The sequence below is a fragment of the Xiphophorus hellerii genome, chromosome 5, assembly GCF_003331165.1.
Source record: "Xiphophorus hellerii strain 12219 chromosome 5, Xiphophorus_hellerii-4.1, whole genome shotgun sequence".
Lineage (NCBI taxonomy): Eukaryota > Metazoa > Chordata > Actinopteri > Cyprinodontiformes > Poeciliidae > Xiphophorus > Xiphophorus hellerii.
This window is the reverse complement of record NC_045676.1, coordinates 11,855,602-12,285,907: the sequence shown is the minus strand read 5'-3', so window position 1 is coordinate 12,285,907 and position 430,306 is coordinate 11,855,602. Positions and strand designations below refer to the sequence as shown.

The 430,306-nt window shown below is 38.0% G+C and overlaps 9 protein-coding genes and 5 long non-coding RNA genes across 48 annotated transcripts in view; 6 read left to right on the top strand and 8 right to left on the bottom strand.

Moving 5' to 3' along the window:
• The first annotated feature begins 5,143 nt into the window (after nt 1-5,143).
• LOC116720168 (multiple PDZ domain protein) lies at nt 5,144-68,846 on the top strand. The gene is made up of 43 exons (XM_032563298.1): nt 5,144-5,361; nt 6,095-6,182; nt 8,285-8,451; nt 12,983-13,195; nt 13,449-13,517; nt 13,622-13,744; nt 13,942-14,025; nt 15,177-15,284; nt 15,389-15,491; nt 15,575-15,666; nt 16,757-16,970; nt 17,248-17,322; nt 17,908-17,987; nt 18,175-18,321; nt 19,566-19,751; nt 19,890-20,051; nt 20,350-20,559; nt 21,642-21,812; nt 27,222-27,345; nt 35,432-35,630; nt 39,438-39,737; nt 42,941-43,135; nt 43,676-43,853; nt 45,497-45,607; nt 45,891-45,956; nt 46,686-46,754; nt 47,225-47,324; nt 49,680-49,888; nt 50,367-50,458; nt 50,558-50,675; nt 53,649-53,723; nt 53,825-54,169; nt 54,402-54,485; nt 55,244-55,437; nt 57,440-57,587; nt 57,695-57,766; nt 58,424-58,520; nt 58,671-58,702; nt 58,893-59,015; nt 60,686-60,790; nt 63,394-63,491; nt 63,640-63,763; nt 64,586-68,846. The coding sequence occupies exons 2-43, from the start codon at nt 6,170-6,172 to the stop codon at nt 64,730-64,732; spliced, it is 5,622 nt and encodes a 1,873-aa protein (XP_032419189.1). The 5' UTR covers nt 5,144-5,361; nt 6,095-6,169; the 3' UTR covers nt 64,733-68,846.
• A 1,895-nt stretch (nt 68,847-70,741) lies between these two features.
• tyrp1b (tyrosinase-related protein 1b) lies at nt 70,742-81,019 on the bottom strand. The gene is made up of 9 exons (XM_032563299.1): nt 80,888-81,019; nt 79,861-80,219; nt 79,536-79,644; nt 78,625-78,838; nt 74,831-75,035; nt 72,562-72,729; nt 72,108-72,287; nt 71,118-71,264; nt 70,742-71,033 (listed from the first exon to the last, which is right to left on the bottom strand). The coding sequence occupies exons 1-9, from the start codon at nt 80,899-80,901 to the stop codon at nt 70,828-70,830; spliced, it is 1,602 nt and encodes a 533-aa protein (XP_032419190.1). The 5' UTR covers nt 80,902-81,019; the 3' UTR covers nt 70,742-70,827.
• A 407-nt stretch (nt 81,020-81,426) lies between these two features.
• LOC116720170 (uncharacterized) lies at nt 81,427-89,266 on the bottom strand. Of its 2 annotated transcripts, none has more exons than XR_004339337.1 (4): nt 87,423-89,266; nt 86,961-87,078; nt 85,095-85,205; nt 81,427-82,009 (listed from the first exon to the last, which is right to left on the bottom strand). XR_004339337.1 is itself a non-coding variant. In XM_032563300.1 (4 exons), the coding sequence occupies exons 1-4, from the start codon at nt 87,793-87,795 to the stop codon at nt 81,838-81,840; spliced, it is 774 nt and encodes a 257-aa protein (XP_032419191.1). In that variant the 5' UTR covers nt 87,796-89,260; the 3' UTR covers nt 81,427-81,837. The 2 variants fall into 2 exon arrangements, 1 of the variants encoding a protein (XP_032419191.1); XM_032563300.1 differs by having other exon boundaries at nt 87,423-89,260.
• On the top strand, nt 82,062-331,176 carry ptprdb (protein tyrosine phosphatase receptor type Db). 21 transcript variants are annotated; one of them, XM_032563278.1, is made up of 46 exons: nt 82,062-82,078; nt 133,408-133,524; nt 173,143-173,168; nt 200,365-200,441; nt 202,929-202,973; nt 255,332-255,481; nt 266,460-266,605; nt 269,167-269,308; nt 279,415-279,603; nt 282,184-282,192; nt 284,432-284,449; nt 287,125-287,235; nt 288,993-289,004; nt 289,420-289,689; nt 290,303-290,412; nt 291,749-291,946; nt 292,515-292,640; nt 292,740-292,887; nt 293,007-293,155; nt 293,327-293,471; nt 294,879-295,181; nt 296,262-296,455; nt 296,822-296,848; nt 297,357-297,474; nt 297,756-298,343; nt 298,744-298,838; nt 299,892-300,148; nt 301,360-301,453; nt 302,875-303,099; nt 303,184-303,344; nt 304,044-304,055; nt 305,305-305,417; nt 306,593-306,634; nt 307,050-307,147; nt 310,208-310,331; nt 315,364-315,539; nt 317,318-317,341; nt 318,767-318,886; nt 319,712-319,866; nt 321,299-321,584; nt 323,872-324,050; nt 324,137-324,263; nt 325,372-325,497; nt 325,599-325,753; nt 326,587-326,722; nt 326,829-331,176. In XM_032563278.1, the coding sequence occupies exons 6-46, from the start codon at nt 255,397-255,399 to the stop codon at nt 326,895-326,897; spliced, it is 5,862 nt and encodes a 1,953-aa protein (XP_032419169.1). In that variant the 5' UTR covers nt 82,062-82,078; nt 133,408-133,524; nt 173,143-173,168; nt 200,365-200,441; nt 202,929-202,973; nt 255,332-255,396; the 3' UTR covers nt 326,898-331,176. The 21 variants fall into 21 exon arrangements, with proteins under 21 accessions (XP_032419169.1, XP_032419170.1, XP_032419171.1 ...); XM_032563279.1 differs by lacking the exon at nt 82,062-82,078 and adding an exon at nt 137,345-137,361 and having other exon boundaries at nt 133,415-133,524; XM_032563280.1 differs by lacking the exons at nt 82,062-82,078; nt 282,184-282,192 and having other exon boundaries at nt 133,427-133,524.
• On the bottom strand, nt 100,996-107,759 carry LOC116720171 (uncharacterized). The gene is made up of 2 exons (XR_004339338.1): nt 107,260-107,759; nt 100,996-106,805 (listed from the first exon to the last, which is right to left on the bottom strand). It is a non-coding gene; the product is annotated as an uncharacterized LOC116720171 (long non-coding RNA).
• LOC116720173 (uncharacterized) lies at nt 127,991-133,971 on the bottom strand. The gene is made up of 3 exons (XR_004339340.1): nt 133,391-133,971; nt 132,097-132,194; nt 127,991-130,186 (listed from the first exon to the last, which is right to left on the bottom strand). It is a non-coding gene; the product is annotated as an uncharacterized LOC116720173 (long non-coding RNA).
• Nucleotides 279,610-281,893, top strand: LOC116720172 (uncharacterized). Its single transcript, XR_004339339.1, has 2 exons — nt 279,610-281,162; nt 281,759-281,893. It is a non-coding gene; the product is annotated as an uncharacterized LOC116720172 (long non-coding RNA).
• A 550-nt stretch (nt 331,177-331,726) lies between the features above and the next one.
• On the bottom strand, nt 331,727-334,448 carry LOC116719550 (uncharacterized). The gene is made up of 2 exons (XR_004339215.1): nt 333,504-334,448; nt 331,727-332,569 (listed from the first exon to the last, which is right to left on the bottom strand). It is a non-coding gene; the product is annotated as an uncharacterized LOC116719550 (long non-coding RNA).
• Nucleotides 334,449-335,646: 1,198 nt separating this feature from the next.
• LOC116719793 (lysine-specific demethylase 4C-like) lies at nt 335,647-369,936 on the bottom strand. 6 transcript variants are annotated; one of them, XM_032562483.1, is made up of 22 exons: nt 369,808-369,936; nt 367,799-367,965; nt 367,383-367,558; nt 366,839-366,953; nt 366,300-366,493; nt 363,016-363,065; nt 361,855-361,958; nt 361,556-361,693; nt 361,112-361,305; nt 360,792-361,018; nt 358,253-360,114; nt 358,011-358,122; nt 353,532-353,728; nt 352,464-352,710; nt 349,842-349,918; nt 348,748-348,803; nt 348,498-348,606; nt 342,541-342,735; nt 340,463-340,633; nt 338,506-338,625; nt 336,998-337,090; nt 335,647-336,896 (listed from the first exon to the last, which is right to left on the bottom strand). In XM_032562483.1, the coding sequence occupies exons 2-22, from the start codon at nt 367,940-367,942 to the stop codon at nt 336,729-336,731; spliced, it is 4,749 nt and encodes a 1,582-aa protein (XP_032418374.1). In that variant the 5' UTR covers nt 367,943-367,965; nt 369,808-369,936; the 3' UTR covers nt 335,647-336,728. The 6 variants fall into 6 exon arrangements, with proteins under 6 accessions (XP_032418374.1, XP_032418375.1, XP_032418378.1 ...); XM_032562484.1 differs by lacking the exon at nt 369,808-369,936 and having other exon boundaries at nt 337,013-337,090; nt 367,799-367,942; XM_032562487.1 differs by lacking the exons at nt 358,011-358,122; nt 358,253-360,114; nt 369,808-369,936 and having other exon boundaries at nt 367,799-367,942.
• Nucleotides 369,937-372,234: 2,298 nt separating this feature from the next.
• ecpas (Ecm29 proteasome adaptor and scaffold) lies at nt 372,235-390,992 on the top strand. The gene is made up of 49 exons (XM_032562482.1): nt 372,235-372,256; nt 372,921-373,051; nt 374,538-374,654; nt 374,939-375,057; nt 376,139-376,288; nt 376,385-376,562; nt 376,908-377,047; nt 377,200-377,278; nt 377,368-377,487; nt 377,612-377,697; nt 377,789-377,864; nt 378,787-378,836; nt 378,920-378,986; nt 379,067-379,189; nt 379,923-380,026; nt 380,203-380,326; nt 380,421-380,501; nt 380,601-380,805; nt 381,039-381,130; nt 381,240-381,374; nt 381,451-381,622; nt 381,791-381,963; nt 382,038-382,139; nt 382,268-382,391; nt 383,129-383,274; nt 383,370-383,424; nt 383,515-383,629; nt 383,695-383,763; nt 383,846-383,963; nt 384,057-384,224; nt 384,331-384,410; nt 384,499-384,604; nt 384,692-384,739; nt 384,824-384,942; nt 385,735-385,885; nt 386,502-386,567; nt 386,729-386,818; nt 386,911-386,977; nt 387,049-387,140; nt 387,243-387,309; nt 387,940-388,137; nt 388,242-388,453; nt 388,537-388,580; nt 388,935-389,127; nt 389,216-389,375; nt 389,497-389,602; nt 389,702-389,790; nt 389,868-389,939; nt 390,310-390,992. The coding sequence occupies exons 1-49, from the start codon at nt 372,235-372,237 to the stop codon at nt 390,447-390,449; spliced, it is 5,541 nt and encodes a 1,846-aa protein (XP_032418373.1). The 3' UTR covers nt 390,450-390,992.
• A 526-nt stretch (nt 390,993-391,518) lies between these two features.
• smc2 (structural maintenance of chromosomes 2) lies at nt 391,519-403,662 on the bottom strand. The gene is made up of 25 exons (XM_032562489.1): nt 403,352-403,662; nt 403,112-403,261; nt 402,262-402,384; nt 402,128-402,166; nt 401,938-402,048; nt 401,802-401,846; nt 401,454-401,687; nt 401,169-401,318; nt 400,156-400,389; nt 399,867-400,026; nt 399,671-399,788; nt 398,680-398,818; nt 398,464-398,583; nt 398,167-398,371; nt 397,463-397,598; nt 396,926-397,050; nt 396,637-396,830; nt 395,915-396,058; nt 394,825-394,899; nt 394,555-394,674; nt 394,265-394,465; nt 393,384-393,500; nt 393,045-393,205; nt 392,816-392,963; nt 391,519-391,906 (listed from the first exon to the last, which is right to left on the bottom strand). Exons 1-25 carry the CDS (start codon nt 403,517-403,519, stop codon nt 391,721-391,723), a joined length of 3,603 nt encoding a protein of 1,200 aa, XP_032418380.1. The 5' UTR covers nt 403,520-403,662; the 3' UTR covers nt 391,519-391,720.
• LOC116719799 (uncharacterized) lies at nt 391,917-408,036 on the top strand. The gene is made up of 3 exons (XR_004339266.1): nt 391,917-392,706; nt 402,862-402,865; nt 408,022-408,036. It is a non-coding gene; the product is annotated as an uncharacterized LOC116719799 (long non-coding RNA).
• On the bottom strand, nt 404,804-416,517 carry exoc1l (exocyst complex component 1 like). Of its 2 annotated transcripts, XM_032562502.1 has the most exons (4): nt 416,417-416,517; nt 407,306-407,409; nt 407,020-407,198; nt 404,804-405,903 (listed from the first exon to the last, which is right to left on the bottom strand). In XM_032562502.1, coding segments are annotated over exons 1-4 (555 nt in total). In that variant the 5' UTR covers nt 416,419-416,517; the 3' UTR covers nt 404,804-405,633. The 2 variants fall into 2 exon arrangements, with proteins under 2 accessions (XP_032418393.1, XP_032418392.1); XM_032562501.1 differs by lacking the exon at nt 416,417-416,517 and having other exon boundaries at nt 407,306-410,232.
• Nucleotides 415,962-430,306, top strand: part of clockb (clock circadian regulator b) — a 27,414-nt gene continuing 13,069 nt past the window's right edge. For 2 of the 8 annotated variants that reach the window (XM_032562500.1, XM_032562493.1), the window contains exons 1-12: nt 415,962-416,099; nt 419,954-420,045; nt 420,942-421,102; nt 423,072-423,160; nt 423,539-423,598; nt 423,678-423,826; nt 425,843-425,934; nt 428,698-428,787; nt 428,985-429,105; nt 429,387-429,500; nt 429,954-430,072; nt 430,166-430,248. In XM_032562500.1, the coding sequence (XP_032418391.1) occupies nt 423,144-423,160; nt 423,539-423,598; nt 423,678-423,826; nt 425,843-425,934; nt 428,698-428,787; nt 428,985-429,105; nt 429,387-429,500; nt 429,954-430,072; nt 430,166-430,248 (845 nt within the window). In that variant the 5' untranslated portion in view covers nt 415,962-416,099; nt 419,954-420,045; nt 420,942-421,102; nt 423,072-423,143. Of the gene's footprint in view, nt 416,100-416,435; nt 416,860-419,953; nt 420,046-420,941; nt 421,103-421,236; nt 421,341-423,071; nt 423,161-423,538; nt 423,599-423,677; nt 423,827-425,842; nt 425,935-428,697; nt 428,788-428,984; nt 429,106-429,386; nt 429,501-429,953; nt 430,073-430,165; nt 430,249-430,306 lie in introns of those variants that run through there. The other 6 variants (XM_032562495.1, XM_032562496.1, XM_032562497.1 and 3 more) reach the window with 6 other exon arrangements.

The window sequence follows — 430,306 nt, the reverse complement described above, 5'->3', positions numbered from 1 at the left end:
CATTTTATTTTATTTATATTTTTTTACAAATGAAAATCAGATATGCCCTGGTTTCGTGTCCCTGCTGAAGAAACTCATCACCACAGCATGATGCTGCCACCACCACAAACATTGTTTTGCATGTATGCCAAAAAAGTTGAAACAGCCTTGATCAATTTTTGTATCCATTAGGTAGGATGTTATAATCACACAGCACTGAGATCCAGCAAAATGAGGACAAAGGTTCTTTATACAGCCCTAATAAGACATGAATAACTGAAAAATATACCAATGCTGTTTCAGTGTTGTGGTCACAGATACTTTTAGAAAGGAAAACTGTTGAAAAAACTTGAAAGAACCTTATCAAGGCCCTAAAGTATTCTATGATGTCACCAGTTTCAGTGAGAAATATGCAATTCAATTAATTAAAAAATTCTAGAAGCTCTCATGCTTCTGAAGGCTCAAGAGATATAAACAATTTAGCAGTGGTAGAACAATCCATACTCAGAATTTTTTCATTGGGGAACTCTCCAAAGTCATTACAATACTGTGAGTTTGGGGGCTAGGGGAGTAAAGCCTGGTGGCCCGCCAGGCTTATAATACACTGAGGAAAACTCTGGGAGTCGAGTAGTGAGGGACTGGACATTCTGATGATCACAATAGCAAATATGGTCCAATAAGGTTTTGAAACTCAAGATTTGAGGCAACAACTTTCTTTACAAATGTGAAAATGAACCTGGAGATTTGCTCCATAAATCCAGTTTAGGAATTAAAATGGCGTGAGAGTCATGCCTCAAAACCCACGAGGAAATATGCAACGAGGTGGAAAAGTTGGGTGAAGAGAACACAATCAAGATTAACTCTGGAAATGAAAATTTATTTATAAATTCACGTTTAAGGCAGGCCTAATTGAATAAACAAAAGGAAGCTCTGCCTGGAAAGGTCAAAAGCATGAAAAAGTGCAGACTATAAATAACCTACAGCCTTTCCATGATTATTGACCTATAAAGAATGAATGAATAAATAAATAAATATATAAGACGCATTTATCATCTATGCATGTTCGTTTGTGTCAATAGCCTAAACACAAACTCTAAAATAGAACAGGCTAAAATATAAATATATTTCATTGTCCAGTGGGAACAATAAATGAGTATGTGTAACAGCAGCATCAAGGTATGTAGATTCACACAAAAGGTCCAAAACAGTTAAACATCCATAAAAATCAATATTTACAAGAATAACAATATACTGTACAAGATTAAAACAAAAAAAAAATAACAGAAATAGAAAAAGCATACTTAGATCCAAGGGGTGTGCAACTGACTGGATGAGTGGTGTATGGTTATTATTTTTAATGCCTAAATGTTAGTTGCTGTTTGTAAAAGAGTTGGGTAGCTTTAATCAAACACTGGGTCAGAAACTGTGACTCAGTTTGCTGACATCGTGAAAAGAGCAGCTTTGCCATTGACTTCATGGATCCAGGCGTCGAACTCAACAGCAATCTGATGAGACTACACCAAACCTCTTCCAAAGGCCAAAATAAGACATTGTAAGATGGTAAATTTATTTGTGGATGTGTTTGAGTTTTGATTTTTCCAACTCAGAATTAAATTGTCAAATGTCTTATTAAACAAAATGAGCCTTTAGTCTATTGGTTTTAATCTGTTAATTTTCACTGCAGACTAAAACTAAAAATCATTCATGCTATTACTTGTCATTGATTCAGGTCCAGGGTTATTCTTATCAAGGTTCTCTACATCTCAACCCTGCTTTCTTAAATTAGTGCTGGCCCAAGAGAACAAGACAGTAAGCTGCTGTCCATGACATGCCCTGAAGAGAACTTGACCTCTCACCCAGAATACAAGTCCTAAACCTTGAATCTTGTGACTTGGTTAATAATAACAATTAAAAAATAAAATTAAAAAAAATTAATAACAATTTTAAAGATATTTTAAGTCATTCAAATTGTGAAAAAAAACTGATGAATGTGCTAGCAACAACTAAAATGACTAAAATATAAATAGACCTGATAGTTAACAGTCATTTTCTTTAGTTTATCAGTTTCTGCTGCTTTTGTCTGGGGTGGTATCACACTTCATGTCTGCTGCTGCTGCTGTAAATGAATTAATACATGACAATTTTCTGTGTGTGCTTGAAAGCAAAACCAATTTAAATGGTTATGTCTTCCCAACTTTACAGTCTGCATTGAAATGTTGTTCTGCAGACACAACTGCCAGGCCAAATGAATAAGCCATTGAAAAACATTGTCTCCACAATTTATTGACTGCTATTTGGAGTGTTTACAAAGTAATGTGATCTGAGTCATAAGGGTCAAGTAAATGATTTAGTCAATTTTACTACTGTGTAACAAGAAAATCCTGAATCGATAGGGGAATTAAATGAAACACATAAAAATTGTTGAGCTTTGCCCATTTAAAAGGTATTACAGGTGTATTTCAATAAATATGAATATATTCAAAAATTGTATTTATTTCTGTACTTCAGTTCAAATACTGAATATCTTATGTACTTACAGTGACCAATAAAGATTTTTAATATAAAAATGTGGACCTACTGAGAGGATGCCAGGTAGAAATATTTATCCTCTCATCACTTGGTCTGGGCTCATTTTCCATGAATTACTGCAACAATACAGCTTGATATAGAGACGCTCAAACTATGGCTGTACTGTTGAAAGGATCCACACGCAATTACAAAAATGTTACATATTTTGTTATACTTTTCAAACAAAGAGGCCACGCCATCAACCCAGCAATGCATGCTGGGTCTTGCTGGACTGGAATCAACAGAGTAAACACAGGAAGGCTAACATTATTACCAAAGTTTCTTTTTTCTTTCTATCATATTGTGTTTGACTGGTGCAAATTTAGATAATGTCATACTGTGTTGTTATTGGCTATACCTTCAGAAACCTAAACAAAACAAACAAAAAAAGAGGCAAGTCTTCATCCCTTCCCACATGAAAAAAAATAAGATTGCAATTGGCAGGAGCCGTTTGGAAAACAACTTCTGAAGGACCCACATTTGTGCTCTAAATACCTCTCTCAAGAAGACTGAGTCAGGTGGTTGTTATCCTTTCAAGCTAGCCTGGCCATTGCCTTCCTGTTAAGGTTGTAACTTTCAGCTTAATCAACAGCTGCTGTTAAAAAAAAAACATAACAAAACTCATAAATAAATAAACCTGGTCTTGTGTGATGTTCTGCTTACACAGTTTGGTGGTGTTGGTTTTATTTTTTATTGCCAAGAGAATCAGTGCTTTTCTAACTTGTCATGTTCACTTTAGCTTGAGGCACAAAAAACAGGTGCTACAATCATAGTAGCCACACAGGCACAACCACTGGAAGGAAACAAACGCACCATGGAGGAGGTTCCCATTGCCCATTATAACACTTTCATTCTATTGGCTGGAAAGTTGCCAGGCGAAGGTACTTTTCTGTTTTGAGAGAGAGCAGAAAAGAATTGCAAGAGCAGAGAGGTTTGCCAGCAGAGAGTTAATCCGTGTAGAGAGTAGTTTTGAGTGCAAGCATTACAAGTTTTGAGAACGAATACATAAAATTCTGCTTTCAAGCTGAAAATGTGTATTCTCTACTTATGGCAGTAAAATTCACCCATAAACGCGCACTTGAAGGAGACAAGAGCTGAACAAGGGTGGGAGATTACGGTAAGCTTCATAGCCTTAAACTGTCACAGACAAACATTAGCAATGTAAAATTTAAAATCTCTACACAGTCCACGCCTCCAGGAAGCAATTGTTTCTCAACAGCCGAGAGCCCGTACCCTCTGTATGAAGCAAAGTGTAGAGGTTTTTACCAGGCTACTGGCAAGTTAAAACCAAATGCCATATTGACCATTTCTATCCACAAAACGCTACCTAGCGAACAAAATAAGCTGGGAGAAACAACAGAGGCAGGTAACGCTGGAAAATCTTTTAAATGATAAAGCTATTGCCACCAGTATGGAAAGTGACCTGACGCAGGGCACGTCAACTACTTACCCGGATCACACTTTCTGACCAGCAGCGTCATTCATCGTTTCATTTACGAAGCTGAAGTTGGCAGCATCAGCACAAACACCAGCTTCTTCGGCAAACTCTTTTCTCTTCCTCTCTTTGCTCCTCCACATCCTCTTAACTCCTTGTGATTTCTACATTGCCACTTTTCAGTTGAGATTGAAAAGTCTGTTACTCAGTGCTATTTTAGCTAGACGGAGTTAGCTACATTTACCCAGGATGCATTGCAGCTTAAACAACATGGGGGCGTCCGTAGGGCAGTAGTTTTATAAAGATTTTAAAAGAACAGCCTACAGTATTTAGCCTGAAATATTTCTCAAATAATAAAGTATTGTTGCAACTAATCGTGGATCACTTTAAGGACGTGTGGAGGCCAAATAACAATTATTTAACTCTAGAATTACACAGCGGACCCATAGATAACACATTATCACTGAAAACTTCACTTGGACTTCACACAGCTTGAATTCTGCGCCTCTTCACTTCTCTGCCCTACATTTAGAACGTACTGTATATCCCAATAGCAATTAACCAGAAATAATTTTCAACTCTCCTAGCAAAAATATTCCAGACATTCTTAGATCATCTGCTGAATGTTTGGAATTCTGATCTGAAGCTGCAAGTGGTTCTTTTCTTTCTCTACAGTGCCTCCTGAAGCTTTGGCTCTCATTGTTGAGCAGTTTTTAGTTTAGAGTTACAGTACAAAAGGGGATTGGAAAGTCATACATGTAATATCTGTAAATCTCTACAACGCAATTATGGCACTATTTATTTTTGGGATGTGTGTGTGCATATGTGAAAAGAAAGTTTAGTTAAAATTATTTTAAATCAGTTTATGTTTTAACCCCCTGACAAAAACAAGAAATCAAAGCAATACTATGCTGGATCCAAGGCCTGGTTTAACAAACATTATACTTTCGGGTTGTTTTGAATCGAGGAGCGTTTTTATTGTGTTTTCTGGGCTTCAAAATCTATCTGTGAGGAACGCAGATTATCTAAGATGAAAACAGAAAGAAAAAAAGTAGAATATAATTTTTAATGATTTTTGTCACATCGTTCTCTTCAGCCTGCAGGGGATGAGCTCTTTGTGCTTGCAGATCAAAGGGGGTGTGCATGCGCACTGCACGACGCGCTCTCTTGACGCTCTGATTGGACTCAACGCGGGGAAATAAAGTGCTCATATGTTTTTATTGGCAGCTGTGGCGCGTCTCAGACCGCCGCTGTAACTCGACCCACCGGCAAAAGTGGTTCGGTTTTCTGTAAAAGTCCATCTGTACCATCAGACAGACTGACTGCTGAAGGTGGAAGGGATTCTCTCAAGGACCTGTTGATCGTCTGCTGCAATGGAGGTGAGACGGAGCACTGCGCTGCTTCAGATGTCCGTCTGGTTGTCATAGTAATGGAGCTAAATTGGCTTTGTTTACAGAAGTAGCTTCGCAGATTGACTAGCAAATTAGCAGAAATTGGCTCGCTGAAATTTTACCGTAAGCTATACCGTTATTTTTATTTATTTTTTCTTAGAACCCATTTAGAAGCACGGCTTTAATAAGAACTTTTAGATGTGCAATAAGAGCCATATAAACATTCTATCCCGATGCCCATCATTGGCTCCTAATTAGATTTCAGATGAGATCTCGTCATTTCCATTCCGTCGTTTTGCAAATCAAATCATGTCACTTGTGTCAGGCTTTGAAGCCATACTCTCCACCCCTCCACCCCTACTTAAGTCAGAAGGGTCGGGAGGCCGTGTGTCGCAGTTAATTATCATCAGTGGCGGATAAAGCCTTTTGGAGCAGATTTAAATCCTGCTAAAGAGCATTAGGTGACAAGCAAGGCGCTTGGAAACAAACATGGAACAAGTCCTGGAGGGAGAAGATATATGGAGGAAATGATACAAGCTGATGAACAGATGTAAAATAATTGCTTATAAACTAGTTATTTTCTTTAAAGTGGAAGGAGGTTATTAAAGATCTGCAATATTCTCAACAAATTCTATCTTAGAGAAGGAATATATTTCCACAGATGGAATCAAAACCTTTAGAAATCTGCAAAGCTTCTCTAAACTTATTTTCTATGTTACAGGAGCCAAGTGGACAAGCATGATATCAACTTGAGACGTAGAGGAAAATTTGGACTCAAGAACTCCCTCCGACAATAATGGAGATCATGGGTGAGTGTATTTGGTGACCTTTTAGATGTAGGAGTGAATTTGATTCCTCTCCTCCCCCTCCAAAAAAAAAAAAAAAGCATCACAATAACATCTGTACACTCATGGCTTAAAATTAGGGTGTGAGACATGGCTGCTGCAGTCAGCCAGCCAGACAGGCGCGAGTAGTTACATGAGCAGGTGGCGCTGGCCTCACACCCCTGTCAAAAGTTTGCAGGGAGGACTTTACTGGGTTTTAGCTTCTGTCACAAACAATTACCTCAGTTGTGGCTTGCACTCATTAGTCCCAACTCGGCTAAATGAGCAAGGACAACATGACCTGATACAATTGGCAGTCTACTGCTTTTGTTCTGCGGCGCACCAGACAACCTAATGTTTCCTCATTAAGTTCACTGGGGCCAAACTTTAACTTAAACTTTATTGAAAATGTTGGAAGAACTCACACTGGCGCTTCTCTGGGTCACTGATGTCACTTTATTGCAGATATACAAGTTTCTTTGCTTGGACCATCCATCGTCTTTACATCGTCTTTAACATTTACTGCTTTTCCCTCTCACAACAACACTCCCTGACTTTCTGCCAATGTCAAAATTAGAGTAAAGCCATTGGAATCAGAATATGCATCCAAACACATATGATACAGTTCCAGCAATTATTTATAGGTTTTGTCTGTCATGAAAAACATGTGACTATACAAACTTAAATTAACAGCAAATATATAAAACCAGCATAGCAAAACAAGCAAACTGTTTAATTAAAATCACCAAGGATACTCAGGGAAATGTGTGAAAAATACACTGGTAGTACTTCCGTTGGGATTAAAAGCTAAATCCAACCTCACAGTTTCTGTTGTAATTAGGAGGTAAAAGGCAGCCAGGTCCAGCTTACCAAATTAATTTAATTAATTGAGTGTCAGCAGTGGTCGGTAACTCTTTCAGCTGTTTGATGAAACAATGCCAGGCTGGAAAGAGATCAGCACTATAAAAAGAGAGTCAATTATTGGTGCTCAACAATCTGAGAAGAGTTTGAAAAAAAAATTTTCCCAAAACAATTTCAAGTCAATTGTTACTCAGTTAACAATAGTACAAAATATTCAAATCATGCAAATTCTCATTGAAAATGAACAAGAGAAGAGTGTTCAAGCCGTAGTCAGCAGATTAACTTGGAAAATGCCAAATATAGTTTTATTTGTGTTGATCTATATTGAGTCTTCAAATAAAATTAAAATTCTAATAATAATTGTAAGCTTAAATGATTCTACAAAGGTCTTTTTGTCCCTGCAGCGTGTCTTTTGGAACTCAATTGGTTTGGAAAGTGTTGTTAAGGGAAATTTTTGCTAAAAATGTTCATTTTCAGAGTGGCATTAGTGTCAGCTTCCACGCCACAAGCCAGTATTGACAAAATTATCAGAGTGAGACATTATCGCTTGCAAGAGCTTTGTGTTGCAGAAATGGTCTCTAAATTCACACATGCACACCAAGAAACCTTTGTTGTCCGCTGAGATGCATCAGGGATGGATCAATTCTAACCTACTAGACCAGAAACAGCTAACAGTATTAAGGTGGAAAAGGTTTCGAAAACTTAGAGTTTGAAAATCACTTATTTTCCTACAGTTTAAGGCTATTTTTAATGAGATGCAATAGAAACCCTGGTTTGAGCATGAGGCTTGTGTTGCTGTCTTTATGCTCCATTTAAGAGCTGAAGCTTAGCTGAACTTTTATCATGTAACCATGACAATAAAAACGAAGAGGAAAAATAGCGTTGCCATAGTCTAGTTAAAGTAGAGAATTTAATCTTAGTGAAAAACTGTGGCAACTGAGTAAGCAGTGTGAAGTGTACAAGGCAAATAGGTCAAAATTTCAACAAATGTGAAACTTATCTTTTATGCATAACTTTTGCTTTATATTTTAAACTCTTTTTACATAATTACTAAAAAAATAAACATCTTAAAATATATGGAAAAATGAATCTTTAAGTTATTGCTTAGTTATTTGGAATGATTGAATTGTTGTTTAATGTTAAATAATAATTATGTTCCTAATGTTACCTTTTTGTAACCCAGAAAGGCCGAACTTTCTAGTCTTTAAAATCTATTTTCTCTGCAGATGCTCAGTGCGCCTTAGAAGCTGTGGAAAGACTGCAAGCCAAACTGAGGGAGCGAGGGGAGGCTCCCACTCAGGAAAAACTCTCTGTGCTGAAGACTGTCCTGCAGAGCCCTCTTTTCCTGCACATCCTCAGCTTGCAGCAGGCTCAGCCAAAGCCTCCGGTGAAGGTAGCACAAGCCTCTTGTGTGGGTGTTTGGTTTGTATTGAATGATAAGGGGAAAGAGGTGGGATTCTCAAAATACTGAATGCAGGGACCAAACTAGATGAGTAATCAGCTTACCTAAGCTTACCCCTTAAGCTACGATAGAGTGTGGGAGGGATGGATGGTGCTTATCATGACCACAAATTGGGCGGAAATGTCTGTGTTACTGTTTGGAGTTATGGTCTAATGTCACATATGTTTGTACAGCCTGATATACAGTAAAATGATCAGCTATAGAATTTGGCAAATTATATCACCTAATGATTTTGGTTTCCATCATGCCTCCAAAGCAGCTTTGTTCCATAGTCATCCTAACACCCCTGGGAGACTTCCTTTAAGGCTTTTCATTAAAAATGTTTACTGCTGTTTCTAAAACTTTGGGGTTTTGTCTGATCACATGTTTGACATTAAAGAGTATAGAAATTTGGGGTCATTCCTTCAATTCCTGTGAAGCAGTTTTTACAAAGGGAATGGTGGGACTGTAGCGTATTCGACAGTATGTCTGCAGTTATATATAAATGACACATATACGAAGCAGACATGTTAGTCCACAGTGTCCACAGTCCACAGCAAAAATCCCCCACAACAATGTTGAAAAAAATCATTGCCAGTTATCACAAACGCTTGATGACGGTTGGGATCAAGCATGGTCCAACTAGTTCTTAGATCAGGGAGCAATGACCTTTTCTCATAGGGTCAGTCAAGTATTGTGCCTGTAACCTACACACACAAACAACGTTTTAAATTACTTTATGTGTCCACTAAAGCTTTTTTATTGGACTAAAAAGCAAGAACAAAAGAAACATGTAAGGGGCCAAATACTTTCAACAGCTCTGTACATATGTTGACAGAGCATGAAAATGACTTTAAAGAAGGATGAACTACAATCTTTTAGCAGAAGTAATGGCAAGACTCATCATCATTCAGTCTGTTCAGTAACTAAGCATTTATAGAATTTGTGGCTTTAATTAGTCAACAAGTTTATAATTTGGGGAACCCACTATGTTGCAGCGGAGCTGATTAGATAAAATGAAAGTGTTTAATGTTGCTAATTGCAACAGATGGATGTTTTAATATTGTATATTTCATGAAACGCAGAACATACTTCATAAATAAGCTATGCAAAAATCCTCATCATACTGGAAGGCTCCCAAACCTTTTCTTTAATCTGAATCGGTTGGACATTTATGACACCATTTAGACATTTAGCTCACTCGTTAGTGGTAAGTACCAAAGCTCGCTAACTGCCTGATGGGGTGTACTCTAATAGGATACCCAATGGCCTTCACACACAAGCGTCATTAAATTAGCAATCTTGCATATGCCTGAAGCCATTTAGTATATTTGCATCCGAAGAAACATGGCACTGGAGCATAGAAAAGGTTTGAATTTGTACCAGGAAAATTATTTGTAACATTAGCAATATATCCTCATGGTGAAGTTGTGCAAATCTGCTTAGAAGCGGTTTACTTCTTTTTATTAATTCTGAAAATTGGACTTCAGATTGTTGTATGTCATGAACCCAAAAGAAGAGGAAACAAATAGGGTACGTATCAGAAAATTATGCCTCTATGATTACAGTGGACAACATATTGAGTTCTACCAAACAACAAGCAGATGTGAGATGAGAAGGAGACCAAACAGATTAAATGATAAATTAAAAGGATGAAAATTTTCAGTCTGTAAAACAAAGTTAAAACATAATGCAATTTTATTATTCTGACAGTGAAACTGCTGAAAGCAAATTAAATCTATTTCAATGTAGGCAATTTGAACCAGATAAATTAATTCATGGCAACAGGTTCTCCTACTTAAAATATTTGAAATTTGAATAATTTCTTCAAAGCCTACTTCATATCCTAACTAAAATATGCACACTTAACATCAAAATCAATTTCAGTATAATAAAGTAATTTGTCCTATACAGGAAATTTTCCAGAGGCATTTTTTGGGAAGTAATTTGTCAGACACCCACCAGCAATGGATACTTTTTTTTTTCTTTTTGGAATTATCTCAACAGCACAGGGTGCCACTCATTGTACAGCATTTTGTCCTGGTCCTATCAGCCAGCATTGCATTGTGATTCTCAATTTCAGCATGCTGTAAAAAAGAATCAGCCCCTTGGTGCTTACTTCTGTGTGTGCTAAAAATATCAAGAAAAGTGTTTTCGGATTGTTATTGTCCATGCTTACCACTGCTAGTGTAGAATTAGCCTCCAGAAGAGTTTTAGAGAGCGTCCCTAATTTAGACTAATTTTAAAAGAAGTTTGCCTTCTCTGGAAGAGTAAGTTCTTTGAGAATTTTTTATTTTGTTTATTTGATTCTCTAGAGGTGCCAAATATGCCCTGTGTTTTTGTTGTTGTTTTTTTGTTTTTTTTTTAACACAAGAATGTCACACTGACCGAGTACAGGTGAGATACACTCACAGCTGTGCATTCTTGTATTTGGGAAAATGCCTGCTGAATGTGAAAAGCACTATGTAAAACTTACATGTCATGATTTATGATGATGATGATGGGACCCAAAATGCAAAATAGACAAAGGCAGACAGTAGATAATGAATATTTAATTTTAAAAATTACTAAACAAATATTAACAAAAAAGAAAAACAAGGAGAAAACAAGGAACCAGGGCAAGATCAAAACCGGAACCATGTACCATTAAGGTGACATGAAAATCTAGCATAGGGTGAATGAAATCAATATGGAAATATGGTTTTTGGAGCTATGGATCAGGGCTAATTGCTAACTGAATGCATTTCTGAGGGGAGAGCAGAAGGCAGGCTGAGGGGGTGGGATAGAGGTGGCAGAGAGGAGGAAGAATGAGCAAATACTAACAGGGAAGCTGGGAAAACATATATGTAATCATGATAAAGAATAACAAAGCACAAGAAGTAAATAAGAAATACGATCTAACTAGAAGACCTGAGAACTGATCTAAGGAAAAGGAGAAACAAGACTGATCTAATCAGAACAAAGAACAGATGACCAAAACTATAATCCCAGAAAAAAAAACAACAACCCAAAATCATGACAACATAAGTTACTGTAACAGGTGTAAGATCATCCGATCAAAACCATGTCTCAGATATTTTCTGATCTACCTTGAAGACACTGCTTGATTGTGAAATTGTGTTTCAGAGTAAATTCCAGCCAAAGCTGAATGATACCCCTGAGCTGCAGTTTCTTTTTAATACCAGTAAATCAAATACAAAAACTATGGCTTTATTGGAGTAATGCTGTGTAGAGAAGCTTAGGAGTTTGTCCCCCAGTGCTCACATCTCTTTATAGCTCTGGAAGAGGATGCCCCTAAACTACTATCAGTTTCTTAGATAGCACCATAAGGGAATGTGCAAAACAAGAGCATGATGTAGGGGTTGAACCTGTTGAACCTTTTGGCAAAAACAGGGGTTGCCACAGCAGACTGCCATGCCCACCCTATATATTTATATGTGAGTGATTCATGGGACATTTATGCTCTGTTCATATTCAGATAGATTTGTGGTCAGATGGGTGCATAGTTAGAGGTTCATCTTACCAATATGGAAATATACATGTGTCTTGTGTAGAGGTCTTTGATAGTCCTCCTTCAAATATAAGAGCTCAAAACGTTTGCCATCGAAGCAGAACCAGATGTCCGGGTGCTTCCAGCTCTTTGGTTGGAAGTAATGTCCATCCATCAGTGTGCAGTCAACTCAACTTTAAGATGTATCAAAGCAAACTCATCTCTTAGCAGATAGCAGAGTAGAAAAGTTAAAAAACAAAAACATGCACATCTTCCTCGTGGGTGTACAGTCATGCTGAAAGTTTATTTCAATCTTTAAATAATTCAACCTGTTATCCAAGGGATAAACAGTGGATGGAGAGGTGTAGTTGTTCCCTTACTTTAGCTCTGTCTCCAACAACACCTTGCGTTCTCATCCCACCTGCAGTCAACAATCTGCGTACCATTCTCCATAAATCATCAACGTTTTACTTATCTGCTTAGAAATAAGAAAAATAAACATTGTAGCACATAGAACAAAAATAGAAGATTTTCCTGGACCAAGCCACTTGAATATTTGTGCATGAGAATTTAAAGTAAAAGAAAAGCAGGGGAATTAAAAAGAAAACAACAGATAGTGACCATTTTAACAGACCCATACATATCAGAAATAAGCCTTCACTGACGCGCTCTTTAATACTTTGTAACAGAAGATCTAAGACAAAAGGAACAGTTTGAGAGAAGTGAAAATAAGTTGTCATCTCACATGCCTTTGCTCCCACTTATCTTTTTCTTTCTTCTCATTTTGTATATTTCTGCTTTTGTTTAGCATTCATTTTTTTCTTCTCCCTCTCCTTTCTCATTTCCTAATCCTTTCAGCTTCCCTTCATTTTTAACCTCATGTAATGTTTCTGACTTCAATATCCATTCTCCTCTTGCATCTGTTCCTTTCCTACAACTATTTTGTTCCAAATTTGTCTTGCATTCATTTTAAATCTCTTGTTGTCTAACTAGGGGAAAGGCGTTTCCAAATCTGTGTCCCTGAACTGTGGCCCATGCCTGGACTTACCTGTTGGCCTAAAGGCACTGAGCCACAGCGACTCGTACACTTGGGCTGTGGAGAACCGAAAGTCTTTTCAGAAGGATGGCAGCAACTCCTCCCTCGGTTCACATGAATTGTCCTTCTCAGATATCTACCCAGACAACTTTTCTCACAAGGAATCTCAGGTATGTAAAACTACCCATAATAAAGAAGAAAGGCACATTTCTTTGACAGGGACCAATTTGTTTTTAACACCTTCTGACTCAAAGCTACCAAATAATTTCTTTTTTAAGCACACTATCCTATGAAATGTCACATTTTACATTCTAGCATTATTCCTTTGATAATTAAAGTCATGTGTGGTTGTCTTATCATCAAACACTGGTATCATTAGGTCCTATGAAGCTGTCATTCACATATGGGGCTCATTGTTTTCAGTATTGCACTCCTCCTCGTATTTCCCGCACCATGTCGATGGGTAGGAACCTTTCTGCTATTGCACATGAGGTAGAGTAACATTATATGCAAGGTTTTACTGTAAATCTGCTGAGATCTTAATGAGGATCGTCTTCCTAATTTGTTTTGGTTTCTTCTTCCTTCTGACTGGTCAGAGGCGTCACATTGAGATAATAGAGCTGATCAATGATGGAAAAGGACTTGGTTTTGGCATCGTAGGAGGACGCAGCACAGGTGTCATGGTCAAGACAATATTACCTGGAGGAGCAGCAGGAAGGGTAAATCCTTTAGTCAATTGTAAAACCACTTAAATGGGACAACCAAGGCTAACTTAAGGGAGAAAACCAAAAGAGAGTGGCTTTCTTCATGCAACAACAAAAAAAACTGTGCACATTCTAAAGTTCTAAAAACTGATGTGCTTTGTGTATAATCTGGGTAACAATGTGTGTTTATTTGTTCAAATGATGTTTCGCAGGACACTCGCCTGCGCAGCGGAGATCAGATTCTGCATATTGGAGATACAGACTTGGCAGGCATGAGCAGTGAACAAGTTGCACAGGTACTCAATCTTCAGGACCAGATAAGTTATATTTACCATGCCTTACAAAAGTATTCATACATACCACTGATTTTTTTTCATTGTATGTCAAAACTATGTATATTGCTGGAATTTTATGTGAATGCTAAATGCCCCCTCATACTCTGATGTACTTTACTCATGGAGGTCCATCTATACAGCACAACTGCAGAACCTACAGTAACAGGTCATTAGTCAGAGAAGTTAGAAAGAGAGAAAGGCACTCTTTTAAGAAAGCCATAATCATTCCAGCTTAAAGTGGCACAAATTATTTGCGGGACAAAGAAAACATGTGGAAAAAGGTGGTTTGCTAAAATGAGAACAAAATTGTAACTTTTTGGTCTAGCACTGCATATCACCCTAAATGCACTCTGGTGGCAGAGACTGGTGTCGACATTGACTTTCCAGCAACACAATGGCCCCAAACAGTCAGGGCTATAAAGAAATGGTTCTAATGCCAATTGAGAATCTGTGTTAAGACTAGACAGCAGCTGTTCACAGATACTACAGACACTAACTGAGTTTAAATTGCTTTGCAAAAAAAAAAAAAAAAAAGGGCAAAGACTAAAGACTCTATATGACTAAAGCTGGAGAGATATTGGAGTCACTTCTGGGATTGCAATCAAAGGTGGTCCCACAAAGTTCCATGATGGTGTACTTAGTAGCGCTGTTAACTTTTCAACAAGGAGGTCTTTCTGTATAGAATTTGCATGATCTTGAAGTGCTTGCATGAATTCTCTCCAGGTACTCTGGCTTCTACCCACTCTCCAGAAACTTTATCGATAGGTTGATTTGTCTCACTATATTGGCCTTAGGAGTAAAACCTTATGACAGTTATTTCTGTAACATATCAACATGTTAAAAATCATTCAAGTGGTAAGAAGACTTTTGTAAGGCACTGCAGTTCTTTATTTCCACTGAACCAAATGTTTGTCTTCAAATTTCCTGTCTAGTAAGATACCACCTTGTTTTTGCATGCTAGTTTAACCCAGCTACATTCTTTCTCTTTGTTTCTTTAAAACTGTTAACTATTCAGGAAAATCGGGCTTTTAACAGAATCCTTCTCTGTTTTATGTAAACATGCTTACTCATATGTCCATTTTCATATGTTCACAAATTACCACTTTGCCCAGGTGCTGCGAAATGCTGGCAGCAGGGTGAAACTTCTCATTGCCAGGGATGTTACCAAACCCAATTACCTCTCCTCCCCTGCTCTGAATCAGGATACTTTGGACGACAAGGTTTGTGTGTTTGCCGTGTACCTTTGTTCATCTTTGTAAGTGATGTAATTTTGGTGAGTAATATTAAATTCTTATCATTTTTCTCCTTTCTGTCCTGTTTCCAGCCCAGTGACTTGAATGATGACTATGAGTTCAGTATCCAGTTCACTAAAAATAGCCGGGGCCTGGGATTTTCCATCTCAAGCTATGTAGGAGACCTGAACTCAGGTATTTTAGGTGAAGTGTACCAGAATTTAATAATGTCTTTTGTATTAGTTTAATCAGTAAACCTTTGGCTGTGTTTCACTCAGTCTACAGTGCCGGTGTGATGGTGAAGAGTATAGTAAAGGGCAGTTCTGCAGATCAAGATGGGCAGATGCGGGTTGGAGACATTATCCTTTCTGTAAGTTTTCTAAAAACATAATAGATGGTTTTTCTTGTAACATTACATTTAAAAAAACCACTTGTTTATGTGACTTAAGTCCTATTTCCACCTTTAGTTGTTTTTTTTCTCTTGCAGTTTATGTCAGACAGTTTTCCAGTGTAGAATGATTGTACAACAATTAACTTCCATTTTATTCCCCCTCTACTATTTAGATAATGTCTCTTAGCATGTGAAGAGAAACCACCAACAATTATTGTAGCCACCAACAAACAAGGCCTACCACAACTGTGGCTGGATATTTAACTACTCCTTTAAAACACAAATGCTGGCATTCCTTTTGGTTTCTAAATCAGTTTGATGCTGGTTGAAACCAGTTTGAACACTCAAATGTGCCCAAATTGCAACCATATGACTAAAACTGCACCGCTCAGAAGAAAGGAATCCGGTTAGTATGCTAAGAATAATCTAACATAAGAGAATAAAGTACAGCAGCTTTACAGGAACATTGATGCAGACATATTAAAGAATGACAGAAATTTGCAACTGGTTATATTGGAAGCCATATGTCTTATTGAGCAATGTTTTATTCTGAAGTGAGATAGATTTAGCTTTTTACCAACAATGGTAGGAGTCAATTTGAGTTTCCCAAGTCTTAAAACATTAAACCAACTAGCATAGTGCTTGTAACATCATGCTTAGGGTCTCTTCCATTCCCTGTGGCACTGATGTATTGCAGAAATTGAACAATATAACGAAGAATAAAGACCACATTTAAATCCTTCAACATGATCTCAACATTCACAACTACACAGTTGAAACTTGGACATAGTTTGATGTTCCAATTCATCAACACCTCCAAAAAACATTTTAAAATTCTATTAAAAAATGTAATGTTAAAACTGTGCTTAAATCTAGGGTTTATGTCTAGAAACCAACCAATTTCAATTAAGTCTTAACAATTCAGATTATAAAATAGTCAAATATATGGCCAGATTAATGCACAGACTTTGTTGACAGCAATATTTATGACTCTGCAGATGATGAGTGTGTGACCACCATTCACTTCTGTTAATAATTGTATATTTAATTTCCTCATTTCATCCCTCAGGTGGATGGTGTGAGCCTTCAGGGCTGCAGTGAACAGCGAGCCATGGAGGTGCTCAGGAGGACTGGTCCTGTTGTCAGGCTGAGGTTGCTGAGAAAGGCCATCTGCCTTCGTCACATCTTGCCCCCAGTTCCTCCTCTGCAGCCCCTCAGACACTCCCACAGCCTCCATGAAGGCAGCCCTTACAAATCAGGCCTGAACAAGATTCAGGAGACAGGTGCTTTGCACTGATAAAAACAGACAGTATATCTATTCCTGAGCTAACAAAAATGCAGAGGCTTTTATAGATATCAACCAGTGCTGTTTCCTCTGCCGAGGAATGCTGTGATTGAGATTTTCTGGTATCAATTTTGACTCAGACTGAAGTCTAATTTTGGTGCTTCTTTGAGCAACTGATGAACTTTTGTACTCTGTGCATGAAAAGAAAAAGAAAAAGATATTTTCTAATACAAGTGTGCTTGTTGTGTGCTCAAACGTGTTCCTCCGTCTCCCAGGAATCAGCTCTCTGCGTGAAATCTCCCGGCGAGCGGCATATGCCAGCAGACGACCCCGACACGATCCCAGAGATGGTAAGTTCCCATTTCCGTAGCGCACAGCAATTCGGAAACCACTTCACAGGACTCGGTCTGCTGCTCTGCCTTGGATCACGAAACAGCAATGCGCCATGAACCATGCTCTTTGATGGGACTCTATTTATAGTTTTGTGCAATCATGTGTTTATCCAACTCATTCAGCTCATTCCAGATGATTTCTCTCACTCTGCCTGCATACATTGCTTTATTTAGACAGAAGAAATTTGGGGCCTGATTAGAGACTGCAGACAAATAGGCCATGATTGCTGTTAGGCTTTAATAGATGAATCAGAAAGCAAAACTTTGTCAGGAAATCACAAGATGTTAGATGTGAATATGCATGCCTTCTTGCCTCCGTTGTGAGTGTGTATATCCCTGTCTAAGCAGTTGTGTATTCACACTTTCCTTTGCCTCAAGGAGAATTATGTTGTCTTCTCTCTATAATAGATCCAAGGTGATTTTTATATAGGACCTCATTCTTTATTGATTCGACTGTGTGGGACTTCAAACAATGGGTGTATATATAGGAGACTTTATGGATTTGTGTGTATCACGAAGATGTGTTTTGTTCTCATTTCAAAGGTGTGAAACTCACTCCAGAGGAAGAGGAAAACCTGAGGAAGAGGTGGCAGGATGCCGTTGGACACCGATTTGAAGTGACTGTATGTCTCTTCATATTAAAGATAAATCTTAATTCCAACATGCATTAAAAATAGACTTGTATAGTAGTATTACCTGCATGTAACTGCTTAATCTTTTATCACCTTCCACATCCCAATGCACCTTTTACCACCTAAGATTTCCTTTTCGCCTCAGTTTCCTAACGTTTTTCTTTCACTCTCTTTGCAGGTCTGTCAGCTAGAGAGGTTCAGTGAAACAAGTGGTCTAGGTATCAGTCTGGAGGCTCGGGCTGGACATCACTACCTGTGCTCCATCTTACCAGAGGGGCCTGTAGGTCAAAGTGGCAAAATCTTTACTGGAGACGAGATAATGGAAGTAAGTCTGATACTGTTACCCGTTTCAGTCTCGGTCCAATTGTTTGTCATCTACTCTTCTGATGAAAGCGCAACATCAGATAGACAAGAGAAACATATTCATCACTTTGTAAAACTCCTATTGCCCTTTGAACTTTTCCTACAACCACAAAATCGAATGATCATGAATTGTGGTTGTGAAGGACCCAAATGCAAGCATGAGATGGGCAAGACCATGTTGAAGCAGTGATTTGTTGAAGTAAAAGATGAAATTACACACAGCCGTAACCACTGGAGCAGAGAGCAAGGCTCAGAACATCAAAGGCAGGAACTAACAGACCATGTTGGGTATTTAAACTGGGGTGGTGATTATTAAACAAGTAGCATGTGGTTGATTGGAAACAACGAGCGACTGAGGGGGAAACAAGACAGCCTAAACTGAAGAGATTATTTGGAGAATGACACTCAGTGATTACACAGGGAATCAGGAAGCTAATTAAACAGTAAAAACTATAAACATAACATAAGCATCAGGATAACAATGAGAGAACACCAGACAATGAGGAACGAAGGAGATTGGAGGAAAAAAATGTGACAGGCAAAACTAGACAGTTCTGGACATTTTAATAAGCAGTATAAAGAGTCCACCTGGATGTAATTTAATCTCAGCATAAATCCAGCTGTTTAGTGAAGGCTGTAGAGGTTTGTTACAGCACATTATTGAACAAAGACACCAGACAGGAATGAAGTCGTGGAGACGTTTAAGGCAGGATTAGAACATAAAAGAAGTTATAAAAATTACAGCACAACTGCAAACCTACCAAGACGTCATGGTCCACCGAAATAGGCATTAATCAGAGGAGCAGCCAACGGACCCATGAAAACTGGGGGAGCTGCAGAGACCCACAACCCAGATGGGAAACTCTTTTGCCACCTCAACTGTTACTCCTGCTCTCCACAAATTTGATCTACATGAAAGAGTGTCAAGGTTATTGCTGGAAGAAAGCCACAATAAGTTGTATTTGCAATTTACCACAAGCCATTTACAGGCAAACATCTGGAAGGAGATGCTCTAGTTAGATGAGACCAAAATGGAGATTTTTAGCTCTCATGTACTGGCAGCTGTAGTAAAAGTGAATGGTGTTGTACAAAGTTTTCACAAGGGGGTTGAATACAAAGATATTCCACACTTTGTTTTTGTTATTAGTAATAATAATAATAATAATAATAATTAATAAATCATGAATCATTTCCTTGCAATTCTAGGTAAATGGAATCCCCCTCATTGGACAGACACACAAAGAGGTGGTCAATGTTCTGAAAGAACTTCCAGTGCAAGTATACCTTGTGTGCTGTCGCATTGTCCCCCCTTCAGTTCATGACAGTGATGAAGAAGCAAACGATGATGTCTGTCTGAGTCTCAAAGAGCTGCTGGCTGAGTTCAATGACAAGGTGAGAGGGTAATCCAGTGAAACATGTCACTTTTTAAAGAAAATATATACAGTATATGTGTTTTACTTTAGTTTAAAACATTTGCATTAATCTCTTCTTCTGTCTCCATTCTCCCTCTCTCTTGTCTCATTGTCTCAGCTGGATCACGGCTGTGTCATACCCTGTCCTACAGCTGAGGACATTACAAAGCGTGGCGTGCCCCCCATGTCACCTCCTCTGGCCATGTGGGAGAAAGAGGCTCAAATTGTTGAGCTGGAAAAAGGCGAGTCAGGACTTGGCTTCAGCATCCTGGACTACCAGGTTAGGAATTACAAATAGAGCCAATTAAAATTGGAGATGAAGAAAGGGAGGACATGTGCACTCTTGTACTTCATAGAATGAAGTTATTATTGTCTTGTCTTTACTGCTTCTGATTAGCATTTTTTCTTATTTGGAAATGTTTGATACCTGAGTTGTCTTATTGGCTTTTGTTGTTATAATAAACCTTCAGATTGCACTATTTTCCTAAACTTGTCCCTTTAAAAATAAAATGAGGGACAAAATTGATAATGTGTTATTTCAGGCAAAATTTTCTATTCAATCTTCTGCTTAACTTTAGGATCCAGAGGATGCCTCCAAAACAGTTCTGATAATCCGGTCACTGGTTCCTGGAGGTGTAGCAGATCAAGATGGCCGCCTGCTACCTGGTGACCGACTAATGTTTGTTAATGAAACTGACTTGGAGGGTTCCAGCCTGGATTATGCTGTTCATGTCCTGAAGTCTACTGAATATGGGCTTGTTCAAATTGGCGTTTCTAAACCACTGCCGGTGAGTGAGGTTGAAAAAAAATGTATATTTTTATTTTACTTTATTTTTTATACATTGCAGGATTCCACCTAGAACACATACGTGAATTGGAAGATTATTTTATATTTATCTAATTAATAATTTAAAAATTTATAAAGCATGACTCAATATTTAGTAGACACATTAGGACATTTTATAGCTAATTTGGAGTAAATGCCTTTAACAACTGGAAGTTTTAAACTTTTTCGGTGTTCTGCTCTTTATTTAAGCAGCAAAATTATAGCAAACTGAGATTACGTAATTGACTTTTTGGCAACTGTTTAATTTCTGCACTTTGGCTCATTGATTTTCCTCACACAAAGTAAAATGTATCTTTCTCATAAAGAAGACAATAGCAAGCAGTCTGATCACTATGGCCCTCTTCCTGGCATCTTCTTAAAACGTTTTTAAGTCATAAGAATGTTGAGGTAGAAACTTTAATGCCTTCCATGCTTGTCAGTATTAGAATGAAGCTAAGGCAAAGCCATGTTATTTTTTGCCTTAAGAAGAGGAGCTGCAATTTAAAATACTGTAATGATATATTATCACCCTTTGACATAATATGTATATGTAGCTAACAAATAGAAATAATTCAAGATTTTTTCTCTTCTTCAAGACTTTTTTCATATCCATATCCATAATAAACGCATATATACACAAGCATGTTAAGGAATAAAAGAATAGATTACTTAGATGAATGATTCCCCAAAAAAGTATTGTATTTCTTCTTCTTTTTGTTTTGTACTGTGGCTTAGTAACAAGGAACAGAATCCAGTTACAGGCCTTTTGAATTTTTTATGTGGTTGGAAGATGAACACGGCCACACTACAGATGGAGAGAGTAGGGGAGAGTAGGGGAGAGCAGGCCAGACCGTCTAATTTACAGTCACCTTTTCTAGCCTGTTTGCTTTACTGGGAATCTACAATTCACTCACTTCTGGCATAGAGACGTTTTTTCCCAGTCTCCCCTTTTTCAATCTTTCGTTTGTGTATGTGTGCATGTGAGTTGTTTGTTTTTTTTTCCCGAATGGGCTAAACCTAAAAGTTGGATTATTTTATTCTCAGCTGGAACTGTGTGGTGGCTTGACACCCATAGCGGAGCGAAGCGCGCGGCCTTCGACCGATGACACTGACAGCCACACTCAGGTCAGCCTGCTAGCTGAGACAGCTGAGGCCAATTTCAACGGCACAACTTGGAACGCCGAGGATCACAGCTTGAGCCAGCCGTGTTACACGGTATGTCACGCAAAGCCATTTATCTGTCTATCTGTTTTCTGAATACTAGTTGCAGTTTGTTTGCAAAAATGTCTAAAAATGCCTATTCTAAAATTTATACTGCATAATTTGTTTTCTAAGCTTCAGCAACCACAATCGTTTGTTCATTGTTCATGCACAATAACTTTTTTAGAATTCAATAAATTGGATTTTACCGCAGGCTTTACACTTAGTTAGAAACATATTTTGCAGTTTTTCTCAGGCGCTTTGGTACATTTCTCAAATGTTGAGACTGATGTGTCTCAAATGCGCATCTCTCAAAACAATTAGGACAAACTGCAAAACCTGATGGATAACCTGCTCAAAATGGATAACATTTTTCTCTAAAGCAAGACAGCGTTAGTGAAATGAAAAGTCTTGATACCATGTTTAGATAGTCATGGCTTGAAGATGTTTTCATAATGACAGTTGGCTCTGTGTTTTCCAGAGCATCTGATCTTGGTGATGCTGCCTGAAAATGCTCAAAACAGCGCTATACACTAGTTGCACAACCATTTGAAATCCACACTTAGTTGTGTGGAAAAGACACACAATGACTGCAGTGCAGTGTAGATTGTTTAGTGTAAATTATTTTCCAATATACACACCTGTTTGAATAATTGAATTTAGAGTGATTTTCCCAACATTTGGCTGCACCCTTTGACCAGCGATTTCAGCCCTAATTTCATCATGAAATTAGGAGAACCTCCAGGTTCCCCATCAAACAAAAACTGACATTGAAGCTGCAGTGGGTAACTTTTGTTAAAAAAAATACTGCTCTATGTACATAGGCGACATAGACACTTATGCATTTGGTCTCTATGTCGCCTTCCTCTGTTTTGTCTCTGTCGCCTTCCCTATAATCCCAGCATTCTCACCTCTCCTTCGAGTTGCTTGCCTTCCATTTCTGTGTCACAGCATTGCTAAAATGCTGCAATGTCCTGTTCTTATGTGCTTGCCAGTTGAGGGTTCATGGGATTCAGCTCTGAGTGACTGTGGGGAAATGACTTATCAGAGGTTGCAACGAATGCGTCACACACTTCTCCTTGTCAGTGGGAGCTGAGATTCAGTGGAGAGAAATTGTTCAGTTTGGGAGACATTTTCAGGAAAGAACGAGAAAAAAATGCACAGAATTAACTTGACAGATTTTGACAAACGTTTCAACATTTTTGTTTGTAATGACTGAAACAATAAAATGAGGACAATATGTTTTATGGGGAATGAGAATTCAGGATTCATAAGAATAATTGATTTTGACAGACAAGACATAAGTAAATGAGGATGTCCAGAAGCAGCTGAGAATTGTATGGAAAGAACTGATTAAAAGTGCAGAAGCATTTGCAGTTATTTAGAATGAACAAGAAACGGCTCCTGTGTTGTGCATACATTACTACAGGGAGGTTGAATTAAAAGTTATGAGAATTATACTAATGATCAGACACATGTACCGTAGTGTCTGAATAGAACTGCAAGTAACACCACGGAATCATTCATTATCATGCAAACCTGAGATACCGTGGGTAGCCATTTTAGCTCTTCTAAAGGTTACCATGTCTGTCTCTGTTCTCTTCACTCCTTTTTTTTACCATGTGGAGATCACTGACTGCTGTATCGGTGTCACAGCGTCAGGTATAGAGAAAGTGCTCGGTGTCAAAGGCTTTAATTGTGGCCTTGGCTTGATCCTACTCAGCCAAGCTTTTGTAGTTGCTGTTGCTTAATTGCCAACAATTTCCTGTCTGTGAAAAGGGCTTACTGCTCTTCCGCAAGGTCATGAAGGTCTAGCTCAATGCCTCTGACACAGTGTTCTCATCAAAGTCAGCCTAGCTACAAAACAAGATTGTAAACTTTTTTGCTTTTTCTTACTATAAGACTTAAAAGATCTGTGCTTGCCCTTTTTTTCTTTTTGAAGTGCGCGCAGAGATGTGACAAGGCTACTTTTGTCAATGTTTTTCATTTTTGTCTTTACTCCAACAGCCTTCACTGTAGTAATGCTTGTCAACCTTCGGAGAGAAAGTATTCTTGAGGGGGCATAGAGCAAACGCAGAATAAAAAGAGTTTGGAAAAAATGTTCATAGAAGTTTATATTTTTGAAGGAGCATGTTTTTTTGAAAAGCCAAGGGACAGATTTGGAAACTTCAGTTAAAACCTGTAACAAGCAGTAGGGCTGTGCAAACAACACGTATGTTTAAAATGAAAAGGATTTGCTCAGTTTTGTGCCCAGTGACCGGGCTAACAACGGTTCACACTGACTGCAGTATATTTCTCAGCATTTCATATGATCACACTCTGTTGCCACATGTTTACAGATAGACGGGGGTGTAACTTCATTCAACTCATGACATAATATCGTGTTCAGGAGAGGTGATTTTAGAACTTGGGAAACAAAATGGAAAATCCCCCTTTTTAATGAACTGTTTTACAAATACTGTAAAGATTTCACAAATGATGAAGCATGTTTTAATGAATCTATTCTAAATGATACAAGGGTTGAATATTTTATATTTGATTATCCAAGTGTTAAATAATCTTTGTTTGGTGGAAAATCTTCAGTTTTCATCAGCTTAACTATTTTAGATTTTGAACTACAGGTTACCCAATTTTAGCTAATTGACTAATAAAAATATTAGTCAATTAGCTTTCTAGTTTACAACCTAATGCTTGGGTTACCTGATGGGATATTTTTATGTTAGAGAAAAAGCTTGATTGCTCATTACTTTCTGACCTCTGCTGGGCCGGTCATGTATACTGTCGTCTTTGCAACCTAATGCAAAGGGAGATGAAAAACAAAAGCAGATGCACAGAGCGGACATCTCTCTACAATCAGTCTAACACAATCCCTATTTGCATCCAGCTCCATCAAATTTGAAGGTGCATAATCTAAAATCACATCCATGTGTTGATTTTTTTCTTTTTTTTTTGCTGACAAAGAAGTTCATTTTTCCCTGTACAGAAAATATGCAATGCTTACTCTGTAGCTCCGTAAGATCAGTTTTAGGTTTCCAAGAGGATGTGCAATGTACCTTAGCCATAATAGTCATCGTGATAATTCGTGGAAAATTGATGTAAGTGAATTTACTTAATAACAGCACTCTAGAAATACAGTACAGGGAATATGCAGAACATTGAACTCTCCTTCATGTTGCATAAAAAAGTGTTGAGGAACAAGTTTCCTCAGGGTGTCTGCTTTTCTCCTGAAGTTTTGCTCTAAAATTATATAGGAGATTGATTGATAGGTGCCTTTTTAAAACTCACATATCCTCAAAATATTATGTGGTGTTTTTTTTTTCAGCACAACCCACAAGTACCACTTAAAAAGTTCTCAAGCATTATTTTGTATTATTCAGGAATAATGGCAGTAATTATACAGTAGTTTCAGCCATCATAGCTGGGTTATCTTTGCTTCCCAGTTTCAGTGTGCCGAGAAACATGAACCACTTTTCTTTTGTTCACTCCCTGTGCCTCATTCCAGTATGGTCTCTTGTTTGCTGAGCCCACCACAGTTAAGACTAAAATAGTAACATAATCTTTTGTTGGGTTCCCTTTATAGCCCAAAAACAGATAATCTTGTTGATTTTAGTTGTATTTTCTCTTCAGGCTCGTGAGGTTTTGGCATTTTATGCAATTCTTACTAGTTGTTGCTGAATCACTTAACATAAAAGTCATTAGAGATTATATTTGTTTCAATATACACTTCACATGCACTATTAAAAAGCTGTTTATTTTTCCCTTTATTTCATCTTTCATCTTGAAAAATCATTCATACACTTTTTCATATTTTGTCACATTACAACTATTTATTTATACGATACACCAACATACAGTAATATGTAAGTGTGAAGTGGAAAGTAAATGATGCACAGTAATTATGTATTCAGCCTCTTACTTAACCTATTGCTACAATTACAGCTGAAAGTCATATGTTTCTGTTGGTTTTTCACCACAAAAGACTAATGTTTTATTCAATTCTTCCTTGTAAAATTGCTCAGGCTCAGTCACCTTGGATTAAGAGCATATGTAAAATGAAGAGTATATACATTTTTGGTCTATTCTATTTTTATCTCTGGCTGCATGTTTGTAGTTTTGTCCCAGGGGAAATTGAATTGCTGCCACACTGTTCATGGTTTTGCAGCCTCTAATAGGGATTATGACATGGTTTTTTACAGGGCTGGCCTTATCTTCAACTATGACCAGCTTTACAGTTCCTGTTGAAGTATCGCAACTATATATCATAATACTGTCAGGTCTGTGGAACCTTATAAAGACAGGTGTGTCTTTATAAGTCCAATCAACTTCAATTACCACAGGTGGACTTCACTTAAGTTGTAGGATCTCAAGGATGATCAGTGGAAACAGCCCAACATTGAACTTTATGACAAAGGCTGTGAATACATATGTACATGTAATTTCTTGGTTTTCTGCTTCAGTAAATTTCCAAAAATCTCTAAAACTTTTTTTTTGCACCGTCGTATTTGTGTGTAGAATTTTGAGGAAAGAGATTAATTTAATACAATTTGTAATAAACTGTAACATAGCAAAATGTGGAAAAAGTGAAGCACTGAATGTTTTTCTGAGGCACCAAAAGTTTTCAATTTCAGACTGTGGCTTGAACAGTGCTCCATGTTTTGTCCGAGGTTTAGAAAGTTGTTTTGTCCATTTTAAACCTCTCGGCCACTGTCTTTCTGCCCTATCTGTGTTTCTTGGTCTTCATGTTTTTTTCTTTAATGTTCTCTAAAACCCACTAATCAAATTACATGCAGCTTGACTCTGTTTCTTTGTTAGGTTCACTCTGATATGGACTGCTTGCACTGGATTTTATTTTGCAGTATCACTGTTAAGGAGGAAAAATTCAAATGTGTGCCCTCCTGCTGAGACTTTTGTGTGGAGAAATAATGAAAATATTTTTTCTTCCATTTCACCATTATTCCTAATAATGGGTGAAATGGAAGAAAAAATATTTTTAGGCGTGCCCCCCATGTCAATTATTAGGAATAAATTATTATAGATTTAATTTTTTTTATTGAAATCTATAATTTCAATAAAATATACATTTGTGATTGAAACCTGACAAAATATGAAAAGGTTCAAGAGAAACGAATTCAGGCTTCAGAGGAGCCTGAATTCATATGTAAAATTAAAAGCATATAATTTTATTCTTTGTACAAAAGGACTTTTGTACAAAGAACAAAATAACACTGGTTATTTTGGACTTTGGCTATTGTCTTTGTATTTTGCTTCTTGTTAAATTAAATAAGTCTGGTTCCTTGGAAGAAAAATACAAAGACAGTAGCATATCTATGCTCTAAGTGAATGTCAGTATCACATTTCATAAAACACTCACCCCACTGTAATGTTCTCACTCCCTCTTTTACACCCTTCTTGTCTTTCTCTTAGGAAAATCAGCTGCGTTATCGCTGCTGCACAATGGAAGATGACAGTGGGCAGCAAGCTCCACCTCTGCCCCCTCGCACAAGCTTTGAGAGGACAATCACTGTTGTCCGGGGCAACCGTAGCCTTGGTATGTTCTCTGTCTTTCTCCTGGTGATGGTGTCCTGGTGTGTATACGTTGCAGGCATGGCCTTGATGACACTAATTGGAGATGGTGATGACGACTGCCCTGAAGAGGATTGGTGACGTGATGTGTTCGTCAAACCTGAGAAAGGACATTATTTCTGTGTGGGGGCAGTATGTGTGTGTTTTGAATGAGATATACAAAAATGGTAACTAATAGTAAAGGTAATGAGAAGGTGAAATGGCTCTCAGTACACACCTCCGTAAAATACTACATTTTTATTATGTAAGAAATGAGACCATGTTTGCTTTTAAAGCTTTTATCTACCTAAATGGTAACATTTATTCTGCACAAGGTGCAATAACCTACTTGCATATGGCAACAACCTTAAGGTAAACATACTAAACCATCTTCTGATTTAATTTAAAAAATTCTGATTTAAAGTACAAAAAGTTTCACTTTTATATACCTCTACTTGTGGGCATTTGCATCAAGGCACAAGGAACACAGTCATCAACAAATAGAGAAAGCATGCGACAATAGCAACATTAGAAAGTTCAGACATTTCTCAAAAAATTGAAAAGACAAAACAAAACCTAGTGAATCTGCCAAGAGACAAGCAACAAGAAGCTTATGGTCAGATGAAGCAAAATTTGAAAATTTTGTCACAATTCTAAAAGGTTCACAACATTGACCATCTAACTATCGCCATGCTCACAGTCACAGTGAAACATTGTATCGGCAGGATAAAGGTTGAGGACTTCAGGGGGATCTAAGATTTTTGTCAAGATAATTGGATGAGATCTTGAACAGTTTTGACCACAACCCTGAGGTGCCTGCTGGAAAACCGATGGATTTTACTTTTCAGCATTGCTAAGGCTTCTTCAAAATCTCTGCGAAAATTAGAAATGTGGAATGCCCGACCTTAATTTAAAAGAAAATATGTGGGATGTCATGAATAGGGCTGTGGACAAGAAATGTCATTAAAATCTGAGAGATTTTGAGAACTTTTGCAGAGTAGAGTGGTACAATGTTGGAAGGTCAATATGTGGGATGATGACAGACACCATCAAAAGCTGATTGAATCAAGGTCCTAGATTAAGGGTGTGCACATTATTGCATTCAGATAATTTCACTCTTTACTATTTTTTATAACAGTTTTGTTTATTTTTCCACTAAATTATATGGAATAAACCTCAGGTTACATGTGGAAAAACTTTTGCATCACAAAAACCTTGCCTATTAACAGGAGTGTGTACTTTCTTGAGAGACAATGTATATCTCAATATCCGAATTAAACCCATACATTTTACATGAAGGTGTTGATCAATTTAGACTTTTTGTTATCTACAAATAAGAGATTTTTGTCTTAACTCCAGTTCCAGTGTTTGGCTGTCTTAACATGACAGGGTACCAGCAGAGTCGAAGCCAATCCTCCACTTTTGTCTAAAGACACTATGCAAAGTATAAGGAAACCAAGTCATTTATATTCAGAATGCATGTCTTGATGAGGCTTTCGACTACCTACGTCTGTGTGTGCTTGAGAGAGAGAAAGAGAGAAAGAGAAAGAAAGAAAGAAAGAAAGAAAGAGTTTGAAATTATGTAAATGTTTGTGGTAGAGAAAATCAAGGTCACAGTATCAGTGCACCCTTCTCATCTGTTATGATTGGATCCCCTTGCTGATTTATTTAATGACACAAACTCTACTGGAAATTCAAACACACAAATCATATATATATACATATCTTATATGCTTATATATGCAATGTACACATATACATTGCATATGTGGATCAGGAGTTTATGAGTGGTGATGAGCAAAAGTTTGGGCATCCTTTAATATCCTTTGATGTTCTTTGGGATTTTTGCTACTTTTTATTACAGAAATGCTACAAGACTTTGCGTACCAAGCTAAAATGATTATTTTTACGAGAATCTTCTGCTACCGTGAGTGTACTGTATGTAAGTTGAGTTTATACATTTTGGCTAAGGATTGGTGGTCTGCTCAGTAGAACTTTATGTTTCCCTGAGGTGTCTAATAGTCCAAGAAAATATGAGACTGTCAGGTCTTTTCCCCCCCTCAGATATGACTATTTTTGCCCAACTAGGTTTTTGTTTGTTTGTTTGTTTCTTGTAGTCCTCAGTGCAGTCAGGCATGGGCAAGTTTCTGAAACTCACAGTTTGGTAATCTTGAAAGCATATTTGACAGTGATGCACTATCATGGTATTAAGATAGACAATTAATACAAAAATTTAACAAATGACCTCACTGCTTTTCTTTTAAACAGAAAGATTAGATATTGATGAATAAGTTGCAAACTGTTGAGTTCATGACAACAAAACAAGACAAGATTTTAGGAGTATATCTGAGAAAACTAAAAATCCACCCATTAATCAATTACCTTATACCAGGCATGTCCAAAGTCCGGCCCGGGGGCCAATCACGGCCCGCGGTCAGATTTCATACGGCCCGCAGCTTCAGTCTTATAATGTATTATTTATGGCCCGCCTGCACTGTCAAACAGAATAAATAAATCATAAAACTTGAAACTGTAATTCCTCCTTTCACCAAATGGTGGCAGTACCACTTTAATACTATCAGTCTGCCTTCGTGCAGCGAACCCCTCTCCACTCATTTCTGCCATGGCCACTGCAAAGAAAACAAGTTAACAGTGAGGGCCGCCGCTTTCAAGAGAGATGGGAATTACAATACTTCTTCACTGAAAATCAAGGCAATTGTGCTTGTCTAATTTGTGAGACGGTTGCCTTGTTTAAGGATTTCAACGTAAAGAGACACTACCAGACTAAACATGCTAACGCATACAACAAGCTAACAGGGAGTGACCGTGCTGAAAAAGTGAAGCAGCTCCAAGCTGCACTGGCATCACAACAGCAATTCTTCACGCAGGCCTGAGTCAAAAGAAAATACCACCAAAGCAAGCTACGATGTTAATGTTAATAGCTAAACATGGCAAACCTTTTACTGAAGATACTTTTATCAAAGACTGTGTTATGAAAATGGTGGAGAACATTTGCCCTGAGAAGAAGCAAGAATTTGTGAATGTTTGCCTGGCACTTAACAGTGTGGCACGGAGAGTTGAGGACATGAAATTGAGTATTTTGAACGATAACATCTGTCACTATCAACAGTGAAGAGCCAAAAGAACATTTATGCACTTGGATTTATGGCACTTATTTTTATTAAACTCTTGAGTAAGATTTGGTTATTACTGTTGATGTTATGAACCTGTAGATGTGACACAAACTATTACTTTCTGAAAGATATTGTAAATGACAAGAGCAAAATTAACTTGTTTTAAGATTTAATAATAACAGACAACTTTGCATTACTTATAACTCCTGTTTAAAATGTTCTTGAGGCAAAGATATTTTTAAACTCCTGTAAATTTAAGGTATTTCATACAGTTTGTTCAATGTTATCTGACTCTCCAGATATGAAAGAATTGCAGAATTTGTGTTTTTAGAGTTGTTCTCATCTGCCTGAGTGGCTTATATTTGGTTTTTTTGTCATTTGAAAGATAAAGATAATTGTGACAATGAAAATAGTTTTATAACAGAGTGTATTTGCATGAAACTTTTATAGTTAAAAAATGTCCGAACAAACTATTGGCCCCCGGGCATCTTCACTTGATCAAATCTGGCCCTCTTTGCAAAAAGTTTGGACACCCCTGCCTTATACACTTATCCCTGAGGGGATCGCCAGAGGTGCTGGTACTTAGCTTCAGTGGTCAGCGGGCGAGAGGCCGGGTTCACCCTGGACAAGTCGCCCATCCATTGCAAACTAAAAATCCCTACTTGTTTTTCTTTTGAAAAATTAAGATTTCACAGATTGCAGTCTGTGTTTTACAGAATTTTACCTTAGTGTGGAGTATTACAGTGAAAATTTGACTAGTTTATATAATTTGGTTTTTAAGGTTGTCTAAATAGTAGCCTAAATATTGAAAGACATTTAGAAAATGCTTTCTTTTTGTTAATTTCACAAATTTTGTATATCTCAGCCTTTGCTTTAAATAATCTCTTCCTAGTGAAGTATTATCCAGTTGTCCAATATTGAATTAGAAATTATAAAATGCAGTCCAGATGTTCAAATAAAAACCTGTGTAATTGAGTGTACAGATGGGGAGCTCCAAAGCAGATGTTATCTTTAACATTGTTACAAGATAAAAAAAAAAGATTGCCAGTATTTTTTTATACTTCTTACAAATCAAATTTGGTCTGTTACTCCGTCACTCCCTCAAAAGACGGCCGCAAACAATTGAAAAACAATGGCGGCTTTCTTCAAAGCTTTATTACAGCGTGTTGTCAGCTAGCGCGCAACCAGTCTTTATTAGCTAACTGTCGGTACAACAAGACAGTTCAAGAACTACTTACTCTCTCTTCAAAATAAGAGTCTAACACAAATGCAGCACGGTGTCAAACTTAAAGCACCTGCGTGTGCAGCATTCCTAATAACAGCTTAGAATTACTTCACCAGACAAGGTCACATGCTAGCACCAGCTGAAATTTACTTTACAAGACAGTATTCACTTCAAAAGAATGATTGCTTTTTTTATTGAGATCACATCCCACTACAGCATGTTCTCATTAGAAGGGGCTGTTCACCATAGAACCCATTTGTATCTTGGTAGACCTTGACACTGGGAACTGGCTAATGCCTACCTGCTGTGATCCTTTTGTCCCACACAGAGCTTTAATCATTACAACCTAAATGTTATTTTATAATTTTCTAAATATGTAGGACTTCTTTCTAGTCTGACTCTTGCTCAGACTTTGGTGATTAAGATGCAAGAAAGGTTTTCTTTAAATGAATGATGAAGGTCAATGCCTGATTATTTAAGTCTTTTGAATACTCCTACAGTTTAATGTTGATTGTCCTTCCAGTCCCATGAGGTGTTATTTGAGCAAGCTTGAGAAGATTGGTCTTTAGCTAGAAAAATAGCTTTTGGACATAATAAACACTCTTCCATACCTTCCTGATTATTGCGATAAGGTCTTGTAAGCTAGCATTTATGTACTTTTTCTTTAAAATGCTATATTTGTTTCTACAAGCATTTCTTTGTTATGAATCCTGGTGGCTCATTAGTCCAAAACCTCAAATTTTCTGGTGTTTTGTCTTAAGGAATGCATGCATCATGATATTATGTTAATATTTAGGTCTTTATGATAGAAGATATAGTTTTAAAGAGTTGTCTTTACATTTAATTAGTTGCAATTTGCAGGTTACACTTTCTTGCAAAAGTATTCCTATAACTTTTTTACAGTTTGGAAAAAGTTATATTGTTACATTAAAGCCAGAAATATCAATGTACTTTGTACTAATTATGTGTGATAAAGTGCTTTGAACTGCCCAAAGGACTTTGAAGACCTTTGTTGCTGAAGCGCGCTGTAGAAATAAACTTGACATGATTTGACAACACATTGGCCTTTAGTTTTGGACAGAAAAGAGTTGTCTGCATGGTTTTTACAACTAACGAAAAAATAATAATTTTGTGTGGATAGGTGTTAAAATTGCCCTGTATTTAGTTCCATCAGTTTCCCCATTACTTCTGACCAGAAAGGCATCCCCACACCATGTTTCATAGTTGTGTTTTTTTTCCACCACACGTAGCTTTTTCATTTTGGCGATATGCAAAATTTTGGTCTCATTTGACCAAAGCACTTTCTTCCATGTGTGCTGTGTCCTCTACATGGATTGTGTCATACTGGAATCAGGGCCTAATGTGGCTTTTTTAAAGAATTGTTTCAGTTTTGCCACTCTTTTACCATAATTACTTCACAACTAATACTGTGAATTCTTTTTCATGGTGAAGGTAAACACTTTACGGTATCTCATTCTACATCTTGGATATTTAAGTTCTTAGATTTAAAAACTAACCTGAGAGCTCAAATCTTTTATGATGCCTTTAAGCTTTTTAATGGTGCTTTTGTTCTTGTTTTGTCATTTAAATGTTGCTTTAAAAAGCCCATAATGTCTGTTATAATATACATAGCACATATTGTATAATTGTACATTTCATTGTACTACTTTTTTAGGATAAGTTCACTTTCTCAATTAACAGAAATCAGCGGTCACAGAAATGCCCAAACCTTTGCTGGTCCACATAGACAGGAAGAGATTTTATAGTCATTGTATTTCAACAAAACCTGATACCATATTATTGTTTTTACTTGATCTGGTTGCCATGTGTAACTCTCTCCATAACTATATTAATGTCCAGCTTTGGGAATTTAAAACAAATTATATTGCTTGTAGCAAAGAATGAACATACAGGTGCATAACAGCAAATTTTAAGGAAAAAATGTTTGAAAAACTAAGACTTGTTCTTGCCTTGTTTATTTGACTAATCACTAATCATTACATGTTTTTAAATTTTCTAAGCAATTGCTGTAACACTTTTCCACTTGAGTCTTTTGAACTGTTAATATGTGCTGTTGAGCTTAAATCAAATGCTTTTGCATGTGAAATATGAATTTACTTATAATTATTAGAAATGCACCAATGAGAATTTTGCGACCTATTTCTGATTTGTGTAAAGTTTTGAAATACAGATTTCCCAAATTCTGTATTTGATAAGTATAGAAACACTTTGTTCTATCCTTCCTTCAGAAAGCAATCTTTATTCATATTAGTATCATAGGCAGCTGCCGCTAAAAAGCAATTCTTTTATATTTTAAAATAACAAAATCTTTACATAATTTTGCCGCTAATGTTAGCAGTTAGCATTATTAGCATCGCAGTCTGTATTTAGTCAAAAAAATGAAGGTCTTTACCTCAACTCTGGTATTTCCAGAACACAAACTATATTTAAAGGTCCACTGTGTTACATAACAGTTTTAAACTGAGAAGAATAAAACAGAGCAACCTTGCTGTAATAGTTTCAGCCTTCCTGTCATCTGCTGAAAGTGTTGCTCTTTCTCAATCTTTTGCAGCCTCAATAAACTGCAGATGTCTTGACATGTCATAATAAAAATATTTAGTTTTAAATGGCGTTTTGCATTTTCTTAAATCTGTCTGCAGTTTTAAACACCCCGTTGACACTGAAAATAGCCAACATTGAGATTTCTTTCCTCAGCAACAACAGCCAAGTCAAAAAGTGTTGCTTCTGAGGTGGTAGCTTTTAAGAATGACATGTTCAAGAAAGGATTTTTAGATTCTGACAGACCTATAAAAGAGCATCCAAATTTCGATACCTGCTACTTTTTTTGGTGCATCTCTATTAATTATAAATATAAGCACTTTTAGAGTTTGTAATATTAGATGTATTTTGATGCAGTGTTGTACTTCAGCACCTCTAGAGTTGAAAACATTAACTGTTATTTCTTTAGACTTGAATCTTTGAAATATGTATCTTTGGTTTGTCCTGTAAGTGGCAGTTGCTGTGTTCCCAAATTATTGTACTCCATGCACTATGATTGTATTGCAATTTGAATGTAATACCAAAAAAAAGCAATAAACTATTTATTTAAGTAACATTAAGCACAAAGTCATTTCTTTGACCAAGTTCAAATTTTGTACAACCATAGTGTTGTGGATGTGCTTCATTAGTAGCTAGCAGTGTTGTACGCCAGCATCTTAAACCAGCCTATCTAATCTGGCAAAGCCTTCCCTCTCTACACCATGTTTAGGTGTGTGCATGAGGTGTGTGCCTCTATGTGTGTGATACCTGATTTACCTACTTCTGCCTGTTTGCATTAATGACTCGTTAGTGTAATCCACCTAGTGTCCAAACTGCTAATACTAAGGACGGGTGTTTGTGCGAATGGCATGTGTCACTCCTCCAGTCACCTGTGCCCTCTGCTCTCTGGGTCCACGAGTGTGTGTGATTGCATTAATGCAACTTATGTGAGTGTGAATGTGAGGGATGCTGCCGTGCAAATGTCAAGCATATGTGGCCATGTCTGTGTGCTAATCTGCCTCGTGTCTGTCTTGATTATACTGATTATTGCAGCCGTCAGGTGTTTGTTTGGGCAAATGTCTGTTTGGCATGCAGTCAAAGCAGTCTTAGCCTATCCTCTATTCACCCATGCTTCTGTGTGCTTCTGTGTGATGTGTTTGTGCGCCTGTTGGCAGGGATGTCGGTGAGTGCTATCAAGGACGGCACAGGCATTCTGGTCCGGAGCGTGGTCCAGGGGGGCTCTGTTTGCCAGGATGGCAGACTGGGGGTGGGGGATGTCATCTTGGCCATAAATGGAGAACTTGCCTCAAATCTGAGCAGCGCCCAGGCCAGGTCCATGCTCCGCAGGCACTCTGTCATAGGGCCAGAGATGAGGTGAGAAGTGTCTCTTGCCCACAACACTATTAAACGGTTATTTGCTAATTAAAAAAACAACTTGGACATTGTATACTTGTATAAAAAAACAAATAATCTTTTATTTAAACTTACTTGATACTTTAGATAAATGTACTGACAATCTCTTTTTTAATTTAGGAAATAAAATGTATGCCTTCACGGAGCATGCCTTTGTATATCTGACAATATAGTCATGCTCTATTGTTTTTGAGTTAATTCGTTATTTGATTAAATTTAATGTAGTACAATTATAAATTAATAAATAAAAGCCCTGAAGGTTTTAAAAGTTTGAAAACCTTATTCATACAATTCAATGTATTTCCTTGTTCAAGGTAATTAGAATTGCACAATCACATCATATATAGTTCTGAATAAAAATGTTGTTTGGTTTACAAAATGCTTAACAGATAAACAATGATCTGATGTAGAGCTATAAGGTAAAATGCTTCACATTGAGTTTAGTCTGCGAGTTCTTTGTGTTTGGGTTGTTTTAGATGGTGATCTCAGTAGGAGTTATTCTGATTCCTGAGAACTTTTCTCAGATTCTCTGAACTTAGACCCATTTAACTGCTTCATACTGCAAGTAAAACATTGACTTTTCAGAACACCACACAACCCTAAAAAATTATAAAAATGAATTATCCCTTTAAGCTATCACAAATTAATACTAATAAATCATAAATCATGTGTAAATCATTTAAATGTGCTTATTGCTCAGAGCCTTGGGTACAAATGAAAGGCGATAACTCATTACTTTTCCAGTTATTTGCACCTCTAAAAGATTTTAGAGGGTTCCAGTTTGAGAAACATGCATTGGTATGCAGTCAATTATTCCCATGAAGTCAGCATATTGGCTTGACAATTTCCAGGATTTGAATGACAGCATTACACTATTTCTATAGTTAATCTAAGTGTGCACTGTACAGTGCACAACAATTTTCATTGCATTATTATAGACAAATAATGTTTCACTTTGGGTCTCTGCAGTCAAATCTGACTGAGGCGCTACAGTCATGTTCAGTTTAGATGAAGAAATTCTTAAAGACTGCCTGAGGAAAAACTGGCTACATTATCACTTGTTCCAGCATCAGCAATTATGGCTCCACATTGAAAAAGCTTGTTTGGCTGATTGGGGATGTGCTCCACCTCCACTATCCCTCTGCCCTGCTAAACACCTACTCACATTCTCTCTCTGCGTCTCTCTCCCCTGCTTTTAAAGGCATCACACACACACACGCGCGCGCGCACACACACAAAAGCATTCAGTGGCCTAACCTCCAAAAACACCCTCTTCCTGCTATGGGAAATATTTCTGAATAATTCATCTCTCATCTCACCTTGAACAGTATACCTCTGAATAAAGGAACGTTTTAAAGACTCTCTCATGCACACACTACACACAGAATACACACACTGATGAACACATGCATGTTCTTTCTTTCTTTCTTTTTTTCTATCTTTCTTTCTTTCTTTCTCTCTCCACATACACACAGAAACACTCAACTCCACACACACATGCTCTCTTTGCCTCCTTCTGACATCACTTCAGACAATCTAAAAGCAAGTGGAGGCAGCTGAGTTGCTTTGGCAGCGAGAGATTGAGGCATGCAGAAGGATGAGGGCTTGTCACTATCAAACTGCGTCTTTTGAGACAAGACAAGCTGTCCACATGGTTCAGTCACAACAGCTTAGCACAGAAAACTTAAAGATTCAGGTATTTCATGAAGGTATTCATGAAATACCTTCATGAATTAAGGAAGACTTGAACAACTATTTTCTATTACTTTTACAGTAATGTATAATAGAGTAATAACAAGAAGATACATGCAAAAGTGTTTGGTAATATCATTCATAAGTGCAATGAGGTATTACTGAATTAATAAGTTTATTGTCATAAAAAGAAAAAGAGCTTAGCTCTGTTGAATTAGAAGGGGATTTTTTTTTCTTTTTTTCCCTTTGGGAACATTGGAAAATTAACATTTTTGATTTCATTGACCAGGAAAATGACAGTTGAACATTATAACATTCTTTACTACAGTGCTTTGTATAAGTATATAAACTTCAGGTTTTGTAATTTTATGACTTTAATCTACCCTATGTACAGTGAAACTAAAATGATACTTAGTTTTCAAAAAATTTCTTGACAAATAAAATCTGAAAAGTGTGGTAAGAATTTGTAATCAGTTCCCTTAATTCTGATAGGATGAAAAATAACCAACCACATGCTTTCAACAATTGCATAATTAGTGCAGTCAATAGAATCCACCTTTGTATGATCTGATTTCAGTTCAAAACCAGCTACTCTTTACAAGTCTCAGAGGTTTGTTAGAGAAGATCTGTGAGCAAACAACATCACAAAAACTAAAGAACACCAGAGAGAATGTTGTGCAGAAGCTCAAAGCAGTTTTAAGTCTTCTGATAATATGGCTAACCACAACAAGAGGTGAATCTTGCCCAAATTAGGGATATCAGTGCACCATCATGGAGCCAGGTCTGTGGGAGAGCTCGCGGATGAGTGCCTGGTTATTGAACTTTGACTCCAGGGACATGACAAGACTTAGTTCAAAGAAGCTACAGGAAGCCCCCTCTGCCTGGGCCCACCACCTGCAGATAGGAATATCAGGATCAGGTGCCGTGCAAAGTGGGAGGAAGGCGAGGGCGGAACCCTTGGTTTGATCATTTCCTGTTGGTATAATCTGGCTTTAGGGACATGGAACGTCACCTCACTGACAAATACGGAGCCAGAGCCATTGTGTGAGGTTGAGTGGCACACGCTAGAAACAGTCGAACTCATAAGACAAGTCAAAGTGAGGCTCAGTAGTGTTTATTTCATGTGCCTGTTTGACCTCTCTACAATGCCTGAACATTGTGATGAGGCGATGGATGTTCTCCTGAGGAATCTAATCTCAGATCTGGATTTTTTTTTAAAAAAAGGAGTACTGTGTCTGGAGACAATAATGCCTTGTGCCATCTTTGAACCTGTTCAAAGGGAAACATGAGAATGTTGCTCAATTAACAGAACATGACGTATGTGTCGCAAGAGCTTGAATGCCAATCAGGCCACATCAGACTCAGCATGCCATACAGCTTTCAGTACAGACCTATAATTATCTCAAGTTGACAAGTGAAATGCTGTTGCTAGTGGTTCTCTCAGTTTACACAATAAAACCCCTGTGGATGGTCCAGAATGTGTCATTTTATCAAACAGCATGGGATATATATCAATCATGTGCTCATTGAACTCTAATGGCTTCTCAAATATCTATAGAGCATTGTGTGGTTGCAAAAATATTCTTAGTGCTTGAACCTTTTCAACCTTCAGTTTATTTTTGTGGGATTCTATTTCTAATTATTAAGAGAAGAAACAATGCTACATAGTTCTCAAATGTTTTCACAGATAAAAAGCTTAAAAGATGTGCATTTGTGTTTATCCCCCCAAAGTAAGGTAACCTACTTACAAATTCGATTCATTTACTCATAGAATTACCAGATTATTTACCAAAGGATTATTGTGGTGGCAAACCATAAGGTTTTCTGGAAGTCAACAAAATGCCACATTGTCCATGAAATAAAACATGTAAATTATACATTGAGTCTTAGAAATAAAAATGTATTTAAATTATGTTCATCAAGGCCAAATGTCTACTTACTGATCTTTTCAACTATTTTTGTTCTCACTAAAGAAAAATAACTTTTCCTGAATTAATGGTGATTAATACTGTACACAAGCTTCCTTGTCAGTTTTACTTACCTATATATATTTTTTCTATCTAACCCTGCTTTCAGGATAACCTATGTTCCAGCTCATCAGGTGGATGAGCACCGAACCCGTCTGTGTTTGCCTCCTCTGGCATCCATCTCGACAGACAGTCCATCTTCTTCGCCCATCCTACCTACCCCTGAGCCTGAATCAGTCTCAGCCAGATCCTCCTGTCCTCCGGCTTCATCAGCGCTCAGATTGTCTGCTTCAGTCAAATACAAAACAACAACAGCTCCAGAGCCACCCATAGTCAGGGCCACTGTTTCATTCAAAGCCGTTAAAGGGCCAGCCATAGTCCCCACCATCACCCTAGCCTCAGACACAAGGTAATGTAAGACAGAGAGAGAGCTCAGCCTTTTATTTATGGTCATACGATTCTTACCAAAGCTCCAGAGCTGCAGAACTCTGCAGCAGAGTCAGCAGAGTTTCATATTATGATAATTACCTGTACCGGTATTTAGTTGTACCAGCTGCTTAGCTGGCTAATGGCTTTATTTTATTTTTTTAACCCACATACAACTTTTCATTCATGAAACTGTAACTGAATTTGTGCAAATTAGGCTCGCAGGAGTTCAATAATATTAGTTTTACTTTTTAGTTCATACAATCAAGTATTAGGGATGTCTAGTAAATCTGCTTTGAGTCACGATAAAAGGCATTTTTCAATCATTTTGAGTTTCTAACTTAACCAAACTCCCAATATCTGTGGTAGCATGGCCAGGTTTCGCAACAAATGTGTTACAAAATTACAGCTGAAGACTTAGCATCATAATCAATTGCTTAATACATGTTTTGTATATCACTAACCATCACAGGGGAAAGAAGGTGACAAAGCCAACAAAAGAGTTGCACAGGGTTTTCATTGAGATCAATTTACAATTTTTATCTAACACTTGCTGATTAATGTCAGTCACTGGGGCATGATACAGGTACCTGGAAAACTAAAAAACTTATTTCAGAGACAAATTGACGCAAGGCGTTGGTGTTGACCAAAGCATCCAGTTCCATTCTTTATCAGAACAATTTGACATAAATAAAATAAAATTAAATAAACGTGACATTATAAGTTATTTAATTTAACAACCTAACACACTTAAGGTGGAGTACAACATCAGACATCTCGTTTGCACCTTGGTTCTAATTAACATTTATGAAAACCGAACGACTCCATAATTAAGTCAATACTAATTCTGCACCAAAGTTATGGAACTACAAATATGGCATATCTAATATTTGAAAAGATCCAACATCTGTCACTTTAATTAACCATATAGGTGAGAAAACACTGCCACAGGATGTAGCCAGCTTATTGTTCCAGTTGATATTTCTTCCTCTCCATTCTTCTCTGTGTTGAATCCCTGAGTTATATTTAGCTGTTCGTGTATGGATCTCAGAGCTGAGTGTCAGCAAGAATGAATTGTTTCGCTTCTGTTTGTTCCTGTTTTCACTTTTCTTCTCCCTGCCATCATCCGTTACTCTCTGCAATCCTTTCTTCATTTTTATCTTTCAATCATGTCTGTCTGTTCTTCTGTTATGTGTCTGCATCTGTCTTTCATCCCACCCTCACTCTTCTGTGTTTTCTTCCTCATTGTGTCTCTTCTCCCAGTCTGGTTCCTGCCGTCTTCTCCCAGTCGCCCTCTCAGTCCTGCTGGAATCATTTGTTCTGCTTTCTTCTGAGCATTAACTGGCTACAGGCTTGTGTGATAGCACATCCTCGGTTCTTATTACAGCCGTGCACCGTTAAACATATTCATGAAAAAATCTGCCTTTCTTTTACTCTTTCTCCCACACGCACACAAACTCGGTGCACACGCTGTCAACAGAGATACTGTATGCATTAACACACACCCACACACACCTCAAGACACAACCTTGTTGTGACTTCACTGGGAGAAAATAAATATTTTCAGGGCTATTTGCACTTTAATCAGTGTATTTTCTCAAGGCTTAACAATATAATTCAGTATCAACCTTTGTGACTTGTAAAGTAGTAAATAGGTAACTGCTTGAAAATGTTGTTTTACAATCACTGTGTGCAAATTTATCTGCTATCACTATCATTGTTTTATATATATATACAGTATATATATATATTAAACCGCAAATTGCTATTACAATAATAATCATGAGGCCTGTTTTATTCAGCAAAAATGATATTACTTTTATGATGAGGTAATGATTTATTATTATTATTATTATTATTATTATTATTATTATTATTATTATTACAGTGCTACTAAATCTGCAAGTAGGTTTGGAGGATGAGACCCTTAGAGAGAGACAGAGAGATGTAAAAGTAAGGAAAATTGCTTGACTGCTTATTTCTTTGTCACATCAGTAATTTGGCAGTAATTGCTTTGTTGTTGGAAAGCCTGTTTTTTTTTATGCCTTTCAAAGGTACGACATTTGATTCGGAAATTATTTGCATTTGTGGGTTGAGCAGTACAGTTGAGCATTTGGGTTACCCATGGTGATTGACCTCACATTTTTGAAAACTTTGAGCTGAACAACTTTGTTTTTTACTTGACAAACTCACCCTTATGCTGTTTATTGGTTCTCTACATCAGTGGTCCCCAACCTTTTTAGTCGCGCGGACCGGTCAGCCATTCGCATGCTGGAGGGGGCGCGTCGTAAGTATCGAGTCCGATGCTGTTGTTCGGGGGGGAGGGGAGACCGGTACCGGTCCGCGGACCGGTGGTTGGGGACCACTGCTCTACATCACGTTTTAAAGAGCCAATCTTGTGATATTCATCATCTACTGGTACTAGAGCTTATTCCAAATAACTGCCGAAACTTTGTTTTGCTAAACACAGCTTGTGGACTTTGTGTAGATCAGTCAAACCAACTGAATGTTGTAAGCTCCATACTCACAGATTCTACTAATCAGGTATCTGATTGTCAGCATGTGAGGGACCAGAAGCTCATAACAGGAGTCAAAAGCAAACTGGGTGATTTGATATTTGAAGAGAAGATTTAACCAGTTTTTTTGTTATACAATACAGTTACATTTAAGATGCGGTGCTATTTATTGATTGCTGAAATATCTAAAAAAAAGAATTCATTGCCTTAAGCTCTTGTTTGGAGTAAAGTGGATTAATTAATGCTGTTTTAAAATGCTGAAAATGTAAGATTTTAACCACTAACTGATGGCAGTTTCATAACTTGACATTGAAATTGCTTGTTTGCACCTCCTAATATTTGGGGCTTTTTGTAGTATTGCCCAAAGCTGCTCAGCTCACAAAATTGGGGAGACAGCTAATAATTATAGAATTGACAGAGGTAATGGTTGTTGGACATCACATTGTCTGCAAATTCTGAAAATTACTGTTTGAAACCTATTTACATATAATTTGGAGTTTAATATTTAATAAATATCAATTAAATATTAAATTGATATTTAATTCGGATGACACATAACATGCTTCAGAGCATCATTTTTAAAATGCAATTTTTTTTTCAAAGCATTTAAATGATTTGCAATCAGTTTCATTCTGTTTTCTCCTCTGGGTGTCTTTTCTCCTACCACCAGCTGGCAGGTTCCAAAATCCCTCCAAAAATCTCCAAATAGCAAAGTGGAGGATGAAGATGTAAAGGAGAGAGCAGACGAAACAAATGAAGGTGTAAAAGTAAAAAACCCACAGGTGAAAATAAAGGTTGATGGCAAAGAAGAGGACAATGAAGAGGTCTGCTCACATGCAGCCTGGTCTTGGGATCAGCCTAAAAGGTCAGTAATTCCCTGTGTTCAGTTTCACTTGTTTGATGCTCTTAAACTCATTCCCATGATGCTTTTCATGGTGTTCTGTGTTAGAGAAGGTTTACAGAATCCAAGAGGGCTCCAATTATGTTCACAGTGGCCTTAGAACAGCATAGCAGATTTTCCATGCTACATCTTTTTTGAGATTTGGAGAAAGTAACTGCTTTACCGTCTTGTGTTTATTGTGTTTGTGCCACTTGGATAAATCACATAATATACACAGCACACACACAACAAAAATCATCATTCATGTGGCTTCTTGTGAGAAACAATATGTTTTTGTTTTGACTTAATCATTGGAATATAATCCTCAGTGTAAGCAGCGAGTACAGGGAAACAAAATTTTTGCAAAAATAAAAAAATAAAATAGAAATAAGGCTATACAAATCGGATTAATTCTATATTTGCATTTTTTTTTTTTTTTTTTTTGCAGCGGTGTATTGAGCACACCTCTAGTTTTTAGGGGGATAATGACCTGTTCAGTATCTGTCTCCTTTCTCTGTGTAACAGTGTGCAGCTGACTCGAGCACCGAGCCAATCGCTAGGTATCAGCATTATGGGAGGCAGAGGCATGGGCCGCAGACTGAACAGTGGAGAGATGATGAGGGGTGTCTTCATCAAGCACATCAGCCCCGACAGCCCTGCAGCACTTAATGGCACCCTTAGGGTTGGGGACAGGATACTGGAGGTTTGTGTGTGTGTGTGAGTGTCCTTGAAGGTTACACATTTAGAAGTCAGGAAGTGGTTGTAATAAAGTAACTACATAGCACAATATTTTAAAAAATGAAACAATTGGAAGTGAGACTAAATGGATGGAGGAAGGCACCGAAGGTAAAATTGGGGGGAAGGGGAACAAAAAAAACAAAGTCAAACATCTGACTGAAGTGCGATAATTAAAATCATTCTAGATCTATAACTTATATATCAACCATCACTGTGGGAATAAAATATGACCTCTTTAAATGAGTCAAGGTGCGAAGCTGTTTTAGAAATGTCCTTGTTGACGAGTATGATTAAAGAACGGCAATGCGTGTCTGAGGTGACAGAATGGCTACAGTAACTTGGATAACATTTTTTCTTTATATACAACTGTGATAAGCAGAATGGCTGCAGAATGCACAACATGTTGAGCCTTGAGGCAAAGAGGTGACAACAGCAGACCATGTCAGGTCCCACTCGCTTCAGCTGAATAAAGCAGATACAAACATCTGAGGCAGCTCTGAGCACGGACTCAACAACACTTTGCATATAGGAAGGCAAAAACATTTATTTTTCTTGTTGAGTATTTTAAAGTAAAACAAAAGCCTTTTACATTTAGGACTAGAGTACACACCACTCATCCCAGAATATGGATGTGAATTCTCATGGTTACCCAAAGCTCTATGGCTGGTTGTTCAACTCCCACCTGAAGAAACCACTTTGGAAGTGAAATCCTCTTCTGAGCTTGAGTCAGTGGATTTAACTCAAAACTTGTCAGAACATTTTCTTACCAGTCCCAGGAGAAGAGTTTATCCATTTCCACAAACATGGTTGTGTCAAATGTTCATTTTCTCTACATCGACCACTTGTCTTTTTCTGATGTGGAAAAGACTAGATATTTACCTGTTTGTAAATTAAAATCTAGTCTGCACCATCACCAATACCTTCCCCACAAGGAGGAGGGGGCCGTAGAAGTAGAGGTGATGCCTCAGAAAAAGTTGGACCACTACGTCAGTCTGGTTTATGACTGCTGTTTCTTACCAGCATCCTCTGATAGAAAGCACCACTGCACACCCTGTGAAGTGCGGGCTTATTCTATCATTTCCACCAGCCATTCACATCCCTGTTTTATAACTTCGCACATAAAACATAAGTGACTTTCACAAACAGGAGGCACAGTCCATTTTTACAGGCATGTCCAGAATGTTGGGTACATGTAAAAAAAAAAAAAAAAACACGCCCACACAAAAGCAACACTTATTAGGCCAAACTCTGTAGTTGGGCTTGTATATTAGAAATGGTAGGTTACTGGGAATGATGGGCCAATAAAAACATTCTGGTATTGACAAAACTATATTTAAGATGTCTGGAGATGACAAGATCTACAGAAGGAGTGGAACATGCGGTCAACTGATGAAGAGCAAATTCTTTGTGTAGCTGAACTATGGAAGTCAAATTGATGATTTTGAACTCTTTGGAGTGACTTTATTGTACCTGTGTGTTCACAGATCCAGTTAACAGGTGAACTTATTCAGCAAATCAGGAATTTCTTTAGCAACATGCATAGTATTTCTGGTTTTTTCTAACCAAATGATAATGATAATCTAGCTTGTATGTTTTTTCTTGACCAAGGTGAGTGGCGTGGACCTGAGAGATGCCAGCCATGAGCAGGCAGTAGAAGCCATCCGCAGGGCAGGTGACACTGTTCACCTTCTGGTTCAGTCCGGTCTGGACAGAACTCAGGTACAGCTGCTCTGAAACATTCAGAAAACACATATATGTCAATACGTAGGTATTTCATTTAACCTTGACACAAGCACTACACACATGCTTCAATATATGTTACACTGGTATGCTCCAGCAAATATGCATCAATATTTGAAACCTGAAATCATGATGGCTGCTTGACAGATAACATATTAAATACAGGTATCTTTTACTGATAATGTAATCAAAATTGTATTCATGTCTTGTAGTCATATAGGTTTTCATCTGCCTACTCTGCATCTTGTATTTCCTCTTACAGTCTCCCAATCCCATCAATCATGAAAGACTATCTCCTATACCGCTGTCTGACTCACACAACAACAAGGTAAGGTAGATTCATTGCCTATGTGGACTGTCACACTGTAATTTTTGGCTTTGAATGTATACTTAGCCGAAAAGTTTGATTCCTTTTTCAGGGATGTCGATCAGGTTTATTTGCTTCCGGGTACGAATCCGAGTTCTTTGATTTTGAGTATCGGTCGACGTTAAGGCCCAATCCGATACTTCAAAAGTGCATTGAAAAAAATGAGGAAGAGCGAAGAAGCAGAACCAGCATTCCCCATCATTTTTATTTTGTCCACCTTATTTATCATTTAAGAGAACACTTTATAGTATTTTAATAGTAATAATAATAACATTAACTTCTGGGATGTTTCCAAAGATTTTCCAAGCCAAGAAATATGACAAGAGCTGTAGGTATTAGGGAATGTCATACCTTTACAATCATGCTTTGATATAAAGTGTCATCAACAGCTGATTAAATTATGCTTCTAAACATAAACCAAACACTGCCCTGCAGAGGTAAAGAGCAGGTACTGCAGTACATATTGAAACTCGGAACAAAACTCACCTGCTCAAACCGAATGTCAGCCCCCACACAGTAACAGAGGTTTGGCTGTGTGTTTCAGCAGTTTATTGAGTGATATGCATTACATTTTATATAAAGAGTGATGAGTCATTAACACCTACGCAGAATTAAAAATTTTTTTCTTTTAGTGTGCGATTTGCGCAGCAATGCGTAGAGCTACATCTGTGTTTCCTTACATGATCTTAGGAGGCAGAGACTCTCAGCAGTCTGTTCCGTCTTTCCCCTGCGAACCCTTTCACCCCCACCCCCTTTAAGGTTTGTGCATTGTTTAGTGTGAGTGTGCATGTGTGACTTTTACTGCAACATCTTAAAAGAAGCCTTGCATTTGCATCAAACTAACTTGCAAGAAAGTAATTAATGTGCACATTTGTAAATAGAACCCCTATAGTTCAAAGTCCCTTGCAGCTACCTTGTTTGCTAAAAAGTCTTTATTTTTGCTTTGATGCAGATGCATAACTCTAAATAGACAGCACACTCTTTTGAAGTTATCTTCCCATGTACTTGTGCATCTGCTACAAATAATGCATGATTCTTCTGGCCATCTTTCATGTTATTTATAGCTGGCATTAAAAACTTTGTTCATTAATTCATCTTGTTCACCAGCATTTCCCTCTGCTTCATCAAGCACATGGAACAAGCCTCAGGGGTCATTCAGCTTATGCCTGAAGGGCCCCTGAGGCATCTCAAACTCTGCCTTTTCAATAATGCAAAAACTTTTCCCCAAGGCCCCATCGCCAACATCCGATAGAATGGATCGCAGAAGCCCCGTAAATGTCACAACAGCAGCCGATGCGGCAGCTGAGGACGGAGACGACACCGGCAGGAGTAAGTGTGCATCATAAAGACGTCATGCAGACATAAATAGACCCGCTGCCCAAAGCCTTGGGGAGTACCGCCACCCTCTCAAAGCTCGAGAGAGAACGAGCACATGCTGATACTGAACCTCGAAAACTATTCCCATTCCTCAAACTTTTTATTGTGTGGCCACACTTGGGATTTGATACAGCAATACAAAGTCCGGCATACTGAAGTGACAAGAAAATTATAAATAGCTCAAATTTCTTTTTTTAAATTCTTTTTTATTTTTACTAATTTAAATCTGACAGATGTAGTGTACATTTGTATTCATCCCTAAATAAAGTGGCTTCTCCAAACTCCTAAATATTAAATATAGTATACTAGTGAGTGATTTCTTTTCTTTTTTTTCTTTTTGTTTGCCAATAGTGACATTTTTGACTAATATTGATGTATTAGCCAAAAATGGGCAGAGAGAGAAAGGGAAGTGACATGAAGCTACAATCCAGGGTCAGGAATCGAACTCCAAAGACTGCATCAAGGACTAACAGCTTCTGTATACAGGATGCTCTCTCAACCTCTTCTCAACTAGTGCATAATTTAATCTTAACAAAAACCCATTTCCAGATGTTCTCTGAAAGCCTTGGAGGTTTATTAGAAAACATCATCATGAAGACCAAAGGGCTGTGGAGGACCAAAACTGACATAATTAAAAATAAAAGCAGAAATCTACTGTATATTTTTTGTTTTTCCTTTTCCTTACATAAGGAAGACAAGTCAGAGGTTAAGTTGCAAAGTCAATTGAAGTAGGTTTATTTGCAAAACAGAATCTCACAAAACAATAGCCTATCACTGTCGTATTATCATTCAACAAATAATTATAGTCATTAGAATTGTGGTTTAATGTGAAAATGATGAAATTCAATTCATAATGTGAGCAAGCTCCAAAAAGTGACATGTTTGGGAATGTTACTTTGTTGGTTTGACTAGTGTTTCCTGTCAGTTCTCTAAAAGCATCAATTAATATTAATATATTTGATAATATGATTGGGTGGAAATATTTTGCCTTTTTTAGGTCCTTGTTACATAAACCTGTGGACTGAAGTAGCCTCTCCTATTGAGATAAGTTATATTTTTAGACCAGTGTTTATGGTGCTCTGACAGATTTCAGTAATAGATGCATTTCCAGATGGATTGTAATGGCCTTGAAACATAATGTTTTTGTCACTTTCTTCTTATTATAATACAGCATATATACCCAAACTGTCTTGGTATGATTTTGACTCCATTTCATCTAACCCAACTGCAAACCCACTAAGACACAAATAACGCTGAAGGAGACTGTACTTATAATGCTCACAAACAATGAATTTACACCATTTGAAAAAGACATGGACATATTTTTCTGACATTTACACGGGAGACCAACTGGCTAGAGCAATGAACTGGCTGATTACTCTTTTGTTCCTTTGGTGGAAATGAATGTTATGACCTGGAACTATCTTAGTGGCCACCTTGATCCTTTCCTTAAATAAAGGTTATAATTCTGGCTACAAGCAGCATTCAGAAGGTGCATAATTCATGGAGCTGTCTTTAGTTATGGAATATGACACAGTTTTGTTTTCTCTATCCTCTTTTGCACCTGCTTTAAAAACAAAAATAACAGGAAGGCATTCTCACGTACAAACCTCAGTGCCAGTCATATTTTTTGGCACCTCTTGGAAAATGTGTAAGAAGTCATAAAATAACACCGACATATTTAGAAAAATCCTACCTTTAATTTCAAGCACATTTATTCGCTGAAGAAGTAATTATTTTTCCTATTTTTATAAAATTGCTGATACCACACACTATGGAACCCTGGCAGTCAATACTTTTAACAACCCTCTTTTTGTCAGTAACACAAGAGCTAGTTTTTTCCCATAACATTTCAAAAAGCTGGATTAGGTAATGGTAAGGTAACTTAAACTATTCATTCGAACATGTGTTTATAAGTGAGGGGGTGTACATGCATTAAAATGTTCGCTAACAGCCACAGATTTCAACTCATGCACATATAAACATATATCCACTGGTATATCACCACAGAAGTTCATATTCACACACACACCCATGCACACACAGCACAATTATATTATATATGTGCAGTGAACAGAAACCCAGACATTGTCCTGGGTCCACAACAAGAAATATCCCTTCTAGGCAAACTACAGCAACATATACACACACACACACGTACGCCCACACACTGTCCTCAAGTCTGGATTGCTTCTCCACATGTCTCCAAGTGTCAGTCATTAGATGTAGTCGGCCACACTTTTTGGCTGAGCCATTATATTCTCCTCCTAACAACCCTCCTGTTTGTTAACACTCCCTCTCTGCTAGAGAAGATGCTCCAGCGCTATGGCAGCCTGTCAGGAAAGCTCCACATGATTGAGCTGGAGAAGGACCCTGCAGCTCACGGTTTGGGAATTAGACTCGCAGGCAACGAGGAGGGCTCCAGGGCACGAATGAGTGTCTATGTGGAAGGAATAGACCCGAATGGGCCTGCTGGTTTGGATGGGAGAATACATGTTGGGGACGAGCTACTGGAGGTAAGGTCAATAGAAATGGGGAACAAATTTAACTGAGATGAACAAATGGTCTGAATCTTAGAAAGGGTACTCTTATCACAAAAAAGAACTGTAGCAGGAGCACAAGAAACATAATTTGAGTTTGATATATGAATTTGATAACTTTCCTGTAAGTGGTGGATGAATACAAAAACCATCCATTTCAGACTTTTATCTGGAAAAAAATTGGAAAACCTTTTCCATTCAAATAAAGTAAACACTATTTTGAGCTGGTCTGTCATATGAAATCCCAATAAGCTAAGCTTAAGATTTTGTTTGCAGAATGACATTAAATGTTCAGGGGGTATGGAAAGTTTTTCTAGACAATTTCAATACTTTTATCCTTACAATAATTATTGTTGCACATAAAATCAAAGGGCATTTTGAAAAGGCATATGCAGAGTTAGTCAAAGAAAAAACAGAAACAAACTCAAGGGTTGTTTCTTTTCTTTTTTTTCAGATAAATGGCCAGATCTTGTATGGTCGGAGTCATCAAAATGCCACCACCATTATCAACAACGCCCCGTCTAAAGTCAAGATCATTCTCATCCGGTAAATAACCTGTTATGTGCATTTACACACCCGCTATTTCTGTCAACAAAAAAAATCACGTTTTGATGAGTTACTCTTAAACAACTTTCATTTTAATAGAAACAAATCGGGCCAAATGCTGAAGAGAATCAGGAGAGAGGATGAGGACACAGTGGACTCTAAGACGGACGCTGCAGAGGGTGAATCACATGGCATTGACCATGTCATCCTACACCAGGTACAATACCTTTCCCCCTCATAGATGCATCTGTTATCCAAGACAGCCACATCTCTCAAATAAGGCAGTAGTTTCACAAGAAAGTAGCCTGATACCCGAAGGCTCTACTTCCCATTCTACTCAGTCACTCCAGGATTCAGAAATAAACCTGCTGTCTGAGAGTGAAACACTCTGCTGGATGTTGGTCAGAAAAGAGCTTTACCTATAAGGCAAAGGATTTTAAATACCATTCTGGACTTTCAGGGAGTTACTGAGTAGAAAACTACTCTTATGCATTAGAAAACTGTCTGTTCACAACAGTAATATATTTATAAAAACAGACTGGTTTCTTAATATACAGAAAAGCATATTGCCTCAGTTTTTTCATTTCTTTCTTTCTTTCTTTTCTTTTACAATTACACCCCTAATTATACACAGCTGAAAAACAATGTAATTTCCTGTTTTTCACCTTGTCATGCAGATTGCTTCACAAGGATTTGTGAATGAATGTGTCCATCTCTCTTTAAAAAAGTGGAAGTGAATGGAAATGACAGCAACTCTCCCACAAGGTGGCAAAGCCATGTAAAATCACACAGCAGATTTTCCTAATGTGTGTTGCCTTCAGAGTAACTCAAGAACAGTCTGTAAGGAGGCCTATAGAATGGGTTTCTCCTGCTTCCAAGCCTTCCATTACAAAGTACAATGTGTCCGATTCACTGGTGAAAAGCTCTGGAGTCTGGAGCTTTGGGCATGTGATCTCAAGTCGTGCCTCTCTTTCTGGTAATCCAGTGGACAAGGCTGGATTTGACAGATTAGTGAATACACACATCATGAAGCAAGAAGAGAGCTCTCCCTTGTTTGACAGATACCATGTAGAAGACACATCGAACATATAGAAGAAGCTCTGCAAGTCACAAGTGTGCCTGATTATGCCATTAAATGTAAGAGTAAATTTAGACAAATACAGAAATTTGACCTAACACCCGCCAGCATGCAATTTGCCTGCAAGAATAGAAAATGTAATTCACTGATGTCCGTATACTGCGAATGTGACCCTTTAACCTAATAGCTCATGTGTTCAGCCAGGTTTGTGGTACTAACTATTAATAAACCCTACATTGGCAATCAGTTGCTTGGAACCCAATCAGTCAATCCCTGGTGAAAATGTTGTGGTCTTTTTGTCTGTTTCTGCAGTCTCAGCTATATGCTGATTTAATTACCCTAATAAAGGTTTACGGTACAGTTTGGTTGAAAAATACTCACTGCCTTGCTATTTCAATTAATTGTGGGGACCTTTTACTGAAATGAAATGTGGCATGCAAACCTACATATGTTTGCACTGCTGTCTGAGCAGCCTCTCCCTGAATAGTGCAATGTTACTCAACATTATGCAAAGTTATGCGCTTCATTTTATTTGACACTAAGCAAATTATTTTTAAAAACCCAGTTAAATCCCTTCAAAATCAGATTCAGATTTGGTTCCTCTACCTTTTTTCTTGTTGGCAATGTTTTGTCTACCTGAAAAGATCTTATGGAGATGAAAGCAACATTTACATATAGTAAGTCAAAGTGACACAGTCGGATTTGTAAGACTTACAAATCAGACTGCGACACATTTTTGTCCCAGTGGAAGTTGTTACAAAAACCTTTGCAATTATTCATATAAATTATTTTTGGCTAGCTTTTCCTACTTTAAAAATGTGTAGAGTTTCAAGCTCTTTATACATTTGGTAGAGATACCCCAAAAGACTTGCAGCTGCAACTGCAGCAATAGGGACACAAAATAGAAAGTATTGACTAAGGGGAGCTAAGTACAAATCAATGTCAGGTTTTACAAATTTGCATTTTAAAAACATCTTTAGTGTCCATGTCTCTCTGGTTCACAAATGTGTACTTTTTGTTGTTCTATCACATAAAGCACATTTCATTGTGTGTGGTTGCAAATAACCACAAGTGGAAATATATATATATATATATATATATATATATATATATATATATATATATATATATATATATATATATATATACACAGTACAGACCAAAAGTTTGGACACAACTGTGTGTCCAAACTTTTGGTCTGTACTGTATATGAAAAAAAAAGAACTAAAATAAGCACTGCAATGCTTATATGTATATACTGTATATATACTGTATATATGTATATATATATACAGAATATACTGTATATACAGTATATAAGTACATATATTTACACGTACTGTATATATATATATATATATATATATATATATCTTATGTATATATATAAAAATATATATTTATATATTTTATAAATATATAGAAATTTATATATATAAATAAGCATTGCAGTGCTTATTTTAGTTCTTTTTTTTTCTCCGAAGAGTTTTTGCGGCGCTAGTGGCTCGTATTTTTTCTACAGTAGGCAGACAGGAAGGAGGGTGAAGAGAGGGGGGAAGACATGCGGCAAAGGTCGTCGGGACTGGGAGTTGAACCCGCGACGTCCGCGTCAAGGACTAAGGCCTCCAAACGTGGGGCGTGCTAACCCCCTGCACCACCACAGCACGCCCTGCTTATTTTAGTTCTTACCTTGTTCATTGCTTTATGAGTTCCCAGAGTTCTTTCAACACATAGGTTGCCCATTATTTCATCATGCTTTATAATTTATCATGCCGCTCTAATTTGACGTGGAATTACTCATTAATCAAAATAAAGAGCTGCTGATAAGCAGCTCATTAAAGTATAATACACATAATTGCAGCTTCTGATTTAATTTTTGTGGTCTGTCTGTATTTGTGGAAATATTTGCTTCCGATTAAACTCCAAATGGTCGTTGCAGTTTTTTAATGACATGTCATCATATGTTTAAAAGCTTTCATGTATTGCCCCAGGCAATTATGCTGATACTTGTCCACAGGGCGTGTTTGATTTTTAATCACTTTAATATCTATTGCACACATCCTCACTTACATTTTGCCTATCTTACATTTTCTTCCATGCTGCCATATGCAGGAAGGCAGGATAAAGGTTGGAGACCGAGTCGTAGCAGTGGGTGATGAACCTATAGCCGGACTGTCAGTAGAAAAGGTTCAGAAACACACACTCTCATACAGATTCTGCCACGTACGCACTCTTCAAGGTCAAGTTGATTTAATGATTTATGACTTGCCTGTCCTCTTTGTATTCAGGTGTCCAGTTTGATTCTCAAAGATCCGGTCACTGTCAAGCGCTCCATCAGCCAATCCAAGACTATCCCTTTCTTATCTTCTCAGTCTTTCCCTTCATCACTTTCCCATCACCCCCACCTTCCTGCTGTTTCATCTGAACCTCGTCCCATCTCTCAGTCTTCTTCTACGTCCCTCGGTACAGAGCAGACCTCTCCAGAAGAGTGCTCTCATTGGCCAGCTTCAAGTCCTTCAACCTCTGACCCCCGGAGCTGCCCAGTTTTACCTGGGAGGGAAACTACCATAGAAATTTGCAAAGAAAACTTAGGCCTGGGCCTCAGCATCGTAGGAGGATGTGACACCCTTCTGGTGAGAAAAGCCAGGCAGTGTCTAAAATATACATTTCAGTAATCAGCTTTTGCTGTTAAGGTTTTATAATTATGTTACAAAATTTAGAAGGAAGTGTTGTGTAATCAAATTTCTATCCATTCTTGATTACACACAGTAATAAAGTCTTGCAGCAGCCAATTAGACTGTCTGATTGTCCACATATTTTGGTCTTTTCTGTAATAATGAGGGAAGTTTTTTATTTTTGCACCAGGGGGCAGTAATAATCCATGAAGTGAATGATGGCGGCGCAGCACAGAGAGATGGAAGGCTGCAGGCTGGAGATCAAATATTAGAGGTATAACAGAACCATGTGTGCAAATACACAAGACTCCACTGGCTTCTGTTGCACTTTCACAATCTATATCATTAAAGTGATAGACCAATACACAGTAATGCCCAATATAGAAGGATAATACACAGTAATGCCCAATATAGAAGGATAATTCACTGTTTTCAAATATTTTTTAACAAAAAAAGATCTGAAATGTGTGACATACATATGAATTCAGCCCCTGAACAAAGTGCAGCCAGTTCCCCTCAGGAATGACCAAATTAGAAAACAGAGACAATTCAGTTTGAATCCAGATCTAATGCCATTCATGCCCTAGAGTGGCCCAGTCAAAGTCCAGGCCTACATGCAATTGAGAATTTCTGGCAAGACCGGAAAATGCATATATACAGATACTCTCCATTTGAACTGAGATTTAGATATTTTGCACAAAAGAATGTCCTAAAGTTTCAGTGTCTGGATGTAGATGTTTAGAAGAGTCATTCCCTCAAAAGATTTGCAACTGCAATTGTAGCAAAAACTGGTTCCTCAATTATTGACTCAGGGAACTCAGTAATAAATACATTGAACAATTCATGGATTTTTATGTATGAAAACATTCAAAGTCATATTTATAATTTCCCGTCCAACACAAGGTTATGCACTACTTTGTGTTGGTCTGTCACTTAAAATCCCAATTTACCTTTGTGGTTGCAACATAATAAAATGTAAAATAAATAAATGGATTGTGCATTAATGCCTTTTCATTGGTTTTACCTCTTCAGGTGAATAACATAGACCTGCGGCAGGCCACACATGACGAGGCGATTGCAGTCCTGCGGCTCACCACCCAACAAGTTCGGCTGTGTGTCTTCAGGCACCAGGAGGCCTACCGGGAGGAAGACCTGTGGGACATCTTTAGTCTGGAACTCACGCCTCGTCCAGAGGAAGGCCTGGGATTCACCACCATGGGGAAGAGGTAAAGAATTAAGGTGTTGCTCCACCAGTGGCATGGATAAGCGATAAGTTTGGACTAAACCTTTGGCCATTTGGTGTGACCTATGAATGGTTTGTTAAATAAAATTGCAAATGTGACTGCGTCAGACGCCATATTTTGTACCTTGTAATAGTTATTTACAGAGAAGCAGATTTCTGAATTTAGTGCAGAGTGTGTATTTATTTATTTGAGTTTCACTCATGTAATATCTTTAATTAGATCTTGGTAGTGTGCAGGGACAGTGACAAAACAAATGTGTTCAAAAAAGATTGGGTTAACATCAAGCAACGTCAATGTCATTCTTACAGTGATAAACAAAAAATCCAGATGTAATACTTTCCTAAGCCTTACTTGGAGCTAGCCTCTTTTGCAGCCAATCTAATCAAGGAAAAGCATCAGTCATACTCTTCCACAGCTGATACATAGAACTGATAAAGTTTTATTTTTGATTATTAAAGAAAGCTCTGAATTCAGTTGGCTGTTTTTCAGGCTAAAAGTTTAGCGACAGATTGGAAAGTGAGACTGGATGCTGAATTGTCTCTTATTGGATTTATTCCAAGTAATGCATATGAGTAAAGAACATACGAAACATCATGAGCACCCTCAGGTAGGCGATGCACTCTATCACCTATCAGGTATGCAAATAATAACCCTCTCAGTATGAATTCACTGTGTCCTGCAAACGGAGGCTAGTAATGACTTTAGCATCCAATGTATCTATTAATCAGTTTTACACATAGCATTGGTGCTAAAACCTCTTGACAAAAATAAAAGTGGAAGAAAAATAATAAATGCACTGCTGTGATTTTGTGAAAGTTTTTTTTCTTCAGTTGAAGTAGAAATTATTATAATTTTTTTGTTGCAAGAGGAAATGTTGTGGTGGAACCAGGATGCCAGAGTTGCTGCAAGGTGACTTTGTTTTGGCTGGAAAGTGCTGAAAATGCATGATAAGTTTGCAAAAACTTATAAAGCGAAAGACTTGCCAATAATCTGTCAGCGGGTCAGAGTGAAGGTTAATCAAATATTCCCCAAAGCAATTTCTTTCATCACTTTCTTGTGAGGGACACATCATCTGCAAAGCAAACCTCACAGTTTCAATAAAATAGGAACTGCTTTAGTTGTTGTCAAATATTTAAAAATTGTTTTCAAAAGTGATTACAAATTTGTATTACTTTATAAGATTTTTTTTTTTTACCCAAAAAACAGTTCTCAACAATTTACTTGGCTGAACAACTTTTATAAGGTGTGTTTCATCACACATCCACAACTTATAAAGTCTCTGTTATCTGTTTAACACCATTCAGGATTAATAGGAGATTAAACTGACGTAAATATTAGATGACTTAAACCAAGACTTAAATCTTAAATGTTTTTTGCACATAAAGTCAAAGCGGCAAATGTATTTATAACAGCAATAAGAGTTTGACATGTTTTAATTTCTCCCAAAATTTAGGTTTATAGCCACACTGGTGCTGCTTCTGAGCAGAGTGTTTACACTTCCTATTAAGCAGCTTTAGACCCTTATATCTAAAATCAAGGCTAAAAACTAACTTTAGAGTTGCCTTTGACTGTTCTACTTATGATACTAACAGAAACATAACTGACTTTAGTCTAATAATTGAACTTTTCTTTTCTTTCCTTATTTATGTCATTGCAATACTCTTTAATGTTTTTATTATGTAAAGTACTTTGAATTGTTTTGTGGATGAAATATGACAAACAAATACATACATACTGTATATACGTATATATACAAAGAAACTTGCCTTGCTTTGCTTTATGTTTCTCAGCCTTGTGCTATTTAAATGTTAAAACTTTTTTATAACTTGTCAGATTTGGAGTTCTTACTTCCTTAATTCTCCTTGTCTTGTTACAGTGAGATAATCCAGCAGAGGACACAGTGTAATAAAAAAGTTCATGTGTTCTAAAATCTTTCATAAGGTGGAATTTATTAACCTTTTTGACCTCTGTTTCCTTCATATAGCGATGACACAGGCATCTTTGTGTCAGAAATCATCAGAGGAAGCGTTGCAGAATCAGACGGCAGCTTGCTGCACGGCGACCAGATTCTGTCGATTAATGGGGAAGATGTTCGCGCCGCATCACAGGACCATGCACAGAGACTTCTACAGGTCTCGCTCATTAACCTGTGACAAAAAACACAACTACTGTTTTTCGGTTTATTGTATGACTAAGTTTTCACGTTATCTAAATTAAAAGTCATTTTACCTTTTTTTAGGAGTGCACTGGAGCAGTCCACCTAGAGGTAGCTCGTTTTAAAGCTGGGCTCCAGTATTCCCAGAGGAGTAAGGTAAACTGTTCCTCTTTTGACTTGTATGGAGGAACAAACCTGCCATAATTCGGAACAAATATTTAAAGAAAGAAATGACTTGATTGTCAAAAAGAACAAAAATATTAAAAATAATTTTAAATAGTTTTAGATGTACAAAATATGGCACAAATAATATGATATTAATGTTGTTTGATGTACCTAAGTGTTAATATTCCTACTTAATTGTTCTTAAATTTAGTGTAATTACTATTGGCATTTTTTTCTTTCTTGTTTCTGTTTCAGTCTTTGTCATTTTGTCTTTCCTGTTTTTATTTATTTTTTGTTATAGTCTTTACATCTTAATATCATTAATTTATGTAATATATAATCACAATGTAAATATCTTTAATATATCTTCTAAAGGAAAAAAATAAGAAGGAAAAATAACAAAGAACAAAGTAGATGAGCGAAAAAAATAATGTAATGAATAAATATGAATCAAAATGACAGAGGAAAAAAACCATTCATATCACCACAAAAACGTAATTGTAACAGCTGATAATAAAAAAATGTAATGTACTAATCCAGACTTCTTTTGCCCAGAATAATTTTTTGTAGCATTGTTATAGTATACTGCATTATTTTAACAATATTATTTTGTGAATCTAGGAATATTTTCAGTTGTGTTTTATCCAGAGCGAAGCCTCTGACTGCTCCACTCTGACCAGCAAAAGTGGATGTGATTCATCTTTTTGCCACCAGAGGGAGACGGACAACAAAACACGGAGCTGGAGTAAGCATTTTATTTATTCAGGTCAAAAAAAAAAAAAAAAAGTGCATACACACTTTACAGTTTTCAGTTCAAAATCATTAAGTTACACAGTTTGCTCTAAACCTTTACATTTTGAAATGTTTTTTTTTTTATTCTCTTAACTGCTTCAAGAAGCTGAGCTCAGAAAAGTAACAATACAGAAGGTAAGGGGCTTCAAAATAAAAAAAAGGAATACATTTTTTTTTCAGTTTTTTTTTTTTCAGATGAAAATCAAATTTCATCTGTTTCAAAAAGGTCCAGTTTAAAAGGAACTATTATTTATATCACAAGACTTTGAGTTTACTCATGTTTTAAAGCAACAATATCTTGTCTTTATGTTTGATATCACCACAGGGTCCATGTGACACCCTGGGAATCAGTCTAGCCGGAGGACGGAGTAGTCCCCATGGCAACGTACCTCTTTTCATTGCTTCTATGGATACCAATGGACTGGCTGCCAAAACATGGAAATTAGAGGTGAGCAATGCCTGTGTGTTTTTATTTTTCTTATCACATGCTGACAAAGTGACTGATTATTGGACTCTCCTGAATGTATCTTATCAATCATTTTGACCTAAAATTTTTGTGCACAGACAGAAGAGGATATGTAGAATATAATTATATTAATAGTTAAAAATTATGTTGTTTGGTTGGTTCGCACTAAGATATGTTTTAACCTAAAAGAAATGTACTGTGTCAAATGGACTGGGTCAATCTGACCTAGGAGTCAGGAAGGAATTCAGATTTGGAGAGATGTGAAATAACAATCACTAAAGAGAGGAAAGATGTTAGTTTTACGCTGTTGTGCAAGAAAGTTCTGGCACCCGACCTTTCCCCTGCTCACCTGCAAAAGAACCGGGCCATGACTTGGGAAAGAATCTCTGTTTGGACAGAAAAGGAACAAACAACTTGACTAATAGTTCTTCTGATGGAGCAGATTTGATTCCAGGAAGTAATCTCTTAATTCTCGGAACTTCTAAATACACATCCAGTGTAAAATGGAGCCAGAATTGCTGCACAAATGGAGGGGAGTAACGCCATTGGTCGAAGCTTCCCTATACACACACCAGTAGAGCTTGGACTCTATAAAAAACTGATGTCAGAAGTAGAAGTCAAGCGATTTTGGATTTCTGTAACGATGTAAATGTGATGTTTTGGTTCCCCAGATGTGCATTAAATCTCTTCCTGTTTAAGCTATGAGCAGAGAAAATTTGTATTGTTTCTTTACTTGTATATTCAATAAATTTAATCACCTTTAAATTCCTCCATAGATACACATAGCTACTAGTTTAGCTCTGATTCAAAAGATAAGGATGAAACTACCAAAACTAAGTCTAAATACAATCTATAAATAGAAAAAATGGCAAAGAACAGCAATCGGTTTAAAAAAAAAAACTAAGGAAAATTGTGGAATTCATACAAACTATTTTGTATGTCCAAATAAATATACGAGACAGAAAATAGGCTATTAAAAAATATACTACCATTTTGGGATGTTTTTCCCTCTCTTGATATCTAGAAACAAAATACTTTTATCTATCTATCCATTCATCCATCCATCTGTCTATCAATAAATGTGTTATCAATGACCATAAACCAGTTCTTATCCTTTCTCTCCACCTACTTTCTGCTCCATCCACCCGTCAGTCCATCTGTTTATCATCCACCATTTCATCCATCACTTCAAGTCCTTCTATTCATCTTACCCATCCATCAATACATTACCTCTTTCCATCAAATTGTCCGACCGTCCGTCCGTCCATCCATCCATCCATCCATCCATCCATCCATCCATCCATCCATCCATCCATCCATCCATGCATCCATCCATCCATCCATCCATCCATCCATCCCATCCATTCATCCATCCACTATAGAGAAAAATTACCAGTGACAAAACTGTAGTGAACTTTTGTTTACATTTTAAAAATGGGAAAAATTTGACCGAATAATGTGGAAATGTGAGTGTGGAGAAATATGGAATTTTGAAAGGTGAAATGTGAAAGAACCCTGAGACCATTAAAACCTTAAAGCAAAAAAAAAAGTTTCAGCTAAGTTGCTTTAGTTTAGATTTAAATATCTCAGCAAATTGAAAAGTTGTAGCATGTGTGTGTGGGCGTGTGTGTGTGCGTGTGTGTGTAACCCAGACAGGAGACAGGATCCTCAGCATCAACGATGTGTCCACGGAGGGAATGACTCATGACCACGCTGAAGCCCTGCTCAAAAACGCCACCGGAACCATCAGTCTGCAGGTACTGTCACACTTAGACATACAGTAGTCAATGGATAATGACCAGATGAATAATGGCAGAATCCCTCCATGTGATAACGTCAGCAAGATTTTTCCTCTGCGCTGTCAGAGACAGGCAGAAATACCTCACACTTTAGGTCATTTTTATTTTTAGAAAAGTCAACCAAGACATTACTGTGCCTCTCTGAAAAGTATTTAATCAAAGAGAGAGCTCATAGTTTGTAATAGGTCTTTGAATAGAGTTATGACATCAGTAGCACCATCAAATTGTTGTCATGCATCAGTTTTTGATGGGAGTTTTTTGACTGTAAAGGAATCAAACTGAGGACAACAACATAATATTCCTGAGTTGGGTTAATTATTGTTATCCAGATTTAATCAGATGGAAATCCTGAATAATGATTAAAAAAAAGTACCAACTGAGATATTCAGGATAATATACTAAACTGTGCCTCGTAATTTTTCACTTGAGATCAAATTAACCAATCGAATGGCAGTGAATACTTTGTAGAGTCCACTTTTGCAGGAAATACAATTCTTTTTGGGTATGTCTTTATGAGATCAAAATGTCTGTCAGTCAGAGAACATCTGTGAGCAGCCATGTTTTGGGTCATGTGATAGATTATATGCTAAACTTAACTCCATGTTTGGGCTGGTAATAAGCATTATAGCCCATGAATATTCTTGGATTTCTTTTAAGTTTAGTCACTTATTGAAGCATTAATTACTGACATAACAATCAGAGCAATCAGTAAAAAAAAGTATGCTTTTTCATGCAAAACATTAAATAGTGCAACTACTGAGAAGGATTTTTAAAACTAAATTTGTGTAGCTCTAGCTGAGAATCATCTTACCAAAAACTAGATCCGTCAAACCGCTTTAGAAAGAATTCGTCTTCCGTAGCCGTTTTTGTCTCCCAAACTAAGCAAAGGAAAACATACCTCAACCTCAAGTTCAGCCTTGGGATTAATACTAACATAAGAAACCTGAATTTGCTGGAATTAATGAGTGAAATGTGCATGTTTTTTACTTCTGTTAGGAGCCTCAGAGTCTGGACTTATAGTTGACAAAGCAACTCTGAGGTTCAGCTTGATGTTCAGTCTGTGCCGATGTTTTGTTCTTAGCTGAACCAGAGCTGAGAAGCCACACTCAGAGACAGGTGCTGAATAGTAGGAGGATTTTTACTGCTCTAATGGCAAGGGAAGGATACTCACTCATCACTGTAGCTTCAGAACCTCTGCAAAGTTCAGTGTGCGGTCACATGACATTCCCACTACCCGAGTCTTTCTTTTGCTTGGCAAAGAGACAATTTCCTTGTAGATTCCAGACAAGAACAAATAGTACTCCATATAGCCTAATACATGTAAGAAAATGTGTGTTTTCTTTTTTGATTTGATACAATATGTGTACTATGACATATTACATGATATTATTGCCTCCTACAATAAGGAGTATGCATAGATGAGAACTCCATGGATTTTTTTAGGCCCCAAAGCCTAAGTGGGTTGGGAGCCATCATCTCAGAAAGTTTTATCAAAACCTTCAGCTTGTTTTTTTGGCTGCATGTTTCTTCTAGTTCTCCAGATGAAAAGTGAATTTCCTCCCCAGTCTCAAGACTTCTTCAACCTCTGTCAGGTTTCTGCCAGGACTGCCCTGTTTTTAGCTTAATCCATCTTAACCTCCTATTCTGAACAACTGAAGAAAAGTGTCCATCATAATGCTGCCAACACCATGTTTCACAGTGGAGATGGTGTGTTCAGGGTGAACAAGATTAATTTTCCACTACTATTAGTGTTTTGCATGTCATTCAAATACTTCAACTTTGGTTTCATGTAACCACAAGGCCTTCTTTCCTCATGTCTGTTGTATTCTGAACACAACTTTTTGAAAAGTAAACAGGACTGTTATTTTTTCATTCCACTTTTTAAAAAAGGGCAGATGTTAAGAGTGCACAATAATTGTTCTGTCAACATACAGTTAAGGTATTCTCTATACCTGAACTGTAGATCACCTCCAGAGTTAACCTGTTGCTTCTTATCTGATTAATGCCATCCATGTCCCGCCTGACACTTTGGAAGGATGTCCATATCTTGACTCCATGAAATACTCAAAGCTTGGGATATTGTTTTACGACCTTAATCATCTGTTGTTCTCTGTGACCTGTCTGCTGTGCTGCTTGGTCTTCAAGATACTGTTTGTTCCCTAATGTTCTCCAACAAACCGCTTAAGCCTTCACAGAACAGTTTGATTTAAATGGTTCAAATTACACACAGATGGGTTGAATTTAGTAATTAAGTCGCACTGAATTTTTTTTAGTCATTGCTTTATCAGGACTCTAAACTAATACTAATTTATGACAATTTTCTTTTTTTAATTACTACAATGCTTTAAACTATGGACACCTTTACTTACATTGCACAATTATAAACTACTTTCAGTTGATCTCTCACATATAACTCCAGTTTGGGTTTTTCACAAACCAAACTCTGAAGTTTGGGTTTGTAATAAGAAAAAACAAAAAAAGTAAAGGGGGTGGGAGTGTCTTTACAAGGCTTTAAATATGACATTAGAACCTGCTGTGTGTGTTTGTGTTTCTGTATTTAGGTGGCAGCTGCTTTCGAAGGGTGCAGTTCACAGGATCCAAGTGAGACTCATGTCAGCTCATCAGATCCAACCAGCAGCTGCTCTCAGAATAACTTCTGGTAAGACTCTATGTCAGCAAGTTTTCACTAGTATTTTTTATTTTTTTTATTCTTGGTTTCACCACTGAGTAAAGTCAAAGATAAAATCCCAGTGTTGATGCAACCTGGGCCTGAACGAATACTCATGAGTGCTCCCTGATCCTTACAGTCCACGTGTTTATAAGACCATCAGTCTGGAGAGAGGTTTGTCAGGCCTGGGCTTCAGCATTGTGGGGGGGTTTGGCAGCCCTCATGGAGACCTGCCGATCTACGTGAAAACTATTTTCAGCAAGGTGAGAAACCAACTTGTGAAAGTGCGAATTTCAACACTGTGTCTTTGCATTGTTTATCTAGTCTGTTTATTTTAATGTGTGCCTTTGTAAGATATGGAAAACAGAAATTCCCATTGTCCTGCTCTGCTTTGTTACCAACCTATAGACAGAAATCACAGGTAAACCGTTTGTTTGGATGAGTCCTGATGTTAGATTTTCAATTTTAACAGGAGTATCTTCTCACAAACTTCCTTTCCAGAAAAGTTAAAAGTTTCCTAAAACTGAAACAAAAACATTAATGTATACAAGGATGGCCCAAGGCTGTAGAGGGGCTTGAGCAGAATATGATTTAGGAGCCTCACTGATAATTGCTTATTATCTGCTGAGATGTATTTTTGAACAAATCAAATCCAAACTCAAAGCATCAATTTGTAGCTGCTTAATAATCAAACTGTGAAGATCATTCTTTGCATGTTTAAAAAGTGAACTTTCCAATTTCCTTAAATTTTAACATAAGGCAATTTGTAATCTTTGAGTTTATCTACAGTACAGACCAAAAGTTTGGACACAAAAGTTTGGACACACCTTGTGTCTCTGCATTTAAACATCAATTCAAGTTTGGACACCAGGTGTGTCCAAACTTTTGGTCTGTACTGTATGTTGAAACCATTACATGAAATTAAATTTTATTCTCATTTCAATAAACAAGTTATAAAAGGATTACTTTTTATAATCCCACTGTTTTGTGGAAGTGGACTTTGTTCTCTACAACAAATACATAATAAGATAAATACTCAGTAGTTTGTAGTCTGTGATTGGCCGTGGACTCTTCTATCTCTGCAGGGGGCAGCCATTGAGGACGGCAGGCTGAAACGAGGTGATCAGATCATTGCTGTGAATGGACACTGCCTGGAAGGTGTGACTCATGCAGAAGCTGTGGAAATCTTAAAAAAGACCAAAGGAACTGTAGTCTTAACTGTTCTCTCCTGAATAAAACTTCACTGTGTCCCAGCTTAAACACATACATGACAGATATACAGTAACTCCCTCTGCTGCTTTACTAGACAAGAAAACATATACAGTAGGTGTAACTGTCTCCTCTAAAACTGCTCAAAGGTGAGGACACAAATGTGGACGGTAAAGGGAATTTCAAGAAGACCAAATGCACCTTCAATGCCTTAGAAAAATAGACATACCTCATAAACTTCTTCACATTTCACAAATTTATAAAAAATCTTACTAGAAATGGCCCAAAAATAATTTTGAAATGAAAGGAAAAGAACACGATTTATTTTCATAGAATAATCTGAAATGTGTGGCAAGATTTGTTTTTAACTTTTCTGTCCCAGCGTAATAAAATCACCCAGCAGCATAATGCTGCCATCGCCATTTAAAAACTTTGAAAAACTGTTGATCCTTTTTCTCGTGTCCAGTTGTGTTGATCTGTTTTACAGCCCCATACAATACAGCCACATTAAAATACATCAACGTTCTTTTGTTGTAATTTGACAAAATGTGAAAAAGTTTTAAAGCCATGAATACTTTTGCAAGGTAGCATTTACATCATTTCTCTAAATACATAACACTGTTGAGGAAATCATCACAGCACAGTCAGAAACTGTTGTGTCAAAAGTTTCTGGCGATTTATGTAACCATCTTGTCTTTATGTGCAGCACTCTTCATGGAAACATAACGGGCAACTTATAACCTTTGCATTTTAATAATATGAGGTTCTGGCATTATTAAGCAATAAAAAAACAAAAATATCTGTCAGGGAACTACAACAAAAAAACACACATGCAGTATTCACACTGTTAACTGACCTCTGTTAAGTCAAAGGGAACCTCCCAATATGCACAACATGCCAAGTGCTTCTGCCAATATTTTGTAAGGCAATAAGGTTATAGGAGACTGTCTTTGAAGGCCTGATATTCATTTTCTCTGTATTTCTGTACCACATTCATTTAAAATGTGTCATGGTTTCTCATATTCTGAATGTTGTACATGACTTGTGGATAGCTTTAATAACCATGTTACATCTGGCAGTTAGAGAATCAACATGGTAAACTTCGTTTCTGCTTTTTAGCCCTTGTTGAATGTGTTTTTAGTGCAAAGTGCAGTCTATATTTAGTATTTGTTTTTTATGATTTAATTCACACTTTATTTTAATTGAAAACTGTCTGTTTTAATCGTCTTTAAAGCCACAGCACTTACACTTGTGTGCATTATGTAGCTCTGTGTAACCGATTGTATTAAAAGTTTATTTATTAGTTTTTTAAAAGAATCTAAGAGTTTTTTTTTACTTTGCTGTGTAAAACACCTATAACCATTTTTTCCCCTGCCTAACAATTGACCAGACTAAGTCTTTCCTGTTTTATTAAGTTAGGATTACAATGCTTCTTTTTCCAAGATGCCAAAATATTGAGGATTTTTTTTCTTCAAACTCAAAGATTTACATAAAAAATTTTTTTGTATTTGTTAGACATGCCTTTAATTTGTATGATTTGGGTCAATGGTTTTTCAATATTCTTCCACAGGCTTCTGACAATAGTCTGCTGGAGCTTTGACCCATTTATCCTGACAGAACTGATGTAATTGAGACAGCTTTATATCTAACAATATGCTTAGAGTGATGGTCATTTGGAGGACCCACTTGTGTCCAACCTTTAACTTCCTGTTCTGACCTGTGAGGGTTTGTGTTTTAATTTTTTTTGTGTGTGTGTGTGTGTGTGTGTGTTCATTATTTGCTATGCCTTTCCATATCTAGGTCATTCCTGTGTTTTGTTTCTGTACAGGCTATTCTCTTATTTTTACGTAAGCCTTGAAGTTCCATTGTTTCCTGTTTTGTTTCCCACTGTTTTCATTAATTTTCTCCTCTTAGTTCCCCAGTTAGTACTCCCACTCAGCTGTTTAGCATTTCCTGATTAAACCCATCAGGTTTCTATGAAACCTCCAAACTTTGCTCCTTCTGCGTTTCTTCCATTCTGCTGCCCTGGTTCAAAGTCCTGCTCTTCTTGCGTCCTCCCTGTGAGTTTGTTCAGCTTGGTTGTTCAGCTGTTTCATTGCATCATGTGGCTTTTGCATTTTTAGTCTGAAATTTAGTCCTTCTTTAACCAAGCTTTCTTGCAGATGTTTTGAGATGTTGTTTCAACATTTCCACATAATGCTCTTTTAGCATGATGCCATTTATTTTGTGAAGTGCACTAGTCCCTTCTGCAGCCACATACTTCACTGTTGGGATGGTGTTCTCGAGCTTGTAATGTTTCTGCCTTTTTCCTCCGTATGAAGCAGTGCTCATTATGGTCAAACATTCAAATTCTTTGGCCCTGAGTTTTGTGCTACTTTTGCAAGCTGGATATGCATTGTATTTTCGTTGCCTTAAAATATATCCAGGTGGGCCTCCATTTAACTTATGAATCGGCCAGTCGGAAGTTTACAAACAATGATGTCGTCATCATCTGAACTTTTCTAAATTGATTAGATTTAAGGTTTTCTTTAAGGGTGAATTTCTGAATTTTTAACAAAGTTTTCAGATGTTCCCTAAGAACATATCACTTATTCTAGCAGTTTTTACTAATATTAACTTTGGTAATTTTAACCTAAAATAGGAAGAGTTTTGCTATTTCACCTGAGTGAGGGGGGGGGGGGGGGGGTTTGCATGTCTTTTATTGCAGGTGTACCAGTGAAACAAACATCTTAAATATGATGGTTTTAATATGAAAGAACACAGGAATGTGCCTTTGTAAAACGACAACCAGAAAAAAATAGAACTCTCATTCAAACAGCAGATGAAATTGGTGACAACTTAACAAACAATACAATTGCACACAAATGTCTCATTTAGGAAAGTGGAGGCATCTCAGGAGAGCCTGTCTGCTGCCTTCGAATTAATCAAAGCCATCTGTTCACATTGCGAGCTTTACTGAAAACCAGCCATCACAGTCTGCTTTATCCTGGTCCAGATGAAGAATTGCTCTCCTCTTGGATGAGGCTTTTAAGATGGAGATCTGGCAAAAGGCTTGTTCATTTCAGATTTTTCCCTTCAAAAACTTTTTTTTCCCCCCCTGAATTTTGGCCCTTTGTTGCCTATCTTTGCCGCTGAGATTGCAAAGCTCACCAGTGAGTTTTGTGCTGCATCTTAAATTAAGATAACTCTCATGAGAATACACTTGAAAGGTACTAATGATCCTCCTCTCTCTGGAGGGTAGCAATGGCCGGGAAACTGTTCTGTGCATGACTGTCACATCTATTCATATTCATACATCCAGAGCAATGTGTCTTTTTTCCCCCCCGCCACTGTCACCTAGTGCTGTCCAAATGTCGATGGATCCAAATAAGAAAATCTTCACCATTCAGTTTGAGTCTCTTTTTCAGAGTACCATCCTACTCTGCAAAAATGCCAATCCAAGGTAATTCAATCCACTGCTGAGTCCTTAAAATCCGATTCCCCTCAAATTAATATAAAAATACCCCAAAGGGAATTCTGGCTGGAACTGGTGTACGCTCTGAAGGCTTAGGTTTAATTGCAGTGTACGTTTAGGCGCCACCACCTTCGTGTCATCCCTCAACTCCGACTCTGGGTTGTCACGGGCAAATGAGCTGAACTGATTGGAACCTCAGTACACAGAAGCATGTATGCCCATGTCACTCATTTTAGCTCTGTGTCATAGCCTAAAGCTAGAAGTAATTATGCTCAGTCATGCAGTTATAGAAGAGAAGCAGAGTACATCCAGGAGGTTGGGAGTTATAAAGATTCAGCTGTTTTACCAAACAAGATAGGACAGGTAGAATATGGATTTTGGAGATGTAATCCTGAGCTGTTGCTTCTTATGCTGAACTTTTATTAAATGGAAACTCTGTATATTAGACCTATTTTGGTTTAAAACTTTCATTTTTCCCTAATCAATAAATGAAGAACATTGTCTTGCAAAAAAAAAGTTTTAGTTTGCCGCAATCACAAACTATCAATGTATTTTGCGGGGGGGTGGGGGGGTTATGTGGTACATACACCAACACAAGGTAGAACATAACAGAGTTGGAAGGGAAATGAAACATGAAGAAGCAAGCATGCATTTGTACTCACCTGCCTCTACTTAAATTTCTCTATAAAGAATTCTGAACCAACTGTGACTAAACTTCAGTCTAAAAGCTTAAAGTTTGTTAAACAAGTTTCACACAGAGATATTTTATAAAACAATGTACCAAGCTTTAAACAAACAAAGGGCCACTGTTTAATCTTCCAAAAACGAAATATTTGTCTTGCTATTTTGATATCTAGAAAAGAACCAACTATTACAAAATCTAATCTAACTGGCTGTGGAAGAGCAGCAGAGATCCTCTACCCAGAGGAAGAGTCTGCTGACAGGACAGTACTCCATAAATTTGGCATTTCTTATGTAGTAGCAAGAATAAAGAATCCCTTAAAAAGTCCCAGTTCCTGATGGCTCAACCCGTTAAAGGGCCACTGCAAACATGTACAAGAAGACTTTGACCTTTATGCAACACATTGTCTATTGCAAAAAAACTAACACTGTACTACACCCTGAATAAACCATTCCCACAGGGAAACATGGTGTAGGCAACATCATGCTGTGGGGAAAGAAGAAGAGGGATGTCTTAGAGATGGATGCAGCTAAATATAGGGCAATCCCAGAAGAACACCTGTGAAAGGGGCAAACTGAACTGGGGTGAAAGTTCAGATTCCATTCAGACAAAAGTCCCTGAACATAGCCAGCCTGGATCAAAGCATTTTCATGTGGTAGACTGGTCCTGTGAGAAGCCAGGTCCAAATCCAGTTGAGAATCTGTGGCATGACTTGAAAATAGATGTTCACAGATGCTTTTCATCCAACTTGACAATGCTTTATCTATCTTGCATGACTTAAACTTCTGCGAGGCAAAGAAGTGCTGAAAAATCCTTTTGCAGTTTTACTTTACTCCAATTATTTTATGTTCTCCTGTCTGTTAAATGCAACAATATAAAGCATGTTATGAAAAATGCCTCTTCACCACGGTTACACTGCGAGACATCTCTTAAGGGGTTCATAAAGTCTGTGCTCAGGCTTTTAGGCTCCTAAAAAAAGCCACATGGGAATAGAAATTCTGTGGGCTGCATACATTTGTTTGGAGCTGCTCAATGTCTTGCGAGGCTATTGTATTTTCAGATAAACTGACGTAACACTTGGCTTTTACTGGCAAATAGAGAGGTCACAACACGAGAGAAGGAGGCTGCTCATTTAGTTGAATCTAGTGCCTGCAATATATTGCAGAATTCTTTTACAATGAACTGAAATGTTCATTGTAAACATTACTTACCAAAAAGTTGAAATGTAACACTCTTAAATATGAGGTTTTATTATTATTTTTCTTTTCCATGTACTGTGCAATTTGGGTGATTCAAATATAAAAGGTAGTTTGGTTTAATTATGTTCAAAAGTTTTCTCTCGCTGTAGAAAAAGAATGCACAAGATCTTCTCCTACAAATTCATTTGCCCTAATTTAGCCTTCACACCTTGAAAATCTAGACAAATGTGAGCTATTGCAGTAACACTTCATATCCACATGAGGGCGATGTGTGTTCTGTTATCAAGACATTCCATATCTCTCTGAATTAACCATTCTTTAGGTGGACGATTAACATTAAGTGGTGCGATTTGCCAGATGGCCCCAGGCTTTAGACAAATAAATTTGCACGTGCAGCAAAAGGGCTGTCTTAAGATCAGTCTGCGGTCTGTTCACACAGCCCTGCCTGTTTACTTAATGACAAGAATGGGTAAACAACAGAATGACAGAAATGGGGACACAAACATCAGAGCAGCCTTTATGGTGTGATCCATTAAACTTTAAGATAAACGGGCATAGTGTGAGCCGAATATGAGATTAAGATTGAGTAAAAGGATGCAAAGGTGTGAAACTGTGATATTGTTTGTAAATTATCAGATGTGCATCAGTAATGTAGCTATGTTCTATTTAGTAGTAGATCACAGACAGAAAGCACAGGTTCTGGGTATAAAACCACCTCCGCTTTATTAGAAGAGATTGGTAAATGAAAACACGTCAGAAGGCCCTCTTCAGACAGAAGTGGACTCAGACAACAGACTGAGGCTTGTCCAGCCTCCTGTCCTCCTCTGAGTAACGCCTGTAGGTCTCTGCCAGCAGTGGCTCCAGGACTTCGGCCGAGCTGTGGGAGCGAGCACGCACAGCACAGGCGACAACCCCGCCCACAGCAGCGACAACCACCACTGCCACAACAATGGCCACCGTGATGATCTCAGACAGGGTGAGGGGACGAGCTGTGTAGGAAAGGAATGCAGGTGAGGTGAAACTGGGTCATTGGGCACAATGATTTAATTTATGAGTGTGTATGTGCTATTCACCTGGCCACTGGACCTCATACGAGTATCCCAGGTTTTCAGGGGCAGGGACAAACATCTCAGCATTGGTGACAGGAGGCCAAAAAGGAACCATGTTGAACCTGCGGTTGTGTCCAATTGGGGCGTTTTCTTCTGGATAAACTATTTCACCTACCGGCAGATGGTCACTGCTGTTACACGTCTTTCTTTTGTCACAGCTGAATTTACTGTGCTTTGCAAATGTACACATATAGTTTGAACTTCAGCACATTTGTCACATTACAGCAATAATGTATATCCTGGACAACCAGTCCAACCAGCCAGTTCATCCCAGAACAACACAGAGACACACTTTCAGCTGAAGTGAGTTCACATAATTTTCTTCTTGCTACTCTTTCCAAAAAGGTCGGATTTGTGGAGTGAATTACTAAGAGTTTTCCTGTCACCAAATTTCAGTGCATGAGATGTGAATCTCTGCAGCTCATCCAGAGTTACCATTGTTATCAAATCTACTTCTTTAATTATTTCTCTGCTTGACCAGCTTGTCAGATTAGGTGGACAGCCATGATTTTGTAGGTTTCCAGTTGTACAAGACTTTTGATTTTCTGATGATGCTCGGTGAGATGCCTAAAGCTTTTAATATTTTATGTAACAAACCTCTAACACATTCACAGAGCATCTGCATTTGTGCTCAGATTAAAATACAAAGGTGAACTCAATTTATCAAGTAGGTGACTTCTGTAGGCACTTACAGTAAATGCACTGGATATCAGAATAGAGTGCTAAATATAAACATGCACCATTTTTTTTTTTATCATTGTGAACAATTTTGAAACCCAGAGATATTTTTTTTTCTTTCACTTGATAATTATTCTCTGCTTTGTGTTAGAATACCACATAACAACCCAGGAATATAGATTGAACATCATATTTGTGAGAAGGGAAATATAATTTAGAGGTCTGAATACTTTTCCAAGAAATTGCAAGCGTATGAGCCTGGACTCTTGAGTGTACCTGGCTGATGCCTGCGGAGCCACTCGTCGAACACTGCATCGGTGAAAGTGTGCAGCAAGACAAAGATGGGATCATTAGGAGATAGGTGAGTCTGTCCACCTGTCCCGTTGAGAAAGAGGTGAGCTAGATTGTGGAGGCTGCGGATGACGGGGTCGTACATCCCCTGGGGGGCACTGTAGCCTAGTTAAAAACAGAACAACAAAAGAGAGAAAAGAAATGAAATCACTGATTTACCAAAATTAGGAACAGCAAATGCTGTCTTGGAGCTAACCATATGTGCATGTGGGTGGAGGATTGAAGGAGAGAGAGTTTCTGGCTTGAGTTTTCATCTCGATAGTTTCACACGTAAACTTCAGCTTTATTTCCTGTGCAACTGAACTGCAGTTTTCTCTTTCTGTTGATGAGGTAATGTCAATGCTGCTTTAGTTGTAAATAATAGCTGATGGCTGGGTACCTTCAATGCTGTTCCTGAAGCTCTCAGAAGAGGTGGAGTAGTAAGGTGGAGTGTCGAAAGTATTAAGCTCCAGACAGTCCAGCACATCCTGGGGCTCCGGCAACCTCTGCACCATGGGTCGTGCCACGTTGCCTGCTGGGTTCCTCCTGATTGGACTGCTCTCAGTACCTTCAGGATAAAGATAACGCACAAGGACAGAGACAAGGTTGCTTGAATCAAGCAAAAATAAATTCCAGTTATACAGTTATGTCTTTAAATTTTTATACTCTGACAGAATTTCTGCTTTTGTGGATATTTTTGGGCTAGTTCACGAATTATCATACAAGAATATTTCTTTCAATGAAGGTCAGTGGCTGGGGGGATATTTATCGTCAAGTTATTCTGTTTGCTGTTTTTTATTCATAAGAACAGAAACTACCAAAGTCACCTGCATCTAAGGGACATAGATGGACAGCATCACTGATGTAGCTGTGGATAAAGCACTTTATTTTCTCAGAGGGCACACCTTCCCAATGTTCTTGGCAAAAGCCCCAAGTTCTTGCAAATTCTTTGGCTGTCTTTTGAAATCTCAAAGTAGTTCAATGATTGCAATGTTAGCAGATTGAGATGGCCATTCCTCCAACTTTTTTTGATCAGACATTGTGCTTTTGCATTATTGCCAGGTTGAAAACTTCCAGATTTGATAAAAGTTCCCTTTGTTTCACATTCCTGAAACATTAGAGATTCACCTCTGTTTCACAGTAGATGTGGTGATCAGTGAACGCTTCATTGGCCATAAAGATTTTTGTTTTCATAACCCAAAATTACTTTACACCACAGGTTGTGAAGCTTATTGGTCTTTTCGTCACAGTGAAGGCTTTCTTCTGGAAAGGCATTCGGCATTCAAAAAAACCCTCTTTTTTTCCTATTTACTTAATAGCCGCTTTACTTTTCCCATTACTTGAAATCAACAATATCAATACAACACCAGGTGATCTATAGACAACCCAAAAACTCACTGACTTTTTTTAGTCCTGCACCAATCTAATCAAACAAAACAGGTGAGGGGTGTATTTAAACTTGTGTGTGTTAACTTGTAAGTAGATCGTAATGGAACAAATTCAAGGTTATGATCTAGATCACTTGGGCAGTTGTACTCGACATTTTAGGAAGACCAAATACAACTGTTTAACACTGAATAGTTTCACCTGAATGCTTAATGTGAGAAGTCAAAAAGTTTTTGTATGAACTCTGAAAAATGGCAAAACAAATCTAGTATTCTACCAGGGTGTGTAAACTTAGGAGCACAGCTGGATATCATTTACTGTCTACTTCTATGTGGTACATTGCAGCAGTAAGATCAGTCTTAGGCATGACAGGATGGCAGATAAATTTATTTGAATCGAACTCAACAGTGGTGTGTGGGGGCTTTAGAACCGAAGTTTTCTTCTTTCTTCTCTCTCCTGCACTCGTGATCTGCGTCTTTCTTTTCTCTCCTACATGCGAGCAGGGGGGCTACATAAATGGGTTATGTGTGTTTGAAGATTATTCCCTGAGATCAAAAGAACTGTAGACTTGCTAGATTCCTATCTTCGACAAGCAGATGCACAAATGAGGCAACCCCATTGCCGCCACCCCCCCCAACCCCCCCCCCCCCCAACCCATTTAAGGAGCAGTTGCTTGTTAGTGCGGGAATTACCAGACCTGTCAAGACTCTCCATGGAAAAGAATGAACACTCATATGTCGATCACTTGTATTTTTAACTACTTCAGTCACCCCCACCCCCTTATGTGTTTTGACAAAATGAGATGTGACTCAATTCCATACAAAAAGAAAACTTTTTAAAAAAGCAAAGAAAGTGACTAATCTCCTGGAATGAGAGCTGATCCCAATACATTCAATCACTTTTAGCAGCTCATGCAGCTTTAACATATCAAGTCACAAAAGTCTTTTATTCTATTCCAAAGTCGTGTGACCTATTGTGAAAACAAGAAAATTACAGGAAGCGCCATTGTCCTCTAGTGGGGAAATATTCCATACTCTGTGTGCTCTAGTGCAGCCCAGAAGGCAAACTCTGACAACCAGAGTAGTTTCAAACAAACTGTTAATAGCCAGCAGTACTGAATTTAGCACAACAGCTGTGAGGTATTATTTATAGCAGCTTATGTTCTACATGTTCTCTTTACAAGCTTTTTGCCCTCTTTTTTGGATGCAGCTGAGACGATGTTGTACATCAGCAGCACTGCTCGCCTGAAGGCGAGTGTTTGTGCGGTGTAACTGGCTTTTTACTGTTGCAGACGGTGCCCAGCGCGTCGTAGTCCTCCACGCTCTCGCAGATGACTCTCCACTGAGAAAACACGGAGTTGGGGCTGATGGAGTTCATGTCGAAGGCACTCCTCGCTCCCAGCAGGTCGTCAGTGCAGATGTCACATTCGCTGCCGCCGATAGCAAAGTTCCAGTATGGCAGAGCAAAGGTGGGATCACCCAGCATATCCTGCTCAGTTGACATGAGGGCAAAATTATGGATGGATGGATTAAATGATTAATACTAATACGTATAATAAATTTTTTGTTGAATATATCGTATTGCATTATATTTAAGGATAGTAATGAGAAGTTGTTTGATGTTTATGGCCTTCACTAATGACCAACCAGTCAGAAAAAAAATCCAAACTGGTTAGTGCACCATCATAGCACTACTACATTATGATGAGAACAACACTCTTTACTAACATGTTGTTAAGTGGAAAACAAGGTATTTAAAAATTATATAATTAAATAGAGATGTTGAAACTATTAGATAGGAAACTATTTTTTACAACAAACCAAGAACTCTCAAGTTTTGTAACAATACAAAGATGGGGAAAATTTAAGCTAATATCAGAAGAATTTTTGCTTTGTTTGGTCTTTTTTGACCTTTCAGCCTTTGTCACCGAATGTATTGGATTCAAAAATGTTGGCTAATACCAAGTTAAAGGTCTCCCTTCTTTTGGTATACAAAAACACCAGGGAAGCAGGTGTTTTTGTAACACTAGCCAGGATTAGCATGACTGTCAGAAAGCTAAACAAATAACCCGAAAAATAATTCAAGTCGAAGAGCTGGCGGTGTAAGACGCTGGTTCTGCTGTCGCTTTTTCACAAACGGAGCGCCACTCAATCTCCACCAGACCGTGAATTCTCACACCGAATGTCAGCTTAAAGCTGCAGCATGCAACTTAAAAAAAAAAAAGATTTTAGATATGTATTAAAATATATCTATTATGTCTAAATAATAGATTATAAATGAGGTGAATTTATTGACAGATAATTTTCCATTTTTCCAGATAACATAGTATTATTTATACCTAAACCGAAAAATTAACAGCCATTACAGGCGATCGGCAAAGATCGGGGATCGGCAGAGATCGGCCTCATGGATGATCGGAATCGGCAGCAAAAAACTTGATCGGAGCATCCCTAGTAAGGGTGAGTGTTGGTAGTTGAGCGCTTCTTTACCTGTTATCTGGCCGTTGCGGATGTCGTTTTTTGACGGCAGTGGGCCTCAATATAGCCAAACTCCGTCAAGTGCTTGTTTTATAAATGCCATATTAGATTCGTTGTGTTGATGCATTTTGACGTGCTTCATCCCCGCCTCGAGGTAATTTTCGAGAAGGACATCACTGCAGCAACCAGAAAGGGGCGGGGACGGACCGCTGTCAGTCTCATACCTTATTTGGAAATGGGACCATTGCACTCCGGAAGTTAAGGGGGCGCTATTGCCTATATTATACGCGGTCTCCCGTTTTTATTTTCTTTTGAAATCTTTGATATATCTTCACCTTTAGGAAAGAGTTCCACTCTTAGTATGTATTTGAACTTCTCTCTTTTATTTACTTCAGCGCAGCTCACAGTTCTTAACAAATTCTATAGCTTTCTGTGTACTTCTAAATCTGCTCCTTAGTTGCATCTATTCGGGCCTGCTACTGCCTCTAGTGGCGTGGGGGTGGTAACACAACTAATATAATTGCATTACTAAATCAGAATACCACAAAGTCTTTATTATTTATTATTAAATCTGGCATTACTGGAACCGTAAAAGATAAAGTCCCTCACAAAACACCATACATTTTCATTTCCTTTAGGAAGTAGAGCTAATTAAATGACATAAACAAGACCTGAAAGTGATTCCAGTTTCACTTGATGGCCAACCTGTTGAAATTGTGGTAAATTTTAAATACCTTGGGTCATTCCTGGACAGTCAGCTCAATTTTGCTGAAAACACTGTCTATATTTTTAAGAAATGTTTTCAGGGACTCTATCTTTTAAAAAGACCCAGTGATCTTGGGGTTACCGAACTAGAGTTTGTGTACAACCTCTAGATAGGTAGAGGTTGTTGAGTTAAAATGTTAAAACTTGACATTTTAACTTGACTTTTAACTCATCTCAAGTTTTAACTGTTCAGTGTTTTAACTTTTCATCTTTTCAACTGGTTTGGTCACATGAGCTGCAGACTAACAGACAATCTTTTAAGAATACTTTCAATGGCAGGTAAAATAGTAGGTAATAGTTTGAGCTCATGAAGGCGTTATTGTGTTCTATAGAACATCTATTAGAAGTGATTTATTGACAGTGCAATAATTATTCTTAGCCAAACTAAATGATAACATTTACCTATAGCATGCTAAGTGTTTTACTCGATGCACAAATTATTGATATTGTGATTCTATGAATGAGTTTTATTTTATCGTTTTAGAGTCGAAGAAAAAAATTCACCTTGACTCACCTTGATTGAAGAAAGACTCATTAGTTTAACCATAATGTTTCCTTTATATAAGACTCTACCAACAAAAAGTATCAGAATAATATACATGGCACAGTAAAAATAAAAATGTGAATTATTCCTTGTTTCTGTTTAACAACCCTGGTTATCCGTCTGTGAACCGAATTAATTTGTTCGTTACTGACTTTTGCTCAATTAAATTTCTTATGTAGTTATACATGGTAAATGGTATTTTTATTATAGTTGATCATGTTGTTTTTCATGTCTTATTTCTTTTGTTCCTCCTATAATTGATGGAGATATGTAGATATTATTTATAATGTATGAAGGTACTGTTTATGTTACCTAATTAGTTCTAGATCCTGAAGAAAATGGAAAAATATGGTGTTTTAGAAGATCATTTATCTTTTAAGTTGCCAGTAATGGCGAAGTTATTAGTAAATAATAAAGACCGTGAATTCTCGTTTAGTGACGTAATTATATTAGTTTACCACCCCCACGCCACTAGAGGCAGTAGCAGGCCCAAAAAGATGAGACTAAGAAGCAGATTTAGAAGTACTCAGAAAGCTATAGAATTTAAGAACTGTGAGCTGCGCTGAAGTAAATAAAAGAGAGAAGTTCAAATACATGCTAAGAGTGAAACTCCTTCCTAAAGATGAAGCTATATCACAGATTTAAAAAGAAAATAAAAACGGGAGGCCGCGGATAATATAGGAAATGGCGTCCCCTTCACTTCCGGAGTGCAATGGTCCCATTTCCAAATAAGGTATGAGACTGACAGCGGTCCGTCCTCGCCCCTTTCTGTTTGCTTCCTCAACAGTCAAACGTCCCCGTTCACTGAGAAAGCGTTCAAGTTCCACACGACAGGATTTGTTCCCGCGCGCTTGGCCGTGTGAAGGAAAGAGGAAATAAGCTGCATACAGGGTGCGAAGTGAGATAAACGTGATCGGCAACAAGAGACAGTGATCGGCGATCACCTATCATACATGTTTTCAAGGAAATCGGTGGCCAATCGATCGGCACACCTCTAAGCTATACCATTATACCAGCTAGCATGGTAGGACATGCTAACTGCTGTACAAGCTACACCAGCTAGCATGTTATACCATGCTAGCTGGTATACCACTTATATCGTAATCTAATCTTTAGATTGAATCTGCTGGTGGTGGGAAGCCTAGAAAGACTTCTTCTGAATAATGTTCTGAGATCTTATGTTATCATTTACAATTGGCTAAAATCAGCCATTTGTAAAATCAGTGTGTCAAGCCACACTGCAATATCAACCTCTGCACACACCCTAACATCCCCACTTTCTCCTTCTTACCTGCATGTCTCTCTCCAGTTGCAGCAGATGAAATCGATGCCAGGTGACAAAACCTGGACCTTCATGTGAGAAATCCACACCTCCAAAACTAGCCTGGCCCGGTCCAAGGTATGTCTTACTGACGGAGTAGTAGTGGCTCCAAACAAAATAGTTGTAAATGGTGATATTCTGAAACTGCGTGCTGTTGCCATCGGGTCCAAAGACTTCCTGGTACCTGAGATACGTGAAGAACACAGTTCATTAAAGTTCATGAAGCATCAGATGATTATTTCTACCTTTATAGCCATGTCTGAACTTTTTCACAGGAAGTACACTTTGGTACCCACAAGTAATTTAAAAAGCTTTTTGCTTTCATTTTTACTTTTATTGCCGTTTTCTCAGCCAAACAATAACTTAATCTATGCTAGCTAAAGCTGTCGACTGTATTACCTTGAACTCATCAGGTAATAACAGTTATTCCTCACATTCCTCCTCACTAGAGTCGGTGTGCTAGGACTTGAACAAACTTTTCGATTTAGTGAGAAGCAGTCCTTCTACAAAATAAAACACAATACATTCCTGAGATTTTAAAGGTTATGTGTGGCTGTTTGGGAATTTTCCATACAGATGATCTGCTCATCAGGCTAATTGATACAGCTGGCGGCATTCTAATAATTTCACTTGAACCAGAACTTGGTTAGGATTACAGAGTCACATTCACACAATGGCCTCTTGTAAAAGTGCAGACATTTAATATCTGCTAATGTATAGTTGTAGAGCTAATCTGGGGGTTCGGCTATTTAATTGTTTGCCTTCCAGCAACATTTGAATTTCTTCCCTTTTCTGTTCTTTTATAGTAATCCAAATATTTTTTCTCCTTTGAAATCTTGTACGTGTGACTAAACTCATAATGTCATAAAACTATGACTTACCTTCTTGTGCAGATGACCAGGTCAGGATGAACTGTCTTTTTAGCTTGGTCTAAGGCATTTACAAAAGCCTGCTTCTCAGCTGTGCTCATCTGCATGACATTCCTCCTCACTAGAGTCAGGTTGGCAGAACAGAGAGAGAAGGAGATGGGGAGAGAGAAAAGTAAATGTTAATAACATTTACCATTTGTATTCTTTATCTCCAGATGATAAAATGCTCTCTTAATCTCAGAAGCTGATGTGATTGACTTGTGAAGTTCTAAAGGGCGTACCAGGACACACTGCATTGTCTTGAATTTTAAAGACTAGACAGAATCGATTTTCTTACCTACAGAGAGCCTCTGATCACAGTTTGGCCCAGTCAAACCATGCTTGCAGCGTCCACAGTTGTAGCCGCTGAAGTTGCCATTACACTGGCAGGTGCGGTTGAAGAATCTCAGAGGCCACCTCTCCCTGTCATCACGACCTGCATACGGGTACTGTGGCCCATGGCGACGACTATCAGCAGCAATTGTCACACATTGCCCTCTTCCTGTGCTGGAGCCACACTCATCCCCTGCTACGCCTGTAGGGGATGGACAACACTGGCCGCTCCGAAGCCCCTCGGGAGTGATGCACTCTCGAGGGAACTGGGCCCAAGCGAGGCTGGCACACAAGGTCACCACGAGTGGACCCACAATCCACACGCTAACACATTCCAGTTCAATTTGCGACAGATTAGAAAGAAAAGACAAAGTTAGTTCAGACATTTTAAATACTAAGATTATGATGCTTTATACCTTTTAAAAATCTTCGTCACAGATCTGAAGCAATACTATCTGAAGCAAAAAAGCTATTCAACACTAAACTGACACACACTCCACATAAGCTCCACAATAACACAGTGGGTATGCATTCTTTTGTTGAAGCCAGTTGTCTCAACATAATCATTAAACCTTAACTTCATAGACGCCCCAGCAGGCAGTGAAAGTCATTATTCATAATTCACAATCCCATTAGCCTTCCAACGTAACAAGCTCAAACGCTTTCAACAGTAGCTCGTGAGAGATGATTTCCTCCCTTTCTTTTTGTAGTTGGATTTGCTTGTCTTTTGAAGCTTATAGATTAGGAATGAATGGAGTGACTAATGACTTTGGAGCAGAAAATGGAGATAATAAGATCTCAAGGAAATTACCAATGAAAACAAAATGGTGATGGTTTACATCTTTATATCTTGATAGTCTCTAATCTCCATACAGCATAGTCTCATAATGATTGCCAAGGTGTTGAAGCGGTCATTCTTTTATTAAAAGGTAAGATCTTTAGTTGATTATAGTACTTTACAAAAAAGCAGATAACATAACATGGACCCCTACCTCTGATGATGCATGCTGCTCCTCTGTTTGCAAAATTGTGACCCTTTGCCCAAAGAATCAGCCCATTTCTCTGATTCATCTTAAATAGCTTTGGACACATGACCGGACTTTTGTAGAGCTGGAGCAAGCCTGCTCACACACATCCACGAGTGCAGTGTTTTACAAGGCAGGTCGCACACAACACTTGAGGATATCTAAACAGTAGAGATACTTTTTTTTTTCCCCCAACGTTTATTCGCACGCCTTGTGATCATAGCTCCAAAGATCGCACTTTGTGTGATCACTCGCAGAAAAATGCAGTGAGACAGAATTCCTAGTGAAGCTGTGCACACAACAATCCTTTGTTTTCTTTTTCTATCAGAAAAGCAAAAACAATGACTTCTTATGAGTTGAGTTAGACAGATGATTGGGAGTAAATTCTTGGTAGTACATGTGTACAAAATCCCCTCTAAGGGAAAGCCTGAAGGGCTGGACTCAATAAAATCTATCATCTCAATAATACCGTGTAGAATATGAATTCAACAAAGTATCAAAATATGTGAAGATGTTATTTTTTTTAATCTTAGTGAGATACCATTTATGTTTTGGTAGCATCATTTAACATTACAGTATTAAAAACATTTATTTGTAATTCAAAGCAAAACATTATAGATATCAACCTATTTTCTGGATATTTTGTCAGTCACCGTTCTTTTGCATGTACAAACTTCCATGTACATACTTAGATTGTGGCACATAAAAGCATCGTTTTTCTGTTCACCCAAATTTGTTACAATGTCTTTAGTTTCCATGCACACAGATATATTACAGTTATCAACATCAGGAATCAATATAATGATGGATTATTTGTTGAACCCAAATGATGGATTTACGCTGTTTGGAAAGCAGTTGGGTAGAAAATGGCTCTTTGGTTTTTATTCAGTTAGAGCAAAAGAAAAGAGATGGGTGTCTTATATGGAAGTCCTGATGTCTTGTAAAGAGTCTGATCCTGGTCCTGGATTGGGCAGCATCTCTGTGGAGCTTGGTGAGCGGTTTGACATGGCTACTACATCTTCATCTTTTTGCTTTTCCCTTTCTATGGCCAAGGCTGAAGCCGCATCAGATGGGTCGAGTCTGATTATCCTGGCAAAAAGGAGAGTTGGGAGAGATTGAACATGTGCATGGAAATACTTTTCTTTAAAAAGTAAAAAGGTAAGGAAATTTTCAGGTAAAAACAGCTGAATGTGAGTGCATTATGTGTCTTTTAGAAGACAAAATTGTTTTATAAGATATAGATCAGGATTTTTTTAAAGATAAAAACAAAGACTTTTTTGAACAAATGTTGGGGTGACAGAAACAACTAATGGAGACAAATTAGTATTTTCTCCCCTTTTTTATGAAGGCTTTTGGACTGCTGTTTAATATCCTGCTGAGAGGAAATGCTAATATTGTCATAGGAAGGGCTGTTGATTTAATGGCTTGCACAGCAGATGGAGACACACAGCTCAAATGAGACACACTGGGAGATAATGGTATCCAGATATAAATAAATAACTTGACATTATAATTGCAGGTGAGGCTGTCCTAGGCAAAATAGTTTCAGAATTGGATGAATGTATTTTGAACACGCACCTCTTAACTACTTAACATCATCAGGTCTAGTGCAATTTCAGGAAGGTTCAGCATGTTTGCAGAAATTCTGCACAAGTCGTATGTAAAAGAAAAAAAAAAGAATAATCAAAGTAAAACAGAAATTGACCGAATGTTGCCAGTTAAACCACTTCAACTGGTTTAACAGTAATTACAAAAATTACTGTCTTTTGTAATTTTTCAGTAATAAGCCTGATCTTATGCTTCATTTGTATTAGATGAAGCAATGTTTTGAGGTTTAGATACAATAAGTGAGTTGATATTTTCTTACCACTTGGACAGCTACTTTGCATGTATTTACATGTGCCACGCTTACTGCTACAGCCTGCCTATTCTGGAGCAATGAGATTGTAAATTCAGCTGTGCTGCCTGAGGGATATGCATCAGTCAACGTCGGAGAAGGTTGTTCCAGGTAAACCCACCTTTGACTGCCAAGTCTATGCTAAATACAAAATGCAGAGTAATAGCGGAATACAGGAAGAAGCGACTATGGAAATATTGATACATTTAGCATTCTTTGACAATTAATATTTTACTGGATGGATTGTAATTTATGATGTCTCATAAATAGTTGTCAAAAAGTATAATGTCGAGATTTTCTGTTGCCTTTTTTGCTCTTTTTATAATTCGATCCATACTGACACCTTAAAAGCCACATCAAATACTCCAATAGATCAGCAGCAATGTCAATAATTATCTTAAATCATTTTGGTTTTTAAACATCAACTGAAGACCCATCGGACTCTAATTGTGATCTCTTTGGTTGAGCAGCACTGCTGCCTCTAACATTTAGGTTAAGACGTAAATGTTTACATTATGCAGTGCCCATTATATTAAAATAAATCATTGTGCACAGTGTTAACATTAATACCACAAATTTGTTTTATTGCCTTTTACTGAGTTTCCCTTACTGCAGAGAGAAAGCATTTCTGTGCTTTCACATACATTTTCTACCCTCCACATTGAGCATTTAGAGTAGAAAAATATGAATCTTATTTTTTTTTTCTGGAAAACCTGCTTCTCTTGTCACAGTTCTTACTGTTTCTGTATTACAGCTTAATTTGCATCATACTACCTTGCATCATAGCATGTATAAACAGCATTTTTTTTTCATGCTGAGATCATTCCCTTACCCAAAATAGAACTTGTACGACGCTTTTTAAGGTAACACTTTATTTGACAGGGTGCATAAGACTGACATGACACTGTCATAAAAATGACATAACATCTGTCATGAACATGAAGGAGTCTATGACCATTGTCATGAAGTGTCATTTGGTAAGTAATGGAACTTTTAATGCAAAGTTGCTCTAAAAGTTGAATTGAAAGTCCATTAAAAGAACCAACTTTACATTAAATTGTCATTATTTACAAAATCATGCAAAGTTGGCACTTTTAATGTACTTTTAAAGCAACTTTTAAAGCAAGTTTCCATTAAAAGTTGCATTCCTTACCGAATGACGCTTCATGACAACTGTCATAGACATTCATAAAGACTCCTTCATGTTCTTGACAGACGTGATGTCATTTTTATGACAGTGTCATGTCAGTCTTATGCACACCCCGTCAAATAACGTGTTGCCCTTTTGCAGTTTGTTGACACTAATTATAGTAAAGTAATTTTATAATAACTTTACTGTAAATGTTCAGATTACGTCACTTCACAAGAACCTGTTTTGTGATAGCTGTTGTTCAATATTCATTTAAATTCAAGATTGCCATTTTCTTTTACATGTTGCTAACCAAACATTTCACCTTTTCAACTTTCTTTCTTTCAACATCTTTAGTCTGTTACTGATCCAAAACTGCTTCCTTCATTACGCAGCAAAGCTCTTGTTTCGTCTTTTATGTGATCCTCAGAGCAGAATCCTGAGCATGTCAGCCACAAAATTCCCTAGAGGTAATCAGCTGAGAAGCACACAGCTGGTTGTGTCTTGGAGCCACAGGTTCATAGGTCAAAGCGTGATATTTGGTCAGCTGACGGTTTGAAAAGCTGACATTTGGCTGGTTTAGTTGATAATGAATGAATTTATTTTTTTTATAATGCAATGAATCTTAAAAGAATACAAAGCTAGTGAAAAATACTTCCAAAATCATTTTTTAAACTTCTAAATGACACACGTCCTATAACAATTTGTTTGAGGGACATTTGAAAACAAAAAAAGATGCAATAACCTGATTTCACATACGTGCACAATATTAAAGTAGCACTTGTTTTTATGCACGTTTTGATCCATTTTCCGGGGTATATCACTAACCGTGTTCGAGCAAATCTGATTAATCTCTATATAAACTTGTGGCTATAACGTAAAAATACAGTAACACGTCTCCTGAAAACCTAATAAATTGAATCTATTTTTCATTCATAGCATTCATCTTGATAAGTTTAATAGCAATCCAAGGATCAACTGAGAAAAATTAATTATCTGTTCACATTAATGAATTCAAAACACTCCAGACGTCCTTTTCCAAACATTTTCTGACGAAGGAAAGAAAATCTAAACTGTTCTTTCATTATAAGTATATGCACTTTACGTATCTTTTCCACCAGTCCAAACATCTTCATGAGGAAACATACTCTTGAGAGTTTTCGTTGTCTTCTGTCAGAGTGTCGTCACTGCAGTCGCCTCCCATCTCTGTCTCTGGTTCAACACACGCTTCCTCACAAGCCCGCTGCACGGCTGGTGTGCTGCTCACACAGAAGCACATGAACAATGTCTCTTTATCACTGTCATATTCTCTTCCTGTTGCCCTTTTGCAAATGAACAAGGCATTGCTCTGAAGCATTTGGACAAGTGCTGGAAACCTATAAAACATCCTAATAAAGATAAAAAAGAAATCATTTTGTGAACATAAGAGGAGATACAGAGCCAATACAAAGCACATTCTCCTCATTTCGTCATCCGTCAGTGTTGAAATGTTAACTGCAGCTTGGGCAACATCAGAAGCAATCCTGTACCAGCACTGCTGTGAGTCCCATCTGTGATTGTGGGCCTGTTGGTTCTACAGCTAACTATCAGACTGCTAGTTTCAGTTTTAAGAAAATGAGTGCTTAGATGTATTTAGTAGAAGAGTTAATGTAGAATTATAATTTCCACTTATTTATACAAAAAATAAACATAAGTGCTTTGCAAAAATTAATGTAAAGTTGTCACATGTACATCCTTAAAGTAATCACAATCATAGGGGGATTTGCGCTTTTGTTGTTGTTGTTGTTGTTGGATGTACTATCTGGCTGTTCCAAATTATTATACTAGGCTTCAAGAAATATTTTGGCTAGAGATTGGGGTTATTGTGTCAAAAGTTGTCTTCGTTTCCGGAAATGTCACTTATTCATGCTGATTTCACTTTACCCTGGTCAGACTTTCATGACAACTTGAGTAGATCTCGACAGCAATCAGGCGAGGCCAGCCTTGCATCCTTAAGCTCCTTGCAAAGCTAATTAACAAAGAATGCACCTTGCATCTAATTGTAAATGTTGAATCATGAAGTGCTTATTAAGAAATTTAGTGTAGAATGCCACCTTGACCAAGCATGAAAACCTTGAGACAAAATCAGACCATCTACCACATCATGCTACAAATTACTTTAATTAAATCTTTTTTTTTCACATTTAAGTTATTTTGTCAAGTGCAGCTCTAGTAATCAAGCCACAGAAGATTAAATGAAATTGATTTTGAATAGGAATCATATTAAATGCACTAAAAAGTAACTGATTTTTAAACACTTGCATATTAATGCCCTTCAGATTAATGGTGGCCTTTTGGTTCTAAGACACAATCCAGGTAATTTTTTTTGTTGTTTTGTTTTTGTAAATCATATTATTTAGTAAATTAATTAGATTTTCTTTTGTTTTCAGGTATGGCACGGTTGGGTCAAAATGAGAGTTGTGTTTTTACTGTATTTTCATTTGTATTTCAAAGTTTATATAATGTTTATGTAACCAAAAGCCCAATTAGGGAAAATCACAGCACATTAGTTTGGACTGTAAATTCAGATTTTTTTTTATATGTGTATAGGGACTGAGGACTCGGCAGACACTGAACACTGGTTCTAACAATATTAACTAATAAAATAAAATAGAAAATTGGCACACACAACCCTGCCTTTCATCCTCAGTTCAGTCTATTTATTCCATGACAAGGCACATTTCACATGCATTTTTTACACGATACCTTTACATCACAAAGGATTAGAAGAAGTTATTTTAAAATTTTACATAAGTGTTTCATGAGAAGGTTTAAGACTTCTCATGTCTTAAACATGTTTAAAACTTCTCCTGTGCATTGAACCCAGAAGTCTTTTGGAGTTGTTATCTGAAGTGACAGTCAGAGGTCACTCACTCTGAGGCAATTCTTGTTTCACAATATTGATTTTTTTTTCTTCTTCTGGCTTTTATTAAGCTTTTTTGCAGTCCTTAATGCACAGAAACTACACCACTTACCTTTTCTTATTCCGACATTTGAGGACGTAGATAATGATGACGACAGTCTCCAAAACCAAGAAGACTGCAGTAAAAATAGCCCCAGTCTCCCATGCCTCAAGGCCTTGCTCAATCTTGTCTAAACAAATATATTACCAACAAAAGACAAGGAAAGAGAAACAGAAGGAGGAACCAAATTAAATAAATCAATAAACATACCTCATTAAACAAAAAGATAAACTGGAATTCTGAAATGTTTTTTAAAATATTGATATTTTTTCAAAAAATTACCTTGTTTTATGAAAAAGGTCATTTTTTTCACTATTAGCTTATGTTAAGCTAGTCTACTTGGAGGTGATGAAAAAGTATATGTATTAAATAGATGTTTTTTTTTTATTTTTATGATGGGAGCCATATTGTGAATGGGCCTCAAATTTCTTCTTATTTAGTGTAGTATGCTTGCACTTTTTTTCGCCATATTACCTGTTTTTCCAGGTGTAACTTCCACTGCGTCCCTGATTCCACTTTTTTTCTCTCCTTTTTCCTGATGATATTCAGCAAAAACATTGTTCTCAAACTTATCTAGTGTGGGTTGGATCCCGCCATGGTTGTGTGGCAAAAATCCAGGATTTGAGGTGATTGTCCTGCTCTGATGGTTAGATTTCACTTCAATGAGAGTATTATCTTCAGTTGTACCAGCACCAAATGATGGGTTTGGGGTAGAGGGCTGGTTTTCAGGTCTCTTTTCTGTGAAGTCTTTATTACTCTCTTCAGATTGTGGACCAGGGATCACCAGTGCTGCTAAACGAGAGATGTGTAATATGACACACAAAACATTACGCCAAAAGGCAAACATTTTGCTAATAGGATGGAACTACAGTGTCTTGTAAAAGTGGTCATACCCAAGCTTTTATGTGATGGTGTAAAAAAAGTAGCTCATAATTACAAAGTGGAAGGAAAAATGAAAAATGGCTTTCATGTTTACATTATGAATATACTAGATATCAATGCAAAAATGCAATACAAATTAAAGTAAACACCTTTGGTCAGTTTTAAACATGTCTAAAGATTTTAGATTTCTTGTTGGACTTTGATTCCACTTTTACAAATTTCTTCATGGCAGCTACACATATCTCACCTTGATCCTCTGAATCCTCCAAAGCAATTTGCTCCTCCTCTCCAGCATTGTCACCTCCGTCAACCACCAGTGCCACTGATCCTTCCTTGATTATAACCTCACTATATTTTGCCTCTATTGTTACTGTCCTTACATCTGTAGCTTCTGCTTCTGCCTTTTCTGTCTTCTCTATCTCCACTAAGCCATTGTCATCAGGTTTTTCTAGTCCATCCATGTTCTCCTCTCTCCTGGCCGCTCTCTCCTCTTTTATCGGTTCTCCAAAGACGGGTTTTATTTGTATTACATGATCATTAGGATGAGGTAATGCTTTCTCTCCATCTGTGTGGTCTGTTTGACTTATCACAAGCAGAGCTGCTTCCTTTCTCCTGCTATTCTCTATCTGTTCTTCATCAGCCACTCCAAGGCCAGCTTTAGATTCTTCCTCTTTTTCCTGCTCTGGCTGTACGCCCACTGCCACCTCCACAGTAGCTGGTGTTTCCTCTCCATCCTGTGTTTCTCTTTCAGTGGCATTCTTTAGAACTATCAACACAACCTGCTCCTTGCTGTCCTTCTTCCCTGCCTCTAAATCCCCTTCTGTCTCCTCTCCATCCACATCCTCTTGAGTTAATATAGTTTCCAATAATGACTCACCAGTAACCTCCAAACTCACTGCTGCTCTGTCTGTCGTCTCTTCAACAGATCCAGCTACTTTTTCCCCTTCTTCCTTGACAACTTCTTTACCCCCTCCAGCTACATTTATAAATGTATCCACCCTTGCTTCTACCTCACTCTTCTCAAAACCATTATCTCCTATCTCAAGAGTCATATTTGTCCCCTCTTGGAATGGTTTCAATGTTTCAGATTCTTCCTCAGCTTCACTCTCTCCCTGAGCATCTTCTTCTACCCCTTCCTTTTCCACAGTTATATCTTTTGCTTGAATAGCTGCTTCCACCTGACCCAGAGCTGCCTCTACCACCCTCTCAAGAAGTTCTTTTAACACTTCTTCTGCTCCACGGCCCTCCACTTGTTCTGAGACTTCTTGCATTGTCTGCTGAACGTCCTTCAAGCTGGGAGCGGACACTAAAGGCACAATTTCTGCAATGGGCAGTTCTGGTTCCTGGGGAAAGGTCTGACCATCTTGGTAGGCAGCCTCAGTTCGGAACTGAATGGGGGCAGACATGCCTGAAAATATATAGCCAAGCATTTTATGTATTTTGGATAAGTAAAATCCATAGTTTGTGGTGCTCTGTATTTATGAAGTTATGATAAACAAATTTATGCTTTGGTGGAACTGCAGTTTTACCATTTGCATCTTCTGAGAGATTGTTTCAGATCAAACAAATTTTTATCTTAGACAAATGTAACTTGAGAAAATCTAAAATACGTTTTTAAAATTATTTCAGAAAGCGCTCATTGTTCTGATGCAGCAATGCTGCCTCAGAAAATCACACTACTTTTGCCATGTGTCTCACTGTATGAAGTTCCTTGAAAGTGTTGGTTTTATAGCAGACTTAAAGGAACCAACACCTTCCAAAAGGTGACATTTTGTCTCACAAGTCCACAGAATACTTTCCAATACTGTGAGGTGGAACTTTGTGTTCTTTTTGCACAGCAGTGGTTTTGGCCTTAAGATTTTTCATATTAGCTCAGTCTCTTTCTTATTGTTGAAGCTTAAGCCATAACCTAAACTGAGGCAAGGGAGGCCTGCAGTTCTTTAGGTGTTCTCTTTAATTGAGAAAAAAATTGTATTTCCTCCTTTCAAAAGACATAATCTCACTTATCCTTTCCCTCATTTAGACTACAAATCCCTGTGCAGTCACCACAGATTACAATTACATGGTCATTGTATCAGAGCATGTTTTATATCAGCCTACCTTCAGATGTGCTGTGTTGTGTTAGCAAAACCACCAGGAATCCCTTCAGTATGGAGTACCTCATGTTGTCCAAAAAACATACACTACTAAACATCCAAGTCTTTCCAAAGAAAAGTTAACTTCCTCCTGTTGTTGAAAGGAATAACCAAATGTTAGGTGTTAGCCTGTTCACCAGTAGAAACCACACAAAGTATGGGTGGACTACAACATTCACAGGTTACAAAGATATGAGGGAGGGTGAAAAAACAAACATTTCCATGTTAAATATTGCCACAGTGAGTTCTGTCGTAACACCAAGTGTCTCTACATGAAGTAGCACTGAACTGTCAAATGCCTTTGAGACTCCTACAAGGGCCGCAGCGAAGTATCGGCAACATGTCACACACGCAACACACTTATGAGGAGCAATTATAGTAGAGCTGTGAAATGAAGGGTTAAGCAGCTACTGAGGCCTGAGATAGAAGTAGAGAGTGCAAACGACAAAAAACTGCTATACATCTGGAAACTCAGAAGAAAGGAGGTGACCCACATGTATGGATAGGAGTCACATCTGTTTTTAGGTTAATTTCTTACACTAAAATCACATCTGTGTCCAAAGTATTGTCTCTGAAACAGCAATTAGAACTCCTTAGTGATACTCTATAGACTTGTAAATGGGTCGCATTATCTGCAGTACAAAGAAAACTAACATTAAATGTATACAATGTGTTCCTGTGCGAGCTCCTGTTGCTTGTGATAGGCTGTATCATAATGAGAAGCATGTATTGGATAAATTGTGATCTCTGTGCGAAAAGTATGCACTGTCAGAAATGTTGCATAGTTGGGGGCAATGGAAAATCACTTGGTAACATTTTGTACAGCAGTTACTTTATATTATTTAAAATGAGACCAATCCGAATGCAAGGGCTATGTGTAGATTTGGCCTTATTTCTAACAATATTAACATTTCCCAACAAAGCTGAAGGTTTTTTTTAATTATTTTAAATGATTTGAACTAAAATATTGCATTCTCTTTGAAATAAATCTCTTAAAATTAAACCTCCTTGCTGTTTTGAAATTTTCTTGGGCAAAACCACCATCATATTCTACCTTTAAATGTCTGACTCACTGGATTCTGTTAAAACAGTTATTGTTGCACTAAATCCCAAAAGTCATCAGCAGCGATAAAGTGAATAGAGCGTTTTGTACTGAACACAATTAGATCTGTTCATTCGGGGAAATGATGAAGACTTAATAGCCTTAGAAGGTAGGCTTCTATGAATTGTGTTGTCACAATGGATTAAATGTTGCAGATATGACAGTATAATGAAATTTTTTACTTTTTTACTCCAGGTGCAGACATGAGGTGAAATGGAGATATTTTTTTTCTGTTTGCTTCATCAAATCAGTCTACCCTTGGAGTCAACATGTACTATAGCTGCTTTGTAATCTACTTAATAATTCCACCCTTTGTGAGGGTTATTTATTCTATTGTGTTTCCCCTGAAATCAGCTGATCCTGACCAGAGGCACCATTTATTCTTCTGCCAAAAATGTGCCTTACACAACTATAAACCCAAATCAGATTTATCAACCCACCAGTTTATGATTTTTATTTTTTTTTCCAGGCATCTCTGCACGCACACTCAATGTTTTGAATTTAGAAAAATAATAAAGACCCATCCTCGGTGTTTGTAGAGGAATATGTCAGTATGAGTCTCTCTGGTCTTTGTGTAGGTTTTTAAGTCACATGGGGTGCCGCTCTGTGATCTCTGCTTCAGTGTGAATCACTTGACAGTACACTGCCAAATCCGTACTCCTGCTCATGAAAAGTCTCTGTTCTCTGTGACAAAACAAAATCATACAAGAACTGAAACTTTGGAGTTTCAGAGGGGCAGCAAATTATATGAGAAATGGAGGAATTTCTTTCCTGAGTTTTTATTTTGTCAAAAAGCTTTTGAAGCTGTCTCCAACTTTTGATCTCTAATCTTTTCGTCTTTTTCTCCTCAGTGCCTGCCACAGAGTAGCTCAGAAAGGTTAATACAGTCACATGTGCTTCACATTGGGCTTTGTACTACGAGGCAATGGAACTTGAGACTCCGCATGTGACTGGGCTGGAGAAAGAGATTAACACAGTTGCATACCTTATATTGACTAATTGCAGATGTGTGGGTTCTATAATTAGTAGTAATCATAAAAATGATTACTGAAAAAAGTAAATTAAAACATAATTGAGTAATTATCCTAAGAAAATTACATATTTTCTGAAGAACTGCTGAGACTACGTTGTGCGAAAGGGGAGAGCGGAGCAGGACCTTGTGTTCTGCTGTGAAGCCGTACACAAGGCTTCACAGCAGCCTTGTGTATTTCACACATACATGCTGGAATTCCCGATGCCTCTTTCCATGAGAAGAAGCTGCTGTGAAATAAACATTAACCTCCACCCTGACCCACTGAGTTTAACTATCAACACCATTGCATGCTCAGGCCAACATTTGTAGTGTGGCAGTTCTAGTTTGAGTTGTGCTACTTTTAGGAAGGAGGAACCAGGAGAAGCCTTGCAAAGAGGTGTGATTGCAGACTTGTCTTGTTGATGTGCTCCACCTACAGGCAGGAAGAGTCAGTACTTGTTTGTCAATGTTTTAGATTTAAAAAAAAAAGTAAAAGAATTTTTAAAACCTTTTTTCAGCTGGTATGTAAAATTTATGGAAAGACTCAGTGGTAATCAATTCTGTTTACTCTGACGGTCAGTATTTCAACTTTTGAGATAATAATTGGAGTTTAAAGTTTGCTGTTCAAAAATGTAAATGCACTGATGGTTGTGCAATCTCCTTATCATTCATGCTGGATATATCATCAATAAATTATACCTGAATTGTTAGAATAATTTTTTTAGAGGACATTTGGATTCCAATCCAATTCATGGGAGTGATTAAAGATTGGCTGAACTGGTATTAGGCCCACCGCCTTTGATGAGAATAGACATGGAATATAACAAGTTGTGTGATTGTAGGTACTACAAATTATCCTCCAGATCTGCCCAATAATCAGAACAAGGATTCATCAGAGAAATATTTCATACCACCTGTTATTTTTCATAAGATGTTTTTCTTGGTAAAAAGTGGTTTCTTTTTGTTATTACAAGTTACAAAATTCCACATACCCTCTATGCAGATGCACTCACTCACACTGGTTGTGCTGGTTGTACTGAGCGTTAGTGATATCACAACTGCTTAGTATGGATGGGCAATATGGCACCAAAATTGTCACTTAAACATGATTTCCCTTATAAGAAAGCATAGCTATTAAAATGTTTGGAACACTTAGGCCAAAATGCACTTCTAAACAAATTTTAATCAGAAAAGATTGTATCAAAATTATTGTGAAAATCATCAGCAAACAAGCTGAAACTACTGTTGCTGCTTTGGCTGAGTATATACACACCCCAGGTACAATATTGATCTTTAGCTAAATCAGTCAAGTTGGTAACAAGCTAAGCATACAAACTAGACTATTCTGAAAGAAGTAAACATTCATCAAAGTGTTCACTCATTTTTGCATCAGCAGCTAAGTGTCTTTATTAGCACTTCTGAAAAGATGAGTCCAATGGATAATAAAAATATTAATAAAATACCAAAAGTGCAGTAAGCAGTTACATCTGCTTTAAAACGTATCTGTATTTAGTTTTAGTTGAAGGAAAGGGGAAGAAATAAAAACTTATGAGTCTTATTAAGACCACAGAATCAATCTCACACTCTCTGCTTTGACAGATCATCAACACATTCTAATCCTTTATTATCCAATATTGTGAGATCACCTCTATTCTGTAATTGAGAGGAGAGTGTCACAGGAGAGAGGTGGAACGTTTTAGAAAGCCTGAAGCCTTTTCAAAACAACTCTCACAAATTGGCAGCCTGTTCTTTCTTATGAAATTGCCCTAGCAGCAATTTTCTGAGGTCATTTTGATGTAAAGCAAAGCTAATTGTTTTTGGAGGTAGGTGTTCTAGCTGGATTCTTTGTATAATGTTTTTTCTAATTCTTCCTGAAGTTGTGGTCAAGTCTCATTGAGCTCATTTTCTCAGGATTCATTTAATCAGCGAACAGAAGAAAGAGTTGTGAACAATGATGCTGAGTTTCTGCGCTGTTTTTCAATTGTAGTCTTCCATGGTTGTGGCAGCGGAGGAAGTGAGTGAAGCCATTCTGTCTGTGTTGGTCACATTTCCAAATATTGAGCAATTAAAGTCGGCGCAAGACGAATGTTTGAAGACATTTTATAGCTGAAAAAGATGTCATTCAGCTCAGCACTTATGTTCATTTAAAACTTAAAGAGTACATACCTCTACCAAGCAATTGCTTCTAAGAAATTGTCCAAACCCTCTGTAGAAAGTAAAGTATAGAGATGCTTTTTTCCAGCCTGCCTGCTGTGCAGAGTCTCAGATTGCTAAGAAACTAAAAGACTGCTTAATAAAGATTTGGGGCACAACATTTGGTTCTAAAAATCTAAAATTTCACGGCAGCAGGCACCTAAAATCCTAATTTAAAAAATTTGAAAATCACAAAATACATATTTATTACATATCAAAATTTCAATTAAACTGGAGATGCATGTGACACAAATCTGTCTGTATCTTAAGAACTAATATGAAATCATTATTTTTAATTTAACATTAGTAGTTTTTCTTGATTATTGTAATAGTCATGTGCAGCAGCACATCATGAATTTATTTGATCTCTTAGCGTAACACATGAAAATCTCTCAGAATACTGAGATGTAGAAAAGGTGATTGGGGTGCTGCTGAGTTTCTGCTCAGGTTAAACAATCAGATATTAGGGCTTGATTCACTGAAGCGAAAGCAGTTTGAATTATGTCATGGTGTACAGTTGTAGAAGAAATAAAAAGTAACTGTATAAAACGTTAGTATTTATATAGATTTAATCATATTATTGATTTATATTTCCATTGACTTTCTCAGTTTAAAACCATAATTGAGTGATAAACTGAGACCTTTAAAATATATTGATGCTATTGATTTTTTTACATGATGGATACATTTTTGATTTTTGACTTTTAGCCTTCTAAAGCACCGATATCTAGAATCTGATTAAGGAGGAGAGCAACTCAGGCATCTATAAAGATATTGAGAAGACAGGAGGGAGAAGTAGTAAAGAGGACAAGAGGAAAGGAGAAATGTTTGAAAATGTTCTACTAGTTACAGAGGGCCTTAGGTAGGGGCCCATCTAAGATGATTCTGTCCCAGGTCTGTAAAGTTGTAGAAGACGGTCACCCAGGAATCTGGATTTTATCAAGAGTCAATCTGTATCTTCTAACACATTTTTTGTGCCTCTTTATTTTGAACTTCCCTATATTTTTGTTCAGTAGCATTAGATTTGCCTGAAAGGATTTCAAGTGTATACATTTTATCTGTCTTCTGCATATGTGTCAGATCTTTTGTTGTTTACTTTACTTGGTGCGAGGAGGAAGCCCCCCATCAGCACAAGACTGAGACACGTTGCAGTCACAGAAGAATTTTCCCTCTGAAATTCATTACTTTGAAAGGCATGCTGCGAAAAGAAAACAAATATTTCTGTGCTTCAGAACTAATATGGGGATTTCTGTTTTGTGGCTGCTTGATGTTTTGCTACAAGGGGTTGCTCTACCTTAAACTTGGTAAAAAAAAGTTTAGATCATTGGAGTTTGTAGAAAGGTAAAAGAGCAGAGAACAATATTAGTGCATATAAGTAAATAATGTACAAATTATATGTTTGAAAGTAAAAGTGTTTGATAGAATTGCAAACCAAATATACTATTATACTACTTATTATTATATTTCATATTATTAGGAAATAGGGTTAGGGTTAACTGGCTGCAGTCAGTGCTTAAGGAGATACCAAAATTATTGAAGACTTTGGAAAGACCAAAGCAAGAGGTAACCCTACTCTTACTGTGCTTATCATCCATAGCACATGAGCAAACTTTATACCATGCTAGTATTTCCAATTCCTAAAATTCTTTTTTTTATTCTTATTTAATATTCAAATTTTCTGGAAAAATAAAAATTTGATTTTCTCTATCTGAAAGTCATAATCAAAATTACCCAAAATACATGTTTCAAATGTATGTCACTTTTTGAATTTAATTAACAAAACAAATTACTTTCCGATAACATTTACAATTCAGCACAAAATTACTCACAGTCGTGACAGATTATAATTTATTATCATTCAACAAAAAGTTTGTTTTTGATACGGAATGAAACAGGCGTCTCTCGAAAGATATGAAAATATCTATTTTATTGTCTCTTAGATATTAAATGGAAATTTCTTTATTGGCATTATAACAATCAAAACCTTCTTATAATATAAACCAACTGTTTGTATCTTTCCACTGTTCTTTTATATTTGGTGTTGAGCCCCAAGTCCTTGAGGTTGGAAGGACTCTTTGCCATCACCCTAATCTTTAACTGAATTCCATCAGAAGTCTGGAGCTTTGCTGGGCTCCTCCAAAACATTAGGATTACCTCCAGTCATAACAAATGTGTTGGTAAAATGTAAATAAATAAATACAGAGGTTAGAAAATGTAGAGTAGGTTGTTGTAAACCAACTTTGTGGCACATTCTCAGTATACATTCTCTGATCCCCTCTGTTTTGTTACTATAATTGACCAATTACAGTCCTTACTATAATTGGACTGTACAGCCTACAATAATAAAATAATCAATGTGTCACATCTGTAACAGCAGTGATTAATGGTCTAGTGGTATGGCCAATGTGTTGGGATTGAAACCTCAGCCACCTAAGAGACCAGCTGAGTGTGTAGACAGAAGCACATCAAAAATGGCTTCAGGGATTTCCCTGATGGAAAGTGCCAGTGGGAAGGTAACAGGGAGATGATGAACCATAAAATGGTTTGGGAGCAGGATATATCCTTTAAATAATATTAATAATGAGTTTATTTGCACACTCCTCCATATGATCCACCCCTCACTCTTCAAAGTGCCAAACGTCATGAATGGTGAAACATTTGGGAATAAAGGCAGGTTTTGTTTGGTGAAATGAGAGATATTAGTCATTCATAACACAGAAGTGGTGTTTCATCTAATCATTCCCTCTCCTGGTTTCCCACTTCTCTCATTTTCTCTCTCCCTCCGCTCACTCTGCTTCTCTGTCTGTAGCTTCAAGAATTTTTCAAAAGGATGTTCCCTAAATATCTAGGACGTCTTTTTGGGTCACCATTAACATCACCCAAACTTATAAAACATGCAGAGAAGTTACCTTTTTTTTTTTCTCCTTGCGTATAAGGAGATCTAAGCCTTCTTGCTGACACAAACAACAACATCAACCAGTACCAACAACAGAAATAATGTATGCTCTCATTATTATTCCTATTTGGAGCTATAATTTATTCTACATTAGTTAGAAACAGCAGTTTCAAAGGAAAAGCCATGAAGAGTGGCTTGTTGATAAGGCACGAAAGTTAAGTCAATGTATTCAGTCTTTCCCTGTTTTCCCCCTCATTTTCCCTCACACATGAAAACACATGCAGGCTCTACATGCCCACATCTCTCAGAATACTCACTTCAAGTGGAGAAAATGTACAATTAATTAGAGAGAATCCACATTTCCTTGCTTGTTTGTGCCTTTGCACTGAGTCTGTGATCTGCAGCTCAAAGCAGAGCCATGAAGACAGAAGCCCAAACCACTCCCACCCCCAATAAGCTCCATATGCTTGGAACAGGCTCCATCGCCGAACGATGACAGGCGCGTATGAACTGGCAAATAAAACACCCCGGTCGCTCGCCATCATAAATGTCTGTCTAATGCCAGAGCAGAGCTTCACTTCTGGTTAAGTCATCACTCACTTTGCCTTTATTTCCACTGGTCTGAGTGTTTCATTTAATATGAGGCAGAAAAGACATAGAGTCTCATTTGATCAAACACTTTAAGGCACTCTGCTCTCAGATGCTACTGCCATAGTCTGCCAACAGAGTTTCCTTTTTTCTGTGATGTTAAAAAACAGGAGGAAAAAAAAAACAATACCTCCCTGAACATTTCTGCTCCTCCTTGTAAATGGAACACTTATATAAGGCACCATTGTGGATTACATAAATATCTCAAAGTTATCAATATTTCATCCTTGGTTCTTTTGATGTGTTTGGTAATTGGATATTTATGTTGTGGGCTTCCTCCCTCAAAATCCCACTGCACTTGAGTGTTGGTATGTGCGTTTGAGTGTTTGTTTGAGTAGAATGTATGCATGTAGGTGTGTGTGTGTGCATGTATGTAGGGGTGTATATATATATGTATATATATGTGTATGTGTGCATGTAACATGTGTGTGTATTAGACTAATTGTTGTTTTGATTGGTGCAAAAAAGGATGATGGGGTGAGTCAACCTGGAGACGATTTTATCTAGTAATCCATGACTTCCTGTTTTTCTAGGGCATAAATATGGAGTAATATTTTTCCTACGTCTTAAAATGGGAAAAGTGATAAACTTTGGCATTTAACTAAAGTATGTGTGTGTTGATGTTCATTAGTCAGAAAATTGCCACTCTCCTAAATTTTTCCATATCCACAGTCAGCAGAAGAAAACAAATTTAAAGCAACTTTAATGCGACAAACAAGGACAAGAACACATATTTATCTTGTCACCACATTGTAAACACTAGCATAGCATAGGGGGGTAAATATATCCCCAAAGTTCACTGTTGGAGACTTGCAGCAAAGAGTGGCATTTTGGGGTCAAGTCTCGATAACATTAGATCCTATCTACTTCCCAACCAGTTGTTTGGGATGGATGTCAAAAAAAAGTTTTTCTGACCTGCCATTGCACACCTAAAAGTGTGGTTTAGCTAACTGCACTGAGACTTTAAAAAGAGCTGTGTGCTTAGGTAAAGTAAGATTGGGCTTCTTGGCAACCAAGGTCTCAGTTGCACATCAATGTGTCACTAATTCACGCGTGTCAGCTGCGACCTTTAACACACTGGATGCATATTGATGACGTGTTCAGAGACAAGAGAAGCTTTTGGACTTCAGCCATGGATGCTTTCATTTCAAACACTGATTCTTCTGACTATAACAGTTTTAAAATGGATTGCTAGCTGTCATTTCTTAGAGAGCATATGTTAAACTCCTGGTCCGGGGGCCAAATCTGGCCCACCATAATTTTTTATGTGGCCCACTATACCCTAGAGCAGGGGTGTCAAACTCCAGTCCTCAAGGGCCGGTGTCCTGCAACTTTTAGATGTGCCTCTGCTGCACCACACCTGAATAGAATAATTAGGTCATTAGCAAGGCTCTGGAGAACTGATCTACACAAGGAGGAGGTAATGTAGCCATTTCATTCCAGCGTTTTGTACCTGTGGCACATCTAAAAACTGTAGTACTGCGGCCCTCGAGGACTGGAGTTTGACACCTGTGCCCTAGAGAGACACATAAACAAAACTTTCTTAATAGTTGTGTGCTTAAATATTTTTTATCAGTCAAACCAAGCAGATTTTTTTTGCATAGTGCCAAATTAAATCAATGTTCAATATTATTTAATCTTAAGAAGTTTGCAGAGGGAGCAATTTATTTAATATTTTAACTATTTGTTTATGGGTTCATTACATTTTGCCACAATCAACCCTTAGAGGAAATTCATGGTCTTGATATGACCCAAAGCAAAAAATAAGTTCTGACCCATGGAGAAATGAAAAGAAGGTTTGCACAACACATTCAGGGTTCTAATTATTTTGCTATAAGTATTTTTTTTTTCTTTGAAAAAAAAGATTTATTTCTTAATCCAGGATAATTCCCCAACTGAATAAATTTACTCAAACAAGACAAGGTTTGCCTACAATTTGCAGTAATAAATTGCAGTCCTTGATTCAGTCTTCCTTTCTTGTTCAAAATTTTAAAAAGGAAAGTTGCTAATCAATTGTGTGAGCATTTACATGGTAATGAACTGTTTGAAGAGTTTTGGTCAAGTTTCAGAGCTCATCATAGCACTGAAGCAACTCTCCTGAAAGTCACTAATGATATCCTCACAGCCGGAGATAATAGACCTGTACCTGTGTTTGTTCCATTACATCTCAGTACTTCATTGGATTCAGTCGATCACAGAATTGTCTTGGAAAGCTGTAGGGTTAAGGAGAACTGCAATAGTTTGGTATATCTAAGAGGTTCCAGTTTGTCCCTAGTAATCATTAATCTTATTGATGGATCAGAGTTAATTGTTGTGGTCACAGATACACTCCAAAGCCTCCATAACTCTTCAACACATTTTCAGTTCCCAGATAGAAAAATGCATTAAGTACATTGTTTATGTCAAAAATGATGCTCTCATGGGAATCCTTTGTTTGATTGATATAGTTACTTGGATTCTATGTGGTAAGTTGAAAGTGTCTGCTCATCTGCATCAAGTAAGTTTCCTCACAGCCGGAGATATTAGACCTGTAATCTGTCAAAATAACATGACATTCAGATTTCTCTGTCACCATTTTTAAAAACCAGTCAAAACAAGGAAAAGATTTGGTTAACTTGACCCTGTCTTTCTGTGCGTAACCCCAGATTTCTTCTAGACAATGCTTTTGAAAGAGCTATTGCTGCAACTAACCAAATGCACTATTATATATGTTTTATTCTCTACTGGTTTAGAGCCTATTTAGTTGTTTCTCTTTCCTATTTAGATGTAGCCAATAAAAGAGCTTTTAAGCTTTACTTTTACTTGAATATACATTGGTTGAAACTTGGTTATTCTGGACATTTTTTCCTGTTAAAAAAGGCTTGTCTATTCCACTGTTGCAAATTTTATGACTTCATGCAATCAACTGTTCCCTGTCAGTCTGTCCGCATTGAGGAGGAAGCACCGTTGCAAAGTCAGTGACTTGATGCAATTGGCTAGGCTTCGATATGCGGAAAAACGTTTTACCAACTGGCACAATACGCTGAACCTAATTGCATTGTTTTAGTAATAGAGTCAAACTGGAGCGTGTGATTGACTCCCGAGTCCGTCTGCATGAGCATACTACAGCAGTAAAAATTTATTTATTTTAAGACACTGTACTTCTTTGCCAGGGAAAAAATAGCGCAAACAGCACTGTGTGAATGTTTTAAAGTTTTATATACAGTATATATAAGACAGAAAGTCACAAAAGTCATTGAGGAAAAAAAGCTCTGTCTTTATGTCCCCGCCATGAAACATCAGAGCTGTTAGAGAACTTTAATGTTTTCTTCTCAGTTGCATCTTCAGAGAAGGCTGGGACAGAAAGTGTGTCTCGATGTGGGGTCTCCCAGAGGCAAAGAGAGCTGGTGACTCCTCGCTTTGATGAAGACGGAGAACAAGGACGGAAGACAAGAAGAGGAGGGGAGGTGAAGGAGAAGCATTAGCGTTGGATTCCTTAGTGGGGACTTGAGTCCAATAAATGTTTCACGCTTTTGGCAGTTACAATGACAGAGGAGCTGCCTGTGTCTAGAAAATAACAATTCATTGAAGGACCAATCTGGCATCCTGAATGGAATATTACACAATGAAATGAAATGGCGAGGAGAAATGTGCAGCAGTATACTTGTGGACAGATGGAAGGTATGTGCACATGAAGACAGAGAGTACACAAGCAGCAGCTGACACTTGGCGTAGTTTCGTGTTTCCACCAAGCGAGGGAGCTGTTGGGTTTGGTTTCAGGGATCCCGGAGGGGTAAAAGCAGGAGAGGCTGCCAAGACAAAAAATAGAAAGAGCGAGAGAAAACAAAAAACAAAGAGAAGAACAGAAATGAAGAGGAGGGAGGGAGAAAAAGAGACATAGAGGAGGAGGGAGGAAGGAAAAAGAAGACTGACTAGTACCTTCATATTCCATTACATCACTGCTTTCTTTGAGAACGCTCCTCTCAGGCTTACGTCAGTGGGAAAGACTCCAATCACACTTTTTGGTACGAGAGAAACACCTTCATCATGGTTTATCGCAACAACAAATCCAGTCCTCGACAGCCGAGGATGCTCTCCAAACGCAGCAGGAGATGTACGACGGCTGCCTCGACTTGTGAGAGTTGAGCTTCACCCCACATCATATTTCACTCTTTAAAGTTTAGAATGTGGCTTGTAAAGGTTCTGTAGCATTTGGCACAACATGGTGTATATTAGGCAGACTGGATTTTAGCTTGGTAAACATAAGAGCAAATGCATCTCCTCCCAGCTATTCTGGTGTTGACAGCTTTACTGCTCATCAGACTAACAGCACCTCTGCCCCGCTGCTGACGTGCCTGCTTACCTGCCTGCCACCTCAGCACTTCAGCAAAAAGTTGTCTCAAAGTACCTGCAAAAGAAGCAGAGGGAGAAAGAGGCAGGAGCATTAACATGCAAGGTTAGGGATAGGCAACGCTTGGCTTAGAGTCACCCCCTCGAGCCATTTTGTAAAAAGCAGTTTATATTATGTAACTTATATTAGAAATTAAATGTTTTTTTGTATTATTTAACCATTAAATTAAAAAAAATACATAGACAGAAACTGTTGGGGTTTTTTTTTGTTGTTGTTATAGCCAGGTTAGAAATATATAGAATTTAGGCTAATTCCAGTCCAGCTTTTAGACAAGTTATAAATTTTAAAATTAAAAGCTCATCATCAGAAGCTCCATGTTCATAAGCTAAGACATTATTTTCAAGTTTAAGTTTTAAAAAGAGATGCCCAGATCAAGTCTATAAATCGATATTAAGCTTGGTTAGACCTAGATTTAGTTAGCCACTGTCCTGGTGATGATGTGTTGGGGTCACAACAAACAATTCTTTTTTGAGTAGTAGTAGTGCCTCCCATGCCAGGCCATGCTATATGGTGACCTGTATCAAAACTGCCACAATCTGTGCCCACATTGGATGATGCGTGCAGGACTTTGGTTTTGTCTGTAACATTTCAAAGCGCTGGTCCTCTGCTATGCTAAAGCAGCTCAGGGCCTCAAGGTCCCAGATAACCTGTTTGTGTGATTTTGCTGTGGCTGCGGTTATTCCACTCTCATCATCAATCATTAGGCTTTCTGGCTAGCTGTTTGAATCAGGTTTACCCTGCTGCGAACACATTTAATGCTCCAAGATACGTGTGGGTGTGTGCGCGCTAGCTGGGCTCGTGTGAGGGAGCACGTGCGTGGATGGTCCCGCTGCGAACGCATATACAGCTACACTCAACACTGGACATCACAGCAGGCAGCACCTGCGAGATTGAAAGAGGCGAGAGCCGTGGATGCGTTTGTGTGTGTGCATAGGTCCAGGTGTGTGTGAGAGAGTGGAAAGTGCTGCCTTAGGAAAAAGCTGGAGAGTGAGGAAAGGAGACAGGAGGAGGGAATGAGCGTATTCTCACATCAGTGAGCAACAAAGCGATGTACAGCAATACCTGACTTACATGTGTGTTCACGCCTGCACACAGTCACACACACACACACAGAGTCACAGTCCAGGTGCTGCTGCTGGTGACTGTCTGTGATGAAGCAGCTAGTCTCAGGCAGAAATAGGTCAGCAAGCCTCTGGGCCTCTGGAGTCAGGAAGGCTGCCCTCTCGGTGTCTGTCTGTGTCACACACATCCTCAGCACACTCACCACACAAACCTTCCAGTCAGAAGGTTACACTTGTGCACGCCATTCAAGTATTTAGGCTTAGTCTCAATGTAATTAAGGCAAAATCCTCTACCAAAATGTCGTTTTAACTGGTAAAATAATACATAAGAGAACCAGACCCAAACTTGATGGATTAGGTAATATTCCTTTATAGTTCATTTCCAAAAGTATGCAACTTGACATTTTTGCCATTTTGTCACGACAACCACAATCCTCAAAGTATTTTTATTTAGGTGTTTATTGAACAGCCCAACACAACATAAAATGTTTTTATAAGACGGAAATCTCTGAAGTGTTGAATTTGTACTGACTCCTTTTTACTTTGATGCCACAAAATACAGGTCAACTCTGAAGAAAACCTATTACAGGCTGAGGTGAAGGTTCACCTTGCAGCAGGACAACAACCTGAAGCATAAAGCCAAAACTACAATGGAGCTCTTTTAGATAACTGTCCTTAACTTGAATTGGCTCTTCTGGCTGCACAGACCGCTCAACGCACTTCACACTAAAGCTACAGTCACTCAGTCGTAGTTACAATGTAGACACATATTTTGAATATGAATACCAGTAAGCAACTGAGGGTTGTGCTCGACTTGCCTTGGGGAGGAACCTTGAATTGTTAGAATAACCTGGTGACAGTTCATATCTAAATTCAAACTATGTTGTGTGGAGTCTGTCTTATTTTACAGAGTTTGAGTCATTTTGCAAATGTTTTCATCCCTTGGATGCAAATGTTTTGCATTTTTATATGCAAAACAGTGTCAAACCTTTCCCTTTTAATTATAAAACAGTTCACTAGTTTGTTTGGTCTATCATATATGTTCCTATTGAAATATATGCAATCATAATGTAGCAATGACACTGTATATTGATACAAAATTTTACTTTACAAATAAACCGACAGTAACATGTCTAAAGATTTGACATTTTGACCTGTTTAAAAACATAAATCACTGACATTTAAAACTCATCAAAGTCTGCTTTTCTGTTGTCGTCTGCTTTCCAGTCACGCATCCAAACTGACGCAAACACATGTCAACATTAAAATCCCCTCTCTGTTTCTCCAGTTTGTCTCATCCATATCTGGAACTAGGATTAGCAGCTATGGCCGGCACTTGGGAACGAGGCTTACCTGCAAGTGGGCGTCTCGTCCTCAGTCCCCCAGCAGAGGAAATGAAGATTAGCCCGGTGCATAAACATTGCAAGATTACTTGCCAGAAAGGATTAATAAATGCATGCATACAGTATTTGGAGTTTTGTGTTGTGCATCTTTAAGTTCCGAAGCCAGGACTTTCCCCCTCCGTGTTCGTGCATCTTTAAGATTACTTAGTGAGATTAGCTCCTCTGAGAACTGGGGTATGTTGAGCCTTATGAGAAGGTAAAGGGATGGGGCGCAGGGATTTACTCAGCAAATCTAAAGTGACACATAACAAACAGTCCCAACAGTGCTCCTTCATTTTATATTTGAATCAGAGCATTTTATTTACTTACCAGTTGTGTCCACGTCAGTGTGGTAGTGGCTGTTTGCTACAATCAATGCTGCTATTTTTATTCTGTTTACGTTTAAAGTTCTGCCTAGTCAGGCAGTCAGCAGCTACTTGTTTGTCCTGAATCAATATTTTTGTTTCATTCTCACCTGCCAACTAATGCAGCTGGCTTTGCAAAAAGAAGAAAGGAAAAAAAGAACTGGAGTAAGTTATAGAGCTACCAAAATGAACAGATGAGTTACAATGCTTTGCAAGATTAAATTTACACGCCTAGAGCTTTTTCACATTTTGCCATGTATTTTTCATGTATTTTATTGGGATTTTAGATAGACCAACATGAAGAAGTGGATAGCTGTGAAGTGAAAGGGAAATGATACATGGCTTTTACGGAAAAAAAAGTGTGACATGCATCTGTACTCGTACCCTAACAGTTTCTACCAGCTATGTAGAAAGTGTAATTTCTACACTTTTCTTTGACTCCAAAGATCTCAGGCTCATTCACATTGAAAGGAGAACAGCAATGATAAAGTGTGGATGATGTTCAATTTTAGGTCTGTTCTTCTATTGGGCTAAGACATTAACATGCTTTAATCTAACCTTTTTCATTGTAGCTCTGGCTGTTTGTTTAAGGTAATGTCCTGCTGGAAAGTGAACCAGCCCTAGTCTTAAGTCATTTGCAGCCTCTGTCAGAAATGTAGGTTAAAATGAGGACCCGAGTGCACAGATAGGTATACAAAAACAGCAGGTAGACAGTAAAGTGCAGTGGAAACATTAATGAAAGCCTGTCATAATTCATTATGAACAGCTTCTTGACAGCAGCTGTTTAATGTTCTTTTATTAGGTTATATGATGGTCAATGATGTGATTTATGTTTCATTGCATTTTTGTAGTATTACTTGGATTTACAGTTAGGGAAATATATATTGAAGAGAAGTACTTAGCCCTGAAAAAGGGGGTCAACTCAAGACAGCTTGGGATTTAGAGTAACTAAGTCCCAAATCAACATTTTGCAGATAAATTGCATAAGTCCTGAAGGGTGCTATTTTATGGTTTCTGATCAAATTGCAACATTTTCTTGTAAATTTGTCTAATGCTGCAATATTTGGCCTAAAACCAGCTTAAGGCTGCCCTCCTTGAGTTGAACAGTGGCTACTGCAGTCGAATTTCCATTTGGTACAGCTTGGTCACATTTGGGTATAAAATCATCTCACTCACAACTCCTTGTTGTGAATCAGGAGTGGGTATTGTGAGCGTGGAAAGCATTGATCAATAGCGTTTTACAGCTTTGCAAATGTGTGATGCATTTGCACTATGGACACAGAGTGCAATGGCTCTGCTATGACTGCTGGCGGTTTGCTGCAGGACGGCTGTGTGAGTCTGACTCCAGCGGTTAGGAAGCGAGGACTGGCTTTGATTGGCTGTGCCTTGTTTAAAGTAAAGGACAGCTCAGAAAAGAACGTGAGAAATCAGTTTAGATCATTTTATATTGGTGGTCCGTATAAAGAAACTCAATAAAATCCTACAATAAAATATAATATGAGCGAATCTTGACTGTAAACCTGGTTTTGGTCCCTGGATACAAATCTCTTGACGATCTGTCAAATATTAGGTCAGGCATTTCAGAGGAACCTTCTTGTTGTTCGTTATTCTCCTGCTTACTGAGGGAGACATGAAGGAGCATCTTTTCCCTGCTTCAGGTTTCAAAGCCGTGTTACAGCTACGCACTGAAAACAAAGCAAATGTTTTCATCTTGACTTTTAAGAGAACCTACTTGCTATATATATCCCGTTGGCAGAGGAAAGATGACAGCTCTCTCTTCTGTGTTTCTTTCTGATTGAAAAAAAAAAAATTAGGCAATCAGTCACTTTCTCACTGTCTCCGAGCATTCATTGGGGTGTAGCATCGGCAATGTTTATGTGTATGTGGGATATCTGTGCATGTGTGTTTCAGTAGTCTGCTTTAATGACAGCTTCAACAAATCAAAGCAATATATAATAAAACATACACAATTGACATTTCATTTTAAGTAACGTATCAAAGCTTGATTGATACATTTGCTTAACCGTTTTGCTGAAGAAAAAGGGGATAGTTTGAACTTTGTTTAAAGTGGGGTTCTGTGTAGCTGTTATCAGCAGACAGTAATTTATCTGCAGCAGACAGCTGGAGAGCTCTTTTAATGACTGGCCAGACCTGGGATCTGGCAAAATAAGATTTTCCTTACTTAAAGGGATAGTTCTCGATTTTTGACGTTTGGCTCTGAAATGTCACACATAGTTTATCTGACCCAGAGTAGATAACTCTTTTGGCATCTTCATTTATTGTGAATCCAGATTAGTTGGTTCTGGAGTCCGAAGCTAACTGTTCAGCTGACTGGAAAAACATTGACTTCTTCTGCGAATGTTTTAGAAAAAAAACAGTGTAAAACTAAATAAAAATAGTAATTTTTTTATTTTGCATTGCTTTACTTTTATTTTTAAAAGGGATTCTCCAAGCAGAGTATGAGCAGAAATGCTTACATGTTTCATTCTCTGTTTCAAACACAAAGACCATTATTGGAGCATTACCTCCTGTCTCAATTTAAGTAAATAATCACTTGCTTCTGTGTAAACAACCACCCAACAGAAACATGACAATGGTTTAAAGGCTGGCAAAATAGAAATGTTTAAATGAATGTGACCACCATTAAGGGTTCCGATTTTTCATTGATGACACATTGGTTAGGATCTATGCTTAAAGTTTACAGATACCCAAAAGTAAAAAATGGCATATGCCAAAAAATATGGATTTAAAAACCATGCACACACACACACACACACACACACACACACAAAAGCAATTTTCTCTTTATTAATCATGGCTCTACAGACTGTAGCGCCTATCTACAGTTCCTGCTTTGCAGCTTGATAAGAGTCATGGATTGAACCAGGCCAGTGTGCTATTATGTCAGCTGCCTGTTGGAGTCACATATGACTTGCACATTGATAGAACGCACATGCTTTCTATTATTATACACTACTTAATTATCATATGGAGCCCTTACAGTAATATGAATCCAGTTAAGCCAATCATGCTTGGAAAACCGGACAATATTGTTGCAAACTGGCTTATAATGTTAGCCTGTTCTCCCACAGTGTATCAACTGGTCTTGTTAATAGTGCCATTCAGGATGAAAGGCAATATTGTACTTAATGCTGGCTGTGATCCCAGACCTCTGGATAACTTCACTGTACTGCGGTGTTTCTTAAAGTGGCTACAGCAAGTTAATTAATTGTTGATTAAGTCAAACATATTGTTGTCTGATAATGACAGGGATGGTGTGGATCCGGTGGGTCAGTCTCTCCGATGCTGGACCCAGTTCAACAGATAGATCTAGGGATAAGCCCTTCATGACCATGGGTCAGAAGATGTAGGTGATATATCATTTTCTTTCCATGACACAATTTAGCAATATTTCAGTGATGGTCTACCATAAAGTCCTTATCAAATATACTAAAATGTGAAGTTGTAAAAAGACAAAATGTGAAAGGCTTGAGTCACTATGTTTGTCCCTTTTCAATAGTTTTTCAGAAGTTGAAGTTCACTCCCAAATGTGGAAATTTCATCTTTGAAATGATTTCTTCCTGTAATTAATTCTGATTCCCAGCTTTAAGATGTTGCACATCCTAATCTAATGCGAACCCTGTAATTACACTGGCTTCTGTTGTGTCTTGCCTCTGGGATCTCTGAATATCGAGTTCTCTTTACACTATGTTGGCCCGAGGAGCTCTGCAAACTTCAAGATCACAGAACCTGAGGTAGATTTATAATGGTTGCTAAAAGGAGCATCTCTCTGGGCAACAACTCAACTGTCTCCCACTCAGTAGCTTTCCTCAAGCAATACAGTGGACCCACCAAATTTCCTTTATTGTTGCCTACTCACTTTGCTTCTTGTGGAGTCCTCCCACCAGTTCCAGTAAAGGCTTCTTAGGTGTTTTGTACTGTTCATGAAGACTTCACAGTTTAGGCTCCGCAGCAGTAGTGTTTTGACATAGCTTTAGCTGGTTCCAAACAAACAGGCACACTCAAGTGAATAGAACCTGAATTACCTGAAGTTAACAAGAACAGAGCAACCAGAAGAGATATGTGCTTTGACTGTGCTTTTAAGTACACAAATGTTTTACACTGGCTAGGAACAAGTAAATATGCAAGTATAAAAACGGGGATTCTTTCCAACTTGCAACTTAATAATATATACCTCTGAGCTCAGAAAGAACCCATTTTACAACATCCCAGGTGTTTTTGTGTGTCAAACTGTTCACATCACCTGCATCCAGTCAATATCTGAGTTGTACTTAGGGTTGAAAACAGGAGACAACCTTGTAAATCAAAATTTTTATGATGTTTTCTTTTCGGTTTAATTAAATAAGTTTATTAGTGTTTTTGTGTGCATAATCTGGAACCTGGGAATTAATTAAGCATTATTTTTAATAGCACCTGTAAAGCACTCTCAATCAAGTGACTAAGTCATTTTCAGTAACTAGTGCTGTGTTAATTACAGAGTCTAAATTCATCCTAAAATTCTGGAGTAAACTCAGATGTCCCTTTTATCCTTGAAAATTCTCAAAATAGTGAACAGTTTATACAAACAGTCAGCTGTCAGTTGCTGCCATTTGCCAGCTCTAGGCTGAGCAGTTGTTTAGAATGACAAATTAATTTTGGCTGTTTGCTTTGAAAAAATATTTATACACAAATGTAGATTAGACATATTGAGGTCACTGGAATATTGTCATTTGATAAGCGAGCATGTATTATGAAATATAGATGTGTTCCTTTGTCTCTGTTTTCTCCCTTTAGTAACGCTGATCCAAATATTAAACAAAAGGCTTCCTACGAGAATATTAGTATGTTTGTTTAGTTCCTCAGGCTCTTGGAGATTTGTGCAAACTTTTGATGGTCTGTCAAATGAAAAAAACAACCCTCTAAAATGTGTCATTATGTAGCCTTTTGTAGCAATTAAGTTTAATTTAACTTCCTATTCTCTTAAAATGAAAGGTGAAAGACATCAGCCTCCACCTATTATTGTATTAATGATGGTTGCAGAAAAAGAAGGTTACATGATGAGAGAGAGACTGAGGACTACAACAAATACCTCATAGACAAAATAGTAGCAAAAAACTAGTTCTGCATCCACCCTTTATACATCACCCTCTATTTACAATAAGGTGGTGGTGGTATTATGCTGTGGGGAAACTTTTTATCTGCAGGTCAGAGCTGATTTGTAGATGGATGGGGAAATAAACATAGTAACCCAGGCAGAAAACAAGAGGCTATAAAAGACTTGAGGCTACAGCTACAGTTCACCTGCTGGTGAGAAAACAAGCTAGCCATAAAACTTGCAGCCAGAGGTGGTTCTACATGTTCAGGGTTCAGTTGTCCAGCAAATGAACTGTTTTGTTGTAAATGATTCCATGATTGTAAACTGCTTTAATTATCAGTTGCATTCTGCTAAACTTCAACATGTTGCTTTTACTGCAAAACTATTTTTGAATTTCTTTGTTTCTCCCTTTTTTCTTTATTTTCATTTATTTTTTTTACCTTTGTTTTTCTTCATGCAAAACCAGATTTTTTTAAAGGCAATTTATCAGTTGTATAGTTTTTATGTTCATGATGATATGACTTTTAAAAAATTAAGCTGCAGATTTTATTATCAGCACAAAATAATGAAATGCAGCAAAATATTTAAAAACAACAACAGTCTAAAAGCTTTCCGCCGATTTGTTCTGACATCTAACCTTTAGCCCACCACTCCCTTTTGTTTACTTTGATACATAGTCCTTGCATTGCTTTGATCAAATTGCCAGTTTGTGGCTTTTTGGCATGTTGCTCCACCACTCTTGGAACGGATTTCAGGAAAAGCAACGCAGTGCCAAATGAGTTGATCCATAATACTTCAAAGGTGGCACATAGATAAAATACCCTGTGAACATGCTGCCAGATTACTGATTGATGGACTCCCAAACAAAGTCAGAGACACTGATGACCACACCCTTATCTTTTCAGCCTGACAGGCTTGTAAGTCAGGGCTTGTATTTTCACCTGATGAGGTAAAGCAGTGGGAGTTCTTGCATGAATGATGCCAGTGAAGAGGAATGGACCTGAACACCATTTTCCAAAAACATATCTCTGTTATGTAACATCTTAGGAACATTCAGAACTGAAAAAAAGTATTAAACTGTTTTGTATTAGTCTTGATCTTTCTAAAAAGGAATTGCATGATTCGAACAAACATAGTCACATTTAATAAATTAGAACATGCCTTCCGATGAGACTTGTCAGATTAGAAGCACCTTTTGAAAATACAGGTGTAAATCATTCAAACATACATGAATGCTTTTTTTATTTGTCTGATGTGATATTCTAATCTTAAATATTGTGTTTTATTTAATTGTAAACAACAGTTGTATTCTGTGTAGAAGAAAATTAAATTGCAATTTAACATTCTCATCAACAATTATTTTTCTAAAGAAAACAAAAATGTAATTTCCTATGTTAATGAAATGTTTAAGCTAAATGTTGTATTTTGGGACATATTTTTACAGTGAAATTTTGTTACTGCCATAAAATGTTCATTTATTTTAAGGCATTTGGCACATCCTTGCCAGCAGAGGTAGTAAAGGAAAACAGTTCTGCACAAAATATACATTTTTCATATTTTAAGAATGATTAAAATGACACAGCTGTCCCCTGTCATGTATTTGCAGTCTAATTCTCTTTGGTCCAAGGGCGTCTCCACACCTTTGCTTATTCTTGTAGGATGCACTTTTGTTCATTGCTATGATATTCAAGGTCTCTTTAATGTTACCAGGAATATGGAAGAACTAGAGGGAGGTTGGATGACTGCCTGGACGGTCTTCATAATTTGCAAATAGTCTGTTAACTGCCTTCGACTTCTTAACAAATTGCTTTATTCACTGGTTGAAAACTTGAGGAGACAGAACATTTGCAGCCAAAGCCCTGAAGCTGTACTGAGCATTTTGACAAAATTAGGTCACTAAAGTCAGTAGATGTGTTTTCAGTCAGTTAAGAGAAGCCTTTTAAAATGTTGCCTCATAGAAAATGCGCATTTGGCCATTTTCCATTAACTACCAGGGGGTAAGGTGTCTAAGCAATGTAGTGTTGCCTGATTGCAACAGCATAGACTACAATGTGCATAAGTGTAAAAACATGGTCAGAGTTAGGGAACACAAAACTTTGAGTGCTATAAATAAATAAAATCATACTTTCAATTATAACTTGAAATAAAACTACAGTACAGTGCTTGAAAGTAAGAAAATATTCACAAATATAGATATTACTTGCATAAATAGCATTCTTGCTTTCTACATTCCCGTCAATTTCAACACGCCCCAGTTCAAATTGAAACTGCTTAACGTTTCCTATTTTGACTGAATCAGACCAACCATACATCATTTACTCAGAATGCATTGCCTTGTATGCATGTGATATTTTATTTAAATGTATAAAAACCAAACAGCCTAAAGTATTTTTGCTGTATTGTTTTTATACCTAAAATAAATGTTTCTCAATTAAAGTCTAAAGTTACAACTAGTCATGAATCCCTTTGAAACTTTGGTCAAACACTATTAAATGGGTAGAGTGAGAGATGTGACTTTTTCTACTCAGTTAATACATCATTTATTGGCAGCTGAATTTTGCAACAACTTTACGCAGCATGTTAGCTGGCAGCCCATGTGTGGGCTAACTGACCTAAAACAGGAAGAGGTTAGTTACCTTTTAGTTATAGTATGTGTACACATCTGGTTTCATCACTATATGTTCAAAGACACAATTTAAATGATTTGAGTATGAAGTATTGATGGGCAAAGTGCCGCAATCTAATGAATAAATAATGTCAAATGAATAATTCTGTTTAATAGAGTGATTAGAAAAACTGTGATAAATACATTAACTGAATAAAATGGCTCAACATTTATATAAATCTGTCAATAATTTATTAAGCATGTAGTTAACTGAATAAAGTGTGTCATTTCAACTTGAATTAATTATGTGTGGGAAACCATATGAAATTATTTACATATTTAATTAATCACTTATATTTCAGATGCCACAGGAAATAATTTAAGCTGTTTCTTGCTTTGTCAAATACACCCTAACTTCTGATTGGTCCGCCAGCCCAGCAGATTAACCACCAACCAACTGCATTGTTTATGTCAGATTTACCGCCTCGGACGTCATGCTGCATCACAGTGAAATAATTCAACAGATCCTGAAATAATCATATATGCTTCTAACAAATAATACATTTAAATGATGGTAGTTTTGTAAATACTTTATAAAGTATTGTAATTTTTAAATAATTAGCTTATGGATAAATGTGTTTGTTTATTGTATGTATTTTTAAAAAAATTCAAATAACAAGTATTTATTACAACTTACTCTGGCAGTTTTTGCCATTGATATAAATATGGCTGTCTGGCTGTGAGGAACCAAGCCGGTTAACTCATTGTTTGTTTTTTTTGTTTGTTTTTTGTTTTGTTTTGTTTTTTATTAACTTAAGAATTGGCTCTATAAGCTTAAAGTCTGGTTCATTCAATTCAAAGTTTAGAGCTTCAAGTTGAGAATCAGATGAGTGTCACATCCCCTAGGGTTGAATATATCAAATTTATGTCTTAACCTTTACAGAGATGCCATAATGTTGCTTTAAAATATTTGTATACAGTCACAAAGGGCTATGAATTGCTAAGAGCAACATTTAATTGTAAACTGTAATATTTCTAGATAGCCCTGCTCGTGTTATTTTCATAATTCTCTTATTAGAAAATTAGCTGATGGTTTGGTCTTTCAGTTGCTTTTAAAGTTGTCCGCTCTGGCATTGAGGGTACTGGAATGATTAACAGTAGTTTCATCACTTTCATTATTTCAATTACCCGTGTTACACTGATTAATTTCACTCCTCAAATTATGATCCTTCATTCACAGGCTTATGGGGACATTAATCTTAAGAGACTTTGCCTCAGCATTTGTAATGCAGCGTTTTGCTCTTTGTCTCAGAATGGTTGGAAAACTAGTCTCTATCAACGCAATCAGTGAAGCATAAAACAAAAAAGTTGTCTTCTTCAAAGTCCCGAAAGGTTTACTTCATCTATTACACCAAACAAATAAGTGCAAGTAAATGTTAGCCAGTGCTGTGCTACCAATCTAAAGTTTTCTCTCTCAGACTCGGCTCACCTTTCTTTGCACAAACTTTATCTTAGAGCTGTAATCTTTACATACAAAAATGAAATGCTGTGTAAATGTTTCAAAAGCCAGAGACAGTTAGGCACAAAACACATTTCAAAATCTGATTTATAAATAGGGGTGTCTTGTTTTGTGAATATGTATTTATTTGGGTTATTTGTTCTAAGAATTGACACAAAGTCACTGAAATGCTTAAATCCTCGATGAACGTAATAAAAAATAAATAAGACTCGAAAAATGATTCAAGTAATTCTCTGTAGAAAATCCATGCAGTGAAACAGAACAACACAAGCCCATATAAGCTACACATTCTCTCCAAACTCAAAAGATAAAAGTAATAATTCTCAAACCACCTACGTGGAAGTAATGTAGGTTAATGGCATCTGTCCTTTGTTTTAAATTACCTTAACTTTAAAACAAATGACAAAAAAATATGTGCAACCCTAGGACTGGCTTACAAGATTACACACAGCTTTTTCTTGTAGTTTGGTACAATTCAAGCTCAAGACTTAAAGTAAATAAATTAAATACATTTATTTTTAAAACATAAAGCATATGTTTTACATCCAGGTCTAGTTCTTGGACCTGGATTTAGGTCCAGGAACTAGAAGGACCATTGAATAAGGCTCATTTTGTGACTGGTCAACCATTTCTGTGTTGATTTGGCCAAATATTTTGGATAATTATCTTGATAAACGACCCAGTGATGACTCATTTTCAGTTTACCGATAGTGTGTACAGGATTTTTATGTTGGTAGTTTCCAAGTTATCTAACAAGGTTCGCAGTGCCTTTGGAGGAGAAACAGGCCCACTTTAATACAAATTCTGCTCTGGACTAAACAGTGGGCATAATTGGCTTTTCCAAATACATCTTTTGCTTCAAACCAAACTAATCCGGAGTGTTAGTTGCTGTAAAGCTCAGTCTCTGCATCATCTGACCAAAGCACACATGGCCAAATAAGGCTCTAAATGGAGTTCATAAAATGTTTGTTAACACAGAACAGAAAAAACTTTTTCCTGTTGCTCCCTCCAAACAATTGGCTTGGTATGTAGCTAATATTTATGGTTACTATGGAGACTTATTGAGTCTAACATGCCAGTCTTCACTGCAGTTCCCTTACTGTTAGATTGTCTTTGCCTCTCTTACCATCCTGGTCACTGTACATAAAGGCAGGATAAATATAGATCCTCATCCAACAATGTTGCACAACAACAAGTTAATGTGGAACAATTTCTATCCCAAAAAGACAAAGTCATGGTTGAATAAGTACAGTGTCTTCAATTTCTGATCAAGTTGTATAATAAACAAAAATTTTAAAATGCTTACGGTAATTTAAATTTCTGTTAAACAGAATGCTAGGGGAACCAATAATTAGATCGCTAGTGATTTTGTTACATAGATTTCTTTTTGCCTTTGATTAAATTTACTAAATTTAAATGTAGCATTTTTCTGAATTTTCAGTTGCAGATCATGTGGTTGGAATACAGGAATAATTTCGCTGAACGTTTTTTAACCGTCTTCTCCACGAGCATGAATAAATGTGGCCAGTAATGTATTCTCCGTGGAGTCATGCATATTTGAAAGTGTTCATTTTTTGTTGCATAAATAAAATATCTGTCGAGTTTTAAAGCCACTTATCTCTTAATGCTGAGCCTTATCTTCCTCTGTCTCTCCAGCTCAGCTGAGAGCAGTTTCTGATGACTAAGACTGAGAGAGCCTGTTCGCTGGAGACCAACGCTCACTCCCCTCCACCACAATCACCACGGCCACCTGCTTGTCATGAACGAAGTCTTTGTGATTGACACAACTGTCTCATTTGCCTTCCTCTCACGTCTAGTAAATAACAGGGCTGAAAAGCGGTGACCTAGTCGGTTACATGGAAGCAGACGATTAGCTTCCTGGACAGGGTGTTTCAATTCTCATTAGGAAATTCCCTCAATTAAAATTGTTCCAGACGGTAAATTACAGCTCCAGTCACAGATTCACAGCTCTTCCTCAAAATTGGACAGATCTCCCTGTTCTGTAACAAATTAAGAAGATAATCTATAATTTGAGCTTATTTTTTTATTCTGTTGGTATTTGTGGGGTTGCCAAAGACATGCACATAATATTTGTGATTTTTTGAAACATGAAGATTACAATACCTTGTAGACACAGAGAATATTGCAAAAAAAAAAAAAAAACTTTCTGAAGAGTACCAAAATATATTTCTGAAGTGTTTAATGTGCTAGATTTTACTTATGTAAAAAAATGTGGTTTCTTATTTTGTTTTATGCTTACAGTTCCACTCAGAAGTATTTATGCAACTTTTTGACACAACATCATTGCACAAACAAAAAATTTCAGCTCCCACTAAAGCTTCCTACATTCACTGTTAAAGAAAAGTATCCCCACAACATGATGCTGCCACCACCATGTTTCACAGAGGGGTGTAGTGTTCAGCGTTATATTCATGCACACATATTTGCATGAAGTTTTCAGTTTTGATCTTATCAGACCACAGCACTTTCTCAGGTTTGCTGTGTCCTTTGCATGGCTTTACTTTGAAAGTTGCTTTCCTTTTGGCCCCTATTCAAGAAAGTTAGTTGTTAGCGCAAGCTGGCAAGTTGTTGCAAGTGTGTGCTACACTTCTCCGATATTTATTTTTTTTATTTTTTTTGCAAATCATTTACTATTTTTCTTCCATTTCAGGGACACACTACTTTATATGGGTCTTTCATGTAAATATGAAACACACATAGTTATGGCCACTATGCTGCAGAGAAAATACTAAATAAACTGTCACTAGTTGGCTCCTTGGAGCAAGTTCAGTTTTACCTTCACAGTTTTACTTTAACAATAAGCAAAAAATTAAGGTCTTCAGCTTTTGACTTCAGCTGGGGGGGGAGGGCTGTAGGCAAACTTAAAGCTTTGAGTGCCACCGCAGGGTAGTTTTTCATGCTAATAGTTGCTTTGTTTGTGCCTTTATATTCTTTTCTTTTTTTGTAATTAGCCAGAGGCCTTACAATTTCTCATTCATGGCTCACATTGGGGAAGGAAGCAAAAATGTCATGTTACTGTGTGCTACCAGAATTAGTTGTTATCTGTTGTGCTCTAAGAGGTGGCCAGTTAGAAGCTAGTTGCTAATAGCTTCTCCTTTGTGGTAATAATTTGTTGGAAGCAGTTCGCATTTTTTTAGTGATTACAACAAAACTATATGACCGTATTGTTGTAAACAATCATCTTCAATGAGAGAAAAAAAGAATATGGCCTTCTATTTTCTGTTGATCTTCCATAAAGTCAGTATTTCTTCAACTGAAGCTCTAAGTAGTTCAGTGATGCTTTAGCTTTAACTTCTCCTTTTGAATATTTTTAGTGTGTTATTTTGGCTTCCCCTCTCACAAAACCCAGTTCCTGTCATATATTCTGCCATCTCCTTCTACCTTTCTTTTCTTTCTATCTTTCACGCAGTTCTCCCTCTTTTCCTTGCTATGTAGGCTGCATGATATGTAAATTGCGCAGACAGCTGCTCCCGTTCTCTGAGTTTTCATTCCATCACTGGTGTAATTAACATCTCTGTGAACTGTGACTCATCTCAAACTATGTGAGAGAACCATCTCTTAAGTGCAATGTTTTTACTCCATGGCGTTCTTCAATTACATCCGCTTTTGGATGTTTTCTGATACAAATGGTCAGATTTTCTGTCTCATTATACAAAGTATGGAGTAAACTCCATACTTTGGAGTTCCTGGGTCTTTTCCCTGACCCATCTTTTTATTCCTCAATCCTTCCACTCTCTTCTTCGATTTCTTTTTTTAACTACACCTTCCAGTAACTTCTTGCCTCCCAGAGCGTGCTTATCTCATTAATGGAGATATCAATTAACATGGAAACAGGGACCTTAAGGCTCCTTAGAGACTAAATGCACAACATTTTATGCCACAGAGGGAGCACCAAGGCACTCATCTCCTTTCTATCTTGCAACTTGCTTTCTTCTTCTTGATCTTTTTGATCTGGGTGCTTTTGCTTTGTAGAGAAAAAATGATTCATTTTGTGAGAACCTTTTCTTGAGCTTTAATCTTGGGCTGTTTATACTTTAGGAGTATGCTTTAAATTTTACATTTTTGTAATTCACCGAAAGCTGGTAAGTCACATATGCATGCTGCAACTCAATATTAGAAACTTACATGCCAGTTGTGTGCAGTCTATTGTTGTAAAGGCTTAGCTAAAACAGAAAGTGACAGGGAGCTACATGGCTCAGTGGTAGATCAGGCACTATACACAGAGGCTACAGTCCTCTGTGAACTTGTTCCTGGTTCAAGATTGTCCCTGCTCCCATCTCACCACTAAGTCTGACCAGCTTTCCTGTACCTGTGGAAGCATCCTAAAGCATCATGCTTTCACCATCATGCTTCCTCATTAGTTATTAGGTTGAATCATTGCATGCAGGTCAAAAATCTTGATTTGGGCTCATCTGGCTGAGGATCTTCTTCCACATATTTGCTGTAGTTTTGAATAAAAACCCTCTCAGAACTCGGATCCAGAGCTGCACTGCATTCTGAAAGATGTAGTCAGATGAAAGGGTTTGGCCACTCAAGCTCTCCTCACCAGCTAAGCGTAGCGTGCGATATCAACCAACTCACTTACTCTTTGATTAAATTGGAACAACCTGTTGAGTAACTTGCACAGCAGCAGTTTCAAGTTTTGCCACCATGCCTCACTGCTGCTTAAAATTAAAAAACAACAATGTGAAGTGAAAGGAGAAAATACATACGACTCAAAGTTCTTTGATAAAAACATTTTTACACTAATTTTGAAATTAGTGTATTTCACAAAAGTGCAATGGAAACACTTTTTGCATCACACAAGTCGTGATCAACAATTGGATGTTACTACAGCCTGAGATGAAATTGTGGTTAAAACAGGAAAGGCCAAGTCACCAGTTTGGCTGGTAGATATGGACTGATATGAAATTCTTATATTGTGATACATTTTTAAGCTGTATCGCTGAGCCCTACAGAAAGTAGATCTTTTCCTGCAAAAGCAATGAAGAAAACTTTTCAGATTTTGGACCTTTAATTTTCAAGGTTAAACATAAATTCAATACTCAAGATTCTGATGTGAAAACTGGCTTTCCTTAATTGGCAACCTTTCTGAGTTTCACTGAGTCTCATTGTGTTTTACAACATAATTATATTCACTGCAGTTAGAGGATAAGTTATCTGAATAAAACATCATTCACTCAAAATGTACCTTGATATAGAGTTTCTTCTTTAAGTGAAAACAATATTGACTTAATGAGACGTCAATGTTGTGGAGAGTAGGCCTGATATTTAATAGGTTACTGAACTGTGTTACAGTCTTTATATCTCTGTTTTTAATATCAGTCATTTTGATGTTCCTTTGCAAAACCATAGGATTTGAAATCATGGTTGCATTCATGAAAGAGGCTACAGTTCCACATGCTGTTTTCCTGCAATGCAGTCCTGGGACAACTGTTAGTCACCGTTTGATTTAAGACATGGATGTGCAAGCACTGTGGGGTGTTGGGGCCATAAAGCATTGAAACAGTGAATGCACTGGTAATAAATTCACTTGCAGTGACTGTGTTTTTACTCATCTCCAAGTCAAAGCTTGGCTTCTAAACAGCAAAAATGACTAAAGATGAAATATTTTTGATAAACAATGTTTGTGTGGGCAACTGGCATCTGTTAAGCCTGTAGAAGTGGTCTTATTATTTGTGTCTCTGGGTGTTTGGATGCAGAGGATGTCCTCCTCTTTACCAAAGTTTAATTGGCCTAATAATACATCATCAAGCAGACAGGTGGTGAAGATCTCTACACGTTTGGAGGAACTCAGGCAAACCGAGTTGCTAAACAAATGTGATTAGACCTGAGCCCACACAAAGCTGTTCAAGTTTAGTTGATCATTTAGATGGGCTCAGTAGTTAAATTATCCTAGCAGAAAATCAAACGTCTGATTTTACAGCAAACATTAATTCTAAAAACATTTTTTTTATTTTTGTATAAAACACCATGCACCATTCCAGCTGCAGCCTTTGACACAGGTAGTCACAAGATTCTTTTCTTAAGACCTGAACATGTTTTGGTCTAAAAGACACAATTCCGTTATGATTTAAGTCTTATTTGTCTGAAAAGTATTTCTCTGTACTCTTGGGAGATTCTCTGATGGCTCCTATTTGTCTGGTGTATCTCAAGGACACATTGTGGGACCAATTTTGTTCTCATACTACGTGACGCATTTAGGATAATTTTTTGGGAAGTGTGACATTTCCTTTCATTTTGACAGTTATCACATACAAATTTTAGTACCCTTATCAAACCGAATGTCATTGCCCTACTGACACAGACACTCTGGAATAATATTTTTTTTATTTATTTAAGAAATACAATATTTAATTTGAGAACATTTATGAATTTGGAGACATAAAAAATTAGTTGCTTTATCAAAATGATCATTGCCAAACTTTTTGTCCCTTCTCTCTTGTCAATAGAGAAAAATAAATCTTTGACCATTACAAAAAATTCAATAGATTCTCCCAAATTCTGGGTACTCTTAATGCTCTCTTCTCCTCAGTTCAGTAGGATTGCATAGCTCTGAGAACAGATTGCCATTAAGAATGCTGACTGTGTCTGGCAAACCATTTCTGTGTGAATTTGTCCATATGGTTTGAATCATTATCCTGTTAGAAGACCCAGTGATGACCCACTTTCAGTTCTCTTGCAGAGGTCACACAATTAAAAAAAAAAAGCTACTTTTAGAGTCCAAGAGGGCCCCTTCACTCTGTCATGGTTTGCAGAACTTTTCAAAGAGAAACAAGCCCACATCTTCACAGATCCTACACCATGCATAGTAGTGAGTATGAGGAGCAAGAAGTGATGTATCTAGGCTCATCTGACCAAAAGCATGTGTTTCCTTTTAATGTGCCAGAAAAGGAAAGCCTTTTTCCTAGCATATTTCCCAAGCACGTAGCATTTAAGGGCTAAAGACATAGGAGACTTGGTGATCCCACAATGCCATTATTTGGCACTGTAGCAGTGAGTGTGGACTTTCTTAGAGTCCTTGTCCTGGGAGTATTTATCAGCGATGCCCAGGAACATGGATAGTGCTGGATGTAAACACCTTCAAATATGTAAGTCTTCTTAAGTCTTACAATTTTTGTATACTTTCTTTTATCTTCCAAAGTATTTGTACAGCAAACGTATTTCAGCATAAGTTTGCTGTAGCTGAGTTCATTGTGCTTAATCGTATACTTTCTGCACTGCACAGAATCAGATCAATATTTGGTGTAGCCACTTCAGGAGCATAGATCGATCAGCTGATGACTGAAATCAGTTTGTTTCCAGCTAGACTGGCCATGAAATGGCAAATCAGTCAGTCAGATAAATCTGGTTCTGTGACTGGTAGAGTTAAACATTTGCACTGTGGGCTTGCTCTGTAATGTGGTTCATGTCCTGAGCATACCTCAGCAACATAGATTTATGGAAGCTGCAGCACTGGAGCAGTTTCCCACTGGCTGGAAGGTTTGTGGTCCCTCCCTCACATACCCTCACAGGCTAAAACATACTTTCAATCAGCACACAAGAGTTTGCTCTGTACAAAAAAAACCCAACCTTCTGCATTTGCTGTTATCTGGACAAAAATAGTTGTTTGTGGTTCAAATGCTACCACTCCCCTAGATTGCAATGTGTTGAATTGGAAAATATCCAGTCATCTTTTATCTTTATTTGCAAGGTTGTTCCCCAGGTTTTGCATGCAGGCCAATTCTGTTCACCATTAATATCAACAGTTAAGTCAAGTTCAAGTCTAGTACATTTCAGCAAAAAGACAGTTCAAAGTGCTTTATACTATAAAAACATAAGACAGTAAACAATTATGAAACAAGCAATAAACTTTACATTTTGTCATATGGCCTTATCAAAATCATCACGCAAATATACATAAAATATATTGATCAATGTTCCAGTTATGTTTAATCAAAGTAAACTCTAAACAGGTGGGGACTTAACCTTGATTTGAAGGAACTCATTGTTTCATCTGTATTGCAGTTTTCTGGAAGTTTGTTCCAGATCAGAGGACCACAGTGCTTCTCCACGGTCCTCCTCTAAAACAAAAATGTTTTATTTCTGGTTCTGGGGAAGCACAGTAGACTTGAGCCAGAACACCAGAGTGGTCTGGAAGGTTGATACAACAACAATAATGTATTTCGGTGCCTTTCAGTGATTTATAGACTACAAATGTATTTTGAAGTCTATTCTCTGAGCTGCAGGGAGTCAGTGTAAGGACTTTAGAGCTGGAGTGATGTGCTCTACTTTCCTAGTTCAGTGGGAATGCAAGCAGCAGTATTCTGAGTCAATTGCAGCTGTATGATTGACATTTTAGTTAAACCTGTAAAGTCACTGTTGTGGTAACCAATGCAACTAAAGATGAACACACAGATGAGTTTCTCTCTTCCTGGGACATTTGTTGTTTAATCCTAGAAATGTTCTTCAGGTAACAGAAGGCCAACTTTTTGATTGTCTTTATATGTCTTTGAAGGTTCAGGTCTGAGTCCATCACTACAGCTACATTTTGGATCCAATCACTAGTTCCTAGCTATAATAACTGAAGCTGTGTGCACACATCTTCAGTTAAGCATCTGTTCAGCGGTTGGATGGGTTCAGAGTCAATTGTTGACATTATAATGTAGAGCTGTGTATCATCTGCATAGTTATGGTAGCCAATCTTATTACTTGTTATGACCTAACCTTGCGGGACCATATCGATGTCAAATAGGAGGAATCCCAGGATGGAACCTTGGGGTACCTCGCGCTTGACTTCTGTCCACTCTGAAAATAAGTTACCGATTGGCACAAAGAAGTTCCTGTTCTTTAGGTAAGACTCAAATCAGTCTGATACTGTAGCAGAGTCCAACCCAGCTGTCCAGTCCCTTTAATAATATGTCACGGTCAACAGTGTCAAATGCTGTGCTGAGGTCCAAAAGAACAAAAACTGGTTCTTCCATAGTCTGATTTTATGTGGAGGTCATTGAACACTTTGAGGACGGCAGTCTGAGTATTATTGCATCTTGTATACAATTGTGAATTCCATAATTGTTGTGATTATGCAGTTTTCTATTTGAGTAAAACCAATTTCCATAATGTAGTTTTGTATTCTTATATAAAAAAATTCTTTTTTCTTTTAAAACTGTACAACTATCCTTTTGAAATAGTTACAAACGCACTTTATTTTAAACTGCTTTTGAATAAATTTAGATAATCTTCCAGTTTAATTTTATACTTGCCTCTAACATAAAACTATGTTCAGCTGTTTGCAGTAATTTAATGTTATGTGACAGTTATGTGAAAGAGACAAAGAGGTATTTTAACTGCTTCAGTTTTTTCATTTTTGATTCATAATATGATATGATAATTTGATCCAAGAAAACATTATTGCATGGAATTACAATAAAATCTAGCAGCACTATTATGTGTTAGCATAGTGAACAGTAAGAAAAAGGAGCAGGCCATTCTGTGCAAATTTGTCAGTTGCCTGGATTTTCTCCAAATGCTCCATTTGTTTTGATGCATGCATGTTAGGGTATACACTGACTTTAACTTCACTGGGTGATTGTGACTGGTTGGTATGTCAGGATTTCCTTTGTGCTAACCCTTGAAAGTAATTGCAACATGTCCATTGTTTACCCTCTTGTTTCACATGAAAGGAGGTTAAGCAAACAGGATTAGTTAGGTTGACAAAAGGAAAACTGCCCAGGATATTCTCTGCTTTTTGCCCTGTTACTGCCAGTATACGGGACAGCTCCCTGTGACCATGAACAGGATTATAGGGTGATAAAAAATGGACAGAAGGAATTATTACTTACTGCCCTTTGAAAGGGACATAACAATGCAAACTAGAAAATTCCTGAAGAAATTTAACCCGGGCCTGCCAAAGTGTGCCCGTCAATTTGGACCCAGCGTTCTGATGCTAGAAATTAGCATCAATGCTAAAGAAAGTTGCAATCATATGAGAAGAATGACAAGAATGTTTACTAACATGGACTTGCACCAGTCAGTATGATAAAGTAAGTATATCAGCTAAAATCAGCAAAAATGCTAATGTTAGCATGATTGCTATCAGTAGCATGTGGGACATCACTAGGATGTTTTCTATAATTGACTTACTCAATGCAGTATACTAAACATTGCTAAGAATTCAAATAAATAGCTAATAGCTTATTAAAGCTAAAATGCTAATGCTAATGAATTGCCTTGCTGCGCAAGGCAGTTCCCTAACCTGAGAGAAAAAGATAATGCAGAATAATATTATTGCACCGCCTGCGGCGGTGCACTAACCTGAGGTGCATATTGAGGCTTTTATTTTGAAATTTGCAGTAAGCTTCATATTAAATGCCCACAGTATTCCATTGTGTAACAGTGCTTTGGATAAAAAAGTCACATAAAGCCAAAAAGAGCAGTTACATGATGTAAAAATTGTCAAGACTTTTATTTTGAAATTTTTGTTAAGCTTCATTTCAAAGGGCCAAACTAATCCCATGTATAACAGTGATTGGATAAAATCAATTATATAATGCTCAAAAGAGCAATTACATGCAATTACATGTAGTTTTTTCATACAAACTAAGCTAAAACAAGAAAAGTTTACTCTGGTTTAACTTAAGACAGTGAGATAAAAAATATATCTTTTTTCAGTTTATGTAAATATCTGATGTCAACTGTATTTCATATTAGGGGTTCTGTGTTCACTGTAATGTGGAGTGGAATTGGTTTTCAGCCAAAACGCAATGTGAATGAAGTTCAGAACAGTCTCATTTGACCGTAACCCCTTTCTACATGTTTCCTGTGTCCTTTATGTGTATTGGCAAACTGGAAAAAAATATTTCTCATGGCTGTCTCTCTTCTTGTCACATTTCAGTAAGGTGCATTTCTGAGTACAGAGTATGATAATTTTCCATGGCCCACCACCCCTAAAAACAGAGGTTTTTAAGAAGCTGTACTTTATTTTAAAATTGATTTAAAACATGCAGCTAAATCTTTCCACTTAAAGCACTGATGAGGTCAGAGTTTGAGTTTAAGTGCCCAGCTGATCCCGTTGATATCTATTATACTGTGACTGAATCAATAGTCCAGCAGCTCATTTCTCAGGAGCTGTCAATAATAGAGGGCCTGATCTGCAGGAAAGTGGCTGGCCACTGTTACAAGCTGGAGGAGGATCTTTTAAATAAAGTATGGATGTTTATTAAGGAAGATGAAGTTGGCTTAGATATGTGTATGATTTGGATGTTTGATGTTACTCTTTGAACATAACAGGAATTAAGAGTGTCTCGGATGGTAGGGGGTGTCTGTCTTTCAGTACGTGTGTGCACGTGTTGTGTTTTTTTTCCTCCCCTTTTATGGTGTTTGAAATGTTTTTTTTTTTTCTTATTTAAACCATGTTGCTTCGGTACCCCTTGAGCTTTCAAACCCCTGGGTGGTCGATATGGCCTAGTTTATGAATTTCCTGCTGCACACAGAAAGGCACACACAAACAACTTGCACGCACACAACTCACCGTCAGCCCTACTTACATAGCGCACAAATACGGATCCCGTGAGCAAATCGATGGAACATGTATGACAACACAACATTGTTTCATTCTGATTCCTGGGAGCAGGGAAAGAAGTCAAGTATCTGTGAGGGGAAAAGGTAGATTGAGAAATAAATGTGGCTTTATTAAGAAGAAAAGGGTGTGGGGAGAGGATAGGCGTAGAGAGAGGAAGGGTGGTGGAGAGGGGGTGTATAATAATGTGTCACAGCATGTGGAGCTGTGCCAAGACACACTGTGAATAATCTGTGGTGGTTTTTTGCTGAGCCGGTTATTGTTGCATTAAAAATATAATGCCAAATATGTCCCAGTGTCTGGCTTGCCTTAATGATGACAGCCCGGGGGGATGAATAATTAAGACACAGGGAGGAGGAGTCTGTCTCTGTGCTGTGTTAATAATTTTCCACTGAATACTACTCCAAATGAAATTGATACCATGACCATTAAAAAAAATACCTTCACCTTTACATTGAGAGTTCATGGAAGAGAAGTTTATAAATTAAATGTTGAAATGAAGCAGATGCTCCATATCCATAAAGTGTAACATTAAGCTTTCTGGTTAATACAGTCTGTACTGTTAGTTTTCTGTTTTCTGCTGACTACTACTAAGTATACACATATTACAGTAGAATCATGCCCATGTAAGGGGATAGTGTAATTCTGCCCCAGGAGACCTGCTTCACCTGGGGCAAACACCTTTTAGATGTACATGGACTCATACAATCAAGCTTAATAACAAAACATGTGGGTCAAAAGGTTTTGCATTATACATGATCTCTGCTCTGACATCTGTCCCAGTAGAAAATAACAATTAATCTGGTTTTAGAAATTGAAAAATTTCTGCAATTTCTTTTGGGGTTCCTTGTAGAAGCATGGATAATGTAGACACCATGTATGGAAGCTAACAATTCTCAGTGCAGTTGTTCAGAATGCTTAGAATTAAATTAAATACATAAGGATCATGAAATACTGTATTATCTACATAAATCAATAATAGCTCAATATATATATACAGTAACTAAATGCAATTATTGAACAGGCATATAAATACTATAACATACTATAAATTTCTAACTGGTATATTTCATTAAATTGACATAAGAGGTAGAATTAAACAAGTGTTCATGTCTTGCTACTCCTTTTCAAACAGAAAAGTAGTGATAAGCTAACTGCTTTGTACTTGGTTGAGTTTGCAGATGTTTTCTCTTCTACTGGTTTTCTTTGTTTTTAAGAACCTTTTTGAAATAAATAAATAAATAAAATGAAATTCTAAGCTCATATATATTGAAATAGTTTTCATTCTCCTTAAACAAATAGCTGTTATGCCCTGGTGTTGTTTTGAGTTATTTTTGAGGTTTGATTATTCTGTGTTCCTTAGACTCTTTCTTTGATTAGATCAATCTTGTTTCTGTTTTAGTTTAGTTTAGTCCTTCCCAATGTTTCTAGCTATCTTTATTTCTTGAGTAAAGCAGCTAAGAATTATATTCCTTAGCTCTTGTTCTTATTTAGTGTTAGATTTATTTCCTTGTCTATTGTGTACTCTTCCTTGCCATTTTCTCTCTCTCTACCTCTCTCTCTTCCTCTCTCTCCTCACACCTGCAACTCCTCAGCTCATCAGCCCAGGTTTTTGCTCCAGCATTCACCCTCACGGTATTTAAGCTCCTCTCCTGGTCACTCTCCTTTCTGGTTCCTGCTGTTATATCCTCATGTCTCCTTTCTGGGTTTTTTTCCCATTGGCTTTATGGTTTGTGTTCTGCCCGGGATCCTTGTGATTTTTGTAAGTTCATTATTCTTATTAAATATTCCTAATTTACAAGCTGTTGCTACCTCTCTGCATTTGGGTCCACCAACAACCACTACATACGGTACCATGACAATAGCTTAATAATATGAATCATTATTTTGTTGAGGTATTTTTAATTAATCCCAGCATTTTTTTTTATCCCAAAAAATCTTTCCAATAAAGTCATATTTTCAGGGGTGTTTATAAGTAGGGAGACCAAACTGTTGATACCTTGCATATTACATTACAAAAGAGATATAATGTGATATATGTAGTTTAAAATAAATAAATAAAACTCAAATTATCAGTAAAAAATGTCTTTTTAACTTTCACAAAGTCATTTAGTTGGATTCTGCAAGTTTTTTACACTGTGTGCAGTGTTAAAATTATCTGAATGCCTCCATTTTTTTAACCAGCACAATCTGACCTTCTGAGTGAAGGGCTTGTGGTTCCATGCCTGCAATATACTGTATATCTAAGCCAAACCTGTTGTGCTAAATCAAATCAGGCTTTAGCTGGCCCATATCTGATTCTCTGCTCAGTTTGGAAAACCAAATTGGGTTGTTTTTACCCAAAATGTTTTTACAGTGTAAAACTAGAAAATAGGCTTGCTAATGCAGCCAAATTCAAATTAATAGTTTGTTCTATACAGGCTTGATTAAGGCTAGACTTACTTTCTTGTTCCTTGCTTTTAGATTTATTTTTTTTCCATTTCTTCAGGTTGTAGCTATGCACCGTTGTTTACAGAGTATTTTTCTGATGGCTACATTCACTTTGTCGACCAATCACTATTCCTGGCTGCCACTTGTTTGAGCATAGACTGTAATTTTGTCAAAAAATGATTCCATGTGGTTGTTTATTCTGCTCCCTCTTCCTCTGGCAAGCTTAGCTGCAAAAGGGTGATTCATGAAAGAGAACTAAGACTGGCAGATGGATACAGATATGACAGAGGCTGTGTAGCAATAAGATTCATCACCTCTAAATCCAGGTTTAGACCTAAATCTACTCAAGGCTTCATTCCCAGAGTGTCTTAAATAAACGGCTCTGGAGCCTACGCAGCTTTCATGAGGAAAAAAGTGGGCTCTGCTCTTTAAATCAGGGGGTAAAAGCTTTATAATATGCTCTTCTGCCCTCCTATCTGATTCATCCCTTCTGTCCTTTCAAGGTGAAATGAAAATGACCTGATTGATTTATTATCAGAATGACTAGCTGACATACTGCTACTGTTTTCTCCTTTACTTCAACCAGTTTCACATGTTTAACAATAGATTTTGAAAGGCCCAAAATTAGAAACACGGATCAATATTTCAATGCACAGATCACAAAAAGACACTTAGAAACAAAGCCAATCCACAAACATAGGGAGATACACAAAGTTGCACAAGTGCAAATCTGACACACACACACGCACATTTCATCCCACATGCTCTGTAAATAGAGAGCAGGATGTTGCAGACATTTGGGTGCATGGACAAACAAGCAGTGTTCCTTGTGAGAGAATGGGAGAGAGAAAAAGCAAGCACGGAAAGACGAATGAGAGGTAGCGGCACAGAGAGACACACGGGAGAAGAGAACTGGGGGTAGGTGGACAGATGAAGTGGTGACTCAGGAATGTGATATGAAAAGAAAAGATTCAGCACTTGGAATGATTCTCCTCTTCCTCTTCCCATCTCAGGCAGAAAAGGAGTGGTGGGTTTCTGCTATATTTTTTTTACCTACTGTGTCCTTCTAATCTTATCTCCTGCACATCCTACAACACTTTTCCATTCCCCCACATCTGTCACTTTTGCCTTGTGAATAGCAGCCATCACAATTAAAAAGGAGACTGGAGTTAATAAAAGAGTATTTAGAGGCTTCCAGGCAAACTCTCTACACAAAATATATCTTTTAAAGGGAGAAAAGTTGGTCAAATGAACCGATCCCTTTGTATAAATGTATGTAATTGCTTATTTTGAATTAACCGTGCTTAACCAAAGGGGTTGTAAAGCTGATTATAATTTCACTCGCCACTCCCAGATGGTATGACTGCAAGACCTGTACAAACAAGAAATCACTTAAATGAAACCTGTCTGACTAAATGAAAAACACTAAAATATTCTAAAATGCAAAACATGATTCCCAGATCAAAAGTAAGTAAAAAACATTTTAAACAAAGTTGTTGACATCAATCCGTCTGTGTCTTATAAATACATTTCTAAGACTCGGAGGCTCCAGCAAATCACATTGAGAGTCAATGTCCACAGATGGAGAAAACATGGAGCATTGGTGAACCTTCCCAGAGTTTGTGGATCATCCTGGGCCCCCTACCAGATATCACAATCCCCTTCCTTGGCTGGTGCCTGTGCCCAGCTGAGCGTTGATGATTCTGTGTCTGGGTGCTCGGGTATGTATCGGCTTACCCTGTCAGACTCCGGGCGCCCTGATTCTGTCGGCCTCTGCTGTGGGGTGGTGTACCCTCAGAGCTCGGGACTTTGTGTCCATGACTGGATCATAGTGAGTTGGGTTATGGGCTTATCGCTTCAGTCCCCTGGGGCTTCTGCATTGTGGCTACTGGGGGTCACCTCCTCTGCTTCTCTCTAGGAAAGGGCTGGGAAGGGAACGGGGGTTCTAAGGAGACAGAAATGGAATTTTTTGGAAAATGTGCATCCCTTACATCTGGGACAGCATTTGCAGCATTTCAGAAAAGGAATGTTATATCTACTTTCCATTGGTGTGGTGGAGGAAGTGTGTTGGTCTCAAGTTGCTTTTCCGTTTTAGACCAGTACAGCTTGTTAGAATTAACTAAACCATAAATTCGACTGTCTACTAGAAAACCCTGAAGCATTTTATCCACCAATCAGTTTGTAACCTGAAGCTCAGCAGGACAATAGTCCAAAGCACACCAGCTAGTGTGTGTTTGAATGGGGAAAAAAGCAAAATGGAAGTTTTGCAGTGGCCTATTCAAAGCCACAAAGATAAAATCTGATTAGAATTTTGTTGTAAGACCTCAACAGGCTATATGGCTGAATAAAAATGACTGCGGAATAATGCAAAAAATCCTCTACAAAAATGTATTGCATTGGAAATGCTTGATGGCAATTGTTGCTATGAAAAGTTTTACAACCAGTATTTAGGTTTAGGGGCTATTACTTTTTTGCCATTTGGTCCAAACATTTTGCATCCCTAAAGAAGACTATTTCATACTAGTGTTCTTAAACAACAGCCAAATAGTTTATTTTTATTGTTAATTAAGTGGAAGAAAATTGACACTAGGTTTTAAAAGATGTTTACATAGAAGTCTGCCGAGGTTGGAAAGCAACGCCACCCAGCATTTTTATTACGAGACCACTAAATAAATGTGCAGCCAAATGCCTTCAGATGAACCCTAATCAGTTGGTTTACTTTAATCTCTGAATGAATTCAGCTGTTCTGTAAAAGCCTCAGTGGTCTGTTAGAAATCATTACTGAACAAATGTCATGATGATCAAGGAATATAGCAGACAGGTCAGCATGAGTTTTAAAAATGACGAGTTAAAAAAGGAAAGAATATCATAAGCTTTAAACATCTTTCAGGACACTGCTATATCATTTGAAAATGGATGGCACGTGGCACCAGTTTGCACCTACCATCACTTGGATGTTGCACTAAACTGACAGGTAAGATAAGGTAGACATCAGACAGAAAAGCATCCAAGATGCCCATAGTAATTGTGAAGAATCTCCAGGGATCCAAAGCACATATGAAAAAAAATGTATGTCTAGACGAAAAGTATGAATCATTCACTCCAGAAATGTGGCCTTTTTGGAGGAGTGGCAAAATGAAAGCCACTGCTGAAAGAAGCATCATGAAGATGGGATGCTTCTGATAGCACAAAGAAAGGTTAGTCAGAGGCAATGGATTAAGATTGCAGGTTTAAGGTGTTAGGACAGGGGTGGGCACTCCTGGTCCTCGAGGGCCGGTGTCCTGCAACTTTTAGATGCATCTCTACTTCAACACACCTGAGTCAAATAATGAGGTCGTTAGCAGGACTCTGGAGAACTTGACTGCACTTAGGAGGTGATTCAGCTGTTGGATTCAGGTGTGTTGGACCAGGGAGACATCTAAGAGTTGCAGGACACCGGCCCTCGAGGACCAGGATTTCCCACCCCTGTGTTAGGATGATTGATCATTTGGGTTTGTAGTTTAGTTTATCTGTTTTCCTTAGTTATTCTTATTAAATCATATTTTGCTTACTTTAGGTCAGTTCTTCCTTAGTTATTCTAGTTATGCATTTTAGTTATTCTTTGTTAAAGCTAGATTAGTTTTCATAGTTCTCCTGTTTATTTACCCTCCCTTGCCTCCTTGTGCCATTCTCTTTTTCCTCAGTTTGTCTTCTGCTGTCTCCTCTCACACCTGTAACTTGCTAGCCAATCAGCATTCACTCTTCCAGTATTTAACCACCTCTCTTTCACTCACTTCTCTGGTACCTCTTGTACTTCTCCACTCCTCCATGTACCCTGTTCCTGTTTGTTCCCTGCTCTTGCTCAATGTCACCTACCTGTTTGCAAGTTCTTCTTCTTTATTTATTTACTTTCTTCATCAAATTCTCACCACCAACTCGTCGCCTCGGTCTCCTCTGCATTAGTCTTACTCCATCTACATGACAAATGTGCATTTATTTCCGTTACAGATTTCCCACATACATTGAATAAAAACATAAAACATTTAAGACATTTAGGGGCAATCACTGTATTAAGTTCTTACTGTAAATGTATATACCCAAAAATACTAAGCCCAGCAGAGGTGTACTGCTTTAAAAATGCCAGAGTACATTTCAAAGTAGGCTCATTCTTGATTAACTGATTGCATAGACGAAGCTTTGAAGTATACTTTCTTGCCCTGAGCATCTTTAAACAAAGTGATAAATTAGACAGTCGTTGAAAAAACTCAAACTTTTCAGCACTCATGGCACTTTCCTGCTGCTGGTGGTCGAATGGATTGTGAAATACCTTGCTGGCTCCAATATCACATAATTCCGTTTCATATCACTTCAAATTAACAAAATTATTTTAAAAAGTGACCTTAAAATGCTCTCAACTTTTTAAATTAAGTGCTTTAAAATATAAGTTTAAGTTTTACTTATTTTGATTAAAGTCAATATCGTAACTTCACAATACACCTAACAGTTAAATAGACTTACTTTATTTGAGTGTTTGCAAAACCTTGATCAAAGTCAACTTATTGTCACTTATCAAATAAATGCAAAGTTACAGTTTACAGGTGATGTTCTTCTGTTCGGTTCTGAATATCCTGCTGCCTTTTGAGTGCTTCGTTTTCATGTGAAGTTGACTGTAAGCTGCAGACTATTCGTTTTACAAGTCAGTGTAAGTAGATTCAGAGTCATACTGTGTTCGGCCATTTGGGGGGTTCATACGATGCCCTGTGTTCGCATTCTGACCCACTTGTGCAACTTTTAAAATGTTGGTCGTTAAAATCAGCGGGTCGTCTCCCTCTTCTGCCCCTCTACTTCAGTGTAGCTCCTGCATCTCTCACTTCCTCTCTCTCTCTAGCTGTATCTCCCTCTTTCTCTCTCTCCTCCGTCGCTTATCTCTGCGCGCATCGTCAGCACTAGTTTGGAGTCAAATCTGACAACCGCTGCCTTTGCCCGCTCCTTCCTCCGGCTCTCCTATTACTCTCCGGCGGCTGTCCCTGCTCCTTTAAAGGGGTAAATCAACTGTTCATTTAGCTAAAAACACGTGTTAACATTGATATTATTATTATTTTTTAAAATAGAGTCTGGCTGACCTCGTTTACCTACTCTGTGCCGTGCTTTCTCTCAGATGATGTCTTACCTTGGTTCTCCTCCTAGCTCTCACAGTCGGGACCGTGGGACCGCATCCGACCGCTGTGTTCAACTTGAGGCGAAGAAAGACACGGGAAACTCCTCGGGATTCTCCGTACATCGAGCGCTCATTTGGATTTTGTGGTGAGCTCACTTAGTCACATTAAAATCATTGCATTATTTTTTTTTAAAATAGTGAATATTATCCAAAGCGCTGCATCTGTTGTGCTGATCAGATAAGACCCCAGCGTGTGCAAGCCAAATTATTCAAGTGCATTTTTTAATTAATTTTTTTATTTGGCCAACTCTTCTTTGTTGTTTTTGCACGCACAAAAGCAGAAACGCCGCAGCACTGCTTACTCGCTTCTTTCGGAAACCCCCTTTTTTGTAACGTATCCCACTTAGTCTCAGCTTATTGTGCATGTGAATTAAACGTGGCCACTTGTGACAATTTAGTTGTCAGTATTCCTATCACGGAGCGCGCTGAGAGTCAAATAATACCGTCCGGAGTGTGGGAGAACAGGAGAGAGATTAGGGTGAGAGGAAAGAAGACTGTGAGAAGAAACATTTGCGGGATCCCTCAGGGAAGCGCTGCTTCTTTCTTCCCTTTATTGGGAGGGTTTTTATTAGTCTTTAATGCCTCTACAATGATCATATTATCTAATACTGTTTTACAGGCTCTTTTTAAGATGTGCTTATTGTCAGTGCCATTACTGCTCATTATATGTGGTGACACACTCCCGGCTGTGCTGTAAGAAGGCATCTACTGGGCCATTTGCTGCTTTTTATTGTCCTGTTTATCAATTAAACTTGTCTCTAATGGAGATCTCACACTTCCTCCAACATAAAACATTACTCTCCCACACACCATCCGTTAGCATCTCACCTCCCACATAGCCACACTTGCTGTCCACAGCCGATTATCTGGTTACATGCCACCATTTGAGCTAATAGAGTCCTTACTTAATGTGATGACTTCTCAATCAGAGGCGGTCGAGCACAGCTGAGGGCCGCTTAAAGGTTCATAAGCGGTGTCATCAAGGGCAGATCAAGAGGCCAGTGAAGACCAGACAAAGTGCCCCATGGAGGTTGTCTGAGTAATTTGCTGATTCGTTTTATTGTTTAATTACAGTATAGGGCTGTCATTGTATATGGGGATGTGTGTGTCTTTTTAGTGTGGCTGTGTGAGACGGCTTTGCTCGCTCATGTGTGTGCAAGTAAAGAATGAGAGAGCAAAAAGAGGAAAAGAACAGAGAGAGATTATGCAAACTCAAAGTTTTGGAAGAAAAGGATGGGGGGGGGGTTACTTTAGTAAGCAGTTTTTCAGTCACATTCTGTCACAGTCTGCAGGAACACAAACATTTCTGTAGACTTTAAAATACTAAAGAGAAGAGGATTAAAACTTCCAGTGTCAGTTTTGAAAAGTTACATTTTCAAAACTGCTAAAATTATCCTTCGTGCTGGTCCTGCGCTCTAATGAGATCCAGAAAAAGTTCTGGCTGGATGAAGCTTAGCTTGGCACAGCGATGCCCCTCCCTGACTTGTTTCTGTGCACTGCCCACAATTCTCTACAACCATGCATGCTGTAGTAGTAGGTGGTTATAGCAGTGACATCATTTATAAAACTTGGAATGAGCATATCATTTGTGATGGATAAGGCAGGCAAAACAGTCTCCATTTTCCCAGCAACAGTAAGGGAATGCGGTCTCCTTATGGACTACAAATGCATAAAAGCAATATAGAACTGTCTTTTTTACATTGTATGTTATGATCTGTAAACACACCCCTTTTATAACGCTGCTGTGGACAATATCAAAATCCACCACTGAGTTCATTCAATAGGCTGAATACCAAGGCTACACTTACATAGGACTGCTGCCCAGATGCTACTGGTATTTTTGGATGTAGATTGGGGAATCGTTCCATGTTTAAATGAGATTGCATAGACACCTTACCTGTGCTATAGGTGTCATGCCAGGACACTATGTGGCGCTGTAGTTTTAGAATGTTGTTGAAACATATTATGTGCTTTTTTGACCCTTAGCTTCCACCTTACTAGCTTCTACCTCATTTAGAAAACAGTAACCTATCTCAGATAAACTAAGTGCTCATGTAACACACATATTTACTCTGTTTCAGGAATTGTACTATACTGAACAGGTTAAGAAGCACACAGTGCAATGCTATCCAGCATTGTTTTGGTTATCTGCTCATGCATGTGGAGAATAGTCCCTGCAGCCTTGTGTTCTGCACATGCGCACTTTCACACCTATGGAGAACTTCACACACTCCACAGAGAGTGTTCTTGAAAAGTTCCACTCTGACACCTGTTTTCAATAACTGCTGTCAGAAATTGATCTTTGGAGAACAACAATAGTATGGTTTCACTGTGTAAACTGGTCCTAAATGACACTCGAAATACAGCTATTGCTTTTCATTGAGGTAATATTTTTCACACTGAATTTGTGATGACTAAACCTCACTACTGCGTGAATTTCATAGCAGTTTTGTAAAAAAAAAAATCTATTTGAGTTTGTTGTTGCTGTCCACGAAAAACTAAGCGAAACATGGACTGTTAATTTCAATATGTTAGGTAATTAGTACATTAATTAGCACTTTATGCATCAATGGGCATAATTCCACCAGCTAGATGGCAACAAAGTGCTTCCAATCTTATGCTTAGTAAATGTAGAAGATGCATCAACAGACATTAGTTGAATATAAACATCACCCTGACTTTATTAAGACCAGAAGCAAGTTGAGGCAAATCCGCTACATTACATGGGAATGTCATTTATTTACATTGTGTTAACCTATCAACATTAATGACAGATTAAAACACAAAAGATATTAATGCTTTTTGGGTGTTTAAAATAATTTCATCATATTTCAGCCTGTTTGAAATTTATGGCAGCACTTAGGCTAAAGTAAGACAGATGTAGAAATATGTAAAAATATCTCTGTTGATGTGTTTTCCAGGATAGATAACAGAACAGTGGGCTAATAAGAGGTTGTGAAAACATTTTTCAAAAATCCTCTCAATAAAAGTACACCAAAATCATACACTTGTGTAGCCAAGTACAATTTTTAAAACAAAAGATTGTTGTCATGCCATTCATATGGTTGAAATGCCATTAATGAAATGGCAGAGAAAGCGTGAAGCCAGAATTTTCTCCAGCTGTATCAGTATGGAGTAATTGCATTATTACCACTTCACCTGTTGTTGCACACTGCTGATCAGATCATTGATGAAGTCTCCTGTGTTTTTCTTACCTATATAAAAAGACCAGTTAAATTCCTTGAAAATATTTTTCAACTGAATACAGTCAGGTTATGAAAACTAAACCCTCTATGACATTATTGCAAATCTGCCTTGCCTGCAGTAGGCAAGGCATGCAGCTTTCGTTGAATAATGCCACAGTATCACTTTACTACTCATCTGTTTCTGTAATGCACACAATTTGACGTCAGACTAAGCGAAGTTGCCAGTTTTATGCATGTTAAAATGCCTTGCATTTAAACCTTAAAATGCTCCACTACTAGATTTCTGTAAGTTCCATTGATGCAAATTCCACATCAATACGCCAATAATATAATCATTTAATCCCAAGGTACACTATACTAACACTATGCCTGCGCCGATGAAGATCAGTTCACTTCCATATGCAAGCTGCATATGGAACATCAACAGCAACACACGTCATATACATGACTGAACTTATTGTTCCACAAAATGCTCCTCATTTCCTTAAGCTTAGCATACATTTATTCATACGCATGAATACATGACAGGATAGTTTGATTACAACTTACAGGGGAACCACTCGTCATTCTAACAGGAAACACTCTTGAAAATAATACTGACAAGCAATCACACAATTCTTGTTTTAAATTTTTGTGTTAAAACTGTAATATTGTAAACCCATAGTGTCTTTATTGATTTCTTCATGCCGGCCCATGCCAGGTAACAAGACTGCTCAAGTAAGACTCAAATTTTGGCAATTCTCTGCTAAGGTGACATGTCTGAAAAATGTTGGACAACAGTTGAGTTTCTGCTGTTTTGTGTCTTTGTTAAGCTTGTGGGGGAAAAAAATGAAATGAAATATGTGAAGAGATGATATGTCTCAAGCAGGCATCGTAATGAATGAAAGAAAACTCATTTTATTGGAAAGTGTCCGGCCTCTTCACTCCTCAATTTACCTCCAGCACTCTGTTTAGATGAATTTCAGCCAGGGAATCCGCACAGATGTTTCACCAGAGAATTTGAGCCTCGTCGTGTAGACTTGGCCGTGCAATCATGCTATGAACCAATCAGTTAGTTTCGGTACACCCCATCGGTTTTTCTTGTCAGGTGAAAAATGAGATGTATCTTCCGACGATGAGCTGATGTGGTGTCACTGATGGCTGTGCAGGTGATTATGATGACAGGTTTGGTATTGGTCCCCATAATGACAGCTGCAAAACTGATTATCTGAATAGTACCCATGCTGATATGTTTAATTATCTGGCAGATTAAAGGATGAACTTCCACACATAGGAAAGCTGTTGTCTCTGTTGAGGTGTGATTAGCATTTCAGGGCCACTGTTTCAGACCACTTGTGAAAAACCCCCACCTCAGGTCAACAACGTTGATTTTGAGTCCCTTAAGGAGCTTGTCCCTTTGAGTAACACCATGAACCCGTCTCCAAGATATCAAGGATCACTAAATGTTTTGATCAATGTAAAAATAATCTAGACAACTATAACCTCCAAACTCCAAACATCTTTGGGCGAGGAGTTTAAAACTTTAAAGCGCGAGGTGTCCCAAAACATCTCCATATTAGACGTTCTCTGCTTTCCATCTAAACATAAAAAAGACTTAGTTACTAGGAATGTAATAATACAACAACACCACAATATTTTTCAACAAAGTGAAATCAGTGTTTCTGACTATTATCCACTTGCTGTTTGCATAATGAGCTGTTATGAATTAGACTGCTGTATTAGCTTAGGTTGCCCTGTTGTGTTGATGTTTTCAGCTAATACAGACTTCTCATCCGACTGGAGAACAACACCTTAGGACACAACTACTGAAAAGGGCCTCTCAAATTGCTTGTTTCTCCCCAGTGGCTAAAAAAAAAACAAGTTGGTGCCTTGTTGTCAGACAAGAACTGAACAATTTCTTGTGAGAAAAGCTGGGCGGGCTAATTGTTTGCCTCTAACTCTGCTGATGTTGGCATCTGCTTTGCAATTTCCTGTCAATGCTAAAATGAAGAGCTTTTTCATGAGTAGCATAAGATCATCTCTTGTTTAAAATCTGAAATACCTAGATTAATTCTATGAACATATTCCTCGAACACAAATTATTGAAAGCTTTGTTTTGGTTGTGAAAATATAAAATTGAGAATTTTCTTATCCTTTTTGGATTCAGGTGTGATAAACACCTTAGAAAGAGAAATTCATAGTTTTCCCAAATGTATTGCTAAAATCATCTTGTCTCATTCTTATGAATTTAACATGTGTGTACTTATTTCATGAGGAAGGTTTTTTATTGGTTTCTTCATTTTCACAATTTCTCACTTTTAATGTCTCTAGTCCAATTAATATATCTAAATGCATATTTGTAAATTTCACACATTAATTTCTTTCCAGGAATCAATGACATCACATTGTTAATGTGAAAAAGAAACTGCTCTGACGTTCAACTATCCTATATCAAACACAATTGTACTATAAAATCTACCATAGTTCCACACTCCTTAAGGTAAATATAGTGGGGGGAAAAAAATCTGCTGAAACTGCTGAAGCTCTTGAACACTTGGGTCCGAGTGCTGCAGCTGCAGCTTTATCCCTCCATCTGACATAAGACATAGATAACGTACTAGCTAAGCAGAGAGGTAGCACTGAAACAGCAGAGCCAGTTTTTCTCTGGAGATAACTATAGGCGCAAATTAGTGAAGGCAAATAAACAAGAAGGGAAGAAAAGCCTGTCAGATTCCCTGGCACCATCCATGGGTAGCATTCATTTCCATGTCAAAATGCAATTTAAACCAATGTCAATTATTCTGGTAATTTTTACCTTTTATTTGACATGTTGTCTAAACTGAAGCAAATGACTAACATGATTTTTTTAAAGGTTTTTGTGGCTCCAGCATCCTTTATTTATTAGTGGCTGGACAAGCAGAAGGGCAGCGAGACAAGGGAAAGACGAGCAGTAAATGATTTGCTGATGTGTTTTGTGTTGTTGTCCTGCTGCATTAGTGAGCTTGGGCTTAATGTTACAAACTGATGGTGAGAGAATTTTCTAAAGGATTTTCTGGGAGAGAGCAGAATTCAGCGGTCCGGACTCTGAAGCACCAAATAAGCCCTAAACCTTCCCTCTACCTCCACCGTCTTTGACTTTCTAAAAGTCCGTCCACATGATATTTTCCCAAATGTCATTGAGCTTTTGAAGTAATAATGGTAGACCAACTACTCCTGGGAGGGAAAGTCTTCTTCATTTGTGGACAATGGCTGTTTCTGTGGTCTGCAGGATTCTTAAAAGCTTTAGAAATTACATTATTGTCCTTTACAGACTGAATGCTGCCCATAACTTTCTTTGATCCAGTCTGCATTTTTTTTCTTTAAATCAGGGCTTGATGTGTTGATCTAATCAGGCCTTGATGTACATAGTAAACGTATACAAATAAATGTGGTTGATCAAAGCTGATGTATTGGGGGTACTTACTTTTTTTGCATCTACGGGTTGTTTGATATGGATAGCTTTTCTGTTTCATAAACTGAAACCATAATTTTAAAAAGGCATTCTGATTTATTTTTCTTATTTTTGTCTGATATAAAATTTTGTTTAATTTGAAACTATCCATCCATGCATTTATGTACATATTTCTGTACACCCTTATCCCTAGAGGGGTCGGGAGGGGTGCTGCTGCCTATCTCCAGCGAACGTTTCGGGCGAGAGGCGGAGTACACCCTGGACAGGTCGCCAGTCTGTCACATGATTTGAAACTAATTTTACAAAAAAATATTTAAAACAAATTTGTAAAGGGCAAATACTTTAGAGCCCAGTGTAATGTAAAAAGTGACAAATCTTACTGCCTAAATTCTATAGCTTTAACATATCATTATATAAAACCATAAATGATGTGTATCTCAAGCCTGGATGGCCTTAAGACACTTTGTATTTATTTTTCTCTCTGGCAAGTGCATGACGTCATTGTGATAATGGTGTTACACTGCTGCAGTCAGGAATAGGGTGCTGCTACATCTTACATCAGAATAAGATTAAAAGCTCTTTCTTTTCGTGAGTGCTCCTCATTCTGTCAGCTTTGTTGCTAGAACAGACGCAAACACCTGCTTAAAGAGCTTCTGCGAGATGTAGACAAGTTGAGTGTCTTTTACTTGATGGAAGAGCTGTAATTGTATTAAGTGTTTTTGTTAAGATGGTGGGTTGGTACGGGCATAGTCATAAGAACCTGACAATCCATGCAAAATGGTCGTGACATTACAAACAATTGCAGTTTTTTTTTTTTATATGCCAAATTGTGATGTTTTTTTTTCTTTTCCCCCAGTTTGTTCTCAAAGATGCACATAAGATAAAATATTAAACACGTTTACATGTACTCTCTCACATAGCACAGGCAGATGAGACAAATAAAGCATCTCAAAGACACAGAGGTAAAGTCCTGGCTGCTAACACAATTAGTCAAAAACCTTATTGCGTCTTGCAGCTATCCTCCCATTCTGTCAAACAGTACATGGCCTCGGGTTTAAAAATAGCTGAGCACAAACACAGTTTTAGCAGGGACAGCCCCGGTGTGCTGGCACCAAACCAAAGAGGTGGTGATAACAAGGTTGAAGTTAGTTGGAATTTTTGCTGCACCTCAAACCTCCTCACACCCTTTTTCTAAATCTGATTCATCCTCAAATGAAATGTTTTTTCCAAGAGTGTGTTTAAAAAACACACACACACACACACACTTTTCTCTGTTTTCTTCTTCTCCTGCCAGATACAGTTGAGCTATCCCCTTCTGAGAACACGCACACACACACGCACACCCACCCACCCTTCTAATACTCTCATACGCTCACACACTTTCTGCTTCACACCCCTCGTTCTCTCACATCTCTCTCCTCCCTTGGCACCTCGATGTGTTTCTCTTTAATTGAGATGCATTTCAATGTGGTGCAAATTAGCTTTCTACAGCTCAAGTCCAAACTTGCAGCGTATATATATAAGTGTGTTCGCCCATGCATATGGGAGTGCACATGTGTGTGAGAGGAGAATTCCCACAGATAAAAAAGAAGGCGCTACCTTCCTGTTCGTTCCACTGTCGTGTCCTCTGATGCCTCATCTCTCCCACAAACTTATATTTTTAGCATGGTATTAATAAAAATTGGCTGCTTTGGACTCCTTTAGTGTGTGTCCTTTGGCTGGATAAATTCACTTGGCTTGCCTTGTGTGGATTTGAATTCCGATCTGAGTCTCGGAGAGATGACAATATGCTGCAGCTCATTAGGGAGAGGAATGGAAGTGAGGAGGGTCAGGAAGGTCACGAAGACATCCGTTATGCAATGCTCTCCTGACTCGTTTCTGATCCGATCTGGTGCTGTCTTTCTAACGGTTAAAGCTCACAGCTTTTATGGTATTCTTCCGCCCAGAGCAGGTAAAGATGCTTGGCATGAAATAACAGTTACTAATCTTTACCCTTTTGTCATAATAGGTTGCAACCTCTACCTAAACCACAGATGCAACCTGTGACACAGGAAAAATGTGAAAATGTAATTCACCTGCTCGTAAAAGTTGACACTTGTCGTGCCACCATCTCATTTCAACTGGCATTTACACTTGAAAATTCGGTGACTTCTAGCAGGTAGTTAAATATGTGCATGTAAGATTTCCTTTGGGCTTGACTTCCAGGTAAAGACAACTTTGAAACATGTCAAATATAAAACCTGACTTTTTACAATGCAACTATATATGGATCCAGGATTTAATGTGGCTTTCAGACAGATTCAAAATAAAATGAACACATTATGTTTGCTTTCATCAAAGTCATCTTATGAGCCAGCTAATAATGTTTTTAAAACATGTTACCTCGGAACGAGTGGTGGCGGAGCTCCTTTAGCTTTCACACCATGATCAGAACTTTTCAAGACAGGATTTTTTATAAGAATTAAAAATAGCAATAGTTTACTTTTAGTCATAACTTTAGAAAACAAAGGATTTTGTCACATGTTATGGTTTTTACGATTGTCTCATTTTATAATGCTGAAAATTTTTTTGAAAATGCTCTATCCTACTCTGTGTTTATGGATTTGAGTGTTAGCTTTACCAACAAGCAGTCTTTGTTAGTTTAATACATCAACACAAGAAAAGCTACTTCCCTTCTGACTTCAGAACAAGACTTTCAAACAAGACAAACAGCATTTGTATGCATGTCTGGGGATTATGATAATAAAACAGTAAGTTGGACAAATCTAAACTATACGCCAATACTGTAGATGGTGCTTTTGTGAGACGGAAACTATGAAACTAGTTTTCGAGATCTGGTTTGGCTACTAGTAATATATATAGTTACTCCGAAGTGGCTTCATTCACACTTTAGTTGGTCCTCTGGTTTCAGGTGTAGCTGATTTTTGAAGTGAGTGAGTTATATTATACCTCCTAATATAATAACCCACCTACGTTTTGAATGCAGAATTGAAATACTTATGTGTGGTGGTTCAAAAATGCATCCATGGGGTTTTATTTGGTAAAACTGAGAAAATCAATGTGGGCTTCTCAATTGGCAAATCGTTTGGTGTTGTGGGGCTCTTCGTGCCACTTTTTCTGTGAGAACACACATGGATGTGTGAGAGAAAGAGAGCACAAGGAGTCATTTGGGAGAGTGATGCTGACAGTAGGGTGACCTTGGGGCTCCCAGTCTTCCTCCTGTCGATGAAAGAAATGACTTAGTGCCTCTCTTCCCGCCCATGATGGCTCATTTATTATCATTAGGCACATAGTCAAAAGATGCTGTGCAGGCCCTCAAGACGGAGCGCAGTGTGTGTTGCTGTGTATGGCTGTTTCTGATAGTGGAGCAGAGAGTGACAGACAGCAGGAAAGAAATGGAGAAGGAAGCCTTATCTCTTATGATAAGTGCTTCATGTCTGAGCATATGTGTTTGTCAGCCAGTGTTTGTCACAGGTGCACTCGGCTTCGCATTGGCTTGTGTTCGGAGTGTTTATCTGTATTTTGACAGCCGACATGCTGCCTGTCTGCCTGCATCTGCCTGTGAGCCGCACCTCTCTGCCTGCTCTCCGTGCCTCCAGCCTAACCCTGCGTCACCTCGGCCAGCCAACTGAGCGACATCGGTGGTATATGGCTACTTCAGGGGTGGCCTCCGCGCTATCGTTTCTCAGCATGATGGATGGAGACTTCTGCAGGCCAGTCAATACCCAATCTGAGCCCCACTGTCCTGATTTAAGATACAGCAGAACCCAGGTGACACAGTCAGAAGCATGCCACTTTAATCACTGAGCATCAACTCCGTGCCTCTAAGATTGGTGTGTGGATGGGACTGCGTGTGCGTGCCTGTGTGTGTGCTGTTATATTATTATCTCACTCAGTCAAGCAGTGCTGTAATCACACAGCGATCGGCAAGTGCTTGCACTTCTGACAGAGTTAACATTTCTTTATAATGTAGAGGTGCTGACATAAATAACGTACGGGAGGGAAGATTTATGTTATGAGTCGCTGCAATTGTACCAGAAAACATACATTATCTAAAGGGTAATAAAATTTGCACTGAGCCGAGTGTGAGCAGAATGTTCCCATGCAGTAAATGCCTCCGACAAAACTTGTTCATGCACTTGAAATTACCTCAAAATTGGCAAAAGGTAATTCTTGTAAAGTTGGAATCATGACAGCATTGAAGGTTGATGTCTTTATAGGACTAAAGCTGTTTTCACAATGTCTTTAGCTGATGCAGAGAAAAAAATCCTTCACTTCCAGGGCTCATTTGAACGATACTATCATTTGAACGATGTATCACTTTTGGCATTTAATATGTCTGCCAGCTTATTCCAATATGTTTACCAACAGGAGAATTTAATTAATTTTGTTATTTAATTATTATCAACTTTAAGCAAAACTATGAATTTAGTAAAATACAATATCTTGTGGTTTTTCCAGCAGGTCCTCTCTGTCTGCGCCCATATTGATCACAAAACTGATGGAGCTGTGTAGCATGTGCATCACTGCTCAGCACATCTGGACAGGTGGTTCCACAGAATCTAAAGAGTCTGCAATTAAAGTAATATTCAAAATCTTAGTGATAGTATCCATCCCGATCATATAACACAAGTAGGGTAAAATTCTTGCAACCTTGTTTTTCCTTAAGATTACATTTAAATTGTTATATACTGTAAGTGTGCACTTGCATTGCAGAATGCACAGCGGCAAAAATATATACAGTATATACACTTATATATAAATCAAAACGGGTAATATCACCAGATAGCAGGCAAAGGTTCTTAACAGGTTTTCATCATTTGCACAATTTTGCCAACATGTTATAAGCGTTGTTAACTTCAACTAATTTTGGCAACATAGTGTCAACTTCCAAAAGTCTTTTTTTTTTTTGCCAAAAGTGATTTATTTAATTTTTTTTGCCTACATCATCTTTTGGCAAAAACCCTACATTCAAGAATTTAATACATCTAGTAAAAAAGCTACAGAAAAAGCAGAAAATAAAACGGACAGATCTGCACAGGAAAAGAGCACCGCAAGGGTCACTTTCTGACCCTTGCGGTGAAACATTAAGTGAAAATAATGTTTCTCCTTTTGTAGATTGCTAAAATGATTGCATCGTGTGTGTTTTAATAAGCTTGGCTTTAATGGGCTTAGCTCAATGAAACTGTTTTAAGGCGACAATGGGAATGGTTATGCTTCTAAATGAAGCTTTATGAAAGAAAACTGTGAAATCAGGCAACTTTGTTTGCTAAAGAGAATAAATAATGTAGATTGGCAGAACAGTTTGCTGGAAAGATATTTATATGGAAACAAATTAATGTAAAACCGTGAGTCTTGGCCTCCCAACCAATCTCCCCTGCATGTATTTGCTGCAAATGAAAATAAATGCACATGCTTACCTAATTTATATTAAAGTTGTGGAATTATTAACTAACTGGTCTCTGATCTTCTTTTTCCTTTCATTGTAATGACTTTCGTCAGGCGGCATTCATCTTGTTTTGACTTTTGTCTCTCAGATGGCGTTACTTTCTTGTGTTTCTGCTCTCTTGATATACTGTATATGCTGTTTACATATTTCCATTTCTATAAAACTCTTTCACTCCTAATCTGTCATTGGGTGGAAAATATTTTCAGAGTGATAACCATAAAGATGCACAAATCCTCCAGATTTTGCACTGCCATTTCAAGTTGAGACTCGAGCTGGATGCTAAACCAGCGGTTAATTCTTTGAGATGGTTTAACACCACATTTTCTGCTTCCCATGTTAGAAGTTTGAACACTAGTGTGGTATGTAATGTTTTCACTACAAATCAATAGAAATAGAAGAACTAGATAAATCAGGACCCTCTGTCCCATCCTCCATCATGACGCCATTCCTCCACGCACATCCAGCCGGTACGCACTGGAAATCGCTGTTCAAGAACATGCTCGGCATTTTTGCATAATGTAGTGGCCTTTTATGGAGTTGGCATATTGCACATGGTGCCATGTTTTCACAGTAGTCCACAGTTTTCAAACCAAACTCTTGTTGTTTTGGCTCATTCTTGAACCAGGATAAGCCAGAATGAGCATGGAGACGCCTGGAGATTATATGTGTGAGCAGTCTGGAAATACAAGCAGCAGCAGAAGGCAAGGCAGGATGCAGGAAGCACACTGGAGGGAAAATATTATTGGTGTTTTCAGATAGCACATCAAGGTTTCTAATAACCCATTTTCATAGGAAGGGTTGAGTGTCAAAATTCAGCAGTTGTGTTTCAGTAAAACTGTAATGAACAGAGCATTTTTAGAGGTTATTTCAAGTGTTTGCGGATTGTCAATTTTCGTGGATGGTTGTGGTCCCTAAGTTTCACGAAAGGCCCACGCTTTAAAACTGATTCTCACAGGTCCTCTTTGTTCAGTCAGACACAGCTTGAGCTATTTTACATACAAAAATGGGCAAAGATTTTAGTCTCTTGATGTGTAAAGGAAGACACAACTTGAAAGATTGACAGATCTAATTGCTCTGGTGCTACACTTTTTTAGATTTGTACTCTCTCAATTTTGGTCTATCACACAGAATCCCTGCTTGTAATTTGACAAATGTGAAAAGTACAAGGATTATGAAAGCCTCTGCAAGGTGAAGGAGCTGTACATTAAACAGCAACCAGACATTACTTAAGGTATACTCATACACCGTGCAGGTCCATTTACGTTAATCCTGTTTCAGAGAAAGAAGATGCAGGTGTGTTGTTTCAGATCATGAGTGCAGGAGAGAGCACTTTGGCGTCCGGGATAATCCAGAGGAGATTGTGTCGGTATGAGTGAGCGGTTGGATATCACGACTTCATCAGACAGTGATCTGTTTGCACTGGTTCAAATTGTTCCCCCTTGATGTGTCATAACTCTCAGCAACGTGTGCCTGCTCTCTTGTGTACGCACCCCGACACACTTGTACACACTTGCACTCACTCACATCCCCTCCCCTCCCAGACTGGCTGGTTCGGCTGTTAGTCTAATTTATGAGGTGCCGTTAATTTGGCCTAAACGCTCATAGCAAGACCTCCCTCCTCCTCTTCCTCATCTCTGTGTCCCCCCCCCTCCCTTCTCCTGCTCCTTCTCATCTGTCACTCGGCAGAGTAAATCAGAGGGGTGGTATTGCACAGCAGGCAATACATAGACTGGACACCTTGACTAATATACCACTGTCCTTCTACCCTCCCTCTCTGTCTTCTGGTCTGTCTATCTCTTTCCAGCTCTTCCTTACCACAGTTTCTGTTGCCTGCTGTCTAAATCCAAGTTGGCTCCGCTCCTTTTCATTTCGCTCTTTTTAGATTTGTTTAATCCTAATATCTGTCTAAACTTCTTCCACCACTTATGTGCACTTCTCCTCCACCATCCACCATCCTGTCCTCCTCCACTTTTCCTCCGCTCTCCATCTTCGCTCAGTTCGCCTCCTCCCCCATTTTCCTGTTCTCCTGTTAGGTGTAAATTTAGAACACAAGGCAAGAGGGGATGCTTTGCGTACGTGTGCTTCTCGGTGTGTCTGTGTGTGTGTGTATATGTGCGAAGAGAAAACTACACATGAAAGCTTCTCAGAGTCCCCATTCAGTGCTGATGGGGCTGATTAAAAAGCCAAAGCCTTGGTTTTCATCCACTTTTTGGATTCACATTAAGTCAGATGCACACATACATAAATACACACACACACACACACAAGTTTCATAGCTCATTATCTCTCCTTTATTACTCTCCTTTGCTTCTTTCTTGTCAGTTTTTGTTTGTTGATCGCTCTCAAACAGAAGAACGGCATTTTGATTAGTAAGAGGTATTTCCTCCTGATACAGCGGAAGTAAAAAAAAAAAAAAAAAAAACACGGTCAGGCCTCTGAGGCTCCCTCGTCACTTCACATTGTTCCCCCTAATTCCTCACACAGCGCACACCTGGGAGCGCTGCAGCGGACTGCCCAGCAATGCACCTATACATCACTGTCTGTCTTTCTTCACCTTTGCTTATTTTCTATCTTTCACCACCTCTCTTTTTTCATCTCCGCCCCATCTCTCACCTATGCGTTGGTTCCATCTTTGTTCTTACCTTCTCAGATTTCCCCGAGCACAGAAGGTTTAGCCGCTTCTCAATAATGTAGCAGCAGCAAGCCTCCTTTTCTCCTGCGCAGCCCCTACCCCATTTACACCATCGCCTCCTCCTCCCTCCTTTCTCTTGCTGTCACTTCTCTCTTGGCGGGTTCCTAATAGTGTGCGCTTTGAGTCACAAGATAAAGCATCCTACCTATGCTTTATCCCTCTGTGTATTATATAAATCCACCATGGTTATCATTAAGCAAGAGTATCATAAAACATTGCCTCATTCTTTGCAAAGGTCAGACTCTTTATAGCAAAGGACCGACAGTAGAGTAGATTAGAACAGAAATGTGCCAATTTGTGCTCTTTCAGATGAAACAAAAATCCTTTTTATATTCCATCTTTATTAATCTAAAATATTTATCCAGTAACCTGTGTGTAATAAAACCTTTTACCATAAAACAAAGCAACTCCTCTGCTCTGCCCTCAATGTTGAAGCACCTGTGAAGGAAAAAGACAAACATCTTTGACCAAAATGCATGAAACATAAAGGCTAACAAGAGTTCCTTTTGGTACACCTAACTAGATATGAGTATAATAAACTAACATTTGAAATAATTAAAACGCAGTAAAAACTGTCAAGTACACCAGGTAAAAATATATTCTAAATGCACTGAGAGGGAGTCATAATAAGCTTAAAACTAATTATTAATAACAAAATTAGCAGCTGGACACTGTCCTAGAAGACAGTGAGCAAGAAGCTATGTACACTGTACACAGGTCACTCATCCATCACAGAGAAACACAACACAACAAGTCACCCTTGAGAACTGATGTCACTGATCAAATAAAACTAAATATTTATGGATTTTGGTAGAAACTTTATGGTGGCCCTGAAGTAAAAACCACATCCACAAATCATTGAACACAACTATAAACTTAGAAACACAACAACATATTCAAAAATACAACTATGTCTAAATAAACACAACATCCACTAAGCATAATTATAAATTTAAAAAACACAACTAAAAATTAAGAAAACACAACATTAAGCACAACTGCAAAATATGAAAATACAATATCATTAACAAAACTGAAGAGGTACATCTCAGTGGAAACCTAAGACAGCCCTGATTGGATGACAACACTTTTGACTCTATAACTGGAAATCATTCTGGCATTCTCGCTCTCTTTGTTTAGATAAGCAGTCACAGCGCTTTGTATTGCCCAAGGTTGAAGCTGGGCTTTGTAGAATGTCCCAACTCAAAATAATTTTGGATAGTGTTAGCTATGTTCTTCTTCTTTTCTATAATGGCAGATCAGAAACAGCTTCAAGATGCGTACGTCTAACTACTGTACACAAGTGTGTAACAGCATTAACTCATATCCATTGAATTCTGTTTTTTAATTTTATATCACAGACAAATTAATTGCAAGCTAATTTTACACTCTTTCTTGGTGCGTGTTACCAAACATCAAGCACTGTACTTAAATGGAAATTTTGGTAAGGTTCATGTATCCCATGCATATTGGGAGATATGTGGAAATTTACAATGTTTTACAGCATGTGTCATGTTGCCATGTCGTCTCGATCTCCAAGTTTTCATTCGTTTATCGTTTTTGTACTTGTGTTATTGCTGATATCATATCTGTGGCATTTACTGCTGTGTACAAAGGGGAGGATCAGTACTGTGTTTGTGATTCATTCTTGACATTATCTCAAAACAAGCAACAGTTGTGCATTGCCCACTAGAAACAAACAAAATTCAAATCAAGATTTAAAAAAAGACAAGGGCAGAGGCAAGTTCAAGGCACCGGCAGCAGCATTTAAGGCACCGTCAGAGTTTGGAACGCAACCAGAACATGTGCCAGAAGCAACGGAGCCAGAGAAAGGGTGCCAAGTCTCCTGCCGTGTCATTCACCTCAAGCATTCTGCAGACCACTGGGACTGAATCCTTATTCTCCACATCATCACAAATACAGCAGAGCATTCACATAGAATTGCATGAGGCTGTGTGGCATCCCTGATGGTTATTGCCGAGTTGCTTCTATGCAGCATTTATGAAGAATACATATATTTTAGGTATATGTAATGTTACTGTGTTGTTGGTGTCATGAACTTGGAAAGTTAACTAATAAATCCAAATAGGTTTAGCATTACAGGAGTTTGTATTTCCAGTGTCGGCCATCACTACGGCGAGTGAAGAGTGCCAAATTACAATAAATGGTTATATCACAAAATAATTATTTAAATGTCATTACTTATTAAAACTGAAATTACAGAAATAATTTTATAAATATAGAATTAGTCAATTTAAACCGCCAAATTCACCCATCAAATCCTATGAGTGGGTTTAGGGCAGCTACTATGGACACCCTGACGTCTGATTGGGTGCTTCAAATGGCAACTCAAAACAAATTATTTCAAGTGTGCTATGGTTACAAGGTCAATATTGCAGGTGAAAAGTCCAGAATTAACTCCAAAAACATAATTAAATTGTTGCCATTTATTTACCACAGACTCTGAGTGAGCTACTCCAGTCTTTATGTCTGCACTTCGGTCTAATATTTCTCTGATAGGTTTACAGGAGTTAGTCAGTGGGCGCGACTTACATTGATCCTGTCTGAAGTCTCTGGCGGCCGCCTCCACGCAGGACCAGTGAACTCTCACGTGGACTTAATAGAAATATTTTAGGCCAAACTAGAGAGACTGGAGTTGACCTCATTCACAGTGTGTAGGAAATAAATTTTGATATTGAAGTTATATTCACACGTCCAGTGAAAATATTCACCTGAGAGTAACATCAAACTTCGTAAGAAGTTGTTTTGCCTTTCAGTGTTTAGCAGCCAATCAGATGTTCAGGGTCTCCACAGAAGCTGCCCTAACCCCACCCACTGAGTTTAAAGCTTCAATTAATTCATGATGTGCTTCATCACAGATATATAAAATAATTTATTAAATCATAAAATAATTATACCTAGTTTTTAAAATGAAATCAATATGTTTAATAATTTGAAAAACGTATCCCATATTTATTAAATTATTTCTGTATTTATTATCTGTATTTGTAATAAATTAATGACACATTTAAATGATTATTACTTTTATTAATTGTAATTTGGCACTTTGTGCTTTCCATGCGCCACATACTTACAGTGGAAAACTATTCATAGCATTTAAATAGTTCTGATCTTGTCACATCACAATTACAGGGGAATCTGCTCAGAGTTAAGATGGTAAATGTTCTGGTAAATCCAGAAAGAAATCTTGTTTATAAGGCTGCAGGTGGCTTGAGACAATGACCCCAAACATGCAGCCAGAGCTGAAATTGATTAGAACGATTCAATCACAATACAGACTAAAATATAATGGAGAATCTGCTGCAAGACTTACTTACATTCTCTCAGCAAGCTAGATCTATTTTGCAAAGACATTTCAGTCGCTAGATATAGAGGTCTGATAAAGACATGTCCTGTTAAAGTTGCAGATTTAGATTTAATCCTGTAAAATGAAGTTCCACCAAGTTTTGACTCAGAGAGACTTGAATAAAATGAACTATATGCTATTTTAGATTTTAATTTAAAAGAATTCTGGAAACCATGTATCATTTTCCTTTCACTTCACGATTATACCGTACTATTGCACAAAATCCCTGTGAAGTTTGTTGTTACAACATACAATTTTTGCAAAAGAAAATTATGTGGAAGGAAAATATTTGGCCATTGTTAACAAGTGACATTGAATTGGCACAATGTAACCCTACTGCATTCAGATGTGCAGATGTACTCTGAGGTAAGAGTGTGAAAGGCAGCTACTTTCATTTATGCACATTACAAATGGTTAAAGAGAGGCAAAAAGTGAACAATGAGCAGAAAAACAATGCTAGGGGTTGCATAAAATCTAAAAAATCATTATTTTCTTTAAAACTAGACATCAGCTTAATCTTTATTGCCACATCACTTATATATATTTAAACCTGAGTAGATTACAGAGAATAATTTAACAGTTTGTTTTTAAGCCTTACTACCTTATATGAAACAAAAAAGACAACAAGGTGAGAAGTTTGTATGTCAGCATTCAGGGAATATACATCTCATGTAGAGTACAGATTAAAAGCATGTCATTTGGCTCATTATACCGTTGTCCACCAGGCTGTCGCACTTTCATTTTGAATCATAATCATATTCATTAAGAGACACAGAACACGCAAATCAAGTATGAATCAGATGTGTATTCTTGTGCAAATCCATAATGTAGCTGTATCTGTGTGAGATCTTGGGGAGGCAAGCCATGTGTCTCTGGTTGAGTCGTTTCTATTTGGTGAGTGTGCGTGGGGGTGTGTGTGTGTGTGTTTCTGTGCAGTCAGCCACACAGAAGACAGATAGAAGCACCAGTCTGCTCACCCCTCCAGTCACACCAATGTAATCAGACCTCAGCAGCCATAAACCACCGGCTATGGACACTCTAGCCAGCCCTGCTGTCACACACACTCATACAGACGCACAAATGCACGCCCACACACGGAAGTACGATTGTGAGGACATGGCCACAGGAAGGCAAAAAAAAGACTCCAGACTCATTTACAGACAAAAATGCATGTGTAAGCTTAAAATACTACTTAGAAAAAGGAAAAGAAATGCAGTTCAGTCACCTGCATGCGTTCTTTTACACTTCTTGTGGACAGTCTTTAACTGAGGCATCAAGAAGTGAGTCATGGTCCTCCTTGAGTTGAAAGAACTTAGTTCAACATGTTCCTCTCTGTGCCAGTGGAGGAAGGATGTCTTCCAGCCTAAGGGGAATTTTAATCACGCTACTCATCCTGACACTAAAATGAGAATGTGAGTGTGTGTGAATGAGTGGAGACTTTGTGAGTAATGTGAAAGCTTACGTCTTTCAGTTTCTCTCATTGTCTCCTCTTACATCACCTCTAACGGTGTCTGTACCCTCGAACCGAACACAAACCGTCCCACTACCTCTTGCGTCTTCCACCATCTTTTTGTTCTGTTTGTCTTTCTTATCTTGTGTCTTTGTTCTTCCTCTTGACAAACTAACATTTAGTGTTTCCCCGCTGTCTTTCTTCGCTCTCTCGCCAGCTTTGCGGCTCGAGCGGCGGTGGATGAGCATGCTTTAGGAGACTTACCACTTGATCCCGTCTCTGTCAGGTGTAAGAGACAAAAAGAAAAAGCGATAACAGGCTGAGGCGGAAAGAGGGCAGATTGGGAGACAGAAGGCTGTGCATGAGCATAGGAAGAAGGGTGAGAGGAGAGGGAAATTAAACTAGGGGATGATGGGATGAAACAGAAAAGATTATGCCGGAATATACTATAGGTTGTGATAAAACAAGATGAATGGGATCAGTGTGCAGAATTCAACTAAAGATGGCATTATTATTGTGAAACCCTCTCCAAATGTAGTTTGAGAAAATAACCAAACTTTTTTTTATTTCTCAGGTTCTCACCAAAACAGTAACAGAAACAGGGAAAGTAGTGATGCAGGTTTGAGATATAACTTGGATTCCATTTTAAGTTTCTTGTAAAACAAAATGATTTGCTGATCTCACCTTGTATGAAAGGTTATAAAAAGTTAAGCACTCCTTGTCCCTAAAACAGTTATATGTTGCAGCTGAGAAGCCACTGAGTGTATTTAACCCATAAATGGTTTAAACTTTTATTAGGACCTGTTCAGTGCTGTGGAGACATATTTAGCCCCTTACAGATGTCTTCTGTGGTTCTCTTTTTGTCACACTTAAATGTTTCAGATTATAAAACATATTTTAAAATCAAAGATAAAAAGTATTTACAGGGAGCAGATTTCAAATTATGATTTCATTTATGGTGGGAAGAAGCTATCCAAACTCCAAATTAACGTGGTTTTGGTGAAATTACAGTCAGTCGCCTTGTTAAATCATGATGTAACTGTGAAGTACCACACAGAAAAGGGTCTAAGTTACATCATATTTATGTTCCAAAGAAACAAAAAGTAGGCCTGGGCGATAATACAAAAATTAACAGACACCAAAATTTATGACGATGACTGACATAATTTTGACCATGTTGGTATTTGGTGGCGGGGGACGTTGGAAAGGTAGTGTTACTGTCCATTTATCGTTATCGAGGTAAACTGCTCAATATATCATGATATTGATTTTAGACCAAATAGTCCAGCCCTAACAAAAAGTAACTGATTCTACTTCAAGGTTTCTTGACTGTCACAGTCTATCACAATAAAAAAAAAACAAGGTAGGAATTACATAAATATTTCATTTGCATTTATTGTATAACAATGTTGATGGTTCACACCAATTGGCAATTGTTTTTTGATTTGGGATTTGCCCTTCTCACTAAAGACTACCCAAGCATTTTTACTAGTTTCAGCATGATAATTTGTTGTGCTCCTAAAGATAGACTTATTTGAAGTGACATCTTTACCAGTAATGCTAATATTTGGACTCTTTACAGGGATTTCGAGACTGAAAACAGCATTCAAAGAGCTTGTTGTATGAGTCTATGGTAAAACCTAGAATACTAATGTGTTCATCCACAGCAGAGTGCAGCACAAAAGAGGAAGAAATTTTAAATTAAGAAGTAGTTGAGGGATGCATTTATCTGAAAAATTGCATATTGCATTTTGTTTTATGCTAAAACCACATGTGGAGCTTGTGAAGGAACTGTGTTTCTACATTGACTAGCAATTTTTTTTCTCATTTGGCAACACTTTGATAGACATCCTGCATCTTTTGGCTGCACAAGTGTGCGTCACAGCACACCACAATCAAAGTTCAACAAATCACTTAGCTGATTGCAACTCTACAACAATCGGGGAGCTTCACTCCACTTGAACTCTACTCAGCGCAGCGCAAAACCAAGCATTCAAGCATCCATTAATTAATTAATTTGTTTTGTCCATGCAAAACAAATTAATGGATCTAAGATACAGCGTTAGTGCCTCATTCTACTTGGAACCCATGTAACAAGGCTACCCAATTTCACAGTTTGAACAATGTAACAAAGTAGATCAAAAATCTGAATAACTAAGTAATTTGATTGTAAAATATAAATTACTAATCGTCATAGTATGCCAACTTTAACATTTGGGTAATATAAACTACACCACCTTTCAGAAGTATACATTTTGTCAAGTTCGAAACACAAATCTTGGCGTATTTTATTCTAGCTGTAAGTTGTAGACCAACACAATGTAGTACATAAATGTAAAGTGAACACAGTTCCTTTAACTGGATTTTATTTAGGGATATCAGATTAAAGAAGGTTTAGCACATAAACAATTTTCTGAATTAATTTTAATAAAAATCTAGTAAAACGGATTTTACTGTTTAGTATATATATACATTGTCATTTAAGTACAGATATCTAACAATATATTTTAATGCACCACAGAATTTGAGAACTCTTTCAAATTTCCAAATTGAAAGAAGTGCCTTTGTTAAATTTTCTTGCTTTAGGGTTTCACTGGTTTTGCGGAAGCCTTTCAGGTTGTCTAACTTGTTGTTAAATTTAACACGGTTTCCTGTTTGGGATTTAAAAAAACTACCAAGATGCCAATGGTAAGAGAAAATTGTGAGTTTTCTCATGGTTGCTCAGTAACACCAGAAAAGTGGCAGCATGGCTGATTTTCTAAGGTGGCATCAGAATAATTGGATTAAAATGGTCTTGGTGTTGTCCAAGATGAAAATGTGTTTTGTTTTAATATCTTCAAACATGCAAGTACCATGTTGGCTTAGCAGTAATGTCTAAACTGGTAACTAGCTGGTTTCTTCAGTATTTTTGACTTAACTTTTGAATAATTGAGTTTTACTCATTTCTAAAATCCCCATTTGATAAATAAATGTTAAGCTTGTGTTTCCCATGTGAAATTAATCAACCTTACAAAACGTCACTACCCAGACAGATGTTGAATGACACACATACATGGTAGCTGTGTGCATGCATGAACGACCATCACCATGCTCCGAAGAAAGCAAAGAAGCAAAAAAAGTAGAGCGAAACCGAAACAGAAGTGGATTTAGGCACCCATCTGTCAGGAAAAACAGCGGAGAGAAGCTGAAAGACAGATAGTGGCAGTGAACGGGGTGGGCAGGGTGGGCGGTTGACAAACCGAAAACAGCATGTGACTGTACAAACACGGACACGCAGAAGATATCAGCGAAAACAGAGAAATGGATGGACAGAGTGCAGAGACAAAGAGGAAGCAGTGAAGGAGACAGAGACAGGAAGGGAGAGTGAAAGACAGTCAGCTTGAGAGAGTGACAGAACACAGTCCTGAGAGGGATAGTGTGTGGGTGAATGTGAGAGCAGCACCAGCTAACTCGTCTGTCAATCTGAATATGTGATTGACACCCCAGGGTCCAGAACTCCTCTCTTAGCCCGCTGGCTCTTCCTGTCAGGATTTAGGGCACAGGGTCACAAACACACACACACCCTATCTGCCTTCTACACGAACACTTACAAACAGGCTATGCTTTAAAGACAATGTGCAGAAGCCCATGTGTTCTTTTATGCCTGTATGCCTACTCACACAAAAATAGCAAACGTACACACAGCTGGGGGCTAGCAGAGGTCAAGGGGGGGTCAAGTCTTGCTGACAGAATCTTTACCTTTGACATATGACCAATGACCTATAGACACTCAGCAGTTCTGCTCCTCACTTTGATATTTTACACGAGACTGTCTTTGCTGGGTAGGTGTCATATAAATGTGTCCTACAGCATGTGAAAGTCTGGATTCAGATTTGTACATCACAGATCCCTGAAAAGATGCTAATAAGCCAATTTCCACTGGAATCTCATTTATGAAAAAACTTTTGGGTGCAGAGTTTTAGAAACTATATAAATTCTTGATGGGGCTGTCCAAATCCATGATTACAGTGCTCTTTGCAGAAGTATTAATTTCCTCAAAACTGAGACCAAAATGTTATTTGTTTGGGGTCATGCAAAGCACAATGTATGAAAAGAAACTAAACCTACCCATCATCTTGAACACACCACTCTGGAGCTCAGCTAATGGGAAAATGGGTGGAGAGGCAGCAAAGTACTTGAGACTGGGTTGGAGGTTTAACTCAAAGCAAGACAATGATCTTCAACATTCATCCAGAGCTACAATCAGAACAAAACAGATGTATGTTCAAATGGACTGGTCAAAGTGGAGGACTAAATTAAGTTGCAAATCTGTGGTAAGACTCAGAAAAAATGCTGACTACAGGTGCTGTCCAACCAGTCTGAGTAATGAGCAAGAGTTTGAGTCTCTAGAAGTGCAAAGCTGTTAGAGACAAACCCCAAAAGACTTGTGCCTGTATTTACAGTAAAATGTTATTCTTCAAAATATTGTATCCCACACCTTACATATTTTTATTTGTAAAATTAATGCTATGTATGTTTTACATTGCAGTTAATAAACTGCAAAGCTTGCCGGTGTAAATGGCAGCTCCACGATGTTGACGTCACCGCTCCCTTAAGCCAGGACCGATGCTCCAGCATAATCTCAGCTTTATGGTTCCCAGATTTCGCTCTCCTCCCGGGGCACGAAAGCCGTTCTCCTTCTGTCACACTATTGGACTTTCTGTTTTTTTGTTTTTTTTTAAATACATACTGAGGAACAAGGCGAGATTAATGTTTTTTTCTAAGGAGCCTAAAGTGAGCCAACACAGGTGCATTCTCTGTGGAAGTCTTTAATCAAACGTAGTGCTATGAGTCCTGTGGCTTTACACGCAGTTCAGATTTTGAGGTCACTTTAAACTCCTGCAGGACATGAAGTATTTTGTTTTATATATGCATGGTTTTCACCAAATGTAGTTTGCACTGCAGATTTTAGCAGATGATTAATGTCTTTCACATCTTCAGTACGAGAAGTTCCACACTTTACTGAGCTTGAGTAACTATTAGTCAGAGCTTGTGTTTCGGGGGGGGTTGAGCAAGAAAATGTGGTAGCATGTTAAAAATCAACTTTTGTGTGTTATTTTTGTGGTTTTTAAATAAAATCACCTTTTAGTAACCAGCACATCATCATGTTGCGTAACCCATGGGTGTCGCTGTTGTTTTGAAGATGATCACACTGATTGCCCAAGTATTTTATTTAAAATTCAACATTTGAAACCTGAACAAATTGTCTGCCATATCTGATCTTGACCTGACTTTTGTTTAGCTTACATTGAAGAAAAGAGCATTAGTTCTGAATGGTACTGTTTTACAAAATCTGTTGTAGCGCTGTAATGTGGTGAAGATTTTTCAGGTTACTATGGTGACTAGAGTGTGAGCATGGAAGCCAGAACAGACAGTTTATTTCACAACCAAGTGGTTTTGTACATAAAGTACTGAAAAAGATAAACTTGCACCTGTAGATTAGGGGTGTAACAATACATGTATTCCTCCAAAATTTGCTTAGATGTGCCTTTTTGGTTGTGCAAGTAATTACGAGCGCAGGATTGTTTTAATCATGCAGAACTTTTGTGTTAAAACCAAAATGTGGAATTTCCGCTATAGAACTTTTAAAACCATAAAAAAGCAGGGAAGGCTTGATGTGATGACTTCATTTCATGGAATCAGGAGTTGAGGCAAGCCGGCAGTGTGTAAACTACAGACTGCGACTCTGATAGATGATGCACTGCCTGTGCATATTCTCCTGTTAAATACTGCACTTGATTTATTAGCTAATGATATTTCTAGACTATGAGATATTGATGGTTTGTAACAACATATTCATATTGCCCATTGCTACTAAATTATGACCACAGTGATGTCTCCCCAATGGAAAGTTGTGGTATAGGACCCCATTTCTGGAAAAATACACTTTTATTATCTCTCATCTTGTTCACTATTAAGCTATCTGTATCATTACAAAGACAATTCCCTCTAATCAAAATAAAAGCACTTCCTGATCTGTCAGAAATTCGATCCTCTCTTTTGTTATCTACATTGGGCCTTGCTCATTATTTCAAACATTCTTAGTGTGGGCCTTTTCTTCTTTTCAAAATCTACAGGAATAGTTATAGATTTAGATTTAATTCATGGTTTCTTAACAGCATTTGAAAATCATTGGACTCCGAGTGAGAGGAAAAGAGACCTAACCTTATGAAGATGACTTTATAATGTAGGTGAGGAAAATATGAACAGAGATTAGCAGATGTTAGGAACATCCATACAAATACAAAATAAAAACCTTTTCATTAAATCAGAGATTAAACATTGTGGGTGTAACTACTCATTAAATGTTCTTTGAACATAAGTGCATATTTACATTTCTCATGAGGTAAATATTACATTTTATCTATTTCCAAAATATTTTAAAGAAGCAATTTTAAAGACTGAAATGTGAAAGAGAATTGTTAGGTATGTATGTGTTAAAGTAACCCTAAGGACAGAAAGTGCAGGATTTGAACTTCTAACCTCCAAAAAATAGGGATGTATGAGCCTGTTTATTTTCAGAGAGAGCAAATGTCAAAAGTGGCAAGCTGCAACTTTATATACAAGCTATGTACCAAACAGTGATTCTTGCTGTATCGTTAGATCATTAGTACATGAAATATGCACAGCTGCTTCCCAGCTTCCTATCAGATAATAGTTTCCAACAAAGTATTGCTAAAATCTCTGTAATCTTAAGTAATACACAAAATATAATTTATTTCTGGGTTTGAATGTTTTCATAAAGATGTGACTCACAGCCACAAGTGCAAATTGCACTTCAGATTTTAAGATAGAGTGGCTAATGATGCCTCTCTCATTTCATTTCTTTAATATGGCCTGGGTTTTTTGTATGGGCTGTGAGATGCACCTCTTTCACGCCTCATTTTCTGTGTGAAAGTGTGCTTGTAAATAAAGCACCAGAACCTTTTCAGTCATTAATGTTGAAGGCTTTAAAACGCCATCTCTGTCAAAATAGATGGAGCACACTTCCATGCCAGAGTTTCAAGTGATATCTCCAAGCAATGCAACCTTAAACAAGGACAACATGAAGTAAAGCCATGAATTTAATTGTGATGCTATATTTAAATGCGATACTGCAAGTCCTTGTCGGTATAATGTTGTTGTTCTTTTCTTCTGTATTCCTGTAGAAGTCTTTTTTTTCAGTTTGAAAGTCAAATAAGAACTAGCTTGAATGAATGAATGTTATGAAAATTTTCAATGAAAGACATGATGAAAGCAAAGGGCAAAATTGTGCATGTTTAATGAGAGGTGAACTTTAAGAGCCCTGCTATATGAAAAAGGACAATCATTTATATTCATGACTATTTAAAAAAGGTTTAACTTTAAATTAGAATAGAATAAAAGATAGTTATTTATATTATTATCTTGGCTAAATCTTCCTGAAAGGGACTTTTATACATTTGCCATTTAAAAAAAACTTCATACAATTATATATATATATGTGTATATATATATATATATATATATATATATATATATATATATATATATATATATATATATATATATATATATATATATATATATATATATATATATATTTCAATATATACATGTATAAAACAACAAAATACACACTCCTGTGCCTCTGAAGCTAAAACTTCAGCTAGATGACTGGACTAAGGTTAAATCCTATTTTTACCATTTGCATATCTGTTGACGCTACATCGCTTGTCCAAAACTCAACAAGGAAACTAAATTTTCTAATAAACAAGGGGCAGTTTGAGATTATTATAGTAAAAATGTAAGAATGAATTAATGAAAATGTGTAATGTTTGGAAATGTTTTATTTTGATAGGCTATGATTTATTGTAAAAAAAATTATATTCGTCTTTGAGAAAGACCTCATTCATGTCTGTGGATAATTCTGCAAAAAAAGAATCACAGTATCTGGAAACCCACGGGTCTTACACCGATGGCGGTGAAGAGTTTGAGACTCTTCTCACTGTTTGATGTTTTATTGCTTCATTGTAATTGATTTATGTTCCTGTCATATTTTTCTTGATATATCTAAAACATGAAGGACAATATTTATCACACTAGGTGTTAGGAAAACTTGTGGTAGTTTGAAACATATATTGACATATGAAGTTTTATCTTCATGTATGCTATTAAAGCACAAGTGTGATTAATTAAATTACTATATATAACTGCAGAGTCTGGTGTTTGGTGTGTGTCACCAAAAACAGGTTACCAGGCCAACACCTTTACGCAGACACTCAGACCTTATAATCTCTAATTAATCTGATATGCCTGCTGTTCACATGAGAATAGAAACCAGAGTACCCAGAGAAAACCCACAGGTTTACAGCAAAATCAGAAAGTCCAGGATTTGAAGGCAAGTATTCATGATTTATATGGAACAATAAAATATATTTATTGGACATATACAAACTTTTACAGTTCATAAACTTTTGTTTGAGAATAACCTCAGTTTGCATAAACAAATGGCAATGCTCATTCACCATTCCTCCAAAGATCACAGTTTCAAAAACGTTTCTGCTTCCAATTCACAAAATTACAAATGCATCGGAGTTTTGACCCTGACTTTCAGTTGCGTGTGCTACTAGGTCAACAACAGATACTAGGATCCAGACTTTTGCACCCTGAAATGTTATCTTTGTGCCATTCACTTTAAACTGTAAGTCAAAGAAATTTTGTTCTCTTATTTTCAGAATATTGGCACTTTGTCTCAATACCATTCCACTTTTGCCACATGCTAGCTAAAGATGAGAAACTGCTGCAAAGTCAAATGCTCCAGGCAACTGGCTTTCTTTTTTTTTAAGATTGACAACTTTACACAATTTCACATCATAAACTGAATTTGGCTGCATTGTATTATGTCTGGATTAAATTAAATTATGTAATTGGATTTAAATTAGTTGAAATGATTAAATTGATTTGAAAATATTTCTGTGTATAAATGTCACATGTTTGTCTTGTAAATTCCATTGGGAAGACATTTGTTGGAAATTGACAGTAAATAAAATAACTAGATTGAAGAGAGGTGAATTACTGATAATCAATGGAGTACAAATTGCATCTAACTTTGTTACATCTGCTTCATCCTGACAGTAAATCAAATGATTTTTATGTTTTTGCTTTTAATTTTCCCCACAGTTGCAGTTGTATTCTTATTTTCTTTTCTTCTAGAGATAATTGGAAAATTGAACTGTTAATGGAATGTCTTAATAATTTAGATCCAACTGACTGCTTTGTAGCATAATAACCCTTATTTAATTATCTGCATGAATTTTGGGCAAGGTTTGAACATGACATAAGTTGCTTGGAATTTTTGTCAGAAGTGAGTTGCACTACGTGTCCATATGTGACATGTGCATGCAGTTTTAATGTAAAGCATTCCATAAAGATGTACATGCACATACACGCTAATTAGAGGAAGTGTCCATCTGGCAACGTGAGTGTGTGTAGGGGTGGGTGTGTTTGTGTTGTGTGTGTATCAGTAGGGGTTTGTGACTAATGGGGTCATTATTGATGCTGAGTCAGGATTACCGCTGATTGCAAAGGTTGGAGACCAAACTAACGAGTGTGAAAATACACAAATGTAGCACACATACATGAATGTTTGGCCTCTCCTGTCTCATTGTTGCTCACACACTCACACACGCACACTCGCATTTTCATTTCTTTCAGGTCCTCTCAGGCACACTTATGCACATAAACCTCCAAACTCAGCAAATAAACTTACCCAACCAGACATCCCTCTCTGAGCCTCCCTAGACTGCATCTGCACACGCAATAACACACAAATGCATACACACACTTACAAAGCAAACACAGTATTCTCTGTATAACCAGGCAGACACATCTTACGTAAAAGAATGATCCGCATGTTTATTTGCCAATTTATTTTATTTCATTAAGAATCGAAGCAAGTGTGCTCACTGATATATCCTGTGACTGATACACAGTTGAGACATTTACAATTTAAAACCAGATATTTATATAAAAACACTTGACCTGTTTTCTCACTGCCTGATGTTAATTATTAATATATATATTTAATAAATACATTTAATATTTGAACAGACTGCTCTTTTCTTCATGATGCTTTTTTGTGTAAAATGCCAGCCACTAGAGCAGCAGAACACCCCCACACTATGAGGTTTTCATCGTTTTTAAAGTTGTGATTGTGCTCTCAGGCTTTCAGCATCCCCATTATCCCTCCAATTGTAACAGCGCTCATTATGGCCCAACATTTTAGTTTTAACTTATTCAAAACACAGGATGCATCTCTAACAATTAAGATTTTGTCCCCTCAGTTAATTTGCAAACTGTAATTTGACTTATTTTGTTCTTGGTATATTGTATTCTTTCCCTCTTGGTGGTCTTTCAGTTTATGTTGGTACAGGAATTGTTTCACTGTGGATAATAAAACTCTCACAAACACACGCACGTACACCCCCACACGCAAACAATAGCCTTGGGCTATAACTTCACAAGGTATTTTGCTCTTCATACAAGCATTTCATACCATGTTCATCTCGGGACACAGAAGCCATATCCTTTCTGAAGAAAACAAAGCTGGACATTCCCATGATGTCTATTCTTGAACACAATTCTTTTCTTGATATTTTGCTTGATATCTTTCGGGGTTTTCATGATGTCACAAAAGGAAGCAGTGTGTTTGTGGTGTGTCTTAAAATACCTTCACGGGTGTGCCTCTATTTAACTCGACTGCTGTGAATTAATCAGAAGTGTTGTAATCTTAAAATTTTGAATTTGCAGAACATAATTGTCTAAACTCTTCTTTCTCTTATTATCCTGGTATTTGACAAAAAATATATTATTTTGGTAATTCTTATTGACCCAAAACAGGAAATATTTAGTCTGATTTTATGTCAGTTTGGTATCAAAGACCGAACTCCTGGTCAGGATGTCATTACTTACTGATAAGGACCAGGAACTGAAAATATTCTCTTTGTAAAATAATGAGTATATTTTTCACACAATGAGCACATTTCAGTCTTTCTAGATCAATGAAACCTTTTTAGGTTTCCATTCTTGCATAATGGATCAAAAATAACTGTTAGATTAAAAGAGTTAAATATATTTTTCTTATCTGCACCATAATTTAATTTCTTGGTCCAACAGAGCCATTTTCTATGCATTTATGCTTAAAAACTACATTAATTCCCCCCAAATATTCCATCATTGCAGTGTCTAATTTCACCTTCTGCCTGGAACACTCAGCTTGATCTCCAATCTCTTTAAAGTACCTGAGAGTCCTTTAAGTATAGTGACATGTCTATGAAGAGCCTCGTAGAGCAGTAAGGGTGACTGGAGGCTCAGGGACTTTTCTGAGAATCCAAGGTTTATTCTAGAGTTTGTGTGTAAGCCTGTGTGTGTTTCAAAGTCAGGCTAACACTGCATGTGAAATACACACTTGTAGGATTGTTTTTATTTCCTGTGCATGTTTATTTGATTACCAGAACAAGCTCTATGAAATGTGATCATCTTGTTCTGGCTTGGGGAAAATGAATGTTGTGTTTCTAAATTACAAAGCTTTGCAGGCGTATTGTCACAGGGTGATATTTTTCACATTTTATCAGAAACAACCCCCAAGGCCTATGGATGTTATGTAACAAACAAAAAATAGCATGCAACAAAGGTGAAAGGAAAGCGATCTGTAATTATAAATGACCCTTTACTATCACACTTGTAAGTAAATAAAACAGTGCAACTAATTTTCTTAAGAAATCCTCAAATTTCTAAGCAGCATCTTTGTTAATTTCAGTAAAAATGCAAGTGCTCTATGAATTTTCCATCTACGTTCACTGGGCCTATTGTTGACCCATAGGTCAACAATGAGGGTGTATGTGTCAATCAGGCGGTTGGCCTGGAGCACTGTCGCTGTGCCTGGTCATACTCCTCCCAATTTTTGTAACTCGGTGAGGATGGCTGGCGTCAGCTTTCACTCTAACTGGGCTATTTCAGAGCAGGTTGGCCTCTACTGGCATTTATATAATCCCTCTATTACAACTTTTTTGTGGAGGATATTGCAGAATCACTACCTTCCTTCTTTTTTTCTTTTACTTGACTGTTTTCCATATTTGATTTGTGCTCTGATATTGATTGTTCAATATTACTATTGGTAGGTATGGAATGAACAGGGTTGTTATACTACTATTTGTTTCTTTATTAGATTATTTTGGTCCTTTACCTGAAAACATGATGCTTGAACAAGATGTTCTGTAAAGCATGTCTTAAAACTGCAGTTAAAAATATGATAAATATTTATACATCTGAAATATAGTTGAGATTGTTGGAACTCACTGCAAATGTCAGTTTATAAAAAGAACTTCAATACATTTGCATTGATTTTGTATTTATTATTACAGGTAGCAGCTTGTGTGTCTTATTTCATTATGTCAAAGAAAATAAAAAAATATTGCAGCAAATGCATATTTCAGTATTTTCTGGCAACACGCAGCTTCCAGGAGTGATATCCTGCTGCATGTGAGCTACACTTTTGAAGAATGTTTACTCTCCATATCATCCAACCCAAGCAGCATAGCCTCAAGTCTTAATCAAAACACAAGTTGTATGTCACGTGTGTGCGTGCGTGTGTGAGTGTGTGTATGAAATTATGTGCATCAGCATTCGTTTTCAACTGTGTGATGTGACAGCGCTGGTTCTTCCTGAAAGCCACTATGGTTTCTAAATCAAGACTTTTATGAAGTTTTGCTGCTCTGGGCAGACCATTAACATTTCATGTCACTCTGGCTTACTGTCTGTCATACTCCAATGGGCATGAAGCAGAAATTTCCAATCTGTGCCACAGCCAGCCAAAACAGTCCTTGTTGGCTGTGCTTTTTATTAGGTTAATAAATGTTTTAGCTTTTTATTCATTAAACTTATTTTCTAATATCTGTGAGGTATTGAACATTCTTGGTGGCTTTTTTAGTCTTTTGTTTTATGGCATTATCGACACTCAGTTTAAGATGAAATCCCTTGATGGCGCTTTTGATGAGTGATTTGCTGATTTTTAATTAATTTATTTCAAGTGTAGTCCTTTTACCATGTTCAATCAACTGTTTTTAAAATGAGTGTTTTTGAGATATGTAATATCTTTCTTAAACTTTTTAGGGCATTTTTAATATTTGAAGTTGCTTGAGATCCCAGGTCCAACACAGCTATAGTTGCAGCATATTTTGGCACTACGGTTTCTTTAAAACTGACATGAGAAGAGTCCACGTTTTTGAAATGTCCCCGGTTTTAATAAATCAGTGCAAAGCGTGTGCCCACATCAACAATTTATAGAAGACATGTAGGGAGGTTGAGCCCATGGATCGAAAGTGAAAAGTGTAGGAGAATAAAACTTGCCCTTTTTTACCATCCTTAAAACTAAAACAATATAAACAAGAACACAGCTCAGCACACTATTGATCTGCACAGTAGTTAGAATATGCAGTGCAAAACAAAAGAAAAAAAAAAAAAGGTTAGTCAATAACAATGCTATTTAATAATAATGCAACAGTAGAGTTTGTGAAGTAGACATAAGGAATTCACATACTTAAAAATTGTCTTTTTGTGGGCTATGTGTATGTCCAATTTTAGAGGTCTGTATTTAGTTTTAGTTTCATATCCTTGTTCCAGGGATAACAGAGGTAGAAAGAAGTATTTTGTCAGAATCTTTAGTCATCTGTTCAAACATTTTTTGGCTCATGAGCCAAATTGTACTTCTAAGAATGTATTTTATCAGAAACATCTTCTTCAAAAGTTTGCCTCAATTAACACAAAGAGTAACTAGGTCTGAAAACTTCACTGATAATTGTTTTTCCACAACAGTACATGCTCCACCTCTACACCACACAACAACCCTAAAGTTGTTTTTGTTTTTATTTTTGAAACTTGTCATCAGCAGTGACTTTGAGATCAACTTTTTTTTCTCGTTCTTTTCAAAATCCTGTTTGACAATCTGACTTTTTAATGCATGTGGGAAAAGTTTTCTATCTTTTTTTTTTATTTCTAAATCATTATTGAGCTGTTGGGGGAAATGTTTTCTCCCAAGTTTCATCACCAGACTTTAGATTCTCTTTTTCTCACTGTGTTCTCACTTTCTTGAAATTCACCACTCACTTGTCAGTTCTGAAGCGCAGCTTGCCTTAAGTATTGGGATTCGGCGCGTAAGCTCATCTCATTATCCTCAATTTCGTGTGTGTGTGCGTGTGTTTGCGTGTGTGGGTCTGCAGCTCATGTATAAGTGCATAACTGACTATGAGAGTGTGAGTGAGTGATGGGTGCGTAAGCCTCCCACTCCTGCACTCTGTTTGAAATAAAGCGACAGATAATCGCAGGGCTCTGGTGAAGCGAGCTCATCTGAGCACCGATCGATACGGATGCCATAGCTTCAAAGCAACGCTTCAAAGAGGGGCGAAATAGCCATATGCTCTACGTTCTAAGTGTGTGTGTGCGTGTGTGATGTGAGAGAGAAGGAGAACCAGAGCCCCTGACAGTGAGACAAAAGCCAGAAAGAGGGAGAGTTAGTCTTGTAGTGGAGAAGAAACTGTTTTCATTTGACAGCAAACATCTCATCGCAGCTGACTTGGAACGCTCGGATATAACTGCTGTCCCTATTTGAGTTGGACAAAATCATTGTTTCCTTCACTGGCAATCACCCTGATATTATTGCTCTGTCATCTTTTATTCAGCATGCCAGCAGCGACTGTGGCCTTTTATGAGGAAATGGGCGAGGAGGATACACAAACACACACCTAGCGAAATGGTATAAATACAGGAAGATAGAAAATCTAAGAGACTTCTTAGTAGACAATTGCTAGTTAGTATGAAGGCTTTATTTTCCTCCAAATATTTCTACACTTTAGAATTCTTTTAATAAAGCACCAACGTGACCTTGTTTTTTTCTGGCTGTTTAAATCTCTGAAACTTTTCCAGTGTTTTGCTTTGCCAATGTAAAATTATTTTAAAGACCACCAAAAACAATGCCAGAGTGACCACAGATTCCACTGACTGTACAGAGCAGTGATTCACAGCCCTAACCCCTCCCCCACCTATTTCTGTGCCATGTCGATCACTCCTTGCTTGCAAGAATGTAAGTAGCACTATACCCATCAGTTTCATTAAAGTAACAATGTGTTAACTAAATTCTGTAAAACCAGCGGACACTGACTCATATTTCAAACCCCTCACCTATTTTTGTGTTATTTACTCCTATTTTTTGTCTATTAAAATAAAAACAAGTGTTTCTTTTGACATTATTATAACTCTAACAATGAATACACTTTATTATCCCAGGACCTGTATGAATATGTTTTCCTTTTAGTTTTAAATATAAGAAATTAGATGATGATACATTTTTTAAATAAGGCTGGCCGATATGAAAATTACAAAGGATTAGAAAATCTTAATGAGCTGCCAATGCAGATTGTGAGATTGTCTATGTATGAAGCACATTCTATGCAATGCATTTCTTTGTTCTTGCTTAGATATCCTTTTAATTCATCTTAAAAATATAGGATGAAAGGATTACTGTTTTAATGTTTACCATGGTAAATGTTTATTATTATCATTATATATTATTAGTTTTGTTCATTTAAAACAATCCATCCATAAAACACAGAAGACACTGAAAGTAAGTCACTGATATTCAAACCACCAATGAGCAGAAAGTTTTACACATAGCTGAACTTTGGACTTTACAGTAGCACACCAAATATTTTTTGAAAATATTTTGTCCTCACTACATGCAGACAGAAACTACAGGCTGAACCCTGTCTTACAGCTGCTACTGTTACATAATATTTTTATACCCACCCACTTTTGGAAAATATGTGTTAATACTGTGGAACTGCTGTGTTGTTACTCAACATTATACAATTAGAATCTCATACTGGCCCATCTCCACTGCACTGTAGAATTGAAACCCATAAGGACTGGAGTACAGCAGGGAAGAGTCTAAGAGGGCTGCTGTGTTTAGCTGTGCCATCTCACCTTCTTCAAAGTGAAAATGAGAAAGTATTTTTGTCTTGTCTATGTAAAAAAAAAGTGTCTAGAAGTTTGGGAACGAATCTAAGTGTGATAAAACACGTGTTTACGTTGTGTGCGTGTCACAAAAGAAGATGGGTGTGTGTTTGTGTGTCAGCATATCTAATTAGCTGAGACAAGCAGGTGTAAAACAGTAATTAATGGCACAACTGACTGACTTCATTATCTCCACGTGAGCTTCTCATGCTGCCTGAACACACATATGCACACGCACACAAACCAACACCGAGAGAATTCAAGGAAACATTACAACGAACCCCTGTTCACTGTGTGTGCAATCGTACGTGTGTTTAATGGTATAATAGCAAAGCGGTGCAGATAAGTGGAGACGATCACTGCGCAGGTCGCCGCTTGGCCACTCAAAAACGCTCATTTAGCTTTCAAATGGACTCATTACTAATGAATCGCAAGCTGCTTTAGAGCAGGCTGAGCACACAGTAATGGTTTGGCCATCTTCCACAATTCAGGCCCAACACGCTCTTACACGCACGCTCGCATTGACAGAGATTGAGAGCGAGTGTCCAAAAGCTCCAATTACCTTCACGTCCAATGTAAGAGAACAAGCTAGAAAGCTAATTACATATAACTCACATGCAAGACGAAAAACAATCAAGCACCCACACTTTCCTGGCAGGGTAATTTGTTGCCAGAAATAAAGCATTCTCATGTTTTTGCGATGGTTAATGTTTACAACAAGCTCGTTCTAGAAAATGCGCCTGTGTCATTGTATTATTACCATAAGTCATTATTACACCCCCCTGAGCCCAATAAGCTTTATTAAATCATCAATAAGACTGTATAATTTAATGATCCCGGTTTTAGCCAGATTGATTTACACTTCAGTGCTCTGCCAGGCCTGAGCGAGATCAAATGAAACTCAATGCCTCCAAATGTAGCATGTTGTCATCCACTAATTGGAATAAATATGCTTTTTTAACTATCGTTAAAGCACATTCCCCTCATAGTGGTTTGCCAGGACAAACATATCACTGCTGCTCTTTCCTGCTCTGGTGGGTGACTGAGTGAGTGAGATGGCAGTGATCGGGCAGAGTAATTTGACCTAATGAATATGTCGACAGCCTGTTTCTTTCTCTCCCCATTAAACACTGCTGGATTAGATTTACTGTGCTTACTCTAACAACTTAAAGACTCCATCAGTACGGCACTTTCCACTCTCACAAACACACCCCCATACACGCACACACACACTGATTGGCCTAGCTCAGTGGATCAATGGCCTCTTGGTCAATGTCTCCTTTGGGAGGGTTATCCATCAGCTCCTCACTAATGAAACAATCTGATCACCGTGTCTGTGTGTGCGTGCTTTATGAGAGTGTGTGTGTGTTTGTGTGCGTGCTCTCATGGGTGTCAGATTGGTTTTAAAGCACATGGATGTAGTGTCATGTTGTTGCTTTGTAGGTTAATTACAGTTTGTACTATTTTAAATACTTTAAGCCACTTGTGCACTATACTCATTACAAATATATTTTACCAGTCTTCCTATGAAGGTTGTGGGAGAGAATTATTTGTAACCAACATCACAGTTGTTGTTATTCCCAGATTTCAGAGCCACTTTGCTGTAGATATTAATGAGGGATGCTATACTTTGTGGCTCTGTGGACTTTCACGGTAAGAATATTTCTCAGGTCAACGAGATCCAGCCAGCGCTGAATCTGTTTACTGTTCTTCAACACTGCCAACTAGTGTATTGAGTGCACTGGTCTTTTCATAGATTAGATTTAAAGAGATCTGTGGTTCCTGTGGTTTGTCAGATTTGCCACAAAAATGAGTGGATCAAAGCTACTAATACCGCCATTCAGAAAAATCAAACACATTGAACACAACATCTTATTTGGTGAATGTCAGCATGACCTGCAAGTGCACTGTGGAAGCTGACTATGCCCAAAGCTTTTTATCTTCCTCCAGTGGAAGCATCATTGTTTTTTCCTTATGATACACTTTATTTGTACTCAGTCAGGTTTTCCAAGTTTCCAGCTGGAAATAAATTAATGACCCCCTGAAGTTGAAACTCCACCAAATTAAAGGTCTTTAAGCAGCTGCGAGTTTATTATTCAACATGGCTTCCATATATCTGAAAAATGAAGGTACATTTATCTGCACTTTTGACCATTTGTATTTCCTCAAGTTATTTGCACAAATATTCATACTTATACAATCTCATTTTATGATCATGTGCTTTTACTGTTTGATTTCATAGCATAGGAAGAAATGCATTGTTTCCTGTCTTTATGACTAACCAGTGTTATAATTTGCAAATTGCTGTAATTTTACAGGTTACAACTGTGATCAGATTGAATGTGATATTATTCCAATATATGAGCCCAGGTTTTTGGGATAAATTGAAACACAGCACTGGTCCTCCATGTTCTTTAAACACTTGTTACTTCACTTCTGATGTAATCTTTGTTAATATGCTGACATTAGAACTCCTTTGTTATGGTTTGGAAAACATTTGATGGTCCACTATCTTCATAAAAAAGCAAAAGCTGTTTTGTATTTTTTGCTGTGTGAAGGTGATCAGACCTTCTAGTCTGTTGGTGGCATTAATTTTGTATTATACACCTGCCCACTAAAGTTCATCGAGGCTGTCTATGAGTCTTCCCATGCAGTCTAGATTGTTTTGACTGTACAGGCTTTTAATAAAGTCTATAAACCTCCCATTTAATGGGTGGCACCAAATACACCCCAAATACACAAAACAGTGAGTAAGTTCAAGACCAGAAAAATATTTTTTTAAACAGTTACATTTGTTCTTAGAAACTATTGTGTGTGGAGATTTGTATTTTTTCTTTTAAGAATCATCTTAGACAGTAAGGACACTGTCACAGATGTCCAGTTCTAATGTATATAAAACCATTAGAAAGGTTTCTAATGTTTCTACAGTGCTTTTTAATGTATATAAAAAGCATTTGCTAAATAAAATACCTACTCTATGTGCTTTTAAGTTCTCCTCAGGCTCGTGTTAGAAAGTGGTACATTCAGTTTGTTTTGTGACCTTTTCAGAAGCTAAGTGGCAAAGTACATCTAATTTGTTTGAGAAGGCAGCAATATATTTCAAGTAGGGTCTGCAGCATTTCAATGGGAACTTTTTAAAATTAGGAAACACTTTCCCTGTTTCCATGATTCAGAGAATATATGAAGGTCACTGTAGATTTCTGTGTATTTGTTTATTTTAAATTGTTACTGAGTAATTGAGTCATGTCTTTTTCTAAACGTTCTGTTTATTGTAGCCATGAAAATGGTAATGGAGAGAAACGGTTAAGGTTTTCAGTTGCTCTGAAATGACCAAAAGTGGACGGCAGAGCAACAGTACCACTCTGGTCACAAATGAATTTCCACCCATCATTGACTTCAATTTCATTTTGGGCTGTGATGATCTCTTTGACTCAAACTGAGGCTTCGAGAAGCATAATGGTCCAAACACATCACAAGGTGTTTCTGAAATACATAAAAATGGCTATCATCAAGCTTCTTGAAAACATTAAATGTACTGAAAATTGACAGATTTTGCTTTAAAAATGCTTCCATGCCAGGACGTCAATCTTAAATGATCTCGACCACCTCTGATAAGAAGTGTGGTCAAATATCCATTAGATTTTTTCAAAAATCATTAAAGTTGTATGTTGTACAGTTTAGCTGTTGGAATAAATTAAGCAGAGCCTCTAATAACAGGAAGGACAGGAATGAAGTGAAGATATTGTCCATTTATTATTGTTTTTGTGCAACCAATTAAAAAACATTGGAAAAAAGTGCAACAATTTTATTTTTTTAAATGCATTTGATTATTTAATGCTTTCTGTCTGAATAAAGGCTTAACTGTCGATTATGAAATCATGGTTTATGGAAATGCTCTAAAATTTAACAAAAGCATAGATAAACTCACCCTACTTTGTGAACTTTCTTTATAACTTTTTGTTATGTAGCCTCCACTGAACTAATTACAATATTTTCCCCTCCCATTCTCTTTTGTCTCTCCCCGTTTTGCTCCCTCTCTTTGCAGTTTGACGTGCTGAAGTGCTTCTTAAGGTAAGATTCCCATTTTTCGTGTTTTGCTTCTGTTCTTCGTACCCTGACATTTTACCCACAGCACACCGCATGCCATCAACAGTCAGTACAGTGTGTGTATCAGTGTAGTATTTGGGACCTCGGAACATATTCTGCTCACTAAAACACAATAACACCGTGTTAAGATAACAAAGACACTGAGTGGCAGGGAGCTCCACCACTGCATCTGATGTGTGCCGAACTGAATCAGAAGTAAAACACTTTTTACTGAAATACTTGCAACTCGTTTGCAATACTTTTCACCGCATTTTATTCAATAGTTTTAAATCAACACAATGGATCATGATTTTGTGATGTAAATCTGAACAATGTTTGAGAGTACTGCGTTAAAGCTCATAAATTCCCCCTGCTTGGGGGTGTTAAAACCGTCAGAATCTGTTATTCTTAATAAGGTCCAGCAGGGAAAAACAAGAGCAAAAAAACTTTTTTCAGAACACAATGACAATGGTAATGTTTATGGAGTGCAGTTTCCAGCTGTACTATATCTCACACTTATTGCTTTCAGGCTGGAATGCTCTGTAATAATGCCAGCAGACTCACAACAGTTTCAAAAGAAAATTAAATCCACCACCGTGCTATAGACTGGCTCCGACCTTGTGTTTGGGTACACAGGGTTCCTTTGTAATATCTGACTGAAGCATAACTGTGAGCCTGGGCAAACTGCGGTGTACATGTTGTGCCTTTTTCTTACTTTCGTTCTACAACCAAATGATTTTAGACCGTAGATGACCATTTATTTTAACTCCATTGTCTGTTTAACCTGCTGTGAAGCATGTTTTCAAAAACAATAATTACAATTAGAGAACATTGTGATCAATAACATTATAAAAACCCACATATTCTTCTAAAAAACATTTGAATATTGTTGAAAAGTTCATTTCAAAAATTCAGTTTATTCCACAGTTTGTTTTTCACGTGTTTTTCTGTTCATTTAGATTATATGGACTTTGCAGCTAATAAAAACAAAACAAAATCAATTTCTCAGAAAATTTGAATACTGTAAAAATGTTGGCATTCTGAAAAGTAGCTTCTCTGTACACTGAACTGTGTTTGCACCAGTGCTTGGTCCGGTCTCACTTTGGATTAATTACTGCATCTATGCGGTGTGGTATGGATCTACTGAGATGTTGGAGAAATTGCTTTTACACCAAACTTCAGCTTTCTACTTCTTGGATATACTTCTTACAGTTATCTCCTGCCAGTGACTCCACAGTCATTAAAGAAGGTTTTGGTACTTTTGGCAGCATTTACATAAAACATGTAAGCAAAGTTTAGAATGGAGTTCTACACAGAGTGTCCTGGTGGATGGTTGTGTTTGCTTTGGACTTGATAAAACTCTAATAACCTCTGTCCCCAATGACTGTGAAAACTTCACACTAGATGTGATGCGAATTGAATTCTGTTTTTACTCTTTCTACAATTCATGAGAACTTGATTTCCTGATGAAATGAAATCCAGAATTAAGTTTTATCTGAGAAGGAGATTTGAACCGTAAGCAAAGGTCTAGTCCTTTTTCTCCTTATCCCAAACAGGAGACATCTCACATTTTCTCTGGCTTAACACAGATCCAACAATTTTAGTGTATTACTGAATACATCTGTATGTGGTGCCTCTTGAAGCTCTGACTCTGCCCGCCTTATGAATTTCCCCAAGACTTGGCTTCAATGCCGGATTCTGCCAAGGCTTCTTGTTGACATTTTATCTACTGGACAATTGTCAAGTCACCAGCCATCTTCATGATTGTGTTAGCTAAAACAAAACATTTCCATAATAAAGTCCCTCAGTAAGATTCAATTTCTTTTTGAGAAAACTGAGTTTTGGGTCCCTCCATAATTATTAAAATAAACAATGACCATGTTTATTTTAACTTGATTATTAAAATAATGTTCATGTTGCAGAAACTAATTGTCCTCAAGGCAGACATTTGGGGTTTAGATCCTGACCTTTTGAGCTTTACTGCTACTTTGTCTTCCCCCTCTTTTCTCTCTGCCCAATTTAGTGTCTGAATAATGTGACTAAAACCTACAGAAAAGTCTTTAAAGAAATAGAGCACTCTAATGACTATGATAAATTGGTCAATTGAATCACTGAAAAGAAAATGCATTTTTTATGATTTACTAAGATGCACTTGTGCATTGGAACAGTGGAAAAATAAATCCACTGCACTGAACAAAAAGCTACCAATGAGAAATAGAATTGCTGAAAAAAGCATTGTATTGGTAAAAATAAATCATATGTCTCTGCTTTTCATGCTTTCTTTTGGCATCAATGGTTTAAATTTGTGCTACAGCTTTTTTTGTATCTCAGCAAACCTGCTTATCTATGGACCTCAATCATTTTACAAGGCAACTCGTAAAATGATTGAGCTCCAAGGACCTGGATGATGCGATGGTTATTTTTTAAAAATCTTGGTTTTGTTACTGGTGCAGCATCTGCATGCAGTAGAGAAAATGCAAGGAACCAAAGAAAAATGCTGAAAAAGAATATGTATGAGCAAAATGAAACTCCAGGGACAAGTGAAAAGGAAAGGTGAGCATATTTATTCTTACAAGCAACGACTAAGTTTTCTGTTCGATCAGTCTAATTTCTGTCAGAGAGAAACAAATGATCACCTGGTCTCCTTACAGCCCATCTGCTGGGCTAACCCCACAGGAGGAGGAACTGGGCAGGTGCACTCATCATCTCTAAATGAGCCAGTCCTACCGCATCGGTCAAGTTTGTTTAACTTTGCTTTAGGATAACATTTTATGTTAAAGGCTTTATGTTAGCTTGTTTGTCCTGAAGAGCTTCAGTTTCCAGGATTTAAATGACAATATTTTCCTGAGCTGAGGGATTAGGATTCTCTGGTGAGGTGATTAGTGATTGTTGTGTAATGAAATAACTTCAGTACCCTTAAAGCTTCCTCTTGTGAAGTATTAGTACAAAAATAAAAACTTCATATCAATATTTGATAGAAATCGATTCAGCCGTTTAAAATACTGTTAACTTTTAATATTGATCATAATTTTTCTGTGTACGGTTGCGTGAGCAAGTACTTTATAACCACTGTTATTGTTTTATTTGTTGCAAAAGGTGGCAAAGAATAGAAGTTGACAATTCTAGCTATACATGTTTACTTCTGGGTTTTTTGCAATAATATTTTGGAGAAAAGCTTTAGTTCTTTGAGGTCAGAAAAGTATTGTGTTGCAAAATAGTTTCCAGGTTCTTGTTAAATTGTTAAATGTCTTCTTGTTTCAGATTAGGTTCATTGTTCTGGGGAGCTTTCTGTGGCTACACGTCCAAATGTAATGGAGGAACCCTATTGGTTGATGTGGGGAATGAAAGGAAACTGGGGAAACGAAAACCAAGTGGTAGTTTTTGTGGAGAATGATGGTCTAGGTTGGAGCGAAGGTAGAGATGGAAGTGTTGGAAGGGAACAGATTGCATAAATAATGAGCCTTAAAAGTTGCCTGGAGATCCAAAGTATCCAAAAAATTTAGATGCTTTGTAAAGACTTTTTCTTGGACTGGCTGACAACATTCAAAAGCGTTGAAGACACTTCCAACATTTTAAATGTTATTTGTTTCACAGCTATGATGGGGGGGAAAAAAGCAGGGGGGATGTTGGCAGCATGCAGACAAAGTGCAAATGTCTTTAAACATGGTAAAGGCCCCTACATACTCAGGCGTACCACACTGCATGGGGGTCTGTGGTACTCTGGGCGGACTCATTGCAGACTCAAAGCATAGTCCACGCTGCTCACAGAGTTGGCGCAGTATGGCAAAATGTGTTTAAGTCTTAAGCATACAAGAACTGGCTTCTGGTTAACTGCTAGTCTTGCATCAAGTATGATCTTTCTGAAGTAATGCAACAATAATGTGGTTGCTTTTATGGAATGTAGATAAAAGGTGTTATGTTTTATTTGGTTTTCTATTTGGATTTTAAATTGTGTTTGATATTATTTGTTTTATGTAACCAAAGGCCTTGCTACTGATAATGCAAATGAGCTTAGTCCAAAAATGTCAAAGGTATACAATCATCTTAGAAGACAAATGTTTACAAATAAAATGTTATATTATTTGTAATATTTATATTTAATATTTGGACTTTTCAAACTTGGGCTCCATTTAAATGAAAACCAGCTTATTCTGAAACACTCCGATGCTGAACAATCAAAGCGGCACAAGACTTGAGCTCAAAAAAACACAAGGCATATTTCCTCAAGAAAATATGAGTAGATTCAAGCAAATCAGTTCAAATGATTTCCAGCAGCTTTAGTTGTTCTCAGTTTCATAAAGTCTGAAAACATCTGTAGATGGGCAAAATTTTGTTGCACTGAAAGGAATACATAACTAAAGTAATGCTACATTAAAACAGAATAACAAAGTTGAAGCTCATTCTTTGACTTCACAGATCTTTGTTGCTCTGTCCAAATATGACCATTAAATAAATAGTCTATTCATGAGAATTTTACTAAATTTTAGTTTACTGCAGTACTGTTGTATATTTGACATAAATGGAAAAATATGCATTCTGTTACTCTGCATCTTTATTTAAATACTTAATGCTCTTTCACTTGAAGGAATTCCCCTTCACGTTGTATGGCTTTGGGGCAGCTTTGTGTATAATTTATTATACTTTCTGTTGCTCCAGTTATATTTTTTCCCTGCTTTATTCAAAATTAATGTTTTACCATTCAAAATTTCCTTGTGGTAATTTTTACAGATATGTCTGAAAAGATTTAAAAGAATAAAAGCTGCTTTGTTTAATTTTACACTGCTCCCCCCTGCTGAGGCTTAGAAATAGTTTGTAAGATTTTCTCACTTTTGAAGTGTTATTAGCTTCAATGAATTACAAGTATCTAATTTGACTATTCTTTCTAATGTTTGTACCAGCATGGTTCTCAGTAATATTAATTACTCATAAGTACGGTTGCATCAGAAACACTCATGTAAGAGTGTTAAGTCAATTTGTTCTTTGTGTTCATATAGATTTAAGCTCTGCTGTTGCAAAAAATGGAAAAAACACTTTTTCCGTAAGAGAAATATCTTTATCATTATTGACAATCCATGTTATAGCTGTCATGTATATGAAATGCCAACAAAATCCTGTCCTAAAAACGAGAGGAGAACACAAGAGGGGTGATTTTTTTGTCTGGCAAACATTTTAGTAATTTATTTTAAAATATATACATATTAAAACATCTGCTAAGCAACATAAAATCACAACTCCTAGAGAAAGTTAATCCAATCATTCTTGTTTAGCAGGTATTTGCTAAGAAACTGTTTACTTCTTTAGATTGCGGACCAATCCTCACTGACATGAACTTCAATAATAAAAATAAAGTTCTGTATTAGAGTCAGTTAAGACTCTACTACTGTAGAGAGATAATGAAAATGTGAAGTTTGGCCAAAGATGCCAATTGTTTTCAGTCAGCAGTGGCTTCATATTTTCATTCAGTCAAATTAAAGGTGTGTTTTTGAAAAGGAAACTGCTCTTTCTTAAATCAGCTATAGTACGTAATCAACACAGAATTTTTTTTTTTTTTTTTTTTGCTTGAAATGCTTATTTTTGTTGCATTTTGGGCAAAGGATAGTAATAGTTTTTTGTGTTGTATTTATTGCTTCGTCTTGGCCAGGACTCCCTTGAAAAGAGGATTTTGATGTCAATGTTTGTTTTTTTATCCTGGTAATATAAAAGGACAATAAACCCATTAGGAAAATTAGTAAGTTCAGTATTTCTTAGGTGAACTGCATTGAATTAAATTTGATTTTCTTATGTTTTTTGTTGTTTTGTTTTATCCATGAATTTCAGATGTAGGGTTGGGCATCTCTATTTTGTATCCTGCTATTTGTGTGACACACTCTTTCAGTAATCCAATTATTACAGAATTTCAATTAAACAAAAATATAAAGCATGACAATGTCTCTCTTTGCCTGAAGGAAAATATTTATGAAAGCAGTAAAATCAAAATTTTCTTGCATAAGAACAAATGTCTCAATTTTAGCATGTTAACCTTCCAATGACAAGTATTTACTTCTCACAAATGTGAAAATGTAAATGCACTGACATTCAAAGAACAGTGAGTCTTAAAAAAACATATAATAGTCTAAAAATAATGGTAGAACCACCTTGTGGGCAATCAGAATTCCATTGTGCATGAATATTAGTTGATCCACATGACCAGGGTGAATTAAACTCTGCTGGACTGAAATCTCTGTGTTTCCTGCGACAAAGTCACTGCAGTTCTTTTTCCGAACAGCAGGAGTCAGTACTGTGAAAATAACACCTCAACACAGGAGGAATTGCAGCAGAATAAAAATCTGCAGTTTAATCTAAAATAAATTACTTTAATCGTTCAGAAAACAATGTATGTAGAGCTCCCCTTAAAGCTTAATCTTTTCATCACTAAACTACTAATGCACTTATGTCATACATGTTCTTATACATTGCGGAACTTCATATTTTTTGTTGAGACAATTTTTGGAAGTTGCCATATTTTTAATAATGCACTGGCGAACCATCAGGGCCTTAAAGTTATTGAGAGAAGGTCCTGAGGGTCCCTACGGTAAGCAAAAAAAAAAATTATTTACCTAATTATTTAAAATAGAAGAAATCTTTTGTTATTAAAGGATGCAGAAGAGGTTTAATTCACAGTTTTCTGTGATGTCCCTTACTTTTTGTTTTTTGCATAAATAAAAATAAACCTACCAGAAATTAATTTTTGCCGTCACCAGGCAGAATTGTTTTGACTGATAATTGATAGTGACCAAACCAACTAGTTGATATTTTGATCAAAGAAACCTTGTTTTAATGCCATATTAAAAAATATACAAACAATCTTCTAAAAGAATATAACAAATATGCACTTCCTTGCTTACTTCTTTATTTTATATATATATATATATATATAAAGTATGAAGCTGTATATGTGTGTGTGGGGGAGTGTACGTGTGTGTAATATGTATATGTGCTCAAAAACTGTTAAATATGTACTGTATAAATAAACAGTTCATTTATTTAAATTCAAATGAATTGTTTTTCTAGATCTATGGAGATAAGCAGAGGACATCACTTCACTAAAGAAGCTACAAAGGATTTAATCAAAACACAGATGTCTTATTGTTGTGCCTCTTATTCAGTTTTAGATTTGTTATCCAATGTTATCTAAAGCCATTTGTGCATATGTATATCTGAGAAAACATGCCTACATCCAACGCTTTTGTCCATTTTCTTGTGGGGGTGTGTATGTAGGTGTGTGTGGTTAAGTGTTTGAAGTGGACTCAGTAAGGACTGTGTCTAGAGTCTCATTAGTGGCTAAGGTTTGGCCAGCATGCCACTACTGGAGATGCTCAGGGTACAAAGTCATATGCTATTGTACTGCTGGCCCATCTGCTTTTTTGGCCCTCACTTTAGGTTTTGTTCTCTCTCTCTATCGGTGTCCATGTTTGTTAGAAAAAGATACCTAGGTTTGTTTACTCAGCATTGTTTTCATTTTATATATTACTTTGCTATTCTATGATGGCACCATCGTTATGCCATAGTAGAACACAAAGAACATAATAGAACATAATTGATTGTTTTAAAGAAATCAACAAAATAATTGATCCCAATCAATCCAGAACTAAATTCGACTGAATATCTCTGACAAGAGTTGAAAACTTTTCTCAACAGTTTTCATTGTGACCTAGCTTGAGCCATTTTGCTAAATAGAAAAGAGCAACAATTTAATTTTCTAGCTGAAAAAAGCTGATTGAGATATAGCAAAGCATCCCCACTTTGGGACTAATTCAGGTTGGCTTTACTACGTAATTCTTAGTGGTTTTCTATTGTATAAACTCTAGATTGTTATATAAACTCCAATTAAAATACTTTGAGATTTTAGGTTGTAATTTGACAAAATCTAAAAAGTATGAAGACTTTCGCAAGGCACTGAATGAAACCCTAAACAGCCACCAGTATTAAGAGTGTTTTTTGTAGTAATGTGACACCCAGATATTTATGTATGCATAACATAATATACACCTTTGCAGATCTATTCAACTTTAGGACTATATGTGATATATACTCATCGCATATCTTTTGGTGACAATAACGACCTTTGTAGTGAGACTTGGTTCTCGTCAAATTAGGTATTTTGTTTGATTTTATGTCAGTTATTTGACAGAATGATGTTTATTTACCATCATCAAGCTCTTTTAAATAAGCTACAATGTCAGACATCAACATTCATTAGTTCTGCCTGATGACTTACAAATATCGCTGCAGCTGGATATAAATTGATGAAAAAAAGATTGTGTGGCATGTTTTTCTAAGACATTCATATGCAGCACTGAAAATAAACAGCTTCCGAAAAGCTAATTAGAGCTAGTTAAATAATCTTGCAAATCTCTATTTCTTTTTGACATTATCAGACTAGCTTTCCCTTTTGAGACAGAAAATGCAAAGTTGAAACGCTGCAAACCTTTTTTTGTTTCACATTCTACTGATCTTGTCGCTTCAAAGTCCAGATCATCAGTTCTCTAAAACCATGCTTGAATAGTGAGTATGTGATCACTATTATATCGCAGGAGTTGACTGGTCAAAAAGTAAACTCAAAATGTTGTGCAGCTTTAAAATATGAAGAGATTGTTGTGATTTAAGCACAACTGCTTGTAAGTGTCCCTCTATCTACTTCCATGTAGGCTCAAAAGTAACATATTTGTAGAGCAAATAAAAAAAGCAAAATGAAAAAGAGCAGTGTTGCTTCAAGTAGGCCAACCTTTCAATATTGCCTTTTACTTAATAGTTATTCAAACTTAAATCACAATTTTTAATTTTCAAGAGGTGCATTGCATCCTTGATTATTCAACAGTCAGAGCAGCACGGACACACAGGGCAAACAATGAAACAAACATTTGTTTACATCATTGGGTAATTCAGCATTGATTCGATAACATATTAGGAAAAAACATTTTTAATCAAAGAATAACTTTTTCTAAATGCTCATTCTAATGTTACATAAGTCCAGACAGAAATGTACAGGATTTTGAGGAGGCGAAATGTTTAGTTCTAACATACTAAGTGTTAGGTGTTACTGAATTGTTCAGGTATTTAACTAACAGTCGGCGTTCTTTTGTGACATTGTCCAGACCTCACCACAGGTCTGTTGTCAGCAGTCCCTTGATCAGGACACATTGCTTTGCAATTAGCCTTATTTATGTGTGATGTAACATCTTTTTACATTGATTTTATTTTATACAGTTGCTATGGTTTCAATTAGTTGATGGGGGGAGATTTTGACACATTCAAAAAAAGAATATAATTAAGTAAGAAAGACTTCATAGGCTAATGCAGAAATCAACATAAGAATGTTAAGTTTCCAGTCCATCTATCCAAACCAACCTGACTTTGTATGAAAAAGTAATGTCTTCACACACCTAAGATTAGATTTTGCCATTTGTCAAAAAAATGTGGAAGATTTTCAGCCAATTTTTCTTGCTCTTTCTTAGTATGAACAATTTGCTAAGGGTCAGGCCACACCTTCAACCATATGCTTCTCCAAACCCTCCACTTAGACTTATTTTCTTTTAGCTATGTGGACTTGTTGGTGAATTTCATAATTATTGTCTTGATTCATAACAAAAGAACATGTAAACTTAAAGTCACAATCCAAATGCCAGACATTCTCATCAAGGACATTCTGCTAGAAAACAGAACTGGACATTCCATCAATTATGGCAAGTCATCCTGATGTAGCAAAGCATCCCCAAACCATCACACCACCACCACCATCTTTGACTGTAGGTGTGATCTTCTCTTTTCTGGAATGGAACCAAAAATGTGATCTTACATCTAGTATTTTCATCATCACAATTTACTACAGTATGCCAGTGTCTGTGTTGTGTTGCAAAGTTGGAGCAACTTTTTTGTTAGTGCCTTAGCATCTCCTTGTTATAGTAATATTATGTAGTACCCTTACTATTTTGACTGAAATTATTAGTTGCCTTTATGTGAAAAATTCAGAGTTAGAGCCACAGATAAAAAAGATGCCTGGAATCTGCCTACAACAGCAGTTTTATCCAGGTGCACTGCTCGGCAGAATCCAGCTCTGCTTTCAGACCATTTTTAAACCAGTTCTCTGCTGAAATGTTGTAGCTGTTCTGACAAGAGCTTTAAGATATCTTAATAATCAGATTGAGAAGATGATATTTTTCTTTAGAGCAGGAAACATATAAGGTCACCAAACCTTTCGAAGACTGATGTAGAAGGGGCACAACACACAGCACACTTAAACAGTGTGTTGTGTGTGCTTCTGTTATCAGCTTCAAGTTGCTTGTTCAGCTTAATCTATGTACATCTGACTGACCTTTCTCATCAAAGTTGTCATAATTCAAGATATCTTTTTTTAACATTGTCACAATTTCTCTCACACCTACCGAGTCACTGTTCTACTTAAACAATGCTGGTGGACAGAAACAAACAAACAAAAACATTGACATACTTTTGTAATTATTCAAGCGAAGTAGTATGCAGCTGCATCTTAAATACTTAATAAAACAGTAATTCATTATGTAACAATCAGGAATTTCTGTCCCTGATGTTGATAAATATACCCAAAGGATTGTCTTTGGGTTCTGAAAACTCAGTAGGTTAAAGGTTTCTTCAGTATTACATGGTCTGGATCAGCATTGTGATTTTGTTCCACTGAATTCATTCACCAATGAATGCTTAAATTTCATGAAAAAGACCAATCTTCTCTACTCTTTGCAACTCTTGTGATTCCAATGTTTCTTTCAGTACTGCACCATGTTCACAAATCAGTTTACACTAAATACATGGACGTGTATTTAGTAAGTGTAATATCACCCATCAAGTATAGCAACTGGGAGCATTTTCATAGATTTTTGTCTAGTGGCCATCTTTGTTTGTTCTGCAAATAAAAGAATAGAGGCAGACTTGATGGAGAAACTCGTACTTTGATGCACAGCCTTTTGCTTTGATTCGTTGATTTGCTGCGACATTATTTATCTCAAGATGTATCCAGTGTTGCATTAAGTTTTCACCAAGATCTTTTATTGATCAGAGAGTTTGATCACAGTGCCATGCCTTCTCCAGCACATCCCTTAGATTCTCAATGTAGTTAATGTCTGGACTCTGTGGTCACCAATCCATGTGAAAAAATAATGTCTGACGATCCCTGTACCACTCTCTCACAGCTTGGGTCTAATGAATGCTGGCATTGCTATCTTTGAATATATGACCATTGCATCAGGGAAGAAATATATTCATTGATGGAATGGAATAACCTCGTCATTCAGTTTATTCAGACAGTCTTTGGATTTCAATTTTGGGCTCACAATATTGCTGAACCTGTACCCATCTACAGCAACCCCAAGTCATAACACTATTCCCACAGGCTTGTACAGTAGATACTAGGCATGATGGGTGCATTACTATTTTCCAGCCACATTTCTTCCTTGAAGAAGATAGTTCCCCACTTTTCCTTCAGATTTGAGTAACTCCATGGACAGTTCATAACCCATTTATAGGAGTTTTTAGATTGTATGTTGGTGTTTCCGTTGCCTGGTACCAAATTTGACCCTTCTTAAAAGGACTTAATAGATGTAATGCAATTTAATAACTTGTTGCCAACTGAAAAATAATCACTTTTGTAGCAATTATCCAATGGGAGTCTTAACCTGTTTGCTTGGTAAAGTCCAGGTTGAAACACTTTTTTTGGTCAGGCACTGTTATTTTCCAGTGATATGACTCTTCCAAGGTTACATTCTCGCAGTTTTAATGATCAAAATTCTAGTAAATTGCAAAAGTTTAGTTTTGAATGGATTAGGTGGACAAGTGATTACTTCCCTTTATGGTAAGTGGTGCTTTCACAAGTAAGCAACCTGGTCATCTCAGATGAAACTGTAGCTGCTAGTCAATCTTGTGGCTTTATTCACTTATGATGGTTGGTAAAAGGCACAGAAAAAAGATGCATTCATTACCAGATCATATGTTGACCGATGCTTGAATAATGGATTAGACGGTTAGGGTTCAGTCTAGTTAAAATGGCGCTGATGAAGGCAGATAAACACTGTTCTTATAACAGGTAAGTTGTTTCTCTACCATTAGCAAATTTAGCAGAGAATGCGAGTTTGATTGACAACACTAAGGCCCGTCTCCTGGATCTGATTGGTTGTTTTGGTCAGGAGCAGTGCATTTCTTCAGATAACAATAGCAGCACAGGGAGGAGGTGGAGGAGATTGATCTTTACACCGATTATCTCTCTCAAACTATACTGTCACAACATGGTGACAGTTTTAATATGAAGCAAATATATTCTTTATGAAAGTTATATACAGTACAGACCAAAAGTTTGGACACACCTTCTAATTCAATGGGTTTTTATGACTATTTATAAGGCAAGAAATCCCACTTATTAACCTGACAGGGCACACCTATGAAGTGAAAACCATTTCAGGTGACTACCTCTTGAAGCTCATCAAGAAAATGCAGAGTGTGTGCAAAGCAGTAATCACAGCAAAAGGTTGCTACTTTGAAGAAACTAGAATATAAGGGGTATTTTCAGTTGTGTTACACTTTTTTGTTTAGTGCATATTTCCACATGTGTTATTCATAGTTTTGATGCCTTCAGTGTGAATCTACAATGTCAATAGTCATGAAAATAAAGGAAACTCATTGAATTAAAAGGTGTGTCCAAACTTTTGGTCTGTACTGTATATTGCAGCATTAAAGCTGTAGCTTAATCTTTCACTGCATAAAAAAACATTACAAACCATGTATCCTTATTCTTCCATTTCACAATTATGCATTACTTTGTATCGGCCCACATAAAATCCCTAAAATGCACAAAAGGACGTTTTGGTTAGAATGGTACAAAAGATCCAGACACTTAAAAACGTGTAAATACTTTTGCAAGGCACTACATCCAATAAATGAAATGACTAACACGAATCAGAAAACTGCTGCCTGCGTGAACAGGGCCAACAATTGCTTTTTCACTGTAGAGCACCTCAAAACAACTTAAACTGTGTAATGTGACGTGTTCTTTATAAAAACCGCTTACAGTCTGGCTTTAATAGCATCGCTCAGCAGGAGAAAGGTTAATTATCACATCCTGCTACAGACAGACAGGACACCTCCTCCTGTCAAACACGCACACAGACACGCGGCGTCAAGCAAACCTGTGTGTGTAAGTGCCACATAAAGATGTAATCTAGCATCTGCTCGTCCTCGCTTCCCTCATCACACAGTTGAAGCATTTGTTTCTCCTCTCTTCTGCTGTCCTTTCTCTTCTACTGCCGTCATTATTCACAACATGACAGCGCCGATTGTGCTAATTTCGTTTATGTTAGGAAGAACTTGAGAGAGTCCCTTCAGATCATGGCCCATGGCTTTGATCCAGTTTGTGACGAGGGTAGGTTTGTTGGATCTTGTGGAGAAATGAAAAACAGATTTGTGGAGGGAGGTATTTTGCGAATGTGAAGCTGGGATCCTTAGAAAATGATTACTGCTGTTTTCTGTGGAAGAAGGCCAGCAATTTAGAGCTAAAAAAAAAACAGAATAGTGACAACTCAAGAAGAAACAAAATGAAGGTTTTTTTCATCTAAACATTGTCAGCTCTGTTTTCATATCATGAACCCTCTTAAAACTGCAGCTCTTGTGGTGTCCTACTCACTTCTCCGTGTCACTTTATCTTTTGTATGAAGGATCTCTCTTTATCAGAGTGCATGTCTTTTTATTCCCCCATGTTTCTGTGCCTGGTTATTTGTGTTGTCTCCCATCCGCCTCCTCCCTTTCACCATCCTCGTTTCCTTGCCAGTCTAGACAACGTCACCAGCAGGTGCCAAGTGTTGGGAGAGGTGGAGAAAATGGGGTGAGAAAGAATGAGGGAGGGTAAAAGGAAAGGAGCCAAGGGAGAAGGGGGGAGAGTATGTGAGAATAGAGATTAATAGATCAAGCAAGAGTGTGGTATGATGAAAGTTTCGAGGCATATGGAGAGAAAGGAGAGCGATGGGTTAGGTTAGAGTGGATTGGGACAGAAAGTAGGAAGAACGGTAGGGGGGATATACGAGATCAGAGCAAGCGCAATAGGTGCAGTTGGGGAAAAGAGATGTGAGAGATGTTTTTGTAATGTTCGGGTTGGATGTGTCAGCTGCTTCAAGGAGGTGGGGAGAGAACATTGTGTCAAACGAGGGAGAAGATAATATAATGAGAGGTGAGGAAGAAAGGAGTGAAGTAGGAGGAGAAAAGAAGTGTGATAAAATTGCAAGGTGGAATACACTTTAAAAAAGAAATTTGTGAGAAGATAAAATTTTAGCCAATAAAAAGATTTAGATTTTAATTAGAAAGGTGTAATTGTAGTATTAAATACTGATTAAATTCTAACAACATTATTGGCAATTTTTTATCACAAATCCTATCAAAACAGTCAGTCGTTGTATATACTCACTGTGCTAAGCTAAACAGTTGTAGCTCTGGTTGACTTTGGTATGAAATAGACAGTGTGCATTATCCAGCAGAAAACAATAAATTATGTGCATGATTGAAATTACTTACTATTGTAAGTGGGTTGAGATGTTATGAGTGACCCTGCCTTTTATTCTTTGACCGCTGGAGATGAGGACAAGCCCTTTTTGCACAAAGATAAGCATGTTAGTTAATGAATGGATGGATGTTTACAAGTGCTGAAGATGTACTAAAAACAATTATAATTTCTAACATGAATTAAGAGAGTATCATAGCAGATTAAGTTTTGAAGTGGTGCCCTTGTCATCACTTGTTTCAGCCGTATTCTCACCCGACATACCAGAGTGAACTCTTCGAACGTGATACTTTGCCTCCGTCTGAGTTGTATTTCTCAGGGAAAAAAAAAAGTCTGGCTTGAGGAATAGGCTTGTCCAGCATAAAGTTCACTAAACCCATCACATCTTTGTGAACCCCATCATTGTTTATAATTCTTCTAGCCATCTACTCTCATCTTTATTCTGTCATATACATCAGTGATTCAGACGTTCACTCGTATAAACGTAAGGGTTATTTGAGCTTGCAATTTAAAAACTTTATATGATATATCAATTTACTATTGATTTTTAGAATAATTACACACTTGTTAAAAAGTTTAATACTTTTTAACAAGTGTGTGATAGTGTGATAGTAATTATAGTGTTTTGCTATTTTGTATTTTTAATCCCAAATCAATTATTTTTGAGTCTCTCGGTCCCACTGCTAAAGTTACCCTCTTGACAAATAGAGATGACAAACCCATCATAGTGATCTTAATGCTTAGAATTTTATTAATTTAGCTGAGAAAGAGGGTTTTAAAACTTTGTTGGAATTTAACTTATTTACTAAAGTGAATGTTGGCCAGTGAACATGTTTTAATTATTATTATTAAAATGCTAAATTCTAACAGATTTAATTGGTAGTGTGTAAAACAGCGATGGATGGATGGAGTGTAAAAGAAGTTACAGCATAGGAACAACGTTGTGGTTTTATGGGAGGACCCGAGCTAGAAAAAAAGAAAGGTAGGTAATAAGGCCATAGCTCACTCCTGTAGGTGTGTGTGCAAGTATGTGTTTTATGTGCATGTGTTTCTGACAGCCTATGTGTGCACAAGTTGTGTGTCTGTCAGTTCTTCGGTATCGGAGAGGGAGCAGCCTCTATCCTATTAGTGACTGCCTCTCACTGGATGACTTATATGCACCTCGTTTTTCACCAGCAGGATGACAGCAGATACCGAGCAGAAACAAACACACGTGTGTGCACACACACATGCACAGTCGTGCATCTACAGGAGCTGTGACAGGAGTAATCTGCTCGTCCTTCCTGATGTGAAAAGAGAGAATTCCATCAGAGGAGGAAAAATCTCACAGCTTACCAGCAAAGTGTGAAATTGTAGAAAAACCTTTAGAAACCAATGTATCAACATACAAAGGTATTTGTCATTGAGGCTGGGAGTGAATAATAGCTTTAGGCAAGGTGGTTGAAAGTGAACCTAATTTCTTGTACTTATCAAAAAGTAATTACCATTTTGGTAGTGACTTATTGTAATTAATCACCACATAATCTGTAATGTTATTCATTACTTGTTGTCAAGGATGCATTCAGTTAATTAAAAAAATCAAGCGCAAACTGCCACAAGTTGTGTATTTTATATCCACAACAAGAGCCTTGGAAGAGCTGTTGCCTTAGACCCTCTGCAGCATCGCGCTGCCGCCCTCATGTTCTTCAGATTGCATGATGTTCCCACGTTGGCACGCTTCTTCTTTTGTCCCTCAAATTGTACAAATGGTCATTATAACAAAATACTCCAGGTTTAGTACCATCAGTATCAAAATGTATCTTTTATAAATTAATTTGCAAAATGTAATTTGACTTTTTAAATTGCTTTTGCAGTGATGATTTCTTCATTTCTTTGTGGCTTTTCAATTCGTGATTGTGAAGGACTTGTTACACTGTGGAGAATGACACTCTTATCAGCTTCAACCAATATATTCACAAGGACACTGACTTTTAATCACTGGTCAGTGCACACATTTTGTACCAAAATGCATTCACCTCTAGGACACTCAAACCTATCTCTATTCAGATTGGCAGTATGAATGAATATTTTCATGCTGCTTTGATAACATTCGTACAATTTTTTTTACATTTTAATACCGTAAATTTAAATACAGTCATGTTAAATAAATAATAATGGTTTTCTTTATTGATCTTATATGATATTTTAGTTTTCCAAGACACTGAGTTATTTAACTCTATTAAATAAGTTATTTAATTCAAAAATACAAAAATACTCAACCACCTATTAATAATATACTTCAACTAAATGCACAATAGGTTTACCTTTTAAATATTATATATGATTTTGCTTTATGAACATCTAAATTTTTTAATAAATCTTGGAAAAGCCTATAAAAAACCCTGAAGGAAATTTTAAACCAGGAGAAAACTGCACATTAATACGCACGCAGAGTTAAAACATCTTTTTAATCCAGTCTTGTCCTTTAAAGTGAAAGTTCATTGGTGTTATTGTAATTTAGCATTTTCATTGTGACATTTTCTCCCTGGAATGAAGATTGACCCCATCAGACTTTGCAATCACAGCGTTCCAAGCCAGCCTGAAAACTAATGGTTCGGTCTGGAAACGGGTGGATTTCAGCATCTATGCTGTTGCTTTTACTCATTTTAATTAAATTTATGCATATCCCCCCTACCCCCCCCATTGAGAATTTAGGGCATCTGTTTTAGTTAGAGGGGGGAAGAAAGAGAGAGAGAAGAGAAAAGAGAAGTGGGTCACTTTAGCGGTGGGACTGAGGGACTTCATTAGGACGCCTGTTGCAGTCTTTGTGCGGCCGTTCTTGCTCTTCCCCAGCATTCCCATTCAGCGCTCGTGGGAATCCAATATCAGCCTAACATTTGTGACCTCGTCAAAAGCAAGAAATAAGCAGGTGTCAGGTCATCTTGGTCTCTCTTCTGTTTCCACAGTGGTGACTTTCTACCACCTTTCTTTATTTATTCAGTCTATATTAAAGCTCTGTCTCAGTTACCTCTAAAAGAAAAATGTCAGGTGTTACTTATTCAAAATGTTTCCGTTTCCTAATGAGAAAACCTCCAGGCTTTGTGTTTGCAGTGTAAGCAGTGGAATGTAATCATTCAGAGAATTTTATGTTAACGATGAAAGGAGATTAGATGTTCTGTTTATTAATGATTAATTGGAATAAAGCTAAAGTTTCTCTTCTTTAGAAGTTCTTCTTTCCTCTTACATCTCATCTGCCCTCATTCACATCCCATAATTCTCCACATCTGCCTCTCTTTCCTCTTCGTACTCTCTCATCCTTTTGTATTTTTCACCTCACCTCTGTGTTGAAGACACTTCTATTCCACTTGCTTCATCTCCTCAGTCAGTCGCTCTCTTGGCCCCCAGCACAGCAGAGTCCAATATGTCTTTAAAAGTAGGACATCACTGAGTAATTTGTTGCACCTATGAAGTGATACTTCACAATTGTCACCATATTTCCATGTCTGCAGGCCCGCTCCAAGCACACAATAGCAGCTTCTTCTCAGGAGAGCAGGCGTCATTGCTTTTTCTTGTCACTGTGGTGTTAAGCAGAACTTAACTTGTTTCACTAAGACATGGCACCTCTTCATGATGTAAGCTTTGTCATTTCACTGCACATAATTTGTTGCCATGTAAACCCTTCTGTTGTAGCTGTTCTCCAATTGGTCCCCATTTAACTTGGGCAGGGCGGTGAACACAGATTTGAACTGCTTTGGGTAGTAAATGTAATTTTTTTGAATAAGTATAAACTTTTAATAGATTTAATGTGTTATAATTATTGACATCCCTTTAATTAAGTGTAAAGACAGACAATATTAGCAATATTTTCTTGATACAAAGAATCCACTTTTGTTGATCACAAAGGTTTCATACATTACATCAAAAATGTGTTTTAAAAAATCTCTATCCTGTGAGGAATTATCCAGTTCAGTCCTAATCATTTACCTAATCACATAAAACACTCACTTCTAAGCTTCATGTCATATATACTAGCTGTTGTCGGGTCTTGACATTAACTGGATATCACTTGCAAGACAGGCTTCTCTTGATGAGAAATACAGCAGTATGTTAAAATCACATGGTCTCATGAGATTTTTTTAGCTCCTTGTAAAAAGACTTGGATTATTGGTATTGAAGTTTGATGACCATTAAATGCCCATCTTGTTTACCTTGGTTCATTTTAAACTATGTGTTTTATTGCTTTCATTATAAATATGTAAGGATAACTGTTTTGTATATCATTTCCTGACTTGTAAAACATTGCCTTAATAATTACATGTTCTCTTGTCTTTCCCATTTTGAAAAATATCTGGAGAAACTTGGCCTCTGCGTGAGTTTGTATTTATTTCACCCTCTAAAGGGAATTACTCAACGATTAGATTCAATTAAATTACATTAGATCACATTAAAATGTATACACACTTAAAAAGCAGTGTGTGAATGATAAAAAGGGACATCGATGGGGAATTGTTATGGAGAAATTGGCTCAAGTGATTTTATAGAACAAACAACAAGAGAATTTGTTGTTTATAAACGGATAAATATCTTTTATCCACTGAATAAATGAACAATGAATGAATTAAACGAGTTTTATTATTTTTTGCGTGATTAATTGAAGAGAGGGTTTCATATAAATGCAACTGGGATCATTTTACCCTTTTTCATTGTTGTGCAGCCTCCATTGGCTATTTAGGTTCAAGTATGTGAAATTTTAAACAAAAACACTATTCAGATGAATCCAGAGCAGCACCAGAAAGCATCTCCTTCACAGATGTGTGAATTCAGATTTTCTATTTGTTTCCTGTCGGCCTTCCAAACCCACAGATGTGTGAAGATGGGCTGATTTTGCTGTTACAACCACTGAAACATGGGATTGCACTTAAGCCTGCATTAATACATTTTTCAAAGGGCAGCACAGCAAGCTCTTAATTCAAGAGTGACACATCATGTGCCGTGTGGTGCTTGCACACTTCACTGTCTTCACCAGCTATTTGCAAAACCCTCAGTTTCTGTAAAAAATCTAATCAAGTGTGACTTTGAAATTGTCATTGGTCTCTGGTTTGTGTGTTGGGGGATGAAAATAAATGTCAGCCTGCAAAGTATTTTTGTTCTTTTTCCCCCCCCCATTTATTAGCCTCTATTCCAGCTCCATCAGATGGACTATTAGTGTCGAGAAGATTATAATTATTATATTGCTGCTCTTTTCCACCTGCTGCTGTTAGTTAGGTGACCTTTTGGAACAGGTCTAATTAGCTGTGGATCTATTCAGGCTGGGCAGGTCTCCATTTGAGTCATCATCAGATCAGCTACTTTCTAAACTTGTCATTCATTTCTGAGCAATTAGTTGACCCGCAGAGTGGTTATTACAGACTGTAAAGGGGAATTTTCAATAGTGGGTGTAAACCCTAAACTGTATAGTCCTTGCAGGAAATAGTTTGGTATTCTGAAATTCTATCTCAAATGTAGTTTTGGTTGAGATAATTTAGCTGTTTTCACAGGCGTCAGATGGACTCTGCTGTGGCTGCAGAATTTTTTTGGCTCTCGCTCTAATTGGCATTTATGCAAACACCCTTCTTGTCGACTCCAATTTTCAATGGGTTTTTATTTGCTAGAAGTTCAAAAGACTGTCCACATGTTCACTTTTTACATAAAGGCTAAAATCAGAGGCTATGAAAGAAATAAGCTATTCCAATAATCTGAGATGCTTCTCAGAAACTGTGATCTGATGCTGCATGCAGAATGATCAGACATTACTCCAGTTCTTTGCTATTTTTACAGGGCAGTGTTAACATTCTAATCCTAGAAATGATCTAATCAGTTGGTCTCATCCATTGTTAAAGCATTTAATAAAAGATGCAACAAAATGAAATAATAATTGTTCCCCTTTTATTACTAAAGTAAATATTTATGTAACTTCGTAAAGGAATATTGAAGTGAAACTGTGATCAGATTATATCCAGCTAAAATCCAACGTATGGCAGACATTTCTCCATTAGGTGTAAATCCAGATTAGCTGGTTTGACTGGTTTGGTTTATTCCATGAACCTTCATAAATCATTCACATTTGTCTTCAGTGGTTATTTACAGAGAGGTTGAGAATTATGTACACAAGAAGTGAAGTTTGGAGGTGGTGAGCCAATACGACACAGCAAATAAAAAAGCAAATAAGATGGAAGTAACAGTAATATAAAAGTAAAGCAATGGAAAAAAGCTACAATAAAGCAATTCTAGGTGAATTCTATTTAGCTGATTTTTAGACTGTTTTACTTTTCTGTTCAGAAAAAGGTTTACATGCTCTGTTTTCAGTATTTGGCGTACAGAAGAAGATCGGTGGTGTCTTGTCTCGATAGCTAAAAGACATCTATGTACATAACCAACAAATGCCAGCGTGGCTGAAGTCTAAAGACTTATGAAAATATGTGTTTTCATAAATCTCTGTGATGTTTTTGAGACTGGCATTTTTTTCAAAGATGGTTGATGTCTACTTTGGTCCATGCTTCTCTTAAAGTAGCCATTAGAGTCAGCCTCCAACTAATCTGGATTTATGCTAAATGAAGAGGCCAAGAAAGCTATCTGCCTTTATAATCCCCTCGCTGAAATAATTATTTAAATAATAATACTACTAAGGCAAATGTTGCATTGGTAAATTATAGTTTTTTATATTTATTTTATTTAGCAGAAAGTAAACTTATCCGAGATGTGTGAATGCTGTTAAAAATTGTGACTTAAACAAAATACTAAAGGGACAACATTGATTGCCAAACAAAAAGAAAATTGCTCAGCTACACGACCCTAAACTTATGGTTGTGTAGCCATCTAGACATCTGTCTAGAAACCAGATGTGAAGAAATGTCGGGAATTCTCCATTTTAGTGCCAGAAAGACAGAGCAACTTTACACAAGAAACAGAAAAGAACATCATATTTTAAACATGAAGTTCTTTAAATAAAATGTGTTAGTTCTTGCAAAACATTTTTATGGAGAAAGAAATAGAAATGATTCAAGCTGAAAATTAATTTGCACCTGGCGTGACAACTCATGTACAAGCTAGCGTTAGCACAGCAGTAGAGTTAGTTGATGTAAGAAGTTTGAAAAATAGCAGTTTAAGAGTTCAAGGCCAGTTTTAAGTTGTTTGCATTGAGTAACCAGCTACACAGATTAATGTTGTAATTTTAAGTAATGATGGTGTGGAGAACAAAAATTCTCCCTGATAAAAGTTCCTCCACCCCAGAATCTTTATTGGAGTGCATGATGGTTTGTATCTAAGCAGCTCCCGGCTTGTGACGAAAATGCTTTGTCAAAAAGAAAATAAAGCAATAATATAATTTTGATTGAGTAAACATTATTTACTCAATTAGAGTGTTCAGGGGTTCCAGTGTTTAACAATAACACTAACACTAGCACTAACTAACACTAACAATAACACAAGCTTATTATCTTGCATCTTCAAGGTCTCCCAGACATTTAGTAGCATCTCTGTCTTCCCAAATGTGCTGTCTCTGTAAGGTTGTAAGTTATTTCTGAGGAAATAACTTTCTCAGAAATAACAAGTGTGTAGCGGTAGAGCGGCCGCCTCATGTACAGAGGCTATATCGTCCTCAATTCGGCTGTCCTCTGCTCAATTCCCAATCTTGAGACCTTTGCTACATGTCTATCTCCCTTTGCTCTCAGCCCATTTCCTGTCTAGAAACCAGTCAATAAAGGTTATATTAGTGCCAAAAGATCGTAAAATAAAAACTGAAAAATAAATGATACCTTGTGTTACAATGAGCTTTGAACTAGCAGAAATAAGTCAAACTAGGGTATACATTAATCATGACTGGTGTGGATTACAATGAGAGTCCCATTTTAAGTGAAAGGAATGGCACTCATCAGTCCTAGTTGTATCTGATCAAGTCCAAATTGATTATACAGCATTGGATGACTGCTTCCCCAAACACATTTAACAGATAAGGTGTTCATATGAAAAGTAGTTTGGCCTCTACATAACTTGAACGTATTGTTGAGTCAGCCTAAAACTTCAGAAATTAGCTGAGACTAACCAAACTCAGAACTGTGACAACTTATCCTGGATGCTCATTTTATAAGATTGCACTCAGTGAAAATAGTTTATGCTGGCTTAATTTCAGAAAGGGAAAGCTATGCTCTATATTTTTAACTTAAAAAATGTTTCCAATAATTATATTGATATAATTCTAAGGTATTTTTCTATGTTCCAAATGCAAACATAAGTATTCAGTTTTGCACATCAAGAATGTTCACCGTCTTTTTTGCAAAATATTTGAAATTCATTTTCAAGTTATAAACTGGATTTTGTTTTGGACTTTGAGTAGGCCATTCTAAAATGTGAGTATGCTTTGTATATCTGACTGCATGTTTGAAGTCGTTGTCCTGTGGGGGTCGGGGTCGGGGTCGGGGTCGGGGGTCAACCTCTGCACCAGTCTCAACTCTTTTGAAAATTCAGTTTTTCTTCTGGGTCTGCCCTGAATTCAACTTCACAATTACGCACCACTATTTGTTTGTCACTTAGGAAGCCCCCAGAGAACACTTTGAAATTTGTGTTTGTAACATGAAAGATCAGGATTCAATGTATACTTTTTCATGTTAGATATCACAACTGCACACTATTAGGAAAACATTCAATATTGATATTATTGGTAAATATTGTGATGAAGAGATCAGTTGCCATAAATCTGCATTTCATCCTTTTTAAGAGTCCCATCTTCTCCATCCTCTGGTTCTCATCTGTGAACCCTCTGTGACCTTTAGCATGTTGGCTAATATGTATCAGGTGTAGGTATCCACAAAATTGGGTCTCCATCCAACTCACTGATTATTGCATGGACAAACAGTGCCAGCTTATGAAACTTGGAAAATAATTATTGCAATCCAAATAGGCCTTCAAGATAACATTGTACTGTCTTACAGCATATTGGTGGAGGGGGTGGAGGATGTATTCACTCTCTTTATTTTTAAGGAGAGGTCATATCAAAGCCCAGAGGAAGATGCTCTTGTACTAAAACCAGATCATGCAGTCTCAATATTCTGAGATTTCTTTATATTCTAAAAGTATCTTCATTATCCTGTCTATAATTTTACTTCACAATAAGATTAAAGTGAGAACAGACTTATGTTAATGTTTGTTTCTTTTGTGATTTTTGATGGATTTTTGTATAATTACTTTATAAGTATAGTTGTGGAAAGGGATACACTAGTTGAATAAGTCTTATTCCATCAGGGACCCTTCCAGTCTTAAGTGTGGGGGCAAAAGTTCACATCTCTGAGCTCAGTTTTATATTGCAGCCATTTTGTGTATCTATCATGTATCCCCCTAAAATGCTTAATCATCCCTATTACTTTGTGTTGCTATCTAGATATTAGGCATGCGTAACTCCCACAAGTTGTAAACAAGTACGAGTTGTTTATTCAGAACAGTGTTGTGCTGTTGTGATCCCCTGCTGCTGGCTTGACCCGCAAAATAACTTCCCTAAAAATCTGGAAAAAAGTTGGATCAGAGGCTGCAAATAGATTTCCGAAGAGTAAACATGTTTACAAACTTATTTTAGCTGTTGAAATGTTTTCTCTAGAAAATTACACTGCGGGTGAGCATATGATCGTCAGACACTTCACACTTAAGTGACGGTGTAAGAAGAGATGGTGCTGCTCGAGGAAATTTGTGTGAGGAGATTATATTTGTGGGCCATCATGTCAGTGTTATGGATGGCCCTTAGTGTGCTATTCCACTTTAACTGGGCTTAAAGATGTATGTCTGCAGCCCATTCTGCTGCCCTGCTCACCCACTTGCCTTGATGTTGAGTTCAGTTGACAGAAGCCCTAAGAAGAGTGTTTCACACATGCTGAGTGAAGCCAAACCAAAGTAAACCTCGTTCCACTGGGCTGCCGTGGTTAGGGGTTAGACATCACAAATTATCTGGGCCATCGGCGTGCAATTCAGTGCAGAAATAGTTTGCCTCATGGTGTGAAAATGGTACGAGAAAGCACTTCGCTGACCTAAATAATCTGCAGCTTTGCCCTGAATCACATCCGCCACCAGCTGAAACCTGCAAGAGGATGTCCAGACACAACACACGGATATGAATTTCCTTCTAATTGACTCTCGCAGAACAGTCAGTTCAGCCATTTAACATAAAAAGCCTTCAAAGGCTGCTGTGAAGGGTTCCCATGGGACTTCTCTGAGAGTTTCAAAGTAGGGAAAAAAAGGGCTTCATAGTGGGTGCCACTTTATTACACAAAAATCAGGGAGGAATTTACAGTATATCTGCTCACACCATTTCTGCATAAACATACAGGATCTTCTATTAAATCTGCGTTAGCTTTCGAGTTTTCACACTTTCTTTCAGACACAAATCTGTTGGGTCTTTAATTACTTCTACTGGGCAGATACAGGTGAGCAAAACAGGTCACCAAGATTGGAAAAATATATATACCCCTTAAATCTTTTCGCATTTTTTCTTGTTACAACCACAAATGTCATTGTGTTCTGGTGGGATTGTTTGTGATATGCCAACAAAAAGTAGCACAGAATTTATATGAGCTTCAAGTTTAAAAAAATAAATAAATAACTGCAGCATGCATTTGTGCTCAATCCCTTCTTCCCTGAAGCCCCCAAATAAAACCCATTGTATTCACGTGCCCCCCTAAGAAGCATGTTTATGTGTTAGAATGACGTAGTCAAATACTGAATTTCTGTTGAGTCTTGATGTTTACAGACTCCCTGCATCCAATCTGCTATTTTGCAAAGAAGAATTGGTGAAAGTTTTTGGGCAAGTAATGCTCATCAGAGATTGCTGTGTAACATTAAATCATGGCTTAAAACTAGAGGAGAACATTTTAATCCAGACAAAAAATGCTGAATAGATAAAAATCACTTATTTTTATTTTTACTAGAAAAATACCCAATAGTTGCCTTAAACATATTTGGATCGTTTGTCTTATGTTTCACAGTTATGTAGAATTTTATGTTGGTCCATCTAATAAAAATCCCAGTAAATAAAGTCTGAGATTTTAACTGGACAAAATGTGTAAAAGTTCAAGGGGTGAGAATAAATTTGGAAGGCAGAGGAAGACTACATGGTTAAGTCAAAATCTCAGATAGATATAGAGGATAACTAAATTGCACTGTAGTTCTTTCAGAAGCAGATTTTTACAGCTCTTGTATTATTAGGGAAGAAACATGATGCAACTAGAGAAAGAATCCAGCGACGAATGTGTCATCAACTGAAAATAAAGTGTGAACTAGTTTTCACACACTGTGTGCAACAAGCATTTGCCACAGTGCACATAGTATGCACAAGCTGGGGCAGCAGAGAAATCTATCACATCTTTCACAGATCATGAAAGCCAGGCACAGGCATGGACTCATCAAACGGCTTTTCGATTACATTACGTAAGACGCTTCTACTGCTGCTGCGACCTGAAAACGGCTGGTGTTTGTGGGTCAAAGAAAGCAACAGTAATGACACATGGCCTAGTTATCATTCACTGTTAAATCACTCATCATGAAATCCCTGCATTTTAGTGTATGCTGCCGTCATTGACTGGCCCGGTTTGTTAAGTCGGTCAGCGGCACAAATGCAGGAGTGGTGTAACAGCACAGACTGGTGGCAGCTGCTTGCTATGGCATGTTATATCTCTGTTAGCTGGAGGCAAATTCCGACCAATCAGTGGTGAAAAGAACCATCACCTTTTGTTCTAGTTTAAAATTATATGTGTGTTGTGGGTGAAATGTGTCAAACTTTTACATGGTAGCTACTAACTTTGAAAAAATTCTTCAAAGGTTTAATTTTTACATGTTTTATTTGCTTTCAAGTGTGTAGTTTTGCCACGATGTCATGACAAGAATAACTGGACCTGTTTCTAATCCTCTGAGACCGTCTCCACATCTGAAGTGATTTCGCTTTTTTTTTGCTATGACTCAGTGCACTCTGCCGTACCACGAATATTGAATAAGAGTCTTGGGTCAATGCAGTGACCAAACAGTGGAAAACACTGAAGAGTGATGTCTGGATGTTGTGTGTATATGTCAGCGTGTTTTTGTATTCACATTTCACACACCTCTGTGCTCGAGCACCCACCTGTGTATTAATACAACCCCCCCACCCACTCTCCTCACCCATCAGTGTGTGCTTCCTGTACTCAAGTGCAGTATGCTTTTCACACCTTGTCTTGTTTTGTTTTGTTACCCTTTTTATTCGGCCCCTTCTCCCCCTCGCAGTCTGCAAGATTTGCACACTGCTGCTGTGGAAGGCCCTAAAAGCCTTAAAAGCTCCCACTGTAGGAGTTGAGCCAGGGCTGTTCATTTGACCCAGACTGCTTTTGGAACAACTCAGTCGTTGAACTCTGGCTTTGCTGTGGAAAAAAAGCCTTGGCTTGAATGCTGTAAACATGAACGCGCCCACAGTTTTATACACGCACACACACACACAGTCAGAAACACAGGGAACTTTTAGAAAGTGAGACTTGGCTTTAAAAGCTCTGAGTTCTGAAAGACTGAGGCACTGTTCCTAATCCCTTTCCCACTTTTTTTTTCTTTTCTTCTCGTTTCTCTCCCCCACCACCCCCTCTTTCTGTCTCTACTTCTTCTTGTGTCTTGCAGGAGAATTCTGGGGAGATTTCGTGCTCTTTTATTCCTCAAGGATGAAGCAGCACAGTGAATCTGTGTACTGAAGCAAGGTAAGCACTGATCATGGTGTTGCTAAAACAGAAACTTGAACATATTCTTCAACTTTCACTCTCCAAAGCAGATTTGTTTCCTTACTGATTTGCACACAGTACTCATCAGCATGAATAGCAATTTTCAGTATAAAAGTATATACACTGAAACTGTAAAGAAAAATAGTAAAGATGATCAAATTGTTTTTTCAACTACTGCATGAGAAATAATTTTACATAGTTACTAACAATATTAATGTTATCAGTATCTTTATATATTAAAACAATCATATAGAGTGAAGCTTTAAATATCAGGACAAACAAAACATAGACATTTTCAAATTGCATGAAACAGCACTATACAGTTTTTCCATTTACAGAGCATCAACGTGTAATAAGTGATGGTCTGCTTGCAGCTTCTAAAATGAGTTTTATAATGGCAGTAACCTAGTAGGAGCAATATACTGCTCAGATGAACTTCTTAAAATGTTGGATTTGGAGTTACTTTTATCAAGAATTAACCCAATTTTATTTTGTATTAAATGGTCTCTGAATATCAAAATTCAAAGAATGCAATGCTTTTTATTTTAAATTTAAAGTATTTATGATTTAAAGAAATATCTTTATAATTTGATATTTATGTCAAGAGTCAATATCGTTAGTAAGTAAATTCTGCTGCTTGTGTCTATACTGAAGTTTCATTTAATGCACACTATTACTGCAAGTGAATATCTGTAAAAACAAAAATATAAGCCCAAATAATTAACTTGTTCTTTCCTTCTACTCAAGTGGGCCTGTATTAAAAAAAACTATGCAGAAATGACTAATAAGTATTTAAAAGTGGCATGATATGAAGGTCACATACAAAAAGATAAAGAAATAAATTTAAATTATATTTGATCCCAAGTTGTAAAGGCCAATATACCTATAACAGAGGTGATTTAACTGGAAGTGGGTCCCCAAATCAAATTCTGCCCAGGGCCTCATAAAATGTTTTTCCAACTCCGGGAGTATAAAGTGACCAATTGATTTTGTGATCAGTCAATTTAATTGTTTTCTCCCCAGTGTAGTATGAAAGATCTGTAATCGTTGTATCAACCCTCCAAACCACTTGGGTCTTCTGGTTCAAGTCTACTCTGCATCCTTAAAATCAGAACCAAAGATAGAGAAGCAGCATTCAGGTTTTATGTTCCTCTATTTTTAAACAAACTCCCAGAAAATCACAAAGATGCAGAAACAGAGTTCCTTTAAATAAAAGTCCACTTATTTGCAGTTGCCTTTGATTAAAAATAACTGAAACATCACTAATTTCAGTCTGTTGTTTTCATCATGTGCTATACAAAAAACTTGCCTTGCTATGCTTAAATGCACAAAAAAACAATACTTAACCTTGTGTCAGCTCTAGAAATACAAAAACAAAGATATATAGGACATGTTTGTTCTGAGACACTGACTGAAGAAAGGGAACACAGAGGAAGACTTGATTCTCGGGAACAGAAAGTGAGTGAAGACACTGTCGACAGGATTAAAGTTTAACCAAACATCACCAGGCCCCAGGAGAGGCAAATCTGCTGCCATCCGCAGTGGACAGTAGGCAGGAAAAGACATGCAAAGAGACAAGACAAGACAGAGCGGCGATCCCCAGCTGTCTTTAAAAACTGCTGCCTCTGATACATTATTGAATATGCGGTTCTCCAACGCATCGCTGAGCCTTCTTCTCGTGTTAGTGTTCAAGTTTGCATAGCGTCACTGCTCTAAAAATAAAGCATTCGCTCATTCTTTCCCAGTTTGTTTAAAGATGCAGAAGCTGCATAAAGCTGGTGCGTGTTGCTCTGAGTGCCACTTTCTCCGTTCAGAGGCTGGCTGGAATTTGAGTTTGCGTTTGACTCATTTTTGCTATCAAGCCTCTGAAGTACAAAGAAAAAAGAAAGCAGATTCAGAGATTTCATCAAACTCTTTGAAAGTATTCTTGGATGATGTGCTGAGGATTTTGAGGCGAGCTGATTGCTTCAGTGGTACTTCTCTTTACTGTACGCAGAAGGCAGAGAGATAGTATCGTGGGGATTATTTTGGAATCAAACAGCATGTTAAACATCAAATCTTTGTCTAGTGCACAACTCATCTACTCCTCCTTTTTTATCTTCAGTAAGTTACATTTGAGCCTTTGTTGTAGAAGTTCACATTCTTAAGACTTTCTGCAAGTGGAGTACCGGGTGCCCCACCACCCTGCAAGGATAAGATAAAGGATGGATGGATGGAGGAAGTACCGGGTGTAATCTACAGGTGGCAGCAGAGTAACGTACCTAACAGGAGCACACTTGAATGGCCCCTTTTGAATAGATAGCACCTTCATAGGCCCCCTATCTGGTTCTCTGTCTGCCTCATCATCACTACATGTTTTGAAGCAAATATTTTTTGTAGGACAGGAAGGAAAGAGGACACACCAATAAATATGATTTTTTGATGAGTATTCAATTGTCCAAACATGTCTTCTCTGTTCTCTTTCAGCTCCCACATTCAAACTTCAACAGCGAGGATGAAACATGAGCAAAGGTATGGTATGTTTTATTTTGTTGGTTTCCGTGCACAGAGGGAGGGAGTCACTGTATGCAGTCAGTTGATTTGGAGGCGTGCGTCTCCGTCCCCTGACTGATGTTGCAGTGACATGATCGGCTTGACTGCTAGTAGCTCTTTGTGAGGTTGCTATAGTGACTGTGGATTGAGTGTTGGGGAGACCAGAGAGGAATACGAGGGAGCAGAGGGGGCGGAATGGGAAATGAAGTGCCTGGTGCCTCTGGCCTGTGAGGCTCATTTGTGTGTCTGTGTTTGTACTTTGTAAGAGAGTGGATGTGATATATAAGTGTTTATCTGTATGGGGAATCCAACGTTAAAGAGCCACTCATCTGTGTAATTGGGAATCTGATCAAGATAACTCACAAATGCACTCAGGCAGACAGGCAAACATCAACTCTCTGTCGGTGTAGGAGTCACTAAGACGTAGAAACTGTGACAGCTAACGTGTGGGCTGAGGGTATCCTGCTTTGCATCAAACACACACACACAAATCAGTGGTTGCCCTTCATTTTGCTTTTCAGTTAATTGCTCCATCAAAGAAATGATATGTGAGCTCACTCCAGCAGACAAAATACCTCCATGAGCACATACAGTAACTTAAACACACATTGCAAAGTTAAGATATAGATCAGAATAGAATATCATATTAATTTTGATGATACAGTTTGACTAGCTTCAGTGTAGAACCCTGCTATTTTGCTAAGCAAAGAGTTTATTGCTTTTCCATTTGTCAATAGTTGGGCTTTTTACATAATCAACAAAATATTGAAACAACCAACTAGCTAGTATTATATTATTCTGGAGATCAAAATACATGTACTATGTCAGTATAACAAATTTGGAGTAGCAAACACGCTAAGAGAATTAACACTTAGTTTGCAAATAAATCTTTTACTGTCTTTATTAATACTTAAAAAAATAGTTTTTGACTTAACTAGACCATTCCAATATGCCAAATAGCAAATGAGTTTGAATTATAAATGTTTAGGCTGCTGAACATTTCATAAATTCATATGAATGAGCACTTTTTTCTCTTAATTAATAAATGCGACTGAACTCAAGTTTTATTTTGAAAAGCTACAAACTCAATTTGACCTTACACCAGGAATCTTCAGCTTCAGGCCTTGTGGGCTGGTGTCTTGCAGCTTTTAGATGTGTCTTGGCTTTAATACACCTGAGTTAAATAATGGGGTCATTAGCAGGACACTGGAGAACTTCATTGCAAACTGAGAAGATAATTCAACCACTGATTCAGCTGTGCTGGACCAGGTACAGATCTAAACAATGCAGGACACCAGCCCTGGAAGACTTTAGTCAAAGTCCCCAGTCTTACATCACAGAAAGTGTAAGTTCATCCTGTGCCCAGCTGCCCTAAAATGATAAAACAGACAGGACAGTCTAGATTTTTTGTTTGTTTTCCAAATTTATGTGCAGAGGCTTAAATTTTTTTTAAAGCTTCTTAAGTTGAGAAAATTGATCTCCTGAACACATTTTGATTTATTAGCACACTTAGATATAGACCAGGGTCTGACAACTCAAGTCCTAGAGGGCCAATGTCCTGCAACCTTTAGATGTCTCTCCGCTTCAACACATCTGAGTCAGATAAGCCGGTCATTGGCAGGTCTCTGGAGAATTTGACTACACACTGAGAAGGTAATTCAATCAAAAAAAAAATCTAAAGGTTGCAAGACACCGACCCCAGAGGACTGGAGTTGCTTACTGCTGACGTAGATCTGTTCCATCCACCAGCCTTTGTAATGTCCTAAAAACCATAAACCACCCTTCCTTCAGGAGGATGACAGAGACTTCCCTGTTATAAAATTATGATAATATTATAATAACAGGACATCATGTTGTGTTGAATCCTCTAAATCATCCTGTACATCCCATGCTATTTTGAAGGAGAGTATTATGTACTTTCCTGGCACATAGTGCCATAGCACAATCAATTAACTATGTTCCTTTAAATTGTTCTAAAAATATACAACGTACATATAAAAAACACATTGCTTAATAGAAATTTAACTTCACATCATAGTCTGATGCCTTGAAATTGGCTTCTGTTTCCTTTAAGAAGCTCCTACCCTTTCCAGAACTTTCCCTTCTGCATGTCATAACAACAATTTTCCTCCATGATTCCATTTGCAACCATTCTTAGGAGAGTTGGACTGAGAAGTAGTTTGAATGATAATCAGCAGATTCCCATTTCCACCAGTTGTTTGCTAATTGCTGCTGCCACTAGTCTAATGGGGCTTATTGGGGAAGACACGGTGAGGGGCGCTCTGCAGGGAGGCAGCTCTGCTGGAGACTGCAGCTCCAAGGAGGAGCTTTGGGTAAGATGGTGCATTGTATGAGCAGGAGTTAGGACACCTCCGAGTGGCTGCTCTGTAAGATTCAAGGATTTCTCAGACATGGAGGAATAAATCACAGCAACACTCCAGGTATGTGTCTGATGAGGAAATAACATTATAACATTCTATGAAGCTCAAAAAAGTCACTCTAGTACCAGTGTATGGTTAGGACTTCTAGAGCAGTGAACAGGAAGTTATCTGACATTCTACAGTATTCCATATTGAATCTTGAACTCTGGGTTGCTCAAATAGCTCCAACTTTCTAAAGAATGCAACTAACATCAGAAACGCATTAAGATATACTCTTCAATGTATTTTCTTTACGGGTAGATAAATCTGTGACCTAATCAACCATAAACATATTATTCACAGTACAAATTACACATTTGATGTTTTACAAACCTATTTCAAGAAAACATACTCCGTCCTTGTTCTAACACGAGTCCAATTGATTTCTTTTGTGAGTGTAGTTTTTCATCTTAGAAAAAAGTTCAGGAATGTTAATAAATCTTTCACAGATGTATGTGAACAGGCCAAGGTAGGAGCGAGAACATGCCCACACACAGGTCACCTGAATCATCCTCTTGATTCCTCCTGACAATAAAAGCAAAGCCGTGGACCTTGAATGATGCCTCTCTCCTTTGTATTTAGACTCTTGCCAAAGCCTTGGGAATAGAGCATTGGGAATTAGGCAGCTTTGATGCAGCTTCCCACTCATCAAATATAAATTAAATTCCACTTAGCCCAGATACCTTAGTGGTATCACAGGTGGTTTCCAAGGTCTTTCTTATACCCATTCAAGCAGCTTGATCTTATGTTCCCTCATCCCACGCTGTTTCTTTGTGAATAGAAGACATTAGGGATGAGTCAGTCACAAACCTACATTTAGTTAATCTGATATCATATTTCTGACTTTGGAAATAATGAAAGAGCAAGGAACTAAAATTAGGTGTGTGATTTTTTTTTTTTTTAAGTCAGCAAGGATGTCTGCTAATCTGTCACATAGAGCATATGGTACTGTTCTTGCTACACGTCAATAAACCCAAACATTACATACAGCAATATAGACTTATCTGTTTCAGAACATAAATATAACCATTTTAAGAGGCAAAGTTACCAGAAATGGCTATGGTCTGAACAGCTATTACAACTGTAAACACTCTAGAGCAGGGGTGTCAAACTCCAGTCCTCAAGAGCCGCTATCCTGCAACTTTTAGATGTGCCTCTGCTGCACCACACCTGAATAGAATAATTAGGTCATTAGCAAGGCTCTGGAGAACATATCCACACAAGAAGGCGGTAATTAAGTCATTTCATTCCAGTGTTTTGTACCTGTGGCACATCTAAAAACTTGAGGACTGGAGTTTGACACCCCTGCTCTAGAGCCTTTCAAACCGATGTTTAAACCTGTAGAAGCAACCAGATGTTATGAAGCGTCTGGCTGCTATGAAAGGTTGCCATTGAGTTTTGTTTTAAAATCCGAACTTAACTCTACTGATGTAACATAGTAATCTTAAACAGGCGATTCTTTATTCAAAAGTGAAGCAATAATCTTCCACAGCAATGTAAACAACTCGTCACAAAAAAAAAAGAAAAACAGAATAGTCTTTATGGGCATTTTTATGGCCCTGTTATCCAGTCATGATTGTTTTTAACACAAATTCGATAGATAACAGACGTTAAAACAGAAAACGCGTAAAATAAAAGCCTCAGTAAAAGTGATTCTGGACTGCTAAATAAGAGTGTTACTGAAAGTTAAACAAATGACTGCTGAAGAATATGGCTAGGTTTAGTTAATGTGTTCCCATATGAGCTGCCTCAAGTGACCCAATCTTTGTTGGGTAACAAATTAAAGAAACCCTCAGGCTCCAATGCCAATACACAGCAAAACCATTCTTGTACATGTCCGCATGTATCTCCAGAGCGTGCAGTCTGGTGTGTATAATAGTCATTGTGAAAGAAATAATATGCTGTACTATACAGGGATGGCTTCACACAGGGATTACACTTAGATGATTCCTCAATAGAGAACTTAGTCTCGGGTAGCCGAGCTTAATCCGCGGCTGTGGGAGCAGACCAAAGTAGTGTAGAGCTGTGGCCAGATATGACAAAGAACAGAGTGCTGCCAGATTAGCTCATACAGGAACAAGGCCGAGGGTCTCTTGACAGCTTTTCCTAAATCTCACTGCTCTCGCTAATGCAGTCTGAAGGAAACGTTTGTCCTCTTTCTGTCCTCTTGCCTGTCTTACTGACTCGTGATTTGGTCCCTATGTCTCAGTTAGATGTGAGAACAGAATGTGTGCCTGCATGGACTCTGTGAGTGCTATCGCTTCATTAGTGTTGAAGATTTTTGGGTCAGCTGTAGCCTTGTTCCCACTGTTCCATGTGCTGTAATTACCCTCACGTGAGTCACGTCTGATAATTAGGATAGCCTCAGCAGGACTCGGCAGTACTCACACGCACATACTGGGTACATGCACACATGGGACACACATACACACTCATCACTCATTAGTGGAGAGCTTACCATCCAGTACAGCACTAATGGGATTACCGTTGCTGAGGGCTTCACTCATCAACCTCTTACTCCTCTCTCTGCTCGTTATCAAGAGCAGTTCTTAAATGCTGAAAAGGCTGAGTCGCTGCATGAAGTGCCCCGGTGTCCGTTTGGGCTAAAGACTTTAAGAACATAAAAGCACAACATGACTGGTTTTACTATGACCACACCCCTCTCTCATTTCTCATTTACTGTAACTTAAAAGACAACCAAAAAAGAAGAAAAAAAACTCGTAAAAAAAAATACATTTTCAATTTTTCCATGTTGTATTGTCCATCATTTGTTTTGTAACTTGGGCTCACATGATTCACATACATCCTTAAAACTTAGCTGCACAAAGCAGCATTCCCTACTACAGCTTCAGTCAGTTTTTCAGACTAGACTAGACTAACAACATTTGTTTGAATTGTATTTTATAAACAGAAGTATACATCTTTGCAACATCACTTGGCTGGAAACTGGACTTACGGAAATATGATGTTTTTAAAAAGGTTTCAACTACTATTCTGTCCCATATTGGTACTCTGTCATGCAAGAGCAGGGTAACTCCAATATGGAAAGGGACTGTGACTTGTATTTGGTATATCTAGAGTTGTATCAATACATCCAGCTCACAAGACTAGGCGATGCACCATATTGAACTGTAATGCAAGGATTTTTTGTCTTCATGTATAGGTTACAAGTTACAAACTGGGTTTAAAAAAAAAAGTCTGGAATCTGTAGAATAACCTACAATAATTTCTGTCTAAGTCTTTGATTGTCCAATTCCAAAAAAAAACTTATTTGTGTTTTCACAAATGAGCTGCAAGCTAATTCGGGCAGTCAACTTAACCTGTGTTGCTGCTTCACACTTGATTTCTCCCACTCACTGCAGAATATATCAAGCATACCCTAACATTTTGGCCGTTCTACTCAAGCTGCAAAAGATCCATTACACTCTGCTTGAATGCTCTGTTGCCTGGCTGCTGCTGCCAGTTTCTGCTTGGTTTTCTTCAGCTCCTCCACTAACACAGTGCTCTGCTAGGGCTCCAAGGTTAGACATCTTCTCCTCACCTTCTGACACAATGTATACAAGCTGTACTTCTTCTCAGCTCCTAACTTAATGTTCCATAGTAAGAAGGTTAACTTTTATTTCCTTCTACTGATGTGCAGAGTCAGTAAAAAAAGGGAAAAAAATCCCTTGTTGAAAAGAATACCAACATTTTACAACAAGATATTTAACAGGTCCACCTGTTAAAAAGGTGACCGAATCCTTTAGCCCAGCCAGAAGCAATGGGTTACCCTCATTCTGTTGGTGCTGATAAGTCAATTATCTCTCTCAAGGAGACCCCTGCAGACTATTACAAGAGTGAATTGAGTTTAATCATTGTATGCACTGTGGAGGACCACAGTTTCTGATCAAAACAATGGTCAGTGAAAAATAGTTTATTGTTTCTCACTGAACCCTGTTCCAACCTCATTTAAGAGAATTGAGAATGCTATGTTTTTAAGGTATTATTATTTACCTTATTCCTTGATGCTGTGAAACACTTGATAAAGTAGGTTGAAGAGTAAATACATAAAAAAATACACAAAAAAAGTATGAAGGTCAACTTTTACATCCTAAATGGGAATTTATCATCATGCCGGTTCTTTTATTTTTCAAAGTCTGTGGGGAGAATATCAGAAATGGACTCTAATTTTATACCAGCCTATTTGCCAGCTTTGCCTTTCCCATACTCCGTTCACCCTTTCTGTTATCTACTGAATGTCTTGTTCTCTCTTGCACTAACAAAACTATAGACATTCAGAAAATATAGTTCTGAAACACAGTTTAATATTAACTACCCCACACTGCAAAAGAAAATTACAAAGTTTGAGTCTTCCTCCCCCAAGACAGCATCCACAGCAAACAGTGTCGTAGTCAGTCAAACCTTGTAGATCTAAACATGGTGTATTTACTGACTGAAAATAGGTCAAACTTTTGAGTTTTCGAATAACTCGTCTTTTCTCTGTGCTTCTCTTGTACTGTGGCTGTGAAAGGCTGCAGCCGCAACAGACATCCAGTTCACAGTCCACAATAACATATCGATCTGTAAAGTTAACTTGAAAAACTGAGGAATTATGAACTCTGCGGATTAGGGAATACAATGAGTTAAAATTATTTTTTTATGGGGTTTTTTCTGTTACTGTGCACTTGGGCAAAGTCTGAATGTGTGGGTTGCTCCCCATTTTCAGCACACTCAGTGAAAATCCTCATGTCCTCTCAGGTGTTATGTTTACAGCTGTGCCGGAACTGATAAATACCCCTGACTACTGCAGAATCATTTGACGCCGGATTGAATGCCTAGCCAGCAACCGCAGGCCAAAAAACATGCTGTTCTGGAGCCAGAAATATCTTCAGGGACAGAAAGACATATGCAGCAGTAATCACCAGTTCCTCACCAGCATTAGCCTTTTTCTTCCTATGTCACTGCACCCATTTCAACAGATCATTTAGAAGCAATATTACCCTCAGCTATCCAGTTGTCACCGTGTGTTTTCTGTGGATGGAAAATAGTAATGGAGATATTGGCTGTAGAATCGTTGAGCCCAGGCCATCGTGCTGAGTGGTTCGATGGTGAGGAGAGCTTAGATTGAGGGCCACAGCTCCTATCTGCAGTACTGCACATCAAGTGGGGGGACCTAGCAAAAAGAGGTGTTGCTGAAAGCTGTAATTTTTAAACACTATGTGTCACAAGCAGAAACATAAACTGATACACAAATACAGACGCGCACACAGATGCACACACAGGCAGTGGATTAGGATGGGGATTATGGAAGCATAGCTGTAAAACAGGCAGGGACAGATCAGTGTCATACTTCACAAACACTTACACACACACGCACACCCCCACCAGATGTGTGTTATGAGTGTACAGTAAGATGGATTTATTTTGAGACGGATGGTATGATGACTTTCATGTCATGATTGAGCATTGTTCAAGTTTGAATAGGAAGACAGTTCAATAGAGCAGCAAAGAAGCTTTGGCAATCAATTATTGATCTAGAACATTATGAACTGAAGGTCATAGAGATTTTATGGGGGGGTCATGTAATTTTTTTCTGACTTCTGATCTCATGGTCCACAATGTATATCCAGTTTGAAATCGCATGTTCTTATATGCAGAATGTAAAAGACACACTTCATACTTTCTCTTGTCAAAGAGTTCTCAACACCATTACAAAGACAGAAACTTGTCTAGATTACGGTTCTGGCACCAATTCTTAAGCACTCCAAGGGGCAGAACGAAAAGTACTTAATAACTGAATTGATGGCCTTCACTGTCCTCTCCTCATTACATTAGAGTTGTTAAGGCTTACTGCCATGACTGGGCTCAGATTAGCATCCATAATGCCTGAAGGACTTTACTCTCCCTAACCGGTGTTGAAATGTTTCATGTGCCAAACACATACATTCACATTGTATGTAGAAGGGAAGAAAAAATGCAAAGGTTCAGGTTAAAAAGAGAAAACAGGATAACATTCAGGTTATGTAGATTGGGTTGTAAGTTCCTACGTACATTTGACTTGTTTTTACAAATCCTGGTAAATCCTTAACTGGGTTAGGATATTGGAAGTTTGACAATTAGGTCAATGCCTTGAGGATTCTTGAGGAGACTTTTTTTTTTTATGCACTGTCCTGTTGCTGAATAAGCTAGTGAATGCTTACATGTAAGTGTTTGGGCTGTGGGAGGAATACCCAAATTGAAGTCAAAGAGTCCCATAGGAAAAAACAAACTTCACACAGATAGACTGGTACGGAGACTTACTGTGATGCAGGAATACTAACTAACTACCACTTTACCTCGACACATTTTTGGATTCATGCTTTCTTAATTCCTTCACATACCTGGTCTGTGAATTCTAGAATTTACTACCAGTCCACTTCTTCATACTCCCATCACACTATTTATCTTTCCTTTCTATTCAATTGGGGAAAAATGCTGCCAAAGCTAAGTAAAGCTCAATCATTGCCTTCTTGTGCATCTGATACTCAAGGACGTGCCATGTGATCACCAGCTCTATTTTGAACATGCCATGTAGCTAACATAATACACAAACATCACTGCTTCAGAACTGATGCAAATGCTACTCAAATCTAGCAGCAAGGATGTTATTAACTTTTAATGAACACATGCAGTGCAGGAACGGATGGTGAGGTGATCATCAAATACCAAACCATAAGAAAATCAGATGTTGGATGGCAAAAGTGTCCAACCCCTTATTGACACAGTAGTACAATAGACACATTACACCCTTCAGTTAGGGTTTGAACGACTTCATATTTTTTAAGGTCGGCTACATCATGATAATAGTTGAGTCGATGTCGACTAGTCGCGGTGACGTCATAGAGACGTAAGCGCGTCTTCCCCCCCTTCGCCCGCTTTTACTAAGTCTATTATGCAGAATTAAAAGAGCAAACATATCATTCTTCGGGAGAAAAGTCCGTTGCACAAAGTCGGGTCTGACTTTTTTCTTTCTTTTTTTCAAACACCGACTGATACTGATGATCTCTGGATAGCTGCACGTATAGGAGGCAAATTATTACACTGACCACAATGGTACTCTTGGAACATCAGAAACCAATCTTATTATGAACGGATCCTGTTTGTTTACGTTTGAATTCAACAAAGCCACCTGCTGCTCCTCTGCCTGATGCGCTGATGACTCAGCAGCGGCTCTCTGAGGGATGAACCGGCATGCAGACGGTGGCAGAGATCGCCTCTATCAGATCTTCAGGATGAAGCTTGGACTTAGTTTCCAGATGTTGTCAAACAGTATTTTTATAAGAGCGTAAAGCTACCAGGTTAGAAGCTTCAATACGCAGGGTGACATTGATCAGTTGGATGGATAAAAAAGCCCGACATCATACCGCATTGTCGCACATTACTCCGGTAGTCCTTTTTATAAGGATTTCTTCAACCCTAGTTTATTTGACAGCAATCTGACTGTAAGGGGGCAGAGAGAGCTGAGTGGGGGAGAGAGGCATGGGCCAAGCGAACCCAGGATCGGACTCTAGGCTACAGTCTACAGTCTCTATATGCGGGGCGCCGCGCTAACCACTGCACCACGCAACACCCCTATTGCGGTAGCCTATGCTGAAATTTTCAATTTCTCTTTGGTAAATTATTTACATTTTTATACAATTTGAGCTTTCTGACAAATTCATCTAGTTCACCTTCTTTCATTTCCTTGGAAAAGTCAGTTTTGTCACGTGATTGCGACTAGTCGACTGGCCCAGAAAAAAGTCATTGCAGAGAAAAGAATCGACTAGTCGACTAATTGGTGCAACCCCTACCTTCAATCCCAGTATACATAGTGTACAAAATGCATCCGATGTGAGATGTTGTAGAATATACAGCAATATAAGTAACTGCTGTAGAGCTGCTTTAAAAGCTTGAACTTTATGTGAGATTTTTAAAACATGAAGAGGAAAGGATGTAGGTTTGTAGAATACTACCAGAGCAAAGCAAAAGAAACATTTTATTTGGATTTGGACTACCAAGATAAAATAAATGATGATGGGCTGATAAATGTGGGGATATCTAAGCAGTTTGGGATCAATAAGTAGGTGGATTTAAAGTTCTGAAGACAGGATTTATTTTTTTCTTTGAACTCAAACCAGAGTAGCTCACTGAAAAAAAACTCAGACCTAAGGGACATAGGACACAGGAAGCATTTTAACTTGAAATCAAGCATGATATCTTAATGACAGATTGTGTCTATGAGCAACAGCAGGCATATTGGCCTTTGTTCTGTGAGCTCTTTGAGATGAATTCCAAGGTAATTCTCAGATTCTCTTCATGCTGGTCTGACAGCTCAGTCACATGCTGTTCATACATGATGGAATCAGTCATACGCTGACAGAGTTCTTCAGTCTGTGGCCTTCAACACTCTTGGCCGCACTGCAACAGGCACGTCCTGGTCACCAAACATCTGTCATCGGCATGCAGCTCCGCGGAGGTCTCCGGCTCCCTGTGATCCCATCTCCTCTACAGCTGTCAAAAATAATAATCAATCTTTCTTTGCCTCCTTTTATATTCGCTCTGCATATTTCGACTTGTCCTGCTCCTCCTCCTCAGCATCTCCCCTCTCGTCTTTTAGCATGCTGAAATATATAACTAGCAATTTGCCAATCTCTCCCCTGTTGACACACACACACGCATACATGCACAGAGAAATACGGCTTCCAGACCGCAGGAGCTGCCGTGGTGTATAATGACAGATAATTGGGTATTGTGGGTTTGCCCTCTGCAGCAGGAACCAATCACAGTGACAACCACTTCTCCATGACCCGTTTGCACGCGTGTAGATGTGTACGTTGTGTGTGCTCACGCAGGCATGAGTTTTGGCGTGATTGTGAGCTGACTGTGTACAGCCTGTACCTGAAAGCTTTCTGTATAATTTTATAGTTGCTGCTGTATTTATGTAAACAAAGATAAGCTGTAAAATTATAGTTTGTATTTTTCTCTGTATGCGTGCATGTTTGCATCTGTGCAGTGCTATCCACAGAAACTCAGGGACTGTTGGTGGAACTCCATCCATCTTCAGAATGCACAGTTGATGCTTGTGCCCATGACTGAATCTTCTGTTTGTTTGTCACTCATTTTACAATCATCATCCATGATTAATGATCTGTCTGTTTGCCGTTTGAAAAGGGCCCATTGGCTCTAAACAGCGGAAAAGATGTTTTCTGTTTTGTTTTACACACTGATTGCCTTATCAAAGACAACTGTAGCAGTGCCAGGAGAAGAGAAAGCCTCGCTCTGATATTCTCTCTTTTTTATTCACTCCTTTTTGCTCCTTTATTGCATCTTTGTTTTCTTGTCACTTCCTGCTCTATTGCTATCCCTCCCACCCCCTTGTTTTCTGTTACCCTCTCTGTTTGCTCCGACTCTCATTTCCTCTCTTTCAATAGTGGGGAGTCCTTGGAAAAATCAAAATGAGCTTCTTCATGCACGTGTGGTTGTGTTTGTGTGCGTGGGGGGGTGTGCGTGAGGGTGTGTAGCTCTGTAAATATGATCTTTTTTGTATTGCCAATACATGCTACAATAAAATGTGAGCACTTGGGTGTGCATGTGTGTGTGTTCACCCAGAGGGAGGGGCTGTGTACTTCATCATAACAGCTTGCTCGATATTCCAAAATGCAATTTCCTCGGAGTGAAAAGAGCAGGCTGGGTGTTCATCATCTGCCCTCCATTCTTAGCGTTCGATAAAAACCTTCTTTAAGACCGCTCAGCTGCTTTCTCATTTGTTGTTTAGTCTTTTTTTTTTCTCTTTTGTCCCGCTTTTGTTTTCATTCTTTGTGATGCTTGGATGCAGAATTGCACCTTCCTGCCAGGCAGCAGATATGTCTCCAGTGCATTACTCAAGTCCACTTTTCAACATGTTATTTTATTGTTTCTGCTATGCTAATAAACATAACAAGCTGAAGAAGCAAAATTCAGTCCAGCTAAATCAAATTTTCTCAGAAGTACAAAAAGAGATTTACAGAGACACACATGCTTCAATACAGTCAGAGTTGTCAAGTCCCATAAACTTTTCCACATTTTCTCATTCTTCATCCAACAATGTATTTTATTGGTATAATGTAAAATACCAACAAGATTATTAAGTGTGGTTTGCCTATGACCCCCCTACACACACCTCGTCCCCACACACGCATGCATACGTTTTCACTTTTGCTCAATAATCTTAAATCTCAATAAGTCACACTTAATCTGTGGTTGTAAATTGACAGTATCGAGAAAAAAAAATCAGTGTGAATGTATACTTTTGCAAGGCACTGGCACTTTCAGCTGAATATTGTTTGTGAAGATTAACCACAACACAAGAGGATGTTTTGAAGCTTCTCAGGTAAATTGGTCATTTCAAAATGTAAAAGCTCTTAATTATCTTTTCTAACAGTCAATAAGAGGAAGGTTGATATTGTTAGAGCTAATTCAAAACATCTACAAGAATTAATCAGTCAGAAGAGGGAGAGAGAGAGAAAAGTAAGTAGGAGCAAAAAAAGTTATCCTTGTTTAGCCTTTTAGTCAGCAGCCTTTCCCATAACATTCCTCTGACTGTTTTTGCAGTCCTTGTTAGCTGCATTAGGGTCTCCATCTATGAAATTATGCTTGTAATTGTCCAGGTGCAACCAGGGAAGTTGCCATCCCGCTAACAAGCAGCCAAGTCGCCAATGGTTAGCAGCCAACTGCGTAAAACTAATGACTGGAGCACTGACAAGTGCCAGGACAGCGCCTAAAGGAAGAAAGGGATAATGATGCAGTTTGAGCATGAAACACATCTGTGTGTATGCTGCAGTCAAAAATGAACCGATTTACACAAGTAAAATGCGGTTTTAGACTAAAATAGTTATCAGAATTATATCAATTCTCAGTGTTTAGAGGGATCTGTCAGTGTGTTGAGGTAATGTTCTGCTTGCCTCCTGCCTGCAGTTATGGCCTTCAACAACAACAAAACCTGACAAAGATGTTGTGACGTGTTTGAAAGAGAGGACCTACTTTAAGACAGAGAAGTCCACTTTGTCTTAGCCTCTGTTGGATCAGACATTAGCTTTAGCCTCCAATACCAACTAATCTGGATTTTTATTAAATGAAGACATCGAGACAGTACTGCAGGTAAAGATTAAATGTTTATAACCGTATATATTAATCTCCCTTTAAAAATTCCAAACTATGTCTTTAAAACTACAAATTCTCAGCTTAAAGGGGAAAGAGTTTTTCTCTTATTAATGCTTAGATTCTACTTCGTCTGGCCGTACCATTAGGGAGGCATATGATCTGCGGCTTGTTCTGCAGCGTGCGTTGATGACTCAAACATGCAGCCATAAAAAAGTTATCATCAGCAGTAAGACAGAAAAGTACAGCAATAGACAGTCTGCCTCGCACAGAGCTTCGGTCTCAACATTAAGTCAGTGTGGGATTGCATGACAAAGCAGAAGAAAAACAGCCTGAATTCGCAGAAGAGCTGAAGCCAACTTTCACACAAGCACCAATGAGATTTAATGTTTTTCTGCTTTTAAAGTCACTTCAAATATTCATGAAAACATATGAAAACATTTTTACTTTGGGCCTAAAATATTATCGCATCATTTGTGCACTGAACTGTACGGGCTGATAAGAATGTGCTGGTTACGTTTATGTACATGGTATAAACCATTAAGGTTCAGAGATTAACACATTGTGTCTGTGTGTGTGCATATGTGTGTGTTGTTATTAGTGAGTTGCACTTTGATTATCTGTGATGCTGAGATTAAAGGCAATTATTGAAATGTCACGGCTTTAATGGGCCACTCCTCTGTAGCTCGCTCACAAGTCAGGAGTTTAACCTTCACAGCAATGAAACGTGAGCCTGCTCTCTGGGAAAGTCTGCCTTGTATTTTTATATCATCTTTTTTTAGTCATTGCATCTGATTATTTTCTACTTTTCCCACTTTGCAAGTTTCCAAACACATATACACTTAATTGTAGAACTCTTGGCATATTTCTAAATAAAATACTTGCAGTATAATTTCAGTGTGTGTTCCAGTTTTGCTTCTCGGTGTTATTATTGTTACTGGCATAATAGAAGGGAGTAGAAATCAAACTCCATTTTATATTTATGTGGTCGCCTCTAGATGTTCCTGTAATTGCATAACATTTCATAATTTGCTGAGTAAATATTTAATGGTTTACATAACTAGTTAAAGTTTTGTTTGTGAGGCTTTAGTGTTGATTTGAGTTGATTTTCCTTGATTCTTGTTCTTTAACCCTCCTTCAGTCTGAAAAGACAGCTTTATTTGAACCCCATGAGCTTTTTACTCTGTTACTCTGTGTGGGGCCTGGCAGGGTCAGACTGACCCCACGTGCGCTTTCACATGGTTTTTTTGTGTGTGTGGTTTCGGAAACTGACGGTCTGATGGGACAACTTCCCCATTATTCGACCATGACATTTTCGGTGTTTCTCCTGAGTGTCGTGCTAAGAGCATTGGAGGATTAAATGGCAAAATAACTTTTCTTCTCTTGTAATTACCAAAGGACATGAATACTATTTTGCAGGAGACATCCAACTAATAAAACTAAAGAGGCTGAGTTTTATTAAACCCACATGGAGACTTCAACAAGAAGAATTGAAATACATAAATAAATCATCATCAGCAATGCATTTAGTCCAGATGATATTATGTGAAGCATATATTTCTAGGAGAACCAGTTTTAGTTCTCTGTTTGTGCCTTTCCAACACTGAACATTAGTAGCATTGAGGTTGCTTAACAGCCAACTAACATGCTGATTACATTTCCTTCTGACATTTACTAAAAAAGCAGTGTAGGCTACACTTAGAGGTGCATGTTTGCTGATTACAGCATTTTAAAGGCTACGTGAGGTTTTAAAGGATGAGCTGGGACAAGGAATGCTAAGAAGCTCAAACTCCCATGTCAGAATGTACTTTATCCCACATTAAAGGTCATATATTAACATTTATAATTTTCAGTTGTGTTCATGCTTTTAACTGACAGTAGAAAGTCAGTTAAACAGACAAAAAATCTGTCTAAAAAATGTGAAGGAAAAAAAAAAAACAAGCACAAAGCAAATGAATGTTTAGAACTTCAAACACTTTAATCCATAAAATCATTTCCACTAAAGATAAATCCAGTGATAGCAAGGTGTCAAGATCAGATTTCTGTATTTGAAGTAAAGATGTGGATTTGAGGAGAATGCAGTCAGCAGAAATGTTATCTGAGTGCAGAACAGGGTTTTTTGAGTCTCTGAGCTAAAGAAAAAAAAACAAACAGCACCCCATGGTGGATTTTAAAAGCTTTCTTTTGTGAGCCTTGTCTGCCTCTATCTGATCACAGTTGCAAATAAAAGTTTGTGATGAAAACTGTGTTTATAAATGCTAACATTCTTACAGGATTATAGGCCTAATTTCTGCTCAGGATATGAACAGTTTTGTTACTCTGATGTACACAAGCCTCTGTGTTATCCCCCAAACAGCTATTTCTATAACAAGTTTATTTACATTAGTGATCTATACAGTAGTTTTAGAAATCTCTCATTCCTCTCCACATAATTAGTTTTTGTTGCACCTATTAAGGTTTAGGTGCACAACAGTGATGTAACTGTTAAAATGTTGGGGTTTTTTCAGACATTTATTTTCTTATTTCATCCAAACTCTATAAGTCTGCTTGCAATTAGTTAACTCACACCAAGTTTTTGCACCTAAATGTCACTTGAAGTTATCGTCAGACATACAGTATGTTGAATGTGAAGAAAGTTAAAATGCTGATAAGCATTCTGGCTGCTGCTAAAGTAAAACACTCTTCATTTGGATCCAAAACTGTGAAAGAAAACTTCCAACTGAAGCAAACTGATGTGGTTACACATCCAGGAATATTATTTTGAGAGAATGGGATGTTAATTTAAAGTGATTTACAGACCTCAGCAAACATGCTGTAATGGCAGAAAACATAAAAATAAAAAATAAGAACACTTTTAAGAAACACTTTTTTTTAACCGATAAACTATATAATCATTAAATATTCCAATGACAATACAACTTAAAATGCACCCATGTTTTACTCACTCTTTTCTTTGCAATTATCATAATGTGTCCACACAGTAGCACCTCAGCCACTCAAAATATGCATTTGCTTTGGCCATCAGGGGCAATAATAATCCATACACTAACAATATATTGCTAATATATAATGTGAATACGAGACATTTTAATTGGATTGCTGCATAAAAGCAGTCCTTACCAATATTGTAAGAACATCTGTAATTTAAATTTTTTACAGCTTTACTCTGACACAACAGCTGAACAAACTCTATAAAAGCAGCTATAAAAATTACAAATGGCATCAGTTTCCCCTGTGCAAAAACAAACAAGAATCTGAATAGAGTTAAGCAGATATAAGTGAACCTGCCCCCTCAGTCCGAAAATAGACAAAGAATGGAAATTACTAAGAAATGTTTGTATGGGTGGGTGACTACTTTGCTGGATACAAATAGCTAATAATCAACTGATTTATACATAAAAGTTAAGTGAAGGTCAAGTAAAGGACAACAAAGGAATCAAACTCATGAACGATGTAGGAAACATGGACAAAAGCAGATTAACTGAAGCAGCAAAGCTATAAAACAAATCAAGCAGAAACAATCAAAACTCAGACTAAAACCCTGCAGATCAAAGCTATGTCAACGGTTTCTGTTCATCAGTGACCTGCGTAGGTCAAATTCACAAAATATCATATATCCATCTGTATTTCCACGTATGCACAAATATCTGTATTTTTATGCCATCAACTAGTTATCTGTCTGTACTGTGTTTTTAGGATTATTTTTATCAACAAATTTTGTTATGAAAATTGTTAGAAACTCTTCAGTGCTTGGATACAGTTTAGTTCAATACCAAAGCAATTTCTGTATTAATTTGTCACTTGTTAACGATTTTTTAACAAATGTCAGTCTTTTAAAACATCAATGCATCTATGAAGTGCTAGCTAATAGTCACTTAACTCTTTGGTTCTACAAACTGTTTTTTAACAGCTAGGTCACAGCCATCCCATGAAACATGTTTTAAAAGTTTCCCCATTTTAATCCAGCATTCCTTTTTATGTATGTGCAGCGACGACCTGCTGAGATTCTTGCCTTGCAGCTATTAGCAGGATTTTATAACCTTCATCTCCGGTTATAAGCTAGACTTAAGATTATAATTAAAGATGACCTCATGCTATGTTAACATCAGAAGATTGCATGCAAAAATTAATTGAAATGTTTCTTTTAAAATGCATATATTCTGAATGAAATATCTAAAGCTATAAGATAACAAACATCCCATGCTATTTGACCCAGTTTTAGAGCTTTTTCAATATCCTCTCATATAGTAGAGATCCACTTCCATCTGTGTTTCAGTGCAAGCTTTGGGGATATTGTGTTGGGTTAGTGACTGGATAAAAGTGTTTATAAAGGAAAGTTCATGCATGACTTAAAAAATCATTGAAAACAGATAACTGAATGGTATGTGCTCTTCATCCGCAGGCAGCTTTTGAACCAGAAGGGCCATGCATGGTGAACATCATGGATTTTTACAGTCAAAAAGCAGGGCAGACATGCAAGAAACGTCGAACAGTAGATCCCATACACTTTCTTCCAAAAACTACAATATTTATAACCCTTGAGCTTTTTCACATTTTGCCCCATTATGACCTCAAACTTCAATGAACACAAAGTAGTCTATACATAACTGTGAATATGGAAAGAGCTTGTCTTACAATTGTCAAATCAAGAATGTATGGTTTCTGTACTCAGCCCACCAGGAAAATATCATCAGGAGATGCAACCAAAACTCTTGTAACTCTGGAAGAACTGTAGAGTTATACAGAACTAACTCTATGCAGAGCGCACTATTTCCCCTGTATAACACTGTGGTTCCAGAAACTTTGGGAACGCTAGTCAAAATTGTTTGGGAGATAGATGAACCTAAATAAGTAATCCTGAAAGAATAACTAAATAGTTTGTGAAAACTTGAGACCAGTATGTAGAGTCCAGTGAGGCACGGACTCTAAACATACACCTAGCGGTACCATAGTATATTTTATCAAAACATATTACTTAGATTGGCCTTTCAAAGCCCACATCTGAGAATCTGTTGCAAAGTTTCACTATTGATGATCAGACACTTCAGCCAATCTGATTGAGTTTAAACTGTTTTGACAAAGAAGAATTGTGAAAAGTTTCCGATTCTAGATGTGCAAAGGTGGGCAAGTCCACAGTAGAAGATAAGTGAGAGGACTAATAAGAGAGCACAGGTTGCTGGAAAGGGTCCCTATGCCATGGTCTGAAAGAAGACTATTCACCTTCACCTTCAGTGGAGAGGAAATTAGATCAGAATAACAACCAAGAAACAGGAACACAAAGGCCTTAGGAACACTGTTGCTGTCTGATGACATATATGTTGTTTGCTGGAGGTGTTTTGCTGCTGGTGATATTGTCTTTGGTGTAATTCAGTTTTTTTTTCTTTGTTGCAAAAACATAAAAGGATAGCACCTGGTCTGATTTGTTGATTGAGTTCCTTTATTTAGTTTCCTTTGTCCTTCTCATATTGTACTCTCTTTTTGATACCACTGTTTCTTCATCAAGTTGTCTTTTAAACTCTTTAGTTTCTTACCTCTGGCCCATAGGTTTCTTAAAGCTGATGTTCTTTCTTAATTTTATCCCTTCCTACATGACTGGAATGCATTTGAATTTGCTAAACAATGCTCTGTAACTGCTGGTGCAACAGAGAGCTTACCAAAAACTTTATTAAAACTTTATTACTTAATCAGAAGATAATCCACCGTTTTAATTTATTTAGCATTCTCTGACTATCTCGTATTTAAATTAAACCTCTGTGCTTATATGCTGATGTTGCTGTATCAGTTTGGACTGGCTCCTAGATTTGTTAAAGCTCCTTTCTCGTGATATTTGAGTAAAAGACACACAAAAGTTATTTGGTGTGACTTTGTCAGAATGTTACATTTTACAACAAAGCGCCAGGATGTTCAATTTGTCCTAACACCAACGTGTTTAAGTGCTGTCAGACTATTCAAAAGAAGTAAATAACATTTAAGAAATATTTGATAAACCAAAATTGTACCCACTTGCTTTGTTGTGGTTTAAAAACTGCAAAGATTTACTAGCGTTTCCTCTTCCTGTATAAAGCATCGAGCAATACACTACTCCCTCTCTGAAACATGTGGGTGCGCACTGCCAGTCAGCTGGCAGAAAGACGTTTCCCACACTTTTTCATCACTTGGAATAGGACCTGAATACTCTCTTTTAGCCTTCATACTTAGCTTTTCTTTTCTTTTACAACTTTTTGTTTTTTCTTCTGTCTCTGTGTCCAGACTGTTTCCATTAAACTCTAATGGCTTTATGGAAGTTGCAAACTGTGCCAGAGAAAAGACAAAGACAGCATGATGCTTGTTTCGCCTCACCACCATGTTAGCCACACTAATCATGTACTTCCTTGAACTAACTGTGTCATTACTGCTGACATTATCACTGGTGCAAGGATATTTTCAGCATTTGGAGACACAATTTTCATCTAAAAATGTCAGGTTAGAAAAATCTGGTACAGTGTAATTAATTTTTGAGTTTGTCTCACTTTAGTATTCTATTCATTCTGCTTTTCTGAAATATGCAGCATGGCTCATTACACAGTTTGTTAGACTGTTATGACCACAAAATTATCCTTAAAAATGTTTTTAACAGCAAGACACAATTCTCACATCCAAAGCATGACTATTTCTTTCTTGTGGAGCCCTGAAATCCCCTCCCCAACGAACTCTTTATAATGTCCGTAAATCTCAATCTGAAAAGCATTGGCCTTAATAACAAGAAGCATTCAGGCAATATTCCCAGCTTATCAAGGAGCTGCTGCTTACTGGAGATAAGATCAGCTCCACTCGTCTCCGGAGATAAATTGTGTCTGTGATTGCCGCTTCTTATAATCTTCAAACCCTCCCGGCATTATCCCAGATAGCCTGTTGCCAAAATTCAGCAGAGATTTAATTTCAAACTGAGTTTAATTTCACAAAATAATCTAGACAAAAAAGAATAATAATAAAAAAAGAAGTTTGCAATGGAGTGATACGGGTTAGGTCAGATTTGAGTTGCACAGTTGTTTGTGATTGTTTTTATTTGACTAGTACAGAATTATGACAAATGAAATTCAGTAATATCTGACCCCTAACATTTCCCTTATTCTCATGCATATTTTACCTCTCAAGTGATGATTGCACATAAAGTTAAAGTTATCTTTTTTGACTGCTTCCTATGCAGATCGGACTGCCACCCTTCTTTGCTCCCCCCCAAATCACTTCGCAGGCATTTCGTTTGTCTTCTGTATCTTTAAATCAGCACCAGCTTCCCTTGATCCACCACACCGGAGGACTCAGCAGTTACCTTACCGAGTCATAGACACGCTCACACCGACACGCACACCCCTTTACACACATACCGGGCTGGAAATTACTGGAGCGAGAGAGCAAAAGAGAGAGAGGGAGAGAGCAGTTGATAGGGAGAGAGAGGGAAGCAGGGAGGGAGAGAGGTTGAAACAGACGCACGGTGGATTATTTTGGCTGCTGCCACGGTGGATGTTGTGCAGGCAGACGGTGGACGGAGAGAGCGTGAATCTGTCCACACTGAGAGCTTTATTTTATTCTCTTTGTTTCCAGCGACGGTTCCCTGCATGGTGTTGATATGGTGAGTGTCTTGAGATTTTGTCTGCAGCTTCTGTTATTGTCTTGCATGCACAGCAGCCCTTAACTTCTTCTTATAATGCATTCCCATGCTGAGAAGTGATCTGCAGTTATGGAGTCAGTGCGCGTGCTTGTAAGTAAGTGACACTTAATATGTGTCCTGTCGCTGATTAGTTGTATTATGAGTGTTTCAAGTGGCCACTGTGGGATTTAATGAGAAATCAGTTTTGCACCTTGGTGTGGTAGTCGTGAGTTCATACAGATGTCAGTTTAAGCCTGATCCATTGTATGTATTACAATCTGACACCATTTTCTCCTATAATTTTCTTAATTTAAAACTTTAGATCAGAATAAAATGTTTACCAATATCTATAAAAGTGTCCTTCTATACAAAAGTGTTACCCGGATAGTTTCTCTACATTTCTGTTTAATGCAATGCAAGATTATTACAGCACTTCCCATAGCTTCAAGACAATTCCTTAAATGAGATTTTTAATGCTGATGAGAGATTAAGGAGGCTCCAAACAGCTTGTATTCCACTGGGGTTGCTGCTCCCCACTCGAAACCTGCTCAGAGGTAATATCTCACGACTGGATCCATGCTCCTGGCACATTACCTAAAACCCTTTAGTGGTGCATTCAGACACTGGGGAGCCAGTTGGTCTGTTTTTGGTGGGCACCGTGAATTGAATTGTGGGGGATTCTAATTTATTTAAACATGTATCTGGTTTTTTTTAAAACGGGTTTTTGATTATAGCCGTAACAGGATCTCCATAGGACTCTATGATCATCTTTCTTTCTGCAGGATGCAATGATAGCTTTCTGTTCTGCTGCAGTTCCCGCGTCTCTTTTTGCCACCTCTGTAACTCAGTGACTGTAATGTGCTGTAACGTGCTGATAACTGTGGATTTGACAGCAGTCAGCAGTCTTGCTCAATTGCTGTCTGTATAGCACCCGCTACAGACCTCGGCTCGCGTACAGATCAATCACGCAAGTCTTCTTGTAGCAGTTAGGTGTGAGCCTATAAGATTGAGACATGTGCATGGAGAAAACATGATAATGAGACGTGGCTCACATACCAGCTCCACATGTGGAGGGTGTCCCGTTCCAGAAAAAATGTTACCTGCTCTGGTGGGCTTTGTGAAGTTTTAAAAATGAAGGTTCCTAATGAATGACAAAATATTAGCATGGTCGCTAAAAAGCCACTGAAAGTTTGAATTATTTAGATCTAATCAATGGAAAACTGATTCTAATTTCTGGAGAATTTAATTGATGCATCTATAGATTGTAGGCATATTTTTTTAAAAGCTAAAAATTACCTCTTTCTTTTAAATGATTCTGTAAGCATTGTAGAATAATCTTGCCCAAGTTTGAAAAGTTCAAACATTTCACTTTTTTGTGCTTGTTTAACATTAAGGGAGACCAAATGCAATGTTATTGCAGACATGATGAATGATTCATGAATCTTAATCTGTGTTTAAAATCATCTCTGTTCAGGTCTGATCTGTTCAAGTGTTTCAGATTTTTGATCTGGGGGCAGACATGGGGACTCACACCGCATTTAAGTTGCAAACATTTCAACCTATGCTGTGTAGTCAGAGGTGAAAAAAAAGCCCATCATAAAAATGTTTATAACAAGGGTAAAAAGCAACCCTCAAGTCTGACAGATACATGTATGCTGTCCTTTTAAAGAATGAGTTTAAGTCATTAACCAAATTAATAATGGTTACACAATCTGTTTATGTTTTACTGTTAATTCAGTGTCAGCACAAAGACATTTCTAGTTTTTCAAAATAAAAGTAAAAGTAGAAAGTCTTCCTTTATGATTCATTCAAAAATTCAACATTACCTGCTGGATTTTTATATGCTTTATATTGTACTGAAACACAAACATTGTAAAGACACTAAAGTGAGATACTTCATGCTTTACTTCAAAATAAGAAGAATTTTTGTTATCTAAATTATAATAGACTTACAGTATATATGTGTGTTTCATATATGTAGCACATACAGTATGTACCACATCTGTATATCTGATGTATGGAGTTAGAGAACTACTTTACTGCTCTCTGTATATACTATTGGTCACATTAGGGAGGTGGGTCTTAAGCTGTTATGTCTGACCTCAGCTTGCTGCACTCAGGTCAGAGGTGCCTCCCCACATGCCATGTTTGAGAATGGGCAAGTCCTACCCTGACCAATATTTCAGTGCGTTCCTGTGCAGCGTGTTTCTGTGTGCATGTACTTGCGTGCCACTGCAGCTGTTTCACCTCTCTGAGAGATTAAGTTTCACAAGATGTGATGGATGCCACTGTCTGCAGTGCCAGCTGTAAGTGAGAGGATTTCTGCGCTCCGCATGTTTGTCAGTGCAAACAGAGTCGGGACTGGGATTCATGTGTGCTTCAAATGGGCCAAGTCATCGCTCTGAGGGCTGGGTCAGGCGATGAATCGGAGAGAGGTGACGCTAAGGTCAGGGTTGTTTGGACTTGGGTTGGTAATTATAGTGGCAGAGCGTTTGGTTCCCACAGACCAGCTCAGTAGAAAGCAGAAAGACTGGAACAGGCCAGCAGGGTCAATAACAACAACCTTACTGAGATTAAAAAAAAAAAGTTTTTTGATGCCTTTTTGAAAACCTTTTTTGTTGCCTGAGTATGCATGCAAGCTGGAGACTAAAGTAGGACTTCTTCACGAGTCAAACTGTATGCTACATGTAACCACTCTCAAAAAGCATTTTTTGAGAGAGAGCCTCGTGGTGAAAAACGGTTCTTACAGTCAGAGAAAGAGGCTCATGCCTCAACCGCAGTTAGCCAGCACCCAGCTGTGTCGATGTTAGCACAGATGATGGGACAAAGGCTCTTGAGGAGTGAAAAGAGAGAAAGAAACGCTGAGAAGCAGCAATGGTATTGATTCACCTAGCAGTTGGAGGGGACAGCTTCCAATCCGTCTTGACCATCCTCATCACTGGCTTGTTGGGTCGCCCCAAGACTCAGCCTCCCCGTCTCTTTCTCCCTCTGATATCTAGATTGCTCCCTGATCTCACTTTCCCTTTACTTCTCCAGCATCTTAGCCTAATCGATGAGATTTGTTTCTGTCATCTTTTTGTCCCATTTGCTTGTTCTTCACTTAATCTATCAGCTCATATTACGGCTATTTTTTTTTGCCTGTCGCTGCTTTTCTTTCTTCCCTCATTTCCCAGAAGCTGTTTCTTTGTCTTTTTTCATCTGTCTACCTATCACACAATCATTCCCACAAACAGCCTGTAATTTATAGCAAAGAAATCTTCACCTGTGGAGATGAGCATATGGTAAGATATTAAAAATTTAACTCAAGCCTTCCCCCACTTCAACTGTTCTCCGCTCTGCCAGGTTTGTTATCCCTGTTTGTGTCATTTTTTCCCTCTACTCTCCCATTGGGATTTTATTGGAGCTTCTTTTTTTGCGTGAGCAAAATCTTTTAGTTATATGTTCTTTAAACAAGGGTTTTATTGAGGAAACCCTATACAGAAGCAGCGTGGGAGAGGACAAATATATATTGTTATCTTAGGGATACTTAGCAGAGTTCTGCCTATTATTCCAGACACAAACCATTTTCATTAGGCATGAGCCAGTTGCTGGTCTCAAAGAATGCCAAGATTTTTTAAAAAGTACAGCTTTTAAAATCACAAAAAAATATCTGTCACATTATCTGAACTCCTTTTTAGGGAATGTTAAAGAAACCACTGGAGTTCACAAAGATTTTTACTTTTTATCGCCTATTGAAACATGGAGTAACTCAGATCGACCTCAACTATTGGTGCCAGCTGCCATGTTTTCCTCGGTTGCAAGAAAGACAAATTTTGGTTTGAAAAGATTTCAAGTGATAAAAAACACACGGAAATTTAAAAAAGTGGCAACTATAACTCTTGTAAATAAAATGCTTTTCTACCATTGGCAAGGAAGAGTTGGTTTGTTAAATAGTGGTAAAGAGTAGAATAACAGACCTATTAATTAATAGGGATGGGCAAAATTAAAATTTAATTTGAATTTGATTTGGAGTTATCCAGTTGTGTTAAGTCACAAAGATGGATGTAAATACGGAAATCATTTAAAATGTGCCACAGTCTATTGCTGTTTTATTTTCTCCACACTTGACTACTGTAATGCCGTCTGCATTGAGATCCCAACTGAGTGCATGGAAACATGAACGCGTAACACCCATTATATAGTCGCTCCAGTGAATCCCCTTCACTACAAGAATTGAAGAAAACATCTCTCTTCAACCACCAGTGCATCCATGGAAACACTCCATCCTATCTAAAAGAACTTCTCACTCCACATACTTCAACACACTCCCTGTTTACCACACACTCAAACTGACTTATTCTCCCCAAGACAGAACTACACACCATGATTGCTGCTCCCACCAAACTGTGGAACCGACATGCTGAGAATGTAATAACCTACACACAGTTCTTAACATTATCTTAAGACATTTAATTTTTAGCTGGAACCATGTCTTAATTTAAATTGCTAATGTTTCTGTGCTTTTGTAGAAATTTGAGATTTACTGTAAACGTGTAGTGTGTAATAAATAAATGCATTATTATAAATATGATTAATGTTAAAACTGTATATTGTCAGAGCCCCACAAACACAAATACTATTCTAAAAAATAAACTTAACCATCATTAAAAAGGATGCCTCAGTACATATGAAACTGAGTTTGACACAAGCTGAACAATGCCCAACCATGCTTTTCAGGGCACATGTTGATTATATATTTTTGCTTCAGCTTACAAATAAAAAAATTAATAAAAATGTAAATGGTGATAACATTTTCATGGTTAATATATGTCAGTAATGAGTGCCTAATTTTCTGTATTGTTACATGACCTTTTGGTCTTTGTTCAGTAAGGAGCTGATAGAAACAGAGGAATGAGAGACAGAGGAACAGACGGGTTTTGTGGTTCGGAGGTTCCCCTTTTTGAACCCCCAACCACCCACCAACCCCCTGCTTCATGATGGAGCCAAGCGCAACCACAACAATTTCATTTTCCAGCCACACTTACACACACAAAACTCCCAGAAACAACCAGAGCCAATCTTCCAAAGTCACAGCCGAAGTGTTTCCCTCCTTTTTCTTCTCCTCTCAGTTTAACATTTTATTATCTTGGTCTTCTTTTCCTTTGCGCTCCTCTCATATTATTACTTTCTCATCGATGCTGCACTCCAGCTCCCTCGTCTCCGATCCCCGCAGCATGCATGATGGCTTTACATAGCAAACTAGCGCCAGACCACAAAGCCCATATTTTCCCTTTACAGCTCTTTCTCCTACTCTTTCAGACTTTCTCTGTCTCTCCTGCTTTTCCATCCCTCCTCTCTACCATACAGTTTAATCTGCAGCAGAAGCTTAAGAGCAAGCCTGCAGGACTTCCACATCACTTTTTCTTTTCTCTCTCTCTCTGCCAGAGAATTCAGTTCTGTTTGTGGCCATATGGCCCTTTCTGTCGACTCTATTCCACCGCTGTTTGTTTTATCATTTATTCATTTTGGCTTTTTTTTTGTTTTGTTTTTTGCCTGCTACTCTTTACTCTCCTTTATTGTTTCCTCCTCCTTCTCCTTACAAGTGGTGGCTGAGTGACATGTGTTTGCATTACATCTCATTATTCCCTCCTTTAATCACTGTCACAGAGAAACAGCGGTAAAACTCAGTTGATATCTGTGAAATCGCTCTCAAAGAATTTCCCTTGTTCCTCAGTGCACAGATGCACGGATACAGCAGTCAGCCAGGGTTCGCTCCAGTTTCAGAAACTGCGGGATATTAAACTTTACTCGATAAAACTGGCAGCCGTCCAATTGTTTGTTCCTTCCATTTTTCTTTGCTTTTAGTAACGTCTTTGACACCCTGCTGTCATCACTGTCATATTTTCTGGGACAGCAATTGTCAAGTGTGGACAGTTGAACGATTTGAGTTTTCTGCTAATGTCTGGAACTTTGCAGCAGCTACTCATAGGAATAGGCTGTCTGGTTGATTAATTAATGTGGTTTTCATTTAAAGTGCGTGAATATTAAACTACTTTCCATGTATTTTTTGTAGAGTCTGCTGCTACGTCTGCAATTGATGGTACCCCTGGTAAAAATGTGTAAAAGAAATTTGAAAAGAGAAACAACTAAAAAAAGCGAAACTTTTATTGCAAAAGAGATATTTGGACTTAATCAACTTCCCTACTGACTGCGGAATCGAGGCGAACTAAGCTTTGTTTGTCACAGTTTCATGGCTTAATTATTTTTGAATATAAATATGGGCAAAACTAGGCAAGTGACTTTGTCCTTGTAACTATTACTTTAAGATCAACACAGAATTGTACGTTTTCTTGTCTTAAAACGTGATAGGTTTATTTTAATTCCTATCTAGCAAAGATTCAGACCCAGGCCATTGTCTTTTCTGCAGAAACGAGGGAAGATCCAAGACGCGACGAATCGCTGTAAAACACTGTCTGGGATCAACTCTGCCAGATCTTTCTCTGCATTTGGCTTTATTAGAAAATACAAGGAAGGAGGTTGGGCCTTCTCACATAGTCACACAAAGAATTTGACCAATGGTCTTTGTGTTATATTTAAAACCAAGAGAAACAGAAAGTTGTAGTTCAGTCTTTCAAAGTTTTTGTACATTCCAATCTCCTAAAATGTTACATTATTTCCTAAACTACAGCAGAAACACCTTTTTGGGGAGAGGGGTTTGTTTAAAAATTTTTTTTATTTCTTGCTTTTCTGTTGGTCTGTTGACTGTTCTTTTTTGTCTTTCATCTCACTTGCTACTATCCAGATGTTACAGACATGTTATGTCTTCTAATTGGGTGATTGCTGAAGGCAATTGGTTTTCATTGTTTTGAAGCACAGTATGCTTTTCAGAGACTCACATACTTGAACATTTTGAAAAGCCATGCCTTATTTTTCTCACACTTCACAATGTACAGTATGTTGACCTATGAAAAAAAAATGCACTGATGTTTGTGGTTGTGGCTCCTTATCTTTTATATCATTCTGTTTGCCCTCTGCTTTCTCCCGTCTGCTACTGCTTCCAAAATGCAGACTGGAAACAACCTCAAGAAGCAACATAAACCCTAAACATTTCAGGCAATTAGGCAAGCCTACCTGCTGTTTCCATGATTTGTTGGATTAAAAAAAAATAAATCTCCTGAGAATATTTTTACTAGATTTTTAGACAACCAATTGCCACCGGTCGTAACACAGCAAGTTCCCTTGTGGCAGAGCTCTCCAAGACCACTGTGAATCTTTTACACACAGGAACCCAATGGGTTTTTTCTCCCAGTTTGATCAAAATGGTGCATCCATTTTTTCATCTGCTTCTTCCTTTGTTTATTTTCTTCTTTCTTTTTTGGAAACAGACCCCCACGAGGTGTTACAATCATGCATGTTTATTATGTGCATGCAGTAAAAACTGTTATCTTCTGTCAGCCAGTCCCTTAGCAGACACTTTAGAGAGCACAGAAAGCTGAAGCAGAGAATGAGTAAGGATATAAATAAGCACTGAGGGTGTCATGTGGACACCTAAAATAATCACTCATCAGTCACCTCCAACAAATTATTGTTTTAAATCATCCCCTGTGTGTCCAAGATTAAGTCTTTCCTAGGTTTAATAAATGTCTATCAAAAAACTCTGTAACTGTCAAATGAATCATGGACAAGGATGCAAATTTGAGCCTTTTCCTTTGTCCTTTTGTTTCTCTTCTATCCTGATGCCATTCATTTCCCCATCTCTTCGTCTCTAGGGGACTGAAAGTCCAACACAAATCCCATTTCTTGTTATTCATGTTCAGGAGTTATGTTCAGCCTCCCTATTTTCCTTAGACTCCCCAAGGCACCTGGGATTAAATGATGCGTAATGTGTGTGCGTGCATGTGTGTGTTGATGCTGTTTTTCTCAGCCAACTCTGTTAGTCTTCGTTCTGTGAGGGCTTACTGCATGTCAAAGTTTCAGTAAAGACCTTAGACGGTCTAACGCTACATGATAAAAGTGTGCTGAAATCTTGAAGTGTGCGTGTGTTTGCATGTAGATAAATAATCGCTTTGCATGCAACAAACATTTGGAATTACAACCCTAACGCTGTCCTAAGATGACAGGATGCCACAGGCAGCAAGTATTACAAACCTGAACTTTAGTGTCATGCTGATTCTTGTGGATTGGATGTCTGTTAAAGTGCTTTGGAAAAGTATTCGTAAACCCTAAACTTTTCAAAAAATATATTTATTTAATAAATGCTCTCCTTGCCTTGTCTATCAGCCAAAATAAATGGCCATGACTGGGTAGGACTTGGTTTAGAGTTGCACCACACTCCATTTTCGGATGATGGATTGAACTGTATGTATGTTGCATCTAAGTTTGGAACATTGTTTTATAACCTGACTTCAAAAAGTTTTAACTCACCACTCTGTTTGACATGTAACAAAATATGACAAAGTTTAAGAAGTAAACATACTTTTGAAAAACACTGTATGTTAGCATGAATTGAAGTCTGTTTTTGTGAATGGCCTGGTTTATGTATCATTGTAAATGTACTCGTCTCCCGTAAGTTGTCGTAAATTGGAAACATTTATGATTAGGGCATGCCAGTGCATTAGATAAAAATAAAACAGCAGCAGCAGACCAGCTTCGCATAATCACACCGTGCCCATCGCTCAACTTGTAAATATGTACCATGAAATCATTTCCCTTCCTCGCTAATGTATCCCAAACAACCTACTCAGCAAGCACCAGCTCCATTCCTGAACGGCCCTCAGACACAGGAAGTGCCTTAGCAGGTTTCTCAATGTCTCAATATTAAATTAGAGCCGTCATTTAATACATCCCCCCGGTGTAGAGATTGGCATCATTTTTCCCCGTGCATCCTCTGAATCTCCCGGCCAAAGCAAAGAGACACCTCAGAAACTGCCGGCCTCCCCCGGTCCCTCTCAACAAGAAGCTCCTGTAATAGCTTTATTGAAAATAACAAGGTTGTCTTCTAAAGTTACAGATACAGCTCCTCTTCTGTCTCGGTCTGAACATCAATAAGCTGTTACTTGAGTGCTTTTCAATTGAAAATTTTCCTGCAAGGATTTTATTTATTTATTTTCTCTAACCGCTTGCCAAGATATGCATCTTAATACTGAGTATAGTAAGGCAGTTTTCAGAGCCTTACATATATTTTATTCATATGAATTATAAACATTCTGGATGAAAGAAGATCGGTTACCACATAACAAACCCAGAAGAATGCATTGGTTTGAAGATGAATGGACTGAGCTGTGGAGATAAAAACAAAATTATTCAATATGAATTCCTCGGCACCCACTCTAAGTCTTGAATTTATATAATAAACCAAGTTTCTAACTGTGCTGGAATTCTGGAGAGCCAGCTTTTCAAGCAGCTATTAGTAATACAATAAGCCAGCTACATATTTACTATGGGTAACTAACAAAACTATCAGTACTCTAATTTAGTACTGATCTGTATTGGTACAAATGTCACAAATTGTTGTAGTGACCAGTTCATTTGCCTCGGGCAGTCTCTGCTCACAGATGCATTTAGAGCAACAGCAGAAAATGGGTAGATAATGATACTTTCTTAAGCTGTCAAAATGCAGGATAGGTTGGTAATGAAGTAATGCAGGCGCTTTAAGACCCACCTGCTTGTTTTTTTATTAGCAGTGCACCAGAGGTTTCCAGCTAAATGCAGTTAAAACCCTAGGGATTTATTTATCATAAAGCACACTAAATAAATGGCACAAGGCATTTAATTAAGTGCCTCCTGGTAACATTTGATTTATTTGCAGAGAAGTTCAGTTATGTGTTACATAAGTATAAGGTCAGATGAGCAAGAAAACATTTTGAGTAATCAATTTTTTTTGTCCTAATGCCTCTAGGAAACAGTTTAGTTCAATTTGGATGAAATGTTTTAGTTCAGGTAATTTTGATAAAGTCAATTTACGGCAAATATCATCTGTCCAGAAAAGTTTGGAATTTGCTTTTTACATTTACCATGTCTGGAGGAGTATGGAAAAAAAAAAAAAAAAGATTAAAGGAAAGATGTTTGGTTTTCTACACTTTTTTTCTTCAACTATTTTCTACAAGATAAAAATCTAATCCTGCAAAAATAAATCCTGTATTGTTTTATGTATATTTAAATTATATGCTACAAACATTCACCATCAACCTTGCTACAGTTTTTTTTAAATCTTTAGAAAGCAACAAATATTTTATATAAAAATAAAGCCACAGTCTTTATTACACTCACATTACATTACACTTACATTACACTTCAGCAATCGAGCAGTTTGCCAAGATGCTAGGCTAATGTTAGCATGTTTCCTTTGATCTGACTCATTATTCATTCAGCTCCTAACATATTTCAGTGATGTTCTAGGGAAGTTCATGCAAACATAACCATCAGAAAAAAATCAATTTCCTGCTTCACAGATTTAGCACTTGACTATGAACATCATAAAATTTAAAGACTGGCATTTCAGCTGCTCACATCACAGCTTTTCTCTGCATTGTCAGCTACCTTATCTGGAAATCCCAGAGAAATAAATGAAAAAATAACAATCAATGTGGCTGTCCTTTTTTACAGTATGTAAAGCTCCAAACACAAAAAAGAGGTTGTGATTTTTTTAAACCGCTTTTTAAAGCTCACTAGGGGTTGTCTGAAAGCACATAACCTCACAGACATGGAGAATTTATGATTTGTCAGTGACTGTGATACTAGTTACTTATTAATAAATGTTTTTTTGTTAAATTTGGCATTTGTTTCTTTGTCATGTAGTACTGAATCACCTTTTTAAAATGCCCTTTCTCACATAAGTGCCACGGACACCTGAGCCAGGTTCAGTAATCAGTCAGGGCACAGATTGATCCCCTTTCCTCCTGCAGAGCTGTGTCACCTCCTGAGTCTGGGACTGTTTCTGCTCCCATCCAGGTGCACAGGGGTGTTTGTGTGAGTGTTTTTGTGCCGGCTTTTTGTGTCTTAAAACATTTGCAACATGTGCACAGAAAGAAATGCTAGATTAGAATATTGTCTGACGTTTCTTGGCTGAAGTTCAGATTGACTGATTAGAAACCGGCCTGGAATGCCAGCCCCGACTTAGTGTGTGAAGCCAAGAGAGACAGATGTGTTTGTGTGTGTTAGGGGTGGAGCTTCACATATGCATTTCACTAGATCAGTTGAATGAGAAGATTCATCTGTATGATGATTGCAAAGCCACATTTATCTGATTTGCATTCACCAAACAGATCAGACATTGTGATCACCTCACAGATGCTATCACTCTGTCACAACCAGCAATGAGTAAGACTGTGTGTGACAAGTCATCCTCCAACAACCAGAACCTACACAAGTAGCATACATTAAGCCCTCCCTCAACAAATTGATCGGCCAGCACACGTTCGCGTTCTGCAGCCCTGTGATATTTCCTCCTGTTGTGACGCTTTGCTCATTGCACGCAGCCTCACAGATGATTTAGCTGCCTCTTGGCTGCGCTGGGTGGCAGCCAGTGAAATGGTGGGGCTCATTGTGGATGGCTGCTGGCTGCCATTGATTTGGCACAGCGTGTCTCTGAGGATACACACTGTTGCCCTGACGGCTTGGCCCAGAGAAGAGGGCTGTATTTTGTGTGCGTGTGTGCGTCAGATGTGCCTGATATAAAGGGAAGGGGATTGTGAAAGAGCATTTATTGGAGTGTGGAGGGACATGCTATGTGAGAACAGCTCTCTTAAATCCCATTCTGCAGGCTGCTTGTGCTAACTGTATTCTCCAAACTAACTCCCCTTTAGGAGAACCTAAAGTGTAGAGCACTAAGCAATGTTCAGAGTGCATAAGTTTACTGTAATGATCTTATATATATATATATATATATATATACTGTGTATATATATATACTGCCTTGTCTACCAGGCAGTATATATATATATATATATATATATATAAAGAAGAGAGAGAGAGACAAAAAGGTGAGTTGACATAGTCTTATTTGTATTCATGTTGTTTTATATATATATATATATATATATATATAAAGAAGAGAGAGAGAGACAAAAAGGTGAGTTGACATAGTCTTATTTGTATTCATGTTGTTTTCCATCTCCTCTCACACCCCCACACACGTCCTCTTCTCAGACAAGCATTTAAATAAAAACAAAGGTTGGCCAGCATTGGACTATAAATAATGCAGGAACACAGATTGGGGTCAAATGATTTGAATTCTCCGACACATGAGCTGTCTGTGTCAGCTCTTGTACATGTGCTCAGATTTACAGTAGGATCTTGTAAAAGTATTCACACCCATTGAGCTTTCTGATATTTTCTCCAGTTACAAACCAGATTTCAACACTATTTATTGGGATTTTATGAAACGGTATAAAATTGCATTCATAAACAGAAGAAAATTTAAGATATTTTTAAAGGTCATTACAAATGGCACACGTTTGCATTCAATCCACTCCAATCAATATTTTCTTGACCATCTTTTAGTACAAGTGTTTAGGTGATGTCTTGACCAACATTGCACATCTGCAGAATTAAATCTCTGGTTATCTTCCTTGCAAAATATCTCCAGCTTCCTTGTACCTTTAGAACTGCCACGTTGCTTCACCATGAGGTTGGTGTATTCAAGGTGATGTTGGTTTTTCACCTCACACAGCAATTTTGCATGTAGTCCAGAAAAATTACAGCACACTGTGTAAGCCTTTTGTTTCCCTTTCAGGTTATTCTTTGTGTGTTAGTCACACAAAATCCAAATTAGACACATGTGACAAAATGTGGAAAACCTCAAAGGGTATGAAAACTTCTGCAAGCCACCATAAATTGTCTTTTTGATCTCATTTCAAAATGAAGTGAGCAGTCCTTGTGATCATTTAGTGCACATGCACACTTATTACACATCGTCAGATATGGAGCCACGCTCTATGTGACGCTCTCTCTCAGTCATGCACACAGCTGCCACTGTATCCACACACACATGGGCTTTTTACAGACTGGTTCTTTCCTGATGACAAACCGTGACAAACAAGTCTGTTCAGAACACATTTAGGTCTCGTTGCATCCACACCCTCTCCCCTCTCTTCCTTCCTGTTCCACCCCCACCTACCCATTCTTCTCCTTTTCATAACTTCGACAAGGGCAACTCACCCATCGTTTCCATACACAGCCTCGATCCATCAGCTCACTGCCATAACCTGCCGCTGCTCCATGACAAATTACTTTTCGTGTGCTGATGCATTGGCCTATCAGACTTTAAAGAAGTGACAGATTAGATCATTATGCTCTTTTATACTTGTATGAGCACTATTTTGTTTTCTCTTAGGTTTTTTTTTTATCCGTTTTTATCAAACACTTGTTTGTGTTGTTCTATGAAAGAAACATATTTCCTTTTAAACTCTCTTGTCAAGGAAGTTGAAAAGGAGAACAGATGATTGTTCAGAGCAAAACACTTTAAAGTGGAAGCTTTTCTTGTTGAAGAAAAGTAAAGCCTCTTCAGGAAAACACCTGAATAAATTGGCACGCCATTCCTTTTATGCATAAAGTACTCACTGTATGAAAAGCTTGACATAAAAACAACTGTTCTTAGCTAAATTTCTGAAGTGTATTAGTCATGGCAAGGTTTGATTCTTAGAAAAAACTTAGATTTTACAATGAAAAGAAGAAGTTCTGCGAACAGTGAATGGGATTATGGCAAACCCTCTAACCCTCAAGATAAAAATTACTCAGTCTTGCACCTAAAACAGTTGCATGTAGGCTGGGGCCAGTATGACATAATCAGTGAGAAAATCTTGATTGATAATCCATGCCATAGTATCAGGGTGTTACCACATAGTTATAAAAAGGTGTAATTTCATTGAATTATTCGCACTTAGGAATGTAACTGTAATATTAATAGAAAAATGTCTACTAGAAAAATGAACTGCACACTATTTTAATTCACTGTCATTATCACAGTATGTGTGTAATATTTCAAAGCACTGTTTATTTTTTAAGTACCATCATATTTAGTGCATACCAGTAATATATTTGGCCAATTGGATGGATTTCCAGTTGGACAAATAAAAAATGCCCTATTTTAGTATCTCAGGTATTAAAGTTGACAAAAAGTAGTGTATCATTAAAAATAAATAAAAGAAAGATAAATGTCGGACAATTATTTTAATATCATCATTGCAACCTTTAGTAGTAGTATCCTAACAACATGTTGCTCTTTTATTGTACTGTTATTTGAATTTTGATACATAATTAGTAACCCATTTTTAGGTAAAAATGTAGCAATTGTTATTATGCTCTCTATGAGGTAATACTTTGAGTAAAACAAACAAATATGAGGTTTTTAAGTTGAGTTATGTGTGAAGGGTTGTACTGATCATCAGGTGGTAGCATAAAATAGCGCAGTGTGTGTCCAACAAGCTACAGACGCTGTTGTCTGTATCAAAGTCAGAAATGTACCTTTGAATCGGTACATGAAGAGAATAGCAGTTTGTTTTCATCATTTCCTTGATTGTTAAGTGAGCATGACATGTAGGATAAGCCCACTGGAACAGAGAAATGTTTTGATGAATCCAATGCACCGATGAAGCTGTGAAGCTAATCCCGTGAAGAGAAACCAATGTCACACTTATCATAGATTTTAGCATTGCAGGGAAGTTAAATATCTTTAATGTACAGTGTACTTTTAAAGAGACATTTAAAATGTTAGTACTAAAAGGGATATACTGACTTTGTGCAGTAATTTCCACCATCTCTGACTCAAAACAATTCTAAATCTTATTGATTGTTCCTGTCTGAAAAACAGACAATGGCACTGAATAAATTGCTCCCTCTCTGACTATTATGTTTTACCTTTTGACTTCTTTGTCAGTGTAATATCAGTGCATATCCAAAGTCATCTTTTAAAGCCAAGTTCCACAAGTGCTTCACATCTCCAGGCAGTCATCAAAGCAATGAAGTTCCTGTTTGACCTTCTGGTAGGTTCGTTTATGAAGAGGAAAGTACGTCCTGTGCTTGTAAAGCGCTGTTGAGCTGTTTTTAGCCAGTTTCCTTTACTGACTCCCTGCCTGAACCCTTCTGAATCTCTCATTATCGATGCGATGTTATGATTGACGACATCGTCAGTGAGGACATGCATTGACAGATGGCAGCCTCTACATGACAGTCTGTGACATCAGTGGCTTCATTTGGTCAGCATAAATATGCAATGATTCATTTATTTTCTATCCAGTTGCTATAGTACCCACGAACTGATCAATGTATTTTGTTTTGCATGGCAGAATGTGTGTATCTGTGTGAGAGAGTCCTCTGGAACTTTTTTCCTCAGTATTCTCCTAATGGCTTCAAGTCTCTTATTTTATTACCACAATGCTTCCCATCTCAAATGAAGACAAGTTAAACATAAATTGGCTCATAATTTCAATGACCTATGCACACAAAATGTAAGATTATTTTCCACCCCAGTCATCTTGTAATGTTTTACTGTGGGATTTTATTAACAGTAGAAGATAACAGATTTTTTTTCTATGGTCCTGACTTCACAGGTTCAAGTTTTTTTTAAATATGTAAAGCTCTGCCCTCTAAAGCTTAGTTGCTTGGTCATTCTTTATAAGACTTTTTAAAAGATTGTTCGATCCTGATACAATCAAATGCATAAAATATACTGCACCACATTACAAGGTCAAAACTTATGTGAAAGGGATTTGTCGGTATGGTAACTTCTGTTTCCCTATATGTTCTTTCTTCCAAAGGCCCAGAATTAGTTTCATTATGATTATCAATTTTACTGATACAGAAATGTTGTAACTAGTTTAACAATGGTTATGCCAAGGAAACAATACTTTTTATAATACTTGTAGGTCCTCTCTGACTTGTATCCAGGGTAAACTGGGGAGAAATATAGGCATATATGTGTGTGTATAAATAAACAATAAAAAAATTTTCAGTATTGAAATTTAGGTTTTAATTGGTTTATTTTGTAAGCTTTCAACTGAAACTCTGTTCTTCGTGGTGGTGTTCTCAGGAAGAGGGGCCACTAAATTATATTATTCTTAAGGTCCCATTACATCTTTAACCAGTCCTGGATGATGAGCTTGAGTCTGCACTGCACATCTCTCTGCTGAATGTGAGACAAACAGGGAGATATAATTTATGTGGCAGTAGGGACAAAGCCTTTCCGTTTCATGACTGTTGAGTTTTTAATAAGCGCCACAGAGGCTATTTGTTGTTGTTGGTCGGGCTTTATAGGACAGATTTTTCTGATCACACTTTTCATTGTCAGCTGTCTGGCCTGGCAGCACTTGTTCATGTGTTCACAGGCCCACACAGTCCTGCACTGAGATGTGGATGACTGGAGCGGAGGGGAAGTAGAGAATACATTTGTACAGTATAATTCGAGGTATTAGTGGCGCTGCAAAACAACAGCATGCCGCTTGACTATGATGCGAGTGCAAGAGCTTCTTTACGGTCTAAACCACCGGCCCACTAATGCACCTGCACATAAGGGGAATCCCCAGTAGTCCTGCATGCCAGTCTGCCACTGTTTGCATCTCTTCTTATGAAATTTTTTTGAAGCAGTTCAGATGAGAAAAGTCTGAATAAGCTGACTTTGAAATATATGGCTCACAGAAATCTAATCTTCTGAAAAATGCTGTGTTGTGCTCAAGCAACTTTCCATTTAAAACCCCATTCTGTTGTACAAGCATTGGAAACAGCAGCTAAAGATGAAGCACTGATGGCACCCACCAGAACATCTTTAAAGACTCTTTGAGAAGTCATGCCAATGTCTCCATCTTGTGTCTCTTTCTTCTTCAGCCAACGCACCAACTGGAGGTCTGATCTTCCTTCCTCATTGACATTGTTGGGTTTTTGATGCCCCCAATGACCGGGGGTTTGGAATTTATGTATGACTTCAGATGTATGACTTGATTCACACTGACAACCAAAGACCATTTGGGACCCATGTAACCATGGCAACTCCCATCACAGCACTCTTGGTGGTTGGTCGACAGGGCCTGTCAGTGCCGGTGTTCCTAGCATCTATTTTTAATGGCCAGTGTACTTAGTAGCTCTTCCTGGGCCTGTCTCCCTAAGGTCCCATCTCCAAGAAGAAGAGATGTACATGGTGGAAAAAGCCCCCATTATATATTTATTGTACCCAGTCTTAATTATTGAGCCAAAGGAGATAGGGATTCTCGCTGTATCTCCTAACTCAAAGTTACCTGTAAAAATTTACCTACTTGCTTACAATTCTTTCTGTTTTTGCTATATTGTCACAGAATTTATGGAAATCGTTATCCACACCCAGAACTGATTACTGACATAATAATAATAATAATAATAATAATAATAATAATAATACGTTAAACTCATGTAGCATTTTAAAAATGCTTAGACATGATATCACAAAAATATGTGAAAAATATATGAAAAGGGAAAATATTACAGAGTGAAATAGTTATAGTAGTTTGCACAACTGGCAGGATACCTCCATTTGCCATTATGCACAACAAAGTAAACCTCCAAACATGCATAGTGTTTGCATCCTGGCTTTTCCCTGCATGTTATTTTGAGTCATAACCATATACTCACACTACTACTGTGTTGCCCAAAATCAATTGGAGGAGAAAGGTTCTGTAACCTCATCCTTTATGTTCAGCCGTTGCAAGAAGACATTGGAGAAGATTGATCAAAAATGTATTTCTGGGCCCTATTGGCCAATCGAGTACTCCGTGACCTTCAAAAGAGTTCTGTTTTATGATGCATTTGACTTGTCAAAGGTTTTAGGTCTCCCACTTAGTGTGGCTTCAATTTTTGAAGTCCCAGTTGATTACAAACTTTCTTCACCTTGGTCTAGCTTTGCATCTGAAGAGACTGATTGAAGATTTAATAATGAGGCTTTAATTTGTATTTGCCACATAAAATCACCCTGAAAGAAGAATATATAGTTTTTTATATCTTGTTAGTAGTCATTTTTGTGCTCAGGAATTAGGAGAGGCTTTTTTTAGTCTTACAATAAGGATGGCCATCTCTTGAGTTGTGGTTGACTGTGGAATTCAGTGCAACGAATGAAGTCAGGTTCATGAACTACTGAACGGTTTATCTGCCACCTTCTGCTCATCCTCCTCCTCTGAGATAAAAGAATGCAGGAGGCTCTCTCTGTTGTTGTGGGCTGTTAAGTATCTGAGTGCCTGTTTTCTGCAATTGTTACATGTTTGCCTAAGGGCTTTGGAGTTGGTGCACTCTTAAAAGGCTGAAAGGTAAAAGATTGTACTGTGTGTTTAAGGCTTCTGCTGAATGCCCAGTTTGAGATGGTATATAGTATATAACAGAAGCGCCTCTGAGAGATGGGTTATAGCTGGAGTGAATAAAAGGCAAAGTTATTGAAGGGTTGGACCTTTCCTGGCCCAGAGGAAATCTATATTTTATTTGACATTAGAGCTGCTCAGGAGTTGTAAATTATTACTGCTGTACTCCTCCTTCTTGCAGAGGTCACCTAGGCTGAAAGATCGCTAGAAGTGTGTGTTTGTGGATCTGTCAACGGATATGTTCTTCCTGATGTGTATTCAAGCACTGTTGTCTTAACATAGAATGCAACGGGAAGACAGTAGGACTTCACACCGTGATGTTTATGGTATGATGTCACACCGTAAACATACTGGAGACTCATCCGTCTATAGGTCTGTGCTCCCCTCCATCCATCCATGTACTAAAACACATTTCAAAGTTGACTGCTTCCAGTGTGCCAGGTTATAAACGACACCAAAGCCCATTTGTTGTTTGGCAGTGGAGGAGGTTAGGATCACATGATTGCAAAAAAGTGTTCTCAAATTAAATATTCAATACTTCCAAACTTAATATAGCAACAAACAGCTATTCAACATGCAAAATAATGCAAGTTCTACCCATACAGCCAGAAAACAGCAATTTACTGGCTAATGTGTTCCTCGAACAGAAAGGGATAGTACAGTCAATAAGGTTCCTCGTTTTTCAAAACAGGAAAGCCCCAAGGAAGTTTTGTAAGTTAGGTGTAAGTTAGAGAGCAGCTTGCTTATAAAATTAGACCAAAAAAAATTATTTAAAGAAACTTTCATACGTATTGTATCATAGATATGCATTCCCTTACAAAATCATTCCTACAACTTGAACACATTTGCTCATGTTACAACCACAAACTCAATAAATTTGTGAATATCCATTGTATTACATTTAGCTTGACCTTGATCATTCTAGTGTCACTCTGGCTGCATGTTTGGGTTGTTGTGATCAAAGGTAAACCTGCGCCTGGTTTCGTCTTTTGTGGACTATAAGAGGTTGTCTTTCAATTTTGCTCTGTATTTAGCTCTATAAACTCTAAGAAGCTTCCCTGAAATGAGGATGCTGTATCCAGGGTGACATGCACAGTTTTTCATGAACTAACAGAAATTAGGCTAAACATCTAATTTTTGGTTTTATTTTTTCTGGGCACCTTTTTTCTAGTCCCTTGCATGGCTAGTGCCAAACTGCAATTGGAACTCCTTATGTCTTGTTTCATGCTTCTCTTTCACAATTAAATTACACACAACTGGACTCTATTTACTAAATAAGGGACTTCTGAAGGCAATTGGTTTGAGTGGCTTTTAGTTTGTGGTTCCAGAAAAAAGAGGGTGAACACAGTCATGAAACTGAGTCAGCTGAATGACTGAGCGAAATTGCAAGAAGGTAAAAATTGTAACTGTAACTGTACCCCTATTTATCTTCATTAAGTAAGAATTCAGTTTAAAGTCAAAATTGAATATTAAAGGTTGGAAACAAAAATGTATAAAATAAACAACTGTTTGCTATTTGAATAATAGTTGTGTGATTGTGTTTTTACTAGGAAAATAATTAACCTATCTTCTTATTGTGTTTCAGTTTGAGCAATTTTATTTAGTACTATGTTGATGGCATAACATGCACATGAAAATGCTTGCAGATCAGTGGCTAAAATTCCAAATATCCCTAAGTTGAACAAACTATACTTTCGTCCTTTAAAAAGCTCCCAAAAAGGATATGTATGTGCCCAAAGTTAACTTTGTTAAATTTGTTTCTGTCCTTGGCTATCTTTACCTGAAGGTTAATTAGCCACCTGGCATAGCTATTTCAGTAACCTTGTTATCTACTCACATGATTTCTTGTGACTGACCCTCTCATGGATATCTTTCTGTGCATAGTGGCTTCCTTGCGTGCCAGGGGCTATGGATTGCTTTCTACTAAATTGTGTAGCAAACCAAGTAAAGTGGTTTGTTTGCAGTTTGCAGAAATGAGATGACAAGATATCATGGAGAGACAAGCAGTGGCTACATATGGGACTGGTCTGCTGTTCCTGGTAATTTCAAGGGGATGAAGAGGCTATCTCCAGGAAGACAATTTTCTCTAAAACCACAAATTCTATTATTCTATTTGCTTTGGGTTTTTTTATCTGTAACCTCCAGCTGGAGTTTATGCTGTTTACTATGGGACTGAAAGGCCGCACGATTGGCCTCATTACAGCCCACAGGGTAATCCGCTGTGAATGGAAGTGCTGGGTTTCCAGAGAGCCAACCAATCTCAGATTGTAAAAAATAATCTGGTCTTCCTAAATGAATATAAAAGATAAACCACTGTTTAGATGAGAGGATACTTCGGTTTAGATGGGCATTATTACATCTTTCATCCATTCTGCTTTTTATATTGTGATTACCTCATGGCAATCTGAGCTTTTTGTTGGAAAAAACAAACACGTTATGTTTGGTTCTCTCGTGGTTAACAGTTGAATGTCCTCGTTTATGACTGGATAAAATGTTTTTGTTACTGGGCACAAAATAAAGCTGCTCAACCAGCAGCATAATGTAGTTAAATAAATGAGTAAAAGTCTCTCTCAAATAAATAGAGGTTTTTGTCACACAAAAAACGCCTAAGGAATAAAATGCAATCAAATAATCAAAAGCAATTAATCAAATATCTTTCAAACTAATTAAGATTGAAAAACTAAGGAATTGAAACCAAAACAAGAAAAACAACTTACTTAATATGTTTTATGTCCTTCCCTCCGAACATACATCCAGCCATCTTGTCCTTACAGGATTTTGGGGGCATTTCTACAGATTGCTATTCTTACCATTACAAATCACTCCGTCATTGTGAATTCTCTCTCGTAGTTATTTAAATTTTGGTGCACAGATGGTAGTAAAATGTCGCTAGTGGCATTAGAACACTGATTATTAATTGATTGTTTCCCTAGTTACCCGTTTTAATTAAGCAACCAACTAGTCATTACCATTTCTGTTCTCCTCTTCCCATTTGGAATAACCTATTCTAAAATCTCCCTTTATTTAAGACATGTAAGTTTAAGAGTGATTCTGCTTTTTAAAATAGTTTCACCAGATTCACCGATCCAGCAAACTGCTTCACTTAAGTTACCACATGACCACTCTTTATGTCCTCCTGTTGTTTTCTTATATCTGCCTCCACAGCCTTTCCCTCCTTACAAAGCGATTCAGATCCCTCTCCTTAACCTTTTTGCCCCTCAGCTGAAGCTCATCTCTCATATTTCTCTCACATCCTCCATCCATCCATCTCCCACTGCAGTCCTGCTGCCAGCTTTATGACCCTCTCACTAATGCACCTCTCAATTAGCCTTCAATGAGATTTACACTAACAGCAGTGCAAATAGGTAATTACATGTTGTCAACCAACCAGCCCCATACCCCAACACACACACATGCAGAGACATCTCTTGACGATCCACTCAGCTGCACTCATCTCTTTCCACGCCTCTTCCTCTCTGGATTTTTCAGTATCATGCATGGCTGCATGCCAGAGTTGGTCCAACAGAGCTTAAGAATGGGTCTGTTAGTCACAGCTGTCCTAATGCTGCCATTGCCCATGATGCATGGTGCACAGTGAAGGGACTGCCTAAAATTTTTGCATTCAATGCAACCCCTATTAAATTGGGTCCTAAACTTGAATTTGTTGATCATTTAGGGTCCATCAAAAAGAAGGAATTTAGAATAGTTAAACATGTCCAAATGACTTTCTTAAAAGGAGATGTATTAGAAATTCCCCAAGTACAGAGTGAATTTTTTTTCAGCACAATCAAGTAACTATGCTATCTTCAGTTGTTATAAAAATGTTGTGTATAGCAAACATAACTTAAAAGAGATTTGACTTTGCAATTAGACACCTTAAAATTGACCTCTGATTGTTCCATCACTTCACTTTCAACACATCATCACAACAATTCTTCCCTGTTTTATAGTTTACAAATATTCTTAGGAGCTTTGGACTTAGCTCTGTATGAGGCATGCAGCTGAAAAAACAATATCCTTTTTATCTTGGCAACCCTCAGGCATCTCAGTAAAAGCACTTTACGCTTAGAAATCAGTCAAATTATTATTAGAGGCATTATTAAACTCACAGTAGTAGAAAGTAGGTGAAAGAGTTTGGAGATTAAACTTTAGAACTGAAAGCAAAAGAAGTTGAGATTTTGGTTGCATTAGTTATTAGGTTTGTTCTTTGCTTCACTGTATAAAATCCTTTGTGTACACTTGGGATAAGTACAAGAAGTACCAGACTTTGATCTGAGCAATGCCTGTGAAGCATTCTAGTAGTTCTCCTTTTCATGGTTTGAGTTATTTACCTGATGGCAACAGTTAAAACATTTAGGGAGAGGCAGTGAGGAGTTTCTCACAATATTCACCACCATGTTCCTGCAGTGGGCCTGGAACAGATTGTCGACCAGTGATAGGAACACATTTTGATCCTTTCAACTCTTGTACTATTGTCTCCTGGGCAACAGTAGTACTTATCAGTACCATTATGGTTTTAGCCTAACCCCTTTCATTATACTTTTTATTTATGACTTAAGTTTATTAGTTGTACATTAAATCAGATGACAGTAATTGTTGCAGTATGATTTTGTTCATTATTGGAGTCAGGATTATGACAATGCAGTAATTTGTTGACTTGTGTATTTATGAATTCCTTCTACTGTGCTTAGAAAGCTGATGGCATTCGCTGTAACGTCCCGTGAAGCACACAGCTCACAGAATTTAGTGACTAAGATGCTTATGCTCTTTGAAAATGATGGGGACATTTCATTGATGGGAGGAAAGAGAAGAGCAAATAAAATGAGAAGAAAATTACTATAGATTTTTTTGTACCCAGATTACATTTGACACGTCCATTTAAGGCCAGGCTGTTCCTCTTTTTTTGGTTTGACAATGAGTGTAAAAAGTTCAAACTGCAGTTGCTAACCTCAAATGTTTCGTTTTCATCTATCTTCCCTGTCTGTTAAAAGCATTAATCAAAGACAAGCAGCATGGTATTAATTACTTCAAATGGAGTTATTTTCATGATTGTGTTACCTTATTATTAAGCGTTTCTATCACAATACATTATGATTTTTATGTTTAATGTTAAGCCCCTTTGCTAAAATCAAAGCATTTGATATGATTTATCTCTCTGCAGTGTAAAACATTTTGTTAGTTTTTTTGCACTATAAGCTAAGAAAGCTTTAATTGACAGTATTGATTATAAAGGAGCCTACTTGTGATGATGCTGCTTGAATCTATATTTGGAATTGAGGAAAAATATGAGATTGGCTGCATTTCAATTTAGAAATTCTTATATGTCCAAACATCTTACAAACATTTTTCATATTGTAGTGGTTCAACTATGAGGTTTCCACTTGCACAGATGTTTATATCTTGTTCACTGCAGCAGAAAACTACTTCAGCTTCTCTCATGACCTTTTGATCTTGTTCTGTAGATTCACACAGATTTCTGCATTTGTCTCTCCAGAATAAAGAAAATAATCATTTCAACTCAAACTTACCATCTTGAACCTGTCATGTGCAGAAGTTGTGGATATTTTGTAGCACTGAATAGGATCTCATCCACGATTCAGTAAAGGAACACTTACAACATTGCTAAAATAATACAAAAGCAATGTTGCCTTTATATGATGAATATCCCTTCAAACATATGATGTCTGTCTAAACCTCATTTGCTCAGGTTCAAGTATTGATTTAAAGTGATGGCGTTGTTAATGTCCCTTATCTTCTAACTCCCACACTTGCAAACAAACACACTGCTTTACATAGAGGATAGATTTTGTACATAGACACATACAGTAGTTTCTCTTGGGTGGCTGAGTGAGTCACTCCAAGAAGAAAGGCAATTAAAATCTGTCACAGTGTCATCCCCACAGACGCTGCCGCTGAGACTTGTGGCCTTTAAACACCAACATTTCTTTTGGAAACAGGCTCAGGGCTTACTTATGGAGTCTGTTTGTGTCTGTTTGTGTACCGTGGGGGAGATGACAGATAACTGGTAATCAGCTTGTGGATGAGTTGATGTGTGCATACATGCTTGCTAGTCAAACACATCAAACGGCTCTCCCTTCAAGCTTTCTCCCTCGACTTTTTCTTTGTTGCCCTGCGAGGGAACAGTTTGTTGTTATTTATTTATTTATTTATTGAAGAAGGAGAAAAAGTTTGCTTCTTTACATATATAAATACTAGTTTTAAGGATCTTTAAAGATTGTAACGAAGGACTATAGAAGGCTTGAGCTCTTTGTAGGACGTATTTAGACGTATTCATATTTCTATAAGCAGATGTGGTAACCAAAGAATTTAGATACAAGATATTCACATTATTCACAACATGACTTTCATCCCACAACTGAATCATGTAAGTGAAACAAGCTTAACGGTCTAAATTACAATTACAGCTTCATGTGTTTTGTTGCTGAAGAAAAGCATACCCACAGAATTATGCTGCCACAACATGTTTTACCAAAGCTTACAATTTACGTCTCATAACTTGCTTACAACCATAACCTTTTTCTGGCTATTCGTTCTTAATGGCCTATTGAACAATTCTCACAAGTGAGCTGTATTTTTGCAGCTGTTGCAGAATTATCAGGCAATTTTCACTTACTTTAGGTGGACAGACATATTTTCGACGTGTTTATTTACAAATAAAAACTTTTCCCAAAATTTTTCACCAACCTGTCTGTTGTTTTCATTAGTCGTCATGAAGTTTTTGACTGTTCTCTCTAAAAAAAAAAAAACCTTTGAAGCCTTCACAGAACAGTTCTATATATACTAAACTTTAGCTACACACAGGTGGACTCTGTTTATTTTGGAGTGTATGGAACCTGAATACCTGAAAAGCAGGTAATTCTGTGATTTTTTATTTGTAAAAAAAAAAAAATTAAATCCATATCTCTTTCCACCACATTCCGCTTTACATTGATGCACTACTTTGTGTCTCATTACTGTCCCAAAAATATACACGGAAGTTTTTGATTGGGACTTGGAAAAGATGTAAGGACATTTAAGCGTAGTGAAAAAATGTGGAATGCAATGCAAAATGAAAACCTGACTTGGATTTACCGCTAATCTGTAATGAAGACTTGTTTGTCCCACTTAGCTTTTCTTGTTCTTTGTCCAGCTTATATGATGCAACAATCACAAATTGGCTTCTTTGGTGACGCATCTGCCAGTCTGCCACCGTTTCAACAGGGCAAACAGAATAAGTTAATTAGCATGTCTAATTGCATTTGGTGGCTCAGCTTTTGGAATATGGAATCAAATTAGGTTTCCCACTGTTCTTTTCCACAGCACACGGTGAGCCTTGAGCTACGCTTTTTAGGATCTGTCTTTTGTCTTTGTCTCTATCTTTCTCAACATCCCTTCCAGCTGTACTATGCCGTCGCTTTGTAGTCTGCCCTCTTCTCTCTCATCATCCACCCACGCTGTCTTTTTATTTCCATTCCATTTTTGGATCACAGGCTCCCTTCTAAATTGCCTTTCCTCACTTTTGCCTCCTCATCTGTTAACTTTGCTGCCCCATCTCTCAGTAGATTGACTTCTCATTTAGTCCGAAGTTTTTACATAAAGAAATGAGTTCATACCTTCCATGTCCTAAAATCCAAGTTAATGCGTGAATAATTTGTATTAGAACATAACTTTCATTGTGAGTAAAATAAAACGGCCAAAATAGATTTTCCTAACCTTCTCACTTTTCCATGCTGCGCAGAAATGTTAGCCTCAGTCTCTGAGACAGCCGTTGTTCTGTCAGAAGCTATCTAAGAGATAAGTGTAACAGATATCAGCAGGCCTGGGCAGACAGACGGAGTATAATTGAGTGATAGGACCTAATATAAGTGAATGGCTTAGTACCGACTGTGATCCACAGTAGCAGCAGAAGCTCCCACACCGGAAAAAGGGCTTTCTGTTCACTCTCTCAGTAATACCTGCAACAGCAGACACCCAGACTACAATCTGGTGACTACCTGGCGGCAGATTCTCTGTGTGGGTTTGTGTCTGAGCGTGCATGCCCAGCTTTGACTGTCGTCTCTTTGTGCATTTTTTGTTCTCGCTTTTTTGCCTTCTTCTGGTCTCCCTTTGTTCCTTTTTATCAAGCCTCCGTCACCGCCGTCCCCTCAACACGGCCATCGAGTTATCTTAGCCGTTTAGTTAACATGACTTGTTGTGAAGTGAGATACTAAATAATGCAGGCTTTTCCAGTGACACCGAATCAGCTGGACTGATTATTGGACACACAAACTCACACACGTTTATGCACACCCCCACCAAAGTGGTATCAGTTTCCTATTACGCCATTAGGAATTTGAAAGGGGTTTAGGTCAATGTTGCCATGATAAAGCACTGTAAGTAAGTGCATTTCTTAATAAGGGCAAAATGTGAAAATGGACAAAAGGCATAATAAAAAAAAAAGAGGAAATTCATTATTTTATTGTCTTCCGCTTATCTGTAATGTGGTTAGAAGGGAAAGAAGTTTTGGAGAGTAACCCAGAATTCCTTTCCTTAACAACCCTCTTGGGCTGCACAGTGACGCAGTTGGTGGCACTTGCAGCAAGAAGGTCCGATTCCCGGCCCGGGGTCTGTCTGCACGGAGTTTGTATGTTCTCCCTGTGGATGCTTGGGTCCACAGTCCAAAAACATGACTGTCAGGTTAATTGGTCTTTCTAAATTCTCCCTAGGTATGAGTGTGTGTGTGTGTGCATGATTGTTTGTCCTGTCTGTCTCTGTGTTGCCCTGCGACAGACTGGAGACCTGTTCAGGGTGTGACCCCGCGTCTCTCCTGGAACGTTGGATGGAGATAGGCACCAGCACCCCTCCCGACCCCACTAGGGACAAGGGTGTTAGAAAATGGATGGATGGATGGATGGATGGATGGATGGATGGATGGATGGATGGATGGATGGATGGATGGATGGATGGATGGATGGATGGATGGAACAACCCTCTTCCCCTCGTTTTGAAGGATGGTTGGTTCCAGTGTGTTTCCAAGTCATTAGAAATAGATTGTTCTTGATCTTGACTGAAGACCCTTCAAAGGCTTCATGATCAAATTGCTTCAATGACTTCTTTCGTGGAGAAGCAGCAGCTCTACTTTGAGCTCCCCCTACGCCAGTGATGGCTGTCTTCTCTCTTTCTATAGAGTTTCATCCAGCTAACCCTACTGAGGAACCACCTGTATCAAGAATTTGGTTATTTTTCTTATGATCAATATCCCATGACTAAACAAAATATTAACTGGCAGCAGAGTCAGACCTTACACCTGACTCCAGTTCATCTATCCGACTCCTACTCCATCCCACTGAACTCTGCTGCTTGAGGTGGAGACTGACCCTTTGACTGGAAAGCACGGTAGACCATTTTCCAGCAAAGAAGACAATGTCAGCCAAAAAATTCTAACTTTTTGGCTTTGGTGTGCAGGTTCTCTTTGCTTTGTAGAGACATGTTTAAAGCTTTTTTTGAGACTTTTACTTGTTAATTCAAAACTGTGTATAATTTTATATTTGTGCTGCCAGGTGTGTCTGCTTCAAGTCTGACTTTAGCTGGATGTTTTTCTGGTGTAGTTCAAATCATATGTTCAGATTTTCTTTGGCACTCAGTAGTATAAAAATGTTGTCTGATAAAAAGGTCACACCCTGAATATGAAACCTGTTTGATCTATGCCTATATAACAGCAATCAGACTTCCAGAGGGGGTTCTTAATGTTGTATTTTTTGCACTGTGGTTGGAAGTTAAACAGTACTAACCTCTCCACACCTAAAAATAGACACATAATCTTCTGATTTTATGGTTTTTATGCACACAGTATCCTATGTTAATATCATTAAAGTAGTTCTGCACATTTTTGGTGCAGAACATTTGACCAAATTTCTGAAGAACTCTACTCACTTCACTTGATTGTATAAGGTTTTTATTCAATTTGAATATTTGTTACAAGAAAATATTATGTGGTGATTCATCAAGCAGGCTCTTACTGAATGATTCCATATGTCAGTTTTCAGTCTTTAGACTATATCACATTCAAACTCACTAATGGAAACATTGCTTTATGTAAACAATTATGTAGAGCATGTAAAACAAACATTATGCAGTTTTTGAAACAGAAGTAGAAGAAGTTTTGAATGAATGTCTCTTACTTTAGAATTTTTAAAATTATACTCTAAAAGAACATCAAAAAACATGTTGTTTGTTAATGCATCTAAAGGTTAGATTGGTGTCAGTTTTCTGTGTTGATGCATATACTGAATATAATGAAAAATAAGATATTTTATGCCAATTTTTGATCAGATCTTGTGAGGGGAAAATGAGCGATTTCAATTCCTTTTTGACTTATGTGATTGGTGCATCACTGGTATTATGATTATGAAAAACAACTTTAAAATAAGTCATTTTTGGATTTTAGCTCTAAAAATATTTCCATTTCATACAGTAAAGTATGAGTTCCCCTCTCTGCTGCTGTAGTGTAAATCAGGGAACTTAATTTGTACAGGGAGAAATCTAAGCTATCCCAAAGCAATTGTTTTGGACTAAACCAAGTGGAAAATCCAGTGTGGGTTGATTTGTTTGCTGCCTTCATTACAGGCAGGCTAAGAGCTCTGGGGCCCCGGCCCCTTCCTCTTTTTTTTAATCAGATGGCTTGTTCAGGAGCAGAGAGGATTAAGACTGTTGCTGCTGCTGATGAATCTGTTCAGTTCTGGAGATCATGCAAACACACACACATGCCCTATCACATGGGCACTGCATGACCCAGCCACATGCACAAGATGCAAATATGAAAACAATTGAGTTTAAAAATGCATATACCATAGCTCTACTACATGCTAGAATATGTCTTTAGTTTCTGGGCAGCAGCAGCATTCTGTCAGCTCTCTTTGTGTGATGTGATTTAAGACACTTCAGACAAATTTACATGATAAGTGTTGTCACAGATAAATGTTTCAGATCAACTTTAACATCAAAGAGTGATCTGAGTGAATACAAACTCCAGTATTCAAATGATGACTTCTATTCTCAAGTGGTGTGTGAAAGTATTTTTACCCATCTTGTTAAATCATTAATTAACTGTCTAGGTTTTTGTTTTAAACTGTGTTCAATTTAGCTAGCATTCCCCAATGACTGAAAAACCTGAGGGATATGAAGGTCTCAAGAACAATGTATCATGCTACAATCTGAAGAAATTCAAGAACAAACAAGAAACCGAAAGTCACTGACAAAATTAAGAAATACATTACATCAGAACATGTCACAAATGAACTCACTGATGTTTCTGAACAACCTCTAAGCACTGTTGGCCTCATTCGCCTCATTTACATATAATGTTTAAGAATCAACAGTAAGAAAGAGAATAGGCAAAATTGGCATTTCAAAGTAAATCCTCTGCTGACCAGAAAGCACAATAAGGTTTGCCCCACTTTTTCATATAATTCTGGTAACCAGGACTTTTGGAAAGGTGTTACACGGACTGACAAGACAAAATTGAAGGTGTGCCTTACATCTGGTATAAAAATATTCAGCAGGACATTGATCCAAAGCACATCAACAAATTCACTTCTAAAAAGAAAAAAAAAAGTCAACATGGAGTCAATATTTAAGTGGCCTTGTCAAATTTTTGAATTTAGTCTATTAGAGATGGAGTAGCATGATCATAAACAGTTTGTTCATTCTGAAAATATGCAAATTTTAGTGGATCAAGACCATTGCATAAAGAACATGGGGTCAAAATTACTGTACAAAGATGAAATAAATACAATTGTTGGGGGGCTAAGGGATTGTCAGAATGTTAGTTAACACAAATAATAATAAAATCTGCATTTGAAAACTGCCTTTTATATTAATTCAGGTTATCTTTGTCTATTAAAATTCGTGTGATGGTCTAAAACATTAAATCATGAGGAAAAAGTAAAATCTGAAGAAACTGGCAAGGGTCAATTATTTTTCACAGCACTACATCTCCACTAAAGCCAAAATCCCCCACTATGTCTTCCAGTGACAGACAAACAAGGTACGTTTAGAAAGATAAAAACTTCCCAATTGCTGTGATACAGAAGCATATTGCGGCAGAAACTGTAGAAATTTTTATAAAAAATAAATTTAAAGTATAAAAAGAATTGAGGAAGAAAATGTATCATAAAAAGAGTCACTTTAAGGCAGGAAGTGAGCTAAGGATGAAAGGATAAAAACACTGAGCTGCATGTTGATCCAACACTCTGTGCAACATAGCCAGGAGATAACATCAGCCAGTCTCCTCCCACTTTAATCTCCCCATCATCCATCAATCTCTTGGTCTGTCCTTCCACCCCTCCACCTTAGAGCCATCCACTCCTTTTCATCAATCTGAAATCTCGTTGTTCTGATGCACATTTGGGAAAAATCTAACATGGAAGTACAGCCTGCTCTGGGATTGTGTAACAAGCAGGGATACAAAAAAAATAAAATAAAAATGAGGCCATTGCTCACTTGGGAGCATAAAAACTCAACTTCAGAGGAGATGTGATGTTTTATTGCTAAATGTTTGCCATAAATTGAGATTCATCAGTTACTTTTATTAACTACCACACAAATACATAAAGGCACACGAAACACACCTCCGGTGATAAGTGTATGGTCCTGATGAAGCAGGAATAGAGGGGAGGTGGTTGCAGACGAGGAGTGTGAAGCCTAGAGGGAACTAAAGCACTCTAAGTCTGTGTTGGGCCGTGTGTGGGTGTGGTTATAAATTATGCATATATATATATATATATATATATATGTATATATACAGTATATAAACACACATACATATAAACACATTTGTGACTAATTTGGACTTTCTCTAATGGTATTTTCCCTGTCTTGTCTCCTCAGGTTGTGAAGGCTTGTTTCTATCATCCTGTTGTTCAGTGAGGCTCTGAGCTCACGGTGAATACAGCATGCATGTGTCGAACTATCCCGCGATGCTCCCTGTCAGTCCAGGCCTGCTTCTCCTCAGCTTCCTCTTCCTCGCTGATGCTGACTGTGAGTCCTGTTACAAAGTCATTTGCTCATTTTCTTTCTCCAAAGCATGCAGACACACAGATCTTCTGAGTATGTGTGTGCATATAGCACACATACTGGAATATCCCAAATTCATGCAGTTCTCTACTGCAGATAGTGCACATGTTGGGTTTCTGTGTCAGTCTGAGTGTGTGTTAGGCTGCAGTTCTGATTTGAGGCCAGCTGTTTTTGTTCTTCTTAGCAGTGCTTGGCACAGGCAGACAGGTCACATATGGCAAATCAGATAATTTCCCTACTGCTTGTGTGATTCTGTTAATACCATGTTTGCGTCTCATCCCTGCCATTTGGTCCTCATCCAAAGCTTTTCTCAAGAAAGTTTTTGGGCACATCAGGATGTTTGTGTGGTTTTGTGTATGACTACAAGTAATTGATTTTAAATGACTGGTGGATTTTATTCATTTTGTGTAAATTCTCAAGTGGTCTGTCTTCAAAACCGTTTAAGTTACAGTTTTCTGTTGCTTGCAATAAAAGCAATCTATTTGAAACCAGTTAAACAGTCACTGATGCATCAAAATAGTCAACAATAAAGTGAAGAAGGAGAATGTTTTGCAATAATGTGAAGGTCTACGCAATCAAGAAACCACAAAGCTGCAAAATCTGCTTGATAGTTCAGCTAAGCTGTGATACGGTGACGTGTACTAACCAAAACCACTGGTCACTAAAGCAAGAAGTGTATTTAAGTTTTAAGAAATTGAAATGTACTGTACAAGCTAAAAGCAACACAGTTACTTTAGGCGGAACAGGAATGAGAGCTGCTGATTGTGAACTGAGATTACTGATATTACTTTACCATTATTGACAACGGTTTGGAGCCCTATTTTAAAACTAATCAACTGATATCAACTTATTATTTTACAGCTGTTCTCTATAATTCTACAAAGACAGCAATTTAACAAGAGCCAATGAAAACATGATTGTGTGCAAAGGGAGGGCTAATTGAACAGCTGCACACAGCAGAGCACTATTAGAAGGTACAGATAGAAAGAACAAAATACTTCAAAATATCTTTTACTTCATATTTTCTAGACAGTGTATGTATCCTCTGTGTTTAGCATTGTTATATACTCAATAGATATGATCTGGTTGTTATTTAAAATAATTCTGTACGTGTAGGAGTCCCTAAGATTTTGTTGGATGGATGATTAACCATAAAAATCAGGATGTTTTGTGTCTGGAGTTAAAATTCTTGGACATGTGGGGAGGCTGAGGTGGACAGAAATAAACAAAAAGAGGGGTCACTAAAGATTGGATAGAACATAAAACAGAAAGAGTAATCGTAAAATCAGCTGATTGAACATGTACAGGATGATCTGTTTGCCCAAAAGAGAGTGCAGTGTGGCTCCAAGCTTGCAGTTGTGCGATTCTGATAACATATCATCACCACCCTGTAAAAGCACCCAAACTGACACACAAGTATAGGCTTCAGGCAGTAATTTCTGTGCTGGAATGTTTTAAAGCCTCATAGAGCCCGAGTGAAAGCACACTTTCAAGCCTGTCTTGTTTTGCTTTCAACCTCCTTCCCTCTTGTCCTACGTGGAAGTTCCAGGGTCAGACGGCAAAGGCTTGGTCATCCATCAAAACAACGATGCTCTCAGGCTTTGAGATTTAGAAGAGTACCACAAGTCCAGAAAAGGTTGTAAGGGATTCATAGTCTGTTTTTTCTAAGTATACATTATCTTCTTTCCCACCCTCTACTTCTCTGTTAGTCTTTTCTTGTTAACTTTCAGCATTCTCTCTTCCTACCATTGCACTCTGCTGAGATAGAAGGAAATGCAGAGCTTGAGAATCTGTTCTCTTTTTTTTACCCTTTTATCTCCACGTATACAGCGTTCTGCATCCCTTTTAATATCAACAGGGGATAATCAGAGATTTGAATGTCAAGAATTGAAACAGAGGCTGTCTGGACACTGATATCTTCGTTTCTCATCATAAGACACCATGTTTTGAAATGGTAAACACATTCAGAAATTGCTTTCAGTTGTCCTTATTATGTTTATTGTAAAGCTTAATGAAATGAACAAAATAAAAAGAAATGCTTGAAACTGAGAGAGAAACTCAGATCATCCTGTTTTCTAATTAATTTTACTAATAATTATGTGACCGACAGGCGCTCTTTGCGATGCAGCAAGGAGAAGCAGGTTTAAATAATGGACGGATGAATAACCATTTGGAGGCACACATAGATCATTGATAATTCATTTTTTAGATGGAACACCTTGCATACACCTTGAATACTGCTCAGTGCAATAAAATAGGTGCAGGTGCATTTTAAATAGCACAGCAATAACATAAAAAAACATGACTTATTTCTGGCTGCTAAGGAGCACTCAGAGCATTGCCAATTTTTTTACCTTGATATTTAATTTATTCTGAATAATGACGAGATTAAATAAAAGAATATATAAAAGGAACATACATTGCCCTGACACAATAGAATGCTGTAAATTTCATATTCTTGAACACAATAAACATTTATAACAAATTTTACAATATGCCAACAGATATAGCAAGATAGGAAATAGTGTGACAGCAGCTGGAATTTTAATACATTCAATAAACAGGATGAATAAAAAAGATTTTGTACTTGAATTGTCACTCACATACTAGAGCCATTTAGGGGAGAATTGGTCAATTCCAGTTTCTGGCCTATTATTTGATGTATCTCTAATGACAGTTTATGCAACAACAGAAGCTGCAGTTTAAGAAATGAAAACGCATGCTTGGAACAGATTTATTACACAATTCTTACCGAGGGATTTGAGGTACAGTCAGGTGAACCAGTATCCAATGTTCAGGCATCAACAATATTATAACAAAAGAAAGCAAAGCTCAATACCCTGCTTGTTTTTTTTCTCTCAAATTCTCCTTCTGATTCTGCTACCTTCTCTCCCACCACCTTTTATTTTGTTTCTCAGCATGGCTATCTGCGCGTGCGTGCTTATGTCATATATCTGGGGGATTAAGAGTAATGCCCTGATCCGGTTGCAAACTAGGCCACTGCTCCATGTACGCCGTGAAATACCCGGTGCAAGAAACAGCATCTCTATCTCACTTCGTTCTGTTGAATGGGAACGAAGTGAGGGGCGATTGCAATAAGATGGTGGTTTTTCACTGACCCTTGTTTGCCCTGAAATCAGCTAGTCCTTCTGCACGTGCAGCTTGGATGTAACAGTAATTCCAGGTGAAATACAAGCCCCTTTGTAAGTACAGTGCAAACAACAAAAAGAAACGATTTCCAAAGGATGACACATGGCCAGATTGCATCCCCGTGCTTCAGGAAGCACATTCTACGCTTTGAATGTAGACAAGAGTGGTTTAGGATTCAGCTTGAGGAAGGATTGTGAAACTGTTTACCTTCAGCTTGCATCGCATCATTACTGTTCTGTAAAGGCTCTGTATTGAATTTAGAGGGGGGGAAAAACAAAAATGCAGAAGCATTTTTTTTTCTGTGTTGCTGAAATAAAATGACCTTTTTATATGTGACCTATGAGGTGTGACTTGAAACATGAAACCTGCTCACTTGGTGACTGATTGACCTGTCAGATTATGGCATTTTGCCAGCTTTTGCATCAACTTCAGGTTTACTGGAATCTGATATAGCTTGGCCTCATACAGTTCTTTGCAAAATCCGTGAAGGATTGTCTTGTTGACAGATTCTCACACCTAAACTGTGGATCTCTGGAGCTCATCCAGTGTTATCATGGGGCTTTGTGTTTAGTAATCTGTGCCTGTGTGAAACCATTTATACTTGTCTTTTTTATATGTTCATGCAGGAAAGCATGTTTAATGCTTAGTTTAGATGAGATTAGACCCAGATAAGCATCTAGAGTTATGTAAGGTCTATGGTCGTCTCTTGACGCTGATGGATGGGGTAAAGTGAGGATTCAGAGACATGGGCTTAAGTATGAGGGCCTCTCGGATTAGAGGTTTCTGATCTGGGAATCCGTTAGGGGCACGAAAAAGAATCAGGTCAGTTTCTTGGATAGATTGCATCTTCTGTATGATTGATTGATGTAGCTTAACTCGCAGATAAAAGTAAAGTCAAAGTTGGAACTTCACCACAAAATATGAAAAGCAACTTGGCTTATCTCATGATACACCACCTTGATGATTTCTCTTAATGATCAAGAGTCTAGATGATTCTCGTGCTACACTGGTAATGTTCTTGTCAAGATTGTCCTTTTTTGATTTATGTATATGAGTGTAAAGATATGATTTGCTTAAATACAGAGATCTTCTGTGGTAGAAGCATCTTAGGCAACAGATTTTGTTGTTTAGATTAGCATATCACCAGCAGAGTTTTAATAAGTGTGAATATGATTTGATTTAATGTAGAACAAGCACTAGTGGTAGCATAATGAATAAAAGGATGTGCTACCCAATCTTTACATTGCGTTTTTACATTGCTGATGCCTCTACGGGCAGTGAAATAGCTCTGATTTGTTATAGATGGATGAAACACAAGCAATTGTAGAAAAAAATAGTCCAAAGGTATGCAGACATTTTTTATATATATAATTGATGCAATTAGTTTATCCAGCTGAAAACACGGCAAATCAGTATTTAATTTGCTGTTCTGCAAAATATAGCTGACATAATAAAAACACTCTTAACTTGATTAGTTTCAAATGGCAAATCAGAGGCAATTCCTAGATTGAAACAAGTTGCTAAATATATAATAAAAGCTGAATATGCTCCACAGCAGAGTTACTTTGTGACTGAAGACCTCATACAAAAAGGGTCTTAATGTGGTTTTACATAAGATTCAGAGCTTAGTTGCTTTTTGATTTCAAATGAGGAACATAGAAAAGTCCTTTGGAAGAAAGCGAGGACATGAAGGAAGGAAAGCCACAAAGAAAGACAGACAGAAATACTCATATACTCAAATGTTTAAATCAAATCACAGGCTTTTAAAGACTATATAGGAACCTCCGAAGGTCCTCCGAAGGGGTTTGAATGACAGCAGGTTGTTATATTGTGTAAATGCATTGAAAGTCCAAACAATCTTCATATGTTTCCACTGAAGATGACATAACTAGGCCACATCTAAAACAGTCAGATAAGTATCAGATGCCATAACTCTTTAACACACTCTACTTAAAGTATTTATCAGGTACTCTTCATGTTTTTATAGCCATATGTGTTTCAAAGTGTGGATGCACTTCACTCTATTTCAATTAGTCTGGAAACTAAGTGTTGGTGCTGCCCAAGTTTCTTAGACTCTTCATTGAGGGTGCAATTACATATTTTATCCGCAGCTATAGCATAGCTGTTCACCCATCTGTGAGAAACAGAATGTGATCACCTTAACTTAGCATTCGCTAAGCAGGTGCACTCGTCTGTGAAGAGGCCTGCATAGCGTAAGCTTAGCGCCAACGTTGCCGAGCGCTGGTATGGAACTAATGCGCTGGGACCAGCACTGAGAAAGCCTCTGTTCGTCTTCATGGGAAGCCAGCTCTGACCCAGTAAAGTTGTATACCCAATGGGTCGCCCATGTGTTTCTAATGACCTGTGCATAAAAGAAGATCCTGTTTGATTAATTCCTCCCCTTGTGTTTCTAGCAAATTAACCCTGATTAACTCTGCCTGAGGCTGCTGTGGGTGATTAAGAGCAACTCTAATTGGACATTCATAACTATAGGCAATAAAAGTGCATTTTATCTTCTGCTGTAACGTCATTGTGGTTAAAACTATAATGTCATAGATCAGCTGGAGGTTGTTCAAATAATGACAGATAAAAATGCAACCATAAGGAACTCCAAATTAAAAAAGAATTTAAATAAAATCTATTTTTTTCCTCATTTGTTAGGGTTTAGCTCAGATGAATAGCTAATCTTTCAGAAACCTGAATAATGCTTTACTTTAATTAAACCTTTCATCAAATATCACCCCATTTATTTGTGCATAATTTAATTTTCTATGTTAGAATAGCCCATTTAGCCAAATGTTTTCCAATTACCACTTATGTTTTCTGCAGAGGGATGATAGGCCTGTGTGCTTACTGGGCCCAGCAATCCAATTTCATTACCAGCCCAAAAGCGAGAGGCTGATCATTTGTTCTTAATGTGTCTCTTTGAAGTTAATGTGTTTTAACTTATGGTTCTGGCCAGTTGCCCACCCATTCTTCTTCAGACTAACAACTTGTGGTTTAGTCCCCTATTGGCCTCATTGCTGGGCTTATATGAAGGACCTAATTCAGTTCACTTGCTAAGCAGTGAAATGCAATCACAATATGGCAGCTTTACATTTCCTTAGGAAGGATGTAAATATACTCACTGAATGCTGTGTTCTATAGACTCAGAATATATGCAGGCCAGTTTTTCCTATTTGATTAAAACTTCCAACACATGCATATTTACTGTTTCAAAAGGTCAAATATATTAAAGCATGTTCAAAGACAAAATCAGAAATATATTAGAATATGTTATGTCAAATTTCTGGCAATAAACTAGTTTCTCTGAGCTTCTCTTACCTGCTTTAAGTTGTATCAGAAAATATTTGCAGCTGCTTTTTGTTGGATTTGATTTGTTTGGATAGGCCTGTCTGCTTTATGCTTTTGCGAATCACATCAGCCTCAGTAAGTGATTGAGCCACATATGATAAGGCCTACAGGATAGTGATTTATAACAGACTTTATGACTTTGAGGGATCTGAAGGAATGAGTTCAGATCACTGAACACACATTTTTTCCATCATTTAATTTAACATAGTACTTTGCCCCGTTTGTTCACTAATGATGTAAATATTCAAATATAAAATACAAATACAATACCAGATTCATAGAACATATCTTATTATTAATTGCATAGAAAAAAAGATCACATTTCTCACCCATTCACCAAATGATACATAGGTGTTACACAATAAATCAAAGTACCACAAATGATTAGTAATTGCTTATACAATACAGGAACAAATAGAAGAAAGGGCATCTTTATCAACAAAGCAGAGATCATTTCTGAATCTTTTTCTGTTTAATTTTGTCAATACTTTCAGTTCCTTGATTTTAGTAAATAAATAAATAGATTAATAGAAAGCTGTAAATAAATATATAGTGATAAAACACAAGTAAAGTATCATAAACATGTATAGACACACTTCAACTGATTTTATAGCAGGTAAAGTTGCTCACTTCCTTACCAGACAAACTATTTGATTACATAACTAAATAAGGTACATAATAAGTGCTGAGCATAATAATGAAGTTATTCATTATTTTAAGCAGTGAAAAAGTGTAACAGTCATGTTTTCTCAGTGTTTTATAGTCATCTTATTTTCCATGTGCTTTTCTTTAATAAAAAGACATTCTAAAATGCGCGTAATCTTGACACATTGGAAACATAAATCTTTTTCCCTGAGGGTTTCTTCAAGCATCTGTTCTTACAAACTTGACTTGTCTTGAGTGTCCCTCTCGGTTAAGAAACCATCTGGCAGCAGCAGCGCGTCCTGTTAGTCCCCCTACACTGCCATTAGTTTCTTTTAATTTTGCTGTTCTTTTTTTTTAAAATAGCTCTTTAGTTAGCCTCTATCAGCACATAACAGTTTAGTTAGGTTTTATTGTTCCTTTGCCTTTAAAGTATGTGGGAAAAGAGGGAAGATGGTCGTTTGCCCTCTGAAAATTTTTGTTAAAAAGAGAGCTGAATGTGTAATCCTTACCATCAGATAAGCAGAAAAAGCTGATAATGCTCTATTCCAAAGTTTCTCTTTGGATCTTTCCTTTAATCAACTTCAAGAAAAACACAATAGATGTTATAAAATGTAAATTGCATCTGATATGTTTGAACGTCTACAGACTAACTTAAAAATAATGAAGTATTAAAAAAAGAGTTTATTTTCTCTTCATTTCTTTTATCTTTAGCCTGTTTTCCATTGGCCCAAATGCCAGTGTATAATCCTGCCAAGCACCACAATATCAAAAAAAAAAAAATCTCTGATGATCACAAGCAAAAGACCAAACGGTTAGAACATTCTGACGCAATGACAAAAAAAAAGAGAAAAGCAGAAGGAGAAGGGATCAATCCAACGATGAGACAGAGGATTGAGTGAAAGAGGATGGGATGGGGTGAAGAGAGAGATGTAAAGGAAGAAAAAGCGGGAGAGTTGATAAATGGAGATGAGGAGACACATTAAAGAGAAGAGGACCCAAGTTAGGGGAGCTGTGGAGAATATGGTTGAACCACTTCTCTCCACCATTGCCCCCCCACATGCACACACTTTATAAAGTCAGTCAATGTGACAGGAAGACTTATGTAACACCCCAGAGATGGAAGGAGGAGATAGGGAATGAGAAACAAGAAGAAGGGAAAGAAAAAAAGTAGCGAGGGGAGCAGCTGCAAAGCAAGAGGGGGAAGAAGTTATTCAGAGAATTAAGAGCCGAGATAAGTGCAAGATGGAGGGAACCTTCGAGAGTGAAACGGTAGATGTACGAAGAGGCTGGATAGATAAAGAAAAACGGGCGAGATAATAAAAAAAAAGCAATTGGAAGATCTAGCAAGCCTGTTAGCATGGCTCTGCTGGCTTTACACTTTTCATTTGTTTTGTGGGTGAGAGATTAGTAAGAGGATTAAGCGAGAGATTCCCCCGCTCCTCATTCTTTTTCTTTCCCCTCAGCCTTCCCATGTCTCTCTCACATATTCTCTCACTACTGCAGCACAAACCCACTCACACTGTAATGGCATGCATGAGTTGGTGTGAGGATGGAGTAGCAAAGTGCACACAATATGGCCTTGAACGAAACAACACAAACCAGTTTCTGTTAATCTGCAAACTACTATTTTATAATGCACAATCAGTTAGAAAAAGTGGCACAGAGAGTCAAAATATAAAAAAATAATGGTTACCTTGGCAATTTCCCAGAGCATAGGTAAAAAGTGCATGAATTATGTTAATCAAAGTAGAATATATATATATATGTATATATGTTTGTAAAACTTAATTCAATTCGATTCTGTTTATTTGTATAGCAAATATCCTCTTGAGGCACTTTGCAAAAAAATATTTCAATTCAATCACACATGTATTCCAATTCTATCAAACCGTTCAATTTATTATTCAATGTAGTATAAAAAGTTTATATCTCAGGAAACTTGCATAGAGCATCAGCAAGCAATGTGAGTGAAGAAATATGGTCGTAATGGGAAAAAGTAGAAATCACAAAAAATGACAACATAAAAAATATCATTTTTCTGTAATGTAATTTTTCGACATTTCGATGTGGATTGATTGTAGTTCAACCTGTGGGAGTATTTTTTTGTTTGTCATTTCTCCCTATAATAAATGCATTTTTCTGTATCATCTTTTTTTTTTATTTGCTTATTTTTTCTTCTCAGGAATTTTGAGTTGTTAATTTATTTGAATGTCAAATCATTTGCCTCTTGCAGTTACTCTGTTGAATCCAGGTGCTGATTTTATTTTAAAAAAATTTTCTGTGAATGCGCATAAAGATGCATGTGAGATTGTACTTGGCTGTGAAGCACTTAAGTTTAACAGTTAATTGGTTGCTTTTCTCTTATTGTTTGGCGTCACATCTGGTTCCCCTTCTGTGTCTCGTTCTTTCCTGCCCATTTTCCTCTCACGTTCCTCATCTGTTCTTCTCCATCGCTCTTTGCTTTTCTCTTAATTTCTCCTCACTATTTCCCTTTTCCCCCCCTCTCCGAACAGCTTAGCTTTTCTCCCATTCCCTCCACCCTCCTTTTAAACAGCAAAAAGCAATTTCTCTCCCTTTGTCAGGGCGCTTGGCGGTAAGCCCTTAAGTAGGGATTTTCTGGTTTGGCTGGAATGCCATTAGGCAAGCTGGTGGTGACGCGCCGTGAATGACGGGCCGAATCTTTTTGATGTTGTGATGTCACAATCCAGCGGAGGCTGGGGTTATGATATTGTTGGCGTACCCGGAACGTGGGGCTTTAGTGGTCATGTTAGAAGTAAGTCTTCATAAATCCTTTATGGCACAGAAATATTAAGCTTCTTTGGTGATACAGGGACAGAGGGAAAACATGATGGGAGCATGCACACACATACGGGGAATAAGAGACACACACAGACAACAAAGCCACCCACATGCATGTCTAAACTGGGAAAATCACTATAGGTCTACTCCAAGTAGTGTAACACACAGACAGAAAATGAAATGGGTTGCTCAGAAGTTTTTAAGCATTTAGCTTTAAAATCACTACATACAGTGTGATATTATTTTATATAGTGTTATAATTAGTGTGATATAATTACATTATATTAATTTAAGACATAGATCTAAATGCTTGAAGAGACATAATTGAACAAAAAATGTTACTTTGTTGACTCTTATAAAAGTAGAAATAATGAAAATTGTGGTTTTATATATAACCACATATTTCTTGTTGAAACTATGCAAGGGCCAGCATAAGACTGACACTGCTATTTTACATTAGTTGGACATTATTATGGTTTTCACTCAATTATTGAAACAAAAATATAGGATGATCAAGTTTGGAACTGCACAGCACTTTCAATGGCAGTTGCTATTGCAGTATATGTGTGTGCAATATTGCAGTTTCCAAGGTCTGCATTGACACAATAATTGAACTGGCTCCCTGCATTCATACTCTGCATGCCAATAATTTGGTAAATTGGATGGTATATGATTCCCCTTGATTTCAGTACCTTGAATAGATTGTACTGAATGGGATCTGGGAAGAGTAAGAGAAAAGTGGAAAAAGTAGTATTAGTTGCAATACAATGTAGAAAACTGGTCTGTAATGCTACCTAAACAAATCTGTCTTTTATAGCTGCAGCTAAAAAGAACCTATGAGCTCCATAATCAGGCAACAAAAAGGACTTTTAAAGGAATTTTAGCAGTAGTGAAACAGTGATGAAACTTAGGACCGAAGCTAGGTGAAACATTTACTCGCACATTAGCAGTCTTAATGTGATGTTGACTTTTGAAAATTATCTTTCCCTCACAGCTCCACCCAGATTCACGCGAACCCCACAGAACCAAACAGGAGTGCAGGGGGGAGTGGCTTCCTTCGTGTGCCAGGCTGCAGGGGATCCACAGCCCAAGATTGTCTGGAATAAGAAAGGCAAAAAAGTCACCAACCAGAGATTTGAGGTATGATGCTGTGATGTTAAACGCCTGACTGCTCCTCCGACATCTTATATTGCTGTAAATAAAAAAGTGAGTACAGGTTAGCATCTCGTAACAGAGCTCAAAACAGCAGTTTATTGATTGGATTGTTGTTTACAGGAGACTTTATTGGGGTTGAGTTGACCATATCCGGGCTGTAGCTTCATAATTAATGGATTAATGGATGGGCATCGGAGACGCATTCATCTCCTCCTCATCTCAGAGTGAATGAGCTTCTTCTATTATACCAGCTCATCATCTGTGAAGATTCACAATTTTTTTTGTTCCTTCATGTGATATTAAACTTTGAAAACCCAATAACTTATTTTAATGACACAATCCAGAATTTTCTATAAAACAATCAAACTTACTTTAGATTTAGTTTGCCACCTATATAACATATCATGTTCAGTTTTTTTTATTATAATTATTTGTTTTGCTATCCTGTAGTAAATCAATAGATGAGAAACAAGCTCAAACACACATATGTCTCAAGTCACATTACATAAGGCAATCATTAAAATTTGGTATGAAATTCCTCCTTCAAAAGAATTTATTGTTGTCCCCTACTAATGTAATAAAACACCTAAGTCGTACAGGGCATGACATTGAGTAACAATAAAACACATGAAAAAAGTTAATTAAAAAAAAGATGAGCACCAAGTGGAAAGACCAGAATTCATTATCTAAATTGTTCGGTTATCATTTTGAGAAAGGTCATTTTAAAATCCATATCGTCTGGGAAATGCATTGAGATAATTTTCAAGTATCAACACTTCCTGTATAAAGGCTGCATTAAACACCACTTTCTTTCATAATTGGTACCATGGGGAAGGATGCATAGTAAGCCCAGTCCTACCAGTGAGCCTCCATACCTGTCCCAGTTTGCAGCAGACAAGACAAAATACACAAACTCTCAGTAGTCAGAAGTTGTCATTTTAAGCTGATTGAGATCAGAGTGCATGCAAGATAAACTGTTTACTCGTTTAAAAATCGCAACAAAATAAGCCTTAAAGTGAATGAATTCATACAGAAATATAATTTTTTTTTTTTTTACCCATTCATTTAATTTAATTGCCATTTTCAGTCGTTTGAGCCATCAATCCTCCCAAGGCGGGAGGATTGATGCAACAATCGACTCAAAGACAAAAGTCGAACCCCTTGCAGCTCAAAAGCAATTTTAACTATTCAGAAACTATTTAGTAATAAATCCCATTGTGTTTACTAATGCTATCCGATCTTATGCCTCTTGTGATGTCATCAACCCAAAAGCACTTAAAGCAGAATTCACTGTTTTTCTGGATCCTTTTACCAAGTTTTGTATTTTGTCACATCCTGCTGTAGAGGTTCATAATTCAGAACCCAGGGTGCTTCTACTGTCTCCATTCATCTGTTTTCATAGAAGAAAATAAAACTCTGCATGGTATTTTTATGGTGAATATGCTAAAGTGTCACAGAGTCCCATTATCCATAGCAGTAGCTTTTCTTAAAGTGATAAATCATCATAGCCTCTCATAGAAAGGTCTATTATTTATACAGTGTTGCAATGACAGTTGATATTTAACTCAGCAGTGAGAGCTGACAGATCTGGGTTTCATAGTTATATAGACAGTGTACTTTAAAGCTCAAAAGATTCAATCAGTTTACTTGTTTTTCTACATTTATACTTCAAAGGTTGCACAGGTGTGTGAAATGTCATGTGCTTCAGCTCTCTTATAAGTCAGATGATGCCTTAGGCTACAGTCCATATGATTCTTTTACACTCCGTCTTATTAGTTTCCCGAGGCGTTTAACCTTTGCTTCCCTACTTGATGAGTCGCTCTCAGACGGAGTAGACGGTGAATCAGCCCTCCATCCTGCTCAGCCACTGTCACCCTGAACCCAGGATGCTTTTCTACTTCAATAAGTCCAGTTTCCTCGCAGGTTTAAGTTCATCTCTCTGTCTTCCTGTTTGTGATCAAATCACTCGAGCAGGTCTTTTATTTTTAATCCAAAACTTTATGAGCTTGAGCTCCTGCAGAGTCCTCACTGCTGCCCTGTTGGACAGGGCTGGTTGTGGGATTTGTCAATATTGGATTTCAGTCAGTCGAAACTTTCCCAGAATTTGGAATCCAGATCAATTACATGAGTGTATTGAGCTTATGCAAGAGCAGTTGAAATGCACCATCTAATCTTCGTGAAAAGAAAAAAATTAATAATCAAATGTTATTGCACATCTAAGGAGGACATGATTAATATGCACAAGTAATTTCCTTGTATTTTTACCTCAGAAAGTGATTTCGGTGGAGTGGATGATTAATGGCTTCCAGAATCTGTTTTAATGTACTTCTCATCATAAATGATGACTCAGGAAAGGTCTTAAAAGTTTTTTAGTATATATAAAGATAAACCTAAAGCATAACAACTGTATTACTGAAATGCTTAAGCTTTATTGCAGAAATAAAAGCAGCTTCTTTTAATCGGAAACAAATGATGCTTTGAATTAGCAAGTCATTTTTATTAAATTAATCTTAACAATTTATTCTGTATATAAATTAATTTTTCAGGTAATAGAGTTTGATGATGGGTCCGGTTCGGTTCTGAGGATCCAGCCGCTGAGGACCCCCAGAGACGAGGCGATATATGAATGTCACGCCTCCAACTCAGCAGGAGAACTGACTGCTACCACTCGACTCAGCGTCTTACGAGGTCAGTGTTGACACACATGCACTGCTTCACATCTGGGTTATCCACATGGTACTCAGAGAACCTCCCCTTCCAAGACACAACTGGTCCTTATCAATCCTCTTCTTTGAGTGCCGTGATGCGTTAGGATCTGTTAAATATCTCCTTCCTCTTTTTTTAATTGTGTTGAGAGTAGATCTTTATTGGCTTCAACCATAAGCAGTGCTGGTGCTGTCATAGCATTAGATTTTTTTTAGGGTTTCTTCATGGTCATAAAGGGATATTCAGTAAAAAATAAAAATCAGTCCTTGTTACACCTAAGACTAAGAAAGACTGCCATTCAACTCAGTTTTACAATGTAGCGCTTATCATAGTGGTTCAAGTAATTTGGTAGCTGACGTAGAACGCTGTGGCTGCATTTAGGTCATTAGCTAATTACTCAGTGCAGTGGTCTTAACAGGACCTGCTAATGACTTCCATTCACTTTTTTCACATTTTCTTCTGCTTTAACAATAGATTTGAAGGCATTTTATTAAAATCCCATGTGAAGCAAAGTGGAAGTAAAATTTTGCTTTTTTTACTAATAAAACTCGGCGCAGCTGAGTAAGTTCTTTTGTAGAGTCACTTTTCCCTGCAATTACAGCCACCAGTCTTTTGCAATTTTGTGTTTACCAACTTTGCACAGAAAAAGAGCTGGCGTTTTTTTTGCCTAGAAAGTCCAGTTCATTTGGGGAGGTTAGAATCCACATTCAGACTCTGATGCCGACCAAAAAAGGCATGTCTTGGCTCGGTTGATGTGAACTCTGGTGTAATTTGAATACATATGTGAATGCCAATTGGACTGGAGACTAATTCAAAAGCAGGAAGTAAACTATAGTGCAGGGCATTGTGGGTAAATACAACTAAAAGAAACATGAAAGTTAAGCGCTAGTGAGAGAAATTGCTTGTGTTGTTTTACAAAGAAAAAAGAAAAATCCTACAAACACTAAAATCTGGAGAAAACCCCAGATATATCAGACGTATTGTATATATGTATAAAAATATATAGCTGCACTTGTGTGCAGCTATGATCCTAGAATTATTGCGGTCGATGATTTATGTTCGTGTGAGTTCATTAGTGCAGCTAGTGATGTTTGAGTTTGAGTTTCTGGAGTCCATTAGGAGAACATTATGCGCCGGTAGTTCAAAGCTCAGGAGTGTCTTAGTGAGCGAAGTTCCTCAAGTGTGGATAATCACATCACCTGCCTCTGCAGGAGTGATGCTCATGGGGAAAAGGACATGGAGCCTGTTGTTCTTCCATCTCCTCACTTTCTGTACCTCCCTCTTCCTCTCTGAGTGGTATATCTCCTCTTATCTTTCTGTCTTTTTTCCCACAAGTTCATTCCTTTCTTACTCTTCCCTTCTCTTTTAGGTGCATTCATTCTTCACTCTTTCCCTCTCTCTCTATCTCTCTCTCTCTCTGTGTGTCTCTCATGCTCTTAGGTCCACTGCACAGTAGCCTCTAAATTATTCACATCAGAACACTTTGCATCTTCTGTGCTGTTCCGCTCCATCCGTCCAGAATTTTTCCTGTCTCACATGGTTGTCTGTCTATGTGTGACAGTGTGCATGTGTTTGTGTATCTATTTAAAACTGGATTGCAAGCGCAAATGCTCAGCTTCAATGTTTACATCTGTGTGCGCTTTTTTTCACATGCACCGCTCCTATCTCTCTTGCCTTAAACTGCAGCTCACTCATCATCTGTCTCTTTCTTTATCAAGATCCTAACCACTCAAGCACACACACAAACGTGTCCTCAATCTCAGACAGTCCGTCTTTATGTAGTGATTGGCCTCTTTCTGTTCCTCTGAGGAGTCATTGTGTTGTGGATGAATAAGAGGCCACCTGGGAGCGGCTAATAGTCCCTGATAGACTGTCAGTCGAAATGTCAGTTGCAAAGCAGACACACACTCGGACACACACCCGCGCATGCATGCGGATTCACACAGGATGCTCACTATAACATGCACTCCACTTGTGTCAGTCATGTGTCCTGAGGTCCCCCTTGGCTCTTTAAAGACACAGCTCCAGTGACTGAGTAGCTGACAGGAGGGATCTGGTGTAAAGGTCAGCTGGCTTAATTACTGATGATTACAACCAGACTAATTGAAATCCTGGCTCTCAGTAAATGGCTCTGATTGGCAACGGCTGAAATAATAATGAAGCTTGGAACAATTTTTTGCTTAAATATCTATTGCTCTGTAAGTCAGCAGTCAAATGTAAAAGTTCTCTGTTTGTCCGTGTGGATGTTTGAAAACCTAATAAGATCCCAACTTTTTCAGGCACAACATCAGCTGTTAGAATGAACATTCACCTATGAGAAAAGCAACGTCTGTGTTGGGATGTTGGCTGTATTTACTTGCATGATGATCACTCAGAGAGAAAATTAGAAGAGGCAGAATGCCTCAAACATTTTCTCAAAGTGGAAGCCTGATGCTCCACTGGCTTGCCTCCGTTGTGCCGATGGCGTTGCAGCTGCGAGGGTGAGCCTGACTGCTACTTTTTCCTCTCAGGACGCACGTGGAGTAGGCAGCTAGAGCCTGCTCTCAAAAAGCAACATTAGTAAAACTCGTTTCTTGTAGCATGCAAAGATTTGTCCTAAAATTCAGCATAGATGTTGTTTGTCACATTTTTTTTTTATTGATGGGAGGAAAAAACTGAGAAATCCACTGAGGTAACAACACTGGTTACCTCGACAGCATGTTTGCCTTGAGGCCTCTCAGATTGTTGTTGTCATGTTTTATTTCAAACAAAAAGAAAGAAAAGAAGACGAGATGAGGTTGACACACACACAAGAATACTGAAGTAGCTCCACAAACACAACAAAAGCAGATGCCATTTTCAGAGTAAAATCCACCTCATCAAAATAAAAATAGCTTATTGTTTAACACTTATTACATTCTTAATTTCAGCCTCCATAGGCAACATTTAGCTCTGTGGATTTTTAGATTTGAAAAAATCGCCCAGCCTATTTCATTTTAAGCAAAAAGTGCCAGTGAAAATTTTTACTTTTTTATATGAATCCCATGGAATGTAATATTGTATTGGTTTGTCTAAGAAAAAGTTTGTTTGCATATTTGTGATAGAAGAGCCAGCTCATTCTTGAAAGACCAGAGTTTCAATGCAGTCCTCCAGGCAGATGACACCAACATGTGTACGGAGTAAAATGTTAGTCTTATATGATGAATACAGTGTTCACACATCATTTCTCATGATTGTGGGACAGAGTGTCCCTCAAATTAGATTAGAAACTGGAAACTGTGGGAGAGGCAGCTGTATCCAAATTAAACATTGTCATGTGGAAGTTTGTAGACGGTATAAATTTTCACCCAGATATCAGATATACACTATTTTTTTCATTTTGTCCGGCCCACCATAACTTTTTTATGTGGCTCTCTAGAGTCCAGAGTGCCAAGAAATAGTACTTTCAAGGTGACAGTTGGGTGCTTAAATATTTTTTTTTGTCAATAAAATCTAATTAGTTTTGACTTTATTGACAAAATAAAATCAAAAATAAATAATGAATCCATATTCATTTATTTTGTAGTGTCAAAATGAATTAATATGGAAAGATGTTCAATACAATGTAATTTTAAGAAGTACTAACAGAATGCAGCTAATTATTAATATGAACAGTTTACTAATGTCAATACATTCAGCTGTATCTTCCCTTTAAGGTCGTCCATGACCTTTATTTGGCCCAAAATGAAAATGAGTTTGACACCCTTGTTTTAGTCAATATTTCATATTAGGAATTTATGTGTCAAGTATCTCACATCTGTGAACTAGATAGAAAAATGTTTCTCAGTGCAATTCATTGCCTTCACCTAATTAGTAAATGGCGTCCAGCTGAGTGTAAATTAATCTCCAGCTGTTCTTTGAGGATTGTAGAGGTTTGTTAGAGAACCTTATTATATCATAAAGACCAAGAAACAAAACAGACAGGCCAGAGAGAAATTTGTGGAGACATTAGGTTTTGAATATCTCCTTCAATCCTCAATCCTTCATCTAAAATTGAAAAGGTGTAGCAGCGGTACAAAACATTTTGCCTGGGCAAAGAACGCATTAATTGAAGAAACGGCAAGGAAGCCCATAATAACGGTGGAGCAGCTGCAAAGACCCGACGTTCAGATGGTGTTTATTCACAAAAGGAATAAGATGTTCCTGTCAGATTGCACCAAAATATAAGTTTTTGCCCTACATGCAGAAAGCTAACATGGTGGTGGCGGGATTATGATGTGGGGAGGTTTTTCTGTCACCATTCACAGTAGATAGGCAACTCTATACATACAGGCAACATGTCATTACTGGAAGAGAAAATGTGACAAGAGTTTATCAGATGACTTCCAGTTGATGTGATTGAACTTGTGCTGTTTTGCTAACAAAATTTGGTCAAAATTTTGATCTACCATTTTCCTTCCCTTCTTCACATGCACTTGGTCTATTGCATCGAAAAATATTAAATGCATTGTATGACAAAAGTTTAAACTGAACAGTGTAAGGGATCTAAATACTTTTACAAGGCACTCTATGTTTGGTGCTGTTGCGGCTCTGATGAAAGAGGCAGTTCATACTTTAGATCCTATGACTGAAAGACTAGAGTTTATATGCAGTCCTCCAGGCAGATGATGACACTAAGCCAGAGATGTGTGTGGAATACATTTTTAGTCTTGCATAACATAACTGTGACACTATTCTCTCACCATAAATGAAACACATACAGGTTCCCATAAACTCCCTTTTAATGACTTCTTACCCCGTTTTAGCTGAGTCTTTTTCCCTCAATAGTAACTTCCCTCGCTGAATAGTGTCACCAGTAATAGGAGGTCAAGCAAATTATAATCCCCAGCCAATTCTCTGAGCAGCTGTGTTTTACATGTGATAAAGTGGGTGCATTGTTGCCCCTTGAACACTTTTAGATTTGTCAACTCACATCAGGTCAACTTTAGCACAAAAGAACTGCGTTTAAATGAAGAGAACCCCATTCTGCTGCATCTGGGAATAAAAACGTGCTGCTGTTGGAGGGACTTTGCTGTCTGTGTCAAAATAAAGTCGTAATCTGTACTCCTCAGTTCCGAGGACTGTGATTGTGTTCTGAAATTTTTAATTCCAAAAACATGAAGTTAAGCTCCTGACACTAAACCAGGAATTTTATAAGTGAGCATCTGCCTTAATTAGCTGTGAATAATTTTGTGAAAGGTGTACGTCAGGACACATCTTCGTTTGCAGGCCTTCACGCCTCTCTGCAAGTAGATCCATACTGGCAGCTCCGTTAGTGCATGGGTACAAGTGGCAGAGGGAGTAGCATTCCGACTATTCACCCCCTCATTGTTCAGTTCAGTGTCCCACCCCAGGTAGATGAAATAGAATGCATTATTCCTGCCTACAAGGGGCCTTGCTTTGAAGTAAGTATTTGCATAATGAAAGCAGAAAGAATCAGGATTGTTATGCTGTTTAAATCCCTCATGCTCTCTCTCCCTCTTTCTATTTCGTTCTTGTTCCCTCCTGTTTTCCTTTCTGCCACTCTTTCATTGTCCCAGTCTATTCTCATCTTCTTCCATTTTTTTAATACACTTTTGCCACCCCTACACAGCCTTCCTCGTTCACCTTCTCTCCCTCAGACGAACTCGCTCACACAAACACCTTCTCATCTTGTTCTTTTAGTTTATTATATCCATGTTTCCATTTGTCAGCCTGTTGTGATTGATTGAAACCGGAGCTGTTAAAAGGCCACACACCCGCCCGTTGATGCCGGCGTCTCACGAGCCATCGGCCATGGTTCGATGAGCCACTGCCAGAATTAGCATCTCCTTGGTGAGATTCAGCACTAGGATTTCCCGTTAATGAGCTTGTGTGTGGTGGAGAGGGGTAGAGTCACCAGGGATTCTGGAAAAAATGAAAAAAAAGAAGGGTAAACTGCTCTTTTAGATCAAATACAGCTTCAACACTCATTCTTTGCTCGTCTTACTTTCCCTACACTGTCAGTCTTCAATATGTGTGACTCAAAAAGCTGATATTTTTTTATTTTCAAAAGTTATGATCATGTTCGCTTTGTATTCATTTCGATCCAAATTGTGATACATCTTTTCTTTCCTATTGACTTCCCTCATCTTTGATCCTAAAAACTTCTTAGACTCCACAGTTTCCTAGCTCCACTTAAATCTCCTTCTGAAGGTGAGTAAAGTTGGCCCGCCACCTTTGATTTTCTGTATCGACGTGCAGGGGCTCTGCAGATTTAATTGCCACTGATATCTATGAATTCACATTTGATTCACGCTCCCTAAAGGAATTGCAAGTCTCCGCGGGCACGTCTTTATTGGACGTGCCTGTTTGATTTTTCTTTTCTTTTTTTTTTTTGTGAGAGGTGAACTTCGAGAGATTCGACAGAGCTTCTAAAAAGAGCAGCTCATTTGCTGCTGATTCCCAGCAGAATGGAGAATTGATTTTCACTTGATTTTTATTCGCGCAGCTGTAGCCTAAAGCTTTAGTGAGTTTTGTCAGGTAGAGTAAAATGTTACCCATTCCGTTGGACCGTGCAGTCCTGCTTCTCGTCTCCAGCCTGATGCAACATATATTCAGGCTTCAGTGGAATGTAAAAACCAACTCTTGCATTTTTTCTTCCTGGTATGCGGTGCTGTGTCAATTTGTTGCTGTTGCTGAGTCTCCCGAAGCTTCAAGTATCATATTGTCATTCATAGATTTTCATATCACTTTCACAACAGCCAACTTAATCTGAGATAAAGCCTCTTTTTGAAACTGTGATAATGTGCATTAGCAGGCCTCATTTATCAAGGTCTTTTATAGATTTGGGCATATTATGATCATATGTTTATGTGTGTGTACTGACTAATCCCAGCATTTGAACTGTCCGGTGATACATCCAAAGTGGTTGCAATTTACAAACTAAAGCTTTACTTATTTATAGTATTAGAGACCTTGGCTACAGAATTAGAGACACAGATGAATGGAAGATTTTGAAGCTACAGCATTCCAACAGAAGATTATTGACAAAGTAAAAGAAAAATATGTTAAAAAAACTATGCATATTTTGCATGAAACGTCTTATTTTAAATATCACACTTGCTCAAAACAATTATCAGCCTATAAATAAAAGTTCTACAAGATATTTTGTTTGACAGCCTCCAGAACCATATGAATCCATCAAGCATCACATTAGCCTGTTTTTAGTGATATATTGTGTAGCACTGCACAGCCCAAAGTTGTACTAAGCACACCTTTTCAGGCATACAGAGCATCTAATCCAAGCCAGGCCTATCCTGTCTTCAAGTCCCAGGTGGAAGCGCTTCATAGAGGAACAGAACCTGAACAGTTACGACTTTGGAGTACCAGGGTTATTTCCTTTAAATGCAGTTCTAAATGTAGGCATAACTCCTTTTGAAAAGTCTTGGAAGAGGAAATGGATCAAAAAGCCTCTGATCACTCTGCATAACAAAATCTATTCAGTCTAGAAAACCCTGCACAACTGCTCATGAAAGAGCCACATCCTGACAGATGTTTTAAATTTCTTTGCAAGCTCGTCATGCTGTGGATTTTGTGTTATTTGTTTTGCATAAACGGTTAGCAAATAACTACTCACACATTTAATATTCATATGGTTAGATTTTTTTTAGTTGAACAGCCGTCTTTCTGAGAATCTCTGAGCTCAGTGACATCTGGTTTAAAATATTTCCTATTCCAGAAGATAAACTTAGTGTTTTTCACCTCCTGAAATGAACATGACAGTGACTGTATGTATGTTTGATAAACAGGGGCAACAAGTGTTAATGAGTTTCATTTTATTTAGTTATTTATTAGATATAATTACGTTTTCTCTGTTGTGTGTGCACCATATGCTCAATTGACTCAGTGACCTTTCAATCTAGAGCCTGTGCTTTGCAGGACATTTGAGAATGGGTCACTGCACTCATCTGTAAGTAGTTCTTCCTAATCCTCATAGATCAGGATGTTCTGCTGGCTTGTAAAAAAGTGGCACACTAGATGTGCTTATTTGTGAGTAAACATGGTCCAGTTTGAGACTCTCACGCTACAACAATCTTGAGCAAAAATAACAGTTTCTTGGTGTCACTATATTTACAAAAAAAGAACAAAAATAATCTACCAAATGTTTGAATTCTTTCTATTTTACAGCATAAAAGCAACAATTCTTACTTGTGCTGCCAAAATTATATATTATTAAATATGTTATAAATGAAAATACTACTTGTTGTTGTTGACATATGAATGAACGTAAACAAATCTACAAGCGCCTCTTCATTTAAAACCCTCTATGTGATTTAAGTGCAGAATTTTACACAATTTTATCATTTGGACTTTGAGTTTAGTTTTAGTCTGAGTTCACAGTTATAGATGTGGTTTGCTTTTGGTATTTGGCTCTTTGCTTTTGCTAAACCCAGTTTTTATGGGTTTTGCTGTGTTTGGTTTTGAGATAGTTTCCTTTATTTTATTGCCATATCAGTACTCATTTTCCCTCAGTTGACCATCCCTAAAACGTGTCCATCACCACAGTAGACACTTATTTATTATTCTGCTTTTTGTGTTGCAGCACAAGTATATCAGACTGATATTAGCTGGGAATTAGTCAGGATGTCTGCTACTGTAGCCAGACTATTGTCATTGGCTTATCAGACACACAGCTCGCAGATTGCTAATTTAAGTTTTAAAACAGTGTCACCTTAATAAGAGTGATGTAAGGTTCTCTGTTGGTCATGGAATAACAGAATATGAGTTTTTCACAAATGTAAATATTTTCAAACAAGTGAACAAAGAGCCAAAACGTTTTACGGTTTTGAAGCTACACTATCGTGTTAAACCTTGAAATGTTTCCCTCGTCAATGCCTATTCAGGAGAAATCTAGTACTCCTAACTACTGATCAGACTTTATTGATTGATATGTGGTTACTGCAAAATCATTTCAGTAAAGTAAGCCCATTCTTGCCTTCATGAGATCAGTCTTTTATGATTTAAGCTTTGTGCTGAAGGCACCTTTCTTTAAAGATAGTATAATGAGGTCACGAAGTAATAGACATGGTCAGCAATATTTGTTAGGAAGGCTTTGGAGGTTTTAAGTAAAACCTATGTTTTATATATATAAAATAATGTTTAATTTGTACTACGGGACCCAAAATGCCCCATGAATATATACCAAACGTTATTTCACATTCCTGCCAAGGTGGATTGTTAAAGGATACACAGTGGGATTAATGAGTCTAAATTCCAACCGTTTTCATCAAATGCAACAGCTAAAGGCATGGCTCATTAGATCAGACCACATTTACTCAGTCATCTGATGAATGAACCTCTGTCCACTGCTGCCTCAGCTTTTTGTTTTAAAGTTACCAGGATTTGTCTACAGTAGAATTTGTTGCCTGTTTTTTGTCCTCAGATGTTCTTTTACAGATGTGACAATCTGCAGTTTGCCTTTTCCATCAGTACATAAGTTCTCTTATGATTATATGATATTTATTCCAAGAGTAAAATTGGAATAAATATTCCAAATATTTATTAAAATTCCAAAACCTGAGTCCGGTTTTATTTTTCCTTTGGCTTACTCATTAAACTTTGAAAATTAAAAATTACTTTGCAATGTTCTCTAAATTGTGCTGAAACATATTAGGTATGTTCAGTTTTTCCCCAAACTTATCATGTACTTTATAGTGGTTTCCTAGAATTTTTAAGGTACTTTCCCCAAAAACATAATACTGATACTTTTACCTGATACAAGGTACTTCACTGAACTTGGTTGAACTCACTTTCACAGAACTTGCCAGCAGTTTTCCCCAAAACCCTTTCTGGATGTAGACAGGTCCATTTCTAGAACTTACCATTGAACTCATCTGATACTTTCAATTAAACTATTGTGTAACTTACCAACCACATTTTGGGACTACCAACTACTTCCCTTTACCAGAACTGAAAATATACTTTATTGAACTTACCAGACACTTACCCCAAACTTGTCAGGTATATTACATGTGGCCTGTAAAGTGTACCCACTCATGTAAAATAGATTGAATTTTACTGATGTGTTCTACCAGGTTCTATGTATGACTTGTGTTTATAATTTTTTGCAGAGGATCAACTGCCCCCAGGGTTTCCCACCATTGATATGGGTCCACAGCTAAAAGTGGTGGAACGTTCACGGACTGCCACTATGCTCTGTGCTGCGAGCGGCAATCCTGACCCAGATATTACCTGGTTCAAGGATTTCCTGCCAGTCAACACGACCGATAATCATGGTCGAATCAAGCAGCTCCGCTCAGGTAACCACGGATTTTACTCGTCTTTTTTTCTCCTTCCTTTGAATCCCCGCTTTCATTTCTACCTGTAGGTTTGTCTCTCCTACAGTTCTTTTATCTCCCCTCCTATCCCTAATCTGTTTTATCCTCAGAACCATTTTTTATTTCCAGCTCCAACAGAGTTCCTTTATGTTCTGACTCACATTTAACCAATTTCTTACAATGCTTCTGCCCTCCTCCTGCTGCAGTCTCTGGCTGTGTTTTTCAGCTGCCTTTCTCTGCCGCTGGTGTATTATGAGCTTGCTGTGTATGGTCACCAACCCCTTAAAACTGTTCAAACCCTTTTAAAGTAAACTCCAGACTTTTCTCCAAACTGTTTGAGGACTTCCTGTACAAATCCCCATCGCAAGAACAAAATCAAGCTCCTGAAATGTCCCCGAGAAGTAGCAGCAGGCTACTGATCTCTAATCAACAAATTTTGAACAAACTTTCCTGCTGTCAACATTCGCAGCACAACCAAGTGATGGTGGCATGTACATAAAGGAATATCCTCTCTTGATAAAGCCCACTGCTGTGACTAAAGACTAAATTTTTTGTTATTTTTTTCTTCATGTCTTGCTAAGTATGCCTGTTGTCGAAGTGAATTGACTTCCTGAAACTATACTCGTAATTTAAGGAAATATGTACCAAATTCAACCAATTTTATTATGGAAAATAACTGCAGTCAGGCAGGCTAAACCTTTTCCATCTGTTGTGTTTGATAGCCACAGTAGTGTGTAAAATCCCAAAGCCTGTTCCTCCTCAGTTCTCCCGCTTGCCTTCAGGGGCCAACTCTTTACCTAAAACCCATTATCTTGTAAATGGAGGGCCAAATTTCTGGCGTCATTATGGAAACCAACCTCCTTGTTTTTCTCCCTGTTTAATATAATCATCATTATTAATCATTTGTTTTTTTTATAGAGCCTTGCAAATGTATTCATACCCCATGATGTTTATCTCATTTTGTCATGTTTCAATCAGAAACTGCAACATATTTTACAGAGATTTTATGTGATAGACTAGCAAAGTCACATACTTTGTTCACGTGAGAGGAAAAGGACAAATGATTATCATTTATTTAGAACAAGAAACTCTGAAAAGAGCACTATATGTACTGTGCTCTGAGGCTTTGACTCTAAAGGCACTTTAGAAAAAAAATCCAGGGTCATGTCAAGGAGTTCTACTTGATTTTATTCAACAAAATTTAAGGTGATGACAACATGGTGCTTTGGGGGTGTTTTTCTTTAGTCAAAACAGAGAACCTGATCAGAGCGGAGGTTTGCATCCCAGCTGGATGAAACAAATATACAACTAGAGCTACAGTACAATGCAATGCTTTTCAGGTTAGCTTTAGACCAGTCAAAGTCTAGACCAAAAACAAATAGCGAATATGTGGCAAGACTTAAAAATGTTATTTTAACAGATGCTCTGCAAACCATTTTACTGAGCTAGAGTTAATTTCCAAAGAGGAATGGTCAACAAAATGTCTGTAGTTTAAAGTTAGTAGAGGCGTACCAGAATAAAACTGTAACTGCATTGTAAGTGTAATGGTAAAAGCAGAATCAGCCAGAACCCAAAACGCAGCCACAACAAGAGGATGTTTCACCAAAGGTTTTATTACAAAAGTAATTGGTGTGGAAGGGTGTGGCCTCACTGGTGGAGTCAGGGATGGGGGATCCACAGAGGTCAGGAGTCCAGCCAGGGGCAGGTAGGGTAAATGGACAAGGGGAGGTCTGGGGGGGCTCAGGGGACAAGCAGACGACAGGGACAAAATCCACCAACCAGAAGCTGAGTCTTGAAACGGTCCAGGGTCATGCACGGGAGGGTCTCAGGCAATGAAAATCCAGAATCCAGAAGGCAGGAGGCAGGGTCAGAGACAGGCAGGGTTCAGCAACAGGACTTTCAACAGCAGAAGGATTAGGCAAAACTCTGTGGTCAAAAACAGGCAGGATCAGAAACCAGAAAACTCTTTGGAACATGGGACAACAAGGCTTGAAAGCTGTGACAGTGGCAACAGACGATCTCGCACTGAGCTGGTGACGAGCAACTGTTTAAATAGGAACCAGCTCAGTGCAGGTGAGGGCAATAAGCAATCAGCACAGCCAAGGCAGAGCTGAAGGGCTGGAATCATGACAGTAAGGTGGTTTATTCACATAATGATTGAAGGGAGCAGAATCTAAATACACGCCACATTTCATGAGCTTTTATTTATTTTACACATTAAATGCAATACAATACACAAATGTTTGTTGTTTTAGAATGACAAAATGTAAAATAAAAAGTCCAAGGGGTATGAATGATTTTGCGAGACACTGAGTATTGTTAACAATGTTAAATGTAAAATCATTAATATGTTAGATTAATTTCTTGTATGTTATAATTTGTGAAAAGCTAAAAGAAAAAAAATACTTTTAATATTTCTTTCACTATAAAGTTGTATGTAGTGACGTTCTGTGGAGCTCCAATAAGATGTTTCATCTAAGTCAAGACGTCTTTGTAACCAGTGGTCCGATTATAATGCCCTTTCTATGCTGTTCTTTTCTCTTTGTATCTTTTTAACTACAGAGTCCTTTGGTAAGTGCTTCTGTTCCGAGGCCCACACCCTCACTGTCCACTTTTCTATTTACTGCTCACTAATGTTGCTACTGTCGCTGCTGCTGCTCACCTTTTATTACACTTACTGCACTGTTATTAAAATGCATGGCATGCATTTTACTAACGATGACACTCTAAAAAAAAAAAACAGGAAGCTCAGAAGTGCATACATACACTTACAGCAGTTCTACCCTTTTCTAAAGTTTGAATGGTATGAACATGAATAAATATAGGAGCTCTTGTGTATATACACACAGATATTTGTCTCTGTCAACTTAGATGTAGCTGAGTCCCACCCTCCACCTTGCACCTGCAGCTTTTCCACACCCAAAGAACTTCAGCTTTCTCCTCACACTCACCTATTTACTTTTCCAGCTGTTCACTAATTCAATGATTCTTTCCCTCACTCAGTCACTCACTCTTTCATCCAGTCACCCACTTAATCTTTCCGCTCTTTGTATAGAGTTACCAGTCAATAAGCCAGACAGCAGATAGGTATTCCAGAGGTGGAGCCAGAAAAAAAAAAAATCAATCCATGTTGGCCAGGTTTTCAGGCTGCCAGACATTTACTACTCAGTGCAGGATGCACATAAAATAAGCTTGTTCAGATTTGAGTTTAGAGAAGTTAGTTTGGGTCGGGGCAAATATGTACTTAGTTTTTATCACAGATGAAAAACATTGCAACGTTTTACTGAGAAAAAATCCACTTTTCAATATTCTTTTTTTATGCATTTTTATTTAATTTTGTATTCAGCATTTAGTTTTAGTCTTTTTAGACAATACGCTGAAAAAATATGGCTTGAGGTCTACAAGCAGGCATTGAAAATTATCTATCTGTTCTAAAATAGGGATGGCCTTAATTATCATATTACTGACTCTAGTAGCAAATGATACCTGTCTTTTTAATTGAAAATGGACATTATCCTTAATTTAGTAGGTTTCCAGGTTAGTAGTTGTACTAACAAAATAGCATAGTGTTACAAGCTATAAAACAGAAAAGGACAAAGGTTAATAGATCAACATAGGCCAGTCTAAGATTAGTATCTCTTGATAAGCCTGAGCAAAAAGACCATGGTATTACTATATTGCTATGGTAAAACTCAAATGAAGGACAAATTAGGATAAATGTACAACTTAAAACTGGTAAAACATCTCAAATAATGTTACTATTACATCAATGTATATAACCAGACTAAACTTTGCCTTTGGCAGTCAGAGTTTAAAAGCAAAGAAACTTTATGACAGACTTTACTTGTGGTTTTAAAATGTCATCTTTTTACCATGTGGCTCTTCACTTGCTTTAGCTAAGTGAAGACTATCCATCAGAAACAAAATGTCACCCTGCCTTGGATCTGCTTTAGCTGAAGTTTCTGTTATATAAAAGTTTGCGTGTCTCGATTATAGTAATAAAACTAGATTACAATACAAATCTCCTTTGTCTTCATTCAATCATGGAGGTAAGGCTGGTAAAACAATCCAGTTAATAAAAACGTTAAAGCTTCCTACTCAACCTTTTTATTTGAAGAATATTAAAGTCTATTTAATGACTTTTATGGAAAAATCAAGGAAGCAAATATGTACTCCATAATATATTTCTATACTCTAATTTGGGATAGACTGAGGAGTAAATCATGAAAAATAATTAACTGTGAATGAATTAAAATCTAAATCAGTTTAATGATCAATTGGAGCATAAAAATAAGAAACTAAAAATGTTGAGATACTATTCAAGTATTGGAGAGTGGATTATTTTTGTGTGTATTTCTGTTAAATTCATACAGATATTTACATATTTTTTGGCTCTTAGGTTTAAATCTTATTTTGATTCCCATTTTTTTTTACAAGAGCAGTGTAAAACTCAAGGCCAGAAAGTACTTCTAGCGCCACATGTACCCTGCTGCAAATCAATGAAGCCAATCAATAACCAATCCCCTTGTAGCTCTGTCACTGTCTCTTACTCTATCTAAAACCTGCTTTTCTCTTCTCAGGCTTATTCTGTCTTTACTTATTCTGTCTTATTCTTTTATGCCTCCACTTTCTCTTACTGTCTAAGGATCAGTATTTTAAGTCTTCCTCTCTAATTTAATTTTTCTCCCTTAACAAGTTACCCCCATACTCCCAAAGTCCCCTCCTACCTTGTCCCTGTCTCCCTTTTTGTGGTACTAACATTTTCTTCTTCTTCTCCTTCTCTAATCTCGTGCATTCATTGCCCACTCAGGTGGCACGCCCATACGAGGTAAGACTGCTGCGTGGACCAACATGACAGAGTGGCCTAATTCCTTTGCAACCCCTGCTTCCAACTTGTCTTGCAGATCTGAATAGCAGCCCTTGGTGGGTTCATGAATGGGGGGTTTATATACTCTGCTCTATTGACAAAACTCGCCAAACTGCATCAGATCTGCAGGAGGTACAAGAGGAGTAATTGGAGTTGAGCAATAAATAACATCATTAATGCTGTAACTGTCACCGACTCTCTTCTCATCTGCCATCCTCGTCTCATATTTTCCCATCTCACCCTCAGTGTTCGCTCTTTAACAGAGACATTCATCACTTCCATCATGTTTCTTCTTTGTATCCATCAGTTTAAAACCCCTTACCATTCCGACTGTCACCCACACACCATTTTCTGCGCAACTTGCTGTGTATGAGTACTTTTGGAAAGTTTGGGTATTCTTCTGAAACAGAGGACTTCGCTGTATGGTCAAAACAGGATACAACTAAAGGTAGTGACAAACAAAACAACTTTAAGTATTTAGTGATATGCTGCATTCAAAAGATACAGGTTTTTTAATGTCCGGCAGCTTAAGGCCTTTATTAAACAAAACAGTTGTGTTTATATTTAGTTTGTAGTAATTTTAGTTCGTAGTAGCATTAGGGCACAGCGTGTTTTCTCATTAATAAGGCCTTCACTTCCTCAATGCAGTGATCTGGGGTTCAACTCCAAACTTCAGGACCATGCAGTGCCATGTTTTTCTTGCTCTGGCCCCTTAGCTGTGAACTGACAAGCATGTCTGGAGGTTTGCTAAGGTTGTTTTGGTATTATTATCATTATATAGAGGTATCTGCCAAAAAACGAAACAAAAACTGAAATCACAATCAGATTTTGTTGTCTCTGCAATCATTCATATCATTTTCAGTGTTGTACTGAATTAAGGGTAATCAAATCTTTGTCATGTAAACTACTCATCAATGGTGTTCATGATGCTTTGGGCACATCTGTTTTAAAATACTCTCTTTTACTTGACAATGGCAGATATTTTGTCCCATCTAGTCTGCAGGGTTTCCCTTTTATGCTTCTACAACACAGAGTTAACTAGGTAAAGGACACTTCTTTATTTGCTCTACAAACACAACACATCAAATGTCCCTAGCTTTATCATTTGTTTCTAAACATATTTTTATCTTGCTCAACATGTACAGTAAAAAGAAATGTTGTTGCTGCTTTTCATCCAGTAGTTTCAACTGGATGAGTTTCATCCAGTTAAATTGGATGAAACTCTTTATCCAATTTAACTGAGCTGGAGTGTACTGAGCAACTAGATGAACTAGGTAGAAATCAGTAGTCCAAATATTGATGTAGACTTATACAGTAGTCAAAAGAACAAAGAAAACAGGGTAAATTTAAAGCAGGTCTCAGTCCATTTTTAGTACACAGAGGCCAAATATTTTAGCCATGTATCTGGATTGGCATTCTCCGGAATGGGAAGGGGTTAACTTCATGAAATCTTCAGCATGTAAATGTTTCAGATAGAGCATGGCGTGTTTACAAGCTTGATTTACTTCTGTATTGCATAGTTTGAGGTGAAAAAGGATCGTTTCATCTTTTTAAGTTTGTTTCCTCTTTTTGATGACTCGATTATTTTCTCCGTTTTTTACAAGAGTCTTGACCCAGTCTTGAACCGGTGTGTCCTTCTACCTTGTCTATATTTGCCCAATCAAACGTCCCCGTTTTGTTTTCCCTCCCAGCTGTTATTCACTCTGCCTGAAGAGTCCAGATGGCGAAGACTCAGACTCACATTAGTGTATTCACACATCAGCGCGCACCCCCACACACACACACGCACACACACACACATCTTCATGGCTTTTTACCATCACCTCCTTTCTTCTCCTCCATTATGAAAATAAAAAGCCCCAAACGACCACTTTTTTGATAAAGTTTTTTCTGGGCGCTTTTTTTTTGCCTTTCCACACCATCTTTAAAAGAACCTCTGGTTGACTTTTTTTGACGGTTTTTCTATTTTCAGGGAGCGAGAAAGCATCGGTCCCTTCCCAAGGCTTTGCGTATGTCGTTTTTTTTAATCTGTTGGCCTTGATGGAGCTCGATTAATGTCTTTACCTCCTTACTAACTGGGTGTGTTTTTAAACTGACATCAATCACACTCCTGATCCCTCTGGTGGATCCGTTTTGGGATATCTGATTTCTACGGCAATACTTTTGCAGATGTTATTCTTGTAAACTGATTTGCTCCACAATATAATCACAGTTTTCAGCTGATTTTTTTTTTTTTTTAATACTTTATTGGTGACAATTTTTGGACATATTTTGACAACGTTGTTTATGTGTTTCTGTCTTGCATGGAGACAACATTCTCTATTTTTTATAGGGTTTGTGTCCCCTTATTTTGGCTTTTTGTTCTCATTTCTACATCAGCAAGGTGATGCTTATTTTGGGGCAGATTCTTGCTGAAAATGATAAAAACGTGTGAATGACAGTTATGGCTCCCTTTACAGTTCTTGAAAAGAGTTCAGCTCATTTTGTGGAAACTGCCTCCAGTGTCATTTTTTTATTTGAAAACCTGAACGCCATTTTAGTTTTCTTAGATACCTACATGTCTTCCGCTGCTGTGTAATTGCTATTTTTATTTTCTCTGTGTTCTACCCTCTCTCTCTGGTGCTCCATCCATCCAGGTGCCCTACAGATAGAGATGAGTGAGGAATTGGACCAGGGGAAGTATGAGTGTGTTGCCACCAACAGCTTTGGGACACGCTACTCCACTCCAGCAAACCTGTATGTCAGAGGTAAGTCGAAGCCATCTCTCACGTCTGTTTACCACCAAATATTTAAAAAACATATTTTTAGAAAGAAGGTTGACATGTTTGAGGAACATTGGTATTGTGCTTGTAACATCAATGGAAAACAACCGCAAGATTTTAAGTATTTTATTGTTCTTTAATGTGTTAGACCAACACAAAGTAGTGTATAATTTTGGGGGGACAGTACAATAAAGATGAAACAATCTGAAAAGTGTTGTTGTAGCATGCATGAGTTCAGCTACCTAAGCTAAAGAAAATCCTCTGCAGCCAATTGTCTTCAAAAGTTACCCAATTAGTAGTCCACCTGTGAATAATTTAATCTCAGTGCTCAAGATAAAACCAAAATTTAGATCCGTGTGAAAGGAAACTAACACTACACATAAACCTAACACATCATCAAATGTATCTATACCATTTTCTCGAGAAGCTGGTCAAAGCTGATAGGAATATAAATTTAGCTAAATATTCTGTAACCCTGGAAGAAAGTTTCAGTGTTGAGACTAGGTCAGAGGTTTACCATTCACCAGGACAGCAACCTTGAACATATGGCCAGAGCAACAATAGAATGGTTTAAATCAAAGCATATTCATGTGACCCAGTCAAAATTCAGACCTAAGTTTATCTGAGAATCTGTGATAAGGTCTCAAAATTGAAGTTCACAGAAACTCTTCATCCAATTTAACTGAGCTGGAGGGTAGCAGTCTCGAGATGTGAAAATGACATGGAGATATACTGTATCTTACTTTCTACAATCAGAGGGAAAGGTGATCCTACAATGTATTAAAGTAAAGGAGCTGAATGCAAATACATGCCTTTCTCTTCTGATTTTTACTACTTTGTTTTGGTCTTTCAAATAAAATCTCAGTAAAACACGTGAAATATGGCGGCTGTAACATAACAAAAAAAAAATATCACCCGGTATAAATACTTAATGTGATTTGATACTACTGTTCTACAGATTTTGAATTCACTAAATATTTTATTCATAAACAGGGCTACATTTAAAGTACCAGCTGAGATCAGTTTTGTTTCAAACCATTAATTTGCTCTGCCCTGGCTTCTTAGCCTTTAGACCTTAGAAGGAAATCCAAATCATTGTCCGGTTAGAACTCGTGTTTCCTCCCCAAATCTGACAGGCGTCTCACTTCCTCAGGCGCTGTCAGCCTCCCTGCTCCCTCGACACGCTCACACGTGCACCCGCCAAATGTTTGAATCTTGGAGACAATTTTATTCCTGGGGCTTTCTGCTCTTTTGTCTGCCCACCCTGGTTAAAAGAGAGAAAAAAAACAGAGAGGGCATTTACACAGTGTAGCACACATTGGCAAATCTAGCATTGCTCCTGGGTAAACAAAAAAAAAAAACACACATATATACTCAAGTGGGGTGCACACATGTATCAACTATGAATATAACAAAGAGTAGAGAAACAGTGCAGAGTCAGTGATGTGTGCCTAACAGTGCTTGCAAAGCCGGTAAAATCTTGCAGTGATGCTCATAGAGTGTTTGACAGGCGGTCTGTGGAGACAGCTGGCAGTGCCTTAAACTGGAAGGCTTTTCACCAACATCAACCATCTAATATACAGCTCTGCTTATGTTTTCTTTCTTCTCTCCTCATTTCTTTTCTTCCTTGTTCTCTTGCACTTTCTCTTGTCTTCTATACTTAACTTGTTTTCTCTTGCCGTCTTGTCTGATATTTCCTGTTTTCCTTTCTTTTCTACCTCCTCCACTGCCTCCCTCTGCAGAGCTGCGAGAAGGTTGGTACAGTAATGACTGTGAGGCTCTTTTGAGGTTCTCCCAACTTTTTTTTTTCCTTCAACAAAACATCCATTAGTGTTTTGCAGGCGCTGGGGGTTCAAACCAGCTAGTTAAAAAAAAAAAAGAAAAAAAAACTTTTCCTTTCCCCTGTGTGCATGTGTTTGCTGTGACATTTTTGTCTATTTTTTGATGCAGTTCATAAAACATTGAACAGTGTGCACTTTCATTGGCATTAATAAAACATTTTCATATCACATGAACCCCACCAACGATGTCCTTTCTTTATGCTTGCATTTTATTCTAAATCCTGTGAAATATTCATTTAATCCCTGATTGTTGTTCTTTCTGCAAAGTCTTTGAAATCTAATCACGTCCCTCCTCTTGCCTTCCTGCCCTCATCATCTTTTATTTTAGTGCGTCGCGTGCCCCCTCGCTTCTCCATTCCCCCGGCTGACAGCGAAATCATGCCAGGGGGAAATGTCAACATCACCTGTGTGGCGGTCGGCTCGCCCATGCCATACGTGAAGTGGATGCTGGGAGCTGAAGACTTGACGCCCGAGGATGACATGCCCATTGGACGCAACGTCCTGGAGCTGACTGACGTGCGCCAGTCCAACAACTACACCTGCGTTGCCATGTCCACGCTCGGTGTGATCGAGGCTATGGCGCAGATTATTGTGAAAGGTGAGTTCTATGGATGGAATATAAAGGAGAAAATAAATAATGATGACAGTGATTTTATGACTTAACTTGTAAAGCGTTGTGTTTGAACCATAAGTTGTTTTTACTGCACATTTTACTGTACAAACAACTTAGTGAACTGGAAATAAGACCAAACTAACTTAAAGTAACTTTATAAAAAGTTATGATCTAGTTTTTAAGTCAGTTATTCTTGAATATTGATTAAAAGAACTGTTAAATATCTGGCAGCTTTTTCTCTTATTAATTGGGAAAAATGCCTTGTGATTGAAAAAATTTGCCAGGTGAACTACTAAATTTTTAATCAGTCAATCCTGAAAAGTCAGCATTGACACGTTCACTAATATTCTTTAAAAACCGTCAGAGACCTTCACAGAATAGCTGAAGTTTGGATGAACTTGATCTCTTGATGTTGGTGATCAGAATAATTTTGTTCGCATTTGCCTTTCGTAATTTTAAATCAATTGGCAAAGATTGTGGTAATGTTATCCTAATGATGCTTCATGTGCCTCGTCACTTGATTGTTTTGTAGATTTGACATTTTCTCAAGTTTTAAATGGTTGATGGGTGAGATTTTGTTGTCTTTGCCTCCCTGCAGCTCTGCCAAAGCCTCCTGGTGCTCCTGTGGTGACAGAGAGAACTGCAACTAGCATTACTCTCACCTGGGATTCGGGAAACCCTGAACCAGTCTCCTACTATGTCATACAGGTGTGGAGCAAACACTCACTCAAGCACGTGTGCCTCAGGAGTTCTGCGCTTACAAACTGCACAACTCTTTACATGCGATGAAGATTTACCAAAAAAACCCTCTAAAATAGATATTTGGAAATATTTTCTTTTAGTTTTACACAGCCTCATTATTTTGTACAGTTCATACATAATATGACTGTTTACCATAGGTCATTCCCTGAAAACAATAGAGGTTTTGACATCTGTTAATTAAGTCAGAATTGGCAATGTATGCATTTTGATGTGATGAAAAGAGATCTAACACAATGCACAGAGCTAGTTAAAGTAAAAAAAAATATATACAACCAATAAATAAATAAAGCCAAGGTGTCATACTTAAATGGAGCAGCAAACCTGCAAAAAGAGAAATGTCTTATGAGGTTTTTTCTGTTATTCATATTTCTGTGCTGAATCGGTTTGATTAGGAAGCCTGTTCCAAAGCCTGGTGTCCAGAAAGCCCCGTCACACTTGTTTTTTGTTTATAGTATGGTCCAGGAAAGGTTTGTTTTAGTGTCTTTTCAATTTTGAAGAGTGGCAAGGACTCTTTGTATTTATGCCACAGGGAAACAGTCTTGCAAAATCTTAAACATAGTAATTCACTTATACAAGTAAAAATTAAAAGGTTGTCTCAGTTTTATTTGTCTTAGAGGAATTGTTGGAGGTAGCTGTCAATGTAATAAACAAAAAACTAATAATTATTTCTTAAGGAAGGATTATTTTTCTCACTCTAACCATTGAACTAAAATTGAAAGTTTTATTTATTTATTTATTTTTTTAGAAATGTGTCATGTTGAATTTTTCTACTGCAGTATAAAGGGAATTATTACCTTTAATAGGGGTTCCAATAATTTATGATGACTCACATCCACCCAGCACTGTTTGCACACATTCCCGAGTTACAGTACTTCAGATGTCTAAAGCAATAGTTTTTTTTTGTGAACATAAACTGTTATTAACAGATCATTAAGCAGGGCTATAAAACAAAAGAGCCTCTGGCTGGTGATACACTTTTAAATTCTCAATTTTCTCAAATGGGATCCGCTGTCATGTGGCTGCTCTCCTCCCAGAAGCAGCAGCGAAATTAAATGTAGGAATAAAAAATAGCTCTGACTCAATACTCTGTTTATAAAAAGCGTGGCAACCACACTTAGCATGTTATGTCTCACATCTAGATATGTAGACTGAGATTTGGACTGAATTAGGAATCAAAGGATTGGGGTTTTGTAATTTCTACATATTTATTTATGCTATTAAACAGGAACAGATTGTGCATGTGACTCCTCCTCTTTCTTTTGATGTCTCCTGCTTGCTCCAGCATCGTGCCAAGGGTTCAGACGACCCTTACAAAGAGATAGATGGTATTGCCACAACGCGTTACAGCGTTGGCGGCCTCAGCCCGTACTCTCACTATGATTTCCGGGTCGCAGCCATCAACACCATTGGCCAGGGTCCGTCCAGCGAGGTGGTGGAGGCTCGTACAGCGGAGCAGGCTCCCTCATCGCCTCCTCGACAGGTAGGAGGGCATCTTAAAGGGATAGTTCAGGATTTCTGAAGTAAGGTTCTATTAAAAGTTTAAAAGTAGTTAATATCTTACCTACTGCAGATAGGCACCTCTTGTCATCTTCATGTGCAGAGCTGCAGAAAAGTATTTGCCCTCTTACAGATTTTTTCTCCTTTGGCTTTTTTGTGACAATGATATGTTTCATAACAGCAAGCTAAGGTTTATATCAGAAAGAAGTTCATTTTGCTTTTATCTGAGCTACACAGACATGTACTTGCTGGTGTGCTTTGGATCATTGTTGTGCTGAATTACCCAGGTACGCTTCAGCTAAAGGTTTTAAATTGATGGCCTGACATTCTTAGGATTACAGTAACTCTTTCTCCTTTAGTCTTGGCCCTTTTTTAGACTAATCATTAGGCTCATTTTCTGGGATCTAAAATATGAAAACAATAAAACAGGAAAAACATTTGAAGATTTTGTTTGCCTTTTCATCTAAGCACCACAACACTGAATCAAATGAGTCTGAATTCAAGTTTTAGAGTGCTGAATTGCTTAGCTGAAGGCTTTTTTTTCCCTGCAGGTCATAGGTCGGATGCTGAGTGCTACAACAGCAATGATTCATTGGGACGAACCAGAGGAACCCAACGGTCAAGTGGTCGGTTACAGGGTGTACTACACCTCAGACAACACACTCCCAGTCAACCAGGTGTGTGGTTCTGTGTTATTTGAGTCAATAACTTTAAAATCTGACACTTTATTAGCAGCATTAAAAATGAGCACGCATGTGTTGCATTGGTGTGTACAGTGGGAGAAGCAGATGGTCCGAGGCACCAATTTCATCACCATCCAGGATCTGACTCCTAACAAGACTTATTACATCCGAGTGCTGGCGTTTACCTCTGTAGGAGATGGACCTTTGTCACAGGATCTCCAAATTATAGCCAAGACTGGAGGTAAACTTAAAGAAACAATGAAACGATTCACTATGAAAAGCTCATAGCCCTATAATTCTGGGAAAACACGACACATAAGTAGTCATATTTTCCTTTCTTATTTCATTTCTTCTTTTTAGTTCCATCCCAACCGTTGGACTTCAAGGGTGAAGCCAAGTCTGAGACCAGTATCCTGTTGTCCTGGGTGGCCCCCTCAACCCAAGGTGGCCCAGACAGCCAAATCACTGGATATGAACTGGTTTATCGAAGGGTCGACGACACTGAGGAGGTAGGCACAGGAAAAACAGATGGACTGGTAGCATGGACTGTTTACTTGGTGGCTGGATGGATGATAACATAAATATTAAAAGTGGATGTTTGAGTGGATGGAATGGAGAGCAGAGAGAAGATGACCTGACCTGAATGTTAAGAGCTTCCTCTTATCTGTGCGCCTCTTCAGAGGAAAGTGAGCTTTGAGCCAGCCACCTCCTACCTGCTGAAGAACTTAAAGCCCTTCTCCACCTACACGTTCCAGCTGGCCGCCAAGAGCAAAAATGGGATTGGAGCGTACACCAACGAAGTGTCCATTGACACTCCGCAGACACGTAGGTTTATCTGTGCACACTACATGGTGTGAAAGTGTGTGGTTGTGTTTTTGAGATTGGATTTGAGAGAAGAGGGAAAACAACCTTCTGTTTTGACAATGCAAGGCTACTGAGCCAAAAAGGTGCTCAAAAAATCTTAAGCTATAGATCTTTACAAAAGTATTAATGCTGCTTGGATTTTTCAAAGATTTTCATGTTAAAACTAGGATACTTTGGGGGGATTTTTTGTTTTTTGTTTTTGCTGTAAAGAACAGCTCTGTATTGTTTTGTTTAAAAAAGCAATAGCAATACCATCTACTCGAGGGCAACAGTTTAAAAGCAATAAAAAGCACATGCCTTGTCAAGAGATCCTTGTCTATAGATGTTTTCAAAAATGTATTCAAATTGATACTTACTGGCTTACTGGCTGGTGTCCCTGTTATCTTTAGTATTTTATTTTGTTCTTCAGCTTGGTCTCCAAAACAGCCTTTGAACAAAATCTTTTTTACATTTTCAGTGTTTTAAACATGAACAGAACATCAAGTGTTGAGGTTGTAATGTGACAAAATGTGAAAAGTTCAAAAAGTGTGAATACTTTTATACCTGGTGAAATCAATAAATTTCTCTGCCACACACTTTTTTATGAGTTAATTTGTTGCATTGTCAAAATGGGGCCGTTAGCAATCCAGACTTTAACCAACTTCATGGTTGATGCTTCAACAAATATGTAAATGAATATTGGCATCTAAAACCTGACATCAGAAAAATATTCACGTCAGCCACAGCCTTAAGAACAACACCACTTCTTCAATTCTTTGAAAACCAAAACATTAAACACAATTAAAAGAATTTGTAATTCGTTTAATTGTGTGGCTAGTTTAATCAAGGGTTTAAGTTGATGAATGAATGAATTAGAGTTGAAGTCTTTATTTGTTTGGTATCAATCTGAGTTCTGTCAGATTCAATCAACTACAAGGTAAGAGGCCAGAAATTCGCAGATAGACATGAGAAGTCCAGCATGGATCAAAGAATCTTCATTAGGCAAAGGACAAGTAAGTTATAGCTGGTATCTTTATGTGTAATATCTCTAGTCAGTGTCTTTGTGTTACATTTCTTTGAAGTCATTCACTTGTTTTCATTAACCAAACATTTATACAGATGTGACACCCCTCATTCGATATCTTTGTTCAGCTATTTTTTGCTTTCTAGTCATTTGTCACACACAGGAGCTTTCGTTATCCAGTGTTTTGTTTTCATTTTATGTTTCTTTGTCTTTTTTGTTCTCCTGTTTCTCATCCGCTCAATTTCATCATCATTCTTTCATGGCAAACACCTCTTGACCTCTTCATCCGACACAAAACAACTCGCACACACCACCCAATGACATTTACCCAACAACAACAACCTTCCTCAATATTGGCCTACCAGTTCCTTCAGCACCTCCCCAGGACATCACATGCACCAGTCCCAGTTCTACCAGCATCCTGGTAAGTTGGGCTCCACCACCCCTGGAGTTTCAGAACGGCATCATAACGGGATACTCCATCCAGTATTCCACAATGGAGGGCAACAAAACGTCCAAAAGAGTTGACGGGATTCCTCCGGGAAGTTCTCCGTATCTCCTGGAAAATCTTGAGAAATGGACCGAGTATGGCTTAACTGTTCGAGCGCTCACAGAGGCTGGAGAAGGACCGGAAAGTTTACAGCTGCTTATCCGCACCGAGGAAGATGGTATGTTCCTGAAATAAATACAAATATATTCCCATACCCGTCTTAGGCTGGTCTGCCCAACTAACAACGGCCGCTGATTAATATTGAATGAGCGTTACCCCCAACTAACAACCACTGGTTGGTAGAGGCATTATGTCTTTCTGTGAGCTTAAGTTTTAAATGAATGTTGCATCTTAGAACCACTTTCAAATCCACCCATTTTAATAATCCTTGCTTTGATTTCCCTCTAATAACCTCAAAAATTAACCCAAAACTCAGAAATCTCGTCCTAATAGTCCTTCTCTCCAAAAGCCCATGTTCTTCAGCTGACATTTTTATCCTCCTGCATCTATTCCTATCCTTTAAAATCTTGTTTTTGGTAACAGGAAACTGTCTAGATTTCATTCTTTTATAATGATAATGATGAAAGCAACTCAACGTCTTTTCTTTGCTTTTCTGACTGACCATGTCTTACAAACAAAATCCTCCTCATCTTCTTTACCAATTAAAATAATTCAATATGGATTACTTAACTGTATTTTGTGCCATCAAGAATCTGCCATTTCTTTTGAACACTCACTCCGTATTGTTTTAGTCCTTTTTGGTTCATAAAATCTTTTCTTTTTCTATGTCCACCATTTTTAGAGTGGTTTTACTGGAGTCAGTCAGATAACAAGAGGTGACAGGAGGTTCTTTTTTCTCCCTGTCTTTTTCTTTTCGGGTAAAAGTGCAGTTCTTGGCAGCACGAGAGATGGATTTCTTGATAACAGTATTTTCTCATTGAATGACTGCCACTTTTTACCTGCCCCCGGCAACAAATACTTCGCTCTCTGCCATTCTTACCTCTCTCTACATTTGCCTCTTATACTTCACCGCTTTTTTCCAACCATGATTTTCCTCGAGCTCTCTCATTTTTATCTATCGGCTTTTTACCAGACATCACAGCACTTAAAGACTTTTTGAAGGGTTGTAATGTTTTTTCCCAGCTTTTGGACATTTTTTTTCTGCCCGCCTATTTTCTACAGGACTAAATTGACAGCTTTTACTATTAAGTGCCCATCACCTGTGACCCTTGACCTCTATTCCAAAATGCATTTGTAGTTCCAAGTGGTCCTCCACGAGGGGTTGAAGCAGAGACAGTGAATGCCTCGGCCATTAGGGTGAAGTGGCGAGCTCCGGCACCTGAGCTGCAACATGGACAGGTCCGTGGCTACCAAGTCCACTATGTGCGGACAAACTATGGCGAACCACAAGGTCAATCCCTCATCAAAGACATCCTCATAGATGACTCACAGGTAACGCGAACACAAACAACTAATTACTTATATAGTAATCTGTGCCAGGAGCAATTTATGAAAAACAAAGAAAAGTCACTTCATTATTAATTGTAGGTTGCAATTAGCCTAAAATAAATAAGATATAAGTGTCTTTTCATGCAGGATCAATATAAATACCACTTTAGGCCATTACAATATGTAATGTATTCTGTTTAGAAAGCAATTACCATATTGCTTGTTTTCTAAGAAAACAGCCTTCGACAACAGTCTCTGAAAATGTTAATTGATGTACTTCTTTAAATTTAGAGATATGTTGTTGATCCTGTACGAATATTCTAAAGTGTGTATTTTTGTTTTTTCCTGCTTTATGGCTTCATTGCTTAGTGGGAATATGGGAACTCAGCAGAATATGTAAGTAAACCTTTTGTCAGGCATTTCATTGAACACGAAAAACAAAACATTACAAATGATAGATTTTAACTTCAAAATCCAGACTGGGCCGAGAGCTTTCACTCCACTCTCCACTGTGTTTTTGTTCTAATTTTTTTATTTTGCTTGAAGACAAATACCAGTACTTATAACTTCCCAAATGAGAATCGAATTTATCTGGTTTGTTTTGATTCGAATAAGTTAGAAATATATTCTACTAAATGTGGTAAAAAAAAAAATTGTTTGTTCAGTTCAATTAGATTTTGTATTAAGTTTCCACGATTTATAAAATTTGTTTTTCATTTTTCTAAGATAATCTCCAAGGAGAAGCTTTTCCATCAAAATGGAAAAAGAGCCTTAAGCATTGCAATTGAATTGAATGCCTTGTTGTCTACAAATCGTTTCTGTCTTGTTCTATCCATTTGGATTTTAAGACCCAGCAATGCCACAGTTGTTTTGTCTCTTGTAGCTGACAGGTTGTTTTTTTTAGGAGATTGTGCTTGGAGACCTGAAAGCAGACACAGCCTACTCTGTGTCAGTGGGAGCTTACACCGCAAAGGGTGACGGTGCTCGCAGCAAAGCTGTTACTGCATGCACTGCCTTGCCTTGTAAGTGTGCCTTCACAAACAGACTCACTGATAAAAAGGCTCAGTTATGAGTAATCATGCTTAGCTTCATTAATTAACATTAGAGGCTGCTAAATTACTGAATTGGTCATACGTCATAATGTCTCACCTTGCATTGCCATTAAGAAGTAGGTCACTTAGTCACACATTATATGTATTATCCCATTTTGCTTCTGATTTTGAGTAATGTGCGTTATAATAACCCTCTAATTATCTTTTTATCATTCTCTTTCTTCTTCTTTTACTGTCTCCCTTTTATTTAGTTCCTGAGAAACCTAGACTGCTGGTTAGTGCAACTAAATTAGGTACTGCTCTTCTGCAGTGGTATCCCCCTCCCAACCCACCAACCCCTTTGCTGGGATATCGACTCACCTTCGGCCGTTTGGATGTTCTTCCCTTTACAGTGGTGGAGTTCCCCACTAAAGAAACCCATTACACTGCTCTAGATATCCACAAGGGAGCTAACTATGTGTTCAGACTCTCTGCCCGAAACAAAATGGGCTATGGAGAGGAAACTGTCAAGGAGGTGACCACTCCAGAAGATGTTCCGACTGGATACCCAGAAAATATAATTCTGGAGGAGGCCTCTGCTACCTATCTCAAACTGACATGGAAATCAGTCCCTCTGATAGAGCAAAATGGAAAAATTACAAAGTACTCTGTGCTGTATAAGGATATAAACAGTCGGGGGAATGCTACGGAGGTGGTGGTGCCCACTCCTGGGTCGAGTGTGTTGCTGGAGGGTCTTAGTGCCGATACTGTGTATGATGTCAGGGTGTGTGCTTTCACAGCTGTCGGTTCTGGGCCGTACAGCCCCCGGATCCAGTTCAGGACGCAGCGGCTTGACCAAGGTAGGACTACGCTCACATTCTTGCAACCCATCATCCTTATTCTGGCTGCCCGAACCAGGTTCAAACAGCCCTCTGGAGCTCATATCATGCAAATCTGCACATACACATGGCCACAAACACTCAATATATAGTTACTGCATCTTAAGTGTCCTTTTTCATTGTCTTGTCACTGTAGCCTTAGACCCAACAGCCTATTCTTAAAGCAAGGTAAGAGTCTTGGGTCTGGGGCAGAGTCTCTGTCCAGTCATGTTGTTTGTTGATCAGATCAAATAGCTATTTTGACTCTGCTTCTAAAGAGTGAAACACAGGTAAGACTACATATGTTTAATTTCGCAGAAGAAAATACCTAACGCTCTTGAAATCTTTTTGCTCTTCTGTTCTCGTCTGTCCTGTGCTACAGTTTTTGCCACCAACTTCAGAGTGAAGGCAGCCATGAAGAACTCAGTTCTGCTTTCTTGGGAGATCCGGGACAAGAACCCTGCCCAGCCGTTTACTGTAAATACATTTTCACTGTATGGTATATAACTAACAAGGTTAACAAGGACCAACAAGGAACAAATACCAGGCAATGGTTACTAGGATAAGAAAAAGGAGAAACTAATTATCACAGTGAAAACAGCTGAGGCTGATCCAAAACCCTAAAACAAATAATATTAACACCTACAGCCTCAAAATACTAACCAGCAGATCAGAAAGTATATAGACTATAGAGCAGAAAGGAGCCAAACTGAGTGTCAACTCAAACTCTAAAAGTCATTTTTACTTTGGCATAGTTCGCTTATATACTGAAATGTTCAAAAGAGGCAGTACCCATCATCTAAAACCAGATTTAACAGACTAATTTTCATCTGCAGCTCCTGGGTGGATTGTTAGTAAAATTATATTATTGTGGTTTTAAAAGAAAGAATCACTGAAAAGTAAAAATAAAATGCAGACATGAGCACAAAATTGGTTTTAATATAAAGCTGAAAACTTACCAAACGGGAGCAAGGTGAACTGGACATAAATCAATGGGAGGATCCAGTAAGGAAGGACTGGAGAATGACATTGTAAGCAGGTAACTGCATTGAGAAATTTTAACTATTAGAGCAAAAAGTTTTTTCTTTAACTTGCTAATTCATATATAACCTGAAAAAGCAGAGGGCCCAATGCAGAACCTCGAGGTACACTATGCAAACTTTTTTACCCATTTATTGGATGAAAAATTAATTTAGCATTAAATACATCAATTATCACATTAGTATCACAAATGTATCAACAGATATAAAATGTTTGGGCTGGTTATAGGACAATGTAAATCTGTGTGATGCCTAAACAAATAATGTAAAAAAACACAGGAATTAATTAATAGCAAAACATTACACATCACAACTCATCAATCTTACTAATACAAGTTATTTGTCACAGTTTAGCTAGCTTTATTTTGAAGTTATTACCCAATAAAAGTGCCATACCTTTGATCTGCAGTGTCGTGTAGATGTTTTTGCAGTTGAAAACAACTGTTTTGAAGTCTGAAAACTTTGTGCATGTTGTGAATTATGTTCCTAGATCCTGTATGGAAAAGGCCAGTCTGTAGAAGTAGACGGCAAACAGACTCAGAAGCTCATAACTGGCTTGGATCCGGACACCCAGTACTCTTTCCTGCTCACAAACCGCGCCAACAGCGCTGGCGGGCTGCAGCACCGCGTCACTGCCACAACCGCCCCAGACATCCTGAAAAGCAAACCCCTTATTGTGGGAAAGACAAATGCGGATGGAATGGTGACCGTGCAGCTGCCAACTGTGCAGACGACAGCAAAAGTCAGGTAATGATGGGAATGCAATACATGTGGTGGTTAAATAGTAAGTTGTTTCCTGTCATGTAGTTTCAGGTTCATTGTTCTACATTCCCAGAAAGATATTTTTTAGCACATATCACAGTTTTTTCTTATTTTATTTATTGGCCTATAACAAAAGATTTCAAACATTTGGCAGCAAAGCATGTCTGAAAACACCCACAAATGAGAGCCCAGGGCTGATGCTTTCGTCTGTGTTTTGTAACCATAAAACCAAAAATAGATAGCAAATGATAGCATTTTTTGCATTTCAAAACCCCGGATGATTCACTCTGCTGTTTACATTTGTCCTCTTTGCAATTGTCATGTTGTTTATGTCTTGAAAAGTATGGATTTTATTCACACCCTTTTTTCATTATTTAATCTGTACTGACTGCTGCCTTAGAAACCATTTGTAAAGATTATAGATGATCTTACAATCAAGTGATAGCTTTGTCAATCTTCCAGCTTTATTTATAGATATAGAGGCACCAGTCAAAGATTTTGTGCCCAATTCATTCATTCATGATTTTTCTATTTTCAAAACAGCGGTCTCTTTGTGTTTTTCCTGTGATCACTTAACATTAACAGTGAGATCTCTAAAAGTCTGTCAGCAATTTTAAATCTAACATGTTTTATGACAGAGTGGATAAAACTTAGCAACTTTATTGTAACATACTCAACTTTCTGCTTTCTGCTGACGTCCTGATGTGGTGATTTCTTGTTAATAGCTACTCTTACTGTATATTTGTACTTATCTGAATTCACTGTTGAATGTCTCTGTCTTTTCAACAACAACTTCCAAAAGGGAAGAGTGAACCTCTGAGCATTTATGCTTTTGCTGGGGGTTTTTTTTCGTTCCTGACAGGCTAATCCCTGATCAGGGCCTGTCAGGCTTTTATCTGACATCATGGGTCACCAAGTTGATGTATTGTTTTAAGTTAGGTAGTGGGGTAGGCACTGGAATTTGAATTGTGTTTCCAATGTTATGTAATTAGTTAGTTTTCTATTTTTTATAAATTTGCAAACATCTCTAAAACCTTTTTGCACATTGTCATGATGGGGTAATTGATGGAGTATAGAATTTTGAGCAAAGAGATCACATTAATGCGATTTCAGATATGGCTGTAGCAAAATGTGGAAGCTCTGTAAATACTTTGTCCAAGTTCCTAGTCTTGAATCCAGTGTCTGTTCTGCATCAGGGGTTATTATGTGGTGGTGGTGCCACTGAAGAAGCAGAGAGGAGGAAAGTTTCTAAATCCCTGGGACGATCCTGATCAGATGAATCTGGATGAGGTAAGCAGAGCTTAATGTTGATCATAATGCATATCTATACAGGACAACGATGTTTAGTGACAGCAGTGATAATTGTAGGAGGAAAAAGGACATCTGAACAATGAGGGGCCTTAAAGTGAAGTGAACGCTTACGCAGTTCAGGGAAAGTAGACGGCAAAGCTATCTGTACCTCACTTATTCCAAACAATGATTTTGCATACCATTTCCCATCTAATTTCAGTTCCGGCTACTTGTAAAGACCTTATCACCTCATTATGCTGTTCTGAAGGCACATTCATGTGTGTAAGATTAGTTCAATAGCCTTTTTATAGTGCTCTGCTCAATTTATCAGCAGATAAATGTGACAGCACCTCAGCTGATGAAGACAAATTTGCCTTGGAAACAATGCTTTCTGCTGCCTATTGCTCCTGCACTGATGGGTTTTTTATGTTGAGTAAATTATCAGAGATTCCTTTCTTTAAAGAGGGTGTTGTTTAGGATAAAAATATACTAAAACACTTTTAGTAATTTCAGTGCCTTTCCAAAGTATTCAAACTCCATGAAATCTTCCACTTTTTTCATTTATTAATCCCAAACATCAGTGTGTGAGCTTGGGATATCATGTGATAAACCCTCACAGAGGGGTGGAAAGTTATGAAGTGAAATGAATAGGACACATGTTTTTAAAGGTCTCTCGCAAAATAAAAATCTGAAAATTATGATTTGCCTCCTTTACACTGATACCCCAAAATAAGATGAAATATAGTCAGAGGCCTTTAAAATCATCTGCTTAGTGAGTATGGTTTATTTGTGTCTTATTTAATCTTAATGTAAATACAACAATCCAGACAAGTAATCAGGGTTAGTTAGCGAGCATGAGTGAACAAACTATGCCCTGAAGACCTTGTAGAGAGGTTTTCACAATCTTATGAGCGATAATTGACAACAGTTGCACACCTACAAAGACATGGCCATCCACCTAGACTGATGGGCTCTGCAAAGACTGTACTAATCAGATAAGCAGCCTAAAGGCTCATGGTTACTATGGAGAAGCTTTGATTCATACATCAAAGACCCACATAGAGTGGTTCTACTCAGTTTTGCCTCGGGGTGCTGAATAGAAATGCACCCAACATTTTCCAATATTTTTTTTTTGTAAAATATTTAAGACCCAGCATAATTTTCCTTCTACTTTATAATTAAGGGCCAATTTGTGTTGTCCCAATAATTACATTGAAGTTTGCAGTTGTGACAGTGGAATACTTGGGCAAGGTGCTGAAAGGACAATTACAACCAGCTGTTGGCCACAGTTCTCCCACAGCTCTACCATTTACCTTAGTGTGATTGAGTACTTTGCACATCTTGTTTATTCTCCAACACTTTCCTTTCTTGCTCATCTAAATAAGTTTCTGACCAGATTCTCCTGCTGCTCTCCCTTTCAGCTCCTCAGAGAGATAAACAGGACAAGTGTCAGCCGGGCCCTTCGCATCCGCAGACAGGCTAGCCAGTCAGAGCCCAGAGCCTATGTCACGGCTCACTTTAAGACCCTCCCACTCGAGTTCACTTTAGGCGACAGCCGAAACTACGGTGACTTCCGCAACCGTCCTCTGCAGGGTGGGCAGGAGTATGTCTTCTTTGTCCTTGCTCTCCTTGACCTCTCAGAAAATGTAAGTGTGGTCTCGTGTGCTCAGGAAACAATGTTGTTGATGCAAAAAATATGCTAAAATGGCTGAACTTATGACTTCCTGCAGACAATGTTCTCAACCAGCCCCTATTCTGATCCGGTGACCGCATCGGACGTGGATCCCCAGCCAATTGTTGACGAGGAGGAGGGTCTGCTGTGGGTGGTGGGCCCTGTGCTGGCTGTCATCTTCATTGTCTGTATTGTCATTGCCATTCTTCTATTTAAGAGGTAAGAGTAACCTTTTGGCAGTAGAAGACAGATTGAGATATGATTCATTGTATTCATCTGAAAAAAGAGGAATTAAAAGCCATTATCTCATAGATTTTCATTCAGTTTGAATCATTTTTGTCTTTGTACGCTGTATTATTGCCTATATACGGATGGCAGCATTTGCTTACATAAGAGACAGACAGAGTAAGATAATATTGCAAGCCGTTAGCGTCCTTAATGATAATCATCAGCTCTGCTGGCAAGAGGTTTTTTTTAATGCACATAAATAATTGCTGTGACAGATGTGGCATAGCAAAATTATTAACCTTAATGACAATAATCTGATGTTCATAAGCCCTGGAGGGTTTCTCCTAGAGATTTCTGACTGTTAATGTCTCATCTGGAGTTAAGTTGCACTTCGAGCCATGTTTTCTAATTTGTTATTAGATAGAACTGCGTCAGTACGGTTAGCCATGATGCTATCCAGTGCATAGCAATGAAGTTTTCTTTTTTAAATCTACCGTTGCTCTTTGTGTCCACAGGAGGTGGTATTTTGCATATCTAATGCCATACCAAGAAACTGATTAGTGTAAATGTGAAAAAGAAAGTGTTGAGCTCAGGATTCCCTTTGTCTCTGATGCACTTTGATCGGACACTAATGATATTCCTTCTTGTCTGTCCTTTTATCTGCACACCCTCCCCCCCTTTTGGATCCAGCAAACCTGACAGGTAAACAAGCACTCCTTATTTACATTTCCTCTGGCTTACAGGGCCACTCTTCCTAAAAAACCTCTTCAAGGACTTCTGTAGATATTAGACTGAACTAGTGTCAACTTATGCTAATGTGGCTTTGATAACTGCTTCTTTACCTCAAGTGATTATATAATTCAAGAAGAAAAGCTTTATACACTGCATTGGATAAATATAGCAGCCAATATTATGGGAGTGTAAATATTATACATCAGCTCACAAGATGTGGTAATACACAATACTGGGTTCATAAAATGACAATAAGAGGTTTTAGAAATCTTCTGGTAAAAATGACAAATCTATTTTTGTTGGTTTCCACAAACAATCTGCTTAATGAAGTTTAATCAGTGTAGAAAATTGATGTCTAGGTTTGACAAACTTATACATTACAGTTTGTATGCTTGTCCAAGTCTAATGTGGTCTTTATGCTAAAAAGCAAAACATATGGAGAGTGCTTCCCTTTCGTATTTTCACTATTACATTAAAAACAGAGTTGGACTTTCTGGTTGGGTGCAAGAAGGTCCTGGGTTTGAGTCCCAGTCTTTCTGCATAGGGTTTCCATGTTCCCCATGTGCCAGGATGAAGCTGGCTTCCTCCCAGAGTCCAAAAACATGACTGTTAGGTTAAATGGTCTCTCTAAATTCTCCTTCGGTGTGTGTGTGTGCATGGTTGTTTGACCTGTCTGTCTCTGTGTTGCCCCATGACGGACTGGCGACCTGTCCAGGGCATATCCGACTTCGCACCAGCACCCCTAAAAGCCCCACGAAAATAAGCATGTTATATAATGGATAGATAGATTTTAACTTAAGACTTTCAACTGCAGTCCAAAGTCATGTAAGATGTCATGAAATTCCCATTTAGTTTAGATGTTGTAAATTCATAATTTTAGTATCATTAGCGGCTAATGGTTAGCCAGTAATGCTATTCAAAGTGCCTGAAAGTCATTTGTATGTTATCTGAACAAGTTTGTCTCTTCTACTGATACTGACAATGCTGCTAGTCTAATCAAAAAGTTGTGATGCTCTTCTGAATGTTGTCAATCAGGCAGATGAACCTGAGTTGGTTCTGCAGGAACTATAATTTGAAAATGGAGATCTAAGGCTACCAACAATCATTGAGACATTGGAAGAAATAATTAAGTTTGGCATAAGTGTATAGACTTAAACTTAATTTCATACCAGGTGTTTCAGACACGTGATACTGAGCCAAATTTAATCTGTTATTCTAGGAAAAGAGCCGAGGCTGAGGGAAGGAAGGGCAGTTTTCCCTGCAGCAAAGCCATGTCCTCCCACCATCCCACAGATCCTGTGGAGCTGCGGAGGATCAACTTCCAGACTCCAGGTAGGTGGAGACATGTACAATGCTAGTGAGAAGTTTACATACATGAATCTTGAAGATTGTATTCATTTAACTACAATCATTTTTAAGAAGACTAGGGTGCATAAGTTGGAATTTAGATTTTCCCCACACAGAGTCAGTTTATACATGCGAGATCAAATATAAACATAAACCCACAATTATGTTTCCGCTGAATCTATTTTTACATTGACATGGACTTAAAAGGTGACAACTAAGAAAGAAGATCTTGCACCAAAGTTGACTGAAATTTTCCATTGCCCAAATGGACAAGCCAAATTCCTTCTTGAGAAAAGCTTCACAATTAGGTAAAGCAAGACAAGAAAACAGACAAGAATGTTTGTTTTAGTCTAGTTGACACTTTCAGACCTAACACTCTACCAGTCATCAGGCTTGGTGGTGACAGCATCATGCTAAGGGTCTGTTTCACTCTGTCTTGTCTACTGATGCATTCGACACCAAAGAATCAAAGAATAAAGATGGAAGAACTTCTCCAAATTTTTCAACTTTCCTTTAAATCAACATTTAGCTGGAGTGATGCGTGATATATCAGCACTAGCATTGGTATTGGCTGACATTAGTCATTTTTTAAGTAAAACTGGTCAGATATTAACAACCGATATTTATTTCCATTTTGTTGCATTTGCCTTTGCAATATCAATATAGGCTATTCATATTGACCCAAGTTCTCATATCTTTGCATCTCTAGATGGTTAGAACCTGGTTAAAAGTTATGGAATTGGAGAAAAGTCAGACTCGTGTCAGGAAATCAAGCAGTTTCAAAGCTCTCAGACGTAAGAAAACAGCTTAAATAACTAGAACTACCCCAGTACCTTGCTCAAGATAAAGGCATTTTACCTTAACTTAACTGATCATCATAACCCTGTGTGGATTGGAAAATATTCCAGAGAAATTAAAACTTTTGCAGCCAAACAAAAGTTTTTAAAAATCAAAGTTCTTTGTTGCATTATCATGTCACTCTGAAGGAAGAACAGTTGAAATGTATTTTTAAAAGCAGACTGAAAATTTATAAAATGTTCCTGCCTAGATGATGAATGTGTGTAAACTTCTCACCAGCACATACAGGCTAAACATGGAATGCTGGTTCTGGTTATTGTTGTACTAATGAGGTTAATTTTGATGTTTTTCTCCTTTCGCAGCTTATCGTGTATCAGTCTACCGCGGTTATCGCCGTTTGTCAAGTCAGTTAGTCTCTCTCTCCCTCTTTATCTTTCTCTCTCACTCTCACTCTATCTGTCATTCTAATTAACCTTCCATCCCATTCAGGACGAAGCAGCTTTAATTGACAACATTTCACCGAGCAACACCACAGAAAACAACAAAAAATCCATGCTGATTTTTTAACCACCTGTGCTGTTGATTCTCACCAGCAGTGCTCATACGCAATCAGGATGCATTGTTTGTACATCCTTATTATTTTATTCTGTCCGAAAAAAAAGTCACCAGCAAAATAATTAACTTCCATTTGCTTCTTGGCAGTACTCTAAACAACACCACCTCAGAGACTACAGCTTTTAATTTTTTCTTCTAAAATAGTTCAGCTGCACAATGTCGGTATCAAAACAACGTCTCACTGTTTCTCACTGTGCTCGGCAGGCATGGCAAGTCACCCGCCCGTCCCCATCTCTGAGCTGGCAGATCACATTGAGCGCCTCAAGGCAAATGACAATCTCAAGTTCTCTCAAGAGTATGAGGTAGGAATGCTGATCATCTCCGACTCGGGGAAACTCATCTGGTTTTGTTGCAGTCAGTCATGTTTATCAGTGCCATGTCATTTTTCAATTTCAGTAGCCTCCGCATTGATATCCCCTTTTGATTTGCTGACTTTGAACGATACAAGATAAAGTCCATTTTCCTCCCTTTTACTGTTGTCTTGTTCTGCGTACAAATATGGGAGAGAAAATGTCAAATTTGTGAGTTCAAACACAGTTTGCTTGCAGCCAGATGATTATCAGACTCTTGTTTCTGCGCTCTGGCGTCGAAAGAGGGAAAGCAGGGATCAAGAAGAAAGAAAGTGTTCTCTGAAATTTCTTTGCTCGATGCCTTCAACTTGCAGCACAGTTAATGTAAAGCAATGATGGTATTAACTTGGACATAACAGTGTGCCTGAATTTGGTAATGCTCGCTAACAAAAGTGGACAGATCAGCAGAATTATTTCCAAGCACGCCGGCTGTTACAGCAAGAGCTTGCATTACAATGAGCTCCGCAGAGAGCTGTTAAAGCAGTAAAAATGTTTTGTTTTGCCACAAAAAAAAAATCATGTCCACCAAAGGGCCTTTGGGTGAAGGAGAAGGCATAAGGCTCTAATTGGCTACCACAAGAAAGAGACAGATTGTGCGTGACAGATGTATAAAGCAATTCTAGGACACATTTAGGAAAAAGCCGAAAAAAATAATCCAACGAGGGCATTTAGCAGGAGGAAAAGACAAGATGGTGATGGAGAAGCTGTGTGTGTGAGACTGTGGTTGGCGCAGGAACCGCTCTGCTGGGCCTCACATTCTCTCTGCATGACTGTGTGCTTTGTTCGGTTCTGAACCCTCAGCAGAGGAGCATAAGAGATGGGTGGAAGAGCGGCCGAGGAACGAGAGGGAGGCCAGAAATGATTGTGGTGTGATAATCAGACACACTTGGTGTTGGCACTGTGTGGAAAGCCGTCTTGAACTTACGAGTACGCATACATGCACTCAGCCAGCACCACTCCTGTCCATTTTTCCTCCACAAAAACCATAATTATGTGTCGTAAAATATTCAAAATTGCTAAATTGCCTTGGCTCTTCCCTCTTTGTGCCTCTCCATTGACAGCCCTGTAATGACCTCATGTCTGCCTCTCCCAGCTAACAGCAACGGTTACACTATAATTACCCTCCAGGAGCTTAATGGTCTGACACAACCATCCTCTCTCTACCAATGGAAATTTATTGTGCTTTTATCATCTTTCCCTGGTAGTGAGTATGTCTGTTGAAAATGGAAAGTCTTCCTTGAAAAGGGATACCATAAGTATCCATGTTCCTGTCCAGAGTCACTAATGTGCTTATCTTAAATTTGCAGCGTGTTTTTAATAGTGGCTTGTAGCTGGCGCTTCAGCATTGTTTGACACTGTTTGTTAATTTAAAAACTCTCACCAGCACCACCAGACAGTGTCTGGTGGGAAGTCAGCTTTCAGTTAGAATATGTGCAACTTTAACAAAAACGGCAGTAAATTAGTATTCCGCTTACAGAAGTCTGTTTTTGCAAAATGATTTAGCTCATCATTGAATTTTTAATATCCGATAATTTGAGTAAATACAATATGCAATTTTCACATGATGATTTCATATATTTAGGGTGCAAACCTTTCTACAAGGAAAAAAAAAAGATTCATTGCCAGTAGTTGAGAATGCTTGGTTCAATTACTTTGGTCCATTTTGGTTTGGAAACCTTCCTCCCTTAATAAAATAAATCATTGTGTGTTTATGTGTGACAAAAAAGGATAAACAATACCCTTTGCAACACCGTACCCATAAGTCATTAGTCAGACAGTAATTCTTTCTTTAGTATACTGCTTGGAAACCGCACTTAATGGTTTGATTTTGAATAAAAGTCAAAATGTTCCTATTGTTCCCCGTTTTCTCCTGACTTGGGAACAGCATCGGGAATACACTGGTTTGTGGCAAAATGCCTTGTCATGACAAAATGACAAGGCATCAAGGGTTCAGCTCTTAACCCCTTCTTGTACACACTGATGATGGAAAACATGACAAATAGGGTTTGAAAGGAATCCATATGTATCATGATGTTTGTAGACAATGTGTACAGGGAAAACAACGCTTTTAAGTGGTAAAAATAGTGAATGTGGATGAGTTCAGTTACCTGGGACCAACTGTCTAAAGCAGAGGGTTGAAAACGAGACTTCAAACTGGTTTCTAACAAAACTTGTTAGAAACAAGTATTGTGAAAGAGAAGGTTTACAAGGTGCTTATGAGGGTCCCTATGATTTCTGGTTCAGAAATGAAAATAACAAAGAGAGGACGCAGAGCTAAAGATGCCAAGATTTTCATTTCACGCACACATCCACATGATGATGGTGGTATGCTACATTGTAGCCACAGCTGTAGGAAGTGAGGCTGCCATACAAACTTTTTACTACCATCAGCAGGCAAGGCGGGTGAAGTGGAGACAGATGAACAATCAAGAACCATCCCCAAAGGGAGCAGGCTAAAAAAGACGATAAGATAAATCATCAGTCTAATAAATCAGAGTTCTACATATATCAAGAAACCTAAACCAGTACAGCCAGCTGACAGACGTCAGAAGTACATTTACAAATGATTTCTTTGCTTTTGTTCTGAGAAAGATTTTGCAGTTTCAGATATAGGGAAAGGAACTTAAGCATAAAGATAATAACATTAGGTTTTGCCATTGTTCACTGTAATTCCACCTGAACCTCATCATAACTATCCATAAAGGGTTCTGTTTGGTCCTACTAACCATACTTTGACCACAAATGCATAGCTTGAGGCTTTTTTCATCTTACGAAAACTGACAGCTATGGCTGCTACATCCATGCATTTGTAAGATAGTCAATATTTCTGTTACTTTGACATTTTTGTCTGAAAATTGCTTACATTTTTCTTTATCAAAACTATAATGAATGAGTCAGTTCTTGTGTTTTTTTCTTTTCTTGCTATTATGTAAATCCATTTCCTGTCAAACCTGAAAAAAAAAATCAACACATTTCTAAATCTATGTTGTGTGTTGCCTTTGTGTCTTCCAGTCCATAGACCCATCTCAGCAGTTCACATGGGAGAACTCTAACTTGGAGGTCAACAAACCAAAGAACCGCTACGCTAACGTCATTGCATATGATCACTCGAGGGTCATACTCTCCAGCATTGATGGTAAGAAACATTTCCATCAAACTTGCAGCTCTTATTAAAGGCATATTGAGAGTTTTAGGTTTGGATTCAGTTAGATGAAGAAGTTACTAAGTAAATTTTATGAGAAAAAAAATTGGAGAATTTGCTGAGTCATGTACATCCAGTTCTATCATATAGCATTTTTTTTTCTTTAAGAGTTTTTTTTTTTTAATCTTAGCAGCAGCCGAGGTAGGACGGGTGAAATAATAGAGAAAGTCTGTAGAACCACAGCTGGGTTTTGATGCCAAGAATGCTGAATTGCAGGCACAATTTGCAACATCATAATCACAAGTGTGACAGGATTTTAAAAACGTATTCAGTGAGACGAATGGTTAAAGAAATTCTCGAGGGAAATTAGTTGCTGTTAATTACTGACATTACCTAATAACTGTTAAACCAAATATTGCTGTCAGATGCAATTGAGTTACATTTCTGGAGTTTGGATACTGCACCTAAAGATTATGTTCATTACATTATTTTTATGAAATCAAACAAATAACCCAACTATTTAATGCGGGGAAGTAACGCAAAAAAGAAATGAAAATAAAACTATAAAATTAAATTAATGACATAGATTTGATCAAAGAAATAAACACAAGTAACCTCACATGTATGTAGATCTGGATCTCTCGCCATTCTGTCAATGCTGCTTTCCTTAGTCTCACTCATCGGTTTCCTGGCACCACACCTGTGCCAGTGCCAGGGGCTGCTGCTGATGGTGGTACTGGAGCAGCTGTGCACATTCAGTGAACTGCTATCAACTATCAATCTTACATGGTTCTGGCTTTAACATCCCATCTGGATCTCCATCAAATCTCAGGTCGCATTATCTCTGTGTCTAAAATGCTTATTGTCACAGATAGGGTAAGGATGCCTGGGCTCTACACCTGCTCATAAGGCAACCAGGGCCAAAAGCTTGCTTCTATGTATTTTGGAAATTTTGGATTTGTGTTGAACCTGCAATAGAGATGGACTGATCAGAGATTCGTCCTGCTAATGCCGATTGTAGGCAATTCAGTTTTTTATTTTGTATTGACCTGTCTGCTGTCAACAATATTTAAAGGCATTTAAACATTCCCGCTGTTTTATGATGAATGGTCTTTAATGATTTATATAAGGATGAACATAGTCGACATTTGTGTGTGAGAGAGTAGCCAGTGTGAAGTAGGATTTTACTATTTAAATCAAAGACAAAATGAATCTTGGTTTCATTGCAAGTAAACTGTTTTTATTAAAGTAAAAAGCAAACAACCTAGAACAAGGTAAACAGACTGTTTAGCGAACCAAAGAGAGGAAGGTGACAGGTTTACTAATACTTGGCCTGCAATTTCTCAATTCCTGGGCAACCCCCAGCAGCAAGTCATGGTCTCTCCCTCTCTGTGTACCTATACATCTGTCTAGTACACAAGAGCAATATGTTGTTTCACCTGCTGCTCTTGCAGTGATAAAGCACCAACAGACCAGCTACTTTAACTACATGATGGTGTTTAGACAGTTTGGTCCACTTTCAGAAAGCAGTGAAAGTGCATCAAGCCAAATGAATCTGTGAAGCTTTTTTATATTACCCACTCAATCGAAACAAATCCCCTGGTGTGAAAACAACCTAAGATTTCAGAACCTATGAAGCTTAAGAAGTCGTTGGTTGCATTAGAACCTCTCTCCCACCTTAACCTCAAAAAACCCTATTTAAAACCCCTCTACTTGATTTGTCAACAAACATTTTCAAATCAATCTCTTTTTTGGTTCTTACAAATTAAGAGAGTGAAGAAGCTGAAACTACCAACGTAGGAAATGGCAAAGGCATAAAATTCCTAATATCAGCTGAAATGTACCTCTATTTTGTTGTGGCTAAAATTTGCAGTTTACATTCTTCCTTAAGAATCTATAGTAAATGGTTTTGTGCACAGTTTCATTATATTTAGACTTCATTTTAAACACCTCACTCATCCTCAGAGTCACTTCTTAGTGCAATCACAACTTCCTCATCTAAGAGTGCTGAGTTTACTGGACAGATAAAAATCAAAGGCTCTCTTCATTGAATTGATATAATATGCTTAAAAAAATATTAATGTTAATGTTCTTATTCTGTATTTTACCACATAAATGATATTATATTAAGCATTTCATAAATTTTCATGTTTTTCTATAAAAGATATAAAATCACTGAAATCTTTCCACCTATAATGGCACCCTAATGTAAAACAGATTTCATAAGACAGAATAATGATTTCAGTGTCAGAGGATTTGGTTATGAAAATATGCTCTTCACACTACTTGGTAATACATTCTTTGTGCACCACTTTTTCTGTGGTGAGTGATCTAAAATGAGTGCAGGAAGCAAATAAGAAAAAATTGTTGTAGTTATGTTCTGATTGTGCATTTGAAGCATGCTCACCCACCTCAGCTGGGAAAGACCTGAGGCAATGAAACCGGCTGCTCCAATGCTGAGAGAGGGAGGGAGTGGGAGGCCAAGCCCAAACAGATGAGCCTTATCTGGGCAGAGCATGTGTGAGAAGCCCTTCCACCCCCATCTGTCCTGGAGCTCCGGCTTGTCTGTCTTCCTTTCAGCTTTGAAAACATATACTCTTGAGCAGGTCCAAACCCACAGTACCACACATTCATCAATGCATACACACACACACACCCACGCCCACATACACACACACACCCCCACACACACCAACACACGCGCATTCACTGTGATGTAAATAAAAAAAATGAAAAAGAAAAAACAGAAACAGAATGTGCAAAAGCACAGATATGCACTTTTTGCTCCCAGTCTCCTTCGCACATTCATAAAAGCACAAGCTCTGCCAAGCCAGTACAGTCACCGAGAAAGTGGAAGTCTTTGTGCGTTTATCTGCAGAATGCCTCAGTTTTAGTCCCTTGCAATAAAGTTAAAGCGCATCAGAGCATTAAAGCCGTCTGTCCTTTAAAGACTGAGGTTGATAAACACATGTTAGAAGCTTCTCCTACTGTCTGTCCCCATCCCACTGGAACAAAGATGTGTAAAAAAAAAAAAAAAAAGACTTTCATTTAAACGGGTTTGTGCGTCTGTGCTGTGTGAGATGTCGGGTTGGGGTTTTACGACTGCATGGGTCGTCCTCATAAAGTAATCTGGCTCAGAAAATCTGCTTCAATACTTTCTTTCTGTGGGGATTCTGCTTTTTTTTTCCTTTGAGTTCTTCCTTTCTTTAAACTGTAAACTGTCATCAGAAATCTCTAAAGGATTCTCGTCTCCCACCTCGGCAGAATCAGGTCATGGCTCAACGTGCAATGTACATTTCTGAATGCATGTCTTTGCGTGTGCTTTGGTGTTTTGCCGTATGCATGCATGTTTGAGCTGTGACTCAGTGATTTTTGGGATTATGGTATTAGGCCTTAGATGAGCGGGCCTGATCCCAAATCAAACACACACTGACGGTCTCCCACATCACACACACTCACACACAATCCCCTGCAGGACAGGCAGCGTCAGCCGAGTCTTACACAGAGAGAGCCTTACAGTCGTACTGCCATTGTAGGCGAAACATCCACAGTATACTCTGATTAGGCCCATGATCGTCTTAGCTTGTATTATAAAACAAGATGACGGAACAATCCAACACCAGAGGACACTGGGCCTTGTGAAAACATTAATCCCAGGAACTTATATGATTTTCAACCTTTATTACTTTGACATAAACCATCTCAGAGTGGTACACTTTAATAATCCATTTCATTTTTTTCCCCGCCATATAGATTAATAATAAGAATAATTGATGTTCACAGGGATGTTCCCATCAAGAACCGTGATTGTTTTTTAATCAGCTGCTTTTTAAAACTTGTGGGATGTAATGATTACACTCGATATTAGAAGGCAAAATGATACACTGGATTCACTAGAATAAGACAGGATTTTAGCAATATTTAAATGAACACTATGGTTCTTTTTTTATTATTTTAAAAATGTACACTCACCAGCCATTAATTATGAACACCTGTCCACCTGTCTTTTAACATAAATAGTGAATCAGAAAATCAGATGGCAGCAAACCATTGGTGTATTTTTGAATCTGGGATGGTTGGTATTAGGCAGGTTGGTGTGAGTTTTTAAGAAACAAATGGTTTAATTTTTACACACACTAACTCAGATTTATAGAGAAATTTAAGGAAAATAGAAAATATCCAGTGAGCCACAGCCATGTGGGAGAAAATGGCTTATTGAGGACAAAGATGATGAGGAGAATTGGTAGACTGGTTCAAGGCAACAATAACCAATTCTTACAACCAAGCTATGCAGAATATCATCATCTCTCCAACAGCAGAATACACCAGGTGCCATTCTTGTTAGCTGTTGGACAAAAACAAACTTGAAAAATGTTACCTGGTCCTATGAATTTTGATTTTAGCTGCAGCATTCAGGTGGTCGGATCAGATTTTGGACTCAGATCAGTATACCCGATTTCATTTCATGTCAGTGAGTTGTTCACTGTGCGTCAGTGTTTTTCACCATCACCAGATCTTAGTGTTATAAATCAAAAAATCACTAACCAGTTTAGAACAATCCAGTTCAGGTTTGATAAGTCTAAATGTTTTTAACTTGAGATGATCAAAGTAGTCCAGACATCCTTAATGAATAACAAATAACTGATTTTAAAACATATACTTTGTTTTTTATCTGACATTTAACCATTTTGTTTTTCTACTGAACATCCACAATATTGTCAAACAAATTATTTTAAGCGATAAAAATGTTGTCATTTTTCATGTCTTGTCACCCAGGCAAAAAAAAAGTCTTTATGAGTCAGTTCTTTTAATTAAACAAGGTAACTACTTCCTGCCTTATTTAAAAATTGTCAAACGTAGCTACAACAGAGTGATAGGCTTTTAGCACTCACCTTTATATTCTGGTGCATAAAAGTAAATTAAAGTTACTTCCTCTGACAAAACAACATATGTTCTGCTTTACTCGTAGGTCTTTCCCTTAATTCCTTAAACTCCTGATGATTTCCTTTGTGTTCTCGTTGTCCAGGTGTCCCTGGCAGTGACTATATTAATGCGAACTACATTGATGGCTACCGCCGTCAAAATGCCTACATAGCCACTCAAGGCCCTCTTCCAGAGACCTTTGGGGATTTCTGGAGGATGGTCTGGGAGCAGCACACAGCCAACATCGTCATGATGACAAAGCTGGAGGAGAAGTCACGGGTGAGACGATGTGGTGTAATTACACTGGAGTATAAGACAGCAATAACACGTTAGAATAAAGACAATTCAACATACTCAGGTTTACCACTAGTGGAAAATAAAAAGGTCAAGGAAGCTCACACACAGTGGAAGTGTAGTTAACTGCTTAAAGTCCATTACATAAAGTGAATAAGACATTAGATTGTATGTCTAGAATGATTAATGGTGGCACTGGAAGTGATTTAGGGTCAACTGTAGCAAACTAGTGGCTATGTTGGAAGAAAAAAAAGGTTTATCATGAAGGAATTTTATAAAGTAACATAAAATAATTAAAATTATTAGATTGTGTCACACACTAAAAATTAAATACGACCACCTAGTTTATAGATTTATAAAGGTAGTGCATAGTAAATTAAGTTTTCTAACTGCATATAGAGACAGAATGTGTCATAGACTAGTAGGCAATCATAGAAATGTACTTCATTAGGTTTTTGGGTGTTTTCTTATCAATTGAAAGATTAACACAATAATACTATCCACTTCACACGCATGTGAAGTGGAAAGAAAATGATAAGTAAAAAGCTGGAAAATGTGGCATACATTTGTATTCACGCCTCCTTACTCTGATACCCCTGAAAAAATCCTGCAGAACCAATTCAGAAGTCACGAGTTGTGGACAGAAAAGCAGTTAGTCTTTTGTTACAAAGATTTACCCTCATCAAAGAGTGCTAAAACTGTTGTTGAAAGAAAACCATGACTGTACATGTAAGACACATCATGCTGTGGGGAACTGAAAAGGTAAGCAAGAGTCAGTATGAAGGTGGATGGAGCTAAAATACAGGAGAATTCTAAACGAAAACCTGAGAGAGACAGCAAAAGAGCCAGGAGTTGCAGAGTCTCCCTTTTCAGCGGGAAAATGAGCTCAGTCACACAGTAAAAGCTAAAATGGAATTTTAGAAAATGTCCTAGTTAAAGTCTAAACCTAAAAGCTTCTGAGAATCTGTGGCAAGACTTGAAAATTCCATCTTACAAATGCTCTCAAACCAGTTTGATTTGATTTGTGTTTCTGTGCCTAAAAAAATTATTAAAAATGTCTGATTGTGCAAAAGTTGGTACAGACATACCCCAAAAGACTTGCACCTGAATTTTAAGTGTAGTAGCACCTTTTGTAGAAGCAAAAGGTGCTACTACAAAAGTATTGATTGAGGGCAGTTCCACATTTTTTAGATATTTGTTTGAAATACAGTGTCAATCATGTATCCTTTTCATCCCCCTTCAGTCTATTTGTATTACGTTAAAACTTGTGCTTCTCTCATGACTAGAGTTAAAGGGGTACGAACACGTTTCCAAGACTCTGCACATAATCATTAGTTTTAAATCATTTTGTTTGGCTTAAACCAGTGAGCAGCACAAGGCTACATGCAGTGGATCAGAACAGAAAAGAGCAGAACAGAATATGTTGGTGAGCAAGGCCGAAAGGGGATTACAGACACAGCTAAACTGCGGCCAGTGATGAATTAGAAAGTCTTTTGGTTCTGAGGCATTTTGCTGTTAACTGAATGTGCACTTGAGTGAAAAACCAGTATAATGAGAATGTCATGTAAAAATAAAGTGAACACGAATGGCTCGAGGTATGAATCATGATTAAGTGCTAACCAATTATGTCCAGAGTCCTTTTCAGAAAACGATCCTTTCTCCCCGTCTGTGCTTCTTCTCCTACTAACCTATGCTTTGTGTTAAAACTCTGTTTCCTTTTCAACCTTTTCCAACTGTCTCTGTTGTGTCTCTCTGACCCTCAGATGCCCTCTTATTTCTTCTCTAAGGCAAGATCTCTCTTTCACTCCTTTTCTAATCCTCCCCTTTTTAATGCACCCTAATCCCTTTGCCCCTTTGTTCCCCCTGTTTGGTTTGTTTTCTCGGCTGTATTAAGTGATAATGTAGACTCATTTACCAAAACACCACATGTTCTGAAATGGGTTTTGCTATAACCACTGCAGGTCAGAGACGGTGCACATGAATGTGTACAGTTTGCATGATCACAACACATTTTCTTTTTTTCTCCCACCATTAAAAAGAAGAGTAGTTCATCAGTCATTACATAAAATCTTAGTTAACATCTGAGGCTAAAGGTTAATGAAGAATTTTTTTATGTGTGTTGTTAAGGTCCTGCAGGGACATCTTTTAATTTGGACATATTTGCCTCTTTCTTTTCTTCCCAGCCCTGGACGACTGTATATGTCTGAGTAGCAAGCTGCTCATTTGAGAAAACCATTTGATCTTATTAACACCTTTCAACGTTACTCAGTCTTGTATTTACCCATTAAGTATAAAGATGATCACAGATGGTTCCACCATGGGAATCTTGCCAGAACCCTTCCTCCTAGCGCAAATCAAACCACAGTCATGCTGTTGGACCATAAATCTATGGTTAATATAGTTGTCACACTAGTTTCCTTTTTTATTCTGCCCTCTTTATTCACTGGCTGCGCTCTCAGCCCCCCTACGTGTACAACCATTTGTGTCCCTGCAGTGTCTCAAGGTCTGGTGGGAAAACAACAGTTGGAAAGCTGTAATTACAGCCTGAACATCCAGGCCAAAAAGCATAATCCTCAGTTTGGAGCAGTGGAATGCAGCGCAAACTGAGCCGTCTTTGATGTGAGGACTGGAGGGATCAGCACATAACGTTTGGTTTGGCCTGGTTCTGCCAAGGCCCACCGCCACCCCTGCCCCCACCAACCTCTTTTATCTCCTCTGGGATTTTCTTTTCTTCCCTTCTCTTTAGTCTCTCAAGCCAAGTTGCAGAACTACAAATATGACCGTTCTAGACCAAGAAATTCCAGGTGCTTTGGTGGTTGTGGCATGCCATGAGATTTCTCTGTAGGTATTTGTGATGGAGTCCAGGGGAACATGCATAGCCAAATCTCATCCTGGGCATTTTTACAACCAATAAGTGGTTCCGTTGGAGGATTCATCAGCGGGTGGCCATTTTCTCTCTACTTTCTTCCTCTTGCTGTCACTTTTCACTGCACACGCTCACTAAAAACCTTCTCCGCGCCACGCTGGTCTGATTCTGTATGCATATATCTGTCTGAATTATTTAAATTCTCAAACTGATCTACTTCATCACTGTCCTCTCTTTTTTCACTTCTTTTTGCACTTGTGCTCTCTTCAGTGTTTTTCTACAGAAATATGCACATGTAAAATAAACAACCTCTGCATCTCACAAGTCCTCGTCTTCTCCTTTGTAGGTGAAATGTGATCAGTACTGGCCAACACGTGGCACAGAGACCTATGGTCTCATCCAGGTCACTCTGCTGGACACAGTGGAGTTGGCCACCTACTCTATGAGGACCTTCGCTCTTTACAAGGTAGCATGCGAAACAGTAATACCTCTTTTTCAAAATCAAGTGTCCACATGATATTTTTTGAAGAGAGATGCTCCTCTATGCTGCCAATACTGATTTCAGCTGATTCCAAATTATTTCATTTTTTTTTTATGTAAAATAAATTATTTGCGTTAAACTTTTTGAATATATTTAATTAATTGATCAAAATGAACACATTAAAGTCCCGACAATTCTCATTTCAGGCATTTTTGAGATTGTAATTAGAAATTGCAGAATTTTTAGATTTCTAAAATTGCTAAAATGATTTACCGTGTAATAAATTTGGTAACGCCCTGCGACAGACTGGCGACCTGTCCAGGGTGTACCCTGCCTCTCCTGGAACGTAGCTGGAGATAGGCACCAGCAACCCTCCCGACCCCATTAGGGACAAAGGGTGAACAGAAAATGGATGGATGGATGGATGGATAAATTTGGTAACTGCATGACATTGGTCAGGCAGTTTTGTTTGTTTTCGCAACCTGTTTCGCAACCCAGCAAAGATACTCAGATCTGGAAATAACTTAACTATGAACATAGGCATCTAGCAAAAAAAACAAAACAATCTAAATGCAAAAATAGACTTAAAGATTCAAAGCTAAATCCCAACCTGAGCTTACAGCCAGGGCTCATGACAGGTAGCAATAAATTTGTCTGAACCTACTTTTTTAAAGTAGTTTGTAAATATTTTTTTCTACATGTAAATTTTCAGGAGGATAAAGAAATTTTATCTTGATGATTTTAAAATAATTTATTAAAAGAATAGCTGTATCTTAATCTACGTTTGATCTGCCCTATCTGCTCCTGCAGAGCGGCTCTAATGAGAAGCGTGAGGTTCGTCACTTCCAGTTCACAGCCTGGCCGGACCACGGGGTCCCCGAGCATCCCACCCCGTTCCTAGCCTTCCTTCGCCGGGTCAAAGCCTGCAACCCCCCAGATGCTGGACCAATGATTGTGCATTGCAGGTGTGTCTGATTTTCTATAATATTGTCTTATCAGCTACTGAGGGGTGTTTATGCCTATTCAGTGAACGCAAAAGGGAAACAAACCCGATCTTCAAGATGTTTTTGAGGGGGTAGTTTGGGGTTTTAGTTTATGAAAATCAGCCAGAGTTCAAGAGCACTTGTTTAAAACTTTTTAGACAGCCTGGAATTACCTGCCAATATGCAAACCCCAGACCACCATGACTGGCTTAGGCTCCTGGATTCCTTTCTTAACAAAATTCACCATCTCAAACATTTCCCATGATTACTTTCCAGTGTTGAAAATTGATGCCATTCATGCTGCCAGAGAAGCAGGGGTTCGTAAGTTTACATTTAAATGAGTTGCTGTCTAAGCAGCGGGAGACTCATTTGCTGGATGGAAGAAGATTCTGAAAACGTGTCATTACTGTCACGGCACAATGTCGAGCTCCAGAGTTGGAAAGAAACAGCTATTTGCTTTTACCAGTGTGCGAGAGAACGTGAGCGAGGGGAGGAAAAAAAGATAGAGCTGAGTGGGGAAAATATGGAGCAGAAGCTCTCAGGAGGAGGAATTAGTGGAGTATGGACGTGGAGGAAGAAAGGGAGGGGGATCGGACACAATGATTGAGAGAAAGTGGTACCAAGGGGAGTGGAAGTTAGAGGGGGAGATTTGTGCAGAATGGGAGAGAAGGTGAAGCGAAATCCTGGATGCAGTGAATGAAAATGATGAATTAAAGAATCACGGAGATGGGGAGAAAATGGAGTGTAAAAAAAAAAAAAGCAAAAATGTGAGAGTGAAAAAGTGGCGGTGCTGGCGTTCGAGTTTTGGACGGGTACTTAGAGCGAAGATAAAGAGGCAGGGGGATGAGGGCAGGAGGCTGGCAGGAGAGGAGCTCTTCCTAATCTTCTGTCGCAGTCAGATGGAGTATCCAGCAGGATTATCAGTCAAATTTAATTATCTCGGCAAGACTCCATCATGATGGGCCTTAACACATCAACCGGCCTCAACGGGCCCGATCTCATTCCACCTGAACAACACGCACATGCAGAGTAATATTAATATAATCATATAAAGGGTTCTGTATTCGCTTGCAGAAACCTGCTCAGTCAGGTCGTCTCGCCGTTTAGGTACCAGCACAGCAGAAATGTAAAGTGTTAGGGTCGGCAGCTAAATGTATTAAATTTCTGGATTATATGTCGATAGGGGTGATATGATTATGATGCTGACTCATTGCTGATTTCGATTTTCTACATGCCGTGTTGGTACTGTCGCCAGCTGGCATCGTTGCTGTGTTTTGCTTCATTTAGGCGCCAAATACTGGAGCGTTCCAAGCTCAGATTTAGTGCTTACATTGGTCTCATCCAACCTAGGTGAGACAATCACATCACCATCTGTCGGCCCATTTATTCGTTTATTTATTTATTATCGTTTTAGCGCTGGTGTGGGCCGAACCGGCTGCTTCATTGTCATCGACGGCATGACAGAGCGTATCAAGCACGAGAAGACTGTCGACACTTACGGCCACGTCACGCTGATGCGCTCTCAGAGGAACTACATGGTCCAGACCGAAGACCAGTACATCTTCATCCACGATGCTTTGCTGGAGGCCGTGACGTGTGGGAACACTGAGGTCCCTGCCAGAAATCTGTACTCTTATATCCAGAGGCTGACACAAATTGAGCCGGGAGAGAACGTCACTGGCATGGAGGTAGAGTTCAAGGTAAGGACAAATATGTGCACCACTGAAGAATTTATCAGATGTAAGATGGTTTATGAGATTTTTTTAGATGTGTTTGTTTTATACAACAAATAAAACAAACACGAAACATACTAGCTATGGTAGAAGTGACCTATTAAGAATCTGCAAAAATCACCTTAAATATTAGGGGAAATAAACCAATGTATAATAAGAAAAAAAGTGTGTATAAAAAAATAAGTTAGGAACATTAACTAATGAGAAAAATTAAATAACTTAATAAACTGTATATAAAATTGTATTAAGATAGGAAATGGAAAAAAATAAATAATGAAATAAAAACTGTAACTTAGTAAAGCAAAAAGACTGGAAATAAAATGAGAAATTAATTAAACGTGGTAATGTTAAATTAATACTATTGGAAATGATAAACAAATATTAATTTATGTCACACCGTGTAATCAGATAAATTGGGAAATTTCTTTTTTTTTTGGAGATACAAATCAAGCCATTTTTTTTTCTATATTTATTGCCACATTTGGCAGGATTTGTCCTCCATAGAATGTTTTGACTGATAACCTCTAAGCTTCTTTCACTCTTTTATTATTTCCTGTCATATTATGTTTTACTAGTTCTTATCGTTTCAGTTCACATTAAAGAGGTTGTTATTTGAATTAAGGTTGAAGCTCAAGCGGGCTGCTGGTTTGCTGCTCTTCATTGTGAGGCTTAAAATATCTGCTAGTGATACCAGAGAGGATCGTGCCTCTGAAACTAGGGGAGCACACATTTATTTTACACAAAGTTGTATTTTTGTAAACTTTGAGTAAAAAATTTACAAATGAACTTTTGCTGATTGATGGAGCTGGTTTAAACACGGAAAACAGCTGCGTTGAAGCTGTTTTACTCTTTTAACTTTTTTACTCTGATATCCAGTTCATCTGATAAGATCTCTGCAGGTCTAGCGGATCTGGCTTTCTCAGGTATATATAAAGTAAAAGCAGGTGGTTCAGATTTTTCCAGGAAATGTTTTATGTCTGCTCAAATGCTCAGAGGGCAAAGCCAACATAAAGCAACGCCGCATAGTCTCCTCCGTGAAATGGCCCAGCATTCCCCTCTTAATAGCAGTGGTCTTCTTCCAAAAGTCAGCGAATAGGAACCAAAATGCCAGGATCGTCTTTTTCATTGCGTTTCATCTTGGTGGAACACCCACGGGACGTCGCGGGTTGCTGTCTGAAGCTACAAAGCATGGGGGATTTCTCATGGATGATGGGTGTCATATCCAAACGCATAAAAATCAAAGAAAAGCTGAAGCATGTGTGTGAGAAAATCAACAAATGCGGTTCCGCGGCTCCACGTTTAAGGCAGCGTGTTTTTTTCCCCCTCGCTCAACATTTTCAAAGCCAATATTGGCATGTGTCAAATGGAGTGGTAAAGACGTAGTGTTTGTTTGCTGATAAAACAGAATCAAAGTCAGCGCAGGCGGCGTGAAGAGTTACTGCTGTTGATGCTGGAAAGCCGGTTTGCAGTCATAGCCGGATGACTGGTGGAGCTGTGGTCAGGGGGGATTTTCTGTCTCAACTCCTCTGTGAGAAAACAAGGTAGAGCTGGTTCTTTCACAGCCGCTCACTTAACCGGACCCCATTGTTCCGCCAGCGTCTGCGGTTTCTCCCTCGGCCCGTTTTTCTGTTGTTCTGTCTCCCATTTAAAAGCAATGTCATCCAATAGTCGAGGGTCAGGGGAGTATTCCCTGTGTCTGCACATGTACTTACATAAAATCATGGTTTGATTTTAAAAAAAGAAAGAAGAAAAAGATGTTGTCTTTATTTTTCTTCCTTAGGGTGAGGGTCTTTTCTTTTATTTTTCCACTTTTTTTTTCCTTCCGGTGCTGGTTCATGTGTGGTTCACATATGTGAGCTGAGACAGTGTGGGGCCTTGTGGTTTCCTGCACCCCGACTCTTGATTTTCTCCTCCTCTTATTCGTCTCATTATATTCGCCCCTTTCCATTCCTGAACCGCTGCCCCGATTCCTTGGAGTCGCCCCCGCTTTGTTTATTCAATTTAAGACGTCTGGCTAAATATCCTGAGGCCTGCCTGGTTTAGCCAATCTTCCTGTTTTACTTATCCAGGTTGCCAGAGGATGTCCAGACCTTATGCTGAATGCATTTCAATATGCTTCTTGAATTTGTTTACACTTTTTTTCCCCTTCAGTTGACCCATAGCATTACTTTGTAGACTCTTAATTTGAAATTTTATCAAAAGTAATTTTGCAATGATTTAATATACATATAATGGATATTGTGTTTGCTTCCAGCGTCTGGCCAGTGCCAAGGCCCATACATCTCGGTTTGTGAGTGCCAATCTGCCATGCAACAAGTTCAAGAACCGACTGGTGAACATTATGCCCTATGAGACGACACGCGTGTGTCTGCAGCCAATCAGAGGGGTGGAAGGGTCCGACTACATCAACGCCAGCTTCATTGATGGATACAGGTATTCGCCCCTTTCCATTCCTTTGAAATTGCTGTTGCTTTGTCTGGAGGGTACCCTACACATTTATCATGTGCTTTTGTTTGTAGGCAACAACGGGCCTACATAGCAACCCAGGGTCCACTGGCTGAGACCACAGAGGACTACTGGAGAATGCTGTGGGAACACAACTCCACTATAGTTGTCATGCTGACCAAACTGAGAGAAATGGGACGGGTACGTCAAAGACTAACATGCATGGTGGGAGTATGTTTTTATGCTACAACCATAAAATGGACAACTATTAGTCATATCCTCTGTAAATCTGTTCCTTATGGGAGAAAGTTGAAAGAAGTGACATTTGTAGTTTGCCACAAAGTATCAGATAAAACCATAATTGAACTTTTTGCTCCACATACAAATCTCTGTGTGGTAGCGAAGTAACACCACACATCACCTTGAACACACCTAAACCTACTGAGACACACCATCATGCTGTCAGGAGGCTTTCCTTCAGCAGGGACATGGAAACTGGTTGGAGTTGAGGAGAAAATTGGTGGAGCTAATTACAGCACAATCATGAAAAAAAAAAAAGAACACATAGAGGTTCATCTTCCAGGAAGTTAAGAATCATAAACATACTGAAGTCAGAGCTGCAGTGTGAATGTGTTAGAAGTGTCCAGCCCTAAATCCAACAGAGAATATCTGGGAAGACTTGAAAGTGGTTCTTCACTCTCTGATTTGACTAAGTTTGAGCTATTTTGTTATGAACAATGGGTAAGAAAAAAAAGGAGTTTTTTAATCTGCAAAGCTGTTAAACATGTATCCCAAAAGACTTGATTGACTTGATTTGTAATTACAGCAAAAGTTGCTTCTATAAAGTATTGACTCAGACAGTGAAATACAAATTCAGATTTTCCTTTGTTGGTATTATGCTCAATTATGTACCACTTTTTGGTCTATCACAAGCAATGACAGCAAAATACTTAGTTTGTTGTAATGCAGAGGTGACAAAAGCCAGTGCTTAATCAATGTCCCGTCTAACACAACTGAATCAAATAGCCCAATTTGCTCCTTGGCATTTACTGAAGTTCTGCTAATGGCCTCATTACTTAATTCAGGTTTGTTGAAGCAGAGACACTTCTAAAGATTGCAGGACACCGACTCTCAAGTACTGGACTGATAAAAAATGTGAAAAAGTTGAAGAGCTTTGAGCACTTTTGCACAGCACTGTACGATTGAGATTTGCTCATGATAAAAAGTCCAAAGTTGTTATGCTTTTAAAGTGATACCCTGAAACTTGATGTGGAGATCTGAAGATAATGATTTGTGTTGTCCTCTGCAGGAGAAGTGTCACCAGTACTGGCCAGCAGAGAGATCAGCCAGGTACCAGTACTTTGTGGTTGATCCTATGGCTGAATATAACATGCCTCAGTACATCCTCCGAGAGTTCAAAGTGACTGATGCCAGAGTGAGTCTTCTGTTTGCTTCCGTGCATTCATGCTGGTATAGGGTTTTGATTTATGCATCAAGACAAGAAAACCCCCCAAACCACTTACTGTCTTCATTCAGGATGGCCAATCAAGGACGGTTCGTCAGTTCCAGTTTACTGATTGGCCAGAGCAAGGAGTCCCAAAATCGGGAGAAGGATTCATTGATTTCATTGGCCAAGTTCACAAAACTAAAGAACAGTTTGGCCAGGATGGGCCAATTACTGTGCACTGCAGGTAGGAGTGTTTTTCTTGTTGTTTTTATTTGTACCCTATTGAAATATTTGTCTAGTCCTACATATTTCTAAGTCTAAGAAACAGCCAACAATGCACACTGTGGCATTTGGAGGAAAATGGAGAAACTTGGAAGCCTGGAAATACCATCCCAAAAATATTATTCCACAAAGTACATGAAGGGTGGTTGTTTGCTGCATGAGGAACTGGTGCACTTCACAAAATAGATGGCATCATAGGGAAAGACGATCTGTAAATATTGACTCAACATCTCAAAACGTCACCCAGGACTTTAGAGCTTGATATAAAAAATGTCTTTTTATACAATCACTTCAAGCATTCTGTCAAATTAGTTGATCAGAACTGGGAAGATGTGTGCAAACAACACAGCCTACAAACATGACTCAGTTACATTCACTATTAGAAGTAATATTCCAAAATTAGAGCAAAATACTGTAAGGGGAGAGATACCCAAAACATGCTACCCAAGTCATACAATGCCAAAGAAATGTCCGTAATGTAAACTTCTTCATACATCCTTTTAGCATTTAGTAAATCTGAATAATGTTGGTAATCCCATTTCATGTAAAAAATATTAAATATTAAAGTCATATTGTGAAAAGCAAGTTACATATTTTACATTGCATGCAACTATTTTTTTATCAACTGTTTGAAGTTAAGATTAATGCCCCTTATTTTAAAAACTGATTTGCTACCTTGGACCACAATGATTTAAGAGGCACATCCAGTCTAGTTCTGTTAAAGCTTACTGACTGATAAAATATAAGCCATTCCTATATAAATTAATATCTAACTGGTTCCCCATCTTCCAACAGTGCTGGAGTCGGGAGGACCGGTGTGTTCATCACCCTGAGCATCGTCCTGGAGAGGATGAGGTACGAAGGGGTGGTGGACATCTTCCAGACGGTCAAGATGCTGCGCACTCAGAGACCTGCCACCGTTCAAACAGAGGTGAGATTATGTTCTCACTAATATTTTATTTGACATAAAAACAAAACATCGATACATTTTTATTATGTTTCATTCTTAATCCATGTTTTCTTTTCCCTCCCACCAGGATCAGTACCAGTTCTGCTACCGGGCCAGTCTCGAGTACCTGGGAAGCTTTGATCACTATGCAACATAAACCCAGTTGCTGTCTAGTCTCGCCCCATTCAGCCGACTGCTCCCTTTTTGTAGTGTCACACACAACCTGAATACATGCACTTGGCTGGAATGTGTGCGTGAAGATTTCGCCACCACCTACAGAGTTTAAATGGGGGCGGCGGACCATCGGCTTATCCCCGTACCCAGAAACAGCACTTCTAACTGAGCCATAGCGATCCTGCTCAACCCCTGGTGAGGGTGGGAGACTCGTTTCACCCTCCCCCGGCCCCTCCACCCAGTCCAAACACAAACACACCTGTGGGCCAGTCTGAAGAAGCAGCTTCAACCACTGTTCCAAAACAAAATACTTTATCAAATCTAGATTTTTTTTATTATTATGATGATGAATACGTGTTGGTTCCAGTGCTTCTGTGAGCACCCAGATTGCTTTGTGTTGTTTTCGGTGTGGAACTCTCACCTCGTCCACCACCAGTGTAGCATCACTAAACTGAACAAAACAGGACCAAGCGGTGGGAAAAAGTTGGAATTTTTTTCTACCACGAGGAACGCCAAGTGGAAGTCTGCGCATCCATCCGATGGAATCCTCATGGGTTTTTACACCCCTGAGAATTGCCAACAGAAAGAACTGAGAACACAGAGCACACAGTACTAAAAAGACAAAAAACACGTACTTTAAAAAGGAGCACCAAGGAGTATTTTTCTTTCTTTCTTTTTTTTTGGTTCTGGATTATGTTGGAAACAGACTATTGTTTCTTGTGAATGAAAAGAGGACATTTCTACAGTAATAAGTACCACCAGTTCAACCTTATTACGCTTCACCATTTCAAATAAGGGAAAAGAGGTTTAAACTGCAAAGCAAAACATTAATTTAGTTTTTTAGAAAGATATATAACTATTTAGTTTTTTTAAAAAACAAAATGGCACATTCTGTTATTTTTTATTTTAGCATTTTTGTCCCCACTGACTACAAAAAGCAAGGTTTGTAAGCTCTTGCCATGTTTTTTAAAGCGTACAATCAAATCTAGTGTGGAGGATGTTCTCCGTTTGACGACAAACGCCACCTTCGAGTGTCACTGTCACTTACTCTCCACCTCCTATCTTTGTGAAAACACTCACGCACAGCGGCTAATATCTCAGCACATGGCTGTCTTGCCTAGCAGAGCAAGGAGACATGAGGACATGGGAAATCCCACCGAGTTGTGCGTTTTTGCTCGTTTAAAGCCACCTAAATCACAAAAAGTGCAGAAGGTATGTACAGAAGGCAAGATATGATGGGGAGGGGAGAAATCAACTATTTATGTGTCCAAATAAGCTTTCACAGAGATTTCTTTACCAGAGAGCGAGAAAAGGATGCAGGGGGTCTGGGTTTTGGGGGAAGGGGACAAATTTCTCACTGGAATGCTCACCTTAGACTTTTCTCTCTGTCTGATTCAGTGTGCAATAAGTAGATGTATTATATATTTTTGTGTCGAGTCACTTAACTGCAGTTATACGCCATGATGAGGATGACGTTGATAAAGGTGTGTCGTTTACTCCAGATATAAGATGTTTTACACTCGATTTGGTTCAGTGTGTCCGGACAGAGCGTCACAACTCCGGAGGTCACGTCGAAGCAAACGAAATGATCAAAATCACATTTCAAACAGCATCTATTGAGTATTTTTGATTTTAGATTTATAGTGCCTTATATTACACGCCTATTTTGATAAAGTTACTTTAAATGATTTTTTTTTGTGTGTGTATATTTTATGTACGTATGCTTGTGCGTATGTGATCTGAGTGTTTGTGTTAATTTTTGTTCTGGTATGTGAAAGTATTTTGTTTTTGTATGTTCAGTTTTTTTGGTCGTGAAAATGTCAAACTGAAGGTTCCATGTGGGTTGGACGGTCATTGCTTCGAACCCAGCAGCTGCTTCAGCATTGCTCTTTTTATTCAATGAGTTATTTTTACGACTCAGTTACAGAAGTTTTATCTGGATGAACTGATCATTTAGGCAAAATAAAGTCTAAGTTGTTGTTTGCAAGAGTTTTCTGTACAGCTCTTTGCAAAAGTATTCCCTCCATTAAAGTTTTTAAATTGTCACATTGTAATCCGCAAATCTCAGTGTATGTTCTTAGGGTTTTAATGTGTAAGTTGTGCGTATTTGTGAAGTGGAAAGAAAATCACACAGTTTACTTTTTTTTTGCAAATAAAAATCTAAAAAGTATGTATTGTATTTGTTTTCAGCTTCTGTAAATCAACTTTTTCTGTGGTTGCAACTTTGAGCTTTTGGTCTCTAGCAGCTTGGTACGTCAAAGGACTAAATTATTTTCCCATTCTTGTTTGCAAAAATAGCTCGAGCTCTGTGAGACTGAATGGAGAGGAATTGTAAACTTCTATTTCAAGTGTGATAGAGATTCTCATTCAGATTTATTCCCTCAGCATGACCCTACCACCGCCTCGATTCACAGTCGGGATAGAGCATTCAAAATGATGTGCAGTGTTAGCACTACATGACACAGAATACTTTCAAAATCTGACATTAATCTAATCTTTTTTGCATTTTTACTCATTTCCAAAGATGAAACAAGCTTTTTCTCAACTGTACTCCTCTTCTCACCACATTTCTATAAAAGTCAAACTTGTGGACAGCTAATAATTGTTCCATCAAGAGATTCTCCCACCGTGTCTGTTTAGTACTCTCCTTGCTCAGCCTGTCAGTTTGGGAAGACAGCCATCACTTTAGGTTTCAGTCATAGATTGGAGATGTTCTACGCTTGGGACACAATTGTATAACCTGACCCTTTTTTAAACGTCTCCTCAACTTTCTACCTGACCTGTCTGCTATGTTTATTGGTCTTCATGACAATGTTTGTTCTCCGATGTTCTCTGACGAATCTTTTGCCTTCACAGAACAGCTGTAGTCATTCTGAGATTAAATTACATACATATGGACTTTATTTAATAATTAGGTTACTTCTGATGGCAGTGAGTAGCAGTGGATTTAAGTAACAGTGTAATGGGGGCTGAATATGCAGATGCATGCACTTTTTAGATCTCTGTTAAAAATGAAATGTCATGTATAATTTTTCTTCCACTTCACAATTATGTATTGTTGGTCTACAGCATAAAATACATCAAGGTTTGTGGTGGTACTGCGACAAAATGTGAACATCTGTAAGAAGTATGAATACTTTTGCAAGGCAGCTCTTCACAGGGAGAGTTCAGTTTGCCTGACAGCACGGTTTGGCCGCACAACGGCTTCGACAAGTCAGAATTGCTCAGCTATGCAGTAATCTACAACAAGATGAACAACAGAGGAGCTCTCTGTCAGTAGGAACAAAATCGACACCATCGTAGCACACCTATGTAACCCACCTGAAACCATTCACCTGAAGTCAGTCAGCCTCCTCATCTGTGTCCCTCAATCCACACTTCTGTCCCCATTTCTGTGTTTTTATCCAATAATGACAAAGGCAAAGAGAAGTTCAGGTGCTACCAACACAGAACAGATGTAGTCACATTTTTTTATATCTCCATCAACGCTTGACCGCACAAGAGACGGTCAAAAGTTTTCCACCATCTAGCAGTGACCCTGTTGTCTGTTTTTTTTTTAATTTCATATGCATGGTACCACTTCTGAGATGCCCCCTATTGGTCACGCCGCTTAAGGGAAGACTTGCACTTTCTCTCTTTGTACTATGCACTACTAAGATCTCTAACGGCCCCTCCCGCTATCCCCCTGCCCCAAAAGGAGACTTACTTGAACTCTTTGAAGTGGATTGTGTAATGCTCACACGGTTGTGTATATGTAAATAACACAAAACACAGAGAGTAATTGAGATGCATAGCTAAACGGAGAAATAAATTAAAGTTAAAGAGAGACATTTATGAGATATAAAGAGTGATATCAAAGTTGCACCTGAAATCACAGTTTTACTGCACAGCTGTATTGTGCAATACGCCACTTTGTGGATTTGTTATCCCACAAACAAAAAGTTTCACTAAAAGCTTGTTCTAAATACCCCTTCCTCCCCCGTTCCTTCCAATGTGTCATGTAGATGGATAAAACTGAAGTTTATAAATTGTATAAAATGAACGTACGATGTGTTGCTTGGGTCAGTTACCACCAATTGGTCTGTACATGTAAAACATTTTTTTCATTTTGTTACGGGCTCTGAGTCAACAAGTGCTCTTTTTTTTATTTTCCTATGTTGGTTCTCAGAGCGTGTGGAAAACACAAAAACCCAGTCTGTATGGATTTCTGTTCAATATTGACACAGGTTTCATTTGTTACAAATAAACTCAAGTGAAATGATTGGTGCTGGTGTAATTTTTTTTTTGTTTTAGCAGCAACATGACAATTTTAAAAAGTAATTTTTGGGGAAATGCGAATTATGGAAAAAAAAAAAAAAAGGTCAGTTTGACAGCCACAGAGCTTGTTATAGGGTCGAGATATGTTCCAGAAGAATTTGAAAAATTGGAGGTGAAAAATGATCCTGCAGAACAGATCTTCTTCATATTCTTCTAAATACAAGTGCAATGTCAGAAGATATTATGACAATTGGAACACTTCCTAACATTTTGAATTTTGAAGCATTTTAGATATTGGTCCAGTGAAAAATTTGCATATGACAACTGGCAGGAATGTCATGTTATTTTTGAGACTGATTTAAGTGAATCGGTTTTTTTCTGTGTTAAAAAACAGGAAAATTGTGCTCAAGTTTGCTGCTTTTTATTCCGACCATAAAATATGTCTCCAGAAGGTATTAAGCTTGTTGGTGATGAGAGCTGCAAATTTAATTTGAGGTTAAGCCTTGATTCCATACTACCACATTTTTTTTGGTCAACAACAAAAAAAAGATTACAGAGATGTGACACAGACATTTTTATTTCCCTCCAGTTTGTGAGAACTCAGTCACTTATTACAGGACTTCAGAAATCAGATGTTTGCAAAGTCAAGACATCATCATCTTTTTTTAAACACTTATTTTTAATCTTAGTATGGAGAATTGTTTTCCCACTCATTATTCTGATATTTACCAAACACATAATTTAGTTACTGGTAAGTCAGACAGAGAGGAGAAAACAGTTGCTTTCTCACAATGTATAAAATATTTAGCTTCAATTGTGCATTTGAGCCTGTCTGTGCATATAACTTTGACATTTTGTGGATGAAAATAAACAGTGTAGCCTAATCTGTGAGCTCAATTGTTGTATGTTGGATTTTCAGTGTGCTGCGAAAAGAGCAGTTCAAATTTATTATGAAAACACCCCAAAATAGTGGAAATTTTCCTGCCAGTAATGAGTTTGTTTTAGCTTTATTTTTATTGAAATGTAGGACATTATGATTAAGGCCTGTTAGCAAAACATTGAAAGTGCAAACACAGGAGAGTTAGTGATCAGGACCCTGAGAACATGGTCAGAGAATAGGTTTTATGCCTATAATAGCAACCTCTTATTTGAGCTCTTTATTATTTTCATTCCAGCAGCAAGTTTCCAGGCATATTTGCAGCTCATTTCACTTTACAACGCACCAAGCGAAAACAGAGTCATGAAAAATTCACAGTGGAGTCTCAGATGTCAGTGTTCGTGATATGCTGACAAGAAGAATTTCTGATCTCTTCCTTTAAACAACAACCTTGTGAGAGTTTCATACTGTGATACAAAATAAGTCTTTGGAAATGTGAGGAGAAAGTCTGAAAACCAAAGCTGCCTTTGTTATATGAAGGATACATCCTATCATAATTGGCAATAATTAAAAAAATAATAATATTACATCCAAAAAATAACTTTCCCAGTTTATTTGATTATACAGTGAAACATATTCAATTAACATTATCACTATTATTTAATTTTTCATTTTATTTCCAATCTTTTTTTTTTTTATTAATTAGTTTCTGTTTTTATTTATTTATTTTTTTTCACTTTTTTTCCTGTGTTCAGTTTCCTTAAACAGAAACTGGTGAGAAATAGGCATGTTAAATAGAAAACTACTGTTTTGAAAATGGGGTCAAAACACAAAAATAGTTTTTCTTTTGCTGTTTATTTTGGCATTCAAATGCAAAGTTATGGTGTTGTGCTTAAGGTAATAAAATCTGATTTTAAGGTGACCAGTAGAATCTGTCAAGATACTTAGTTGTTTTTTAGCAAATGATTAAAAAAGAAAAGGGCATCCACTTTATGTTTTGGTAGTGTAAATATAGCCCTGTGGAAAAGTTTACTGTGACTTTCTGGTCACAAACGATGTCCCCAAGTTTAATGACAATCTATCTCAATACTACAGAGAGTAGTACAGAGAGCCTTCCTACAGAAAACACTAAGGCTAAAATTAACTATTTATTTATTTTGTTTCTCACTTGATATCTTTTTTTCCAAAACTGAAATTCATAACATGCAAAGGCACTCATCTCAAAGCTCTACTTTACAAAGAAATTAAAATACGTCAAGGACAACCAAAACTTTACAAGAAGGTTGCCAGATATATTTTAACAGACTATTTATTGAGTGATGCGAACCTTGTTAAAATGTATTTTCTTATGCTGAAACTGTAAATATTGAATGAATTAAGGCGAACTTTTGACTGGCAGACTTTCTTTTAAAGGTATCATGCAGGATGCCACTCAGTTTATGTCCTTGTACAAACCTATTATCACCAACCAGGAAACAATAAAACAAAACTATACAACAGCAACTCAGAGTAAAGGTGATGATGAGAGAGCTTGATCCGAACACTTCTACACAGCTTCATGCTTTACTCTCTTCATTAATTTGAATTTTACCCCATTGCTAATCATAAAATGCCTTCGAAAAGCTAATTATATCCCCTCATTTTCACTCTCTTTCTTGTTATTTCAGAGTTTACTATCCAGCATTTGACTTGATGTTGGGAAGCTTAATGAGCATTCCTGCCTCACAGGGCCTCAAGTCCTGCAGTTCTTTCAGTCTCGTTAAATCCACATTAGGAAACAGATTCGGGCTGTGGTGGAGAGCTGAAACTAATGCTCACTTATGTTTGGCTTTTTATTGTTAAATTACAGCAAAATGGCTTCCAGTGACTCCACAGAGCTGCAGAGAGAGAGTCTTTATTCCAACTTCAAAGACAACATCTAGCTAAACTAATGTGTCTCCGATGCATGCTCAGGTCAGACGGTCATATTCAGTCAACTTGAATGTGCATTACAATGACTCTTGTCACTTTTGAAGGTAACATTTAAAAATTAATCTTTAAGCAGGTTTTAAACAAGCTTTTATTAAGGCTAAATTAATGTATTGAAAATGTTAATCTTAGAATTTGTTTTATCATCAGCTGTTATAAAGTCATAATTAAATAAAGACTTGAAAACAGCAGCCAGTTCGGAATTAATCAATATGATTCATTCAATGAATACAGTCTTGAAATAAATGAACTTTTCAATAAAATTATCTCTCTCTATATATACATATATTAAATATACAAGTATGGTACATACAGCCCTGAGACCACTGCAAAATTATCAGTTTCTTTGATTTTACTTTTTATAGCTAAATGTTTGAGTAAAATGAACATTTTTTAGTCTATGAACTACTGACATCACTTTATTTTTTCCAGCGCTCTCTCTCTCGCTCTCTCTATACATATCTATCTATCTATCTATCTATCTATCTATCTATCTATCTATCTATCTATCTATCTATCTATCTATACATAGATATATATCTATATCTATATCTATATATATATATATATACAGTATATACATATACATATATATATATGTATATATATAATATTTTTATATTAAGATAGTTGCAATATAATATTTTTAAAGAATTCTTATTGAAAATTCTTTCAAAAAGAATTTTATTGATAAGTTAATTTATCTGGATTTTTCTTGAGGTCTTGAGAAAACTCCAGATGCTTGTTGGCAAATAAGAGATGGCCTCTTTGAGTTCTTTTTGCTCAGCAGACGTTTGTACCTCTGAGCTCATCCACTGACGCCAGTTTTGTCCAGTTTCTGTCTTGAATCGTGAAGACTGACCTCTCTGTAAGTAAGGGAGGTCTGCAGAGCTCTAGATGTTGTTCTGGGTTCTCCCCATAGATGAGTTATAATGCATACATAATTTGGGTGACTTTATATGCAATAAAGCCAAAAACATAGTCGAGCCAGTAAGGCAGTAACCCATAACTTATTTCCTCATTGGTAAAATGTTATTGCCGCAAATTTTCATGACATCATTGGCAATTAATTACATTACACTTGAGCATTAAAAGTCCTTTGAAAATGCCATAAATGCAGAAGGCAATATAATAATACATAAGCAGGACTGCATTTCTTTAAAATTTTTTCCTGTAGTTTACTCAGAAACACATGATGACTTAGTTTGAATCTTCAATCATTCAAGAATATTTACGAGTGTAGTAAATATTGGCTCGGTTCAAACATTGTTCGTTAGCTGTTTTTTCTGTATTTCCTGCTTTGATAAATATTTAAATTATTACTGGAAAGTACATTTTGTAGTTAGATTGCTTAGTAGAATGACCAACAATTCAGGAAGAGAACAGTGGTCATGTGATGCACAGGTCTAATTTAAAATGGACAAGATCATTATTATTGGTCTGCATTAGTTGACCTCTTGATGAAATTGTAACTTAGCTAAATGTAGTAATACAATCTGCCTTTTTTTCTCTGAAAACTAATGCAAAAAAAAAAAAATCCAATCCTGCAGACCAGTTATGACATATGCATAAAAAGGAAAATTTACTTTACTTCTCTGCTAAGGAAGATGTGTAAATAACAGTGTATAAATAATGCTTTCAGGAAATACTTTAATTACCATTTCAATGTGATGTTCAACATCCGATTCACTGTTTGTATCCAGCCTCAGAAACAGTTTTTCCCAAACTCACATGTCAAAGATTCCCTGATTCCTAAAATTACTCATTTGTTTTAATCTGATGAAGTCTGTCGTTATCGACATCTCATTTGAAGAAGAAAAATAAACTTGCAACTATCTTTTTCTTTTTTTTTTTACAGCAGGTGGCAATACTTTACCAATATTAAGCCAAAAAAAATAATAAATACAAATTTTAAATAATTTCAACACTGGATTTGATTTAACAGAGCAACAGTAGCATTTCACATCAATGGGAGGCCAAGTCCAACACAAAGCTACAGCGTCCTGACTGAATATCTTCCAGAGGAAGTGATTAACATGCTGTTACTTGCCAAATGGTAGAATTGACATATTCTAATCTTTAAAAGGTAGAAAAACCATGCAGGGAGGAGGCCGCAGAGGTGTGCTTGGACTTGGCCGGGCAGAAGCAGTTGTTGAACAGTGTTGAACATGCAGTAAAAATGTAATGGGTGAAAATATTACAAGCAGGGTACATAAACATCTAAATCAAAGCTGGAAACTCAACAAGCAAGTCAACCCAATCCTACCCCCAAGAAAAAAACTTTCATAAATGGGCTGTTTAAAAAAGATTACTTCTGAATTTTTAATGTACAAAGACGTGATTAGTGATTTCAAAAAAAGGGTTCTGTGTGTTTTCCCTGATGGAAGCAGCAAAGCCCCCTCTGTTCGCCTCCTCTAAGTGAGTCCGACCAGACTTCCTCTCCAACCTGCAGTCACACCGCCCACTCGCTCATCACGGGAATCAAACGTACAGCCGCTCACACATCAGCATCCACCAAACCGAGATTCCGTTTCATCACTTCCTGTGATCTTTGCACAAGGAATCTGTGTGGGCCGCATGGATGGAAGCAGATCCTGAAGACTCACGCACAAGCATACACTCACACAGAGGGAAATAATAAAAAATTTGAAAAAAAACAGAAACAGCTCTCATCCACTGTTAACTCAGTGCATTCAATCTCTCTCCATGACTTCATTTCCCTCTGTGGCTGCGGTGCTCCCATGTGCTTTTGGCAGTCGTACGGAGGCCTGGCAGGGCCACATAGTCATTCTGGAAGCGTGAGTTCGGTGTCCTCTGTCTTTTCCTCTCCCCCTGCGTGGTGAAGAAGGCATCCTGAAAGCGCATACTTGAGGCTGTCGACTAGAAATCAAGACATGAGAGAAAACAAGTGAGTAAAAGGTTCCACTTGGCTTTTTCACCTTTAAAGGGTCCAGCCTATGGTGTGACTTCCTAATACTTACAAGTCTACGCTTCACCTTTTTAGGAAGATCTTCATTTAAAGTGTAGATATCTTCTCTTTTGGCCAGCACCTGAGATCCATCTTCAAATTCCACCTGAGTAAAAAAAAAAAAATAGCAGTTAGGTAAGGGTTTTTTTAATGATTTAAGGTTTCACTGTGCAAATCTGAGGGGTGTAAGTGCAAACAGATCACTTGCCATTTATACATAATTTATACGAATTACCAGATCCTGTCACTTCAAGCAAGAAAGAAAGAAGAAAACAAAAAACAAACAAGAAAGAGCGCAATTAAGAAAGAGCAAAAAATAAAGGCAGAAAGAAAGCAAGAAAGAGCAAGAAACCAGGAGAGAAAGAGCAGCAAAGGAAGCAAGGAAGAAAGAAAGAGAAAAAGACAAGCCTTTTACAAGTTAGATTCCAAGAACATTTCCCATATAAACATTAAAAATACTGAAAACAATATAATAATTCAAAGAAATTGCACTGCAGATAGTTGCAAATTAGGAATGTCTGTGTAAACAAATATGTTCAGTTTTCTCTTAAAAAGGTCAAAAGTGGGTGAAGCTCTCACAAACTGTTGAAGCACATTTCCCCATCTCTGTCCCACAGACTCAGAGCCTCTCTCCCCTTTAGATTTAAATCTAATAGATTGAGCAACCAGTAAACCCTCAGCTCAACTCAGATACCTACTATAGGAACATGTTGGTGATGTAAATCTGATGGATATAAAAGTGTCTGACCATGTAGGGATCCATATGTATTACTGGGTACGTTATACTGGGATTCAAAACAACCTGTTTCAACTTCATTGCAACCCAAAGCAGAAGAGCAACAGAGTGATGTAACTGGAAACCTGCACCTCACTTAACCCTTTCTAAAGACTCTGCTGTTCACTTCTAAACATAAAGTGTCCTGTTCAGGAAATGTAACTTTTGGAAGTGAGGCCGAGGCTAAAGCTGTGCCAAATTTAAACCAACCTTGACAATGGAATATTCTTGTTCAAGCTTTGGGGAAAAAAAAAAATTCTGACCCATGTCCAGCAGAGAACATGCGTCATAGAAGCATTTGTGCATAACTAATGCTTGACGCCCGGCTCACTAAATAAAGCTCTAAGTGGAAGCCCTGAGACCCTGAGCAAGGTGAATAATTCAGTGAGTTTGAATAATGCAGATTGGCACCTCCTTTTCATCATCCTCTGCTTCTCACCTTCTTCTCTTTTCTTGACCTATTTTCTACCACTGTTTCTCTGACTTCCTTTTGCTTCCCCTTTCTTTTTCCCTCTTACCCTTCATAGCTAACTGTCACAACTTCTCCTTCCCAAGTGAACTCCTTCCGTTTCTCGCTCTGCCTCTCAGTTCAGATACCGAGGGGACCCTGATGACATCAGAGGCATCACGATGACACGGATGTCGAGGGACTTCAAGAAGTCCAGCTCTTCGCTTCGACCTACAGCTTTTGCTGTTGTCAACTATCTTTGGCAGATTAAGAGTTTTCTGGAGCAGGTTGTGTGTACCTGGTACATGTAGGAAACGTTGGATCCCAGGTATTTAGCGCCATAGAAAAGCCCATCAGGCCACTTCACTTGAACAGGTTCCCCGACTTCAGGAGCACCAAAGTTCACACAGTCTCTACTCTGAAAGCATAAGAGGAAATCATCAGATATGTACGTGGCAATCTCAAGGTCTTCTAATTTTAGAGGTGAGATGTGAACGACCAGTTATCTTCATTTTTCAGTTTAAATCTGCATAATCAAGACGTTTCAGCTGGAAACATGTCTCAACTTGTTTAAAGCTACTTTTAAACAAATTGAGAAAATCTCAGAAATAACTCAGTAAAAAAATGTTATCTGTTTTTTTAAGGAGGCAGATAATCACAAGTTCTACTGGGTATTACATACATCTGGAGATGCAAATCAACATCCAGTTTGTGTTAGCCAATACCTTTAATAAATATAAGATAGACCTTTTTTAAATTATAGAGCAACGACGTGCAACATCTCTTCAACCTTTTCAAAGGAAAGTTGTACGGTACCAGGTTGTAGCTGTGATGCTAATTTCCACCTGCAGTCCCTACACAAGTTCATGCTAATCAAGCATATAAATAACATTTGAGCAATCATGAGAGTAAGTCTGAGTATGAACATTCACTTGTTATGTATTACAGCAAAATCAGCAAGAGAGGTTTTTTTCAAAACAAGCTACTTCATTTGAAAGAGCTAGTTGCCAGTAACAGTCTGGTAAACTGTTCAGATTTAGAATTAATTTCTCGCCCCCTTTTGCTTAAACAAATTCTCACATTCTGTCATTTTGGTAAGATAAATAATTTGTGTAAACCTAACCAACCTAAAATGGGAAATATTTAGTCTGATTTCATGTCAGACAGTGACGGAGGTTATGTGTCTTTTATAAAATCTATGTATATGATTTTAATTACATATAAAAACCAAAATGTACAAGTTCCTGAAAAAAACTAACCCTATGTTATAAGAGCTTATAAAAATGGGGGGGAAAAAATCTATAAAATCTATAAAATAATAAAATATAAAAGGGGAAAGAGTTGAACCTTTTTCAGCACACCAATACTGTTTTCATGCTTCATTTTTCAGTGTATTGTTTAAAAATTAAAATAACAAGCAAATCAAGTATCATAAATAGTCACAACTGCAAACTGAAGCTTTGAAACTGGAGAAAAAAAAGTTACAGCTCACTAACTACACATTGCTAAAAATATATAATTTCAAAATATTCCTCCTTTTTCTTGCTTTCCAACCATAAGGACAGCCTTCACTGGAAAAGTAGTAAAATATAAAAGGGGAAGGAGTTGAACCTTTTTCAGCACACCAATATTGTTTTCATGCTTCATTTTTCAGTGTATTGTGTTTACGTTTATGAAATCTGCATGGGAAACCTTGGAAAGTTTGGAATACGCTCAGTACGTTTAGTTTTCTCTTGGTGAACTTATAAAAAGGCTCAGTGCCGAACAGTCTTCATGCCTGTGGGCTTTCTGACAAGCTTTAAAAGAAGTGAGCCTTTTTTCCCCCTGAACCACACACCAAACACTTTTAAAGCCATCCGCAAAATACTAGGTTTAATGCTAAATTGCTACTTCAAGTGTACAGATATAAAAAAAATTTTTTTTAAATATGAAAATACATGCAAAATTTTTGGTAATTCGAATTCAATCAAAATTAGTTGAATGTAATACACATCCTGATCCAGACAGTTGTGATCAATGACAGTCAGCAGGTCTCTCTCTAAAGTTTTTTTGTTTTTTCTTTTAGCTTTTTTTTAGAGCAACTACTGCTTAATAAACAATCCACAAAGAGGTTTCTAATAAAAGAACACCTTTCAACTGGATATTTTTGGTGTAAAGACTAAAAGTGCTAATAAAAGGACATATCAGATCTCAGATCTTAATGGATCTGATATGACATCTCACAAATGAGAGGATCAAATTAAAGAAACCCTCACCACAATGTCCTCTGGGTAGGTGTCATTAGAGAAAGAGCCGTCGTCAAACATGACCTCATAGAAGGTCTGCGATGTGATCTCGGTCACTTTGGAGCTGTAGTAACGCAGGTTTTTGTGTTTGGAGATCACCGTCTGGCCCAGTGAGATGGGAGGTTGGCACAATCGCTGGTTCTGGTAGAAACAGGAAGAGAACAGGGTGTGCCGTTAAAATGTATGAGTTTTACTTCCATTGCAAATCTGCAATCTATTATACATCAATGATATTTTTATCTATTCAATGGGATTGTGTTGATTTAAACTGCTGTTGACCCACATAAACAGAAGTAATTGATGTTTTCTTGAAAGATGAAGATGTTTTTAAATCTATGCAACAGCAGTATAATTTGTGGTTAAATGTTCTGCCCAATCTGGGGTTTCAAGTCATGAAGAAAGTTCAAGTTCTTCCAGTTTAAGGATGTACTCGTCGGGACACTGAGAAATAAATATTTTATGATATAAACAAACTGTTGCAGTTACAGTAAACATCGCAACTTCAGATGAACCAAACACTACACAGACTGTTTTCTGAAGGGTCAAAAGCAACCATGTGCTGATCTTCTGCTGCCTGGCAACCTGAGAAGAGTTTAGAGCCCTTTTCAAACTATATGATTTCCATCATGCAACAAGGCGGAGTAACCGTCTTGGCGGTTTTCAATCGTCTCAAGAGAGAACGTTCCAGCAAATTTTTCTCCAATATAGTAGTACATAATTAAGAACTTGAAGGAAAATAATTAATTTCATTTAAACTGTTTTATAAATAAAAATTTGAAAACAGTGTGCCATGCATTTGTATTTAGGCCACCTTGATCAAATATTTTGTAGAAAAAAACTTTTTGGTACAATTAGAGCTGTAGGCCTTTTGTTACACATTTCTACCTGTTTTGTAGATCTACCGACTGAAATTTTCACATATTCCTCTTTCCAAATAAACATCTCAAACTCAGTCAAACTGGATAGAGGATTTTTTGCAAGAGAATATTAACTGGATGTTGACTGTGTTGAACGTGGTTTGATTGAAACCATCCCACTGTAGCTCGGTCTGTAAGATTAAAGTCGTCTTGTCGGAAGGTGAAGTCTTTTGCAGCCTCAGAAAGGCTTTCCTCCATCAAATGTTTTTCACTCATCTTCCAGGGTCAGATCAACTTTCTCATATTAACGAAAAACCTCTCAACAGCATGATACTGCCGCTACCATATGTCAGCCTGTATCTTTGAGGCTCCTCTGGAGTTAACAAGGGCCTCTTGGCTGCTTCTCTGATTTATCCTCTTTAGAGCAGAATCATAAAATCCAATGTTAATTATTTAGAGCAGTAGAACTGTCATGTTTGTCTACGATTAGGTGCACCGGACCATTTTCCAAGACAATTTCATTGCCTTTACTAAAGAGTAGCACTTGACTGTTATTCAGTATTACATTCTTATAGATTTAAAAGGATTCTTTCTACCCGGCAAGGTAGTTTTGGTGGACAGCTATGTTTTGGTAGAGCTACTCTGTTTGTTCCAAAGGATGGATTGAACAGTAATCCATGAGATAAACAAATCCTGGGGTATTGTTTCAATTTGTTTCATTCTCCAAGCATAGCTGGATTTAGTCTGAATCCTGTTCATTGCACTGAAATTTATTAAAGGGTTTGAAAGTAAATGATACCACATAGAAATGCATGCAACAGATTTTTATTTCTAATAAATGTATCTGTATAATAAAGTTAAGAAAAGGCACCATTAACTAATCCATGCAATTACATTTTGACGTAAAAATAAAAACACAAAATGCTTTAATGTTCATCTCAGGCTGTATTAAACTCATTCTAACCTGATAACAACCCAAAACTGATGCATGATATTTTTACCATTACAGTCACATTGACCCTAACATTAAAACCCAGCAATTAAGGCCGACTTGCACCTAAACTTCTCAAGAGTTTACTTCAGCAATGCGGCCAACATAGACATCCTAGGAATTGTTCAACTCCTGGCTGTTTCTTATTGAACACAGTGTAGATCTCATCCACTGCAGTGAACTGCTATCCTACAACTTACAGCAGACGAACTCCGCGACTGGTGTCTGTGGCAGGTGACTGACACCACATACGGCCAATCGTCTGGCTCCATGGTGACACCGGCAGCATGGGCACAGGTCACATGGAAGGAGGTGGGACAGCGGCCACATGAGCACTGGATACAGGCGCCCGCCTGACGCTTCCCTGCACAGCGGCTGCGACAATAGATGCATTTCTGTAAACACACACAGACGATACCAAGCCGTCAGTCGCACAATCTGAACCTTTCTGCTCTGGGTTCACAGCAAACATAAAATCCAAATAAAGAGTTGTTTATCAAGCTGTTGGAAAAAAAAATAACAATTTCCATTTCAACATTTTTCTGACAGAGATGCTTCCGTTTCCTAAAATAAAAAAAAATATATATAAATATATAAAAATTACATCTTCCCAATGGTCAGCTGTTAAATATGGGCAAAATGTACATGATGAAATAAAATACAGTGCCTATAAAAAGTATTCATCCCATCGAATGTGTTACCCTTTTTTTTCTGTACAGCTATTTGTGAATAGAAGACAATGTCATCCAATAGACTCAAATTACCTCTTTATTTTAATACAAAAAGACACCAAAATGAATCGTGTTAAAGCAGAGTTTAAAGGTTTCCAGAACAGACTGACACACATACAGGCATATTCAATACACCAGCTTTGCCCAGTTTTTATACAACACTGTTGAGATTTATCCTGCAGCTTTTTGCACTAAGTGACCCATCAAGTTAAATTTCTCACCACTGTGGCGGTGGCCTCTGTCTCTCCCACAGAGCCACTCCTCCTTCTATTCTTGGGGAAAAAAACAGATGACATCCTCCCATTATAACCCTACATGTTTGCTGCTCCTCCTTCACCCCTTTCACACAGACCTCCCATCTCACTCCATTTCTTTAAAACACTCATCTGTGCACCCCTTCTCACTTCACTTATCTGCTTCTGCCTTTCTTCTTGCGGTGTGGTAATGTAATTTATGCATTAACCAAATCCCTGGAAAGTCATTTTGAGCCATCTGTAAATGCTATTTTGATATTTTTCGGTGGGTGGGTGGGTGGGGAGGGGGTGTTAGAAAAAGAATGAGTTTTGCCTTCAAGTGAAGTGAAATAGAAATTATCTGAGGTGTAAATAGTTATTTTTCAGAAGGTAAAAATAAAAGAAAAACTGTCCTTCCTATATTGCGAGGGAACATGTACCATGGTGTGGAAGAGAAACTGTCTATTGATCGACTTCTGTTTTTGCTTTTCTGTTACTCTTAAATGTTTCAGCTCAGGACAATGTCCTCAACGCAGCAGTCACAGGTTTGAGTCCAGACCTGATGACCTTTACACGTCTTCCCCTTCTCTCATTACCCACTGACCACTCTTAAATAAAGGCCACTAGATCCCATCAAATCTTTAAAAAATGTTTCAGCTCATTAAGTTACTCTTAATATCTGACAAAGATAATATGAGTAAATTCAAAAAGGTTTAATAATTGAAATTATTTTTTCATTTATTACAAAATGAATTTCCAGGGATTTGGTTTCGTCCGGCATGGTTTTACTTCCTAGTTAATAAATGAATTAACTCTGATTAACCAAAAGTTTTGGTTCTATTTTACAAGCCACACTCGGGTTTCATTTACTGCCAGGAATCACATATATAGAAGCTGTCTGGCAACACAAAGTAAGCTAACATGTCAGAAAGCAACACTCTCATCTGTTATTTAAGAGCAGACAAGAAACATTGCAGTTAACACTTCTCAGTCTGGAATGGTAGATATTTCCTCTGGGTTTGGAACTCCAGCAAATCACAGTGATATCCATTATTCACCACCAAAGAAGGCATATATTCAAATTTACCCCAAGAGCTCAGCAAAGATTCATCCAGGAGAACACAAGAGAACAGAGAATATCTGAAGCTGCTCCAGCTCTGGTGAGAATTTATGATTCAACAAAAAAGAGGAAACATTAAAGTCGTCAATCGGAGAGTTCACAGGAGAAATCTGAGCTGCAAAAAATGAATAAAGAGGTCCATCTCACATTTTCCAAACCTTTTGGAAAAATTCTTCTGTGGACTGATGAGACAAAAGTGAAAACTTTTGGAAGGTTTGTGTCCAGGTAAATTTAGCTTAAAACTTAAACAGCTTTCATACAACAAACAAGGGGCTTGTAGTACCTGATGTGGTTGTTCTGGGTTCAATTCCTGCTCTATTTGCTGTTATATAAAGACAACTTTAGCCTAAAAAGGTGTTTAAAAAATAAAGAGTGTTGCTGAAGAGATGTAAAAGACTCACTGCCAGTAAATTCTTGTTCACGTAGGGCCATGTTGGTTTGGACAGCTTTTGGCATTCAAAAAATAAAAATATAATTTGAAAACTGCATTTTGTATCTGCAAAAGTTGAAGTACTTTTACACAGTACTTTAAAAGAGAATATTTTGAATCTAAACACCATATAAGGGACTCCAGAAATTAAATTATGATGGTTTGGGGGGGGAAATAGCTTTTCTCCCAACTCTGCTATCGGTCACGCCTCTGAAATCAATCCCCTCCGTTAATCCCTTTGAAAAAAAAATCAATAACTGATCTAATTAGTGCATCAAGACAGAATTAATTAAATTTGTATGCCCTCTGCAGCAGCAGTGGCTTCATCTTCCCAATTACCAGCTAATCAGTTCATTTAACTATCAGTTAAGTATCAGAAGATACTGTGAAGAGGGACTTTCTTCTTTTTCTCTAGTGAGATGAAGAAAAAGGCAACATAAAAGCCTAATATAATCTGGATGATGAAAATCCTAATCATGTATTTTTTTCAAATAATGAGGCCTCTCATTTCCTTGCTGCTCGTCCTCTCAGATGAAGGATGTAGGATGAAGGACAGCTATTCTTAATGACTAACTTGACCTACATTTTAATGAAGTCTTTTCCAATACCTGCTCTGTTATGGACAGCAAAGTCAAGGCAAAGTGGCCTCTGTGTCAACATTCATCCACTGAATACGGTTTGGCAAGATTCATACTGACATCTAGAATAATCTTCACTATGCACAAATTCTGAGATAAATTGGTACAATAGTTAAAAACCATCTCAGATGCGAAGATAAAAGGCAGTAAACATAACAGCATTTTAAGGATATTTTCCCAGTGCTTGTTCCTTCTGCTAAGTTCATCTGGTGCCTGTGTTGAGCCATGCGTTAAGAACCTTCCCACAGTAAATTATGAATGCCTAAGTTTGCGTGTGTTGTAGTGAATTATGAATGCATTGGGCTGCTGTGGCGACAACGGGTCCAACGCGAACTTCAAAACATGTGGCAAGTGGGAGGAACATTCAAATATAGAAAGTGGACAAAATGTAAAGGTAAAATATGTAATTAAATCTAAAAAGAAAAGACAAAATCTGTGTTATTTGTTCATTTTACATCAAATCAAGAAAAGTGTTCAAAAAGTGAAGAATTTTCAGCTTAGTCATATTTTATCACATACTACCTTGGATTTCATACAACATTTTTTTGATCAGTAACAGCTGATCTTCCACTATTCAGAAAGTCTCAATGTTAGCTATTTTTAAGTATAAGTGAAGTGTCCAGAAAAGAACTCAAGAAAAGATGAAAAGTATAAGGAACTATTTAAAATGAAACTGAACAGACAACATATCTCTAATATAGAAAATACGGACAACAGGGAGGCTCAAATCGACTGTTTTGTTTTGTGAGCCTTTAGCCTCCATCAGTCATGCGGTACACTAAACGTTAAAATGTTAGCACGATATTTGAACTCTTAGAGTTAAGGTTACCATCTAAATTCTATTGGAAATGCACACAGACAATGCTATTTACAGAACTATTGCTTACTTTGCTAATTGCTAAAAATAAGATACAATGGACAGCTGACATTGTCAATTCATTTAAATGTTTTATCCAACCCCGCTTTCTTTTCTTAAGCAGCAATTTCTCTAAAATAAATAATTATTGAAAATATAATTTAAATGGTGTTTGTCCTGTGAGGCTGAAATAAACTTCGATAAAACTGAGACACTGATCAGTTTTGTTTCAATTTGACTGGATTTCTGCAACAGTCTTTTTAACAAAGCAATGATTGGTGCATTTCTAGTTACTCTCACAAAATACGTTTTCTCCAGTAACATAAAAGTCTCAGAGCAAAAGTTACTTTGGAGTTTGAAAAGACATTAATTTTCAACCAGTTTCATTCAAATGAAATGCAAAATAAATTAAAATCCCATGATAAAATAATGGGATAATGCAGAAACAGCATTTTGAAATGATTACGGCGGTGGTGTCCAGAGTTAGTCCTCAAAGGTCAGCATCCTGTTGTTTTTAATATTTCCGTGGTTCAACAGATCTGAATTAAATGAACGAGTCATTACCAGACCCTCTGCACAGATTGAAGGCCTGCTGAGGAGGCAATTCAAATATGTGAAACAACTGTGTCCATCCAGCAACGCTGGGAGTTTGACCTATGATTATATTGTGAGGAATTTGACTGAATCACATTAAAGCTGGTATAAAAAACTCCTTTTAAATCTGTTTTTTAACAGTTTCATCTCATGGCAACAATTTCACAATTATTGTCTGTTGGACAACACAGATTTGATTAAAAATGACAACTATTACTAATGTGCATACCAAAACTATCTGGTAAAAGTACTGCCCATGTCTTTTTAATATAGTTTGCCATAGTTGGATTGGACTGGATTGAGAGCTGCGAGTAATAATAAGTACGTTAAAAACAAACTCACACTATAATAGAAAATTCAAAAACTGAAGCTGAGGGAAAAATATTTATCCTTTTGTAAGAAGTCTTATTTAATGCTCTGCAGCTCTCTCTATATGTCTCCATGTTGTTTTAACCATTTTTTGCTGAAGGAGATCTGCTAATGCTCCTGCTAATGCTAGACAATTTATTTATTTATTTACTTGTCGGTAATTTTAGTTTTTGTCAACATGTTTTACTTGGTAACAAATGCAATGTATCGCGTAATGTGTAACATGTAACTGAATATGATGCACACAAGTAAAAGGTAAAGTTTTTAATAACTAAAAAAGGAGCAGGTATACACAAAATGCACTCCACTAAGAGTCAGTACAAATAGTGTAATCTGGCCGCTAAACCCAAGAAGGTCCCTACTGTACGGTCGCCAAATTGCTGTGTCAAAAGCGTTTATGAGCTTCATGCCCGCCCGGTCTGGCCTTTAATGCTTATTTTGGAAGTGGGAGAAAAAAATCACTTTATGGTCAGCATTCTCTAACCTAAATGAGCCTTAATTTCAGTGCGGTGTGAGAAAATATAAAGTACATTCTGAGTAATGTCGCTCAGATCAGTCTGCATCACTGCAGTAATAAAATCCATGAAATCATGAATAAACCTTTATGTAGGAGCTCATATTGTTTGCCTTGCAAAAGATTGTTTCTTCAAGTGAGACCTCTATAAATCTGACCTAATATGATACTTCAAAGAGCAAGTAATGCTCTGCCTTTGAATCTATTTTACTGTTTGAACATCACTTTATTGTTCAGAAACAGTGGCTGTAATTTAACTAGCTTTATCACATTTCCGTTATTCATCCTATATTGGGAAGCACTTCCCATACACCTTGCATTCTGCTGAGCCATCATGGTTCCCGCAGAACAGAGCTAACTCGAGTCAACATGCCAGCTCTGCTGAGACACACTCCGATATCTCATTAAGCAAACACACACAAATGCTAGAAATGATACACCACATAGAAAGCCCTCCCCACATCACCCTGCTTTGCCATTCCCATCAACTAGTAGTTAATTATCTAGCTTTGATTGCAGGCATGTTCATTTCACATTGTTAATTAGGATTGTGAATACTTCCTTAATTAGACCAGACCAGTCCTCAAGGACACTCTGCGTGTTTCTATCTCTCTGTGTGTGTGTGGTGGGGGGTTTGCGGGTGTGTACTTGCGCGTGTGTGTGTCCTCTCACCAGTTTAAAACGCTGCATGGGGATCCTACTGGTGTCAATGGGACTCCTCTTGGCTTCATCACCAAATCTCGCCTCTGGAAGTGCGACGGCGCACATCACGTGGGCCCATCTGCAGCCGTGTCCACATGGAAAACAAACCACAACAGCACACACTGATTATTAGGATACACATCCACTTTATTTGGTGGATCTCTTGAGATTAGGGATGAAAACGCAGAGATAATCCAAATGAACAAAAAGCATTGCTCACTTGTTGTTTTGGGTTTTCTTCAGGGCTCCACCTCTGAGGTTACAGAGACAGCACTCCTGAGAAAACCAATAAAGAGAGGTGAGTTACCAAAATGTTCTCATGTGCTTGGATAAACTTGAGGTTTGTCTAGCAAAAAATACAAATAAAAACCTATGGAAATATGATACTCTGTCATACGGTTTATAAGCACCCTTGGCAAGGATGTCTAAAAAACCTTGAAATAAAATTACAAATTTAGAAAAAATCTATATTTAACCTAACTGATTAAATGGGGAGAAAACCTATGTTATAAAATGTGTTTAATCAAAACAATGTAGCTGAACTCTTTAAAAAAAAACATATATTTTTGATTCAGATCAGCATTTCTACAAACTTCTAATAATTGATCTACTACTTTCCTTTTCCACCAAGAACAAATATGACAAAACAGAAGTCCATTTCTTTTAGCCAGTGGCCACAAGGCTGGACAGTGTGTTTATTACACACACTGAGCAGGATGGTAAGAAAGGTAAATAAATCTGAGTGAGTGACATTTTGGGGTTTACCAAGTCTGTGTAACGACCCTTAGACTGCATCTACATGCAAACTGATTGTTAGGGAGGAATGCCTGGAAAAAGACGTTCTGTCCTGCCATCAGAACCCCCTATATAACTTTAATTGGAAATAATATCCTTTGGTCAAGTAAGTTTAGGGTTTTTAGAAAGAAAAGAAACACTCCAGGTGCCTTTTACATAAAAGAAAAGGTTAATATAAGAAAAAGCATCTGATGCATGCTATTAAAAGGACAGAATTATGTATTTTCCAGGAACATAGTGTGATTTTATACCACAATCAAGTGACCATGTTATCTTCAGTTTTTTATAATATTCATATTATATTCATACATATTTCATATGTATGAATAGACAAGACTAAGGGCTTTTCTTTTGTTAAAAATCAATTCCTTAAAACAAAGGTTAGGTTTCTCTAAAATTCTCAGAATAAGAGTATCCTTTTGCAATTAAAAAATAATTCAATTTAGGGTTACTTCTACATTTTACCACTTTGATACAAGACAGGACAGCTTTGTTAAAATTGGACATAAACTGTCTTACATCTGCAAAGCCTCCTTCCGAACAGCGATCACACGACCATTGTTCGCTGATGTCTTCTGCAGCTACACCGTAGCAGCCTACAGGAAGGAGAGAAGGGGGAAATCAGATGTAAAAAAATGTCCCAGTAGAGTGAGATAAAACAACACAGTCGAGAGGAACAGCGAGGTCTATTGTTACAAAACAGTTGACAAAATGCCATAGCCACATTGTTTCCAGAGGTTTTTGATGGCATTGAAGTGGTGGGTTTCTGTGTAGACAAGCCCAGTATTGCAGACTAAGTGGAAATTGAGATTTTAGTGGTCTGTGTGGCCGTGTGTGAGGGATTATCTGGGTGGCCAGGATAAAAGAAAGCATAAAATAAAAAACAATACAAGTTTTTTTAACAGTGGTTTCTGTGTATGTTTTATGCTAAATGATACTTTCATGTAAAGTACTTCAAGTGATGATTTGTGATTAGTTTAGAAGCAGAATGTGCGTTTTGCAAGAAAAACATTTCAAATTATTTTCCACAAATAGAGATTTTTTTTTCAGATTTTGATGTAGTAAAACTGCTTTGATTCCTTTAAACCTAGCAGATGGTTACAATAAAAGTACTAAAGCCTTCAGACATGTAAGGAAGAGGGACATTTTAAACTCTCCGATCTTTTTCTTGACTATCCATCACATAACCAAAAATAAAATCCAAGCCCACCTCTGTTTCCTTTCCAGAGTTCAGATTACTTGTCAGGGGGGAAAGCTACATTAACGTGTATTCGTTCTCCTGTCTCAAAATCAAGCTTGTGGCTTTTTCCCTCAGTGTCAGATGACATAAGCTTCATCTCTTTCTCCCTCATGCTAGCACAAACCAAGTAATTACAAATGCAGTACAGCTGCTATGAAGTCACCGCACAGTGCACAACATGTCTGGATCACAGAGGATATGTGGCAGGATCAACTCTAGTATCAGGGATTGATTCTGACTTTGAGAGAAAGAAAGTGACTGTGAGACACTTCCAGATGTAAAGAACAGCCAGGCTCAGAAGTATTCATACTGTTATAGTTTTCTTTATTGGACCAAGTTTGGTTCAGTTTGGTTCTGAAGTGATAGGCAATGTTTAATAGGACATTATTGTGGATATTATTACGGTAATTACATTTTGACAAAACAACAGCACAACTATAAGCCTCCTCAGTAATAAAGAGAGAAGCCTGTGTTGGCATTACAGTAATCAAACCTTTTTCCTAAATGCTCAGCAGTCTTTTGCATGTTTCCACTATTACACTTCGAAAACATAAAATCTCACTAAGTATTTTCTGTCTAGTTTCAATGCAAATATCTTAGCATCCTGGAAATAAGAAGAAAACAAATTACAAGTAACTTTTTAACAATACACAGGAGCATACGAGGAGTCAGCAATTCATTAATATTAATAAAAAGATACAAATTAATTCCTCTGGCAGATTTTGAAAAGAGTATCTTTTAAAATCAATATTAAGAAATGATTGACTTAAAACAAGCTCCAATATCTTGCTGAAAAGCTACGGTACTTGTAAGTTAGTCTAATTGTGTTTCAAGTTTACTAAGACATAAAAATACTTGGTAACACTTGGTTCTTTTTGCTAGTTGTTTGCTGTTTGCCATTTAGTACTTTTGCAGTAAAGTAAATTAGGTTTGCCAGAGGATGTTAGTTTGAACCCACTGACACTAAGAAGCTTGATGGTGTCTCACTCTGTTTTGTTGTTTTTAGCTTTCAGTCTCGGTCTCTCATCCTAGATTTAGAAATGCTGGCAACCTTTTGGGAATCACAGCATTATGGCAAATACCTACATAATTTAAGTAGTACTGATGTCTACAGTTACTCAGTACAAGATGCAGTGGGCCTGTTTCTCTCCCTCTCTGTCTTTATTTTTGAACCATAAGGACTTGCAACTAAAAGGCCATTAAATAAAAATCTGGATTACTCATTTAATGCAATGGAAGTGTGTCGTATTTTGCCTTTTAAAAGAATAATGGGATCACATGACACAATATGTCCCTTATTCCATGACCATTTCAGTCCCCAGACATAACCATCAGATAGAAAACTGTGATGTTGCCTCTGCTCCTAATGTAAATATAAAATTTTTAACTACTTTGAATGCTGTTAATTGCAGGTCTAACAGAGAAATCTAATTGGGTAAAATGGTCAGCAGCATGACAACGCAACGAGTGAAAATCAGCCACAAATCTCTTGGTGCGTCTCTAGAAAAGCTAAAGCTGAATGTAAAATGCATAGGCTCTGTATGCTGTCAAATGAAAAGATATACATATTTAAAGGCTTGTTTCTGGTTTGGGGCTTTAGAACACAGCCTATGTGTGGTGAAGGGAAAAGATTTGATTGGCTAATGAGGGAAGCAGAATACCTCTGAGAGAGAGAGAAAGCGAGGGACAGAGAGAGTGGACTGAAAAGAAAACTGACTAAAGAAAATCAGGACGTATAAACCCAGCGACCTTCTACCAAATACATAAAACATACTCGATCTACACTTTCTGCTAGTTGGTAAGTCCCATGAAGCTTGACCACAGTAAACAGTGGCATGTACCACAGAAAGCACTCTCGCTCACTGTCCTTCCCACTCTAATCATTCCTTGTGCCGACTTACTTGCGTGAACTTGCAGACAACAGCTCTGGCAGTACAGGAGAGGGGAGGTGCCATCTTCCTGCAGCAGAGGGTTCGTAGGAGTTGGGGGGCAGTTCTGTTCTCGGAAAGAAAAGCAGATCTCGGGGACCAGGGGCTTGGACCTCCTCAACCCGCCACAGCCAGGCGTGGGGGGTGTCTCCATTGGAGACACAGCTTTGGAGGGGTCCTTCACTGTGACAGATTTGCTGTCCTCAGTATTGTCGTCAGCCTGCAGGAGAAAGAGGCAGCATAATTTTTAAAACTTAAACAGGCTGGAACATTGACAGGGTATGTGGGTGATGAAACATATGCCTCCCTGCGTTGTAAAGAGAGCTGTCACTCTACGTGACATTTCAGCCAGCAGGAAATTACAAGGGCCAACTGTAATAAACAGCAACGTCCCTGTGGAAAAACTATGTGATTATTGTGACCTGTGGGTTTAGTGTTACTTCTATTATTCAGGTAATTGACCGGTAATCATTCAGCAGCAACTTCTGTGCAAAGGCAAAAAGTGAGTTTGAAGAAACTATATTAGGATTACGACATAATATTTTCTGCTTCAGTAGGAAATCTAAGATTCCTCTTTACTGTTTGTTTTCGCTTTTCCCACCAACGTTACATGTTGAAAGAAGCAAATATACTTATTTGAACTCTGTAACTTCAGAACATAAAACAACAGAATCTTGTTAGGTTACATGTCGGTTTTAAATTTAAATAAAATGCAGGCAAGGTAATATAGACTAACAAAAATGGGAATCACCAACAATATCCTGCCAAAGTGTTCACTGACCATTTGTTAGACAGTTAGAGCTATAACTGAGTGGTGTAGGTTAAACCATAATCACATGTTAGTAAATGGCCCAGTGAAACTCCAACCCAACAAATATCAAGAGAAAAACATCAAGGGAAATCAACACTACTGAAGAGTGCTGTCTTGTAGAACCAGTGTTCAAGTAACCTTAATATATTTTGTTTTGCAGATTTTACAATACGTAGCAAAACGGAAATTAGAACTTCCATTTTGATATATACCTATAGATGTGAGTTTACCTGATAATATGGCATGAAGAGTGTGCAAACAGCACAGTGTGGCTCCATGGTGGCTGCATGAGCATTGTACTCCCTCTCCGCAGAGAAGCAGCTCTTTCTGTTTTGCCAAAGGTAGATGAGAGGCTTTGCCCATCCTTCCATTTCATTCTCCCCCTCCTCATCCTCTTCCTCTTCTGCCAGGCTTGCTTCAGGAGGCTCTATTTTAAGAGGGTCAAATGTGAGTTACAACAATAGCTGTTAATACACAACATATAATAGAACAGAGAAATTGGAAGGTATAGTTCATATGCTGAGGAAATTATTTGATTTTCTCCTCACACCGTGGAACTACTACGAATCTGAAAGTTGTTTCAGCTGAAGTCATTTTTAGCAGCAACACTATTTTGATGTGACTTTCAACATTTTTTTGATTTTTAATATGTTTCTGTGCTACACTAAAAACAATATGTTGATGAATAATCAATTCATCAACCATTGAATACATTATTAAAGGTTTTAACTGAAAACATGGTGCACAATGGAAGAGTTGGTAGCACCAGGCTAGGTTTGAATCCTGGCGTACATGTTCACTCTGTGCATTCGTGCGTTCTCTCCTGGCACTCCAGCTTCCTCCCACAGTCCAAAAACATGACTGTTGGGTTAATTAGTCTCTGGATTGTCCTCAGGTATGAATGCATCTGTGTGTTTGTGTAATCCTACCCTTTGTTTTTTTCCACCTACCTGCTTTATGGGATTTTTAGATTACATATTCAAAGCACTGACCATTATACACATACTGTATTTGTTACATCATACTGACTTTTTGTATTTATTGCTTTCAAATTCAGTCTAAAAAAGACTGAGAATCCAGGAGATCGGAGTCTGGAATCTTGACCTAAAAGATCAAATCAAGCTCGAACTTGAGTTGAAAACTGTTAAGTTAGTTTGTCCAAAAAAATTGCATCGGTGTTGCACTGTCACAATTATAGACTTGCTTTATCTCATTTTAAAACTAAACATCAGTTAATAATGTATTTTCTCAGCCGGCTCTAGCTTATTTGACTCTTTCTCAAGGGTCAAAATCGGGAGACATTTAATAATAACAGCTTATCTTTTTAGTGATTGTTAGCTAATTAGGTCTATTATTTGGCTGTGGAAATGTAGCATGTGTTAATCTTATAACTGCTGTTTGCAGTTTTCATTCTCTAATGCAGACTTGCTGTGCAGTCGCATCTAATCCCTGTAATTATAAAGAATCCTAGCAACAATTTTTAATTATGTCTTCACCAAGGACTGTTGTGTCAACAAACAGAACTCTTTGCTTTCCTGCTAATGATAAGAGTAGACTAAAATACATTTTTGGATTATATTTACAGCCAAAAACATTCAGTATGTTGTTCTCATCTCACAATAATCCCCTCATTTTTAATAGCTTTCTGTTAGTACTGCTATAATTATTGGTTGCATTTATCAAATGAAAATTAATATCTTGCAGCCATGGTTACAATAAGTTCACATGCCTATGAAGTAATGAAAAAGCTCTTCAATGCCAAATAAATAGTAGTTCATCTTTCTAAATGCTGTAATAATCATTAACAAGTGAGCATGGGTGCTTAAACTTAAGAAGATATTACTAATAAAACCAGTGAATATGCACAGGCAGGTCCTGCGCTTTGTGAATTGTTGCTAAAGAATTGTTTATAAGTACGCCAAATGTCCATAAGTCACAGATGATATTTGCTCCAATTTCCTAATCAGCTGATCTGTGTATCATTTAGTTATCTTTGGTCTAATCCAGACATCATTTCATTTAGAAGCTACTCTCATCAGAAGGGAATTTTTACCTAATTTCACTTAATCCAACATGTTCTATGTAACTCTAAGGATAACAAGTTGTATGCTTTTCACACAAAACTATTTTTTGTCAGCTGGCACTACCCAGACTGAGCACTCATCCACTACATTGGTGAAAGTGATGATGCATGCAGTGAGAGTGCTTGAATTTGTCAATTACTACTATTTAAGCCTAAAATTATTGCAGATCCAAAGCTTTGATAGTGCTAGCCTGCAGGGACGTATTAACATCTGTAGTGGCTGATCCTAGTCATTTTTTAACATACTGGTATAAAGGTGATAAGATATTCACAACTCATGTTCATCTCAACTGATCTGTGTATCAGTTGAGATGATACACATCTCAACTGATGTGTCCAGACCAAATGATGTCTGGATTATCTTTGGTCTAATCCAGACATCATTTCATTTAGAAGCTACTCTCATCAGAGTAGCTTCTGAAGAGAGTGTTAGTGTGTTAGTGTTAATGTTTCAGGAAGGGTGAGAGAAAAGGTTTGGCCTTATGGTATTTATTCAGTTATGTGGCAGTGATACAGTGCAGAATTGTGGGGGTGTTTAAGTAAAATAGAGAAGCAATTTAGGTGTTTTGGTCAGGAAAGAGTGTAGGGAAATTTACATATTATGGGTAAGTAGCTATTAGTTTAAACTTTCATATCCGAGCAACCCTAGTAACATGTATAACTCATTTGTATTTCTAGCACTCATGCTCATTTGAGGACTTGGTGCTTAGTTCAATCTGATGTCTCCACAGAACAAGCTATTTCCTGAATAAGAAAGTCCTCACAAAGCCAGGGTCATTCTACTGTCATTAAGATAAACCGTTACAACTGGTGCTGAAATATTCAACCCTCACAATCATGAAGATAACGAATGTGATTCTGCGTGTACACATACATCAAGAGTGTTGCTAAGGGGGACCCTCACGCCTGCCTCATATAAACCATGAAAACAAACAGATCATCTATTCAAAAGGTCATTGCACTGTGGTAGGCCAGACAATTAAATGTTTATGAGCACATTGACGTCAGAGGCATCATACTGGTCATGGTGGTGGGATGTCATATCATTTAGAATATAAGGAGGGAAGGAACAGACCACAGAGATGAAGGATTTACTGTGGGAGAAGACACATTTGAGTTAATGATACAGAAGTTATTAGTTACAATGCTTCACAAAAGTATTCACACTCCTTGAGCTTTTTCGAATTTTGTCACATTATAACCACAAACTTCAACGCATTTTATTGGGATATTATGCAATAGACCTTCAAAAATAATACAGAACTGAAGTGAAAGAAAAAATTTTATATGCGTTTAAAACTTTCTTGTTTATAAATAAAATCTAAAAAGTGTGGTGTGCAAATTGTTTGCAGCACCTCCTGAGTCAATATTTAGCAAAAACCACCGTTCACTGCAATTAAAGATGCGAGTCATCTGGGTAGTGTCTCTACCAGTTACGTACGTCTAGAAACTGACATTTTAGTCCATTCTTCTTAGCAAAACAGTTCAAGTTCAGACAGTTCAGATGGAGAGCATCAGTCAACATCAATTTTCAAGTCTTGCCACAGATTCTCAATTGGATTTGGATCATGACTTTGACTGGGTCATGGTAACACACAAATCTGCTGGTGAGCATCCAATTTGAGCTGTATGTTTAGGTGCGATGTCCTGCTGGAAGGGGGGACTTCTGCCTCCGTCTCAAGTCTTTTGCACCCTCTAACACGTTTTCTCCCAGGATTATCTGCATCCATCTTCACATCAACTCTGACCAGATTTCCTGTCCCTCCTGAGGAAAAGCATTCCCCCTTAATGATGCTGCCACCACTGGTGCGGAAGGTGTGTTCAGGGTGAGGTGCAGTGTTAGTTTTCCACCACAAACAGCGTTTTGCCTGTAGGCCAAAAAGTTATATTATTAAACTGGGATACTGTTTTATTGTCTAAGCTTGCTTGAAACGTCTCAGTTTTATCCCTGGCCTATTTACGGCGTCAACTGGTCCACATGATGACTTTTGGTTGGCTCATACCTCTAAGGACTTCACAAAATATGAGAACACTTATGTAGCTTCTATAGGCAAACTGATTTTAGGTTGCAAAGAACAAATTTACTATTCAGATGTTTTTAAACAAGTTTACTTTTCTTTCCGTTTCACTATTATTACCATCTCTCCTATTGTAGTTAATGTATATTGTACATTGTCCCAGTTTTAAATAAACAAACCTAAAATCTAAATTTTGTCTTTCATATGAAATCCCAACAAAGTACATCAAAGTTTGTGATTATATTGTGGAACAAAAAGCAATTAAGGGGCTTTAACAAGTTTCAGACTGTAAATTTGAGATAACTTTAGTCAGTTTAATGATTTCTGAGTAGATTGTGCCTCCAAATCCAATTAAGGAGAAGGAAGTTTATGGCAGCTATGTTTGGGGTCACTGTAATTTAGCCATGAAAAAATGTAAAATATGGTTTCTGAATTGGAGCCACCCCTTACGACAGAAACCACAACAGACAACACCTTTTTTTTTAAAATGAGCATTGCTGAGCATGACTTTCAGCAGGAGCATTTACTGCTGTCTGCAAATCTTTACAATGCTTAGCCATAACAGTAACGTTCAAAATAACTCGATGTGTGTATGAGAATGTGCCCACCCTCGTCACTGGCAGTCTGTTGTTTCACAGCGGTGGGGACGGCTCTTGCGGTGGGTTTCCTGAGAGGGTGACGCCAGCTCTTAGTGGTCCTCTTAGCTGACAGGGCTGGGTACTGGGACAGACAGGGATTAGTGGGAGGTTAAACCATGCAAACAATTTGTCTTGGTGTAAAGAATAAGAAATCAACTAAACTGTGTGTGTAAAAAAAAAAGAGAGACAGAGAAAAGGAAAAAAAAACTCACAGCACTAACTTCCCCAGGCTCAAGGCCAGACTCATCACATTTGTAGTTATTTGGGTCATTTTCCTCTTCTTCCTCTGAAGAATCACTGCTGCAGCATCCTTTCAAACTATGTTGCTGCTCTTCATCTTCAAGATCAGATGCTTCTTCATCTTCCATATCCGTCTCGTCTTGTTCGGTCCGGTGAAGCGATGCTACCCTCTCAGGGTGTAAACACGCATCGGCCTCGCTCTGTCTCAACACAGATCCAGCTCTGTTCTCTTCGACTTTTTGCAACTCGTAATCCTCACAGAGTCCCAGAGGTTCGATAGCACCGACTGAAAGGAGTGAGGTGGGCTCCAGCTGGGCCCAGGTGAGACTGCCACCTTCATCCTCCTGGTTCTCTGATCTGCATAGGTCCTTCGCAGCGTCCTCCAGGTCTGTGACTTCTTTGCACTGAGGTTCGGTCCACATGGTGTAAGGCAGAGGATCATGGGAGAAATCAGACGGGAGATCTGGGTGCAGACTCTGGATGAGAACTGCAGGACTCTGGGAAGTGAAGTTCTTCCAGATACTACTGGAGGAGGTTTTAGGCTCAGTGTGTTGGGAAGAACAGTTAGAGTACATAGCGTGGTAGTTGGGTTTTAATGCTGAGTGGTTCTCATGCTGAGGGTGTAGTGAAGAATCAGGGGTTTGAGGAACATCACTAGCGTTAGCAGATAATAGCATTACATTTGGACTGCAGGCACCGTCTCTCTGAGTTCTGTAGTTGTCTTTATTTGGATTAGGCAAGTTGAGTTGTGCACTTCTCTGAACTAGCTGGCTCTGAGTTGTATCACTTTGCTCGGGGATGAAACTTTCCAGCGTTGCGTGATCTCCTTCCGCAGCAGATTTTATTAACATTTCATGGACGTCGCCAGATGTTCTCTTGCACAAACCACTGGCAGCTAAATGATCTGTGTTTGCTTCTGCTGTCTCCTCACAATTAACTGAAGCCTCTAAATGCCAGCGGTTGTCATGGTCTCCTGTACAGGGTTCTGCTGGCTGTAAATGAGTCCCTTCCTCCCTAGCTTCCTGTGAGGACGGCGAGCCGGTTGGCGTCTCCCTCTGAAGCACAGGTGCGATCTGGTGGCTTAATGCTCCGGATTTGTGGAAATGAGTGAAGTCATCGTCGGCGGGGGTGAGGGAGGGCATCTCCTGGGTCAACACAGGTGGCAACGGGGAAGCGCCCACCTTCCCGGCCGGCTCCGGTGTGAGCTGTGGCATATCCGCTGCATTCCTCTGCAACAGAGGAGGCAAAAGGCTTTCCTCTGTGCTGCCTTTTCCCACACTCTGAGTGTGTTGTGAGGCAGCAAAGGAGCCACTTGGTGTGCAACTATCGCCCTCTGCTGGCTCATAAAGTGCTTTCACGTCGGAGTGTTGATTAACATGTTCAGGATCAACATCGACGTCCATGTTCTCTGCTTTTACAGTGTCGTTAGTGTAATTCCTGGTACCCGTATGCGTGCTCCTGTCAGTGTCAGTGCTCAAAGTTAATGCTGAAGTTGAGGAAGCTGATACGAGAGCCTGAGGTTCAGAGAGACACGTGTCCATCAGAGTCTCTGCAGACCGGTTCGTGCGGGAAGGTGAGTCGAGGTCTTGCTGCGCAGAAGAAAACCTCGAATCGCTGACTTCCAGATGCGGCTGTGGAGCCCCGGGACCCTCCCTGGGTCCTTCTGGGCTCCAGTTTGTGACCCCTGAGAGGTCCTGGGGTTCAGACTCGGCTGCTTTTAGCTTGTCCTCCACCAGTAAAGTCTGGGGGTTTGACTGAGATGTGTCCTTTTTAGAAAACTCCAAATTTTTACTCTCAACACGGTTTACTTTGACAACACACATTTGTTTGCAAGCTGGTGAGAATAAAGAAGAGAAATAAAACAAGCAAATATCAGTCAGTGATGGAAAAAAAATCAGCTAAAGAATTGCAAGAAAATACATCTGATCATACAGAGAATTTTACAACCACTCTTCATGAACATGATTGTCATTTGATTTTAACTCTTTAACTCTAATCAAGTGAACTAATCAAACAACATGGTCAAAATTATACATACAGACTCAATTTTTGGGGGGATAAATGTAAAGACAAGCAAGTTTCAGAGATTAGCCACCTGACCCAAATTGTTCCACCAGTGCCTTGGTCTTCAGTATGACCAGTTTAACATCGCCACAGGCTATGGGTGTGTTTTGATGCTCCTAGCACTGAACAGATACTTTCAATGGGTGAAAGTATTTGTTCCAGGAAAAGAAAATGGTCAGGAAACGCAAGAGGGGTTTTTCTGCACATTGCTAACGGACCTTTATTCAAATATTACTCAGGATGTGTGTATATATTTGTATGTAAAATTTGGACCCCCATTTGTATTAGAAAAAATTCACAAGAAAAGTCAAACATGTATCATCATTTTTTATTTTTAAAACTCATTGAAATTGTTTACTGCTCCAAGTCACGCTGATGATGAACCTGTTTTGGAAAAGGAAAAAAAAAAAAAAAAAAAACTAATAAAAGTTAATCAAGCCATCTTACCAGAAAGTTGAGGCAAGTTCTGATTCTGGTTGTGTTTGGACTCGGCCTGTTTTTTCTTCCCTTTCTCCAGCTCCTTGTAGGCGGTCCCTGCTGCGGACCGCCTCGCCTTGGGGGCAGACTGCCCACCCAGAGGTTTTCTCTTGCTGCTGCTCAGTGCTAAGCTGCCATCCAGATCAACAGGCTCCTCTGTGGTCCTGAGGCGTTTGGAGCGCATACGAGAGTGACCGCTGCCGTGACAGGAGAAAAATTGCAAAAGAGTCAAACCAAAAAGCTTTCATCTTTTAGAGAGAAGATAGATCACAGCAGATTGCATATGGTACCCTTTGTTAGCAGACTTGGTCTTACGGCGCCTCTGTAACCAGCTCTGCAGCTCCGGTGTCGTACTGGGAGTGGGAACCGTGTGGTCGATGAGCGTCGAGTCCTTGCCCAGCATCCAGCTAGCGTAACGGTCAGGTTGGAAACGCTTCACAAAGGGTTCCATGGATATCTTCACCATATCCTTGCTACATGTGCACTAAAGAAAAGGAGGCAACAGTTTATATATATATATATATATTAAATTACGTTGGATTACTTTGAAGCTATGTGAGCACAACTTCATATTGAAAGTCGGCCATTTCAGACTTCATTCACATTTCTTATTTTAAAAAATAAATAAATAAATAAATAAATAAATAAATAAATAAATAAATAAAAATCACTAAAATAGTTTGTGCAAAGCTTTAAAACGATTTGTGTTCAGATTGGCCTGAGTGTGATGTTACCTGTGTGGCCACCTTGCCGTAGTCTATCCAGCGCAAAGTGGCAAAGTTGGTGGACTCCGCACAGTTGAAGCCATGATTGAATCCAGCATGGTAACCATACGGGAAGGTGATCATGAACTCTCCGGCTTCCTGAGTAATCTGAGTATTAATCATGAAGTGAGTTGGTGAGAAATGGGACAAAAAAATAGTGTAGACAGAACAGTAAGTTGGAGCGAGTGAAATTTCAATAGTTTGGATCCTTGCTTCAGTAAAGGCGGTAGGGCAGGGAAAGCTAAATGTGTACAAAATGAGGAGTTTACCTTATCAAAGGGAATGCCATACTTCTTCAGTATAGAGGGAGAGATGAGGGTCATCTTGTGGCGCAGAAAAGCTTCGCAGCCCTTGAAGCTGTTGGGAAAAAAACCTGAAAGAGAAAAACACACATACACACACCATCACAGAGAGTCTGAAAACAAAAAGGAGATCTATAAAAAGATATTATCTTAATATGTCAGCACACAAAGAGTCCCAGTTTCCAAGCATAATAAAATCTAAAAGAATGATTGAATTAATAAACGATAACAAAATTATTCCCCAATGCAGTCTGATTCACATTAAGGGTGATATGTGAAACAGAAATGTATCAATCCATCTTCTATAGGGGGAGTCGCTGCCCATCTCTAGCTGTCAATTTGTACACTCTGGCCATGGGACACATTTCTAAAAGTTCATAATGCCCTGCACTCTAACAAGGTTCCCAGTGCTTCTGCAAGAGAATAAATCCCACATCATCACAGATACTCGACATTGCTTTTCCTCATAATCATTCTTTGTTCCAGTTAACATGATTCCAGTTAACACTCCAGAAGTGTTTAGTAAACGCCACACATTTATGCTTCTACATGACAGAAAAAGCTTCTCCTACACCTTAAAAACAAGCGGTTGTAGATAGTAAACAGACTTGTTCATGGTGGAGGCTACTGGGTACTGGATACTAGTCTGCCTCACGTTTACACAAAAAGAAAAAAGGATTTTAATTATTATTTTAAAAGTTCCTTTCTGCATTCTGATTTAAAATGTCTTCCAAATTATTTTCATAAGAAACTATAAAAATCAGTGTGGGGTGCGTGCTGTGGTGGCGCAGGGGGTTAGCACGCCCCACGTTTGGAGGCCTTAGTCCTCGACGCGGACGTCGCGGGTTCGACTCCCGGTCCCGACGACCTTTGCCGCATGTCTTCCCCCCTCTCCTCACCCTCCTTCCTGTCTGCCTACTGTCTAAAAAATACGAGCCACTAGCGCCGCAAAAACTCTTCGGAGAAAAAAATTGAAAAAAATTAAAAAATCAGTGTGGTGTTGGTGATTTTGTCTAAAATTGCATTTAAAAAATGTCTTCACTTGGTATTTATTCTCCCAGGAATAAGTGTGTTTAAATTGAAGGCTTTGTTTTCAACAATGTTTTTTGTATTTTTTTTTTTTCGTACCTGTAGCCAGGCGCTCCAGTCGTTTCCCGTGCTCCGGGGGGATGGCATACCTGTTAGAGAGGGACATACAGAGTTATTTCTGGCTGCACTTAATTACTGCCTCAGTGCCAACATTAGGAAATTCAAGACTGCCATCAAGTGGTGGATAAGGAAAAAAAATGAAGAAATATCTACTTTTTTAACTGTTATTTATAAAATGATTAATAAAAACAGTGAAATTTCATTGCTTATCCTATTACGATGCTCAAGTTTTCAGAATAACTGACACGTTCTAATAAGTTACAGCTTCACAAGAGCCAAAACCTATGTAATGCAATGGAAAGGTCAAAATAATCACTGATTGCTGGTGCAATGAATTTATGGAAAAAAGGAAACTATTCTGTGTTTTCCTATGAAACCCCACTGATGCAACCTGATTTAAAAGTTGAAACTCTGCCAGAAACTCAGATAGTGTGACGGAGGCCCCTCAGGGATTCAACCGGCACTCCATCCGACCAGCTCCATCCGCCCTCAGGTCTGTGGCATCTCCATCATCGTGTGACCCGTCAGCTTAACGCAGCAGTGGGAGACACAGAAAGAGGGGAGACACAACCTTCGGTGGAGGTGTAGCGGGGAACCGGGAGGGGAATTGAGAAGGCTGCCATCTTTAAGCTGATCCCCTCCTGAGATGAGATGCTGAGGAAAGCAGCAGGATGAAAGGAGCGCACCGGTGAGCGTGTGCACCAGACGATAAGGGGCTGCAAATACGTGCAAGTACTTGGCACACGGGGCTGCACTAAGTGAGTGTGTGTTTATGTGTGTGTCACAGTCTGGCTGTGACACCGATCCCTGTGGGGGCTGCAGGGCTCCCCACTCTAATGAGCAAAACTACCTCCAGGGCAAGAGAAGGAAATGGAGCAAGGCAAGCTGACAAAGAAATAAAAAGAGAACTCTGTCTAGATCCATCTGCATTCCCCACCTCGTCTCTTACTGCAATCCTAACCTCCAAATAACGCAACCCAACTCAAATGCTTGCATTCATCACAATACCATGCATTAAGCAACAATAATTCAACATAAATTAGAGACAAAAAAAATCTCTCACGTTTAATTTTAGAGACAACAAAGGACATGTCCTAAAAAAACAAGTCAAATAAAAATTTGAGAAACCTTGGAGAGTAACAGTGGTTCATCCATACTATTACCATACTAATTCATAACTGTGTGTAAACTCACGCTGACAGTGAATGCAAATGATCTAATTATGCAAACAACAAGTGAGAACAGGAAACCTTGAGCTGAATGAAACACATCAACAAAAATCTTAAATAATATGAAGAATGTGCCTTTTCTGGTTGAAAGGAACATTGAAGGATGTTAGCAATAGCTACCTAGCGCTACAGTGCCTTGCAAAAGTATTGAAGTTTGTTCCGTCCACAAGTTTGAAAGTATTTTATTAGGATTTCATGTGATAAAGCAACAAAGTAGTGCATAATTGTGAAGAGGACGGAAAAAGATACACAGTTCTTAAAATTTGAACAAGAAAATGTAAAAAATTCAGTCTCCTTAAATAAAAAAAAAATCAAAAGCCAGCAACTAACTTTGAGTCATCAAATAAGTAAATGGAGCTAGTCTGTGTGATATTACATCTTATTATAAATATAGTTGTTCTGTGACGTCCTCAGAAGTTTTTTAAGACAAAACTTGTGAAGACTTGGTCGTCCATCTAAACTGGCAGTCTAGGCAAGAACAGTGTGAATCAGAGAAGCAACTAAGAGGACCATGGTAACTCTGAATGAGCTACAAAGATCTACAGCTCAGGTGGGGGAATCTACTGAAAGGGCTTCTAATAGCTATGCAAATCACAAAACTGGCCTAAATCAAAGAGTGGAGAGGAAAAACCAACTGTTGGGAGCAAAGGCATGCTATTGCGATGCAGGGACAAGTTAGGTCGTCATGTAACTGGAAGACGGATGAAGCAAAATACAAGAAATTTCTGGAAATTGAAACTGTAGGAACAGACAATAGAGTGGAGGTTCACCCTCCTGTCTGTTCCAGAGCAGTATGCTCTGGCTGAACATATAGCCAAAGCGACAATGGTGAGGTTCAGATAGAAACTTATTTGTATGTTGGCCTAGTCAAAGTCCAAACCTAAATCCAAATGCCAATCAATGGCAAGACAGTGTTCAAAGATGCCATCTACTCAATCTAACTGAGTTTGAGTTACCCTGCATTGTAGAGTGGAAATGTTCAGAATTGTCAAATTGGTAGAGGAAAACAAAATAAAATACTTGCAGTTATAATTGCAGCAACAAGTAATTCCATAAATATACTCAGAGGGGGTAAACGCAAATGTATCTCACACCTTTCTGGTTGTTGTATTTGGAACAATTTCTAAAAACAATGGATCGTTTTCCTTCCCCCTTCTCAGTGTGAATCAGAGAACTACTTTGTGCTGGTCTATCACTAATCCCAAATACATGGTTTTATGGAGATAAAATGTAAAAGAACTTCCTGGGTAGAAATACGTCTGCAAGGTTCTGCATTGCTTGTATAATCTCAGTAAAAATGTTTTTATTCTAGCCTTCAAAATGATTTGCTAGAATTTGGCCATAGCAACTGTGAAAAGACGAAAGAAAAATCTCAGCTATCACCGTTTTCAAATGTGCTGAATGGTGGAGGTGAGATTGTCAAAATTAGACTTCAATTTGCAACTGCTGTATTAATTGATTTTTAATCAACTAATATAAAGTTTACAGAAATTAATTACAACATTTGGTGGTCATAAAAAGGTTGCAACCATAGCAAAATGCCTCATTGCTAAACACAGAATAGTAGGTAAAGGTAAGCATAGTCTAGTCTTAAAGAGGAACTCTTAAATGTTAATCAAAAGTGTTTATTAAGTAATTTGGATTTAATTCATATTAAAGAGGCTTACTGTACAGCATAGTGACTTAATATGTAAAGTAGTAAATATCGGAACATATTTGACCATCAGTGTATTAGTGAAGCAACAATTCAAAGGCATATTTGCTAACTGAGTTTGAGCTATCCTGCATCACTGTATTGCATAATCATAAAATGTCTGCTACATGAACTGAATTTATCCTGTAATTTAAATATCTTACATGACATTTCATCAAGCTACAGATTCTTTTTCTCAGATATCAGAACCAACTATTTGGTGATGGGAACCGGAGATTTGTCAAATCTGTCTGGAAGTTGTACCACTTACACCACTTTGTTGAATATTTACACCTTTGTATGTTCACCCTCATACTGAAATCACTGCCACACACACTCACCAGGATTTGGGCTCTCCAAAGTGGAGGTAGTTGATGCTATACAGATCCATATCCTCTGTGTGCCAGGAGAAGGTGGTCTTCCACATCCCAAAGTAGAGATATGGAGTGTTGACCCCCTGTATGGACACACCACAGTCCTCCTCGATAACATCCAGGATGGAGTTCAGATGTCCAATGTTCCACTCTTCTACGTCCTAGGAAATTGGAAACAGGGGCTTAAACCGGTGCTACAGACAATTTACAATCCTGTTTTTTTTTGTTTTTTTTGGGGGGGGGTTAAATCAGCTACATAAAATATTATGTTCCAATGAAACAACAACAAAAAAACTGAAACCAGAGATATAAAGATAAAACCATTCCTGTGATGTACACTCTGCAATGCTTTGAGTTAAAGGCATTTCAGACAGGATTCTACAGACTCTGCAAGCTACATGCACCGAACCTAAACACAGACAGACGATTATGACTGACTACGAGGGGGAAAACAGGCCAAAAAAAAGAAACAGAGAGAGTGAAAGGGAGATAGACAGGTCACCTACCTCATCATAGAGGCTGCCACTGACATCTGCACCATATATGGGTGAGACAAAAGTGAGGTTTTTCCAGTATTTCCTCTCAAGATCTTCATAATTCAGGTAGCGAGGTGTACAGTACCTTTAAAAGGGAAAAAAATTAAAACTATATTGGGTTTTTTTTGTAAAACCCTTGACATAGATGTTACTCTGCATGTATTTAACAGTTTCCTAGATTTCAAAAAATCTTTAAGTGTAAAAGAAATGCTTCAATCATTCCTAATTTTAATCAAATGTAGACTAATCTTTGAATGAGTATTATTTGTATTTTAAGAAAATTTAGGATCACTTAATTATGTGAACAAACGCTACTTAGAGCAGGTCACTCTTAAAAATGAAATTCACCTTCACAAAAGGTGAAATTCAAACACAATATGAAATTCAAACAAAGTGCTCCATAACGAAACATTTTCTAAACTATTCCTCCGCCAGCACCAGAATAGAAGTACCTGTTTGTGAAACACTAAGAATTAATAATATTGAATATTAAATGCGACACTATAATACTCACATGTCACTGTTTGCTAACCGCCTGAACTCCTGCACACTAAGAGGTTTCTTCTGGATGTTGTACTGAGTGAAGAGTCCCGACTGGCCCGCCACCATCTGCTGAATGGGAGCGTCGATCATTAAATCATCAATATCGTCGTAGGTTCGACGAGGCTTCCAGCCTTTAGGGGGGATCACCTTTGGCACAAACAAAGAAAGCAGAGACCTGTTGCTGAAAATGTAACAGGAACTTTACAGCAAAATCTAAATGATGAGAGCTGTTTCGGAAACATTGCACTCGGTTCGCTCTCAAAGAGAAACTCCTTAAAAGGTTTCTCTCTGATTTACTTTCTTAATCCTGCTTGAGTAGGTTAATAAAGCTCTGATACATGAATAAAGAGGAAGCAATGATGTATAGCTCTCAAAGTGTCTACCAACCTTAGCCAAGCCTGCCCGGTGTGCACCCTGAGACTCCATGTACACCAGGTACTGGTTGAAGTCTTTGAATTCTTCCATCGTGGGCCTGAAGGTCATAATCTTGCAGGTGGGGTTTGCAGGGGCGGATACCTCTGCTCCCGCCATCCTGCCTCCTCAGTGGCTATAATCTGAGATGGGAAAACAAATGCTTCTATTATTTCTATAAACAAATGCTTCTATCATTTCTTGCTGTTTTTCAATAGACGGTTGTGTACTGATTCTTATTAGAAGCCATATTACAGTAAGTATGACTTTAAGTAGAAAGGCAGCCCATTCTGCTTCTGCAGGAATAATAATACATCTTTAAAACTACATTGTTCATTTTCCTTATTGCTATCATTTATGATGAACATCATGCCGATGATTTGTGTCATTATTATTATTATTATAACTAATATTGTTATCATCATCATTATTCAGTGTGTGAATGTGTGTGTTAATGGAAGTGACCGATTTTATTGTAAAGCGTCTTTGAGAACCCTTTGAGGGTTGAAAAGCAATATAAAAGTCGGATTTCATTTAATCTCAATATGTTTTATAAATAACTATAGTGTTAGAAACAACTACTATATATAATACATTTTAATAGTAATAGTACTGTTGGTGATTTATTTTAGCTGTCATTGTACTTTTATTTTAGAATTTAAAAAAACTTTTTTTATCTCTAAAATTAGGTTAATTTTAGGTATGAAAACAACATTAAAAATCTTAAAGAAGTAAGATGGGTTGATATAAACATATCTAAACAATTTAACCTTTTAGATCCCAATACGATGAGCAAAATTATGTAAGCAATGTATCATATTAAATATCTTTTTTTTCCCCATTTAGTGGGATGACTGAAATCCCAATCTAAGGAAAGCAGATGTTTTATATACAAGACCACTAGATGGCAGTAGAGATTCAGCATATATTGTTTTGATTACTTGAACCTGCAGCTGCCCCTCGCAGCATTTTGTCCCAGCCACCCATCCCAGTTCCACTCCCAACTTTACTGTGTCGGGTACACAAAGGATCACATTGCACCATGTGAATTCAGATTTCCGCACCCTTTTGTACTCCCTCTCGATGCTGCCTCTTTGAAATTTACATTACCGCATAATAAATCATTAATTTTAGAAAGCAACTACAGACTAAAAATAGATCACTTAAAACACAACAAGCAAAGTAAAAAAGAAACTACAGTTTTGTCTTACACTTTGGGTTTTAAACAAATTATTAAAATTCTCGATAACCTCCTGGAACAAGTTGATGCAACTAAAACAAATCTGGCTACACTCGAAAGAGTTTAAGTCTATGCTGAGCTGCATTTGACTATTAATACTTCAGCGTGTGTAACTCTGCTCATCTTTGTTGTCTCCCAACGTAACTAGCCAGCTAGCCTACGTTCTGTTATGATGCCGAGTAATGGCTGAACAAACAGCGCAGCTTGCCAATTCAGCTGGCCAGCTCACGTAAAATTACACAGTCAACAGGCTTCTCAGATGTGAACTCACAAAACTCCGTTTATTGGTATTTACCTTTAGTGGCAGTAAAGGGGAAGGTATAAATAACTAGTAGGCTAACCTAGCTGTAACGTTAGCTAACTTGTTACAGTACAGGGAATGGGGTTTAAATGCCCCTCGCAAGGTGGCTTCGCATAGGCCCTTAGCTACATCCTTTCCGACTTCTTGTAGTCGAACTGCTTCATTCTGGAGTTTCAGTGCTGGTGTGTTTGTTCGTGACTTGCAGATTTGCTCGTAAGACAAACAAATAAAGACACGAAAGCTCACAGCAGAAGCACGATTGCCAACTTCAGTGATTGCCAGTGCTAAAGGCTTAGCCGCTGATAGCTTCGAACATTCTGCAACAAGAGCCACGAAATGCAACCTGCTTCCTAAACACTATGATTAAAAAACAGGACTCCGTGCACTGTTCTTCCTATAATATCACTGTCGAGAACCCGACTAAGCTCAACAGTTTGTACCTACCTTGATGAAGAGACGGAGTCGTGTTGTTGTTTATCTCCTTCCTTGTTCACCCAGCTGATTCACATGACAGCTGCTGCTTCGTGTAGCGAAGAAGAGGGGCTGCGCTTCACATCGCCTGCGCTTTACGCTGCTGCTGCTACTGTCATGGCCGTGGTGGTGTAGCCCCATCCATGTACTTTGAGATCTGCGAATTAGCTGGCGAAGGGATCTGCAACGTTTCCAATCCAAAGAGCCATTCCCCCCCCCCCTGCATTACAGCAGAATAACTTTTGTTTAGAGCCCAAATTAGTTTAAAGCATTCTTTATACTTTTTACACATATCTATCAGATTCTTTTCTACTTTTAGATTAAAACTTGCTGTGCTGCCGCAGGCAGAAAGACATTTTGCCCATATCAAAAACGACCACTGCTCCTTTTGGTCAGGTTTGTCTTGAGGAGCTTGTATCCCATCATTGATTCATTTGGGGAATTTCTGCTGTGCCAAAATTGGAAGAAAGTTTTACTAAAGTAGTACAAAAATTATGGATTGGTTAAACATTTTGCAGAATACTTCATACACATATGTGTAATGGACTGGTGATCTGTCCAGGGTGTACCCCACCACCTATTGCCCTACTGCTGCTCTCCTTGGAGTCTACAAGGACATGCAGGTAGACGACGGCTGGATGAATGGATGTAACTCTTATTGGAATACACAGATTTAAATCCAGGGTTTTCAAACTAATAGTACATGGGCTACCGTTTGTAGTACACTGTAGAAAAGTTGGTTTTGAATACTGTATTTACAAGGTAACACAAAGCAAATTAGCAAATAAGCAGTCAAACAGTCAAAAAATCTAGTAGTTCAACACATTGATCTTTGAGCCAAACAGATAGAACTGTTTGGAGCAAGCTGCTGTGAAAAACATTTCAACAACCACCCAGCAGAAACTGATGCAAAGGTCAGTAAACCAAGAACAGGCTGGTGGAAGGTAACAGTAAAGCTGTGTTCAGTGTGCCAGTCGTTGAATCAGTTTCCACTTCTTAGCTTTCGGAGAAGGCATCCAGTTTGATGAATTTTTTTCTGCTAAAGTCCATCTGTTTCAATGTTTGAAATGTTGTATGCTTAGAGATGGTTCTCAGCACACTTTGGTTGTAACAAGTGGTCATTGACTTACTGTTGCCTTTACGTTATCTTATTCACTTAGTCTGTCAATACTACTTTGATCTCTGAACTTAAAGACTCACACAGCTGCTGCACAGTGTATACATCATCTTTTTTGGACCAGTTTCTGTAAACCCAATAGATGTTTGTGAATAAAAATTCCAGTAGAACAGCAATTTCTGAAATACTAAAAAGTTTTTCTAAGTGGTATTCCTTGCAACCCCTTTTGGGAATACACATACACCTTGAACCCTGAGGATATTTTTGGTCGATGAATGGTTCACCCCATATCTCCATAAAAACATGCAGGTGAACCATTTTTTATGGACAGGGCCATTTGTGGCAACTTGTGCCAGATGTGGTCTACCAAGCTTGTTTTCAGTGCAGATCAGATTCTACCAGTACTGGTTTTCCAATCATGTTTGTGGTTTTGATGGGCAGATTCTGAAAGAGTATATGGAGAGGAGGATGTCTGCTTGGAAACTTATGATTTTGTCTTTGTTTGTTTGCAAAGACAAGATTATAAGCCCTGTCTTTATAAAAAGACAAGACTTATGCATATCATGTCCTGTTATCGGTTATCTTCAGGACATGATATGCATGCTGTGGCGCCAAGTGTAAATAAGAGTCTACTTCTCCAAGTCTGAGCCCTTGGTTTAAAACTGGAAAAAGGTTGATAGCTAGTCAAGATTAGCAAGTGCCTCAAGCGAAGAGATTTAAGAGGCTTAGTGTTAGTTATGATGATGGGTGGTTGGAGTACCCATCATCATGGGAAGAAATGTAAGAGTCTTAGTGTTAGTTATGATGATGGGTGGTTGGAGTAGGTGTTGGATAGATGGATTGTAAGCTCATCTGCAGTAATGAATGATAGAACATACTGGAAGTTGGTAACCCTTTTAGCCCCAAAAACACCTTGGGATTGAGCTATATATAAACAGAAGATGATGGATGGATGGATAACTTAATTTTCTTCATAATGGATGGAAACACATAAAGTAATACAAAAAAGAAACGATGATATAGTTTTGTGTTGTTTTAACATATAACTTTAAAATTTAACATTACATTAAAATATTTTTAAATATAACAAAAATACTTATTGACGTAGCATAATCAGTTTATTCATACAATGTATTCATTTTCGACGTCATTTAATTAAAAACGTAAATAATTGTTTAATTATTATTATTATTAACTCGTGTATTACGTCGTGGCACTATTGGCACTCCAGAGAAGCGGCAGTCTCTGTCAACTGGGAGGGTCACTGATGACTTAGTGCAAACATGGCTGCCCAGGATGAACTCAGTAAGTTTCTTTCTGCCTTGTTAACGATTCATATCCTCTTAAATGTCCCATTTGTGGTCGCCAAAACAGGTGTGGCGATGTGTTTTTGCCCGCCCTGCTACTAAGGTTGTTTATAAAGTAATGATAACGCCAAATTCAGTTTAAAACTGGGTTGGGAACAGGCTACGTAGCTAGCTGACATGCTAACGTCAGGAGGCCGTTTGCCCAGTCATGGTGAAAATAAAACTATCACATCGGCTTCTTATGTATGTCCTCTCACCAATTCCTTACAGTGGAGATTTGCATTTTTGGCATTTGTGACATTTAGGTTAAGTTTCACGTACGTGTCACTGCTTAGAAAAATATGCTTTTATGCTAATTTAAAAAAAAAAAAGATGACCTGCTTGGACTGTCTTGTCATTTGCTGCTAACGGCTTAGAAAGCTAAGCAAGGAGAAAGAAGGCATGGCTGGGTTATGTACAGGAGCTGGCAGGTTGAGCTCATCGGCCATAATGAGACAAAATGCTTCTTTCCAGTATGACTTAACATGGTTAATTTAACCCAGAAGGTGTCTGCAGTCACCAATGAGTTAAAGATTCATATTAAAATCGAAAGATACTGTACAGTAGGAGCTGCTGAAATCATGACTTGGTGTACCGGTGAAGTAAAAGTGTATTTCGATTAGATCAACTGGAACGCGTGTTCCTTCGCCTGGGCCATGCAGAAACTGATGACCAGCTTCAGGACATCATCTCCAAGTTTCTGCCACCTGTTCTTCTCAAACTCTCCAGTGTTCAGGAGGGGGTGCGAAAGAAGGTGAGTAGTAAAGTAAAAATAATGGTTGAGTGCTCAGCCAGCCAGTTTAGGTGGTCACATTGTGGTAGGTTTGCAGTTGTGCCAGACTCTTTTTGTTATTGCATGATGGACTAACAGAGGTGAGTAGAGTACGGTACGTAGAACTTGTACTTAAGTAAAAGCAGCAATTAAAAATAAAAAGTAAGCTTCCAAGAAATGACTGAAATAAGATTAAAAAAGTATTCTATAAAATGGCTACTCAAGTACTGAGTAACTGATCATAACACACGATTTAATATTTTACAACTATGCAACTAAGTTATGCGCAAATTCTGGGATTCAAGTAGAAAATGAGGGGGGAAAAACCCATCAATATAAAACACACTAATTATTCATATATAGATAAAACCAGCCCAAGTGCTTATAAAAACAACAGCAGAAAAAACAACAACACCCAGCTGGTTTTTAATAGTAAGTTAATGTTTTTTGGTGTCTGAAAAATGACCTGTTTAAAAAAATCTCTGTAATGTCAAGTTACAAATCAGCATGCACCTCACCTAGCAACCCCAGCAAAGCCCAGGCTGTCACCTGGCAACCCAAGTGGAGCTCCAGCATGTTTGGTCAGCCGGTTTTTACCACTGTATGCGCCGTGCAGTGGCTGCTGGCAAAGACAACTGTTTTGCTATTGACTTACCATCCAGAAATCACTTGCTGCATTCTTGCTGGTTGTACAGGATGCCCTGCTTTTGCTTTTCAAAGATCTACAGTTATATAATTGTGCATGTGTTCACAGCCATTTTCATGTGTGAGTGTAAACGTTGAGTTGTGGGGGGCGTGGCCAGAAGCAGCTCATTTGGATTTAAAGTTACAAGAGGCCCTACAGCAACACTGTTCTGAAATGAGCTCAAAATAGGTAGAACTGAGCAGACTAAAATCTCATCACCTAAGAATGATTTTGTGCAAAAAATGTAATGAACATGTTTTGTATAGTTCACAGACCTAACCTGTTTAAGGAAGCTTAATAGGTCACAGAACAAGTGTATTAATACATTGATTATTCTACACCCAGGTAGACCTAATTTACTAATTATGTGGCTTCTGAAGTCCACTGGTTGCACTAGGTTACATTAGAGGTAGAAGAGAAAAGGGGGCTAAATACAACTAGACTCCCCACTTGTAGAATTTGACATTTTTAATACACTTTGAAAACCATTTCCCTGCCCCTCACAAATATGCACTGCTGTTTATTGATCTATTTGGCTATCACTAAAAACCACCTTAAAATATATTGAAGTGTGTGATTTAGAGTCACAAAATGTGGAAAAGTTAATAGTTTGTACTTTAAAGATTGCTTTCAGCAGCCTTATGTTTCTTTGCATTATTTATTCATGCATCTGTTTCATGAAACTGCACTAAGAAATGTAAGATAGATAAGATAAGATAAATCTTTATTGTCATTGTCACAAGGACAACGAAATTCAAAAGGCGCCAATGTGTCTCTGACTAGGTGATGGAGTTGTTGGTTCACCTCAACAAGAGGATTAAAAGCCGACCAAAGATCCAGCTACCAGTGGAGACACTGCTGGTGCAGTACCAGGACCCTGCAGCTGCTTCTTTTGTTACAGTAAGATATTAATATAGTGTTTGCCTTGTGAGAGAGGATGCTTACTGTCCATATTATGTTTAGTCACTCTAAAGTTAAGTAAAATATCTTGAGCAAACATTCAGTCAGTATTAGTTATCAAATGAATGCTAAATGTGTGAGTTGATTTTGTTGTCTTCATTATAAATCAGATTTTTAAAAATTGTGTATTTTAACTTTGTGTGACCTTTAATTGATTTGGTATTTTAATTGAAACAAAAACAGGTCTGTTTCATTAAAATGAAATCTACTTCATTTTTTGACAGAATTTCACCATCATCTATATTAAAATGGGCTACCCTCGTCTAGAGGTGGCAAAACAATGTGAGCTGGCCCCGACTCTCATCACTGCCATGGAAGGCAAACCACAGCCACAACAGGACAGGTGAGGGGACGCATATTCTCACATACCTATCCAGTGAAGTACTGTCACCTTCTAGACTGCATGCCAAAGGTGTACACACTCCGGTTAGAAACTCCAGGTTTTTGAGATGTAAAAAGAGGAGAACATAATAAATTATTTCAGAAAATGTTTTTTTCTTCATATTTTAGGATTGTGCATTTGTGCACAACATCAAGCTAATACTTTTGCTTCAGTTTTAGTATTCAGTCTTCTTAAGGACACACAGGCCATCAATTTTAGTGAATCTGATTAATCTAAAAGAATGTTCAGTTATCCTCGTTGGGCTTTGCTGACATTTTCATCTGTTTCATAGTTTACAGCAACGCTATAAATCTCATTGCTAAAACATTCTACATTCTACATTTACCAAAGCACAGTAAAGATTATTCATTGAGGAAAATGTGGGACAACTGTAACATTACAAAACTGAATATTTCTTCAAAGTGAATGAAAATGCAATACAAGAATTTATCAGGGAACTTTTAACCCCCCCCAAAAAAAACAAATTAACCAGTCCTGACTGCGTCTGACTCAAAGCCAGCAGTGCATGACACTAAAAGAAATCCATATACACACTGAAATACAGTAGCATTTTACTGTGGTGCAACTTGTTTTCTGAATTGGGTTTCTTTGGCCAAATGAATGAAATCTTGAACTGTTCTATGTGATCTGTGTTGACAACAAACCATCATGTGTATGATAGGAAGCTGCAGATTCTTCGTGAGTCCAAAACAATTGAAGGTTTTAGAATGGCTTAGCTTTAGTCCAGAACTAAATCTGTGGGGTCAACAGGAGAAGGTTGGAGACAAGCAATATCCTCACACTGATAGGTTTGGAGAACCTTTGGAAGGTAAAGTCAATAAATATTTTTCTGTCAAAATTGGATGCTGCAGAATTCTGAGCAACTATGTCAACACTTATGCAACCAGGTTACCACCACTCACATGTATTTTATACTTTTTCCACTTAGATTTATTTTGTTCAGACGGTTAATGTTCAGACAACATTAAAGGTTGATGCTTTCATATGGAGTTCCTTCTCCGTTTTCTTTTTGTGTTTTCAGCCTGATGCACCTTCTGATTCCCACTCTTTACCACATGAAGTATCCTGCAGACTCGTCCAAAAGCGTGTCTCCATTCAATTTAATTGAAAGGCCAAAGATGATGCACCTTCTACTGGAGTTCATGCTGGATGTTTTGCTCATGCCTTATGGGTAAGTTGTCAAAATAAAACCTGCGGCTGGAAATGAGTGTTAATCGCGAGGATGAAAGCATTATGAACTGGAGCATTCTTTCTTCCACATCATCAGGTTTGTGCTGAATGAGTCTCCCACTCGGCCTGCACCATCCTCTTCCCAGGGAGGTTCCTCGGACGGGGCGGTCACTGGGAGCGGGCAGGGTCTTCCCCAGCCTCCCCCAGGGATGAGTGTCTATGCTGCAAAGAGGGTTATTGGAGAAGCCCAGTGGAACGCCGAGCAGCTAGAGCAGGTACAATAACGTATTCAGATGGTCATGTTTGATCTGTCTGATCAAATATTTTGTTCATAGTTGAAACCAGATATTTGGAATCGTATATGAAGAAAAATGCCATAGGTTGCTATGATAATTATATAAAGGCATACAGGAGGGAAAATGACAAGCTTTTGGAAGGCTACTAAAAATGTTTGGCCCAAGTCATACAGTTTAAAGGAAATATCACCAAATATCAAGATAATCTATCTCAGTTTAGTGTGTTATGGAGATATCAGTCATTGTCAATTCAGTTTAATCATAGTTTTATCTTGGCTGTTAATTGCAGGTTTCTGTCTAACTCCTTGGTTGTTGCTCCAACAGTGTAAGCTGGGCATAGTGAAGTTCATTGAGGCCAAGCAGGTGCCAGAGGTGGAGACAGTGATCCACTTGGCGGTGGCTTCAAGTGACACGAGACACAGTGTGGCTACTGCAGCTGATCTGGAGCTGAGGAGCAAACAGAGGTAGAGCTTTTTATTTTCATGTTAAATGTGTGGAAAGACTGTGAACGTCTTTAGTTTCTGTTTCCTATTATCTTATGTTTATGAATGACAAGATGGGCTTGTTTACACATTACAAAGCTATTTTCCTAATGTCTATTTTTGTTTCGTTCCAGCATCATTGACTGGAACAATCCTCTAATTATCAACAAGATGTTCAAGGTGTATCTGGGAGATGTCCCTCTTAAAACAAAGGTTTGTAATTTACATTTAATTTAAAAGCCAATGAAGGAGATTTTTATTCAAATTCAGATCAAGGTAAAATGTTCACATATTTTCTGCAGGGTGGAAATGTCAAACAAGAGCTGAAACACGATCCAGTGAGCACTAGAGTCAAACTAAAAATCCTGCCACATCTTCTACGCTCCCGGCTGGCAGCAGAGTGCTTCCCAGCAAACATCCAGGTCATACTGACTCTGTTTTTAGACAATCAGTTGTCAGAATGTCTGTTGCTGCCTTTTCAGAGATCTACGTCATCTTCTATTTGGCGATGTGCTAATGTCTTTACTGGTTTACTTTGTGCTTCAGGTTGTTTATGATGGCTTGTTTGGGGCCAACACCAACAACAAACTGCTGTCTCTCACCTTACAGTTTGTCCATCACATCTGCATGGTGTAAGACTTTCACACTTATTCCTCTGTCCATGAACAGCTTCCCTGTGTTCCCTCTCATGAATAAAGTCTAAATGTTTTTTCTATTTTTCAGATGCCCTGACACTAACAAGCCTTTAGGACTAATGCTGCTCAATGGTCTGACCAAACTTATCAACGAATATAAGGAGGTAAATAAGACACTAATTAAATTTAAAAATGTTTTAAGACTAATTCAATCCTGCTCTAACAATAGTTAGCTGTTTTTGATTGCATTAGGTCTCATTAAGAGGCTAAATTGAAAATGTAACTGTCTTAAAAGAAAATGCTTACAGTAAAATAAAACCGTGATTTTCTATGTATCTGCCCCAAGTTATGCAGTGATCATTCTTTAAAAACTGGAAATGTACCTGTACTGAAAGATCCTCCAAGTAATGGAGCAGAGGTATCTGTGCAAATAGACCCCAACAAACCACTTGTATCATCTTAGTAGATTGTAGCTCCTGAACTTTCTTTTGCACATCTCAAAATATAAGACTGCACCATATTAAAAGATTTTTTTTTTTTTTTTTTAATAACAGCTTTGTCCAACTTGGTATTTGAAAGCGAAACGCTCTGATTTATGGTCAGACATATCAAACTGTTAAGTCATTTGTTCATTTATTGTAGCAGCACAGAAGCCTGAAGAAACTTTTGCCATAATCTGTCACCTCTGCTTTAGATCAAAAGCAGAGGTGACGTCACACTGTGTGTGTGAGAGAGAAAAGTTGGTGATATGCAGATCTGCAATGTACTGAATGTAAAGATTATTTCAAAACACAAACAAAATGATTAAAGCTTTGACATTTTAAGCACCTTGTTTTATCGCGGTTAGCAAATATCAGTCTGTTTATATTTATTGTAGAGTGAAGACAGACACTTGGAAATTCAGTATGTTTTTTAGCAGATCTAAAAGAATGTTATTCTAAACAAGTGTTTTAATCTTTGCAGACAACTTGATTCAGATTTTGGTCATTATCAAATTTCTTGTCTAATCAAAACCTGCACCTCACTGGTAATTCTTGCAGTTTGGTTTATCGTGTTTTCTTTCTCTCACAACGTCTCTCTCTGCAGGATCCTAAGTTATTATGTGTTGCCTACTCTGCTGTCGGAAAGCTCTCAAGGTTACGATAACATCTTATTGGTATTTCAATTGCGTACGATTTAGAAACAGACCAACCGTCACTTGTTTTTTTTTCTATTTCAGTCGCATGCCTCAGCTTTTCACAAAGGATATTGCTCTTGTGCAGCAGTTTTTTGAGTCTATGTGTAAGGTTGGTGGAACACATTTTGGAAAAGTTGGAGGTGAACCTACTGTAGTATTCTTCCTTAAACATTGTGTCTGCTTGATCAGGAGGAGCCGGATGTTCGCCTTGCCATTCAGGAAGCTTTGTCAATGATGGTTGGAGCGTATGCCAACCTGCAGGGGGCGCTACTGAATCTGATGGAAGCCCTGGTGGCTGCATATATTTCAAAGGTAAGTCTACCACATCAAGAAGAAAATTTGATTCTTTGACAACTGTAATGTGTGTTTTAACAAATGAGTTCACACGGGTGCTTGAAATCCGTGAAAATGCTTGAATTTCAATTAGGTATTTTAAGTTTTGGAAAGTGATTAATTTCTGTATGAAGTCCTAAAAAGTACTTGATATTTAAACTGCACAGTTTTGTAACAAAAAGTGCAATCAAATGTTTGATTTACAGCCTAAATTTGGAAACCGTTATTTATAGTTGAATCCAGATAATTAAAGGTAATAAAAAGATGAGCACATTTTTATTCTCACTGTCTGAAGTTAAATCAGACCAAACTTCTCTTATTTCAGGTCAGTTAGAATCACCGAAATAATTTTTATTTGCTAAATGCCAGACAACTTGGAAAGAAAATTTGTTAGAGATTTCTTTTATTTATTTATTTTTCTGACCAGTCAGGTGTACAGGATATGTGTAAGAGACCTTTCAAAACCTAAAATTTTGCTATATTTAAGTGTACCTTGTCCCTAATGATTTCAGTAATAAATTACATCATATCATAGTTAATTGAAACTGTCTTTACTTCACTGGTACCGTTTTTATCTCCAATGTGTGAAAAAAAACTGGTGTGGAAAAATTTGAAAAATGTTTGAATTTTACTGTGGGAACAGTGTAAAAACCCTGTAACAAGCTTAGTAAGTAGAAATAAAAGGAACCTGCTGCTTGTTGTTTCACTGCAGCCGGAGGTACAAGTTCGCCAGGTGGCCATGAAGTTTGCCAGCACAGTGTTTGCTCCTGACCACGTGCCATCAAGGTACCTGCTGCTGCTGGCTGCTGGAGACCCGTAAGTTGAAAGAAACACATAACACTAAAAACTGCAGCAGGAAAAAAAAAACTTTGCTGTTTTATGAAACCACTTAACTATTTGTAATGCAGAAAGAGAAATGTAATGGCTTAATTAAGATACATGTCTGTAGTGAACTTGGAACTGGGTAAGATTTGTTTTGCTCTGTGCTTTAGACGAGAGGAAGTGTCTGCAGAGGCCCAAAGGGTGCTGAGGCCTTTTCCCACAAAAAGTTCGGAGAAGGAGGGACCGAAGCCAATGCCATCCTTTCCCGACATGGTTGCCTACATCCAGGAAAAAGTAGGGCTCGGAGCATCTCACAGACAGCACACCTGCAAAATAATGTTACCCTTTTAATTCAAGAAATAATAATACATTCTCGTCATTTTTTTAGGCAGCTCAGAGGATCAAAACCCCTGCAAAATATATTGTTGGGGCCTCCACAATTCCTTTTAACCCATCTGCCTTTGGAGAGGTAAATAATAAACTTATCTATTTTATTTGAGGATAAAACCAGATGACTCAGCAAACTATATAAATATGTTTTTTGATGGATTACTTTTGTTTTTTTCAGATAATGTTGTACCTGAGGATGTGCCTGGCCCACAGTGCTGGCACCAGGCCCATGTCTACCCGCTTGTTGGACATGCAGGACGATGCTCCAGCCATTGGTCGCTACATCCACACCCTGCTCTCAGCTGAACCGCCAAAAGGCCTGGAGGGAAACCCTGTGCATGTATACATGGATCTACTTCAGCAGCTGCTCTCTGCTGTGGGAGGTGAGACTTAATCTGCCTTCCTTGGAGGCAGTTTGGGGTATAAACAGGTAGTAAGCGATGATATTCTCTATTGTCTGATTTATGATTTGTCTAAATAATAGTAGCTGCACTTTCTCTTTCACAACTTTAATTTGTTCTGTTTTAAGACTAATTCAGTCCTTAATAGAGAAAAAAACATTTTATATTTGTCAGTTGTAGTATTCATATGTATCTACATCTAAATTTCCCCATAGGAATCCCAGTCATGTACTGCTTACTGGAAGTGGTGTCTGTGTGTCCAGAAAAACTCGCCCCCAGGTTTGCTGATAAAATAGACTGGATTAAAGTGAGTTCTATTTTATGTACAAAGTTTTTAAAAATCATTTTGCAAGTTATCTTTAATGCACATTTCACTTTTGTTATCCAAATTAGCTGTAATCATATTCTTCTTTCAGAGTCTGATGAACACCAATAAGGAGGACATGAGGGAACTTGCCGCCCAGCTGTATGCTTTGGTGATCTCCACCATGACTGGCAACGAGCTGCAGACAGCCGTGCAGAATCTGGTCAAAATTACCAAAGACAACCATGTATGTCACATAGACTTACGGTTATTCGTGTCATAAGCTTTCGGTGCTAATATTTATTTTATGGTTTGAATCTCAGAGTCCTGAGACTCAGCATGGTGCCATCTTGGCTCTCGGCTACATGGTGGGAAGGAATCTGAGCAGAAAGAAAGCCATTGGCTCCTGTGAGTTGACAGAAAACAAGGTGGAAGAGATGAGCATCACTTACCAAGATGATGACAAGCTAGTTTCCATGGCTACTAAGACAATTGGTATGAACTTTTTTTACATAAATCCTTTTTGTGCAGATTTTATTGACTTATAGGGAACTTTTATTGTATGTTTTTGCAACCTCTTTTACAAAAAACAAAGTAAAGTTGTATAATTAGTGAGTGTTTGATCATTTCCCCATTAAAGTGATCGCATATATTCACATCCAGGTTCCTTCCTGGACAGCGGCAGTGCCATGTTGGCCGTAGCAGCCTGCACAGCTCTAGGAGAAATTGGGCGGAATGGCACCCTGTTGATCCCTGCAGAGGGAGACGGCTTCACCAAACTCTCTGTCACAGAAAACCTGCTGGCTCGCATCACTTCTGGCAAAGAGAGCGTAAAGGTAAGCTGTGACTTTTAATGGCTCTGATTTGCTGTGCTGTTGCTCTGATTGATTTTATCCGCGTCGTTTTCCAGATGAAGGAGCGATCCATTACAACCTTGGGTTATCTGCCAGTGGGAGACTCAGACTTTCCACACCAGAAGAAGCTGCTGCAGGGCCTCATGGATTCGGTGGAGGTATGAAACTGGATTTTTTTTTTTTTTTTACTTTCTCTTGAAGTGATTTTAGAAGTATTCAAATTATTCTGCTGTGAAACTGCCACATACCAATACCAACCCTTCTCTGCTTCCTTTCTACCTTCCAGGCCAAGCAGGTGGAGCTACAGTTCACAGTTGGAGAGGCCATTACTAGCGCTGCCATAGGAACCAGTTCTGGAGCCGCCAGAGATCCGTGGACCTGCACTGAGGACCAGTACAGCCCGCCACACAGTGAGTCTACAGGTTCTATCCCTGTTGGTGTGAAATAGATCTGAATCCATTAGTAACTAATGGATGAAGTCATTTCACAAATTCCCACAAAGATTACTTAAAATATTTTTATTAACAAATTAAAATAAAAGGAAGAGAAACATCCCGGACTAATCAGTCCCTATTTCCAGACAACCAGTGAGAGCTCTCTGGATGGTGATCAGTAGCTTAAATAATGGACATATCTGTCCAGTAATAACAGTGGAAGTGAGGCAGGGCCAGTCCATCATTGCTATAAGCATCACATCATAGACATTTGACAAAGGAGTATCCCAAGTACCATAAAAAGTGACCAAACTAGATTTAAAAAAGGGATTCAGAATACAAAGTAATACATTTGTAATAATAGATGTTTTTTTCAGCATGTTGAAATGACAAAAAATATTAAAAGTTTGACAAACTTTTACAGTCATTACACATCTGATTGGCTGTCAAGGCCAAACAGTTTGTCCGATCATTTAAGCACATGGAATGTGTTTGAATTGCATAATATACTTAAATTGCTAAAATGTATGTAATTTAAGCAATTCATGCAAGATGTAGATGCATATGAATACAGCAACTGAAAAATTAAAAATTAATTAAATTGCATAGTATACAAACTATAACATAGATCTAGCTTATGTGTGGTTACCTGTTTTAATGTAATTCTTGAATGCGTCTTTTTTTTTTTTCCTTTCTCCATTTTCTTCCATCAGATATTAAAAACAACGATGTGGTTCCCTGGGCCCTCAACTCCATTCTGTCCAGATACATTCCCAGCCAGAACCCTCATGTGCGGCAGGCGGCTTGCATCTGGCTGCTCTCCCTGGTCAAAAAACTCAGCCAGCACAAGGAAATTACTGTACGTACATAACCCACCTGTAGGATTACTGTCTTTATTTATAACTTGCGCACAAGCTTTAAAGATAATTTTCCCTTCTTCCTCTGCTGCTGCAGTCTCATTTGAAAGAGATTCAAATAGCCTTCATCTCCGTTCTCTCAGATCCGGATGGTAAGACAAGATGGCTGAGCTGAGCTTCATATCTCTTTCAGTTTCTCTCATTTCCACTTCCTCATCCATTCTCTTTTCCTTTCTGTTCAGAGCTCAGTCAGGATGTGGCATCTAAAGGCCTGGGGCTCGTTTATGAGATGGGTGGGGAAGCTGATCAGCAGGAACTGGTGTCTACATTGGTGGAAACACTCATGACTGGAAAAAGGTAAGCTGCTGGTTGAACTAAGTAGTAAATTGAGAGTTTGTATGATTATTTATTCTTGTTAACAGAGTGAAACATGCAGTCTCAGAGGACACCAAGGTGTTTCAGGGGGAGGATTTGGGAAAAACGCCTGATGGGTGAGTTTTGTTAGTAATAGTCGATTTGTAACAAGTTTGAGTTACAACCAATAGTAAAACACATTATATAATTTTCTTCCAGTCAAAGCTTGTCGACATACAAGGAACTCTGCTCACTGGCCAGCGACCTGAACCAACCAGATCTGGTCTATAAGTTCATGAACCTGGCAAACCACCATGCCATGTGGAACTCACGCAAGGTAACGCACTAAGGCTCACTCTCTTTTGCCTCCATTATTTTTGCCAGGTTTTCTTTTCCTCCCTGACCTACAACAATGTTCTGTTTCTTCCAGGGAGCAGCTTTTGGTTTCCACATGATCGCTACCAAGGCTGGGGAGCAGCTGGCTCCATTCTTGCCACAGTTAGTGCCTCGTTTGTACCGCTACCAGTTTGACCCAAACCTGAGCATTCGCCAGGCTATGACCAGCATCTGGGATGCCTTAGTCACCGATAAAACCCTGGTAAGGCTCCGTAGTTTTATACATCAACGGAAACATTGGCTAGAGACAGAATGACGTGAAAGTGCGTGTGAAGAACCGTTAGGAATAATTGTTTCTTTTTGCGCAGGTGGACAAATACTTGAAGGAAATCCTGCAGGATGTCATCTCTAACCTGACCAACAACACCTGGAGAGTGCGTGAGTCCAGGTAGATCGGACCGGCCTCTCACTTACACTTGTAGAGTGTTTATCTTCTCCAAGACTGGTTAAAGTAAATTGATGGATTTGTCTTGCAGCTGCCTGGCCCTCAACGACTTGATCCGTGGCCGTCAGGCCGATGACCTCATTGATCACCTGGCAGAGATGTGGGAGACATTGTTCAGAGTCCTGGATGACATCAAGGTCAGATGAAAATAATCTGAAATAAATGTCAAAGTGGTTCATTGTTTAATCTCCATCTGACTTTTAATGTTTTTTTGTTTTTTTTAGGAGTCTGTGCGAAAGGCTGCAGACTTAGCACTGAAAACGCTCAGTAAGGTAATGTTATGTCAGCGCATTGGACTGCATGTAAGTTTCTATTCCACTATGTAAGTATTTCAGCCTCTTTGATTTTATGTGCAGGTGTGTGTTCGTATGTGTGAGTCTACTGGCTCTGCAGCCCAGAAAACTGTGGCCGTGATGTTACCCACTCTGCTGGAAAAAGGCATCGTTAGCAACGTCTCCGAGGTCCGCTCTCTCAGGTAAATCTGTTTACGTGTGCAACATAAATACTGATTTATATCAAACTAAGATGTCTTAAGATGCTTTCTCAGCTGATGCTAAAAGGTGAACAGGGAATACAGTATACTGTAAAAGTAATTGCTCATCTGCCTTAACAGACACGGTCATGTGTTGTTTCCCATTCTTAATCCATACAGAATGACGCCTGTTTACTCTTTACAGCTTTACCATCTTCAACTCTTTGGAAACAAAAAGAGTGCTTTCCATTAGTTTCAGGAGTGGGTTTAATGGACTTTTTGATCATTTTTCTTGAAACATGTTTTTTGGGGTCAGACACTGATGTTGGATGAGAAGGTTGGCTCTCAGTCTCAGGTCTGATTCATCCCCAAAGGTGTTCTGACAGGTTGAGATTGGGACTCTGCAGGCCTGTCAGCTTCTTCACACCAGACTAGTTCATGCATGTCTATTGATTTGTTTTGTGCACTGGTACACAATCATGTTAGAACAGGAAGGAGCTTTCACCAAACTGTTCCCATAAAGTTGGGAGCATAAAATCCAATATGCCATGTTGAGAGTTTCTTTCACTGAAACTAAAAGGACTGAATTTTTGAAAGCAGCCCCTAACACATTCCCACATCCCCTTGAATTAAATTATTTGGAGCCTATTTACCCCTTGTTGTCGTGGAAAGGACAAAAAAAATTACAAAATGTCAGTTTAAATTTTTTAAAACATGCTATTTGAGTGCATTTGTTGATTTTGTTCTGCATAGTTTAGAAATGTATAACTGTTTCGTCAACCTTTCTCTTTTTAGTATTCAGACCCTGGTGAAGATCAGTAAGACTGCTGGCGCCCGATTAAAGCCTCACGCTGCTCGGCTGATTCCAGCTCTGCTGGAAGCTCTCAGTACCCTGGAGCCTCAGGTCCTCAACTACCTCAGCCTCAGAGCCACTGAGCAGGAAAAGGTAGACATCTTTCAGTTCACCTGCAAGTCATACAGAAGTTGCATTTGCTGATACATGATGTCAGCGCTACCTTAAGAAGTCCGGATATCATGTATCTAAAATTAAGGCCTTAAAATGTATCAAATTAATTTCAAAAAAATGTAAGTTGGCCTTAAATATGTCAATTTGTGTCGTGTCAGGACTATTTAATCTTGTATTTATTTTTTTCTCGTGGGACTTTTCTTTCAGGCAAACATTTAAGTCGCCTGTAAACATATTCACTACATTCTGTGACTAAAGGTGGTTCGCGCTACCGCTAACTAGCTGCTGACATACCATAGCTAGCTAGCCTTTTTGCATCTATCATGAGTAAAGCGTCAATTTAACCCCTGTTGGCTGGAAAACGCTCGTTTTCGCCATTGGCTCACTTCTGTTGCCAACCTGTACGATGGTGCATTTATTCTGTGGTAAAACGCTTGTCACTACTACTATATAGCGCATGCTATTTTCTTTTGTAAACATTTCTGTCGTGATACAGGTCTTAAATTTAATTAATGGTCTTAAAAAGTCATAAAGGTGTGCTGGTGAAATCTGCAAAAGCCCTGTTATATGAGATGCGTTTGTTCTTTCTCTGCAGAGTGCCATGGATGCTGCAAGGCTCAGTGCTGCCAAGTCTTCTCCAATGATGGAGACTGTTAACATGGTAAAACAAAAATAAATGCTCACACAATAACCCCAATTAATTCACTGTAGAGTCTTCCAACCCAAATTTTGGGATATCTAAGTTAGTCGTGAGGTTTCTGCATTTACTAGCAGCTGCAGACTTCACTGAGGCGAAGCTTCTGAATGTGTGTCTTCTTCCAGTGTCTGCAGCATCTGGATGTTTCTGTGCTGGGAGAGCTGGTTCCCAGACTCTGTGAGCTGCTGAAGAGCGGAGTGGGCCTGGGCACAAAGGTAGAACCGAGTCCTGTAGTCACACATCATCAGTGATTCTCCACCACACAGAATCGCATCAGTTGTATTAATGATTGCTGTTCTCGGTTTAGGGAGGCTGCGCCAGTGTAATTGTGTCCCTGACGGTACAGTGTCCTCAGGACCTAACCCCATACTCAGGTACAACACAACACTCCATCTGACTCGGTTAATGACTCAAGTCGAACAAACTAATCAGTTTTTATCCGCAGGTAAACTGATGAGTGCCTTGCTCAATGGCATTCATGACAGAAGCACAGTTGTACAGAAAGCCTTCGCCTTTGCTTTGGGACACCTTGTCAGGGTAAGCCCTTCTGTTAATATAAAGTCCTTGGATAATTATTAAACCCTGGATTTGTCTGTTTATCACAGACTTTATCACGATGACATTTATTATCCTTTTTAGTCAGCAAAGGACAGCAGCGTAGAAAAACTACTACTGAAGCTCAGCAACTGGTACTTGGAGAAAGAAGGTGAATCTTACTCTGAAATTTACTTTTTTAGTGGAGCAATAAAATGTGATGATATTGTTCTTTGTAAAAGTATTCATAACCTTTAAGTTTTTCCCATTGTATGACTTTAAAACTACAAACTCGAGTGTATTTTATTAGAATCGTACAAAGCAGTGCATAGCTGTGTGGCGTTTAAAAAACTACATGTTTTTTTTTTTCAGTTTTTGCATTTAAATTTAAATCTGTAAAGTATGGGGTGCATTTATATTTGCCTCCCTTCTTTCCTAAGACCCCTTCATAAAATGGAGTGCTCCCCATTGTCTTGAGAAGTCCCCTTCTTTCTACATAGGGAGTGTGTCTAAATTATTCTGATGTAAATACAGCTGTTTTGTGAAGTTTGTTGGAGATTGTGAGTGAACAAATATAAGTAACATTTATTTTTTAAATGGTCTAGTCCAAAGTAAAGGCCTACATTAAATTGAGAATCTAAATACATGTCAATGCCACACAATTTTTACACTTTTGTGCTGCTTCCAGTAAAATACATAGAAGTTTGAAGTTGAAAATGTTAGTTTGTCTTGTGATTTTTTTTTTCTCCTGCCTTGACTCCCTTTTAAATTAAATGTTTTCACTCTGTTTCCCTTCTTCCAGAGCCTGTTTACAAGTCCTCGTGTGCGCTAACGGTACACGCCATCAGCCACTACAGTCCAGATGTGCTGAAGGCCCACGCGGGCGTGGCCCTGCCCCTGGCCTTCCTGGGCATGCATCAGGCGCCGGGTCCTGATGAGGAGAAAGGAGAGAGTCACGATGCCACCCTGTGGTCGGAGGTGTGGCAGGAGAACGTTCCAGGTGGGGAACGCCGTAGCATGATAAATACCGGTGCTATGAAACGGAAAGGATCATTTCCCAGGAATAAAAGGTTTTTCATTTTTGATACTTCTCTATGACTTCAGGAAGCTTCGGGGGCATCAGGCTTTACATGACAGAGCTGATCACCATCACCCAGAAAGCCCTGCAGTCTCAGTCCTGGAAGATGAAGGCTCAGGGTGCAGCTGCCATGGCAACTGTTGCTAAGGAACAGACGGGATCATTGGTGGCACCGCACCTCGGTTTGGTGCTGACAGCCTTGATGCAGGGACTCTCTGGGCGAACTTGGGCTGGCAAGGTGTGTGTTGCTCCTGTTGTTTAAGAAAGCCTGGAAATAAAACGCAACACTGAATTCAGATTTGGTGTTTTGGTTTTGTATAGGAGGAGCTGTTGAAAGCCATCGGGTCAGTGGTGTCCAAGTGCAGGTCAGTCATCTTGCAGAACTTCTTCCTGCTTGCCACGGTTCCTGTGCAGATCTGGATGAATATGATTGAACTTTGACATCAAGATTTTCCAACGTGGGGGGGAAAAATTCAGACTTATATATAGTTTCAGACTTTAGTTTGTCCGCAGCTTGTTTGTCCAGTTGTCCATTCTGTCATCATCCACCTGAGTTTGTTCTTTCAGGTTTCATACTTAAAAACTTTATCAAATATACGTAGTGAACACTGGGCTTTAATAATGGTAAACTGTGAAAATTTATTTCACATTTTAGTTGTGAAATAAATTTCATTTACTACTTCCTGTCAACTTGACATTATCTCTTCTCTGGTTTTTAGCGCGGAGCTGCAAAAGCCGTGCAGTGGCCAGCCCAGCATCCCAGAGGTCCTGGATGTCGTGTTTAAAGAATGCCGCAAGGAGAATCTGGTTTACAAAATGGCCGCTCTGCGCTGTGCCGCAGATGTTCTCCACAGCAGCCAGGAAGACCGCTTCACTGACATGGCTGAAATCCTTTTCCCTCTGATCAAGAAGGTTTGCTTCTAAGTTTTCTGTTTGTCGCGAGGCTAGTTTTGTACAGACTTGCCTTGAGAAGAAGCCTAATCTCATGTTTTTATGACAGAGCTGTCCAGAGAGCGGTGGTGCCTCTCCCAGGTCAATGGATGATGATGATGATGATGATGATGACAAAGATATGAAAGATAAGGAGCTGCACACTGAAGCTATACTCTGTGCTTTTGAGACACTTGGGAAGACCTGGCCCAGAAACCCACAAACTCAAGGTGAATTCTATTGAATTAGTAGCAGATGTGTTTACCCACATCAGTTCTTCATCATATCTGTTCTCATCAATCTGGACCGAAAATAAAGACTCGTCTCTTTGTTGTGCATGTTTGCGTGCAGCAAGTTTCCAGACAGATTTGTGCACTCTGATGTGTGGGAAGCTTAAGCTGAGCACATGGAAGGTGCAGCTGGCTGTTCTTCAGGCCATGAAGGCGTATTTTCAGGGGTGAGGACCACAAAAACACAAACTGTACACCCTGGATTTGGGAAGTCTTCCACAATTTGAATTATTTAGCTAGTTAAAGCAATTTTTTTTTCTTTGTAGCTTGTTGCTGCTTGAGAAGGGTAATGGAGACATGAATGCACTATCGCAGATCCTCACTGAGGCCTGCACTGCTCTTACTTATTCTTTAGGTAAGGAGGTAATTCAAAATCTAATGGCTTTAATTGAAAGTCTTATGTCTTCACAGACTGTTTAATTTTCTCTACAGAAAATAAAAGCTACTCCTCTGTGCGGACAGAGGCCTTGTCTGTGGTGGATCTGATCGTTAAGAGAACAGGAGGTAGGCTTTTATTGATTCTGCTTTTTGTAATATTGAGCACACATTATGTTCAAGCCTCAATAATGTTTCCAAATTTAGGTCTACATTATTTAACCTTCTTGGAAAATGAATTTCGGTATGCTTCTGTTGATTGGCTTGAAAATGGGACGTTATTTATTTATCCATTACCCAACTTACCCAACATTTCCTGGCATCGCTGATTCAAACAAAAAAGAACAGATGAAATTCTGTGTTTATATCTCTAGGTTTTTATTCTCAGACTTCAGATTTATTTCTCTGTGTCTCTCTCCAAATGGACGGAATTTATTTGAAACCTTAATATCTTACTCTGCAGCTGATTTGTAACATATTTTTGTGTGGATATTACCAGAGAGTGAGCAGTGGGACTGCATGCCTGTGAGGAGCCGGGAGCAGCTGCAGCGCTCCCTGTCGACGCTGCAGTCCGACAGCCGACCCGAGCTGAGGGACAAGGCGCAGGAGCTGCGCAGACGCATCCAAAGCCAGCCCTGAGCGAGCGCGGAGAAACTGACCTGCCCATTAACGTGTTAATCAGCAACACAAACCATCCATTAGCACATATCTATCTGATTGAACTCCGTAATACATCTGTGTTGTTTTAATTTACTCCAAGAATCCATATAGTCTGTGACGGTGCTCTGAGTGAACATGTCAGGGTGCAAGGCTCCGACGTTGATGTGTGAAGTTTGTGTAACTGGGCCGTGAGACGATGAGAAATGCTTTATAAGCCAGTGTGTTGACTTTGTGGACACTGTATAGTTCTAGCCCCAAAATGGGGATTTTACTACTGTTGTGAGTTTGTCTTAATAATGAATTTACTTCTCTAAACATCAGCAATAGGAATACTGACAAGACTTCACTGCTGTTAAATTGTGAAGAATTGTGTTTTTCATAAAGTGCTGAAAATATGTGCCAGATGACTGATATGTCAGCCTGATTTAAAGCCTGAAAATAAGAGTGAGCCTGCTGTTGACTTAAAGTGATGCTGTGGTTGTTTCAGTTTATCCTTCATGAAATAAAACTTTGGACCACTGACCTGGTTTTGAAGCTTCTCATTAACTCTGCAGGTTTATGGCAGGCAATTTTAACATAAAATTGTCTACACATAACTTTCTAGATATCTAAATGTTGAATAACTGAAATAAATTGACTCATCAAAATGTAATTGAAGATGGGTTGAATTAGAATGTGAATGCAGTCATTCAGGATAGTCAAAATGTATTGTCTAATCAAAATAATTTTGATATCTAGAGTTACAGATGAAACATTTGTTAAAATGGCCTGCCATAAGTCAGTCATGAATTGCAGATTTCTTACAAAGTACAGATAAATTTGACGCTTTTGCTGGTCAGAATGTAATTAGAAATAAATCAAATAGTTTGTCTGCTCAAAATATAATTAAAGATATATATACTAATACATCCACTAAAACCAATTTTACATATCTGGAATGTATGGTGAAAACAGATTTTCTGTTGAAACTTACTGCCATAGAGTTTGTTTGCTCCTACAAGTTTCTTTTCTTCATAAATAGTCATAGTTTAGACAGAAAAACCAACAATAAAGTTTACCAGTTTTATTTACAAAAAAACAAATATATCCATCAGCTGCATATATAAAAAGAACACAAAACACGGGACCCAAATGAAGTATTTAGACAGGATTGCTAAACGGATACACAGACATCAGTAAGACATAAAAAGCAGTTACTATCATTTTAGGTAAAGACAAATATGGCCGCCCTGATGTTTTCAGTGCAGTGATTAACTGATGAGCTGTTTGTTCCTCCTGTCTTTCTGTCGAGCCTTGTCGTGGACTTTATGCGGAACGTTGGAGTCGCTCTGGCTGAGCGCGGTCCGTGACACCGTGGACATGCCGTCGACAAACTTGGTCTTGAACAAGATGTTGGCGTTGGTAAACATGCCGTCTTTGAGGGACACCACCACAAACTGAAGAGAGAAGGGGAAAAAGATTGTAGAAGGAAGAACCTACTGTTTTGTCCTCAATTTAAAGTCTTTCAAACCTTTTCTACATCTTGTCACATGACAAACATTAAATTCTGTATATTTTATGGAGGTTTGGTGTTATAGACCGGTAGAAAAGTAGTGCATAATGGAAGTGAAAGAACAAGAATGAGTGGTTTTCAAACTTCCTCCGAAAATAAATCAGAAAAAATGTGTTGCACGTTTTTATACTTTCCTCCTGGGTCCATAATTGTAGAGTTCCCCAGTCTCTGACTTCAGCTGCAAGTCATTTGGGGAACAGTATGTCTCTACGAAGCTTGCAGCTATCAATTATTTTAGTAATCCATTATTCTAGAGATTTATTCTGATTATATGTTAAAAGTTTGCACATTGTGTAAACAAATGATTAAATGGATGATTTTTCATTTAAGAATTGTTTATATCTGTATACTGGAAAGACATTAAAAGATGCAAATAAACAATTCATCCTCTTTTTTTTAAATCAGAAAAGCATTCTATTACCTACAGTGCAATAAAACAGCATTCCTCTAATGAACACTTAATGATTTGTATCAGGAGATGCATCTATAGCTAAATAAACTACTTCTATCATGTGAAAATCTCGGACCTTTCTGTTTGACTTGACATCACTATTGTGTAAATCTGATTAATAAGTGAAAACCAAAAGGTGCTTAATGGGATGTTTTCTTTACAGAATTTAAACCAGGTGAAGTTAAAACGTTGCCACTTGAGGACTTCTGGATAGAACATATTTACAGACAAGAGTATTTTTATCTTAAATGCAAAATGTATACATCTTTGTACAATTTTGGTTTTATTGCTGCTCCGTCTGTATGTTGTTCTCTCAACAAATGGCTTTTTTGAGTCACTTACCTGCGAGTGTGTGAAGTGCGTGCGCAGCATCTGTCCGATGTTCTGTGTGTGAGAGAGGTCCAGAGCTGCGTCCACCTCATCCAGGATGTAGATGGGAGCGGGTTTGAAAAGCAGCATGGCCAGGATGAGAGACAAAGCCACAAGTGACCTGATGAGGAGAGGGAGATTAAAGTCACGTTCTCACACAGGCTGAGAAAACACACTAAAGGAGCAGTATAAGGTTTCAAACCTTTGCCCGCCGCTGAGTTCAGTCAGGTTCTCCTTCCAGGTGTCACCCAAAGCTACTTTAAACTCAAGGCCGTCCAGGACGCCACATCCCTGGGGAGGAGCCAGCTTGGCTGTGGCTCCTGGCAGCAAGGTGGAGAAAATGGAGCCAAAGTCCTTGTTTACCTGCAGAGGGAGGATTGAAATTGAAGATGGCACTAAGCCATACTGCCCTTCTTTGTTTTAATAATAAAAAAAATTCAAAAGGGGGTTTTGTTATCACTGAAAATGTTGGGAAATGAATTTAAAACGGTAAATCTAATCAACGTTTCCAGAGAAATCAGGTACAAAACAAAAAGCAGACCTTCTGCCATGCCAGGTTGAGCGCCTCATTCTTCTTCTGGTCCAGCTCCTTGATGGTCTGTAGGATCTTTGCCTTGTCGTTCTCCACAATTCTCTTCTTCTTCATTAGATCGTTGTACTGCAGGAGGACAAACAATTGTGAATCTGTCCTGCACTGTTTTATATTTTCAGAACTTCTCATTGTAGCAGATGTTTCTGCAGTGAGATGGTTTTATGGAAAATGGATAAGGGAATAAAGGAAGAAAAGGCAAGACAGATGGATGTAAACGAGAAGTGACAGAAACAAGATTTCTGCAGGTTTCACAAACCAAGTTTAAGACTTTTTAATATAATTCTGAATGGAATTTAAGACCTAACTTCACAGAAATGCATGAATTTCAACCAGCCAACTTGGAATAGATTTACACTTAGCCACTATTGACACTGAAAAAGCTAGCTAGCAAGGGTATGTTAGCAGTTAGTTAGCAGTAGCCTCAATAGTTTCAAGTCAGAACCCAATGAAGATGCCCAAGTGTAACACAAACTTTTGCCTGACAGAAAAGTCCCACAGGAAGAAACAAAAATACTTTTAAAAAATGCGAGATTAAAAAGTCCTGCCAAGACAAAATTTGAAACCTGTGATTAATGTACTTAAGCCCAATTTACCTTTTTAAAACAAACATTTTAAGGCCTTATTTTTTAGATACATAACTTTAAGACTTTTTACGGATGCACGAATACCCTGAGAAAGAACATATTTAGACAATGTGATTGGGATTAAAGTGTGGAGGTACAAATATGTTTCCACTGGAAAATACTGAAAATGGAATGTCAAACGCCTCCAGGCTGCGAAGGAACCCTGAGTGCGGAGCTTTGCATCCCCCGCTCCGCTCCCCGTCTCACCCTCTCCTCCGCCTCGTTCAGCATGTTCATGGCCCTCTTGTTGACGTTCCTCTCCAGCTTGCTGGTGGTCTCCTCCAGCTTCTTCAGGCGCTGCCCGGCCTCACGGGGGTTGTTCGTCTTGAAGTCGTAGGAGGTGTTCGGCTGGCCGAAATACTGCCGCTCTGAATGGATCCAGTCGTGTTCCTCCAGCATCCGACTCACCTGGAGGGAAAACCCCCCCCAAAAACTTCATGATTAGGAGAACAAAGAGACGCAGCGATGGGTGGATGAACATCAGAGACTGAGCGAACCTTGTCTGCAGTGTCCTGGCTCTCCTTGTGGTGCTTGTTGATGTTGTGCTCCAGCTCCTTGATCTTCAGCTGGGCCTCATTGTTCTTCTCCCTCATCTTATTCACCTCTGTGTTTTTCTCCTGGAGCATTCAGAAACAGAGGCAACGTGACAAGTTGCTAGGCATTTATGCCATAAACCCTTAGAGCACTGTAATTAGTCGGCTCCTGACAGACAGGAGTAAATTGTGGTGTTTGGAAGCCAAAACAATCAAGACAAACGTAAAGGTCACCTTGAGTTCTTTGTCTTGAGTCATGATCTCTTCCTTCTGTTTGCTCAGCTCTTCCTGGGCTTTACGCACCGTCTCCTATGTTACAAAGTAGGAAATATTTATAGCTTTTGCACTCATGCAGTGCATTAATAGTCACATTACACCACAAATGTCAATATATGTTATTAGGTATGATCCGCCTGCCCATACCTAGTAGTACAGAGTAGCGACATGAAAGGCAACTAACAGTTTTCAGAGTTTTTTTAAAATGTATTTTTAAAAATCTTTAAGTGCAACACAGGCTTATATTTCACCCTCTTCTCTCTGATATCCGTGGGTACAATCTGGGGACTGGCTGACTTCAGGATTCACTAAGCGTTACCAGGACAACTAGTCATTTTACTGTGACAATTTAGCTTTAACATAGTGCCAGGAAGAAAGCGATTGTTGACAGAATCCCAGAAGAAATTCTGTTCACGTGGGACCAAAATAAAACATTTTCACCGAAACACTTGACTAAGATTGTCACAATCAGCAATTAATCGCATGATTAGTTAAAATGAGCTCAATTTCCACTCTGATTACTAATATTTTTTAAAGGGCAGATTTGCTTAGACACTTCATAATACATTTTATTTATGGTTTTTAGATTGTGTGCGGCTTTTATATCCTTTTTGTCATATTTGTGGTGGTTGTGTTTTAGCTTGGACATTTAAAACATCCTCCAGTTCCAGTGCGAAGTGTTCTGTACAAAGTTAAAGTTTATAAGTCTTTAAACTAATTCTGATAATACATTATCGTGCCATTACCAATATATCACTTGAAAATGCTCTCAAAACAACAATATTATCGTTTATTGCAGTAATTTCCAGGACACTTAATCATCCAGTAAAGCTTGTTATTTTGACAGGACTATTGATGACAGGACAAATCAGACACTTCTCAGTGAGTAAGTTTAGCCGAGTTGTTCCAGTAAAACGTATTAAAATTTATGGCTGCATTGTGAGGAAATATGAAGTTGACAAAAAGCTGACGGAAATGGAAGTAGAACACAACACAAAGATGCTTCACTTCAGCTGAATTGGTTTCAAGGCAGTCCTGTAAACGGCACCTTGTTCTGGGAGACGGTACAGGCCATGCTGTCGATCTGCTCCTGGATGGCCTTCATGGCCTCGTCCACGGCCTGAATCTGCTGCTCGTAGCCGGCCTGCTCCCTCTGCAGCTCCTCCAGCTCCAGGGCCACAGCGTCAGACTCCTGAACATCAAACACCCAACAGGAGACTCAAAAGCAGAAGATTCTCCATGTCGCGATTACATGTTACTTGTCCATACCCAACTTCCCAGAGTTCTAAGTTGTTGTTTCTTTAAAACATATATATATATAAAAATAAAAGCAGAGGTAGATGGGCAGATTGGCAAACAGAAGGGACTAAGGATGGGCACATTTATTATATTCTGTATCATTTATTGTGAAAAATCTCTTTTCATGATAAGAATTCCATACATCGTTGTCACGGTGAATTTCAGTAAATAATAATTTTAAAAAACTGACTAAATGTGAATTTGTATACAAAAGCATCAATAAATATCAGTAAATTTGAAAATATGATTTAATAAATGTCTTTGTGCAGTTAAGTGATGTAAATCACACATCTTTAAGTATGTGGCGTCTTGAAAAAGCAAATAGGAATGTTTTTGGAAACCAGCATTTATGTTTGTGCCGCTATGAATGCTGTGTCATGCAGTTACCTAAAAAAGAAGTAATAAATATTTTTTTCTTTATCATCATTTTTATGGTTATAATGACACTACTACAAATGTCGGCGGTTTTACCTGCTGCTTTTGCTTCAGCTTCTTGTTGAAGGCGTCTGCTTTGGCCTTGGCTGTGTTCAGTTTCTCCTGGGCTGCTTTCAGCTCCTTCTCCCTCTCCGCCTCGGCGTTCTTCATCTTGTTCTCCAGCACCTTGTATTTCTCCTCGGCCTTCTTCTTCACCTCTTTGGTGACGCGCAAAGTCTCCTCGCTCTCCTCTGATTGGCCAAACGCACAAACAGAAAACAAGCTTCACACACCGTTGGGTCAAACGTTTACCTTTAGAGAACAGTGTGTGTGTTTTCGTTCTGACCAATGGCCTTGTGCAGCCTCTCCAGCTCCTCCTGCTGCTGGTGGAAGGAGCTCTGCTGCACTTTGGCCTGCAGGATCTGCTCCTCTTCCAGCTTCAGCTCATGCTGCTGCTTCAGCTGCCGGTACCTGGACGGATTAATGAGGCCGACTCAGAACTCTGTTCCACATTTTTAAGGTTTCTATAACTACAATTAATTCAGTAATCAAATATTGGTTTAGTAACGATTAATCAGGTAATCAGATGAAAAAAACCAAAAAACATGGAAATGAGTTTTCATTTAACCACTAAAGTTTATTTTATACACTATTTAAAGTATGCAAGAAAAAGCTAAAGATTATATCACTCGAGGAGTTCTGGGTAGAACATAGTTACAGTCAAAGAAGGTTTTTCATCTAAAATGCTAATTTTATATACATTTTTGTACACTTTTGGCTTAATTACTGCTCTGAGAGTGTTGATTTTTTGAGCAAAGAGTTAATTAACTTCTGCAAACAAACATGTTAAATTCATACGGTAGCGTCCTTGAAAGCTGCTTACTTCTCAGCGGTTCCTTTAAGATCAGCCAGCTGTCGTTCGATGTCCTGCAGCTGGGCCTCCTTCTCCTCCAGGTGGTCCTGGACCTCCTTCACCTCCTGCAGGCTCGTCAATATGGAGGCCGACTGAGAGCGGGCACCTATAGGGGAAAAGTCGTGTGTGACTCCAGATGTTTAGGAATGCACAGATCAGAGTCTTGTGATCTGAATTGCATTGAGATTTTAATGTGTTCAGATTTCTGTTGTGGAATGGCATTCTGGGGGATGTAGGCAGAGGAAAGTCTTTAGCTGCTGCTCCACCTCTCAAAACTAACTCACTCACTATGGTTACCTAGGAACAACCTGCTGAGTAACATGCGTAGCAGCATTTTCAGGTTATGCCGCCATGCCTCATTACTGTTTAAAAATAAACAATGGAGACAAAAATGTGGATAAAACAGGAAAGGTCGCATCACTGGTTTGGGAGTATTTCAGATGTCTAAAACAAAAAGCTAATCAATTATTACTACATGTCTTCTCTCTCTCCAGCCTATTTCCTGTCAATTGACTGTTCGAAAAAGACCGGCATTGATCAGTCATTGATCAGAACCAATCAATAGTAAATATTGCCAGATTCCTGTTATCGCCTCCTTTCTCTGCATGTCTGTACAGATTTAATTTCACAACGCAACCAGAATCCAACTGGATGTTTCCCCCCCCCAGTCTCACCTCCGCTCAGAGTTCCCTGAGGGTCGAAGATGTCCCCTCCGAGCGTGACCGTCTTGGTCATCACCTGCTTGTCGAAGGCCACCTTTTTGGCGTTGTCCAGCGTGTCGCACACCAGGGTGGACCCAAACACGTACTCCATGGCTTTCCGCAGGTCTGCTTCATAGCCAACCAGACTCAGGGATGTGTGAACGTTATCCTGCCCAACCTGACGGAGAAAAATGCAAAGAAAATGGAGAACTCTTAGAGTTACAAGCAAACACGTCAATATTCTACTCCGATCTAAAGCCGCTCCCTCACCAGACTTTTTGCAGCGTTGATCACTTTGTCGTTCAGCGTCTTGGCAGAGATTTTGTTCAGGGGAATGATGGTGTACCGCCGCTGCAGCTCTCCCTTCTCCAGGATCTTTTTACCTGTCACCTAAGCAGGAGAACGCACCGACCCGCGGGTTACAGTCCCGCTGTCTTTCTGAAAAACCTTTATTACCATATTCACCAAGTCTTTCCTCACACCTACCTCCGTATCAACAACAATGTTGTACAGACGGCCTCCGGCAACAACCTCCAGCGCTGTGGCGTAGGTGACGTCGCTGACAGTGATCAGGTTGGCGAGGAGCCCCTTCACCTTGCTGCGGTCCCAGCCACGCTCTGGATCCCTGGTAATCACATCATCTTGCTTTAGCATGGGGGTCAGTCATGTGGTAAAACCCAGAAATTAAAGAAGCTGAAATTCATACTTGAACAACTCAAACGAAACCTGAATAAAATAAAAGTAGTCACGTGTAAACCAGTAGAGTCCAAACTTTTTGCCTGTAGAGCCAAAATTCTTAGGCTGGGGGAACCAGAGACTGAAAGATTTATTTCTTAAGACATTTGTTGCTTTTATCTCAATGATGTACTCAATAGACAATGTTTAAAGTTGGACAAAAACCCAAGATTAATGGGGCAAACAAAATGAGAATGTCATTGTCTAAATAGAAAATCATTTTTAAAACATCTATTTTCCAGAAATGCTCACTTTTATATTTTGAATTATAGAATAAGAAATAAAAGTATTCATTAAACACATTTTCCATAGTCAATATTATTTATTCTTCACTTCTTGTACCTTGGGAAAATACAACTAAATCCTTTTACTTGTTCCTGTAAAACTAACTAAATAAAAAACTGTTACTTCTGTTTTTCAAAACTCGTGACCTAACTGTTCTCTCTGATAAGTATGACAATTAACGTTTATTTCTGTAAGATGTACAGTATCTTATTTAGTTGGTTTTTTTATATATATTTTTGCATCATGATGCAACTAAATGACTAATTTTCTTATTATTTGTTTTACCTTTTGGAAGTAATCTAGATTAAAAAGAAGTTCACCATCAAACTGGTGAAGTGGTTAGCTGGACCTCGAGTCTTAAATAAAGCCTAAACCCACTTAGTGACACAAACTAAAAACCTTTTCTATAAAGACTCTCTGCCCTGCATGTTCAGTGTGCAGAAAAATGAGGTGTTACTTGTAGTCAAAGCGCAGATTGGGGAAGCGGGCCATGAGGCGCTCGTAGGTCTCTTTGAGCTGAGAGACCTGTCTGGACAGCTGCCTCCGTTTTTCCAGCAGACTTTCCTCCTTTCCCTCTGCAGAGACACAGCCACGGTTATCACACTGGTTTAGTGGAGAAATAAAACTAAAGCTTGGAAGTAACTGTTTACTACCTTCGTAGTTGAGCTTGGCTAACCCCGCCTCCAGTTTCTCCCTGCTGCCTTTGGCAGCCTGCAGGGCGTCCTGGTCCTTCTTGTAGCCGCTGTCCATCTTCTTGACCTCAGCCTGTTTGGACTTTAACTCAGCCTGAGCGTGCTTCAGGGTCATTTGGGCCTAGAAAGAGAGAAGGCGTTAGTGCAATAAGTAGGACCAAACTGTTTAAACAAAAAGACATGCAAAACCACCATAAAGCACAGTGCAGAATGACAAAGTGAACCTCCATCTCAGAGTTAGTTTTCTCACCTGCTTGGCCTCTGTGTCGGCCTTGCTCATGTCGTTCTTGCAGGCCATCATCTGCCCAGCCAGCGTGTCCTCCTCACCATCCTCGTTGGTGGATAGACCGGCCGACACGGCCTTGAAGTGCTGTTCAGCAGCCTCCAGGGCGGCGCTGTCCTTCTGTCCCTCCTCCTGCACAGCACGAAGCTGCTCGGCCAATTTGGAAACCTCTTTTTCCTTTACCACAAGCACTTTTTTATCCTAGCGAGGAAACAAAAGAAAAGTTTTATATTTCTATTTTTTTTTGGTTCTGCTGACGGATTTGATAACATACCAGGAACACTAGCTGGTTCTGAAACAATTAGCCAGCTAGTTAATCTATATTAATAAATGATTAATACAAATTAATCAATTATTGAAATTGTCAACTCATTTAGTAATCAAACAATCATTAACTGGAATATACAGAATCTTAAAAAAATGCTATATTTCGATAGATCAACAAAATCAAAACATTTAATTAAGCCAAAACTGTACGAAAAAAATGTATACACTTAACATTTAAGATGAAAAATCTTTGTCTGTAAATATGTTTAACCTAAAACTTCTAAAGGTTTAGCTTCACCTGGTTCAAATTCTGTAGATAAATAAAATCTATCGAGACCCTTTTACTATCCAATTGTTAAATCCGTTAATTGGGGAAAAAAACCCAACAGAATAGCCCTACAATATTAAGCCAGAGCTGAGCTTTTCTTTTCACTTGTTAATGGTACAAGTATGTTTTTAGCTGCAGATGAATCCTTTGCTACAAATTATCAAGTGTACACTAAAAAAATGCTGTTGTGTATAAAATGTTTTTCTTATTTACCAAAAAAAGGAATAAGTGCTTATTTGCATTTTTATTAATGTATAAGATAAGATTAAGTTGTTAAATAAAAAATCTGCAGAACGTGTCAATTATTTATCCAATCCCTCAATTAATCATCAGAATACTCAATTACTAAAATAATCGTTAGCTGCGGCCCTAATTGTTTCATTACCTCTTCCATGCTCTTCACAAGCTCCTTTCGCTTCTTGGTTTCATCTTTGAGATTCTGCTTTTTTAAGTCTAGAGCGCTCTGAGATTTAGCGTCCACACGCTGGGCATCAGCAAGAGTGTCTTCCATGGTTTTTAAAACGCCGTTCACCTCCTTGAAATGAGCAGTTTAACATCAGAGGTAAGAAAATCACAACAAAAACAACCAATGGGGCTAAAACACTAAAAACATTAGCGCTACAGTTTTAAAAAAAACAAAACAAAAAAAACACTTTTCTATCTGCAGTACCTGGTCTCTTTTCTTCTGCTGCTCTTGAATCTGGGCTGACAGCTCCTGGATTTTGCTCTCGTTCTCGGCCATGTTGGCTTGCATCTTGGCAATGTTGTCCTGCATCACCTTCAGATTCTCTGCAGACTTCTTCTTGGTTTCCTCAGCACACACGAACAGCCAAGCCACATAGAGGCGTGACAAGTGCTGGATCTCGCGCATCAGCTTCTGGTACTCCAAATAGGATGATCGTTCCTGGAGAAAGAGGAGAGGGTTTAGGAAGATTAACATGAAAACTTTTACATGGTGGAAGGAATCGAATGTTTTCCTTGGCATCAGTACAGGTAATGAGTTCAAATGTCAACTTACTTCTTGCAGTTTTTGCATAGTGGGAGTAATTTCCTCATCCAGAATCTAAAAGAGTTAAATACAATACAAAGTTTGCAGCATTTTTCTATTAAAACAGACTCAGAAATAAATAAAAAAATGACCCTGCATCTCATACAGTCTGAATCTCCTTCAGTTTTGCTTCCTTCTTCTCAATCGTCTTCTGGGCGCTGATCTTTTTACACTCATACATCCTGGTGCCTGCTGCCTCCTCGATCATGGCAAGAATCTGGAAGAAGAGAGTTTTCTATAAGTTCCAAACGAAGGCAGCCATTAGTGAGACATTTGATGAAATGTGCAGGCTTTACCTCTGGTGGCTTCATGTTCAGAACCTTGGTGATTCTCCCCTGACGTGATGGAAACATCACAAGATCAAAACTTAGTGTAATGTTTGAAATCTTAAAAAAAAAAAGAATGGAAGGAATGTGAAGAAAGGGCTGACCTGCATGATGAGGAAATGTGGGTTGTTAACGTTAAGGCCGACAGAGCAGAACAAATCCTGCACCCTGGTGTTGTTGGCATTGACTCCATTGATGAGGTACTTGTTCCTGCCACCGATCACAACCTGTCAGACAGAAACCAACACAAATTGAACATTTTGATTAAAAGAAAAAAAAAAATTCAAGCCCATAATTACAGTAGAATTGGGTACCTTCAGAGTACCTTACAGTGGATTTAATTTATGGATATTAGAATAAATGGGCAGAATATATATGAATACACTGTTCATATCAAGGAAACTAACTCTGTGCCTCAACCTTAATACATCTTCCCCACTTTGAAACATGGTGGTAGCAGCATCATGGTGCAGAAGCAGAAAAGGATGAGTGTTAATGTGAGGTAGCATAAAACAGGAAAGTCGAAGAATTCATCCTAATAGACATATTGAGTCAGGTGGGCTGAATACAAATGTGTGTCACACTTTTTAGACTGAAAAACTAGAGATGGTTTTCTTCAGAGTGGAAAGAGAAACTCGTCATAGTCGATGGGAAAATGGATGGATGTAAATAGAGAGGTCAATCCTGAAAGACAACAAACTGAGTTTGGTTTTTATCTTTGAAAAATCGTCTAAACCTTTTCTCCTATTTCACCATTATGTGCTGAACTTTCAAACAAAATCCCTAGTAAATCATCAGCCTTGGTTAATATTGACGCTTACGACCCAAACTCCTAAGCATCAAAGGTGTTTCTCAAGCATACGGCTAACAATGCTGGGATAAAAAGGAAAAAAGGATCAAGGAGAAATCGGTGAAATTGTATAGTCATTAGAGAAAAGCTGTTTGTATCCGTACCTGTCTGGTGACTGTGATTTCGTCGTGGGTTTCAAACCCCAAAGGACTCTGACTTTTGTTGGAGTTGTCAAAAGTAATAGACACAGTGGCTTTAGTGATGCCACCCTGTCCATTTTTGTACACCAGGTCCTGGAGGTTGGAGGCTCGCACCTTTAATGTGAAATAAATTAAGATAAATTAAATGGATTTAAAACCAGATAGCCAAATGACTTAATGTGCGGATCTAAACAGCAGTCTTACATGTGAGAGGTTGGAGATGCCCAGAAGGAAACATATCGAGTCTAGAATATTGGACTTTCCGCTACCGTTCAGTCCTGTGATCGCGTTGAACAGCGGGTCGAAGCCGTTGATTTCGGTCCTCTGAGCGTAGGATTTAAATCCTTCAATGATTATAGACTTGATGTACATCTTTCTGTCCTCTCGCCGTAGACCTCGGAGGATAACTCAATAAGTATTAAGGCTAACCGAGATGTGAAAATACGCAGGGACACTGCTGACCAGTGTTTACAACCGACAACCCCGTCTCTACTTGAATTTTGGCGGCAGCTAGGCGTGGACGAAGACCGGAACGGAGAGGCTTTCCTTTTTAAGCCGAAAACAAACCGACACTAAATGTTTGTGTATTTCCAGGTGATTTTGTCACAAGTATATTATAGTAAAATGGATATATGTGGTGTTGTAAAATATCTAAATATAAATGATAACGCATACAAATAATTATACAACCAATCGCTACAGGTGTATTTTTTTATCAGGCATTTTTTCTGACGACTAAAACATTGTGCGCCATTGAGTGCCACACATAATTCGTGAGTTTGTCCGCCATATTCTGAGGGGCATGCTCCGCTGAAGGAAACTGAAAAGGTATGTTTGGTTTGTGTAATAGCATCTGCTTAAAATAAAGTCTAAGCTCAACTAATTTCGATTAATTGTATCTATATAAAATAAATGTATAACATAGTAGTAATACTAATTACTATTGAGATAGAAAATTACAGATAGAATCATTGATCTTTAATAAAAAGAAAAAAACTTAGCTCTAATTAAATAATGAGTAATTTATTAAATAAACTTACTTACTCTATCTTTCCAGGAGGTATTTTAAAAATTAATACTTATTTCTGTGAGTCCAGGAGTTATTTAAAAATTTTCAAATTTAATGGTTTTCTACAGTAAGCATACACTTTAGCCTATTCCCGTAGAAAGGAAGATCCACTTATAATAATGATAATAGTTAATTAAAGTGCTTATGTCTGAATGAATCTGAGTGATTGTAGCTTGCAATTGGTAATAAAACATAATCGAGTATCTCAGATTATGGGTATCTCATAATCTGAGATTTGATGTGATATTCTAATATTCAACTGTGAAATTAATAAACATTTATGTCCTAATTTATTTTAAACATGGATGGGAAGAACTTGTGACTGATGTGAAATGCACTTTTATTTGGTATTTGACTGGCAGTGTAATTACAGGTAGAACACATAGGTAAGAGGGAAGGTGGTGGGCTGTACTAATTGGTACAATTGCCATTAAGGTCAAGGCAATTTTTAATTAACACTTTTCAAAGCTGATATATTTCCTACCAATAAATAAAATTCATCAATAAAATGTAAAGGCAAAAACCACAAAAATGTGTTTCTTACATGAAACAAAGTAATAAAATCAGCAAATAAACACTTAAGTAGATCATAATTATTCATTTATTAAGAAATAATATGCTAAAACAAAATGCAGATGAAAGAATAGAAAAAAGAGTGACGGGGCATCCAGCTACAACAACTAATTTTAAGTGAAAGCACTTGCAGGAATAAAAGTCCATTTAAATATTCTGGGTAAAGGCAAAAAGTATCTCAGCGTGATATCCATTTTTATTTTTCTATTTAAATTTTTTTTTTACGAAATTTTTAAAATGACTACATAAATAAAATCTCTCATAACAGAACTTTAATTTCAATGTTCTCATTACTTTCAATAACATGAAAGGTATAAATTTGTTCACTGATATTTCCTGCAAAGGAATCTTTCTTTAGCTATTACTTAATTAAAATGATCTAAAATAAGCCATAGTCTACCAACAGAATGCCTCCAAAATTATTTTTCCTTAAAAAGTGCTACTTTAGCAATACGGAATTTAAAATACAGAGATGGCAAATAAATAACACACAGTAAACATACTGTGTTCACAGGAGTCTTTATTTACCATGAATAAAATAAGTCATTCATCTCTTTGCTATATTTGTCTTTTATAGTTCATTTTGTTTTATTGTGAATGTCATTTTTAGTGGGCTCTTTAATGGATCACATAATTAAACACTAAGTACAAAAGATGTCCTAGAAATATCAGTCTAAAACTTGTTTGTCATGAACATACGCTTAAAAGAGCAATAATGCAAAAATAAATAATCAATATAAACCCAACTGAAGCATACCTGCGATTAACCAGAATTACACACAGAACATTAGCTACAGCACAACAATGCTCACACACTATAGAGAAACACACAAAAGCTGTGTTGTTAGGCATCCAGTGGCACTGGACACATAGACAAGCAAACCAGATTGCACGCATAGAAGCATATCTGGGACAGAACGACACAGTCCCCTCTGTTGGAGTAATAGGTGGTGGGCTTGATGTAAGGGAAGTCAAAGTTCTGCAGATTTAGCGGCCTCTGACAGTAACGGTCACAGAGGGCAACCAGGGCACGCACCATCGTGTATTTGGCTGAGCAGGTGACGGCCGTCACTGTACGCACCTTATCGAAGTGCAGCAGGAAGCAGGAGTCATCCTGGGGGCAAAAAAATAAACATGATAATGTGCAGGTGGCTTAAAGCTTTTGGCCTTCTAAGGTTGTGTCTATATTTTCCATTGTTCAAACCCCTGAAATTAGCAGTAGAAGTGGACAATACACTTTTCAAACATGTATTTGTAAAATTAATTAAATTTAAAAAATGTAGAATTTTTCCCTTCAATTCATAGCGTTACTTAGTGTTACACTGGTGTCTAAGCTTATTGACAAACTCATCAAGTTCAAAAAATCAATTTCTTATTCCAATTAAAATGCTAATTGTTCTAGTGAAAGGAACAAAGTAGTCTTATTTCTGAAGTAATTTTGTATGGTTTTGATTATTTTCAATTTTGTTTGTGCAGAACATATCTTATTGCATTTGTGATGGCCCACTCTTTGTTTGAAAATTCTGTATTTAGCCAATGTTAATGAAAGGGTGTGCCCAAGTCAGAGCTTTTTTGTTGTTCCACTTATGGGAAATTGAAACTACAGCTAAAAAATATGAACAAAAGACATATTTTTATGAATAAATTCATATTTTATTCTTTTCAATAATATTTTTTATGACAACCTTGCTACTAAAATTTTGAAGTATCCATCAGCTTCATGTGTCTTTTCTAGTGGACAACATCAGCGCTGTTCTTCAAAATTATTCGAAGGGTTGAAAAACGACTCCACTTTAGTCACTTTTTGTCTATTACATCAAGTCAAGTTTCTAGTTAAAGCATGAAAAATGGTCAAACGTTCAAAGAATTTAAATACTTTTGGCAGGTTGTTGTCCTTTTACAAGTATTACTTATGGCTGCTATGACATCATTAACACTACGTCACTTTTTTGATTAAGTAAGAAACATGTCGGTGTTTCATAGATAGATAGATAGATAGATAGATAGATAGATAGATAGATAGATAGATAGATAGATAGATAGATAGATAGATAGATAGATAGATAGATAGATAGATAGATAGATAGATAGATAGATAGATAGATAGATAGATAGATAGATAGATAGATAGATAGATAGATAGATAGACATTAAAAATTGCAGTAATATAAAATATGTAGCTATAGAAAAGAACTACACTCAATTTATTAAAAGAAATGTTGTAAATTACCACATCAGGATCTCTTCCATCAACAAGAGTCAGGTCATGCAGGGACCAGATCTCGGTCCTCTTGTAGCATTCCTGGATGCTGGAACGTTTGGCTTGTAACTTCTTGGATCCAGATTTTTGGGTTGACTGAGAGATCTGACAATGCACTACGCTTAACTGCACCACTTTTTTTTGTCCAACTGTGAGAAAAGAAGTGCACTCACATTTAATTGGAAAAGGGATGCAGTGCGGCACCAGGATTTTCATTTGCAGTAAAGACAGGGAGAAAAAAATAAGAGTAGTTTACCTGAGACGCAGAGAAAATGCCTTCCAGGCGTTGGCTCTTCAATTTCAATAAACTCCACAAGTCTGTGCTTTGCAGGTCGAAATAAAACTCTCTGCATCTCTTCCCTCAAAAGAGACGACATGATGAGAGAAAGGGATTAAAATTTCACAAAAAGGGGCCTCAAAACAACAAACACAGAATATTTCAAGAAAAAAATGGGGAGGGAAAAATGAGATGCTGATCGTGACTGGGAAAACCCAGAATGTGTCAGAGGTGGGGAGGGAGGTGGAGATGTTTCCTCTGAACTGATGGTCAGAAACATCTGTGGCTGTGGGCTGGTTGTGTGTGAATTCTGCACACGAACAGTCCACTGTGTGGTGAAAGAGTTTGAGCTAATACCTGCCTATTAACATGTATACTAGAGTGGTCTAAGTAGCAAAGAAGGCAATAAAATGCTAATCTCATCATCATTTGCATTTTTATTGCCTTATTTAGGATCCATTATGATGCTAGGAAGGATCCAGCTGATGCCTTTCACGCCTACATTTAAATTTTTTCAGATAACATCACAAACAAAAAACACTCTGTCTCCTTCTCTCATTCATTTTCAGACAGTGATAGATAATGTGGCACTGTGCCCGCTGTTTGTCTGTGATTAAACGGTTGTTGTGTGGGAAAAGGATGTCCCACAGCACTCTACATGGTTTCCATTACACTGTAGTAATTCAATCATTGAGAATAGATACAACTGAGGTGAAGCACTTACATGAATGGTGGTGGGGGCAAGGACTGCTGAAAAGAATGCTACATTTCTTTAATGATGGCTCCTTGAGATATTATGCTGAACATGTCAACAGAGTACTACCTCTGAGCATGCTCTTCAAAGATATTAGTGCCTCTTTGGGAGCAAAACATCACCCTGATGAACCCGGGCCAAACCGCTGATTTGATTTGTCAGCAGGAAAGAATGTTGCTCCATTGGATTTGTCATATTTGAGAAAACAAAGATGGGTCCTTCCACTGCTAAGTGCTTTACTGTTGCTGTTGTTGTCGATGATCTTTGTGGATGCTCATTTGAGAGGCTTTTTGTCTCTGAGATGGAAAGATAAGCGGATGGGCAGGGAGCAGAAAGGAAGCACACAAGTGTTGAAGACCTATGAATAACACATGAGGTTTATTGTACTTACCTTTTATCACTCAATAATATGAAGAGTTCAAAAGAGGCTTCTGTAATGTATGCTGCTGGCATGCATGGTCATAAAAGCAGCATTCATTTCCATTGTGTTTCATGTGAGGATGTACTGTTACATTTGAAATCATAATAAAGGTAATGGGAATAGATTAGGTCATAGTTTCTTGTTTGGAGTTGGCACAAATGCAGGAGACTCCAGGAAGAAACAGGTGAGTGATTACCGACTGCTGCCATGAATGGGGCAGGAATACAGGAGCAACTGAATAAGCATAAGAGTGGCATGATCAATTTATAGTTTCTATTCTTGCCTGGGGTTTGTGTTTTGATTTTTTTTTTTTAAGTACACACCCATACACAGTTCATTATTAAGATATTCAATTCTTTTTTGTGGTCTCTTTATGTGTACTGGTTTAGATTATTACTTTAGAGTTGGTCATTCGCTTTTAGTTCATGAACTCTTAGTAAGATTGTTTTTTTGTCCCATTTAATTCTGTCTGTGTTCATGATAGTGTTATTTAGTCACTTTCTCTCAGCTTCTCAGTTTAGTCCTTCCAGCTGGAATATCTTCTCTTAGTCTCACCTGGTTCTTAGGTCAATCAATCCCATGCAGTTTAAAGCCAATCTGTTTCATTTCTCCTTGCCCAGATTGTCCTTTTCCACCTTTGCAGTCTGTCCTGTGCTTTTGTCTCTGTTACTTTCATTGTTCCAGTCAGGTCAGTTCCTCTTTTGCCTGTTTCTTAAATGTAAGTATATGATTTTAATTAATAATTACCAGCATCATTAGACCCCTGCCTTAAACCAAGAAATGAAATCCAAAAAGTATAGAACCAACCCACAAAATCTAAGAACTACACAATGACTGAACAACTCAATGACAACCCAATTTGATCATCAATTGTGCTGCTTTACAGAGAGAGAGAGCAACACCAAGTTCCTGGGTGTATATCTCACTGAGGATCTTTCCTGGAGCAGCAACACTCCACTTCCTCCACAGACTAAAAAGAGCCAAACCACTGAGCCCCACTATGTCTGTTTCCTATTCCCGAACCACTGAAAGCATCCCAGTAGTAGGCTGCTGCACCACATCCTGCAGGAAGACGTTGCAGCGCAGAGAGCATCAGAAAAGATTATTGGTACCCTCCATCTCACACTCCAGGATATCAACCAAACCCTCCTGGCCCACAAAGCACTCAGCATTAAGGTCTTCTTCCGTCTCCTGCCCTCCGGGAGGAGAATGAGGAGCATCCAGACAAGAACCAGCAAACCCATCAGGCCATCATTATGCTGAAGTCCCTTCCCCTGTTTTCCTTCTCTGACTTTACCCCCATTAACCTTTTGTCTTATGTGTTTTTCACAGGTATTTTATTTTACCACATATTTCTATTTTTTATGTATATTACTGTTTGCACCAGGGATATGAGAGAATCACCATTTCAATTCTGTGTATGCTGTGCATATGGGAGTTTTGAGAAAAAATTAAATTGATTGAATTTTTTTCCGTTATAATTTCCTGACCTATGAAGGTTAATGTCTGCTTTATTTAAATGGCCTCTCATTTCAGTCCTACTTAGAAAAGTTAAAGAGAAATGGCTTTAATCATAATATCACGCTTATATCCCTGGGAAACAGAGTCATACATTATTAGCTACAAAATGTTAGGGACTCTTATCAACTTTTTAAAGTTCAGTATATTTTATAACAAGTTTCAGTTAGATTGATTTTATAGAAATTGTTAAGGGTATCAATAACTGATTTTGTAACTATTCTTATTTAGGATTTTATTCTCCCTGTATAATAAAATAAATTAAAAATAAAGAAAAGAAAAATACAAAGGTTGTACATTTAAAGTGGAAATCCTTTCTTGAGATCAGGAAACACTGAAAAATGCTATCAGTGAAAGAGATCAGTGTGTAAAAATGTGGCTGTTCATAAAAGTGTTGTCATCCAAAAAGGCAACTAAGCTCCACCACATGAAAACAATCAAGATCCTTAGAGATTCAAAAGCACCAGTCTTTCATTGGCTTAAGTCCATGAAAGCTCTGGAGCTCAAGGAGTTAAAGATGTGCAGATTGTTAAGGGAACAAGGGAACAAGGGAACAGGGACAGCATGTTCTCTGTGGGACTGAGCTGTCAACAAGCAGATCAAAGCAACCCTGATTGTACAAGGCCTAGACCACGTGGTGGCCTATAGGATCACATCTATGTTTGTATAAGAGGAGCAGAATCTGTTTAGTACAAAATGTTCTCTCCAGTAGAGGGTGCTAATGTTTAGGAAATTACTTTTATTCAAGCACCGTGTGAGCATGTGGTTTGTTGTTGTTTTGAAGTGGTAACATGCCCGCTTTTTCTGTCACATTTACTGCTTTGCAATTGAATATGTGGTTTGCTGTTGTTGTTTTTGAAGTAGTAACATTGCTGCTTATTCTGTCACATTACTTTACTGCTTTGCAATTGAACACCTACTTTCACATTTTTTGCAATTAAAGATTTTTTTCATAATCAAATACCACTTTAAGCAAACCATGATTCTGTGCAAAGTTACACAGCTCTGTTTTATTTATTTTTCAAACTTGTACGAAGTATGTTTCTTTTAATTCTCAAAATTATAATTAATTAAAGAAAACTATTAAAAACGTGTATTCCTAGCACGGCATTAAACTTCAGAGATTTACTTAGAATAAAACCTCTATCAACCTTTAAATAATACATTAATAATATTACATATAACAATTTACAATTGTTACAATTTGTTATAGTTTATGTTGGTTGTAGTACTAAGCCTGTGAAGATGTACAGTATATATATATATATATATCTACTATGCTATAAGAAAAACGTCCTGTAAAATAAAATTGTAAAATATTCGTCTACATATATGACTGCTTTAGATCTCCAACTAACGGTTCCAGAGATAACTTTGGACTTTATCTGAATAATTTTGATCCATTTCAGTTGCAACTTTGAAGCAAAACGTATTTATCAACAGAGCCTAAAAGCAGGCATGATAGTTTGGAAACCTGCAGATGTTTTAGCATTATTGTAACGTCTTGTGACCATCTCTGCTTTGGTTCTGCTGGTGATAGCAGGGATACAGAGCATAATTTGGTCATTATCATGCTCTGTTGGAACATTCAAACTTATCCAATAAATCATCCACACAAGGTCAGGCTGAACACAGTAGAGTTAATTTGTTCCTCAAATGTCCATCCACTCAAAATCATACAGCAGATGTATACCTTCTCTTTGAAGCATTGGCTTCACTTACTGGAAGAATTGAAGACCAACATCTGGTAAGAGTGTGCTGAGAGACTGGTTGATCACAATCCAGGGTTGTGTTCAGTGTATTACCATTAAGTGAGAAGTCTGCTTGTGGAGCAGATACCTTTGTGAGAGTTGTTGGGTAACTTACCTCCTCTGCTTCATTACCATTAGCTTTTGGAGTTTTTTTGTGCTGCAGAAGGCCCTTTTCCCATCATTGATGGTATTGTTATTGTTTTTGTGTTGGGGAGCGACATGTTAGAGGGGAAAAAAATCATTCTATTCCTGATATAGTGAATCATATTTTTATGACTCAAATTGTATCGTGACCAAGAATTCCAGTTTAGAAATGAAACTGAAAAACTGTTGGGTTTTTCACATCACTGACTCATGGCAAATCTAAACAGAGACAAACTCCTGTATGGCTTGGTGCCTTTTTATAAGCTGATGCCTTTCAGTATGTCTCAACATTCAACCCTTTGCTGATAAGAAACATCTTTTATACTTCATAGAGGTTTATTTGTTAGATATTTGTGTGGCAGTAAATGTGTCTCAAACTGTGGTTTAGATTTTATAGGAGGGATTGTTGAATGTAAAGGTCCATATCTGGTTTAGGTGGGGCTCCTATTAGTTTTTCTGCAGATCCTGGAGGTTAACTGAGCACAACTGACTTCATTCTGCTCCTTAGAAGAAAAGAGCACAAAAGCTGGGAGAAAATATGTCTTCCTGGCCAGTTGGCTGTTTGGCAGAATAACTTTAGTGGTTGAGTTTTCTTTCTATGTTAAACCTGGTCTCCTAATAAAGACTCCTATTGTTGACATGGTTTATTTGCTCAGGTTCAATTGAAGGAAGCAGTTCTTGTTCACTTTTGAAGTAGCAGTATGTGATGTTGATTTATCTTTGACTTTGAATTTTCTAAGTTTTGAACTAACCCTTCATATTTCAGAGTTTTACTTTCAAATTATTACAAATTTATAAATAAAAGTTCCATTATGCAGTATTATCTGACATAATTTACTGCTATGCCCTTCATTCCAAAGATAAAACAGGGGCTGTAACACATCTATTATAAGAATGTAATCAAAATCAATGTAGATAACAAATACTAGTTTAGAAAAATAATCAAACAACTTTCTTGTAAACAGTATTCTATAAACCCAACAGAAGCATATTCAAGTGTTTGAATTTCTCTGTATCATTGTCTTGCCTCGAAGTGTTTCATTAAATAACAATCCAACATCAACTCCCTTTTATCCATAGTAGTTTCACTCATAAAACTAAAGTTTTGAGTGGTACTTCAATTAGCTCTGCAGCACACTGATGTCTTTACATCAACAAGTTTCACTTAAAAACATGGCATTAAGGTTTCATCCATCCATTGTCTTTACCTGCTTATCTTTGCAGTTTTATGGGTTTTGGGGGTCTGGTGCCTATCTCCAGTGGCCCATGGACTGATGCAGCACACTGGGACCCCTCCTCAAAACGTAAAGGATCTGCCCACTATTAGGCCCAATATCTGTAAAGGCGCTGCTAACATCAACTCATTATTGGGAAGGTGGTCAAAATATTTTACCCGATTGATGCAAGGCTATGTTTCACACTGTTTTCTTGTATGTTGGAGTTACTCTTATTTGTTGTTTATGTGTGCAGCACTTTGGCCAACAATAGTTTTTAAATGTGCTATATAAGTAATTTAGATTTGATTTGATTTATCCACTTTTTTAATCTAACATTCATCCATGCAAACACAAACAAATCAAGATGTGAAAAAAATCCAGAAGCATCACAACCTTTCCTGGGCCTCAGTGTTGGAGCGGTCCTGAGTCTAAAGAGTTAAACATGTTGAGATTCTTTGGAAATCAGGGATAATATGTTTTCTGGACTGCAAATGAGAGTTATTTATAATCTGATTAAAGTGAATCCAATTGTATGGAGAGGCATTATGTGGCAGCCCATAGGTTCACGTCTGTTTGTTTAAGAGAAGAAAACCATGCATAGTACAAAATGTTCTCTTCAGTAGAGGGCGCTAATGTATAGAAAAAGAACAACTATGGGATTTATTGAAGCAGTTAGGTGAAAATACTTTCTGCGTTTAAATAGGTTCGCCTGATGAGAACAGTTCTGTCACATGTTTAATAGTCATAAAATAACTTTTAAAAATTCAAATCTCTTATCTTCAAATCTCTAACTTATAACTTTCTATCATCCAGTCCTGTATTATTGGTTTTACAAAGCAAGTAAATTTGTTGTATTTGTCAAAACTGTCAATATTTCTAAAACAATAATCAAAGGTAAAAGTCATTATAACTGTGTCTATTTCTGACACTGATTTAGATTTCAGAGATGGACCTCAAGAAAAAGTTCTAAATACAAATATATAATCAATATTACAAAAACAGACTCATGTTGTAACATAATTGAGGCTGGTTGGGCTTCCAACTTTTAAACGCAAAAAAAAAAAAAATCCATTGTTAAAAAATTGGTCATTTAAAGCTTTTTTTCTAAACATAGGAACATTTTTGACATTAAAGTAAAAAATTGTAAGTAATTTTTCTGAACAAAAGAGTTGCCATATCTTGTTCTATTAGTCGGTGGAAAATCTCAGGCATAGTTTTCACTGCACACACACAAAAAATTATTTCAATTTTAAGACTATACATATTACCCACATTACGGAAGTATATCTGGTTCTTTCCAAATATTAAAATCATGCAAATAAAACCTCAAGTGACCCATAACACATCATATGACACATCATGTTATTACTGTGAAACATAGCAACGGCACAAACTCATACTAAATGTCAAACATGGAGGCTGGAAGGCTGAGGATTTGGGTTTGTTTTGCAGCAGCATGACCTTGTGGTCATTGAGTCAACCATGAACTCTTCTGTATACTAGTAGGTTCTAGTAAGAAATAACCTGCCTAGTCAACCAGTTGCTGACTTAAGCAATTCCAGCAAACATGCAACGTAAGTTAAAATGTAGACCTCAGCTTGACTTATATTTTTAGCAGAGCATTAAGAGAGTTGTGCAAAAACAAGAACCTGCGCTGAATCATTGCTGCAAAGAGCAAACCAAAGTTCCACCACAATAACTTTAAAGACTGAAATGTTTCATATATACTTGAAGTTATTGCAGCTAAAAGTGGTTCTGTAAGCTACTGGACTTTCTATTTTTACTCACTGTTTCTGCAGTTTGGCTTAGTTCTTGTTGAACAAATATTGACATAGTGTGGAGTGTAATTTTGTGTACTTGTATTTGAATAATACGAGAGCCTGATATTAAGTGGAAATTTACGAAATAGGTAATATGGATCTCCACCCAAGGGTCTTTGCCATTGCAGAAGGCAGGCAAGATAAATAAATAAAGCGTTATATATCTGTTAACTCCAAATGAATTTCATATTGCTTGTTTGCATGTCCAGTCAATGGGTGGGAAGACGCTCCGTGTATACTATGTGGTGTGATCAATGTAAGAAAATTGTTGGAAAGATAAACTGTAATTTAGAGAAAACATAACATGAATAATTAAACAGACAGCAATATTCCATTAAAACTAACAGGAAGATATTTCTGGACAGTATCTTTTAAATTAATGTTTTGTTGTAAAACATTATTTAATCTAGATAAAGGCTATCTAAATCTCTGGTGACATCATATAAAGCAACTAATCAGAGTTCTTTTGGGTGCCTCAATTTTTCTGTACCTAGTTTATTTCCAGTTTTACTTGCACATTATTAAATAAGGGGGGCCTCGAAATTAGATATAGACATAGCGTCATATAGTCTAACGCCAATGATTGGATGTTGATAAAAAGAGAAAAGCCCTGATATCTGGACCGGGCCATCCCTATGGTAATCTGTTTCAACCTAGATATGTATCACATTCAGTCAATTTATGCGCTTAATACATTTTGAGAAGTGTCAAACCAGTTTTAATAACTCACTTAAACGAATTTTAAGTAATTTATTACGAAAATCTGTAGGCAACCTAATATTTTAGAGGAACTTCATAATTCACTCCTTGTCCAGTCAAACGCAAATGAAAGTGTTGAGTTGCCACATTGTACTTATAAAAAACCCAATGGACTCAGAGTGGAGCAGCCAGGTTGAAAAGGCCATAAAAACGCGGAGTCATTTCTCCTCCGGAGATCACTCAGCAGTTTCCCTCCGTTTCTGCTACTGTACTTGCAAAATAGTGCGCCCTACTGTCTCTATTGCGCATGACTGTACGTCGTAATATGAAGTAGGCCTCCTGTTTTTCTCCCCAGCCCGAAGTCCTCTCAGTCCTCCTGGCCCCCACCGCCTCGACGTGACGCTCAAGTAAGCAAAACAAGGAGACTGGCTGCTAGGTAATTCGTGAAGGTAAAGATTTTTTTTTACTGCACATACAAAAGCTTTTGTTGAGAAACAGCTCAGTTGTTTGTGTACGGTGTTTTTTTTTTCGGCGTGCGGAAGCGGTCGGACTGCAGAGCAGGCTTCGGGACTGTTTCCGCACGCTCGAGGGAGAGTAGAGGCCCAGTGACCCACATTCTGAGCTGCCAGTATCTGTGTGAGCGAGTGGGCGTGCGCGTGCGCGGCTCCTCCTTAGAGAGAGAGAGAGAGAGAGTGTGTGTGTGTGTGTACGTGTGTGCGCGCGCCCATTGACTATATATGTATGCGTGTGTGTGTTTTGTACATACATCTGCCGCGAAAACCGTTTCTGCCGTCGCTGGTTTAGGCTGTTTCTCACCGGCTGGTGTTTCTGTTTTTGTCGGCTTGTCCGAGGACGCTGCCTCGTGCGGTTGTTTAGACGCACTCTCTCGCGCAGTTAGTGGCACAGCGGCGATATTTTGAAGATTATTTCGTCTTCAATGTCAGTTGTTGCGTGACAGCTCCAGGCGCGGCGCCAGCTTCCAATGATAGGGACTGATTTTTTTAATAAATTTTTTTGGGGATGTTTATTTGATCAATGTGAATCGCGTTACCATTTGCGAGTGTAGCGGGAGAAAACGGGGACAGTAAGAGCATTAAATCTCTTGAGTTAAATGGGCAGTTTTCGGTAGCCAGCTTAGTTAGCCTGCAAGCTAGCTGTATTGGTTGTTCTCTTATGGTTGTATAACAACAACACCTGTGGCATTTAAAGGTATGTAAAATACTACTTCTTCTTGTTCAACAGCACTGCTGCGGCCATGTTGCTAATGTCAGAGTTTATTCATTAGTAATGGTGCTGTGTTTCTTAGCACGTAATAACGCTTCACCTACTGACCATCAATTACAGCTCGAACAGACTCATCAAAGAGCTATGAATGCAAAGTAATGAGGAAGATAATATGTTCTGGGCTTCTTACAATTAATGTGACCTTTATGCCTGGAGTCAATAAGGGCAGAGGTTTTGAAATAGTTAGACAGTGGTTCTCCAGACAGTTTAAAGACGCTATCCAGTGGTGTGCCTTTTTTTATTCTGATATACTAGCAGTTGTACACTTAGAATAAAAACATAGCACGGTAGTGAAGGATGGATTTCACTGCAAAATTCGACAAAAAGCAAATATTTAAAAATGCAAGGTTGGTTTGGTTCAAAGACATCACAAGAGACTATAGTCATACGCCTACCTTTGCAGTTTTGGACATTTAGTCATATTTTAGCACTGAAAAGATCTGGGTCATTGCGCTTCTTTGACAATTTGTACTTCAAGATTATCATTTCATCCCTTCCTAGGATAATTTTCTATTTGTAAACAAAGCATATTGTACCATGTACTAAAACCATGATGAGCGACTCTGTTTTGTGTTGTAGTGAAAATTTGCATGACAATTTAGTCTGATTTACTTTGGTGCAGATCAGTTTTGGGTCAGTTGACTTTTTTTTAAATGTGTTCTGTTAGGTTTTTTAGTTATATAACTGCTTTAGTTACTTTAAACATAGTTAAAATATTAAAAATTGCTTCAATTCTTTGTCAAAGTGGGTACAAAAGATTCCCTGTGACAGGTATAAATTGACGAACGCTCAGTACAAAATATCCTGCATTAGTCTTAATAATTTTGTTCTCAGAAAAAGTTAGACATGAATTAATATGAACAGGGAAGGCATCAAATGGTGAAAGGGAGCATTCTAGTTGTACAATCTGCTGGTGTAGTTTCATGCACGCCAGGTATTATATGACTCCAAATAATAATATTCACTATCAGATTGTACATTTAATTTGATTTGATCAGGAGTTGTAATTTGTCATATAAATAATCAGCTGGTTCTAAGAACTAGATCAAAGTATAGAGTAATACAAAGTTTTCAGAATCAGAGAATTCTGATAGTCAAATAATTTGTGAGATTTGAGCATATTATCTTTATGATTCTTGAAAATTCTTAATAAAATAAAATCAAATCATATGTGATGCTTTAATTGGAAAAAGTAGTTTGCTTACAGGTGTGACATGGAAGCAAGAAGGGATGAAATGGTAATGTGTATAAAATTTGGGTACAAATTAGTGACCACTAAGTATTTTCCAAAAATGTGCAATATGTATTTCAAAATAACAATTTTGCCAGACCAAAACTTCCACAATAAGACTCGGCTTTGCCATTAGCAGAGGAAAGATATAATAAGATTCCTCTAGGTACTAGCAGCAGTTTTAGCAGTCGTTGTAGTAAACTACTACCAAGGTTTCACAATATTTACAGAAACTATTCATCATCCAATTACTTTTTTGTAAAACAGAAAAGCCACAGTTATTCATATTGTGGAAAAATACTGTGCCATATTTATTGCTATAAATATTATGCATTATATTTATTTATTGTTAGTTTGACTCATTAACCCAAGTAAAAATGTGTAATAAGATGATTAATAATTTATTAGCAACCTCTCCATGTTGTTGTTGCATTCAGGTACTTGTTTTGCATACTGTTGTACTTTTCTCTGTTCTGCTAGAATAACACAAGCTGATATTTGGGTATTACTTGGTCTGTCTCCTCAGGTAGCCAGTCTGTAATAGACGGATGTTTGTAGCTTGAGAACTATAGTTTTTTTTTTAACAAAGTTACCTGAATAGTAGGGATGGGTGGTGAACGCTCAGTACAAAGTAATGGGTAATGTTCAGCTTTTTTTTTCCAATATGGGAAATATTTCCAAGCATCTCAGTTTTGCCATAGTTGTAACGAAGGAGAATAGTGCTGGAAGATTTTTCAGCCAGCTGAGCTGCAATGCAGCTGGAATAAACTTTCCCAATAAAAAAGCTAGTAACTCTTTAAAATCTCAGTAAGCCTTCATGTAGATTACTTGCCTATGTCTAAAAGAGCATCAACTATTCATTAGTTCTTAATAATGTGGACAAACTAGACATATATTCTAAAGCATGGTATGAGCTGCTTCCATGTAGTTTTATGAAATTCATGTTGTGTTTTTACAAAGGCTCAGATGTTTTGCTGCAGCCTTACTTACCAAAAACACATTTGAAGGAAGAATCTGGTGAAAACAAACAAGAAATCTGTTTTTTATTAAGGTAGATTAGATTTTGATTTAAATAACACCTTTCAACAAGATAACAAAATAAATATAAAATACTGACCATGGCATGTTGATAAACTTTGAACTGAGTAGGGTTGATTTTGTTTTTTTTTACAGGAAATATCTGGCGTGCAATTTTAAGAAGGAGGTTGGCATAACTTAATATTTCAATAGGTATTATTAAATTTCTTGAATGTAGGCCATGCGGAGAAATAAATTTGATTTAATTGTCTGCTGAAAATAATTATCTTATTATTTTGCAGAGAGGATCAAGCAAATATTGAGTCTTATCCTTCAAACCTTTGAAGTGTGTCAAGCAGCAGCGTTTAGTTATTTTGACTCACTTGATCTGTTTTTATGGGCTATAACAAGATAACCATGACCTCTTAGACATTTGAGAATTCATGATTTACTAAACTCCAATGTAATAGATTTATGGATATTTAGATCAACTGCCAAATTAGCAGCTGAATTAGAGTTACAGTTTGGTGTGAAGTCATTGTTTATCAACGTCCCAACAAGTTTTTAGCATCAAGACATGAAGGCATCGCTCCTTAGCTTCGCCATCTGCTCTGATCTGGCACATAATCTCCTGAAAATGTGCTGCCTAATTCATGACATGAATTATAGTCGTAGATTTTATTGTCTGTTTATATTTTTTCTGCGTGTTGAGGAGTGATTCATGATGGACCCAGTGCCAGGGAATGAGTCAGGGCTTTCTTTGTGTTCCAGCTCAGGTGTGGTGAGAAGTTTTGTCGGAGCTTGCAAAGAAGACTTGGATCTAAATAGGCCTGTTTTGTCTACAAGGGACATTCTAGCTGAAGGTGAGTTGAGAGCTATTCTCAATAAGTGCTGGCAAATGAAAAGTTTCTTGAAGGTTTGTGGTTTTATTTAATTGTTGCGCTTTCAAGCACAGGGATTTTTAAAGACTAATTATCCCATGAGTTCACACGTTTTAGAGAAACCGAAACTTTTTAAACATCCGAGTTTAAATGTTGTGTCACTGAATTTGTTGCCAATATTTGTAATAAGGAAGCAGACAATTAACAGAGCCCTTAAAATGAGCTAATCTTATGTCAAATCTCTGCCTCAGATCTCAAACTGCATCTGTAAAAGAAAACAAATAGCAGGATGGGTGTAGTAGTAATAACAATATATTTTAATTGCATACAATTACATACAAGTTCTGAGGCTTTATGTTATAGTCCTTTAAGTAATCTTATTTAAATTGTTAATAATCTCTTGTCTTTTTTATGCCTTATTTTGTTGATTTAGTCAATGTTGCCAATGTGGCATTAAACCTAAACTGACGTTGGATATGTCAACTATTTATTGATGTATCCAACTTAAAAAGATTTTACAACACATTAGAAATCATTCATTCCTGAAATCAGAATCTTTAATGTAGAAATAAACACTTTCTTTTTATTAATTTATTATGTTAAGATAATCTATTTAAAAATATAGCTTCTTTAGTGGTGATTGATCTCTAAAAACCAAAAAAATACATTAACTGAGTTAAAAAGGACTTTACAAAAAAGTAATTGGGTTTGTTTTGTCTGAATGATTCACTTTACCTGGATTTTTTGATTTCGTCATGATTACTTTTCTTGCTCTCTCTCTCTGTCCTCAGGGCAGGTGTATGTAAAAATGGAAAATCATTCAAAACTTCTGTGCCTAAACCCTCACGACCCTCTTTCTTGTGCTCTGGTTTCTTCAGCAGGTTTTGGTCAACCTCCGTTTGTCTTCCTTGTGGTTTGCTGTCCTCTTTCGACCCCAATGACCTCAATGCCTCTTTTGACCTTTGAGTCAGTGACAGTCCCCAACCCATTCTGTGGCCTGTGAGAAAAGACGTTTAGATTGTGCAAAAGCTGCGGCGGGGTGAGGATTAACTTCACACACTTAGACATAATGGAGTTGCATAAAAAAAAAAAGAGTTTTGATCGGAGTAAATTTAATGTATCATCAAGCTTTTGCTGTGACATTAGTTCTATAATCTTGAAAATGTTCTTCAGGTGATAGAAGACCGACTTTGTCATTGTCTTTACGTGACTATGAAGGCTCAGGTCAGAGTCCATCGCTACACCCAGATTTCAGGCCTGATCAGTAATTCCTAGCTGTGAGTTGACTCTGTCATTCCGCTTTAGGTCCAAAAAGAATGACTTCAGTTTTGATTCCATTTAGATAGAGAAAGTTATGACTCTTCAATTCATTGATTTGCTCTGTGCACCTACTCAGTGCTTGAATGAGTTTGTTGCCACCTGGTGACGTTGTAATGTAGAGCTGTGTATCTACATTACTGTATTATTATTTGTTATAATCTGAACTACTTAAATTCTCTGAAGTTTAATTGCCTGTAAAACAGCTCTTTTATGAACACATCAAATATTTTACTGCTCTCCCTACAAAATCCTCCCTCTTTGGAGATTACTTGTACTAGACAACTGTTAAATAAAATGAAACAGTGCCCAGACATTAAAAAGATATTTTGACTAGCACTTTTGTTGTCAGGTGCTTGCGTTTTCTTTGACTTGAATTGACCTGACACAGCTGGTCTTGATCCAGATTTCATCATGACTCATGAATTGGTTCACAGGTTGTTAAAACATCATCACACATAAAATCGCTGAGATATTTCTAAATTTAGCTCAGACAATAAATGCCTCCTTAGAATAGAAATGTTCATCTTTCATTATTTATTAACTTCATAAATATTTTTCTACAGTGCTGGCCAAAATTGTTGGCACCACAGGTTAAAAATGTGTAAAAGAAATGTAACTTTTATCGCTGTAGCATAATTTTTTCTCTGATGTATTTAGAAAAATAAAATTATTCAGTTGAGAGGACAAAATTATTATTTTGAACAAAATCAATAATGGGGCTAGTATTGACATCATTCACATTACTTGTAAAATGCTTAAAACTACATAAAAAAAATACTTAATTTTTTAATTAACCAGATTCTATCTTTCTTTTTCTCTTGGGTAAAAAAATTACATGACATGACCCAAAGGCTCATGACCTATGGACACTGTCATCTAGCCCGGACATAGACCCATATTTATCTTGGCATCTTGCACAGAGAGTGGAGTAGTAACAGTCTCCAAAGCTCACTGCTGAAGAACTGATGCAAAGACCATCGTCTTAGGATCATAAACTGAATTTGAAGTTAGATAATATTAACATGTCAAATAGTTAAGATTGACGTCAGGAAGCTTTCTCTGTTCTACTATCACAAATGTAAACATTGAGTTTGTTGGGACTTTAATAGTAACTTTAAGCTTTGATCAGATGAGACTAAGATTGATATTTTCATCACCAAGCTCTCCAGGTAGGTTTGAGGTGGAAACTATGTGATGCTGTGGGTGATTTTTGCTCTTCCAAAAGACCTGGGAACCCATCAGAGTGAATGAACTAAGTTACTTGAAATAGCAGGATATTTCAAATGAAAATGAGTAAACCCAAAATGGGTTGTCATTAGGTCTTTCAACACGATAATGACTCAAAACAAATAGTCAAATCAAGACAAATATAAATCACCAGACACACAATAGCCCAATTTTGTATGGTCTTTTTTTCTCTTAAAATGAGACTCAGATGTTGTATTTGACTTATTTCCTTCAGTGTGATGATGCGATGCTGCAATGCCAGAGGAATTTATTTGAAAACTTTAGTGCATCTTTAGCAGTGGTTAAAATAAATGTGGCCGGCAGTGTTTATAGTTAATGTTAGTTAAATTAAAAGGGACAAATTTGTTGTGTGATTCTTTTGTGATGAGTTATGCTGTGAATCCACTGAACCTGATTTTGAAGGATTAAAGCAATCATGTGTTTTGCTCTGGTATTTTCAGGTGCTTTTCCAAATGCCTACCTCACGCCTAAAGAACAAATTACTACAGCCACAGCCCTGATCAGCAGCCACCATGACATCAAGCATAGGGTATGCCGACAAAGACACATGCATACACACATTCATTTCTCTGTAAATGATAACATATTTTTGCATAATTAAATGTAAAGTATGATGTTCGTGAATTGTCTGTGATTATAAATGAAAGTATTTTAACATTCATATTTGGAGCTCAGACAAGACACACCCTATTAGTCATGTTGTTAACCTTCCTGGCAAGCATTGCTCATTCCTTTTTCTTTTTTTCTCTTTGTTTGTGATTGCAAATAAACTTACACGCACTATCCATACTAGGAATCTGTTTTTAGCTCTTAATATTACCAACACTTTTATACTTCAAAGCTGCCTACAAACATACACAATTAGAACCAGGAGAAAGCTGAGAGTCATTTTTTTTACATCCTGTAGGGATGATTGCAGCCTCACTGATGGGTTGATGGAAGAAGATGAGAAGGACAAGGCGAAACGGTGAGCTTTATACCTCGGTAAAGTTCCACCAAGGAAGCTCTGATCTCATCAAGTCTAACCAACCTGCTTTGGATTACAGCGTGTCCCGTAACAAGTCGGAGAAGAAAAGGAGAGACCAGTTCAATGTCCTCATCAAAGAGCTTGGCACCATGTTGCCAGGCAACACCCGAAAGATGGACAAGTCCACCATCCTGCAGAAAAGCATCGACTTCCTGTGTAAACACAAAGGTCAGGCGTTTTCATCCTCCTCCCGTCACTTCCCGTGTTTACGTGGAACTTCTTGCTGGGTGGAGATTTCATACTCTGTTTTTGGGGTTAATTATTCACTTGGATATGCACTCCACTATCAGAGTTGTTTACCTTCATGATCTGAACTTTGTAAAAACGTCGCTTTGTTGCCCTTTTTATGGCACATGGAAGTTGTAAAATATTATTTGATTTGCTGTAACTGCTTGCCATACACTAAATGGTTGGTGACTTAAAATTTGGGATTGAGGCCCCGGGGGTGGATGAGATCCGCCCGGAGTTCCTTAAGGCTCTGGATGTTGTAGGGTTGTGTTGGTTGACGCGACTCTGCAATGTCGCATGGACATCGGGGGCAGTTCCCCTGGATTGGCAGACTGGGGTGGTGGTCCCCCTGTTCAAAAAGGGGGACCGGAGGGTGTGCTCCAATTATAGAGGGGTCACACTCTTAAGCCTCCCTGGCAAGGTCTATTCAGGGGTCCTGGAGAGGAGGGTCCGTCGGATAGTCGAACCTCGGATTCAGGAAGAGCAGTGTGGTTTTCGTCCTGGTCGTGGAACTCTGGACCAGCTCTACACCCTCGGCAGGGTCCTGGAGGGTGCATGGGAGTTCGCCCAACCAGTCTACATGTGTTTTGTGGACCTGGAGAAGGCGTTCGACCGTGTCCCTCGGGGAGCCCTGTGGGGGGTTCTCCGGGAGTATGGGGTACCGGGCCCTTTGATACGGGCTGTCAGGTCCCTGTATGACCGGTGTCAGAGTCTGGTCCGCATTGCCGGCAGTAAGTCGGGCTCGTTTCCGGTGAGAGTTGGACTCCGCCAGGGCTGCCCTTTGTCACCGATTCTGTTCATCACTTTCATGGACAGAATTTCTAGGCGCAGCCAAGGTGCTGAGGGGATCCGATTTGGTGGCCTTAGGATCTCATCTCTGCTTTTTGCAGACGATGTGGTCCTTTTGGCTTCATCAGATCGTGATCTGCAGCTCTCGCTGGAGCGGTTCGCAGCCGAGTGTGAAGCGGCCGGGATGAGGATCAGTGCCTCCAAATCCGAGGCCATGGTCTTGAGCCGGAAAAGGGTAGAGTGCCTTCTCCGGGTCAGGGGGGGTGTCCTGCCCCAAGTGGAGGAGTTTAAGTATCTCGGGATCTTGTTCACGAATGGGGGAAGAAGGGAGCGGGAGATCGACAGGCGGATTGGCGCAGCGTCTGCTGTCAAGCGGGCGCTGTACCGGTCCGTCGTGGTGAAGAGAGAGCTGAGCCAAAAAGCGAAGCTCTCGATTTACCGGTCGATCTACGTTCCCACCCTCATCTATGGTCATGAGCTTTGGGTCATGACCGAAAGAACGAGATCGCGGATACAAGCGGCCGAAATGGGTTTTCTCCGTAGGGTGGCTGGGCTCTCCCTTAGAGATAGGGTGAGAAGCTCAGTCATCCGGGAGGGACTCAGAGTAGAGCCGCTGCTCCTTCACATCGAGAGGAGCCAGTTGAGGTGGCTCGGGCATCTGGTCAGGATGCCTCCTGGACGCCTCCCTGGTGAGGTGTTCCGGGCACGTCCCACCGGGAGGAGGCCCCGGGGAAGACCCAGGACACGCTGGAGGGACTATGTCTCTCGGCTGGCCTGGGAACGCCTCGGGATTCCCCCGGAGGAGCTAGAAGAAGTGGCTGGGGAGAGGGAAGTCTGGGCCTCCCTTCTGAAGCTGCTACCCCCGCGACCCGACCTCGGATAAGCGGAAGAAGATGGATGGATGGATGGATGGATGCATTTGGGCTGCATTTGGGCTAATAGTTTTACAAATCCAAGCTTTTATTTTTTTCCTGCAACTTAGAAATATTTTGACACAATTTTTGTTCTTAATTGTCCTGTTTTGCCATTGGATTAGTCTCTGAGAAAATTTGTTTTATATGACCTTCATTTTTCTGTGAGCGCATCATCTCCATCTGTTCTTAGTTTCAAGAATCCTGAAATATATTTACCGTACTTAAATCTCATCCATCCTTCTTCCTTCATCAGAGATTGCAGCCCAGTCAGAGTCAAGCGAGATCAGACAGGACTGGAAGCCCCCCTTTCTAAGCAACGAAGAATTCACACAGCTCATGTTGGAGGTCAGAAATGTCACATTCTCAACTCTATTCCTGTACTGTGGGTGACAACAGTGTAGTACCAACTCTTCTGTGGTTGGATTTTCGTATTGTAGTTAGCAGATAAAGTTCCATTTGACAGCCTTTTCAGAAACTTAACCCTCCTGTTATGTTCGTTTCTAGGGTACAGCAAAAATGTTCGTGGGTCAATTTGACCCAGGGAGTGTTTAATCATGCAATAGTGTCAGAAACCAAAAAATTCCTCCAAAACATTTTTGTATCTGATTATTAACTCCAATACTAACCATTTCAATCAATATTTGTGCAATGATGTTTTATTATTTCTCAGAAATTAAGGATCAATGACGACAACCTGCTCATTTACTCATTTGGACATAAAAAATGGAATTTAGATTTTTAATGTCCACTGAAAAAAACCTAGACACAAAAAAACAATAATTTCCTTGAAGTTGACCTTTGGTAAATTATTTTATATTATACTTTTTTTTTTTTACCAAAGGGTGATCTTTATAATTGAACTTGAGACACACATACTGTTCTGGGTCAAATTGACCCGCTGATTAAAATCAAGATAAATGAGTCATGCAGAGAGTATTTATGTTTTTCTCCACTTCTGCTGAGTGTCCACTCAGTGTGGGTGGAGTTTGTCCACAGGAACAGAAAAGATTCCCGTCAAAGGTTGTGTGAACACCTGCTTTCTCACAGTTTCCTAGTGAAGTAAAGATAATAGTGAGAAAGTGGGCTTGTGTGTGTGTGGTTGCGTGTGTGTGTGTGTGAGTGTGTGTGTGGTGAAATATGGTTCATAACTGCAAGGAAACATATAGAATTGGACATTATAAAATCTTTTTTTGCACTTTAACCTGACTGCCGGGTCAAATTGACCCGAACAGTATCGATGTAAAAAGTAGACCTAGGGTTTGGTACAAATGTGTAAAATGAATAAATTTTCAACTTATGTCTAGAGTGCACCTATTAAGACAAATAGAAAACGTTTCATGCAAAAAAAATGCTTCTATTTATTTTTTTTTAATTTGTAAATTTTAAAACGGGTCAATTTGACCCGGAACATAACAGGAGGGTTAAAGAAGTTATCCCACTGTATCCATTACGAAACCATTTATGATGCATGTTTTGGATCATTGTTCTGTTGGAACGCTCATCTGGGTCCAAGTTTATACAATCTAGCTGTTGATTTGAGGTGAAATTTAAGAATTTGGAGGAGTGGCCAAATTGGTGGCAATGCAGCCTCATTTCTTAATAGTGCACCTGAAAAAAATCATAGGTTACACTTTTACAACCAGTTGAGACACTGAAACTATTGCTGAGTTTCAACAAAACACAAATTAGGCCAATAATGTGTTCTAAACCAGCGAAGGGCATTGGCTGTACTCCGGCTGTTCATGTACGTTAGTATTCTGCAATCAGAGTTGAGATGATTAGTATAGGCTAGTCAGATAAATAGAATGGTTGCAGAGTGGATGAGAAGACAAGATATAGAAAATTTAAGGTCTGAATGGTACAAAAACATTACTAATGTTCTGACTCAAAGCCATCAACGTAAAGCTCTGGTTCAGAAACGACATCAGATGATGAGCCACATATATTGATTCTTAGTATAAAGAGTTTTGTTCCAATTTATTTATCTCAAACAGAATTAGTTTACAATATTGCAAGCACAAAGTGCCACAAATTGGCACATTTACCACACAACTAGATAAAATGTTGCTTTATATGTCAGAACTCTGCAGATTTTGGCAAAATCTTGTCAAATGCACTTTTTTATAACATTTTAGGACCACCTCCTGAATGATTTTCAGATTCTTTGTGAAGAAAGGGGAACCTATAAAGTTATATTAAATGCAGTGAGGTTGAAAATTAAGGTGCACCTAACTTTTGTGCTGGTGAACCAATGAGACCAGTGCAAAATATTATTCTAGAGTCCTGATTTGTTTGCAGTCATCCCTGTTCCATCCACTTTATTCAATGCCCTAACTTCTTGTTTAAAACTTGATTGTGGACTTAATCAGCATCTTCCAGTTCACAGGCTCAAACAGTAGGTTTGAGCCTTGGTGGGTTCTGGGTAGCTCCAGAACATCTAGACCAAATTTCCTTTTCATCTAAGGGTGATAGTTTTTTAAAATCTAGTCCTTTAAAATGATCTTGGTCCAAAACACACATTAAACCTGGGTTGAGAAGAGATAAAGCAGACATTAAAGTTCTCAAATGCTTTTAATAAAACCACAACTTTAACTCTGTTGCACATTTATGAACTATTAATGTGCAACAGAGGATATTTTTCCTGTATATTTACATTTGCATGCATAATTTTGTCTCAGTGTTGTTTAGAAAAAGAGCAATATATAAAACCTGTACAACTGGCATCATTAAAAAAATGATAGTTATTTTATCCTGGGGAAATCAACGGTTCAGATAAATAATTTAACCCCTTAACTGGCGACGAAAAAGGCAGAGTATCCAAACAAACTAGATTTATCTCATGGATGGGATACCGCCAGTTAAGGGGTTAAAGAAAGAATCTAATGAGGTGTTCATGCCAATTTTAAGTCTATGTGACATTTTGACCAGACCTATATCTGCACTTGATGCTTTAGCTTATTAAAAAAAAAAGCTTCTGTTTTTGTGTAAATTTTTTATTTCATCTTCTCTGACTGGCGAAGACCAGCCATTAATTTCAGAATATAATTTGCACTTTTCCCTTGCTAGTAAACAGAGCATTTCACAGTGTCATTTTTGCTTTTGGATCAGGCTTTGGATGGATTCTTTATAGCAATAATGACTGATGGGAACATCCTTTATGTCTCTGAGAGCGTCACCTCTTTACTAGAACACCTACCAGTAAGTATTACCACTTCTGTTTGTTCATTTTGGGTTGGTCTTTCATTGCATGATGGTGGATGCTGTAATGCATTTTGTGGGCTTGTTTGTTGTTGTGGTTCAGATTAAAAGCTTTAAGAGCTTCTGTGTAGTAGTGTGAAGAGTTTGACCACTCTTTTGTTTTTGTATTTCTATGCCTGAATTTTTGTATTTTCCAGGCGGACTTGGTGGACCAGAACTTGTTAAACTTTCTGCCTGTTGGGGAACACTCCGAAGTGTATAAGGTTCTGTCTACACACCCAACTGAACTGGAGAGCCTCAACAGTGACTATATGAAGAGTCAGTGTCAAATTTATTTTATTTTTGTGCTTTAGATTGAAATGCTGCAAGATTTATTGAACAGAAATTTAATAAAACGTCTCCAAAAATATTTATTCTAAAATCTGGAAATAACTTGTATGGATTCACTTTATCTTCTGACAGTTACTCTGAAGACTTTCATTTTTAGAAATATACTGATTCAGTGCCATCTGTTTTTCCTACTTTGAAACATTGTAAACAAATCTACAGAAATGTAATTTGTAATTTAAGTAACTTTTTGTCTATCTCTTCCTCTTCAGCTAAGAATCATCTGGAGTTCTGCTGTCACATGCTGCGAGGAGCAATTGACCCCAAAGAGCCTCCGGTTTATGAATATGTGAAATTTATTGGCAACTTCAAATCCCTCAATAACGGTATGTTGCTGTACTCACACTCATTGTTAATATGATACTGGATGCTTTAGCAATGTTTCATGATATTGTTACTTTACAGTCTCATTCTTTTACAATTTGACCAATATAAAGCATTCAATCATGCAGCAATGTTATCAGTAGCTATTCCATACTATTTAACATTTCCACATTTTGTCATGTCAAAGTTCACTATAAGTTCACTATATTCTATAAGTTGTGTAAGTGTAAGAAAAATGTTGCTTCTTTTAACTGAAAACATTTAAAAACATGTGGCTTGTAAATTAAGTTTTTCAGTTTCTTATTTGTGAAAACATTTTTATACCTCTATTTCACAGGTATGCTGTAGTTTTTCTTAGTTTATAACACAAAAATTTACAAAATGTGAAAACAATAAACTGATATTAATATTTTTTTTTCATTTAATGGGAGAGTACAAAGTTTTCTCTGTTGCAGTTCCAAACATTACGAGGAATGGTCTGGCAGGAGTGTTACAGCGGTCACTACAACCTGCCTTCGACGACCAGGTGTGCTTTGTAGCCACCGTCCGCTTGGCCAAACCTCAGTTCATCAAGGTATTGCCAGGATGATTACACAGTTGAGCCTTTTGTCATCTTACATACAATATACTTCTGGTCAGATTCTCATGTTTGTTTTTGTGGTTGTAGGAAATGTGCACAGTCGAGGAGCCAAATGAAGAATTCACCTCAAGGCACAGTCTAGAATGGAAATTCCTCTTTTTAGACCACAGGTAAACACACTCTGTAGTAACTCTATGTGGGGAATTCCTCTCCTCCATTCACGTCTGC

Coding starts and splice junctions, on each gene's coding strand:
- ptprdb (XM_032563278.1), top strand. CDS start 255,397: ATGCATGTGTCGAACTATCCCGCGATGCTCCCTGTCAGTCCAGGCCTG. Junction 307,148..310,207: donor AGTTCTCTCAAGAGTATGAG/GTAGGAATGCTG, acceptor TGTGTCTTCCAG/TCCATAGACCCATCTCAGCA. Junction 326,723..326,828: donor CTGCCACCGTTCAAACAGAG/GTGAGATTATGT, acceptor CCCTCCCACCAG/GATCAGTACCAGTTCTGCTA.
- smc2 (XM_032562489.1), bottom strand. CDS start 403,519: ATGTACATCAAGTCTATAATCATTGAAGGATTTAAATCCTACGCTCAG. Junction 401,847..401,937: donor AACTGAAGGAGATTCAGACT/GTATGAGATGCA, acceptor TAACTCTTTTAG/ATTCTGGATGAGGAAATTAC. Junction 396,059..396,636: donor AGCTGAAGCAAAAGCAGCAG/GTAAAACCGCCG, acceptor TTTGATGTTCAG/GAGTCTGACGCTGTGGCCCT.
- exoc1l (XM_032562501.1), bottom strand. CDS start 407,426: ATGTCGTCTCTTTTGAGGGAAGAGATGCAGAGAGTTTTATTTCGACCT. Junction 407,199..407,305: donor GCATTTTCTCTGCGTCTCAG/GTAAACTACTCT, acceptor CTTTTCTCACAG/TTGGACAAAAAAAAGTGGTG. Junction 405,904..407,019: donor ATGGAAGAGATCCTGATGTG/GTAATTTACAAC, acceptor TTTTGCCCCCAG/GATGACTCCTGCTTCCTGCT.
- LOC116719793 (XM_032562483.1), bottom strand. CDS start 367,942: ATGGCGGGAGCAGAGGTATCCGCCCCTGCAAACCCCACCTGCAAGATT. Junction 348,804..349,841: donor CGGAAGGAGGCTTTGCAGAT/GTAAGACAGTTT, acceptor TGGTTTTCTCAG/GAGTGCTGTCTCTGTAACCT. Junction 338,626..340,462: donor CCTACCCAGAGGACATTGTG/GTGAGGGTTTCT, acceptor TTATGCTTTCAG/AGTAGAGACTGTGTGAACTT.
- LOC116720168 (XM_032563298.1), top strand. Junction 13,745..13,941: donor CTGGAGGAGCAGCAGGAAGG/GTAAATCCTTTA, acceptor GATGTTTCGCAG/GACACTCGCCTGCGCAGCGG. Junction 63,492..63,639: donor TGCTCTCAGAATAACTTCTG/GTAAGACTCTAT, acceptor TGATCCTTACAG/TCCACGTGTTTATAAGACCA.
- tyrp1b (XM_032563299.1), bottom strand. Junction 75,036..78,624: donor AACTGGAGAGAGACATGCAG/GTAAGAAGGAGA, acceptor TCAACTGAGCAG/GATATGCTGGGTGATCCCAC. Junction 72,730..74,830: donor GCTGGGCACCGTCTGCAACA/GTAAAAAGCCAG, acceptor TTTATCCTGAAG/GTACTGAGAGCAGTCCAATC.
- ecpas (XM_032562482.1), top strand. CDS start 372,235: ATGGCTGCCCAGGATGAACTCA. Junction 376,563..376,907: donor ACGCCGAGCAGCTAGAGCAG/GTACAATAACGT, acceptor TTGCTCCAACAG/TGTAAGCTGGGCATAGTGAA. Junction 380,327..380,420: donor TTGCCTACATCCAGGAAAAA/GTAGGGCTCGGA, acceptor TCATTTTTTTAG/GCAGCTCAGAGGATCAAAAC.
- LOC116720170 (XM_032563300.1), bottom strand. CDS start 87,795: ATGTTTGCCTTTTGGCGTAATGTTTTGTGTGTCATATTACACATCTCT. Junction 87,079..87,422: donor AGTTACACCTGGAAAAACAG/GTAATATGGCGA, acceptor ATATTTGTTTAG/ACAAGATTGAGCAAGGCCTT. Junction 82,010..85,094: donor GACAACGAAAACTCTCAAGA/GTATGTTTCCTC, acceptor CCTTTTTGCCAG/GATAATCAGACTCGACCCAT.